Here is a 576,716-nt window from a genome sequence, read left to right as displayed (position 1 = left end):
GTTGTTTATGTCACAAGTAATACCATTACATTCAGTGATATATGGGAATTATGATTTATGAGTAACACCAGTACAAAACAACAACAACAAACATTACTAAGGATTCTGTATGGTGTGGGAGGAGATCAGTATATGTGGGGACTGACACCATGAGTTACCACACTGGATAACAGCAACCCTAGTGAGGCTACTGCCCATATGTCCCTTATTGATGGTTACTTTGCTTGCATGTTGCATAGCTAGACATTAGGTACTCATACTACTAGTTGGAAGATGTTTGCTGTAAGAGTAGAAATAGAAACTGTGTTTAGTGAGCCTAAAATGACCATAAGGATAATACTATAAGATATATCTGCAGGTGAATTTTACCACCTATGTAGGTAAGAACTATTATATTGGCTTATAGGCCAAGAAATGAATGGTTACCCACTCAAGCAAGCTTTACAAAATCATGAGTCATAAAACAACACAGAGATGGGGGGAAAGTCCTCTTACTTCCTTGTTGTAGACTTTTACAATTCAATGTGTATTTTTTAAAAAATAAAAAAGTAAAATAAAAATACAAAATGGAAAAATGTAAACAAAACAGACCTCAAGATAAGCTTCCAGGAGCATAAAGCTAAAACAGTTTAAAGGGTTGTGAAGTTGAAGGCTTTCATGGCCGACATCCATAGTTTGTGGGTTTTTCGGGCTATGTGGCCATATGTTTAAGGGTTTTTTCTTTCTTTCTAAGACTTGAGTTTGCATGTTATTAAGGATTAGAGACCTACAACCAGGGGGGGATGGTGGGAATGAAGGCAGACTCATGGTGTTGCTGGCATTTTCTGTGGACTGACAGCTGACAGGGCTGTTCTGAAGGCCATTGACAAAAGGGCTTCTGGAATTAGCAACTGGAAGAATTTGTCTGATGAAAACTCAAACAAAAACAGCTGTCCTCCCCCATTCAAATCTAAGTGTTTTAATCTGGCACTGCCAGATATCGAAGCCAAATTACCTCCTCTGTTTCTTGTAGGTTTGTTTTCTAGAAGAAATGCTAGATGGATGGAAATATTATTTCTAAGCTTGACAAACATGTCACAGTGTAAGAAACAGTAAGGAAGATAATCTAACTGATTTGTCCTACAGAGCTAGAGATGGACCTGGATCCTGTTGGCTAGTCCTAACTGTTGGTTAGTTAGTCAAAACATAAGTCAACCCATTGATTCAATGGGTCTACTCCAGCTGAGAGTAACAATACTATTCAGGCCATGAAATCACTAGTAACCACTTGCATGTCTTCCTTAGAAGCCCATGATTTGAAGCCACAAGGCTATAGGATATCCATACAACTGACTATATTAGACAGAGAATGTAAAAGGCTTTGGCCTCTTTCACCCTGGCGCTTTTGCCCTGGGTAGATCTGGGCAGATTCGATAATCCAATACTGAATCTGTCTGGAATGGAAGTTCCCACTACCCTTTACCCCAATTGAACCTTCCTGGTGCAATTTAATCCTGTTTGATATTCACACTCAAAAGTAGTGATTTAAGATGGAGCCTCCTTATCATTCATTGTCAGTCAAATCATTTGCATACTCACTTCTGCTGTCGTCAATGGTGACATGTCACATATCTGCTGCAGCCATTCGTCAACAGCATGAGTGCTCCCCCTCCTTTTTTAAAAAAAAAATCTAGCAGCAACGTTCGCATATTCTATCAATTTGTCAAATTTAATAATATATATTTTTTAAAAACGGCTGTCCTGGTGACATCCGAGCAAAAAGTTGTATTTTGACTGCAGTGGCGGGAGCAAGCAAAGGGAAAAATAGGTAGCCCAAGCATTCACATATTTTATCAATTTGCCGTGTGTGTGTGTGTGTGTGTGTGTGTGTGTGTGTGTATCCCTGCCCCAGTGACATCTGGGCAAAACTTTTATTTTGGCTGCAGTGGTGGGAGCAAGCAAGAGGGAAAAATGTTAGCACAAGCATTCACATATTCCATCGGAAAGTTAAAATAAAAAAGCCACTTGCAAAGAGGGGAGGCATGTTCTGCCCATTGCCCATCCCTTGACCTTTATCCCTTCCCCTAAATGACCCAGTCATGACTGGGGACAAGTTCCCATTTGCCAGCACACTGGAAGAACTGAGTTTCCTGAAAAGAAATGAGGAAAAAAATGATATTGGAAAACCCGTGCTGAGGGGGATTTGCCTGAGTTTGGGTGTGCAAAAACCGGTGCCAGTGGGAACTACCCACTTATAAACTGGTTTGAAATTCGGTCTATACTGTAGTGTGAATGACCCCTTTGTTGGCTAATTGAAAACACATGAACTGTTTGGTGTGGTACAAAGAAACTGTCTCCTCTTCTCAGTTTCACAGCAAGAATCAGAAGCCACTATAGCATCTTAAGAATGACACCATAACATTTCTCCTAAATCCCAGTCATCACACACCCTGTTCAACTGTGGAGTTTCTTAGGGCTCATTTTTGTCCCTCATGCTACATAACTTCTACATTAAACTGCTGGGAGAGGTCACCCAAAGTTTTGGGGTTAGATGTGACTAATATGCTGATAACATACAACTCAGAGGCTTATCGCATGTATTATTAAACCAGTCTCTATCCGATTTAATTTGGGCAGCACCCTGATCTTATCACACACTTTTTACCATCAAAATTGCTGCCTGAATACATCCCGGGGCCATCCCCACTTACAGACCTGCTCCTCTTGGCTCTTTTCAAATCCAGGTGTTTTCCAATCTAAGAAAATGGCTGCCAGAGCAGCTTTGCAAGCGGGGATGGTCCCAAGATGTATTTAGGCAGCAATTTCAACAGTAAAAAGCATTTGATAAGATCAGGGTGCCACCTGAATTAACCCTTAAACCAGATTGAGGTGAACCGATTTAATAATACATGCAACAAGCCTCTTAATCACTCCTTTCCATCTAACTCCAAGGAGCTGTTTTGATGCTAAACCAGTGTTTGCTGTCAGTAATGTACAGGGTGAGGGCAAACAAACTGAAGCTGAATCCAGACATGACAGAAGTGCTCCTGGTCAGTCTGAAGGTTTATGAGAGAATAGGAATTCACCCTGTGCTGAAACATGCCCTGAAATCTCAGGTTCACAGCTTGGTCATAGAGGACTTTAATTTGAGCCCAGATGCCAAGGGTTCAGCAGTAGCCAGGAGTGTGTTTGCACAGTTAAAACCCATGTGCAAGCTGCACCCACTCTTTGATATGTAACACATCCTGATTAGTTTACACAGGAGCCTGACAGATGGGTGGCTCAATGCCAGCCCTTTTAGCCCCAGAAGCAGGCTGTGGCAACCACACACTGGGGCTTGCGCATGAAGCCCTAAAAAAGGGCTTCTTTTTACACCGTAGAAGGGGCGCCATAACCACCGCAGCACAGTGTTATGATGCCTCTTGTGTGCAGCACTGGGTGCTACACACAAGGGACATAAACAGGCATGCATCAAGATGGCACCCTGGCAAAGGAAGAAGGGCTTGGAGCATGTGAACACTCAGCCCTTCTTCACCCCTAGTACACTGTCAGGCTGGCACAAAATGCCGGTCTCTACTGCCTCACACTATACATGGGGATGTTTTGGGGAACTGATATGAAACTTCAGCAGGTCCAGCTTCAGCCTTTCATTGGCAGGCTAAGACGTTTTTAGTCAGGTATGGCTTTGGCTGAAAATGTAAATAACAGCGAGAGTTTGTGGTGGGTGGGTTTTTAATTTTTTTTATCACGACCAGTGCTTTTATTGTCTTAATCTTGTTTTTAATCATACTATTCTTTAATTCTTTTAAAAATTCATTATTTATATAACGAATGTTTTAATGGTATTTTTAATGATTTAGGCTGCCTTGGGTCCTGCATAAGGAGAAAGGTGGGATAAAACCCTGAGTGAATGAATAAATGAACCGGGTGGGTAGAGGAGGAGAGGAGAACTCTGAACATTAGCAGCATTATTAGAAACAGTGACAGGTGGCTCCCATGTCAGTGTGGCAGGGAGTCAACTCTAGAATTTAGCCTCAAGTTTAAAAGATTAATGCAAAGTGAGATACCCTACTGTCAAAATACATTCAGCACCTTTACATTTCAGAGTAAAGCCCAGAGTAGACTCAGCTGCCCACTGACATGGAAGCCATGAGCTGATTCTCAGGTAGGCCAGCAGGATCCAAAGCACTCTGGCAGTTATCCCAGATACTCAACCTATTTGGGGAATGAGGTTCAGCAGCTTGGATAATTCTTTTAAAAACTGGAATAAAACCCAGAGCAGATTTACCATCCATTGATATGGAAGCAACTAGCCATCACTGACTGTGAGAGCTATAGAGAGTTTTATGGTACAAAGACAGAGCATTCAGCTGCAATCAGTAGAGCAGGGAGACATTTGGTGTTACTTATACTGTACTCTTGAACACTTCTTTAGCCAGTCATCTCCTCCTCCTCCTCATCAACATAAATGTTTTTTTTCAAGGCATGGCAGTAGGAGCTCAAAGAGCATGCTGTTCTTCAACACTTCTGTTGACACATAATACATGTGCTGCCTTTGTTTGATGAAGACTGGTGAGTGGCAGGGTTTGGGAAATAATTCAACTTTTAAAACTTTCATTAGTTACAGCACACAATTTTTATTGCAAATTTAGATTGAGTTTAGTAGCTAATCTCAATGTCTGTTTTGTTTGTTTGTTCCCTAGACAGAGAGGTCAAAGCGGGGAACTAAATGTCTGATGAAATTCCCCTAATATGCATGAAACAAACTCTGTATAACAGACCTAAGTGTGCTTTTTAAAAGAATGAAAATGAACTTTGGGGAGTGACATTGTGATTTTGAAGGGAGGAAACCTACCATGTTACTACTCAAAATCTTCAAAGATCCCCACTTGGAGGCTTCAAGATGCATGTAAACATTCACTTGTAACCTTTCAATGGAAAATCTCCCTCCCTCTCCCAGAAAGAGAGTGTGTATGGGAGGATTGAAAGAAGAAGAATGGATTAATGACCATGACCATCACCACTATGTACTTATTTATTAGTTTTTTAAAAAATTGCACCTTGCTTCTACCAAGGCATATCTCTGGGTACAAAGGTATGTGATCTCAGGATGGCTTACAATGAAATCAAGCTAAACTATTTAAAATTAGAACAGTAACAATTTAAAACAATAACACAATTCCAACATCCTAACATCATATCACATAATTTAATAATGTAATAATTGAAAATTAAAACAGACCTTTTCATTCATGGCTTGCATATGGCAAGAAAATTTCCATTGCTGGTTTAGGTGCTTTGGGATAGGATTTTAAATGTGGATCAGATTGAGTCTATTTCAAATTATACAATTTGCCATTAGATTAGGGGGAGAGTAAAGGTTCTCTAGACATCACCAATAATAATCATCACCACCATCATCACCATCACATTAACTTTATTTATATGCTGTATTTTCCCCAAAACTGGGACTCAAATTGGGACTCAAATATAAATGATAACATACAATGTCAGATACATTCCAGGTAAATGTAACATCACATCTTTTAATCGGTGTGTGGAGAACATATCAGCTCTTGCTAATGCAGTCACATAACCATATGTTCAGAAAAGAAGTACAGTCTCATCAGCTAATCCACATAGGGATACCCCCCACCACCAAATAGTTACATATTGTGGTTTTTCACTTTGCATAATGTAATGCAGGCATGTTGTTTGCACATTGGCCTAGATCTAATTAGTCTAACTGGAGTAGACCCACTGAACCAACTGATAAACAGAAAGGCAATATTTATGTAAATCCCATTGATTTAATGGGTTTATGCCTAGAAAGGACTAGCAGTTGGATTTAGATATTATGCTTGAAAATTCTGAGGTTCTGAAAACAATTTCATTTAAGGAAAGGCAGCCCTGGTGGCGCAGTGGTTAAATGCCTGTACTGCAGCCATTCACTGAAGACCACAAGGTTGCGAGTTCAAGACCAGCAAAAGGGCCCAAGCTCGACTCAGGCTTGCATCCTTCCGAGGTCGCTAAAATGAGTACCCAGACTGTTGGGGGCAAATTAGCTTACTTGCTAATTAGCTTACTTGCTGTTCACTGCTATGATCTTTGGAATAGCGGTATATAAATAAAACATATTATTATTATTATTATTATATACATTGATGTCTAGGTTAATAAATCCCTCTGTATCTAATGCTCCAATCAGAAATGTTGTTGCTTATCAAGTTCAAGTTCAAGTTAACGTTTATTGTACTAGCCAAAGGCTATGACAAAATGAGCTTATCAAAAAGCGTAAAACATTTAACATTTAAAACAAAAGGCACAGAATACAAAGGACAAAAAATGTCCCAACATTTAATGTGCAGTTAAAAATAGTTAACTGTTAAAAAGGGCAAATGGAAAAAGAGACATCTTTCCTGGATATTAGTAAACAAATATGATATAATCATAAAATCTAATTAATACTTGGCGTCTCTCTGGCAATTTATGGCAATTTTATTTCTCTTTCTAATCTTTTTTGCAGCCATGGCAAAAAGAGCCACTCCATGTGTTACACAGTCGTTGGTGTCACTCAAAAGGAATTGGACCAAATCAACAGTAGAGCTCCCACTTTTGTTTGTCAGCATGGGTGTTAAAAATGTCTTTCTAGGGTCACTGTACAATGGACAAATTAACAAGTAATGAACAATATCCTCCACCTGAGGCTGACTAAACAAAATGGCAGCACTGAAACACAAGGGGGAGGTATAGCAGTCATAGGGAAATTCACAGATTTACAAGAGTACAACAGATATTAAGGGGAGGCAGTGAATATGGAGAATCCCTCCCCCAAAAACAGCTTAATGAGGACTGAATGTGATCAGTCATCATGAAATATAGACTTACTGTTGAGAAGAAAACAGGATGTTGGGTGTGGAGAAGATGACATAACAGGAATCTTGAACAATTGCAATCCTTTTGTTGCTGTTTCTGCTTATTTAACCAAACTGCAGGAAGATTGGTATGGTATGGCTTCTAGTAAAGTCATGGTGTCATTGCCTGAAGATGCACTTAACCTTGCTTTTTATTTTTGGGCATACTACTACCCAGCTCATTTGTATTAGTTTGGAGTCTCAGCAGATGATGAAAGATTACATGGCACCATGTGCAGAATTTTGCATGCATCGACTTAAGCCATGTTCACAACATACATAGCCTTCACTCCCACAAAAACGTTCAATTTGGTTTTGTGAACTGGGGCTTTGCTTGATATTGTTGGTTTCTTGATAAATCCAAAATTACTCTGCTTTATCCTGGGGGTTGCTAAAAAGACAGACAAGCTAGCCATGAGCCCAATCTGACTGTGTTGTTGAATAACAGCTGTAATCATCAGTACCTTAGGAGGGTCTTTCCATTGTATGTGCCAGCTTGCAAACCACAATTGCATATTCAGGCAAATAAGTTACAATCAACAATTAGATGATGAAAATTACATCCTTAATGCATTACATTTAATATCTATTTGGAAAGACCTTTGGGTACTTAATTGACACTTTCTGAAATAACTATAGCTTACTGGCTCGCTCGTTACCAATTCACATACTTATTTAATATCAATTAGCACATTCTGTAATTTGAAACCAAATTAGCTTGCAATAGCTATTCTATCAAATGGCAATTAAATGCTTGAAATTTCTTACAAGTTGGCTGTACGGAGATAATTAAGTATGCGTTCAGTTAAGTAATTTTTTACTTAATTACATCACAAACTAATTTTGGCTACACATATTAGACCTTTCAATAAATGGTGCTTTATCAATCAATTGGCATCTAATGAACCCATTATTCATTTTGTGCCTGTGAATGAACTGGCTCATTACTATTTCTCCTTTAGCTTCCTATTACAATGAGACTGTGGAGCTGACATTGTTCATATACACAGTCTGGTCTGGAATCTCTCTGTTCATATCTGTGATATTCTTACAGACATGGTTGCTTCATACTACTTTTATTATCTCCCTGTCAATAGACGTACATAGATAGATGGCTTTTGCTTGCTTAGCTTCATGGATTCAAGCAGTATTATACAGACTGTTCTGTTGCTAATGGAGTTGAAATTTTATTACTTGTCTTTTATTGCTCTTTGTTTCTAGTCCTCACATGGCCAAAAGGAGGAGAGGCCTCTGCCTGCATTGAAATCCCTCAATACCATCTTAACTGACAACATCTCAGACAGAGTATAGGCCAATCTTCTTTCCTGTAAAATTTTTAAAATCTTTGCCTAATGAAGAAATGAGTGAAGCTTTGAAAGCCTGCATTATGCTTTGGAGTTAGCTTAATAAAGGTATTTCTCCTTGTGGATTTTATATTTTATTGTAATACACAGAGTATGCATCACTTCATGCCAAATGCCTAAACTGTATGTTTTCAAAACATATACCATAGAATCACAGAGATGGAAAGGAGATTGAAGATCATCTGATCCAACCTAGGAATGAAAAGAATATTCAAAAAAAAATTGTAAAAACAATAACAACATTCTCAAATATCAGCACACCTTGATGAGGAGAATTCTAAATAAGTCAGACTTATTCTGCATGAAAGACTTATTCTGCATGAAAAATGCATGATTTTTTTTAAAACAAAGGAAATGACATTTTCTGTGAAGGAAAAAAGCCTCCTGCATAGAAAACTGCATTTTCTGCACAGAAAACAAATTTGCCACACAAAAAACAATATTTTTGTTTTTGCACAGATGACAAAGTTGTTCTCTTTGGAGAGAAAAAAAAAGCCAAATACATTCATGTGCATTTTTTTTTTTTTGCACAGACTAATTCCTAGATCACAAACACTCCGAAAACTGCTATGAATACTTTTCTTGCAGTAAGGAGAAAACTGGTAAAATTATTGAAGTTTGCCTGTGAGAACAAAAGTAATGAAGATTTACATCCCTAAAACTTTCTAACCCCACTCTTCAGTGCAATATCACCTTCAGCATCCTTGACAGACAGTTGCTCAACCTTTGCTTAAATATTTCTAAGGAAACGAGACCAACACCTCCAAAGGCAATGTTCCACTGTTACAGTTAGGAAGCTTCTCCTCTTGATTTGCTGAAATTTGTTTCCACGGAGTTTCTATCTAAGGGCTCCAATTCTGTCCTTTGGAAGAACAGAGGACAGGTCAGCTCCATCCTCTGAATGATAGTTATCCACATATTTGAAAAGAGCTATCTTCTCTTAATATTCTCTCTCCTAGACTTAACATAGCAATCTCTTTCATCTGATTCTCATAAGACTTGATTTCCAAACTTCAGATACTTCTGACTCATTCTTTCCCCTCATGTGTGTGTGTGTAAAATACAGTAAATACAAATATACTGTTTAGAGATTATGATATTTATATAAACTGTGCATAACCATGGATTTAAGAGCTTGAACTGGGAATATCAGAATCTGAACCAGCTATCATGGACTCTTTGTTTGGGTCTCATGGATTCTCTTGGGCACAATGTTGTAATAACTGCTTCTTGTTTGTGTGGACTTCACTTTGTTATGCATGGATAAACAGAGGCTGTATCTACACTGCAGAATTAATGTAGTTTGACACCTCTTTAACTGCCATGACTCAATGCTATGGAATTCTGGAATTCTGTAGTTATGTGAGCTATTTAGACTTCTCTGTTAAAGAGCTCTGCTGCCACAACAAAGTACAAAATTCAGGATTACAAAAGATGGAGATGTTGGAGATAATCACACAGGGACGGGATAAGGACGGGATTGCTCCCCCATCCTTATCCTGTCTTTGATGCCATCCTATGAAAGACCTTCAGATTGCAGTGCTGTTGTCCCATCACTGAAGCAGCACTGAATTAACGCAAACTCCCATTAATGCAAAAGGCTGAACAATGACGGGACATTGACAGGATCTGCACAACGTTATTTGAAAGTCTTTCATGCAATCATTCTATGAGAATGGGAAAAGGATGGGACAAGGGCATTTCATTCCCTGTCTATAATCTCCCATTTAAGTGGTGTCAAACTGTATTAATTTTGCAGTGTGGCAGCAGTCACAGAAACAGCAGAAGCCCTTCTGATGAGCTTGATAGAGAACATGAACAACAGACTGGGATGCTCATGACATTCATGATTGAACAGTGGTAGAATGATGACATGGATCCCAGAGCATCATTCTGTGGTACTTATAGCTACACTTCTTAAAAGTAACATTCCAAGCAGACAATAGGCAAGCAGGGAGGCCCCTGGGTTTAGCTCTGCTGAGTTTCCTTGTATTCACAGGAAATCCTGGAGGGCAAAGGCTACTCTTTTTTCCAGCTGTGTGATGCAAGAGCAATGCACAGACCTTCAGTGGCTGGGGGAACATATTTTTCCTGGGCACCTGGGCAGCAGCATCTCAATGATATAACCAGAGGAAAGATGTTGTGCAAAGAGGTACTTCATAACTTCTGGTTCAATGTTCTTAAGTGTACTTACACAAATATATGCAAAACATATTTCAAAGTATTTACTTAAGTAACCAAGAGGATTCTAGCCTAAGTATTCTGGATTTTAAAAAAAGATCTGTTGTGTGTAGATGTAGTTAGTACAAGAAAAGTGAGTGTGAGAAATGAATATTGGGAACAGTGACAGAGGGGAAAAAAACTCTAACAAAATCCATTGACAAGTGAAAATTGCAAACTTGGAGAGAGCATGAAGAAATTGAGAGGAACAAATCAAAGTATACCAAGATGTTAAGATGTAGGAGAAAACTCAACAACAGTCGCATTGGTAGCAAGGGAATATGATGTGAGAAAGGCTGAAAAGAAGGTTGAGAGGAAACCAAAAGCTCAGTTTCAGCAGAATTGTTTTTCAGGAAATGGGCAGATCTACTGAGAGATTTAACAGAGGAGGTGTATGGGGATTTTTTGAAAAGTAAAACTCTAATATCCAACTGTAAAATTATAAATAACTAGAAGAACAGACAGAGCCAAGGGAAGTGCCTGAAAGGCTTCCAAAACCAAATTCTCTTTGACCAAGATTCTGCACTAAGGAGTTGTCATGTGAAGTACCAACAGATAAAATTTTGTGATGTCTCTTGTCTCTGTTTTCTAAAATCCTATACACAACAACTACACCATCCTCCAGGAGCCATGAAAACCCCTGGGAGGTCCCAGGGAATGGTTTCATCATTGTGCATCTGACTATAGGACAGTCCCCAGCTCTCCATATAAAAATTGTGATGTTGCATAAAAAATCATTTTTTGCATATAAAAATGTACAGTCGCCCCTCTGTTTTTGCAAGGGATCTGTTCCAGACTCCCCCTGTGAAAACAGAAATTCACCTATATTCAAGCCCCATTGGCTTGAATGGCGGTGAACACCCCATTTTGTCCCCCTCTTTTTGCCGCCCATGAACAGGCGAGGGACACAGACTTCAAGTCCATGAAAATGGAGGGGCGACTGTATTTCTGGGAAGTAGCATTTGCTCAAAATACACATTTTTGTGCACACTCATGTATTTCTACCAAAAAAGGTGTATTTCTACATGGAATTATTTCCTAAAACTTTAGCAGGCCAAAACACACAAATATTCATGTTTCCCTGCAGTGAAGAGTAAACTTTGGAAATGTTTCATTGTCACATGCAAGGGTGACAAATTTAAATCCCTAGTTTACAAACCATGTTATAAATAATAATGAAAAAGTAATTAAATGAATTTACAGCAGATCAAATGGCTGGGTAGAAAAAGACATTAAATGCTACAGAAATTCATCCCTAAAATTTGCTGTTGAATTTCACTGATTCAGTTTTTAGGGGTCTTGGAGAGGTGTCATATAGGTTTGCAGGCTGTACGTCCTACAGGCTGTATGTTGTCTAGGCCTTAGTACTTACTCATTTAAATGTGCCTGGCAGTGAACAGCCAGCCTGTGATTCTTTTCAGAGTTGGCATTATACTGTTGGCATTATCCTGAAACAGCTGGGAGGAAGAGGAACGGAAAAGCCAGCCACGTGAGTCCATCTCAACCCCAGCACAGACCATTTCACTCACTCACTCACTCACACACACACACACACACACACACCTGCCTTCCATTGAGAGGAGAGGAGAAAACACAGAGAAGGAAAATCAAACAAGGTCCAGAAGACAGATGAGAAACTAAAATAAAGGATGTAAGGGGGAAGGGAAAAAGATGGAGGAGAGAGGAGAAGGATAGGAAAATGATCAATTCAACAATAATGCGGGGGGGGGGGGAGAATGATATAGGGAAACAACTACTGGGCAGCAGCAGTAGTAGTGGTGGGTGTCACTAAAGTGAAGAACAGCAATGACATCATAGCTAACACTTGTTACCACTGCATACAGGAAGGTGTAGGTGGTCCTCCTTGTGTAAGCTCCCACCTAGAAAATCCTATGAGGAGACATCAAAAGTGTCACACAGGCAAAACAAGAGCAATAACAGAGAGAGAGAGAGAAACTAAAAGAAAACACACTTGCATGAGCAGGTAAGGGCAGTCATAAATGATGAAGCAAGCAGTAAACACTCTTAGAAAGACAAACCCCATCAGAAGCAGCACCACACATAAAATGGAATTTGAGAAGCATGAGCTAAGGGAAGCTAGACATAGTGAAAATGGAAATGCAACACATGAGCATAGAAGTACTAGGGGTGAATGAGTTAAAATGGACAGGAATGGGCCACTTTGAATCAGGCAACCACACAATGTTCAACTCAAAGAATGAAAAGACAAGAAGAAACGGGGTGGCTTTCATACTAGAAAAGATGTTGCAAAAGCAATCAGAGAATACAATGCAAAATCAGACCTAATAATTTCAATAAGGCTCTATGGGAAACCTGTGAATATCACCATAATTCAAGTATATGCACGGACAACTGAGGCAGAACAAGAAGAAACTGATAGATTTTATGACGGAGTACCAAGGCAGGATGTCAAGCTGATCATCGGAGACTGGAACACAAAGGTTGGAAGTAAAGAAGAATCAAAATAGTAGGCAGATTTGGACTAGGCAAAAGGAATGAAGTCGGTGAGCGTTTGATAGAGTTTTGTGCAGACAACAACCTATTCATTGCAAATACATTTTTCATACAACCAGAGAAAAGGTTATACACATGGACATCACCAGATGGCCAATACAAAAACCAAATAGATTACATAATTATAAGTAAAACATGACGAAACTCCGTACTGGTGGCCAAGACTAGACCAGGTGCTGATTGTGGCACAGACCACAAACTACTCATTTCAAAAATAAAAGTAAAACTCAAGAAGAAAACAAAACCAGTCAGCATACCAAAATATGACTTAAACAACATTTCCACAGAATTCATTGACAATATAAGGAACAGATTTACAGTACTAAGAATAATAGATCGTGAACCAGAAGAGCTTTGGTCTGAAGCCAAGGACATAATAAAAGAAGAATGCATAAAGACACTTCCATCAGACAAAAGGAAAGTGAAGAAGCCATGGATGACAGATAAAACGCTACAAGCAATAAAGGAAAGAAGAGAAACAAAACAAAAAGGAGATATAATGGCTAGTGTGTGAAGATAAACTGAGAACCATAAATGCAGTAGTACAATGGCTAGTGTGTGAAGATCAGGAAAATTACTACGACAAATGTAGAGAAATAGAAGACAACAACAAAAAGGGAAGAACGAGAGACCTATTCCACAAGATTTGAGAAATCAAGGGAAAGTTCAAACCAAGGACTGGGATGCTCAATGACAATAAAAATAACATAATTCAAGACCAGGAAGGAATAAAAAGATGATGGATGCAATACACAGAAAAGTTATACAGTGCGCCTGCATTATACATGGCTTTGAGCTTATGTGTTCAAGCCACATGGGAGCGCGCGGAGCGCAAGGTGTGGTGCGTCTCATTCGGATGAATGGGGTGTGCGCACAAGCCCCATTCACTTGAATGGGGCTCAAGCATAGGCGGAATTCGCCTTACACGGGGGAGTCCGGAACGGATACCCCACGTAAGGCGAGGTTCGACTGTATAAAAGAGATGACAACATGAAAGAGACATGGAACGAAGAACCATATGAAGATGAACCCCAAATTCGAAAAAGTGAGGTGGAAACTGCAATAAAGAAAATGGCAAAAAAGCAAGACTCCAGGAACAGATGATATTCCAGTAGAACTGTTGCAATCCACATTGACAGAGTCAACTCTAGTGCTAACCAACATATGCCATCAGATATGGAAAATAAAATGATAGCCAACACACTGGAAGCAATCAATATACTTCCCCATCCACAAAGACTGAAACAACTATAGGACCATAGCACTAATATCCCATGCAAGCAAAATTATGCTCGAAATTCTACAACATAGACTCCAACCATACACAAAGACAGCAATATCAGAGGTCCAAACAGGATTCAGGAAAGGAAGAGGCAGCAAATATACAATGGCTAATGTAAGTAAGTATTGGTCAATGACCGAATAAAATTTTTACTTACTTACTTACTTACTTACTTACAATGGCTAATGGAATGTAGCAGGGAGTTCCAAAAGAAAATCAGCATGTGCTTAATAGACTATAGTAAACCCTTTGACTACATAGATCATGAAAGGCTATGGAAATGTCCTTAAAGGCTTGGGAGTGCCAACACATCTGATAGTCTTGATGAGAATTCTGTACTCAGGGCAAGAGGCTACTGTCAGGACTGAACAGGGAGAAACAGAATGGTTCCCAATTGGCAAAGAAGTCAGACAAGGATGCATCCTATCACCCTACCTATTCAACTTATATGCAGAACATATTGTAGGGAAAGCAGGCTTGGACATGGAAGGAGGAGGAGTAAAAACAGGAGGAAGAAATATCAACAATCTTGATATGCTGACACTACCATAATACTACATTCAATTTCAATTTATTCACCTGTAGTATTGTATGTGGCTTAATTTGTGGTTCAAAAATTAGGAATTAGACTTCAACTTCTTCATCTTCATATGTGATATTACTTTTGTAGGGGATGCAAACATTAACCAAACATTTCCAAGGGGTGTAGAAAATGTTGGGAATCACTGATCTAGTTCTAACCTGGTTTAAAGCATGGTAGGCATGATGTTTAAATCAGGCTGCTAGTTAGTGAAGTTGTAGCATTAGGATGGCAGAACAGTGTGCTTGTATTAACATACCAATGCTGGATGTGCAAGGATTAGGATGGCTCCCTCCCACAATCATTTGGGAAGTGATTGTATTATATAATGGGTTTTCTGTTTTAGTGCTGTGCTATTTTTAATCTATGCTTTTAGATTGATATGCCCTTAATTCTATAGAAAGGTAACAATATTTTAATTTTAACTTTTTGTATGTTTTAGCTATATATCTTTTTACTTGTATTTCTTTTTACTCTGTAAGATGCCTTGAATCCTTTGGGAAAAAGAAAAGATTAAAAAAAATAAAGCGATTGATTGATTGATTGATTGATTGATATGAACTTAGGGCTTCCAGGGCTGGCAGTCTCATACACTCAGCTTTGTATTCCAATACCTTGCTACTACTTTCCAATTCCCCAATCTAAGACAACTGTCACACTCTTCTCAATGGCAGGTCCAGTCCTGTTACTGAAATGATCCAGGGTTAGTTATCATAACCATGAGCTTTTCAGACAAGACCTGTTTACAGTGCTCAGTTAAAGAAGTTTGGTGCTTGATTTTTTATGGAACCTCCATGATTTGTGATTACATTCCCCTGTGTCTTTGTGAAAGACGAAAGTTTTCCCAGAAACTGAGAGTACATCCCAAAATCATGTTGATATGGTAATATTATTATATAGGAAGCCCACCATATGAATTCTTAGAGTTTTCTTAGGCGTCCTTTTCATGCCTCTGTTTTGCATGTCAGCCAATACAACATAACTGTGCTCAGATCAAGAAGGAAAACCCAGAAGGCAGTGGGGGCTTGGATATTGCTTTGCTAGCTGAGAGGGGTGCAGTTCACTGCATGGGGCTTGACAACTGCATTTCTTACACAGAATGAAGCAAGAAACCTGAACAAATGCCATTGTGCTGACAGAATGAAAGGGCTGCTCATTCTTTTTTTCATTTTTGACAGAATGAAGAAAAGCTTTTGACAAAATCCATTCTACTCTCGGAATGAAGTTATTTATTTGACTAAATGCATTGTCTCACTTGGACCTTTTTTTTAAAAAAAAATCAGTCCTGCTTGTCATTTCAGACAACTTGAACCTGGCAATGCTGTGTAACAAGGCCTCTCAGTCTTGGGTTACTGATTCCAAATGGATGCAGATTTCCAAACTGCTGGCCTTACCAAGTCTGCTGGGTTCTGAAAGCAAAGCAATATCTTTCATTTGATCTGCTTTACTCATTTGAGAATGTTCTGCAAATGCCTGAACCTCCAGAGGTATTCAGTGAGGCACAGGTGTTCAAAGCCAAGCTTAAATGAGATGATGCCTTTGTATTTTGACATGGACATGCATGGTGCTTGATTGCCTGGTTCCTCTCAGAACAAAGGAGTTTCCCTGGCAGGGGTGTTAATTTTGCTACAGTTCATCCTATCTTGACAACTTGGATCCATAAAACCCTGCCTTTACGCGTGTTATAGGTAGCAACTGAGTGTATTCTGGAAAGGAATACAGGTTGTATTAGTAAATAAGAAACTGACTGTGGGATCCATGAGTAAAACTGAAAATCAGAGTTGGCTAATACCTCCATTAGATTTTAAACGCTTTTGAATCTGGCAAGCTTCTGAGATTGGTTATTACAAACCCAGGTTGGAGGTGGAATGAAAAAATGTAAAAAATTGTCCTGGTTAGATATTATGTACATGGGGACTGTAATTTACTGAAGATTAAATTTGTGTATTTAGTCAAATGTTGGTATCACCCAATTCTGATTTCTTCTTTTATTCATGGAACACATACCTAAGCTACTTTTTAAACATTTGATAAACAGTGCCTGAAATTGTCACTCAGATAGTATCTACTGTATTACTAGAAGAAGCATATTTACAACCACTCAAGAATAACTGCTCTATACTGAGGAATACATCTCCCACCAGACACCAGGGAATACTATTAATTTGGGTTCAAATGTCTGTTTTTATGTAATAAACTATAAACACATTTCTTTGCTGATATGGGGGGGAGGGGGGTCTGTTATCTATTTTAACTGCATATTCATGCACAGACTAAATGGCTCTTGAGGTCCTTCCAAAACTATGATTCTGTGATTTTATGTTACTTGGTGCCTCTGCTCAAAATGAACACAGGAGTCATGTGCTTTGACTAAAGGCAATGGATAGCTTGAGTGCCTTTCTGTAAACTCCATGTTTTTACAACAATGACAGCTGGTGGATATCTTGGCAGTGAGGCAGTCAATCAACACTGAGCTTTAGTCTGAAGTTTAAAGGCGATTTCCAAGATCTTGAACTTACTCTGTGATTAGCACCTTGGATAGCTCCTTTCAGGTTAAAATTAGGTGTAAAACCTTGAGTAGATTAATCATCTGACTGCCAGTTACCACTGCTACAGAGGTGAAGACAAGCAATTACCTAACACGTGACCTTATAATACAATACTTTAAGGCTCAAGCTGATTCTGAGTCTACCAGTCTTCATTTTGGGACTCTCATGGCCATGACATCTTGCTTGGTTTTATTTTTGAACTTTCTTCTTTCTCCTCCCTCCCTCCATTTTGTAATGCCCAGTCAGAGTTCCTGAAGAGGGACTCAAAAGCCAAAATCCTATTGGAGCATTACACTGGCACAAATGACATTATTCAGGAGGTAAAATCCAAAGACATAGTCATGTTCGTCTGGAAAATCAGTATGCACAGGGATCTTCTAGCACCTTTGAGACTAACTGAAAGAAAGAAGTTGGTAGCATCAGCTTTCACATACTTGAACCTACTTCCTGCATGGATATGAGGAAGTAGGCTCAAGTCTACAGAAATTTATCCTACTAACCTCTTTCTTTCATTTAGCGTCAAAGGTGCTACAAGATCCCTTTACATACTGATTATTTAGGAGGTTGATATTTTTTTTTTAGATTATTTCATAAGAGTAGTATCTTAATTAAAGTGGCACACACAGAGTGTTATGTTGGCTTAACTATTGTGCAGCTATTGCATTTATAGGAATCATAGTATTATAGAACTGGAAGAGACCACAAGGGGCATCTAGTCCGAACTCTTGCCGTGTAGGAATCAAAGCACTCCAAAGAAGGAGACTCCACCATACTCTGTGATGAAATATTCCACTATCAAACAGCTTTTCTTCTCAGGAGGTTCTTCTTAAATCTCTTTTCCTGTAGTTTGAATCCATTGATCCATATCCTAGTCTCCAGAGCAGCAGAAAAGAAGCTTGCTCACCCTCAATATGACATCCCTTCAAATACGTAAACATGGCTATCATATAATTTCACCTTCTCTTCTTCCAGCTAAACATACCCAGATCCCTAAGCTGCTCCTCACAGGGCATGGTTTCACCATTTTGGTTGCCCTCTACTGGACACACTCCAGCTTGTTGCACAAAGGATGTTGTACAAAGAAAAGCAGTCCACACATACACACAGTCCTGCAAATATCTGACATTTTTTGTCTAATATATTATCCAACATAACCACAGCATAGTTACATTGGTGAAATTTTATGCCACATGACCAGGGATCAGCTTGCCTGTCCATTCTTCATCTTCTTTTGATGTTTTAGATATCCAACAAAGATATTTCTGAACTCTGTTTTTTACAATTGCATTAGTATAAACAAACTTTTCTGTCCATGTCAAGCTCTATGGGCCAGGCATTTTGTTTTTTGTTTGTTTGTTTTTGTTTTGTTTTTTGCTACTCATTCTTCTGTCACTTGTGCTATTTTGTATATATGGTGAAAGAATCAGTAAGGGCAATGTTTGTCAATATTGCCAGATTTATAGCATTGTTGTTGTTATTTAATTGTCTTCTACATCTCCATGACTAACAACAAATGAAAAATAACATCAACAACAAATATGCTAAGAACCAATCACACTTTTAAACTGTCTGGAAAACTGTAGGAAGGGAGTCAAAGAAATTAATATACTGTAATGGTAGTTTCAGCCATGGCCAGAAAAGGTATTACCCTAGCACTGAAATAGTTTAAGGAAGTTGGCAAGGTGGGCCTCCACTGAAAAGGAATTCCGAAGTCCTGTTGCAGCTACAGAAAGTTATATCTTCTGCCGTAGCCTATATCCAATGCTCACCCCCACATGGCATTCACTTACATTCCCATTGATTCCATAGGCCTACTTTAGTTGTGATACACTATTGGATTTAGGCCTAATAATATAGTATATCATGCCAGGAGCTCTGGTACTTTAACTAGGAAACAGATTTATAAAGCCTTGGTCAAAGTCCAATATTTGAAGGCACAGTAACAACTTGCCTGGGGATTTTAGGCATGTCTGTTAACAAGTTATTCAGTGGAAATACCCCCCTCCCATTTCAGCTGAATTGTACTTTCTCTGTTGCCCTTCTGCACCACTGTGCTATTATAGATTTCTCCAATTCCTCATCTGAACTGTATATACATAAAAGTAGAGAATGCTGTGGTCTTTGCCTGTTACTTACTGAGGTTTATTAATCTATGTCATAATACCCAGCCCTCCTCCCACACTCCTTATGTGGACACCATGTTAAGGCACTTACTAAGCTCTGACTCACTCCATTCCTGTATTGTTTGAAAGCTCAGAGTATAAAGATTTGCAGAAAAATAACTGATATGACAAATCTGGTACCCACAATGTAAGTTTCAACAGCATGTGTTCGTTTTTAATCAGTCTGAGACAGTAAAGTTACTGTAACATACAATAGCTGTTTCAATAAAGTGAATTTCGATTCCCCAGGAAGCAGTTACTCTAAAACAAAAATAAGAAAAGCACAGGTTGTTTAAGATTTCCCATTTTTGTATTATTATATGGTTGTTTGAGTGTGTTTTCTTACTTTCTAAACTATAACTTAAATGTACCTGCAACTACCTTGTTTTCTGATGCAACACTGTGTACACCTGCATGCCCATTGCATAATTATCTAATATTGCAGTATAAGCATTATCTAATATTGAAATATAATCAAATATTAGAACTAAACATTTGTGACTCCAGCAAAACCGAGGGAGTCTGAGGAAGGGAAAGGATGGAAAATTATCAGTGGAGCAACACCAGGTAGTCCATGGTAACACCACTGTATAGATCTTTGACATAACTTTGAAAACTTTACAGAAGAAATGGGCTACTGAGACATATATAGTTTACTTTCTTTATCGAAATATTTAAATCCCATCCTCTGCCTAAAGATCCCAGATGGCAAACAGTAAAATCAACACAATCAGTTTAAAACAATGTAAACTGTGAAAAGCATCTTAAAGGCCTAAGACTATATTTAAAAAATAACACATTCAAAGAAGACTGTAAAACCATGCACATGTGTGGGTCTGTGTAAAATGAGTTAGGCTCCAAAGGCTTTTGTAAGCAACCATGTTTTCTCTCAATGCCAAAATGTCAGAAATATGGGCAACAGTCAGACCTCTAAAGAGAGAGTGTTCCATAATTATGTTGTAAATGAGTATCCATTCCATTCACCCAAAATATGTGATTTGGGAACTCAGACTTGCAGTAACAAACCTCTCTGCAAATTTCCTGTTTAATCCTGGAAGTTAAAGTAGGCTGATGTCTCCTTAGTAATTGAATGGGGGGAATACCAGGTGCTGCGTGCTATATTCAGAGGAAAGCATTGGCACACCACCTCTGAATATTCCTATGATATTCATGGGATGTGATCATAAGGTTACTTGAAGGCACATATTTTACTAAGGGCAAAAGCCACTTTGGTGCCTTATAGTGATTTCACTGCACATATACAGTTATCTTAGTGCTAGAACGTTTATGGCTCATATTATCCTGTTTTGGTCTCAACCAACAACCAGAGCCTCAGAAGAGAACACAGGGAAATATAGAGCCAAGACAAGCACAAGGACAAGCTTGGCTCACCAGTAAGGAGGCTGAAGCAGTCAATCCAAAGGGAAATCAATGGGATTTCTGTTAAAGTATGGGTCATGTGTCACACTTCATGTGTCTCCATCTTCTTTTCAACAGGATCCATATTTTTCTTCTGTTGATTCCAGTGGATCTAGTTTTAACTTCTGTGAACAGAATTTAGTTTAGATTCTTGGAATGGGGCTTTCCTGCCACTCTCACATTTAATTTCTTTTATTTCTTTATTATTTAATTTTTGGGGTCCCCATGCTTCTCTTGAAAATCTGCTCAGAAGCATTGATAGACTCTTGGGAATGCTGTCAGTGTAGGATGCTTGTTGTAGATGAAATTGAGTGAAAATGTTTCTCCCATATCTGAATGGAAGAGCAATTTCAATGCTTTAAGACATACTAAACATCACAGAAGTCTGAATTCATACTAATAATGTGGTTTGCAATAAAATATTATATTGGAAGGGGAAAATCTCAACCCACAGTGGAAAAATACATGACTGCTTTATCTGATGACCCAAATTAGTTCTCTAGCTGTTATTAATTCACTGGTTTACTTTCAGCAAGTTTTTTTGATCCAGCACTTGATACGCTCTTTCTCCTTGCAACTATTGACTGGGCTTGAGAAAGAACTGTAAATCCCCCAAAGCCCCCCTTTCACAATGTCTGACTGAAAAATACACCCCACAGAGACACAGTAGAAGGAGGAGAGTTTCCATTTACGCAAAAGAAAATGAATTTGTGCTGCGCTTCTGTTATGCAGTTGGTCGCCTGACATGGTCACATCTTCATCTTCAAAAAACACAGTATGTCATGAACTGTTGCCAATTTCAGGTTGCGTCTGACTAATTCAAGATCTAAAAGTGACCCAAACTGGTGAATGTTATTGGGAGAAACCCAGCCAAGGGCAGAAAAAAATTTCAGTGTTTGTATTAAGGTGCATGTTAATGGAAATATGGTTTTGACTTCTGTTACTAATATTTTCCTAGTAAATAACCTGCTGTATGGTTATTTGGCATATTAATAACACAAAATGATGTTTGATCATTCTGAAATTAGACCAGCAATACCCTTGGTGCAGTTAATCTCATGTGTGATGGTTAGGTTATGTGTGGAAAATTAACTAGTTTTGTATAATCTTGGAAGACCGTGTATCTCTGTTACAACAGAAACATACCACTCTGTTATTTACATAAGCTTTTTTATTTCACCTTGCAATAGCCTGATCTTATTTGTGTTTAGCTAGAAGGGAGAAAAGAAAAGAAATATATTCTTATTTTGTACTTTTTGAACCAATATCTGAACTGAAATACAGTCATCCTTCAGTATACCTCTACCTCACGTTTTGCAATGCTGTTATCCAATGAAAATATGTGTACTAAAATATGCGTTTTAGGAGAAAGCTTGCACAAAAGGTATAGATTAAAAGATACAAATGTGATGTATTAGAGACTGGATGTGCTGCACCTACTTTGAATCACCATTATTATTTTTAAAATTACCTTAAAAGTTCTAACCTAAATGGTTGGTATACATGGCCACTTTTGCCATGTCTTTGGTCCCACACCAGAACACTTCAGACCCAGGTGAGGCATTTTTCCAAATTAGAAAATAAACCAGCAGTTACTTACAGTTTCCCAAAACAATTCCACAGGGGTGCAAAAACATAGCAAAATTACCCCTCTGGGTACACAATGACATTGTAAATAAAAATGTCCATACTATTTCCCTCCCCCCCAAAAAAAAAAAATTGGGAGGTGGATCTTTGCTGTTATTGTGTGTCTTCAAGTTCTTTCCAGCTTATACCAACCATTAGGCAAACCTATCATATGGTTTTCTTGGCACAGTTTGTTCAGAGGGGTTTTTCTTTGCCTTCCTCTGAGGCTGAGAGTATGTGATTTGCCAGTGGATTTCCATGGCCAAGTGGAGATTCAAACCCTCATCTCTAGAGTCATAATTCAGTGCACAGACCAGTAGACTACTACAATGCTCAAACAACTGCAGCCTTAGCAGTTGTGGTGCAAGAACAGCCCTAGGGTCATAGCCCTGTTGTAGAGGAAACTCCTGGCAAAAAATGTCTGGCAAAATGGTGTATATTAGGAAATATGCACAGAAAGCAATATACAGCTTTTCATGTGGAGTTTTTTAAAAAACTGCAAACTGTTGTTGTAATAGAATGAAATGAATCTGAGAGTGGAAAATGCTAAACAGAGAGAAACCAAAATGGATAGATTTCTCCCTTGATGTTTGGAAACCAATCACACTTTGATTAAATGAATGAACTTCCAAAGAAATGCATAGAATTTGCAACCCATCAATGACTTAAAACCTTTCTTCTGAACATTTTTGTTAAATTTTAAAACAAAATATAAAGCACCGCTAATAAAAATGGATAGTCTAGGAAGCATCACTTTTGATCCAATTGTAGCCATCAGAAAAAATGGAGCATATTGGTGGTTTATGGGGGGCATAGTCATGATAGGTTCAAAGTTTACTTTGTCTCTGAGGAAGATTTTGGAAGTTATTTTAAAGAAAAAAATGAAGATTTGGTTGGGTAAACTACTGCTTCACATAGTATTAGTACTGAGAAATCTTTACATGGTTTTGCTCTTCCTTCTACTTCTGCTAGGTATCAAACTATTAGGGGAAATTATTAAATTCCTGAATAAGTACATGGGTGCTAAGTGATCATCTTAGTTATTATTATTATTCTTTATTTATATAGCACTGTAGATTTTCACAGCGCTGTACATAAAAACAATAAACATAAAAGAGTAAACCTGCCAACAGAATTTCCAGTGTCATCTTCTCTTGCACCTACTTCACTATTCTTGAAGGCAAGCCTCACTCCAAAATTAATTAGCAAAGATATATCAAGCAAAGCTAGGATTAACTGAACTATAGATAGCTAATGCTTTCACAATCAGTCACAACTAACAAATGCCACAACTTCAGTTTTAACAGTGAAACAACCAAGGGCAGAAAAGTACCTTGACAAAAATTAATAAGGGAATAGTTGGGTTCCTCAGAACCCAAGGGTCCACCTTGTTCATTCAAAGCAAAATGAATTTTACTGTTGGCTTGAATGGGAGTAGGAGTGCACCTTGCTTTAATTGCTGTGCTCCCTGAAGCAGAAGTTCACAATCAGCGCTTAACATTTTGGTATCGCAGTGTGATAAGGAAACTTGGGTTTCTTCTTGAGTTTCATTTCTGAAGCAAGGCACTTTGACCAGGAAATGAGACTGAGAAATTATATTTCCAAATAGCTGCAGCCCACTCATATGTCCCCTTTTTTTCTCACCAGAGCACTCAGTCTCCTTCCCAGATTGGTATGAATCAGACTTTAAGAAGCAAATGCTCCATTGGTAGGTACTGATCAATATTTTCCCCGCCAACGCTGCTTCTGCTCTCCTCAGCTCAGAGCAAAAAAAGAGGAAAACAAGTTCCCCTTGAGATTCTGTTCATGTCTGGAACAAGGGCCTCCATACTGGACTGAAGAATGTTGAAAGAGCCAAAGAAAGTTTGAGTCTTTTATTGAAAGTCACCAGCCTTTCTGGAGCAGCTTGCTTTCCTAAAAACTGTAAAAGTAGCCAGCTGAAGTAAAGTAAACCTCCCAGTTTCTAAATCAAATAACAAACAGATATATCTGTTAACAAACAATTGTACAAACAATTTAGATCAATTATTGTTACTGTCTATTTTTTAACGGTCAAAATTAACATTCACAATAGAAGACCGTGAGAACACTGCTACTAGGAGCTGTGAGACTGGAGATTTCTAAGAGGTGGAAAGATCTGAAAGGCTTAACTGTGAAGAAATGGATGGATAGAATGTGATTCTTGGCACTATTTGAAAAACTGACATTGGAGAAAAAAGCATGTGGACACATAGAAAATGACATACATATTTGTTTTGTTTTGTTTGCTTATAGACATCGCCTGGCTGCTCATCAGCCTTGCAGCTTAAATACTGAAAAAAATAGTTCTGATAATTTCAAAATGACTCAAAGTTCAAGCCATTATCTTCCCCATCACTATGTATGGGTGTGAGGCCTGGACAGTAAAGGAAGCAAACAGAAGGAAAATCAATTCATTTGAGATGTGGTGCTGGAGAAGAGTGCTTAGGACCCTGTGGGCAGTCAAAAAGACAAATGGGTTGGTCTTAGAACAGATCAAGCCAGAGATCTCATTAGACGTCAAGATGATAATACTGAGCCTGATGTACTTTGGCCATATAATGAGAAAGCATGGAACACAAAGACAATAATGTTAGGAAAGATAGAGGGCAGAAGAAGGAAAGGAAGACCACATGCCAGATGGATTGACTCAATCGGAGGGATACAGGAATGGGATTGCAGGAATTAAGCAGAGAGTGTCTCATGCACAAGGGTCACCTGTCGTCTTGGAAGCGATAACAACAACATAGCTAGAACTAATGCCCCGACTAGTATGCTTTATATTTTTCTCTCTTTACTGCTCGTCTTCTCAGTTTACTTTGTTCTTCTTGTTGTTGTTCAGATACTTTGCTAGTATTCTTAATTGATATGTCACTTTAACATTTTCCATATGGTTACAACAAAACTGAATAAAGACTTAAAATACACCAACCTGAAACAAAAGATTGTCTACTCAGAACACAATACTGATCCTGTTTAAGTTAATAGTACAACTCACATTGATTTTTAATAGATTTTGGTCAGGCCAATCAGGGATTATGATACTGGGGAAAGGAAGCCAATTTCCTACACATAGTTCAGAAATGGCTATCTACAAACACAATGCCATTTGCACTGTTGGGTACATCAAAAGCCCGATCCTGCTCAAACATGTCTTCTAAAGTCCAGAGCTTGTCCATTGGACAATGTTGAACTTCTACTGGTTGGGTGATCTGCTTCAAGCACCCACCTCTCCTTTGCACTCTAGGGCAAATAACACTCGGTTCTTGTTAATTCACAGAGATTTTTGCATGTGAGTTCATAAGAATAATTGTAAGCTAAGTACAATTTATTTGATCATAACTACTTTCTTGCAGATAATTTCTCTCTTTATTGGAAACTGCTAAGAAATTGCCATGCCTCAACTGCAAGTTCTTACCAGACCCTTTTTTGCACAAGCAACTGAAGAGGAGGAAGAGTGAACAATAGAGGCAGAGAAGGATGAAAATGAATGGTAGGGATAGAATATCATGTACTAGTGAGGATGTATAACAATGGCATCTGATACTCTTTCACTGACACTGAGAAGAGAGGTCCAGGTAAGGTACTACAACAGTTGCTACATTCTTTCCACAAATATCTCTGAGACCTAGTGTTGTGTATTTGGGAGACTAGGACCAGAAGCACAGGGAGTAATGAAGATGCTGGTTGCTGCTGCTGTCTTACCTATCATTCAGCAACTGGTTCCAACTTTTAAAAACTAGCAGATGAGGGGGTGCTGGTGTCAGCTATGGTAGGCTCTCATGGACCTGTGGCTTAGACATGTTTCTGTGCTGTGCGCTGGCACTGGGACTTAGTAATTACAAATTCCTCTATTGCCTTTGGCAATTGTAGTTAATGTGTAGAAAGTAGTAGAGATGTATCTCTGTTAAAGTACATGTGTTCCTGGGTGTTGCTCTATTAACAGAAAATTTTGTAGCAGAGGCAGAAATAACTTGGAAAGAGTGAGGATGTGTTCCTGCATGACAATAAAAAAGACTGTTTCAACATGTTTTAGCAAACTTAAAGACCACCATTAAAACATGTGAAACAAAACAATCAAGTCATGTAAGCCTTTCACAAGTAAACAAAAACATTTTGAACCTTTGACACCTTTTATTTTTTTAATTTAATTTTTGTAATGCATTTAAAATACACAGTATAAAATTTGCATTGAAATACCATACATAACATCAACAAAAACAAACAATTGACAAACTATTGACAGATAGTGAAACAAACATAAACACATTTGAAACCAAACACTACTTCCTATTACTGGACTAAAGATGTTTCATTCCTCCGTTATCTCATAATGTGATCTTTATTTTTTAACTACTATTAAAGATTCTCTTCCATAATTTTCTTACACTGTCCACTTAGGATCTGCACCAAAGAAAAGATTTTTTTTTTAATCTCATTAGTTTATGTTGTACTTCTAAATTTAAAGAAACTTTAATCTTTTTACTCCAGTTCTATATCTAAAGTTGCTTCTTTCCCCCATTTTTGGTGAAAATAATCAAGAAATAGTTTCCAGTCCTCCAAATATTTATCAGGCACCTTTGACCCTTTTTAAAGGCTTCTTCCAAAATGCATCCAAGAATGACTTTTGCTTTCAGCAGTCTCTAATTTTTATTTATGATTTTCATTCTGTTGGCCAAACATGTAGATCTATGGATTTTAAATATATATATATATATAATGGTTTTTATACCCCACCCTTCTGCTGAACAAGTCTTATCTCCCCTTTTCTCTGTGCTCTGCTCTTCACATATGTGCAGTAAGGGATTCTAGAGGCAGCTGCTGTTTACATTGCCTGTTGTAGGAAGGCTAACACAGCTGCAGTAGAAACCAGCTCTTCCCAAGTTCAAGCTTTGAAGCTTTGTTCACTGCAGGCATTCTGCTGCAAGCCAACATGGAAGTCTGCATTTCTCCAGCCTTCATCCACCATCCTCCCAATACCAATGCTGCTTAAAAACATCCAGCAAAGCTGAGGAAGAAAGAGGGTCTCTGGAGGTTCTAAAAAGCCTTTGTAAAAAGTAGCTTTGCTATCAGAGGCTTTATCATTTGTAATATGTCTATATCAAGACAACATAAACACTGGCCAGATGTGATACTCCAGAGTTTGTTGGACTGTAACTGCCATCATCCTTGACCACTGGCCATGCTGCCTTGGGCTGATAGGGGTTCTCCACCCCTGCAATAGACCACAGTGATTGTAAGTATGTACAAAAGTATGTAAATAGTAACACCCCACTCCAACAAGGAGCTTAGGTCCTTTACTATTTTTATAGGGTTTTTGCAGAATCCTTTGGCTTTAATAGCTACCCAAAAGGCAGAACTGCAGGAGGCAAACTCCCCCTTACTCCCATCATTTAGACATCATGACAAAAATATTTTTATTTATTTATTTGTACTTTAAGAAGCTGGCAAAATTCAGCAAAATCCTGCTGGGGGAAGAATAGGAAACCTAGGAGTAAAAGACTAACATTTCAGATACTTGATATTTTTGTTATCTGAGATCTTAGATCATTTTGGACTATATCAGAAAGGTAGACTATTACTTTGGTACTCCATTCCTTCTAGGCAGATGGAAAGGGGGGAAAACCCTTAAATGATATTGGAAGAAGTCTTGTATTTGCTGGGTGACTTTGGCACTGTGGTTTATATCTGACCTGATGTATTAAGTCTGATTCTTTTGGTTCAGCTGCTGCTCCATGATTAGGGGCTAAAAGCCTTATATTTAACTGCATGACCAAATGTAGTGAACTGCTTCTCAGAAAACTATCTCACCATTTAATTTGTCTCACTTATCCCTCCACTCTGTCACTTTTAAAGTAACTACTATGATCACAGTGATGCCATTTCCCCTTCTATTTGGAAGCAAATAATGGTTCCACAGAAATATATCAGACACTTAATACTTAAGTATTGGTCTTGCAAACAGAACACTTCTTAAAGTATGTTCCAAGCTGTAGATGTGTGGGTGGGGGAAAGTAAGCCCTTAGATATCTGTGAAACCCAGGCTTCACTTTGCTATAAGAGCATAGATGGATTGCAGTAAATGAAACAGTAACAAAATTACCATGGCTGGGTTTTGTATCAGGATAGTTGACGGGATATTGATAAATAAACTCTTTCCATTTTAGTTATTTATGGGCAGGTATGAATTCAATATGAAATTATTGGCCAATAACACCCTACATGCTGCAAACCTGACCTATCTAGGATCATTGTGAAGATAAAAGTGGGGAGTAGTAAAGCCATATGTTGGTGTCTTAGTGGCTAACAGACACTGGATTTAAAAGTATCTAGATAAACTAGAAAATTGGGCAGAAATTAATAACATGAAGTTCAATAGAGAAACATGCAAAATTCTACATTTAGGCTCCAAAAACCAAATAGACAGGGGTAGCCTGGGGGATACATATGCAAAAAGGTCCTTGGGATTATTGTTGAACATGAGCCAGCAGTGTGATGCTGCAGCAAAGAAAGCAAACTTGTTTTGACCTACATTAACAGAAGCAGTGTTTTCATGTCATGGTCAGGCTTCATCTGGAGTGCTTTGTGCAATGCTGGTTGCCTCATTTTAAGAAGAATATAGACAAGTTGGAGGAGGTACAGAGAAGGGTAACAAGGATGATAAGAGGTAAGAAGGACAAAACATAGGAGGAAAGGTTGAAGGAAATGGGCTTGTTAAGTTTGGCGAAGAGAAAACTGAGGGGTGACATGTTTGCATTTTTAAACACCTCAAGGGCTGCCACAGAGGGAATGTCTCAAAGAGGCTGAACAGCTATTTGTTGGGGATGTTTTAGACTGACATCCTGCACTGAGCAGAAGACCCTTCCACCTCTATTATTCTATGAACTCACCAGAGGAAAGGTGGGCTGCAAATATAGCAAATACATAAAAAATATTTTTTCTCTATATGATGCCTCATCATGTCAAAACCTCTGGACATATTTCCAATAAATCTGGTGGTTATGTTTGGGATTCTCTTACTTGAAATATAGCATGCAAGGCACACGAAAATTCACTTGGAAAGGCCAGTGGCACCCCCATTACAGTGTGCCTGCATTATATGCGGGCGTGCCTTACTCAGACTCCAGAATATGCTGGAGGTCCGTGCAGGAAAAAGCCTCGGTGCGTCCGGAATCTGTAATGGCCCACACACCCGTGATGTGTGCACAACACGCTGCTGCATGCATGAGTCCCATTATCTTCAATTCCTTGCGCTGCGGTAGTGGTGCGGAACAGATCCCCCGCATAGGGGAAGAGCCCACTGTATTTTTAATTAGATTTTCACCATGTCTGGAGGGTACATTAGAGGTGGTCTCTATGGCATACTTGAAATTAACTTGGGGGTGGGTGGATGGAAGGGCACCTTGTTTATTCCCCCGCCCCCCATCCATACAGAGTAGTGGGGCACATCATGTTAAAGAATCTGAAGATCTGAGCTAAAAAACATTATCTTTTAAAAGTTTTGGCATAAGAAGATATGTGTGTGTGTGTGTGTGTGTGTGTGTGTGTGTGTGTGTGTTGTTCTAGGTGGTGGTGTGCCTTCAAAGTAATTTCTGACTTAGAAAACGCTAAGGCCTTTAAGATATATGTATTGTGAGGTCACCCATTGGGTTTCCATGACTGAGCAGGGATTCAAACTGGGTCTCCAGAGTTGTAGTTCACACTCAAACCACTACACTATGCTCGCTTTCATACATACAAACAAAAATTAAGTTTCTGTCTTTTACAACATCATGCATAAACAGCTGGAGGCATTTTTGCTCCATTTGAAGGGCATATTGAAGATCATTTGGCTCAATATATAGGCTATGTGGTGTGGATAAAATTCACTTTGGAAAGGATGTAGGGGCATCAAAAGTATTTATTCATACATAGTAGGGTGTTTGGCACCTGTTTGAGAAAATAACGTTCTTTCAAGGGCAACTGAGATTAATGTGCACACTGAGTCCCACTCCCATCCCACAGAACTAGTCCACTAAGATACCATGATCAATGATATCATAAGCTGTGAAAAGATCGAGGATGATCAACAAGGTACCACATCCATTGCGATTCACCCAGAGTAGGTCGTCAGTCCCAGCAACGAAGGGTATTTAACTATTTGTAACCTGACCTGAAACCAGACTGAAATGACTCCTGATAATCTGTTTCCTCCAAGCAATGTGAAATTGCTTAGCCTCTGCACTCATTGCCCCAAAAGGGGTTATGAATGATAGGGTAGTATCATGTACTTCTGTGTCCAGGGAGGACCTCCTTAGAAGAAGGTGCACTACAGCTTCCTTCAAAGCAGCTTCCATCCTCCCCTGACAGAGTTAGGCATTTACTGCTTCCACGAGCCACCCAATCCATCCTACTCAGCTAGGTCCTATTAGCTGAGGCCCTGTCCAGACCGGCCTGAAAGGCTGGCCTGGGGGCAGAGTCGGGGTGTAGCAGCTTGATGATGCATGCCTGACTCCATCACCTCCAGGGCGCCCTGACACCACACACCACTCCAAATGGTGCACGGCATCATGACGTGCCTCTGGCGCTGAGTCCAGATAACACAGTGCCGAAGGGGTGCCATATAGCCGTGCTGCCCTGGCTATGGCACCTTTTTGAAGGTACAAAAAGGAGCCACTTTTTGCGGCTCCTTTTTGCGCCCTCAAAAGGCTGGATCATGAGGTTGCCTTGAGGTTGCTGCAGCCCTGATCTGGCTGAAGAAAGGGCAACTGGAGGCCACCCCTTCAGGGCTATTTGTACAGTCCCTAAGATGGGTAAGAGTAAAGGCAGTGGGATGGCATGATTCAAGCACCTTGTCCACAAAACTGAATCCCAACCACCTGTCTCAGGAACATATTAGGTATGCATATTAGGCATCAGCATTGGGCATTTTTTGAAATGTCAATGGGATAAGGGTCTTTTAATTATGTGAGTGGCAGTACATGAACATATGTGGAAAATCCCTCCTTTGAAGCTGTTAATTGTTGTGCAGAAAATTTTTCCTAAGGCAAGTAACACCTTCAGAGGAGCGTTTTTGACTCAAGACCACAACAGCGAGAAAGGGTTAAATCCCCCCTTTACATGCCTAAGGCCATCCCCATAAATTTCAGCTTCCCACCAGGTGATGGTAAATGCATTAAAAGAAAAAAGGATTTAGCATCACATTGAGTTTGAGTGTCCTGCTACCAATCACGCTTGACTCCACATTTCTAAGCATTGTCTTTACTCAAGCAAAAAGGTCACCAGAGGCAAATGGATCTCTCTCTCTTTTTAACCCATCCTCCAGCCTTTCCTTTAGATCTTAACATCTCTTTTTCTAGAATCAAACACTTTCTATAAAGGTATTTCTTAATTTTGGTTGAAACTGCTGCTAAAGCATAAACTCTGCCAAACAGTATTTTAGAGTGAAGAAACAGAAATGTCTTGTTTGTGTCTTTGCTTTAAAATTGTATACTGTGTACAGTCAGGTAAAGTCTAGAATTTTTAGTCAAAAGATTGACCCAAAAAACCAGGGTTGACTTATCCATGGGTCAATGTAAGTACTGTACTTTATAAAAAAAAAAAAAAAAGAGAGAGAGAGAGAGAGAGAGAGAGAGAGAGAAACCACCCCTCTTCTCTAAGTAACAAAAGGCAAGAGCTAAGTCTGTCCCAGGAGCAGCTAAAAGAAGCACTGACCCCCTCTACTCTTTCCACCATGGTGCTGCCTGTGGCCTTTTTAAATGCCTGGGAGGGAAAATGGCAATGGTTGCAATTCTTTGTTGCTTCCCCTCAAAGAAGTGTCAAGAGGGATGGGGCTTTGAAAGATTAGAATAAGACATTTGTGTATGCTTGCCAGCTTTTCTATGTTAAAATAAGGCAAAATTATCACATTAAAGTCAAAGACTGTAATCATTGCTAATGTAGTCGCCATTTTCTTTGCTTTGCCTTTTCATTCTTTTTAATGTGTGTGCGTTTTCTTAGCCCTGCCTGTGTCTGGTTGCCTCCCCCACACATTAACAGCCCACCATTTACTGTAGTGTCCTCCTCATCCATCCATCCTTTAGTCTGAGCAGTTATGCCTGCTAGAATGTTGTAAGTTCTTTGGTCACACTTTCTTTTGCTATATCCTCTATATCCTTTGTTACATGCCTCTAAGTTTTCCCCTTGACTTATCCATGGGTCATATCAAAATCCATAATTTTGGCCCCCAAAACTGCCTCAGTTTATACATGAAGTTGCCTTATAGTCGAGCATATCTTGTATATCTCCCCGCCACCTATACCTCATTTTCAGCGAACAAAAAGAAGGGGGAATAGAAGACATCTCTAGTTAGATTTCTGTTTTTTGCCCACTTGATTGTTGAATGTATGTTTACACAATTGGAAAATTGTTTGTCTCTATTTAAAAATAGAGAGGATAGACTGAGAAAAAGTACTTGTACATATATCTTGGAAAGGGCTGATATAAAAATTATTTATGTTATTTGACAACTTAGCCTAGAACAATTCAACACAACCTCCAGTTTTCAATCCATTGATTCCTATTCATAGGATAATTGTTAGTTAAAAGCATGTTTTCTGACCCTTGATTTAGTTTAAGGAGGAGACCTGAAGTCCTCATGTAATGCAAAGTATGGAAGGGGATTTTAAAAACCTGAGTCCAGCACTTGATTGAATTAGTGCGTGCCTGAGTTGTACTCCAGTTCAGGGATATTCAAACAACTTTGTTGAGCAAAAGTTGCTCCTAGAGTGTGGTAGAGGTCTGACACAGTTACAACAGTTACTGTAAAACCAGTTATTTACCCCTTCTTTGTTGTTCTTTGCTTGCAAGTGAACCTTGATTTGTGGCAACTCTATGAATCAGACACCTCCCTATTATCAACTGCCCTGCTCAGATCTTGCAAATTCAGGGTGTTTGCGGTTTCCTTATTCAAATCTATCCAGCTGTAGTGTGATCTTCCTCTTTCTTGCGTCATTCCACTTTACCAACTATTATCATATTTTCCAATGATCCACACTATCTCATCATATCTCAGTGTAGTCATCTTTGTTTCTGGTGAGTTTTCTTTAACCCTTTCAAACCCTTTTATCTCACACCTTCCTAGCCTACCACAACTGCTGTTTCTCATCCACCATACCCCAAAGTCACCATGTAAGGGACGTTTCCTATCCTGCTAGCTACTTTTCCTTGTAATATGTCTCAGGTATTCTTCAATATGAAATAGAAAAGACACAAAAAAGATAAAGCATGCAGATACATACACCCCTTTCCAAAGAGCAGGCAAAGTAAACTAAGGCCCGGTACATACTGCCAAGAAGCAGCATCCAGGTGGCGATTCTAGGTTAGGGACCGCTCACCAACCGCATGCTAGCATGTCATGTTGTTGTCATAATAATGGTCATTGTGACGTAAGCGATGTACAGCATATAGACATCGCTGTGCATCGCTTACGTCACGAGTGCTCCGGAGGAAAACCGGCCGCTTCCAGCCTGACCTTTCAGGGCAGTTTGTTTTGTGCCTTAGTGCATACAATGAGTCCCAGTAGCAATAGCAGCTTCATTTATATACTGCTTTATACTGTACTAAGAAGTCTCCAAGCAGTTTATAACTGTAAACTAATTGCCCCCAACAAGCTGGATACTCATTTTAGTGACCTTGGAAGGGTGCAGTACAGTGTTCCAGGGCAGAAAATAGCCACATGTTTATTGCTCCTTTGGGTATGTTGAGCATGCCAGGCCAGATAAATGAAATAAGAAGCATCTCTTCTGCTTTTCTTCTGTTTGCACCAATGAAAGTCACAGTGAAACAAAATGTTTCTTTCCTCTCTACCAGAGCGTAGAGTCTTGCAAGGATCATTACTAAAATGAAAGCAAAAAAGCAGTAGCAATCCAAGGCACCTTGCTCCACCATACTAGCTTACTGGTATGGGGCAGAGGATTTTGATGCCTCCTCTGAATCCATGGTTGGTCAATTATACCATTGACCAGCCCTGTCAATCTTTTCTCCAGATTGTGGAATGACCTGCCGGAAGAGATACAAGAGGTAAAAAATGCTGACTGCATTTAAGACAGCATTAAAAACATATCTTTTCCAGCAGGCCTATTCAATCAATTTTAAATCATGAGTTTTTAATTGGTATATGAGCTCTTATGAGTGTATTTTAATGATTTCATAGACCTGTATTTTAACTATGGGTTTATGTGCATCATCCCACTTTTTAATCTGCTTTAAAAGTATCCCCGTTTTTATTCTCCACCCACTTTTCCTCCTTGAAAACTGACTACAAAGTGCAAAGGTTCTTTGCACTCAGTTCAGGTGTGGGAGAGGATGGGAGGTGGCAGAATCTTGCCCATCTCAGTAGGATGAGACAAAAGCAAACTGCTGCAGCCACTCCTACCTTGTGTGTTCTTCCTCATTAACTTTTGCCATCTTGAACACGCTCTGATATTGGTTGCCCACATATGTCCTGGTTTTTGTCTATGAAATGTTGGAGAGTATGAACCAGTTAAGTTGTAATACTGGCGGTATCAACAACAGTCTGTTGGCAATAGCAATGGGCCCTGATGGGGCCTTCTTATTGCTCCAATAAGCCGACTTCTGTCATCAAGTTTAGCAAAGAGCCCCTTGTTACTCCTTGTCAGCTCCTATTGAGTTAACACGAACAAAACACATTGCCTTCCTCAAAATGCACCACCAAATGTGGACAGATGACTTTGCATGTTCTAAAGTCCATGTGTACATTTACAAATAATTACCACGATTTAAAGAGAATTGCAATACAGTGGGCCCTTTAGATTTTTGGTCTCCAGATCTGTGAATTCAACCAATTGTGAATTCAACCAATACACTGAAGTGTTCATATCACCATCATTTAATTATATGGGGCATGATAATCCACATTTTTTCATAACCATGAGGCCCCAGAACTGAACCCCTGCAGATCCAAAGGGCCCACTGTACTTAAGTTGCCACCACAGTGGAGAAGGTGGCCCACTTACTCCATTTGCTATACAAATGACAATAGTTGATGGGTAATCATGCTTGCGGTTTCCCTTCTTATAATTCTTTGTAATCCGACTTAGTCTTGACTTTCAAAGATTGCCCTCTGACAGAACTTTATTTTTTTATTTTTTTTTATTTTTTATTGTATACCACCTTAACATGAGTTCACAACAGCATTTACAGTTGGCTCTTCTTATACATGGATTCAAGCATATACGGTTTGAAAATGTTCAAAAAAAGTATACATTTCAAATATCAAACCTTGATTTCCATTTTTTATAAGGGACACCATTTTGCTATGCTATATTTAATGGGACTTGAGCATACATGGCTTTTGTTATACACGGGGATCTTGGAACCAAACCTCAGCGTATAACAAGGGTCCACTGTACATCTTCTTATAAATTACAGTTGGTTTCCATTTCTAATCCATTAAAAACTCTTCACCCTTTCCCTGTTTCATGCAAAATACAAATATACAATCATCTTGTTTGTTAAAGCCTCTCTCTCTCTCTCTCTCTCTCTCTCTCTCTCTCTCTCTCTATATATATATATATATATATATATATATATATATTCACTTTAAAGAGAAGACTGCCCTCTGTTTGACATGCCTACCCTAGCCAAGACCAACAAGGAGTTTCCCTACACTTTGCCTCAAGGCTCTAGTAGCTTTGCATTCATCATGCAAACAATCAACTTTCCAGTTTTCTAATTTTGAACACAGGATCACCATATAGTATAGCAGGAGTAATTGGGAGCATGAATTTTTTGCCATCAGCTTCATCATGCAATGTCCAATCATTGTGTATGTGTATGCAACCACACTGTATGTTAGATTTGAACACACTGTCTGGAAGAGGAACTGCATTTTCAAACAGAAAAATATTTGAATCTGGATCTTGGTAAAATATGATAGCTTTTAAATATAAGTACATCCTAGATGTTCAGATAATGCACAGATCTGATTATTTGTTTATACAATGCCACAATAGAGAAGGCCCGCACTGGTGGAACACAAAGGCAGACTCCTCTAGCAGACTTCAGTCCTTAGACAGACATGTGTATCTCCCATTCCTTGATCAAGGGTCTAAATTGTTTGGTGGAGTCAAGTGTCCTTTGCACACTAATACTGTATGCGTCTTTTATATTTTTTTCTGAGTCTGGGTTTGCTTTTCTGTCCAGCCATCATCTCCAGAAAATCCAGGCAATCTATTGAGAATTTTAGTAAAAAAATATCTGGCACAATCAACCATACTCCAACAAGTTTTATTCACTTTGATTTTCTTCGGTAAGCTGCCTGTCTGTCAGAGGGAATGAATAATGGTTTTCTAGCTACATTGCTGCATATAATCATAAATATTGAAAATCCAACCTGCTAAGCACATTTTGGTACTGTTCTGAAAATTCACTATGGACTGTGTTTATAGGAGAACACGTTTTGTTCCACCCAGCAGCCAATATCCACAAGGCCCTGTGAGGGCTTCAGGTGCTTGAGTAGCTGGGCATCAGAATGGGTCTGCCACTGGCAAAAGTTACAAATAAGGTAACAAGGAATTGAAAGATTGGTATGATCAATGTCAAGTAAGATGACCAAATGCATCTGAGGAAGTACACTGAAGTTTATGAAAGCTCATGCTGTCAATTTCTTTCTTTCAGTTAGTCTCTAAGGTGCTACAAGATCTCTCTCAGTAAGATAGAGTTCATCAAAACAAAGGTTGTAAAAATTATTCCTTTCTTTGTTGTTATATGTCTTCAAGTTATTTCTGAGGATGCTTTCACATGGGAGGCAAGTGTCATTAAAATGTGATTAAAACGTGATAACTGTTAGCCAAGTTGGAAATTTTGGAGGATGTGAGGAGTTCCTACATGGCCTCCAGCTAACCTATCAGGTGGGTCCACCATTATTGGTAAGCGAGGAGACCAGGTAGGCAGCCTGGGCCCCCATGACATCATCCTCACAGGACTCTGGAAAACAACACCTTGGAAATTCCCCACAGGAAGGTTTGAGAGTTGCTAATAGGAGAACCATCACCTCCAAGCTTGAGACAATACCGATGGTTTCACCTTTGATGGGCTGGTGATCAAAGCAATGACCCACCCATCCACCTGCTTGTCTTCCCTCATTTGTGTCAGCCCCAACTGAAATGGTAATGCCAGAGCCATCAAATACCTTTGTCTAGGCTCTGGCCAAGCCATTAAGCATATTGCCATAGGCACGATTTTCCCTTTAAGAATCCCTGGGTTTGCCCCCTCAAGTGTGCTGCTTTCAGATTGCAGCCTGGCTTCATGCCACACTGGACTCTGAGTTTTAGCTCCGGCTCGGTCTGCCCTTCTCCTGTGTCTCTGGCCATGCCTCAGTTTCCCCACTCTACCCCCTTCCTTTGCATTGGATTCCCAGAGAAGACTACTGGAGTAAGTATCACCCTAGTGATGCCTCAAATCTTTTCCCATTTCCCCACCTTTATTTCCATTGAGTCTCGAGTGTGTGTGTGCGCGCACACGTGTGTGCCCATGACCTTAATTGAAGAAGCCTGTCTCTGCACTATTTCTTAAGAGATTAATTGATCCTTCAGTATACAAATTTGGGAATTGGTCTCGAGAAGTTATTGTGACGTATTCAGCAATTTGAGCTAATTAAAAATTCGCCTCAGTAGAAATGTCCTCACATAATAATGAAATCGGGAGGAATATTATCACACACACGTACGCTTCCCCCATTCATGTCCCATTCGTAAACTGTAATGGATGTGTCATTGGTTAATAACAGGAACTCCCATTATTATCCAATGATGTGTCCATTACAGTTTATACATGGGACACAAATGGGAGAAGTGTGCAGGGTTATGATAAACTTCCCCCCAATTGTGCTGTTACCATGTTTTAATCACATTTTAATAATGCTTTCCTCCTCCATGTGAAAGTGTCCAGACTTACAGCAAAGCTATCACATACTCTCAAACATTTCACAAATTAAGACCAGGATGTGTGAGGCCACACAACTTTAGAGTGTGGTCAAGATGGAAAAGGTTATTAATGCAGATGTATTTCTTTAAAGCCCTGGTTAATGTAATGTATTCCTGTGTATGTTTTTATTTGGTCACTGTGCATGGAGGTATCCAGCATGTTTATTTGTGAATGTATCCACACTGCCAAAATAAAGCCGTTTGATGCCACTTTAACTGCCATGTCTCTGATATATTTTTCACCTTTAAATTTGTATTTCTTTAAAGCCCTGGTTAATATAATTTTAAGGATCTTTATGTTAATCATAATCATAATGATATTTATTTCTTACCCACCTCTCCCCATTGATCAAGGCAGGGAACAAAAACAACATAAATTAAAACACATTAATTAAAACATTAAACGGTTGAAAAGGACAAATAAGACACACACATTCTAAAGCAATCCACATTTAAAATTCATCATTTAAAAATCATCTGGAGAAACCTGACAGTGTTTAATATTCAGTTGTCTTCTTACACTGATCACTTGAAACAGTATAAAAATGAAACTTGTTTGTTTTGTGTTTATGTCCTTTAATTTTTATGCCCTGACATGCTGTCTGGAAGAAAGGAGTAGTGTATCATTCTAAATAAATATCATTCTAAATACTTATCAGACCTTCTTTCTCCTCACCTTCCCACCAGGGCCCTCCGTTCTGGTAGTCAAGGTCTGCTGTCTCAGCCCAGGATTTCCTCTGCCCCATCCCGGATTCGCCCCTTTTCACTTGCTGCTCCTCACTCCTGGAACCTTCTTCCCCTGCGAACAAGAGCCATCACTTCTTTAACCAGCTTCAAAACGGAGTTGAAAGCCATCCTGTTCAGAGAAGCCTTCCCAGGCATTGCATAATTGTCGCTTGCTATTTGGTGTTCTTTTGTTGTCTGTTTATCAAACCATTTCCTGTATTACTATGTACTGTATATGCATTATCCTACTTGAGAGTATGTATTTTCCCTGGAAGAAGATTAACCATCCATTATGAAGCCAAGCCCTCCCTCCAGTCCATCTGCTTTGGTCCAGGCCTTGGAGGTAGAGAGGAACTGCTGGACCTTTTACCCTTTCCCTCCACCACTCCCTTCTCCTTCTGTGTCATGTCTTTTTAGATTGTAAGCCCGAGGGCAGGGAACCGTCTAACTAAAAAGATTGTATGTACAGCGCTGTGTAAATTTACAGCGCTTCATAAATAAAGGTTAATTAAATAAATAAATAAATAAATAAATAAATAAATAAATGCTGTATTATGGTAACTCCAGATTGAGATTGAAAGTTGCTCTGGTTGTAGGAGGTTACAAACTGGCTGAAGACTTCCATGCCAACTCAGCCAGCCTTAGGTCAACATAAAGCACTTATGCCAACTGATCTAAAATATCAGCTGATAGAGGGATCAGGTGGCACAACAGTTCTGCAAGCTAAAATGAGCCAGCTGAAGACTCAAAAAGAGACTGGAGAAAAGGCAGGGTGAGGTAGGAGCCAGATTCAAACTTCCTGCAATTTAAGAACACAACCACAATGCCAGGACAAAGTGAGGCCAAGCTTGGTGTGTTGTTATGGCAGCCCCATGAATTTCAAAGGGTTTTCTTAGGCAAGGAATACTCAGAGGTGGTTTTGCCAGTTCCTTCCTCTAAAATATAGCCTACAGCACCTTGTATTTGTTTCCAGTCTCCTATCCAAATACTAACCAGGCAGACCCTGCTTAGCTTCCATGTAGTCATTTTCGGTGCACCTGGAGCTGGGAGAGGTTTGGATTCAAAACAGCTTCATCTGGCCTAGTGTCAGCTTAAGTGCCGCTCAGTTTGTGAGTTGAGATTGCTCTGTTAAATATTATGTTTTCATTATTTTGCTAAGAGCTTTTGTTGGTAATTGCTTTTGGTTAGAAACAGGTATTTTTACAAGATGAAGTCAGCCATAGAATTGTTGTGATACCAGTGGATGAGGCAGAGTTTCATACTTCCCCTTCAACATTTCATGGATGAAAACTGGGACACCTGAGGCCAAGCAACATCAGACTGTGGTCACGATGGTAAACATTATTAACAAGGAAGAAAATACAAGATAGGAGAGGCTGCAACAGTTTGCTTTTCCCTGAGTCTACAAATAAGAGGCCAAGAGATTTTCTTCTCTCCACTCTCCCCCTTTTGAGTTAATTGACTGTAAAGTACTTTTGCACTTTGAACTCAGTTTGTAACAGTTCAAGTAAGCTGAGAGCAAAGGGGGAAAGTAGGAGGTAGAGAGAGAAACTGGGACATTCTTAAAGCAGCTGAAAAAGCAGGACAACAGAAGATCAATCAGAACTGTCCTTACCAAACTGGGGGAGTTGGAGAATGTGGCAGTGCTGCATCCCAGTTTTCTGGCCATGATGCTACACTGTTCCAGGCTGTCAAGGCATTACTCCTTGGAGCAGAGCTGAGCTTGGAAGAGCTGTCATGTGAAACACAAGATTCAGCCACGGCTGAATCAGGAACACTTGTATCCCTGCCCATGGTGCAAAACATGGCAAGAATTCCTATATATATCAGTGTATTAAAATGTCAGCCACCCAGCCAAATGAGGCCAGTCATGTATGTATGTATTTCCACATCTATACTAGCACATTTCCCTTCTTTGGAAACTTATATTTTGGGGCTGTAACTCCCAGAATCTCTTCAGCCAACATGCCAGAGTCAAAGAGCTGTAGTCCAAAAAAACTTTCCTCAGAGCAGCCTAGTGGTAGACTTGATCAGCTCTCCTTCCCAACACTCTTGATTCCTATGATCTTCCTGAGGATTTTTGCTCTTATCCTATACCCTTGGATTAGGGGAGACTGCAGATTTAAATGGTAGTTGGTTCATAAAATAAAATAGCTAAGGCAAATATTTGGCATCTCTGCCATGTATGGTCCTTTCATCTGTTTCTCAAAGAAGGACTGCATGCTTGTAGTCAAAGATTGGTCAGAAGTGTTCAGTGTTTGGAGTGTTCAGTGTTTGTCGAGTAAAGGTAATGTTGAAAAGTCAGTCTTTGCATATAGAATAGATATTAGCCCTGTTTAAATACTTGAAGGGATGTCATATTGAGGAAGGAGCTAACTTGTTTTCTGCTGCTTCAGAGAATAGGACCCAGAGCAATGGATGCAAGCTATAGGAAAAGAGATTCCACCTCAACATTAGGAGGAACTTCCTTACAGTAAGGGCTGTTTGACAGTAGAACACACTCCATTGGAGTGTAGTGGAGTCTCTCTCCTTGGAGGTCTTTAAGCAGAGGCTGGATGGCCATCTCTCAGGGATGCTTTGACTGATATTTCCCTTGCGGTCTCTTCCAATTCTATCATTCTATGATTCTAAATGGAATGGTTCTGCAATCCTCAGTGCAGTATTTTCATGGCTTCTCTTTTCCTAGGTAATCAAGTACCTCATGCCAGATACTTCATGCCACCGGAGCACCTTAAAGCTGGTTTCTGGCTGTGGTGGGGCTGAAGAGTTTGCTTTTTGCTGGCACAAAATGGAGTGGCTGCTTGCTGCTTCTTTTCTGGCCTGCAAAAAGGTGGATTGGGGCTACTGCATGTGATTGCCGTAGCCTCAATCCGTCTTTGTCTGAGGTGGTCTGTTTCACCCCTATTTTATGCTTTATACCTGATATATCTTACAGCTGATATAATTTACTTCTACATGTTAGTGCAACTGTTTTATTTCTTGTGGTTTGTGTGATATATTCCTTGCAAAGATGTATGGCTGATGGTTTTTAAAGAAATCTGTAATTTCTTACAGGTAATGTAATCTGATATAATCCGCTAAAAGTTTGTCTAGTGGTTTGGTACAAATAAATGGGTTCTAGAACAAATCAGGCCTAAACTATCGCTAGAAGCCAAGATGATTCAACTGCGTTTTTGGTACTTTAGACATTTCATGAGATCATATGATTCATTGCAAAAAAATTAATTAAATGTTTGCTAAAGTGAATGGCAGTAGGAAAGGAGGAAGACCACATTACAGGAGGATTGATTCAGTCAAGGAAGCCATGGACCTGAATTTGCAAGATCTGAGCAGGATAGTTGATGACAACATCTTTGAGGGTGTCTGATTCACTTGATATTGTTGTTGTGTGCCTTCAAATCATTTCTGATTTATGCTAATCCTATCATGGGGTTTTCTTGGAAAGATTTGTTCAGAGGAGGGTTGCTGTTGCCATCCTTGGAGGCTAAGAGTGTGTGACTTCCCCAAGGTCACCAAATGGGTTTTATAGTCAAGCTGGGAGTTGAACCCTGGTCTCCAGAGTCATAACCCAACACTCAAACCACTATACTACACTGAGTCTCAAAGGACCACCATGAGTCAAAAGTTGACTTGTAAGCAAATAGCTGCAAATGAGAGGGGAAAGAACCCAGCGAATTCTAGTGGCTCACTAGATTACAAATTCCAGGATTCTCAAGGATGCAGTCAAAGCAGTTAAATGCATAATCACTGTGCTATAATTGTGTAGTGTGTAAACAGCCTGGGCTAAGAAAGAGAGTAATTATTGGATAGTGGTTATTTCTAATGCTTTTGATTTAGCAAATACTTTTTGCATGGCTTGTAGGAAAATCTGATGAGAAAGTAGTTCAATGGGCAGAATAATCTATCCATTTACAGTGGCCCCAGATTCCTGTCTGGCTCTTTACCACTAAGAACTGTGAGCACATGATTGTACTTGGCCTAGGTAGAATTGGATATTAATATAGTAGGCCATGAATAGTACATGCACAGAATTAGGGTTGCCATACCTCAGGACTGCCAGACCGGGACAAATGTAGGACAACGTTTTCAAATGTAGGACACTTCCCCCCCCCTTTTTTTTTTAAAATGGAGGACACCCCACGCCCCTTTCCGGCCTCCAAGGAGACCGAGACCTCTTTAAAGGCCAGGAAGGGGCACGGGGCGTCCTTCATTTAATAAAAAAGTGTCCTACATAAAAAAGTGTCCCTGGCCTCTGAGGAGACCAAGGCCTCCTTAGAAGCCAGGAAAGAGAGGGAGAGCCAGCTGCGATCGCCGCCAGCTTCCTTCTTCTTCCCTGGCCTTTAAGGAGGCTCCAGCCTCCTTAGAAGCCAAGAAAGAGAGGGAGAGCCGGCTGCGATCGCTGCCGGCTTCCTTCTCCTTCCCTGGCCTTTAAGGAGGCTCTAGCCTCCTTAGAAGCCAGGAAAGAGAGAGAGAGCTGGCTGCGATCGCCGCCGGCCTCCTCCCTTTTCCCTGGCCTTTAAGGAGTCCCAGGCCTCCTTAAAGCCCAGGAAGGCGCACGGGGGCCGGCTGCAATCGCTGCCCCTGGCCCCTGCTGACGCCTGGGAGGCGCGCACAGAGGAGCCTGTCCCCTTTGGGCAGCTGGCCAATGGCCAGCTGGCAACAAAGCAGGGGACGAGCTCCTGCTTCAGAGGCCTGCGCGTGGGGCCGGGACCAATGCATTGCTGGGGGCCAAACCGGACCGTGACCGGGAGGGGCCCCCAAAAGCGTGCTTTTCCCGGCGGCCACCAGGCTATGGCATCCCTACACAGAATGTATCTTGCTGATGTATGCTCTAAACCACTTGCCATCATTTTTTAGAAAATGTGGAGACCAGTGATGTGCCAGAGGACTGGAGAAGAGCAAACATTGTCCCCGTCTTCAAAAAAGGCAAAAAAGAAGATTCAGAAAACTACAAATCAGCTCAACAGGAGAAAACTACCAGGAAAAACATTAGAATGGATTATACAGAAGTCTCTCTCCAAGCATCTTGATGACAAGTCAGTAGGAGCCAGTCATCTTAAAAAATAAAACCCACAAAAACACATTCCTGAGCCCCTAAACAAAGAATTAATTTCAAGAAAAAGTCCATATGATCAGTCTGCATACTGCTCTTGTCTCTTTTCTTTAAGATGTGTTCAGTGTGCCAAACAAATACATTAGTTAGTTATACCATTTAAACTTCTGAGTGCCCTCTTTTTCCAACAGTACTATCTTGAACCAAGATGCCTGTACAACCTCACAGTAGAAAAAATGTTTCAGATAACCCACTTAGGGTCTTGTGTGATAAGCAAGCCATAAATACTGAAATTCCAGACCTTACAGCAGTAAGAGAGAGAGAAAGAGAGAGACCCTACTTTTCTTTCCTTCCTCCTATCCTTCCAAGAGACTCTCCTCTTCCATTAATGGATATTTCAAATCTGGAAAGAATTCAAGAGACTGTAGCAAGGTAAGGGAAACATCCAGATGTATCAGTAATAATTATGCTCTGCTTGGGGAGTTGGAGGGCCTTGAATAACAGGCGTAGTTTCCATGGACGGCTACAAGATTATAAACATAAAATTTATAAGTGGAATGGGAACATTTGGTTTATTTTCTCTCCTTTTTACAATCACTGCCATTTAAATTGAAAACAGTGAAGGGTAGCAGATCCAGGCAACAACCTGAAGATTGTAAACATAATAATTCATGTCTTACTGATGGGATATGGTCATATAATCAGTAAATTCATTTAGCCTACTCTGGTTTCACCATTAACTTTCTATTTTCTCATTTCATTGGCATCTCCCTGCCCAGTTTATGTCTTTCCTCAATACATACTGTGCTATAAAGCAGAAGCAAATATCTTGAAGGGTAAATAAAGAGGTAATGAGTCTACAAAAATGTTATTGAGGTACATTAACTCCTGCTTGCTGTCCTTTAAACTTTTCCCTCATCCAGGATTCATTTTTACAGTTTGAGCAGGTTCTGATATTAAATTTTACCCAGCACTTTTGACTTTTAGTTTTAGCCGATACTCTGAAAAGCTTCATGGGGTGAAGAAATCCTACATGAAATGTAGAGAAAAGGAAGTAGGATCATTCAGTTTTGATTCAGGATGCAAGTGAGGGGCAGAAACATTTTTCTGAAATTATTCTGGTTGTATGAATACTCCCTCCTTCAACAACTCTGTGTGATCCCGCTTTTTCCCAATCCTACTGTTCCATCAGTATCATAGAATCATAAAGCTGGAAGAGACCTCAAGAGCCATCCAGTCAACCTCCTGCTATGCAGGAACTCACAGTCAAAGCACCCTTGACAGATGGCCATCCAGCTTCTGTTTAAAGACCTCCAGGGAAGGTGACTCCACCACACTCGAGGGAGTGTGTTCTACTGTCAAACACCTCTTACTGTCAGGAGGTTCTTCCCAATGTTGAGCTCTAATCTCTTTTCCTGTAGTTGAATCCATTATTATTCTGTGGAGCAGCAGAAAACAAGCTTGCTCCAGCCTCAATCTGACACCCCATCTAATATTTAAACAGGACTATCATATCACCTGTTAAACTCTTCTCCAGGTTAAACACAGGCAGCTCCCTAACTCTCTCTTCATAGGGCATGGTTTCCAGACCCTTCACCATTTTGGTTGCCCTCCTCTGGACACACTCTAGCTTCTCAACATCCTTTTTGAATTGTGATGCCTAGAACTAGACACAGTATTCCAGCTGAGGTCTGACCAAAGCAGAATGGAGTTTCATCATCTGCCTTGCATCCCATCCTGGAGGAAAGCTGGGGTATAAATTGAATGAATAAATAAATAAATAATTTCCACATATCCAGGCAGTTATTATTTCTTTTTAGATTTTTGTTCCAGGTTTTCCCAGATATTGAGGGTTCATGTAATGAACAGGATTGGCTCCATTGCCAATACAATGAGAGCAAATGTATTGCAAATAAATTGTGAAAATTAGCCTCACTTTCCTTCTTGTTTCTTGCCTAGTATTTGGGGACCTAATCCATGATCACTGTAACGGGTTAGGGCAGGTGTAAGGCTCTCTCCGCTGCCAATTTTCTCCCATCAGAATGTGCTCTTCTCCTGGGCCTCAAAAGAGAATTGACTGCAGAAGACACACTAGGAAAATAAATTAGGAGTTTATATTTTTCTAATCCATGCACAGTAATCCTGATCCAAATAGGGAGTAAGAAAGTGAGCTTCCATTGTATGCCGTGGCCCGAATTCTACTGTCAGCTTCCTACAAGAGTAGACCCATTGAGATACCAAGTTCCCACTGATATAGCAGATCTATCGTTGGAAATTACAATGGGATTTAGGCCTAGGTATTTAACCTAGCGCGTAATTTAGCCTGGAGATTGAAAGCCAGCAAGGGAAATGTAAATAAAATCATGAACATTTTTTGTAAGGAGTGCTGGCAAATTCTTAATAGAGGAACATACATTTAAAAACTGCCAAATACATCTCTGTAACACTGTGAGTCGTTCCAGCTCAATCTTAAAAAGACATTCAGGTTATAGTTTATGTGGAGGGCAACCTTGAATTATATATGGGTGTGAGTGACTTTTATTGGACAGAAATGAGTTTCTGAGGTACTCCTCTTTAAGTTATGGAGAGATAAAAATGGGGCATGAAGACCATCATTTAATGAATGCTGTTAAAAAAGAAATGATGCTCTGGGATCCAAATACAAAAAACAAAACAAAAAACCAAAACCAAAACAAAAAACTCCTAAGCAGTGAAGATATTCTGTAAAATGGTAGCCACTAAAAGGAGATGGGCAAAGTATGGCTGAGCGAGGATTGCATGTGGCCCCAAGACTGTTTTTCTGGGTTTCAAACCCCTGCTCATATTTTCCCGACTACTGTTTTTCTGGCAAAAAAGAGGTGAATAGGGTGAGGGAGAGAAAGAAAATATGAAACTTCCTAGGGCAGCAGATCACTTTCTGTATAGTTTAACTCTGAGCTGTGGAGGTTTGAATTAAAACCTAAAGCTCTTCCCCACCTTGCAAATAATGCATGGTATGAAATCTACTTTTTTAAAGAATCCAACCATTTTATTTTGCTTTTCATTTTGATGGAACACTTTTTAGTGTGTGAATCCCAGAAAATCAGTCCTCAAACCTGCCAGTGTTGCCCACCACTGCACTAGACAAACATGGTGACAATGGTGGCAACCAGAGCCTTACTGTTTAAAGACTACCCTCCCAGAATCTGCCATTCAGCATAGTCACTAATGGTCCTTTTAAGGAGATTCTTGTTATTGTAGTATATAAAAGTAAATTGGTGATGCTGTGAGAACTCAGCCTCTTGTACAGGTGGGAATCATGTAGCCATCCAGATGTTGTTGGACTGAAACTCCCAGCATTTGCCACCTTCGTCTCCTTGGGCTATGATTGTTGGGAGCACTACTTCAGCAACATTTGGAGGGCTGCACAATTCCTGCTTCTGAGCTCTGGAACCTTGGAGTTAAACTCTGAGCTGTGGAGGTTTCAATTAAAACCTAAACCTCTTCCCCACTTTGCAAATAATTGATGGTATGAAAGCAAAACATCAACAGAAAAAGAGCCCTGCTAGATCATACCAAGGGTTCATCTAGCTTAGCAGAATATCCATTTTCTCACAGTGGTGACATTTTTGCATAGAAGTGGAGCAAAGTGGAGCAAAGAGCAATCTCTTGTTCTTTTCCATTTGGGATTCAGACAAGAGTTTTGAAAAGTTATTTAGGCCCGTTACAAACGGGTCTAAAAGTGCGTGCTCCACATGTGCTAGGGTTAGAAAGGGGTGTCCTTTCTGGACACCCCCAACCCTAGCACGCGCGGAGCACGCACAAAATGGCGGCGGCCGTTCCATATGGCCGCCGCCATTATGATGTCATGACCACACTGCCTCGATATGAGGCGGCGCGGATGTGACGTCGTCACGCCGCGCCAGGGCGCATAGTACGCCCCTTCCCCAGCCACAAAAGGAGCTCCAAAACGGAGCTCCTTTTGCCTTTTGCGTCGCTGGGCACAGCTTTCAGACGGCTGCGCCCAGCGACGCAGAGGAGAAAGGGGCCAAGCGGCCCCTTTCTCCTCCTCCCCACCGCTGCGGGTTGTCCTTGGGGCTTGAAGCCCCAAGGACACCCCTTTCCAGGCTGCGGGGAAGGGGCCTTTTGCCACTTCCCTGCAGCCTGGAAAGCGGCGGATCGGGGCCTCAGCGGCTGCCGTTCTGGCCACTGAGGCCCCAATCTGGTGGGGAAAGGGGTGGGTGCAGGCTGCCGCTTTTCGTCGGTCTGTAACCCGCCTTAGGGACTTTAGTCTCCAGAATGTCCATGTCTCTTGAAAGTTTTCTAGGCTCTGTTACTATTAGCTCTTTACCAGTACCTTCAGTCTTTGATGGATTTGTATAATCCTACTATAAATTCATCCAGACCTGTGGCTAATACTGTATTTTGTAGCATGGATAGATTTGTTTCCAGAGTATGGCAGTTCCACATATGTGCATCCCTTCATGTGAATTCTGTTCCAAGTCTGCGCAAAATGTGTATTTTGTGCCATCTATGATGTTATAAAGCTCCATCATATGCTTCCTCATCCCATGCCGCATATTTCCCCTCTCTTCATTTAATCCTTCATCTTTTCTTAAAAGGGAATATGTTCACGCTCATTGATTGTCTTGGTTTGCTATGCTAGAGGTCTCATAGTAAACAGAAGAGAATGAGAAAGAGAGAGGGTATATGTAATTGACTCATAATTCAGAAGCAACTACTTACAAATAGTTACTTGAAATTAATTCTTTGTTTGTTCAACTATGAAGGAATGACTACATTACAGTTGTAATGTGAGAGCAAACTCCTTTTGTAGTGTAACAATTACTTTAATAGCTACAGGTGTTTGGCTCCTGCCTCATACTGTGTTTTAGGTGTTGAGACAGCAATGAGGTAGACAAGAGGATCGTGTTTTTTGTACCATAGGTTAGCAGTGGCTTGTAGCATTCAGTTAACCTGTCGCTAAAACTGATTATTTTAGTAACTGATGGCACCAAAACGGTGGCTTGACACATCCCTGTTAGCGCTGGACCAGGCCTGCAGCAACTGCACACTGTGGGCCCGATCCAACGATCCAACGTTTTGCCAGCTCTAAAAAGACCAACAAAATGGTACTGCTTTTTAGTGGCAAAAAGGCCCGCTTGCCGTGGTGGTGGCTGCTTTCCAGGTTTCTTTGGCACAAAGCATCTAAATGCTGCACCAAAGAAACGTCATGAAGATGAAAAATGACAGAATGCCACTAGTGGTCACATACAGCTCCCAACTAGGACCACTCAGCTGCATAATCAATGAGCTACAATCCATTCTACACAATAATGTCATTCTTTCAAGAGCTCTTGGTGGCAGACCTTTACTCGCCTACATACAGCCTCCAAACTTCAAACAGGTACTCACTTACAGGATGACACGTGACACAGAGGGCAGCACAGGTACTAAGCCTTGCCATAAACGAAGATGCCAACTCTGCCTACACATTTATCCAGGAAATGTCATCATAAGACCTAATGGTGTCACCCACAATATTAGGGGGGCCGTCATGTGCTCATCTTCCAATGTGATCTATGCTGTACTGTGTCAGCAATGCCGTTCAGCACTTTACATTGGGCAAACATGACAGTCCCTGCACCAGAGGATAAATGGACACAAATCAGACATTAGGAATGGGAATACAAAAAAACTGGTGGCAGAACATTTCATTCTCAATGGCCATTCCATCTCAGACCTCAGAACAGAAGTCATTGAATAAAAGAACTACAAAGGTACATTGGAAAGAGAAACAGCAGAACTGGAATTCATCCACAAACTACAGTCCCTCAGCTATGGAGTGATCAAAGACAATGGTTTACTTACTACACACACCTCAGCGCTATCTGACCCCACCATCCTCTTGAGGGTGCCCTACATCCATCTATTCTCCTCACCACAGGCTAGTCCCATTGCAAAACTGGATCTGCCACTCCATCTCCATTTTCCTATGTCTTTGTGCACTAAGGGCCATCCATCAATGAAACCGGACCTACAACTTCATTTCATACACAAAGGATTTGTAATTTGAACTGAAATTTTCACATACCAATGACATATATATGTTTGTGCCTGGCTTCCACTCCATCAAATGCATCTGAGGAAGTAGACTGAAGTCTATGAAAGTTCATGCTACCAATTTCTTTCTTTCAGTTAGCCTCAAAGGTGCTACAAGATCTCTCTATGTACTGATTCTACAGACTAACATGGCTATATCTTTGAATCCTACACAGTTACTAATTGGAGATAACTATTTGGAGAGGGCCACAGAACTCTAATGGATCTAATTACTTTTATAAACTAACTTCCCCAGTTCTAGGTGTTGGAGATTCCTATGCCTTTCTTGTTGAAGTAATTTTTATTTTAAAATGTTGATAGTAGCCTGGCCTGAACCAGTATCTTTGCCTTTCAGATGTTCAGATACACCCTTACTATCCAGAGCCTTTTTACTAGCCCACAGACAGCAGCTCAAGAGTACAGTGACATTATGACTTGTTTCACATATTTTCTTCCCAACTGCTCCATATTCTGTAGGAATCATCAGTGTCTTTCACCTGTCTTTGATCTGACTCAACCAAACTGTGACTCTTTTTGTCCTGCATACAGTGGGGTACTTGAATTTTCTTCAGAAGTAATGATAGACTCATTCGGGATGAACATTGAATGTTTTGAGGATGAAGCATGATTTTTTTTAAAAATGTCTCATCTTGGCAACTGAGGCCACAATCTTGTGTGGTCTAGTGTATTGTATTAGCTCTGTATGTAGAAGTATACCATTCCATGATCTTCAGATCTATGATAGGATCACTTCAGTCCCAGTCATTCATACCTGGTGAAAATGGTGGATGGTTAGAGAACTGTTTGGCTGTGTCCCCACAGCCAGACATGAAATGATTATATCCTCTTCTGAGGTTCCTGGGTTCTCCTGGAAGTCTCAGAAGCTGATGTCTCACTACAGGGACAAAGCCAGATGTGATCCCCTCCCCCTACTTTTCACCAGGCACAAAATGACCATTTCCATAGTTTTTGGTTGGTGCAGAAAGTATGGATTCAGATCAATCTACAGATCAAACCAAAAGAGACATACGCAGACATACGGTTGACTTAACACTTTTGATGCCAGTATCAGGATCACAGACAGAGAATAAGTCTAGTAGTTCTTGTGTGTTCATTTAATTATTTAATTGATTTGAAGGTTTCATCCCCCCATGGATTACAACATAATTAAAAATACAAGACTTATTATCGAACCCTAAAAACTGTTTTCGGTGCATAAATCATTAGAGCCAGCATGATGTAGTAGTTTGAGTATTGGATTCTGAGAGTTATTGTTAAGTGGTTTCATATGATCCCTGACTCATGGTGATCCTGTGGGTGAGACATCGCCAAGATCCCTATCCACCACTGTTCTACTTAGGTCCTGTAGATTCAGACCTGCACCTCTAGGATTTCTCCATGTGTGATTGGAGTCTATGCTGCCAAACTTTGAGCATAATTTTGCTTGTGTGTTGCTTTTTTGTGTCTCCTCTTTTAGGGATGAGGATGTGTATTGATTGTTTCCATTCTGCTGGCCACCATTTTGTTTTTCGTGCGTATTGGCATATTTTAGTTTACAGTTGATTCTGTTTCTGTGGACTGTGGCAATTCAATTATGATATCATCTGTTCCTGGTGATTTATTCTTCTTAATTTCTCTTATTGCAGCTTCTACTTCACTCTCTAGAATTTGGGGTTCATCTTCATATGATTCTTCATTCCATGTGTCATTCATTTTTTCTTCTCTTTTATATAGATCTTTTGTATACTGCATCCAGTGTTTTTTTAAAAAATCTTCTTGGTCCTGTAGTGTGCGCCTGTTCATAAAGCATCACTGCCCTTGGTTTTAACTTTCCTTTGAGTTCCTGTATCTTGTGTAAGAGGTCTATTTCTCTGCATTGATTTATTACAGGAGCTTTCTTTATCGTTGTGCACTAGTAGTTGGACAATTGCATTCATGATTCTGGTTTGGTTCCTATCTCCCTTTTTTGCTTCTTTTCTTGCCTTTACTGCTTGAAGCATTTCATCTTTTATCCACTGTGTAGGATTTTCAGTCAGCTTGCTTGTCATGAACACTTGCTAAATTTCCTTCTTCTGCACAGTTTATTAAAAGCACAGGAACCCTGCCTCTTATTTCACCTGGTAACCTTAGTTTGAAGTAGTAGGAGTAAATACATCCCCTCCCCCCTGAACAAATATAGCTCTTGAATTCTGGGAGAAAATGGTAGAAGCACATCTTTGAAAAAGGCATATGAATTCCTCTTGAACCCAAAACTGTGTGTTTATCTTTACAGAAGAAAGTTGCTTGGGAAGGCTGTTGGAATTCTGGGACATTCGAAGATTAAGCACATGATAATTTGTTATAAAGATGCTGCTAAACATGGCCATTCTTTGGTGGATATCCTCATTCAAACCATAATGACTATAACACAGTCCACCAGTGTGAATCCAAGTTTCATGTTTCCCTAGCAACTGTGGGGATCAAAACAGAATGTGATCCATTTTGTACATTATACTCTGATTGGGAATTGCTTGCCAAGGACATCATCAGGTGCATGAGACGTTTTGGTAAGAAGCATCTGGCAATATGTGGCCAAAAGATAAAGCAAGCATCTAGTCCATAGTACATGGATGTTCATGTGTAAGAAACACATGTTCACCAACTGTGGGCTGTCATTCATATGAAAACTATAGTTGTATGTACATTAAAAATATGTCAATCAGCAGCAGCCTTCTGCTTTGTTTTATGATTAAGTTTCCATGGTGTCTTTCAGTGTAGAACAGATGATGACACTCCTGGGTTGGGTAGGATGTAATTACTTTGCTTAGCATTGGGCCAAAACACTCACCTGCAACAAAGTGGTATGGATTCCCCCCTCCCCCCGTATTTGAGTGCATGCAATATGCAAAATGAAATGTTCTGAGCTGTTTTTTAATGGCAAGAATATTTTAACCATTCAACATGTAAACAACCATCTGGGCTGATCTGATCAATGCTGCTCTCTAGGCTGCATTTGATATGGTGCTATATATAGAGTTCCTGGAGTTTTATTTAATAGGATGGTACATTTGATCCTAATGCACCATCTCAAAAGTAATGAAGCAGAAAAGATCTTTATCTTGTGTGAAAGTTGCAGTTATTGGCAACCATTCAGAAAAAAATAAAAGTAATTGCACAATCTTTGGGCAATATTGTATTGCTAACTGATTTCAGTGCAAGGCTTGGGTGGTTTTCATTTGGAGTTAATCAGGCAATGGACCATATATGTTGCAAATACATCATTTTGAGCTGCTCTCCAAGATATTGACAAATACAATTGCTGGAGGTGCTGCTCTGATTTCTTGAACATGCATAGGTTTTTACTTCTTTCCACTTTACCTTATACCTTATTTTTTTCTAGGTGAAAAAGAAAATGAAAAATATTACTTCAAGATGGTACAAGCGTCAGTCCAACAACACTTGTACCACTTAATATGCAAGAGTGCCGATTGTTTCTGTTAATATATTCTGTGGGACTGAGGTACATAACAAATGCATATATTTTATGTTTTTCCCTGTGACCTAAGAACTCCAATTCAGCAAGAAGCTGTCACTGGCACTAGCTGTGCCATCGCTAATCACATCAAGGACTTCACATGGAAAACAATATTTTATTGAAAGAGGAACTGCTAGTTTAAAAGAAATTGGTGGCCAACATTTTTCAAGCTTTATTTCCAATAATCTTTGGAAAGGTTTTTGTGGGTTTTTCAGGCTATGAGGTTCTAGAAGAGTTTATCCATGATGTTTCTCTGTGGCTGGCATCTTCAGAGAAACTTTGGAAAGATTATTGAAGAAATTAAAGGCAGAAAGCGCAAAAGCAGGTTTACATCTGAACATTAAGAAAACAAAAATAATGACCACCGACAATCTACCAGTACATAATTTTAAAATAGATGATGAAGACATTGAAATAGTTCAAAATTTTCCATACCTCGGTTTAACTATAAATCACAGTGGAGACCTCAGAAATAAGAAGAAGATTTGGACTTGGAAGGGCAGCTATGAAGAAACTAAACAAGATCCTGAAGTATAAAAATATATCACTGAATACTAAATTAAGATGATCCACACCATAATACTCTCTTAGTACCACATCTCTATGTGTGGTTATGAAAGCTGTAAACTGAAAAAAGTTGACAATAAGAAAATCAAATTGTCTGAGATGTGCTGGAGAAAAGACTGCTAAAAAGACAAATGGCTGGATTCTAAAATTGAACTCTCCCTAGAAGTAAAGATTATTAAAGTTTGTCATACTTTGGTCATATCATGAGAAGGACGGTCTCACTAGAAAAGGTGGTAATGCTTGACAAAATGGAGGGAGATAGGAAAAGAGGAAGACTGCATACCAGATGGATAGATTCAACCAGGGAAGTGATGGCCATGAGACTGCAAGACCTGAGGAGGGTGGGTGAAAATAGAGTGACTATACAGACCGGCCAGTAAGGCTGACCTGGGGGGGGGGGAGTCGGGGCATGACGTCCACATGACACACACCCTGACTTCGCCCCCAGGCCGATGTGACACTGCACTGCACCACTTGGTGCATGGCATCACAGCACTCCTCTGGCACTGCATCTACATAATTCAGCACCAAAGGAGTGTGGAAACGCCTTGCGCTGGCGGCTATGGCACTCTTTCCAGGGCACAAAAAGGCAAGATCAGGGTTGCGGCATGTAGTTGCCATGGCCCTGATCTGGCATTAAAAGGGGCGGCTGCAGGAGTCTCTCATACAAAGTCTCTCATGCATAGCATCTCCATAGGTTGAAGTCAACTTGAAGGGAGTTAACAACAACCACCCACCCATGTGCAATGTTTCATGGTGATGTAGGCAATCATGGAAGGGGGGGAGAAAGAGTGCGTACCACCAGGTGGTCAGCAGGAGAACTATACCTCTGTTTTGCCTCCATGAACCCCTGTATTGCCTCCATTTGTTTTTCTTTTTCACACCCACCTTGCTAAAATAGTGTGATAAAATTACGAGGGGGGGGGGAAGAGAATTGATATATACTGGTAGGGTATTTTAGGAGGACTCTTAATTTCTTCCAAGCAAGGTGGACATTTCTACCTGTGGACTGTAGAAATTCACACTGAGACATGTTTAAAATGGTTGCAAGTGTTTTAAGGTATTGTTGCAAAAATTCCAAGTATTTCTTGCTAGGATGCTTGCTGAGATGCTGTTGAGCAAGACAAAAGCTGTTGCCTTCCAATATCTTTGCTTTGCTTCTCCCTCCCTACCATATGCTAGTGAAGGACACAGTCAAATAAGAAGCTGCAAGCACTACTGTGAATCTCTGCTGCCTTCAATGAGCTTATGAACAAATTGAAATCTAGCTTATTATTCAACTGCCTTGAAAATTAGTTTAATTATCCCATACTTTTTAAAAAAAGCTGGCCTCATTTAACATTGGGTGATCTTAGAGACTGCAGCTAGAAATAAGAAACAGAAAAGTCCATTAGATTTCTCAAAAGTAAAGTCTTCCAAAAGTCAGAAATAGCATTTTAAAAAGTACTTAGAAATCTGTTTATGAAATACAGTTCTTAATGTTAGCACTAGAAGGGATGGTGGGCGGCTCTGATGAAAGCAGTGGATCTAGTATGAACATTAAAGGAGCTTTCCAAGATACTGAAATTATTTTGGGGTATAAAGTTCAGCACATTGGATCTTAATCAGTTTTATAATGCTATAATGTGGTGATTTTAAATTGGTTTTAAAACTTTTTGTAAACATTTTTAATTGGTTGTTCTTGGAGACCCTTGCTTTCCATGCAGGGAGAAAGGCGGTATATAAATAAAGTAAATAAAGTAAGTAAGAAAGTAAGTAAAATATTTCCTTGAAAGTCAGATTAAAATGTGGAGTGGACTGAACTCTCCATTGACTTTGGAGCCACCCAGCTCCCTTGAACAACAGCATTATGTGCCCTTTCTGTGCCTTACCCTAGTTCAACAGAGATATAATTTGCTCATAAATACTTCAAAATTGGATTAAGAATAAGATCACTTATTCTCATTACTCATTTCTCCCTCGTAGGTGGAGGATTTCTGCCCTCCACCTATGAGAGAGCACAATAACTTCCACTACTTCGGTTTTTCATGGATGTTGCTTTACACAGTTCACTCACCATGAGCATTTTCACACTGTAATATCATAGCACTATGATTTCACTTTAACTACTGTGGGTCCATCATATGGAATCCTTGGATTTTCAGTTTAGAGAGGGGTACTTAGACTTCTTAGTCTGAGAGCTCTAATGTTTCACCACACCACAAACATCAGGGTTCCAGGAGATGTTGCCATGGCAATTAATGTGGAATCATAGTGCTATAATTGTGTAGTGTGAAAGGGCCTCATAATTCCACTGAAAATTCTTTAATCACAAGTAGTCTTTTCTGCTGTTACTTAAAAGACAATCCAAAAGTGGAATGATGCATTTTGGCATGGAGACATTTCTAGTATAGTAACATTTTAAGATTACAAGTAGGACACTGAATGTTACTCCTCTGAAACAGCATAAGTCACAGAATGGCACGATTTGGAGAGAAAGAGAGGAAGGGAGGGAAGGGTACAAGGATGTCTTATTTGATTAAGTAGACAAGAAGATGAAATGGATTTTCAGTGTAAACAAGTCTTCATCAGGGAACATTTTTCTCTCTCTTACAAAGCTCTCCTTTTAAATGCTGTGACCTGTGGCTTGAATCAAAATTCAAAATATGTAGTACAACTGATCGACATGAATTTGTGAATGGTGTCTTTGGTTCTTTCAAATGCTGCTATTATTCTTATTTTTATTCATCATTATTATTATTTTCCCACTCCCCCCCCAAAAAAAATTGGGGCACAAAGTGCCTTACAAATTAAAACAGTACAATTAAAAACATACAGAAGTACACATTAAAATAGAATTCAACTAGTACAATATTAAAACATCACTCATTAAATGAACAATATGCAACCAAAAACATAAAGGCACTTAAAATAGTACATATTAAAAGAGTTAAAAATACTAAAACTAAAATGTCTAAAATTACAAAAAAAAAAAAATTCTAAATGTCAGTGGAATTAATACTGTACTTTTTGCATTTCATTCCCTTCTGATTTCATTACTGCATTTTTCTTCTGCTCCTTATATCCCTATATATCAGACCTATACAACGTGGCAGTAGGTAGGGGCCAAAATTAAAATAGGCTAAACTTCTTTGGACCATAGATAGGTTTTAATTCATTATTAATTCATTAATAATTAATAATAATTAATCTTACTAATATTAATTCCATCCTCCTCCTCCTCTGCTGCCTGTCCTTCTCTTACACCTGGACACCTCCTCAGGAGAAATCTGGGCAACCAGAGAAGCCTTGCAGGGCAAGTGTTTGCCTATCTTCCTCCTTTGGCACCTTGGGAGAAAGACAGGAAGCAGAGGTGCCTTGAGGGGATGAGTGTTTGCCCTTCCTCCTCCTCCTTGGCACGGCCCTCTCCTCAGCCTTAAAATTATTCCACATCCTTGTGGGCCACCCAAAATCCTTTGGCGGGACGCATGTGGCCCCCAGGCCATATGTTGTGCAGGCCTGCTATATATGCATCTGCCAATTCACAAGGATATTTCATGCATTTAGTGAAGTGATTTCTAGTCTACAAAATACATGCTATAATTCATTTGTCAGTGTTTAAGATGATACAAGGCTTGTTGTTTTTCATACAATAGAATAATCCAGCTACTGGACAGATGAGATTTTCATATAGTTTATTTGTTGATAATCACTTTCCAAAATCTGCAGATTTCTTCATTTTATTTGATGTGGCAAACTTAAGTTTTTTGTTTTGTTTTGTTTTTTAACCTGAATGAAATAGAAAGTGAAACTAACAGATTCACCTCAGGCAGAGGACTTGGCTCTCAGAGCTCTGGGTTTGAATCCCTGTGTAGTCAAACATATTTGTAGTGTGGAAGTAGGGCTGTCCCGTTTTGTTTTTACAGACTCCTCATCATTACCAACTACATAGCAACCATGGCTCTCTTCATACTGGGAATAGCTGTACCTATTATATTTGGCTTTTGCAGATGGTTGAGAATTTTGTTTGGTGTGGTATATTGGTTAGAGTGCTGGACTAAGGTTCTGGAGACCACAGTTTGATTCCTAGCTTGGCCATGAAACTCACTGAGTGACCTTGGGCAAGTCATATGTTTTAAGCCTCAAGGGAAGGCAATGACAAACCTCCTTTGAACAAATCTTGCCAAGAAAACCCCATGATAGTGTTGCCATAAGTCAGAAACAACTTCAAGGCACACAATTATGACAACGACAACAACTAGTACTACTACTACTCTAAGAATATTACAAATGTCACAAATTTCTTCATAGATGAGATATAAAAGCTTTTTTAAAAAACAAAAAACAAAACCTTGAATGTGTGAGAAATCTAAACTGACAAGATTTGTCTAGCCTCAAGGGCTAACCTTCTGGACATCTTCCTTCATGACTAAAGAAACGTGGAGAGTCATTATACTGTTTACTGTATGACAAGAAGGAAGGAAGGAAAGAAGGAAGAAAGGAGGCAAGCAGGCAGGCAATGAATATTTATTTTTGTAACATAAACATTGAATAAAAAAGCTGGTCAGATTGCAGAGTGGGAGCCTTGGAGATCTGTTGCCCAAGTAGACCATAGTGAGCTAGATGATACAGCTTCCTATGCTCATTGAAGTGGGCCACTCTGCATGAGGTGGCTATCTATGTTCAAAAACAATACCGAAAGGATCATTTCAAGTTTTGCTCCAGCTTAGATTTAAAAATAATAATAATAATAATATCAATTTTGAATCATATCCCCAGATAAACCTCTTGCCCAACTCCCTGTCAAGAAGTCAAATCTGAAAATGCAAATGAGAGAAGATAATCATATTTCCTTTACATTGTGACTCTTGATCTTTCAGCTTTAGTTTCTCTTTTGCTCATGCTTGCTGACCTTTTGCACAACAGGGGATTTCACAAAGGACTTGGAAAATCAGAGAGTAAGAGGCCATGTTAACATTACAAAAGCTGCTGCAGTATCAATGTGTTTCAAAAACATACCTAGCTAAGTAAAGAGAATGCTTCTTTCCAGCGGATAACTGAGAGAGGTAGCAATATGCTACTGGTTTATTGTAATCTGTTAATGCTTTGCAGCTTTTGTGAGATTTGGCAGGAGCTTCAGCAGATGATAGCTCCTGCTTTCCATTTGGAGAATCATTGGCATTATTACATTCTGGAGATTCTGGTGTTAACTTGAGTAGAAACTTGGTGACGTTTGGCTGAATCTGTGTTTGACGCCAGTGGACTGGTGTGCGAAACTCTTCAGTTGTAAAGGTTATCAGCTGGGAAGCATCTATACAACTAATCAATATGATGGCTGCAACTTCTTCATCAATCTATGTATGTTATATGAGAAAAGTTTTGTGAATTGCAGATGAATCACCATAGTTAAACTCCATTGGATCAAACAATCACATGTTTCTGGGATAAGTAAGAGAGAAAGAGGAAGCACATAATGATAAAATAACAACAACAACAACAACAACAACAACAACAACACAACTGCTGCTCCTTTTGAGCTCCAGGTATATCACAAGATTAGGTTTCATGTGGTATTGTTGGTATTTTGATAAAACGGCCTGTGTTGGATCTCATTGTGATATAAATATGAAGAGCATAGAGATTTCCTACTCTTCCAACATCTCTCATCATCATATATTTTGCGTCAGTGCAATTTGCTCAGTTTCTTTATTGGCTTTGGATTTGCAAGATAAAATGATGGTAGCTGAAAAAAGTTGTGGTTGATTAAGTCTTTGAGTTTTCTCAATCAAACTTAACAAGCTGCCACTGTCCAGAATGATACTGTTTGGCACTTAGCAAGTTGGAAACAACTGACAAGGGAGCCCTTGTTGTGGTCATCAATGTTAATTGTGAAGCTGTGGTTACTTCAAACCATTTTGGATTAGTGTCTACTAAAACAAACAAAAAATCTTACTCTGAAAAGTCTGGGTTTCTTGATCTGATTTTCCTGGTGATCTCCCAGAAAGTACTGGTGCCTTAGGCTGATTGTGGTGAGTAGGTTGATGAAAGTTGTGTTCCACCATGTATCTCCATTCTTGAACATCATCTACCTTGGCTGGACCACATGTAGTTTCTGGCCAGTGCTTTCATCCCCACAATGAACAAGTGCATTGCATATATTCTAGCTAAGACAATGTAATATTATACTTCAGACCTTATTGGAGACTACCTTGGTTTCATGAGAAGGGCCTGAATTCTTCAGCCATTGTCTCATATAAACATCTCTTCCATGCATTAGTCCTGATTAGATCTGAATCAATGGGATTTAACTACATGTTAACTCATCTAACAACAACTGAGTCAGTAGATCTACTTTAGTTGGAACTAACCCAGAGTATTAAGGCCACACACACACATCCTTATGTGCCAGGATAGAATATCTCACAATGGTCATTGCCAGAACCCAACCAGAAGAGTGTATTTTATCATATATTACAAAACCTATTGGCAAATAAACTGGACAATTGAGATGGCTCAGCAATAGTTTATCCCTTCAAATTTCAGAATCTCCTAGCCAGAATTTTGTGCTTTGTAATCAAAAAGTGATTTTTCCAGACTTTGATTTTTTCTTGTTTGTAGGTGAGTGAGATCAGCCTTATGCATAATGTTCCATTACTTCATATTGGGGGATACAACTGGAGGTGCTGGCTTGTTTTTTTTATTTAGAAGGGGAACACAAAACCCCACAAAGGATTGTCTTATGGTCAGTGCAGATTTAAAAGGTTTAAATATAATAGTGAGATTTCTTCATATCCAGAGCAAAAGTCTTTCTCTGAGCATAGTTTCTCCCAATTTATGGTGACAGTCCTTGAATAAAACACAATAGTTGCATCTGCACCATCACAGAGTGTGTGTGTTCAAGGAGAATGCCAACACCACACAGTACAGTCACCTGAACCAAGCACCATCAACAAGGACAGAGTTACAGGTCAGTAGGTTCTTGATGTTTCCTTATTTATTCTGAACGTTCATAACCTGATTTCCAGTCATGACGTCTATAAAGGCTTACAGAATAAATGGACACATCTAAAAATAAGAGGGCTTACATGCCTGTGTGAATACATTTTTAAATTGTCTTGTAAAAGACAGCAAGTTTAGTGCCAGGAGTCAAGACTCCCTGAGGAAAATAGTGTATTTCCACCACACCACATCAGAAAAGGTTCTCTGTCCATCAGCATATCTTTGCCACACTTTTCATATCTGAAGAGAGAGAACCTTCAGACTTGGCCCAATATATTTCTGTCAGATGTGAAGAAAGAAGACTGCCCCCAATGCATACGCTTGTTGGATTGTTGGTTAAATCTTGCTTCAACCCTGGTGACTTGACAGCATCCTCTATGGCACCTGAAAACAGCAGGCTACTATATGGGGAGTGTATAACCGCCTCATTGCATCCACAGATGTATTCTCCAGCAATTCATCACTGCTCCATATCCCCCAGTATCTATCAGAACTTTATCTTAGAACGTGAAGAAAAGCCACTAAAGAAGATTCTGCATTTTCAGGAATGGACAGTGGGCCAGAGCAGTTTTGTAACATTTTACCATGTGAATGAGTCTACCTGCACTGAGCTAATTTATGCAGAAATTTGAAAGATGGAGTCAATGTTAAAGAAGATGCAGTTGCAAATGCTGTATGGTCAAAGCATTATATGGTTCTTAGAAGGAAGCTGATTATGGCTAGTTAGAAAGTACAAGGATAGAGGTAGCATTGTGTAGTGGTTTGAGCATTTGACTACAACCATGGAGACAAGGATTCAAATCTGCATTTTGCCATGGAAACCCACTGGATGAGCTTGGGCAAGTCATACTCTTTCAGCCTCAGAGGAAGGCAAAGGCAAACCCACTCTGAACAAATCTTGCCAAGAAAACCCTGTAATACATTTACCTTAGGGGCACCACACATTGGAAATGACTTGAAGGCACATAACAGCAAAAACAATAAAGTGTATGCCTTTTTCTTGCCTTTGGTTAATAATAATAATAATAATAATAATAATAATAATTTTATTTGTAACCTGCTTTTCCAACTTGTATGATCAAAGTGGTGTGCATATCAAAGCGGTTGGGTGCATATAGGATGTATCAGTCTGGTTTTCCAAGGAAGTGATATAATTTTGCACCAAATATTATTTCAAGGTTAATATTTCCCTTTCTTGTTACCTGATTAATCATATTTCCACAGGATTCATTTTAATTCTTCTGAGATTTCAGAATGCTTGTGAGTTCTGTGATTAATATGTTTATCAAAGAATGGAACAACCGGAGGTGTTTGCGTAAGTTGCTGGAAAATTCTCCATTCTGTAGCAATTCCAGCAAGGTACTTGACACAAAACATCTTGATAATTAATAATTAGTTGGCTATCAGCAATATTGTCATCCAGTACTAATTGCTAGTAGGCATTAGTTTAATAAAGTTTGGCAAATACATTTCTGAGTTCCAATTTTTGCCTCAGCCATTGCAATCACTACAGCAGGGAACCATGCCTCCATCAGACATCTTCAAAGATGTGAAAAAATAATATTACAGGATTAATTAATTTTTAAGTAGTTATAAGAAAGACTAATAATGGACTAGAGCTCGGAAAAGTTACTTTTTAGATTACAGCTCTCCAAATCCCTAGCTAACATAACCAATAAAAGTTGTATTTTTTAAAAAATCCATTTTTCTAGGTTCTGTAACAGACATGAATTACACAGAACACTATATAAATTTTATGACCTAGATCCAATTGCTAGACCCAACTATAGTAGACTTGTTTAATCAATTAGGTGTATGTAAGTGTCCACATACCATTCTACCATTGATTCTGCCTTAGCTAGAACCAGGGATAGGATTTAGGTCAAAGTACCCACGCACTCTCAGCCCCAGAAAAACCCTGCGATATATTCATCTTATGGTTGCCATAGTTGGAAATTGCTTGAAGGCACAACAACATCAACAACAGCAATTTATTTCTGTAACAGAGGCACCATTTACTTAGTTTGTTGTTGCTATTGTTATGTGCCTTCAAGTTGTTTCTAGGTGAGGTGATGCTAACGCAATTGTATCATAGGGTTTTCTTGGCAAGATTTGATCATACAAGGTTTGCCATTGCCTTCCTCTGAGGTTGGAAGATGGTATTCAGCGTTGTTGCAAACAATACTGACATAGGTGGAAGGTCTGAGTTGGTATAAGACAACATTCTATGGACAGGTGGAGTTTATTTCCAAAAACATATGCTAAGAACTGTAGCTCAAAGGAAGCAAAAGGATGTGTGAGCACATAGGAAAGAGAAGATCTTCCATTTTTATAATAGTTCATCAAGTTCCAAATGCCTTTTTGTCCCTAGTTTTAAAGCCAAAAGTAGTAAACGTTGTCTAAGCAACATGATTTTTTTTTTTAAAGAAAAGAACTAGTTTCCATTATTGCAGTTCGTCTATCAACTTGGTACAAGCAATTTCTGGAGTGAACAACAAACGCTTGAAATCGGTAAAAGCTCCCCTAAGGCAATAGCTTTGTAGGTGTTCAATTCCATATATATCTCCCTACAAAATTCCATCTCTGATAGTGTGCCTGTGAGTTATGGCAACTGAATCTTTTTCAGTTTTTTCCTCATCCTTTCCCTCTTTCTTCTTCCCTATGAGATGTCCTTCTGTCTGTCACACATAGCTGGCTCTTATTTAAGAATGACAGGTGGCCTGTTATACAGTGGGAAAGAAAGGCAGAGCAAAAAAACAGGAGCCCTTCGCTGGTAATAATTGCTCCATCAATGTCGGGGCTGTGGTTTTACAAAGCATAATTCATAGAAATAAAAACCTCTTGGAGATGCTCACACTACATAAAAGCATATAAATAAAATATAAATGATGAAAACAAGACATGTTAATTACATACAGTGGAACAAGCTCATCTGAAAAAGCTTGGCTGTCAGGTCTAATCTCAGGCTTGCTAGTGATTTACTGTTTTTTATGGTTTATGGAAACAAGCTGGAAGAACCTGATACTAGTGACTGGGGAAAAGCCAAGTTGTTTTAAGAAACTGACGAAGGGTCATGAAAAGGCTTCAGAAGACCTATCTTCAGCGGCTTTTGGAAACTCCCCAATTTAGAAAAAGTGCTGGCTGAGCAAGGCTTTGACCTGGGATGCATCCGGGCAGTAGCATTCCGGCTAGATTGGTGGCGATTTAGGTATGATATCATCCAGGGGCATCCCAGATCCTGAATTTAAGCCAGAAGAGGTAAACCGGCTTATTTGTTAATGTGACGAGCCCCGTAGTGTGGTGTGTTGGTTAAAATTTCATATTAGAACTGGGGAGCCATCTGTCTAAATCTGTGCTAAGTCATGGAAGATCAGTGCACATTCTTGGGCCAATGGCTACCCTTCAACCCAAATGACCCCACAGACTTCTTGTGAAGTAAAATGGCTGAGGAGCACCATACCCACCAGGTTGGGAAATAGCTGTACTTCCCAGACATATGCAACTCATAATTATAGCTAGCCAGCATAATCATTTGCGCCATCTCACGTCACATCACTACCATTTGTGAAGCAACAGTGGCTGCACAAAGGGCAGATTTAAACAGATAAAGATAGGCAAGTGGGAAAGTGAGAGCAATTGTAATGTTGCCACCACTACAGGGCAAGGAACAAGGTGTAAGGGAAACAAAGGCCCCATACAGACAGGCCAAAATAAAGCTGCTTCAGGTCACTTTGGAGGTATGCTGTTTAAATGATGCATGTATCCTAAGAGTCTGGAAGTCGCGCCAAAGCCATGCTCCAATCATAACGACTGGAGTGTGGCTTTGGCATAGCTTCCAGACTTTTAGAACATATGCATCCTTTAAACAGCATAACACCAAAGTGTTCCAAAGCAGCTTTATTTTGCCTTGTCTGTATGGGCCCAAAGTGATGTAATGGGGGGAGCAGAGGCACTCCAACCTCTCCTACTGCCTAAGGAAGGTTGGAAAAAATCTCAGTTGTTCACTATCATTGCCATTTCCTTCCACCTACCCCAGCTTGCCTCCATGGCTACATACTTTCTTTCCTCCACTCCTTTTCTTTGACCCACAGTGATGGCATCATTCCTACCTACCTGCCTGTATGACCTATATTTAAAAAAGGCTGCGTCATATAGCTGCTTCATTTGGTGATAGCCACTGCAACACGTGCAGCAACATTTCATAAGGAGGATCCCTTCTCCTCTTTCATCCTTTGCCAAGCCACTGGAGACTGGTACCGTGTGAGTTGTGATGGTCTAAATCCAACATACACTATCATAATTCATGAACAGGATGCACAGGAAATTATTCTAGCAGTGAAAAAGCATCTTTGCCTTGCTTTTTTTCTCATGTTCAGATTTTTTTATATAAAATAACTGTAATTTTATATAGAATTTTCCAGGATACAGTGAACACAGGCTAAAAATAGCTTGGGTTTTGGGGGGTGGGGGTGGGGTGGGTGGGAAGTAAACAGCTCATCAAAAACAACTAATTTAAGTAGGATGCATAGAGCAGATCATCCCTAAATCTGCTAATTATAATAATTTATTTTAGTAGATGAGAAATATATAATGATTTTGAGATATGGAATATATAACTGATATCTGTAAATAATGGATGCAATATTGCAAATATTTCTATAGCATAGTAATAGAGAATGGAAATAAGGGAAAGCCCTCACATTTATTGGCAGTGGGTGAGATTAGTGAAACTCTTTACATTTGGTGGCAGCAGAAGTATAACCAAAACTACACAGGTTGGGAATCATTATTGATTGCTATGACCACCTGAGATCATGGTGTTTTTTTTAACTTTTTTAACCTGCTTTCAAGTGCTCTTTCTTCCTTGTATATTTGTTTAGTCCATTATATTTGCTTTGTTTCCATTATATTTGCAGGTCAGTGCAATTGCAGCTTTTGCAGAATACATTTTATTGAGGTCCATTCATTGTGCTCCTGTATTTGCCCAACTAGGCCAACTGTGGCTGCGTTAGTTGCATTTATTTGCTCAGTTTGAATAGGTGACCATATATATATATAAAATCTCAGGACAAAAGATCAGGTAAGGCAAAGTATGACAAGAGAGCACTGAGAGACTGTAGTCTGTCTGAGGCAAGGAAATATGAGCAGGGAAAGATGAAGGGGGTACTTCTATATGAAGGTTTTGTTTTGTTTTGTCATATAGTCACTGCTTCATTCATAGAATTTGGAAGTGAGGTCCAAATACCTTTTATTTGTCATCATCTTGAATGTCTTCATTGCGTCTTCTGATTTTTTTTTCTTCACAGAAAGAGAAAGAGAGAGGGAGAGAGAAGAGAAAATCCAGTATCCTGTTAATGATGTGCATGTTTAAGTTCAACTTGCTCCTGCATTTGTCTTTTTTGGTCATTGCAGGGGTTGATATCCTCTTCTGCCATCTATAGTGACCCATGACATTACCCCAACTCACCATTTAACTGCAGAATCCCACTTCCATAGTCAACCAGCTGCTTGGCACACATCCCAGCTGCCCCTGTACCTGCTGCAATCACTGGGTAGTCTGTTCTTCCACCCCAGACCTGGCAGTCTGTTCTTCCACCCCATACTTGGCTGCAATGGTTTTGCTGCCACCAGCTCATGCTTCTCCATTGCCATGAGCTCTCTTTTGCTACCCAGCAGCCACCCAGGCAGGGAAAAGATGCAATGACAACAGGAAGGGGAGGAGTCAGTGATGCCACTGCTGCCACTGCCAATACTTCCCTTTCTTGGTCAGCTGGCAAGCCTATGAGACCTGGAAGGGGCTGCCAGATGCCAGATGGCAGCAGTAACCCACCCACACCAGTAGCTTCAGTAGGCAGAGGACCTGGCCAGGTGTCACCTCTCAAGGTGTCACCCAGTAATGAGGACTCTGTACCACTTTAACCGAAATGGGTTCATCTTATGGAATCCTGGAGCTTGTAGTTTGGGGAGGCACTGGAACACTCTGGCAAAGAATTCTATTACTCTCTAAACTGCAGATCTCAGGATTCCATGGATGGAACCATGACAGTTCAAAAAAAGAATCATTGCACCACAACTGTGTAATGTGAAAGAGTCCCTGGTCACTGAATCTTGGGATGCCTAAGGAAGAAAGTTGATGGTGGCACCTATTGAAGAGTCAATACACTGTAAATATGGGATCTTGCTGTCCTATTCAAAAGTAGAATCATAGAATCATATAAGGCAAGGGGGCACTCCATGACAAGAAAAAGGGAAAAGGCAGAAGCAAAAGAAAGGTGTGAAAAAACAGACTGGAAATTAGAAGGAGATAATTGCAGAGGTTCATATTATCAATGTCTTTTGCCCTTCCCGTGATCCAAACCTCTTTGTCACAGCTAGTCACAGTGACCAGGACTGCAAGCCCAATACGGGCAGTTTGATCTCAGTGTAATGTGACCTTCCAAACTGCCTCCACAAAAATATTCAAAGGAAGAAAGTCTCATATAAATGAGGATCTCTAAAGTTCAGGGTTGCCACCTTTCGGCAGGATTCTTGTGCTTTCAATCACTCCTTGAGAAACATAAATTCAGCAGATGAGGGCTTTTTCCTCTAAGTGGGTAAAACATAGCACATAATATCTGGAATAGGTGTGGGCAACTGTGAACACAGCAGGGCCACTTATTATTCCTGTGCCTACCTGGTGGATTTCAACAGCATGTTTCTTCATGCCAAAAGTGATATGATGTTATTTCCAGATGCCATTTTGACTACATATTCCCCCCTTTTCTCTGTTCTGGGGAGGTGGGAGGGTTATGGGGAGCAAACTACTGCTTTTTAAAGCAATTTTGGGAGATTCATGGGGCAAACCCCCCCAAAAAAACAACAACCCACCAGAGGAAGTCCACAATTTTCTTTTAAAAATGGATGAGGGGGGCATTAAGGGATTTCAAAGGAATACCAAGGGCCTCAAGTACGGGTCCCAAAATTCACACGTGGCTTTTGTGCTGCACTTTGCCCATCCTTGATAAAGCAGGGAATGATACAGGAATTATGTCAGGGGATGAAGGAGGGAGGGAAATGCCAAATCTAAAGAAAGCAATGCAGATTAGTCCAATAGCATAATCTGATCTGTAGATTGCCAATTTAACACCAAGGATATAGCAGTCTAATTACCCTGAGGGCACCAGATCATGTCTAATTGTGGCAGCAAACCAGAGTCAGACTTGATTCTTAGAAGTGAGACTACCAGGGACTACCAGGTTCAGTAGGCCACATTCAAAGGAGGGCGATGGCAAACCTCCTCTGAATAAACCTTGCCCAGAAAACCCTGTGATAGGGTCACCAACAGACTTGTTTTGAAGACACATAACAACAACATATAGTTGCAGTGGAATTTGGAAATTTAAAACTGAAGCAATTATAATTGCACTTAGGGCAAAATTATAAATATTGTGTTTTCCTTGGCTTGTTTGGATGACCCCCCCCTCCCACTGAAGACTTTTGCCTTCCAAAACAGAACTTGGAAAAGTTGCTTGACTACTCCCAGATTCTCCCATTGACCATGGTTGTGGGATTCGGAAAGTTGTAGTCCCCAAAAAAGTAAATATATTACTTGGTCACAATCTGTGCTAACTGAAGTGTTGTTTTACATGAAGAAAACCATGCATTGTGTATTGCATCATTTACTCCAGAATGCACATGTGGAAGAGGGGACTATGATGTTTATCACACTATACCCTTAAAGTGCCACAATTCCAATTTGACTCCTCTAGCTGCCTCCTGTTGCATTCTGGGATTGGCAGTTTTAAGGAGGGGTATTTAGAATTCTCAGGCAGCCTGAGAATTCTAAATACCCCTCCTTAAAACTGCCAATCCCAGAATGCAACAGGAGGCAGCTAGAGGAGTCAAACTGGAATTGTGGCACTTCAAGGGTATAGTGTGATAAACATCTATGAGTAATGAAACAACAGGGAATACTGGACAGGGAATTGTAATTGCTGAAAAGGACAGAGAAACTACATGTAGGAATCATTCTGGCTCCCATACAATGTATATGAGGGAATTAATGAGTTTGTTTCTCTCACACTTATTTTTTTAGAAAATTATCTAATTCTTTATCTAAATCTGGAGAAATGTGCAAATATTAGCACATTCTTATCAAAACCAAATTGAAACCAAATTCATATTCATCCCTACCTGGAAATATCTTTCTGCAAACAGATTTTTTTTTTGGGGGGGGGGGGCATGTGGATACTGTGTTCAGTATTTGCATGTGTTCAGAATTTGGAAATGGTACCGTTTTTAAAGGACAAGAGTTGTAGTTCCCCTCACCCACAGGTGTAATTTTTTCAAGCAGACCGGAATTCATTCATGCTGGGAGCAGGGAAAGGCGCTGTAGCTCATACTAGATGCAAGGGGCTTCTATGTTTTTTATTCAATGTGTAATAGACCAGGTAGATTCTTTTCATAATAGTATATACACTTAATGTTCACATTGATACAATGTTCCCTTTTCCCAGTTCACTCCTGCGTACAGGTTTCCATGGAACAGCCTGTACATATGTAGACCAAATATAACCACCTCATTATCTAGAGCACAAAACAGTTTATTGCTATGCTAGTAAACACACTCCATTTAGATATGTGATTCTACAGCTTTAATAAATAGGCCTTCAAGTAATTCCTGCCAGAAAATGCTTCACAAGATATTTGGGAGACTTTCCTGGTCTTTTAACTTTGGTTCACATAGTGAGTACACACACACACACACCCTATTTCTTGAGCCACAGCCATAAAACAGGTTAAACAGAGAGAAATGCATTAAATATTCCACAATTTCTTTTATTCTATTTGTTTGTGCACAAGATAGAAAATTACGTCCAACATTTTCTGACAAAACATTCTTGTCAGATATGCCTAACAAGCTAAGAGCTTCTTTAATAGAACTTAATAAGAGGAAATGTACAAAGTACGTATTCCCTAACTGTCTCTCACAAACACAAACCCTTTCCTCTCCCTCCTTTTTCTCGTTTGGCTGTGATTAGATTTTTCTATATAATTTTTTCTATAGGATTTATTTTTCTTTAATTCTTATACCATAATCAGTGGGAGCAGCAAATCTGAAATAAACAAGCCTTTGATTACTGGCAGCTTGATGAATGTCTAGCAGTTACCTCTCCATTGTTAGACTTTTCCACATGCTCATGGTACCTTTAGGCAGTGGCGTCCCGGGGCGGGGGGGGGGGGGCATGGGGTGCTGGCTGCACTGAGTGGTGTCTCAGAAGAGGCAGCATTCCTGATCACATAGAACATGGAGTCGGTGGGAATATTGTTTCAGTTCATTTCTGACACAGATGTTGTCCAAATTAACAAATTTCTTCACATTTGGCATAGAAAGCACTTGAGGGTTTGTTTGTTTATAATCATTCTATGGAAGAGGACACCACAGCTAACACATGTAAGTACTGCACTACTAACACAGGGAAGGAGGCAATGGTGAACCTCCTTGCAAGATAGTCTCACCAAGAAAACCCTACAATGAGATAATCCAAATTGAAACAAGAAGTAGGGACAGGACACAGAGAGGTAAAGGGGCAGAACAGAGGGCAATTACAAACAGGGATGGGAGACTGAGCATGCTGTAGTGGTTTCAGTGTTGGAGACCAGGGTTCAATTCCCACCTTGGCCATAAAACCCACTGGGTGACCTTGGGCAAGTCACATGCTCTCAGCCTCAAGGGAAGGCATGGCAAACCTCCTCTAAACAAATCTTGCCAAGAAAACCTTACGATAGGTTTGCCTTAGAGTTGCCGTAAGTCAGAAATGACTTGAAGGCACACAACAACATCAGTGTTGTCAATGGCACAACAGAACTTAGCAAGAAGGGAAATCAAGCAGAAGACATGTTCAAAAGCAAAATAAAAAATAAAAAAATGTCCAAAGCAGTATCAAGCATGCTACAGGAACATGGAATGTGAGAAGCATGAATCAAGGGAAGCTAGTCATAGTAAAAAAGGAAACTGAATATGTAAACTCAGCAATACTAGGGGCGAGCAAGCTAAAATGGACAAGAATGAGACATTTTTAGTCAAATGGCTACACAGTATGCTAGTCAGGCAATGAAAAGACAGGAACAAAAGAGGTAGCAATAGCGAGGAGAAATGTAGCAAGATTACTCAAAGGATATAATAATAATAATAATAATAATAATAATAATAATAATAATAATAATAATAATTTACTTATACCTCGCTCTTCAGTCAGGCTATCAGAGCGGCTTACAAATTATTAATTAGACATTTCCCTGCCCTCAGGCTTACAATCTAAAGAGATAAGACAGAAAAGGAGAAGGGAATGACAGTGGGGAAGGGGAAAAGTCCAGCAGATCTTCTCTCTCTCGGAGGCCCGGACCAAGGCTGATGGACTGGAGGGAGGGCCCTTCTTCTTACTCTGATTAGGACCGATTAGGGAAGGCGTTGGGCCTACCTTTCTCTACCTCAGAGGCCAGGATGGAGTCAGATGCCTTCTGGGAGGGCTCAGTTCCTTTAGGGAAGCCTGATGGTATACAAAGTTATATCAAATCATGTCAATATTGACCTCAAAGGGGCGGGATATAAATAAATAAATTATTATTATTATTATTATTATTATTATTTATCAATAAGTCTTCTGGGAAAAACAATAAACATCACGATAATCCAAGTCTATGCACCTGCACAAAGGCAGAGGAAGATGACACTGAAAGATTCTACGACAGAGTCAAAGAAGAAATTGACAACACATCAAAACAGGATTTCTTGTTAAATCATCATTGACTGAAATGCAAAAGTAGGAAGCAGAGCAAAATTTTAAAATGTAGGAAAATTAGGACTTGGATCAACAAATGAAGCAGGAGAGCAGCTAATACAGTTTAGCGAGGCCAGCAATCTATTCATTACAAACACTTTCTTCAAACAACTGGAGAGGAGATTGTCCACATGGATATCACTGAATTTAAAGATGAAATGAAATATACATTTGTGCTATTAATTGACCAGGGCAGAAGCCAGGGACATAGTCAAAAAAGAATGCAGAAAGACACAAAAGGTAACCTCCTTTGAGATCCAGGTTGTCTCTGGCCTATGTGAGTTTACTTGCCCCCAAATAAGGAATTGTTGTGGACTTAATAGACTTAAACTTTTATTTTCCTGGACTTTACATCTCTTTGTCTTCCAGGGCCTGCATGACGAAGGAGGAAGAAGGGTTTCTGCTTACATAGATATCCATCCTTATCATCTTAACTGAAAACAACTATAACAATATCTTGAGAAAATGTAAGCCTATGTCTCCACCACCATCATTTTTTCCCTTTCTCTTGTTTGATTTTTAACAGCTTTACCTGATGAAGAAGCCAGTGAAACTTCGAAAGCTTGCATCATTTATTTTGTGCATTTTGGTTGACTAATAAAGGTATTGCTGTTTTGTGGATTTTGAATGTTATTGTATTTTGCTGCATGGTCAACATGACTATCCTGGGATATGTTTTCTAAATTAAGGTTGTTGTATTTTGGCCACATCATGAGTAGGCGTGACACACTAGAAAAGACAATAACGCTGGGAAAGGTGTTGGGCAGCTGAAAAACAGGAAGATTGCACACCAAATGAATAAATCAAGAAGGCCATAGTCCTGAGCCTATAGGACCTGAGCAGAGTGGTTGAGGGGATCTTGGAGGTGTTTCATCCATGAGGTCACCATGAGTTGAGGCTGACTGGAAGACAGTTCAAGTAAAAAAATGACAAATCCATCAAAACACAGAGCTTTGAGTTCTTATTTCATAAAACTCTGGGTTTGAATCCTTGTGTATCTTTGGCTGTGTTAGTGATGAATCAGGGTTGCCACTTCTCTCTCTCTCTTTTTAAGAAGTTGTTAATTTTTAGCAGCTATATGGAAGCAGATACAGTTGGAAACTAGAAAACGTTTTGACCTGCTGTCAGAAGGACAGCAAAGACAGGGGACGATATCACATTGAAATTGGAAGTATAATGCAGTGTCATCCTGAACACAATCATGCATATATTCATGTTATTGTGCAAAAGATTACCACATGTGATCACTGGCAAGCCGAACACAATCACGCGACAATCCATAGTTACGTAAATTCGGTGAACTAGCAAAGTCAAAAACCCTGTTCCTAAGCAACTTTGCACTCAGTGTGCTGTTTTTTGGTGTGATGTGCATGTCTCCTTTTGTCCTGGTTCCTCCCCCTTTTCTGGAAGGGGGATTTCCCATGAAGCCACGCTGCAATTCCGCTTCAATTTTGCTTCCGCTTGTCCTTCAGCATTGCTGAGGGGGGGCTTCTGCCTGGTAATTAAGAGGCATGGGCCACGAGCTATTGGATAACCATTATATTCACATTTTAACGTGACAAGAGTGAATATATGCTCGTTTTAATGTGAATAGCGCATGTTCTTTCAATCATTCTTCCCGCCCCCCCCCCCCAGCCTCTTTTGTAAATTGTGGGGTTCCTTGGTTGCTCTCTCTCACTCGCCTAAATATGCTATGCTCCAGTCATCTAGAGTCTCACTGAGCATGCGCAAGGGTGCCAATTCGCAATTAAGAACTCACTGATGTGATGGCTTACTTTGCATAGAATCTGGGTTGCGTTCAGGGAGGCCATTACAGTGAATTTAAGATGTGATAAGTAATCACGTAATTGCATGAATGTTCGAATTGACCTCGCTAACTTCTCTTTCGAAATTGAGAGCCTCCCATCCTGTTTGATAAACTCCAGGGCCATCTTGGCCTCTCTAGGGAAGGAGTTCCAGAGTCTGGGAATAGCCAGTAAGAAGGCCCTATCCCTTGTTCACACATGAGTGGGTGGTGGGACAGAAGGGTCTCTCAAGACAATCTTAAGGGTCTCTCAAGACAATCTACTGGACTCATACAGGGAGATACAGTTCTACAAATAACCTGGACCCAAGCCATACAGGGCTTTATAGGTTAGAACCAGCAATTTGAATTGTGCCTGGAAATGGTCCGGCAGCAATGGAGCTGTTACAATAAGGGAGTTGCATGTAGGATTGTGAGTTGCTCAATAACCAAGCATAGTGCAACACATAAAAAATCTATAGCAGTTTATATCACGATCATCAGGTGTGGGCTCGTGCACTGTCCTCTATCTATCTATCTATCTATCTATCTATCTATCTCTATCCTGTCTGATTTATATTCTGACTCTCAGGACTCAAAGTGGTTTACAAGGAGGTGTGTAGGACACAGGAACAGTAATGGCACTAATTATATAATGGCTATATCGAAATTTTGGGACGCGGGTAGGGTTACTAACTAGTATTTCCTTGATCACTGGTCTAAAACAGCCTTCTCTATCTCATGCCCTCCAATTTTGCTGGACTTCTGTGCCTATTAACACCAAGAGGATGAGAATGATTTGGAGGCCAAAAGGTCTGAGAATGCTGGTTAACAATATTTTACATAAAAATTAATCTTTGCTGTCTACATTACAGGACATTTAAGAGAAGGAAAAGGATTGGATTGTGGTTTGCAGCCCTGTAAGTGTAACATTGCTACAAGATGGCAGATGTTTTCCATGCACAGCTGACCAATGAGCCCACAGGGAATGATGTTGGAGACAGTGCAGTTGCTAGGGAAACTATGGGAGTGGACTGTGCAGCACACTCTCAAAATCAGACCTGTCTATTTCTATCTGAATTCTGCATGTTGGATTATAGATTTCTGTACAGTATGACCTTTAGTGACTAGTTCTGCAACCTGGATACATTTTGCTGTCAGATTTCTAATTAAGTAATCTGCAGGTCAGAACTACATTTGCATAGTGATCTGCTTCCAGTGTTCATTCGAACCCTGTATCTGCATGCTTTAAAAATCTACACAAACATTCATATTTGAATATGTGTTATTGAATATATTTGAAATGCATTTCTAAACGCATTTAATTATAAAATGCATGTTTTATATTCCTACTTATTTGAACTGTGTATTAAAATATTTGCAGAGTGCAGAACCCAAAGGAGAAACGTATTCCATCCTATACATTAGCCCAAGAGGTCTATTTGGTCTGTGTCAAAACATGGACTGAAAACAATACTCCAACATCCCTAAGTGATTACCTACCTAGACCATCAGAGAACGGAAAGAAGCGGGATCATTTCAGGAGTGGGGAAGTTCATAATGGCCTGTTACAGACTGCCAAAATAAAGCTGCTTCGAGTCTCTTTGGAGGCATGCTTTTTAAATGATGCATGCACCCTAAGAATCCGGAAGCTGCACCAAAGCTGCACTCCAGTGCTTAGGAATGGAGTGTGGCTTTGGCGCGACCTCCAGACTCTTAGGACCCATGCATCATTTAAACAGCATACCTCCAAAGAGACCCGAAGCAGCTTTATTTTGGCAGTCTGTAACAGGCCAAAGTCATGTAATTCCATTCTAATAATAAAAGGTCATTCCAGTTTTCCAGCTTCAGCTGTGATAACATAGCATATATTCTCCCAGCCCAATACCCTATAGATAGAAAAGACTACAACCTTCTCATCAGCAGAAAGCAAGGCCATGGTGGCTGAAGATGATGGGAGCTGTAGTCCACCACATTGGGAGGCAGCAAGTTGGGGAAGTCTTACTTAGCAAGTTCTTTCTATGTTGGTAGTGCAGTAAGCTAACATAATTTTAAAAATTTGAATACCAAATAAGACATGATCAAATTAAAATTAAAGACCTCTTTACTGTAAACATCCTCTTGTCAGTGTAAAACAATTAATGCAATTAGTGTTAACTATTTTTTTAAAAAAGCATTTCCATGTAAATATAACCTCATGGCACTTTCCTATTAAATTTCTTACTTTTGTGAAATAGCTACTTTCAGGAGAATATCATCTAAGGGTATAACATATTTTGCTTTGTAGCCCTTGAAAAACAGGAGAATTCACTGGGAAAAAAAAGAGTTGCCAACCATACCATGGCTCTGTCTTTATTCTGACAACAAAAGGCAGTCGCTTCTTTTAACTGAAATAAAACATGATTTGTACATCTGAGGGTGGTTTTGCAAGTTATACTCTTAGATTTAATCTGATCCATTCTCTCTTTGAAATTTTTGCACTATACTCAGACTATGTAGTACAGAGCAGCAATATAACAGAGTTGGAATCACACCTAATTCCTTTTCACACCTTTTCACGCCTTTTCAGGGCTTTCTCACTCTAAGACACTTTTACCAGAAGAAGATATTTTTTAAAAAATCTGTTCTATAATATCTGATAACCATTCAATAAGTATTTCCAAGGGCATGTCTACACAGGCCAATTAAACCCATTTTCCCCTGTCCTTACTGTGACCTGTCTACATGATGCAGGGGCAAATTCCCAAGAGTGTGGACTGTCCTCGCAAGATGAGACCAGTTAAATCCACCCTATCTTTCCCTTAAACCAATGTAAAAAAAATAAATCACCTTTCACTCTGAATTTTGCAGGAGAATCCAGAACACTCCATAGTGATGACCGACAGCTGTCTATACATTTGTCCCACTGTGCCGCCCAGCGCTGTCTTCATTGGCATGAGTTGCTTCCTCTGAAGTCACAAGAAGGCACCCAGATAGGTAATTAACACTGGGCACCTCATTTTTGATCCCAGAGGGATCAATGGTGGCTGCATTGGGTGGCACAGTGGGATGCATGTGTAGACAGTCACCCAATGTCACTAAGGAGTGCAGAAGTAATGGGGGGGGGGGGGAATCCAGGGTTGCTCTGGGGCCAGAATACTTCAAGAGAACCTGGTATAGATGAGTCCCAAGAGAGAACCTTATAGAACCGCTGGATACTCTTGTTCTGATGCAAGGAATCAGTGTACAAAAGTGGTGTTTTGGGCACATGTTGCTTGTTGCAACTGGAACTGTGGGTGTATGTCTCACGTCCATCCAAATGGGTGTTAGAATGTATACACCCAAATGTAGCTGTTATCCACCTATATTGTTTTCATGGTATGTGTATCACAGTATGCATTCAAGTAGACCTTCAAATGCTCATCAAAGGCAATACATTTGGGTGTACATATTTCATCTAACTGTCGCCTTTCGGCCTCTGAGGGAGAGAGAAGGCTGGCCCAGTACCATCAGGGGCTAGCCTGAAGAAAGAGGCTCCTCCCTCCCTAACTGTCATCTTTCGGCCTCTGAGGGAGAGAGAAGGCTGGCCCAGTACCATCAGGGGCTAGCCTGAAGAAAGAGGCTCCTCCCTCTCTAACTGTCATCTTTCGGCCTCTGAGGGAGAGAGAAGGCTGGCCCAGTACCATCAAGGGCTAGCCTGAAGAAAGAGGCTCCTCCTTCCCAAATTGTCATCTTTTGGCCTCTGAGGGAGAGAATAGGCTGGCCCAGTTCCATCAGGGGCTAGCCTGAAGAAAGAGGCTCCTCCCTCCCCAACTGTCATCTTTCGGCCTCTGAGGGAGAGAATAGGCTGGCCCAGTTCCATCAGGGGCTAGCCTGAAGAAGAAGAGCCCTCCCTCCGGTCCATCTGCCTTGGTCCAGGCCTCAGAGGGAGAGAAGAATGCTGGACCTGATTCCCTCCCCCCCTCACCATTCCCTTCTCCTTTTGTGTCGTGTCTTTTAGATTGTAAGCCTGTGGGCAGGGAACTGTCTGTTATCCCCTCTATTGTAAACTGCTCGGATTCCCAGTGATTGGGCGGTATATAAATAAAACCTATTATTATTATTATCTGCACTCTGGAGCAACAGGTCAAATAACTTCTCAAGATGTAATTGATCCAACTATAGTAAGATCAGGACATATGCCACTTATGTGCTCTGTTCTTCACTCACAATGTTTATCTGAAGCTCTTTATGGCAGTTGCAGGTACTATTTAACTTAAAAGGCCTCCAGACAATAAGATGATAGTGTTGCAAGTCTATACTGTCAGTGAATGTTAACAGCTTTGTGGCACAATGGAAATAGTTCTAACTTGCCACTGGAAATGGACTGTGAACAAGCCCAGTTGTTCTTGACAAATTAAATTAACCTGCATGAATATGAAGGGAAAGAACCTGTGGTCCTAGATAAATTTCCATAGAACATATATATTTATTTTGAAAAAAGGACCCAAAACTGCTCTTTTTGCTGCTGGTGCAACAATACATTTGTGGCTTGTGCCATAAATTACAGTATGGAGACCAGAATAGGGGGAAGAGATCCTGTCAAGCTGAGCCCTCCTCCTTCACACATAATGATCAGGAAAATTGGATCACCAGTGCAGTTCCATCCCCTCAAGAATTATTAAATTGAAGTGTACTAAATTATCAAAGACTAAGAAATTATTATTGTTGACCGCTCCCAGGAATCATAAAAGATGCTGCAGTCCATCCCAGTGCTACTCAAGGTAATGGTTCATGCAGTTCTGGAGTTATACAAATATGATCTAACAAAAGAAAGAAAGAAAGAAAGAAAGAAACTGTTCTGGAATAGCAAAGGGAAGGGTGGGAGGGGATTCTGTAATGTGAGAACTGCCACAGAACTGACTTACGTCATCAGAGAACTAAAACTATATCAGCACTATTGGGAGTTTATTGACAGGTTTTTTCCATTAATGGCAAGGTGCAGGCTAACCATGCTTTGAAAACAAGGCAGCGACAGGAGGGGAGATGGTTTTGTGTTATGGGTTTGGCCAAAGGCACTATTGTTAAAGTTTTATGGAGGTTTAAAAGTCATGGGTGATAAAGTCCATTTTGCTTGTGAAGGCCTTCATATTTAAAGATGACTGAATGATAAGGGATGAGAGAAGTAATTTGCCCTACACCTGATTTTCCATGCCTCAATCTTGGTAGATATACATATTTCTGTGTACTGTTGTGAGAATATTGTATGTGTGAGTCTCTATATATTCCAGCATATCTCCACAGTTTTTGCTTTTAAAGTAGTGTAGTGGAGGGAGCGAGGGATGTTTTAAGAGACTTTATAGGCACTTCTGCATTCACTTAGTAAGATCTTAACATATTTTTCTCTTTGCTTGATATACTAATTGCGTTCCTTTTAAAATTCAATTTTGTAAGATTTCATTTATTATTTTGCTGTTACTTTCATGGTAGTAAGATGGTTGTCTGCTTCAGTGAGTTCCTGTTATTTTAACACAATACGTTCTGTGTTTTTATTGTTTTCATTCTGTATTTTATTGGTATTTTTAAAAAAATAACATTTATGTTAGGCAAAATTAATAATTACCTGCCTGTCAGCATTGACCCACCCAATCCATTGAAATCACATCCAAGATTCCTAGAAAGGAGTGGTTCTAGTAAAATGTGTTTTAGTACACTTAAAGAGCAGGGGCTGAAATTGTTTTAATGAATCAGTCCTATAAGCTGACTGTGCTACTAGCAAGTCACTGAAAGTGAGAAGGCAATATATATATTGCATACAACTTCAGTGCAAGTGGCATGTTGCCCCATCTGAAAGATTTACATGCATGTTTAACTGGAGTTGCAAAATGATTTGGTAAATGTTTGGGACTGTAGTGAAAAGCAAAATAGGTTCTCTGAATTTGTTTGCCATTCATCCCAAATAAGGTCAGTGTCGCAATTTGTGGGGCAAGGAGTATCTGTAACATTTGACTTTTTGAGAACACTGAGACCAGGCTTTGTTTAATCTGATGAAACATAAAACACTTCCAAGTGTTCTAAAAAGGATGAAAGTGACAATAAGAAAGGTGGCATTGTGGGAGCTGGGAGCTTCCCAGAGGCTGTTTTTGGGATATTCTACTGGCCTTTCCAGTCTGGGGGTGGAGGGGAGTTGTGCTCACATCATAGAATAATAGGGTTGGAAGAGACCACAAGGGCCATCCAGTCCAATGCCCTGTCATGCAGGAACTTTCAATCAAAGCATACCCGACATATGGCCATCCAGCCTCTGTTTAAAGTTCTCCAAGGAGGGAGACTCCACCACTCTTCAAGGGAGTGTGTTCCACTGTTGAACAGTCCTTACTGTGAGAAGTTCCTCCTAATGTTTAGATGGAATCTCTTTTCCTGCAGTTTGCATTCATTGGTCCAGGTCCTGTTCTCTGGAGCAGCAGAAAACAAGCTTGCTACCTCCTCAATATGACATTCCTTCAAATATTTAAACAGGGCTATCATATCACCTCTTAACCTTCTCTTCTTCAGGCTTAACATCCCCAGCTCCCTAAGTCGTTCCTCATGGGGCATGGTTTCCTTCACCATTTTAGTCACCCTCCTTTGGACATGCTCCAGTTTCTCAACATCCTTTTTGAATTGCGGTGCCCAGAACTGGACACAGTATACCAGATGGGGCCTGACCAAAGCACAATACAGTGGCGCTATTACTTCCCTTGATATAGATACAATACTTCTATTGATGCAGCCTAAAATTGCATTGGCATTTTTAGTTGCTGCACTGCATTTAGTTGCTACATTACACTGCTGATTCATGTCCAACTTGTGGTCTACTTGAACTCCTAGATCCTTTTTACATGTACTGATGTTAAGCCAAGTGTCCCCCATCCTATATGTATGTATTTCATTTTTATACCATAAGTGCAGTACCTTATATTTCTTCATGTCAGATTTCATTTTGTTAGCTTTGGACCAGCTTTCTAGTCTATTCAGGTCATTTTGAATTTTGATCCTATCCTTTGGGGTATTAGCTACTCCTCCTAATTTGATGTCATCTGCAAATGTGATAAGTATGCCCCCAATTCTGTCATCCAAGTCATTGATAAAGATGTTGAATAGCACTGGGCCCAAGATAGACCCCTGAGGCACCCCACTTGTCACTTCTCTCAGGATGAAATGGAACCATTGTTAGCACCCTTTGGCTTCATCAGGTCAACCAATTACAAATCCATGTAACAGTTCCCTAGTCTAGCCCACATTTTACAAGCTTGTTTGCAAGAATGCCATGGGGAATCTTGTCAAAGGCCTTACTGAAATCAAGATATGCTATATCCACAGCAATACCACTGTGTTGTGGGCAAATGGACAAATGTCATGCACAAGGGGGTACTGGATACCTCTTTATGCACGTTCTAAGATACAACTACTAACGTAGCCAGGAGTTATGCATGCAACCCCCCTCCCAGAGGATTCCAGCCAGAAATTCATTTTATGTACATGCTAGTGGAATCTATAAGTCATTCACATCATCATCCCTGACAGGACTGCTCCTTGTCACAGTGCTGGCCAGGTGCTAGCTAGCCAGTCAGTGATGCCTTTCTCCAACTGCTCTTTCCAGCTATGTCCTCTTCCAACAGGTCTTTACAGCAGCTGTATCAGCATCCACACAAAAAAATATTTTCTAAATGGCAAGCAACATTCCATGTCCATACAATTTTTGTTGGGTTATTTTTGCAGAGTTATGCAAACTCAGGACTCTCTCCAAAACACATTTCTGCATGCACAAACATACAATTTGCATATCCTCCAATGTTTTACAGATGCAAACTGGGACACAAATGGCAAAGCAGTATCAGAGTATAGTCAAGATGGCAAAAATTATTCATGCAGAAGAACATACAAGCCAATAGAGGCTACAGCAGTTTGCGTTTGACAGAGTCTACAGAAAAGGGCAAGGTACTGCCCTATTCTGTCTTCTCCCCCACTGAGTTAATCTTGTGCAAACTACTTTTGCACTTTGAATTCAGTTGCTGAGGACAAAGGAGGAAAGTGGACAAGAGAGAAACAGAGACATTTTAAAAGCTGTTGGAAGAGGATTAAACAGGACTGTCCTTGCCAAATCAGGACAGTTGCAAGATTTTTATTTGAGTGGCACTTTTTAAGTCACAATCCCGGAATTATTCCCTGAGTTTCTTCTTAGAGGGAATGCATGTATGTATAGGGCATGTAATAACAAGTTTAAAAATAGTATTGATTGAACAAAGACAAACAATTTCATCCTCCCAGCTAAATACTATGGCTGAGATCTTTCTGCTTTTACATGTATACATCCATAACCTGCCATACAAGCTTCAGAGTCTCTTTCAATTCCATTTTGGTGCGTGAGGAGTCGCAGTGATATACCTGCCTCCAGCTCCACTGTAATATACCGGTAGCCGCGGGCCACATGGGAAGAGGGGGCCATGGCATAGTTCCTTCCTATGTCAGCAGTGACCTAGCTCCCCTAGAGAGATTGCAGTATTGTGGTGTCCTCCGACTTGTGTCCTGGCATTTCTGAATTCCTTTGGGTGGCATAAGAAAAAAACATGGTGGCTTCCACGTTGATGAGAAGGGAACAGAAGATGTCCTTTCTTTCTAGAGCTGAGAGAAATACTAGTTGAGTCAGTTAGTAAAGCTATCTGCATATAGCACCATAAAATGAACCTGCAAGAGTTGAGATTTCAAGACCACCACCATGATCTGCTCTTTTTATATATTTTCAATTTCTCTTTTAAATAGATCTCTTATTAGCTCTGCCAGAAGGCAGCCATGGATTTGTAATATTAGTCTGTCAAAACAAATTCATATCCTCATCAAGACTCTCTGCTGTGTTCTCTCTTTCCAGCTAGAGCAGTCCCAGAGTAATACTGCATAAACTCAGTCATTCCCACCTCAACAGTGACTTTTCTGTTTATTTCATTTCCAAAAAGCAATTGTCTTTAAATGTGGCTAGTTATGTAACAGCACAGCCACAAACACTTACTGTCTGAGATGAAAATGAAATCCTTTAAACAAACAACTGAGCTTGACCCCACTCCTGCTTTGTTTTTTTCATTCTGTGGTGACCTGTGGTTTTCTGGTTATGCATGAAAGCAAAGGGCATGGAGGAGAAGCAAAAAAAGCATGTCCCCGCCCAGTGAACAAAGCTTATTTTAAATTTCTGTATTAAGACCGAAAGAAGGTAGCGGTTGAGTGTCATGGCCTCTTAAGGAAGCATTTTGTACATTACTACTCACATTGTGAATATTAAATATACAGAAGCACTGTCTTCCTTTATATAACTCCTCTGTACTGAAAGGGGCCTGTTCCTTTAACTGGAATATCAGACAGGTGGTTTATTTTCTATTATTTTCTTTGTTTTTTTTTAAAAAAATGTTTTCCACCTTACACTTGAAAAGATTCTGAGTGGAACAGACTATTTCAGCAAATAAGTCAGAATAAACCCATTTCTATATTATGACTGAAAACTCTTATAAACTTGTAAAACGTCTAAATGGTAGCTTGTGGATTACAATACCAGACCTCCCCAGCCAGCATGACTGGTAGCAGAATGAGGGATCTGTAGTCCCCCAAAAGTGACATACTCTTTCCACAAATTAGGACACACACACACACACACACACAGAGAGAGAGAGAGAGAGAGAGAGAGAGCGCAGAAAAAGTATTATTTTTCAACTTTCCAAAAATGGAAATGGGAGGGAGGAGTTAAATATAAAAGACTACACACACACACACACACACACACACACACACACAAAATTAACTTGATGCCTTTAAAAGAAATCATTAAATTAGGTGCCAGGTGGACAGGCCTGGGGAGGACTGAGTGGGAAAGTGTGAAATGTGTGGACAACACATAATTATGTGGGACAGTCAAGTGGTGATGATTGTTCAGAACTTGTTAGTCCTACCAAAGAACAAAAGGGCAACATAATGGTGAAGAAATTCACTGCTGATAAGTGCAAGGTAATGCACATTGCAAGGGACAATTTGGAGTACTCATGCACATTACTGGGCTTTAAATTGACTGTAACTGTTCAGGGGAAAGACAGGTGTCATTGTGGAAAAGAGTGATATAAACATCTGCTCAGCGTGCAACAGCCGTTAAAAGTATAAAAGATGGCAAGGCTCTACTGCACCTAGGCAGTCAGAATAAAACCAGAATAAAACTAAAAATATTAAATCACCTCAAATGCTGCATTCAGACCAATTCCTTTCATCCAGAAAGTGCAAGGGCTTCTGGGAGAAGTTTGCCAAAGGAATAGGGAGGGACACGGACACACACACACACACACACACACACATATATATGATGACAAAGTTTTGAGAGATGTATCTACCCTCTTTAAAAAAGTATTATGTGGGCCTCATTCCCACTTAAAAATAAATAGGTGTGTGATCCGAATCGATGGATCGATTTGACATGGGAGCATAGTTCCCACTACATTTGCCCCAATCACATTTTCCTGCTGCAAAATAAAATAAAATAACCTACTTGTGGTTCACATTGACAAATGAATCGATTCAAAATGGATCTACTCCACCCACCAAAGGGCAAATTTAAATCGATTCCGATCTGCATCTGGTTCACACTTGAGCAGAATCGATTTATCCAAAAAGACGAAGAAAAAAATCAGCATCAAAAAGACGTAAGTTAAATGGGCCTAGAGCATGGCTCCCCTCTCTGATTCACTTCAGCGAATTGATTCAAGTGGGAACCAGGGTCATTTGAACTGGTTCAAACCGATTTGCGATCCGGTTTAAAAGGTAGTGGGAACCAGGTCTAAAAATCACACAATGTTTTGCTCTCATTTCAGATCAGGTAATGACCATCTCCAGTTTTCCTGGATCCTTCAGAAGCTATTGGTACCACTGATCATGGTACCTCACTAAACCTGTGTTACATTGGTTTTGCTCCTATGAAGAAGGACCAGTTCCAGAGAGTGTCACTGGCAGATTCCTTGGCAGATTCCATGAGATGCTACAGGTTCTCATCCTATCCTTCATTCTGTTTAATATGTATATGAAGCTACAGGAAGAAGTCTTTTAGAGATTTGGGGTCAGGTGCCTTTGCTATGTCCGTGACAATCTGCTCACTTTCTCTTTGTCATGGAATCTGTGCAGGTTCTGGATCAGTGCCTGGATATTGTAACAGGCTGGTTGAAAGCCAATCACCTGAAACTGAGTTCTGATAACATGGAGATTCTGTGAATTGATGCTTCCCAGGCTGAGGAACTGGGTACGCAATCTCCTGGATGAAGAAAGTAAATAGCTTGCAAGTACTCTTAGATTTATCTCTGTCATGCCATGGCTCCATGCTATGGAATCCTGGGACCTGTAGTTTGTTGTGGCATCAGATCTCTCTGACCGAGAAAGCTAAATATCTCACAAAACTACAAATCCCAGAATTCCATAGCACTGAGCATGGCAGTTAAAGCTAAGTCAGATGGCATTAACTTTGCCGTATAGAAGTAGCCTGAATCAGGAGGTGTGAGAGGACACTGTCCACAGTGGCACCCCAGTTGTGACATACCCTTTCTGAGGCTTACCTGGAGCTGATGCTGGTTTCCTTTTGGCACCAAGTTAAACCTCAGCTTGCTATTCTAGCCTTTCTGAGCTAATGTTTTCATCCAAGTCTGTGTACATACATACATGGGGACGCAGTGGCTCAAGTGGTTAAGACACTGACTCTGTTTTTTTTTAGTTTTTTAAAATTTTATAACTTTTTACAAACATAGACCACACACAATACACAATACTCTATACAACAATTCGACATATCTTCCCACTTTCCCTCTCCTCCTCCAACCCACCTTCTCTGTTGATTGCAAGATCAGCAGGTTGGCTGTTAGAGGCCCAGGTGCCGCATGGTGGGGTGAGCTCCCATCACTAGTCCCAGCTTCTGCCAGCCTAGCAGTTTGAAAGCATACAAATGCAAGTAGAGAAATAGATACCACTCTGATGGGAAGGTAAACAGCATTCTGTGCAATCATGTTGGCCACATGATCACAGCATAGTCTCTGACAATGCTGGCTCTTCGTCTTAGTAACTGAGATGAGCACCACCCCCTATGGTCAGACACAACTTGACAACCTTGTCAACAGGGAATACCTTTACCTTTTCCTTACATACATACAACAAGTATAGGCATGAATGGCTTCAGAATTTTTAAAAACTTTTTTTCACTTTAAATTATTCTATTGTTAAATATACCTTTAGGTAAATAATATATCATTATTTAAATCACTGTTATTGTTTTAACTTTTAAATAGTTTAAGCTGATTTATTGTAGACTACCCCAATTTTTTTCAATATAGGACAAGTTATAAATATTTATTTATTTATTTTTATTAATTTTACAAAAAAGCCATTAATTTTAATACAGAACTAATACCAACATATACCATCCTCATATATAATCTTCTTTCTCTGTATTCTACATAATCTACAATCTCATCTCTTCATCATATCATACTTAACATTCAGTCAGTCCTTTTCCCTTGGTAACACTTGTTGATTTTTTGTACTATATGTACTTTGTATGCATATCACAAACATGATGCCATTCAATACTTCCTTGAACAAAAATGCTGAATGAAGAGCCATTGCAACCTTAATGCTTCTTTTAAATAGCCTCACCAACAAAGACTATTTTCTGCCACTTTTCCATGACCTTTTGGCTGTTGGTTGCCATTTTATGGCTTATCTAAGCTCAGCTCTAGGAATCAGGTTGTGAGGATAATGCCTTATACTAGGGTTAGTCCTAGCATTAGGCAAAATGAGACAGGTGCCTTGGGCAGCTGATGCTGGGGACTGTCAAGGAAGTGTTGGAGCTATACAATTCACCATGCACCTCTGTTCCTCTCACCATTATTTAAATAAAGGTCTTTTCATACTATACACTTGTAGCACTATGATTCACTATAATTGCTATGGCTGCATCCTATGGAATCCTGGGGTCTGCAGTTTGTGGAGATGTTATAGGCCTCTGGCAGAAAATTTTAAATACCCCATCCTAAACTGCAAATCCCAGGATTCCATGGGATGCAACCATGGCTGTTAAACTGGATTCACAGTGCTATATCTGTATAGTGTGAAAGGTTTCCATGATTTGACAGCCATTCCAATAAGTGTCTTCTGTGTGTAGAACATTGAAGAAGCCATCTTGTGCATTCCTTCAGAGAACAATCCACCTTTGGGCACCCTTGACTTATACTGCTATTCACATAGTTATCCTAACTCACTGCCAAACATTTGTTGTTGAGTTGTGATTAGTTACTATTATCTTCAGTCCAAGCTTTAAAAAACCCAAGTTATGCCAGTCACCTGTACACTGTCTTATTCTGCAACAGGGTTCTTTCTTCATTCAGAAAATGTTTAAAAATCCTCCTGAATACTACTGACTGCTGCTGCTCAGATTTCTCTGTTTTCTGTTTTAGCATTCAAAGATGTAATTCCCAAAGGTCTGATGGTTTGTCATCTTCTAATACATCTAATTGCTTAATTATGTGCTCAAACACCATCACAAAGCATTGTAACATTTCATTCCTCTGTCTTCCCCCTCCTTCCAGCTCAGCTAGGGGAGGTTATTTTCTCATGCTTGTTGAATGGGAAAGATGATTCTAAGAGTCAGTCTCAAACAAGAAACAGCACCCTTTTGCATGTGGGCAACCAGTCTACAGCACAAGGAATGCAGGCAACAACAGATTATGTGCTCATGGAAAAGAAAAGAAAGACCCGTGAGATTGGCTTTGTAAGTATCCAAACGCCCCTAAAATATTTATCAATCCAGATATGCAATATTGAAGCGGTAGCATGAGTTGATGTGGTGGTAGCATCCACAGCACCAGACATAGGTAGTGTAAATGGTATATAGCCACAGCTATGTGGAAAGGCTTGGGAATGGAAGGGAATGGAAGAACTTACTAGGAAGGACATCTCTCTCCCTCCCTCCCTCCCTCCCTCTCTCTCTCATATACATACACACACACTGCATTTCAGACAGGAACCAAAAGCCAAAAGATGAGTTCTGCCAGATCAAACAAGACCAAAATCCACCTTTCATCTCTAGTGTTTTCCTTAACACAGCCTTCCTGCCATTTATTATTGGGGATTCCACATCTTCAGTCACAATCAAACTCTCTGATCTCCTGAATATCTAAACAAACTCTTCATTTTAGAAACCTTCTCAGGTTCTGTCAGATGTAATCAAACTTTTGGTTTCTCATGGAACTCTCTTGGGTTAAGCGTATATCACCTCAAAAATGAGATATTTTGGATGCTCCAGTCTTGGCAGTTGGCCCTCCGCATGCAAAGCAACTGTCTTTCTCAGATTTTGGTCTCAGCTTTTTGTTCCTATCCTTTCCTGAAACGTACACTCTCAAGGCTCATGGTTTGAGTCATGGCATGAGTCTTCATACCTCACTGCTTTCAATGGACCTTTGTCTTCAAGAACAGGTAGCTATTGCTTCATGCAACCCTCAGTCTCAGCTATCCCCTTTCAACTTTCTGTATTTAGTTAGCTCTGTGTGCTGTATATTTGAAAGAGTTACCTTTGTGTGTGTGTGCTACTGAGGGGAAAAAGAAGCACACCGTCACACATTTCACAGATGAGAACTGGGACACATGTGGCCAAGTAACATCAGGGTAGTAAAAACAGCAACAGATATTAATAAGGAAGAACAGACAAGGTAGTAGAGATTTGCCTTTGCTTCAGTCTACAAGGAAAGGCAAGATTCTTCACTCATCTGTTCTTCCCTTTGATTAACTGAGTGCAAACTACTTGTGTACTTTGAACTCAGTTTGCAGCAAATCAAATAACCCAGAACAAAAGGGGAAAGTGGAAGGCAGAAAAAGAAACTCATACATTTTTTAAGTGACTGAAAAAAATGGGACAACAGGATTGATGTAGACTGTCCCTGCCAAATCAGGAGAGTTGGAGCATATGGAAGGGTCAGAGCTGGCTCAGAGATCTGGCAAAACATACACCTGCCAATTGACTTGCCTTCTTATTTTGATCCCAGTCTGCACCAGTGCTCAAAAAGGTGCAAGAATGTAAAGAGAGTTTCCCCATCTTCCCCTTCCCCTCCCTCTCCCCTTTCTTCCCCCTTTCCTCCTACTGTTTGGCATTGTTCGCACTCACAGAGAGAATAGGCAAAGCCAGTAGTCCAAGATCACTCTGAGCCTTTGCTGCAGATAGGCTTGCCATTTCATGGCGGTGGGCGGGACTTTCCTGCCTCCTGGGGGGCGTGCCTGGTCCTGCCCCACCCTCCCCCCATTCCCAGGTGGCTGCCCAACTCAGGGCTCCCAGGGCTGCTGCCTCCCTTTCCTACAGTGCTGAGCAGCAGCGGCTGGAGCAGCAGCAGCGGCTGGAGCTAGCAGGGGGCGGGATCTGCTGCTCTGCCCTGCCCCTATTGGCCAGCCCTCTCAAGGAGCCAGCCCTCTGCTTCCTTGTTTGGGCATGCTCCAACTCCAAGCAGGGAGGGCTTTGCACTCAGGCAAGCTGCTTTTAGTTCTTCCCCTCGTTCTCTTTCTCTTTCCACTCCTTCTCTTCTTGTTATTCCGTTTTTTTCTTTTCCTCTCCTTCCCCTCCTCTTCCTCCTCTCCTTTTTCTTCCTTTCTTCCCTCTCCTCATCTTCTTTTTCTCTTTGTTTCTATTCTTCTTCTTTCTCCTCCTTTTCTTCTTTCTCCTTCCCCTTTTTTCTCCTCCTCCCCCTTCCTCCTTTGCTGTTGCTGTTGTTATTGTTGTTGTTGTGTGCCCAACTCCTTTCTGACTTATGGCAACCCGGCCTCTAGTCCTCTTATTTACCCCCCTCTCTCTAAGCCTCCCTCCTCTTCTTCTCAGGGGTCCAGGGCTTCTCAAGGCTTTGCCCCCATTAGAAAAGAAAAAAGACTTTGCAAGGGATCTGACCCATAAATCCCCCCAAAGTTGAGACATACCTGGGGAAAAAGAGGGGGTGAGGGGGTTTTGGGGGGTTGGAGGGGGCAAGGAAAGGGAGGAAGGGGGGAATTGCTAAGAAGGCTTGGGAGTGGGAAATGTAGTTTGTAGTGGCAAAAGTGGGAGCCTGTGGTCTTTCAAATCGTATGCCTGCTTGGGAGTGGGACTTGTAGTTTGCAGTGGCAAAACGGGGAGCCTGTGGTCTTTCAAATCCTATGCCTGCTTGGAAGTGGGACATGTAGTTGTAGAATTGGGCGGGGGGGGGGGGGTATTTGGCCAGAAAGAGAAGTACATTTCTGCCATCTGTCTAGGAATAATGCCAAAATGTCCTCCATTTTGAGCAGCCGAAGAAACATGCATTTATATTAACATTTTTAAAAAATTATCAAATTTTTCATGTGTCCTCCATTTTTTAAAAAACATGTCCTACATTTGAAAATGTGGCCCTACATTTGTCCCGGTTTGGAGGTCCTGACTTATGGCAACCCTAGCTGCAGAGCAGGCCTTAGCAGCTATCCAGTAATATTGGCTTCTATTACCAGTGTTGTCTTTCACAGTGCAGCTTCATTCACTTTAGGCCTTCTCCTCAGTTTCATCCATTATCTCCTGGGTGAGCAAAGTACAGCTCTGATGCTGCATGGAAACCAAAGAGTATTTTTTCAAGCCCTAACCCTCCCCCTGGCTCTGCCCTTTCTGGTATTGCCTATCCTGGAAGTCCCCAGGAGTAGCAAGGAGAATCCAACAGTGGTGTTGCCATTTCCAGTATCATCTAGTGCAAGGGGGGTGTCATGCTCACCCACCTCCTTCACCACAATGGTGGCAGACTCCTCACAAGGTGACCATCACCACCACAGGGAAGCAGGGCCAGGGACCCTCAGCCTTCATTCTAGTGGCATTGCCACCCTCAGTGTCACCCAGTGTGGGGAGCGGGGTGTGTGGCCAAAAGGCCATGATCACCTTTTCTCTTTTGCCATGGTGGCAGTAGTCTACTCATGTGGAGTCTTTGTTTTTGTGGTGGCAGTGACCTTCTCACAAGGTGACCACCGCTGTGATCGGGAGCAGGACTGAGGCCCTTGACCTTGTCTTTCCCCATGGAGGTGGTGGCTCCTTGCAAGGAATTCTTGCTGCCACAGGGAAGCAAGACCAGTAGGGTTCACCCCCCCCCCATGAGAGGATGGCCTGATTGAGTGTCGCACCTCTTCTGGGGTGTCACCTGGTGCAGATCGCACCACCATATCCCCCCAGCAATGCCACTGGGCTGTAACCCCTCTCCATCTGGGCAATATTTTATATTAAAGAAAAGTCTGGTTTTCAGAACCAGAAATGAAGTTTTGGACATGGCTAGGATTTGTTTTGTAGTGTATGGAGGGGATTTATGTAGTCTTGAAGGATCTTTGCCCGTACACTGTCTCTTGTCTTACATGATTCAGGGTCACCATCACATTGCACAATTATAATCCTATGATTCCACTTTAACTACCCAGGATCCATCCTATGGAGTCATGGGATTTTCAGTTTAGGAAGGTACTATTTAAATTTTCAGCCAGAGACCTCTAGTAACTCAGTAAACTACGAAAGAGTCCATAAACTGCAGCCATGGCAGTTAAAGTAGAATCATAGTGCTATAATTGCTTTACATAGTGTGAAACACTCAAAGATATGCCTGCTTTACAGTTTTGGAGGGGTTGGATGTCCTCAGTGCAGATGGTATGACTGATTATAGAACTAACATTGAAATCTAAATGACACGGTCCACATTATTTTCTTTTTGACACACACACAAAAAAAGATATTGCATTGACTATTTTACTTTGGTTGTGTGTGGCAGCTTATTAATATCAGAGAAAACAACTTTCACACACACACACACACACACACACACACACACAAAAACAACCTGAAGTTGTTCTTGGATTATTTACCATGTTGCAGTTGAGAGAAGGTGTAGCTCAAAGTTTTAAGAACCTGTGGGAGAATGTGGATTATTTGGATCCTATCACATTATTACTCATCCAGCACTGAGGCCTCATTCAGTTGAACAACCCAAAGTCTGTTCTGGTGGATTCCATGCACAAAGTCCTCATTGCACAGGGAGGGAGAATTCCCCACAGAATTTTTTTTTGCTGGTAAGGAAGTCACTCAGCTGTACCCCTGCTTGACATTATTCCTAGAAATGAACAATGGGGTTCTTGAGGGCTCACAGACTGATGTTTGTTGTTGTGCCTTCAAGTCGTCTCCAACTTATGGCAGCCCTAAAGCAAACCTATCATGGGGGTTTCCTGGCAGGTTTCTTCAGAGGGGGTTTTCCATTACCATCCCCTGAGGCTGAGGCAATGTGACTTGCTCAAGGTCACCACCATGGATTTACATAGCCGGGCCGGGATTCAAACCCTGACCTCCTGAGTCATAGTCCAACGCTCAAGCCACTATTCCACACTGACTCCCAGACTGCCTGTACCCATTTCCAGAACCATGCATTGCTTCTGTCCTCCATGAATATACATCTCTCATTTGTATTTGTGAAAGAATTCTTCATCCACTCAAGGAGGAACATTGGTATAATGCACACAGGAGTTTATGACTCCATCATGTGTAACCATAGCTAGACCCTAAAGCTGGACTATAACAATATCTTCTATACACAGTCATAGCAGTCTGATATCACTTTAATTTCCATGGTTCCATTTTACAGAGTCTTGGGATTTGTAATCTAGTGAAATAGTGGAAATTCTTTGCAACTCTATTGTTGTATCTGGGGGGAATGAATAAGACCTTTCTAGTAGACAAGTCTAAAGAGGACCTCAGACTGGAACTCCCAAGATCCCATAGGATCACAGTTAACATAGCATGAAACAACTGGAATGGCAGAATGTAGACATAGGGTTAGTTGAACAGTCAATAAGCATAGCACTTATTTATCACTGAAGATCTTGCAGTTCAAGCCTTGAAGACTTCCCAACAGAATGGACTATGTAAGCAGACCTTTCTCCCAAATACTGCATTTGCTTTCATCTTTTGAACCAAGACATTGTTGATTAAAAAAAAAACTGAGTATATTCCTTTTGTTGCTGGAATTTTGCAATCACATCCTCTCCCAAAGCCCATATTCCTCTGCAATGAATACTCATTCTGGATCTTCTTTTGCAGGCAATATCAGGGAAAAAGCATAAACAAGCCCAACAGCCTTTTCTTAATGTCCATTACTGCCACTCACCCCTTTCTACATATTTTATTCTTCGCTTAAGCCATCAGGCAATTTGGACATATTAAATCACACAGCTGAGATGCTTTCCTTTGACTCCTAAAGCCTTCTAAGAAGGAAAAAAACAGGCCTAGAAGTCTTCTGCCTTCCCCTCAGTAAAAGGAAAGAAAAACAATAGAAGGGAAATAGTAACAGTGCCACATTTTAGGATCTGATTTTCTTGGCATGCATCATAAGTCACAAATATCATAAGGAATTATCTTTAGACATATGCATCTTGAAAATGCAATAGGACTGAAAAACAGCATATAATTGAGTAGATCTACACTGGCCAGAATACCCCAGGCTTCTCAAGGGGCATTTTGGCCCCAAATTATCCTGAATTCCCACCATTACCTCTGCATTCTGGAGTGATGTTGGGCGGCTGTTTACACAGCATATCCTGTGCCACCCACTGCTGGTGGCGCAAGTTGCTTTCTCTGAGGTCAGAAATGAGGTACCTAGCATTGACCACATGGTTGGGCACTTAGTTGTGACCACAGCAGGAGGAACCCATGTTAGTGGTGGCAGCAGTGGGTGGCACAATGGGACACTGTGTAAACAGCCACTCAGCATCACTCCAGAATGCTCTGGGTTTGTTTGTTTTGGGGTTTTTTTTGGAAGATCCAAAGTAAATTGTGGGTTTTTTAAATTCAGTTTAACACAGGGATGTCCCAGATTCACTGCAGAAATGCCCTCCCCATGAGGAGACAGTCCAAAGTTGAATCAGGCCCTGTGTCATGAAGACAAGACACTGTGAGGGGAAGAGGAAACCAGCTCATTTGGCATATATAGTCATGCGTTTATCTCTCCCCCCCCCCCCCCCCACACACACACTTATAAAAAGATAGCTGTCTTATATCTCACATGAACAGCTGAGAGTGTCCATGTATTTTATCTCATTAGAGATTGTTTACTTTTTAATTTCTCTGCAAATCTGTTTCCTTTTTGCAAAGAGAGAAGAACTGAAGTAATACCACTAAATATGCATATTTTCCTGCCACAATGGTGCTGATAGTGATGATGATGATGATAATAATAATAATAATAATAATAATAATTTATTTGTATTTTCCCACCTCTCCCAGATGGATCGAGGTAGGATTACAACCCAATATAATATACAAATACAAATCACAACAATAAAAACAACAATAGAATATAAAAATAGATAACAATTAAAAACAATACTATCAAAGCAAAAGAAGAGAGATATGTTTCAATCCAGGTCAAAGAGATAGAAGAATATGTCTTATAAGAGCTCAGGTGGGTAAGCTCACTGGAAGAGATGTGTTTAACTGCCTTCTTAAAGGCCTCCAAAGAGGTAGTGAAACGGATCTCTTCTGGCAGACTGTTCCAGAGTTTTGGAGCAGCTGCAGCAAAGGCTTTCTGGGAAGTGGAAGTTAATCTGTGTGTAATTCCAACAAATTCTTCCCCAATGTTCTAAGAGTGCAGGGCGGATTATGTAGGGAGAGGCATTCCCACAAATAACTCGAGCCCAAGCCATGTAGGGCTTTAAAGGTAATAACCAATACCTTGTATTGCACCCAGAAGCTAATTGGCAGCTAGTGAAGATCTTTTAAAATTGGAGTTATGTGGTCAAATCTTGATGAACCAGTGACCAGTCTGGCTGCCATATTTTGAACAAATTGAAGCTTCCAAACTTGATACAAGGGTAGCCCCATGTAGAGCGTGTTACAGAAATCAAGACGAGAGATTACCAGAGCATATACTACTGCTTCAAGGTCCTTTCGGTCCAGGTAGGGACGCAGTTGGTGTATCAACCGAAGTGTTAAGCAGTTGTGTGTTATAGTCCCAACTGTCCAGTCCTAGTCAGACTGTTCATCTGTTTAGAAGTCACCTTTTCTGTTTTAGTGGGCCTTACTTGAGATAACTGTACATATGATTGAAGCATGAAGGTTGCAGTTTAAGTATGCACAGGTAAATACTGGGCTAAGCTTGTTAAAGTGCTGACAGAATTAAACAGCAGAATCAAGCCCCCTTTGCTAAATAGTCCTGGATTCTGGAATGTTTGCAAAGGCTGCAAGTGAAACCTAATAAAAGCAAGGAGTTGGATTTATTTAATTAATTTACATATAAGACTTTTATCCCACTCCCCTAGCCAGAAAGGCTCTTGTAGGAGTTAACAAAGCTCTTTTTAAAAATCTATGTAGAAATGAATTAAAAGCCCACTTACTTTAACCCTCTGACTGCCTGCTATATAACCATGGTCCTCCTCTTGACTAGTTTTCTGTCTAGGAAGTGGATCCACATAAGTTTTTACTGCCCAGATTAGTATGGAAATGAATTCTGCATCCAGCTAAGCCAGAAACTGAACTACTGAGAACCTGTCAACCTATTGCTGATGTCTGACATATGAAGCCAAATTTCCAATCTTGATCAAGATCAATTATTCTCAAGGAAACCCAATGTCCAGTTTGTCATGTCAACTCCTATATTTAACTTCTCACAACAAAAGACCCCTGGCTATCAAGGTCTCTTGAAACAATCCTTCTGGCCTATGGATTCTCTTAGCAATTCAAACCCCTATTATTTATTTATTTATTTACTTACTTACTTACTTACTTACTATATTTATGTGTATCCCTCTCTTTTCCCAGGACTGGGACTCAGAGTGGCTTCATAGCATTAAAAAAAGTACAATTAAAAACATTTTTAAAAGGTACATTAAAAAGGAATTAAATTATTACCATATTAAAACAGATACTTATTAAAAGAATAAAACATATTTTAAAAAGATAAAACTCCTAATTTCATACAACAATATTTTTTGAACTGGCACCATCTAGATGTACGTTTATTCATGGTCTAAACTATCATTATCCACAGTCAAGGCACCAAGGTGAGACCACATTGGGGAACAGTGTCTTGCAACAGTGTTGTCATTCAATATGTCATCATGATAGCAACTAAACCCTATGGTGAGGTTGGGGGGAGAGATAAAATTATTCAACTACTGAGGAATGAATTACTCTGAAATACAATTCAATGAACTGGTATGATCTCAATGAGAGGAAAGTCTATTGAGTGTCTTATAGCAATCATTGCTACCCTGATGGCTGGGCTGTATGTCAAAATATAATGAACAGAAAAGATGAGTAAGACCTGCTCATTGTTCCAACCACCAAGCCAGTTATGTCCTCTTCTGCTACTCTAATCCTATCCTTCACCTGTACCCAGCTTTTAATATCTGCAAAAAGCCATGGTTCTGGGATCGCTGAGCCCCAATTTTGATTATTTTTTTTTCCTGGGGGGTATTTAGCTATCATACCAAATATCACACTGCCATGAAAACAATATGGTGGCAAATAAATTCAACAAAATATACCATATACAAGAATGTCTTCATGTGCAAGCAGACCCTTCCTAGGGAGGTAAATTTTGAGGTTTCTGATTTTTTTTTTAGTATAAAATTCCAGAAATGTTTGCCACAATATAGAATGGCTTGCTCCTACTACTTATTTATTTTGTTTGGGCAAAATATGGCATATGACATCCCTCTGATTTCAGGGGAAAGGCAGAAAGCACAGGAGTGGACATTACTGAATGTATTCTGGAGTTAGGCTATATACAGCAGGAACATAATGAATGGACCTTCTGGCCAACTTTATAGTGGGCAATCTTCTGTCTGAAGGGCTGACACAGATCAGTCCTCTATCTGAAGGCACCCTATGTTCAAGGGACTGCCCCATTCAAGTCAGATTTCAAGACAGAAGAAGAAGGGAGAGTAAGAGCTGCAAAGTTTCCCATGATGATTTAGCACACGGACAACAGACACGCAGGCTAAGCACATGAATTTTGTCACAGTTTCCCCCAATACAGCGTGAAGCTCTTTATTTCTGTTCAAAGAATAAAAATAACAATAACAATTAATTGTAAAGTTGTGTCTGTATACCAACATATGAAAATTTTATACAAATATTTGTTTTTTACTTGGTTCGTGGTTTTACTTAGTGGCAAAATGGGCACCTTGCTTAGAAAATATTTAGTGTAATGGAGTTAGAAATGGAGGTATATGCAGCCTGGAGGCATTTCTTTGTAAAGTAATGTTGTTTTCACTACTTCCCATGAAGAGACAGTGGTCACAGTATATAGAAAGCATCAAAGTCCATTAGCCATTTTGTAAAAATGGTGCCTATGCATGTCAATACCTCTGTTTCTGGCCCTGAAACTATTTTCAAGAAAATTTCAATTCAACATGCATGAAAGTGTCCAGCACTGACCAACCATAAGGACACGTGTGTTGCTGAAATGCACCACTCAGGTTGGCTGTCTCTCATTTAATTCCATTTCATTGGTGCTTTGTCATCCATCCTTATTCAGTGTTTGGTGCCTTCCTTGTCAGTAGCTGGAAGCACTTTTCATCAGGAGAGTACACTATACTGTGTGAAGTGTTGCACTACTATTTGGGAGGTGATTTGCAAATGAAAATTTGTGAACAGCTTTTCACATTAAGTAGGAGCAAATGTAGTGCAAGATCATAAGGGGTGACATCCTTGGCAATTTGTGTATAGAGGAAATACATACTTTTTATTGTCTTTGTTTTGCTTTATGTATCTGGACGTCACTATTTCATATAGCATTTCATTCCCATAATGAGTGACATCAATTAGAAAAACCAATACTGATTTCCTAATCCCATTATTTCTGATTTTCTTTTTATCTTGGCATTAAGATCACAGAACTGTAGAAATGGCAAGATCCTATTGAATTCTGTAAGCTAACACTTCACCTCACCCTTTCTTTAAGAAAGAAGGGAGATTCTATACCTAATGCACAGTATGAAGATTTTTATTTAAACAATTAGATCTACTTCTAAAAATATTTCATTTAGATATTGTCTATAAATAACTAGATTTAAAAAGATATCTGAATATAATAGAAACCAACATATATTAAAATCTACAGTCATAACCTTTTAAAATTGAATCTACTACATTCTGTCAAACAGATTTGAACTGAAACTTGCTTTTCTACGTTAAAAAAGAGAGAGGGGAGCTAGAGAAAAAGTAGGTCAAGCATAGGTTTGGCACAACAATAAACATTTACTTTCAGTGTCATTTTGGTACTTGCATGGTTACTGTTTACACTGGAAGAGCCATGCTTTTTTCACTCACTTTACCTGAGGCATCCACATGATGATTCTCTCTATGACACTTCTGTCCCTTTTCAAACCTAAAAACAACATGATGCTTTTGGAACGACCAGGGGAATTGTAGCTGTAAGTGATCTTAATGCTGTACTCCATCTTTTTAAGAGATTTGATGTGTAGTTAAAGGTGAGCTGGGCTAAAATTTCCTAGGATATTGCCACAGGAGCCAATCTCATCCCAATCATGTGAGTTAAAAAAATGGAAACATACTGGTTTCAGAACAGCCAATCATCCTAATCTCATCCCAATCCCATGACTCTGCAATATTTATTTATTTATTATATTTATTTATATCCCACCCTTTCCCCAAAACTGATATTCAGGGCAGCTTATAGCATGACTTGGGCTGCTCCTGCCATCATACTCTCCATTAACTCCACCTCTCTGTCCTATGCCCTATCCAGCATGCCTTTTTTTTTTGGGGGGGGGGTGTTAAAATTTATTTTTAGTTACACTTTTTCATGCAATTCCAGAGCTCTGCTACTGCAATTAAACTTTTAAAAACGAAGAAGAAAAGGCAGGCAGGCAATTATCCCGCTTGGGAATAACAAAGGACACGGGGGAAAGGAAGAGAGTAGGGGACATTGGCACCACGTGACCAACACTATTGCAACTGCCCTGGCAATGATGTTTTGCATCTGAGGAATAGCACAGTTGTGAGCTCATTGATGGGTTTCCCCTGTCAATAAAGTCTGAGGCCCTAACCACACTTCGGGGACAGAGCAGCTACAGGTTGGAGGCAGACAGTAGCATAAGATAAGTATTGCCAAAGCTCCTTTTTCTGGCTGTAATCACAGTTTAAAGGTTGTGCGTAGTAATCTCCTTAGAACAATCTTTACTCCTCAGAACATTTTTGAGATTTTCCTTTTGTTTGCTACTCAAAAAATGCAAAGACCACTTTGCAAAATTTTCTTCTGAATATTCTTCACCATGGTTGCCATTTTATCTTTATAATGCCTCAGAAATACACTAGGGATGCAAAATAGTAGCCAGGCTGTTAACACAATTGTTGAGTTCATCACCACAGCAGCAGCAGCAGCAACAAAAATGTAGTGGAGTGGATGAAAAAGAAGCTGTGCTACTGTCACCAAGAATGATGAGACCTTCTCTTGAGAAACTGGGGGAAATTCTCATAGAAAGCGGCCTTATACTGAGCTAAACCATTGTACATTTAGCTTTGTATTGTCAGCTCTGACTGGCAACAATTGCTCATTGGAATTTCAGGTATTACTTGGTCTACCTCCAGATGTTGAACATTGAATGTGAGAGCTTGTCTGTCCCAAGTCTGTGCTCTCCCACTAAACTACAACCACTCCTCAATTTCTCCCCTTCCTGGGGAGGTTTGGTTAAATTGTCCACACAATGGTTCTCCCAATTTCTTTTAGCCACAGGTATGGTGGAGAAGCTGCTTGCACCCATCTCTGAATGGAAAAGATGTATCAGAGAAGTGAGCCTATCAACACATATCTACTTAGGACATCTTCAGTATTTCCATCTTCACTGTTCCTGTTTCTGCTAGTACTATTTTATCCTTGTTTTGGTTTTTGTGTTGTTGTTTTTTTGAAGTTGCTTTTTGATCTACTCTGTTATGCCTATTCAAAGTAGCTATAGTAAAATGACCAAGAAGGAGGGAACTTAGGATTTCTAGCCAGAGTAAGATGGAAGTATGATGCAACCCTATTGGACAAAGTGCTCTCATCTGAAGGAATACTGTCACTGTGGTCCTTTTGTATATTCATAAATAAAGCAAATAATTGGCAAGGTATCTTTTGGCTGGAGAGCCAACATGGTATAGTGGTATGAGTGTTGGAGTGGGAGTCCACTCAGTGAGTGACCTTGGGTAAGTCATATTCTCTCAGCCTCAGAGAAAGGCAGCAGAAATGGCCTCTGAACAAATCTTGTCAAGAAAACCTTGTGATAGAATCACCATGGGGTTGTTATAAGTCAGAAATGACTCAAAAGCACACAATCATAACAACAGCAGAAACAACAACAATAATAATTCAACTCTGGTCTTCTCTCATCCAAAGCAAGTCTAGTGTCCCTGTCCCTGGAACATCATGCTACTTGGGAATGTGGAACACTTTAATAGAGAGGTAGGTGAATGTTAAGTAAGTAGATACGTTTAAAACAGCAGTCCAGAGAACAACTGGTAATTCAGAAAAGAAAAAAAGTGCATGTGGGCAAATGTATACCTGGTATAAGGTCTACAAAAAGAAAACATGAAGGAGAGAGAGAGAGAGAGCAGAGCAAAGTAGATGTAACCTGAAGGTGCTGCCTTAAAGTCACATTAACAAGGGACAAATTAAAACTGAAACAGCAGCAACATCTGAATAGCCATCCATTTATAGCAATTCATACTTCATTCAAGAATGTGTAGACAGGTGAACTTCATTCTGACAAAGAGCCCTTCTTAGATTGAGTATATTCTTTGAATTTTTCCTTCTTTAGCACAGCTGCTTTCACCTTTCAAGCAAGGAATAGAGCATTAGTAGATAGAATTTTTACCTGATGAACAACCCATCCAATCTTGACCCATTCTATCAACCTGCCATTTTTAACATCTATTCAAAACCCATAATGAGTGCCTATGAAAGGCTAGGAATTTGTGTTCAGATCAATGGTGGACTGATTAATTACCTAAGATCTTATTCAGATAATAGAGTTGAGAGCAAAGCAAAGAAAGAGCTCTCAGAAGTGCTCAGTGAAGTAAACCAAATCAGCTCCAAATGTGTTTTAAGGATAAGTGCAGAGACGACCCAGGCAACTGTGGCATGAAAGAAAGGAGACATCCAAAAGCCAATCTCACAATCAACAACATAGGCATGAAGGAGAAAAGAAATTTCTACAGCCCATTAAAAATCGGGGAGCCTATTAAAACCAGATGAAAAAAGGTACAAGGAAATCAAATCAAGAGACATGGAGTGGCACTTACAAAAGAAATCTTTTAATGATATTGAAAAATTATTTTGCATTCACGCTGAATTCAGAAAGGGTCTGTTGTGGTTATAGAACCATCTTACGCTAAAGACGTGCTTCCAGTGTGTCTAGCCAGGACACGTCCTTATTTTTCTGAGGCTGTCTCTGCTCGAATGCAGTTGGAGCAGGGAGAAGAAAGAATATTTTTGCATGCTGAGTGGGTGGCATATAAATTTTAATTTGGAAGTAGATGAGAAGGCCCTCTTCTCTTATACCTGACCATAAATGCTCCCACTCTGATCACTTTATGTTCAGGGTGGTGGCATAGAAAATTCAACTCAGGGTTTGTGAAATGCCAACAGTACATCTTTAGGCAGCATAAGTTGTATAAGTTTAGTGATATGCAAATGAGTTAATGCTCATGAACATTTTTTAGATTTCTCTTCAAATCTCATCCTGACTGTATGTTTCACTGAAAAGTGAGTTTCCTTGCATAGAAAATTATGCTTTTTTCTATGCATATTTTCTAAATGTACTAAACTTTGATGGAGCAATATTTATATACTTTTTTACATTTTTATGCACAATTTTCAAGCACACATGGTTACTGGAAACATTTTTAGCATAAATTGGTCACAAGTTGATACATATACAAATATCCTCCTGCAAATTGCACCAAAGTCTGCATTTGGTTGGGGTGGGGTGCGTGTGAAGTCTATGGATTTGGGTTAAAAATGGTCTTAGATGAATTTCTCCTTCATGTAAGTGCTGTAAGGATGTGTGTAAAGAAGAGTATAGAAAAGTTTTTTTCCAAACTGTGTATCTACTGTTATCATTCCAACACCACACAGAAACAGTAAATTAAAATTATAGTAGCCATTTTTAAAAAGTAACTTTCAATCTATTTCTAAAAAGCAACTAAAATACTTATCTTTTAGTTACTTTTAAATGTTCTCCTTTGTTATTAAATGATTCCACACACCATAGCAATAAAAATAACTAAAAAGTACCATTACATAACAAAAGGAATAAAGTTATCCTATGTTAAGTTGTATTTTTATCTAATATACTTATGCTATCGTTACTGAGAAAAGGAATTACCTACAAAAGATAAAACATAAAGGTAGTCCCTTGACATGAATGTTTAGTCATAACCGACTGTAGGGTGTATGTGTGCTCATCTCCATTACTAAGCCAAAGAGCCAGCAATTGTTCAAGGACTGCTCTGGTGGTCATGTGCCCAGCATGACTGCACTGGATGCTGTTACCTTCCCACCGAAGTGGTATCTATTTATTTACTTGCATTTGCATGCTTCCAGACTGCTAGGTTGGCAGAAGCTGGGACTAGTGATGGGAGCTCACCCCATCATGCGGCACTTCGGCCTCAAACTGCCAACCTTCCACTCTTCCAATAATCAGAATTGGCATCTTAATCACTAAGCTACTAAACAGTTATTTCTCACTAGTTATTTCTATGCACTAGTGTAAATGAGATTTGCCTAGAGCATTGGTCGTGGTGAAGCCATCCTTGCTGAGATTTCAAGTCATCATATTGTTTCAAGATGTACTGGGAGCACCGTGGCTTATAGCCTTGACAGATTACCTGATGTTACTAACTTCTTCAACAAATAGGGGGGAAATGGTTTCAAGAATCAGATTAAAATTTGAATCATGTTAGTATGGAATCTCAATGTGTTCTTAGTAACCTACCTTTTCAAGTCCTGTAGAGTTCTCAGAGAAGCTGTGAAATATATAAGATCAAGTGTACCATGTTCAGTGGTATAGCACATGCCTTGTTTTCAGAAAGTCTTCTATTCAATTCCTAACATTTCCATTTAAATACGTAAATGATAGTAGGTGATGGAATAGATCTCTACCAGTAACCTTTGAGAGCTGTTGCCAGTCAGGATAATAATATGATAATAATGGATGGATGGACAAATAGTCTAACCTGGTATGAAGGATCTTCCTGTGTTTTGAGATCAAGCCCATTCATTCTTGGCCATCCACCCTAGAGAATATGTGGCTATTTATTCACAACATTGAATACTGATTTCTTTGTTCAAAGGTGGGGGGGGGGGGAATTGTATCCAATGTTCACCAGTACAGAGAAAGCTCTGTCATTTGTTGTTGCTGCTGCTGTTATGTGCTTTTAAGTCAATTCTGATATATGGTGATACTATCCTATGGTTTTCTGGGCACAATTTATTCAGAGGAGTTTTGCTGTTGTTTTCCTCTTAGGCTGTAAAATTATGACCGCTCAATGTCACCCAGTAGTTTTCCATGGCTGAGATGGGACTGGAACCCTGGTCTCCTGAATTCCTAGTCCAATAATCAAACCATTACATTTCTTCTTTTTCAGCTGCTCACACGCAGAAATAGCACAATACATATCCAGCTGGTCCTGACTTTTCAGAAAACTAATGGGAATTTTTGGGCAGGCCTTGATTTTGCCTGCACATGCATTTCTTCATAAAATCTCTAAATGTGCAGTTCTTGTTTTTGTTGTTGTTGTGTGCCTTCAAGTCATTTCTTAGGCAAGTACTTACTTAGACTTAACACAAGCCTATCATGGGGTTTTCTGGGCCTGAAAATGTGTGACTGATTCAAGATCACACAATGGGTTTCCATGGCTGAGCAGGGAATCAAACCCCAGTCTCCAGGGTTGTAGTCCAGTGCTCAAACCACTACACCACACTGACTCAATTCATGTTCAGTATCAATGACCATATTCAGGAATAGCCTCTTGTTTTGGAACACTCAGGCTGAGATATACCATCATCATAACAGGTGCTCAATCTGTTTTGATTTTGTGCTATTCTAGGAAAGGCTGGGATGACACATCCTACACTCTCCAATCCGTCATTTACACCTTCTTTTCTTCTGACGGGTGCTTACATTGGACAATTCCCAGAGTACATGATGCCTAAAAGATGGAGGGTGGGGGGAGATAAATGTCTTGCCTAAGATTTATTTTCATCCCTAATTTAGTTTTCTTACTCTATCTTCTAGGCTCTTAGCAGTTAATAATAATTCAGATATACATAATGTGCTAAGATGCATGAACTGCTTAGCTGAAAACATGCCATTAAAATAACATTGGGCTGTATCCAATGATGTCATTAAACTAGCACAAAGCTTCAACTACTTGTGGATGATGTTGTGGAAGCACTGTTTTCATTGCTGTGCAGTTGTCAAATCCAATGGTTTGATTCTGTTTGTCCAAGCAGAGAAACTGGAACCTATGTGTTAATATTAATTACTTTGATTACATTTTTTACATATAAAAATACTTAGACCTGAAGGTTTTTTTCTTCCAAACAATACTTTATCTAATTTAGAGGCCACCTGCTAGGAAAGAGAAGAAGGGATCTTTTGCTCCTCCACTGCTATCTTTCCCAGCATTTTTCTTACTCCATGGTGGGTGGCAGTGAGTGGCCAGCTTGATGGGTGTTGTTTTTTGGTTCTGAATCCAGTCATTGACCAAGAGGTGGAGGAGCCACCATACACTCCTGACTTGAATAGTGTGCCCTAGTCCAAGTATAAAATGGCAGTAAACCAGGAAAGAAAAAGTTCTGATGGTGAAGTACATCTCTTGTTGCCGCCCAGTAGGCATAGTCATTTACAGTACATGGAGATAAGAAGACCTAAATACTCTAAGGCAACCAGATCCCATTTGATCTTGGAAGCTAATACAAGGTGCTGTAGGCTATATTTCAGAGGAAAGAACTGAAAAAAGTACCTCTGAGTATTCCTTGCCTAAGAAAATCCTATGAAATTCATGGTGTTGCCATAGGTCAACAGGCTACTTAAAGGCACACATGGACGGAAGTTCCTCAGCCAATATGGAGTAACATTTTTGATCATCAGATTGGTAGTCACTTTTCCCAGTTTTTCCTTTGGCTTTTATACAACAAAAATATGTTTGGTGTTTTGGATGTGTTCTGAATGTGATGTGAAAGCAATTTACTTTTCTTTCCAGTTTTGTCTTAGGATTTCTTTTTCTTTTGTGTTTCAGAGAGTAAAACCTGAGAAATTGAAGTAAATCATGTAGGTCATAGCAGGAAGAAGGGGACAGAGAAGAAGAGCTGAACAGCAGCAACGATCCTCACACAGAGAAACACAAATGGGAAAGCGGTGGACAGTGAGTTGTGCCACTGACATTCTTGAATGGTTGTTTCTCCTAAATATTTTTGAGATAATTAATCTTGTTGGTTATTGTTTTACATACACACACACACACACACACACACACGTATATAAGATTCAGATTTTCTTGTGTGGTATCACTGAAGATGTGGGTGAGATGGGTCTAACTTACTTCATATTTATAGATGAGCAGTTTTTGCTTTTTACATCCTTCCTGTGTATGTCTCTTTCCTTCTAACTTCATGTATTCCCTTTCAGTTGGTGAACAGGTGAGAACTAGGTTTTTCCGAAATGCATCCAGATGTTTTCTCCTCTCCTAAACTCAAAATCGGGAAACTGGGAAAATCATAGATGAAAAAGTTTTTAATGTAGCAGTAGAGATGCAAAGATGAATACAGGTGGAGCTTATGGAGCTTTACCAGTTAGCAGATCCTGGATCAACAATGATACCATAAAGTTCTATCGGGCAGAATCACATCACGTGTCCCCCTTCACCGCCTTCAAAACACACCTTTTAGTTGCTGCAGTCCCCTCCTCCCCAATACAACTATTTATTGGCTGGTGAAGAGCAGGGGAGCATGTGAGGAGGCTTGCAGCCCTGTTCCTGGATGCACAGCAATAATGTCAGCTATAGGACTGTGTGTCCAGCTTTGGGAACAGAGCTGGACACTTTTTGTGCCTCTCTGCAGAACAGCAAATTGCTTCACTGAGATGAGGGGAGCTATAGCACCTAAAGGGTGGGCATGGGGCTTTGAGGGACAAGACATACCACATATAGTACCACTTCCTAATCCAGATTCTGTTAACACCTACATGAGCCCCATCCTGTATTCAATTTGGCAATCCTATGTAGTAAGCTAAATTAATAGAAGTTTTTAAAAAGATTTTTTTATTGTAAATGTAGCACAATGATACACTTTTTGACTAACTTTCCTATCTCTATTAAAGCCAATCCACAAGCCGGTGTGTGCTTGTTGTTTCACAAGGCCACATACTGCTGTGAAGTCTGTTCCACAAGCTGTGCCACAGGCTGCTGCAGAACTCTCTGAGTGCAAGGTAAACAATCAAGTGGCAGAACAGAAGATTAGCTGAAATATTTATAAAACAACATAAACAGGAGCAGAAGTGTGTCAAAAAAATTAGACTAGTAATCTTACACACCAAAGCCCTGTCTAAACAAAGAAACAAAAAAGTAATCCAATGGTGAGAAACCATCAATTAATGGATGAAATCAATGTCCCTGGGGAATTGCCCTCTCTTGTTCACACCAAGTCCAACTCATAATTTTAGAGGGACATAAATGAGACTCTTTTGGAAGATCTTAACAAGTAGGCAAGTTCATAAAGGAGCAAGACTACATCATCATCATCATCATCATCATCATCATCCCTCTTTTTCCCAATCTGGTACACAAGGTGGCTAACAAAAGGTAAAACAGATACAGCTTTTAAAAAAAAAAAAAAAATCAGATCATACAAAAATTAAAAATGAAATTTAATTGTCAATATAATTAAAAACATGGCAGTTAAAAAGTAAACAACAAATATAAATAATACTTCATATTTTGAAAGGCTCTTTCTCCTGAGCTTTCAAAGACCTTAACGTTTTGCGAAAATAATAAGGTCTTCACTGGCAAGGAGGTTGCCACTTTAACCGTTCTGGGAAGAGAGCTTCCAAACCTAGGCGTAGCCACCAAGAAAGCCCTTTCTTTTGTCCCTACTAGATGTACCTATGAGGATAGTAGAACAGAGAAAAGGACCTCCACAGAAAATCCCAAAACATGGGCAAACCCATATGGGAGAATACAGTCCTTTGACTAACCTGGATTTGAGCTGCCAGGGGTCATGAACTGATCCTTTCCCAAACAGTCAGGAGATTGGCTTGAAAAAAATATATGCTAAAGAAAGATAAATTTTGAAAAGGACATAAAAATTTGCTGTAAGACCATGGAGTCTAGAGGCTTTATCCAGCCAACGCCAAACATATTTCCCATTCACTCAAAAAGGCAAAATGGTTCTTAACTGCCCCTCTAAATTCTTCAATAGAACTTAGATGTGTTTAATCACATTGGCTGGACTGCAGCTTAAATTGTCTGTTATAAAATTGAAGAATGGACTCCATCAGATTCATAGACTGAGATGTGGTGGGTTATAGATTTTGTGTGTCTTTTTGGCTTGTGGTTCTTGAACCTTTGGGACATGAGTATAAGCTGGGCCTTTATAGCAAAATGATGCAACTTGGCAAAGTCAAAGGGTTTGCAAAATGACTCTTAGAATCTAAGTCAGTGAGGATGCCATTAAAGGGGAGGATATAAATCTCTCTCTCATGAAATGACTATTCGGCTCTAATGGTTTAGTAAAGTGTGCTTGATTATTTTTATATTAAATTGGCCAGGCTACACAATGTTCTACTTTACATTCTGGGTTTCCAGGGTTTTGGAATAAACTCTTTCCTTTATTAATCAAATTCAGTCCAACTTTAAAAAAAAGAAAGAAAGAACATGCAACAGAAGTCTCTTTGTCACTGTGTGCAGAAATAAATAGTTTTTCTTTTAAAGAAATGATCCTTTCCCCCTAGGTTTTCTTAGCCAGATTTCACTAGTCTTATCATTTAAGCCCTCAGACTATTATTCACATAATAAAATCCATGTTTGGATAAATGAAAAGTTAACCTTAACTAGGGAGTAACAAAATAATATGTTCTGTTCACCGTTTGCACTCATTTGGGAGCTGTTTTTACATACAAGTCTTTAGAAATCTCTAGTGTACAAAGTCCTGCAATAGCAACAGACATCATACAGTACTGAGATTTCATTTGCCTGCAGTTTTTTCCCAATTTCATAGTTCACCATGATGCTAATTTGCAGCTATTGAAATATTTGTATAAATAATACATAGCGTTAGGGGGTTATGATGCACCTAAATGAGATAATGCATTTAGCTTGCCTCATGCTCCCCTTGGGACCAGACCCGCATCTCTACAGCAACTCAGCCAACAGGAAAAGTTGTGTTGGTGTGAAAAGATAGCCTAAGATCCCAGACTGGTTTATACTATGGGGAAAATCCACTGCAGAGAAATGGAAATCTCCCTGTCTTAATTTTTTTGAGTTTTTGCAGATCCCACCTTTCTTTATTGGCTTGTTAGGTAGTGTACTTTCTGTCTTTCTTGATATTTGGTCAGTTTTAAAATGCATTTCTCCAAAATTGTGCACTTTATTTAATTTGCACAGTTTTTCCACACTGGTCAAAGTGTTCTTCTATGAGTACTTTTTCAATTGTATGCATTTTGGCCATTTGCATTTTAGAACTTGTGCAGAGGTCCATGTGCCTTATTTCTCAGAAACACCCTATAAACCTTTCTGGAGGTCAGGGGTGTTTTTTTTCTTGCAAGAAGTTTCAGAAAAGTGAAAATACTACTGTCATCTTGATTACCTTAACTTAACAATCTTGATGATTGTCATACAATGGAATTTCTCACTGTCCCTTCTTAACTGACTTAAATGTACAGTCTTCCAAAATCTAGATTTGACTCATATTTCCCCTCCTCTCATCCCCTCTTTTCTTGGAAATGTATTAGGTACATAATGTCTCAGGAGGAAAATAGGGTATTTCCTTTATTTTCAAAAGTGCATTTGACCAATTAGATTATAATTAATTTCCCTGGCCAGTTGAACTCTTAAACTCTTTTGGCAACACATCAATGAATAGCAAAACAACCTTTCTGTCCAGTACACACCTTCTTCAGGCTCTCTCAGTGTTGACAGATTAAATAACACTCTGTCTACACTAAAAACATCGGATGGTTATATACTGTTTTAGTGACCATGAGTTTCCCCAAAGAAACCTGGAATTTGTGGTTTAGTTAAAGAGCTATTAAGATTATCTGTTAAGGACTGCTCTGATTACCATGTAAACTAGAATAGAAATATTATTTCCTGCAATTTATTTCCTGGTCAAAAAGATGTATTCCCCAACCGTTTGGAAGCCCCATCAAGAGAAAAGAATAAAGCAGTGTGACATTTGTACAGTTTTCTCAAAAGCCCCATCAGGAGGGGGGGGGGAACAAAGCCGTGTGACTTTTGTGCAGTTTTCTCCCAGTATTCAAATGTCCCAAAGTGTTCTGGAAGATTTTTCTGTGCAGAAAAACATGTAGCTTTTTTGTGCCAAAAAAGCCATCCTGTCCCCAGTCCCCTGTCCTCCCAAAATGTGCAGGGGGTTGTGTAAGAAAATCATGGGTCTGTCTACACAATTAAAATATTCCTCATTTGAATCAAATAGACTGCAATCATGCAATTTGGAGGAATTCAAGCTTTTTGCCCCCTCCCCCACAAAAAAACTCTATAAACTTTGCTGAAGTGAATCCTGAAAAAGGATTCACAGTTTTTACCAAAGTATCTGCAAGTATCCACAAGGATGCACATTATCGAATGTGTGGCCATCCATCCTCCTCACGTGGATTCACATGGCAGTGCATTTTCAGCAGAAAGAGGGCTGGTAGATGGGAATTTGCACAAGAAAGTGAAGACAATTAAATGTGCAAAAAATACATATTCATTTGTATAATACACTTACATGTACTCCCTTGTGTTTTTCTATGCAGAAAAATCTCTGGAACACCTCAAGGATGACACTGAACAAAAATGTTTGTTTTCTTCTACTACTTGAAGAAAACAACAGTAATTATTCATCTTTGCATGTGAGGACGAAATAATTATGAGACATACATTCATAATCTGCAGTTCCTGGAGGTTCCTGGAATGCATTATTTAGCTTATTTAAGTTTCGGATACAGATCTTCTTGCTGTTTTGTGAAATGGTGGATCCTTGAAGAGGCACCAACAGTCAACCTTCACATTTCAGGAAAGAGTAGAATACAGCTTTGCTGTGGAGTAAAGCTTGTGGGGAAGAAAATTAACCAGTGGCCATGCTGGCCAAGCTCCTATGGATGCTGGGAGTTAGATTACAAACAAGAAACTTTGTTGAGCTCTGATTTCTTTTGCACATTACAAGGTGTATTCTTTTCTGATGTGCCAGTCAAGATCAAGGTGTACATAATATGGAGAAATCCAAGTTGCAAACTTTTCAGGAAGGGCAATATACGTTATGGAAAGGACATGAGAGGAAAGGGTTAAAGACACCTTCCCAAAGCACTGCCATTCTATCTAAACATCCCTGTGGGCTCCTAATTTACAAACAAAAAACTGGGATTAATCTGTCTCTAATCAGAGATTTAGACTTCAGTTCTGACATGTCTTTTTTCAATGATTTTGCAATTTACTTTTGTAATTAACTCTTCACTGTACATTTGAACTGTACATTTATACATTTATGGATTGGTGACAGATTCTTTCCTGACTTAGCTGAAGATGGCCATAAAGTCCAGAATTCTTCCCAAGATGGGTTTGGCTGGCTGAGTTATTATGGGAGCAGAAATCTTACACATGTGGAGGGTGCTGGGTTAGGAAAGGCTGAGACCCAGGTGCTCTCTGCACCACAGAAATAATGCAGTTTGACATCACTATAACTGCCATGGCTCTATGCTATGGAATTATGGGATCTGTAGGTTTGTGAGATATTTAGCCTTCTATTTCGGAGAGCTCTGGTGCCCCAGCAAACTACAAATCCCAGGATTCCATAGGATAGAGCCATGGCAGTTAAAGCATTGCATTATATCTGCAGTGCAGATACAGCCACAGACAGATAAACGCATGAGACAAACACAGCAAAAGGCAGGAAATTGTTTGCGTCTTTTCCCATGAATCACATCAAACACACCCCTTTCTCCATGTGCCCTCTTTACCCTGGTTTTAACTTAGGAGTTCTCCTACCAAATCAAACAGCACCCATTCACTTCATAACCCCTGGAGCATCTTAAGTCATCCTTTTGAATAGCTGTAGGTTTGAATACAGTATAATCACACTATGACAGATTTTTGAAGGCAGCCTTTTCTATCTCTAATGTGAGTCAGTCTTACTAAACCAGCCAAATATACCCTTCTAATTCTTTAGATTGGAAATATGCCTTAAGAGGGATGGGAAGGAATTGGTTCATGGTGAATCTGCTTCATGTTTCCTTTTTTTTCCCTTCTCCTTCCCAGAAAGCAGTTCCATGGTGCTGTCAGAGTCTTGCTTCTCTGGGCTCTGCCCTGTAGTGACATCTAACCAGCTTCTCTGTCAATAATTTATATAGTAAAGAAATAAGATACCAAGGATTCCATAGAAACAGGTCTTGTATAAAAGACTTTCTGTCAGATGGCTTCTATTATCAGTACCAGCTCCAAGTTGGATGAGGGGTGGGGGTGGGGGGACTTGGGAAAGATACCCTCACTGGGCCCCATTTCTTGCATGTGTCCCCTGCTTCTCATTGATCTTACCTATCTATTTGACAGTTCTTGGAAAGTTATTTTTGAAAAATAATTATTTAAAATCAGTGTATAAATGTTACATTTTAAAAGTAATTATTTCCCCCTTCTTGTAGTGTTTAAAGACTGCAGTGCTCTTCGCATGGCTGCTCTTTGTATTAATGCTCCCTGCTGTATTTTTATTTATTTCTTTAAAACCCAAATGCCTCAGGATTGATGAGAATGGCTTACGACCAGAACAATTCCTGTTAAAAGGCCTAAAAATATCCATTAAAAGTAAATTTTAAGTTAACTTTTGAAACTAATAAAAATGTTTACCATTGCATATTAACTTTATTCTCACTCATTATACTACTTTCAGAATGTAACATTGTTTTGTAACTGTTGTTACATAAAAGAAATTTGTTACAAGTGGACCCTTGTTATCCGCTAGGGTTTGGTTCCAGGAACCCCTGTGAATAACAAAAGTTGTGTATGCTCAAGTCCCATTAAATACAATGGCATAGCAAAATGGAAAAAATCAAGGTTTGACACTTGAAATTTATACTTTAAAAATATATATATTTTCAAGCCGTGGATACTTGAATCCATGTATAAAAAATCCGCGGATAAGGAGAGACAACTTGTAACTACTTTTATTACTTGTCACATCTTACTTCCCTCTCTAATTACAATTATCAATCCAAAAACCCCAAAGTAGTTTGTTACCATTGTTTCTTTGAAATGCAGCTTGTTACTTTTTGTATTTGAAAAAAAAGTAAAATAGATATGCTTAATTGTTTTTAACAAAAAATATTTAATGCTACAAGTCATGATATAAACACACTTCCCCCACATCCACCTCATTCTCATCTCAACACACATGAATCAATAGTATGAGGCAACATCAGGAAGCATGACAGAAGTCAGCACTTGTACCACCTGTCATGGCTCAATGCTTTGGAATCTAGGGATTTATAGTTTGTTGTGGCACCAGAGCTCTCTGACAGAGAAGACTAAATATCTCACAAAACTGCAAATCCCAGAATTCTATTGCATAGCGCAAGGGAAATTAAAGCCATGCCAAACTACATTAATTCTGCACTGCAGATGCAGCCTGGGTGACCTTGGGCAAGTCACATTCTCTTAGCCTCAGAGGAAAGCAAAGGCAACCACCCTTGGAAGATACCTAGCCCTGTGATGGGTTCATTTTAGGAGTTGGAAATGACTTGTAGGCACAAAAGAATAACAAGAAGTCGCTAACAGAATGCCAGCTGGAATGTGATGTTATATGTTTGTTATTGGAGAAAGGAAATAATTACTAGTAATTATTAGTTCCAAGCTCTGCTCTGGGATTGATATACACCACCACCCAGAGGAAGAGGGGATGGTGAGTAGAGCCTGCTGCACTTCAGCTTGTTCCTGTTCCTGTTCACTCACTTAAAATTGCCATGTGAACAAGCCATGAGGACTCATTAGACCAATGACATCTGGGGTCTAAGTGCTGACCACTAACCAACCATGCCCCTCTTTGGTGTTGCTCACTTTGCCACCTCCTATGTCCAATGCTGAAACATGTCACCTATTGACTAGGACTTAACAGATTATATCCAATCTTGGATGCTAAGTACGATCAGCCCTGGCTAGTTCTTGAATGGAAGACTGCCAACGAATACCAATAGCACTTTACATTTCTCTATCACTTAATAGTGAACTAAGCACTCTCTAATAAGCAGTTTACAATCTGTAAGCCAATTTTCCCTAACAAGCTCAATACTCAGGGGCCATTCAGACTACCCTTTACCCCGGATCAGAAAGCGAATTAACCATGGGAAATTCATATTGGCCCCGATCCTTTCACAATCGAATCTGAGGCTTCCACACATGTTCAGGGGCAAATGCCCCCTTGCGCGGGACTTTTGAAAGTGGAGTAAAAGCTGTATCTTTTGGAAAAAAACGGGTCCTGTGAATATGAACTTGTCAGCGATCATGATCAGGGCAAGTTCAGGGAAGGGATTTAGGTTAGAGGGAGGGCAGAGGGCGGAACATGCCTCCCCTTCATCGGGCGAAGGAGGAGGAGGAAGAAGGAGGAGGAGGAGGAGCCAGGGGAAAGAAGGGGGCCATGAAGAGCAGAATCATGAAGGAGGAGGAAGAAGGAGCAGGGCAAAGGGTCAATTTAAGTAGAGGGAATTAGTTCAGAGGGAGGGCAGAGGGCAGAACATTCCTTCCCTTCATGAAGGAGGAGGAAGATGAAGGAGCCGGAGGAAGGGTGCAAAGGGCAATCGGGGTGACTGACAGAGCAAGAGAAAGGAGCTGGAGAAAGGGTCAAGTTCAGGGTAGGTCAGAGGGAGGGCACAGAACAGAACAAGTCTCCCTCTCGCACCAGGCAGCTTTCTCTCTTTTTATTTTTTATTTTTTTATATATTTAACAAACTATGCGAATGTTTTTTGCTACAGGGTGATACATATATAGATAGAATGTGTCTGCTTGTGCTACATTTCCCTTTCATTTCCTTGCTCCCGGAATAGAATGTGTGTGTGCTTGTGCTGCAAGAGGCTTTTTTTTCTAAATTATTTTTTATATGTGAATGCTACAATGCGAATGTTACAGATGTTTCTCTTTCAATTTGGTAAACTTGATACAGAATGCTTTTGCTACTGTCTCTAAGGAATTCTGGGGTGGCTGAGGGAAAGCAAAGGATGCAGAGATGGCATTTGGGGTGAGAAATTTATTATTATTATTATTATTATTATTAGCGTATGAGGCATTCTGGGGTGGCAAGGAAGGAGGATGCAGAGATGGCATTAGATTGCATTTTGGGGTTGAAAATGGAGGCAGGGGAAGATCCATAATCTGTAGTGACCCAAATACACACAACACACACACACACCTGGAGGTTTTTAAATTTGACAAAATATGCACATACTGCCGCCTGTTTTTTTTTTTTTTTAAGGAGGGGGAAGCACACATCCAATTGCCCAATTGCTGTAGGAAATGTCACTTTGACAAAAGCAGAACTGAATTTGATTGACAGCAAAGGTGCCTTCATTTTAAACCGGTTCCGCAAATCTGAACTCTCCGCAAGAGCTGCAATGGAATTCAGGGTTAAATTACCCTGATTGAGGTAAATTTCTAGTGGGCACTTGCTTCCGGAGGGATTCGGTGGTGGGGGGATCTGAATCTGCCCAGTTCCATCCAGCGCAAATAGGTGAATGGGAATTGGGCCTCAATTTACCAACCTAGGAAAGGATGGAAGACTGAATCAGCTTGGAGCCCCATGGGATCGAACTCACAATGTTGTGGACTCAGTACTGGCATTTAACCACTGCACCACCTACCAGGTGCTATAGGCTATATTGCAGAGGATGGAACTGGCAAAACCAATATTCTCAGCTTAAGAAAACCCTATGAAATCCATTGTGTCACTATAAGTGGGCAGGCAAATTTAAGGCATACCCAAGCACACCCCACATCAGCAGCTACTGCTTCTGGGACCTTCAAACAACAACCTTCTGCAGCAATAGATCCAGGAAGAAGGCACCTCACTTTAAGGATTATTCTGTTGTGTAATGAGACATATTTTAGGCAGCAGGGAAATAAACTGTGCAGTAGAAAATATGATTTTGTACAGATGGCAATATGGGTCTTAGTCAAGAAGGTTATTTCTTAAAAGAAACAGGGGCCAGAAAGATAAAGAAATAGAAAATTAAGACTATTAGTTCCTTTCAGCCTTTTAATCTTATGTTAATAGTACATTATTGGAGCCAACTACCTGATTGCTCCATCTGTGACCAAGGAGAATGCATGCAAACTTTGGATCTAATCATGTTGCTGTAAGCATTGTCAGCTACATACAGAACTGTTTTGGCACCATGACTTCAGGGTTCAATTCAATTCAATTGGCAATTCAAAAGTACATCTTTTCACCACCAGAGTTTGTAATAACTTTCCACAATTATGTACTTTTTGTCACTTCTGGTTCAATACACAGTTCCAGCACACCTCAGGGACAATGCTAGGGTATCTTCCATTAATGTCTTAGTGAGGTTGTCATGGTCACTTTCTATGATGCACCACATAGTCATGCATAATAATGCATAGTGTTGATTGGATCAGCAAGAGGTTTCTTCTTGGTGCCAGCCTTCTGGCTTCTTGTGCTGCAAGGAAAAAAGAAGAAACCCTGCTGTACTCAGTGTATTGCCAACACACTTTAATCCTTGCCACTGGCATTGTGGGCAGAAGTACCTTGTTGCTGATTTGGTTGCTGGGATAAGTTTCTCTTGTTTGAGAGCATGGGGATGAATTTGCCCCAATTTCATTGACATCCTTGAAGATCTTAACACTGTTTTAATGCCACTACTGTTGAACAGTCATAACTACTCTTTAAATGAATTAAATTAACATTTATTAGATTACTTGTTATTCAGGAAGGCCACCTTTATTGCATACTCTACTGAAATCAAGATTGTTAACACACTGTTTCTATTCCCAGAAGGATGATGTCTCATATGGAGTCACAAGATAATATACAGGTGCTCTTAAACCTACTTCCTTTGAATAAAGTAGCCATGTTTTCTTTAAGATGGATGGATGGATGAAAGAAATTGAGAAGGGAAGAACATTCTATGAACAAACAGCAGTAGTATGGTTCCTTAAACTAGTGATTCTTAAGCTATCTGATGTTAGAAACCAGTCATTTTTTCCCACTGTGCCAGGGGCCAGTACGATATTTGTGCCTTGGAAAGTCTCCAAGAACTGGAAGCTGTTGGCTTATGGACTAGCACCAGTGCATGGATCATCACTTTGCAAAGCCCTTCCTTAAACTACTGTTTCTATGTTACAAGTAGCCAATTCTTTTGTTCCTTCCTCTCTTTAACTCATCTTTGTGTGAACAGTGTAGGAGTTAAAGAGTGTTAAGGACTTAAAGTGCATTTGCTAAGCTGAAGTAAGTGTTCATGAAATATACAACACTACAATACAGCAAGGGTATTCATTGTCCATGCAAAACACTGCAGCAAGCTGAAAATTGAAAATGTAGGGATTGCATAAAATAAATTAAATTTAGTGCCAAAACAAATACAAAAGCTGGTGTACTGATTGCATTATTCATCTTCATAATTAATTCAATAAACCTTTCAATTTATGTATCTGAAGCTGCCACTAAGTTTCCAGACATGTCCTAGAATATCAGAGGTTCAAGACACAGTGCCTAAGAAAAGTGAAGACCATCTTGGTCTCCATACTATCTAACTGTAGGTGAAACAAACAGGATATACTCAAAATGTTGGCAGGTACCATGGTTCTGAAGATGTGAGAATGTGCCTTTCCAGGAGAGGCACAGTTTTCTACTGTGCATGTGAAAGGGCCATGAATCACATTCATGAATTGCCAAACTATCTGTCTTCCTGAGAAGTCTAGGCCTGATGAAGGTACAGTAAAATATGCTGTCTTCTTCCACTCAACTTCTCATCTTTGCTTATTAAAGTGTCCAGCAGTTGGATAAGCCTCCATTTTTGATAGTTTTTCATCCAAGTCATAAGCTTTCGGTTCTGTGATGCATAAGCTTTCACATCTGTGATATCTGGAATGTCTAGTGTTTGTTGGAGCCTATAGATACCTACAGAGATAAGGCCAAGTAATTGTTTCTAATCCTATGATCCATTCACCACCCAAAATGAGGAAGAAAATCCTATGAATAGAGCCTATAAGGATTAGCCCAGGTAAATGCTTGAGGTTTTATCTGAAAACCCTGAAAATCCACTCTAGTGTTCTCCCAGTGTGACTATGATTTCATTTTTTCTCTGAATCCTAGAATGTGTCAGTACTATTTAATACACAAATCAATTACTGTAAAAATTTCATTGATATATTTCTTGAATCCTGCTTTCCTTCCAGTTAAACACAATTAAATAAAGCTACATTGTATAGAGGGTTTTTCAAACCCTGGTTCCTCCTTATGAACAGCTGCACAATTTCATCACCTGCAATTTTATGGTAAAAGGGTCAAGTTTTGCATGTCACTGAATATCTCTTGAAACACATTTTCATATTGTAGTTATCTCTGATTTCAAATGATTTTGTATTAGTTAGAGATGCACACACATACACACACATGTCCCAACAGAAGCCACATCTTTCTGGCTGCATCATTGGTTACTTTATCATGAAGGCAGATGTTTCTGTGAAATATTTAATCAATCAAAAGACTTTTCCCCCCCATTCAATATATACCCTACCATCATTCCAGACAGCTTAGCAACTGTAGGAGGCTAAGGAGTACTAGCCCCACAAGGAGATTTCATAGGGCTGTGCCACTCCACCCCCAAATACCTTTTTTTTTTTGCTCCCAAATACTCTCAAAGTGATATAGCATTTTCTTCATGTTTTTGCCAATTCGTTTCCTGTTTTATAACAATAGCCCTCTACTGGACCTAAAATGGCTCAGGGGAGGCCAAAAATGTGGTGCAAATGTATTTGGTGTTCCTAGAAAGCATTTGGGGCAAACAAAGAGAGAGGAAATAACCTACTTTTGTTTTCACATTTGAGAGAAACTAACATCCACAAATGCCTATGGACTGCTTTCTTCTCCAGCAAACCATATACAAACTCTGCTGCTCTGAAGATGGAAGAGCTCCATCCATGTGTAGTGACTCAGATCTAGTGGAGGATCCCAATGTGGAAAGGATTGGAAAGGCTGCATGGTGTATTCAAGAGGAAGCAAATTTTCACACAGCATACAGTATTTTCAGACAAGGGCTGGAAAATGAATCCATGTTTGCCTCTCCTGTTCTTCCACCAACAGAAAAGTCTATGCAGGAAACATCCAATCCATGAAGCTGTGAATCCAATGCAGCAAAATTGGTCAGTTAAAATGCCAAATTAAATGTTAGTAGAGGAAAAAAATCAACCCGCTCAATATAAAGATATGTTACATACATGTGATGTGCATGCATTCATATATGCCTCTTCCTTCATTTTACACAGTGCTGCACAGCCAAATAGAATCGATATTCACAGAAGGTCTCTAAATACATGCTGGAACAAAAGTGCTTTCTACTGCTCTGCTAACAGCACATCTGAAACTGCTATTAGGAACCTGCTCTTATCAGTATATCAAAGTTCAAGAGCTCATCTCCACTCACAAAAGGCTGCATAATTTATTACAACTAATTTCTGTTTCTAGAAAGAAACTAGAAAATTTCACTATACACTTGTTTAAATGTTTGATGCTAAATGGAAAATAAGGAGAGTGCAAAACTTTTTTTTCCTCCTAAGCGCTTTTTATTTTATTTTATTTTTTTTAAAAAAAAATCTCTTGGCAGCGCTTTCTGCAATTAAATAGCTCCACAGGGATGCCATATGTTGCCAATAGTTTTACACTTCTCAGTAGTGGGAGGCTGGAACTCTTTCCAATAGACATGATAGGATCCCATTACAAAATTCTTCTCTAACAGAAACAGCTAAATGTTCTATCAAGGAACTAAATTAAAAATAGACCTGCTGGAATGGTTATCTCTCCGAAAGAATGCACTTGGCATGCTGAGTAACATGGTACATCTGGTGGCACATCACTTGAATTTGTCTCCTGCACTAGTTTGAGAATGGAACAAAGCATCAAGGCAAGGCTACTACAGGCTTTATCAGTTAGTTTCAGCCCTATTTCCCTATCATTTTTGGTTGCTGCTTCTTTATTAGAATAAAAGGTTGTTGCTGCTAGTGAATAAGTTTTAAGTATTAGGTGGGAGTTCTGCAGAAAATGGTTAGTTTTAAAATAACACGATCTTCCTTAAATTACAGAAAGCAGCAGCAGTATGGCATTTTTAAGAAAACAATTGGTATGATCCATCTAATTCAACACTGAGGCACTATATAGACGAGCACTATAGTGCGCCCTCATCATGTATGAGGGGTGGCACTTCCAGATGCCCTTCACACGTGACAAGGGCGTCAAAATGGTGGCACCCTGTACAGATGGGTGCCGTCCTTTTGACGTGACGGACACTTAGCACCCGCATGTTGCGGCACCATTATGATACTGCAAGTGTGCCATTGGTGCACTGCAGCGTCATAATCGCGCCACAAGAAGAACCCACTTTTTGTGGGTTCTTTTTGCTCCGCAGTGAAGTCCCGCAGTCTGGAGGCTGCAGCTTCCCCACGGAGCAAAGCAAGGCACCAGGAGACCATCCTTTTTGGACGGTCTGTCCCGCACCTGTGTCTCCTGCATTGCCTAAACACCCCAAGAAATTAACAAGCAAAATCCTACTATCAACAGCCTTTTCTCATAGTTTACCTACAGCATATGATACTGTTATAAGTCCATCAAACTGTTGTAAGAATATTATTGAAGAAACCATCATTTGATCCCATCAACATATATGATTGGCCTGTTGTTCCAATCTTTCACTTCTGAGTATGTTCGAGGACAGGCTGAGGACAACACAATTCCAGACTTTCTTGGATGAAGCTGATTACTAGTGTACATTTCTCTGGCCCATTCCACACGGGCATAAAATACATCCCCAGGATGTACTAGGGTTAGGAAAGGGCGTGCTTTACGCACTTCCCTAACCCTAGTACGTCCTGGGGACGTACAAAATGGCGTTCTACATGGGCGCTGCCATCTTGACGTCATGGACACATAGCGTCCGCACGTCCCGCGATGGAAGTGACATTGCGAGTGCGCCATTGGCCACTTGTGGTGCCACTTCCGGGGCCCAAAAAGAAGCCACTTTTTGCGGCTTCTTTTTGGTGCGTCCAGGAACCATGCAGTTTGACCGCCGCGGTTCCTGGATGCAGCAACCGGCGGTGCCGGCAGAGAGCCCATTTTGGGTGCTCTGTAAAGCACCTTTCTCTCTCTCTCTCTCTCTCTGTGTGTGTGTGTGTGTGTGTGTGTGCACTCATGTGTAGTCTTCAGACCCATCACTGACATCAGATGTGTCCCCTGAGGCATACATGTTGGAACAATGGATTTGAAAAGAGACTACCGTATATACTCGAGTATAAGTCGAAAATTTTATGCCCTAAAATGAACTCCAAAATCCTGGGTAGACTTATGGAAGGGTCAATGAGTTAATGCTAATAAATTTTATGAAAGAAGAAGTGCCCACCTTCCTCTGTAGCCTTCTAACGGCTCCCTGTTTGAAACCCCGGCGCCAGCTCTCCTCTCCCCCTCTGTGTGTGTGTGCGTGTGTCTGTTTCCCAGGCTCTCAGCCTTCCTGCCGAGCCAGACCTAACTAGCTGCTTCTTGAGAGAAGAAACACAAAGAAAGTATGCCCAGGCTTGTTCCCCGTTTTGCCTGGAAGTCTTGGGGGTGAAAAGCAGAGAGAGAGAGAGAGAGAGAGAGAGACCTGTCCTCTATTTCTGAAAGCCATGAGTCTTGGGGGTGAAAAGCAAAGCGAGAGAGAGCCCTGTCCTCTATTTCTTCAAGCCCTGAACCTTGGAGTCCTGGGGGTGACAAGCAGAGAGACAGTGGGGTTTGTCCTCCTTTTCGCAAGTTATGTGCCTTGGAAATGCTTTTGGTAAGGGGAAGAGTGTGTGTGTGTGTGTGTGTGTGTGTGCACTGAGGTTTGTTTCCCCTTTTCCATGCTGCTTGGGAGAGGTCCAGAGAGTGAGATATAGGGAGGGAAGTGGTGCTTTGTTTCCCCCCCCCCCCCCTGCCCTTTAGATCTTTTGTAACATCCTCCAGTGTTTGCCCCTCAACTTATCCACGAGTCATATCAAAATCCATGATTTTGGATCCAAAAACTGCCCTCGACTTATACATGAGGTTGACTTATACATGAGTATATATGGTAACTGAGACAAGGTACTATAAAAAGGCTTTATCTATAAATGCTTAAAAGGATAACAAACAATATATATATATAACAGAATCATACAAAACCCATATATACAAAAGACACAAAATAAACCATAGTCGTAATGACAAATATAATAACAAGTAGCAAATAATAATACAAACTACATAATATAAGCAAATAACACAAGTATAATGCAACAGAAAAGAAGACTAAGCATAGTGTGAGCAAAAGAGAAAGAGAGAAAGGCTTAGTACTTATTAAGGCTCAAAAAATGAATAGAGCTATGCATATACAGCTGTAGGTCATCTGTGTTCTCAGTAGCTCTCCATTAACCCTGTAATGGTTATTAACCCTATAATGGTTAATGGCTCTATAATGTAGAGCTTGTTACTATTCCAACAATAAGATATTCTGGATTCCTCAGCTATATAAAGCCAAAAAAATAAAGCTCATCCAAAATTTTGGGGCTGGATCTCATCACTATATGGATGACATCCAATTTTATCTCTGTTTTAAAACTGATGCCAAGAAGGCTATGGAAGTCTGGTCCATTGACTACTCATAATGATGGATTACATAAGGGCTAAAAAAAACTGAAGCTCAGTTTAGGCAAGAGAGAGGTTCTGTTGCACAATGAACAAGCCAAACCATGGTCTTGCTCTGGATGGGACTGAACTCTCACTGAAGGGTAAGGCTTGCAAATAGAGAGCACTTATAGACCTGGCATTGTTTTCAAGAAAGCTAGGAGTACTTTTGTTCGGTATTTCTTCCTGAGAATGTGCATCTGGACACATTCATCCATGCCTCAGTCATCTCCCATTCTGATAACTTCAATGTGCTCTACGTGGAGATGCATTGAATGAGTTCAGTAAGTGCAAAAGGCAGCAGTGGTATATGCTTAGTACACCATACAACTGTGGCCTTATACCAATGATAATGTTTCCCCTTTTGTTTCCAGATCCAGTTCAAAGTGATGGTTATTATCCAGCTTTTCCCCAACCTAGTGCTAGAGATTTCATGAGCCTGCAGTCCAATATACTGTATCAGGAAAATTTCAGCTTTGGAAAGGCTGTTCTTATTTCATTGTTGTTAACTGTTCTTGAGTTGATCTTGATAAATGGTGACCCTGTGAATGAGACATGTTCAACCCTCCACTGTTCTGCTTAGCTCCTGTAAACCTATACCCGTGACCTCTCTAACTGAGACCATCCACCTACCTTGCAGTCTTTTTCTCTTTCTACTTCCCTCCACCTTTCCTAGCAGTAATGTCTTTTTGAGTGAGTCATGCCTTCTAATGATTTGGCCAAAGTACAACAGCCTTGGTTTCATCATCTTGGTTTCCAGGTGGATTTCTGCTTTGATCTGTTCAAGGACCCATTTATTTATCTTTTTGGCTGTCCATAGTATCCTTGGTACTCTTCTTCAGCACCACATCTCAAAAAAGCTGATATTTTTCCTATCCATTTTTTCCACTGTCCAGCTCTTCCATCCATACTATGGCTTGGATGATTCTGATTTAGTGCTCTTTTGTATGTCTTTACTCTTTAGGATCTTATTTAGTTCTTTCATAGCTGCCCTTCCCATCCCCAGTCATCTTCTTGTTTCTTGGCTGCAGTCTCAATTCTGATTGATGTTTGATCCTAGGTAAAGGAACTATTTTAACTATTTCAATTATTTACAAAGCCTTAAATGGTTTGGGTTAGGGTATCCTAAAGATTGCGTCCTTCCATACAAACCTCTGTGCAATTTAAGATCTTCTTCAGAAGCCATTTTTTTATATGTGCCTCTCGGTTAGGTTTGTTGGGAGCTGCACAAAGACTTCTCTGTGGCAAGCACCTTGATTTTAGAATCACTCCTTTAAAAGGTCAGATTGGTCCCTTTCTTCTTTTTTACTAGCTTGAGGCAGGCTACAAAGACTTTTATTTAAGCTAGTTCTGATGAGTTGCAAGAGTTGCAAAATGATCTGAATGAACTGGAAAGCTGGGCCAAAGCTAACAAAATGATATTCAATACAGAAAAATGTAAGGTAGTGCACTTAGGGAAGAAAAATTACATGCATAGATATAGGATGGGGACACCTGGCTTAAGGAGACTACATGTGAAAGGGATCTAGGAGTCCAAGTAGACCACAAGTTGAACATGAATCAACAGTGCGATGCAGCAGCTAACAAGGCCAATTCAATTTTAGGCTGCATCAATAGAAGTATAGTCTCTAGATCAAGGGAAGTAATAGTGTCACTCTATTCTGCTTTGGTTAGTCCCCACCTGGAATATTGTGTCCAGTTCTGGACACCACAATTCAAAAATGATGTTGAGAAACTGGAGCATGTCCAAAGGAGGGTGACTAAAATGGTAAAGGGTCTGGAAACCATGCCCTATGTGGAACAACTTAGGGAGCTGGGGATGTTTACCCTGGAGAAGAGAAGGTTAAGAGGTGATATGATAGCCCTGTTTAAATACTTGAAGGGATGTCATATTGAGGAGGGAGCAAGTTTGTTTTCTGCTGCTCCAGAGACTAGGACCCGGAACAATGGATGCAAGCTACAGGAAAAGAGATTCCACCTCAACATTAGGAAGAACTCCTGACAGTAAGGGCTGTTTGACAGTGGAACACACTTCCTCAGAAAGTGGTGGAGACCTCCTCCTTGAAGGTCTTTAAACAGAGTCTGGATGGCCATCTGTTGGGGATGCTTTGGTTGTGAGTTCCTGCATGGCAGGGGGTTGGACTGGATGGCCCTTATGGTCTCTTCCAACTCTACAATTCTATGATTTTGTGATTTTAAATCTGTGCCCTGATGACTAAAAGATGGTTTGCTCTATTGTTTAGTTTGATTGCATTGTTTGCAAAGTTCTATGTCACCTTCGGAAGCTTTTGTGGCAGAAAGGATATTATAATTATGTTTAACAGACAAATTGTCCAGAGCCACAGTCAGGGGAATCTTTTTCTATGCCAATATAAGACAACTGGATATAGCATGGGGGTGAAATACAGCAGTGAACATGATCAGATAGGTTCTCACAACCAATGAAATAAACTGGGGTATTCAAAATGCAGACAACCACAAATGCGCACTGCAGATTGACTGTCCCTCAAACAAATCCCCCAAAGAAAGTTTTTATCAGTGGTAAAAATGTTCAAACATTAATTATCTTTAATTTTCAACTTCCATTTTTATTAAAAGTTTTATATATGTATCAATTTTTGCTCCATTTTCATTCTTGGCTTGCTATATTGTAGTTTCAGCTGTTTTATCATCATTTATGCTTTTCTTTTTTCTTTTTTTAAATCTCTTCACTTGGGCAAGGCATCTGCTCTCTGCTGGGTATTTGAAGGTAATTATTTTTCATAAATCGCCTTGGGAATGCTTCAAAGTCAGCATAAACATACTTTAAATACATAAATGCATCAATATTTAAAGAATATATGGTTCCCTTTTTTGTATTTCCCCCCCACTTTGTTGCTTCAACCATGCTGGCATTGTTATAAATGCTATTGTTATAAATGTCTGAAACTGCATTTTTTCCACACTATGGTATAAAACATGTTGTGTTTTTATTACAGCTAATATAAATATAAAGATCAATGTGTGTATGTGCATGCGCGCGCGCACGCACATGCCTTTCAGTCATCTGTTGACTTATGGCAACCCCATGAATTTCATAGGGTTTTCTTTGGCAAGGAATACTCAGAGGTGGTTTTGCATTCATTGGTGGTCTGCTATCCAAGTACTAACTAGGTACTAACTATCGAAGTACTAACCATGCTTAGTTTTCAGGATCAGATGGAATCTGATGCCTTTAGGGTATTTAGACCATAAACATCATCACGGAGATGGTAAGGAGGCTCTTGATTTAATCAAAAGTATAAACATCCATTTCCATGGTGACCAACTGCTCCAAAACACAATCATGTATTGCATCTAGATGAGCTCTCCTCAACCCATCACCCTTCAGATGTGTTGGACTACAACTCCCAGTATCCTCAAGACACATAGCCCTTGATGGTGATCTCTGGGGATGATAAGGGCTGTAGTCCAAAAATTTGGAATTCTTGATTTTGGAAGATTGCTCTAGATTTTTATTTTAAATCTTTCTAGATAAATTACATTCCAGATTCTATCCAACAAAGGATTTTTAATAGTTTATTGAGTGAAGAGGTTTGAGAACAAGAGTGAGAAAGGGCAATGTAAATTTGTATGTGAACATTTTTTCAAAGGAATGCTGAAATTCATTTTTAAAAGCCTGTGTTTTGACAGTGGCAAAACAATTTGTAATCACCTGTAAGTAGTGATGGCTCAGCCTTAGCCATAACTGAGGTTACCGCATACACAACAGTCTCTTTTATATTTTACTCACTTCAGTATATCTTCTAATAAGTGCACAGTTATAAAGAAGTAGGAAAAACACTTTGTACACCTCATTCTGGCCCTGGGGAGAAGTCTGCTTGGAGAATATAGATTCTTCTCCAATGCATGCCAATGTATCTTCAATTGTTCTCAGTAAAGCATTCTTCTGTTGGGGGCTGAGTTTGTATTTCAGGGAAGGATTCAGAGTTTCTTTCTACTGGAGAATGGAGAGGAAATAGTGTGGACATACAAGCTGTAGTTCCATTTCTAAATTAGCTGGACTTGGAAAACATTGCCTATATGGAAAACAGTCTAAGGATCTGAACACCACACTGAGATTCTCAAAGAAGAGCAGGATACACATGGAATTAAAATGCCGTAAAATTCTTAGTGCAGAAAAATCAAGGAGTGAGGAAAGAATTTAAATCAAATAAATAAATACCTTAGGAGAAGATGGATTGGATCCCAAACTGTCCTCCTGCTAACAGACATCATTATCTGTGCACATATGCTGTTTTGGATTTAGGAGAAGTTTGTTGCAGGAGAAAAAATGACTTCAAATCCATTGGGCTGCTTCTTCCCTTTTCACAAGTTCTTTTTCAGAACCTTTTCGTGACCACATAGAATTACAATTAGTATACCTGCAGGATGCTCTGGTTACAGGAGCCTCTGTTGCAGATGGGGGGAGTATTGCAGTGTTAATGTATAGAGTGTATGAAAATGTTCAGATGTGACATTTTGGTTATTAACTTTGCAGAAGCCTAGAATTGGCTGCAGCTGGGACTCAAACCAGCAGGTGATGTCCAAGGTGACAGTGTGTGCCAGAGAGCACCTAGCAAGATGTAAATATACTGTGTCATCTTTGCAAGGGGGAAAGTATTCCAAGATGCACAGGAAATTGTACAGGAAGGGGTTGAGCTAGATTGCCACATGGCAAATGTGTATATAAGCTCAGATGTCTGTTTGTACATTTTGTGGGTTTATAGTTGGTGGAGGGTGTTGGTGATTGTTCTCGCGTGTGTCTTTGCAACAAATAAAAACAAAGTGCCCCTACGGAGATAAGCCAGGCGTCGGTTTGCCTTTCTTCTAGCAGCTGTTTTCCTGCATGCTTCAGCAACTAACAGTTGATTATCTTCAACACAAGGCTTCCAAGTTTACTCTGCGTGCTCACGTTTGTATCAACATTCAGAAGCTGAAGAGCAGGGAAGAGGAAGGAAGGAAAACTCCACTAGCACTGGTGAACATGTAACTTTGAATGTATCCTGCAAACCAGACACCTGTTTGCTAGTAACATACTAACAAATTGAACTATTATAGCCCTAGTTACCCATATCTTTCTGTGCAATTCTGAAGTGGAATTTTTGTACTTCTCTGCCATTATTCAAATCAACATAGGACTTATCCAAACTGGGCAGAAGCCCTGGAATTTGGCTTGCTTCACCACTGTACTGATTTTGCTCTTTGAAAATCCTGGAAGATTTAATAACAACCGAGGGTAAATTCCTTGTCTTAGTTCTTTCTATACTCTTCAATATTACCAATATTCATGATGACATGAACAGGGGCATACCCTTTCCCACCTTCCCTCAGTATTCATCCAGGGAGAGGAGGAAACCCCATCACACGTCAACCAAGGAGTTTATTGCATGCGATTTTCATGCCAACCCAGGCACAGGATGGGATCGAGCTGGAACGGATTAAAGCTTACACATTGTAAACTGCTTGAGGAGTGCTTAAGTGCACTGATAAGCAGTATAGAACTGTACTTGCTATTGCTATTGCTATTGCCATAAAACTGATTTTACCACATGCAAAATTGCTGCTGCACTGCTGCCCGACCATCGCCCATCCTCCAGCAGTGCTCTGGTGGCCAATTTTGGTACTATGGAAAGCTTCCGTAATACCAAAATTGGCTGCCAGAGCACTGCTGGAGGATGGGCGATGGTCGGGCAGCAGTGCAGCAGCAATTTTGCATGTGGTAAAACCAGTTTAAACCTGTTCCAGCCCGATCCCATCCCATGCCCAGGTTGGTGTGAAAATTACATGTGATAAACTCCTAAAACAACAAACCACAGTATTTATGAAGTGTGACTGGATGTGGGTTGTGGAATTATTTTTATTTCTTTCAGCTATATCTTATAACAATATGTGAACAAAGAAAATACATTAAACCCCTAATTTTTCAGTCAAAAAATATTTCTGTGTATAAAGAGCAGTTATTTTTCAAAGCTATTTGTGGATACTCATATCCACACAAGTACTCATTATTGTTTTGGACCCTTATGGTCTTCCACTTACACAACAAGGATAACTTTGTTGTGGACATCTTGATATGCAAATGACAAAAAACTCACACCAAAGGTTCTTGTACAAACAGTTTGATACCATTGCCCTGAAGAGGTGTCGTGCAATGTTGCTTAGTGGCCCTTTTTCTGTTTAATTTTTATGCTAGCCATCCAGTTTTTAACATAGACTCTCTGGATTGTTTCCCACCTTCTCTTGGAAACAGAATGATCTCAATGTTGCTGTATGCTAATGATATGGCCCTCTTATCTACAACTCTGGTGCTGGTTGAGGTAGGACTGATGAGATTTCTAACAAACTAGGCAAGGTTTGCAGCCAGGTGAAGAAAAACCATCATGTTCTCCAAGAGTCAGAACAGTCATAAATGTTACCTAGTGGGACATCTGACTGAGCAATGCCACAGTTTTAAATATCCAGGGAAAATGTTTCTTATAATGGCAACTGGGAACTTCATATTGAACCAGCCAAAATTCTAGCCTTGAGGAAAGCAACAACAATTCAAACTTTTAGACAGTCAATTGAGGTTTCTTGGTAGACCCTATTTAAACATATTTATATCAAAAAATATACTTAAAATGCTCCGCTAGGTCCTATATGGGGCTTAGATATGGGGACAGTAGTTGAAAACATTCAGAACAGCTTGTTGGTGAAATTGCTAGCACTTCCACTGGGGCATCCTCCTGACTGCTGTCTAGAAGTTGATCTTTTTTCTATCAAGGAAAGAATTCATAAATCTGTACTTTATGGGAAGGTTCTTCAAAAGTGTGAAAACGTTCAAGTTCTCCAAAACTTTTAATTACACTTAGCCTGATTAAGAGTTCTGAAGAACTCCAAAACTGGCACACGTATGTGGCATTTTTGCTAGTTCTAATAAAGATATTGCTAAATACTGTACTGTGTTTTGACCCACCTCTTGTGTGCAGACAGTTACCACATGTCATTATTACTTCATAAATACAGTCAGAACTGTGAATAGGTCATAATAATTGCTCTAACCACCAATATATATATAGGTTGCCATCCCATTTATTTTTGGATGTGACAAAATATGACATTGGCTCTCACTGTGAAGCAGATTACACTGCACAAGCACCGTCACAATGGCTTTGTCCCTACCAGCCAATCACTGGGCTTAAAAATCTTCTGCTATTTGCATACCCAGCAAAATATAAGGCAGTACCTTGGGAAGTGCCACAGGCACTTCAGGGAGGCAACTTTGTGACGTAGAGTCAAATTGAAGCCATGCCTTCTGCATATGGAAGGAAGAGAAGAATTTCACTTCCAAGAAGGTCAAAGCTCAAGAATAGAAAGCCTCAAGCCATAAGGAAAAAACTCAATTTCAACCGTGGAAGGCAGGCAAACTGTAAGTCAGTGAAGAACCACAGAAAGAGCAGCCCAAAGAAGCCAATCTCCCGTTCTCTCAATGATTCCAAGACCCTACGAGACCCGCGAAAACGCAACATGTACATGACAACCAAGGCCAAAGGGATAATTGCCTCTTTTATGAAGAAGCTCTACCAATGGGTGTCTGCTGAAGCTGAGCGCCTGAGGAGAGAGAGGAACCGCCCCAGCATTGGATTCATAGAAATGCGGTCAGCCTTGGAGAGGGTTTTTCCAAGAAAATGTACATGTGGCGAAAATTACCCCAAGAGTGGGGGATCTCGCCATATGAAGATCTGCTAAAGTAAAAGCCCTCCCTTCCCCTGGGGTGAAAGAAAAAGAACTCTAAAGAGGGTGAAGGGAGAGGAATATACTGGAAACACCCCATACTATACTGGAGGAGGAAAACCCAGGCACTCTTCTTAACACTCAGAATAGGACAGTCCTTCAACAATGTGATGGAGCTGAAAAAAGGAAACAGGATGGACTACTCAAGATTCACTTTAGAGAACTGTTCCACGGCAGCAAATTTCACAAGTCCGGGCAAAACATTTACCTTACTTTGGTTGAGAATGAGTGAGAGAACTTTCATAATTGCTAAAGACAACCATGCTATATGTAACAGAGACATTGTCTATGAATCAAAGATCATAACATGCAGAATACTTGAGAGCTAATGCATCCTTTTGTATTAGAGAAACGAGACAGTTTCCATCCTTTAAGAACGAAGACCTGTTTTGTGCGTTGTTATTCTGAGAGCAGTAAAATAAAAGTGGATTTTTCAGTATTTTGGGATCTCAGTTTTTCCCCCCAGTACTTTAGAGATAAAGTCTATGAATATTTCATAAAGTTGCTGTTGGCAGGAAGAGTTTGAATCTGGAATCTTGTGGGGAATAATGAAAAATCTGCCTTTGTGGAATATCCAATTCTACTGTATTATAAAATAGCAATTAATGCATTTATCTTTATAAATTATATTTAGCTCTAAATCTCAAAACAAGCAAACTCCACAAAATTTTGAGCTCCATAAACTGGTATTTAAAGTGGCTTGCTCGATGTGTACAGTAATATGGGATATTTCAATATTTCTGCTATCACTCAGTGCAATGTAGATTTATTATCTGTGCCACTAACTTTAGCATGGTGTGGACTATGTTGAATGTGCCATCCACAGAGCAGATTTAACTGCTCTGTTTCTGCATTATGGTATTCCTTTCATAAATGGAACCACCAACAATGGTGAGTCATGCTGCATTTTGCAGTATTTGTGTGCTCTTAAACCTCCTCCACAAACAGCTAAGGACCTTCCTCTGGGGCTCATTTCAGGTATCATGGGGGCATTGTAGAGAGAAGATGAAGAAAACCTTACCATGGCTGCTGATGTCTAATATCATGGAATGTTGTATATAGCCTATAATCAAACCTAGTTTGAAATATTGTGTGCTGCTTTTGAAGTTTAAATTTTGGTAATGACCACCACAGAAATGCTTGTCACAGCCAGGTAGCAAGAAACATGTGCTGAAATTCCATCTTCTATACAATCATTCACGGTAGAGGAGCCCTCTCCTGTTTTCAATCCAGCAAACTGTACCATCCTCATCCTAATTTTTAAACACGTTTTTTGCTTGAAGAATAAATTTAAACAAATGGCATCATAATGACCATGAAGGTATCCAAACAAGTCTGGGTTCAATTCACGCAGAAGCACCAGTCATGGTTCAGATGACAGTGTTCATTGCCTCCAGAATACCATTCCCACAGCAGCCATGATGGTGGTGGCAGCATCATGTTATAGGGATGCCTTTCTTTGTCAGGAACTGGGATCCTGGACAGGACTGAGGGAAAGAGAGATGGAGATAAACAGAGGAAAACCTGTTTTATGTTACATCCACATTACAGAAATAATCCAGGCTGACATCACTGCCTTGGCTCAGTGCTATGGAATTCTGGGATTTGTCACTTTGTGAGCTATTTAGCATTCTCTGAGAACTCTAGTGCCACAACAAACTACCGATCCCAGAATTCCATAGCCTTGAGCCATGGCAGTTTTATTTATGTATTTATTTAGGTATTTATACCACGCCCTTCAGCCCTAATGGCTCTCAGAGCGGCTTACAATTATTGTTTTTAATCAGACAGTTCCCTGCCCTCAGGCTTACAATCTAAAAGACATGAAACAAAAGGAGAAGGGAATGTGGAGGGAAAGGGGATGAGGTCCAGTGGATCTTCTCTCCCTCTGAGGCCTGGACCAAGGCAGATGGATTGGAGGGAGGGCTCTTCCTTCTTCCAGGCTGGCCCTGATGGAGCTGGACCTGCCTGGTGAACTCCCTCTCAGGCCGGCGGATGGCAGTTATGGAGGACGGAGTCTCTTTCCTTCAGGCTAGCCCTGATGGAGCTGGACCTTCCTGGTGAACTCCCTCTCAGGAGTTAAAGTGGTGCCAACCTGGTTTATTTCTGTAGTGCAGAAGCAGCCTTAGACTGCAGTGGATCTGTAATTAGAATTATACTGCAGTGGTTTAAACTAGCATTGGATTTAGCCCAGAAGAAGGAATTGCACAGTCCTCTATATATTGGCAGAGCATAGCTACCATGATCACTCACTTCTGGTTTTAGTCCAACATCTGAAAGGCAACATGATTTTTACTTTGGTTAGGGCTGCCAGAGTGAAAAGGAGAGAAGGCTCCTGTCTTTTTAATATTTGTGTAGTAGAGAGAATTTTAGAGGTATTACTTGTTACCTGGTTGCATGACAAACAACACTTGCTGAAATTCTCTCTTCAATGGAACCATTAAAGTGACAGGAGCTTTCTCCAGTTTTCAATCTGCCAATCCCGCCTCTGGTGTTGAAATTAATTCCTCATTTTAAAGCTCATGGGCAAGGCTGCAAAGTTGGAAAAGAACTTTCTGGTCAATTCTAGATGGGCTTCCATAATTCAGCACATAAACACTGCAGCTACCATTTGTGCATACAGAAAAGACACTACATGGTAGCAATGAAGAAATACAATGATTTCTTTGGTTTGGCATATGTAGGCTGGTAGTGCACAAGGGAAGGAATCTATTCATCCCACTAAAAGAGGGAAGAAAAGAAAGAAAGGATAACATCACAATGGTGAGCTGGGGGAGGTGGGGAGACCAAGAGGCCAGATGAATCCTTCAGCCATAAAAAGCAGTTTGTTAGTTTTATTCCTTTGTATTGGACACAAAAGTACTAGCTGAAGCATTTGTAATCATTAAAGATCTTTATAACAAAGTGAAGTCTACAGTGCACTCTGTATGAGGATACAGGGTACAGGAGAAAGAAACATGTTTCCTGCATTTAACCGAGTGAGACTTCACAACAGTAACATTGCCTTTTGGAGAAAGGGGAAAATTTGTGAATGTGGAGATCATGATGATAGCCCATATATTGCTATGATTCATCTGTGGAATGACTGTACACTGATTGGGCAACCAAAAACAGAAGAGAAGGCCCTGTGCAGGTATCATGTGCAATTACTCAAGAAGTATCCAAAAGATCCATTTCTTAAACCAAAAGTGTCTATAGGACAACAGTGGCAGAAAAAGGTCTCACATCAAGCTTGACTATAATGTGTCCTTCCCTCCTTCCACCCTTCCCCCACAATCCCCTGACCAGTATAGGCACTAGCTGAAGGATTCTGGCATTGCTAGTCTTTCAAAGTACATTCTCCAGCATTGCATCTTTCAGGGCCTAATTTCCTCTTCAAAGCAGTGTACAAGATTTCATAGAATAATAGCCATAAAATATAATGCAGTAACCATCCAATTAGAACCACATTACAGCACCTAAAATTGAGAAATAAAACATAAAAGCATCAGTAGAAAGTAACAATCCCAGCAGCAACTAATAGAAAGCAGAGTGAAATGATCACGCTTTAAATTTACAAAGGAGGGAGTAAGAGGGAGGGGGGAAAAGAAAAAAGAAATATGGCAGCACCTTTAAGACTAACTGATTTTTGTTTTCTCATGAGCTTTTGTGGCTATAAACCAAATTTTTTCAGATGCAGTAAAGAGTGATAATAAATGTTCAGATATAAAGCATATTTGCACAGTTGTGGGAATGGGATGGAAAGTAATAGGATCCAGATTTTCAAAGGGCTGCATAATCACATTTCTGCATCCAAAAAAGTGAGGTTATAGCCATGAAAGCCCATGTGAAAAAAAATCCAGTTGTCTCAGAGGTGTTGCCACATTTCTTTCTTTTCTTCTCTTTCCCTTCCTTCTTCCTTTTTATGCTGCAAGAAACGAACACAGCTACTTCTTTGAAAACTACCACAATGCTTTAAGCTGATTTCTTATATGTTTCCAAAGATATGTAGCAACTAGAAAAAAGAGGCTGACATTATAATTTTATATTATATGAGGACAATTGGAAAAGAGGAAGACCCTATGAAAATGCTTTATTTCTAACATTTACGGCCCTGCCTTTCTAGCAGGGATTCAAGGTGGCTTGCACTCAAAATAATTCTATAATGATTTTTAAAATAAAAAACACAGTGATAATCATTAAATAGATAAAACAATCTTTATTATCAGATGGAAATAGAAGTATAGTACCATTAATACCCCTGGGAGACAATGCAATAGGGAACCAAAGAACAAGGCAGGCAGAGTGGTTCATGTCCTGCAGTTCCTTTGCCACTTTGCAGAGAAAAATGTGTGAATTGGAGGTTAAAAAGATAATTTGGATATATCACATCATGTAGTTCATGCCTCAGTGTTTGTGGCATATTTTCCCTTACCATTAAAATATTGTTTCATGGTTCCTGTTTTCCAAAGTGTGGGATGTTATTTTTAAATGGTAATTTGTTTCTCACTATTCTTGGTGTTTTTTAAGTTGTTCATTAATGCTGTTACATTTAATTAAAACAAAAGAAATCCAAAAATGGCCCAAAACCTCCTTGAATGACCATCCGAAACTCAATGTTAATAAACACTAAAGTGTTTTGTGAATTAAGAAGTTGTATTAAAAGTATCTATGTTACCAGTCATTGTGTTATAAAAATGATGTCATTGTGCCCATTATGCTCCCACCTTAATGATGTGTTACCAGTGATGGTGTTACCTGCAAAATGTATATCTGCAAAAGGTTTAGTTGGCAATGCTGGTTTTGGCAGGATTCCTTCCTGTGGTTGTACAGATCATGTAAAGTTCATAGGCACATACAGTCAGTCTCATCCTTCAAGGGAATGTGGAAAGGCACACATTAAGAGCAGGGAAGAAACAAAGACCAGTTGGAAGATACTAGTCTCTAATGTAGGCCTGGGGAAGGAATTGTGCAGCCCTTCAGATATTCTTGAACTGTAAATCCCACTGGTCCTAACGGTTGGTTAAAATGGTTAGGACTTGCAGGACATGCTGTTCAGTAACATCTAGAAGGCTAGACATTGCCCAACTATGATGTACATTAGGTTTTAGTGCTACTTTATAAAACACCTAGACTCAAACAACGTTGGACCTTGTTAATTTGAGATCATTTGGAGATGACATCCCAGTGGTGCTACATACTCTTGAAGCCTACTCTGCAGAACGTGGGAGCAAAGTATTTAGTATTATGGCACCCACTATATGAGGGCAATAGGAAAAGGGGAAGACCTTATACCGGATGGATATATTCAATCAGAGAAGCCACATCTATGAATCTGCAATAGCTGAGCAGGGCAGCTGAGGATAGGTTGACTTGGAGATCTCTCCTTCATAGGGTCACCATAGGCTGAAGTCAACTTGAAGCCAGTTAAAAAGAACAACACTATGGAATACTCATTCCTTTAGTATTGATCATGCTCTCAAACAATATTTATTTTTTAGATGCATGTTGAAAACTTACCTATTTTGTAAGACTTCCCTTCTCAGCCCAATCTGCCATCTGCTTCAAGGACAATATAAATATTGTATTTTAATCTCATATATTGTATATTTATTATTTATGCATTTAAACTATTCCTGTATCATCTCCTAGCCCACAAGTGTTCCTGAGGCAATGGACAAATAAAAACCAATTAAAACAGTACTGAGATAAAAACATTTTAATTAAAATACTCTTTTAAAACTGCTAAAAGCAGTCTAAAAACAATCACAAAATCCAATTTGAAAACAGATAAAACAGCAGTTTCAAACACTGAATGCCAAATGAAACGGCACTGGTTTGGCTGCCTGCTGGAAGCATAAGAGAGATGGAGCCAGCCTAACATTCTTGGGTAGGGAGTTCAACAGCTGAGGCACTGCTACAGAGAAAGCCCTCTTATGTGTACCCACGAACCTAACTTTGTGAGGTGTTGAGACACACAATAGGGCCGCCTCTGAAAATCTTAAATTTCTGATAAGCTTATATGGAAGGAGGTGGCCTTGCCTTGCAGGCCAACACCAGCACTTTGAATTGAGCATGGAAGCAAATAGGATGCCAGTGAAGATCTTGCAAGACTGATGTTATATGGTCTCAGAAATGTACACTTGACACTGATGCATTTTGCACTAGCTAAAGCTTTCAAACTTTTTTCAAAGGCAGCTCCACATAGAGTGCATTACAATAGTCTAATCAGGAAGCAACCAGGCTTTCCAGGACCAGCACTTGGTCCAAGGGCACCCCCAACCTACAAACCTGAGCTTTCAGAGGGAGTACAAAGATCCTGCAAGATCCATCTGCATATGGATTTCCTATCCAGAACAGACAGTGATCCCAATCGCAGATTGCTTTTACTATTGGTCAGCAGCGTTTCAGTCTTCCCTGGATTAAGCCTGTGTCTACACATCTGCATTCAGTCCTTTACTGCATCCAGACAACGATTCAGTACTACCACAGCCTTCATGCCATCAGTTGAAAAGGAGAGTGTGATGGGGCCTCCTCTTATCCACAAAGTGTGATGGGGTTACTTTTGCCTCTTATCCACAGAAAGCCCCTAGGTACTGGCATGTGTCCTGTGTTGACCTTCTTAACACTATTTTGAAGTGTATAACTGCCAGAGTCCCAAGTGTCCCACGAACCAGTTCTCTGTTTAGGTAGCATGCTTGCCTTTGTTTATAATCTATAGACATCACTTGGATACATCTACTGCAAAAAAAAATGAACAATAACTTTATTAATTAACATTAAGAAAGCAAGTATTATATGTAGGATACCTCAAGTTTGTGATGCGGAGGCTGAGTGGTTAAAATGCTGACTGATGATTGTAAGATCGGTAGGCTGGCATTTTGATGCCTAAGTGCCGTGTGATGGAGTGAGTGCCTGTCACTAGTCCCAACTTCTGCCAACCTAGCAATTTGAAAACAAATAAAAGTGCAAGTAGATAAATAGGTACTACTTCAATGGGATAGTAACAGTGTTCTGTGTAGTCATGCTGACCACAGGATCACAGAGCTGTCTTTCACAATGTTGGCTCTTAGGAACGGAGATGAGCATCACCCCCTACAGTTGGACACAACTTGACAACTTTGGCAAAGGGAAAACCTTTACTTTTACCTTTACACTTCAAGCTCAGTGTGGCTACATTGACAACAACAACTGCAGGCTGTTAAATACTCTGTCCCCTGCTCTCTCACTCTCAGCAGGAATACCAACCAGACCTGTCTAGTCTAACTGAATCACAGTCCCTTCTGGACTAACTGAAATGAACTCCCTTAACTGAAACTCTGACTCTCTCTCTCCAGCTCCTTCCTCACACAGGATTTTATGCATTCCAATTCCCCTGCAGCCCTTCCTGAGCTGTGATTGGCTGACAGCAAGCCAGATCTGCCTAGCAACTCTGTCACTGGAGTTTATCACACTGGGCTGATTTCGGCATTAAAGAGAGGTTAAAGTGCATTTAAAGCATCTGGCAAATGAAGCAGAAATGGTGAGTGATTGCGGGAATGATTATCACGCACAATTACACAAATAAAGTGATATCGGAAATGCATTGTTGCTGAAATCCTCAAAGTAAAAAGATGTGCGTTAATGCTTATTTGTGACCACTTTAATGGTGCGTTTTGTGTGACGTCGTGTGAAATTTTTTCGTGTAATTATGCAATTTTTCTGGAATATTCACAGGATAATGATGATAATAATAATAATAGTAATAATTTATTATTACTATATCCCGCCTCTCCCTGAGGATTGAGGTGGGATCATAACAAATGAAATACATACAATCATACACATTCCAAACATTAAAATTCTCATAAAATGACCCTCCTAAAACAGAATAATACAATATAGTACAATACAATGTAAACAAGACAATAGCCGAACCAGGATTAGGATTCATCTCTTATACAAGGAGAAAGATGAATATGTTCCTCATGTTGGCTCTGATGGAAAGGCCCGCTGGAAGAGATCCATCTTAATGGCTTTTTAAAAAGCATCCAAGGTGGTAATATGACAGATCTCCTCTGGCAGGTTATTCCAAACTTTTGGAGCAATTGAGGTGAAAGATCTTTGGGAAGTAGATGTTAGTCTAGTTAGATAAAGTCCCACTCTCCTTTGTGTGATTAACTCCACAGAAAGATAGCATATCCCAGTGATTCCAAAACTTTGGTCCTCCAGGTGTTTTGGACTTCAACTCCCAGAAACCCCAGCCAGCTTGACCAACGGGTGGGAATTATGGGAGCTGAAGTCCAAAACATCTGGAGGACCAAAGTTTGGGTACCACTGGCATATCCTCACTCAGTCCTAAAGTTCTGTCTGACCTCTCCTAGTGGCTTCATGTCAATAGTCCAAAGCACATTGCAGAAATAATCCAGTTTGAGACTACTTTAATTGCCCTGGCTCAGTGCTATGGGTTTCCAGTAACTGTAGCTTTAGGAAACATTTAGTATTCTATGTCAGAGAGCTCTGGTGCCAAAATAAACTACAATTCCCAGGATTCCCTAACACTGAGCCAGGACAGTTAAAGTGCTCCCAAAATCAATTATTTCTGCAGTGTGTTTTGGACCAATGCTGAAAAACCTAGGAGATCATATTGATCCCTGTGGAACCAACAAGCTAAGGCCCCAAAGGCTAAACATCCTCTAGCTCTATCCTATGGGAATGTTCAGCAAACAAAGACTGGAACCACTACAAAGGAATGCCCCCAGTCTTATATCAGTCAGACAACACAGACAACACAGAAGGATAACATGGTCAACGGAATATGGTCAATGGAATATGGAATGGATATCATGGTCAGCTGAAAGATCCAGGAGGCCCAAGAGGGTCCTCACTCCTCCTGTCCAACTCCTGGTGGAGGTCATCCACCAAGAAAGCTAAGGCTGTTTCTGATCCATAACCAGGCCTGAACTCTGATACGAATGGATCCAGGTAATCTGCATCATCCACAAACAAACAAACAAACAAACAAACGAAAACCTATACTACCACCACTCACTCTAGGACCATACTTAGAAAGGAGAGATTATTGGCTGGCTGATAGTCACCTAGGAAGGCAGGCTCCAATGAAGTTCTTATTAACTGCTTCTTTTAGAGCAGTTGGAACAAAGCCCTCTTTCAAAGAAGCATTTACAACCTCCACGACCCAACTGGGCAGTCATCTCTGGCAGCTTTAATTGGCTAGGATGGACAGAGAAGTGTCTAATAGACAAGTGCTTAGCCTCACCTATCCAAATGAAATGCCCATATCTTCATGTTGAACAAACTGGAACCCATCCATCAAAATTGGGCACGTATGTTCCTCAATTGCCTCCTCAGACTCTACCTTCAATGTGTAGTCCAACTCAGAATAAATCTGAGCAATTTTTCCTATAAAGTGTTTAGCAAATTTGTCACAGTACTTTCCTGAGGGCACCCAAGAAAATGAATGACAGACCTCCAAGTCACTCTATCATCAACTGCCCTGCTCTGTTCTTGCAAACTCAGGACCATGCTTTCTTTGAATGAGTCAACCTATCTGGAATATGGTCTTCCTCTTTTCCTGCTTCCTTCTACTTGGTAAGCATTATTGTCTTTTCTAGTGACTCACGTATTCTCATGATATGGCCAAAGTATGGTAGCCTCAATTTAGTCATCTTGGCTTTTAGGAAGAGTTCAGGTTTGATTTGCTTTAGGACTCGTGTCAGGTTTGATTTGCTCTAGGACTCATGTATTTGTCTTTTTAGCAACTCGTGGTGCCTGCAGAACTCTTCTCCAGCACCACATTTCAAATGCAGCATACAGAAAGTTCACTTTTGCAGGACAGGGCAATAAGCTAATTATTTTTTCATTCATACATATTAGTGTGTTTGAAAGTTGATTTGGAGAGGCAAGCTCTCTCTAGGGCAATTGAGACAGATGGGTCAGGAACATTTGGGTGCCTAAAGTAATAGGCAGTCATCCTTCAGAACAACTGAAAATGAGTATCTTTGAACAATGATTACAGATTCCCCAAAGTTACACTGGTTACTATAGATGGTGGTAGAAATCAATGCCAGTTCTTCAAAAGCAACATCATACCACCACTATCTCAAAGGTATTTCTTGCTTTCCAGTTGCAAACCTTCCTTCCTCATGTGAACACACTGTGCATGTTCAGTTTCCCCTGGCTGGTATGTATGACCTGCAAACCCCAAGAACCAACTTACTACTTGGTAACTTCCCATTTACTTTCACAGAGCAAGCAAGCAAGCTATGCAAAGCCCTGACAAGGTGGCTGTCTCTACTCGACATAAGAACGACATTATCACCAAGATATTTTCCATGTGTAATAAGCAGAAGGGAAAATAAAATAAACAGATTGTTGCAGTTAGCAGAGAATTTAGACTGATAAAGGAAGGGAATGATGATGTCAAAGGCTAGGAGTGCAAAACATCATTTGTAGGTACTTTGGTTTGGATTTGCATGCATGTGGAGGTCTTCTACTTAGCTGGTATACAGACCAACATAATTTCCACATTTTCTTTAAAAGCATCCCATTAACCCTTAGCAGTAAATGCTGCAGGCAGTCACCAGCTAATTCAATCATTCCTCTATGACTGCTCTCTCTCTCCACCACCTTTTGGCATTGAATTGTGGTTTTATTCTGGAGTAAGCACGACTGAAATGCAGGATGTGTGGATTATTCTTAATAATCATGACTATACCAAACTTCAGGTATAGTCTATACACCACACAGAGACAGAGACAGCATAGGTATTGGAAATCACCTCTTTTTTGCCAAATCCACAAAGAAGTTTGTGGTTGAAGTATTTACACTTCATTTGTCGTTAAATGCCCCATGAGAAATTATTCATATCCTATTTGGTTTGGTTTGATCTTTATAGGATTCACTATTGCTGTGCATCATCATATATGTATGAAAGTGTCAAGAGACTATAGATTACAGTGCTTATTAAAGCCACCTACAGGCACTAGTCTGGATTCTCCTGATTGCTCAAAACTCAATCTATTCATGCACTATAAAGTAAGACAGGCTGTGACAAATTTATAAGCTACTTGCTACTTCCTTATCCCAGTGAAACCACAAATTCAGGTCATTAGTGTATGTTGAACATGCTGAAAATTCATTGCTTTCCCTCCTGTTTCCTTTGATCACTCTAGGGCAATCATGTACATTGTGTCCATGGGCTGTTTTCACTTTTACTTGCCATTTTGAAAAGTTGCAATATTTTCACTGTAGTCATTGCAGGTTTCAGCTAAAAAAGAAAGAGAGGTGGGGGGGGGGGGGTAATCATGCTCTCTCAAAGGAACTTGAGCATTTATGGTATTCATCCAAAAGAACTTTAGTAGCCTAATGAGGCCAAGGAAATAAGGTCCTCAAAATAATGATCACATTTTAATATTATTTACACAATGAGACTTTTCCAGGTGGTAGCTCTGGAAAATCTGCACATCAGACAATAGCTTGATGGAAAGCTTAGCAAGGGCAATTGAAAGGCTCAGCATAATAGTGAGCCCTCTACAGCTTTTTAGCTCTCTCTGCACAGGACAGTACATTCAACTTTCAGTACTTAGGTGGGAGAACAAAGATTGGGGACATGCAACCCATGTTCTTCCTCTAATTGGTGCTGCTGCCACACTGCAAAATTAATGCAGTTTCACACCACTTTAACTGTCATCCTATGGAATCCTGAGATTTGTAGCTTGTTATGACACCAGAGCTCTCTGACAGAGAAGGCTAAATATCTCACACAACTACAAATCCCAGAATCCCATAGCATTGAGCCAAGGCTGTTAAACTGGTGACAAACTGTATTAATTCTGTAGTGTAGATGTTGCCTGGACCATAACACCCACAAGGCCAGCACTTATGTTTGTTCTTGTTTTGCCTGCAAATTCTGAGCTAATTTACTTTGGCATAACTAGTATCAGGGCAGTGTGTCCTTTAAAAAAGAACATAGAATTTTAGTTGCAGTACTCTTCAAAGTACACATTCATACATCACACAACTTTGTTTCCACAAGATGTTGAATGATAGCTCAAGAACTAATGTTAAGATAATTTTTGTTTCATACTTGCAGCATCTTTGCTTATTATGTATTACATCCCTAAAAAGAAGAACAGCTCTTTTGAACATATTTGGTGTGGGGGACCCAGAGAGTGGAAGGACATATTGCTTTGAGCATAAAAATTGCTATCAACAGCACTGATATCTGTGCATGAGGTATACTCAGGGAGCCAAAATGGAGCCAGCCATTTGGTGAAACAACAAAAAGGAACTTCTTCTGTTATTACATAAGGCCTAATGATCCAGTCATAAACCTCTATCCAAAGCTGCTCTGATCCTGCTATCCCATTCTAAAGGACCAGGCAAAATGTTTCAGGGATATATACACGCATGCTTCTCTTTTCCAATCTCATGCTGTATACTCACACAGAGGTTGGTAGAGCTGAATGTACTATATATCTGAACGTCTCAAGCTAGCTGATGTGGTGAGACCTGTATCTTTCTGCAGAATGCCAGGGACTGGTATTGTATGTGTGCCCATTAACTATAATTGTTTCATTCTTTCCTGGAAACTTTCCAAGCAGTGGCAGCCAATGGCTAGCGGTGTTATATATCATTCTTTTTTTGCCACCTGGTCCAGTAGGAATATAGTATGCAATATGCAAGTCATGTCAAACAAATCTGATCTCTTTTTTTGATAATATTACCACCTTGGTAGATGAATGAAGTGCAGTGGATATAGCATATCTTGATTTTAGAAAGGTGTTTGACAAGGTCCACCATGATCTTCCAAACAAGCTAGTAAAATATGGGCTAGACAAATGCAACTGTTAAGTGGATTTGTAATTGGTTGACCGGCCAAAGGGTGCTCAGCAATGACTCCTCCTCATCCTGGAAAGAAGTGACCAGTGGGGTCCCACAGGGTTCTGTCCTGGGCCCAGTGCTATTCAACATCTTTATCAATGACTTGGATGAAAGAACAGAGGGAATGCTTATCAAATTTGCAGATGACACCAAATTAGGATACCACACCTTATGAGAAGAGACTTCAGGAGCTGGGTATGTTTACAGTACTAAGCTGCATACATTTCCTATATCATCTATACATCTACACGTATATATCTCAGGGGCGTTGCTAGAGATGTGTGGAGTGCACCAGGTGACACTCTAAGGGTGAGTGACACCACTGCTTCCCAAACATCTACCTTTGGGGAGATTGAGTTATGGTGCTCACCTGTGTTCCTTTAAAACATGAAGAGAGGGTGTGAATGGGGTATGGCTTGGTGGAAAGAGAAAGGAAAGGCCTCAGAATTTTTTAAAAAATAATAATTTAATTTTAAATTTGTATTGTTTTTTAAAAAATAGTTTTTAAAAATATTTTTAAAATGCTCATAAAAACACAACATCTTACTAGATTTTAATTTTAACCACATGAAACCATGTACATGTAAATACATTTAGGCTGTGTGCATGATATCGTATTGTAAAAGTATAATTTTAATTTTGCTAGTTGTTTACATCACAACTATTACCATTACATTCAATGATAAATGAGTATTACAAAAAAAATATTACTAAGGATTCTGTATGATATGGTATGGGAAGAAGTCAATAAGGGGGTGGCACCATGAGTTACTGCCTGGTGGCACCAATCCTAGTGACATCACTGGTACATCTGTCTTCTATACTTCCTGTATCATCACAAGCTAAAATATAAATTCCATGACCATAACAATGCCACACTCCTTTCCCTACGTGTGTTTTTTAACCTTCTTATGAAGAAGCCAATGAAATTTTGAAAGCTACCATGATGTGTTCCATGCCTTTTGGTTAGCCTAGTAAAGGTATTGCTATAGGGATTTTGTTGTTCTTTAATGTATGGTTAGCATTGCTACAAACATGCATTAATGATGGCAGCATTGCTTTTGGCTCTTGTTAATGCTATGCTAGGTAGATTCACATCTAAGGTGGCCAGATACAAAAGATGACAGGGCTCCTATACATTTAATAGTTGTAAAGAAGAAACACCATCTCCTAAAATTCCTTCTGCAACACGATTATTAAAGACACAGGAGCCCTGCCCTGGTATTTATGGGGTCACTGTAAGACTGGCACAGCACCCTCTAACACTGCCTGGTCTAGATCAGGCTTGGATTAAAGACTTAGTAAGACTGACTATTTCTTTAAGTACTAGTGATTTATTTGGAGTCAAGAAATGAGAAAGAAAGAAAAAGATCAGCCCATATTATCATTGGCTTCTAAAATCCCTTGCATTATGTTAGTTTCATAAAAGAAAATGTTCATAGAGATAATGCATTAAGTCAGTAATAAAGTCACACTGAAACATAATGCAGGTCTATCAGACAGCAGTAGCACTACATGAGAAGAAATTATTATTGTGTTTCATGGAGTGTTTATTTGTTAAGCAACTCCACATTTGTTTGGCAGTTAGGCTGATACCTTAATATTATGCATTAATAGACTCACTTTTTCAGCAGCTGATGACTGTAGTTCTAGGAAATTTATTGTTACTATAAAATGAACCTCTCTCTTTCTCTCTCTCTCACACACACTCTCCTACTAATTGACAAAGAGGCCCAGTAATTAAAGTACAATAAAAGTTTTCCAGTAATTAGTTTCTGTTGTTTGGTTACAGGCCATCAATTGTTCTTTAATAATACTGATTGTTAACATTCAGTAGTCAGTAGACTCTCAAAGCATTCTGGGGCACAGCCACTTACAAACACTACACATTCCATTCCCATGAGGGCATTTGCATTCAGAAGGAAATTAACCCTCTCCTAGTGTACAATGTTTGCATGATGGCTTTATGTTGCTGGAAAAAGACCTCAGCTGAAATAACTAATGGCTGCAAGCATGTAACTAAGATAATTTGGACTACATCTGCAGGAACTTCCTCAGCCTCCAGTATAGTACATCTGTGCCAAACTGGGATCATGGAAAGTTCCCATACTTTGATTTATTTATCCCAGTTAAAAATAGAACAGAATTATAATAATAATGTAATTATAAAGACAGCTTATAGGGTTACCGTAAGTCAGAAATGACTTCAAGGCACACAACAACAACAACCACCTAGCATTATTATCATCATACAAATAGAACAGGACCCAGAGCAATGGATGCAAACTGCAGGAAAAGAGATTCCACCTCAACATTAGGAGGAACTTCCTGACAATAAGGGCTGTTCAACAGTGGAACAAACTCCCTCGGAGTGTAGTGGAGTCTCCTTCTTTGGAGGTATTTAAACAGAGGCTGGATGGCCATCTGTCGGGTATGCTTTGATTGGGATTTCCTGCATGGCAGGGGGTTGGACTGGATGGCCCTTGTGGTTTCTTCCAACTCTACAAGTCTATGATTCTATGATCTGACAAATTAGGCACTGAAATTAATGGTATCTTTTCCTTCTTCCATCCTCAAAAAGCGAACTGTGTAACATCAGAATCTCTTCCTTCTTATTATATAGTCGGTTAGTTTCTTACTCTAGTCTCCTTTGTTGCAGACATTGCAACTGTACATTTCAAGACTGGTTTTCTTTAGTGTCCTGCTAAGAAAATTATATGCATAGTTCCTGTTTTAGCAAGTAGTCACCAGCCATAAAAACCTATTAAACTTAAATGAAGCAAACAATTTCCATTGACTCCCACGTTACACAGATGAAAACCAGGATACTTGTGGCCAAGCAACATTAAAATGTGGTAAAGATGGCAAAGGTTATTAATGAATTAAAACACACAAGGCAGGAGATACTGCAGCAGTTTGCTTTAGTGTGAGCCTGCTGGAAAAGGCAAGATTCCATCCTCTCCTCTCATCTTTTTGCTAAGTTAATTGAGTACAAACTACTTTTGAACTTTGAATTCACTTTGCAGCAATTGATCACACTTTAATATTGTTTGGGCACAAGTGTTATGGTTTTCATAAGTAAGCTGAAAACAAATGGGGAAATGGGTAGAAAAGAGAGAACCTGGCACATTTTAAAAGCTGCTGAAAAATGGGATTGCAGAGTGTCAGAAGTGTCTCGACAAATCAGGACAGTAGGAGAGTGTAAATTCTTGAACATCAGTGCACATTTCCGATGCATCTTTACTCTGTGATGTATAGTCAAGTCAATTGACTCAGACTCAAGTCCCTTCAATGACTCAACTTAGACTTAACTCCACTTAAATGATGTACTGACTTGACTCGTGAATTGTATTTTATTTATTTATTTTTTAGTTTCTAAGTTGATATTCCTGGGTTTGGCAGCTGGCGTTGAAGTCTGCTCAGCATCCTGTCTTCACTGCAAACAGGGAGATAGGCTAGATCCTTCTAAAGTTCTTTGTCCTGGCAGCAGTAGCAGCAGCAGCAGCCAAGAATTGCCCCCAGTGCTCAGGGGATGTTTGTGACTTGGAGCGGGAAAGGACAACAAACATGTTAGGCAATAAGTTGCTTGAAGCAGGAATGTGATCCCTCTAAAGCTAATTTCCAAGGCTCCTCTGCTATGCAGCAGAGAAAGGCTGCCAAGTAGACCTCAAGCAGCCCATTGCCTAACACATTTGCTGTCCTTTTCCCATCTATGGAAAAAATGCACCTTGAGCTCTGGGGGAGTCTTATCTGCTGTTGCTGCTAGGAAAAAAGAGTTTTAGAAGAACCCTCTTATCCTCCTACTCCTATCCTCCATCTTTGTGCATGTCTTCTTGATTTTCTAGCTATTGAAACTCCAACCTCCCCCCCCCCCCCCCACCTCCTCTTTTTCTGTTAAACTTGGCTTGCAGACTTGAGACTCAACTTGACTTGAAAGTATATTACAAGGGCATTTATCAAACGGGGGTTTTCCTGCTCAGAACCAGGATGAGTGCGGATTGAGTGATGCAAATTCATGTCATAATGTTCATGTATTTTCACACCTGGTTGCTTTCAATGTGAGCCCCTCCCGTGGGGCTTCCGTGGGGCTTCCGAACTGAATCCTTACTGGCTCCTCATTTTGGAGAGTTCGCTAAATAAGTGAGTTGACAGGATTCGCATTGAGGCTCACTTCGAATTCAATGCGTGTTGGTCTGGTGTGGAATGCCAGTTTGTTTGTGCTCTTGAACACCACTGCAAAACCCCCTCGGTTGCAAATTTCCCATGATGCCATGCTGCAATTTTGCCCCATTTGCTTCCGGTGCTCCCCCTGAATGAATGCATTCACGTTTAAACGTGGACAGGAGACATGCTGGCGAGGAGGGGGGAGATCGGGGGGAGAGAGAAAGGGAAAAGAGGGGGCAAAGAGAGAGAGTGGGTTAGTAAAGTGTCTAAAGGACTCTTTGGGGGTGGGGGGCAGGACGTCCTCCAAAGTGGGGCCAAGGTGGAGGCAGGATTTACTTCCAAGTAGAACTGCAGTTTCCACACTGATTATTTTGCAGTGAAAGAAATTTTTTATTATTATTATTATTATTATTATTATTATTATTATTATTAAAAAATCTTTCACTGCAAAATAATAATAACAACAACAACAACCATTTTGTCGGTGGGTGATACATTCGGATGAAGCAGAGGGCATTTAGAGATAGGTGACATTCCCTATCATTCACGTGAGGCTAGGGATGGAGGGTAGGTCCAGATGACAGATCTAAAGGGAAAGAAACAGGAGGCTGGAGAGAGAGATGGCACTCCCAGAATTCCATAGCCTCAAGCCAAGGACCCCACAACAAACTCCAACTCCCATAATAATAATAATAATAATAATAATAATAATAATATATTTTAAAATAATAATAATAAAATTTTATTATTTTAAAACAATATTAATAATAATAACAATAATAATTTAAGTTATTAGTTTGCTGAGGCACCAGAGCTCTCTGGCAGAGAAGGCTCAATGTCTCAGGACACTACAGTTCCCAGAATTCCATAGCACTGAGCCAGGACAGTTAAACTGGAGTTAAACCAGATTACCTCCCTAGTGTGGATGCAACCTCAGAGAAGGCAATTGTTACAAAGGGAAGGAGAGATGTAGATGGAATAGATGAGGAGAATGACAAGAGGATAGACATCGATGTGACTGAAATGGATAGGGGCTCTGACACGGAGGACCCCTTTGAATTTGGCTGCTAGGGATGGGGAAATAGAAGGGAGGAAGAAAGGGGAAGCTGTCATTCCCATGAAAGTGGAACCTGGCTCCCTTCTTCACCCCTGAAGTGCAAAGGTTCAGGATGCGTCCAGAGCCCCACTGAGCATGCGCAAGGGTCCCAGTTCGAATCGTTGAATCCCCATGGTATGCACCGGTGTGGAAATACAATTTGCACTCACTCCGCTTTCCCTGAATCCGCATCACATGACTTGCCTTGGATTTGATTCCCCCTCAATTCGGAAGGGCAACAAGGTGTGATAAAACAGTCGCGTTATAACATCAATTCGCATCGTTCGACCCACACTCACCCCTGACCTTAGCTCCAATAACCTCAGTGTGATAAACTCCAAGGACTTGAGACTTGACATGAAATTTGAAGGTAGAGACTTGTGACTTGACTTGAGACTTGGGAGATTATCACGTCCTTACTGTGTCACGCTTATCCCATCCTCCTGTCAGTGAAGTGGAATAGCCCCATCACTTTGTATTAATAGGAGTTTCCATTAATATAAAGTGATGAAGCCATTCCACTTCACTGATAGGAGAAGGACGGGACAAGTGTGATGTCATCTGATAATCTTTGTATTATCATGTGATAAGGATGGCATAAGGATAGGATAATGACACAATAAGTGCAGTGTCATCTGATAATCTTTGCCTGATTGCCCCATAAGAATGGGAATAATTCGCTTTGCTCCCCTCCTTATCCCTGTGCAATAATGTCCTTGGAATAAAATATTTTAATACATCACTGTCTTTATCTATAGTACTAAAATAAGTGTAGAGACAAAGTTCACTACCAATATTTTAAAAAGATATACACAACAAAATGTTTCAACTGAAATATTAATAGTAATTCTACTAGGCACATACATTTTGCTAGGGTTAGGTGTGCATGTGCCTATGTGCATATATTAAAACAATGTTTTCATTATCAGAAGCTTAGATGGTTTTGGCATGGGGCCAGATCAAACTGGGTCATAAATTGGCTTGCATGCCCATCATCCCTGTTTCAGTGTGTTTCAGATTATTAAGGGATCTTGGGGAGAAGCACTTGTCAGGGATGATGGGAGTTGTAGCTCTTCACCTCTGGCTCGAACTCACCACCTTGTTACGCACTGGCGCTGACCAGTTTTGGCCAGTGGTTAAAGCTTTGCTCTAAAGCAGCAGAGTTACAGAGAATAGGCTGAAGACCCTGACAAACTCTCCAAGCCTTCTCACTCTTGCTTCCACAGAAGTCTTCCCACTTCTTCAGGATCCAGCTGGCTCTTGTATCTTCACCCAAGACACCAGACAACTCAGTAGTCTTATATAAAAGATCTACTTTATTCTACTATATACAGCTCCAAAACTATCCAACACAACTCCAATACTCCTCACTACTACTACCCACAAAATACATTGGGATTCATAGCAATTATTATAGTCTTTGGAAAACACCACCCACTCTTGTCAGTTTCCACCCAGTGGGCGTGTACAACCACTTTCATTGGTTCTCTTGGTTCATCCCATAATTAATGATTTCATCATTTCACCTTGTCCACTTAACAATCCTCAGGTGTGTTCAATTATCCACTTTGCATTTCTGTCCTTGGCATTTAGGACTTGCTAATTACATTACCTTTTACACCTGTGTGGCTCCTAATTGCTTTTGCTGAGTCATCCTGACTCTCACATACATGTTTTATTTCTTTCACTGTATATCCCATGTTGCATTTTCCTTAACAGCACTCAGGGACATTTCCAGTTCAGAATGGCCTGCCTCATTGTCTGGAAAAGTAGCCAACAGCTGATAACAAGTCCAAAAGGAAAACACTCCACACAGAATTTGTGGAATCAGATAAGTCTTGAAAGGCAAACTTACAAAGGCAAACAAAGTGAGGAATCAGTCCAAGTATAAGCCAAAGGCAAAGTCAGACAGTCCACATCAAGGGTTCCAGAAAAGTAGCACAGTCAGGCCAGTCCATAATGAAAAGGTTCAAGCCAAAAGGATGCAAGATGCTTTGTCAAGAGAACTCAGATAGCTTCTGATGAAAGCCCTGCCATCCTTCCCAGCTTTTATTATCAGCCTTCATTAGTGCAGGTGTTCTTGATAAACTGCCATTTTTCATAAAGCCTCCTTGAGCACAAGAGGCATGCCCCTTCAGGTTGTCTCTGGATAAAGATAAGCATATGCTCCGCCTACTCCTACTCCAAGTCCACAGTATTAGAACACCCTGCTGCTGGGAGGTTTGGTTCCTGACTTTTTTCTAAAGCCACAGCCTCTGCTGTTGCTGTCAGGGCAGAGTTAGGACCAGGCTGAGGCTCACGTCCAGGCCGAGGTTCGAGCTCAGCCTCAGAGTTTTCCTCTGAGTCCTCAGCCAGGCTGGGCCTGACACTCATTCCCAAGTGACAATAGATCCACAGTGGCCGTCACTAATGTGGTATTTCACTTTTGTCACTCTGGGTTCCCTCAAACATGCAGGCTGGTTGGGTAGCAGGCTTATATGTCAGCAGGTTTGAGGACCTGATCTAGGTGGGCCCTGGTGATGTCACAATGTGATGCCCCTTGGGATGCCATAAAGCATGATACGCCAAGCACCACTTACAACTGAAGAGTACACTATTTAAATTAAAAAGCACCCTGTGCCCTCAGATTCCTCCCTCTTTCCCTGAAGACTGGAGAAGACTAGGGTCAAACTCTGAGAGCTGGAAACCCTAGCAGGCAGCCCCGTACCAAGCAAAAACTTCACAACTTGCCATAGTCTTTCACAGCCACACAACTGCAGCCCACAACTTTGCAGGGTTTTCCTTCTCTGTCGATCTTGCAGAGACCTACCCACTCACCCAGTTTCTTGTTGTCTTGTTCTTGTTAGCCAATAAAGTTGTGGTCTGTTTATTCTATGTCACTGGGGGCTGTGGGGCTAGACAGACAAGTGGCTCCATGCTGCCTGTTTTTGCCCTGCATCATTGCCACAGCAACCAAAGGGCATGGCAATGATGTGCTCCCTCTCGAGAGCAAAAAGAAGCTTGCAAAAGCAGGAAGGGGCATGATTGGCGCATTTGTGCACCCCAATTGTGTCACTTCTAGCCAGTGCAGTTTGGGTGCTGTAGCACGCTCGTTCTATCATTGCAGCCCCCATGTGCCATGATGGTGCCAGTGATGTGTGGTAGGGCTCGGGAGCACGCAGATGCTCCGCACTCTCAAGCCCTAAAATCCACCCCAGACCGCCGCTTTTGGGCAGTCTGTACCAATGTTGGACTCAGCCCAAGTTTGCCAGCAGGATTGCAATAAATTCTCTGCCGAATGGAGCTCTCTTATTCACTCATTCAATTACTTATAATACAGCAGCTACCTAGCAGATGGCAACAAGTTAAGACGAATAATTTCCTGCTTAATCCTGAATGTGTTTTGTTTTTTTTAGTGTGAGGTCTCTCCAGAAGTGATCTATAGAACTGGGATGTTTTGTGATAAATGACATTCCCCTACAGAATTACTACGATATAGCAGTTTCTAGGCATTTTGGCTCAATCACAATTTACAATAATTGAAGTTCAAGTGAGCAAGCTTAGCAATTCACCTGCTCTGAGAGAGATCCTGATTGATACAGATATGACCTGACTTATTTAAGGTTTCATTCAAACCTCTTTCCATGAAGCATGTGTGAGAGGAGATTTAGCCTTGTTGCTCTGAACTTTCTCTTGCATGTACTTAATTTCTGTCCGCTGATAATCCTCCTTTGCTGCCCAGTGCTTGGTGAAAGACGGCATTTTGATAAAGTAGTTGAGTGCCCTAAAACTGGGGTGCCATTGAAGGAATAGCAAATTTGGGTCAGTTGTGTGATAAATTCTCAGTGCCAGAATCTGAACAGTAGCATGTTTGTCTCTAATACAACATTAACTTGAAATGGAAAACATTTCTCTTTTCTGTGATTAAGGCAGTAGTAGTCATTGATGAAGCAATCTTTTGGCTTAACTATCATGTGCTCATGAAAAAAGCAGATATACTTCAGTTTACACAGGTAATATCTGTGATGGCCAGGTGAATATTTGTAAGTACGTTTTGTGGTAAATCAGCAAAGGCTTTTCTGAGGAATGAATGTTAAGGAGAGTAAGTGCTGTTCCAATTTAGAATGATTGCCTAATGCTTTTCCCTCTCATATCATATCTGAAACATAGATTGGCCTAGAAACTTCAGATTTATTTAATTCAAGAGCCTGTAAAGTAATCTAGGGATGAGGTGATGTACTGCTTAAAAATTATTTGCATCACAGTTACAAACTCATGAATGCTCTAGTAAAAAAAAACCACACAACATAAAAACCTATCATTTCTATGAAGGTAGGCAAAAAAACAAAACAAAAAAAAAGCCATGGAAGATCTACAAGAATCCATCCCAGATAATGAGAAAATTGAAATAGTCAAGGAGCTCCCTTACCTTGGATCAAATATTGATTGGAATGGTGACTGCAGTCATGAAATTAGAAGAAGACTAGGATTGGGAAGGGCAGCAATGGAAGTACTGGACATGATCCCAAAGTTAAAGATATAAATTTTAACAGCAAAGTGAGAATCACCCAAACCATCATATTCCCTATCACCTATGTATGGATGTGAGAGCTAGACAGTGAAGAAAGCTGATAGAAAGAAAATAAACTCATTTGAGATGGGGTGCTGGAGAATAGCGCAAAGGATACTGTGGATAGCCAAGAAGAAAAACAGATGACCAAGCTTGAGTTCTTCCTGGAAGACGGGCGGGTTACAGACCGCCTGTTTGGGGCAGGCTGCACCCGCCCCTTTCCCTGGGGTATCGAGGCCTCAGCGTTCAGAGCAGCAGCCGCTGAGGCCCCGATCCGCCGCTTTTCAGGCTGCGGGGAAGCGGCAAAAGGCCCCTTCCCCGCAGCCTGAAAAGGGGTGTCCCTTGGGCTTCAAGCCCCAAGGACACCCCGCGGCGGTGGGGAGGAGGAGAAAGGGGCTGCTGGCCCCTTTCTCCTTTGGTCCGCTGGGCGCAGCCGTGTGAAGGCTGCGCCCAGTGGACCAAACCAGGAAGGAGCTCTGAAACGGAGCTCCTTCCTGCTCCGCGCTAAGGGCGCACTAGGCGCCCTGGTGCGGAGCAAGGACGTCGCTTCTGCGCCGCCCCATATAGAGGCGGCGCGGTCGTGACGCCCTCATGGCGGCGGCCGTGTGGAACGGCCGCCGCCATTTTGTGCGCGCTCCACACGTCCTAGGGTTGGGGGCATCCGGAAAGGACGCCCCTTTTTAACCCTAGCAAGCGCGGAGCGCATACTAAAGTGCCCGTCTGTAATGGGCCAGGATGATTAAACCGAGGCTGTGGTACTTTGGCCACATCATGAGAAGGCCTGAATCACTAGAAAAGACAATGATGCTAGGAAAGGTAAAGAGCACTAGAAAGAGAGAAAGACCACATGCCAGATGTTTAGACTCAATGAAAGATGTCATAGGCCTGAGCCTGAGGGATCTGAGCAGAGCAGTGAAGGACGGGGAGTCTTGGAGATGCCTCATCCATGGGATCACTATGAGTCAAGGTCAATTCAAGGGCAGTTAACAACAAAGCAAAAATAACTGCTTTGAGGTATTTTGAGAAAACACGTTCTCCTAATTTAATATGAAATAATCTTCAGTTGTATCAAACCACAAATCAACCATACTACATGCATGGGACAAATTCTAAGGGTTTCCTATGAGCCTGGGTATATATTATTATTAATCAGAATTCTAAATGGCACACTTTAGAACTGATGCTGTAGAAGCAGACAGAAGTAGCTATTATTTCCCTGTATCCTCTTGGTTGGCATTTTGGGCAGCCCTATTGCTTAAGAGTAGTAGAGTACCTTTCAGGAACCTGGTATCTTCAGTAAAAAGAATCTCAGTGTACTGAGACACACTCTACCTGAGACTTCAGAAAGCCACTACCAGGCAAAGTAGATTCAGATTAATGATACAGATTCTGTCTAGGAATATTTAGTATGTTATAGTGCTGTGTTTTATTGTTTCATTCTTAATGGTTTATTTCTGATGTTCTCTCCTTTGGTGAAAAGGATGTAAATAAATATTGTTATTATTATTGTTATTACTACTACTAGTACTAGTATTCATCTAGAAATCAGTGAGGTATCAGTGAGTTATTGTTATATTTCTAAACCTATCTGCTGAGTTGCCCCTTCAGGTGCATCTCCCTGAGAAACAATAAGTTGAATACTCCCATACCCAGATAAATTGAATTGTACCCTCTGATACTAGGTGTACCAAACATAAATGATACCATATCATGGCAACTTTGTCATATATAAATATAAGCATAGGTGAGATGCATTTGAAGAAGAAACACAGTAAGGTTTACTCCATTTCTGAATTTGGATTTTCTTTCAATTGTGCCTTCCAACCAGTTCTCCGTTTCCTGTTTAAATGTTTTCTTTATTTTTTCAAAAATAAAAGTGTCTCCTTGCCTTTAAAAAAAAAAATCCTATGTTTAACTTTTTGTTACTGTTTGTTTTGTAGTTCTGCTTGTTGTATGGTGGTATTAGTTGTTATCTACCTTGAGGTGTCCTGTATAGGATGGAAGGTAGATGGTAATAATTTTCTCATAGATTAATATTAATATGTTAATATAATTGCAGCAAATTTTACACTGGCAACAACTAAAAAAGGAAGGAAAGGTTGTTTCGGGGTTAACAGTAGGCCTAGAAAATGAAAATAACCTTTCATAAATGATGAATGCCAAATATCAAGGTTAGCAGTAGCTGGCCAATACTTGAAGATAATCTTTAAATCCTCAACATCCAGTACATTCAAATAGGAAAAATCACTCCTGCCAGATTTACGTGGGCTAAGTGCAAAAGCCAGACAACCTCTCAAACCAGAGGAAATAATGTGGCCCAATATCTTTCATCCTTTCAAGAAAGGACAGGTAAAACGTCTGATAAAGCTTTGCTGACTTTTCACAGGAAAATTATGTTGTCCTGTCAGAACCCTGAACATTGTCTTCTTAGGGCTTCTGAATGGGCTGGCCATGATACATCATTGATCTTAAAGTGTACACAACTTAAGAATATGTTTTCCTTTCACCTGCAAAAATCCTTTTAACTGCAGAGCAATTTAGAATCATGGCAGAAAGGTGCTGTGAAAAAGAACACCAAAAATTTGAATGCATCTGTAACTGAAGAATTTAAGCTCATGGCAACTGTGGGTATTTTGTGCTTTTAATTAGGCAGTTAATTGGAATTGTATTATTTATCTTAGAATCATTGTTTTTACTCTGGGGTAAAGTTGCCCTCTATGTCAGAGCTACACTAATAATTAAGGTGTAGGAATTTGCTTTTTGTGTGGATGTATTTGCACAAGCCTTCCAATAATTATATCTGGCACTTTGTAGGATACCCCAAAAGTATACATTTGATTCCCCAATGATCTCCGCAGCTCATGAAAATGTGCCAAGGTAATATACCATTGTTTTTTAAGTTTCTTTCCCATACCAAACTATTTTAGCATTAAGAGCAGATTTCATCATGTTTTAAAAGACATAAAACATACAGTTACTAACGTTTAAAATTACTTCCCTACTCATTTATTAGTAGATTAACAAATGGCAGTGCTAATAAACAAGCAATCAAAAATTTATTGCCATTCAAAGAACATGCTCAGGAAGGTTTAGACTTAGGCAGTAACTACTACGAGTAAAGCAGTCTGCTTGGAAGTCTCCCTCTCTTCTCACCAGCTAAGGGGGTGGGGGAGAGCTCTTAATTTGGTCCTGTTACTGAGGTTGAAACATAATGGTAGAAAAAGTGCAATGATTAATGCGTTGAATTTGTATAGTCAAAAAGCAAATTAATAATATGCATAATTATAATAAATTGCAAAATGTGCATATTAGCTACCTGGATATGATGGATTAGAATATGGCAGACCTATATGGGAGGGATGTAAAGAACTGCATACAATAGTTACACACACTTGTTATGACTTGTAGGATTTCTCTCTTGTGACATCATGTCTACCTACATCCTACAGCTAATATCCCAATTGCCAGAGTTGGGAGATCCTCTGACCTGCAGTCACATGCCCTCCAACATTTCACAGATCTAAACCAGGATACACGTGGCCAAGAACATCAGAGTGTGGCCTAGATGCCAAAAGCTGCCTTAAATCTCATTTTTGGGAGAAAGGTAGGATGAAAAATAAATTAAAATATTTAACTGAAGAAAATTACTTTGGTACGTTGAACTCAGTTTACAGCAAATGAGGTAAGCTGAGGACACATGGGAAAAGTGGGAGGACGAGAGAGGTACTAGAACATTTTAAATGTAGCTGAAAAAGTGAGGTGACAGAGGATTAATTGGAACTGTCCTTGTCAGATTGGGGCAGCTGCAGGGTACATATTTAGCCAAAGGAGCCATGGATGGCAGGAGAAGGTGACAGAACTATTTTAATGGAGCATGTGTGGTTATTTTGGAATCTAACCCTAAGGTAAACTGCTGGACTGGTGCAGCACTATTGTTCTTTTGTTATACATAGCTTGATTATGAGTGTCTTAATGGGACTGTGTGTGTAGTGTGTGTATGTGGGAGGTATTGTTGTTGCTGTTGTTGTGCTTTTCCCTAGAGAGATTAGGGGCTTTGCAAATGAAATGCACAAAATTAAAAACAAAAAAGCAAAAATAAAATGGAATATAAAACAACACTTCTGTGCTAGATCAATGTATAGAAATAATCAATTGGTCTCAAGGATGCTATGTAGATATCAGCCTATCACATCCACATCTCTCACTTAAAAATGGAACTTTGCTGTTTTCATTCCTGATCTGTATCAGGTTGCTTTACACACAACAAGATGAAGTTCTTGATATTACCTTTTCATGTGTCTGGAAAACTTAGACAGGTCTATCACACTTTACTAGAAAAGCAAGAAACCATATGAATAACATCACTGTTTGTCTCACACGTTCCTTATTGGCTTTTATATGCCAAGCCAAGCTGGCACTTTTCCAATCATGGAGAAGCTTTTAGGTTACCTGGATCATCTCTGATTCTTCTAACTCAGTGTTGCAGCTAATTAGTTTTTACTCAATGCTTTAACATGTGTTACATTTTTATGTTATTGTACATTATTTCACTATGTTGTTGTTTTTTAATTACCTTAGCAATTACAATTACAGATATTTTAAGAAGTAAGTATGAAGGAATCCTGTTGGTTACAATGTATAAGTTCCACTAAAGAAGTGGCTGGGCAATATTGTTCAGTTCAAGTTGCAAAAGCAGAGTTGTGCACAGATGCACATTATGAAGGGATATACAGGCACACTTGGGATTTGTATGTATGGGCAGGATACCATTGGCCAAACCCATGGTCCTGGTCAGTTCTCACTCTAAGCACTATGCTCTGGAGCCCCCCCCCCCCCCCCACACACACACCCGTACCTGCTGCAACTACTGCATCTCCTGTGAAGGTCCCTTCCATGCAATTTATTGAAGCTTACTACATTGCAGCTTAGATCCCAGGAAGAAAGAATTAAGAGCTTAAAAATTCAGTGTCCTGGAACAGAGGAGGAGCTGTCATGTGATGTTCAGTACAGAAAACAGGAGAACCACATGGATATATATTATACTACTGACTTCCAAGGTGCTTTCATTACTTATTGGTTTAAAACGTTTTAACCTTAGTATTAACTGTTACCCTCTAATTATTTGCCAAAGTAAATAAAGATTCTAATAGCCTGGGGTAGTATTTTCCAGAGTCTTCAGAGTCACACTGCTCAGTTTCCAGCTGTCCTGTAGCTTCAGAAGGTCAAAGAGATACTGTCATGTCCACAATTTTAAGTGAACAGAATTAACATGCACCACTACTGGTCAAAGACTGGGGGTTTTTTTGTTAGGTTTTTTTTTGGGGGGGTAGAGGGGAGAGGTAGATAGTTTGGAGAGGACAGCATCTTGAAGCAGCATGAAATAGTCTCACAAAAAGGTTTCTTTGGGGGAGGGGGGTGTTGCACTTTACATGGTTCCCCCCCCCCAGCAAAGAACACCCAGCTTTTGGGGTGAAAATTTGGGGAGATGTCGCTAGCACCTTTGGATGTGTGTTGTGAGGGTTAAATTAGGGGCTGCAGGCCACACAAATCCCACTCCTGCTGTAACTGTTTGCATTTATTAAACCACATGATGGTGAAAGTAATAATTGTAGACAACATGTACATATGACTTTTAAGTGATCAGTATTATTTTTAATTCCCGTTAAGACAATGTATTTACAGATCTTGCTGCATTGAAATCCTCCTTAGGTTGTTCTGTGGGAGTAACATCTTCCTTTGAGGAAAAAAATAGCTATTAAATTATGCATTATTTACATGTATACTCTACATTTCCTCAAGTGAGCTTACGGTGGCTGACATGTCTCTTTTCCTTCCTACGACAACACTGTGAGGTAGATCAAGCTGAAAAATAGTGAGTGTTGCCTTGTAACCCAAATGTCATGCCTTTGTGAGAACTGGATCTCATTCTCCCTAGTTCAATTTTCTAACAATCCAACCCCCCCCCCCCAGTAGACACATTTCAAAATCTGATTCATAACCATCTGTTTTATAGTTTAATACCCCTGGTGTGTAATGATTACTCTGTTTTCATTGCTATTTTGCAGGTAATTAAACTTCAACAGACATTAATATGTTAATACAAACCCATCTTGTTCAATAATAATTCAGTTTTGGAAAAATCTAAATCATTCTTTTATTTGTATCTGAATTTTAGTGACATAATATAGTGTTTGGATAGATGTATCTTCTAGATAGTTTGTAATGTAGCCTGCAATTCCTTGATGGTCCTCCATCCAAGAATTAACCAGGCCTGATGCTGCTTAGCTTTCAAGATCTGATGGGATCTTGTGCTTTCAGGATATTTAAGCTTCCTTTAGACTATCGCCTACAATTTGTTGCTAAACCCAGCTAGAGTAGAGTCACTGAATCAGCAGAAAATGCGTAAACGTTGCATTATTCAGCAGTGGATCAGCTCCATTTGAGACAAAACACTGACTTAAAGCAAATACAAAAGTATTTTGTGAAGTTGGGAGAGAAAGTTTGAAATTATGTTCTTACATTATTTATTTTCTTCCCACCGCCACATTTTTGAGTTTTTCCTTTACACAGATTTTAAGTTTTTCTACAGTTCTATAAAGTCCGCCTGATTTTACAGATACAAAGGAATGTCTGGTTTCAGATATATAGACCTTTTAGATTTTTTAAAAAAGAAATGGGATTTGAAAGCATTGGAATCAGTAACTGCCCTTAAGATAATTCATCTTAGTTGAACTTCTCTTGAATAAGGGGCTTGTCTCTCATTACCTAAATCTTGTACTTTCCCAACCCTGAAAGAGAAAAAGAAAAAAGAAAAAAGCACAAAGCGGGTTTTCAAAAATCCAAGAGAACTAGGCTTCAGTTAAAGAACCAGCTAGATAATGTAAAATGTGTTGGCTCTTTAGCCTGGTGCTTTCTTTGTTTAATTAATAACTTAATTAATGACATAATTATGGAATTAAGTTAATGCAGACGTACTAACTTAGATCAATCAATTAAATTCAAGAAAATAAATTTGATAAATGTATCACCTTCATTAGAAAATTCGAACTTATTTATTTAATTGTTTTACTTATTTAGTTTCTATCACTGAGGGAATATGCCTAGCTCAGGTTCATCCACTCACCTTCTTGTAGTACTACTACATTAAGAAAGCTTATCTTTAATATTTTTTTCCATACATCAGATGAGTCACAGAATAGGGAAACTAGTGAGGAAACACAATCTCCAAACAATCTGCAAACCAACCTTAGCGAAGGACAGGACATACTCTCTCACGACCACAGAGGTTTACTGCATACCGTGCAACTGTGGACAAGTCCACATAGGGACCACCAAATGCAGCATCCAAATGCAAATCAAGGAACAGGAGAGACACTACAGACTGGGCCAGCCAGTAAAATCAGCAGTAGCAGAATACGTTATAAACCATCCTGGGCATAAAATGCCATTTGAAAACACTGAATTTGGGACCATGCCAACATCTATCAGGCCAGAATGCACAGGGAAGCCATTGAAATCCATAAGCACCTGGACAACTTCAGTAGGAAAGAAGAAACCCTTAAAGTAAACAAAGTTTGACTGCCAGTCCTGAAAAATACCGAAATCAAGACCCAGCACATACAAATGAAAACATCCAGGATCAGGGGGATTTCCTAGCAGACAATGGACCATTAATTAAATAGATACATTGATGCTTTGCCATTCAACAACAGACAAACACAGAGATTAACTTGTAAATCACTTCCTCTCAACCAAGGGTCACACTGTGTGTGTGTGTGTGTGTGTGTGTGTGTGTGTGTACACACACACGCACACACACATCCCACTGACTCCCATGCCAGTATTCTCTGACAATGCAAGCCACAGATGCTGGTGAAATACCAGGAATAAACTGTTCCAGAACATGGCCACATAGCCTGAAAGCCCCATAAAAAACTATAATATTTTTACATTACAAATTTTTGTGAGGCAAGGACTATTAAAGCAATAAATATTATAGTATATGCTTTTATTGGTCTTTGTAATCTTTCCATACTTTCCAGATCAAAGTTAATCTTTCTAAGAAAAACAAATTGTCTGGTTTTATCATTCTCAGGACTGAGTGCATTTACACAACACAATTATAGCAGGCTGAGCCACTGTATGGGCTCTGGGAATTTGTAGTTTGGTGGAGTTACATAGTATTACTTTCTAGAGAATTCTAGCATCCTCCTCTGAATCATAGAATCATAGAGTTGGAAGAGACCACAAGGGCCATCCATTCCAACCCCCTGCCATGCAGGAAATCCCAATCAAAGCATCCCCGACATATGGCCATCCAGCCTCTGCTTGAAGACCTCCAAGGAAGGAGACTCCACTACACTCCGAGGGAGTTTGTTTCACTGTCGAACAGCCCTTACTGTCAGGAAGTTCCTCCTAATGTTGAGGTGGAATCTCAGAATCTGTTCTGTTGCAAATACTGCCTTCTATCTAGTTACTTCCAAACTCTGGGATTACAGTGCATCAGAAGCCAATTCTCAGTGGCATCTACCAGTCAGTTTATAGGCACTGTAATTCCATGTTGGCAGACTGGCTTAGATGTGTAACATATTAATTAGCTTCCACAGCCCATCTGAAAAATGACCTATCTCTCAGAGTTGTAATAATAAATAAAGAATTTATGCAAAACATAAATGAGTGGGTTTCTATATCCAAGTATTATGCAGATGCAAAAAAATTGCTAACTGTATTTTAAATTCAGATAGAATAGATACTGATTTTAAATCAGAAATACAGAGAATTTAGCTATCATTTGGTCAAGGGGGATTTGGGAGAGGTTCTGGATATTGGCTTGATCTTCCAACATTTGTTTTGTAAGGCAGAATATGCAAAATCAAGCAGGGAATTCCCCTTCTCAAGCCACCTTAAAAGAATAACAAATGTGTGTGTGAAAGGTGAATTGGAAGCAGTCAGAAATCTACTTCTGATGTTTATAAGCATGTATGTATCTGCAAATATTAAACTCTCAAAGGCAAATTCTATTTCTTGGAGGTTTCCAGAAGAAGCAGTTTGCCCTTTTTCAGACCAGAAAATTGGTTATTCCAGGGAATTCAAAGATACAGGGAGATGAAAAACATCCTTGAAGGGCCACATACAGCCCCAGATCTGTGTTTTTCCTCATCCCTTTGTACATAATTGTATTACTTGAACCCTGGCATTACTTGCCTGCTTCAGGCATTACTTGTCCGGCTTCAATCAGTTTTGAAGTAGAGCAAGCCTAGCTCATCCACCTCCAATACTCTCCTCATGTGGAAAGTGAAAAATTAACTTTCAGTCTGTAGTGAAATTCGTGTTTTCACGAAGAGAATCCACAGGAACATGGAGACTCTCCACATGGCATACTCTCCCCAAGACCAGGGATGCCTCTTCAGACATGTTGTTTTCCATGTGAGAAGGATTGGCATTTCCCTCTTCTCACTTAAATGAACTGTGCCCAGAAATGGACTGGCAGCCAGTTGAGCTGTTGCAATAAAAGTGTTCCCTGTAGACAACCTCAGTTAGTCATCTGGCTGCAGCTCTTTGGACCAGATGAAGTTCCCAACACTCTTCAATGGCAGCCCCACATAGAGCATGTTACAGTAATCCAAATGGGATGTGACTAAGGCATGTATCACTGTGGCCAAGTCTGACCTCTCAAGGAACAGGCACAGCTGGCATACAAAATAGATTAACAATCCACGGCTTCCTTACCAGAGCAAAGTTACCCTGGCACTGCAATATATCTTGAGAAATGGCATTCCCTCTGATATGTAGAATCACAGTTATCATTTGTGTTTTTATTTGGGTGGTGACTTTCTGACTTTATCTTGTATCTTTTTGACTTTATCTTGTTGTCTTTATTCCAGTGGTATGATGGGATAAACTGATTAATACTGAACATTTTGAGAGATGTTATTTGATGGACCCAAATGAGTTTTTAATTTATTTTAAAAAATACAGTCAGGAAGTATGCCATATGGTGAGGCAAACATAAGTAATAATATTAGGAGAACAGGAAGTCATTGGAGTCTTATATATGCAATGGTTTTGATCCATTATCTGCTTCCCCTTTTCTGGGCACAATTAGGGGGCTGATTATGTCCTATAAGCAAGATAGAAGTGGCTTTTACATCTCCATATGCTCTCGGAGCACAACTGTTCTGTTTCTGATGGAGATGATTGTAAATGTGTGCCTTTTGTCTTGCTGGAAAAATCAGTTTGGCAAAAGCCATACTTTTATAACCATCTCCCTCTGGATGTCATAGCAGTAGGGAATGTACCATGATGTCATGTCGGGAAGTAAACAAAAAGCCACTTCTGCCAGGGACAAAATGTAGGACAAATTCGAGACCAAACTGTAGGACAACTGCAGGACAAAACTCAGCCCAAGATGTAGGACATTTAAGGTCCTCCTTTTTTTAAAATGTCCTACATTTTGGGCTGAGTTTTGTCCTGCAGTTGTCCTACAGTTTGGTCTCGAATTTGTTCCACATTTTGTCCCTGGTAATAGTTGACAATTATGGCAACCCTACACCAGCAAGTGAAAAACCTTCCTGTTCCAACAGGCTTTTATGAATTGATTGTGCAGGGGTTTTAATGGTGCGCCATTATAATGGTGTAGTGTTTTGTCATTGTTGTTATCATCACATGGTCTTCTAATGGATTTGTTTTAGAGGGTTTTAATTCTATGGCATGTCTAATTATATTTTAACAATATGTTTTATATGTTGCTACTTACGTTCTTGTAAATGCTTTTAACTGTATTTGTTTTAATTTTAGAAATCACCCTGACTCCCAGTATTGAGGAAAAGGTGGGATATAAATGAAAGAATGGCTCAATTAATTCATTAAAATCATTTTTGTGTCTTCTCTCAGCCCATCAGGGCTCCCACAAGAGATAAAAATGTTCTATGAAAACATTTAAACAGGTGGTTGTTGTTGCTGGGTTTTGTGGGTTGTTTGTGTTTTTTTTTTACAGTTTCAAGAAAACCAAAAAATTAAAGCTATCCTCCAAACTAACCCTAAACTGGTTTTAAGGAACAAAACCCATGAGGAGCAATCCAGGCTTGGCTTCCTGCCTTTGGGTAGAAATTCCATATCTGAGGTGATGGTGCAGATGGTGATTTTTGAATGTTACATCCTATTCATTTCCAGCCACACTCTCTACGTTTCTAGCCTCACCTTTGTTTTTGGTTCGCTTGAGGAAGCATGCAGCCAGCAGAATCTTGTACGGTTACTTCCAGTCGTTGGAGGCACTGACCTCAACAAAGAAAGAAAAGTGGTCTGTACTTTGTTAATTCATTATATCCAAGTGCCACAGTGCACCGGAAGTCACCATCTTACATGGTTGCCCTACCTGATAAGATGACAACAGCACACAGCTAACCTTTCCCAAATCTAGTTGTGTCCTAAGTGAAGAAGGTTGGAGGCTGTTGCCATGGCATTGAAGTATCTCCAGGGAGGGAGGGAAGGAGGGAAGGAGGGAGGGGGGAAAGAATGCTTCTTTACTTCCTAACCAAGGCTAAACAATACAAACAGATACACACATCTTTAAGCACTGAAGCAAACCATGGTTTCCCACAGAGTCATATCTATCAATGCATTTCCTGTGGAAGGAAAGAAGAAATTGCCTTGTTTTGCAGATTAGGGGCTATTCAAGGAGTCGGTGGGGGGAGGAGGGGAAGATGGAGAGAATGATGACAATTGGGAAGAAAAGAATAAATCAGGCTTGCCACCATTCATGACTTATTCATCAGACATGTGAATTTTGCATTTAAATTTGACATTCTCATGATCTCAATATTGTATATGCAAATCTAAAGATTTCTGCATCCCTTCACATTCTTGATTCAAGTGTGCTCTCATTTTCCCCCCAGTCCTCCTGTGAATACAAAGCTAGCAAACCTTACATAGATGCTGCTTTCCTCAGAGTTGATTCCCCCCCTACAAAACCGATGAATGCAACCCATATAATGTATTAATTTCAAAGATTGCTTAAATGCTAATTGCTACTATTGAGCATTTTCTTTTTGATTGTGTGTGTGTATGTGTGTGTTTTCCCTCCTCCTTCCCTTGCAGGTTTATTTGCAATTCTGCTGTTGTCTTCTCCAAGATTCTATCATGGCCAAATAGAGAGTGCCTGCATGTATTTATCTGTCAATATACTTACAAATAATTCAGAACAGCATCTCAAAATTAGAAAGGATGGTAAATGTCATCCAGCCAGGAACAAATATTGTATACCATTTGCCATGGCTCTATGAAAATTTCCAAATACAAATATTTAAAGTGTCAGCAGATAAGTAAGGAAAAACACACTCCTCTTATTTGACTGCCAGTTTTGACATAATAGTGTTAGTGTAGAAATAGGAAATGTGTTAGTTGTTGGAAGAAGAGTTATCACAACCTGAAGAAAATAGGGTCATGTAAGTGTCCGTACACAATTTATAGAAGTGGCTGTAAATAACTCAAACAGAAGCCATGTGTTATTTTTAATTATTTGTCTGGACTTTGTAACTCATTCTGTTCTATCATTCAGACAGCCTTAAGAGAGAGTAGTTGAACATCTGTCCTGGAACTTATGGGGAGGATGTGGGGGAAACAACAAAAAGGAAGAATGGACTGGGAAAGGAGGGCAGAGAGATTTAAACAACAAAAACACACTAACAAATTATCAACAAACCAGGAACTCATTTAAATTTAAATGAGACCAATAAATGTATTTCAGTAATATTACTGTCACTATTTTTTTTTTTAAAAAAACAGCATTTGTTAAGCATTTTTCTCACCAAATAAGAACCAGAGCTTTTAAAAACTACTTTTTGAACAACAATGCCCAAGAGTCCTAGAATTTCTGGAAGCTGAAATAAAAAAGTAAGAGTTCCAGCCTCTGAAGTAACATGAAAAAAATCCTACAAGATCGGAGGAAATCTCCACCTAGTGCAGTGCCCTGTGTCATACAATGATGTCCACATAATTCTGGGTTATGAGTGGCCATTTACCAAGGACTCCCCCTTCCCACCTCTGGGTTACCATGTCCAGAGAAAACGGAGGTACTTGTGATAGGTACCCTTGGCCCAGGGAAGGAGATTTGTCAATCAGTCCTGGATGGGGTCACATTTCCCCTAAAGGACAAAGTTCGCTGTCTGGGAGTGCTCCTTGACCCATCTCTACAGTTGACATCTCATGTGGAGGCGATGGCCAGGAGCGCCTGGTATCAACTTCGGTTGATACATCAGCTGCACCCCTACCTGCCCCAGAAGGACCTTGAAACAGTGGTGCATGCACTGGTAACCTCTCACTTAGATTTCTGTAATGCGCTCTACATGGGGCTATCTTTGTATCAGGTTCGGAAGCTTCATTGATTCGTGTTAATGGCTTGGGCCCAGAGTACTTGGAGGACCGCCTCTCCCCATACAATCCGCCCCGCACTCTCAGATTGGGTGAGAAACATCTTTTAAGAGTTCCTGATGTTAGGTATGTGTCATCTCGGAGGGCTTTCTCTGTTGCAGCCCCACAGCTCTGGAACTCCCTCCCCAACGAGCTCCATACATCCACCTCCCTTGATGTCTTCAAGAAGAACCTGAAGACTTATTTGTTCCGCCAGGCTTTCCCACCTTGAGCCTTGTTGTTATGCTTCCCCCTGCAGTGTTTCATTGTATCCCATTCTACACAGCCACTTGTATGGTTATTATTGTATTGTACTGTTTGTAAATGTTTTTATTGCTATTTGTGATATTGTTGGGGAAGTGGGTTGTGATGTTTTTATCTGTTTTTATCTTGCTGTACACCACTGTGATATTTGGAACAGCGGTATAGAAATAAAATTTTATTATATTATTATTATTAAAATGCAGCAGCCAGACTGATCACAAGAACACCCAGATCAGACCATATTACACTGGTACTATGATCTTTACATTGGCTGCCTATCAGCTTCCAGGTGCAATACAAAGCGTTGGTCATTACCTTTAAAGCCCTACATGGCTCAGGCCCAAGTTACTTAAGGGAATGTCTCTCCCTACACAACCCACCCCGCACTCTCAGAACATCAGGGAAGAGCTTACTAGAATACTCAAAAACAAGGTTAATAACAATTTCCCATAAGGCATTCACGGCCGCGGCCCCCAATTTATGGAACAATCTGCCAGAAGAGATCCGTCTTATTACCACCTTAGATGCTTTCAAGAAAGCACTTAAGGCAGATCTCTTCCAGCAGGCTTACCCACCCAATCTCCTATGAATAAGTTTAGAACAATCCCTACTCTTGACGAAAACAGAACGGTAAACAGGTGACAAATCAGTTTTTTTATTTATAATGTAATAATTGTTGTAATTTTAACAAACAAACAAAACAAACAAGCTTCATTTATATACCGCTTCATACTGCCTAAGCAGTGTCTAAGCGGTTTACAACTGTAAGCTAATTTGCCTCCAACAAGCTGGGTATTCATTCAATTTTATTGAATGATTGTATTTGTATTGTTGTTTTAACTGCTGTAATCCCGCCTCAATCCAAAGGGAGAGGCAGGAAATATAAATAAAGTTGTTGTTGTTGTTATTATTATTATTATTATTATTATTATTATTATTATCTGGTAAGCCAACTTTCCCCTTAGATTTTGGGCCCATTTATCCAGATTCCCCTCTGGCCCATTTCTAAAATCAGCAGACCTAGAGTGCATCTACATTGTAGAAATAATGCAGTTTGACACCACTTTAAGTGCTGACCCTATGGGATCCTGGGATATGTAGTTTTACAAGATCTTTAGCCTTCTCTGCCAAAGGATGCTAGTGCCTCACAAAACTAGAATTCCCAAGATTTTGTAGGATGGAGCAATGGCAGTTAAAGTAATGTAAAACTACATTATAGTGTAGATGCACCCCCAGAACCTGTTTCTTCTTCCCTCCCAATTCTTTGCTGCCTCTCACTGTGACATTATAAGGATCAACCTCTGTAATAACATCAGCTTTTGCTGTCAGGATATCACAAGGACTCACCTCCTGGCTTCAGAATATGGTTCAGAAATCTCAGAAAATGGAATGTTTCTGACTTGGGACCGCTACATGTAGCATTACATAGTACAGCAAAAGAAGTCTTGGGATGGAAATTGGCATCCTTTCCCCACTCCTTATTGCATTGGTGTGCCTTAAAGTTATTCCAAGCTTATGGTGACTGTAATGGGAACATATCATGGGGTTGACAAGATTTGTTCACAGGAGGATTGCCTTTGCCTTCCTCTGAAGCTGAGAAGGTGTGACTTGCCCAATATCACCCACTGGGTTTTTGAAAGTCTGTCACCTGACAAAAGGCCTGAAAAAAGTACTGTGAAATCTGCACTCTTGAACAAGAGAACATCTTTTATGAGGTAGGAACACACTGCAACACCGCACTGTAGTAAGTCCTGTTTCACGAGAATTATTGTGTCCTGTGTGGTTTCCAGTTCATACTTAATGAAGAATTTTTGAACTTCAAAAGAGCTTTAATTTTGACATTTTATTGGTTGACATGTGGTCTGTTTTCCTTACCTTGCAGATGTGTTACTTTGCTTTTAAAATCCACTGAAGATCATAAGGGATGTGTATATTATAATTACAATTATTTCACTATCCAACTAAATTGAAAGCTAGATGGTTGTTGCATTCTTCATTGCCCAAGGAAGCAACTCATCAGTTTTTCATTGATAATTTCCCATTCCTTTTGGGCAAAGTGGAGGGAAGAGTAGACAGGAGTTTTATTTCTTTTTATTGTGCATATTAGAGCAATAGTATTGTAAAAATAAACAAACAAATAATGAAATGAAATAATGAGATGAAAATGAAAAACCTAAAGTACAAATTTAATGAAATAGTGATCAAACATTAGCCTACTTTAAAAGTTGTCACTGAAAAGGGGCCAAATGAAAAAGTAAGAAGACTGCAGTATTGACCGATTTTATGGTTTGTATGAATTGTCTGAATTTTATGACCGTGTGACTGTGAGAAGCCTGAAGAAAGGTAAGATAGAGAAAAATGAGAAATGTAACATATAAGCATTGCAGTACTAGGGTGAGCAAGCTATAGTGAGCAGGAATGGGGACATTTTGAGTCAGAAAATTTCACAGATAATTACTCAGGCTCTGAAAATCTAGGACTTTATCACACAGGGGAAATGATGAGTTTAAAAAAGCATTTTCCCAGGACATTCACACGATCATGGGCAAGATTTTTCCATGACTTTGCAATTAAAGAGGATTTAAGTCCTGTGAATGACTTGTTCCTGCAGCATTCTTGGTTCTTCCCTGGGTTAAATCCTCTTTAATCGCAATGTGTGGGAAAATCTTTCCCGTGATCACTCAAATGTCCCAGGAAAATGCTTTTTAAACCCCCTATTTTTCCCCATGTGATGAAGTCCTAAGAAGAAAGGGAGTGGCACATATAATGAGGAGAGGTGTAGCAAAAGCAGTCAAAAGATATAATGCAAAGCTGAAGAAAAACATTAAACCAATCACCAGTTTTTCATGGTTTTTTGGGGGGATATGTGGCCATGTTCTAGAAGAGTTTATTCCTGACGTTTCACCAGCATCTGTGGTTGGCATCTTCAGAGAATGCTGGCATGGAAGATAGTGGGGTATATATATACTGTGTCACCCTAGGCAGGGAGGAATGATTTCCATGTTAATCTGTGTATTGTTCTGTTGTTGAATGACAAGGCCTCAAGGTGGGAGGATATGCAAAGAGGATTAGTGTCTGTTTAATTAGTTATCATTGTCTGCTGGGGAAACCCCTGACCCTGGGTAGTTTTCATTTGCATTTTGCTGGGTTTTGAGTTTAGTGTTTTTCAGGACTGGTAGTCAAACTTTGCTAACTTTAGGAGTTTCTTCTTTCCTGTTGAAGTTGTCTTGGTGTTTGTGGATTTCAGTGGCTTCCCTGTGCATTCTGACCTGATAGCTGTTGGCACGGTCCAGAATTTCAGTGTTTTCACATAGCATTTTATGCCCAGGATAGTTTATAACATGTTCTGCTACTGCTGATTTTTCTGACTGACCCAGTCTGCAGTGTCTCTCATGTTCCTTGATTCGTGTTTGAACACTGCATTTGGTGGTCTCTATGTAGACTGCATGGTATGCGGCTGGGAGAGGGTCTCTCCTGTCCTTCGCTGAGCACAGCATTTGCTGGATTTTCTTGGTTGGTTTGTAAACCATTTGGAGGTTGTGTAATAAATAAATTTGTACTATTAAGCCTGATTGACCAGGAGCCAGAAGGACTCTGGACTGAAATCAGGAACAGTGTCAGGGCTGAAAGTAGAAGGATACTACCTGTAACGAAAGAGAAAGATAAGTCTCAATGGATGACAGACGAAACGTGACAAGCAGTCAAGGAGAGAAGAGAAGCAAAAACAAAAAGTGATATAAATAGAGCGTTTTAATAAGGGGATGCTGTAGTTTGTTAAAATGAATTTCCTTTCATCCCAGTTGCATTCCAATAGTACCATTTGTTTAACTGAGAATTAATAGTATATCTATGGGTGCTCTATTTGCATTTGTGTATTAATCCTGTTGTAAGCCACCCTGAGGTCCAGTTTTGGAAGACATAAGATACAAATCAAAGCAGATCAATCCATCACATAGTTATGCAGACAAATTATGATGATAATTTATTTATAGTATTTAAATATCATTTAATAAACTATCTGTTTTTTAAAAGCAACGAATAATCAGAATAATCAGAGACAGTGCATCTTCTCCATGCCAGTTACTGGTTGTATGCCAATGATAAGGAACTGTCATGTTCATGTTCATAGGCCATTGAGGCTTCTTGTACATGAAGCCCATTGGCAAATATGATATGTTACTGTTCTAAATGAAAGATAGACTTGATCTTCAGGCTGCTCTAACTTCTTTTTACATTTTTAGAACCGTAGTATGTTTTAGGCATGCCAGGGAATCCCATTTTGGGAGATAGGCAGGATATAAATCCCCTAAATAAATAAATAAATAAATAAATAAGGGATGTGTGAATCTGCTTAATCTGTTTTATTCCTGGCTTTAATGACTCTACCAAAGGACATTGTATTTAGCACCTTAGATGGGGTCTTTAAAGTCTGGAATAAAATACACAGCAGATTCACTGCACCTTGATACTGAAACCATTGACTGCCACTGAAAGCTGTGTGCAAAAAAAGAACCGCTCAGATAGGACCATCTGTCTTAGGCTTAGAAAGTTCACATTGACATGAAATAAGATTTTGTATTTTGAGCAGGTTTTGTTGCTGTTCAGTGGTTTGTTGTTTGCATATGTATGTGTAAGTGTATAAATGTAGCAGCATGCTTTGAAACTAATATAAATGTGCTTGGGCACATTCATACCAACAATGTTACAAAATGGATGAAAAAGAAATAGCAATGACACCTGGAAGCTAAATTGAGCCCTTTGCCCCCTCCTCCAAACTCCAACATGAGAAAGAAGATCAGAAATATCTACAGCCATTGTGCTACAAAATAAATTAATTTTGACATTTAATCTTAGATCAAGTGGTGTATCTCACAACAGATGGTTTGTCTTGTCACTGTAGCAAATGATGATAAGCAAATCTGCTTCAAAAATTAGAATTAATTTCCAAAGTTCAGCTAACAGCATTCCCAAGACATTGAAATTAAATGCAAGCTATCTTGGACACCTACACAATACTGAGTAAGTTTTTAAAAGAACATAATCTTTCCTGGTTCATTATTATTGTTGTGCTTTAAAAAGCATCAAGTAAAATATATCCTTCACTGCACTGAAAAATCTGAAATGTAATTCCAGAGATTCCTTCTGCAGTTGGCGGAGACTGCTAATAATGCTCTTAAAAATAAAATATTTATATATTGTATTCCATTGGACAGCATTAATAAATCCCATTGAACTCAATAAGCCTCACATCTGAGTAGTCCATGTATGGATTTGCTCTGTTGGATTACCAACAGAAGTAGTGTACCAATGGATGTGATATAGTAATTACAAAATCAAGTTAGCATATAGTTGAAATCTTCATTTAGCCATAAAGTTCCCTGGGCAACACCAGGTCAACTGCTATCTCTCAACTTAATCTACTCAGTCTTCTTCATCTAGGTCCTCTAGATGTTTTAGAGTTCATCTCCCAGCATCCCTTCTCATTGGCATGTATGCTGCTAATGCAGGTGGAAACCGAAGTCCAAGATATATGAAGGCTCAAATGTTGAGTATTATCAATATACACCAAGGACATATCTACCACCTTCTCCCCTGAGTTCTCAGGAGAAGGAATTGGATACAAAAGTAATAAGAAATCAAAAATCAATTTTTGTCAGAACCCCACTGAGTTTGTGGGTAGCCACACCATAATAAGAAATTGAAGAGGGTGTGCAGTATAGACAAACAGAAAACTAAGGATATCCTGTTGGGAGTACTATAGTTCAGTGGGGCTGCAAAAGCTATACATGCAAAGGTTACCATCCCTGGTATGTTCAGATTTTTTTAAGTGAAGGTAGCAGGTAGATAGGGGCCTAAATAACCTAAAGGCACCAGATTCTGTCTGATCTTGGAGGTTAAGCAGGATCACCCCGATAAGTATTTGGATGGGAGACCACCAATTAATACCATTCAAAGGAAAGAACCACCTCTATGCCTAAGAAAACCCCATGAAATGTGTGGGATCACCATAAGTTGACAGGTGATTTGAAGGCACCTGTGCACACATGTGCATGCACAGAAACAGAGTAAGTAGATGTGAAAGGCTTCTGAGGCCCTAGAGAGTTGCTGCCAGTCAGAATAGATAATATTAAGCTAGATGGGCAAATAATCTAATTGATAGTGGAACATAGGAAGCTATCTTAGATTAAGTTCATTCTAGTTGAATTATGTCATGGATGACTTGAACCCCTTAATGGCCTTGAACTGGAAAATGAGTCCATTATTCATTGATAACCTTGAATGATGTAGCTATGTAGGAATTCTTTGTATTACAATGAAATGACTTTCTGCCAAGTCTCTCCAATACCTTATAAATGAAAAATTAATTAACACCCACAAAACCCTATTGGGAATTTTGGCCTCATTTGCATCAGTATCATAACAGAGTGCTTCCCTAGCATTAAGTGGGAACCCGAGAGTTAAATACAAAAGAAAATGTCTTTATGCCTGAGTCAGAGTTGGGTTTCAGGATTACAATGTGAGTGTACAGGAAACTTTAAAGATAAAAAGTGTGTGTGTGTACACACACACACACACACACACACACACACACACAGCAAAAATGTTGAGGCAAAAATATGCAAAGAGAGTAGAAACATTTGATTTCTAGGATCCAGAGAACTTGCTTGGTGGGGCAACTTTTCCCAGGATGGGGGACATTTTTTGCCCCTGTATGAATGCAGCAGGCAGTGCTAGTGCATTCAGAGAAACTAGAAGTGCTGTCATATCACTTCTGGTTTTCCTTTTCATCCAAAAAATGCCTTTTCAACCCTATGAAGATATTTGTGAGATTTTTTTGTAAACAAAATTTATGATTTTTGGTAAATTCTCAACAGATGAGCCAAACTGAAAATCTCCTCAGTTTGTACTGTACCAAATACTATTCCAGGAATAGTAAGGATCATGCTGCCATAGAGATGAGAACCCTGTCAGATAAAAAGAGGTGCTAATAGGGATGTAAATCTTTGACTACAGTCACCCCTCCATTTTCATGGACTTGAGATCTGCAGTTTTGATTATTTGCAGAGGGACAACCTCTGTTAAATTAATGGCATGTCCGTCCATGGCAAGTGTGCACAGCCACATGTGAGAACATGCGATCCTTCAAGCCTATGTGGCATGAATATCCAAAGATTTCCAAATTGGGGGAGCTGGAATGAATCAAACACAAATTCGGAGGGAGGACTGTATTTCATCCTCTCATGTAAGGATGAGTAATTTCTGTAGTGTTCTTCCCACTGTGGATGAAAATGAATATTTCCCCTATATTTGAACATTCCAAAATGTTGTAGAGGTATTATTCTGTGTAGAAAAACACATGGTCCCCCATCCCCAATTAGTTTTCTGTGCAGAAAATATATGTGTGCGTTTGTGCTGGAAACAGGTTTTCTGTGCAGAAAACAATGTTTTGCACTAAAGTGTGCTTTTCAATTTAAAATAAATCCTCCATAATACTTTGGGATGTTTGCATACAAGGAGAAAATTATATTAGATTCCCAGTAGACTATTATTTATCCCAACAGGGTTTTCCAATTATTAGGAAGCCAATTTTTTGACCTTGGAAGAAATAATAACAAATATTATTTCCATCTGTAATTCAGCAGTAACATTACTAAAATCACAGGGATTCAGTCTGTGATTTAAGCACCCAAAGCCCCAAGCCTAGATCTCTCAGCGGCAATTTCTCACCCAGACTTTTATGACAATCTCAATCTCTTTCTATCCTGAATATGAAGAAATATGTGACTTTTTCTAAGATTTCCTCCCAAGCCAGCTGAAATCAAATTGATTCATAAATGTAAGCAGGGGATTCAGGAGCTTTGTCCTGTCTGCTGGGGACCGATTAGGGCAAGAGAAAGTCATATAGGAAAATCATAAACAGGAAAGCTTGCAATTTGGCCATTTAAAAAAAAAAAAAGTTATTAGGACAAACCTGTAAAATGAAACAAACAGGATGGTTTAACGTTATATGCTTCTTTGCCTTCAGTAGAGTTGTTTTGCTCATGACAAGAAGGAGAGCCACTGCTAAACTCATAGTAGACTTGATCTTTCTCTCCTATGTCGATAGAAACCTGTTTCTGAATCAGGCTTTTGAGGTTCAGTGGGAGCTTCAGGAAGCATGGAAGAGTGTTTCTCCCTGCATCTACTTGTGGAAGAACACCACTGAATTCTGGCTTAGTAACTCTGAAATATGCATCCCAAGTTTGAGGTAACTAGCTTTCATAATCTCGAAGCAACGGAGGAGATATACATACAAACATATACACACTCTTTCCTCTATTATTATACATTATTTAGCAAAAAGTTAGACTTGTAACAAAATGTTAGTTAAGAAAACATCAAAGAGGCTTTACATCCAATCCAAGTTAAGATAGGATGGATGTCCTTGGAGCAAACCATTAGACTTGTTTTCTACCCAATAGTTTTCTATCCAAATATTACAGATGTCTTCCATTCAGTGTCCCTGACAGCCAGCCATGCTCTTCTCCATGATAGTGTAAGCTATAAGAAATGCAATTAAAGCACCCTTCCACCACGATGCTATTTCTGTTTTTCTTTTCCAGTTGACATTTATCATTCTAAGGCAACTAAGTGGTCTTCAATGGGCTATATGGGGAACTACAAAAAGTAACAACCCAGAGTTTGTTACCATTTAACAAGGCTTTTTGTGGTTCTGCAGAGCAGGCTCCCTCCAAGGATGTTAATCCTTCTGCTTCTGAATAGCTCCATGCAGTTAAATTTCTGTTGGTCCATATTAATATAAGTTTAGTATTACAGAGACTGGTGATGATGAGCAATGATGTATATGTAAATTCCCATTGTTGATATTTATGAGTCTTGATTAAGATCAGGGAGTTCCTGAATATTGTGGCACAAAGATATATCAAGAAAGTGTATTACAAGTGTTTTACTCTGTTGTCCCCACTCCCCAGTGAAATAGGCTACTTAACATCATTAGAAAGATGAATTAAGAACCTGAAAATGAGTTAAGAGTAGATTGTCTCCTGAAACTGCAATGGGAACATTCTGCCAATGGAATATAATCAAACACAATCTTAACATCCCTAGTGGTTAAAGGACTGTTGCGCAAAGAATTTCTGTTTAAGAAATATGAGGGTAACAAATATTTAATGAAATGCAAACTAACTGTGTTTAAATTATCTATGGCTTTCCATACTCACAGACCAACAAGGAAGCTTCAAAGAACTAGGCATGAATATTCAGGAAAGCTGGATTTAAAACGCATGCAAATATTTACACTGATATTGCATGCATGTGCATTTGGTCCAGCAACAGAGGAAACAGTCATGTGACTTTCAGTTTTGCATCCTGCATTTTGAATATCAAATCATGCTCTCAGAAAATGCAGTTTGTGATCAAACTACTATATTAATAGTTTCAAAACTATTGATTACATTTGAATAACAAATAAGTAAGGGAGAATTGTGATTTGCCTAAGGCTGACAGATATTCCAAGAGCAACACACAAACATAAAGGCCTTAAGTAGCAGTTACAATTAACTGCCCACACATAAATATGCATTCTTTTATTTTAAATACATGTACAGCTTTTTAAAATTTTAAAATAAGAAAAAAATAATTTACACTTTAACATTTAAAATATAATTTTCTCTTTGAAATTTCACACTAATTTTTTTGTCTGCAAAGTGCTTTCAGAGTTAGGATTCTTTCCTTTGTTTACTTTCTTGCATATATTTTATCCTACTTTTTATGCCAACAACACTTCAGGACAACTAACAATGTTGAAACCAAAAGTATTGCATCACCCAACCTCAAAATAGTCTTTGAAAAAAATGGACTGAGTGTAGGATGCATACTCTTGGCCTAATGATGGGACATGACAGAACATTTCTAACTCACAAAGTAAATGCAACCTGTCAGTAATTGTCAATTGCCAATGTTTAGAAAACCCAACAACACTTAGTTACACATACACAAATGGGCAGTGGAGGGATGTTTTCATCTCATGTCCTGTGTCACTTGATCAGAAAGTAAGGTTAATTCAAAAGAAATGAGAGTCATGACATTAGGAAGGAACATTAACAATCTTAGATATTCAGGTGATACCATATTACTAGCAGAAAACATCACAGACTTGGAACAATTACTAAGGAAGGTCAAAGATGAAAGTGCAAAGACCATCTTAATGCTGAACATAAAGAAAACAAAAATAATGGCCATGGAATAAATACATAAATCCAGTCTCGACAATGAAGAAACAAATGGTTAAAAAGTCCCCATACCTAGAATCAAACATGGATCAAAATGGTGACTGCAGTCAAGAAATAAGAAGATTAGGATAGTGAAGGGAAGCTTTGAAGGAGCAAGATAGGATCCTAAAAAGTAAAGATATACAACAAAGCACTAAATCAGAATTGTAAAAGCCATTATTATCTCCATCACCACGTACTGATGAAGGAGCTGTGCAGTGAAGAAAGCAAATAAGGAAATCAGTTCATTAGAGATGTGGTGCTGTACAAGAGTGCTGAGGATACCATGGATAGCCAAAAGGACAAACAAATGGGTCCTAGAACAAAACTTTCCCTGGAACCCAAGATGACGAAACTGAGGCTATTGTTCTTTGGCTACATTATGAGGAGGCATGACTCACTAGAAAAAGGCAATGATGCTAGGAAAGATGGAGGGCAGTAGAAACAGTGGAAGACCACACTGCAGATGGCTTGACTCAATTGAGGAAATCATAGTCATTAATCTACAAGACTTAAGCAGAGAAGTGGAGGACAGGGACTCTTGGAGATGTCACAAGGCTGACTCAAACGCAGTTAACAAGAATAACAATGATGCCATATCATTTTTAAAAGAAAAAATTGGCATCTTATGCTATGATGGAACGGGTTGTTTATTCGCGCTGTCTTGAGTTTCTTGAAGCCAACTCCTTCCTCGATCCCTTTCAGTCTGGTTTCCGCCCAAGGCATTCTACAGAGACAGCTCTCACTAAGATCTCGAATGACCTTTTACAGGCCAAGGCTAATGGTCTTTATTCTGTTCTCATCCTTCTCGATTTGTCTGCAGCCTTTGACACCGTTGATCACTGTCTCCTAACTGACATACTCTCTGACCTTGGGTTCTCAGACTCTGTTCTTGACTGGTTTAGATCTTACTTGTCTGGCAGATCTTTTGCAGTAGTTGCAGGTGGTCAGACTTCTTCTCCTGTTCCCTTATCTGTAGGAGTTCCCCAGGGCTCTGTTCTGGGTCCCCTTCTGTTTTCTCTCTACACACTGTCCTTAGGAAAACTTATTAACTCTTTTGGTTTCTCCTACCATCTGTATGCCGATGACACCCAGTTGTATCTTTCCACCCCTGACCTTTCTCCAAGGCTTGAACAGCAAGTTTCATCTTGCCTCACAGCTGTCTCGCAGTGGATGCGCCATCGGCGTTTGAAGCTCAACATGTCCAAGACGGAGCTTCTTGTCTTTCCTCCTAAGCCCACCCTTCAACACTCCTTTTCTGTCTCTGTGGACAACATTTCTATTCAACCAGTCCAGCAATCCCGCAGTCTTGGTTTTATCTTTGATTCTTCTCTGTCATGTATCCCTCAGATCCAGACCACAGCCAAGGCTTGTAGATTCTTTTTGTACAATATTGCCAAAATCCGACCATATCTCTCTGCCTCCAAGATCCTGGTCCATGCCCTAGTGATCTCACGACTTGATTTCTGTAACGTCCTCCTGGCTGGGCTTCCTCTTTCTCACCTCCGTCCTTTAATTTCTGTCCAGCGTTCAGCTGCTCGCATTATCACTTCCACCCACCGCTCTGACCACATCTCTCCTGTGTTGGCATCCCTTCACTGGCTCCCCTCCCTTTCCGCATTCAGTATAAGCTCCTGCTGTCAACATTTAAAGCCCTCCATGGGCTGGCCCCTCCTTACTTATCAGACCTTCTTTCTCCTCACCTTCCCACCAGGGCCCTCTGTTCTGGTAGTCAAGGTCTGCTGTCTCAGCCCAGGATTTCCTCTGCCCCATCCCAGATTCACCCCTTTTCACTTGCTGCCCCTCACTCCTGGAACCTTCTTCCCCCACAAGCAAGAGCCATCACTTCTTTATCCAGCTTCAAAATGGAGTTGAAAACCATCCTGTTCAGAGAAGCCTTCCCAGGCATTGCATAATTGTCGCTTACTATTTGATGTTCTTTTGGTGCCTGTTTATCGAACCACTTCCTGTATTGCTAAGTACTGTATATGTATTATCCTACTTGAGAGTATGTATTTTCCCTGGAAGAAGATTAACCATCCATTATGAAGCCAAGCCCTCCCTCGGAGGTAGAGAGGAACTGCTGGACCTCTTACCCTTTCCCGCCACCACTCCCTTCTCCTTCTGTGTCATGTCTTTTTAGATTGTAAGCCCGAGGGCAGGGAACCGTCTAATTAAAAAGATTGTATGTACAGCGCTGTGTAAATTTACAGTGCTTCATAAATAAAGGTTAATAATAATAATAATAATAAATGATTTTGATTTTATGTCACTATCACACGTGATGTGGGTGTGTCCTCTAGTTGTGATTTTGTGGTAAAGATTTGCTTGCATGGAAACTTTGTTTTAGATTTTTAGTTCATGGAGATCCATCTGCTTTTGAACTACATTTCTGTGGACTGGGAATTTTCAGAAGGACATAAAAATGGATTTTGAGAGCTGTTACAAATGCAAACATTGGAAAGATCAATCCTGGCCATTTGCCTTGCTTCACTTTCTTTCCATAATGTTGTTGTTATTGTTATTGTTGTGTTCCTTCAAGTTGTTTTTAACTTAAGAGGAAGGCAAAGCTATCATGGAGTTTTCTTGACCAGTTTCTTCAGAGGGGGTTTGCCATTCTGTGAGGCTGAAGAGTGCGACTTGCCTGAGGTCACCTGGTGGGTTTCCATGACAAAGCAGGAATTCAAACCCTAGTCTTCAAACCATTGTCAGTATTAGCTGATTATATTATGAATACATATCAATATCTAAAGTTCTGTGTTGACAGCAAGCATGCTGTAATGGTTTGACCATAAGAGACTACTCTGGAGATCAGGGTTTGAATTCCTTCTCAGTCATGGAAATTCACTGGGTGACCATGGGTAGTTCACATTCTCTTATTCAGTGGAAGGCAAAGGCAAACCCCCTCCGAACAAATCTTTGCAAGAAACCCCAGTTATAGGTCACCGTAAATTGGAAGCAACCTGGAGGTACACAACAAAGCTCTATGTAAATGATGGTAGAGGAGGAGGGGGTCAGAAATAGAGAGAAAGAGAACAGTGAAATCAGGGATCAAAAGAGAAAGCAATCAAGTGCCTAGGCAGGGCACAAAAAGAAAGACATTAAACCACATGTTTTGCCTACAGGACAATCCATGTGCACATCAGATTAAGGCAGAGTGAGAAAGGTAGGAACAGAACCGGATAAATCAAGAATGAGATAGGAAAAAATCCCAAAACAGCAGTCATGTAGTACCAAATTAAGTGATTCCAAAGACAGCAAATACTGAAGCAGCTCAGTTTCCCCCATATAAACCATTTCCTTTCATTGTGTTCTGGTGCCAGCCATAGTCTGAGATAATCTGAGAAAGAGAGAGGAAGTGACTGTGTAGACCCTTTGGAGAGTCTACAGCTTGCAGTTTGTGACAGCATGAGCTAATATCACATGGGGGTGGGCACCTTTTTCTTTTCAAGGCAGCACCCTCACACTGAAGCCTAGTGAAGAGAGGCTATAAGCTGAGATCTAGGCATCCTAACCCAAATTGCAATCTTTCAAAACATTAAAAACATTGAGAGAGGAGACCAATCCCAAAACTTCCACTGTCACTACTTTTCTGTGCTAGACATTGATCTTGTTGACCACACAGCAAGAATGAGGCAGTCTGGGACTATGGCTTCTTTATAGCAATTTTTTAAAAAAAAAATCAGCATGTGTATTGTAGATACTGAGATTGAACAAGGACCTGACTACTCAAATTGAACATTTTATTTGCTACAGAATATGAAGACATTAGAAGGAGATAAATCAAAAGGGGGAGGGGGAGTAGGAGCAGCTGGTTGGATTTCATGAGATAGCAGCCTCTGTGTTAAAATATTTGGACGTGTTTCCAGCTAGAATAGAATTGCCAACTTTTCATTAGTCCTGGTCCTGTGCCTCTCACAACAGCCTGACACACATAACAATTAGTGGCTCATAATTTAGTGGTGATTTTCTTATTACTTTAATCCCATATCAGAAAAGGGTGCACTTATGTAATTGCTTTGGTTAAAGGAACAGGAATATTGCTTCTAAAATTACATTCATTATATTATACAGAATTATATATACTACCATGCATGCACACACACACACACACACACACAGACACTGCGCACGTGCTAAACCACAGGCAATATAATGTTCTAGTGCAAACATTGATTTGACCCAGTAAAGCTATTCTTGTATTTGTATGTCCTTCTACATCAAATTAAAACTGAAGATAAAATTGCACAGTGCCTCCAAAACAGATTGCGTCAGTCTTCTCTTTTCAGTTCAGGTTTTTTGATGCCTGTCCAAAAAAAAAAAAAAAAAGAAAAGAAAAAAGGAAAACATCTTCATGAAATCATTATAAGTGCCAGCTATTTAACCACCTGTCACTTTGCCATTGATGCCTACTCAATATTTGACAGGAAAAACATTATTTTGTCTACATATTATCTCACAACACAAGCAATATAACACATACACAATGACGCTTACCTATTGTGTGAAAATCTGTTTAAACAAAGAAAGGAAATTTCTCCAACAAAACCAAGGCAAGGCAAAGCAGTTGCTGGTAATTAATGTGACTGGTAAGTTTAAACAGTCAAAACATCCAAACAAAGCAATACCCCTCAGTCCTGGAAGAGCTCTTAATAGCTTTGCTTAAATTAACCTCTTCTAATTCTAAAATGGAACAAGTGGCATCTCCCCATGCAGAACGGAAAATGACATATAATGGCCTTAAAATTAGGGTTCCCAATAACAGTTAACTTGAATTGTGAGTCACTGTAAAGAGACATAGGCTGCATCTGCACTACAACAATAATGATATTTGACACCCCTTTAACAGCTGTGGAATCCTGGGAATTGTAGTTTGTTGTGGCACCATAGCTCTCCGATGGAGAAAGAGAAATGTCTCACAAAACTACAATTCCAGAATTCCACAGCAATGAGCTATGGCAGATAAAGTGGGGTCAAACTGGATTATTTCTGCAATGTGGATGCAGATTAAGTTTCTTCTCGAAGGAAGCATAACCACATTTTTTGCTCAACTAGCTTCTTCATCTGGTAAAGGTGTTGACAATAAATGACAATGTTGGAGTCACAAACCTACATTTTTACAAGATGTTGTTATAGTTGTTCTCAGTTAAGATGGTATTCCTCCATGGCCTCTGCCTACATGGATATTTATTTCATGTTGCCCAGGGTGATTATTATGGTTTCAGTTAGGATGTGAATGAAACAATCATTTGAATGGTAGCACCTAAAATCTTTAGTTTGTTTCACACTGTGGACCCAAACTAGCAATTTCTTCCCCAAAAGATGAGGTTTTTCAAATGATTCTGTACTTGCACAAAAACATAGGGGTTGTCAATGTAACTCTAATTATCACCTTTCATCAAAATTGCATTCATAAATACATATTCTAGAGCAAAGAATATAGACATCTGAACTTGTTTGTTTGGGAGGTACCTGAAGCAGTTAGCTATACATCATAACAAAGGGATAGGAAAAAACACTTTAAATTACAAAATAGATAATTTGGGATTGCTGGTAGGCTAGCTATCTACCACAAAGCTCCCAACACATGCTAAGCATAATGAAACAAAATGACAACTTTTTAAAAATCTTGAATGATTTGGATGGACCCATTTCTTTAGGAGCAATGGGAAAGTATATGACAGAACGAAGCCCTATTCACATCCTCTCTATAGAACTTTATCACACCGGGGAAAAGCTGGGATTTAAGATGGGAAATCCCATGAATAGTTTGTTGCTGGAGCATTCCTGTTTCTTCTCGGGATGAGTCCTCCCTAATTGCAATGTCATCTGAAAATCTTTGCTGCAATCCTGCGATTTTGCTGGGAAATGCTTTTTTAATACCAGCTTTCCCTGGCTTTTCCTAAAGTCCTACTAGTGTTGGTTGTATTGATATTGCAGAAATAGCCCAGTTTGAACCACTAACTGCCATGGCTCAATGCTGGAGAAGTCTTGGAATTGTAGTTTTGTGAGGCATTTAACCTTCTCTATCAGAGAGTCCTGGTGGCACAACAAACTACAATTCCCAGAATACCATAGGATGGAGCCATGGCAGGTAAAGTGATGTCAAATGGGATTATTTGGGCACGGTGGATGTAGCTATTGATTATGAAAGTGTAAGCAGAATCTAGACCCATATTTGATTGTTCAGAGGTCTTCTCTATCAAGACAGACATGCTGGAGTACAGGAGTGAAGCCTGAGTGTGAGGCCTCTCCATTACATGCTCAGGATTTCAACATCATAAGAAGTCTTATAAATCAGGTTTAGTGGCCAGTGGCATAGTTGCATTGTTTAGGTCCCTGGCAAGAAAGTGAATAAGCATGTATGCAGGTACAAAAGATGCTAGGCATATGTGTAGGTATAAAATATAGTTTTTCTCGTATTGCAAATAGCAAGCCAGGATGGAGAGATTTTAATTGGAGCAGCCGTGGGGAGAAAGCCCCCTCCCTTGAGCCACCGTTCTGATCTTTTTCAGAGGCCCTCGTCCTATTTATTTTTTTAAAAGCCAGTCAAGGGTTAACAATGTGAATAACATCAAATTTAGTTTGGGTCACAGGTTAATGAAAAAATAAGAATATGATTCAGCCCACATTAAACATTTTTAAGTATCATTAATTTCAGTTAGAAAGAATTGAGCACATTCCTAATTTTCCCATTAAAGACTGTGGGATCCAAATCGCTTAACTTTGGATGATTTCTGCCCTATGTTTTTATTTTTTCAGTATCTAGCTCCTTCATATCAATTTATCCAGTGGATATGATGGACAGAATTATATGAACAATGCTTCATGTTGTTTATACTCCAAATAGCTAGAAAGGAATGAAGGGGAAAGCAGACATTTCTACATATTTAAAGGAAGCAGTAAGTCAACATACTGAAAGGACCAATTCCTTGTAGCAAATGTTTATAAAACTCCTTTTGTATCAATTGGTGGAAACAGGCACTCTGGTTTTGGTGGTGAAATATGATAATTTTCAAAAGTAAAAAATGGAATAAATTCTGTTTAAACTAGAAAAAATGTATGTGTATGCTTAAATAATTGAGGTGTTGGTAATGATCATCAGCACCACCATCATCACTATCTATTAAGTTAATAATATTGTCGAACGTTGTTTTAGTTATTCTTAATAATAATAATAATAATAATAAATTTATTTCTAGCCCACCCAATCACTAGGGCGGGATACAGACCGCCGCTTTGCGGCGGTCTCCCGCCGCGCCATTTGCTCCACACGGGAGCTGCAGCAGCCAAATTGCGCGGCTCCCGCGCAGAGCAAAAAAGAAGCTCCATTTCGGAGCTTCTTTTTGCGGCGCCTTTATGACATTGCGAGGTGCCGCTGGCGCATTCGCGACATCATAGGCGCCGCGACATGTCTGGACGCTATGCGTCCAGTACGTAAACATGGCGGCCCCCATGTGGAAGGGGCGCCACCATGTTGTACGTATTCTATACGTACTAGGGTTAGGGGGGTGCAGAAGCACCGCCCCTTCCTAACCCTAGTACGTATAGAATACGTACTATATGGCGGTTTGTATCCCGCCCAGGAATCCAGGTGGGTTACAACCGTAAAAATACATTACAATAAAATTTTTCACCATGACTTAGCCAAGACAAATGAAGAGTATTGTCATATCTCCATCTAAAGATGTTACAGTAAAAGTGTGAAAAAAGCCAGTCCAGCAGAACTTGTAAATATTGACTTGGTGAATAGTTTAAAGATAAGCAAAGTCTACAGTTTAAAAAAAAGGAAGAAATAAGGAAAATACATTTCTTTGTGCTTTAGGTTTAAGATTCTATAATACTGATGTCAGTCTTGTGTGGAATACATTTGTGGTTTGTATAGAAAATAGTATATCAAATTAAAATCTCAGAATATGGTGGTTTGGCACAACAACAAAATCAAATCTTTAGACTTTCTAGCATCATTTCAAATAATGTTTCAATGCAGGAAACAGTTTCTTCTACCAACACTGGTTGAGGAGCCTTTATTTTTCTGTCAAAGGCCACAGGTTACTCATATCTGTTCTACTCAGTTACAACAGGATGTGGTTGAAATGCAACCAAACTCCTCCCATTCTATAAAATATAAGATTAAGCAACTACTCCGAAAAATCCAAGATTTAATAATTGAATTCTGAGCAAAAGACTCTTTAGGATATATTGTGAACTAAACAATCTGTTGGGAATGATTGTAGTCATCAGATAAGAATGTAATCCATGCTGCAAAATGTTGAGTGTGTACATTTAGAAAAATGTTAAGATTCTCCTTGGTGTATGTTAGCTTTAGTTAGACTGATGTTTATAGTAATTAGTTCCTGCAATATATTCGTAACTCGTAAGCTGCATCCACACTGCAGAAATAGAATAATAGAATGATAGAGTTGGAAGAGACCACAAGCACCATCCAGTCTACCCTCCTCCCATGCAGGAATACACAACCAAAGCACTCCCAGCAGATGGTCATGGAGCCTCTGTTTAAAGACCTCCCAAGAAGGAGCCTCCACCACTCTCTGAGGGAGCATGTTCCATTGTCAAACAGCTCTTACTGCCAGGACATTCTTCCTAATGTTGAGATGGAATCTTTTTCCTGTAACCTGAATCCATTGCTCCAGGTCATATTCTCTGGAGCTGCAGCAAACAAGCTTGTTCCGCCCTCAATGTGACATGCCTTCAAATATTTAAATAGGGCTATCGTATCACCTCTTAACCTTCTCTTCTCCAGGCTGAACACCCAGCTCCCCAAATCTCTCTTCATAGGGCATGGTTTCCAGACTCAGTAATTTTAAAATATGTTATTCATGCATGTAACATACACAGGTGCAGGGAATCCATATCTAAGGTACATACATTCATTGTAAAAGCATAACATAGGCCCAAAACAGATGGGTCAAAAGCATTGCCTTTGGGCCAATCCGGGGGCATGGCATGCAAATGATGCATGTCCCCAGATCGGGTCGAAGCTGTGCTGCACCCACTAAGGCAGCCCAAATCCAGCCGCAAAAAAAGCTTCCAGCTGAACAGAAGAGAACTTCTGCTTGACCCCAAAGCTTCTGGTGAAGAAGCAACTTTTTACAAAATAAATAAACAAACAAACAAACAAATATTTTTATGCCCATGCTTTCCTTCTCCTCTGTTCATGTGGAAGTTTTGTTTTGTGTTTTAGCATCATCAACAGTGATAGGATAGTGAAAGAGGACTGGAGAAATATAGACTTTAGGTGTCAGACTGCAGCATCAGTTAGCAATGTGCTAAAGCTTTTGCTGGGACAGAATAGGATTCTGTTCTAGCCAAATCTACTGCAGTTGTGTGTGCTTGCCTACAACAGGCAAGGTAAACAGTAGCTGACTCCAGAATCCCTTATTGAGCATGCACAAACAGCAAAAGAGAAAGAAAAATCTTCATCACAATCCACTCACAGCATGCTTTTAAAATTGTAGATCTATAAGGCTGGCCAGTAAAATGGAAATCATCAGAAGAACTGAGGCTGATGAAAGAATCATAGACTTATAGAGTTGGAAGAGACCACCAGGGCCATCCAGTCGAACCCCCTGCCATGCAGTACTGTTTTCAGAGAGTACAATGAACTGCTGTGATGTTATACACCTCTATCACTGTATCAATCGGTAAGAAATGTAAAATATTATTCTGTTTATATGTGCAGAATCTGTGTAGAAAATGTGAAACTAGGCATAAAGAAATCAATTTCCACATTTTATATTGAAGACAGATTCTAAGGTTAAGGTAGGGGACAAGGATAACTCAATCATTGGGCTTTGACAGATCAGGTGAGCAACAGCAACAGGCCCTGTGCTAGTTTAACTGAGGTCTCCAGTTGTTCCTCTGTAATAAAGGCCATGTGGCATATTCTGCACAACCTGTCCTACACTCAGTAAGACAGCTTGCTTTTCTCAGCTGCAGTGGATGAAGCTAGCCAATTGTCAGTCTTGAAGTAAGATTCACCCACCAGCCCAGTGAGTATCTTACAGAGGTGGACACCTGGCCTCCACAGGCAGCACCAGTGTCATCACACCCTGGAAACAGTACTGGAAAAGATATTTTTTTTCTTCCTCTTTTCCTATTGCCTTCTACCTTACCAAGCATTATTGTCTTTTCTAGTGAACCATGTCTTCTCATTATATGTCCAAAGTCTCAGTTTAGTCATCTTGGCTTCTAGGGAGCATTCAGGTTTGATTTGCTCTAGGACTCATTTATTTCTTTTCTTTTTAGCAATATTCATAGAACTCTTCTCCAGCACCACGTTACAAATGAATCAGCTTTTGTCCAACTTTACAACCATACATACAAACGAGAAATACAGTGGCATGAACGATTGTGACTTTGATATTCAATAATATAAATTTACGCTTCAGTAATAGCAATAGCAAGTACATATCTATACTGCTTATCAGTGCACTTAAGCATTCCCTATGCGGTTTACAATGTGTAAGCTAGTTGCCCCCAACAAGATGGATACTCGCTTTAGCAACCTCGGAAGGATGCCAGGCTGAGTTGACCCTGAGTCCCTGGGCTGGGATTGAACTCACAACCTTGTGGTTTGTGAGTGAATGGCTGCAGTACAGGCATTTAACCACTGTGCCACCAGGGCTCTTAAGGATCTTGTCTAGTTCCTTCCTAGCTATCCTTCCATGTCCTGGTCTCACCAACTCTAAGTAGACAAAAAGAAAATTGATTTAAATATATAAATCTATTCAATGTACTGGTACCTTCTATTCAGAACTATGTGGAATCTTGATCTTTACATTTTCTTTCATTAAAAATACATTAGACATTAAAAACATGTTAGAAAATATACATTTGCAGTTCAGTAATAGTCTGTAAAGTATCTTTGAACAGACCAAATACAATTAATTTAATTAGATGCTGATTCATGACTTTAAAAACGTTTTGAAGGCCATGCAATTAATTGTCTAAATTTGGTAACTGTTTGATACAGTCTCTCACCCTTTGATTCAAAGTTTGTGTTACTTAAAGATTAGCTCCTGTTTCTTCAGCCAATCTCCTATATTCCTTGGGCATATTTCCTCCAACTGATATCGTTGATACTTTGGATTAGCTCAAGCTTCTGCCCTTCCCATGGCATAAACTTTGACTTCCTTTTCCCAGACAAACATCTACCATGCCTTCCTATGTATTAATTACTAGTACATTTATTTCCTTATCTCTGAGGCAAGGCTTCTGTTCCAGTTCCAATAGTAGGTTTTCAGCTTTGCTGCAGTATTTACTGCAGTATTCCAAAAACTCTTCCCTGCCTCTATGCTTCGTATGCTCATTCAGTCCACTTTTTTATTTATTCAGTCTACTTCTTTATTTATTTGCCCTCTGAAAACTTACTTTCCCATGGCTGTTGCATCAGGAAGAACTAAGCAAGGGCTAGTGGCCTATATTGATTATACTTCCAAAACCTACAGTCTGTCCACTCCCTTTTTTGGCAAGAAATATGATGTCCTGTCAGTCGCAATGAAAACTCAGGCACTGCTTCATTAATGCCACATGTCAAATCACATAAATAGTTCCTAACTCCATTGTTATACTCATACACTGGCCCTGGCCCAAACTGTATTTCTGCATGATGTTCCTGAAAACGGAGAAGAGGTTTTTACAACACTGTCAGAGGAACTGGAAGTCAGGATACAAAACTAAACAATTTCCTGTACAGACCAATTGTAAAGCAGGTTATCTGACTGTAGAATATGCCTCTTATTTCATCAGCACTACCTTCTTCCTCTTTCACTTCTTGGAGCAAACCATTACTACATGCAGTCCTCCACCCACTTTGACTGTGTAGTTTCTGATAAACCTACACTGAACAGTGAATGTATCCATCATTCCATCTTTTGAAGGCAGTTCTTTCCCCCCTCTTTTTATTTTAAAGAACTTATCCGGAATTGTGACTGCTCTGTTACCATTTCCAAACGTTTGGCACAGTGATCTTGAGGCTTTTTCAGACGCATTTCCATTTACAAATAAATTGCTTTGTGATCTGAATCGATGGATTGGTTCGGCAGCGGAGTGTGGTTTACACTACATTTGCCCCGATCGCATTTTCTTGCTGCAAAATAAAATAAAATAACCCACTTGTGGTTCACATTGACTAATGAATCGATTCAAAATGGACCCGCTCCAGCCAGCCAAAGGGCAAATTTAAACCGATCCCTATCCGCATCTGGTTCACACTTGCGTGGAATCAATTTATCCGAAAAGATGTGGAAAAAATCACCATCAAAAAGATGCAGGTTAAAGGGGTCTAACGTGTCCCCCCCCCCCCCCCGAATCACTTCAGCGATTCGGTTCAAGTGTGAACTATGGTCATTTAAACCGGTTCAAACCGATTTGCGATCCAGCTTAAAATGTAGTGGGAATGAGGCCTTGAGTGGTCACTTGTGAGCAGGACTGAATCAAGCTGTTGCAGAAGGAATATTGGAAAACAGGGCCTTTCCATTGCCTGTGCTGGGAGAGGAGATGCTTTTGGTGCTTCTTTTCTCTCAACTGTCCTCTAGCACAGTGCTACTCAAAGGGATCGTCTGTAAAGCAGTGCTGCTCTGTGGGTTTTTGGCTGCCAGTCTGAAGCAAGTTTCTAGGGAAAAAAGAATTGTAGTCAATGGGTGAAAATGCAGTGCCAGGAGTTTATTACACAGGAGGAATTTCTCTTAATTTCGAATGAAAAGAAAGTGGGGCCAGAACGCATTCATGTGAATTCACTAGTTCAGCAAATTTACGTGAATTCGAATTGCGTTCGAACTGACTTCCCATTGCCTGAAAATAGGTTGCCATTGCCTGAAATTGCATGTGATCACCTCTCACGCAATAATGTGAAACCCCATGATTGCGCTCGGACTGACTTCCCATTGCCCGAAATTGCGTGTGGTAGTCTATCACACAATAATGTTAAAACCCATGATTGCGTTCAGATTGCCATTGGATTATACTTCCAATTTCCCTTGTCTGATAAACTCCCCAGTCTCTGGTGCAATGGGAAGAAAATGAGGTACAGTACTTTAGGAGGTAGGGTCCTACCAGAAGCCCAACCAAGCTGCAGCGCAGGCCGGAGGCAAACATCAGTAGACTCCTGCTCTCCCTGAACTGTTTGCCTCCCAACTTGTCTTTATAAGAATACTGTTAACTTTGACCACTTTTAAATCTGAGTTGAAGACTATCCTGTTCAGGGAAGCGTTCCCAGGCGCTGTGTGATTATCTACCTGACATTTGATTGGATTGTTGATGTTTTTAATTGTTGCCTGCTTATTTTAACCAGTTCTATTTTATGTTATTACCTATTGTTTTATATGTATTTTGTAGATTGTATGCCATTGGCAGGTCTTATTTTTATTGATTTGATCATTTGTATGTACAGCGCTGTGTACATTTACAGTGCTATAAAAATAAACTGTAATAATAATAACAACAATAATAATAATTAAGGACCAAGTGCATCTGAGGAAATAGACTTACGTCTGGCAAAACTCATGCTGCCAACTTCTTTCTTTCAGTTAGTCTCAAAGGTGCTGCAAGATCCCTCTCTATAGACTAACTTTAAAAACAGTGATTCTAAGGGGAAAGCATGCCATCCTATTCAAACGCAGGAGATGTCCAAATAGATGCTAAAAGCACTATATAACTATAAATCCACGGTGTTTAGTCCAGTTCCAAATGGAGGACATTTGGGGATTCCTCCTGGGAAGAAGAAGGTTGAAATGCAGGACGTGTGTCCTGGGAAAGGAGGACGCCTGGTCACCCTGCGAGGGACACTCAGGGGCAGAAGGAAGGCATGGGGCTCGGACTTTTACACATGCACACAAACACACACACACACACACACACACACCACACAAACTGTGAGCGATGTGGGTCCTAGGGAAGAAGAGCGACAACTCTTGCAAGAAGTGGACTGAGTTCCGACGACGAAGAAGAAAAGCAGCAGAGGAAGAAGAGCTCGTTTGGAGGAAACCCAGGACAAAAGGCGGAGGCGAAGAAAGAGCCAAGGCCAGGAGGTTATTACTACTACTATTATTATTGCCTAGTAAAGTTCATGCTGCCAACTCCTTCCAGTTGGTTTAAAAGATGCTACAAGATCTCTTTACATATTATTATTATTATTAAAGTCTAGGAAAGCTCACGCTGCCACCTTCTTACTTTCAGTGAGTCCCAAAGGTGCTACAAGACTTCTGTCATTATTATTATTACTATTAATGTCTAGGAAAGCTCCTGCTGCCACCTTCTTCCAGTTAGTCTCAAAGATGCTACAAGATCGCATGACTTATTATTATTAATGTCATCGCCTATGAAAGCTCCTGCTGCCAACTTCTTTCTTTCAGTGAGTCCCAAAGGTGCTACAAGACCCCCCTCTCTATTATTATTATTATTATTATCATTATCATTATTATTATTATAGTCTAGGAAAGCTCAGGCTAGCAACTCCTTCCAGTGAGCCTCAAAGGTGCGACAAGATCTCTCTCCACATGCTGACCCTCCTACAGACTAAGGGGGCTATCTTTCGAAGCCTACCCCTGTCTGTGTGTGTGTGTGTCTGTTGTGTGTGTTTGTGTACACTGACCCAACCGGCCACAGCAGGGTTTGTGGCGGTCCCAGAGCCCGCCGGAGCTCATCCCAGGCCAACCCGAAGCGAGGCGAGGCGAGGCAGGCAGGTCCCGGGCAGCCTCCCTCCCTGCCTCCCTCCGGCCTGCCTCCCCTGCCCTCCCCCCCCGCTGCTGCCTCGGCGCCTGGAACAATAGAGAGCCAGAGAGTGGAGCCGGCTCCGGGCTGAGCTCCCTCCCCTCCTCCTCCTCCTCCTCCTCCTCCTTCTGGCCCCTTCCCTCTCTCTCTCCCCGCCTCCCCTCCCCTCCCCTCCCCTCCCGCCCCGAGGAGCCAGAAGCGCCGTCGCCGGAGGAGCCGCTTCTATGCCCGCCGGAGCCTGCTCTTCTCCTTCTCCCGCTCAGCCCCGGCATGGACGTTAGGTTCTACCCGGCCGCCCCCACCACCGTCGCTTCCTTGCCCGGCGCCGACCCCACTTGCTTGGGCCCTTTGGACTATTACCATTGCAACAAGGTGAGGAAGGGGGCTGGGCATGGCCCCCTGGAAGCTCCCCTCCCCTCCCCTGGGACCGGGGCGCAAAGGGGGAGAGGTCGCAAGGGGGGTTAATTCTTCTTCAGTGTTGGCTGCATCCGCACTGGAGAGAGAACCTGGTTTGGCACCACTTTAACTCTTTTCTGGCTCAAGGCTATGGAATTCTGGGAGTTGGAGTTTGTTGTGGGGCTCAAACCGGATGGTCTTTGCACTCCTCAGTTTGTTATGGGGTCTTGAGGGCTGAAGTCCTCTCTCTCTCTCTCTCTCTCTCTCTCTCTCTGTGGAAGGCTGCCCTCGAGGCGACTCTTCGCCTTCTTGCCCCGAGCCGGGACTAAGCGGAGTCGCCAGGGGTCTCAGGGGGGCACAGGGCTCCCAGCTCGGGGCAAGGCCAGGGGTTGACTGGATGGCACCCCTCAGTGGAGCCCCCCCCCGACAGCCTTCCTTCCCCTCAACCTTCCCCTCCCGACTTGGGAGGGCTCCCCATGGCACCCCTCAGCTCAGGTGCTCTCTTAGCCTTCCTCCTCCTCACTTGGGGGGTTTCCATGGCGCCCCTGAGAAGTGCCCCCAGCTCTCTCCTCCTGACTTGAGAGGGCTCCCCATGGCACCCCTCAGCCGAGCTGCCCCCCTAACCCTCCTCCTCGTGACTGGAGAGGGCTCCCATGGCACCCCTCAAGGGAGTGGCCCCTCAACTTTCCTCCTCCTGTCTTGAGAGGGCTCCCCATGGCGCCCCTCACCAGAGCCTTTCCCCCTAACTTTCTTCCCCATGGCACCCCCCAAAGCAGCCCCTTTAACCTCCCTCTTCCTGAGAGGACTCCTCATGGTTCCCCTCAAAGGAAGCTCCCCCCCATAACTTTCCTCCTCCTGACTTGAGGTTTTTCCGTGGCACCCTCAGCTTTCCTCCTCCTGACTTCAGAAGGCTCCCCATTGGCACCCCTCAGGAAAGCCCCTTTCTAACCTCTCTCCTCCTGACTTGGGAGGGCTTGCTATGGCACCCCTCAAAGGAGCCCCCAATCTTCTTCCTCACTCGAGAAGGCTCCCCATGGTACCCCACAACCGAGTTGCCCCTCAACTTCCCTCCTGTCTTGAGAGGCTCTCCATGGCACCCCTCAGAAAAGCCCCTTTCTAGCCTCCCTCCTCCTGTCTTGAGAGGGTTCCCTATGGCGCCCCTCAGAGGAGCCCTTCTAACCTTCCTCTTCCTGAGAGGACCCCCCATGGCTCCCCTTAACCTCCCCCCTCCTCCCTCGAGAGGGCTCCCCCAAACCCTGCCGCCAACTCAGGAGGGAGTGCAAACCTGCCCTGCTTGGCAGGAGAGCCCCTCCTGCAACTCCCCAAAGTCCCAGCTCTGGCTCTCTCTGGCGGGTGCAGTGTAGGTGTGTGAGGTCTCTGGGCTTGGTAGGGACAAGACCCAGCCCCAGAAGCCAGGCCAGAACCGACAAGGAGACTTCTCCTCCAGGGAGCCAAGCCTTGAAGGGAGCCAGAGAGCTGGGGGAGGAGGGCAGGCTCATTCTGGCAAGGAGGGAATTTCAAACCACTTCTCCTCCCAAGGCTGCGCTCAGGGATTTGCAGCCAGGCAAGGATCTTTCTCATCTGCATCCACATTGGAGAGTTAACCTGGTTTGGCACTCATCTGGCTCAAGGCTATGGAATTCTGGGAGTTGGAGTTTGTTGTGGGCCCAGAGTGGAGTGGAGCCTTGAGCCAGACAAGTGCCAAACTGGGTTATCTCTCCAGTGTGGATGAGATCTTATTGCGGCGTCACTCCAGACCCCGGATTAGACCTATAAAGAGGGAGAAACCCCTGAGTCCTATGCCAAATGTTTGCGTGTGTGTTGGTTGTGTGTAGGAGGAAGAGTGGAGTTGCATGGACTCAAGAGATCGCTTGGTTTGAGCATTGTGTGTGTCTCTGCCCCTTCCCTTTGCCTGCCTGGCAATGAGTTCTCTTGGGAAAATGTACAAACTAGGGGAGAAATGTGTTTGGGTGAGTACATGATGGTTTATTTTCTCCTCCTCTTGTTGAGTTGAATCTACAGAGGAGATGCTGGCCAGACTGTGCAGACCTGGATTTTGCTGTGAGTGTATTTGGGGCTGGGACTTAATAGGTTTTTATTTTTATTGCCATTGTTAGCATAAATGGAACTGCAGGTCCTTGTCCCTCAGTTGTCAACCTCTTTCTTTCCCCTCCTCTCCTTTCCCACAACACAATTGCTTCTGTTAAAAGCGACAGAAGAAACTGGGTGATGTATATTTCATAAGATCTACACACGGCACAGCATGAGGACCTCTCTAACCTAGATTTGTCTTATTTGCTGCTGGAAGGAAGTGTACTCTCTTTTAATGCATGTATTTGAAATAGAGGGAGAAACGTTTGCAAGAGGACTGCAGGCTGCTTTAAGCCAAGTACTTCGGCAGAGAGGAACAAGAGAGTAAAAACAGGGACAGGATGAGGAGAGCTTTCCTGTGAGTACCAACCTTTGGAGGCATTTGAATGAAAGAATCATTCTGGGGTAAATTTGGATTATTTAATCAGGCGTGAGTATGTTGTTTGAAGTTTTGTAAAAGTAGTGAACATTACAGGCTATTCTGTCTATCAGCAGGATTTTTTGTTGCATTTTGTAATTTTAATTTTTGTACTTTATTTTAAGATAACTTGCCGAAGTGTTCCCTCTCTCTCTTTGTCAACAACATATGAATTTATAAATGTTATAAACGATTGTGTGTGATTTCCGTACGGTTTCATATTTCACATTGAAAATGCTATTATGCTCGTCTCAGCTATCACAACCAATTCTTAATCTTATTACACAAAAGGAAGCATTTTAAAATGTGTGTATCGTATAAGTAGGAAACAGCAGTAGTTTTGGAAACTGTTGAACTGTCTTAACTTTTATTGGAAGGAACGTTGACATTTTGTTTGTCAGAGGATAGTTGCTGACATCCAGGACAGATTGTAATATAGAGGCAACAAGACATCTGGGAGAAAAAGTAACTGTATTCTGAAATTCTTTATGGTTTTTATAAGTGCAAATATTGACGAGAATATTAAATTCATGTTCTAGTTCATATAAAAAATAGAGTATCAGACATTCACGTTGGTAATTCTCAACAGAAAGAGGTAAACACAAAAGGTCTTTTTAATGGAAAGCTGGAAGCATGATGCACTTTCCCAAAACTGACCACAGTTAGGCCACAGAGAAAACATTTTTCAGAGGAGGAACTTAGACACTTGCAAATGCTGGACAGGCATTTGCTATTGCAGCTTAAAATGATAAAAGCATCCTTTTACAAATTGCTGTTTCCTACAATGCCAGGAGAGAGACAGAGAAGGTAACAGTGCTGTAAAGTTCTTGTATCAGTTTCTCTCAGAGAAATACATTCCAAATATGATTAATAAAAGTCTGAGTGAGGTGATGCAAAGGAACATATACAAAATACTGACCACTGCCAGCAGGTGCTGCTGTTGTCACTGTTACCAAGTGTTAGAGCAAGAGGCAGAAAAGAGGAGAATGTTAAATAAGTAGTTTGTTTCCATATATATATATATATATAGTTGCCCTTGGATACTATTTAGATAATCAGGATGTGCTAAACGTACTTATGTTGATGGAGTAAAGCTTTAATTATAGAAAATAATTTAAAGAAAGTAAAACTGCAGAGCTATCTTAGAACTCTGTTGTTCTTCATTCCTGTGTTGTCCTCTACAGAGATGCTACCATAAGTTCCTAAAATAGGAGCTGGGAACCTGCTTTTCACAGAGGGCTACATTTCTTCAGGGCTCCTCTGCCATGGGCTGTATGCAGATGGTGGGAGGAACAATTTAGGGAGCTGGGTTAAGTTTAGCTTGTAGAAGAAAAGACCAAGAGGTGACATGATCTTTAAATATCCGAAGGATGTCATGTAGAAGATGGAGCAAGCAAGTCTTTTGCTGCTCCAGAGACTAGAATGAGAACCAATGGATTTAAACTGCAAGAAAAGAGATTCCACCTAAACATTAGGAAGAATATCTTTACTGTAAGAGTTCCTGAACAGTAGAATTGACTGTATCAGAGGGTGAGACAGTCTTCATCTTCACCTCCATCTTCAGAGATCTTTAAACAGAGGTTGGATGGACATTTTTCCTGGAGTGATTTAGTTGTGTATTCCTGCATGGTAGGAAGTTGGGTTAGATGTCACTTGTGGTCCCTTCCAACTGTATGGTTCTATACTCCTTCCCTACTCTTCAGGCTGCCAGGACTGCTGATTCTTCCTAGAAGTCTGGGTTTGGCAGAGGTCTTTTCCTTACCCTCCTTTTATTGTTGAGTCTGCTTTGCTTCTCCCCACAATGTTTTTTGTTCCTTCCCTTCCTCTGGGATTCTCTTCTACCCATGAAATTAGCCACAAGCCACAGGTTGCCTGCATGAACTCTAAAGTGTATTTTCCCTAAAGCAAATGGGTAAGCATGGATTTCACTCCACCAGTGATAAGTATTGTCATTTTGCCACACGGATTATAGATAACTTGTTTCCCAAATTGTTCATAGTTTGAGAAATCTAGAAAATGCACAATATGAGTTGCAGCAAGGAATGGTTGGGCACCCAGGGAATCTCTAGGAAAAACTGCAAGGAATTTAGAGGTTCCTCCAGATAGCTTTTGTGAAATAAATCAGATGTTTCAGTGGGATTTTAATGGAAGAAGGGAAAGGCTTGGTGTGTTTGTGGTTGCTGACTCTGTCCTTACTTAGCTGAGATTTTAGAAGAGTCAGGGCAGCCTCTGTGTTCTATAATTAAGGGATAATTCCAGCTTGGAGTAGATGATTGTAGGAACAACTAGTTATTTGCTTTATCCTCCTTTAGGAGATCAAAGATAGTGTAAGTTTTCAGGCTCCATAACTGAAGTACTTCTCCATGGGTGTTGTTTTTTTTTTTGTGAGTGGGTGGAGAAACCTTATGGGAGGAAGGGTTGTGTGCAGCACTAGGCACCCAGTGTATAAATATCTAAAATGGCGGCCATAACCGAATCTCTATATTTGTTGTCCCTGAGCCAGTTGATGTTTCTGATGCAGCCAGCCAGCTTGCAAAGGAAACACTATTTAGCTCAAAGCATCTTGAAATGTTAATGTAATTGTTTTGTGCACTTACCGAACATGATATTGTTATCATGAGATTTCCCATCTCATTTGTGCACTGCAGCAAGCCACAGTTGCTCTTTACAACCACTGAAGTACCTGTTGTACTTCAGTGTTTCCATCTTAAAAGGATCAGAGTGTTTACAAATAGGGCTTGTCTAATGCTTGCATGAATATGCTGTGATCTGGGGCACCAAGCGGTTTTATTTTTTTTGGTTTGGAACAGTTGTGGAGATACTGGTATAATAGTGGCCCTCAAAAAGTTGAGCTGTAAGCCTGGACAATTTAGTCTTAATTGTGTCTTAGCTGCAAACCCAGATGGCCTTAATGTAAGCAGTTATTCAGCCCCTACTCTGTAATATGCAGTTAATAATTCCGACACAGGCTTCTTGTGAGTCTTTTTGAGCTATATGAAGAAACATGAAAATGGAAATACTAAGTTCTTGTTACTGAAGCCCCCCCCCCTTTTTTTGAGTGCAGCTGTGTAAAGAGATTCAAAGAAGTGAATTTGGGCGGGTTACAGACCGCCCATTTGGGGCGGGCTGTACCCGCCCCTTTCCCTGGTGTATCGGGGCCTCAGCTGCCAGAACGGCAGCCGCTGAGGCCCCGATCCGCCGCTTTTCAGGCTGCAGGGAAGTGGCCAAACGCTGCTTCCCCGCAGCCTGAAAAGGGGTGTCCTTGGGGCTTCAAGCGGCGGGGAGGAGGAGAAAGGAGGAGGAGAAAGGGGCCGCTTGGCCCCTTTCTCCCTTGCTTCGCTGGGCGCAGCCGTCTGGAGCTCCTTCCTGCTCCGCGCTAAGGGCGCACTAGGCGCCCTGGTGTGGAGCGAGGACGTCATGTCTGCGCCGCCCCGTATAGAGGCGGCGCGGCCATGATGTCCTCATGGCGGCGGCTGTCTGGAACGGCCAATGTCATTTTTTACGTGCACCGCACCTCCCTAACCCTAGTACGCACTCCGCGTGTACTTTAATGGCGGTGTGTAACCCGCCTCAGTCTCATTTAAAAAACAACTAAACCAATCTTCCCAGCCTTTTGACTGGAAATAATGGGGATCCAAAACATTCGATTGACTGGATATTGTGAAATTGCAGCTCCCATTACTGGTTATGCTGGTTGGGGCTGATGGAAATTGCAACCCAAATGTTCTAAAAGTCACATGTTCCTCAGCCCTGGTAGGCACTTGCCACATAGGAGACTACCAGATTAGAAGGTTGTTGTATTCATTTGTGCACTAACCTTCAATACCATTATAACGTGTTTCAAACCCATTGCAATATACAGCACATACAAAGTCAGGATATATTTCACCATTCATGAAAGATCTCTCTGCCTACTGGTTGGTTTCTGAGTTCAGTTCAAAGTGCTTGCTTTGGCTTATGAAGTCCAAACAGTCTGGAGCCAGGATATCTGAAGGACTGTCTCCTATGCCTTATATTCTTCTGTTGCTTCCCTTGGAGGTGAAATTGTAGACTATAGGGGATAAGGCATTCATTGTGGGAACTCCCTTCCCAGGAAAATTAGCTGTATATGAACATCATTAGCATTTAGGTGCTATTTCCTCCCCCTACCATATTTAGTGGTATCTGAATTATTAGTTTTGTTGTGTTGGCAAGGATGTAATGGTATCAAATTGTGGATTATTGGTGCTATTAAATACCTGTTCTTTTTTAATATTATATTTTGTGAGTCATATTAGGGACCTTGCTGTTTCTTGAAAAGTAGAATAACACTTATATCTTTAAAATTTATTTAAAGGAAGTGGATTCCCTCACTTTCTTTGGACACAGTTTGTGTGTCTTGTTTCCAGTGTGGAAATCATTACAGTATAGCAAAACAACAGCCAAAATAAAAAAATAATAATACAAATAGCTACTCTCAATAATAACTACGTATGAAGTGGGCATTATTTGCCAGAGAATTCATCCTTGCATGGCTCGTCCTTTTGGTTTTATGTTCATTTAAGTCAACATATGGATTAATAGGCTAATGTGGATACTCAGGACTACATTTAGGACTTCTGTTGGGTTCTCTGTATTCTCATTGTTCCTGCCGCATGCTGAGAGATTTTGTTTTTCTCTGTTAAAGTCTGATATGTCAAGGCTAGTGATAAAAATCAATAGAACTTATGTTCAATTTCTACCCCTTGTGTAGCGGGGGGGGGGGGGGAACCTTGAAAAGGCTTTTAAGAATGTGAAAAGAAAAGTAGATGTTTCAAATAGCCTTAAAAAACCTGCAATCTCATAAATCGTGTTACGCTGGCAGGCAAATTATGCATTAGATACTTATGGTGAGTTCTGAATGTTTATATAACAGAAGGGCCCAGTTCTAAATTCCTTACTTGGCCAAAGGTGCCATTGAAGGAAAGCAATAGGAATGATTCTTGTGTGATTGAGGAATGTTGGGCCAGGGAATGATGGTAAATGTATTATGATGGTGCTCTGTCATTTGTTTTTATTTCTAGGGAAAACTTGTAAAAGTAGGCTTAAAGTCTGTGGTTTTTCATTTGTATAGCTATAAACACACTGACTTTTTGTTGTAAAATATGTAAGTTTCATACTGCATTTTCAGACATAAAAATGGTAAGACATGATTATGTTTAAAAAAGAACAACAACATCTGCCCACATCTAATGGTGAGAGAGGTATGTACTGCTTCAACTACTGGTGTGTTACTCAGCTGTCCAGTCATGCACTGCACAGTGGGAGCAGAACATCCTTCATAAATCACAGAAGCTACAAGATGCTTTTGTTACACCGCATTCAATTTTGGGCTTGTTTTGATATATATTGGATAGGATATGGGACTTTGGCCATGTGCCTATGTGTGGAAAAGATTTATTTTCTGTAAGAATTTTCTTCCCTTATATACAATTAATTTTAATCATTTGTGGCAAGAAACGTAAGGTGTATAGCATCTGGTGGCCAAAAAGAAGTAAACAATTTTTCCCTTTGCTGCCATGTGAGTCTTTGGCACACTGAGCACTCTGCTTAGTTCTCTGCTCTTAATTGTTCATATAGGCCCAGTACAAATGGGCACTTTGTGGTGTTCTCACCACGAACTAGGGCTAGATGAGGCTGGGCATTTACATGCCCAGCAGCCCTAGTCCATGTGGATGCCACCATCATGGCTCGCTGCCATTCACACAGGCGGTGCCATGATGGCACGAGCATCATAGAGCGCTCAAATGGCAATGGGAGGAAGTGACACAATCGGGTTGCACGCATGCGCCAATCGCGCCTCTTCCAGGAAGCTGCTTTTGGCAGCTCCTTTTTGCTCCCGGGAGGGAGCGCATCATTGTCACGATGTTTGGTTGCTGCGGCAATGATGTGGGGCAAAGAGGGGCGGCATGGAGCTGCCCATCTGTCGAGCCCCATAGATTCTCTTCAATTTTGGAATTGGCAGATGCATACTTTGCTCTTTCTGTTGTTTTCATTTCTTCCAGTTTCTCTCTTATGTCCCTTCAATAACTGCATGAATGATTTTGTGCATCATAACAAGCAAACAAAACAAAAAGGCCACAGAAAATCATGAGGTTGTATCCTTAATTGCATTGGTATTCCCTGGGAGCTTCAATTTTAACACAGTCTTTCGGATGACCAACATCTGGGTATAATGCTTTTTTAGTTTTCCATTTAATGTCTCCTCTGGTCTCCTAGTGTACATTGTAGGTTGACATAATTATTACTATGGCATTCACATATCGTAAAACAGCATGATTTTTGCTTTTGTCTGTTTCTTAATACATATGTCGTTTGTGTATAACAGTGAGGGAGATCTGACTAACCAACTAGTGCACACTTAGAGTTTGGAAAAATTAACAATTTTGGACTACAGCTCCCACAGTGCCCCCATCAGCATAGCCAGCCAAGAAAAGGAATATTTCCAAACTCTAGCACTAGCAAGTAGATGACGTGGAAGATTAGGTGAAAGAGAATGTTAATGTGATTGGGAATACAACTGTATGGGAAACCCTCTCTCCAAAGTTTGGTGGTTTAATGCACATGAACATGCACACGACTTAGCTATATGGAAGAACTCAGTACATGAAACAAATGAACAAAACAGCAGCAAATTCAAGAAATCTGAAGAATTTCAGACTGAAAGATTATCAGAAGAAAATGTGTTGTTGCCACTTCATATGCAGGACAAGGTAATTTAAGTCAAGTAAATCCACTAGGAAACTCAGAATCAAGGTGTGGCAGCGGCATCCATATTGCTAATTTATCCTAAAGGTAGGGTTGCCATTTCACGGTGGTGGGCGGGACTTTCCCGCCCCCTGGGGGGCGTGCCCGGTCCCGCCCCGCCCCCACCCCCATTCCCGGGTGGCTGCCCAACTCTGAGCTCCCAGGGCTGCTGCCTGCCTTCTATACAGTGCTGCCTGTGCAGCTTGTCTGGAGCAGCAGCAGGATGACTGAAACCAGCAGGGGCGGGGTCTGCTGCACTGCCCTGCCTCTATTGGCCAGCCCTCTGCTTCCTTATTTGGGCATGCTCCAAATTCCAAGCGGAGAGGGCTTTGCAGGCAAGTTGCTTTTTGTTCTTCCCCTCTTTCTCTTTCTCTTTCCCCTCCTTCTCTTCTTCTTGTTATTCTGGTTTTTTTCTTCTCCTCCTCTTCCTCCTCTCCTTTTTCTTCCTTTCTTCCCCCTTCTCATCTTCTTTTTCTCTTTCTTCCTCTCTCTAAGCCCCCCTCCTCTTCTTCTCAGGGGTCCAGGGCTTCTCAAGGCTTTGCCCCCGTTAGAAAAGAAAAAAGGCTTTGGATCTGTCCCATAAATCCCTCCTAAGTTGAGACATACCTGGGAAAAAGAGGGGGCAAGGGGTTTGGGGGGGTTGGAGGGGGCAAGGAAAAGGAGGAAGGGGGGAATTGCTAAGAAGGCTTGGGAGTGGGAAATGTAGTTTTCAGTGGCACAAGGGACTGCCTGTGATCTTGCAAATGCTATGCCTGCTTGGGAGTGGGAAACGTTCTTGTAGAATTTGGGGGGGGGGGTTGTTTGGCCAGAAAGAGAAGTACATTTCAGCCTTCTGTCTAGGAATAATGCCAAAATGTCCTCCATTTTGAGCATGCCTAAGAAACATGCATTTATATTCACATTTTAAAAAAATTATCAATTTTTTTCATGTGTCCTCCATTTTTTAAAACGTGTCCTACATTTGAAAATGTGGCCCTACATTTGTCCTACATTTGTCCCGGTTTGGAGGTCCTGCCTTATGGCAACCCTACCTAAAGGGAGAAATTGTAGGACCTCTGAAGTACATGTACTCTTAATCACATCAACCTGTTAATATTTTTGAATGAATAAGAATAAATGGCATATGCTATGTAATGTTATTTTAAAGCTTCAGATAATTTATAGCTTGCTTTTCATTTATCATTCATAGCAATAGCAAGTCCATTTAAAAAAATGTGAATACATTTTTCGGTAGTCAGAAAAAGCAGACCCTAAATGCTGTACATGCTTACACGGGAGTAAGTCTCACTGACCAGTAGTGTTTAGTAGCATTTATTTTTGAATAGCTGTGTGCTGGGTTGTCCTATGAGCCATTTGAGCTCAGGTAGATGCTAAATTGTACCAGTATTTGTTGTTCTATGTTTTTAAAACGAATTTATCAGAAGTTGGTTTTGACCTATTGTTATAAAGGAGGGTCAATGTAATGAATAAATTTTTATGGAACATTCTGTTTTCTTTTGACTTATATGTGCACAGTAAATTGAAGTAGTAAACACTTGCCTTTTCCCTTTTGTATTTTATTGCTTCAGCATGCGGGGAGATAGAATATTTCCTTTTCTTCTGATTAGAAGAAACATGATTCTTATGCTGATTTTGCGTGAGAGAAAAAATACATAATTCTGGGTTGGATTTTTTTTTTTGAGGCTTCATTTGGTGCTTGAGTTTGAATAAAGTCAAATAGAGAAAAAAAACCTTGTCATTAAAATCTTGACATTCTAGAATTGTTTGTGTCACTTGATGCCCCATCTCTCTTTCCTGCGGCATAGACTTTGATGGTGTGCGCATTCCATCTGCATAATAGAAAGTGTTTGAAGCTCTCTTTTGCCGAAGGCTTTATTAAATCAGGGATTCAGAATGAAATAATGAATGCCCATTCATTCATAGAAAATGTTGTTCTAGCATTATGTGTAGAGAGCAGTCTTTATTGTTAGTTACTTTTAGAATAATAAGGATGTTTTGAGCATTATATTAGACAATATGGCTGCCATAGCAAGATCTAATTAATTCCCTTAAAAGGATGATACACTTAAAGTTGCTTCTACATTTAATAAACAAGGGTGGAAGAAAAGACTCCAAATTAAAAACTTGCACATTAAAAAAAATATTTTGTATAGAAGTAGAACGTGATTTCAGGAATGGGTAACTTTTTGTTGAGCAAAAATGAGCTGGAAGGCCAACAGGCAAGTGATATAACTTGCATATAATTTTCCTTCTTTTGGTGGACAATACAGAAATGTTAGTACAGTTTTGATGCTCATAGTATAAAATAATCTAAAACAGCTTCTGAACAATCTTAATGTTAGAACTTTAAAATAGAAAAGGAATAAAATCAGTCTGTTCATTGCCTCTTTCTTTTTTCTAATTCTGTAATATATCACCTACTTCTAGAATGCATAGTTCCATTTCGAAATCCACCTCTAATGTAAAACTGAAAAATTTGCATCACAGTTAATTATAATTCTAGCAGAAATTGTACCCGTAGATAAATAGCAACAGATCTAGTGTAGATCAGTATTTGCATATTGAAAGATATTGGTGGTTGGAAAAACCTTTTGCTTCTAGCTTTTAAAAGAGATGGTTATGAAACTCTGTACTTTTTTTGTTCACGAGACTGTTATTAGCATAGGTGGCTCTTTTGACCCATGCGGCTTTCTTTTTGCATTACTTATTCATTTATTTTTTTAGTAAATTTCATGTACTTTTAAAGATTCTTCTGTGGTGGGATCTACATTCTTTGCCTATCCAGCCAATGCTTTAGTGTTAGCCTATATTAATCTGCATAAAATGTGTGCACAGACCATATTGAATCTATATTCAGGTTATCCTAACAGTAGCATTTTATTGTGCACTCACTGGGCGGACTAATGTGCATGGAATGAATTTTTCTTCCCATTTACCTTTTGTATTCATCTTCTTACAAATAAAGATCCAATTTTTTTTTACTAGGGTTTAGATTCTATCTTTCAGCATAAATGAAGCATATAATTGTGTTTTTCTAACAGCTCTGCATTAAAAAATACATTATTTTTCTTCTAATGGTGTTTTCCTAGACATTTTTTACATCTGGTGATGATCATTCTTTTGTTTCTAGCTGTTTAGTATAACAATCTTTTTTGTTTTCATCCTGTGGCAGGCCAGAACTGATGTTGTGATTCCAGATTTCATACTCCATAATATGCTCTCTGTTCTGACAGCTGTGCTTTAAATACAGATGTGTGAGCAGCTGCTGATGTGCAGGGGCTGCTTCTCACACATCAAAGTTCAGTGTATGTACACTTTGGGGTGAGGCTTAACAAGGAGCATGATGTCAAGGGTTTTACTAGTAGCATGGTCCCATGCTTGTGTCAGCATACACATATGTGTAGTGCATCAATATGACTTAATTTATGATCCACTGATAGCCAAGTCACTTTTGATGGACATTAACATCAATGTTTTCAGCCTCTCTGTGTATTATATTCTTCTTAACTGTTTTGAGTACTATGTTTAATGGAAGAGTAGGATGTAAACTCAATCAGTGATCACACTCTGGCCTTCCTGTTGGTGCAACAAATAAGAGGGCGAATAGGTTCCCTCTATTATTTGATTAACTCTTCCCAGTGTCATTCTTCTTCGCACCTTCTTTATTTATTGGGAGAAATGTAGATTCTGTTTGTGCATTTCTAGCACAGAAAAACTGTAAAAACAGCCTGCAAGAGGTAGACCTCAAAATGAACTTGCCTCATGCAGGTATAAGTATGGACTATGGAGAAAAAAGGAGGTGGATGATGACGATGACGACAATGATATTTATTTATATCCTGCCTTTTTTCCAGTTCAGGACTGAAGGTGGCTTCCAGCAGTTAAAACTAATACATCTCACAGGGACGGTTTAGCAGATGGATATCATTGATAAACGTGATGGCTGAAATGTTGGCTAATATGAGGATTTCTGTCTAAATGGATTGTTTGCATCACATTTTTTTTCACTGACTAGAAAAAAAAGTTTGTCTTCAAAACTGGCCAGTATCCTACTTGGCACCCTTTCTCACTACACAGTTAAAACACTATGATTCCACTTCAGCTGCATGGCTGCATTGTATGGAATCTTAAGTTTTGTAGTCTGATGAGGCACTAGAGCTCTCTGGTGAGAGAGCTGAGATACTGCTCCCTGAATTGGCAATTTCAGGATTCCTTAGGATAGAACCATATCAATTAAAATGAAATGTTAGCATTATAACTGTGTAGTTTAAAAGGGCCCTTTGTCAATACTTGCACAACTGACTGTAGCATTACTGGTCTGACATTTCCATTGTTTATGTAATGAGGTATCCTGGACCTCATTGATCAAGTAGAAATTTCATCTCCAATGGCTTCACCATGTGTGCACTGTTGAACATACGGTAGTCATTCCTGCAGCTTTCAGTGTGATCTTAACTAAGATCTGCTGCACTCCAGGTTCCTAGTATGACTACACCATTATATGTAGTTTTCAGTATAATAATGTTGGTCAGCTTCATGTGAAATATATTCAACTTGGCATTGGTGTATGATTCTATGTAAGCCCTGTTGGTGTTAAAATGTGACACCAGAGGTCAAACTGTGACAGTGATGAGAGTGACTGAAGCAATATTGAAATTACCTCTTTGCTTAACTCTTATAGAATCATAAAATCATAGAGTTGGAAGAGACCACAAAGGCCATCCCCCTACCATGCAGGAACTTTCAATCAAAGCAACCCCGACAGATGGCCATCCAGCCTCTGTTTAAAGACCTCCAAGGAAGGAGACTCCACCACAGTCCAGGCCCTTACTGTCAGGAAGTTCCTCCTAATGTTGAGTTGGAATCTCTTTTCCTGGAGCTTGCATCCATTGTTCTGGGTCCTGTTCTCAGGAGCATCAGAAAACAAGCTTGTTTCCTCCTCAATATGACATCCCTTCAGATATTTAAACAGGGCTATCATATCACCTTTTAACCTTCTCTTCTCCAGGCTAAACATCCCCAGCTCCCTCAGTCGCTTTTCATAGGACATGGTTTCCAGACTCTTCATCATTTTAGTTGCCCTCCTTTGGACACGCTACAGTTTCTCAATGTCCTTCTTAAATTGTGGGGCCCAGAACTGGACAAAGTATTCCAGGTGAGGTCTGACCAGAGCAGAATACAGTGGCACTATTACTTCTCTTGGTCTAGACACTATACTTTTATTGATGCAGCCTAAAATTGCATTGGCCTTTTTAGTTGCCGCATTACACTGTTGACTCATGTTCAACTTTTATTTTTACGCCCTAAGTGCAGTACCTTACATTTCTTCCTGTTGAAGTTCATTTTGTTCGCTTTGGCCCAGCATGAGCCAAAGTTAAATATTTCATTCATGTATACTCTCATTTTTATTTTAGTTCAGGGGTATCTGAAATGATGGGTGCCATATTAATTTTTATATACAGCCTCAGTCTTTATATTACATCACCCATCTACAGTTATAAAATATTGTATTGGATGGATTACCTTTGCAGATGTAATTAAATTTTTTAATTGCTGACATACGATTTTATGTTGACTTCATACATTATGTAACTATTAGGTGAAGATGAATTAAGGTCCAGTCTAATAATTGTAGCTGTGAAGACATTACTTGAAATTTGGTTTCTACAGGCTACTACTGTCAGCTCTTTCTGAGTAACCTCATCAGAGGAAATAGGTAGCTTTTAGTCTGAGGTGTTTTTTTAACCTCTAATTATAGCATGCTTGTAAGAAGGTTGAATGGTATGAGTACTCATATAATACAACACTTTTTTCCTTCCTCTGGTACTTAAAATAGTCTTTTACAGATGTGATTATGAAAAAAACCCAACACCAAATGGGGCATTGAACAGAATTTTGTGTATCTGCCAGCCATATCCTTTTCTAGGATGCTCCATTCAGCTCCCACCCCAGTTTTCCATTCCTTCCCCGAGGTTTAGTATTCCATGCCACTGAGCATGTTCAGTTATCACTGAACTTTTTGGGTTTTTTCCTTTCTAAAAAATATATTTTTTCAAATGTTAGGGATACCCCAAATAGTCTGATGCATGATATCCTTTTGTGCACAGCTGATGCTGGTTGAGTTGCATGGAGACCCATGCACAGAGAAAGAGTATGCTATTAACAAATCCTTGTGATTTTAGTACCAACATGACGGAATGCATATGCTCTCTGTTAGTTTTGCTTTAAGTTGCTGTGTGAAAGAGTTAATATTTGGCAGGTGCACTTCCACAAATCCTGTCTTCTACTTAGCTATTACAGGTACAGGAGCCATGTTCTTATTTACACATGTTCGCCTTGTGCATTTTTTACCTTTGGCTGTGGAGAATACTGACTTGCTTTTATCTTGCCATTGTACCAGAGTAAGATTTATTCAGCTAAATAGTTGTTGACATCAATTGAACAGATATGTCTGGCAGAAGTGGATTTGCTCTTATTTGTCTTTTTAACAGGACATTTTTTTCAGAACGTGATATACATTTTGCCCTCCTGGGAGGAAACTGGTGTAAGGAAAGATATCTTGCTTAAGGGTTCTTCTTAAAACTAAATTATTAATTCAACAAGTTTCATGCTCCAATCTTGCACTGTTCCATCTGGTCAAAATCAGGCATGCCCCAGGGTTGTTTGCTGTAAACTAGTTGCACAGTCCAGCTATTGCTGTGTAAAAAACCAAAACATCCCCCTCCTCTTAGCAGCTGCTATATTTTCACAGGCGTGAGAGGGCTTACATCTCCATTTTTTTCATTTTTCATTTTTCCTCCATTTTTGCATTAACCTTGTGTTTGAAAATGAGACAAATGCTGAAGTGAAGTCTATTATCATGTGATGATGAGTGCATCCTTAGTCCAAACTTGTTTCTCTACCCTTCAGAAGAATTCATTATCTTTCAGTAAGCTTTCTTGGGTTTTTCTGCCTCTAAGTCATTGGGTTGTCAAGGTGAAGAAATATTAGTTTTAGTCTTTGTAGTGCTGTGGAAACTTACTTTCATGTTTATTTATTTCACTAGTAACATACAAGTAAAATAGAGGAAGCATATTGAAGACAAAAGAGCATATACAGTAGTTATACTGTATCCATGGCATTCTGAGGATAGATTTGTTTCTGGAGTTTCTAGTCCATTTGGAATTGTTTGTTTTGTTTCATTTTTGTTTTCCATGCCACAAATATTTATATAAACATATCTCAAGCATTGGATTCCATAGAGCAACAGAGTTTAACTACCAACTGTTTGCTTGGATGTGGGTGCACATCAGTATGGATGTCACAAGTGCACTCTCTTGATAAGGACCTTGATTTTGAATCTACTCAAAGTGGAAATCCATGGACCAGTGACAGTGCATCAGACATCTGCTACCAATCCTTCACAAGTTTCCAGGAAAGAAAGAAACAATTTTAGCCAACCAACACAAATATGGCACTAGTTCCTGGCACACGAGAAAGAACAAGTTGCTGCTTCTCCGCATCAGATATCCTGAGAAGCACCAGTGTAGATGGCAACAAATCAGCTTCCACAGGGTTTTCTGGGCTGAGAGAGTGTGATGCACTCAGGGTTACACAGTGGGTTTCCATGGATGAGTGGAGAATTAAACCCCAATCTCCAGAGTCTTATGTTCAAACCACTACACCATGCTGAAGTATATACTTCGTGGGATAGCCTGTGGATTTTCAGTTTGTAGTTCTGTTGTCTACAGGGGGGTCTTTATTTATTTATTTATTTATTTAAAAAATTCTGATACACTTAGAAAATAAAAGGCAAGGATGTGAAGTTTATTATTAATTAATGATAAAATTTTGGGAAAGGTCTTTGTCAAGAATGAGAATGGCCAGTTCAACTTGCTTTCTGCCTTCCATAATTTTGGGAAGAATTAAGAGATTTCTTTTGGCTGGTGAGAAGAGCAGATATATTCAAGAAACTCCCATTAAATGGATGGGAGGGAAAACTACTGTCCTTTACCGCTAATGTTTTCATTTCTCATATTTTAGCAATGTCAGGGTCAGTATAAAAAATTTAACTTCATCCATTGCTGTGATGACAAAGGGTTAAACCATGGATGAGCAATCTATTAGAAGCCCTGGTGGCACATTGGTTAAATGCCAGTACTGCAACCACAACATTGTGAGTTTGATCCCAGGGCTGCAAGGTTGACTCAGCCTTCCATCCTTTCATAGGTCAGTAAAATGAGTACCCAGCATGTTGGGGGCAATTTGCTTACAGATTGTAAATTGCTTAGAGAGTGCTGAATTCACTATTAAGCAGGATAGAAAGGTAAAATGCTGTTGCTATTGCTTTTCAGATTTTGTTGGATTCTTGCTGTCACCTCGAGTCAGTGTAACCAGTGGTCAGGGATGATGGGAATGATAGTTTCAACAAGATCTGGAGAGCCATAGTTTCTTCATCCTTGTATTCAAATGAAAAAAAAGTTTGAAGCATAATAATGTTTGGCACAGTTTAGGATATGTAGTAAGGATAATAAGAATTTATAATAAGTGCTGTTCTTTAAAGAACAGTTAGCACGCAATGCATAAAGAGGCAAAAAGATTCTAAATTAAGTTATTTATATGTCTAGAAACTAGTCAGTGAAATTGTTCTTCCTAATTCACATTATAACCTAGTCTCCTTTCAGCTGCTGCTTAACAGTGACATTTCCCCTTTGAACCTAACAAATGTTTTAAAGCCAAGAGCCAGATTGACTGGCTGCCAAGATAAGCTGTGCATTCACTAGTGGTACAAGTTAGGATGCCTGAGGAATGAGAGGGGAAAGTCTTTGATATACTTTAACATTGCACTGTCTAACACTGCGTTTCTGTTAATTTAATTGACATCCTGTGTTCCTACTTCAAGGTGGCAAATTAATTGTAGACCATCTGTTTAGAAATTGGGTATGTATACAACTGCCTGGCAGTACAGCATGAAGTAGCTTTCCAATATTCAATTTAAATCAGATGAAAATGCTGGCCTTTTGAGAATTATTATCAATCAATATTTTATTCTGGTAATGGGCTCTGAGGAGGAAGGTACCGGTAAGTATTTTCTTTGTAGCTGCTTCAAGCCTATAACTTTTTTTAAAAAAAATATTTGTCATTATAATGTCAGCATTTTGATTTTCTTTTCTCACCCTGAAAAGTCAGCCAGTAAGTTCATGAATAACACTAGCGGATTATATTTTCTTTAATATTTACCTTTAAATGAAAATAGAGATTCAAATACTCTGGTTTCTTGTGGGTGGTGCATGCTCATCTGAACTGGCCAGTCCTTTGTTCACTGGAAAGTTCTTGTTGCACATCTGTTAGAAGGCTTGGATCCAGGTTTAGTTATGGTTAGAGCAGATCTATTAATATAAGTGGGACATGTTAGTCATGACTAACTTAAATCCCATTGATTTTATCCATTTGGCTCTAAGCTTCATGGCCAATGAAGTCCTGACTCTCAAGTGTTCTGATTGCAGACAGCTAGGATTATCCACTAGCCATTTCTGCCAACTCTCTTTTACAGGCAGAGATCTGTTAAGGGAGCAATCTACTGGCAGAACTGCTCTGCTGGGTAAGATTTGCTTGCAAGATCACTAAAAAGAAGCCAAGAAAGAGTGGCATGAAGGAGGAGCCAATTATGTCTTAGCTAAACGTCTAGAACAGGGACATAGCCACACTGCCAGCACAAACATAGACCAGGGTGAGAGCAGCCCTAAGTAACGCTCAACACTTCTAGGCTGTGAGGGATTCATTAATTTTTAAAGAAATGCTTAATTAAATATTTAAACTTGTTTTTATCATTCCTTTAGGGCCATCTGTTTTCAGCCTAATTTTCAGAACACTCCAGACCAGGTGGCATAGTGGGATGCTGTGTAAACAACTGCCTGCTGCCACCGCTGCCACCGGCACAAGTCACTTCCTTTGAGGTCACAACAAGGAACCTAGCCATGTGATCAAAGCTGGGCACCTCATTTTCGACCTCAGAGGGAGTGACTTGCAGTTGCACCAGGCAGCACAGTGGGATGCATGTGTAGACACCTGCCTGGCATCATTATGGAATGCAGAGGCAATGGAGGGAATTCCAGAGCTGGAACCAGAATACTCTGGAAACAAACTGGAGTATTCTGGGTGGGGTGGACCCACTCTCAGTCTACATTTGTTGTTTCCAACATATGGTGACTCAATGGAGTTTATCAGACAAGGGAAATTGGAAGTATAATCCAATAGCAATCTGAACGCAATCATGGGGTTTCACGTTATTGCGTGATAGACCACCACATGCAATTTCGGGCAATGGCAAGCTATTTTCGGGCAATGGGATTTCAATTCAAACACAATTCAAATTCACGTACATTTGCTGAACTAGCGAATTTACGTGAATGCGTTCTGGCCCCACTTTCTTTTCATTTGAAATTAAGAGAAATTCCTCCTGTGTGATAAACTCCTAAGACGAACCTGTCATGAGATTTTGATGGCAATATTTGTTCAGAGGGTGTTTGCCTTTGTCTTCCTTTGAGGCCAAGAGAGTGTGACTTGCCCAAGGTCACCTATTGGGTTTCCATGGCTGAGCAGGGATTCAAACTTTGGTCTCCAAAGTTGTAGTACAATGATCAAACTGTTATATCATACTGGCCTAAATTTTTAATAGCAAATGTAATAAACTATGTATACTATCTCTGCCTTCTATAGATTGCTTCTATCCTCTTCTGTGAGGTTTCTGTATATTTCTTAATGACTATAACAATGCATACCCATATTTGCTGAGATCCAAAATCATGGCAGTTGCTACATGGTGGCTATGCATTTCCATGGCCTTTAGAATTGCCATGTCAGGCTTGTTAATTCTAGCATTTTGGGAGCGCTGTTTTGTTTGTTTTTTAAAAATTAGTGTATGAAAATGGAAATGAAAAAGGACTTAAAACCTGGAAATATCGGACAAGTGTGAAAGGAATGGGAGCAACATCCCCCTTTTTTGACATATGAAAGATATATCATGCACATGAAAGTGAGGTTTATCTGAAAACGTATTTCTTAGTGAGTCCTCTGAAACATGTCAGTTGAAAGGTACTCTTTTATATACAGATCTGAGGAACAAAATTTAAACTGAGAGAAATAGTAACCATAAATGAAAAACATCATACCAAATTACCTCCATAATTATTAATTTTTTGTTTAAAGCTTTCTAAACTGCTTTTGTGGGGTTTTTTTTTGAAGTTAGAAATCAACTTTGTAGAAATCAGCTTCAGTGAAGTATGAGAAAAAGGTTATAATGAGTTCAGATCCTTACTTGGGATGTGACCTATTCATTTCCTCCCTCACAAGGCTGTTGTGATGGTAAATGGTTTTGGAGTGTGAAAGGAAGCCTGTTACACTTTCCAGAGCATCTCAGAGGAAGAATGATAAAAGGGTAATAACAATGTTTTGTGGACGAGTCACTTTTCTGTAAGAATGTGCAGGTATTAAACATCAGACTTACTGTTTTTGAGACTCACTGTTCATGCTGAAACATGGTGGAAACAAAGTCAGAACTGCCTGATGTTTCATATCCTTACAGGATAGGCAAGTGCTTCAGTGAAGGGATTTTGTAACATTTAACATGACCTTGAGTTAAAACTATGTCAAGCACTTGATAGTGAATGTTTCAAGAGACTGCTTTAATGTAATCTGTCAGTGACCTAGCCTCTCCAAGGCCTTCATCACAAAGGAAGAATTTACCAGTTTCTTCCTTCTTCTCAGATTCCTGTTTCAGGATTCAGGTGTGGCTAGATGTACGTCTCAGCAATGTCTGGCTTTGTACTTGTGGACCATCCTTTCTGCTTCCCCCCTTCCTCAACCCTTCAAAGCAGTAGTTCCAAGCCTTTCATGAGCACTTTTTCAACACTTTTTCAAGGAACCCTGGGTCCAATTGTGATTAGATATAACCACCCCCCCCCCCGCCTTTTCACAAGAAGAATATTTGTATGCTTATAGGCAGTTTGTTATACGGTATTTACCACTTACTGTAATTTTAAGGACATTTTAAAAGCCTGGAGAAGAGGGGAGGAGTAGAAGCACCGTAGATAATCCCTAGCAGGAAGTGGCATATTGGTGACACACACTGGGATGGCATTAGAACAGAAGATTAGAAGACACAAGTGTCCAGAGTTGTTACTAACATATCAGAAAGTCAGAGATGCATAATCTATGGCAGATTATGCCATTACTGGCAGGAGGACATGGAAAGTGAAGGAGAGAAACATTACTAGTAATTATTCTGAAAATTCTTGTGTTTTACATTGTTGTTATTTTTTGTTAAGTGAAGTTCAATTTACAGTAACCTTATGCATGAGAGATCTTCAAGAGCTCCAGCCATCAGCTGCTTTGCTTAGATCTTGTAGACTCAGGGCCATAGTCACCTTGATTGGATCAATCTACCCATAGCATACTCACCTTTTTTTTCTTTTTCTTTTTTGCACCCTTTGAATGTACTGAGCATTATTTTCTTTTCCAGTGAACCATGTTGCCTCATGATATGTCCAAAATATGACAACCTTAGTTTGGTCATATTGGCTTCTTGGGAGAGATTATGCCTGATTTCCTTTAAAACCCTTTAATTTGGCAGCGCATGGTATCCATAGCACTCTTCTTCTGCATCACATTTTAAATGAATTGATTCCTGCCCTGGCAACTTTCTTGATTGTCTAACTTTATTTTCTTTTCCAGTGAATCACATCATCTTGTTATACAATGGGACCTCAATATCCATGGTATCCATTCCTGAACCCCATGGCTACCAACATCCATAGGTGCTCAAGTCCCATTGTCCCCAATGGCGATGTGTGCACATGGCCATTAGGGATAATGAGACTTCACCTGGATAATCTAATTATTATCTGTTCCCCCCATCCCCCGAGGAGCAGAGTTTTTCATTAGGAGTTCCCAGCTACCCCTGCTGGCTTGCTCAGGTGGCCCTGAAGGCTCCTCAATTTCTCCCTTCCATCTCCTAACAACCCCAAGGGCCATGGCATTCCCACATATTGTTCCACCAAGAGGAAGTCAAGTACATGATGAGCTCATAAGATGGGGACTCTGGATTGTTGACGGAATTGACTTGCGACCTTGTAGTTTCCAGTACGAAGAGGGAAGGGGGGGCTCTTTAATGGTCTGTAGTGGGGGGCTGGGCTGCATCAGGTCTGAGTGGGAGCAGGCATAGTGTTGTGGCTGCCACCATATTCCCATGATTCGTGCCTAGGGCTGGAGGAGGAGGAGCTGCTGCCACCTTGGCCAAAAGTGCCGGTAACAGTCAGTCCGGGGCAGGAAGGTTGCTGGTCCTTCTGATCATTGTGGCCTGCCCTTAATGGCGGCATGGCCATGTGCACATGCTGCCATTGGGGACAATGTAGGCTTGCTATCTGCAGATGCTCAAATCCAAAGTATGACAGCCTCAGTTTAATCATTTTAGGGGTCATGGCCCAAATAAAACAGCCTCACCCTGTCCTGATGGCAACCTGTCTTCATGATGCAGGACCAAATCTCCGATTTGAGTCCAGACTGTCTTCACAATATAAGGCCAGTAGCACAGCAAATCTGCCCTATCCCTCCCTTAAACCAGCTTTTAAAAACTTACATTTTGCTTTGGATTTTGCAAGAAAACCTAGAGCACTATACACATGTCTGTGCTGTGTTACTATGTGCCACTACTGCTGGAATAAGTTGGTCCCTTTGAGGTCGCAACAAGGCACCCAGTCGTGATTGACTCTGGATGCTTTGTTTCTGACTTAAAGGGAGAGTAACTTATACCAGCAGTGGTGATGGCACATGACGCAGCAGTGGTGTATGTGTAGGCAGTCGCCTGGCATTGTTGTGGAGTGTGGATATAATGAGAGAATCCAGGACAGGTCCCGGTCAGAATACTCCAGGAGCAGCTGGCTGGTGTAGACAAGCCCCATGTTTCATCCTACCAGTGGTACATAGACCATTGCATGAGAACTACTGCTTTATAGAAAGCTGTGCACCAGATATGTAATTGGTAGGTCCCATTTCTCATACATTGTCCTGTTTTATGAGAGTTCTGCACCCTCTTCAGAATAGGCAGAAAGTTGTTGCATTTACTGTAGTCCAATCTCTTCTTATACTTCCAGTTTGTCTCAGCTATTCTTCACATATTCTGATAAGATGACCACAGTGGTGTAAATGTACTCCAGTCTATCATACACTTAGGGCCATCAAAACTTCAGTGGCTCCTTCTCTGTGTAATCTGTTTGATTTCTGAATAACTTCTTATTTAGGCTTACTGAGGTGTCTCAGAACTGTGACCACTGATAGCTTTTACTACAGTGTTAGACTATGTTACTCATAGATCGTCAGAAGTGAAGGGGTTCTGTTTTTGACAGTGTTTTGACAAACTTGATTGGCCGTTTACTCTGTTGATACCTTTTGCAGCAAGAGTGCTTGCAGCATCTTTCCTTTGCTGACCAAGTTCTGGAATATTGATATTGTTGCTATAGATTGCTGAACGCACATCCAGAACTCTCAAAGGAGACAGTTTGTCAGGCTGTCATCATTGCTGCTCATGACTCCACTGCCTCCCCACTACATCTCCAAGATAATGATTACTTGTACTGTATATTGTCCTGAGGCTACTAGGTGTGTATATCTTTTTTCTGTGACTATTGTTTCTTTCTTTTTGACAGTGTTTTTTATCATATGAAAATATAAGTTGGTAAACATCTGTAATGTGGTGCATTTGATCTAATGCCACTGGTCCACAGCTTGCAAATAGGTTGCCCTTCATTGGCAGAGCTCATGAGCTTACAAATAATACAACTTCGAGCTAGTGGTGGTATCTGCCTTTCCATAAACCAAGGCTTTGACTCAGTGTTTTATTGATGGGGGTTATTGCAGCAGGTAGTTTTTCTTATCTGAGAAATGCGACAGTTCTGATATATGAAAATAAAATAAACCATGGAGGTTTTTTTGGTTCAGTTTTTTGACTAATTGTATTTGGACATCCTCTCTTGTAGTTATAATTAGTTCTATTTAGAAATTGTGAACTGAAACAGACTGGCTAGTGGAGCTTTTAGTGCTTCTGGTCTAACCTAAAGGAATATCTTCTACCCTACATTTATAAGGCCATGCTCCTTGGACAATAAGAAGCATGCCAAATGTATTATTAATCTGCCAAATGTTTGGTAGAGTACATTTTGGTAGCCAAAATACCAAGGAATTCATGCACGTGACTGATTGCAATGTATACCAGCACTGTTTTTCATGATTTGGAGACTTATACATTCCTTTGGCAGGTCTGTTTCTGATGTTGTTTTTACCTATATGAAGGGAAAAATCTGTCCCTTAGTTGTTTATGAGAGCGCTGTACCAGTATAATAGAAGTCTATGAGTATATGGCTGTCTGCACAAGGAGAAATCATTGAAGATTAATCCACATGTACGAGGATGGTACATGTGAATTGTCCTCCAGAATCATAGTTGGTTCCAGAATCCACATGGAAGTAGACCAGCAATGTATTTCATGTCATTATCACCTGATCAGTTGTAAATCATGTCCCATGTTACTGTATACAGTCTGTATATAATCCCAAGCTACTGTATATACTTGACTATAAATTGACCTTATGTATAAATCAAAGGCAGGTTTGGGGGCCAAAATTATGGATTTTGATATGACCCATGGTGTCCAGGAAAGTGACTAAGAATCCTGTTAGCTTAACTTTCAAACATAATATAAAGGAAACTGCAAAGTCTAGTGTACAGAAAGAAAATATAAAGCCAAGTCCAAGGTGCAAACCAGAGAGTAGTCAAGCAATCCGAGGTCCATGGTTCCAAAGGCAAGATGATCAGGCAGAGGACAAAAACATCAAGTGTTTCAGAGAGTCAAGATTATTAGGCAGTCCGATAGTCAAAGGTCCAGGCCAAGAAGACAAGGAGGGTCAGGATCAAACATGCTTTCACCAGCAATCTCAGATAGTCTCTGACAACTGCCCTGGTGTCCTTCCCCTGTTTATATTACCTGCTCTCATTAATTTAGCTGTTTGCTAATTAATTGGCATTTTTCATAAAGCCTCCTTGAATGCCAGAGGCATGCCCTTTCAGCTCTTTGCTGGTTTACGGTAGGTATTTTCTTCCATGCCTGAAGGCTCTGCTGCTGGGAGGCTTGGTTGCTGAGCCTCCTTGGAGGCCATAGACTCTGCTTGAGCTGGCAGGGCACAACTACGGCCAGGCTCAAGTTCAGGCTCAGGTTCAAGCTGAGGTTCTGATTCAGCCTCCTTGTCTTCCTCTGAGTCCTCAAGCTGGCTGGGCATGACAATAGAATGGGGCTTATGCTTGCAACGGTGCAGCATGTGTGGCGGCTGCGCGCGCTATTCATTTAATGGCGACATGACTTCCATGTAAACAGGAAGCAACGTATAGTGTGCCCGCGTAGCCCCCCATCCCCGGCACTGTACTGTTTTTTTTAAATTAAAAAAAAAAACAACTAAGGAAACTAAAACCATCCAGGACTTTGATCCATGGACAAGTTGATTCCATGGACCTTTCTTTGGTTCAATTTTTAAACTATTTTTTAAAACTTATACGTGAGTGTATACAGTATTGTAGTTAAAAACAAAACAAGACTAAGCAAACTTGAAACCAGACAGGACAATGACATATCCCAATATGTCTATTGTATTTTGACATGGGGGTACTATTATTATTATTATTATTATGGGGTATTATTATTATTATTATTATTATGTACTATTAGTATATAAAAACTGTCATTTACCTTTTTAAAAAAATGATGTGGTAAAGTAGAATGGGCATGCTTTATTTGTGAGTACGTTGGCCATTTGGGAGAAATTGATTTTTTTTTAACCATAGGAGGAGATTAGAATGTTCATTGGGGCTAGGAAATACAAGAAGTATATATTTTGCTGTAACTTACAATACAGTGGAATTCTCATTGGGGTCAGGAAATAGCCCATGGCTAACAGAGTGCACATTTCCTTTTCTGTCCTGGTATGTTGGCAGTTAAATGCCAGGAGGAGGCATGGTTTTTGGTATTGTTCTGAATAAAGAGAGGAACACTTATGGATGCCAGTTAGGGAAATTGGATTGTATGGTGAAAAACTAAATATTATTAACTAAGATATTTAAAAAGCAGAGTGCACTGTAAGAGGACTGGGAGTAAAATGCACACTGCGTGAGAATGTGCCCTCTAGTTGCGCAATATAATTTCCTATATCCTGGGAGTTATTCCTGGGATAATGCTCCGTGAAAGCTAGTCTAGCTTGAGAAACATTCTGTAGCTCAGCTATAGAGCTGTTCATTTCCTGCAAAAGGCACAGGTTTAATCTCTGGCATTTCCAGTTTAAAAACTAGAAAGGTTGGAAAAGGCCGCTTGTTGTTATCTTGAAGAACCTCTGCTAGTTAGATACACATTCAAACCCAGAGTTGAGAAAATATAGCTCCCAGAATTCTCCATGTTGGCTGGGGAATTCTGGCAGTTTTAGTAAAAAAGCCATTTCTTCAAGTTCAGTTTTGGACTGTGGTATAAATCCAGTTCTTAGTTCCAGTGATAACGGATCCACTGAGTCAATAGAAACTTGCTAAGTCAGGACTATTGATCTCTTGGTACCTAGTGGTCATCGAAAAGATGACGATACTCCAGTGATTTGATGGGTTGATACCCTAAAGGTACCAATCATGTCTGATCTTGGAAGCTAAACAGGGTCACCTGGTTAGTACTTGGATGGGAGACTACCAGTTAATAGCCAGGGACTCGCAAAACCATCCTGAGTATTCTTTGCCTAGGAAACCCCTATGAAATTCATGGGGACAGTTGGTTTCAGTTCTAGAAGTGGTCTAACTCAGTGAATATACTTTGGTGCAATATATTTGCACCAGTATATATTTGGACAGCAGTAACAAAACAAGTGCTAAGGGATCCTAACAAAACTTGGTGGCTACTCTTCTGCTTAATACTCCCTATAATTTGATGACTTGTATCTTTCATGGAAGAAAGTGCTGTTAATATTTGCTAGAGTTAAGTACACTTATCCCCAAAATGATGTAAAATCACTAATGTTGAAAATCAGCTTAAATGTGATGGCTTTAACTTCTAGGATTTTGGAACACTGAATTGAAAGGGGCATTCAGACTTGCTGCTTATGAAATACTTTGGAGGCAGGGAACACTATATAGATTCCAATCAGATTATACTAGGAATAGGTGGATGTTCATGATCATGATCTACTCAAGATTATTTGAGGATTTGGAAAACAAAACCAAAAACTGGGGGAAACAGTGATCATTTAAAGAAAAGTGTGAATGTTCTTTAAGGCACTTTTTGCTCAAAATTCATCAATAATGCTATGTTTAGAAGTCCATTAGAATTCTTCTTTCCTACAACACAGAGAGGACTGTTGACTAAGAGAAATTTTCTTGTACAGTACCATTAAAGTAGAAATCTTTTGCAGGAAATATTTGAAAAGAATCTTTGAACATATAACATTAGTTGTTTAAAAGCCCTTTGCAAATAGATGTACTCCCTTATAGATAAGGAAAATTATCTTTGGGGCTATATTTACTATTCATTTTTGTCATTTTTTTTTCATTTATAATAAATATTGCCATTATATTTGCCTTATTGGTATTAACAATCTTAGGCAAGAAAAATAATGGTACTATAATGCTCCTTAGTAAGATTTTTGTTTAAATGCATGTATTTGTGTGTGTGCTTCTTGAGTATAAATATAAAACACTATCAGGCTAAGTGTTGGGCTTTTTGATGATAGGATTAGCATCAAAAGTATGTACCTCTAGGGCCAAATGAGAAATCAGACCCACTGTTTCTGTTTGCTGTACTCTGTTCTCTGTTCTTTCTCCTATTCACTCAGTAAGGGAAAGTACTACATCACATGTCTATGTGCCTTCAGGTTGTCTTTTGACACATGGTGACCCCATGAATTTTATAGGGTTTTCTTGGGCAAGAAGTACAATGGGCCCACAATATTCACAGGTGTTTGGTTTATGGACCCCCCCCCCCCCCGATACCTGCATCTGTGGATGCTCAAATTCCATCATACATAGTGCTGTGGTAAAATAGCATCTCTTTTATAAAACAGCAAAATCAATGTTTGCTTTTTGAAATATTTTTTGGTGTGAAGATTTTTGAACCTTGGTTGGTTGAAACCAAGAATTCATGGATATGGAGGGCCGACTGTACTCAGAGATGGTTTTGCCAGTTCCTTCCTTTGGAATATAACCTATAGCATTTGGTTTTTGTTGGTGGTCTCCCATCTAAGTACTAACCAGAACAGACCCTGCTGAACTTCCAATATCAGATGGGATCTGATGCCTTTAGGGTCCAGGCAAGGTATTACATTATATAGTATACTATACTTACTTTATTGTTAGATTGTATTGCACATGTAGAATAAACCAAGTACAAATTTGGTGAAGTCTACATCCTTTCTGAAATCTCTCTAAGCATGCTCTTTGAGGGAAAAATTGGAAGTCTGGCCTTTTCTTCGGACTTCTTTTCTTCCCCATTAGCTAAAACTCTGGTAATGATCTTTGTCTTTTCAATTTTGTAGAGACATGGGAATGATGTTAAGTACAAATTTGTTTTTGCAGTGTTTATTACACTGACTGCTACATACTCTGTACGTTCATGTAATTGCCAAAAGAGTTCTTGGGCCAACAGTTGTGTTCATAATTCAAAAGTTGAAAATGGGCTTGAGCTCACAAAACTGAATGCAAAAGATTTTTCAGACTTGTTTTGATGCTAACTTAATAGAGTGATAGGATTACAAGCAGAAAGATTGGGTACAAGTAAAAGGCCCACCTGCGCTCATTAATTGTTAATCATACAACTATATAGTTGAAGAAAAATTGTTGTAACTAGCCTTTAGTAACCAGTAGGCTATGGGCCATGACTTGTATTTTTTAATTACATGATTGGGTCAAGCTGTATCTCTTTCTTTACCAAAAGCAAGCATGGGTTCCTCAATTTAGATTTGTGGTCTGGTTATAAAATTGTTTTCTCCAGTGCCATTTTTCTGCCTAAAGCATGACTTCTGAATTTTTCAAATATTTTAAAGGAAATACATAAGCAGCAGTTTCTGGAGAGTGCAGTAATATTTAAAATTTGAGTTACAGTACTTTGATGTATTCTTGGTTTCAGAAGCTTGAAACTGGTATAAATAATAATAATAATAATAATAATAATAATAATAATAATAATTAGCTGTGCAAATCAAAATTTATGGTGGGTGATTGACGCATTGAGAAGAAGCTGTCTGCCTTCAGTCTACCATAGAAGAAACAGAAAAACACTGTTGTGATACTATAATAGGCTATGGATCTATTCATGAGCTGTTTGAAATATGACCATATTCAGGTTTCCAATCAGTCTTGAACAGCCTAGGGTTTAGGCCTGTTGTAGTGGTTGACTTGTTATCACTCACTCCAGATATTTAAAAGCATGTCCTTGTCCAAGATTTCTAAAATCATGAGACAAAATAACAAAGTTTTTTTTTTTAAATAGTGTGGGTCCCTTTGTAGCATTTTCATTCTCATATGTGACCGTTTCAGATATACAGTTTTTTGGGAGATTTTTTGTTGTAGGATAATCTAATCAGCATGCCTCCAAACTCCTTGAAGCTAGCAGAATGTTGATGTAGCCATTACCTTTGTATGCAAATGTCTTGGTGGCAACCCATTTCCTAGGGCCAACGGCATACAGTTTGCTTGGATGCGTCAAACTTTACTGCTTTAGTTTGATTTTTAACTTATGCACTAGGTAAAATTACTGCTTTTGATTCCCTGGCATCTTGGGGCTCCCTGGATTTATATTTCAGGTTTCTTATTAAGTAAACAACCAGAATCAATACATTATTTGTACCTTTAAAAAAACCTGTTCAATAAAGTAGGAAATTGGTATTGTTCTGTAGAAACAAAAGAAAGACATCCATTGGGTCTGCTTTCCTAATTGTATAATATTTGCCACCACTAGAATGAAACACCGCCAGTGCATAATCTGCTAAAACTCACTGTTGCTTTGTTACCTCAAAATTGTTTTGCATTTATAAATCTGTCCTACCGTAAGTATTGTTATGGTTGTACTTGCTCATGGTATAAAAATGACAATTCATGGGTTTGGTTTGGAATCAATTTAAGGGTTGAGTTGTGTTGTCCAAAGTAGCAGATGCTCTAGAGTCAATTCAAGGGTTTGTGTATAGAACATTTGCAAAAGAAGCCAAGCTTGCACAGTATTACCCCAGTTTGGCACCTCTTTTTGGCTGGACCACTGAAACTTGCATCCATGTAAGGAAGAAAATCTTGATGCTTCCTGCAGTTTCTGCAGAGTAGTTTGACATACATTCTCTTGTTGATCATAATTTGATTTATATGCTTATGCTGAACTAACAAATCTTACTCTATGAAGTGATATTGACCTGAAAATTTGCTAGATAATCCCTTTATTTAAGAAATCGATTGATTGTGAGTTTTATATGTTAGACTCATTAGATCCAGATCAAGAATTTTAGGCTGTTTTTGATATTTCAGTCTACATACCATTTACCCTCTGACACAGTATGGCAGCATCTACAGCCCTGATGTCCATTAGCTTTGATATATGTAAAAAGAATGCATGAAAGAGAAAGCACTCCCCCATATCCTGCTCTCCTTTCTTGAAATTTTAAGTGAGGATCTTTAAGCAACAATCTTCTTATAGATCTGTGGAAGATTGAATAATTGCCTTTTTTCCTATTGATTTATAGAGCCGTTCTATAAGAGGCCTGAAATATTTTGTTTTAATAATTTTATTGATTTTTGCATTTTTGCAGGACTGCCTTGATAAATGTATGTGTCTGTATTGTGTTACTATCAAGCAAGTCAAATTTTTACATTACTTAAGTGCTAAATTAGAATTTTAAAGGTATGCCATCTACTGGGAAAACAAACTGAAACACTAAGTACCTTTTCAATCATATGTCTTGTTTTATAAAGTATTTAGTTCACAGATGACTCATAACTTGCGAGGCTCTGACACTGGGTATCATAATATTTTGATATTAAGCTACAGAAGACCCATTGCATTATCAACTTACCTCTGTAGAATAGAACAGGCAGCAGCTGAGGCATAAAAACCAAGGCTTCAGTATGACAGAACTAAAATTGGACTTGGCAATTACCACATGCATGATTCACAGTATTGTGAAGTGAAGCTACTATATAAATCAGCCCCAGTAATCATAGGGTTTAAAATTAGTCTGTTACTATTAGCTCTGCTAGTGTTGGCATATGCTGAAGTGTTATAAAAGTGAACGGCATAGAATACTGGTTTAAAGTAAAATCCTTTAGGTGATACCCCTCCCCCCAATGAGGTTTTAAGTTCATGCAGGAGGAGAGTTTTGAGGGTGCTAACAAAGGTTTCTATAATGCAAATGCACTTTATTGTGCAGTGAGGTCTAATAATAGCTTAGTGATGGTGCACATGATTTGCATGTATAAGGCTTCACATTCAGTTCCTGGCATCTCCACTTAAGGGATTTCAGGTAACAGAGCAGAGCAGATCCTTTGTCTGAGGACCCCTGGAGGGCTGTTCCAAGACAGAATAGTGATCACTGGGTGAGATGGACAAATGGCCTGCCTTCACTCTCTGTATAGCTCAGCTTCTTATATATAATCTTCTGAATGATCAATATTCTTTACAAGACAACATTTCCATCACTTTCAAGATTCTCAGAATAGAGGAAGAGGAGATATGAGTCTTGGTAGATGCTGGAAAGGCTCTTGAAGTTGAATCCCTTCATAAATCTGCTCCTGAACAATTTTTAAAATATGAAAAATGGCATTAAGATTGTAACCCTAAGCACGCCCAGTCCTACTATGTATACTCAGAAGTGAATTGATTTACAGTATGTGAAACATTTGTTGATTTAATGGAGGTATAAGGTTACTTTGCATTCCTCATAGGTAATATTTAATTTTGCCAGTGTTAATATGTCATCTTAAAATGCACTGTAAAATATCAACAGTATTTTATCAGTGAAGGAAGACAAACATGACTTGGCACTTGTATAAGAAATGCCTGTCTGACACAGCACTGTTTTAACATTGTTTAATTATTTTTACTTATGTGGCTTCATTGGTGATACTTTTTACCATGACACTGAATGCCACCACATCTGATAGTTCTGATGTGAAACCTGTACTTAGGACAACAGGCTACTGTTAGAACATAATCTGGAGAAATGGAATGATTCCCAATTGACAAAGGGGGCCAGGCAAGGCTGCATTCTGCCACTCTGTTTGTTCAACTTGTATGCAGAAAATATATGAAGAGCAGGTTTAGGTTGACAAGAAGGATTGACAATATGAGCAAGAAACATTAACAAAGATATGCAGATGACACCATACTACTAGCAGAAAATATCACAGGCATGGAAAAATTACTAAGCAAAGTCAAAGAAGAAACTGCAAAGGTGAGTTTAAAGCTGATCATAAAGAAAACAGAGATACAGTGGGTCCTTGGTATACGCGGGGGATCCGTTTTGGACCCCCCCCCGCGTATGCCAAAAGCCGCGTATGCTCAAGCCCCATTCTGTCCAACGGCGACGCGCGTGCACACGCGCCGTCATTGGACAGAGAAGTCCCCCTCCTCTTTCCCCCTCCTCCCTCCCTCCCTCCCTCCCTCCCTCCCTATAACCTACCTATAACCTACCTACCTTCCCTCCCACCCTCCCTCCCACCCTCCCTCCCTCCTTATCTGGGTCGCTGCCGCCGCCGCGTTCTCGCTGCTGCCGCCACCGCCACAGCAAAATTCGGGTGCTACTCCTGGAGGCCAAGAGACCTCCAGGCTGCACCCGGCCCTTTCATGGTGGCAGTGGCGGCGAGGAGGACGAAGGTTGACCTCGTCCTCCTCGCCGCCGCTGCCGCCGCTGTAAAAAGCCTGGATGCAGCCTGGAGGTCTCTTGGCCTCCAGGAGCAGCACCCAGCCGTTTTGTGGTGGTGGAGGCCGAGGCCGCGAGGGAGGAGGCTTGGCCTCGTCTTCCTCGCGGCCTTGGCCTCCGCCGCCGCAAAATGGCTGGGTGCTGCTCCTGGAGGCCAAGAGGCCTCCAAGCTGCACCCGGCTCTTCTTCAGCGGCGGCGGCAAGGAGGACGGGGCCAGGCTTCATCCTCCTCGCCGCTGCCGCTGTTAAAGGGCCGGGTGTAGCCTGGAGGACAAGGGGCCTCCAGGCTACACCCGGCTCTTCTTCAGCGGCGGCAGCAAGGAGGACGAGGCCTGGCTTCGTCCTTGCCGCCACCGCGAAAGAGCCGTGTGCAGCCTGCAGGCCTCTTGGCCTCCAGGCTGCCCCCGGACCTTCTTCCTTGGCGGCGGGGGCGAGGAGGGTGAGGGCAAGCCTGGTCCTCCTTGCCTCCTCCGCTTTTAAAGGGCCAGGGGCAGCCTGGAGGCCAAGAGGCTTCCAGGCTGCCCCTGGCCCTTCTTCCTTGGCGGCGGGGGCGAGGAGGACCAGGCTTGCCCTCGCCCTCCTCGCCCCCGCCACTGAGGAAGAAGGGCCGGGGGCAGCCTGGAGGCCAAGAGGCCTGCAGGCTGCACCCAGCTCTTTCGGGGTAGCAGCGAGGAGGACGAAGCCAGGCCTCGTCTTCCTCGCCACCGCCACTGCGAAAGAGCCGGGTGCAGCCTGCAGGCCTCTTGGCCTCCACGAGCAGCACCCGGCCTTTCCCGCGGTGGCGGAGGAGGAGGCGCACGGCGACGGAGCAGGTAAGCAGGGAGGGAGGGAGGGAGGGTAGGTAGGTAGATAGATAGATAGGTAGGTGGGAGGGAGGGAGGGAGGGAGGAAAGGAAGGAAGGAAAGAGGGGAGGAGGGGGATTTTGTCCCCAATGGCGGCACACGTGCACGTGTGCCGCCATTGGGGACAAAATCCCCGGATTTGCCATGCGCGTATGCTCAAATCCGCGCATGGCAAATCCACGTATAAGGAGGGCCGACTGTAATGACCATACATACATTCAATCTAGACAATGAGGAAATCGAAATAGATAAAGGATTCCTGTATCTTTGATCAAACATTGTTCAGAGTGGAGACTGCAGTCAAAAAACAGAAAAAGACTAGGAATGGGAATGGCATTAATGAAAGAACTAGACAAGATCCTAAAGTGTGAAGATACAACTGAGCACTAAAGCTGGAATCATCCAAGTCATTGTATTTCCCATTACTATGTACAGATGTGAAAGTTGGACAGTGAAAAAAGCAGAGAAGAAAAAAATCAATTCATCTTTGATATGGTGCTGCAGAAGAGTGCTGAGGATAACCAGGCCTGAAGTCTCTGTGGAAACCAAGGCGGGTTACAGACTGCCGAAAAGCTGCCACCGCCAGTTGCTGCGTCCGTGAACCGCAGCAGCCAAACCGCACGGTTCCCAGATGCAGCGAAGAAGAAGCGCCAAAATGGCACTTCTTCTTGCGCCCCGGATGGGGTGCCGTGAAGCGCTACTCGCGCACTCATGGTGTCACATCTGGGGTGCGACGTACGGACGCTATGCGTCTGATACGTCAAAATGGCTGTGCCTGTGTGTATAGGGCGCCGCCATTATTACGTCCCCGTCACGTGCTAGGGGTGAGGCTGGTATGGACGCTAGGTCCTAGGCCAACCCCTAGCATGTGATGGGGGCGCCGCAAAGGCCCGTTTGTAACTGGCCTAAGATAATCAAATTGAGGCTGTCATACTTTAGCCACATCATGAGGAGGCCTGACTCCTTAGAAAAAACAATGCTAGGAAAGATAGAAGGTAATAGAAAGTGAGGATGACTGCACACCAGATGGATAGACTCAATCAGAGATGTCATTGGCCTGAATTTACAGAACTTAAGCAGATCAGTGGAGGATAGGGAAGAGTGGATGTCTCTTCCACAGGGTCTCCAAGAGTCGAGGTCGACTCCAGGGCAGTTAACAGCAACAACTATGAGATGACTGTTGTTCAATGTATGATTCTATTTGGCTTGTCTTTATTTAGTATTTATTACCATTAAATAGGTACAGTTTTATGCAGCCATTTATTCTGAATGAAGTAGAGCTGATAGGTAAAAAATGTATCCTCTTCCCTCTACTTTGCAACTAATTCTGAAAGGTCTTCTTTGGAAAAAGTCTTAACTATAGCTATGAAGGTTAAAGAATTAACACTCCAGCCCAGAAGCCAAGCTGCATTTCACTTTTGTTCAATACTGAGATTTTGATATAATTCATATTGGTATACAGTACTATACAATGGACTGTATTGGTTGATTCCAGGTTGTGAATCTTGAAAGTTTCCTATGTATAAACAAGTATTTTGTTTCCATTCATTAGATGTGTTACATTCTGAAACATGGCTTGTTTGCCACTCCGTCAAGTGGCACTGCTTTTTATCATGTGTAGAGATAAATATGTGGGTATTCTTGCAAAGAGATGAAGCCCTCTGACTTTCCACTGTGCGCTGCGATTTAGTCCCCTTCCTACTTAAATAGCATGCAATATGGCTAAAGAGCTAACCAACAGTTAGAGCAGAATGCATAGAAGTTAGTGCAAATGGGCTGAATATGAGAAATCACAATCCAAGAGACAGGAAATGTGCCTTTTAGCCAGGAAAAAGCTGTCATTGGCATTGTGAAAAGAGTGGTATAAATAGGGCATTGGATTAGAAAGCAGGAAACCTAAGTATTGTGTGTTTTGCTTTTCTGGTGGCCTAAGATAAGACTATTAACCCGTTCTCCCTCAGTGCTCCATTAATGTTGTTTGTCATTCAAGGAAGGTCAGCTTTCTTTTTTAAATTGTTCACAGCTATTGGAAATAAAGCTAGTTGGTGATGTCAATAGTAGCTTGCCTCTAGAAGGCATGTGGTTGTGTTCGGTTACTGAGACATCTCCCTGTGGACTAGATTTTGTGATGTTTCCCATTTCCTAGAGGTGACACCAGCACTGCTCTGTCAACCTGCCAGTGGCAATGCTGAGAAAGTGAGACTTCTGGCATCATTCCCATAACGCATCATCTCTGTAATGTCCTAGCTTGCCTGGGGCTGGAGGTTTTTGCTCTGGTTTCCAGTGAGGCCTTCCCAGGAGGGAGCTGCAAGGATTGTCAGTGTGCCAACTGCCTAGATAAATTAAACTTTTGAGTGACAGCTGAACTTCATATTTATTACCTAATAGAGCAATTAAAGATAGATGCCTATGTTTGGAGGTTTGTTCCTTCACTTATTTTGTGGCAATTTTTGAAATAGATTTTAAAAATTTATAATGAAAATATGAATTACTAGTATAAGTAAAATATTAACTCTCTTTCCCACACAGACAGACAGATCCCATTCTGAGCAAAAGGAAGATGCAATCCTGTGCATATTTATGTGGGAATGTGTCTTACTGAACTCAGCAGGGATAGCTTCTCGATAAACTACAAGGACACACAGTGCCATGTGCACATCAGTGACAGGCAGTTACTATAGCAAACACAAAAACTATATCAAAGTATAATAAAATCCAGAATCCACAAAGCAGTGATAACTTTATGCCAACAACCAAAATGAACAAAATACATGATGCAAGCTTTCAAAGCTCCACTGGCTTCTTCATCAGGAAAAGGTGTTAAAAATAACACAGGAGAATATATACATATGAATACGACAGCTTTAGTCACAGGCCTGCATTTTGTCAAGATGTTGTTATTATGTTGTTCTGTGTTGAGATGGCATGGAGGAATATCTATGCAGGCATGCTCCCTCTTCCTCCTGGCCATGTGGCACTGGGAACAAAGCATTCCAGAGTCCAGGAGATACGGCCTGAATTCCATTAGCAATACAAAAAAAATACTTTCTCTGAGATCCACAAAAACTATATTTGCTTCAGTAGCTGAACACACGATGAACATGTGTCTGGGGTTTGTGGGTGGCTGCAGGACTATAGTGCCCCACTGAATGCTTGAAAACTTGTGCTTCTCCTAGATAGCAAACATGTTTAGCACTATAAACAGTGATTTCAGATTGATTTTTACAATGCTGTGTAAGTCTTTATTGTCTCCTGGTTGGTTAATAATGTGGTTTTGCTTAGTAGCAAGACTAGTATGGTTACTGCTCTCTATAGAATTCTAAAGAAGTAGTGCCTTTTTTAAAAAGTGAAACTTCTGTATGTGAAGAGAACTTGTTTCCACAGTCCAGGATATCAGTTTTTAGGGCCCATACAGACAGGCCTGTCTGTATGGGCCCTAGGACATTTCAACACCCCCCCTCTGATTTTTACCAGGTGGGTCTAAGGTGATTGAAAGAGAGGCAATGGTGACAGTCATAATCATGCAGGAGAATCTGAACATGCCTTAACTCTTGCTATTAAAGAGTGAAAACCACTCAGATTAGTATGTTCCCACTGATGGAACTGGGAGTACGAAATTCTCTTCACCATGCAGCCTGTTACATATCCTGAAGTGTTCTCTGGACATTAAGGGAACTCTGGAGCTTATTTGTGGGATGTGGGCTACAGAGTGGAGGAGAGGGGAGAAGTTCCCAGTTCATGAACAGAAGTCAGTCATGTAAGATTAGATTCCACCCACACGCAGAATTACAGCTTGATACCACTTTAACTCTCATGGCTCCATCCTATGTAATCCTGGAGTTTGTGGTTTCTTGTGGTACCAGATCTCTCTGACAGAGAAGGCTAAATATCACAAAACTACATATCCCAGAATTCTATAGCATTGAGACAGGGCAGTTAATGCAATGCCAGACTGCATTAACTCAGCAGTGTAGATGCAGCCATTGAAATTTCATCATTGGTATCAGTCCCAAAGAGTATATGGAAAACTTAAAATTTGAGAATGAAGGCCAGAAAATTTGCATTTTATTTTAACTGGATGCTTTGGAGATCCTGTGTCCCACACAGTTTTTATTGTTTCTTGACTGTACTAGATTCTGGTTTGGTTGCAGTTGATTATGGGAGATTTTAGTGGATCTGAGTTAAGCTGCTTTGTTGGGTTGGAACAGCCCTCTGTAATTGCATACTGTTAGGAACAAAGTCCCAAGCATTTTCTATTTGGGGGTGGGTGGGTGGGTGTGGAGACAGCTGTATCTAGTATAGCGAACTCCATTTATATGACACTATTTGCTTTTATTGGATTTATCACAGACAGCAGCAAAAATGACTTTTCTTGAAATGGAAAGATGCCCAAGGACCCAGACGAAAGCAACATAGTTGAGCAGTGGAACAATAAGTGGAAAGGAAGAGCTGCATTTATGCTGCAAAATGGCATACTGTTCAGATTATTTTAAACAAAATGTATCCCTCCATTGTTGATCATGTTAATACTGAAAAAATGGTGCCTGTTTTCTTAGAAATCACATATTTTTCATAAATTAAAGAATAACAACACTAGTTACCAGTCATTAGAACTTGAATACAATGCTTTTTTGTTTTTAAAGTTGAATTTTACTGAATCGTTTTAAATTAAACTGCAAACATTCATGTATGGGTGCCACATATTTCCATTTTTGCTCCAGTCATTAGTTATCTTGCATTCCTGTCAAAAGCCTTTAAAGTCTAAGGAAGACAGACGTGTTTCTCCTTTAATTCTGATCAGAGAGAGAGAATTGTGACTGTATTAAATATTACATTTATAATTACATGTATCAGTTTAAACAAAGGCAGGCCCATTAACCACACTGTACAGCAGTGTGGTGTAGTGATCTTCAGCTCTGGAGACCAGGGTATGAATCCCCGTTTAGCCATGAAATCCCTGGGTGACTTTTGGCAAGTCACACATTCTCAGCTTCACATGAAGGCAATGGCAATGGCAAAGGCTTTCTGAAGAAACTTGCCAAGAAAACCCCATGATAGGTTTGCATTAGGGTTGCCATAAATCGGAATCGACTTGAAGGCACACAACAGCAGCTGCAGTTTGTCTAGTATCATTCCAATACCATATATGTGTAATTTATCATTTAGCAAATAAAGATAATTGTGAGACCAAGAATATTTTTCTGTAAGTGATAGCCCTTCCACATATTACTTGTATGGAAGGCTTTGAAGTGTAGAAAAAGTTGAGTTGCCATGCAGGTCTCATCCTCAATGGCACATGGCTGAGCTAGCAGTGTTCCTAATGTCTGTGTGCTAAATGTGTATGAAGAGCACTCTTAACCCACTCAGTTCATAGATGTTGAGGAGTGAAACTAAAGCAGTGAAGAGCTATCCCACTGCTTTTTTATGTATAAATGTTCTCTTTGTGATTAATACACAAATAGGGCAAGTCTGTTACTCAATATTATGAACTCCTCATTCTCCAAGAATTCAAACACATGTGGATGTACATACATTGCTGTTGTTAACTGCTGGCTAGTTGACTTTATCTTACCATAATAACTATGAATGAGAGACCACCAAGTCCTCCTGACATCAGCAACTCATCTCAGGTCTTGCCAGTGCAGGATTGTGGATTCCTTGACTGAGTCTGTCCATCATCTTTTACATCTGCATTGTACCTCTCCAAACATTATTGGGTTTTTTTCTAGTGAGTTATGTCTTCTCATGAGATGTCCTGAGTATGACAGTCTCAGTTTAGTCATCTTGGCTTCAAGGAGGAGTTCAGGTTTGATTTGCTCTGCTTTTGTCAGTCCAGGGTAGCCATAGAATTCTTTTTCTGCACTACATCTCAAATGAATTGATTTTCTTCTTATCAGCCTTCTTCACTGTTCAGCTTTCACAGTTTCACTTAGAAACTGGAAATACAATGGCATGGGCAATTGTGACTTTGATATTCAGTTATATACCTGTACACTTGAGGATCTTGTTTAGTTCCTTCACAGTTGCCCTTACAAGTCCTCGTCTTCTAATTTATTGACTGTGGTCTCCATTGATGTATGACTTAACCAAACTATAGGAATTGTTTGGCCCTGTCTGCACAGGCCAAATAAAAAGGACTCCTCCATTCTCTTGGTGGGGAGGCTGGATGACACACTGTCCAAATACTGGTTCTGGTGTGAACAGGTGGGATGATGTCTGGCCTGTTCAGCCCCAGCACTGAGTTATACTCCCCTTAAAATGAATGTTAAAAATGTACTTTTTACTCTATTCTGGTGCTGAGCATCTGTTTAAAACATGTCCTGCTAAGCCACCTGGTGCATCTGCTGCTGCCGCCAGTTACTTGTGATTGGAATGAGGCACCCAGTCATGTGATTGAGGCTAGTCAACTGAGGCTGCCTCAAAGAAAGCAACCCACAATAATGGTGGATGCACCACGTAGCTCAGCAGAAGGTGTGTACAATCAGCTGTGTAGTGCCACAATAAAGGGCCTTCACAACAGGGGAGGATAATCTGGGCTGCACTGCACCTGTGCAGACAGGACTATAGATTATCTCAGTGTCTTCATTATCTAATTTAACGTTATTTACATAGGCATTTTTTAGTAGCACGTATTCCTGTCTAACCTCTAACTTGGATCATCTTTTTAAAGTGAATTTTCTCTTTTGCAGTTTTAAATAAAATGTATAACTCTTTTCTCTCTCACAATCAGGAACTGTGCTTTTGTTTCCATGAATATTATTTGCACATATTATTATTTCCAAACCATTGATTCATATCAACAGTTGGTTAACTTAGGTTTTGATAATTAGCATAAACAAATTTAAACTTTAAATATTAGTCTATATCTGGGCAATATTTGGCTGGTCTTTTGATAATGTATTTTTGAGCTGTCAAATGATCAACTCTAATCATTTTGTATAACTTGCAAGTATATCTTGGATTTGTCTGTCCTTTACTGTAGTTCATTCATTTTACTGAACTTGATGTTTTTGTGATAATTTATCCATAATAACATATAACTGCATTTATATTTATCTCTAAATAGGGAAATTTCTTTCACTAGATACAATGGCTAATACCAAAGTGTTGGCCAAGTCCCATTACAGCAATCTTGTGATGAATTTCCAAGATAAATTAGGCACTGTATTAAAAAAAAAAAGAAAGGTTAATTAGGCATTGTTTTTGTTTAATTTCTTCAGAAGGGACAAATTGCTATATGGATGTGAGGCAGTGGCCCTTTTGTATTTTCTTTAAGAAGTTTTACAGGGCTGAGCAACCACTGCTGACTTACCTGAAAAGAACTTAGGACCAAGTAGCCTTCAGGCAGCAACTGCAGAGTTCTGTAGCTATTTTTTTGAAGTGGCCTCCAAAAGGAACAAAAGGCATGGTGAATGGCTTTAAAATAATGTACTCATATTTAAATGTCTTCTAATGTTTCTGTAGTTTTGTTATCTGGGTCAAGTGAAGCAGTTGCCATGTGTTCCAATGCCACTACTTTGCCTTATGGAAAAATGAAGATTGTCTTGATTGCATCTTAGGTAGATATGAAGATTGAGCCTTGAGGGAGAGGATATTGCACAGCTGGAACACGGCATGGAAAAGATTACGGTCTAATCTGCTCTTACAGTATAGCTGTTGTTCAGTGTTGAAGTGGTATGTTCTTCTTTTCTTTTATGTGAGAAGCCAGCTTGTGTTTTGATTGAGGGAAAATTGCACAGTACTGGAATACATGTCAAACAGATTTACTTTGTATATTACTGTTGCTATTGTTGTGCTGGTCACTAACTTATAGTTTGAACTATTACCCAACAGATAGACTTCTTGTTCTTTTCTACTAATATGCTGTCTTGTATAGGTTTTCTTTGAAGATGACTGAGAAATTCTTACATTGGTTGTTGTTCAGCCTGAATAATGAGGCAAAACGTTAAACTGTTTCTGATGTACTCCCTTGAGGCTTCATGTAGGAGAGGTACAGGTTGAAGTTTACTGCATCAAAGCCAGATCACAGTTTGAACTTCTACCATGCATCAAAAGACGCTGTTGTCTTTTTGAACATTATGAAAGTGGAAAGTAATTCAAATGTGTTGTTGATGTGCTCCATGAATGTTAGTAGGTACTTTCTTAGAAATATTTCAAGAGGTCAAGCTGGTTTTCTTTTGATAAACTGAGATAAAATGAACAACATAGTTGTCATTGCTAATGAGTTGGTTTGTGACTGCAGATCTTCCTGAGGGGTTTCTTCTTGCTTATTTGGGCAGCATAGTTAATTTGTTTAGTTAATAATCAAGGGAAAAAATAGTATGCTCACTCTTTCTGTGGAGTTGCCTGTCACTCATGGCTAAGAAACTGTTTCCAATTACGTTTCCTATGTGGACATAACCTTTGTGTACAAGACTGTATGTACCCTGTGCATTTCACGTGCAGTATATGTATGTACATCTATTCAAAAACACTGACAGATGGCTGGAAAGATTGATGATAAAGCCGTGAAAGACATTTGATGATAAAGCTGTGAAAGACATGTTCACGTGAAGTAATAAGTGTGAGTGTCCTTGTCGTATGTGATGGAAGTATAGCTGTGGAACATACTGTTGATGGTTTGGAATTGAAACCCATATAGAAAATTCATGGTGGATTAAGCTTTGCTTGGGTTCTGTCTGTATAAGAGTGAATTAATAGATGTTCAGCCTTATATAGTGTTACATAATGACAGATAATGTGTGCCTTCTCACAATTTTCAAATCTGCATATTGACTGTTCTGCTTAGTCTCTTATTCCTTCAGTTTTGTTGTAAAGTGAAATTGGATCACAGATTGGCCATCTCTCATCCTCAAAAACCCTGTCTTAGGTTTGCATTAGGGGTGCTGTAAGTCAGAAATTACTTGAAGGCAGTAACAACATGGTATTTGTCTGTTTTGCACTGGTAGCATAGCTGATGTCAGGACTGTATTATTTTTCTTAATGAAGCTCAGGACAATGGTCCATATATTTAGTGGGTGGACACAAAACAATGCTTTTTATTTTTTTTAAAAAGACAGAAATTTTAACATCCCTAGTTACCATATTAACTGTCTCCATATGGAACTTGACAAATCAGTACTGCAACTGACATTCAGGACCTGTAAGAAAATATGCAGGGTAGCATCACCTTCCAGGAGTATTCAAGTTCAGGTTTATAGCCAACCATGCTCTTTTTCAGAACAGTATGAACAATAAAGAGTTCAAGCATGGTATTCTGTCCCCTTCCCTCACCTTTCTTTTCCAGCCAATACTCAGCATTTAATTTATTTATTAAAATATTTATACCCTGTCTGGTATCAAAGATCTCAAGGCAGTTTACAAAAAAGTTTTAAACAGTTTAAAACAATATGATAATTAAATAAACTAAAATATGTTTAATTGCAGTAATGCCGCATATACTTATGTATAAATCCAATTCCCCCTACTGACCCAAAAAACTGGGTTGACTTATACACGGGTCAGTACAGTAATACTCTCTTACCGAGCCTGGCTGTCTCCCAGAGGGATAGCTGGGCTGTGGAGGAGGAGGCAGGATAAACACTCATCCCCCAAGCCTCCTCCTCAGCCTGGCTGCCCCATGGCTGGAGTGAGGAGGAGGATGGAAGGCATGTGCTTGTCCCCCCCCCCCTCCAAGCCTTGTCCCCAGCCTGGCTGCCCCTTAGGAGCACTTTTTAAGGGGGGGGGAGAGGGAAGTTTTTGTATATATTGTATTGTATTTTATTATTGTTAGCCGCCCCGATTGACCTCAAAGGGGCGGGATATAAATAAAAAAATTATTATTTATTATTACTTGCCCCTGACGTCTTGTACCCAGCCCAGTTGTCTCCCTAGGGCTGCAGTGGGGAGGAAGGGATGAGTTAATGAGGCTTAAAGGCTTTGATGAAAAGATACATTTTAAGTGCCTACATGACATGAGTGTTGGCATCATTGAGTGAGCATTGCACATTTGGGGTGCCATGGCTGACAAGGGCCTTTCCCATGTTCTAATACACTATATTTATCTCAATGGCAGGGCATGGAAGAACGCACCCCAGAATGTCTTAATCCATGGCAGGGACATTTTGTCACTATTGCATATGCATAGTCCAGTTGGGTTGTTAGGGTTTTAATTTTGCTCCATAGGCTTTACATTTCGAACTTCAGCAAATCTGGAGGTGAAGTGAAAGCAGGCTGATTCCTGTTTTGTTACTGCTTTCTTTTTGGGGGAGGGCAGGAAATCTCATGCCCCCTTTCCCCCTCTCTGTCCATCCCATCCCATCCCATCCCCCAGTTTGAAGTTTTACAATACTTTAGAATCATAGAATCGTAGAGTTGGAAGAGACCGCAAGGGCCATCTAGTCCAACCCCCTGCCATGCAGGAAATCACAATCAAAGCATCCCCGACAGATGGCCATCCAGCCTCTGTTTGTTTTTTAAAAAATATGTTTATTCATTTTTTAAACAAAAAAAAACAACAAATAAAATTCATAACAATGATACATGAAGTAAAAGAGTACAATAATCTCATAGAAATTCCAATTTATATTACTCCCCACTTCACTTCCTCCCACCTATCATACCCGTTCCCCTTCCCTCCCCTGTCCCTTCCATTCAAACTTCATTCACTACTTCCCTATCAACAGAACCCTTATATTCAAAATCTGTTACTCTAATTATCTAAAATGAAATCTTAAGCTTGATTTATCAGACCTTTACAATTGAGTTACGGTATCAATCCTCAAAAAGTAATAATATAGGCAATCTTAAATTCTTCACCCTAATCTCATCATTCTAATTAATTTCGAAGCTCATAACTTGGAGTCATTACAATTCAACATTATTAGGATATTTCCCAATTCGTAACTAATATATATAATTAATCAAGCCTCTGTTTAAAGACCTCCAAGGAAGGAGACTCCACTACACTCCGAGGGAGTGCATTCCACTTCGAACAGCCCTTACTGTCAGGAAGTTCCTCCTAATGTTCAGGTGGAATCTCTTTTCCTGTAGCTTGCATCCATTGTTCCGGGTCCTGTTCTCTGGAGCAGCAGAAAACAAGCTTGCTCCCTCTTCAACATGACATCCTTTCAAATATTTAAACAGGGCTATCATATCACCTCTGAACCTTCTTTTCTCCAGGCTAAACATCCCCAGTTCCCTGAGTCGTTCCTCATAGGGCATGGTTTCCAGACCCTTCACCATTTTTGTTGCCCTCCTTTGGACACGCTCCAGTTTCTCAATGTCCTTTCTGAATTGTGGTGCCCAGAACTGGACACAATATTCTAGGTGGGGCCTGACCAAAGCAGAATACAGTGGCACTATTACTTCTCTTGATCTAGACACTATACTTTTATTGATGCAGCCTAAAATTGCATTGGCCTTTTTAGCTGCCGCATCACACTGTTCACTCATGTTCAACTTGTGGTCTACTTGGACTCCTAGATCCCTTTCACACGTAGTTTCATTCAGCCAGGTGTCACCCATCCTATATCTGTGCATTTTATTTTTCCGCCCTAAGTGCAATGCCTTACATTTCTCCGTGTTGAATTTCATTTTGTTAGCTTTGGCCCAGCTTTCTAGTTTATTCAGATCATTTTGGATCTTGATCCTGTCCTCTGGGGTATTAGCTATTCCTCCTAACTTGGTGTCATCTGCAAATTTGACAAGTATGCTCCCAATTCTGTCATCCAGGTCATTGATAAAGATGTTGAATAACACTGGGCCCAGGACAGAGCCCTGTGGGACACCACTGGTCACTTCTCTCCAGGCTGAAAAGGAGCCATTGTTGAGCACCCTTTGGGTCCGGCCGGTCAACCAGTTACAAATCCATGTAACAGTTACCTTGTCTAGTCCACATTTTACAAGCTTGTTTGCAAGAATGTCATGGGAAACCTTGTCAAAGGCCTTACTGAAATCAAGATATACTATATCCACAGCATTCCCTTCATCTACCAAGCTGGTAATTTTATCAAAGAAAGAGATTAGATTTGTCTGGCATGACTTGTTTCTCTGAAACCCATGTTGACTTTTTGTGATTATGGCATTGCCTTCTAGATGTTCACAGACTCTCTGTTTAATGATCTGCTCCAGAATCTTTCCTGGTATTGATGTCAGACTAACTGGACGATAATTGTTGGGATCCTCTTTTTTCCCCTTTTTGAAGATGGGGACAACGTTTGCCCTCCGCCAGTCTGCTGGGATCTCTCCTGTTTTCCAGGAGTTTTCAAAGATTATTGCCAATGGCTCCGATATTACATTTGCCAGTTCTTTTAATACCCTTGGATGGAGTTCATCTGGTCCCGGAGACTTAAATTCATTTAGATTAACAAGGTGTTCCTCTACCATCTCTTTACTTATTCTGTGCTGAAATTCCCCTATTCTGTCCTCTGCTCCATTATCTTCAGGTTGAGCACCCTTTGCCTTTTCTGAGAAGACTGAGGCAAAGAGGGTGTTGAGTAATTCTGCCTTTTCTCTGTCTTCTGTTAGCATTTTGCCATCCTCTCGACACAGTGGCCCTACCATTTCCTTCTTCTTGCTTTTGCTGCGGACATATCCAAAAAAGCCCTTTTTGTTGTCTTTACTCTCTCTAGCAAGTCTGAGTTCATTCTGCGCTTTAGCTTTTCTGACTTTACCCCTGCACATGCCTGCTATTTCTTTGAATTCCTTTTTCGTGATTTCCCCCTTTTTCCATTTCTTATACATGTTCTGTTTCAAACTTAGCTCGGTTGAAAGTTCCTTAGTCATCCATCCTGGTTTCTTGAGACACCTCCCATTTTTCTTTTTCACTGGAACTGTTTGAAATTGTGCCTTCAGTATCTCCCTTTTGAGAAAGTCCCATTCGTCCTGAACTCCTTTATCTTTTAGTATTTCTGACCATGGAATCGCCCTCAATGCTTCTCTAAATTTACTGAAATCCGCTTTCCTAAAATCTAGAATGTGTGTTTGACTATGCCTGGCTTCTCCTTTCCACTGTATTACAAACTCCAGGAGAACATGGTCACTTCCACCTAATGATCCCACCACTTGCACCCCATTAACCAAGTCATCCTTGTTGGTTAGGATCAGATCTAACTTTATCATTGTTGTTGTGTGCCTTCAAGTAATTTCTGACTTACAGCGACCCTAAGGCAAACCTCTTACAAGGTTTTCATGGTAAGTTTCTTTGGGGTGGGGTTGCCATTTCCATTCTTTGAGGTAGAGAGATTATACCTTCCCCAGTGGGTTTACATGGCCGAGCTGGGATTTGAACCCCGGTCTCCTAAGTTGTAGTTCAATGCTCAAACCACTACGCCACATCAGAACATTAAAATTTAGACATTTAGATAAATTAAAATCTTCTAAACTGATTGTATTTTCTTTAGGGTAAGAAAAGAAATCTATATGCATGATTCATGGAAGGCTCATGTTTTCTCCCCTCCAGCCTAACTCACAAACTCTATGTACTTGGTAATTTTGCTGTCATTAATCACAAGTACCTAGACAGCCTGATTTTGCCCTCTGTGCATTGTAAAGCTCATTGAGTGACCTATTAGAAGCTCCAGTTAATTTTGGTGACATTTATAGCACAGAGATCTACAACACTGACCTGCTGTGGGAACATACTGTGGCTTTGCCATCACTTTAAGCAAAAGAGAATGTGATTGGGAGGGAATGGGGAAAACCCCTAGATCAGTGCATGTTGTCATGAGCAACAGTGGCTCTACATTTGTGCATATCATGTTTTAGTTAGTTGAAGTTACTGGCAATTGATTTCTACTATCATGGAAACAAAACAACTGATGGTGGAAAATGTATCCATAATTAATTACTGAAATGTGCCAAAGGAGAAAAAGTACAGACATGATTGACACTAAGCAGATAACTTTCACATGGGTAGGGGGAGTTGGTTCGGTATGCCATGCAGATAATAAGAGTCAATTTACTTCTTTTTTTTAAATGAACCTATAACATATAAGATGTATAATTTAAATACTTTAAAAAGCCCCTGCTGCTATTGGAAAAACACTATATATGTGTCACAAGAAGAAAAAGTATATTAAACTTCATACACCTATATATTCTTTGTCATATTATCTTTATGACTAATGCATAATACAGTAATAATATGAATACCATATAAATGAATATTTTACTTACACACTCACAGCATCTGACCAGCACAGGGAGATGAGGTACGAAGCAAGACTATTCCACCAGCCTTGCTGAAAAACTATTTCCTTTTTCTTTTTTCCTCTTCATGAATTTCTCCTTTTGTGTCATTCCTTTTAAGACTGTAAGCCTGCAGGAAGGGAGTGTCTTTTTCTTAATGACTGTCTGTGAGCTACTCCAGAAACCTTTTTGCTGAGGAGTGGAATAAAATCTCTGGAAATAAATACACATACACATGCATACACATTTTAATAGCATGTTGCAAGATATTTTAATCAAGATGATCACTTAGACTTGGAAACATTTCTAATTAAAAAAAAAACCCCTATCACCAGAACCATATATTTAGATGAGAATAATATTTAGCATTTAAACTATAAAAGAGCCATTATGGTATAATGGTTTGGGTGCTGGACTATAACTATGTTGACCAAGGTTCAGATTCCTGCGCAGCCATGGAAACCCACAGAGTGACCTCATGCAAGTCATACAGCCTCAGAGGAAGGCAAAGGCAAACTCTCTCTGAACAAGTTTTGTCAAGAAAACCCAGTGATAAAGCCTTAGGATCACTGTAAGTCAGAAATGTGTTGAAGGCACACAACAACAAATTTGACTATTTTAAGCCTGCCATCCCATTTTGGGAGAAAGGGGGAATATAAATTCAGTAAATAAATACATGTATGGACCTTACCACATGGGGGAAATCGGGCAAAATCGGTAGTTTAAACAGTAATTATCCCATGCAAAATGCGATATCGCAATTAAGATTTTCACACGATGCCACTATTAAACAGGCAATAAACAGCAACAAAACATTCATGGGGAAATCCCAAAAATGATTTGTTGCTGTTTATTGCATGTTTATTGCCTGTTTAATTGTGATGTGTGTGAAAATCGTATTTGTGATATTGTGTTTTGCATAGAATAATCGCTGTTTAACCCCCTCCCCCCCCGCCGATTTTCCCCATGTGATAAGGTCCTATGCTGACTTGTCATACTACTGAAAAAATCTGCCCCATGCTCAATGGTTTTAGAAATTTGATTTCCAAACTCTGCTTTGAAATCCACCTTATGAATTTGGAATCCATAATGCTTGGCAGTGTATCGCTGTATACATATCCAGGAGCCCTGGTGGCGCAGTGGTTAAATGCCTGTACTGCAGCCACTCACTCAAAATCATAAGGTTACGAGTTCAATATCAGCGAAAGGGCTCAAGCTCGACTCAGGCTTGCATCCTTCAGAGGTCGCTAAAATGAGTACCCAGATTGTTGGGGGCAATTAGCTTACACTTTGTAAACCACATTAGGGAGTGCTTAAGTGCATTGATAAGTGGTATAGAAATGTATTTGCTATTGCTATTGCTCTTGCTGTCTTTTCAGAAATAATTGGTAACGGATTCAAACTATAGGAGAAGAGATCCACCTAAACATTAGGATGAACTTGCTAATGGTATTACCTGTTCAACAGTAGAAAATGCTGCCTTGGAGTGTGGTGGGGTCTCCTTCTTTGGAGGTTTTTAAACAAAGTCTGGATTGCCATGTGTTGGGGGTGCTTTGACTGTGTATTCCTGTATGGCAGGGGGTTGAACTGGATGGCCCTTGTGGTCTCTTCCAACTCTATGATTCTATAAATTTAGTGGACCTTAATAACAGGTAAATTTAGGATTGGAGATTAAATAGGTTCAACCCTCTGTGTTTCTGCATCTTTATGTCTAGGTACTATGTTGCATCATACAGTTTTCTGTTATTTCTTATAGCTACTAATATTTTATCTTTTTTTCACCAAGAAAAGAATTTTCTTTCAGTTATTCAGCCATTTTCTGAATGCTTACAGTTAATTTAGAACCCATCAATGAACCTATTATACATACATTCCACATTTGTCAACCTCGAGTTTCATCTGTCAAAGTGCTGACATTCATTTCATTTCTGAAAGACCATGTGAAATAGCTCACAATCTTGGCTCACCCAAATTATTTTCATGATGATGACATATATACACTGCCTTTGGGGAAAAAAAATATAGCAATTCGCCTTCACAGGCATTTTGTCACATAGATTTTCTTAATAAAATTGATTTTCCAAGTACCATAATGACTCTAGATGGTAGTTTGTGGACTTGAATTTAATTTGCTTTTCTTTGCATGGTGAGAAATCAGCAATAACTGGAGATATTTGATGATGAGAAAAGAAATGTGAAAACTTTGTTGTTGTTTTTAAATGTTGCTGAATGCTTGGTCTTTAACTGGAGTCTGCACTGGAAGAAAAAAAAAGACTTGCCTACCATGGACCTAGTGTTGCCCATGGTAAATTGGAGACATCTCCCTTCACTTGAGGGGACCTCCCTTGAACCTAAATATGGATGCTAACAGTACATGTATATAGTGAAAACTGTGGAATTCACTATCACAAGGTATAGTGCTGACTGTCACTTTGAACAGCTTTAAAGTAAACAAGATAGATTCATGGAGGTTAGGGGCATCAATGGAAACTAGTAGGATGACTGTTACCTCTTCCAGTATCAGAATCAGGAAGCCTCTATATATCACCTGGGAGATAAAGAGTACAGTTGCATTCATGTCCTATGGCCTTCCCATAGGCAACTGGTTGGCCACTGTATGACCCAAGGACTAGATAGCCCTTTGGTTAGATCTAACACTTTTTAATGTTCTTAATGCAACCCTATATATGTCCTTCAAAGGTCCAGAGCTTATTTTGTGGTAATTGGGTATGGAATAGCAACATAATCCTAACACAATCTTTCTGAGGTGATAATTAAGATCAATCTATTTCCAAACAATGGAAATGTGTAAATTCCCACGACCCTTCTCCCCAATCCCAATTAAATTTCTTACACAGTGGACCCTTGCTATATCCTGGGGTTTGGTTCCAAGATCCCCCGTGTATAACAAAATCCGTGGATGCTCAAGTCCCATTAAATATAATGACATAGCAAAATGGTTTCCCTTATAAAAATGAGAAAATCAAGGTTTGATATTTGAAATTTATGCTTTTTTTGAACATTTTCAAACCGTGGATGCTTGAATCCGTGTATTAAAAAAAATCCATGTATAAGAAGGGCCTACTGTATGCTATAGCTAGAGTATCTACCAATATGCACTGTTTATTTCATCAGGGTGTCTAATCTTCATCCACATGTCAGTGAAACATTTCAGTAACCCTCAGCTACAGCAGAATGGCAGCTGATCTTCTCTTCTCGTAATAGTTTCTCCTGTTTGAAAATATCCAGGGACTTAGTGCTCTCTAGTGAAATGCTGTACTCTCTTATGGGTGTACTTGCTAAAAATCTAAGAATTTTAATCCTGGGAAGTAGTCAGATATGACAGCTCATGGTAAATCTTCTGGGAAATAATACATAAAGAAGAAGTGAGCATGAATTTCTAATTAACGAAATTTGCAACTGATACACGTGAGTTAAAGGGCATCTGATTTATCACTTGTCAGTAAAAATGTTGATTACTGTTGTTGTTGCTGTCAGTATTGCAGTGTATGCAGTTGTAACACACAAGATAAAGGGCAGCTGATTTATCACCTGACATGAACTATGTTCATTAAGCTGTCTTGCCTTGGGGTTGGAGTGTAGTATGTGCTATGCTTTCTCTTATTTTAACATTGGACCTTCTGGAACATGTGCATTCCTGAAGCAAATGCAAGGATGCCATTTTATTTTTGGCACTAATGATCTCCACTGATTTCCCTCTGCCACACTGGAAAGGAATGCTGTATGTGTTACTTTGCCTTAAGATCTGAGTAGGTAAGTCGCAAAAATGTAGCTTCAGTGTGTGTGCATGAAATGTGCAAATAGCTAAATACAAGTGTGACATTTATGTTTTATTCCATGAAGCTTTGTTGAGGATCTGCCTACATATTGCTCTTTTTCCTATAGCAAGCTACTGCTCTTGGCCAACTGTAACATCTGGACTTGCCATATGGATTCTTCATGTCATCCAAATGGCAGAGTGCAAGATGAAAAAAGGTTGCTACAGAGAAGCAGCTTGTTACAGGTACAAAGGAACATGTAGGCCAGTGCTCAGCCTGCAGGTAGCTTTGTGCACATTACTAAATAATGTTAGCTGAATACATCACACCACTAAAAGGAACCATCTGTTGTGTGAAAATATGTAGCAATATATCACAAATTTGTATTGTCTGACCATGCCTGTTAAAAATAAGTAGTTTGTTGACTATGAAGCTGTCTTTTCACTTCAGCATCCAGGTATTATAAAGAGATGTGTCTTTGGCCTGCTTTACAGTCACATCCCTAGAAATATAGAACCTGGTAGAGTTGGAAGTTACCCCATGCTTTATCAAGTCTAATGCCTTACCAGTGCAGGAAATACATAGTTAAAGGCCTTTCCGGAATAAAAGTGTCCGGCCACAGAATGATCACCTCTCACATCCTGTATTAGCCCACCACTATGCCCTCGTTATATTTTTATTGTCTCATACACACACACACACACACACACACACACACACACACACACTGCGCCTGTGCTATAGGCGGGAGCCCCATACGCGGCTTCCAGCTTACGTGGAAGCCGCATTAAGGGAGAATGAATGGCACACACGCCCACAGTGCACACACTCTCCTGCGACAGACCATGAGCCCCATTCAAATGAATGGGACTTGAGCTTACATGTTTTTTGGCTTATGCGGGGGGGGGGGGGGGGTCCCGAACGGATCCCCCCACTTAAGCCAAGGATCCACTGTATATTAATATTAACAGATATTTTAATCTCCAATAATCCTGTTTTAAAGGGGGGGGGGAATTTGAGACATAATATTGAATGTGGATATTTTAATGTGTTGTGAGCTTCTTTGATTGTCTTGTCACAGAAAAGTGGGATAAAAATAAAAGATTTATTTATTTATTTATTTATATTTTGAAGCAGATTACCATCCAGGCTTAGCGCCTCGCTTAAATACCCCTTTCCACTTTCAAAAGGTCTTACAATCAGGAAGTTCTGTCCAGTGTTTAGTCATAGGAAGTACAGTTCTACAATCCATTGGTTTGGGTCTTACCTTCTGGCACAACATAAAACAAGCTTGTTTAATCTTCCATACGTGTATGTGCCTTCCCATTGTCTGTCAATTTGTGGCAACCCCATGAATTTCATAGGATTTTCTTAGGCAAGGAATTCTCATAAGTGGTTTTGTCAGTTCCTATCTCTGAAATACAGTCTACAGCACCTAATATTTGTTGGTGGTCTCCCATCCAAGTATTAGCCAGGGCTGATGCTACTTAGCTTCCAAGATAATAATAATAATAATAATAATAATAATAATAATATATTTATTTACATCCCGCCTTTCCGCAGATCAAGGCGGCTTACAGTATAAAATGCAACAGTACAATAAAACCAACAAGGAAATTACAGTTAAAATAACAAGCACAGATTAAAATAACAATGTCCAGCTAGCTCGAGATAACAAGATCAGATGAGATCTTTAGGCCTTATGGGATGCCTTCATATATTTGAAGGGCTATTGCCTTTCAAGTATTTTCCCTTTGCTAAACAATCAACTCCCTCAACTGCTCCTCTCACTGGTATGTTTTCTGTTGTTGTTTGTAGGGAAAAGAAAGGTGTAGACAGTAATTAGAGCCAAAGCAGATATGATCTTAAATATATCAATGGAAATTGCTTTTCGTACCCCCTAGAAATACCTTTTAGGCATTTTGGAGCAAAAAATATTTTTTATCTCCTGGGGGAGTTAGGGGCCACAAAATGGTCCTGGGGGGGGGGGGGGGCTTTCACTTGGCCTAATCATGCAATTTTTTTTTTACCTGTACCAAGAAGTGTAATGAGGTAGCATGCCACCTGTGCTAGCACACATAAGGAATCACTTAGTGTTTCTTACAAGACATACATTCTCAGAAGGCTGGGATGTTTTTAAGCCAGCATTGCCAACCTTTTCCACTTTGCTGTAATAAATCTTGATGATTAATATAATGCAAACAAGAGCAGGCTTGAGGACAAAGGTCGCTGAGAGGGGTGTGGGAGCCTTGTTGGTTTTTTCAATGCCTTCCTACGTCCATCTCCTTTCTCCCATGTTACTGATTTAGAAAATTATGCCTTGGTAGATAGAAGCATGAGCTGTAAAACAGATGCATGCTTGTGACATTTTTAATTAAAGCAATTACAGTGAGCACTGGAGGAAGCTAGTAGTGGCAAATTCATCTGTCTTATCCACATTATTACCTGTCTCCCACCTTCAGGAGTAATGATGGGAACAAGGACTGAAAGAAACAACAATATTTTCACACATGCAGGGATTTCAACTTTGGTTTCATATTTCATTAATTACTGTTTTGTCATACTACTATTATAGGAAGGAAAATCTTAATCACAGGTGCTGCTAAGTACAATGTCTCTGAATAAATTGATTGATTATAAGTAGCAACTTGTGCACATTCCTCTTCTGAACTGAAGGCTTCCTTGTGCTGCATTTGAAACTCTTGACTTGGTCCCCCTGTATCAAATAAATTAGCATTGTGTCATTTATGAGTGGCATGCAGGTGTCTAAATAATTCTGTTGGTGCAAAATACTTGTGAGCAGCAGCTGGAAAAGGATCATCCAGCCAAGTACATTCTGATGACAAACAAATAGAAAGTAGAGGGAGAAGGATAAATGGTGCAAAACAACAGAGGTCCACCCAACCAGTGAATTCAGTCAGTTACAGTTCTTATATGGAAAAAGCACTGTATTCAACTAGACCCATGAAAGTGGCAGCTAAATGTCAAACAAACAAAAATAAAACCCCCTCAAAAATGTATATACAAAAAATGTATAACAAACTTACTGTGGGCCCTTGTTATCTGCTGGGGTTTGGTTCTAGGACCCCCCGTGGATACCAAAACCCATGGATGCTGAAGTCCCATTAAATACAATGGCATAGTATAATAATAATAATAATAATAATAATAATAATATTTATTTATTTATTTATTTCTTACCTACCTCTCCCCATGGATGGAGGTGGGGAACATCAACAGACCAACAAACACACATCAGTGAAAAAATACATCAGTTTAAAAGAACAAACAAGCACATACATATTAAAAGCAATCCACAATTAAAGTGGTATCCCTTACATGCAGTGGCAAAATGAAAACCATGATTTGACATCTCCAGGAACAGATGCAGATGGTACACTAGATTTAACTATGGAGAAAAAGCTCAGGAGTGCACCCAGTGCAAGGTGAAATCCAAGAATACACACATACTGCACACCAAACACCTTAAGAGGGTGTGTGATGATATGTAACACAGGTGAATGATCTTTCATTTCACCAGAGCATCTCTGTTTTTTCCTGAATGATGTTTCAGTTGGTTCGCCTTAATGTCCATTACCAACATTACCAAATGTCCAGTAGACATTTAGAACTGGAACACTTCGCTGAACTTGGATGGAAAGGAGAGGTAGGTAGGATGTCATCAGTATATTGGTAGCACCAAATCTCTAAACTCCAAACAGATTTTTTTGTCATGTTATGTAGCAGGGGGACAAGACTGAATCTTAGGGATAATATAGCCTACTGGTGGCATGATGCCCCCTCCTATTTTGTACTAACTCTCCCAGTATGGATTGCAATATGGTAGATAACTGTATGTAGGTATGCATGCATGTAGGTAACAATATGGTAGGTGGTTCTTACCCACAACTCCCACATAGCCAATAAGGATAGTTTCCTTCCTTCCTTATTTATTTATTTATTTATTTATTTATTAAGTCAGTCTATTAAAATGTTTCTATCCCACTCTACATCAAAATGTGTCAGTGTCACATACAAGTAAAGTCAATGAAAACAAACCAACTTAAAACAATAAACATATTTTAAGTAGGCTTTGTTGTTGTGTATCTTCAAGTCATTTCCAGTTTATGGCTAGAAAGCTTTAAATATGACCAGCAAGTTAAAAATAGGCACTGGTATTTTGAGGTCTCAAAGCTTTAATAAACATCCATATTTTTACTTGGCATCTAAATGAAAACAGTGTTGGTGCCAGAAGGATATCCATTGGTGCTGGTCAGATGATTCAGCAATATCCCAGAGTCTGAGGTATACAAGGGCACCTGGTGGTCCATCACAACCAACAAGGTTACTCTTCCCTGCTTAATTCATAGCAGAGATCATGCCACAATGAGTTTCTATCCTATAAGCAGGCATGGACCTAGATTAATTCTACTATGAGATAGCATTCTCACAGAAATGTCTCAAAAGCAAATAAACAGTAGGCAACAAGATAGTGTGGCCACAATTTGTCTGTACAAGATGTTTTTCCTCCACCCTGTCCTGTTGGATAGTTCACTCCTGCTGGAGATATTAATGTGGTAACTTCCCTCCCCAGCTTTGCTTTACTTCACTCCTGCTAATCAAAAACAGTATTCTTCCCTTGGTGAAGGTCTTTAGAATAAGGAAGTTCAGAGAGATATTGCAAACTTCCACTTTTCAGGACATTTATGCAGGAGGTTTTAAAACTTTTTTCCTAATATAAGGCAGATGATAATGAATTCAGAATGATTAAATTGTGGACCCTGTTGAGTGAGGATGGGGAGCCTTGTTTGCAGCAAGTGCCGAACATTTATGCAATGTTTCTGCATGTTTCTACAGCTGTTCCCTAGTAGAGACTAGCTGATTTGCGTTTGCCAATGTATATCTGCACTTTTGTGGGTGAGAATGCTGGCTGTGACTTGCTAATGGTCAACTTTTTATCCTCCGTTTAAATAGCGATGGGATATATGTGTTCACTTAAGTATATGGTTTGACCAAAGGATCAATCATAAGTGATGGTTCTGCGATAAAATAAAAGCAAAAATCATATTATTTTAACTTCATTATATATAAAAATGTAAGCATCTGGTGTGTAGATCTGTTGTAAAAATGGTTCAAATGTATATTCATGCTATAGTATGCAGCCTAAAGCATATGTGTCTTGTTATTTTCATTCTGCAATCAAGTTACATTTGAAAACTTGTTAGATGGTAACAGTAAGGTGGGCATGCTTATGTGTGTGTTTGTGTGTGTGTGTGTGTGTGTGTATAATTTTTTTCTCCATTGTTGCTATAAATCGGTCTGCAATCTGGTGTACTCTTACTAAGAAATATATCTTATTAAATTCATTGGGACTTACATTAGAGTAGAAATTTAGAGGATTACATTGTCAAGAATTAACATCCCCTACCTGTTCTGGAAGTGTTTCATGTTCAAAAGCTTTTGCAACAAGTAGCTTTTCTTTTCTCTTGAGAACAAGGGAGTAATTTGATGACAGCAGAGGGATAATGAATTCAGCTGTTTACTCCCCCTGTAGCTTTATGTTTTTATCCTCTCTCTGTTCCAGTGCTGACTGATTTGTACTCTTGTCCCCTTTCCTGCATTATTATCTGAAGGTCATAACTTGGTCATCTACCTGTGACAGGCTGATGAGATCCCGCAGGCACTTTAACATTGTTTTAGCAAACTGAAAACATTGTTTCTTTTGTCAAAAGGCAGTGCCCCATAGTAGGTTTGCTTAATGGATTACAACATGCAGAACACCCTTGGGGGAGAGCAATCTTCTATTAACCTCCCCGCCCCTCAAAGGTGCAATCTTTTTTGCTAGTATATGGGCCATGATCAATAAAACCATGTTAAGTGTTTATATAGGAAGGCATGTTTGCATCATTCTCAGTCATGGGGTGTTATGAATCAGAACATCAAAACTCCCAGGAACCTTTGCTGTTAGCATTACTGACTTGCTGAATTTCAGGGGATTTACCTTATGTGTGCGTGTATAACAGAAAGAAAAAAAAAAAACCCTGCAGATTGCGTTAAGATAATCAATTATGTGAGAGAGGAAACCAGAACTTTTTCCCCACTGCTTTTATCAGATCTTGTGGTCAGTCAAAGCAATACAAAGCAACTCAGAACCCTATTACATGTACTCTTGCTGTAATCACTCCATCTCTGTTTACCATATTCAGTTAAATTCGCTTGTTTGCTACATCCGCTTTCCTGCCAAAATAACCTCATTTACTCTTGCAAAAGCTTCTTTCAGTGCTACTGCAGCATTGTTGCCTTGCAAATACACTCTTGGTCATAGAACTGAAGCTCAGAATATATTGTTGTTTGAATCCCGCAATGGAGATTATTGGTTGATATATTCATTCATTTTTAAATAACATTTCAGATGAGCAGTATTTTTGGAAATGTACATTTGGCAGGACTATTCTCTAATCTCTTGCAAGGTTGGATGATCTGTTAACTTGGCATTTCCTCATTCTGAATTTATTTTAATTCAAATTCAAGCAGAACAACCTATTCCAAATGCTTCTATTAAAGTCTTTGCACAAAGCAGGCTCTGAATTCAGCAGCAGATCCAAGTACTGGCAGAATTAGGGGTTTTAATGATTTGGCCATGAATATTAATAAAATTTTGTAGGCACAGCATTCCTTGCCATTTGTTCAGATATTCATGTCCATTATTTCTTGTTGCCCATGCATTTTCATCACACCCCCCCCCAGCTATCACCCTTGGGAAAACTGGTGATTTAATGTGGGTGTTTGAAGTCTGGGCCACTGTTCATAAAGGATGGTGGGTGACTTGGATAAATGAAAGGTGAGTGGCAGCAACACTTTAATAAACAGTCCTTGCCTTGACAGCTAGCTTGTTTTACTTGAGAACCTATCCAGCCCAGCCAGCATGGCCAGTGGTTCAGGAGCATGGGAGAAGTGGATCGATGGCTTCTCTTGTGGGCCACAGGTTCTCCATAGCTGTAATAAGTGTTCTTTAAAAATAACTATGTTTAAAATGATAGTTAATTTTTTTAGAAACATGATAATACATACTCATAATAATTTAAAAGTAGATTTATCAACTTTTGTTCTCTGTCAAATGCAAAGGAACTCATATAACATACAAAAATAGCTAAGGATGCGTAGGGTTGGCTGGTTTAAACCAAATGATTTTTTAAAAAAAAACACTCCTTTTTAATTAATTAATCATTTTATATAAAAATGTCTGGCTATTCTTACTGTTTTATTGTTTGAATTTAAATATTTTAACTTTAACAGCTTAATTTCAATTGTTCATTGTTAGACCAATATCCAGTGTCAGTTTGCTTCTTTTTAATTACTTTATTTTATAGTGTAAAAAATGCCATTCCAAAACAAATCCTTCAGTTAACATAAGTCCAACCAAAACAGTTGTTTACAAGAGCACTTTTAAAATGAATAATTAGTATTACAACTAGTGACTATAATACCTGAACTGCATTTTGTTACTTAATTTTGTGATTTAGTCCTATATTGGTGTACTACATCATATTAATGCAACCCGCAAACCTGGTTTAAACAATAATAATAAATGAAGATGCCAGCCACAGATGCTGGTGAAACGTCAGCAAGAAACTCTTCTAGAACATGGCCACATAGCCCAAAAAACCCACAAAAAACTAATAACAATAAACATGGTTTAAACAAAAAGCTAAATAGGTTTTTGAGTTGTTTTTTTAAATCTGTTTTTTCACCAACTTGACTATGAGCTAAGGCAATATAAAGATGATACAATGGTCATGTTTTTACACAGAAGGTCAGACAGAATTGCTCAGAATTTAAACTTACTGTTTATGAGAACAAAGTTTGTTCTCACTTCTTATTCACTCCTAATTATTTTTTCTAGCTAGCAGGTAGGGCTGAACAAGCCAGGAAATTTTCAAACCGTCTTCTGTTATACGTTAATCAACATTTAACTAGCCTTTATAGCTTCTCATTCCCCCATCAAGTTACAAACTAAAACCAGGTTACTTTTTGACTTCTGACAATACAGGTATCCCAGTTTAAGAATAATACTGAACAAAATAGTTTGAATGATGTCTTGTTTGTTTCATCAGTCAGCAAAATGCTTCTTACTGATAAGCCAGGATTCATAGTAATTCAGGCTTATTGTTAACATGTGCTCCATCCCATTATATGATATATTGTATTTTGTTACTGTTCAGATTCTGAGTGTGGAATATTTAGAATTTTGTGAATTTAACTGAATAAAAATTACTTCCCATGACATGAGAAGTATTGTTCTGTCTATGAAGTAGTAGGCTTTGATTTTAAGAGAAAAAAAGCTTGGCACTGTTGAAATAACTTATTGTTCTTCATATCCTTAACTACAGCCAAATAGAAACCTTTTATTTCATAGTTGCTTCTCCAAGCAGATACTTTTGAAAAACAAAATTTATGTGGGTGGCATGAATAGAGATTCTTGATTATTCTCCTGTAAGGTAAAGACTCTAATTTTTTTCAAACGCACTTTATAATAAATAATTTACTTGTGTGTGATTATTTAGAAACTACATGTATTTTACAAGCTGAATACTGAATAGAAGCGCTTGATTAAAATTAGTCCTTTTTAATTATTAAATTGTTAAATCTTGAAGGGCAGTGGTGAAGTTAAAGTTGACAAAGATGAAACAGATGGGACAAATAAAGCAGTTTTCACCCAGTTTGAAGGCAGGATATTTAGATGACGCATGCCTGTAAAGCTGGCGGAAACTGGATTGAAACTGTGCTGTGGGACTAAAAACCAGAGGGGGGGGGGGGAAGCCGGGATATTTCAATATAGCCAGGAAAATGCACATTTTTGACTCTGCATATAACCACCACAATGTGAAAGTGGTTCTGAAGGAGTGATACATCCTAACTCTAGCCTTAAAGCTCCATATAAACACACCCATGCAAGTGCGCATTTAAAAAGGATGGAGCCAGAGTACCCAAGTAATCAGGGCACCAATGCAAAAAAGTGCGATACTTCCAATGGACATAAGTCCAACATACGCAAACTAGATAGTCCAAGAGGGGCATGTTGTGAGGGGAGGGGTGAAGGGGGCATGTGTGGGGGGGTTGTCTCCATAATTGCCTTTTGCCAGGGCACAATGATGCCCTGTACCAGTGGAGGGTCGCAGGTATGACTTTGTGGCCAATCAAAGGGGTAGCCATCCAATGGGATGGTATCTGTGCAGCAGGCAGTCACTGGCAGTGTATTTGTGGGAGAGTGCATATGCATGGTGGGGAGGTAACCGAAAAATTACCCACTGGTGTGGCTTGCTGCCATGCCATGTGGTCAGGCCATGTACATTTGGCCTACCCTGGGAATGGACAGTGCATTTAGTCGGGTTTCGACCTGCTTCTGGAAAATGCAAGTTCCCACCACTTTTTCCCACCCATCTGTTCTGCCCCAGAATTAAGTTAACAGGTTGGGAGCTTTTGCCCTATTACTTTAGAGGGGAAATTTAGCAATGAAAATTACAAAAACCCAAACCAAACCAAAAACATGTTATTGGGTAAATTCACATGCATAGAGATTTTACAGAAACTCCATAGATACCAAAGCTATTACATAAAGTCTATAGCAATCAACATTGTAGCACAAAATGGCAGAAAACTATTCTGATAGAGGTTCTCCTCATTTTCAAGTATCAGATCAAAAGACAAATGAAAGTTTGTACTTCAAAATATCTTCTGTAGTTTGTTTAGTCAAGACTACTTTGGATTCTGCAGCCAACTTGACAGATCTTGGGGCCACATGAATTTACTAACACAACCTTATTGAAAGCATCAGATTTGTGTTACTAGAAATAAAATGAAGTGTGTTTGGACGATATCACATGACTGAAATTGGACGTATAATCCAGTGTCATCCTGAATGCAGTCATGCATATTCACATTATTGCATGAAAGGTTACCACATGTGATCGCTGGCAGTCCAAACGCACTCCGAAAGCAATCATGCATCAATCCACAGTAAAGTAAATTCAGTGAACCAGCGAAGTCACAAATCCTGTTCCTAGGCAACTTTGTACTCAGTGCACTGTTGTTTGGTGTGATGTATATGTCTCCTTTGGTCCTGGTTACCCCCCCCCCCAAAATCTGGAAGAGGGGGTTTCCCATGAAGCCACAATTTTGCTTCCACTTGTCCTTCGGGGGGGGGGGGGCTGCTGTCTGCTAATTAAGAGGCATGGACCCGGAGCTGTTGGATAACCATTATATTCATGTTTTAATGTGACAAGAGTGAATATATGCTCATTTTAACGTGAATAGCGCATGTTCTTTCAACCATTCTTCCCGCCTCCCCTCCAACCTCTTTTGTAAATTGTGGGGTTCCTTGGTTCCTCTCTCTCACTCGCCTAAATATGCTATGCTCCAGTCATCTGGAGCCCCACTGAGCATGCGCAAGGGTGCCAATTCGCAATTAAGACCCCCCCCGACTTGATAGCTTACTTTGCACAGAATCTGGGTCACATTCGGGGAGGCTCATTACAGTGAATTTAAGGTGTGATAAGTAATCACGTAATTACGTGAATTTTCGAATTGACCTCGCTATCTTCTCTTTCGAAATTGAGAGCCTCCCGTCCTGTTTGATAAACTCATTAGTTGTGCATTTCACTTTTCCTATTGGTTTCGTAGTGGGACTTCTCCAACCCATTCTGAAAAGAAGGAGGTTTCACCTGAACTTAGTACAATAATAAATGACTAGTGGTGTGACTTGGGTTTAACAAATGTGTATGTGGAGAAAATGTGAAGATCAGAGCACAATTTCAGAGAACTGCTTTTAAATTTCGCTTTGTCAGCATGAGTCAATGTGGAGCAAGCAAATACATTTCCTTCAGAAGAAATGCCTAATGAGATCTTACTTATGCATATATGAATAGTGGTTTGTAAATATTGATTCTGAAATTTATGAATGATCTGACACTGACAAGCTGAAATGATCTCTGTAGCTTTCTTGTATTAAATTTAGTGGGTCAGAGGCCAAAATGCAATGTAACAGTGACCTAGAAAACCTTTCTAGGTCAAACTATGGAAAAGCAAGTTGTTGAGCTTCCTCCTCCACCCCCAACCCAAGGGCAAGGCCATGCTATTTATGCTTATTCAGACATTTGTTTTGTTTTGACAGGGTAGCACAGTACCAGAAAAATATGATTAAATGCTTATTTCATATCCTAGGAGGTGGGGATAAGTATGATATATTCATTCTTCAGCATAATCATGACTCCTTTAATCTATCTTCTCCTTGCACAGCCTCCTGTAACTTAGAGTTTTATATTTAGTGAGATGGTAAGACTGCAATCCTGTATGCACTTACTTGGAAGAGAGCCCATTGAACTGAATGGATTACTTCAATGATTATTTCATGCACAAACTTTTTAGATCATGACTGACTTCAAGGTCATTGATTTTTCTAGGTCTAGCATATCAGTGGATAGATCCCTGTTGAGTAGCAACAGTTGTACAAACATTTGTACTTTCTTAGTGGTTGTATGAATGCAAACACTGGTAGAATTGCCAGACTGAAAGCTGGAGGTGGCTCTTATATCTTTAATGATTGTGTAGAAGGGAATTTCAGCAGGTGTTGCTTGCTGTACAACCTGGTAACGATCAGCACCTGCTGAAATCCTTCTTCTACCAAACCATTAAAGGTACTAGAGCCATTCTGGCAATCCTAGTTCCTAGGGCAGCTAGTCACTTAGGCGGGTTATAGACCGCCCATTTGGGGCGGTCTGGACCTGCCCCTTTCCCGGAGTATCGGGGCTTCAGTGGTTACACCGGCAGCCGCTGAGGCCCCGATCCGCCGCTTTTCGGGCTGCAGGGAAGCAGCAAAACACCGCTTCCCCGCAGCCAGAAAAGGGGTGTCCTTGGGGCTTCAAGCCCCAAGGACACCCCGCGGCGGTGGGGAGGGGGAGAAAGGGGCCGCTTGGCCCCTTTCTCCCTTGCTTCGCTGGGCGCAGCCGTCTGAAGGCTGCGCCCAGCGAAGCAAAGCGGCGCCGCGGACCAGGAAGGAACTCTGAAACGGAGCTCCTTCCTGGTCTGCGGAAAGGGCGCCCTAGGCGCCCTGCCACGTATTGAGGACATCACATCCGCGCCACCCCGTCTAGAGGCAGCGCAGCTCCATTGTGAAGCCAAAGGCCATTTTCCTCTTGTTCTGGTCTTGTTCTGTTTAGAGGATGCACGTCCCAAATCCTGGTTCTGCTATGAACGATATCTGGCATGCGCCTCACCAGAAACAGAGCATAACAATGTTAAAACAAATTAAAATAACTTACTTGTTGCTTTGGATCCTCTGGGAATAATAATAATAATAAATAAAAGCTTTATTTATATACCGCCCTTTGAAACATCAGGGCGGTTAACAACAATAACAACATACATCCAATATAGATTTAAAACAATGCAATTAAAACAATAAAAGAACTTGTGCCAAATCACAAACTACTAACGGGGCGGGGGGGGGGGGAGAGGGGGCTCTCAGGGCAAAGAATCGGGGGTAAGAAGATCTGGAGCCATCCATTACTGGGAGGGGTGGCTGCCTGCATGGCTATCCTGCTGGGCCCACATTTGCTGCCATCATAGGTCACTCTTTCTGAGGCCAAAAGAAGGCACCCAGCATGTGCTTGTCACTAGGTGCCTCGTTCTTACCCCAGAAGTGAGTGATCCATGGCAGCAGTGGACATGCTGGTAGCCGAATGAGATGCTCATGCAGACAACCAAAGTAATGGGGGCAGGCTGTGCCAGCTGCAGGCCAGGATACTTTAGTCTGCCCTGGATTATCCTGGTCAGTGTAGACAAGGCCTTTGAGTGTATAACTACAGCAGTTTGAGCTGTTGCGAAATCACCCATTATTTTTTTTAAAAAAATTAGGTTCATGGGGGCACGGGGGTAGAGCTTTTGTAATCCAAAGTATTGTGAGAAGGCTTGGCTTGAATCAGAGGTTAAGACACAAATTCCGTTCCTACAGGAGAATGAAAAATGCAAGAATAGGTTTTAGATGGATGGGTGGATCAACCCTTCTATCTGCATTTTTGGATTGTGTTTTGTGTATGGCTGTGGGCACTGCCATGTTGAGTGTCTGTAATTCAAAATTTATCACTGCTTCAGTAGTAGGTTCTGGTGTTGCACTATCAGGAACAGTGCCACTTTTTCCCTCAGTGGAAAGGTAAAGTGGAAAACTCAGACTATTGCACCTGTGCAGTACTCTGTCACCATGTTTGCATTAACCCATAATGTTGGAACAGGAGGAAGACTGCACCATGTTCTCTTCCTGCATGGTAAAAGGTGCCTCATTTTTACTCTAGCAGTCTAGGAAGGAAAGAAACTATGATGACTCCCGTGCCATTTAGGTAACAATCCAATCAAAGGAGCTCCTGACATCCCAGCAGAGCATTAAATTCTGAGGCTGTGGTGCCTTCTGAACAATTACAACTCACAGCAGTCCAAATGAAAATGTTTGTTGAAAACAACATGTGCATAATTAAGGCTTAATGAGCCCTTGTCTGTTTGGAATCTGCAATTAGATTTATAATAGAAAATACTAGCAAATGCCAAATAGCTTTAAAAGAAGCTGCGATGAAAGGTAATTTTGTTGTAAATCTATAGTAATACTCTAATTGAATGAACTGAAAGTATTGCAGAAAAGGATGGTAAAAGCATCAGTCACGTGTGCATTGTGCAGAATTATCTTATCTGTCCATTTGCCTATCTTTGAAGCTGTCAATCCCACTTTTAACTGTTGAGCAGAACAGCACAACTTCTCTGAAAAGAGCACTGAATCAATTTGGGTTTTTCTCTCTCTCTAAGCCATTAATTAGTTGGACAAAGCTGCTTTTACACTGTCTCATCAACATGTTTTTAAATTTATTGTTGGCCATAATGATAATAATGTACTGTCTGAATCCACTCATTGTTCCAGGCAAGGTTTGCAGAGTAATGATTAGAAAACAGAACAAGTTGCAAGCTTTTGGATATTTGAAGCCTTCATTGGCTGTCTAAATTGTTGAATGTTTTTAACACTTCCATATTCTGCCCTTTCATGAATCACTCATGAAAAGGCCAGATAAGAGCTTTAAACTTTTATGCTCCCTCTGATTCATAATAATTCTTGAGGAGCCTTATATTTAGTTGTTCATTTATTTATAGCCTTTATACACTGCTATTCATTTGAATGGCTGTAAAGTAGATTAAAATATAAAATACTTAAAAGCAAACAAACAATACAAAACAGTAAAGGTCAACAAAACAAAACCAATTATTTTTAATACTATGAACAGCAATATTAATGTTATTGAGAGAAGAGGAGAATTCCTGGGGCATGAAGAGATAGCAGAAAAAAATAACGTGAGTTTATAATTTGTCTAACACCACGTAGAAATCTTTCCCTCAGTTTGCCTTACACAAGGGTTATGGAGAGCTGATGTTCCCAGAGTAGTGTCTCTGGAAAAAGTTATACTTGGTGAATAAGTTTATGGGGATAAGGTGGCCTTTTAAATTGGGATGGGCAAAGCTTTGCTTTGAAGCTGCCTGCAGCCCCCTCTTCAGACATTTTTGGTGGCTCTTGACTCCTCCAGCTTTCCCAGACCATGTTTTTTCTGGGGTTAGGAAGAAACAATGAATTGCCTCTCCAAGACTGCATCTACACTGAAGAAATAATGCAATATGACATCACTTTAACTGCCATGGCTGCATCCTACAGAAACTTGGGATTTGTAGTTTTGTGAGGCACCAGCGTGCATTGGCAGAGAAGGCTAAAGATTTGTAAAACTACAAATCCTGGGATTCCATAGGATGAAGCTACAGCACTTGAAGTACAGGCAAACTGCATTATTTCTACAGTGTAGATGCACCATGCAGGGGTTGGGACAGAATGATGTTACCCATTCACAGTACAAGCTTACACATGTCTATTCAGAAGAAAATGTCACATACAATGGGCCCTTGGTATCCACTGGTGTTTGATTACAGCTTCCACCATCGAAACAACAATCCATGGATGTACAAATCCCATTACATACAATTAAATAAAATGGTGTAGTAAAATGGTGTCCCTTATACAAGAGGGCAAAATCAAGGTTTGCTTTTTGGAATTTATGTTTTAAAACTATTTTCAAGGACAAGGGACCCATGGATACCAAGTGCCAGCTGTAGTTAAGTAGCACTTACTCCCTATTAAGTGTGTATAGCAGGACTGGGCAATTGCTGGGGGTTAGTGGCCAATTCCCCCCCTCACTGCTCTGCAGCCTGCATCCCCTGATTGTAAGCCCAAATGCCTCCATGTTACTCTGTAGTCCCTTTAAAATGGCAACTGAAAATGACATTGTATCACTTCCTGTCACCATTTTGTGATGAGCTTTGAAGGCCCTCCTGGGCCTTCAGCTGTTTCTGGGAAAGTCCCACCCCCAGAAGTCCTGCCCCCTCTGCACGGGGTAACATCTGGTGTGGGAATGCTTTTGAGTTTGGGCATTTGGTCTCTAAAAGGTTTGCCATCACTGGCTCAGTCTTTACCACCTAAATTGTCGATAGCCTAATTCCATTTCCAATTATCTTTCAATTTTTCTATTCTGTTACACTGGTGTAGTAGCCTAAGCTGTTCTGTTCTCTCAGATGCCTTCACTCTTTATCCTTATTGCTTTTTGTGCTTGGAACAACTTTGTGGCACTACCTCCCATATTTACTTCAAATCCCTCCTGAAAATTCATAGCCTCATAGTTCCCAATCATATATTTTCTGCTTATGCTTTCTTTGTTTTACACTGTGTTGAATTTTAGATTGTATGCTCCCCAAGGCAATCATGCACACGGATGGTAGTATAGTACTAGTAGTAATTATCATAATCACTGTAATTTAACCATATAAACTAGAATTCTTATTAAAAACTGCAATTTTATGTACCTTTACATAGACTAGAGTAAGCAAAAATATAATAATAATAATAATAATAATAATAATATAACAATTTTTATTTTTCTATTTCCCGCCTCTCCCTGTGGATCGAAGTGGGATCCCATCGATATCAGCAATACAGTCTACAAAACACATAACAGATTAAAAACATCATCATATAACCACAATACCCAATAAAATACAGTACAATACAATGCTAGTGAATGCTAGTCGGCCAGCAACATTACAGTAGAGGAAACAACGCATCTGATTCATCTGTTTTTCCATATAGTCTAAACGGGTGGGAATCTTTACTATAGCAGGTCAGGTGGATATGCCCGCTGGAAGAGATCCGTCTTTAATGCCTTCTTAAAGGCTTCTAATGATGTGATGAGACGGATCTCTTCTGGCAAGTTGTTCCATAATTTTGGGACCGTGGCTGTGAATGCTTTTTGGGAAGTAGTGACCAGTCTGGTTTTTTTGTATTCCAACAATTTCTTCCCTGAGGTTCTGAGTGTGCGGGGCGGATTGTGTAGGGAGAGGTGTTTCCTTAAGTGACTCGGGCCTGAGCCATGTAGGGCTTTAAAGGTGACGACCAACACTTTGTATTGCACCCGGAAGCTAATCGGCAGCCAGTGTAAAGATTTTAGTATTGGTGTAATATGGTCTGATCTTGATGTTCCCGTGACCAATCTGGCTGCAGCATTTTGGATTAATTGAAGCTTCCGAACTTGGTACAAAGGTAGCCCCATGTAGAGCGCATTACAGAAGTCTAAACGAGAGGTTACCAGTGCATGCACCACTGCTTCAAGGTCTCTCCGAGCCAGCTAGGGCGCAGCTGGCGTATCAACCAAAGTTGGTACCAAGCACTCCTGGCCACTGCCTCCACATGCTATGTTAACTGTAGAGACGAGTCCAGGAGCACTCCCAAACTGCAGACTTCGTCCTTTAGGGGAAGTGTGACCCTGTCCAGGACAGGTTGACAAATCTCCCCACCCGGCCCAGGGGTTCCTATCGCAAGTACCTCCGTTTTCTCTGGATTCACCCTGAGCTTGTTTTCCCTCATCCAGCCCATTACCGACTCAAGACAGGCATTGAGAGGAGAGATGCCATCCTTGGTCACTGCATCAGTCAGGGACACAGAGAGGTGGAGTTGGGTGTCATCAGCGTACTGATAACACCGCACCCCATGTCTCCGGATGATCTCTCCCAGTGGCTTCATGTAAATGTTAAGCAGCATGGGAGACAGGATGGCGCCTTGATAGAGGCCTGATGTCAGCTCCTGCTTATGGGAGCAACTGTCTCCCAGCATCACCATCTGGAATCTGCCCGAGAGATAGGATCTGAACCACTGGAGCGCAATGCCCCCGATACCTAAATCCCTCAGGCGTTCCAGAAGGATACCATGGTCTATGGTATCGAAGGCTGCTGAGATGTCCACTTCCCCCGTCGATGCCCAGACGGAGATCATCGACCAAGGCAACCATGGCAATCTCAACTCCGTAACCTGCCCTGAAGCCAGTTTGAAATGGGTCTAGATATTCGGCTTCGTCCAAGACCGCCTGGAGTTGGAAGGCATATAATAATAATAATAATAATAATAATAATAATAATAAATTTATTTATACCCCACTTTCTGTAATAAAACAATCAAAGCGGCTAACAAAAATAATAAACACTTCACATACAATATTTGATATGTATAATATTTCAACATCCCCCCTCAAAAGAATTAAACATATTACCGTTTAAAATTAAATATTAAAATAAGCTCTTAATAGCGACATAACCAGTGGGCAGAGTGGTAGCCTGAATACATGATATGGCGGAGTAAGCATTTTATGGCAGAGCAGTTTTATTCAGGAAAGGCCTGCCGGAAGAAATCAGTCTTGACAGCTGCTTTGAAGCCGTCCATGCTGGTAATTTGATGGATCTCGTCTGGCAGGCCATTCCACAATCTGGGAGCAGTTGCAGAAAAGGCCCTCTAGGAGGTTGCCATCAGTCTGGTCTTTAAAGACTGCAGCAAATTCCTCCCAGAGGACCTGATTTATTTATTTCACATAAATGTGCATAGACATTCACTTAAAGTTATCCAGACCTAGGCTACATCTGCATTGCAAAAATAATCCAGGTTGGCACCACTTTAAGTACCATGGCTTAATGCTGTGGAATTCTGGAAGAATTCTGTAGTTTGTTATGGCATCAGAGCTCTCTGACAGAGAAGGCTAAATGGCTTGCAAAATTACAATTCTCAGAATTCTGTAGCATTGAGCTACGGCAGTTAAAGTGTCAACCTGGATTATTTCTACAGTGCAGATGAAGCCTTAAATGGATTTAAACTAGATTTCAATGGAAGTATATTTCCTTAAAGGTTTGTTCTTCTGTCTCTGAGAAGGTCAGTCTGTGTCATATGTAGGATCATTATTCTGATAAGGAGTGTTATTCTAATAACTTTTATCTTTCAACTGTATTCCTCATTATCATGGTTATAATTAAGTCTGTTAAGTATTCTATGTTCTCATCCATTTACATCCATTTCAGATAACAAAAATGTTTATTTAACTAAATTGTCATGTTTTTAAGTTTCATTTCAGGTTTGTTGATCAAACTAATGAGCACAGTCCATATTTTTTCTCATAAGCATAAAGTCTTGCTGAATGGAAACATGAAGAAAATTGGCACAAATGCAGGCTTTCAGAAGAGATTAGTCATATTGGGACTGATCACCAAGAGAACATATTTGAAGTGGTGGGAGAGGGAAAAAGGAAAGGAAAAACAATAACACTTCCTTGTGATGAGTAGGTCTACCCCTTTAATGTGTTGAAGAACTTTTATTTCTTTATTTTTACTTTTATGGGTAAAGAATCAGATGAGATTCCTTCAGCCTCAACTATATGTGTTCCTACATACATATAAAGAAATTCAATGAACTGTGGTGCTGAAGCCACATTTTCACGTAATTTGTCTTGAAAGATAATATAAGTTGCATGCAACGTAAGTGATCAGCTGATCAACATAAGTGAGCCCCTGAACTAGGCTGGCTTCATGCTTGAAAAATATTTCTCTTTACATGAAGTAATTTAAACAATTTGCTTCTTGTGCAAAACTTTGCATTTGCACAGAATAACAGATGGAGCTTCTAACGTGTATGTCACTATGAAGGCGGATCACAGTTCAGTACACACTGAATTTCACAAACCAGCTTGTAGCAGTTAATTTAGGTCACAAACCATGATTAAATAAGTCTATTCGGGTTGAGGTATAATCACACAGTTTAGTATTATATCCTGATCCTGCTTGGGCAGCTCTGGGATCTCAAGTTAAAGTGTCAACTTGGATTATTTCTGCAGTGCAGATGAAGCCTTAAATGGATTTAAGATACATTCCAATGGAAGTATATTTCCTTGAAGGTTTGTTCTTCTGCCTCTAAGGTCAGTCAGTGTCAGATGTAGAATCATTATTCTGATAAGGAGTGTTATTTGGGTGTGTGCCTGTGCATGCACACCTCTTCTTCTGTACAATTGTTTTAAAGGCACTAGAAATGGGTGTGTTTGTGTTTGTATAAATAAGCATGTAGGTACTACCACACTTCATTGTCCTCCCCCCCTTTGGTAAGTAGAGTTATTAGAGAGATCAGTGATCTAAAGCAGAGCCCAAAATCAGTCACAGAACATTTGAAATAATACTGTTTAAATTGTCATCCCATCCTGCCCTGTGCTTGGCATTGTCATGGCCTTTTATGGGAGTGAAATTTGCTAGCCTGAAAACTGAAGACATTTCTTCCATGAACATTGAAGACAATGGCAAAATAATGATGCATACTAGCACAATTCAAAGCCAAGGAGTTCAAGGCAGGACTGACTCTTTTGTTTGTGTGGGTTTTTGGATTCACCTGCAAGACTTGCCCTTAGCTTTCCACAACATGGCCATTGGTGCTGAATGGTCATATATGCCTCTCAGTTCTTTTTCTGCACCTTCACCATATTAGAGCCTACTATCAGCAGATAGGCAAGTGAGCAGAATGTCTCCACAAAGGGCAGAGAGTGAGGGAGGATGCAGCACCAGTGCCAAGGGGAAACAGAAATGGCTGCTGCTGTTGATGAATTGGGAAGAGCAGTGGCAAGAGGCTAGTACTGGGCTGTCAATAGCTGTCCATTCATGCCATCTGGTCAGAGCTTGGGAAAGTTAATTTTTTGGACTACAACTTCCTAAACCCTCCAGCCAGCATGGCTACTGGCCATGCCTACATGGGAAAGTTTGAGGGTACAATCCAAAAATGTAACTTCTCCAAATCCTGCATCTGGTGCCACTAGCCTTGCTGCTTTGGTTTCAACCTTGTGTAACTGGAGAGGGCACGTTTTCTTAATGAAAGAGCTCAGAATCCATTTGATTGGCATTTTCTACTGAAAAGAACTTCAAAAATTCAAAACCAGGCAGTTAAGTTTCAAGTTTTATCTTCCATTGAAAACAAATAAAAGCAAAACTGTTTTCAACTGTTGTACTATTAGCTTCTGGCAGTCTCTTTGGATTCTTTGTCTGCATCATTTCTGTATGAGCAAATGTGCCATCCATTTCCTGTGAATTGAAAGGTGCACGTAGAATGCGCTTCCCTGAATGTACGGTGAACAATGCTGGGGGAAGGGGCAGTTAGATAGCCTCCCTGAATACAGACCAGAATCCACTGTGCTTGGTGTTTTTCACTAAGCAGTGGTCACAAGAAGGGGGTGGAGGCAGGGGCTATTTGATGTCTTGCACCCATTCACATATCCTCTTTGCTATTTTTTTCTATGACCCACCCATACACCTTCAGTGCACTGTGCACTAACCATATCCTTTGATGTCAGGTAGAATTTTACCCCTCCTTTTTTGGTATATGATAGGATTTGGAGAATTGGCTAGGATAGTGTCTAGATAGGATTTGGAGAATTGGCTAGGATAGTGTCTAAAATAAGTTTTAACTTAGCACATTATGGGGGCGGGATTTATTAGGTCATTGTACACCTTGGCATCCTTTTGGTGAAGAATTGGATTTTGGAACTTCCTCTATGGGTCATAGGACCTGGGAGGATGGGGTCTGTCAAGATTCGAGGTATGGGCAGCCAGGATTCCTAGATGTGCTGCCAGGGCCAGTGGATGAGCCAGAGGCAGTAGGTAAGGTCAGGAAACAGACCATGGTCTAAGCACAGCAAGACAGAGCTCCAGGAGTCCAGTGGTCAAGAGGCAGAAGGCAGACCCAGGAGGCAGACCATGGTCTACACAAAGCAAGGCTAGCATGGCAAGGCAGAGTGGCTACAGGCCACTATCATGTGCTGTGCCAAGGACTAAAAGCTGCTCCAACTGCCCTGCATGAGTAGAGATGGCTGTGCCCATTGGCTTAGACCTGATTCTTCAAAGAGTCTTGACAGCTCAGACTTGGTCCTGCAAAGTCTTTGGCGGTAGATTTCCAGCAGCCAGAAGTCCCATCCTACAAATACTTATATGGGTGAACCGTTACAGAGTCTGCCCTTGGGATCAACCTGGCCATTTTCTGCCTCCAAAGTCTTGCAGTTGTGTGTCTGGGGCCCCCCTGCATTTGCTTTCCAGTAAATGACTGTCCAGGCAGCAGCCAATGGTTTTTGGATTGCCCCCATAGTCTGGTGTTTTGCCCAGGGGAAGGTTGGAGATGCTGGTCACAGGTTGATGCCTGGTTTGCAGCTGGAGCTGCATCAGGTTGCTCCCCCTATCAACTTTGCTTATCCAAATTTGGTTAAATAGAGTATAGATCAATAAAGTGGTCTTGTCATTTCATGGTTGGTCATCAGTATGACATCTGTATTATTATTGTTTTACCTAGTTCATTTCAAATTCTGTTTGTGTTTCAACTCAGTAAGTGGAAACTTGCAAAATTAATTCTTTTCCTTTGTCAAAGGAAATTGAAGGCTGGGCCAGATCTGCACAATTTGTGGCCTTTCAAGTCATATCCAGGCACCAGTTTTGTAGTGAGATTTTGTTGGAGCTCAGTAAATTTGTTTTTTCCCCTCCCTGTCTGGAAACAGAGCAAATGAATGAGCTGCAAACAATTGGGAGGTTACAACATGTGGCTTGTGAAATGTCTTTGACTTGATGAGTCACAAATTGGACATGGAAGAAAGATGCCAAGAAAAAGTGGGAGATAACCTGACAGATACACTAAAAGTAATGCAATTGGCCCAATCCATTTTAAGTCTTTTTCAAGGGCAGCTGCCTTAATCTATTTGAGGAATAACTAAAGAAGTCCTGAAAAAGAGTCTTGTAGCACCTGCTGGTTATCTGGAGATTTCTATTCTATAACAAAGTACTTTGAAATTGAGACTCCAATATGAGCTGAACTAATAACAAAATAAAAGTTTGATTCTTTGTGTATTTTGGCTTGAATAGAGGTAACATTGCCTTGCTCAACTACCACTGTAAGCTTATTAAACACTAAATTGATACTGTTATGTTACATTCTTGTTAATGGTCACTGTGTTTAACTTGAATAAATTCCTTTGGTTGGATAGTCACATGCCCTATTTATGTCTGCCTTTTTCAACTGTGTTGCCACAGTTCTCCCCTATACAGTTGTGTATTTTTGTGTGTATACATATATGAATGCACACATTTATAACTACCAGTTGAAGATTCAATTTCATGTATCTCATTGGCTCTCAAACTTTAAACCTCCACCTGTTTTGGACTTTAACTCCCAGAAGCCCGAGCCAACAATCAGGCATTCTTGAAGCTGAAGACCCAAATGTCTGGAGGACCAAAGTTTGGGAATCACTGATGTATCTGTTGAAGTGGACTGTAGCTTGTACCATAAGACTCTTTTAGAACCTTTGATGTTTAAATCATGCATTTCTTATCTCAGCTTAGTGTAAATGTGGGAGAGGACATGCCCACATAAAACAGTGTCATGATCATGTAACATAGCTGATATTGCAGATAGAACCCTGGTGGTGCAGTGGTTAAATGCCTGTACTGCAGCCACTCATTCACAAACCACAAGGTTGTGAGTTCAATACCAGCCAGGGGCTCAAATTGCTAAAATGAGTACCCAGCTTGTTGGGGGCAATTAACTTACAGTTGTAAACCACTTAGGGAGTGCTTAAGTGCATTGATAAGCAATATAGAAATATACTTGCTATTGCTATTGCTATTGCCTGCTATGGTCATCAATTTAGGAAATTATTATGGGTCTATTCGTTTTTAGGAAAATAGCTTTGTCCTTCATAGAACTATTCGAATCGGTTCCATTCATGATAAAATGGTCAAATGGCAAAGTATTATACAGTCTGTTTGCATTTCATTTTGGATTCAACACTTGCTCATGAAATTGGCTTGGTTTCAGGGGATTGCCCATTAAAGAAAAAATGTAATTTTTCAGTGAGATCTATACATTATTTGGTAAGAAATGTATTCAAGAATTGTGCACAGATTAAAAATGGATGTATCACCAATGTGTTGATTAGGAAATAAGTTACAATGAAAGCATATGGCTTATGTCTGAGCAGGTGTGCAATAATATTGCAGGGTAAATCTAGTTGCTGAAATATATGGAGATACATTCAGAGAGTTGATAGGTCAAGGGAATCCATCTATATTTGAGATTCAAGAAGGGTGTTGGGAATATTGGCTTATGGCTATAAAAGATTTTTTTTAACCATATGTGGTGGAATTGTAATAAAGCAAATAAATAAATAAGAAAAAGATACATGAGATTATTAAAAAGATTCTGAACATGAACTTGCAACTCAAGTCAGAAATGTTTTTATTGGGCTTATTAGATGATCAACTAGAGGGGAAACATGGGAGAATATTAGAATATATGGGCACAGCAGTTATATGTACAGAAATGGAAGAATACAGAGATCCCAACACAAATTGCATGGTTAATAAAACTGATGGAGTCAGTAGGAGTAGATAAATTATCTACTTTGCGGAGAAAGAACTCATTGGATATATTTCAAAAAGAATAGAAACTGTTGCTTGTTCTTTACAAGAACAAAAAATAGAATTTTGACTGTGAGTTTTAGATTTTTTAAAAATAATAATTCATATGCCAAAGCAAGAAATATAGCTAAATGGAGGAGATAGAAATGTATATTGATTGTAACTATTGGTAGGAATGGAATAAGTAAATTTTATTTTTAAATTGATTTTTCTATGTATTTACTTAGATTGCTCTTTGTTAATTTCCTTTTTTTCTTTTGGTATCTTTTTAATCTTTATAATAAAAATTATTCTTAAAATCCTCATTTTAAAATATTAGGCAGTGGGTTAAATGTATACCTTACACATGCCTGTTTTTAATAAATAATTATTTTTCCCCTTTCTCTCTTTTAACATGTGCATCCATACTTAAGAGAAGGACTGTTTTACTGATTACTTTCAGTACAACTTACTTCTGACAGTAGGCATTCTAACATGTTTGTAGCAATACTGCTGAGAAAGTGAGCTGTGTGGCTGAAATATATAAGCCATGTTTTTCAGAGATCATCCACCATTCTATGCAATAGTTGTATGACACACTTTGGAACAATATATTCTGTTTGCCGCTGGAATATATCTACAGTGTCTGGATAGATAAATCATACATCCACCTTAATAATCTTTAGATACTGTTCAGCTGTGTTGAAATGCGGGTTCCCCTTTCCCCTGGCTTCCTAGAGGAATCATCTCCTGAGATATGATTTATGGGCATCTCAAAATCACTTTTACATTTCTCACTTTAAAGTATCAGTGGTATATTGATTTGGTTGAATAGGCAAGAAGGGCAAGAATGTTGTGTAGCACACATATTCTCTTCCTTGTAAATACCTCTGTAAGGGGCTGTTCATACTACTTTATATACGGTTTGCAAACCGGTTTAGAACTGAGTCATTCACACTTGCGCCGATTTTTCCCACCCCAAATTTAAGGGGGCAGGGCACAAATCCCACTTAACCTGGTTTTTCCAAGATTGAGTTTTTCTCTGTTTCTTTTCCAAAACACTGGGTTTTATCAGGGTGCCACCAATGGGAACTTGCTGTCAATCCCATTTGGGACATCCAGGAGGGAGGGGTTAATGTGCATTGGGCAGATCATGCCCATCCCTTTGATCTCTCCCTGCCAGTCAAGCGCCATTGTTTTTCCCTCTCGGCACTCGGTTGCAGAAATGAAAAATGCAGCTCCAGAAATGCAGTGGATTCAAACTTGCTACACTTTGGTAAGTGAGCTCTTTAAAGCGCAGCCTGGCTTTTTTTTTCTTTTCTGCCCATCAGTCCCCTTATCTGCACCAATGTCTGATTTCCAGTCCAAAGCTCAAGAAACCCAGGGAGAGGGTTCTCCTGGGAACATCTTTAGATGGTGTTTTTTTAAAATAAAAAAATTCAACAGCTTATGCAAATATTTGCTGTTGCATGGCCACAGTAGACTGTACCTTTGAATACTCACATCATCTGTATGAGAAAGGTGTGCATGATTTACTTGACATTAAAGGAAAAAAAACTATCAGTGGGGCTTTGGGTTAGGGGCCGTTTTTTCTCTTTCCAAAGAAATAAAAACACAACAGACTCTGCTCCCAAGTTGGTGCAAATTAAAGCTCTTGCACACATATTATATTGCTGAGAGATTATATTATATGGCTGAGAGAGAGCGACTCACTTGAAGGTAACCTGTCCCAGGGTTTTTTTTTTTGCAAAGGGTTGTTCTGAGTAGAGATAACAGACTGGCATTTCTGTGAACAGAATGTTTGCCTTTACTACACTTGTTAAGTTCAGTGTAGTTTCTGTCACCCACCATCAGCTTCCACAGTGATGACCAAATCAGTTTTTCATCAGGCTTTCCGCTATTTTATTTGTCTGGAACACTGATCACATGTACAATACCTACAAAAAAGAAGCTGAGAAAAGGGTTAGGGAAGCTAGATTTGGATATAGAAATAAAGGTTGGTGTTTTAGAACTGGTTTGCAAGAAACAAACCATGTAGCTATAAGAATTAAGCTCTAGGATCACCACTGCTTGTTTATCTTCTTATGTTTCAGCTGTTTTGTCTATACATACATAAATAAATTTATTTTCTGAAAAGTACCTTTTGAGTTTCAAAGTGGTTTTTCAAACAGATGCATTTGAGAATTCTTCAGACCAGTGGTTCTCAAACTGTGGGCCATGATCCCCAAGGAGCATGAGAGTTGCTCAAGGAGAGCACAAGATTTAGAGGCCCTGATCTCTTCTTCTCAAACCTTTTCTGTCTTGGAGCGAAAGAAAAAGAAAAGGAAGGCACTTAGCGTCTCTACCTGGAGGAGGAGGAGCAGAGAGCTGTTTCCTTATGAGATGTAAAAATATAAATATACATTAATGTGTGAGCAAAAATATGCATACTTAATTATGTCAAATGATGGGGGTGTGTTGGGATGTAGAGGTAAAAGATTCACAAGGGTAAAATGTTTGAGAACCACTGCTTTTGACTTAAATTTGTTTGCATGTGCCTTTAAAAACAGTGAGGAAATGAGAGAGGAGAGGAAGGCAGAGGAATCTTAAGAAAGAAAATCTATTTACTCAGTTGTGATCTATAAAAAGTAGTATTAAATTCATAACAGCATTTACTAGGAGCTTAAAATGATCCCTTAGTTAAATACCAAATTACTTTTGCAGCAGCTTTGCTTCTACAATAAAATGAGAAGCAGTAATTCATGCAGTAGCATTAAAAACAAAGTCACTTGTTGTTACTTAGTTTATTGTAGTTTTCTCCAAGTTTTAAATACATCTGTTGCTGAGCCATTGACCCTCTTTGACATGACCAACTTGGGAAATCCATGGATTTTGTCTGGTCAAATGAGTAGTGCTTAAGTGAATCATTTTGGGGTTATGTAAAGGCCTTAATAGGAAAACTGCAGTAAAAAGGGATTAAGCCAAACTTTGTGGTATATATTCCCAGAAGAAGGCCAGTGTTTATTAATTCTCTTAAGAAAACATGTAGGTACTGTAGGTGATTTTGATGGCAGAAGTTCCGAAGCAAACATTTTACTTCTCTGAGACTTGATGAAAGTGAGCACTGGCCCAAGTAGACATGACAATGTTTTGAGGTGTTGTTTTTTTAAAAAACAACAACAACAACAAAACAAAACACATTAATCCTGAAGATTATACATATGGTTTATCATTTGTGACAGCAATCTTAGTAATTTATAAGAAAAAATAGAGAATTAATATTGCAGCTAAAATAGTGGGAGATGTCAATTTTAGCGCAGATTTAAAACATATTATTATATTCCAATTTTTGTGGTTGTATAATTTGAAGATGTATTTGAACATATAAATACAGTATAAGAACATGCAAGTATTTGAACACTGAACATATTTTCCACTTATAAATATTAGCCATTAAACATTAAAAACTACCATATATACTCAACTATAAGTCAACCTCATGTATAAATCAAGGACAGGTTTTGGGGCCAAAATTATGGATTTTGCCATGACCCGTTGATAGGTCGAGGGTAAAACTGGGAGGCGCCTTCAGTGGTGTATGTATGTGTGTGGCAAGAGGGACACCAACTGAGGCTTTTTGCTTCAGCATTTCAATTTGGTGTCAGCTTTCACTCCCAACAGCGGCAGCCAGTGCTGGTGGGAGAGGGACTCTGTTTGTTTAATAGCAATTAATCCCCCAGGGCTGTTTCTGCTTGACTCAGGAGAAAAAGAAATTTTCTCCCCACCGCGTGGGTAAATCTGAAAGAGATGGTATTGCATTACCAATCTTGATATTATGTATTTTATCATTGATATGGTCAGTCAACTAATCAGTAAACATGTTGTTGTTGTTACCATCCTGACCCATAAATAAGTTGATTTGGGATTGTGGGGTTAATTTTTGGGCATAAAGTTTTAGACTTATAGACAAGTATATATGGCATTCTCCATTGGTCTGGTGATCTGAAAAAACTGCCTGATTCAGCTGTCAGATTCTGAGGATAGAATCTTGATTTAGAAAATCAGATCTTCCAATCTGTCATGGCAGTAATTGGAAGTCAACAAATGGCTTGTAACCTTGTCCCTGTTTATCAGAACTGAATGAAATTCTCAGGTGTAGTTGATGTTTAGAGGGAACATACTTATCAAATTAAGAAGATCTTAAGCTATAGGTGTGTGTGTGTGTGTGTGTGTGTTTAATAAGGGAACTGATAATCTTTTAAAACTTGGTGAAATTGACTAAAAGAAATTATTGATAGTTGCCCCCTCTAAAGGGATACAGATAGCAAGTTTCAGCTGAATATCTGCAGAGAGATTTGTGCAAAAACAGTTGCTGCATGTTCCTCGCCCCTTTGGTTTTTGTGCAGTTGGTATGGAAATGACACAAAGCATAGGGATAGCTCTAGACCAGAAAACTGCAAAATGTTGTTATGATACGTTCAACATTTTTCTTGAAAGTGAGTCTACAGTTTGTGTGGGGTATGTGTGAAAATGACATTTGTTATAGAAATGTCTGTATGCAAGAAAGCTGGAAAATGGCAGAAGTATAGGTAAAGAACTTAGGAAATTAAGTTGAATTAAAAACATTTTCTCAGCATGTACCCTTCCTGACTCTGCAAAAACCATTTAAAGAGCATTGGTGAAACCATCTGCTGTAACTGGAAGCTACGTCTTTCAGTCACACTACAGCCACCCACTCCCTCCTCCTTTCCCCTATCCTCTGAATATATGTGGAGAGCCTCTGGAGAAATTTATTTATTTTTGAAGGTACACTGGTTCTCTAGGTCCCGTTAAATTCAAATTGTTATCAGTGCTTACATTTAGATTAATGATCTTCATTGTGGAACTTTCCCAAATATTTGTGAAACATCCCATTTTGGTTCAACCTTTGGATGAACGTAAAATACAATTAAAAGATATTCCATATGTCATTTTAGGAAGACATTAACATAACTTTGAGTGCAAACTGTTGACACAGTCTTGCTTTATCAAATGATATATTCTAAGTATTATCAAATCTTTCACACTTTCAGACAAGCCCTTGCAAAAGCTGCCATTGTTGGGTTTTGAATATGAACCAAGAAGTCACTCCCTTGATAAACTCAAATATCTTAGTAGCATTTGAGCCCTTTGGCTCTCTCAGCTATTCTGTGTAGAAGTGTACACTATGATGTAGCACACCCCATTTCTTTAAAATCTTATGACATTGCAACATCTACAGTTCTATATAGTTGGTTCAGCATAGTTTAATAAAAATAGTAATACAGGTATACTCATTTTGGAATTTAGTAATGAAACCACTTACAGTATTATTGTTGATGATGTACAGTCATAATATCTGCCCAAAGCAGCTCCTAAACACATTTAAAACTAAATAAAACAATAGCAAGAAATAATCAAACCGAGGGATAAAGCTAAGACAATGAAAATATTGTCTCAATAGTAGAGAGGCAAAAATTAAAGCCAAAAACCTTGGTGATAAATACCTACAATTCACTGAAAAGCCATCAACGAAGAGCCAACTGAGATTCCTAAGGAAGGGGACCTGCTGCGCTTCTCAATCAATCCTTTTATGGCAATAGGAATAAGGACCTTATGAAATGTTCTGGTCCAGTATGTTCCCATGGCATTCCTTCAAATTACCTGCTAAAAAGCTCTGCAAGGCTTTAAAGGCGATAACCAGGACTCTAACTTTGGGAATTCTCTCTTGAAATGGACTGGAAGCTAGTGCAGATCATCAAGAACCAGACATGTTGAAAACTGGATCCTAGGCAGAATTATGCTAGTGGATTTTTTTGAATACTCTTCATGAATAGCCCCACATGGAATATGTTGCTATATTGTGACAAAGATGCATAGCAGTTATTTCAGTTCTTTCATCAGAAAGATTGCAGTAATCAAAGCCAAGAAAAGGTGCTCCTGGTCTCAGCTGCAACCTGGTCTAGGAGCAAAGGTGGATTCAGGATCACAACCAATTTGCATACCTGATTTAGCTTGGAAATTCAACCACACACCTTTCTTCAGATGTCATTTCAGATGCCATACTAAGAATAATTTTGTTTTGTCTCGATCAAATCTCACTTTGTTTGCCCTTATCCAGTTGATGGCACAACCTCCCTGGACTTGGGCTGAAAGAAGATAGAAGGCTGCAGAGACAATACTGGTTTCGTGTAGATGCCAAATAGTGCAGTGGACAATATGGAGTTGAGCATCAGCAGTTCCCGAGCATCACTTCCTGAAACTGACCCACTAGATAAGACTGGAACCACTAGAAAACAGTACCTCCCAGTCTCATCTCAGTCAGGCAGCCTATGAGGCAGGTATTAAAAGTTGCAGATTTCTACACTCAGCAGGTCTATGTTGCCCTGTTTGATTCTCAGCAAAGCTCACTCATTGGGGAAGGAGGCTGAAGTGACCCTTTTGTCCAGTCCCTGATACCCTCCACTGGCCCACCCCTAAGTCTTCTGGGTGCCTGGGGAAGAAAATAGCATGATAGTACTCTCTGGGCTCTGGAATGTGCCTATGCCTGCAATAAGGTAAACCAAACTTTCTTAACAATACAGTAACAAATAAGGCATGATCAAGATAACAGGGTGTACTACAGGTAATGAGTCCCCCCTCTGCCTTCATTGGTTTCATGTTTTCTCAAAATTGGCTTCTCTTTATAGCCTTTAAATCTTTAAAAATTCTTCTTTCTTTTTTTAACCTCCATCACACTCTTTTTGCTCTTCTTGTCCTCTCCTTGTAAAACCTTTCCTTCCTTCCTTCCTTCCTTCCCTCCCTCCCTCCCTCCCTCCCTCCCTCTGCTTGTCATGCTTTCTCTCCCTCTTCATGTTACCATACTTGTGATGCTTTTGAAAACTTAATAATTTCCCCTTCACCCTTCCCTTTTGTCTGTTTTGTTACTGCCATTTAGCACTGTGTCTTAGTAACAGTACACTTTTGCTTTTTCTTGGATGGTTTGATTTTTGTTGTTGAGAGTAACTATCATAGGCATGTCTTAATACTGAACACAAGCACTTAAATTAGCAGCAGCAGCAGCTGCTGCTGCTGCTGCTGCTAACAATAACAACAACTGAATGATATTTACTGTATGTACTAGAGAATCCACAAAGGAAAGCAGGTACCATATTGGAATACTGAATTTGAAAATCACACAGGAAAAATAATGACTTCTATTAGAGTTTCATGATAGATAGGTAGGGCCATGTATTATAATGAACAGGTAACATTCAATAAGGGAATGTCAGAAATAGTTTAATGCAGAGTGCCAGATCTTGATGTGTTTGGAGCTCATATGCTCTTCATTAGGGAATATTAAAATCATTTTTACCACATTTCTGCAGCACAATTGCCTCTGACTTTAAGAGAACATTACTATTTTTGAAAGAACCAAATTACTTCATTGAAAAATATCCCCTGCACCCACTTAAGACTGAAATCCAATACTGTACACACTTTCCTAGGAGCAAGATGGGACTTCTGAGTAAATGTATATAAAACTGCACTATTGTGTTTTTAAAGATACTTTTCCTAGTATTAACTATTTTATATCAATATATTGATATCTAAGTATATTGACATTTTGTTGTAACTTGTGTATGTGTTAATACATAACCATCCAATTAAAAAAGAAAAGATAATTGTACAGGGATTAGATATCTCTGCAGTTTTGTTCTGCTCCAAAATCTTCTTGGTTTCTTTAATAGGGAAAGTGAAATATATATTTTAGAATCAATTGCATGAGGACAGAGGAATAATTAAGACAATTGTTCCAGAGTACTTTTTTTTTCAAATTAACAGAACTATTTCCATCGTGCAGCAAATACTTAGCTGATTAAAGATAAATTGGATCGATTTTTATCGGAAACAGAGTATGATGAATGCATGTCTTTATATCTGGAAATTGATTAGTATCTTGACATGCATGAGGAGTTCCGTCTAATCGAAACTGGAAGAAAACCATTCTAACAAAAGGAAAATAGTAAAATGTTTTGTTTCAACCGTAAATCAATGTGGAATGATGGAACCTATCGTCTTCAATTGCATTCTGCAGTACAATGATAATGGGAATATAGCACATATTATTTATCTACTATACCTGGCAATAGCGTAAGTGGCAAACATTTAATTGGAAAAAAATGTCCTGGCAGGAGAATTTTTTACAATAAATTTGTTTGTGTCCTTATTGCTGGAGGGGTAAAATCAAAATCTAATCTGCAGTAAAGGAGTGTTGAAGTTGTCACTGAATTTTGAGGGCTGATTTTCAGTGTCACTGGTTGGCAATCAGAAGCACAGTAATTTTCCAGACAAGCTTCATTACAGTTATAGAGAGAGGGGCAAGAACAGTATATAAAACCATAAAACAAGCATGCTTTACAAAATGATATAAAGGGAGTGAATTTGCTTCCAAGGAAACAGCACTGTTTATAAAAGGTGTGCATGTGGAGATGAATTCAGTTTCTTACCTAGTTTTGGAATGGAGATGATATAATTAAGCCTCTTCCTAGAAATGAAAAGTACTGGGTGTTGAATGAAAAAATAAATGAACATGCATATTGTGAGAGATAGAGCAGCACTGCTTCTGCATAGAATCACAATACTACATGGCTAGAGTAGAAGAGATTTTCTATTTAATTCAGCCCCAAATTTGCCTTCCTGTTAAATTCTTAATTGTCATAAGTGGCTTCAAAACTGCAGCATCCTCTGTTTTCTAAGTTCATCTCTTGCATTGTTAATTATCTGTACCACTTTAGAATCTGAACCCTGAATGTACTTGTGAATTTCTGAGATCAGGATAGACTAGGAATCATTAGTAGTTAGTAGATAGACAGAGAAGACAGTGTGCTGGATTACTATGATTTTGAAACCAAAATGAGTCTGCAGCAGAAAAAAAGAAGGGAACTGTCAGTGTGCTAAGAAAGAAAAACATCTGCAGGGTAGGAAACTAAAGGGGTAACCTCATGCAATAGCCCAGAAAAGACTCTTTGTGGTCACAGGGAATGCCGAGTACTCAACGTTCATAGAATGTGTGTTGAGGAGGGTATGGAATGGGGTATACTGAAAATAGGTGTAGCTGCCTATAACACGGGACACAAGCTCTTTACATTTGAATATGTTGCTGTAGATCTCACTTATTCCCTTACTCTTCCTGAAGACTGTTCTTTCTGAATCTGCATTAATCCAGTCATCTATTGCAGTCAGTTAAATACCAGGAGGATGGTTAATTAACATTTAAAACTAGGAGGATATATTCTAGGAAAACATAGGATTTTTTTTTTTTTTACAGTATGACCCAGAGTATTTTTAGTTTTTTTTTAAAAGTGCTTCGTCTTCTTTTTATTATGTTCAAAATTTTGAGTACTATTTAGAAAAATGATTAAATTTTTCAAAAGTAGACCACGCTGTACTATGTGGATTCCCATTGGCAGGCTTGGGACAGCTTGGTGTTTTAAAGTGTCTATGCATATGATGACAATAGAGAGAACAGTAGATATCCTCTCCAGTCCAATATTTAACTTCCAGATACCATGAGAAGGGAATTAAAGCTTGAAGAATGATAAAGCCAGAAATGTATCCCATTTATTTGTGTGTGTGTGTGTGTGGGGGGGTCCCCAAAATGCCATAAGAGGGATAAATGCATCAAGGATTGCCCTAGTTAAGTATGGAGATGGGTTATATACATCCTGCATATGGAATACAGTTGGCCCACCTTATCCACAGATTTTTTAATATACGGATTCAAGCATCCACGGGTTGAAAATATTTTAAAAGGTATAAATTCTAAGTATCAAACCTTGATTTTCCTATTTTATGTAAGGTACACCGTTTTGCTATGCCATTGTATTTAATGGGACTTGAGCATCCACGGATTTTGTTATTCACGGAGGTTCCTAGAACCAAACCCCAGCGAATAACGAGGGCCCACTGGATTTCTTATTTAAAAGTAACAGAATTGGTTCAAATCTGTACTTAATTTAAATGTTAATTTTGGTTTAGCAATACATGTAGAGTTGCAACAGTATTTGTCTTTGTCATAGGCGGGTTACAGACTGCCATTTAGTACGTATTCTATACGTACTAGGGTTAGGAAGGGGCGGTGCTTCCGCACCCCCCTAACCCTAGTACGTATAGAATACGTACAAGATGGCGGCGCCCTGTTCATACGGGCACCGCCATCTTTACGTATCGGACACTGTGCGTCCGAACGTGTCACGGCTCTAATGACGTTGCGAATGTGCCCCTGGTGCCTCGCGACGTCATTAGGGCGCCGCAAGAAGAAGCTCCATTTTGGAGCTTCTTTTTTGCTCCGTAATGGAGCCGCGCGGTTTGGCTGCGATGGCTCCCTTACGGAGCAAGCAGCGGCGGTGGCAGACCGCCTCAAAGCGGCAGTCTATAACCCGCCCTAGTCAGCATTTGTTGAGTTTTGTAACTCTGTTGATGTTAAATACAGTATTTTAATGCTGTCTTAAAATTTTGTTCTACATCTCCATCTTTCACCAATCTAAATGCTTCTTTAGGCACCTGTCTTCTTTTTAGGATCTCAGCTACATTATTTCTATTAATTTACACCATACTGAATCATTTTAATGACCCACTCATGTGTTACATTGTAGGAGTGGTTCATTGCACATTGTTTAGTGAAGTAATCCTATTAGATGCATTGCTTTATACAGTAAAAAGAATTTGAAATAAAACTCTTCTCTTTAATTCTTCTTTTCTTTCGTGATTTGATGTTGATTATCAGTAGATTTTCTATATTTGACATTGGCATTATTTGACAACTAATATGTTTTTAACTGTATTTGACAGTCTGTTTTACTCATTGCAATTAAAGTGGTTTCAAACTACATTATTTCTGCAGTAGAGATGCAGTCAATAGCAAAAGTCAGAGTGCAGGTGAGATTTTAAGATTTTTAAATGGAGACAAATAATTATTATAAAGTATCCAGGTAACTGGATAGCAGTTTGCAGAAAACCTGTTATAGCACATAAATTTTTATTGTGGAGCTACTGCATGATTATAGTATCATAAATCATGATGCTGTACTTGCTTCATAAGGACTCCTGTGTGAATGACTGGCTGCTGTTGGTGGTGATAGTGTCAATGAAAAAAATGGCGAAACTTCCGTAGTCCTTCTTTATACATCAGGTAACCCCCCTACACACAGCTTGTTTGGTAAGTCTTCCACATAGACACAGGAGTTGGGAGTTGCCATGTTGAAACACACAGCTAAAGCTCTTCAGAAAAATGGTCATCCAACTTCTCTTTCAAGATCTCCAATAGAGGAGAGACCACTACCACCATCCCAGGCAGTCTATTCCACTCTCAAACAGTTCACCAATACATCAGGAAGTTTCCCCTAATGTTTAGGTAGAAATTATTGAACTTCTTGGCTTGCATCATAGTCTATGGAGCAGGTAACAGTAGACTTGCACCATCTTCTACATGATATCCCTTCACATATTTAAAGATGGCTATCATGTTACCTCTCCGTTTTTTCTTCTCCAGGCTAAGCATACCCAGTCTTCTGAGTCATTTCTTATAAGACATGTTTTCCAAACCTTTTTTTAGCATCTTGGTCATCTTCCTCTGGATATATTCTAGCTTGTCAGTATCCTTCCAGCTTGTCAATAGTGCATTCTTAGTGCTAGGGGAGGCTAGCCTATGTAAGGATAAAACCCTGCAAACTTTAAAGTTATCTGCTTCTGTTGAAGGCTGTTGCCCGTAAGGGCAGATGCAAGAAAATAAACTGTTGGATTTGGATTTATTGGTTGGTGCCTTTGTTTCTCTTCTCCAAATAATGGGGCATAGTATGCTGCAACAGTGTGTCAGATTGGTGAATGACAACTTGACCTTTCTTGGTGGGAAAGCATTATATTTTGGGTTCTGCTGCTCTTTTTGACAGGTTTAAAGCCAAACTCATACTTCAGCAGGTTTCAGCATGGGATATCACAGATGTGCAGGTAGAAGCAGAAGCTGATACATAAGGAGAGAGAGAGAGAGAGAGAGAGTTTGGTAGATAGAAGTGATATGGTGGGGACACTGAGGCCTGTTACAGACTGCCAAAATAAAGCTGCTTCGGGTCTCTTTGGAGGTATGCTATTTAAATGATGCATGGGTCCTAAGAGTCCGGAGGTCGCACCAAAGCCACGCTCCATTTCTAAGGACTGGAGTGCAGCTTTGGTGCAGCTTCCGGATTCTTAGGATGCATGCATCATTTAAACAGCATACCTCCAAAGAGACCTGAAGCAGCTTTATTTTGGCAGTCTGTAACAGGCCTCTCTGTGACTGGAAATTGTCATTACATCCAATAGATGTTTGCTGCATCTTTGCTTTTATATAAGGGGCATCATTTACTATCCACTGTATTTAATTGGATTTGAACATTCACAGATTTTGGTATCCTTGGAGAGTCCTGGAACCACACCCGAGCAGATATGAGGGGCCCACTGTAGCAGTAACAACAACAGGATTAGTGTGGAAAGTTTTATTTCATATCAGGAGTAGGATCTGATGTTCCTGATTTCATATGAATCCTATGGTATAAATAAATGATTTCAAGCCTTGGGTATTTAGATGTTAGATTAGAACTCCCATCATAACTTAATATTGGTTAGGCTGGTGATTATTGGAATTGCACTCCAACAACATCTTAGAATCGAAAGTTTTACTTCTGGATAGTGTAAGAATGTTGGTTTCATTATTGTAAAACTAATGCAGTATCAGCTTCTATGGGTTATGCTTCCAAGTGAATTTGTGGAGCGATTGGGAATCTAAGAGGTTAGAAGTGCTGTGAACTTTCTCACCTCTGGAAGATATATATTCTTTATCACAAATGGTTTAGACTATAGTTGTGACTTGACTTTTTGCTAGAGTGGTGAACCACAACCACCATTTAAAAATGTTCTTTTTGGCACAGAAGGGGATAGTTCTACTGCAAAATTCATTTGGTACTTTAAACTGTAGATGTGCCTTAGAACAGTACTACTCAAAAGTGATGTTCAATGGACCAGTATGAGTCATGAGCCAGTGGTAGATAGTCCCTAGAGAGCTTCCAGGAAAGACAGGGAGAAAAAGCAAATGGGCACAAATATGATATTGGTCCTTGGCAAATGGTGGGAGGTGGGTGGGGGTTTGCAGACTGAAATTAGGGATGGAATGTGAGAATATATTCACCAAATGGTCAAAAAACGAGTTTCTTAAGTACTGGAAAACCAATATGGAATATAGAGAATCTTAGATGTGTGAGAACTGTTGCAGTTTAACATTTCTGCACAGAAAGTCCTAGGAATGAATAATAATAATACAATAATAATAATAATAATAATAATAATAATATTTATACCCTGCTTTCTGTAATAAAACAATCAAAGCGGCTAACAAAAATAATAAACACTTCATATACAATATTTGATATGTATAATATTACAACATCCCTCCTAAAAAGGATTAAATGTATTACAGGCCCCATATAGACTGCCAAAATAAAGCTGCTTAGAGTCACTTTGGAGGTATGCCGTTTAAATGATGCATGCATCCTACAAATCTGGAGGCTGCACCAAAGCTGTCCTCCACTCCTTAGGACTGGATTGTGGCTTTGGCGCAGCTTCTGGCCTCTTAGGATGCATGCATAATTTAAACAGCATACCCCCAAAGTGACCGGAAGCAGCTTTATTTTGGCCTATCTGTATGGGGCCACAGTTTAAAATTAAATTTTAAAATAAGCTGTTAATAGTGACATAACCAGTGGGCAGAGTAGTAGCCTGAATACATGATATGGCGGAGTAATCATTTTATGGCAGAGCAGTTTTATTCAGGAAAGGCTTGTCAGAAGAGATCCATCTTGACAGCTTTTTTGAAGCCGTCTAGGCTGGTAATTTGACAGATCCTGTCCGGCAGGCCATTCCACAATCTGGGAGCACTTGCAGAAAAGGCCCTTTGGAAGGTTGCTGTCAGTCTGGTCTTTAAAGGCTGCAGCAAATTCCTCCCAGAGGACCTGAGTGTGCGGGGTGGATTATATGGGAGGAGGCGGTCCTGGAGATAGGTTGGACCCAAGCCATGTAGGGCTTTAAAGGTGATAACCAACACCTTGTATTGCGCCTGGAAACTGATAGGCAGCCAGTGAAATGATTTCAAAATAGGTTTTATATGGTCACTCCTAGTTATTCCGGTGACCAAAATTGAATTGTTCAATTTTTGACAAGTTTATCACAGCAACGATAAAAATGATTAAATTGTTTGTTTTTGCCTTTGAGAACAAAATATTTAAGATTTTTTCATTCCTACTGAGATGCCATGATCAGTCCTGTTGGTATTGGGAAGAATCTAATAATTAATTGTATCTACCTGCAATTACTGCGACATGACATTGAGAGACATAACCATGTTAGTCTGGAATATCAGTAAACAAAGGGATCTACTGTAGTAGCACCTTTGTGACTAACTGTGCAAAAGAAGTTGTAGCATGAGCTTTTGTAGAATTGGTCTATGCCTGAGGAAGTAGATCAAGTCTATCACTGCTCATGCTACAGCTTCTTTCACACAGTCTCAAAGGTGCTGCAAGATCCCTTGGCACACAATATGACATGTAATTAACAACAGATGGTGGGAAAGGGGTAAGCACCATGACTTCAGTCCACTACAAATACTCCTCTGTAACATTTCAGCCCACTTGCCAGCCCATTCATGCCCAAGTAGCATGTAGTTGAAGCCTTACAGTGGCCAAAATAGTTGTTTGATAAAGAATTTTGTGAAAGCCAAACGCTTAAATATGTGTACTAGCACGGTTGCTCGATAAAAGGCTCATTTGTTCTATTTTCCATCTCTTCAATAAAAATGTCTGATTTTTTTTTAAAAAAGATATTTCTAGCTATATCATGACACCAGCTTTTTTGGATGCTCAGATGAAATAAACAAGAAAGGCTTGAAACTGGTTGAAAGTGGTTCTGTTCTGGAAGATGTTCTGGAGCCATTATGTCAGTCAGTTGCAGTAAATGAACAGAGTTTTGTGAAACTTTTGTTGTGCTGTGCCTTCAAGTTGACTCTGACTTCTGTTGACCCTACCACTGATTTTCTTTTGAAATATTTATTCAGAGAAGCTCTCCTATTGCTTTTTTCTTAGGCTGAGAGAGTATGACTTACCAAAGGACACCCAGCAGGTTTTCAATGCTAAGGAGGATTCAAATTCGGGTTTCCTGAGTTCAGATCTAACACAGATCACTACATTACACGAGTTCCCGTGGAACTTTAAAGACTAACAAACGTTACTTGGCTTATGTTTTCATGCACCTAATGAAGTGTTCTGAAAGCTTGTACCAAAAGTAAACAAAGCAAAACAACAACAGTAACAAAACCACACAACCAAAACATTACGTTAGTCTTTAAGATATCCCCCTCCATTTGGAAGCATGGTTCTTTAAGTCTATTTTGGGCTTATTGTAGACTCTTCATTCAGCTATACAGGTGTGTAAAAGAGATTAGTGGCCTTCACAATAGGGACATGTATCTGAAAAAGGCATAACACTTGCTTCTAGTTTCCTGTAGTTTAAACCAGTCTTGCCTTTCTGATGTGATTCTTTGCTAATTATATATTTATTCTGCTACCTTGCTTCTTAGAAATTCAGAGGAATCAGATTTCAATCAACAAAGAGTCATGTTATAAAGTGGGAGGGAGCAGGAGCATAAGTTAATCTTTATCTCAAATGACCTTCCCAGTCCTTTTGGGATTCTCTTTATTGAATAATTAATTCTTGCTTTGGAACTGTAATCAACAGTTTGTTTTGTAAGAAATAATGCAGTTGGATTTGCTTCCAAATGCTGTATTTAGTTTTAAAATGCACAAGCCTTTATTGTGCCTTCTCTGTCCTTTCCTTTTATTGTTGACTAGAAGGAGAAAAAGCCCTGCTGTAAACTGTTGAATCTTCCCTTCATATAGTTTCAGTCACATGCACATGAGACTTTGTACCCTATGGTACTTCTAAATGAGACTTCATTGTGCAACTGTCTGGTCTCTTTTAGCAAGTCTGTCCAAACATTGTCGTTTTGCATTGGTGACCATCCTGGGTTTTCCATTGGGTTTTGCACTGCTTCTTCCATTTCTTCTTACCACAGGAAATCCATTTAGCAGGGAAAGATCCATGGTTTATTGATTGGTATCACTAGGCACCCTTTCTCAGGGACCACCTTTGGGGGGACTCCCAAAGCCCCAAAGTGTCACCAAGCAAAGAAGTTATCCTAAACTGGTTATTTATTTATTTATTTATTAGTAATGAGGGTTAACTTTCATTTCTAAAATAAGAGGCCCCTTAAAACTGGGGTCCCTCAAGGAGCCATTCTGTCTCCCATGCTATTTAACATTTACATGAAACCACTGGGAGAGATCATCCGGAGACATGGGGCGCGGGGTTATCAGTACGCTGATGACACCCAAATCATTTTCTCTATGTCTCCGACTGATGCAGTGACTGGGGATGGCGTCTCTCCTCTCGTGGCCTGTCTGGAGTCAGTAATGGGCTGGATGAGGGAAAACCGACTCAAGCTGAATCCAGAGAAAACGGAGGTACTAGTGATAGGTTCTCCTGGCCCAGGAATGGCGGTGGTTCCACCTGTCCTGAACGGGGTCACACTCCCTGTGAAGGACTCTGTACGCAGTCTGGGGGTGCTTCTTGACTCGTCGCTTCACCTGACTGCTCAGGTGAATGCGACGGTCAAGAGCACCTGTTATCAGCTTCGGCTGATTCGCCAGCTGCGCCCATACCTGGCCCAGAGGGACCTAGAAACGGTTGTACACGCTCTGGTAACTTCGAGATTGGATTTCTGCAACGTACTCTACATGGGGCAACCCTTATACCAAACTCGGAAGCTGCAAATGGTGCAGAACATGGCAGCCCAGCTGGTCACTGGTGCTCCCAGGACCAGCCATATAACACCGGTTTTAAAAGAGCTCCATTGGCTGCCCATTCGCTTCCGAGCTCAATATAAGGTGTTGGTAATTACCTATAAAGCCCTAAATGGCTTGGGCCCAGGATACCTAAAGGACCGCCTCTCCCCGTACATTCCGCCTCGCACCCTCAGAATGTCTGGGCAGCAGCTGCTGAAGGTGCCTGGGGCTAGGTTGGCCTCCACCACTCGGAGAACGTTTTCCATAGCTGCCCCAGCCCTTTGGAATGCGCTGCCCACAGAGCTCCGCTCGTCTACTACCCTGGCCCAATTTAGGAAGGATCTTAAAACCTTCCTATTCCAACAGGCATTCCCCGAATAAATATCCTGTGGGCCTCCCTCCTCTTCCGTGGCCAAGAGGTTGGGCTATGGGGTTTTTGCTTGTTGTTTGTTTTTAATTATGTAATTATGTATTTTTGTATATTTTATATTGTTGTAAGCCGCCCTGATCATAGGAAGGGCGGCATATAAATAAAAATTTTATTATTTATTATTTATTAAGTTAATGAGTAGGAGTGACTGTGGGTGCACCTGTCGCAATAATGCAGTTTGACATTAATTTAAGCACTGTAGTTTCAATCCTATGGAATCGTGGAATTTGTAGTTTTACAGTGCCTATAGCCTTCTCTGCTAGAGAGTGTTAGTGCCTCTCAAAACTTCAAATCCTAGGATTCTATATGTTGGAGCTACAGCACCAAAAGTGGTATCAAACTGCGGTATTTGTATGGTGCAGATGCCTCCTGTACTGGAGAGATAAATAAAAGTATCTGCTTATTTAGTTATTTTCAAAAGTTATTTTAAAAGGACACTTTTAGAGGAATTTTGACAGGGATTTTCAAATTATATGTCATTCTGTGATCAATACAGTACTACATTTTCTCTCTCTAAAAAGATGCAAAGTAATATGTAAAGGGCAACATGACATATAACAGACTGAGTTGCCCTCTCCCCCGTTGCAACAAGTACCAGCAGGAAGTTACTGTTTCAACATTGTAACGACTATCTGGAACAGGTTACTTTTTAAAAGTAACTGGGGATTTTTTTCACTGCAAGGTCATTTTTTGTTTTTTGTTTATGATACTTTGGCAGAGTACATAACAATTTTCTACAAGAACACTGCTGTTTCATTTGATGCTGTTTTGTAGCCAGTGAAGCAATGAAATAAAGTGGTATTTTGCATCTAAACTGTTTTGTAAAAGAGCATTTTCTTTAGGCTGGTGGCATCATGCTCAGCATCTTGGTAACATCTGGTTTCTTCTGTCTTTCTAGTTTGACGGAGAGAACATGTATATGGGAATGAATGACAATAACCAGGAGTTCCTTTCAGCGAATCAGGTAAAACTAATAATCTGTTCATATGCAGGATATTAATGAAAGCTAATAACTCTCCTGTGCATTTCTAAGGACACAGTATTGTAAAATGTACCTGTTAAATATAACCTCTGAGGTCAGCATCCCCATAAATGTTTTCACAGGCTATGCAAAGTCTTCTATAATTTCAGAAGAGCATTGACAGAAGAAGCCTTGTTTCGTGTTTAACTTCAATTACTTTATGAAAAGCCAGTAGTTACTAAAGGAAAGATACTCACCTGTATCTGATGTCACATTCCTTTTGTAACATTTTGATATTGCATACATGAAAAATAGCACAACTAAAATGGGGATTAATGATTTTGGATAAATTTATTTATTAATTATTTATTTCAAGGATTTATATCCCACCTTTCTCCCACAATATTCCTTTAATCATATATACTGCATGGGAAAGCCTTCTGGTGTGGGGGCTTCTTAATCTTAATGGCCAGTCTTCCTTTGCTTTAAGGTCTATATGTACTTTTCTATTTTTTTTAAAAAGTATGTTAAACATATTTACATACAAGAAACAAACAGAAATAATATTTAAAAGAAGAGAAAAACACATCAACAATGTTTCTTTTATTTAAAATACATATAAGAGTAATTCACAAAACTAACCCCCCCTCCCCTACCATCCATCTGCAAAACACAAACAGACAAGGGAAACAGTGCCTTCCAACTTTCCAAAATATGGTTATATTTATTGCTAAAACCTTTTTCTCTGGTATGAACAAAAATATAATTTTTTCTACTTAACTTTCAGTCACAGTTACACATGTGCATGAGACTTCAACATGTATCAAATATCATAATATCAAATAATAATAATATCAAATCCCATAGTTAAAATATTGCACTTCCTGCTCTGTAAAATCAGTCAGTAACACCCAGTCTTTTTAAAATCCATCTAAATCTTTTATGTTTATAAGACTGGTGAATTTATTCATTTCTACAAGATTATATAACTTTAATAATCAAACCTCTTCTGTCAAGACTATATCTTTTTTTCCCATCTTTGTGCATAGATTAGTCTGGCTGCTGTAGTCATATATTTAATATTCTTCTGTTGTTCTTTTCCTCCTTTTTCTTCTATCAGTCCAAGCAAAAAGAATTTGGGTTTGAATTGAAATTTTTCTTTTAATATCTTCTCCATTATATCATGTAATGGAGAAATTTCTTAGCCACATGATAAGTCTATCACATAGGAGAAAAAGTCTCCTATTCCTTTATTCCAACAAATCATTGAGAACATTTATAAATCCTGTTAGGAGTTAAATACCAACATTATATCATTTTATAGAAATATTCTTTCAAATCATCACTTAATGTGAACTTTAATCCTTTCTTCCACATATTTTCCCATTATGCTATTGGTACATTGTACCCAACATTTTTTGCCCATTTCACCATATATTCATTAATTTTGTCTTACATTTTTATTTTATATGTTATTGTCTACATTTTGACTAATAATTTCTCATCATTTGAGCACAATAATGTCTTGAATTTGCCCATTTTAAAGTAAAATAATATTTAAAATCTATTTTAAATCTTTCATAATGTTGTCTGTAAAAATATCATTGTAAATCAGATCCTGTGTTTTCATAATAACTTGATCATTATTTTCAAAAAATCTCAATTTGTCTAAATTTATTTTCTCTTATATATAAAGCAGCATGAGGTAAGACCCACAGCTGCATCAATGAACAAAGTCTTGATTTGAATCTAGGCCAGTGGTTCTCAAACTTTTCTATGCCCCAAGCCCCTTGGAAATGTTGGGTCAGTGTTTGCACCCCCTACAAAAGTAATATCACATTTGAAGATGAAGAAGTCTAATTTCTCATTTTCAAATCGCAAACTGAAGTACATACAATACTGCAGGTGAACAAATTGAACTTAAAAAGAAGAAGAACACAGTGCATAAAATGCCAATCTAAATCAAGCAGTTAGATTCTAATTTATTGAGGAAAAAATATAAACTATTGTAAATAATAAATTTTTCTTTTTTGATTAAATAAACAATAAGACTAGTGGTAAACTTAGACTATCAATATGTTCTTTTCTCTTGGCCTTCAGTTTTACAGGAATTGTAAGGTCTGACTATTGCATGTAAGAAGTGATGTGAGAGGTCTGGCATATGAATACTGTACATAGCTTTTTGGAGCTCAAGATCCCCAGGCTATAAAAGTGGCACATGCAGCCATAGCAGGACTTCCAGTGACTCTGAGTGTCCCAGTTGCCCAGATCACTATTTGGCATAGCTGAGCAGATAAGCAGCAGATATTTTTAATTCTGCTTTTTTGTCTCCAGTAAAATTTGATTGCTCCAGTGGAGGCTGCAAAATAGATTCTCTGTAATGTAGTGCTTAATGTCAGTCTGTGTCATTGAAATGTACAGTAGTATGCTCTGCACAATATAATCCTTCATGAGGATTTGTATCCAGACACATAATATTGTAATCGTTTTTCCTTGAAAGCAGATCTCTCTTTTTGAGGACAAGGTTGCAATATGTTCTTGCTACTGAGACTACTCTGCCAGGGGTCTTGTCCATATATCTGAATTCTTAAGTGAAGTGTTTGCTTCATGCATAGATCAGAGAATGACTATGATTTAAAACTAATGTTAAACCTAAGACATAAAATGGTGTTAACTACTATTTTCAAAGTCATGCAATTTTAACAAAATAAAAATAAAAATAAATAAACTTTCCAGAAGAATTTTCCTAAGAAAATAATGATCAGATTCAGTAGAGTCTCTTGTTTTTGTTTTTGTAAGATTTTAACCTTGGTTTAAAAATGATTTTGCCACCTAAATTCAGTTACTCATGTATCAGGGAATCACAGTGTTGTAGGTAAAGAGATACAGGTCCTCTTCCACTTTTCTGAGGTTGAATTTACTCCTACTCAGAAATATTTTTGCAGTTGACTACTTCTGCCAAGCTTGCTATACAGTTGTGATTTTATCTGTTAAAACATCAAATTGTAAAGTGCTCTATGAACAGAAAAGCATTAACAACTGCTGGCTTACAGATGTAAATAAAAACACAAAAGCAGGGGTGGGGAGAGGATTCAGATGGAAACCTAGTCCTTCTGGAGATGAAGCCAGAAGCTAGTTAGCTTGTCAGTTAACTAATTAATGGCTTTTGCCATTGCTCCTTTTTGCTTCACTTTGTGTGCAAATCGCTTCTCTTGGTGATGTGCCAAGGAGAGATTGCATTAATTGTTTGCTGGGTTTTTCTCCATACTTTTTTCTTTAAATTCTTCTGTAAAATCCAACTGTGTTCCTTGATATTCAGGTTATGATGCATAAGAATGAAGTGGTGTAATTGTAACCTATCAGTGTTCTAGTAAAGACAAATGTCTGTGCAGGCATCTGATGCCTTGGTTCTTTCCAGAAAAAGAAACTAGTCATACCTTGCTTTTAAAAATACCCTTGCATCCTGTCCTGTAGATGTGCACTGTACCATTTTCCTTAAACTATGCAAAACGTCTGTTATTCAGTCTGCTTACTTTGACTAGGGAACATATGACCTTAGCTCCTTCCCCTTCACTGTCAAAAGGGATCTGATAAGCTTTGCTAATATTGCCTCTCTTCTCATTCTTGATGGTTCAGTTTTTAAAATATGTTTTTGCATTGTATATTTGTAGAAAGGGGAAACATCCTGCAGCATTGTACAGTTGGCCCTCCACATTTTGGAGGATTATGTTAAGAAATAAGAGACTATTGTGGCTTTGACTTTTGTGGATTTGAATATTCACTGATTTGATTAATATGTTCTTTCTAGGAATCTCTAGGTCCTCCAGCATGACTCTGCAGTCAGTTTCCTCCAGATGTCAACTATAGTGCTGGAGAACCTAGAGATTCCTAAAGAAGTGTTATCTCAGGGGGGGGGGGATTATTTGCAGTTTTTCCATTTTCAAGGGGATCCTGTGCTCATCCCAGTGAATGTGGAAGTCCCACTGTATACTGAACATACATTTTAATAATGATTCACAAAACATAATAAATAATTTAAAATCATAATATAATTACAAATGAAGAAAATATAATATATTCAGCCCTCCATATCTACTGATTTTTTAAATCCATGGATTCAGCTATCCATGGCTTGAAAATATTCCAAAGATTATGAATTCCAAAAAGCAAATTTTGCTATTTTAGTGGGACTTTAGGATCCACAGATTTTGGTATCTATGAGAGGTTCTGGAACCAAACCCTAGTGGATACCAAAGGCCCAGTGTAAAAGCAAAACAAATAAATAGCAGAGCAGAGCAAAGTGTGTCCATACTCAGTTTTTGAATAAACAAACAGAAAAGGAACATCTTAATCTGCTTATGAAAGATGGATAAAGAAGAAGTAACATAAGTTTTCCATGGGAAAGATGTCAAAAGATTTGAGCAGGTGAGTTCTTCCAACTATATACTATTCTTTAAACATGCACTCAATCCCATTAACTTCAGCTTGGTTCCATAATCTTCTGACCTCATAACAGATAGGATAGCATCCTATAAGCCTTTCTAAGCTTATTAAGCAGCACATGAGCTCCTGATGGCTGAAGTGGCATTGGGTTTGGGTGTGAGGGTTTAACAAAGCCATGAGGGAATTATTTTTTGTAAAATTGGTACCCATTTCTATGTAGCTTCTATACAAATTCTGAAGGAATCTACATAAAAGATCTGGTGAAATACTGGAAAAAAAAAACACCTCCCCATAGCTAAATTCTGAGCATAATAAAGCAAGTGAACTATTTGTTTTGTTGCATATCAAGGTCAGGCCAAATAAAAGAAATTCATTAGCATCAGAACTGCATCTGTGTAAGTCACTAGGAACAGAAGTTTCCTGGTGCACTTCTGAATGAAACTCAAAGTGTATTATTAATAGAGCATGAATAATGAAAGCAGTTAGATGCTCTGACTATTCTTTTGTTGAGAAAACATAAGCAATAATTTTACATACTAAAGCATGAAGAAAGGTCAAAGAATCCCAATCCAAGGACCAGGAATACTTTGTAACCATGCAGAATATAAAATGGATAAGTAGGCTTTGTTGAGACTGAAAACAGTTTGGTATAGTAGACTGGGCTGACTATCGGTAGTTAAAATCCTTTTTGTACTTGGGCCCCAACAGTAGAATACAAAATGCGTATAATACATATTAGGTAAGATGATCATGCCATTGTTAAAGTATGTCTGAATGGGGACCTGATCTTATCCTATTCAATGTTGGCAAAATTATGAGGAAGAAATGCAATTTATAGACATCTTCTTAAGATCTGATGGAATTATGTTTATATTTTGCATTCAGATATTGGAATTGAAGTCTAATAGCTAATTAATATAACTCCCTTTTGCTTAATGTTGCGGTCTAACTGGGGCAGTTGTGAAACACTGTTCATGAATTTTGTGATGAAAAATGATTGTCCCACTATGGTTGCCATTACTATTTTTGTCTTATTGGTGCAGAAATAATCCAGTTCAAGACTGCTTTAACTGCCCTAGTTCAATGCTGGCAATTGTAGTTTTGTGAGACATTTAGCCTTCTCTGTTAGAGAACTCAGGTGCCAGAATTCTCAGGATTCCCTAGTACTGAGCCAGGGCAGTTAAAGCAGTTTCAAACAGGATTATTTCTGCAGTGTATTTTGTATCTAAGGTTGTCTACTGCTTGTAATACATGTTGAAGGAAGAAGTGTGTTGTACTATCTGTTCTTTATTTTTTAGTCCATGGCAACTACAGTAAAACTCAGAAAACCCAGATGGAGGGAGAGAGGGGGGAGAAGGAGGGAGAAAATATGTGTGCCGAAATAGTTAATCAAAACAATAACCACAAAAAATTTAGAAAGACAAATTAACTAAAATTTAAATGCTATGCACAGTATTCAGTTATTACACCAAATAGAGAAGGCCCATTGAATCCATTAAATTTACATACCATGTATACTTGTGTATAAGTTTTTAAAAATTTGCAAAAAAAAAAAAAAAAAAAAAAATAACTCAAAAACACCTGGGTCAACTTATACACAGGTCAGTTCAGTAACTTCCCCAGCCTGGCTGTCTCCCAGTGGAGGAGGCAGGGCAAATGTTCAACCCCGAAGCCTCATCCCCAGCTTAGCTGCCCCTCGGGAGACAGCTGGGCTGGGGATGAAAAGGCAGGGCAAGTGTTTGCCCCTGAAGCCTCATCTCCAGCCTGGCTGTCTTCTGAGGGGATAGCCAGGCTTTGGAGGGGGAAGAAGGGCAGGAGCTTGACCCTCAAGCTTCTTCCCCAACCCAGCTGTTTGCTGAGGGGGCATCTGGGCTGCAGAGGGGGAGGAAGGCTGCTGAGACTCTATGTTTTACCCTTGACGTATGCATGGGCCATATCAAAATCCCTAATTTTGGCCCCAAAACCTGGCCTCAACTTATACATGAGGTTGACTTATGTTCAAATATATATGAATAGCCTTATATGTCAGGGACATTTACACCAGTGAAGAGATCCAGGACATCAATCCTGGCAGCCAGGTCGAGAGCATCTGGATAAAAATTAAAGGGCAGGGAAACAACAAGGATGTTATTGTGGGAGTCTATGATAGCCCCCCCCCCCCCCCCCAGTTAAATGGAGGAACTGGATGATGCCTTTCTAGAACAGATGACTACACACTCAGAAAGGAGAGATGTAGTAGTGATGGCTTAAAGAGACAACATGTGAAAGGGATCTGGGAGTCCAAGTAGACCACAAGTTGAACATGAGTCAACAGTGCGATGCGGCAGCTAACAAGGCCAATGCAATTTTAGGCTGCATCAATAGAAGTATAGTGTCTAGATCAAGGGAAATAATAGTGCCAGTCTATTCTGCTCTGGTCAGGCCCACCTGGAATATTGTGTCCAGTTCTGGGCACCAAAATTTAAAAAGGACATTGAGAAATTGAAGTGTGTCCAAAGGAGGGCGACCAAAATGGTGAAGGGTCTGGAAACGATGCCCTATGAGGAACGCCTTAGGAAGCTGGGGGTGTTTAGCCTGGAGAAAAGAAGGTTAAGAGGTGATATGATAGCCCTGTTTAAATACTTGAAGGGAAGTCATATTGAGGAGGGAGCAAGCTTGTTTTCTGCTGCTCCAGAGACTCGGACCCAGAGCAATGGATGCAAGCTACAGCGAAAGAGATTGCACCACAACATTAGGAAGAACTTCCTGACAGTAAGGGCTGTTTGACAGTGGAATACACTCCCTTGGAGTGTGGTGGAGTCTCCTTCTTTGGAGGTCTTTAAGCAGAGGCTGGATGGCCATCTGTCGGGGATGCTTTGACTGAGATTTCCTGCATGGCAGGGGGTTGGACTGGATGACCCTTGTGGTCTCTTCCAACTCTACGATTCTATGATTCTATATGTTAAGTGTTGAACTAACAAGTCCTATTAATTCAACATATCTATTAAGATATTGTCTGGTTTACATTATTGTGTGTCAACCTCTCTCCCCCAATCGGCCGCTGGTTAATTCTGAAGTCATCTCAAATGCAGCTCAGCTGTGTATGAACTCTGAAGTCATTTGAAAAAGAAACCTAACATAACCTGAATTGTATTCACTGCATTACAGAATGTACTATACAAATTTCTGGTCTGGTCTGCATACACATAGGCTGCATCCATACTGCAGAAATAATCCAGTTTGACACTTCTTTCAACTGCCATGGTTCAACACTCTGGAATTTTGGAAACTGTAGTTTATTGTGGCAGCAGACCTGTCTGACAGAGAAGCCTAAATGTTTGACAAAATTAACATTCCTAGAATGCCGTAGCATGGAGCCGTAGCAGTTAAAGTGGTGTCAACTTGGATTATTTCTGCAGTGTGGATGCAGCCAAAGTTGTTCATTTATGTACCTGTTAGGAAGGGGAGGGCAGGGAAAAAGAGGAGCATGCACACCTGCTTCTCTTCCCCTGCCCTCCTGTCTCTTTAACTGGCTTCTGCAGGGGTGGGTGGGAATTATTTGTCATTTTTCCACATTCACGGGAGTCTTGTGTCCCTAGTCTCTGCAAATATGGTGGCCCAAGTGTAATTTAATTTTAATATAGCAGAGTCTAGTGGCCAGACTGATGAGCTAAGAGTTCTTAATGTAAAATCACTTATGATATCTTCAGCTGAAATTGTATTGTGCATCTTGATATGATTTTACAGGGCAAGTGGAATAGCCCAGTGTCAAACAGTTGCAGAAATGTATCCAATCTAATCTGTTCTCCAAATCTAGTATAATTTTCTGTATTTTACTCTGATACTAATTCTAGATAATGCTCCCCCCACCTGTGAATACAGAGTGGTAGATTTATGGATGGATGCTTTTAACAATGGGAGTTCTAGTACATCATTTCTAAGTAATGCCCTGGATAAACTACAGTCAGCTTTCCACATCCATGGTTTCTGCATTCCATGGTCCACGGCTTGATTCCACAATCCACACCTTGAAAATATTCACACCAAAAAAAATTCCTTGATTTTAACATTTTAAACAATCAGCCCAACATTATGCATGGATTCTGCATCCATAAATTGAACCATCCATTGTTTGGAAATCTTGATTTTGCCATTTTATATAATGGGCACCAGTTTACTGTGCCACTATATATAACGGGACCCGACAATATACAGATTTTGGTATCCATGGTGGGTATTGGAACCAAACCCCATCAAATACCAAGGGCCCACTGTATGTCTTATTGCCAGACGTACAAAAAAGTTCATGAATTCTATTAAGTTCATTTCTCCTGACTGCTCCCAATTTACTGGAGCATATAACGGATAAGGTTCAATCCTTACCTCCTTCTCTTACTTCCTCATTTACCTGACAACAACAATTTGTTGTTGTTGTGTCTCGTCATGTTGTTTCTGACTTATGGAAGCCCTAAAGTGAAACTATCACAGGGTTCTCTTGGCAAGATTTGTTCAGAGGCAGGTTGTCTTTGCATTCTTCTGAGGCTGAGAGCATGAGATATGTCCAAGATCACTCAGTGAGTTTCCACGGCCAAGAAAGGATTCCTGGTCTCCAGAGTCATAGGACACATGGCAAAAAGTGATGGGAGCATAGCAGGATGCTCAGGTCACTGTTGTGCTAGTGTGCTGAGATTATCAGATGACATCATGTGATGTCACCATAATCCCATCATTATTAGGTGAATAAAGAGGAACTGTAGCACTCCTATTAATTCATAGGAAAGTCCCGTGAATAAAAAGCAGTGCTAGAGTTCCTCTTTATTCACCCGATAATGATGGGATTATGGCAACATCACGCAGTGTCTGATAATTTTAGCATGCTAGTGTGATAGTGACGGGAGCATCCCGCTATTCTCCCGTCACTTTTCCCTGTGTGATAAAGTCTATAGTCTGATGCTCAAACCACTGTATCATGGTGACAGCAAAAATGGGGAGGGCTCAAAATGAGAATAAATCTAGATCACTCTATAGTTTCAGAGCCCTGTAAGTTTTCTATTACTGTAGAGTGATTAGTTTGAAAACACAGTGGTTTTTAAAAATCTTCCTTGACATAAGAAATTTTTTTGGTGGGTGTTAAGGTCAGGAGGCACAGAGACGCAAGCCTCCCATGACCCATTTCAGGTAATGGGAATGCAGTATTAACAAGCCAGAGCTTTGTGACACCCTGTCATGAAATGCTTAAAGATTCAGGAAGCCAGGGGATTAGACAATATCTTTCTTGTCCGTCCTGAACAGGAAAAGAAAAAGAACAGAAAAACTTCTGACTTCACATAGAGATTATAAAATCCCATGCCATCTAGTCACTAAATTATGTGACAACACTGTCCACATAACTTTTTCTGTATGAGCCAAAAGGCCTGTTGTCTCGCCCCCCCCCCCCCCCATTCTGGTGGCTTCCTGTTTGGATGATGCATGGCGCAAACCACATTTATGGTGTGAACAATCCAGACAACATCATTAGAACTGGGAGTAATACCCTTAAAATGCATTTTAAAAATGTATTATCTTACTCTAGATCTTTCAAAAAGATCCAGAGTCCTCCCTTTCCATTCCGGGGTGCCTGGCTATCCTGTTGAGCCTCCTTCCCCCTCCCCCCCCCCCAGCATGTTTGCAGCTGCTGTGGGTCACTTGCTCTGAGGTCAGAATGAGGTGATCATTGCTGGGCGCCTCGTTCTAACCTCAAATGTGAGTGACCCATGGTGGTGGTAAATGTACCAGACACCCATGCAGACAACTCTCCTGACCCGTGCATAATAGTGCCTATAAAAACAGTTAGTATAAGCAGAACCATAATGCTATAAGATACATGTTTGAATGGATGTCTGCATGTGGAAAGCTAGATTATCAGGGAGAAAATGGGACCAGCACATTTTTTGGAATAATTATTTCCACAGGCAGATTTTAAGAAATCTGTAATGTCAAGCATTGTTCAATTGCTGTGCAGAAAAGAAACTCACATAGTTGTATAGAGATAGAAGGAAATATGAAACATCTATAACCCCCTGGTAAGATGAATATAATACTTCTTTTATTTCTAAAAGTATAGAACATACATGCATTTCAAAATTCTAATATAATAAATTCTTCTACCCTTGACACACATTCTTTTCTTCTCATAAGTAAAGAAACAAAATCAAAATGTCTGTTTTCTGCTTCCTTCTCTAACCCTTGATTAAGATGCTAATTTAGCCAGCTCAGCAGTATATCATAATTTGGTTAGCCATTCTGCCTTAGATGGGCACTTCTGAGACTTCCAATATTGGACCAAAATTATTCGTGCTGTGACAATCCTACTGAGAATTAATTCCTTATCCTCTTTAGTAATATATTTCTTAATGTAATTGGAAGGTAAATTAAAGGGTCTAGAAGTAAAGTATACCCTGCCATCTTCTCTATGCTTTCTCCAGTCATTTTTTAAAAAAATTGTACCCATTTCAAACGTATCTATCACATGTAGGGGAAAAAACCCTTCTGGGCTCCACATGCCCAACACTTTTCACATTCATTTTTAAAGCTCTTTCTTCCTATGAGGCAACAGGGTTAATTATTGGTTAAATTGGCACGTCTATGGAGAGCTCTTCCAAGATATATGAAAATCCCTGAGCCAATTTCAAAAGTTTTTCTTTAAAAGAAATCAAGAATAAAACAAGCATCCTTACACTCATTTGGAATATGAAGTACTGTATATCATTAAAGATAAAAGGCACATTTCTACTTGCCTGGCAGTGGAGAGCATCATATGAAGGAGCTTCTTTAAATTTCGGTATAGCTATCTGTGGTGATCTTGAGGGATTTGGTATGCAGTAATGCACATTGCTGCCTGTAGCATAGATAGAGTGCACCTTATGGGGAGGGGGAATGATCCAAAATTACTCTCATTTTGTAGGAAATAAATGTCTTCAGCTGATCATCCTGCAGTTAGCTATCTTGGATTTTCCCGCAGGTTCCTATCATAGGTTTCAATCCAGTTTAATGCCAGCAAAATTGTGTGTGTGTGTGGGGGGGATCCATGTAAGTGCTCTTGCACCAAATTATACCCTTGCACAAGCAAAGTGGTTGTGTAACTTCTTGTGCAATTGCCTTACACAACTGTGGTACAAGTTATTTAACCCCTTGAACAACTGTTCAAACAGACTCTTTGAGTTGGTGTTTGCAACTAAGACTGTGGTTGGTATCCTATTGATGGCATTGCTGTTAACTATCCTTGAGTTGATGGTAACCCTGTGGATAAGACACCCCCAAGACTTCCTGTCTTCCACTACTTTTCTTAGTTCTTGCAGATTCATATCCATGACCTGCTGAATTGAATCCATCTGTCTAGCGTGTAGTCTTCCTCTCTTTCTCCTTCCCTCCACTTTTCCTAGCATTAATGTCTTTTCTAATGAGTCATGTCTTCTCATGACATGACCAAAGTACAACGGCCTACATGGCATACACAGGAGTAAACTTGCATTATGCCTTTACATGTTTCTTTAAGGTCATTTTGCATGGAGTTTCTTTTACCACCTTTTCAATGACTTTTACACAGTTTACCTGTTTAATGCTGGAGCCTGTCCCATGTTCAGTTAGTGGCAGGGTGGTGGCCCCAAGACACATTTTGCTGTGTTTCTTTAAGCTTGGGCACAGAGAAGTTATCATCACTTGGATCTCCAATTTTTTTTCATTGGAGATCCAGCAGGAAATCATAATCTCTGTGCTGCAGAAACACTGCTGGAAATTGCTTTGACACTCTACAACGTCCCCTACCACTCCCCTAATTGGCCATTCCCACGGAGCATCATGATCTATCTCCTCCTCCTTTCCCTTTTTCTCCTCCTCCTCCTCCTGTTATTTCTACTTGTTGTTGTTGTGTACCTTCAAGTCATTTCCAACTTATTGCCATAAGTCAAAACTAACATGGGTTTTGTTGACAAGATTTGTTTAGCGGGGATTTGCCATTGCCTTCCTCTGAGAGATTGTAATTTGGTCAAGGTCACTCATGGCTGAGTGGGGTTTACATGATGAAGTGAGGATTTGAATCTTGATCTCTGGAGTCCTACTCCAACACCCAAACCACACTGTACTACATAACAAGCCTTGAGCTGCCATGATGATTTAAGTGGATACAGGCTACTGATTTCTGTTGTTCCTCTGCCAATTATTAGTTCACCATCCTGCATGGCAAGTCCCTGTCATCTGTTTGCTTTGGGAGCAGGGTGGGTGGTAGGTTGTTTTCATTTCCTTAAACCCCCCCCCCCTCTTTCTTTCTTTTTTTCCTTCCTTCCTACCCTATATATATATAAAATAGTAAATGCTTTATGCTTTGTAGCAGCTGCAAAGAATTTGAAATACAGAAATATTAAATGTCTTTAAAAATTACAAGGCTAGTAAAAAGATAATACTGTTTGTGAGAGTGTGAGAGAATTTATTTTTAATATATGCAAATAAAAATGACAAAAAGGGAGAAAAGAATAAGTGGCTAACAAAAAGTATTTAAGACATGCATAACGTGCACAAATGTTTGATGAAGTTAACATACTATACAGTTACAATAATATGGCTGCCTTTTTGCATGATAAAATGTTTTTATTCTATTCTTCATTAATCTCTTCTGCTAAAACTAAACGCCCCAGGGAGCAGTGAAAATATACTTTTCTCTAGAAAGCTTATAGTATTACTGTATGAAGATTTATTTTAAATGGCAAAACAAAATCTACAGAAAAGCTATACTATTGTACAGTTTAAAATGTTAATGTAAATTATCTCTTAATGTCTAAATATCTTCTGAACTTTCTTTACTTTGTTTTAATGACTCCTCTTATCCTTGTATCTAATGAACAGAGGCATATATAAGTACTTCCTAAAGCAAGTTAGGAGAGTAAACTAGGATAAATGAATGCAAAATTAGGGTTATAGCTGTATCCGAACGAGTGAAACGAGTGAAATTTGTAGTGTAAAGATGTGAGGGTACAATCCACTGGAAACTTGGCCTGACCAAAGACCTTGTATAGTGTTGAGCTGCATTTCAGTAGAGTGTAATAAATATAAAGTCTGGCTGAATCAGACTGAGGTTTGCAGGGTGTCTCCCTTGAATTTGTGAAAAAACAGTAGAGCTTTATAGGTAGAGGGTTCTAGGTCTATCTGGTACTGCATGAGAACCATTAGACCGACTTCATATGAGGCAGGTTCCTGTACTGGGGGGGGGGGTTGCAGGGGGGGCAAGATTGAGTTCTGCAGTGTAGTAGTAGTAGTAGTTGTTGTTGTTTTATTTATTTATATACCACCCTTCTCTCAAGACAGGGACTCAGTGTGGTTTACAACATTAAAAAACAATACAATTAAAAACAAAAAATAGTACATTAAAATAGAATTAAATTTCTACAATAATTAAAACAAATTACATATTAAAGTATCAAATGTTTTTTTAAAAAATAAAAATGTTTAAACCACATTAAAACAATATAGCACCCCAGGACACTCTTTAAAAGCTATCTAGGTCATCACCAGCACTTTGAATAGTTGGAAGCACATAGCTTCAACACAAACAGTTCCAGGTTCACTCCCTGGACACTCAAGATGGGGCTGGGAAAGACCTTTGTTTGTACCCTGGAACCCATTGCCAGTCAGAGTAGATGATAGAGGAGCCATAGGAACAACAGGCAGCAACTCAGCTGAGAGCCAGCCAGACAGGACGTTGAACTCCCTTCTTCTCTCCCCTCAACATCGGGACTTGAGGAAGAGCAGCAGACCAGCAGTGAGAGGGGCGTGGCTAGAGCAACAGCTGGGACTCCAAGCAGAGGCTTCTTAAGCCACCTCTCCTTCCATCAACCTCAGCAGCTGTGACATTGGGCAAAGGCTTCCAAAGCCTTCCTTATCTATTAGATCCCTCGTGTTTTGTGGTGTTCAGGCAATGTTATCAAGCGCTGTCAGCTATTATTTTTCTGCTTTTCTCATTGTCACTTTTTCTCCTGTTGGTTTTTGGGTACTGAATCCATTCCTTCCCATGGCTCCACACATCTCTCCTAATTGGATCTCTATTCGACCTCTCCCTATCTCCCAGCTTCCATTCTTTGGTTCACTCTGGAACTGTTGCTCTGAAAGCGACAGCAGTTCATGATCTTTTTCTTTCTAGATCATTTAATCTTCTTTCTCTTACTGAAACTTGGCTCCCGACCCATGATACTGCTACCTCCACTGCCCTTTCTTTTGGCGGTCTTTCTTTCACCCATACAAGCTGCCCTGAGGATAGAGGAGGAGGGGTCGGTATATTATTGTCTAATTCCTGCCAGTTTCAAGCTCTTTCTCCTCGCCCTAGCTATTGTTTCTCTTTGTTCGAGTTTTACTCTATAAGACTTTTTTTTCCTTTGCAGCTGCGGGTTGCTGTCATCTATCACCCTCCTGCTTCTACTAAGCTATTCCTTTTACACTTTGGGTCATGGCTCACATTTTTTCTATCAGATTCAGTCCCCACTCTGATTCTTGGTGACTTCAGTATCCACTTTGAAGACCCCAAGAATCCTTCAACATCTCGGTTTAGCTCCCTCTTAGCTTCTTTCAATCTTCACCTCACTCCAACTCTTCAACTCATTCTCTTGGTCACTGCCTTGACCTAGTTCTCGCTGCTAAATGTGTCATCTCTGACTATTTAGCATCTGATTTTCCATTGTCTGATCATCATCTAATTTCTTTTACTCTTACTTATATCCTACCTCCTCGTCATATTGTTCAGCGCTACTTTTGTGATCTTCAGTCTGTTAATTCTGATACCTTATTCAGTCCTTGGATTCATCTCTCTCTCTATCTCTTGGGGACTCTGCTGACTCAGCAATGTCTTTATTTAACTCCACTCTTTCTTCAACTCTTGACAGCTTTGTCCCTGTATCTCTGTGTGTGTCCTCCTCTACTTCTAGGCCTCAGCTCTGGCTTACTCCCATAGTTCGGTTTCTCCGGTCCTGCACTCGAGCGGTTGAATGTCTTTGGAAAAAGTCCAGGGCCGATTTTATTCATTATAAATTCGTCCTTTTACCCTTTTCACATGCCCTATCTATGGCAAAACAGAATTATTATAAATCATTGATCTGCGCCAATGAGAGGCACCCACAGCGTCTGTTCTCCTGCTTTAACTCTTTGCTAAAACCTTCCTCTCCCCCGTCTCCTTATTATTTTCTCCTACTGACTTTGCCAATTATTTCATCACTAAGATCTCTACTATTAGATTTGAGATAGTCCCTCCTGGTTTGTCTTCCACCACTAATTTTCTGGCACCTGCAACTAAAAAACTCTCTATTTCCTCCTGTCTCTTTAGACAAACTCTCTACGCTGCTAAACTCTTCCAAACCTGCAACTTGTTCTCTCAATCCAATTCCCTCTCGCCTTCTAATCTCTATAGCACTTTCTTTTCTGCCCTCGCTTCTGTATATCTTTAATCTCTCTCCCTCTACAGGCTCCTTCCCTTCAGACGTTAAACATGCTGTTGTTCCCCAATCCTGAAAAAAATCTTCTCTTGACCCCTCTTCCTTGTCTAGCTATCATCCGATTTCTCTTCTTCCTTTTCTTTTTTGGAACGGGTCGTTTATTCTTGCTGTCTTGAGCTTCTCGAAGCCAACTCCATTCTAGATACCTTTCAGTCTGGTTTCCGCCTTCGGCATTCTACAGTGATGTCTCTCACAAAAATCTCGAACAATCTTTTGCGGGCCAAGGCGAATGGCCTTTATTGTGTACTTGTTCTTCTTGATTTGTCTGCGGCCTTCGACACCATTGATCACTGTCTCCTACTTGATATACTTTCTGACCTTGGGTTCTTGGACTCTGTTCTTGATTGGTTTAAATCTTATTTGTCAAATAGATCTTTTGCAGTGGTCTCAGGTGGTCAGACTTTGTCCTCTGTCCCCTTTCCCAGGGCTCTGTTTTGGGTCCCCTACTGTTTTCTCTTTACACATTGTCCTTAGGAAAACTTATCAGTTCTTTTGGTTTTTCCTGTCATCTGTATGCCAATGACACTCAGCTATAGCTTTCCACCCCTGACCTTTCCCCAGGGCTTGAACAGCAAGTTTCATCTTGTCTCATGGCTATCTTACAGTGGATGAGGCATTGGCGCTTGAAGCTCAACATGTCCAAGACGGAGCTTCTTGTTTTTCCACCTAAGCCCTCCCTCCAATACTCCCTTTCTATTTCCATTGACAACATCTCTATTCATCCAGTCCAGGAAACCTGCAGTCTTGGTTTTATTTTTGATTCTTCTCTGTTGTGTGTCCCCCAGGTCTGGGCCACAGCCAAGGTTTGTAGATTCTTTCTCTACAACATTGCTAAAATCCATCTATTTCTCTCGGCCTCTACTGCCAGGACTCGTGTCCACGCTCTGGTTGTCTCGCGATTAGATTATTGTATCCTCTTCCTGGCAGAGATTCCTCTCAATCACTTCCGTCCTTTAATTTCTGTCCAACATTCACCTGCACGCATTATTACATCCGCTCACCACTTTGACCATGTTTCTCCTCATTATCATACCTTCACTGACTCTCCTTCCCCTTCCGTATCCAGTATAAGATTTTGTTGTTGACTTTTAAAGCCCTGCATAGGCTGGCCCCTCCTTATTTATCTGAAGTTCTTTCTCCTCACATTCCCACTCGTACCCTCCATTCTGGTAGTCAAGGTCTGCTGTTCCAGCCTAGGATTTCCACCACCCCTTCCCAGATTCCTCCCTTCTTGCTTGCTGCCCCTCACTCCTGGAACCTCCTTCCCCCATGAGCACAGGTCATTACTTCTTTAACCAGTTTCAAAACGGAGTTGAAGACTATATTATTCAGGGAAGCGTTCCCAGGCATTGTTTAATTATATATGTACTCGCGGTTTTATTTATTTTGTATTTGATGTACTGTGCAATTGTATTGATGGTCTTGTGAACCGCTTTGATCACTGTGGAAAGGTGGTATATAAATAAAGTTTTTATTATTTATTTATTTTATTTATTATCCTGTAGAATGTACGCCATTGGCAGATTTTATTTTTATTGATTTTTTAATTATATGTACAGCGTTGTGTAAATCTACAGCATTATATAAATAAAGTTTAATAATAATAATAATAGTATAATTCAGTATTGTACAATTCCTACAAAATACATTAAAAATCATGGAGTATACACCATTGAATGTATACAGTATACAGCAGGGGTAGGCAACTTTTTTGAGCTGGGGGCTGGGTTGCTGTCTCTCAGACAACTGGGGGGGCCAAACTCAAAATGGCGCCCAGAGCGGCGCGGAAGCTGCAGCGGGGGCGGCAATCGGCGGCAGGACCGGGCTGGGGCCGGTCCCAAGGCCTCGCCGAGCCGGATCCGGCCCACGGGCTGTAGGTTGCCAACCCCTGGTATACAGTATACATTCAAGAATCATGGAGTGAAATAATCACATTACATTGTTAAAATCAATAACATCCAAAATCTACAAAATAGTTATATCTTTTGGACCAACCAAAATGCACAAAATATGTGTTGCAAGCTTTCGAAGCTCCATTCACTTCTTCATCAGGCAAAGTAAAGCATCAGGTAAAAATCGTATAGGAGGAAAAAAAATTATGACAATGTTAATCACATTGCATTTTGTCAAGCTGTAGCTTTTCTCAGTTCAGGTGGTGTGAGGGGACATTCATGAAGGCAGGACCTTCCTCCTCTGGCCATGTGGGTACTCCAGGAAATTTAAGTTCCATTAACAATACAAAAAGAGATACTCCTCTTGATATCCAATTTGCCTCCCTCCTTTGTGAAGCTCAGTGCAGGCTTGTGCTAACATCATCCGTCCTCTTTTTTTTCTTCTGATGAAGAAAAAGCATGTGGAGCTTTGAAAGCATGCAACATATATTTTGTGCATTTTGGTTGGCCCAATAAAGGTTATCACTGTTTTGTGCATTTTGGATGTTATCATACTTTGCTACATGGCCAATATGGCTACCCCTGGACTTGTAATTGTTCTTCTTCTTGTTGTTGTTGGTAGCCATCAAGTCATTTTTGACTTATGGCAACCCTTAGGCAATCCTGTCACGGGGGTTACTTGGCAAGATTTGTTCAAAGGAGGTTTGCCATTGCTTTCCCCTGAGGCTGAAAGCATGTGACTTGCCCAAAGTCACCCACTGGGTTTCATGGCTGAGTCATATTACAACACTCAGACCATTATACCACAATGACTCTCCATAGAAGTTCCCAAATGATTTATGCCAACCTTACATGGCTTCCAGAACACTGTTGAAGGGCTGTGTATTGTGGTCACATCATTAATATGCACAATTATATAAAATATGTCAGTGTGTAGCTAAACTTTATTGTCTGATTTGATTTATTATTTAAATGTATATTCTGCCTTTTTACACATGGCAGAAAAGAATTAGAATAAAAACCCTGATGATTTGCATTTCAATTAATCTCTAGAAAGACTTATCTTTGTTTCTTAATTTTGTTACAGTATTACTGTAAGAGGAAGTGCATTTAAAAATATAGTTCTTTAGATTTCATTACATTTTCCCCACAAACAAAAGAGCCATTTCCTTCCATTTTAAAGCAGCAATGGAGGGGGAAAAATGGCTTTGGATTCCCATTCTTCTCACTCTCATTATTTTGTAATCTTGCCATTATTTACTTTGACATTGCTGTTTATTTACCAAAGAGCCTTTTATTGCATTGGTCATAACATCATTGCTAATAACACAAATGTATTAAAATGAGCACTCTAGATATTATTTATTGTTTGCTGAACCTTGCCTAAGCCTACATAAGTGCATTAAAACGTCAGGAACACATCTTCAGAATCTCATTTTGAGAGGGGAGTAAATAACCATGACAGATACAAGACTACAGGAGACACTCTTGCTTTCCCAGAGGATTTTAACATATTGCTAAGTCTTACACCACAGTTCATCACTGTAGTATGTTTTTCCTTCCCTTATTGTTAGGGAGACTGCACACTGTCCACTACCAATGTCACTAAAGTAAAGATGTGCTGAAGATTAACTAACAGACTTGGAGGTTCAGCACCGATTGACCTCTAAGTTTTTCAAATGTAACTCAAGGGACAAGGCAAATTTGTCTGCACTGTATCTCTTTTCTGAAATGCTTTGCACCAGAAGTGTTTTGGATTTTGGATTTCCCCCCCCCCCCCCCGATTTTGTAATACTTGCATATATATATATATATAATAAGATAGCTTGGAGATAACAATATTTTAAATTTTGTGCATGATACAAAGTTTGTATATGTTGAACTACCAGAAAGCAAAGGTGTTATTATCATAGCCATCCACGTGGATAATTTGGGGTTTTGGAGTATTTCAGATTTCTTATTTCCAGATACTCAACCTGTAATTGTTCCTGTTTTGCTGATAGTCAAATCTGCTGATCGTCTCTTCTATATGTAATTTCCCCTATACCATTATTGTTTTGCAAATTCTGTTAGAGATAATTGTGTTCTTGAATCTGTTTTTGCAAGAGCAGAAGTTTCTGCATTTGCAGTTATGGAAATTCTGAAATGCTCTTTTAGGAAACACTGGAATACAGGGAGGTATTTTGTACTGAGTTTGTTTGTCCATCATGTAATCTGTACTGATTGACAACAGTTATCAGATAACAAAAGAGCCATAGTTGGATAGCAATGGAAAAAGTTGAAAAAGTTTTTGTTTTGCTTTTTTGAAAATTTTAAAAAGTTTTTAGAAAAAAATGAAAGAAAATATTTGCACCCTTTGCAGGTTGAACGTCACCTTGGTACTTCAGGAATATAAACTGCATTATGTATAACTTTATTTATAAAAAATTAAACCTGTTTTATATATGAATACAGGTTGAGTATCCCTTATCTGAAATGCTTGGTACTGGAACCATTTTAAAGTTGTGATTTTTTCAGACTTTGGAACACATGTAAGTGTAGTATGTATCTATTATTTTTGCAAGGCTGGGGAAGACAGAAGGCTGGAGAGAGACGTGGCAGGAGATGAGATGTGAGCAACTGTGAAATGTGTTGTGTAGTGTTTGTTGTAAATGCATGCCCCCACAATTTCACAGATTCTTGCATCTGCCTCCATCCATGTCTCTCCACCCTAGTGTTGTGAAACTGGAAGTGACTGCAGGCAGTGACAACGACAACCAGCAGTTTTTTAGATTGCATGCCATTGGCACGTTATATGTTGTTTTGATGATGTTTATATAGTGCCATGCAGATTTATGGTGCTATATAAATAAACATCAACAACAACAATAACAGCAGCAGCAGCAGCAGTCCAGTATGCAAGTGAAAGAGGCAGGAAAGCAGATGATGACAAGGACAGTTGGGGGTCTCTTTTTGAGCTTGCCAGTAACTTTCTTCATGGTGGGAATGTGAAGACTAAGCAGAGTTGAGTATGAGGCTGGCTGGGTGTGGGAGAGAGAGAGCGGGGTCTCTCACATCTCTGTCCAGTCTAACATCTCTCTCCAATCTCACAAATAAAGACAGGTATTATTCTGCTTCAGTATTCCAAAATCCAAAATATAGAAATTTAGGTCAAAAAATTGACCCCCAAAACCCGAGTTGACTTACCCATGGGTCAATGTAAGTACTATAATTTAACTCTTACCTTTTAAAAAAGGAACCATCCCCTGGTGAAAGGCAAGATTGTAAACTGTCCTAGAAGCGCAGACACCCCTCTACTTTATTCAGCCTTCAGAGTGAACACAAACAGTTATGCCTGCTCAGATTTTGTAAGTTCCTTGGCACTTTTTTCCTTTCCTTTGTTCTTTTCATCCCTAGTTCTTTACATCTTATGTTTTACCCTTGACTTATTCATGGGTCATATCCCGAAAACCTGTCCTCGATTTATGCATGAGGTCAACTTATAGTTGAATGTATACAGTATGTGAATACTTTTTCTTAAACATTTTATCTATGATTTTTTAAAAAAACATTCCATAACCTACCCCCTCTTTTCAGATTTTTCCAGCTCTTTACCTCGAGTTGACATCAACTGAATCTGCATTTTTTGTATATAAAAGTATGCTACTAAGTATGATGATCCAAATAGGGAAATAATTATATGGAAGCAAGGGCCCTTTCCAGAAGGGCCTTTTAGTACATACTGTGTATGTCATAGGGTTGCCTGGGGGGGCGTCTCTTTCAGACACCCCCAACCCTAGTAGGCCATTAGGACGTCACGACTGCACCGCCTCCAAATGAAGTGGCTTGGATGTGACGTCCTGGCGCCGCGGAAGGAGCTCCTAAAAGGACACCCATTTTGCCGCTTCCCGCGGCCTGTAAAGTGGCGGATCGGGGCCTCAGGGCTGCCGCTGTGGCAGCTGAGGCCCCGATCCGTCGGGGCAGTCTGTAACGTGGCAAGGTTCTGAAGTTCAATCTGTTTCATCCTATCAGAATTAATACATGTAAAAGGATATTGCCTACAACAGTTTTTTTTAAAGGAAATCTTGTAAGTGGAGCAGCACATGATGCTGGATCAAAATCTCTTTGAAAAGAAGAGAAGGTGGGGATTTGGGATCAGATGAATATGCTTTATCAAATAAAATCTCATTAGCATATGAAAATATAAGTGGGCATATACTTTCTTATCCATTTTCCAGTATAGGTAGGCTAGATAATATGTTAGGTGTTACTTTAAAATTGCTTAGTCTAGTTTTGTAAAAGATTCTTCTACCTCTTTCTGGCCAACTGATTTCCTTCTTGTGTAGGAATACATAATGCATTAGTTGATTTTATAGAAGACATTTTTCGAAAATTATATTTTAAGGCTGCAATGTTACAAGGAAAGTTGCTTACAATCAAGTTCTGCAAAAATAGGTGGTCTTTACATGCAGAAAGATTTCTCTAATACTGGACAGCAAGACAATGAATCTTTCATTCCCACCAGAATTACTTTAAAACATATGGTTCTGGACTATGAATGTCTAGCTCTATTGCTAAAGCAGCCTGTCTAAACTGAGAAATAATCCTGTGAACACCAATGGCCTGTAGCATAATAGAAATGCTGACAGACTCTTAGTCACAGTGGCACACAACTGCTGCATGAAAATAATTCCTGTTGTTCAATCAAATCAGAAGGGTGTTTGACCCTCACAATGAGTCAAATGCAAAATGTAATGCAATCCCCAACAGGGGCATCTGTATTAATGGAACTTGACATGTGATCAAACAGCCATGGCCATTTGACCCCAGAGATGAGTGAGGGATCTGTTGTGCCTAATAAAATTGGCAGAGTGTCATTCTTCACCCTAATCAATTTTCTCTCTTGCTCTCTCTTTTTTAAAAACAAAGAAGAAAAACTAAATAATGTAGGTTGACTTCCAGTATTCCTCTACTCTGTGTAGTTATTTAGAATGACAGTAAGGTAAAAATTGGGATCTATTTATGTACACATTTTGTAAGGAAGATGCTTTAGTTCAATCCCCAAACACCTTGATTAAGATCATCCTAGCATCAAAACAAAAGAAAGTATGATGGGAGAAAAATGAAACAACCTTGTAAAAAGAACGTTTAAAGGAAAATCCATGGTAAATAATATTTAGGTGTGATAGGTCCTTAATGTATTACATGTTCATACACTGAATTTTTGGGGCTACTGGTTGTGCCCCAACGTTCACATATTGGTTTCTGTATTTTACTCCAATTATTATTATTATTATTATTATTATTATTATAAATAAATAAATAAATAAATAATTTTATTTATGTGCCACTTTTCCAACAGATCAAAGCGGTTTACAAAAATGACAAAAATGGCATAAACAATGACATAAACATGTTTTTGTGGGGTTTTCGGGCTATGCAGCCATGTTCTAAAACATGGCCACATAGCCCGAAAAACCCACAAAAAACCATTGATGCTGGCCATGAAAGCCTTCGACTTCACAATGACATAAACTATTACATTAACAGATCTACAACTAAAAATTCATCCCCTTACCTTAACTAAATACAGTTAAATTAATGAAAATACAATTAGATTAATAACATTAAAGTCTATTAACATATACTCTCATCCCAATATCAAATATACTAATACAATCACAGCAGCAAAAACTCATTACAATACAATAAAATATAAAATAGATAACAATTAAGACAATACTATCAAATGCTATCAGACAATAATATCAAATTCTAACAACCACCTTGAACTACTATATCGTCCAGCTGTTGTAATATTAATTTGTGTTGACTTGGAGGCTTCACTGGCGAGCCGGCTTTGAGGGTGCCGCTCTCACCGGTCCCCTCCTCCTCACAGCTGTGCATAGTAATAAGATGGTTACTTATTTAACACATTTAAGCTCTGCTCACACTTTGACTTATGGTGACCATATGAATGAGAGACTTCTAAGTCATCCCATCATCAGCCCTGTGCAGTTCTTGCAAACTCAGCACCATAATGTCCTTGGTTGAGCCAATTTTGATACTGCATCATTGTTGTTTCTAATGAGTCATGTCTTCTCGTGTGTCCAAAGCATGACAATCTCAGCTTAGTCATCTTGACTTCTAGGAATAGTTCAGGATTGATTAGTTCTAGGACCCATTTATGCAGCTTAGCTTAATGAGGCCAAATTGGCTTAGTTCTAGAAAAACTATATCATGTACCCTGAGATCCTTCATATCACAATAGTTTCACCCTCCAAGACCTCTGGGAGGTCTCCCAGAGTGCTTACAGCATTCACTGGTTGTGATGAGTGGTCATCCTCATTCAGCTGCCTTTCCCCCGCTCACTAGAGGAAGTCTGAGTGAGACTGATCTGTCAATGGCTATGATGGTCACTGACTGGTGCTCACCTCTGCCTCCAACCTTCCTGGTGGTGGCTACTGCAGGGCTGTGGAGGAGGAGAGGACAAAAGCAAGTGGGGAGGGGAGTTTCTTCCTCCTGCAGAAATACTGAAAAGTGCACAGTTTCTACACTGAGAAGAAATATGTTGAAATTACTTGTTCTTCCTTGAAGTAATTAATACTTTAAACAAGCCTCAGGATGAAGTCCTGTAGATAGGAAGAAGTGGAAAAGCCTGTTTTCACCTACACAGTTTCACTTGCCCCAATCTGGATTCAACCCATTGTGTAAAAGTTGCGAAAATTCAAAGGGATTAATATATTTGTATGCACATAGTTGTGTGAGCTCCATGTTGCTCCAGTTTTCCTCCATTTTAGAGAGTTTGTCAGATCCAAGTGGAAATAAAACTTCTGTGCTTTGCAGTTGTATTTTAAAATTAATTTTTGAACCAAAAATACCTCAAAATCTACAAAAATGTATGGAGATCTGAAGGTTTGTAGGGGTGTCCAAAGGAGCTCAAAGGGTGCAAAAGGAGGGGTTGGGGCTGCTAACACCCCATGTAAAATATGTTCATCCCATGTCTAAATAATACATTAACCCTATTTAGGATATGTGCTGTAATACGGAGAATCAAATGAGTTGGATAAAATTTTATTGCATATAAATTATTGAGACATTATGAATATCTCATTTATCTATCATCTATCTAATCAAAGGGCTCACCCTCCAAATGCCCTAGTCTTAGCAGTCTTACCTAATGGTGACAAATGTTGGATGTTGAAGTTAGAAACATCTGTACAGTTAACATCCCAATCTAATCTATATTCAGGCATTATTTATCAACATGTTTCTCTGAATGCACCATCTTATGTCCAGTTTTGGAAGCTGGACAAGGTCAGGCCTAGTTAGTACTTGGATGGGAGACAACCAGGGATTTCCGACCTAGCTTGCATCACTGAAACTTGGCTGGGGGAAGATAGCTGTGTGACGTGGGCCAAAACTCTCCCAGCTTGGTATACAGTTAAGGAGCAGGTTAGGGAAAGTGGGCGAGGGGGAGGTGTGGCCATGGTCCATAAAAGTCACATCACTGTGACCAGGAACCTGGTCTTGAAACTGAGGCACATCGAGTGCATTTTCCTGACCCTAAAGGCCAAGGACAGTATAGGGATTCTGTTGATTTACCGTCCACCCCGTAATCTAACAGACTCCCTATCCAAGCTGACACAGCTGGTCTCGGAGCTGGTGCTGGAGTCCCCCAGGCTACTTGTCCTGGGGGATCTCAACATCCCCTTCGAGGCCGGCTCATCAGATCTTACAGGTGCGGCTCGGCAGTTCATGGATTCCATGACGGCCATGGGCCTGTCTCAATTGGTCTTGGGCCTGACACACAGTGCAGGTAATACACTTGATGTAGTCTTCTGTACAGACCGGGAATATCCGTGGGCAGAGGTGAATTGCACCTCTCCCTTGTCATGGACGGACCATTTCCTGGTCAAGGTAGGACTGAAAGCCACAACCCTTAAACCCCTCGGGGGTGGAGGACCTATTACAATGGTCCGCCCTTGAAGGCTGATGGAACCCAAAAAGTTCCAAGAAGCCCTAGAGGGTTTTATGTTTGGAACAACAATCTTACTGAGGCATTAGACATTATCGCTCCCGAGCACCCTTTCCAGCCCGCTCCAAATAGAAAACCTTGGTATACAGAAGATCTTCACCAGATGAAGAGGGTTGTGCAACGGCTAGAGCGCAGCCGGAAACATCAGCGCATATCTGACAAGACACTCCTTGAAAACATGTTACGTTCTTATGGAGTGGCGATTGATGCAGCAAGGAGCTCGTTCCGTGCTGCACGGATCGCATCGGTGGAGTCCCGCCCAGCAGAGCTGTTTGGGAACGATGGCGATTCTGTCGAAACCCTGGTTAATTACTGGAACAACAATCTTACTGGGGCATTAGACATTATCGCTAATGAGCGCCCTTTCCAGCCTGCTCCAAATAGAAAACCTTGGTATACAGAAGATCTTCCCCAGATGAAGCGGGTTGTGCAACAGCTAGAGCTCAGCTGGCGGAAACATCAGCGCATATCTGACAAGACACTCCTTGAAAACATGTTATGTTCTTATGGAGTGGCGATTGATGCAGCAAGGAACTCATTCCGTGCTGCATGGATCACATAGGCGGAGTCTTGCCCAGCAGAGCTGTTCAAGGTGGTTAGGGAATTAACCCAATTGCCAACCACCGTGAACCCTTTATTTGAACCAACTGCAGCCTGCTGTGACGCTAATGACTTTTTCACCAATAAAATCTCTCTGATAAGAGCTGATCTAGACGCAAGCTTTTTGACAGAATCGATAGAAGAGGTATCCAATGACTCTGGAAACAAAGTTATTCTTGATCGCTTTGAGTTTGTAAATACCGATGACGTGGACAAGCTCCTTGGAACTGTAAGGAGGACAACTTGCCCTCTTGACCCTTGTCCTTCTTGGTTGACCGTCCAGGGAGGAGATGCAATAAAGACATCATTACATCTTATAATTAACGCATCTCTACGGGAGGGTTCTTTTCCATCTGCCTTAAAGCAGGCAATTGTGAAACCAATTCTAGAGAAACCCTCCCTAGATCCCCTGTTGAGAAATAACTATAGACCGATCTCCTTATTACCATTCTTGAGCAAGGTGATCGAGAGGGCCATGGCCTTCCAGCTCCAAGCTGTCTTGGATGAAACCGATTATCTGGACCCATTTCAAACTGGCTTCAGGGCGGGGTTAGGAGTTGAGACTGCCATGGTCGCCTTAGTCGATGACCTCCGTCTGGCCATCGACAGGGGAAGTGTGACCCTGTTGGTGCTCTTAGACATCTCAGCGGCTTTCGATACCATAGACCAGTGATGGCGAACCTATGGCACGCGTGCCAGAGGTGGCACCCAGAGCCCTATCTGTGGGCACATGTGCCGTCACCCCAGCACAGAGTTTGCCAGAGTTTGTTACTAGAAAGCCAGAGGGACATGGCACTTTGCAATAAATGAGTTTTGGGTTGCAGTTTGGGCACTCGGCCTCTAAGGTTCACCATCACTGCCATAGACCATGGTATCCTTCTAGAACGCCTGAGAGAGTTAGGTATTGGGGGCACTGTGCTCCAGTGGCTCCGGTCCTACCTCTCGAGAAGGTTCCAGATGGTGAGGCTGGGGAACAGCTGCTCTCGTAAAAGAGAGCTGACATCTGGCGTCCCTCAGGGCGCCATTCTGTCCCCCATGCTATTTAACATTTACATGAAGCCGCTGGGAGAGATCATCCGGAGACATGGAGCACGGTGTTATCAGTATGCTGATGACACCCAGATCTATCTCTCCATGTCTCCGACTGCTGCAGTGGATGGCATCTCTCCTATGGATGCCTGTGTGGAGTCAGTAATGGGCTGGATGAGGGAAAACAAACTCAAGCTGAATCCAGAGAAAACAGAGGTACTCATGATAGGTACCCCAAGTCCGGACAGGAAAATTTGCCATCCAGTCCTAGACGGGGTCACACTTCCCCTAAAGGACAATGTTCGCCGTTTGGGAGTACTCCTGGATTCATCCTTACAGTTATCATCCCAGGTGGATATGATGACCAGGAGTGCTTGGTACCAGCTTCGGCTGATACGCCAATTCCGCCCCGTCTGGACTGAAAGGACCTTGAAACTGTTGTACACGCATTGGTAACCTCTCGTTTAGATTTCTGAAATGCGCTCTACATGGGGCTACCTTTGTACCAAGTTCGGAAGCTTCAGTTAGTTCAAAATGCTGCAGCCAGATTGATCATGGAGACACCTAGATCGGACCATATTACACCGGTATTAAAATCTTTACACTGGCTGTCAATTAGCTTCCGAGCCCAATACAAAGTGTTGGTTATGACCTTTAAAGCCCTAAATGGTTTGGGCCCAAGTTACTTGAGGGAACACCTCTCCCTACACAATCTGCCCCGCAATTGGGAAGCTCCTACTTGAACATCCCAAATTGAGATTAATAACCACTCACCAAAGAGCGTTTGTAGCTATGGCCCCAACGCTCTGGAATAATCTCCCGGAAGAGATTCGACTTATCTCCACTCTAGATGCCTTTAAAAAGGCACTGAAAATCCATCTCTTCCAGAAAGCATACCCCTCCTGACCCTCTATAAGGGAAATCACCCCAAATATATATCTATCTCAGGACGTTTTTTAAATTGTATGTTTTTAAGGTACGTGTTACCTTATGAGTTGATTTTAAATGACTGTAATTGTGATGTATCTTTGTCTTGATACTGGCTGTAATCCCGCCTCGATCCGTAGGGAGAGGCAGGAAAATATAAATAAAATTTTTATTATTATTATTTATTATTTCCTGGTAAAGTTGAGGGGAGAAAATATCTTGGAAAACTGGGCAGGCTGCCACCAGCCAAAGGTTAATGTCTTGGGCTAGAAGGACTGATGTTCTGTTTCAGTGTAAGGCAGTTTTCTATTTCTCATGAACATCAAGAGCAATATGTGAAAAGGGATAGGGACACTCTGAGCACCACCACATTTAGCCTCTTCCTCAGATGTCTCTTCATACATTGTGAATACCAACAGGGAGGAACACATAGAATCATAGAATAATGAGAGTTGGAAGAGACCACAATGGCCATCCAGTTCAACCCCCTGCCATGCAGGAACTCTCAATCAAAGCATCCCTGACAGATGGCCATCCAGCCTAATCTCCATGTAAGCTAAGGCCACAGTAGTATGGCACACTGTGTTGGAAGAGGTGGCTCTGAACAGATGATTTTAAAATCTAGAAACTTTGTAGTTACTTTTTTTTACTGGACTGCTTTTTGCCTAAAGTTGCAGTACCAATTTTAAGTTGAAACCATTTATTTGTTCATTGTAGAAATGTATGAAATATATGACCCTCATTTCCCCCCATCCAAAATATGTATTTCTGTCAGTGCTGGCATTCTACTTCTAGTTAGTAAGAAGAAATGGTAGAGAGAAGGCAGTTATGCTGTCACTTTGAATTTGGTGTGAATTTGTATATGTGGGTTAGTTGTTCATAGAGAAGTTTTTCTGAAAGGGCAGCTTTAAAAGAAATAACCTGAAGCACCATGACCAACCCAGTTAATTTTGCTGCTGAAAGAGGGGGGCACAAGATTGTCTTATCCCTCCTGTTCCATATACAGAAGATAACCAAACAAGCAAGCGCATATTTCTGTAACATTTGCAGTGGGGCATTATCTTCCATTACATCTGAGAGTAACAGTCTCTGGTTTCCACTTCACTAAATGCATCTGAGGAAGTAGACTGTAATCTACAAAAGCTCATGCTGCCAACAGGAGGAGTTTTTTTTAAAAATGTTTGTGGCCTTGAAGGTGCTGTAAGTTCAGAAGGGTTTGGGGGGTGTCAGAATGTACAAGTTTCATACTATGACTTAAGTACTATCGACAGATAAGCCAAGTAGTTTGGGCTTGAAGGAGAGTCAAATGCTTTTTGTATTCATATATATTTATGTGCATATTTGTATGCTGCATGCTTCCATACAAATCAGCATGTGTATCACCACATATCTTATCTTTCCCCTTCTTTGCATTTTGTTCTGCAGGGAACCACAGTACATACAGTGTTTTGCAGCTCTTGGGGGCTGCAGATGAGGTCAAATGGTCAGATTGCTTGATCAGATGTCAAGATGCATTACCACCATGTCCTCTGCTGGGTGCTGAATTACAACTTGCATTTGACTCATTTCTAGGGTCAAAATGTCCCTCTCATTTGATCAGATGGCAGAAATTGTATAATTTGTATATATCCCTGAGCCATATGGGCTCTGAGTGCTGCTGTAATGTGTTTTATAAAGGCACAGCTGTCTGAGTGACTTATTTAAAATGGGATTTTGAAGTAGTGTTTTTGCTATTAAATGTCCTCATTCAGGGTTACACAAGGTTTATCTGTTAATAAATAGCATTTAGGTGCTCATTTTATAATCACAATAGTTTTGCTATTTATGAAGCATTGGCCATTGCAACAGAACTATGTTTGGCAAACTACCAATACCATAAAGATAAATAATAGCATAATTAAGACCTAATGAGGATGCTGGAAAATGATGGTCTATTTGTTGCAAATCAGACAACCTTTTTCCCTAGCACTCCAGGTTATAAGATGTAAACATTTTACATAAGTTGGCAGATTCAGTATGCTCTCTTTCTTTCTAACTATCCATCTAATATGTATTGCAATGATCTCAACAGATATTTGCACTGTATATAAAAGAAAACTGGGTTCCAGGTGGATGAGTACAGCATTATTAAAACGGGCCATCCACTATGTCAAGGACTGAGCACCAGACCAAGCCTACCTCATAATAACTAAACACGTTAAGATCCAGGATAGCACTGAAACAATATGGTCTGCTAAAAGAACTAGGATGGGGGGGGGGGAGTGCACAGGGTACTGAAGCAGCCATTTTCTGATGACTGGGGAATCTAGTCCAAAGTCTGTGTCAGTGCTGCAACAAATACAGAGACATTGACTTCATGTGATTTAGGATTGCAAGTAGAGGAGAGAAATGCAGGTAGATTTCCCTTCTTCCATATTAAACAAAATGAAAATGGCCTGATTAAACACAAGAGCTATAGAACTGGTCAGTGAACCATAGTTTGAGTTTGGTGACTACAGTGCACTATCCCTCCTCTTCCTCCCCTCTCTCTCACACACAGCTGTAAACAAGATTTTTTTAGAATCTCATGTTCCTATGATGGAAAACAGAGAGATAGTTGAGGATGAAGCAACAAGGAAACAATAGTTTCTCCATGAGCCTATGTATGGGTGCATACCTTGATAAAAGTAAATATTTCTGTATAGTGAGGGGAGAGTAAATGTCTATCAGTGTATGAAACCAAGCCATATCCCATTCAAATTAACAATATAATTACACACATTTCTACTCAAAAGTCCCAATAGGTTTAGTGGGACTTAGGGGCAGTCTGCAGCTGCCTTCAGGTGCACTGCATAGTGGCCGCAGCAACTGCATGCCACAGCCCCAATCCAGCCTTTCCTTTTTTGCACCTCGGAAAGGGCACAATAGCTGCGGTGCTGCGGCTTGAAGGCACTCCTTTGGTGCTGTGTCTTGTGGGTGCAGAACGAGAGGAGTGCCATGATGCCACACACTGTGTGGAGTGGCATGTGGCATCATGGTGCCCTGGGGCCAGAATCGGGGTATGCATCATGTGGGTCCGATGTCCCAACTCCACCCCCGGGCTGGCCTTAATGACCAGTCTGCACAGGGCCTTAGTCCTTTGTAAATATGTATGGGATCGGAGCCTAAGTGAGGCACCCAAAAAGGCTACTGGGAATTAATCAGTTTCTTTATGACAGTCATTCCCTGTCCTCGTATTTTAAGTAATTTATTAATTTTTTTCTTCTGGAGCTGAAGATATACATCGTTTTCTCCCACTTTCCCACACTTTTATCATAATAACAATCCTGTGAGATTGGTTAAGCTGAGTGGCTGGAGTTTGCTCTTGAGCTTAATAGGGAAGTTGCAATTTTAACTGTTAATGCCACCCCATGTTAATCTATAGACTATCAGAAATGTAGAGTTGGACAGATTCCCAAGGGTCACCTAACCTAAACCTGATATTGCAGGGATTGACATCTATGATACAACTAATTTTGTGTTCTATTCTGTCACTCCAATAGCATATTGTAGAGCTAGGAGAGCTGCAGAAAAGGTGAACAAAATTATCAGAGGTATGAGATATTTTTGATATAAGGAAAAAGCTAAGTTTTTCAGTCTTGTATAATCACCTGGTTAAGGCACTGGAAGTCAATGTGGAGTCTTACTTTCTGAGTAGGGTTGTAACTGTTTTTGGACGTTAGTACCTCTTGCTGTAGAGCATTCCAAGGTCAAATGCTTTTGTAAAAAAAAAGTTGTCTAAAAAAGGAGTGGAGTGATAGGATAAATCTGTAAATCTAACCAAACTGGGATTCAGATTAGTCTGAATTTTGATCATAGCTGTCAGGCATTTTTGACATGATTAAAACAAAATAAGGACAATTGAGGCATGCTTAAAAAAGAAACCATATACAGATTTTCATAAATATAGATTTGTGTATCATATAACTTATGTTTAGAGAATGTAAACAATATGTTAATTTTTAAACTCTTGTTCAAGGGAAACTGAACAGTACTCCCTTCAGGCATTGTTGCTCAGTATAAGGTTGATGACTGAGAGCATAGGGTATGCCATGAACAGGGGATGTTGAAGGTAATGTGGTGCTATCTTTCTGCAGCAGGGTGTTGAACTGCAACTTTCTGTAGCCCTAGCTAGCATAACCAGTGGTGAGGAACTGTAGGAATTGTTTTTAGTGTCTGTAGGGTGCCATCCCATTCCTACTTGAATAAGAGATTTAGCATGTTACTGTGTTTGGAAAGGAGATAAGGCAAGCAGTGGTAAGTTTGAGTTGTAATTGCAAAGCAAGTTGAGATTCATATGCCCTGCAGATGCCAGTATCCTTCACCATGCTTACCTCTGTTGTAAAGAGAGAAAAAATGGAAAAGGAAGAATCCTTGTTGTTTCCTGCCCTTTCTAATTTTAAATAATTATTATAAGTAGCTGAACCAAGCCAACAACAGGACACACAGATTTCCATCTCTTGTGCTTCAAGTTTTTTTGTGTGTGATTATTTTAGTGTTCTTCTTTCATTATTTACGGGGATTGTTTAGCTATTCTGTAGGCTCATTTACACTAATTCACCTGCATCTGTTCTATTTTATAACAGCTACAATTAGCATTTCACCTGCCTTTTCTGCATCATAAGCATTTGATCTGTGTATTCTATACACTAAAAAATCCTGAATTCTAATATCGAATAGTTTATTGTGTAAAAATAATTGATAGAATAACACGATTGAAGGACATGTTAAAATTTAAGGGCAACAGAGAATTAGGAACCTGTTCTGATAAATTCTTCAAAACCATCATGCCATTCTGTCCTGAGTCCTTAGGACAGAACATCCAACTAGCACAATGGGAAAGGAACTGGACAAGAAAAACAAAATACACAAAGAATTATGCTATACAAGAAAATCTGGCTAAAATGCAATTCAGATGGTACTTAACCCCCGAAACAATATCAAAAATGTCTAAGAACTGAAATAATAAATGCTGGAAGTGCAAAGAGGAAACCGGAACACCGATCCGCTGTTGGTGGAAGTGTAAAAGAGTTAATCAATTCTGGACGGAAATTCATCAAAAGATGCAAGACATTTTAAATACAAATATTATGAAAGACCCAAAGATGTACCTCCTGAACATGGTTGAGGATAACACATTAGAAAGAAAACACGGGAAGCTAATATTTTATATGATCTCCACAGCAAGGATGTTACTGGCCTCAATGTGGAAAACAGATAGGACCCCGGATATAAGTATGTGGACAATTAAGATTTACGAGTTCATGGAAGTGGATAAATTAACTTGTTGGATAAATAAATGCTCAATGAGTAAATATAAGAAAGAATGGGAACCGTGGTTAAAGTATATGAAGGAAGAAGAAGGAGATTACTCCACTATTATTTATAATTAAACCAAAAAGAAAAGTGGGAAAAGAAAAAATCATTTCACTTGCTATCGGTAAACAAACAGGTAAAATAAAATAAGATAATGTAAGATGAACTAAACTTTGCAAAGATGGTAAAGATAGAGTTGAGAATTATACATATAAAGAACAATGTTAAATTGTAAATATAAATGAGATATATAAAGTGACAACTTATTAATGAATGAAGTACAATCTTGATGGAAAGTCAAGGAAGGACAAAATATGAAAATTCAATTAATCATGAAATGTAATGGACACGATATGATGTATTTTAATTTGTGAAAAATTAATTTAAAAATTTCAAAAAAACCCACACCCATCATGCCATTAACTATAAGTTAAAAAGAGATGTGAATCCTATTGATATTGCACAGTAGTGAGTAAAAAATTTGTCAGTTGAAGAGTTTTCCAAGAAAGAAGACAGGTACAGAAGAATTGTACAGACAGTGAGACTTCTGTAAAGAGGAGGTAGTCCAACTGTGGAAGAACAGAGTAAAGGGCAGCACATTAGGAGTGCCTAGGAAGAAAGAAGGTTTGGACAATGGCTATGTGAGTGCCTTTGTTAAATAAGATCTCTGTGTGTGTCAGTCTAGAAACCCAGCTACGTTTTAAGCTAGTCAGTAGAAATAAACTGACCCAGGTCTATTCCCTGCAGGCTCAGTGCTTTGAATTTGTTGCCACTGGTCCAAGTAGCATATCTCCAGAACTACAGTTTGCAGTTGTATCAGGGAATGAATAAACTTGGCTGCCCATAATGTTGCTGTTCTGTTATGTAATTGAACACAATGTTAAATGTGTTAATGAGGCCATGATATAGTTTGATGAGAATGGGAATTCAGCTGAAGACTTGAAGAAGCCAGAGAGTATTTAGGTACTTCACAGCATGTGTGCCTTTTTGGCCCTAATATAATTAGCATAATAAAATGTAGGATGCTACTGCATAGGTGACTGAGATATTCTTCCAATCATCTTATCTGTCTCCATACATATCGTTTGGAATAATGATACCTATTTCCATAGGATCATTATACTGAAGCAGGCCGATTTCCTAATGCTGTTTTAAATTTGCAACAAAAATGTGTTGCAGCAATCCTACACATTAGATGTCACATCCGGCATCTATGGAGAGATCCCGATAAAGGTTTTGTATTCCTGGTATCTCATTTTCCCCTCTCTCCCAGTTTAATTACTATTTGACTTCTTTGGCTAGACTTAGTGCATGTTGTCATAGTGCATCATCACAGGAAATCTTGAGGGAGGTCTTGCCTCAGAAAGGAGCAACTTCTAACAAGGGAAAGCATGTTGGCTTCTGTCACAATTGTGTCATTTTTGGGGAGCTGCTATTTGTTGAAAGAGTGCTTAAACTGGGAGCATGTTAGAAGTCACTTGAAGGCTGCAATGGCTCATTAGAAGGAGTTAGGGTTCTTCCTAGTGCTGAGACAATGGAAAGCAATATTACTACAAATGCTGATTTTCATGTCAAGAAGATACCAGTCTTTCCAATTTTCTCTCTTGATCTATTGGATGAAAGCAAATGTGCTTTATGTTCTCCAAAAGGTATATAGAACATCAGTCTTTTGCTTCAACAGAACTGGTTGATTTTGGAAATGATACTCTTTTTCTTGTTTCGAATAACGTCTCTCTTCCTCCCTTCTTGTTGTGCAGCCATTCCCTTCCATTTCTCAGTCTTCCCTCCCGTACAGGCTGCATCCACACTGCAAAAAATAACGACTTTAACTGGCATGGTTCAATGCTATGGAATTCTGGGAATTGTAATTTGTTGTGGTACCAAAACTCTCTGACAGAGAGGGCTAAATGTCTCCCAAAACTACAAGTCCCAGAATTCTATATACTATGACAGCTAAATGGTCTCAACTTGGATTATTTCTGCCTTGTTAATGCAGCCTATAACGTCTTTTGGTGCATCTACACTGTCAAAATAATGCAGTTTGATGCCACTTTTACCTGCTGTCACTCCAGCCTATGAGAATCCTAGGATCTGTAGTCCTACAAGATCTTTAGCCATCTCTGCCAAAAGTGGGCTGGTGTCTCAAGGAATGACAAATTCCATGAATCTGTAGGATGGAGCCATGGTAGTTTAAGCATTATTTCAACAGTGTAGGTGCACCCATAGTTTTCACAACTCCATCCCCAAGTGTCTCAACAATAAAGTATTATTGGATTTTTTTTGGGGGGAGCATGTTTCACCCATCTTAAAGGTTTTTTACTTAAGATTTTTCATGCCTCAGGAAAACTCGTTTGGAGAATGTGTGTATTCATCATGCTCTGTTGATACCCCCTTTGTATGTGTGGTTTAGTTTTGGCTGTACTTTTAGAGGTATGACAAACTTGAATATGTTAGAGGGAATATTGATACATCTGTTAAGCTTGCAAATTTGTTTTGTTTTGTTTTATAAACCATAGAGTGGACAGAAAACTTATTTTAAAACAAAACCCTGCTACCATCAATACTAACATTTATATAACTTACTCTATTAATATTTATATTTATGCAAAGTTAAAAACTGCAAAATAAAGGCTAAAGCAAAGAATGCAAAAGATAAGGATGAATAGACAGCCCTACCTCTTACTCATGTACATATAAATATATTAAGATATCCTGTTCCCTGACAATCAGCTTTTCTCAAATGACACTTTAATATATATAATGTATATGCATTGTTGAAAGAGCAAATACATAGGAGACTGGTATCAGTGGACTGCAGGGGACATACTGATTAATATTAAACACCTTTCTCCTCATGATGCACAGTGATACTATCATGTACCATTTTAAAATGAACAGTATAATGTTATATTCAGTTTAATGGAATAAGGAGCCAACATACATCATCTCCCCCTCAAAACAGAGTAATATTGAGCTGAATGTAAGTGCAAGTGAAAATCCAAGTACCTGAATTTTGTATGAGCTCTTATCTGACAATGAGATATTTTTAAAGCACATAGCCAAGAAGGCATTATTATAATTTAGTTTGAAAATAATGAAGGTTTTGGTAGTAGAAGCACACCCATCTTGGGGTGTATAGCTGTTACATTGTTTAAATTGGGAAGAATGCACCTTATTTTCTGTGATGGCTGTGATGGTTCTTTCAAGCAGAGCCTTGTTTTGTGAAAAACAAATGCAGATAATATAACTTAACAGCTCCTGGAGTCTCAATGAATAGCTTCTCTTTCTTCTATGTTTGCTGTGGGGCAACAAAATAACATCTTACACAACTGGGAATCACTTAAGCAGTTTAGTGAAGCTCTGAATTCTTTTCTGGATGCAGATAGTTCCAGAGAGCAGGACTCAATACTTCACTGTCATAAGCAACTGTTGAAACAGAAATATTTCAGTACTTGTGGAAAGTTAGATATGAGCTATAATCATATCTGCTCGCTTTATGTGTGTGCGAGAGACAGTTTCAAAGCGTTCCCAGAAATGGCATCCCCTGGAACCCGATGGGAACGTGACGGGAACGCGCGGCGGCGGCGTTCCCTATGCGGTAAAGTCGCGTTCTGGGCCCCATCGGGTTCCCATCACGCTCCATGCGCGCCCGCGCTCGTGCTCGTTAGAATGCATCGGGGAACATTTTATCCCCAGTGCGATAAACTCCAGTAAGTGAAAGAATGAGCCTTGGCTTTAACGTCTGGCACCAGGTACAAAAGTCATGGAAATGAGACATTTCTTGACTATTTCTGAGTGAATAAAAGAGAGTCTAGGTATAATTTTAAATGCAAATAAAGCTGTCAGTGTATTGATTATGGAGGAAAAGGACCCTGCCGAAAATGCCCCCAAATACCTCTTTTGATTAAAACAGTTGTTTTCCTTAGGAACTTGCACTCTCTTACAGCTCATTAACCAGAACTAAGAATTCGTCTTTCATTTGATCCAATGTTAATGTTAATTCTTTGTAGAAAAACAAAGCATGGCTGAATAAGCTTGTCATTGAATCCATGGTAAAGTGTAGGTGAAAAATTGTGCTAGGTCTTAGTCGGAAATTTGAAGCAAATTTAATCATATAGAGTTTTGTTCAATAGAAACCAAGTCTTTTAGGAACAAGAAGATGCTACTATAATGAAGATGAGTTTCAAAGTATCCCATAGGATGAAAAAGCATTTGGAACAGATTAAGTTTGGGTTCAGAGCTTTTACATCTAGTCTCTCTAATGCTTCCACTCATCTTACTGTTAATAGCATTCCTTGTCTTTCTGTAAGCTGATCCTTCACCTTTCCTATAGTGGCTGTTCCATTCTCCATCACTTGTATTTGTTGTATGTGTGTTTTAATTGTTTGTATAGGTACAATGTTGAAAAGAAACATGGGGAGGTGACAGTCTCCAGACCTGTACATAGGAGCGATCTGGCTGTGGGGAAGCATTTATTTGGCAGGACACTTTTTACATAAACAATAAAAATAGTATAGTATGTGTGATTTAAGAATGTGAGCAAGTGCTGAAACTACTGAGAAATGTTGCATGTTCAGCTTGCATATTTGTTGTTAGGAAGGGATTGGGAAGTTATTGTTTTCTCTAGCAGCATAAGAGTAAGTGGCATCTGATTGACACATAGTTAAGGAGTACTGCTGAGCTCAAGATGTTGTGATGATACTACGCTTTCACAATACAGTGTTAAATTTCTATCACTTTTTAATTTCTGCACTTGTTTAGTTGGATCCCATTGTTGATGTTGATCAAATGTGGTTCTTTCAAGAAACTACTGATCTCAATTCTAGTGAATAGGATTAATAGTTTCATCACTGAGTATATCTCTATTGACCAAACTGGCTTTATGCTGAATGGAAAACTATCTGACGCTATTAGACAAGTCCTAAATGTCACCCATCATGCCTCAAAATCTAAAATCCTACTTGCCCTTATGTCCCTAGATGCCCCAAAAGCCTTTGACAGAGTGAAAACTTATACCCAAACTCAGAGGCCTTACTGACAGTCAATAGAATAAACTCCTCTACTTTTAGTCTCCAAAGGGGAATTAAACAGGGATGTCCCTTATCCCCACTGTTGTTTGCTATTTCAATAGAGCCCTTAGCCACCTCAATCAGGGAAAATGAAAACATAAGGGGACCCAAAATAGGAGGAACAACCCAAAAATTAAATCATCTTCCTAAAACAACCCAAACAATCCTTCCCTGTGTGAAGTCGAACAATCCTTCTCTACTTTACGTACTCCTTTGATACTTTTGCAGGTTTCCGAATTAACTATTCAAAATGTAAATTGCTGTGTCAAAACAGCACTGGACTTTAAAATGACCACATACATTGAACAGAACCCAGGAAAGACACCCACAACATAATTCAAAGTTGTGAGATGAATTGTTTTATTTTGCTTTATTGTTATTATATGTCTTGTACATCATTGTTTACTTACAATAAAAAAAATTCTTTCAAGGAGGTTTACAACAGTATGTTATATCTTATATAAACAATGTAACATTCTCCTCCACACTGATTCTTCCAGATGTACTGGATTATAACTTCTGTCTTCCCCAACTGGCATGTCCAAGACGGATATTGTATACTGATACTTCTGAATAACACTAGGTTGAGAAATCTCCTGGATAATACTTGTAGGCAGACTTTGACTGGTCAGCAAGATTATTCTTGGACTGCTTTTCTCTCGTTGTCCCACAAGATATCCATGATATACACAGATTGTAATAAATGAATTTGTTTAATTGTTAGTTGGTTTAATTCTTTAATTTTGAGTTATCTTAATTTTGAATTTTAATCAATGATTTGATTTAATTATTGAATGCTCTTGTTGCATTGTTTGTGCTTGTATTTTGATTCTTGCATTTTAAACTTTATTTCAGAACTAGCTGCAGTGCCTAGTGTTGCTTAGGAGAATCATTAACCATCGCTATTTCCATAGTGGTGAAATTCAAAGATATAGCCATGTTAGTCTGTAGAATCAGTATGTGGAGAGATCTTGTAGCACCTATGAGACTAATTGAAAGAAATAAATTGGCAGCATGGGCTAAAGTCTACAAAAGCTCATGCTGCCAATTTCTTTCTTTCATTTAGTCTCAAAGGTGCTATAAGATCACTCTACATAGTTATTTATCATTCATTTTCAGCTTTCTGAGATATGAGTGCCTTTTTGGGGGGTTCTCAAACATTCCTACACTGTGCATCCCTCTCAGTTACTCATGAAAGAGGACTAAACACGCTATTCTGTATGAATGAAAAATAATTGGGGTGCCTCCAGCCCTCCTAAATGAATTTTGTACAGTCTATAAGCGAAATCAGGGCCTAAATAATATAAAGGCATACCAGACCCTGTCAAATCTTGGAAGTTAAGCAGGGTCTACCCTGGTTAGTACTTGAATGGGAGACCACTAGTGAATACCAGTTGCTGTAGGCTATGGCGGGTTACAAACCGCCATTAAAGTACGGACTCAGTCCGTACTAGGGTTAGGAAGGTGTGGTGCTTCCGCACCCCCCTAACCCTAGTATGGACTGAGTCCGTACAAAATGGCGGCCCCCTTCCACATGGGGGCCGCCATGACGACGTCACGACCGCGCCGCCTCTACATGGGGCGGCGCGGACGTGACGTCGTTGGTCCGCGCCAGGGCGCCCTTTCTGCGGACCAGGAAGGAGCTCCGTTTCGGAGCTCCTTCCTGGTTTGCAGCGGCTCTTTGCTTCACTGGGCACAGCCTTCAGACGGCTGCGCCCAGCGAAGCAATGGAGAAAGGGGCCAAGCGGCCCCTTTCTCCTTCTCCCCGCCGCCGCGGGGTGTCCTTGGGGCTTGAAGCTCCAGGGACACCCCTTTTCAGACTGCAGGGAAGCGGCATTTTGCTGCTTCCCCGCAGCCTGAAAAGCGGCGTATCGGGGCCTCAGCGGCTGCCACTCTGCACGCTGAGGCCCCGATACACCGGGGAAAGGGGTGGGTGCAGACCGCCCCAAATGGGTGGTCTATAACCCGCCTAAATTCCAGATGAAGGAAATGAAAAAAATACCTTTGAGTATCCTTTGCCTAAGAAAACCCTATGAAATTCATGGGGATGCCATAAGTCAATAGCTGACTTGAAGGTACATGCATGCACATATGTTAGGTCAGACCATCCCAAACATCTGTAAATTTTGTGAAAAGTTATCTAGCTCTCAAACAAAAAGCAGAGCAGTACTTTATTTACATTAGTTATGGCAAAATTTCAACAATGGGTAAAAATTGAAGAATCCTCATTCCTCCTAAGTGAAATTTGTATCAACTGTGTAGCCTTAAAATCAGACCATCTGATACATAACGCCTAAATTTTGTGAACAGACCAGCAGACAGACACTTAAAGAAACTTAATGTTGTTTATATAAAGTAGATACAATTCCATTATCACTGTATTTAAACTGATTTAACTGAAAACTGACTATACTTTCCTCATAACGTATGGAGTCCTGGCTCACTAAAAAGGAAACATGACTGAGTTTGTGTTTACACCTTCTTCACAATAGGATGCTTAGATTTCAAGAGGTTACTTAGGAGCCATTTACTTCAAACAGGAAAACATTATTTTCCACTTCAGTGTTTGGACGAAGGCCTGTACAAACAGGAAGAAGCAAAACTGACTAGGGAATGGACAATGCTTGTAAGATTATGTTTGCCAACTGTTCAACCCCCTATGGAAAAATAACCGTTGGAGTGTAGAGTCATTAGTGAAGGCTGTGTGGTTGGGAGAGAGTCCTTAATATTTTCCTACTAAACATATAAGTGCTAATGTTCTTCTTTATGCGGAAAAAAATAGGGATCCTATTAGGGATTAATTTTGAGTAGAGAAAGGACTTGTAGGGAAAGACTGAAAATCTGTGACACAGTGGTTAAATGCCAGCCACAACATTGTGAGTTCGATCCCACGGCTCCAAGATTGACTCAGCCTTCCATCCTGTCATAGGTTGGTAAAATGAGTACCCAGTTTGTTGAGGGCAATTGGCTTACAGATTGTAAACTGCTTAGCACTTAGAGAGTGCTGAATTCACTATTAACCCATATAGAAATGTAAATGCTATCGTTATGCTAAATGCTATTTAATTGTTTTTTATTTTTGTTAAGCAGAGTGGCATAATTTCCTTACTCTAATATATGATATGAATAATTAGAATAAGAGACCTGGAACTTAAAGTAACATAGAGTTGTCGTCACCCCCACCATTTTCATGGGGTTAATGCCAAAATAGGTTGTAATTAGATGTGCTGAAATGATTCAGACTTAAGTCAATCATGATAAACTTAAGCCCTACTGATTTCTATGGGTCTATGTCAATCATAACGGATTTAGATTTTAACCTCATGATGACTTACCCTTTTGCAAAAGGTTAGTGGTCATTGTTTGTTTATAGCAGGGCATCTCAGAAGATCTGAACCTAATCAGGGGCACCATGCACACCCCAGGTAGCCAGTTCAACCAAATACAGTCAAATGCAGGATGCCGAATAGGGAGGTGAAACAGTTGCTGCATGTCTTGTGCAGATCTTAGTAAACTGAGATAAGTTGCATCTGAACCTGTCCATTGTGATTTGAGTAAAGATTCATAGCCATCCTTGCTGTTGTGCTAGAGTTGTTAGCAATAACATTATCTCTTTTTTTAAAAAAAAAAATCCAAGTTGGGTTTATCCCAACGTTATAAGCTCTACACCACTCATCAAAAATGTCTGTGTTGTTGCTATATAATTCAGGTTTCTATATGTTGTAAATGGTAAAATATAACTCTTTTTTATTACTTGAATTAAAATCCAAGTGAAGAGCATGAAGTTCATATTAAATTGCATTTTTGTGGCTGCTGTTGTTTAGGAACCAACTGATCTGATTACCATGAAGATTACTGACTATCAAAGTGAAAAAGGACTTTCTGCAAGCATTTCACATTAAACCTTCAAACATAATGGTTTAAAAATAATTATAGTAGTATTACTAGGAAATGATTCATGAATTTTGAATTGAATATAAGACCACTGATTTTTTTTAAAATGTTCAGATACCATAATATTCATTCCATCTGATGCAATTTAGCATCCATTTTGTAGATATAGAATAAAATGGGGGAAAGTGTATTTGGACTGTACTGCATTTGCCAGGCAAACTAATGAGGTTTTTGTTTTGTTTTGTTTTTTGGTCATTGACTTTAAGCATGCACTCAAGCAAATGGAATAGCCATTCGCATTTCTAGAACAGAAAGCTGCAAAAGAAAAAGGGCCATGGTAGAAAGGCTGTAATTGATTGTTAAAATATAACTATCTGTGTGTATATATATATGAAGGGCTCTTGTATCTGGCCTGCAGAATGTTTGAGCTGATTTTAATAGGGCTGTAAGGGGGGGGAAAGGAGCAAACTTAGACAAAAACAAAACAAAACAAAACAAAAAAAGATGGGGGGGGGAGAATAAAGAATAAAGGCAGGACTTGAACTGGAAATTTTATTAGAATTCCCAGTGGGCTATAATAAAGATTCTTTTCACACAATACAGAGACTGTTTACAGCAGACAATTTAGTTTCCTTCCAACAATTATGAGTGAAATTGAATCTCAGGAAATGTTACTTTTCTCCAAAATTGGAAATAACAATAAAGATATCCCTGAAAGTTTATGGAGTGGGTGAAGTCAGGGCGGGGGGAGATACTGCCATTAGTCTTTGAAAGACAGTTTAGTACATTTATTTAAAGAACTTCAGATGGCTTATAAACAAAGCACATCCTCATGTAGTGATTAAAGATTGAACATTTTCCCTGCAGCTCTGCATGTGAAGCATGGAGATAGCCTGCGATTCGTGCAGGGATACTGCTGACAAGACTCTAAAGAGCATTTTCCGTGTATTATTTGTGTAAGAGCAATGTGGGTTGATCATGATTTTGTAAATGGTAATTAAATTTAGCACTAGGTGTTTCTTTGTGAATAATGTAAAGCTTTTGGCTAGCCATTTGGGAGGCACAGCTGTGATCTGTTTGCTTTTGCTCCTATGGCAATGATAAATCCCATCTCTCATTATACAAAGGAGGGTGATGCACATCTGCCAGAGGTTGTTCAGAGAAGGAAGTACCTGTTTATTCTCTTTCCCTCTTTTTTAAAAAAAGGGGGAGAAAGAGAGGCACAGAGAGAAACAGTTAAAAGTAATAACGGTCAAAGAAATTCATCTCTGTTCTAATTCTGTCATCTATCCCCAGTAGTCATTTTAATAATTCACAGATGAAAAACTTGGGCTGGTATACCTTTTCCCTCTGATTTGCTATTCAGGGAGAGGGGAGGTATACTATTTTGAGAAGATAATCTGTGCTGGAAAAAAGCACTTTATGATATATTTTGTGTGGAAATCCCCACCCATGCCGCTGCCTTGATCTGGAGGTCAGGCATAGACATCCATGCATGAATATGTTCTCCAGCCTTCCCCTCAAAGTTGTCTCTCAAGATAAGAAGACACTCTAGAACTGCACTGGATGTTTCAAGAACTGTGCTAGAAAAATGTACAGTCCCTTGCTTTTCTACACTTAAGGAAAAACTTTGTTCATGGACAGCTCTGGTCAAGGTCTGCAACCACATATGGTGAGCTGCATGAGAGGTTTGCTGTTATCAGAATATGTAGCTGTTCTGCTCCTCATTTCCATCATTCTGAAAATATCTATGCACATGTCCAGCCCGTGGGAGATGTGAGATTTCCCACTATGTTCTGGATTATTAGGAACCTTAAGAGAACAAGAAGACAAAAGAAATACTCTTGGCACTAGGCCATTGGCACACTCACGACTTCCGCCCTTTGGGGCAAAAAGAACCTACTTTTTGCAGGTTCTTCTTCCTCCGCAGGGAAGCTGCACAGTTTAGCAGGTGCCAACAGGCCTCCCTTTTTGGGAGGAGGTCTGTACCACACCTCATATAGTGTCCTAAATCAAAGTGTTAATAAATCAATACTGGTACTTATGTAACTTTAACTGATTTAATAGTCTGTAATATGATGTGGATTAACAACTGGGTATGTGCCCTCCCCCCCCCCCAAATTAATTAGTTTTGCCCCCAAATACCCTCTGGGGTGTGTGGGGGGGCATTTTGACCACATTTTTCTGCTGGGCCATTTTTAGCTGAGGAGAGCCCCCCCCCCCCCAAAGGATATGAACAAGAAGTGGCTTCCAATCACTTCCTTTGTTGAAAATGACCTCTCCTAAGAAAGCGGGTAGGAAGAGAATTAATTCATTTGAGATGTGGTGCTGGAGAAGAGTGCTGAGGTTACCATGGACAGCCAAGAAGTCAAAAAAATGGGTCCTAGAGCAGATCAAACCAGAAATCTCTCTGGAAGCCAAGATGACTAGACTGAGACTGTCATACTTTGACCACATCATAAGGAGGCACGATTCACTGGAAAAAATAATAATGCTAGGAAATGTAGAAGGAAGCAGAAAGAGAGGAGGGCCACATGCTAGATGGATGAACTCTATTCAGGAGGTAATAGGTATGAATTTGCAGGACCTGAGCAGAGCAGTGAAGCATAGGGAGTCTTGGAGATGTCTCATCTACAGGGTCGCCATGGGTTGAGATCGACTTGAGAGTGGATAACAACAACAACAACAACGGCATGAAATGAGTATTAGGGTCTAAAGCATGACAAAAATGCTTCCATTGATTAGCATTTGGAGGCAGAAGTTTGATTTTTGGGTGGGAGCAGTAGGGGTATAGGGGTGTGATACTTGACCTTCAGACCTACATACAAACTTGAATGTAGCTCCTGGTATTACTGCAGTTGCCTATCCCTGCTCTACACAGACAGACAACAAATATCACTGGGCATACAGAAACCTGTGGCCCTCCAAATGCTGTTGTACTCCACTTTACATCAGTCTTCTCAGTGTGACCAATGGTGTCCAACAACATCTGAGGGACCACAGCTTCCATTATAAGCAGCTACTCTTGCATTAGTTTGTCTAGCCACAGGAGCTGGAAAAACTAGCTCATAACAGCTGCTCTGAAATTCTGGGATTTGTAATTTTGTGAGATATTTATCGTTCTCTGTCAGAGAGCTCTGGTGCCACAACAAACTACAAATCCCAGAAGTCTATATATGGAGCCATGGCAGTTAAAGCAATGTCAAACTGCTTTTCTGTGAGGTTGAGAGGCTGTAATTTGTCCAAGGTCACCCAGTAGATTTTCATGGCAAACCTTGCCAAACTGGGGATTCAAAACTTGGTCTCCAGAGTTGTAGATAAACACCCATACCATTACACCATGCTGGCTCTAGAAGACGTAGTTTAGGACTGTTTATTAGGCCTCTTGCTTAAAGGTAGTGACAAGGTCTACAGTGATGATCTCTATTATTTTCTGTGTGTACATGTGCACCTACTACAACTCTGACAGCTTCATTCCTGAAAATAGAAGGAAGAACTATTAGTTACATTTTACTTCTATGCCTGGAAGAAGTGTGACAAGAAACAATCCGATATTAACACCCCTCTGATATTAACACTGTCAAATTTGCATTGTGCAGCCCACACTTAGGAGGATGTGCAGAGAAATGTGGCCAATGGAGCTGTCCCAAATATGATTTAATTGAGATTATACACTTGTGTTGTCAAAATACCTTTCCAGATACTCATTTTGTTCTGGATGGGTAAGCTGACCTTCTCTTAATTCTCTGCTATCACTGGATATGTTTTGTGGTATATGAGAAAGACATGGAACACAGTTTTGAAAGAGGAAGCTCACACAGTTTTTGAACCAAAGCAGCCCAAATATTATCAGACAGTTAAAAATTACATGGATAAACAGCCAGGTGTGTGTGTGTGTGTGTGTGTGTGTGTGTGTGTGTGTGTAGGGTGGTGATGGTTATGGTAGTGCATGTTGGTGATGGTTTCATAGTTGTTTATAACACTAGTACAAACATCTGACTCTTAGAAATGCATACAGTGAAATTTATGCTTCCCATAGTAGTCATGATCTCTGTTTCCTTCAAGGAAGTGTGGTAAGTTACTTATAGTGGGAGCTTCCTTGAAGTCTGGAAACCACGCTGTGTGATGAGTGGCTTAGGGAGCTGTGTATGTTTAGCTTGGAGAAGAGAGAGTTAAGAGGTAAGATGATAGCTATGCTTAAATATTTGAAAGGGTGCCATATTTAGCAAGCTTGTTTTCTACTGCTCCAGAGACTAGGACATGGAGCAATGGATTCAAGCTGCAGGAAAAGAGATTCTACCTAAACTTTAGGAAGATCTTCCTGATGGTAAGAGCTGTTCATCACTGGAATATGCTATCTTGGAATGTGGTGTAGTCTCCTTTTTTTAAGAAGGAGGTTTTAAAAGAGAGGCTGGGTGACCATCTATCAGGAGTGCTTTAATTGTGTGTTCCTGAATGGCAGGAGGGTAGACTGGATGGTACTTGTGGTCTCTTCCAACTCTATGATTCTAAGTAGTGGCTCTACAGAATGCCTAGGAGAAGTTGAATGTCTGGAGAGGTCCAAAGATAACCCTAGTTTGCAATACATTATTCCATGCATTTCACCATCATGGGACCTGATTTTATTTCCTCCTTTTTATTGTTATATTTAATGTTTGCCAGGGTGCCATTGAAAAATTGGTTACATTTCCTTTCTTATTGTTTTAAATTTGAGCTCAGCAGTTTCATATCATTTCTCTTCAGATGTCTTTTTAAAGGTTAAACCAAACTGTTCATGATCCTATCATCATAAAGCATTTTAAATTAAAAAAGCACTGCTTAGACAGAACCATATGTGAAAGCATATGAGGCCTTTAAAAAAACACTATTCTTTTTATTTTGGGCTGGAGGCATTATCTGGTGCAAGTTTAAACATTAAAGATATGTGCTTTGTGTAATGTTGGTACAAAGCAGAGATGTTGCAAGAGTTGTTAGCAGAGCTTTGCGTTGTGCTTCCCATCTCTCCTGTATGTTCAAAGGAGCCTGTATCGTATCAGTGCTGCTTCAGTGAGTTTTGCCCCCAGAAGGGAATGTAAGTGAATTCTGTAAGGGATTTGAACATGGACTTGGACTTCATTTTATAAGTGCACTTCCCCTCTTGTATCGATTGACATGAATGTTTTGGTGTTGTTCTATAGTAAGTGCCATGGATTTATTTACTGGCTGTGGGATTCAGCTAAATCATCTCTTCTCTGTATATATAGGTCTGTGTACTCTTGTCCAGACCGTTCCCCCTTCAGTAAGAGCCATCTTGTGGTAACATAGAGAAATGTATGTAAACAAACTGGTAGCCTGCAATGGTTTGTAAATCTGGTTTCTTAAATTACAGGATAAGGAGAACTGCAGAGATACAATCCATTAAGAAATAACTAGGTGGGTGACTCACTACCATTTGTGTAAATGGCACTAACATTGGGCTGCCTGCACAATTTATTAATACTTCACGGGAGGAAAAAATTATTTTAATCTCATAATGGATGATGAGCTGTGAAATTGCTTCTGCAGCAGCTGGGCACCCTGGGGGAGGTGCTAGATTCTGCCACATTATGCAAGCTTCTCAGAGATCTGCTACACAGTGCTAAACAGACACCATCAAATGTTTAGGGGACAGCAAAGCAGTGGGGGAGGGCAGGTGGTGGAGGAGGTGTAATTGTTATCTCTGCTTGTAGAGAAATGTTACAGACTTCAGGAAGGTGGGTGAGTTCAGCTGTAGAGTTTGGATAGCTTATTTGGGAGAATGCAAGAGACCTTTGGAAGACTTAGATTTTCTGATGTTATACAGAGGCCAGAAGGTTCAGATACTGAATCCATTCCAGGCATTTCTTAATGATGATTTCAAAGAGGACTGGATTTACAAGCATGTCTGATCAGCACAACCCACTAACACTTGTCAACATTAGTCTGCATAGCCTCTAACTTTCCACACCTATGCCAGCTGTGGATGGGAACAGTTCCAACGGCTGCTTGTTATATTCATTTCCTACAGTAGGAATGATCATGGAGCAGAGGGAAAGAATGAAACATGCTCTGCCTGCTTCTTGCAGTTCTGATTTGGTGCTAATGGACTAGACCAATAGATAAGATAGCTCTTGTTCTGATATGCATTTGTCAAAAATCTTAATCCTAATGGTGTTTCACGTTCTCTTGTTCAGTATATAATCCAAAAATGATTTTAGAAGAAACTTACTGGAAAAGCTGTAGCAGTTTAGTTGTTAGTTGCTGACTAGAATAGATTCATTGAAGCAATGGACTTTGTTGTTGTTGTTAACTGCCCTCCAGTTGACGCTGACACATGTCGTCTATGTATGAGACATCTCCAAGACCCGCTATCCATTACTGCCCTGCTTAGGTCCTGCAGATTCAGTCCCATAACCTCCTTGATTGAATCCATCCATCAGCGAAAACTCATGCTGCCAACTTTTTTCTATCAGTTAGTCTCAAAGGCGCTATAAGATCTATCTCCATACTGATTTCACAGACTAACACAGCTATATATTTGAATTCCATCCATTGAGCATGTGATTTTTTTTCTCTTTCTATTATCGTCTACCTTTCCTAGCATCATTGTCTTTTCTATTAAGTTATGCCTTCTCATGATGTGGCCAAAATATGACAACTTCAGTTTTGTCATTTTGGCTTTCTGGATGAGTTCTAGCATGATCTGTTTTAGGCTCCATTTGTTTGTCTTTTTGGCCATCCACAATATCACCAGCACTTTTCTCTAACACATTTCAAATGAGTTGATTTTCTTCCTGTCTTCTTTGTTTGTTTAGCTCCCACAGACGTACATGGTTTTGGGTAATACACTGGTGTGGATGATTCCAACTTTAGTGCTCAGTTGTATATCTTTACACTTCAGGATCCTAATTAGCTCTTTAATAACTGCCCTTCCCATTCCTAGTCTTCTTCTGATTTCTTTGCATTTGTATTACATTACCAAATTTCTGTTAATTCAAAGATTACTTTAGATGAAACTAATCATTGGATTTAGGTTTGATTGGGGGGGGGGGTTAGGCCAAGAATATTTGACAATAGTCTCAAATTTGATTTTTAAATAGTCATCTAAGGCTTTTTATTGTGCCAACATAACCCAGTTTAAGCAATCTCTTTCCATGTTCTCACTGTTGCTATATTTGTGAAATTTAGGAATAAAATTACTACAGATTGGGATCAATGGAAAGTTGCCACTGTGGAATTTAGATCTGATTTTTACGTCAGAAGAAATCAGTAATATTACTGACAGCGTGGTACATAAACAGCCTCTTCCAAGCATGTACATTTACCATGGTGGTAACTGTAAGTGCAACTGCTTCTTGAACTAGAGGTTTTCCTGAGCAGAAAGCCTTGGAGACTTTGATGGGCTTTTCTGGATGCATTTTTTATGAATGCAATTAAACTACCATATGATTGCAGACTGGCTATTTGTCTTGTGTTTGTTTTGTTCTACTTCTTTCTCTATCCCAAACCATCACAGAACAAATGCAAGGAAAGAACTGACAACTTTCTCCACCATACAATTGGTATATGTTATAACAAACTATCCTGTCTTTACCGTTGTCCTTTATGTTTTATGTATTCCCTGTAAATAATCATGTCTGAAAGACATTAAATCTTAGGGCCAGCCTAATTGTAACTATAGTTTGGTTTTTCATTTTGGTTTATGTACAGCATGTGATTTTTGCAGAGACATTTTTATTCTAGGAAAATGACAAGCCAACAAGAAGCTATAATTGCCCTGATTTTTAGAAGTGGTGCAATACTACAGATCTGATGTACTGCAAGACATGAATCAGAAAAATTCTATTAAAAAATCTCTTGAATGGCTGACACGGGAGTATTATCCGCAATGATTAATTTGACTCGGTCATTATGAACACAGACAAGTCTGACAAAATTGCATTTCATTCCCCACTGAATTCATAAAACCGCTGTACACATAATAAGAAGTTATAGTCCTATGCTATCCACAATATTTGACAGGATTTCAGCTTTGGAAAGGGAGGGGGGGCAAAGGGAGATTGGGGAGAAGCATACTGGGAAACTGTTTAAAAGCTTATATTGCCTTATTTTGCAGCAGAAAGCATATCGCAAAAAACAATCCAAGATTTTTGTTAAGGTTCCAGTGAAAGTCACTTTGGAGGGACCTGGAAGTGACTACTGTCTTGTTTCGTAGGAAGAAGAGGTTGCTTCTTTGACTCATCAGAGCCAAGGAGGTAGTTTGGGGAGGAGGCCACATCCTGTGAGATGTGGTGGGGAAAGTGGCACTTCTCAAAATGACCTCTTCTGCACTGCCATTAAAGCAGCAGGAAGCCTTTTGTCCTTTTCAACTAGTGATAACACTCACCTCCAAGCTGTATGCCAACGAGACTATGGAAAAAAAATTTTTTAGAGGGACTTTAAGTTCTAAAATCCCTTGACCATAATGACTGGAGGATTACAGGAGCCATAGCCTGCAATAGTAACTTTGCCTAGCTCTATATGTTTGTCCTAGAAAAGCAATGATATGCTGCTTTGCTCTGCTGGCTCACTGGCATCACATAGACAGGAGACTCCATTATACCTAACGTTTGCCTCAGAATCTGTGGGCTGAAATGAGAAAAGGAATCTTGCTGAACATGTATAATCATGGTGTGAAGCTTTTTCTAGTCCTTTCTGGCTGCCACATGGCCCCATCAAAGTACATTAAATCATAAAATCATAGAGTTGGAAGAGACCTCAAGGGCCGTCAAGTTGCCATGCAGGCACACACAATCTAAGCACTCCAAGCCTTCAAAGGAGACTCCACTACACTCTGAGGCAGTGTATTCTACACTCAAATAGCTCTTAGGAGATTGTATCATGTATTTTTCTCTTGAGCTGGTCACCGGCTTAAACTGTTTAAAAATGGATGTCATTGTACACCTCTGTGTCCAACTCAGAGGCATCGTGTACCCGATCTGGACCTCTCCCAGACTTTGCAAAAATGGGGACTTTCCTGTTCTTTGTGAAGTCTGGGAGAAGTCTAGATTAGGTATGTGATGTCTCTGAGCTGGGCATGGAGGTTTGTGATAACATCCGTTTTTAAATGGTTCAAGCCTGTGCTCACCTTGAGAGGAAAAGGTATGTGATAATATCCTTACTGTCAGGAAGTTCTTTCTAATGTTGAGATGGAATCTTTTCCTGTAGTTTGAACCGATTCTTAGGTCCTATTCTCTGGAGCTGCAGAAAACAAACTTGCTCCATCTTCAGTATGACATCCTTTCAAATATTTAAACATACAACCTCTTAACCTTCTTTTCTCCAGGCGACACATACCCAGTTCCCTAAGCCTCTCCTCGTAGGACATGGTTTTCAGACTTTTCACTATACTAGCTGCCCTCCTCTGGACACACTGCAGCTTGTCAACATCCTTTTTGAACTGTGATGCCCAGAACTGGACACAAGATTCGAGACCAAAGCACAATATTGTGACACTATTACTTCCCCAAATCTAGACACTATATTTCTATTGATGCAGCCTAGAATTGCATTGACCTTTTTAGCTGCCATATCACACTGTTGGCTCATGTTCAACTTGTGGTCTACTGAGTTGAAGACCATCCTGTTCAGAGAAGCGTTCCCAGGCATTGCTTAACTATTATTTGCTATTTGACGTTTTTAATTTTTTGCCTGTTTTATTGAACCCTTTCCTGTATTGTTATTATTTATATGTATTATGCTGTTAATTCTTAGATTGTCTGCCATGGGCAGGTTTACTCTCATCTATTTTATTTTTTGTATGTACAGTGCTGTGGAAATCTACAGTGCTATATAAATAAAGCATAATAATAATAATAATAATAATAATAATAATAATACTCCTTGATCCCTTTCACATGTAGTCTTTTTAAGCCAGGTGTCCCCCATCCTGTATCTCTGCATTTTATTTTATTTTATTTTCTCTCTGTTGAACTTTATTTTGTTAGTTTTGGCCCAGCTTTCTAATCTATTGAGATCATTTTGAATTTTGATCCTGTCCTCTGGGGTATTAGCTGCTCCTCCTAATTTGGTGTCATCTGTAAATGTGATAAGCATGTCCCCTATTCTTCCATCAAAGTCATTGATAAAAATGTTAAATAGCACTGGGCCCAGGACAGAATCCTGTGGCACTCCACTGGTCACTTCTCTCCAGGTTGAAGAAGAACCATTGCTGAACACCATTTGGGTTCAGCTGGTCAACCAATTACAAATCCACCTAACAGTTGTATTGTGTAGCCCACATTTTATTGGCCTGTTACAGACTGCCAAAATAAAGCTGCTTCGGGTCTCTTTGGAGGTATGCTGTTTAAATGATGCATGGGTCCTAAGAATCCGGAAGCTGCACCAAAGCTGCACTCCAGTCCTTAGAAATGGAGCGTGGCTTTGGTGCGACCTCCGGACTCTTAGGACCCATGCATCATTTAAATAGCATACCTCCAAAGAGACCCGAAGCAGCTTTATTTTGGCAGTCTGTAACAGGCCATTAGCTTGTTTGCAATAATATCATGGGGGGGGGGGGGGGCTTGTCAAAGGCCTTTCTGAAATCAAGATATATGATATCCCCAGCATTCTCTTCATCTACCAAGCAAGTATTTTATTTTTTTTTAAAGAGAGAGAGAGAGAGAGAGAGATCAGATTAGACTGGCATGACTTGTTCTTCAGAAACTCATGTTGACTTTTTGTGATTATGGCATCCTCTTTTAAATGTTCACATACTCTGTTTAATGATCTGCTCTAGAATCTTTCCTGGTATCGATTATTTGCAATCCTCTCCTCCCCCCCCCCTTTTTTTTTTTTTTGAAGATGGGGACAACATTTGCCCTCCTCCAGTCTGCTGGGACTTCTCTTGTTTGCCAGGAATTCTCAAATATTGCCAATGGCTCTGACATTAGATTTGCCAATTCTTTTAATACTCTTGCATGTAGTTCATCTGGCCATGAAAATTTGAATTATTTTAGTTTGACCAGGTATTCCTGTACTACTCTTTATCTATTCTATGCTGCATCTCCCCTACAGTATCATCTCTCCATTATCCTCAGGTTGAGCACCCTTTTCCTTTTGTGAGAAGACTGAAGCAAAGAATATGTTGAGTAGTTCTGCTTTTTCTCTGTCTCCTGTTAATCATGTCACCATTTTCTCCACACAGTGGTCCTACTATTTTCTTCTTCTTCCTTTTGCTGTGGACATAACCAAAAAGCCCCTTTTATCTATTGTCCTTTACCTCTCTATCAAGCCTAAGTTCATTCTGCACTTTAACTTTTCTGATTTTCCCTCTACCCATGCTAGCTATTTGTTTTAAATTCTCTTTGGTGAACCCCCCCCCCCCCCCATCCCTATTCTATTTCTCCTCCTTAGACATTTCCTCCTTAGACACTTTTAGCTCAGTTGAAAGTTGTTAAGTAATCCATCCTGGTTTCTTGAAACTCCTCCCATTTTTCCTCCTCTTTGGAACAGTTTGAAATTGTGTCTTAAGTATCTCTTTTTTAAGAAAGTCCCATCTTTCCTGAACTTCCTTCTCTTTTAGAGTTCTTAACCATGGGGTTGTACCCAGTATTTCCCTAAGTTTAGTGAAATTATCTTCCCTAAAGTCTAGAATGCATGTCTGACTATGCTTGCTTCCTCTTTCCGATATATAACAAACTCCAGGAGAACATGATCTCTCCCTCCTAAGGATCCCTCCACTTCCATACTTTAACTAGGTCATCTGTGGTGATTAGGGTCAGATCTAAAATAGCTTGATGAGCCTTGTCAGTCTTTCTATTACATCACAGATTTTTTTTCCCAACAGGGAGACCTTACACCTCCTTTGACATCTTGTTCTGAACCCCTCAGTCAGTTCTGCGCCACTCAGTAGGGAGTCCCCTACCACGACCAGATATCTCTTCCAAGGCTTGGCCAGGATCATTCCACATGCTGAATCTATCAAGGTCTCCTGCATGTTACTCTTGCTTGTCATCTCTGATAAGGGAGAGAGCTTCAATTGAGCTCTTAAGGAATCGGGGGCGGAGGGGGAAACAAGTTAAGAGAATAGTGTTTTTTTGTTTTTTTAAGAATAGTGATTCAAAATATGAGTGCAGAATTGGTATGGTATGTATGAATTATGGTCAAGTAGCAGTGTGTTGTAGACAGGGTGCAGCAACAGAGGATAAATGAGCTTGGCTTATGTGGTCAAGGGACAGTAAAATGGTCAGGGCTGTTTTGTGAAGTATGGAGGTAGGATGACAGTGGTACTCTGCGAAGCCAGTAAGGGATGCAAACACCCATTGTGTCCCATTTTGCATTGACAGATGAATTTATATTGCTGTGCTTGTTTTTCTTGCAGTTCACCAGAAACAATTTCTCTGCTGCTTTTCTCTGTTAAACTTATGTTTGCTTCAGAATGTTATTTGACAGGGCAAATATTTACTTCCAATAATGATGAAAATCTCCATCCTGCTAACTGTGAATAACATTCTTTGAATCAATGTTTGTCTGAAGCTTCCAGGATCCCAGCAGATAATCACAGAGAACATGACTTGACAGAGAATTGGGGTCACTTGATATTTGTCAGGTTTCTAAGGAGAGCATTTCCTTTGAATTCCTGCTTGGCCAAGTAATGTTCTTTGTGATTAACAATTCCATACAATGTCTGGCTTGATGGAGTTGCTCATCTATAGAATTGAAAGCACTTTTTCATTTGCAGCGCATTTTACATGTTTGGAGTACTGAGGCACATTCTTTTCAATAGTGTTGAGTAAGAGATGCCATGAATAGCAAGATTTGTTCAAGATTACATTCACATGGCCTCTAGAGAGTTGAGATCAGGGGGTCCTGTACTTTTAACAATCATATAGAAGAGAGAATTTTGACAGTGGCAGCTGCTCATCCTCTCTTTCTTTCTGAGAGGTGGCAGTGGTTTCCTTTTCTACACAATGTATACACTTTGTAGCCATCCACCCCATTGGGAACTGAAAAGTTGGCATAAAGAATTCATTAAAAAAAAATTATACAGCTATAGCTGTTTTGAATACTGCTGAGCTTTAGAAGGAGGATGTTATGAATAGTGGGCTTGAACTGACTTTTAAAAAAAAACCCTCATCTTCTGGGTTCCAACATTTTTAGAACAGGACAGACACTGTAAATATTGCATAACAACATGAAGTAGACAAGAAGTTTTCCCCATCACATAGGAGCCCTATTAAACGCAAAATAAAGTTGGCAGTTTGATTGCCCTGCCAATGAAAACTTTTGATGTAGGGCAAGGGCTACTGTGGAAAACTAGGGGGTGATATTAGCTCTCCCAGAGATTTTGGAGGACCACACGCCCCACATCTTCTCTGGCAAAATCAGTTAAAAATGTTGGCACTCAAATGCCCTCTGGAAAGCATGGGGACATGTTTTGGGGCCTTTCTGGGGGCATTTTGGCACAAAAAAGTCTTTAGAAATTTTTCCAAAATTTTATTTTGACCAAGGGGCTCCAAGCATTTTGAAAATGCCCTCTACACATACACACCAGAGAAAATACAATGGTCCTAGAGGCTGCACTTTGCCTACCCTTGATTTAGAGTAACACCACTAGCCTTTTGTTTCTTTTAACTTGTGGTCACAACTGCAAGGGGGTGGGGAGGAAGAAATGGTAACAAAAGGGTTCTTGCCTGTTTAGCTCCCATATTATAGAAAATGAGATTTCTATATTTCTACATATCAAGTATATTCTAGCTGTTGAATGGCTAGAGAGCATTCTGGAGTTATTAGAGACCACCTTCTCCTGTGTGGAAATTCTACAGAACATCATAAATGGCAACATTTTGTAAAGTTATTTTGATTCTATCAGTCATATCCACAAGGACGTCTTACATTTGGAATGCTTTGTTTCCTGGTCAGACCAAAAGAACAATATTCACAGAAAAAGGGCAGAGCAGGGAAGGGGAAAATAGCACTTTTACTATCAATTAGAGCACCAAATTGACTTGAATAACCCTTTTGCATTTGCATCTTGCAACTTTTGCCCATTCTTCTTGGCAAAATTGCTCCACCTCTGTCAGGATGGATGGGGACCATTGGTTAACCACACCTTTCAGGTCTTCCCACAGATTTTCAGTCAGATTGTGGTCTGGACGTTGACTGGACCATTCTTAGCCATTTGGGTTTTTAAGGCACTCCATTGTTACTTTGGCAGTGTTTAGTATCAATGTCATGCTGGGAGGTGAACCTTTACTCTAGTCCCAGGTCTGTTAAGACCAGAAATAGTTTTTGCTCTGGAACTGCTCAGTATATGTCCCCATCCATCTTGCTCTCAATCCTGACCAGTTTCCCATAAGGAAAAAGCATCCCCATAACATGATACTGCCACAACCATGGTTCACCAGGAGTGTGACAGTCACAGGGCAATGAGCACTATTGGTTTTGTGCCACACATAGTGTTTTGTGGAAAGGCTAAAAAGTTGAATTTGGGTTTTATGAGATAAAAAAAAAACCCTTTGTCCACAGATCTTGGTGATAGTTGTCCCAGGAACAGTTACCACTGACTTTTGATATGCATCTTTCACTAATCCACTTTTTAACAAGTCACTGTGTTATGTTGAATAGTCACCTCTAGGCAGATTCATTTTCCCTAGCCATATTTTTCCCAATTCATGATAGGTTTAACAGTGCTTTGGGGAAATATTTGGGATATTTTATTGCTAAATCAACCCTGTTCTGATACTTCTGCACAATTTGATCCCAGACTTGTTTGGACAGCTCTTTGGTCTTCATGATCTGTTTTCTCAAATGTGTTCCTTAACAAACTGGAGGAAGGGGCTTCCAAAACAGGTATATTTAATCTGAGATTTTATGGCACTGAAATCAGATGGATATCATTTAGCTACTTATATGACTCCTGGAACCAGTGGTTGTACCAGAGCATATTTAGGCATGGCACAGTATAAATACTGAATATGCACACAGCTAATAAGTGTGGGTTTGTTTTTGTTTACTTGACTTTTATGCCACAATACAGTTATTTTGTAGCTTCCCAGTGTTTATTGTCTTGTATATCAAATGGTAACAATGTCAGTGAGTCCATTTCAATTCCAGTTGGCCCTCCACATTTGACTTTTACAGTTTTGATTTTTCATGGACTTAATTGATATGTTCTCTAGGCATCTCTAGGGCCTACAAAATAACTCTGCTGAAAGTTGACCATAGAGTCATGCTGGAAGATGATGATGATGATGATGATGATGATGATGATGATGATGATGATGATGATAGGATTTATTTATATGCCGCCCAATCACTGGGAATCTAGAGATTCCTTTGAGAAAACACTTCTCGAAGCATTTTTAGGTCCTCCAGCCTGATTCTGTGGTCAAGTTCTGGATGAAGTTGGACACAGAGTTTTGCTGGAAAACCCAGAGATTCCTAGAGATATGTTCTCTCTGATTAAAAAATGTGATTTTTAATTTGTGGTTTTTCCACTTTCATGGGGGTCCTGTACCCTAGCCCCAGCAAATGTGGAGTGGTCACTGTACTTCTGCATAGCATTGTAGCTTAACTGAATGGCTCCAGGTTCTAGAGGGAGAAAGAGGGGAGATCTTCTTCATCCATTTTCTGTACAGCATGTATAATTTTGTATACCTCCTATTTCCCACACCCTTACTTTTATTCTAAGTTAAAACACCTGAGAAGCTGTAACCTTTCTTTGTAGGGGAGTTGCTTTGACTGGAATTCTATTTTCCCCCTATCTTAGAGGGCAAAGCAGCTATTAGCATGATTTTTGTTTGTTAGGTACACCTTCTCAGTTGTAGCATTTTCTTTGTTGTTTCATTTCAGTGTTTTCAGTACGCTGATTGTTATATGGTTGTTTGGTTATTTTAGACTGCATCCACACTGCTGAAATAATCCAGTTTGAAACCACTTTAACTACCATGACTCAATGCTATGGAATTCTGGGAACTGGAATTTTGTGAGACATTTAGCCTCCCCTGTCAGAGAAGTCTGGTGCCACAACAATCTACAAGTCCCAGAATTCCATAGCACTGAACAATGGCAGTCAAAGTAATGTCAAACTGGATGTAGCCTTACTGCATTTTATTTTATTATTGTCTAGGGCAGGGGTTCCCAACCTGTTCTCTGAGGAGCTCTTAGGGCTCCACAGCCACTCCAGTAAAATGAAAGAAATAAGAATTGAATGAAATTAAAGATTAATAATATATTCTAATATGTACTCCTAAACATCATTAATTTGTAAGACATAGGGTAGGCCTCTTAGGGGCTCCACCATAGAAATAAGCACTCTGTGAGTCAAAAAGGCTAGGAGCCTCTGGTCTAGGGAAACCTGGTGAAACCTTGTGGCTAAATATATTCAACAAATAAATGAATACATGCCCTTTCCACCCCATACATAGATAGTCTCAGTGTGGAACAAGAGTGCTTTGGAGTCTGGCATTAATCTTCTGTTCCTATCAGTCAAGGGAAGAGGAAAAAGCACCTATTAAGATATTGGAAACATTGTACTTTGTTCTTATTTATTCCCTCTTCTTGCATTAGTGGCACCAGGGCTGGGTCACATTTGTCATCCCTAAGGTCATCCACATGCTGATGTATGGAGATCTGCAATGGAAAGCTTAAACGTTCTCAGAAGCTGCAACATTGCCTGTGCTAGAAAGTTTTTCTTCCCAGTTAGCCTCAAAGCTGCTTCTGGCTTCCCTTCTTTTTTTCTAGAATCAAGACTATTATGTTGTATAATATTATGCGAAAATGCTTCTGAAGCTGATGGGATTTAAACCAAATAAGGTAAAGGTTAAGGGTGGCTGATAACCATTTTGAGAGTATGTAAAATTTACCTTTTGCCGGAAGCCTTTTGGTGGCTGGCTTTTAATGAGGTTTCTTACTGCTGTTGCTGCTGTAGTTTGTTGCTAAGGCTGCTGCAGCTAGAAACTGTTGTTTTATTGTTTGGCTGTTACTTACTTATTGTATTTTTATGTTTTATGTTTTTAATTATGGTTATAAGCTGTCTTGAGCCTCAGAGAGGCAACATATAACATTTTGTTGGTTTAAGGATTCATATGGCATTTCTCAAAACAGTGAGTTTTTTAAATGGTGGCTTAAAGTTATTATTGGAAGACATGTTAAATGAATATACGTAAAAATCAACTAAAAACATTAGCATAGAACAGTTTTTGTTAGACCAGTGCAAAGAACATTGCCACAAAAGCTGAGAGGGATGAGATTAACATTCCAACAGATTGATTTTAAAAAAATTCTTTAAAGCTCAAAGTACACAATGCAGGAGATCCAGAGATTTGGAACACCACTGAAAAGACCTCCTGTGTACTCTAACCTAAATCATCTTAATGACAATCATATTAGCAGAGTCCCTAAGGCAATAATAAAATCTTCCACAGGTTCATATTGGCAAAGATGGTCCTTGATTTAAGCAAAAAATTACAAACAACTCCTTTGGAGTGGTGTGTGTGTGTGTGTGTGTGTGTGTGTGTAAATTGCAAGCATATAAGATCCTTCACCTACCCACAACATAAACACACCCACAGAAACAAACAGGTACAGGAGAATATATTAATTTCTGATTTATTGTGTTTCTTGTCCCATGCACTGGAATCATTATGGCTGTCACTGGAACTAATGACCTAGTACAGGGGTAGGCAACCTTTTTGAGCCGGGGGCCGGGTTGCTGTCCCTCAGACAACTGGGGGGCCGAAGCCCGGGGGTGGAGCTTCCACCCCTGGGGGTGGGTCCGCGTGCGGGGGTGGAGCCTCCACCCTCTGGGGGTGGAGCTCCCACCCCATGGGCGGAGCTTCCACCACCCAGGGGCCAGGCCACCTCCTCTTTGCCGGCCCCTGACGGGGCCCCAGGCCCTGTCAGAGGCCGGGAAAGAGCCAGCGGGGACCGCCAGCGCTGAAGGCCTCCACCTCTTTGCTGGCCCCTGATGCCAGAGGCCCGCTGGCGCCGCCAGAGTCCTCCTGGAGGACCCCAGCGAAGGCAACGGGCCTCTGGGAGGCCTGCTGCTGTCGCAGGAGCCCTCCTGGAGGGCCCCAGCAACGGCAACTGGCCTCCCAGGGGCCTGCTGCCACCGCTGGAGCCCTCCTGGAGGGCCACTGCGATGGCAACTGGCCTCCCAGGGGCCCGCTGCCGCTGCCGGAGCCCTCCTGGAGGGCCCCAGCGATGGCAACTGGCCTCCCAGGGGCCCGCTGCCGCCGCCGGAGCCCTCCTGGAGGACCCCAGCGAAGGCAACGGGCCTCTGGGAGGCTCGCTGCAGTTGCAGGAGCCCTCCTGGCCGCCGCTGAAGCCCTCCTGGAGGACCCCAGCGAAAGCAACGGGCCTCTGGGAGGCTCGCTGCAGTCGCAGGAGCCCTCCTGGAGGGCCCCTGCAACGGCAACTGGCCTCCCAGGGGCCCACTGCCGCCGTCGGAGCCCTCCTGGAGGGCCCCAGCGACAGCAACGGGCCTCCCAGCGGTCCGCTGCCGCCGTCGGAGCCCTCCTGGAGGGCCCCTGCGATGGCAACGGTCCTCTGGGAGGCACGCGGCAGTCGCAGGAGCCCTCCTGGAGGGCCCCAGCAATGGCAACGGGCCTCCCAGGGGCCCACTGCCGCCGTCGGAGCCCTCCTGGAGGGCCCCTGCGATGGCAGTGGGCCTCCCAGAGGCCTGCTGCCGCCGTTGGAGCCCTGGGCACTGCCATTTTGGGCGAAAAAATGGTGGCGAAATCTCGCACGACCTTCCCTGAGGCCGCTTGAGACTTTGCCGCCATTTTTTCACCCAAAATGGCGGCGCCCAGAGTGATGAAAAGCCGCAACCGTCGGCAGCGGTTTCGGCGGCAGGAGCAGCCAGAGGCCGTCTGAAAGGCCTTCGCGGGCCGCATCCGGCCCGCGGGCCGGAGGTTGCCGACCCCTGACCTAGTATGTACATGTGTCTGAATGGAAGTGGTAGAGACATGATTTTGAAACACAAAAACACACAGAGCACTGTAAGAACAATATACACAGCACATTGCTTAGAACACCCACTATCTCTTCTCTCTTTGTCTTTTTAAAAGGGGGTTTAGAAGGAAGTCTTAGTAACATTATTTCCCCTCCTCCTAATTTTTACTTTTTGTAACCCCTTTGACAGAATTTGGAAGGTTACTTTGAAAATAAATGAATATAATGGCCTGCTGACACCATCTATAACTGGGCAGTAGTAGTACAGTGATGCTCTCCAGTGCATCAATTATAGAATGCTACAACATTTCCTTATATCATAACCTCCAACTGTGAGGGACAATCCCAATTAGTTTCCTGTTGTCCCACAATTTCAGTTCCTTTTAAAAATGTCCCAGTGTCTCTCCTCCTTCCACTTTCCCCTCAGCTTACTTCAGTTGTTTAAACTGTTAAAAGTGCTAAACTACTTTGCACTCAGTTAATTCAGCAGCAGGAAAAGAGAGGAACCTTGTCCTGCTCAGTAGACTTGGACAAAAGCAAACTGCTGCAGCTTCTCTTTGTTTGTTTGTCCTTCCTCATTTGTAATTTTTGCCATCTTGTCTGTACTCTGATGTTCTTGGCTATGTGTGTCTCAGTTTTCATGTGTGATATGTTGGGCAGTATGTTATAATCATTTTTCTTAATACTTAGTCTCCAAGCTCTACCCTATGGGAGCTTGTTTTTATGATATGTATTTTAGACATGATTGCCTGTATGGAGATTTTTGGTTGTAATCCCGCTTCAATCTGTTGGGAGAAGCGGGAAAATACAAATAAACTTATTAAAACTCTTTCTATGAAATAATTCTGAAATAACTGCAAGTCTATTCTGCAAGTGGAAGAGAGAAATGATTCTACTGTAACTCCTGCCTGTTCCAGGAAGTGGCATTGTGCAGCACTCTGATAACGCCAGAACAGAGAGGCATTTGTTTCTTTTCAGCCTATTGGAAGTGACAAACAGAGCCCTGTTCCTTTGTTTAAATATATGCTTATGCAGGGCTAGACATTTACACTGAAAATGCTCAGTGCTCCTTGTAACCTGCTCTTTGCTTCTTTCATACTTCTTTTTAAGTAAAAAGCAGTGGTCCAGCTCTTTGGAGAAGTTACTTCAGTTTATTTTAAGCATATTTCTCCTATCTTAAGCATATTTCTGCCACCTATAAATAAGATACTTCAGTAGCTGTGTGACACCTGCATGATGTTTTGAATTGTGGACACAATGGTGGAAATTAAATTTAGAAGCTTGAAGCCTTGCAGTATTTTAATACACACACACACACACACACACACACACACACACACAAATAATTCCCTTATCCTCTTTTCCCATCTCTTCAATTTACATTCACTAGCCCTGTGGAAACATTTAAAAAGTGAAACATTATAGTCCAGAATATATTTGAGGATTACTGATTGGCTTGTTTATAATCTTTTGGCTTTGCCTGTATAATATCACCCCATTTTATCTCATACTAGAAATTACTACAAAGTATGTTCATGCCTAGTGCTGAATCATAGCAAAATGTAGCCACTGGGAAAACCTCATCTTTGAAATTTTACAGAGTTCATTTTACTGTGCTATTCAGTTCTGTGCTATTTATTTCTGCCATTCAGAAACGTGTTTGATTTGCTCTGTTCAGTCTCCCATATTACTCTACATCTTTTTCTGGGGCTGAAGACTCTGTGTTTCTCTGTGGAATGTACAGCTGCATGTCATTATAAATATGATAGCAGCAGATACAAATGGGAACAAACAAGTGAATTGCCAGAACCACAATTGTGTGATGCAGTTCATGATTTCCATGTATAAATTAAAAAGTTGTTGATACCAGTTTCATAATTCTGTTCATCTACCATAGTTTGCCATAGAAATGAAGTGCTTGGCATTTTGGTTCATAAAAATGAGGTACAGTTAATGACATGTGAAGAAGTATGCAAAGCTACCATGGCTCTGTAACTTATGATATAGTTTTTGATGTGGCTTGAACTGCAGAACAACAGCTGAATGCCTGTTACTGTTACACAGAGCCATGTTTAGATACTACTCATGTAGAAGATACCAAGCAGATTAGAAGTAGTTTGTACCTCATCTGTAGTTTTACTATATTAGGTAGGAAATAATAATAATAATAATAATAATAATAATAATAATAATAATAATAATAATAATTTTTAGCCTGTCTCTCCCTATGGATCGATGCGGGTTACAATAAAAGAAATAAAAATACATAGCACAATATAATAATCAATACATAACCCAACAGAATAAACAGTTAGACAATCCCACCACTCCACCAACAATAAAATAATAACAATCAAATACAAATTACATAGTTAAAATAATTAAATAATTATAAAACAGTTAAGAACGGACAAATGGAGTAGGACAGCCAGGGGCAGACAGTCAGTCTGGGAAGGCTTGCCAGAAGAGATCCATCTTGACTGCCCCTTTAAAGGTGTCCAAGGTGGTAATATGATAGATCTCATCTGGCAGGTCATTCCACACTTTTGGAGCAGCCGATGAGAAGGTCTTCTGGGAAACTGCAGCCAACCTGGTCTTACTAGGCTGCAGTAAATTCTTCCCAGAGTACCTGAGTTTGCAGGGTGGATTGTAGGGGAGGAGGTGCTCCCGCAGGTAAGATGGACCCAAGCAGTGTAAGGCTTTAAAGGTGATAACCAACACCTTGTACTGCACCCGGAAGCTAATTGGCAGCCAGTAGAGGATTTTAAAATAGATGTAATATGGTCAACTCTGGATTTTCCAGTGACCAATCTGGCTGACATATTTTGCACCAGTTGAAGCTTCCAAACTTGGCACAAGGGTAGCCCCATGTAGAGTGCATTGCAGAAATTGAGACTAGAAGTTACCAGCGCATGTACCACCATTTCTAGATCCTCCTGCTCCAGGAAGGGTCGCAGCTGGCGTATCAACCAAAGCTGATAGAAGGCTGAAATCAGGTACCTATGGTGTGTATGTATGTATTTGTGTGTGTGTGTCTTCAAGTTATCAATTGACATAGGGGGACCCCATGAATTTCATAAGGTTTTCTCAAGCAAGGAATACTCAGAATTGGTTTTGCCAGTTCCTTCATCTATATAGCCTACAGCACCTATTACTAACCAAGGCTGACCCTCTTTAGCTTCCAAAGTCAGATAGGATCTGATGCCCTTAGGATATTTAGGCCCCTGGTACCTGTGTTACTAAGAAGCCAGTGTGGTGTAGTGGTTTAAGCATTGGACTACAACTCTGGAGACCAGAATTCAAATCCCAACTCAACCATGGGAACCTGCTGGGTGTCCTTGGGCAAATCACACTCTCTTAGCCTCAGAGAAGGGCAAAGGCAAACCCCCATTGAGCTAATCTTGCCAAGAAAATCCTTTGATAGGGTAACCTTAGGCTTGCCATAAGTCAGAAACAACTTGAAGGCACACAATCACCACTACCTGTAGTATTATATCACAAATGGTAAGTACATGATTTAGTTCATTTATTTGTGAAGAAATATGTTTTTAATAATCACTCAAGTCAGCACAGAAGAGCTATTGTTTGCACAATTTTTCTTATGCTTTATACATTTTCATAGAATCAATAGGCTACAGTGTTCTGTAGAAGAGATTTTCAAAAATAGTGATATAATAATTATTTAAGTTTTCCCAGCTGTTAAGATAAAATAAAAATCAGTTTGCATTGCTTATTTATATCATTAGTTTCAAGAAAGAAGATGCAATGGAAAAAGAAAGATCAAGGTTGTGAGGAATTGTAATTTTAAAATTCTTGAGCTTTTGGGGGGGAAATAGTAGATCAATTGATTTCATTTGGTTAAAATTATGGTCTTGGTTTCCATTGTTTGCTTTTTCAAATGTAACAGAAGTTTGCTCTCAACCTGGGGCATCCACATAACTTATCTATTTGTCTGTCTATCAACTGTCACTTATGTGTGTACATGCACGCATACACACACACACACACATACATGTTCTGTTACTTACTCTTTACTGTAATAAATAATGATCAAATGAAAAGTGAGAAAGAGCCTGGCTCAGGATCTTTATTCATGTGCAGGAGTCACACACAATTCATACGTTGACCCAAATATACAATAGTTTCCACTGGAGCTGTCTTCAGTGTTAAGGGCAGCTTCTGAGTGTTTCTCCATTGTGTGTAAAATAGTCACTAAAGCAGTGGCTAGTAGGATAAGTCATTAAGCAAAACTGCCTGATGTTGCTGTGTACCAGTAAGACACTACAGTGGGGTGGGGGTACTTCAGCCAGCATTATTTGAATGTATTCTTGCTTCTTGAATAATGTCCTTGTAATAGTGGCAGCTGGCAGCTTCCATGTTAGTGGTCCAGTGAATCTGCCCAAGTGTTAGTTTGCACTTTAGAGGAGCTATTGTACCTCTCCTCCAGATAGGCTAGACATCTTGACTAACTTCTTGAAAGCATGCTTATTTTCTGCTCTTCCAGAGACTAGGACATGGACAAATGGATTCAGACTACAGGAAAAGAAATTCTGCCTGAATATTAGGAGATAAGAGCTGTTTGACAGTGGGACATACTGCCTTGAAGAGTGGTGGAGTCTCCTTCTTTGGAGGGTTATTATTATTTTTTTTTTACAGAGGCTGGATGGCCATCTGTGGCAATGCTTTGACTGTGTATTCCTGCCTGGCAGGGGGTTGGACTGGATGGTCCTTGTGGTCTCGTCCAACTCTATGATTCTATGACCCTAAGTTTAGAATAAAACACAGAATGGTTTTACCAATATGGAATTTGCCATCCACCACTGTAACGCTGAAATCTCTGGCATGGAGACAATCTAGTGAACAACCATTTTCCTGCCCAGTGCTGTCTTTTGCCTTTGCTGATATCTGAGCCAGAACGGCTCTTAAGTCAGCAGTAAGGACAAGTAATCTCCCTTCTCTAACTTTGTTAACTTTAACAATTGCCAGAAGTTTCACCTAGCAAACCACTTTAATTGTCCCCAATCAGTAGAGGTGCTTGACCTTACAGAAGCTATGTCTGTACATTGGAATGCATGCAGTGCTTTTCATAGAGTTGTTTGCAATTAAAAAGCACTGCATGCATTCCAATATAAAATATATTTTATAGAGGCTAAACACCAATAAAGAAACAATGTACATCTGGTTATAATGTATTTGGTAATGTAGAATTGGGTTTCTAAACGCCGTAATTAATCAAATTTTGCATGGAATATTTCATTTTATAAATTATTATTATTTAAATAAACTATCATACCTTTAAACGCATACAAAAGTTAAAATATAACTAAACTATCAATAGAAGTCAGTGATTAAAGTGTATCCCTTAAAAATGACAAATACAGACAACACAGAACATTTTGAAAAAGTCCTTGCCTATAACCTGTCTATTCCAAAAGACCTGCACCTGGAAAGACACCACAGAGTGGGGTAGCCTAGTCTTTCTAAGAAAGGTGTTCCAGAGCTTAGCAGCAGCCACTGAAAACACCTTCTCCTGTCTTCCTGCTAGATCAACTTGTGATGTTAGTTGGACTTCGGAGTGTAGTTTCACCTCTATTATATCTATCTCCCAAATAAGTACTTGGACAGCTTTTTAAAGTTCAGACTAAAATCCAGAATGGATTCACCACCCTACTGTTATGGATATGACCAGCAACTGCAGCCTTCACTTTACATGGGAACCAAGCACAGGAACAGATATTGTGTTTCCATCACAGTCATAAGAGATTCATACTGAAAATAAGTGATCTGATTAGTGTTTCATAAACAAAGAAACTTTGATGTGCAAGCTGAATTCTCCTGCCTTTTTTAGATCTGAACAATTCTGTTCATGTAGAATTTAGTTGCTCTGGAGTAGTAACAGTAGTAGTAGTAGTGGTGGTGGTGGTGGTGGTTCCAGCCCTGGGTCTCAAGGCAGCTTATAAAAATTCAAATAGATGCAGATAAAAGATCACATCAGTAAAAGGATTCAGAAACTTTAAATATAATTAAAGCATCAATAGACATTAAAGCAAGAAACAAAGACAGAACAGCACACTTATATGCAGTTTAACAGTACTGTATATTTTCAGCTGCTACTGGAAGGACACCATGGAAGGGAACTAGTTTATCTTCTCAAGAGGGATCCAGAACCATGGAGCAGCCTCCATGAATGCTCTCTTCTGCGTTTCTAGCACTGCCTGTAAGAGTGGTGGAGCAGAGAACAGGGCCTTTCCCGAAGATGCCAAAAACCATGGCAAGCTCATGGCTTTTGCAGTACCCACAGAGCTATCAACTGATGCCAAAGATTGCTGCCCCATATATAGTCATATATGCTAAATAACATTAACGTTAACTGGGTTATGTCTGGTTAGCTGATCGTAGGATTTAATCCATGTTATGTCAGATGCTTACTGGCCTTGCCTTTCAAGGTATCTGTTTAAAAACATGAAAAGACTTGAGTGTTACATGTCTAAAGTTTTCACAGCAAAAAGCACTCGCCAGAAGATAAATTGAGTTGTCTGGTAATTGTCTAATCTGATTTTGATGTGAATAACTTTGATCCTAATTTTGATCCAATTGGATAAAGCTTTATTTCATTGAAAAACATTATGATTTCAACTATTCTTTGTCCTTGAATTGAATAGAAGTAACAAAAAATGTGCTAAGAATCTGAAAAGGGTGGTAGGTTTTCTGTGCTTTAAAGTGATGGGAGGATGGGTTAAAAGCCTTTTGGTGAGTTGCTCTGATGTGTATGTTGGAAAAGACAGCTTCATAATTAAATAAAAGATCTTGTGTTCCTGCCTCCACTGCCCCTTGTATCCAGCCTCATAGTTTCTTATGGAGAAACTACTGACTTAATATTCAGAATACACTAGGCATGTGTCCATTATTTCTAGTTGTATTTTCACTACTTTATCACAGTCACAAGGTGACCTGCCCAACATTTTATATCAGGAAATCTCAGAAGAACATTACATTAACCCCAAAATAAAATAATATTTCAGGATGTGTTCTCTTTAGTGTGAAACGCCTTAAATTTTATTCCCTTGTCATAACTAACACCTAACACTTTACTGTTAAACTAAACAGTTTGGCTGTACGGCTCAACAAAGTATAATAGCTCTGCATGTGGACAAATATTAGGCTAGCCATATGCCACCCCCACAGTGGACTTACTGTACTGTCTCTGAAGCCCTTCTGCGTGGCCAGCTTGTGCCTTTTAGGTAATGGGCAGAATTGGACAAATGTCTGGCTATGTCCCCATAACCAGATACAGAATAATTACTTCAGTTCAGAGATTTGCCAAGGTCCTCTAGAGGTCTCAGTCATGCTGTAATAATTTTACATCTTGCTACAGGAACATAGCCAAATAGTTCTCCAATACTGCCCAAAATGGAATTGCTGTGCTGAGTGGCTTCAGGAGCTATATGATAAATCTGAGGGGGAAGGGTTTTGGGCACCGAGGAAGGGAAAAAGAGTGCCAGTTTCCATAGAGCATTAAAAATGCCATACACATGAGTAAGCATACTTATGCATACATATGGCACTAACAAGATGTTTATTTATTTGCAGACACCTATATATATTATATACCTGTACATATAGACATTTTAAAGTGATATTTATATACATTATATCTATATATCTCTCTCTGTATAAATATATTTAAAAGTGTTGTACATCACTAAAACATACAATATGCTCAGTGTGCAAATACTATAAAATGACCCTATTTCATGAATAATCAATTATGCATTATTTTCAACATGTTTAAAAAATAAACAATTCATAATAATAATAATAATAATATGTTTTATTTATATACCGCTATTCCAAAGATCATAGCGGTGAACAGCAAGTAAGCTAATTAGCAAGTAAGCTAATTTGCCCCCAACAGTCTGGGTACTCATTTTAGCAACCTCGGAAGGATGCAAGCCTGAGTCGAGCTTGGGCCCTTTTGCTGGTCTTGAACTCGCAACCTTGTGGTTTTGAGTGAATGGCTGCAGTACAGGCATTTAACCACTGCGCCACTAGGGCTCATATAACACAAGGGTTCAAAAATGACAAACGTCTCCCAGTAACAAATTTAAATAAAATAAAATATCAAGCATGATTTTAATCTGATTGTCACTTAGTGGTTAGACAATAATTATTTTACAAATTGATTAAAAATGAAGGGGCAACAAATTAAATTTTAATAAATTCTTCACTGGCCTGGACTATAAGATTGCAAAACATTTCAAGCTACATTCATTTTATCATGGAATTCACTGCCTTTGTTCCCTAATCGAAGCTAAGATACTTCCTTCAGTATTCAGTACTGGAGCTAAAGAATGCTTTCCAAGAGAAGCATTTAGTCCCAAGCAAATTTCACTGTTGAAGTATCTAATCACTTTTTACACAGTTGCTTCAAATGAGCTTTAAGACACTCAACTTAGTTGAATTAACTTTAGGGACAGAAAGATTGTTCAAAAATATTAGAGGAAATGTTCAAAAATGTGCTTATTGGGTGCTGGGAAAATTTCACAAGGAAAATCCTTGACTAATTTTCACACATAGTGTTTTCTGTTCTTGCACTGAAAGCAGGATTTTCTGCACAGAAAATAATATCAATATGCAAAATATATTTTATGTGCATAAAATGCTGTGTCCTGCATAGAAAATGTCACTTTCTGTGTAAAACCCCATGTACAAATGTGCAAATCCCAAATTACAGATAGTATTTGAAATAAGCATAATTTTCAAATCCTTTGTTGCAGCACAATAAATTGTTAAAAATACTGGTTATTTTGTTCAAGAACGAAATTAGGGAAGAAGTACATCCCTATATGTCACTTAACATTTCCTCTCTCTTGTAAGCAAATGTTATTGTGTTCCTCCTCTCAGGATGTGTTTTTCTACAAAGCAGTCTATGAGTATGCCCAACTGAATTTAGTGAGATTTGCTTCTAACTAAGCAGCTACAGTAAAAGATTGTCATATCCTAAATAACATCAATTATTTGGTTGAGAATAACTGAATTTTTGTATTCCTGTAGATGGTATTAATGAAAAGAGCTCATTCAAATGGTATCTGTTCTTAAATAGCTTTATCAAAAGACCAATGTGCAGCATGCATATGTGTGTCTGTCAAATGGCCTTTTGGGGTGGGGAGGGGGGCTGAAAATAAATAATGTAAGAACTGCTTAAAAAAATGTATTTTAATTTTTGTTTCAGACATACAATGGTCAGAATGAGAATAACGAAGACTATGAAATCCCTCCCATTACTCCTCCTAACCTCCCAGACCCCTCCCTTCTTCACTTGGTGGATCATGAAACTGGATATCATTCACTATGCCACAGTCTCCCTCCGAATAGCCTGATACCAACGTATTCCTACCAGAATATGGACCTTCCAGCCATCATGGTCTCTAATATGTTAGGCCAAGATGGACATCTCCTTTCTAGTCAGCTACCTACTGTAAGTACACTTGATCTTTTTACTTGAGTTTTATTAAATGTATTTTTTATATCTAACAGATGTCCTGTTAGGTTGGTTTCAGACACTGAAATACAGTTTAACTAAGATCATGTCTTTCCCAAAGTCATTGTCTTCTCCTCAGTTTACACTTTTTGTGTTTAGAAAGGTCTTTATTGTGCAGAACAATAATACCAAGGATAATGGATCACCTTATGTGAAGAAACAGCATCATATAATTGGGCTTTTTCACTGTACTGGCCCAAATAGTTCTTTGTATCTGAAATTTTGCAGGCAAAAGTCATGCCAGTAGAATATACCATCTTTTTCTGTTTTGTAATAGTCATTTTCATTATGAACATATAGAATGTATATGTGCATTGATACATGAGGAGATCTTTTAGGAAAATTGAAAGAGATGAGTTAACGCCAATAGAATTTCTGTCTGAGTGGACCAGTTCTCAGGACCAGAAGCTGAATAATTGACTCCTTTGAAACTAACTGTACAGTTGCACTAATTCCATACAATTTCAAGTTAGAAATTCTTTGCTCTTTAAAAAAAATCTTTGCTAATAGCAAAGATATATTCATGTGGCAGTTTTATGTTGCACTCTTTGTATCTGTAAAGTCATAGATATTGATTTGAGCCTTTGGGGACTTGCATGTATGTGCTTTATTCTACTTGTCTGCTTGGCTTGATTGGCAGAAATAGAAACCTCCCCATCCTCCTGCTTTTTCCTTTGTTGATGTATGTTTTGGAGAACATAAATGCCATCCCATTCATTCATGTTATTGTATTCCATGAATTAACTTTTCTAGAGTTTAATGTATATGCTACTGAACATGAACCCCCAAACCTACCTTTTCAGCCAGGTAGTGCCCCAGCCGAAGGGTTTCAGAGGTGCTACAGATGAAAAGGCTGAGAAATGCTATCCAGAGTATTCTCTTAATTGTGGGGCATACTGAAAGAAGCGGTTGCAATAGGTCCCCCCCCCCCCCCCCAGGTCTCTTCAGCTGCCTGTTCTCAAAGTGCCTCGCACCTGGGAGAGTGTTGCAGACAACATTTTCCAACATCCAGATTTGCAGCACCTTTAGAAACCCTTTAGTTGTGATGCTGCCTGTCTGAAAAAGTTGCTTGGGTGAAAGATGGGAGGCATCATCAAACATGACTGCAGCGACAGAACTCCATAATCCTAGTTCATCTGATGATGCAGGACCTTGGCTGGAGTAAATTTTTAAAGAAAAAATACATTTGAGCAGATGGAAATTTTGTTTGAGGCTGTAAAGTCATTCCCCTAATTGGCTAGCCTGTTCCATCTACATAATAATTTAAATTATAGCCTTTTCCATTGTGATATGTTAAGAAAGTCCATATTATACTTTTACATAAAATAACAGTACAGAAATAATTCATTAAACATTTGAGATCTGTGAGGGAATATCTGAAGTGGATTCCCAGAGCAAAGGTGAGATTAACATGGAAAGAAAAAGAAACATATTGTATTAACTTTAATCATGGATTATTAGCAGCTAGAAAAATCACTGTGCAATTTTACTGGATAACATTATAAGATTTCCTTCACTGTTGGTTCTTGAGAAACTTAGCATCCTTGAATGAATTGTTGTGTTTATTTAAAACATGTATATCCAGCGTTTTCAACAATATTGTCCCTCCACCACCACCACAGTGGTGCGTAAAAAGTAATTCAGAGTGGTACAACTTTTAATAAAAGAATTTACAACATAGAAACAGAATCCATTAAAGCAGCAATTGAATTTTGAATAATATCTATCAAAATTGTTTCCAAATGGCTACACATTTTTTAAAAAGTTCCTAATTGATGCCTAAAAGACATACTGCATATAAAGAGATAGTATATCACTGGCTAGTATAATGTTGTTGCTACAGTACTGGGCTTGGAGATGGGAATCTAATTTCCATTTTCTGCTACACTGTGAAATTCACTAGTTGGAGTTGGAAAAATAACTTCGTTTTAAGCCTAAGATATCTCACAGGTTCTTGAGATGGTTCAGACATCCAAACAATGGGGTGTTGTGATCACTAAAGCACCATCAAATTGTTTAGAATTGCCTTCTAACCATGAGCTGAAATAGGCCTGTAAACTTCAGTTATGGCAAACTGAAGATTGACATTATGTGTAAACCGACAAACCATTGTCTGAGATGTCTCTCATTTCTCAGAGGATTTTGTTTCAGATAGTATCTGAGTATTTTAAGACAAAGTAGTAGAAGAGGAAAATCACATAAATTGTGCTTTATCTGTACATATAGAACACAAGCCACAGTTTAGTGTATAAACTCTAACTAGTGTAATCCATGGTTTAATATTGTATCTGAATCAGATCATTGTGAGGATAAAACTGTTTTATGGAGGAAGAGGAAGATAAACATATCCCCTTTTCTTTTCTTTTCTTTTTGCTTAGATGACATAGTGGCAGTTAGCTAAAAAGCAGTAGATTTTCTTCTGTGGGAACACTTTAAGATCTGGAAGGCGAGTAGAATACATAGGAGACAATAGAGCATGAACTGAAGAAAGATCAGTCCCCTCTGCAGCCACCTGTATCCCCTAAACTTCTGGTGGAGGCCATCTATGTCTTTGCATTTAAAGCGTGGGCATTCAGCAATTCTGTTCCTATCATGGCTCTCTCAAAACCAACTGCCATCTTTGAATGAAATCAAACATTACTTCAGGGCTCCTCTTCAGCTGAGTTGATTAAAACATTCATTTCTGAGACAAAAGAGTCAATTTTGTATGAAAGATATTTCCTCTCTCAGTTTAATTTAAAGCGCAGCCTCAGTGCCTGACCCCTATTTTCATAACATGATAATTTTATCCTGTATTGATTGTCTCATTTTTGAGTAGAGATATTGCCCTTATAAATCAGTTTCTAAAATATCCAAAGAAACAAGAATACTGGGATTTATTAAACCGCTTCTGTACATCTGAAATAATTTATTTTGGAGTAGTCCTTGGGAAATGTTCACTTCTTTACTTTATGGTTCTGTTTTACAAATGCAGCATCATGACAATAAATCAGGACTTAGTTGAAAGTAGATAAGAAGAGGGCTTAGTGTGCTGTAAGTGTAGAATAGGGATATTAAGATTTGTTTCCCCCTTGTAATGGAAATGGGAAAAAAAAAAGGGGGGGGGAATCTGGAGAAGTCAGAGATTCCCAGTTGGTTGAGAATAGAAAGTGTTTCATTTTAAATAGAAGCCTCTGTGTGCATGCTATATCCCTAAGTCTCTGAGCAGCAAATAAACAGTTGAAGAGGAAAATTGTCTTTCCATCTTAACCCCTACTCCCCCCTGTAAAGTTTTCTTCCATTTTGTCAAACATCTTTTCCAAAGGTGTCAAAATATCCCTTTCTGGTTAAAATGATATTCTGCCCCTTTCCTCTAACAGCAGATGGGACATTATTTTTCCATTGACATGCATTCCCAGGATGTGTCCTGTGCATTCATCACTAGATAACAGGTAGCAGTTCTTAAGCAATGTTAATAGAAGCTGTTCACACACAAAAGAGAAAGCTAAAACTTATGAACATTGTTTCATAGTCTCCATTAGTACCTTCTGCCTTTATGTCTCACCTAGCCTTCCTTCACTGCATAATGCCACAACAATCTTAACTTTATCCATTTTATTTCCAAACAAACTCTTTCTCCAAAAATGTCAACATTTTGATACTTTAGTACTCATTCTTCAAGATGGTATCATGGCACTCGACAGGGGTGCTTATAAGCTTCAGTGCAAAATATACAATACACAGATGAAATTATGTGTGCACATGTCTGTAGGATTTATTTATTTATTTATTCATTCACAACATATTGAAATTTCTAAATAAAACACAGTAAATTATAAATATGAAATTATGCCTTAATTTAAAATACCCATTGAAACATGTGAAGTCGAAGGCTTTCATGGCTGGCATCCATAGATTTTTGTAGGTTTTTCAGGCTATGTGGCTATGTTCTAGAAGAGTTTATTCCTGAAGTTTCACCAGCATCTGTGACTGGCATCTTCAGAGAATACTAGCATGGAAGAAAGTTGTAGACACACACAGTGTGACCCTGGATAGGGAGGAGTGATTTCCATGTTAACTTGTGTATTGTTCTGTTGTTGATGGCAAGGCCTCAGGGTGGGAGGATACACAAAGAGGATTAGTGTCTGCTAATAGGTGATCATTATCTGCTGGGACAACTCCTGACCCTGAGTGGTTTCTCATTTGCATTTGTTGAGTCCTGATTTTGCTATTTTTCAGGACTGGTAGCCAAACTTTGTTCACTTTAAGTGTTTCTTCTTTCCGGTTGAAATTATCCAGATGTTTATGGATTTCATTGGCTTGCCTGTGTTTCTAGAGCTTGCTTTTCAAAGTGTTCCATATAAATATTTGATATCACAGGGCATAGAAGGCTTCCCATTGCTACCCCATCTCTCTGCTCATAGAATCCATTGTCCCACTGGAAATAGCTTGTGATGAGACAATGTTCAAATTCAGTGTCCAGTGGGATCTAGGAGCAGAGAGATGGAATATCAATGGGAGCCATGGAAAAGAAGATCTACAGACTGAGTCAGCCGGAAAAATCAGCAGTAGCAGTACATGTTATAAACCATTGTGGGCATAAAATACTGTTTGATAACACTGAAATTCTGGACCATGCCAACAACTATCAGGTCAGACTGCACTGGGAAACTATTTAAATCCATAAACATCTGGATAATTTCAACCGGAAAGAAGAAACCCTTAAAGTGAACAAAATTTGATTACCAGTCCTGAAAAATAGCAAAATCAGGACTCAGCAAATGCAAATGAGAAACCACCCAAGGTCAGGGGGTTTCCCAGCAGATAATGATCACCTATTAGTAGACACTAATCCTCTTTGCGTATCCTCCCACCCTGAGGCTTTGTCATCAACAACAGAACAATACACAAATTAACATGGAAATCACTCCTCTCTACCCAGCGTCACACAGTGTGTGTGTGTGTGTGTGTGTGTGTGTGTGTGTACACACACACACACACGTAATGGATAAACTCTTCTAGAACATGGCCACATAGCCCCAAAATTACCCACTGAAATCCTTTTAAAAGCCACTTTTATTTATTAGGTGTGTGTTTGTGTGGGTGTGTGGGTGTATGGTAGATGTATAAAACAAATCCCTTGTTCATCCTCTTTTGAAAGTGTATTTTGAAGCAAAGTGTGTGGGCTGTGCCAAACCACACACATAACCAGTCACAGTCACACGTGAGAACACTCTTAATGTGTTTGTGCTTCTAGAATTGCTGAGTTGCAACCCAGAGAGTTTTCCTGTCTCTTTTTTGCCCTAGATCTGTGAAGGCTGATGCAGCTAAGGCTACTCCCCTGCATCCCTGATCATGCATCAGTCTTCTTTTCTGACATCATGGGTGAAAGAAGGAACTAAATAAGAACATGGCAGGAGTAGTAGTAGCAATAGGAGTAGCCACCTCCTTTGGGACTAAGATTATTGAAGAGACAGAAAGATATTTCTAGACTGTTAACTAGCAATGTTTCCTGTTTCTACTATACTTTCCATCTCTGTTAAATCTTTGCCAGTATTTCTTACATTTTCAAACAACATAATAATTGCAAAAGTTTTAGGATGGAAAGAGAAGTCGTTGAATCCAAATTATTAGCTGAACTTTAGTTTCCATTGAAGTTAATGGAACAAGTTAGTCATGACTTAAATCCATTTCATTTCAGTGAGCACAAATTACATCTAATTTATTTCAGCTCCAGCCTAAAAAGTATTCCTTTTGAGTACATAGGGTCCTCCCTCTCCCAATATCTTTGGAAACAAAATTTGTAGCTCTAAATATACATTATCAGTTAGGATCAACTGGAAACAAAAGAGAATTATGTGGTACAGTCATGTTTTTAAATAAGGAGATAATGCTCAGCTGCTCATTAGTGCCCGTTATCCAAGGAATCTTCAGAACATTATGTACAGATGAATGAATAATTCTCAGAATGGCCTGTCAGATAAAAGAGAAAATGATTGTCCCTTTTTTTATAGAAAGCAGCATAGAAGGACACAGAGAACCAGCATGTTCTAGCTGCTCTAAATGTAGGAAGGGCTTGGGAATAAATAAATACATGAATAAATGATTCACTAGCAAAACTTGGAAGAGATCCTTTGTTTCCCCTAACTCCCAACCCTGTTGCTTTAGTCATTAGATTGCCTTCCACTGAGGTCCATGGGACTGCACAGGAGTAACTATTTGCAGCATGTGGTAAGTGTTTTCGGAAAAGAGCTTTTAACTCCATGCATACGTGCAGTTATGTTTAAATCAGTATACCCCTACACAGAATTAATCTTAATCTCTGTTTTCATTTTATGGTGCCTGTTTTTCATGATGCTAAGTGTTACAGCTTCTGATTACTAGATGATGAGTATTTTTGTTAGCTTTCTTGCATAGTTTCATTGGAATAGAAAGTCAAGTGTTTAGAAAGGTACAAAACAGAACAAAACTTGTTAAATTGTGCTGTTGTTACTAAAATATACAGAAAGTAATAGCACTTTACCCAGATAATCATAATATAGAAAAACCACTCTATAAAATATTGTTATCCCTCAATAGAGGGAAATTTTTAAAAGCTCCTTATTGCATTGGAATTAACTACAGATATGAAAATTATATGAAATGCAAGAAAAGACAATAGCTGGATTTAGACATTGTGTTCAGCCATGGTTAAGAAAGCTTAACTGATGGTTAAGTGTGAATTCACAAACCATGCTTTATGATCCACTGGAAGCCTAGAATGAGAAAATAGGTTAAAATGGGTTTGCAAACTATTGTTTTTGATAATTACCTGAATTGACCAACCATCAACATATAGAGGATGCTGAAGCTCAGAGACAAGAATAAATTTATAACATGAATATATTGATTACTAAAATTACAAAAGAAGTGAAACCAGACAATTATTTTTAAGCTCAAACAATGATATTGGGGTTCTATACTTTAACATGATGTGGGAAGTGAACTATTGCAACGTTATTGTTTTCAATTTCTCTAAGATATCACATGTGTACTAACACAAGAGCTGGCTCACAAAAACTTACTTAAAGCTAGGCACTGTCTTGCTTGACTGTTTTAAGTTATAGTCTTTGTTGACTAGGGCCATTGAATTTCAGGGACAGACCAGAAAATATGAAAATGTACTCATGCAGGCACTAAAGTATATTTTGGTGGACTATCCCCTAATGCCTGTATTAAACTGGGCAATTTTGTATGTCATGAGGAAATCATTTTAAATAAAGCTGGATTTACTGGGTAAACACATATGGGATTGTGCTATAAATATCTCAGGCAGGGTCGGAACTATTCACTCCTCCAGGTATTGTTTTACTGCAAATCCCAGCATCCCTGGCCAATTCCTAATGGTGAAGAATGCTGAGAGTGAAGTCCAACAAACTCTGGAAGGCTTTAAGAGTCCCACCCCTTATCTAAGAGTTTCACCTAGGTTCCACCCACTCTTTTGGTTTCTGTTATTCATGTCAAAGTTATGTCAATGTCTAGTAGAAGTCCAGTTGAATGAATGGAAGATGAATGACAGCAGTTGTGTGATGCATACAATGCTTATTTAACTGAATGAGTTGGGAAATGCATTAAGTTCTGAAACATTCAAATTTTGCTTGGCGATTAAATATTCACCTTTCAACTGCCCTCTGTGCACCTGTCAACCTTTTCTCCTTTCATCTCTCATGATGGTGAGATATGAAGAAAGTTAATGTTCTCTCTCTCTCTCTCTCTCTCTCTCAATCTCTTTTTACGGCAAAGGGTGAGTGGCCAATATTTCCACCACATCCTGCAGCATTGGTTATAAAAGAAAGTTTATTTCTATAAATATCCTGCACACATCAAATTCTCATTATGAAGGAACAAAGTAAGGAGGAAATTCACCAGTTGAGGTGTAACCGCAAATGTTGATGTGTTCCTTTCTTTTCTTACAGCCTGCCTGATATAAAATGCTGTTACAAAGACAAGGAGATGTTTTGCCCACATGTTTATTTTTATAAACACAGCATTAACCTACCACTATTGTCAAGAAGCCATGTTTTTGCACTAGGTGTTTTACTAGATGGCATTTATTTCAAAGGCCATGGCTACTGTTGAAAACAACTTGAGCATCATGCTGAACTCTACTTATGTGCAGCACATTTGGATTGATGGGGGCTGGGGAGTTTTGTCAGAAGACAAGAAATAAACAATATGAAGCAGAATCAGTATCAAGAAGACATTAAATCAGTACAGAGAGAGGGGAGATGCCAAGATCCACAATGTGGCAGGCAGGAACCCCTAACAGAAATACCTAATACATTGAAGTATGCCCCACTGATTTGATTCTGTGAAAATGAGTTTAGGACCACTGCTTGAGCACGCATTATTTGCTTTTTTCTAGCAAGTTCTATGCTTATAAAAAAAAATCTCCCTTGCTACTTCTGCAGCTTCAGCAACCAAAGAGATGTTGTAAATTAGTTACTAAGGATTCCCATCTTGACATTTTACCAATTCTGATGTGCGTACAGTGAGTTAAGGATTCAGGTTGGGGATTCTGTTCGTATTCCACTTGCCCCACTGCCACAGTTGGTGGAAACAGACATGAGTGGTGTGAAGTGCAACAATACTCTGGGAATTTCAGAATGCTGAAATTGTTTGGAACAATTTGAGATGCCATAGCCATGAGGGATGTTGTTGTTCTGTGCTTTTGAATCATTTATGACTTATGGCAACCCTAAGACAAACATATCATTCCCAAGTAAATGCAAAAGGAATTGCAGCCTTAACCTTAAGTTGAGAGAGACCAGCAAGTCAGGCAGCACATACACTGAGGCAGTGCCCACTGCCCAGCCAACTATACTCTAAAAAGTTGTGAGAGGCTGAGGAACTGGGGGTGGGATGGCTGTTGTCCTGCCTGCCAAAGCTTGTTCCTTCAGCCCACTTCCTTCTCCCAACTCCAGCCCTCCTCCCTTTTCTTTGCTTTTTTCTCTCTTGTTGAAGTTGGCTCACACTCCTCCAATTTCCATGTTGCCCAATTGAGGTGAAACCACATGAGAGAGATATATGGAAGGAGGAGGACTGAGTGCAGCATGCCCACATCAGCCACTGAGGAAGAAGGGCTATGAAAATGGCTGCTCTCACTGCCACCACCTCTCCCCTTGCTCATTGCCAAGCGCTTCAGGGAAACCAGAGGATGGGGTTATGACATCATGGCAGGCCAAGGCACAAACACCTTTTCTTCTCTGGCCACTGGAGTTAGGTACTAAAAGAATAAATTTTCAGGTCACTGGGAGGTGGGCTGTCACTCAGCATCTTGATCCATTGACTTGTTTCTCAGATTTCAAGGAAGTTATCTAGGGCAGTTGACATCACATTGCAGAGCTGAGATCATGCTCAGGTGTTTCCTATCTGTCTGTTCAGTATGCAGTTCCCTGGACTCGACATTGTGCCCCCACAGATCAAGAACCATTGCTTTACTGCATTGGGAATGGGAGATTTTTAGATGGGGTAGCTGACACTTGATAATGACACTATAACAAATGTGTTTATTTTTAAGTTCTTGTCATTAAAAGATTATTTTCTGATCAGGTTTAGCCCATATGTTCGTCCTGAAGTTTTCAGGATTGAAGAACAAGTACTTATAGTCTGTCCTATGAGGACATAGATGCACATGATTACTTGAGGTTTCTGGACCATCAAGGTTTCCCCCCCACAATGCTTTCATATCTGCCTAGAATGAAATGATTATAGCTATTAATGCTATTGCAAGAGCATTCTTCATGTAGATCAAGTGGTCACCTTACAGAACTTTGACCGCCCATGTGGCAATTTTGCTTTCTATTTTGAAGCTAAAATCTTCACCATTGTGGATGGCATTGTTGTTATGAAGTCAACAATGGATGTAGCAGGATATAGTGATATTAATACTTCATGTTTTGTGTAGCCTAAGGATATGGACAATCTGGTTGGTATAAAGAGATCTGTTTCCTGTCCTGTTTGCTAAAACATTGTTATTTCTGTTTATTGGAAGCCAGGTGATTATGAATGTTTTTGTTTTGTTTTGTTTTTGTTTCTGGATTGTTTGCTGTTTTGAATGACCTTCAGCCAGGGTCCAATTTGCAGTAGTTGAAAAATTTTACTGGAGTGAGTTTTAGTTGTCTCAATATCAGGACGTTTTGGATTACACTGAATATTGATCCATGCAAATATTGTTTCTACCCTTTTTCTGGTATATTAAAAATATTGGATGATGTAATGAATGGTATAACCTATAGTGTATTGGAAGTGGGCCAGTAATGGTTGTTTGTCTTTCTAGTAATCCTGGCAGTTTTCAAAGAGAGGTAGGAAGCAACAAGTTATAAAAACTTTAGTTAGAATTGTAATTAAAGTTTTTGTAATAACTAAGTTGCAATGCAGATATAGCTTAACAAGGGATACCTTAATTCCATTTGCAGTGTAATTATAACTTTTAAAGTTAAGTACAGGGATAGTCACGAAATAAATAAAGGAGGAATATCCCTTAGTACAAGTATTGTGTCATACTGTGCCTTGTTTCTGCCTTATGCTCTGATGCGGGTGTTGAGTGTTAAGAAGGGAGGAGACTGTATTTTGTTGTGGCTTTTATCATTCAAATAGTTTTCAAAGCAATTAAAAGTCATTATTTTTGTTACTTGGGGGAAGTGTTGAGTATAGAAAGTACTTTTAATAATATAGCTATAATAATAACTATATTTGTAACTATCTGCTGCTGTTTCTTGAAACTATAATTGTAAGTAATTACAAAACAAAACAAACAGCTTCATGTATATACCGCTTCATACTGAACTAACAGTGTCTAAGTGGTTTACAACTGTAAGCTAATTGCCCCCAACAATCTGAGTACTCATTTTAGCGACCTCGGAAGGATGCAAGCCTGAGTCAAGCTTGAGCCTTTTTGCTGGTATTGAACTTGCAACCTTATGGTTTTGAGTGAGTGGCTGCAGTACAGGCATTTAACCACTGCACCCCTAGGGCTCCTACATTACTCATAAAAGTAACCTTCCATACCGTGGTTTCAGTACAATTGGCCAAAATATCCTTTTGAACCAATTCCCTAGGCTAAGACTTAGAGATATAGTGATTCTTGTCCAACCTGGAGAGACAAATCTAGAAAGTTGTTTGTGGGTAGAGATTATAAATAATAATTTGGCTATTGGAGTGCCAAATTATATATCTTTATCCTTGTTTGTTTTAACATCTCCCTGATCTCATTGAAATTTGAATTCAAGTGTCATCTATTTGAGGATGCCATAAATCTCCATCTTTCTGCTCTATTTGTTAATTCTAGGAAGGTTATGCAAATCCTATATATTTATCTAGTGTGATTTAGGAATAGATGGTGGAAACAAGTTGAACTTTAATCCAGATAAGACTGAATGTTTGAAAACTCTGTGGATATGGATAAAGGCTGGCTACCAATTTTGGATTTCAATCTCCCTGAAAGACCAAGTACACAGTCTGTGTCTTGGTCACAGTGATTTGTCTATGGGGTCACAAATGTCATTGGTGGATAGAAGTGTGTTGAGCTGTTTTCCAGCTACAGAAATTAGAAATAAACCAGAACTGACTTTTGGGCCCTTCCTCTATTTTTTTTTAATTAAAAAAGGCCTCTCTTGGGTTTAAAGTGCCCTAGGAGGGGGTTGCTAAAACATGGCAAAATGCCCCTCCACTAGAGAACATGGGAGCAATTGAGGACAAAGATTTTTTTTTCATTTTTTTTTTTTTTGGCAGTATTCGGGAAGATGGGTGGTGAGGAATGTGGCCCTCCAAGGCCTCCTGGGGGCTTATGGATCCCATGCCAGCCTCCCACAGTTGCCACTTCTGCCTTAATCACTTACGTGGTGTGGCTGCTACATTTTCTTAGTTGGATCTCGCACCACATCGGTCATAATATTTGAAATGGGAAGGCTGCACAAGTGAAGCTGGATGAGTACTTCTAATATTAGCACCTCTTTGAGAAGATCTACTAGGGTTGGCAACAATGATGTTGCCCACTTTTATCGTCTAACGTCCTGTTTCAAATGTGCTCAGTTTTGGAGGGCTGACCATTCAGAAGCCACTAGCATGCCACCCAAGGAATGAAAGAATGGTAGTTTAGACCAAGCAAAATTATTTGCCTGGGCTTCAGCTTTCATCTTATCAAGAGCATGGACTAGAGTGTCTATTAAATTGGATGGGGATAAAAGATAAAGCTTGGGTCTGATTAAAACATTGCCACATGAAAACTGCTGAAAAATATACTGTATCTACGTTTGACATTCGCTGCAACTAAGGATAAAATGGAAGAAAACTATGTGTGCTACCTTGATTTCATTGGAGGTACACCAGGATGTAAATTTAAATAAGAGCTAATAGTAGTAGAGGTAATGCTTGCATGCACTTACATCATGCTGCATTCCAGCTGTGTGGAGTGCTTGCATCCCAGAAATAAAGAAAAAATACAAGAGTTAGGAAAACAGATGAAGCTAACAAAAAGACACATACAAAAGCAAATTTATCATCAGTGCTATGGAATGTCTTTGTTTTGTTTCACTTGAGCAGGCGGTTTTCTTTCCATCCTTTCTTTTTTTTAATCCCAAATTCCTTCAGAGTACATAAGGAGATACAAGCTTCCAAGAGGGGTATGAGCCTTTTCTAACTGTTCATTTTGCAGCTATAATACCATCAGATACAGCAGGGAGATCTTCTCAGTATCTTGGCGAAGGATGTGAAGCAGCCTGAGAGACAGACTGCGAAAGGAGAAGTGGTTGGTGGGGCATCTGTTGAGCAGACAGGGTTAAAAAGCTGTCAGTAAGAAACTGAGTTTCAGAGCAGATTTAGAAATACAGGACATACATTTGTCAGAAACAAAAGACAGATCAAAGCCAGAACAGGAGAATGAGCCATGCAGCACAAACAGCTTTCCTATCAAGCTAGATAGTAGGCCAAGCCGGTTTTGAGTCAATGGAACCATTTAGAGAACTGCATACGGCAGTGCTATGTGTCTGATCCTGGGGTAACTGTGCAGAAAACAGAAGATGTGTCTCATAATACTGGTTGTGGGAAGAGGCCTGAGCGGGAAATGGGTGTGTGTTTGGATTCAGTCAAAATTGCCTATTATGATGGTTGGGAGGCCAGTGTCCAGGATAAAGATTACATGTCTCAGACAGAGTAGATCTGGTGTCTGAGGAGTGGAGAGGGTGAAGAGTGAGAAGAATAGTCTAAATTAAAAAAACAACAACATTGTGATTACAGATGAGTTGTTGAGTGGTGGCCTTTTCCATCTTTCTAATTGGCTAAGTCTGGATGTTTCCACATTGTAAAAATAAAGTAGCTTGATACCGCTCTAACTGTCATGTGGTGGAATCCTGGAATTTGTAATTTCATAAGACATCAGAGCTCTCTGGCAGATCAAGCTGGACACAGCACCAAACTGCAAGTCTTGGGATTCTGTAGATAGAGTCAAGGCAAGACAAGTGGTGTCAAACTGCTTTATTTCTTCACTGTATATAGCCCCTATGATAGACATATAAAAATTAAAATAAAATAAAAACCTGTCTTTTGTGTACTGACTGCTACTCTGCTTCCCTCTGTACGTTCCCCATGTAAACTTCCATTGAGAGCTTCATTTTGTTGTTTTCTATAATGCTCATTCAGGGCCATTAAATAACTTGGTAGATGCTAAATACAACAAAACTGGAAATTCACAAAACAGTGATACCTGTATTGGGACAACTAAAAGCACAAAATACAGTACATCATGCAAGCTCTCAAAGCTTCATTGGCTTCGTCGTCACGCAAAAATGTTAAGAATCATAGAGAAGTGATGATTTTAGAGTTACAGGTGTACAGTTTGTCTCAGATGTTACTTCTATTGCTGATTCTTATGGTCTAGAGGGTGTTATCAATGCAGGCAGACCAATCCAGGAAACATATTCAGGGATAAATATGTTGGCCATGCACCAAAACACAGCAAAATCCACAAAATCTACAGTGATATCTTTATTGGCCAGCTAAAAAGCACAAAATACATCATGCAAGCTTTCAAAGTTTCATTGGGTTCTTTGGTAGATGCTAGGGAATCAAAAATCAGCTATTTTTGGTAAATGCTAGAGAACCTTATATACAGACAGTAAAGCTGTTGTAAACAGAAATGTCTTGGCCAAGATATTGTTGTCCTATAATTATTATTGTTGTCTTTGTTCTTGGTTTTACCCTAGAGCCCTGGTGGCACAGTGTTTAAATGGCTGTACTGCAGCCACTCACTCACAAACCATAAGGTTGCAAGTTCAGTACCAGCAAAAGGCCTCAAGCTCGACTCAGGCTTGCGTCCTTCCTAAGTCGCTAAAATGAGTACCCAGATTGTTAGGGACAAATAGCTTACACCTTGTAAACCGCTTAGGGAGTGCTTAAATGCACTGATAAGCGGTATAGAAATGTACCTGCTATTGCTACTGCTTACCCTATAGATCTGATCTTGTTAGTTTATTGGGTTGATTTTTATGCTGCCTTTCTCCCAAAAGTCAGACCCAATACACCTCACAACAAAAATAAAAAACAGTAAAGCTAAATAGATAAGAAAGTAAAATATTAAAACACATTTAAACAAATTATATTGCAATGTCATGCCTCTCCTGCTTGGGCAAGTTATGGTTTTGAAAGTGGAAATTTTTGCAATCACATAAGGATATTCACTCATTTTAGACAATTAAATATTCTAAAATCCTAATATGCATTAAAACAAATTCTTCAAATAAGGTAAAATTTATGGAACTCATTTTCTAAGACGTGATTTGAAGTAAATGCTTTCTTTTGCTGCCTCCCTATAGTTATTATAGGTCTGATACAGACAGGCCAAAATAAAGCTGCTTCAAGTCACTTTGGAGGTATGCTGTTTAAATGATACATGCATCCTAAGAGTCCAGAAGCTGCACCAAAGGCACGCTCCAGTCCTAACTAACTAAACACCATACCTCCAAAGTGACCTGAAGCAGCTTTATTTTGGCCTGTCTGTACAGGACTGTCACCTTAAAGAGATTGTAACAATAAATGCATGTGGATTGTCTTGAAGATAATGCTGTGCTGGATCAGAGCATATACCCGGAATCTGGCATTCCATTCTTACAGTGACCAATCAGAAGCCTTTAGGAAGCTGTGCATGAACACAATTCTATTCTAGTACCAGCAGTTCTCACCAACTGCTACATAGAATTATACTGCCTTGATATTAGTCGTACTGGATGATACAAATACCATTATATTTTGTTATTTGCTTGTAAGTTGATATTGACTTCCAGTGACCCTGTCCAAAATCACTTATCAACAAATGCCCTGCTCAGGACTTGAAAACTCAGTGCAGTGGCTTCCTTGATAGAACTGATCCACCTGTAGTGTGGTCTTCCTCTTTTCCTACCTTCTGCTTTACCAAGCATTATCTTTTTAAATTTTGTTGTTGTTGTTATTGTGTGACTTCAAGTTGTTTCTGACTTATGGCAACCCTAAGAAGGGAACTTATCATGGGGTTTTCTGAGGCTGAGGGTGTGTGACTTGCCCAAAGTCACCCAGTGAGTTTTCATGGCTGAGTGGAAATTTGAACCCTGGTCTCCAGTCATTATGGCCTGTTACAGACAGCCAAAATAAAGCTGCTTCGAGTCACTTTGGAGGTATGGTATTTCAATGATGCATGAGTCCTAAGAGTCTGGAAGCTTCACCAAAGCTGCACTCCAGTCCTTAGGACTCGAGCGTGACTCTGGTGTGGCCTTTGGAGTCTTAGGCCACATGTATCATTGAAATACCATACCTCCAAAGTGACTCGAAGCAGCTTTATTTTGGCTGTCTGTAACAGGCCAATGTGTTTTTTTCCAACTTGATTTCAAGTTAAGACTGAAGACAGTTGCTTGGAAATATTCTTGATGGCTGGTCTTCAAGTATAAGTCTCTGAGGTATATAAAACTGAATCCTGGTATTCTAGAAATGTTGAAAGGCCTTCATGACTACATTCTGGTGCCCAACAGAAATCTTTTAGTACGGTATGATTTTAGTGCACACATCATTTACAGCATTGTCCTACCTGGTTATGTGAAGAAACTTTTTTCTTCATATAATCCTTCCCAGGCTGGCTATTTCTGTGACTGCCACCACTGGCAGATGTTTTAAAAGTTCTGTTATTTATTAGAGGGCTTCCTTGGCAGCAACGTTCTCGATTGTGGAATGCTCTCCACCTATGAGCAGGGCATTGAATCACTTCCCAGGGCATCTAGCAAAAGCCTTTCTGCAGTACCTGAGATCCTTGCCAAGGTTTGAAACTCAGACCCTGTACATGCAAAACATATGTACTGCTTCTGATCTCTGGACCAACTTTTGATGGAACATCCTGTGTATATAGTATCATGATAATACGTTGTAACTGAGACTGCAGCAGAGGCATAATCTTGTCATTCTCAACTGTAGCTCTTTCCAGTTGCTGTGAATCCTTCGAATGCGGACTCACGTTCAATTCTTTTATCTCCCTCCTCTTTCACCTCTTCAGTGCTACTACTGTTATTCCTGTGATGACGACTACTACTACTGCTACTACTAACAACACACTATCTATTATACCAAGTGCTATATATAAATTATATTGATCCCCACAACATTGTAAGGCAGGTCACTAATAGTCTTATTTTAGAGATGTAGAACTGAGGCCAAGCAATTTCACAAGTAGTAGAATCTGTACTACCTTCTCCAAACCCAAGCCAGATCATCTAGCAATTCTAGTTCCTACGGTGCATCGATTTTTCTGGGATTGTGCCTTGCATGTTGCACAAGGCATGTCCCTACATAAAGTGGAAAAATAAATCACGGGTGTTACACTCAGAGCTTGGCAGTAACGACTTACAAATAACTATTTTGTACCAGAGACTATTGACTTTGAGATAGGCTAAGTAAGTAAAATGTTACTATTGGGAGGGAAAAAAACAATCTCCCTTTCCAGTAATGGAGGTCAAAATACATCACACAGTATTCTGTAAAGGGATATTGTAACACCATTGAGACTAACTGTGCAAAAGATGTTGTAGCATAAGCTTTCATAGACTTGGTCTGCTTCCTCAGACCAAGTCTACAAAAGCTTACGCTACAACTTCATTGGCACAGTTAATCTCAAAGGTGCTACAAGAATTCTTTGCATACTGATATTCTAGACTAACAAGGCTATGTCTCTGAATTCAACATTGTGATTGTAAATTATGATTATAAATTATCAAAGAATAACATTTCTCCTTAACTTTTATTTATTTTAATACTGTATATACTTTGTGCAAGTAGACCTCATGTTGAGGGCAGGCTTTGGGGCCAAAATAATGGATTTTGATATGACCTGTGGATAAGTTAAGGGTCAAACTCAGGGGCATGTAACAAAGATCTAAAGGAGAAAACAGAACACTACTTCCCTCCCTCCTTCTGTCTCTCTGGATCACTCCCAGTGGTTACAGTCTCGACATGGAAAACGGGGAGACAAACCTCCAATTTCTCTCCCTTTCTCTCTCTCCTCCCTCCCTTCCCCACCAACTTTACCTAGGCTCATGGCTTGCAAAAAGGGACACAAACCTCTGGTAGTTCCCCCCCTTCTTTCCCCCCCTTCCCCACCAGATTTTCCAAGGCTCATGATCTTGTATCAGAACAGCATATTGACCCATATAAATTGACCTCTGATTCAGTTATATTATGTGTACATAGATAATTTCAAGTATATAGTTCCAAGCAGTCATTTCCCTGATAAAGTGAACTGAAACATTGTCACTGTAACTGAGGACTTCCATGGACTTATGCAGAGGCCATTTCACACCAAGGTTGTTCATTTATTTGTGAACAAAGCCTTTATTCTTAAATAACATTCAAGGTGATGAATGGAGACCAGGGTTCAATTCCCAGCTAGGCTATGAAACCCACTGGGTGACCTTGAGCAACTCACATTCACTCAGCCTCAGGAGAAGGCAATGACAAACCTCCTCTGAACAAATCTTGCCTTTCTTGTTTTGCTGTCATTCTTTCCACTTACCTGGATTCCCATCGAATAGTGTATGTGTGTTGGGGAAATGCATGATAGAGTCACTTTAGCATCAGCATAAGTCAGAAATGACTTGAAATCACACAACAACAAAAGAGCACAGACAAAATATTAACCGGGTTTGTGTAACAACAGTAATCAAGGCTGATCCAACCATTTGGCAGAGTAAGGGGTTAGCTTTAGATTAGGTTTGGTGGACAGCTAACAGCAACAGCACCTTGTCCATTATTCTGAAAGACAGAGCTGTTTATTCCAGGCAACCAACTCTACTGACCTCAGGTGAGGTGGAGGATTCAGTCCCTTTCTATGTGCGTGTCTGTGCTTTCAAGTCATCTGTTGACTTGGTGACCCCATAGAATTCCATAGGCTTTTCTTAAGCAAGGAATACTCAGAGGTAGCTTTTCCAATTCCTTCATCTGAAATCTAGCCTACTGCAATCCCATTTCCTACTGAAATGTCAGGGGCCATCTTACCCTTTGCCAGAGACAGCAAGATGTCTTTGGCCAGGCCCAGGAAATGACCACAAGCATAAGTGTTTCTGAAGCTCTCAAGTGAATTCACCTTCCATTCTGATCTGTATTTAAGTCATTGATAACTGTACTTGAAGCTGTTCCTGAATATCTGTTCAGAAACCCAACCATGGTTAGCAAAGATCACGCATTTTACCTAGCCAGGATGAGGGAAATAAGGTGAGAAGAAACATGAGTTCTGTGACAAATCCCACCACAGAACCACCATGAGTGTTTTATTTTTCCAGTGCTCAATCTCTCATTCATTTCAATAGAGTTACAAAAGCACACGTAGGCCACTAAATTACACCATGACATGGCTGTTATTACCACACACTAATCTGTTTGTGTGCACTGGATAGCATAAATATCACTGTTCCATCAGAAATCTTGCCTTTCAGACATTTGCTCTGCTATACAATCCATGTAAACAATGGCATTGTATAATATCTCCCCTCCTCTTATTTATCTCTCTCTCTCTCTCTTGCCCCTCCCCTTCCCATTTGTGAGCTGGAAGGCAAGGACCTGAGTCCCTCGCCCCATTTTTTGTACCACTCCTAAGTGTATATATATTGTGATCTTTGTAAAATAGATGCTGGTGGTGATGAGGGACATGTTCATTTTGCTTTTGTAAAGCACCTACTGTATGTATATGCGTCTCTGTTGCTATCTCTCTCTGTATCTATACATATACACTTGGGAATAATATCAAGACAGTACAGACTACCATTCTCATCTTCTTGTAGAATGTTGTTGCTTCCCTGAGTTACAGTGTTTAGAAACACCTGTGAAGTGCAGTGAGAAATAAATTAGCATTTAAATATAGCAGTACAGTTTCCAGGCCTATTGCTGGCGACTGCCGCAATAAAGCAGAGCATAAAGCCACTCAAATCAAGCTGCAAAACAAATTGAATTCCAAATTAGCAGGCTTACAAAAATAAACAAGAGGTAAATGTTGGCACATTTTAAACTTAACAGCAGACATTGTTGACACGGGAACAAGCAAGCAATTTGAAGTGTTCAGGAGTTCGAAACGTCTTCTACTCCTGTGAAGACAGTAGTCGGCCTCTCTCCATTTGAATGGAATCTTGTAGGCTTCGGTTTGTTACTTATTTGAAATTCTGCTCATTAATGGAACTCTATTTAAAAATTAAATTCCCTGACATAAGTCCATAGTGAGGAATAATCATAATGCAATCCGATGTGGAGCTTTTCTTCTTATTAATCAGAGGCCTGTTTGCAATCCTCTGCTAGTGTTTTTCTCAGAGGCAATAAATGAAAGAAATATGTCTTTTTAAATTTTATAAAACTCAAAGAAATGGTTTTAAACAGCTTTTCTTCACCTCCTATAATTATTTATTTTCAAACAGTCCTTCAGGGTAATGTTCCGTTTTCTTATTTCACACTCCTTTTTCTCATAAATGAACCATCACTTCAATAAATCATTATGAAAACAGAGACTAACACAAACCCTGAAAGGTTGAAAGATTTATGTAACACATTTATGTTTTCCATTTTCTCATTCTGGTACTCTGCTGCTAAAGCTAAGCTAATAAAAGCTGCTATTAATATTTCTTGTTGCCTAGCAACTGCAGAGAGGGAGTAATAGCTATAGCTAGAAAAATAGATGACCGATAAGGAAAAATTCAATTCTTTTATTATCTCAAGGGAAAATGGGCTTTTACTGGAACATTATGATGTACGAGTGTGAAGTTGAATACAAAGGATTTTTCAGGTTGTTTTTCTGTTTTTAATGAACATTATTTTACCTTTGGTGACTCTCTTAAGTTATCCCCCTCCCCTTTCTCAGGCTTAATTGAACAGCACCCGCTAATGTTCTCATTGTAATGAATGTGGTATATTCATTTGAAGCACGGGTGTTTTTAAAACATCTTATAAGTATACAATCACTTGTTTGTATTCTAATATTTTTCTCTATGTTGATGTTTGTGACATGACATTCAATGGTTTTTATGATTTATTTTATTTTAAAATAAATATGGCTGAATCCACATGAGGGCTATATTCCAGCTCCAGTGCACAGTATCCTGCCCCGATTTGACCCCGTTAACGTCATGCTCACCCGTTTTAATCCAAACTCAAATTGGTTTTGAAAGCCACATAGTTCCCCCACCCTGAAGTCACCTCCGTACAAAAAGACATTTCTACCATGTTCAATATCAGGTTATTTTAGATCACACAACCACAGTGGCTGCAGTGGTTTTTTCTTTCTTCCTGGCATGTATGCAGATAGACATGTACAGTATATTCATATAGCCATATAAACCAATTGCCTTTCTTGTTTTGCTGTCATTCTTTCCACTTACCTGGACTCCCATCAAATAGTGTGTGTGTGTGTGTGTTGGGGAAATCAAATGCCTCCTCATTCAGTTTAGGCCACAATATTTAAAATTCCCCACATGGTCATCCCTTTAACAGGAAATAAAAAAAAGTACGGAAGAATGAAACAGCTGTTTTTTTAAACCTATATGCCCCATTCCAGCAAAAATTAGAGCCCTATTATCCTCATGTTTCTTTGAATCTATTTCTTGCTTGATCCAAAAGAACCTATTCTCCAGTAAGGCTGTAATCCTCTTCCCTTTTACCTGGTAGTAATTCCCACCAAACTGAATTGGACTTATTTCTATGTAGGAACCTATAAAATCACATTGTTAATGAACAGTAGGGCAGAAGTGCTATCTGGAGAGCTTGGGGATCCTTCAGATAGGGAAGAGGATCAATCCCTGGTTGTTCACAACTTAAGCGAGTGGGTGGGAGGTGGGCAGAGTTCATGGCAGGAAGGTCCCAAAGAGATTTACTTTGGCCTCCACATCTGGAAAGTGTGGCATCCACTTTTTTTTTGTTGTTGTTCAGTGTATGTATGTATGCAGATATCCTCACATTCCAAAATCCAAAGGGATTTCAGAAGTCCTTAGAGCCTTTGGATATTTGAATATGATCCTGGCCTGGGAGAAAGGTGGCATATAAATAAAATAAATACCTACCTACCTACCTACATACATACATACATACATTGAACTAACTAACTAAATAAATAAATAAATAAATGTCAACACCACACATACCAAATATGAATGTCAAGATACCCACCTCCTGATTCCTTCCCAATCTCAATTCCAGGCGAAAGGCTCACATTTTTAAAAGCTGTTTTTTTCATAGAAACTATGAAGTAAAGGTTTAATCTTAAAAAATCCATTAAAACCCTTGGGCATCTAAAAGAAATTATTTAATTTCAAACTGGAAAAAGTGTGTTCAGGCAGAACCAGCATCCCTTACTAGATCCCAGTACATGCAGGCTTTAAAATGTCATGATATTCTTCTGTGGGGAGATCATGTACCTTGAGACTGAATCCAAGCTCACCACTGGAGGTCGGTTAGGAGACACTTGGTGCCATCTCGAACCATTCTGCTTTTCATAAAATTTTATTCATTGGTCTCTATTGGTGGCTCTTCTGCAGTGGGTTGAGATGAAACCTAGCAGCAAGGACACAAGTGGGAGAAGTTGTCTGTCATTTTTAAAAGATAGGAAGTAGGAACTCGTTGCATATGCTTTCATAGCATGAGAGGCAGATAGACTTTCTGTGATTAGTTTTGTTGATCGCTATTTTTCCTTTAGGGAAAAAAGTTCTTTCTCAGCAAAATGAAAAACTATCTGAAATGTAATGTAATGCAATATGAAGAACCAACATGGTGTAGTGTTTTGAATGTTGAAGTAGGACTTCGGGAGACTAGGGTGTGAACCTCCACTCAGCCATGGAAACTCACTGAGTGACCTTGGGCACATCATACTCTCCCAGACTTAGAGGAAGGCAGTAGCTAATTCCCTCTGAGCAAATCTGGCCAAGAAATCACTGAAACCCATAAGTCAGAAACAACCTGAAGACATGCAATAATAATTATAATATAATATACAGTTGTCCCTCTATTTTTGCGGGAGATTCAGGCCCCCCCTGAAAACATGGAAATTTACAAATATTCAAGCCCCATTGGTTTGAATGGCTGCACCCTCCTGTGCGCGCTCCATTTTAACCATCTGCATTTGCCAGTCTGTGAACGACTGAGACCACAGACTCGAAGTCCATGAAAAAGGAGGGACAACTGTAATATAATATAATATAATATAATATAATATAATATTTTTATGATTAAGCTGTTTGAACTATGAAGCAGTGAAAATTTCAGCCCACATCCTTGCAGAGAATGCTTCCTGGAATATTCTGTAGATTCTACTCCTTAAACCTCAGCTTTGTTCATCCCCAGCACTTCACATTTTTAATATGGGTTGAAGATCTTCTACCTAAAAGGTATTTCTCCCCATTGTAGCCAGCATAGTGGACATGTTTTCTGGAGTGCTCAAACTTTGTGGGAAAGTCCTGTTGTGCAATTGTTTGAGTGTTAGACTAGGGCACTGGGAGACCAGAGGTTGAATCCCTACTCAGCCATAGAGACCTACTTGGTGACCTGAGGCAAGTTACATGCTCTCAGAGAAAGAGAAGACTAAGCCCCTCTGAACAAATTTTCCAAGAAACCCCCATGTGATAGGTTACCTTAGGGTCATCATCAATCAGAAGTGACTTGAAGGCACACAGTAGCAACAATAACAATAGCCAAGCAACAACAACAAAACTTTGCGGACATATTTTGCATGTAGTGCATCTCAAACTCAGTCTCTGGAATCTTTAGGCAGGGCCAAGAATGATTCTTCTTAAACTCTGGTGCCCTGGGTCTGTGAGGGCTGGATCACAAGCCTCTGGTCCAGGACCCTGCACTCTGAGGGGCCCTTATATCACTGTGATGATGTTGTTTTGCTTTAAATAAATGCCAAGGACACTGCGGAGTAAAACTTTAGATACTCCCCCCCATCTTTATTCTCCAAACGGTCCCCAGAGAAAAACAACAGGCATGTCTTAAGCTTGACTCTGAAACACACCAAATCCATTTAAAGAATTGTTCACACCACAACAGTGCATATCACCCCTTGCCACATAACTATTGGTTGGAGCTTGGGCAGCTTTATGGTTCTGATATTGATCCCATGTCCCTTTTACTCCCCCTTTTCAAAACTTTGCAGATCTTGTCATCTATGGGAAGGGTCTCTTGACCAGAGAACTGGTAGATAACAAACTCTTCATAAGCTGGGCCAAAACTTCATACAGGGCGTAATCTTTCTGGTAATGGAATGGAGATATCCTTACTTCAAAAATTTGTCAACGTTCCCACATGACAGGAGACAACATAGAAAAACTGGTATAAGAAAATTTTATTAACAAAATGAAAAGGAAATACAATAAGTTACTGCACCAAAATGATCTTCAGGATCTGGGATGAATCAGCTGCAACACTGGACAAATTTACACAACATGTAAAGGTTCATAGAACCTTTAGATATCTTGATGGTCATCTTTGTGGTCTTTGGACTCACGTAAAGATACTGCATGACTAACCCTTTGCAGAAATATTTTTTCTTGGCACTACATACCCTGAAGAATGTTTAATTTACTTGATATTGTGTGCATTTTAATGGGAACACATACTGAAAGATTTGTGATATTTTTCTACCTGTGCTTTCTCTGCCTGTGCAGGCAAGGTATATCTCTAGCTGCCAAATGAAGCCAAAATAAGGATTTGACAACAAATAAAATATTTACAAGTCACTAGTTGGTACCATTCTTGACAGCACCCAAATGGCACTTCTTAACACAAATTTAGACTGATCTTACCAAAAGTGTGCAACGTGTCCTTAAAATCTTCATGTACTAGACAACTGGAATATCCCTATTGTAACATTGTGTTGTAAAAATGAGATCCAAGTTTGCCTCAGGATAAATTTGTGGACAGTATTATTATTAACAATAAAATCATGAAGCATATAAAAGAGCAAGGCTTGTTAAAGAATATTTATTTATTTATGGAATTTATATCCCATGTTTTCCCCAAAACAGGCTTCAAGGCAGTTTACAATAATTTAAAAGATAAAACTAAAGCATGGTTCTATAAAAGTAAGTCTTACCTTACTAACCTTTAGAGTACATTTGAAAATACGGACAGTGGTACTGTGCTTGTAAATATATTTTGAGAAAGTTTCATCAAAGATTTTTGAAAAAACTTAATAGTCTCAGGGGGAGAAACGATAGCTTCTCTTTGTTAACTGATTAAAGACAAGAAAACAGAATTTAGGAATTCATATATTGTTCTCATAGTGGAGAGAGAAGGTTAATCTGTTTTACAACACATGCTTTTCTGCCTTTTTGAAAAATACTATGGAACAAGAAGTGGCAGTGATGTAGCCAAGCAGTTTAGTCAGAAATAAGTGTCATCAAATTTAATGACATTTACTCCCTGGTACTGCCTTACTTAACGTACAGAATCTACTCCTGCTTTAATCTAGAATGTAAAGGACTTCAGTTTCTATCAACCGCAGCTAATGCAAGGAGACATGGGAAGTGAAATCCACCACAACTGTATGGGTACCATCTTGGTGAAAGCTGTCTAGGTATTGCTGTACATATACACCACTGAATAGACTTGAGTGGTGAGTTAAATTTCAGAATGGATTTAAAATAATGGGCAGTAGCACAGGGACCAGCTTAGGCTTCACTTACAGGTACAGTGGCCAAAGGGTTAAAGACAATGCGGCTCCTGCACCTTTAATAATTGTGTGGAAAGGGGAATTTCAAGAGATCTAGCTCATAATAGATCCACTTATCTTTCACTCTTTGGGGGATACTTATAAATAATGGTAACTCCCTGTAGTATGCATGGTTGACTCCAGGGAATCATTAACCACCATTAATGATCATTCAGTTTCTAGTGCTCTGAGGGATGAATGCCTGTCTCTTCAGTTGTTCAGATGTCCATCATGTTGCACATCAGTCTTAATTGGCCTTAAGAGAGTATGTATCTTTCAAGCATGCTAAACTTTATAAATGAAAAAGACCCCACCAGTGTATCCTCTCCCAAAGTAAATTTCATCAAGTATTCTGCATTTTAAGCCAGCTCATGCAACATCATTTGAAAGTCCAGTGAAAAAATAATTTGGATGCCCCCCATGTACCCCCCAAAATATAAATGCTATATATTTAGATCATACAAAATATAACTTCCAAATTTTGTGAAATCCATCCACATGCTCCTATAACACTACTTAAAAAACATGTTTTTGAATTTAACGCATGCAAATATATTATTTAAAAATTGGAGTGCCTTTGGGTCCCTCAAAAGTGAATTTTGTATTCACCCTGTAGCTTATATTTTAAATTGAGCGATCCCAAACATACCCTCCAAATGTGGTGGGACTCAAAAAAAAAAAAAAAAATATTGAGTGTCCCCAGCTCCTGTAAAGAGAATTCTGTGTATACCATGTAACCTACATTTTATGCCAGACTGGTTCCAAATTTATTGTTCAGAGCTTGGTGAAAGCCTGTCCAGTTATTTTTACATGATGTGGTGGCAGACAGATAAACAAAGGCATTCCAGAATTCCAGAGAAAGGAGAAAGACATGTTTTTGGAAAAATAAATAATAACACCCAATATGAGCATGGATTGTTACAGAATTTGCACAAAAAGGAGTATGTGCTTGCTGATTGGTTTTGTCTGTTTTCAAATCTAATGTTCTTTTAATTCATATCACCTATTCTTGGAAATTATTTATTTATTGTATCATTTATCATGGTTGATAGTAGGGACCAGGAATCTACATAGCGAAATAGGATCCACAGGTGCTATACCATGGTGGATATACATATCTTACCTTGGTGTCTTTTGCATATTATTTTATCCCTGTTTGCAATTCCAGTATGCTGCAGCTTCAATGCCAGAGTTAAAGCTTAAACTTGCCTTGCATGGTTCTACCTAACCAGGGAATCATACATATAATGCATTGTAGTTTAGGTTCATGTTGCTGTGGGCAACCAAAGCTCTTAGATTATGCTCCCCTGAATGGACCAAGGGTATTCAGATTGCTGAGGTGACCAGGCCAGTGCTCCTTGTTTTACCTGTTATGTTGGTCTTGCAATCTGACTAGTTGAAAGCATGTTTATGCATAGCTCTTCAAGCCACCTGTCAATTTATGGTAACACAATAGTCAGAAGTGGTTTTGCCAGATTCTTCCTTGGAAATATAGCCTACAGCACCTGGTATATAAATAGGAATTTATAACCCTATCCATATTTTTCTGCAACTATTCTAATACATCAAATGGACCTTAGGGCAAGGGAGCATTGGATAGAAATGTGTCCTTTATTATTTTCACTATTTATATATTGGATTTGTACCCTGTCTTTCTCCTGGGATGGGATCCAAGCCAGTTCCCATCATGTAGTGAACACTTCTGTAGTTTTGCAAAATGGAATGTTAAAAATTAGTGAAAGGGGGATTTTTATTTTTATTTTTTTTTATTTTTTTTTTGGCAGGGTGTTGGCTGCTGCTTTGGCTCAGCATTAGATCTGCCATGATGAGGAGGGTGAAGATTAACATTCTGCAAAATCAGCCCTGTCTCTCTCCTTTGTGGATTTGTACATTTGTGGTACAGAGGGCTGCAATGTGTCTGGCAAATTAATGTTTTCAGTTCAGCAGTGCTGATGGATGCTGTCTGTGGATGGCTTCAGTCATGTCCATATGATATCCCAGCATACATAAATCATACAAAGGCACTAGTAATTCCTCTTTCTTTCCCCCTCCACTCCTTTTCCCCCTGCCTGTTACCTTTCTTTTAGTCTCCTGAACTAAAAACAGGGTTTCCACTTATGGTCTGATCATAGACAACAAATCAACTGTAGAATACAGTGAATGTTGACATTGTTGCCTGGTGTCTCATCTACAAATGCATGTCAAGTGGAACAATAATTCTACTTAGCATTGTGCTTGGCATTTCCTGCCATTAGGCTTTTGCAATACAATTTGGTGTTGTTAGGTTTTTTGTTTTGTTTTTTGTAGCAGTTTAAAATATTACTGATTATAAATGCGAAACATCTTTGGAGCAATAATCAGAGCCGTAAATAAGCTGTTTGTCTAACACCAATGAGGAGGTTCGTTGAGAACAGCAGCATGTATGTATTAGTAGTGTAATTAAAATATCAATTACACTGTGTTGACAGTTTGCCAAATAGCTGGCTTTTGTGCACAGTAAACTTAATCACTCCTAAATCTGCTCAGAAGTCACGATGCAATCCTGGGAAGCTGAACTGGTACAAGATAATAATAGCATTTGTTAAGGCACATTTCTAGTATAATTCTATGTAATGGTTCATCACTCCCAGTGCACACTGGGTATGTTCTGAAAATTATATTTTAATGTACACTATGTACTGCTAAAAAATATATCTTGGCAAAAGAAATCCCAAGATTTATTTTAGTCATCCTCTTATTATCTCCTACATTTGGTTGATAGTAACAGTCCTGCTTTATGTGTGGTGTGTTTATGTAGGGTACTAAGCCTGTGATTTCATAAAAGAATGTAGTATAAATAAATGCTGGTATAAATTAGAAGTGCTGTAGCAAATAAAAATCTATCAGCTATTAAACTTGGGAAAATAAATGCAACATATGGAAGCTGTAGAACAACATGAAAATGCACAGAGGTTCTGTCCAGTAAAAGGTTTAGAGTACGAAGAAAACTATCTGGTAGGAGTAGGTATGTGTAACATATATCCAAATAGAGGAAATAGGTATGGAGTATGATAGTAGAGAGATGATAAAGATTAGGCTATAAAATATCTACAATTAAGTGGGCTGTTTAGAATTCACTGCAGTTAAGACTAAAATTATTTTTGATTCCAACATAGATGTTTGGGTAAAGATATATTTAAGGTACTTTTTTTTTTCAAACTTGGAAGGCTTCCAAGCATGCCCTCCCTTACTCAATAAGGAAAAGTCTGAATGCATAGTACCATAACACTGGATCTTTGAATTTAGCATGTAAGGCTAAGTGCAGTCTTTAATAACAGATCAACTACCAGTTGTGCTGTGCCAGATAGAAACTGGCTTGGGCAATGAGAGATTAATCCCCCAACCACACAGATTTGTAAAATAAATCAACTGAGTGCTTTAATTTGGGATGTTTTCTGACCCCAATGAGAATTCCAGGGTATTGCAGGATATAAAAATGTCCCATATCTACAGACAGTGGCACCACTAGGGAGGTGCAGACCACACTGGGTGGCACACCAGAGGAGGGGTGTCACTTGGTGAGATGGTATACCCAGAGGGATTGGCATGGCTACTGGGAAAGTGAGAAAGGGTGCTTTCCCAGTTGCCCAGAAGCTGCACTAGACACTTTTTGTCCCAGCCACTTTGGGCCCATTCAAAAACAAAAGAAAACACTGTATATGTGGCAGAGAGTCAAAATCTGAGGACATTTTTTAAAAACTTCAGAGAAAAAACCTGCATATTGCCTATGAATCCAGGAGTGAAAGATATTTCTGGGACTCTAAAATGTCATGTTTGTCTGGATAAAGATTAAATGCCACCCCCCTTTGCCTTGTCACAGGGTGGGGAATAAAATAAGTGTGTTTCCATTCATATCTATACCATCTATAGCAGACTGATGACTGAGATGACTGGTGCTTTATCAAACAGATCATTGCTGCTGTCAAAGATGACAGAAGTCTGGGCAGCCAGATGTTTAGGAGTGAATTTCACACAACAACATGTGTACTATAGGTCCACTGTTCCACAATCGTACCTTTCTTCAAAACATTGTAGTCTGAAGCAGAATTACTTAGAAATGTTAATACAGCAGATTCTCAGTTTTATAAGGTACTGTGTTGTGTGTTGTGTGAGCCCCACCAACTCAGTGCATGCCAAAAAGCACAAGTAAAAATAGGCAAACACGTTTAATTTGTTTTTATTGGAATGTTTTTTCTACTCTGAACAATCCTGACTAGATGACAATGATCCCTAGTGTTTGTGATCTTCATTACATGCCATGATCTTCTTGGTGGTCCTTTATGGAGTAAAGATTTCAGCACTTGACATCACTGCAGCCAGTTCAGAGAGGATTTGTTTCATTCCCCTATGTCTCAAGTATCAACAATAGAGCATTTGATTCCTTTCCTCATGGGATGCTATACTGTACTATTGGGTCTTAAGCCTGAAAGTGAAGGGACTTTGCTACCCTTAGGGGAAGGGATCATTTGAATCCTCCAAGGGTATAAAAATAGAATAATGGAAATAATGCCGGGAAAAATGTTTTTGCTGTAATATAATAGGGCCACAACACAGCAGGGGAGGAAAAGCTCATATGGCCAGTTTGAAATGCACTGCATTTCATATCTGCTGTGAGAGCTGGGTCCCAGCTGGTATGCTTATGGCCCAGTGCGTGTACTATTTCTGAAGTCAAGCAGAGGAGGACTCAATCGATGAATGGGCAAGAGAATTGTGGGAACAACACTTAGGAGTGACTTTTAAAAAAAGTAGTGATACCAGAGTTTAGAAAAGTTTTTGAACATCTCCCAGAACATGTTGGGAAGGGGGAAGCATGTTTTGGAAATGGGATCCCTCACCCAACCTATAGTTCATACTGCTTATTGGGCCAGGAACCAAATGCAGATGATCATCTGGCTACCCAGGCTACTATCATCTTATTACATTGTTGCCAATTTTATAATTCCTCTTCCTAAAAACCGGCAAAGTTTTTACCAGATGAAACAGTGGGCATTTTCTACTGCATAATTTTTGCAAGTATGCCTCCCTTCAGCATTTCACTATGGTATTTTGTTTCACAGTTTGTAAGGGTGGATGGATGACCTTTGAATAAAAGGAAGAAAGAGTTCATTTTTGCATTTTCCCTCTTGCAAACATGCTGTGGCTGGTATTTAATTGTTTCAGCTCAGGATTATTTATGCCTTTACTTGACATTGCCAACTCTTAGCACCTCTTCAACTTAGATCTGGCCATAAATAATACATAATTGTAGTTTCAGCTCAAAAGCTGTGCTTCAACAGCTCCTAGACTTGTTTTAATGGAAATTTATGCAGAAGTAACATTGCTTTTTGAAAACATTTTGCATAAATATCTTTACTCCTAAAAAGTGAAAAATCCCATTCGTTTATGTATGGTGCTGGATGGAAAAGCAGCCTGAGTGCCTTCCCTTTGAATTGCTGCTAAGATACACTTCAGGCAAGAGAGCTCAAAGGAATGGAAATTTCCTTGTCTTTGTTTCAGATATACAGGTTATGATGACTACACAGACATGTAGGTGTATGTGCACTAAAGAAGGCTTTTTTATTTAAATGTGAACCATTTTAGAGTCAAATAACAGATAGTGCTTACAATAGAAACTAATAGGCTGTATAATTCTTCTTTGTGTAATAAGGACTTCAAAGGAGCAACTCTGTACGTGCTTTAGGTGTTCTGAATAGTAGGTTCAGCAAAGCTTTTCTCATTTAATAAATAGAAAAACTAGCATCCTGTCCCTTTTATTAGTTTTGCATTTGCTTCAGGGCCAGACTAGACATGGAGCTGTTTGTGCAATTATCAACTGTATGAATTGCTTTATAAAAGTACACAAACCACCCTGACCATATCAGGCCCCATATTTGGGGAGCTAGGTTGGCCTTAAACCTTTGTTTCTTGGTGTGGTCCCAGTTTGAATCAGTAGTACTACATGGGCTCCTTGCATTGGGAAAAGAGCTACCATTGGAATAAATGTAGTTTTTTTTTTGTAATGCAGCCATCCTGCCATAGTGGATCAAAAGTCAATCAGCAACAAAATCTTTAAACTTTTCTACCTGCCACTGTAGTGGCTTGATTCAGATCAAACTGTTCGTAACTGCAGTTTATTTTGGAAACCCATTCACATAATTACTAATTCTTTGGATGGCATCATGACTAGTATGGTCCTTACTGAACATTTAGGTGGGGAAAAAAATAAAAGTTATGTTAGCTGGAAATAAAATAGCATCATGTTTTCATTTATTTTCAAGGAAATATGATTTCTGCATGCAAATAATTGTCCATTCTTGTTAGATTGGGTTGATATTTTAGCTATAGATACATAATTTACAACTCTTCTGTTTATAAAAGTAAAATTCAAGTATTCAGTTCATAATACAACTCAAGCTATACCTACATTTCTCTTTTCAAAAAAATGATTGTATGTATTTATGAAATATAGAAGAATGCTTTCTATCTTCTGTGGGTTGGGAAACAAAAGAAAAATGAAGCTACGGGGGAAAACAAAAATCTTTTTAAGCACATCTCCTCTTGAATGGTAGAAGAGGGCATCACAGAAAAATTGGGATTAAATTGAAAAATTGAATGAAAGAGAAGATGGGGGAGTGTGTGTGTGTGTGTGTGTGTGTGTGTGTGTGTGTGTGTGTGACACATACAACAAGCCAGTAATGAAATGCATCCAAATGTTTTTCTCTGGCCCTACTGCTTATAAAGGTTAATGCTGTGCCATATTTTGTGGCTCAGCTCCGCAGAATCCTATTACTAAGCTTCCTTTTACACCTTGGACATTGTTTGGCTTGTCACTGAGAAGGGAAGAATTGTATTGCTGCAATTCTTCAACATCCATAAAAATTGCCAGTGTCATACTTCTCACTTATCTCTCAGTGCAGTGGGCATTTCTCATTATAGATGGAGACTGGCCTGCAACCTGCTCCAGCCAGCTGTTATACACCCTTGGTGTCATTAGAGATAAACAGTCTCCACCAACATTCCTTCCTTGCATCCACAGATGCTATGTGCAAACCAAGCCTTTGTGAAGTTGAGTCAAAAGGGTAGCATATAGTTGAATCATTTTGCCTTCACATTTGTCCATTATATATTGCAGTCCTGTATCTGAGATAATAATAATTATAATTTGTTTTATTTATATACCGCTATTCCTCTGTCTCTGATTTTTTAAAAATACAAAATAATATATTTACTGAGAATGCTTCTTCACCATATCTGCATTCTGCTATAGTTGTATCACCTGGTAATTTTTTAGTCATGTGAACATCACTGTCTTTTATGGAATTGTTACCTAGGGGCTTATTCCTACTTACATTTAAACTGGTTTGCGATTCGCCTTTGCTCCGTGTTGGTAAATCGATTCCAAAAGGTCCGTAGTTCCCACTATGAAAGCAGATCTGTTCATTATCCCCTATTAATCACTTCTTTTTTGGCATGATTGTTGTCACCACTAGTTTGTGCCACTTAAAAATGCATGTCAGTTATCGGTGTGTCAACAGTGACGTAACCAGCAGCCTGGGCAGCCCGGCTTGGGAACTAAATTAATAGAAGATTTGATTCATTAGTTTTGCAACTACATTTGCGCAGGGATCCGTTCTGGACCCTCCCAGTGAAAACAGAGGCTCACATGTATTCAAGCGTTATAGGCTTGAATTCTAATGGCGCACACATCTGGGCTGCATGTCCAGGGGTGCGCCCTATTCAAGCCTTATAGGCTTGAATAGGGTGCATCCCTGGGCACGCGGCCCAGATGTGCGCGCCATTAGAATGAATGGAGGTCACCCCTCTGCACATAATCGAGGTCATGGATCTGAGATCTGTGAGTTAGGAGGGGCGACTGTACTTGCCTCACTATGAGCTGATGTTGGATCACCTGGGTAATTGTAAGTAGTTGCAAAACCAATGAATCAAATCATCTATCAAAAGATTCAATTCATTGGTTTTGCGAGTACTTGCCTCATTGATTGCAAGTAGTTGCAAAATCAATTAATCAAATTGTCTATCAGTTTTATTTATTTATTTTAAAAAAATAATGTACCCTTGGATCACACCACAAGCACCAAGGCAGTGCTGGGGAGGGGATGGTGGATCAAGCAACAATTGAGGAGCAATGGTAAACACCCCTCTGCCATTAGTCCCTCCCCTCCAAAATTATGCAATTCAGATCCATCGTTCACATTTTTTGAACACGCTTTGGAATCAGTTCTTTTCAAAAGAACCGCCAAAGAACTAGTGTCAGGAAAGAGCAGGTTTTTTGTGTTTGCCTTGATTCCTTATGATTGAAATTTATCACAGTAGTATCAGAACTGATTTCAAATGTGAATGGCGGTCATATAACCCGTTCAGTAATTTGCTTTAAATCATAGTGGGAACCCGGTCTAGGAATTATTCTGCTGAGGTGGTCCGGAGACTTCTTTTATTTCTTCTATATAAATCCATACCTTGGTTCTGTTGAATGCATAAATCCAGTTTCATAAGTCAGTTATAGAGTCTTGCAAATCTTCTGCGGAGTATTAATAATTCTGCATTTCAAATAATATGGTAAAAATGATTCTGTGCATGTCTGCTCAGAACATGTATTAATGGGTTTGTGGGGCCTACCTCCTTGTAAGAGTATCTAGAATTTCACTTATAGGTTGAAAATCCAGACACACTTGACCTGGGAAAAAGTCCTACTGAAGTCACAGGAACAGATGGAGAAGAAACTTGAAATCAGGCAGACTAAACAAAATTTGAGTTTTAGATACTGCAGTAACAGTAGGAATCATGCAGCCTTATAGATTTTATTTGGATCACAGTTCCTAGCGTTGTACAATGTTGGCTCTATGGGCTAGGGCTGTGGACATTTGCAGCCTAAGAATAGCGGGAGTAAAGTGTGATTCCCTAACCTGTTGTATATTAAGCTGGCTTTTGGAGGCTTTCCATCTGAGAGTTCATATTACTGTACTATTTCTACAGAAGATCTAATAGCAGAAACTGGTTACTGTACTTTGTGAGATTCATCTATGACAGCAGTCCTGTTCTGATGTTATCACACTTTCTTCAACATGGGAGCAGGGGAATATATAGGCTCTCCTCTTCATTGTCATTTTCCTCAAGTGGAAGACAACTTGTTGAAAAAGATTCCTTTGAGCAAGGACCCTGGAAATTTTGATCTTGTGGAAAGTATTGTGAAGATGAACCTCTTTTTTCAGACCCATCACTTTCCTCATGAAGAAAACCATGGTGGGTGTGTGGGTGTACAAGGCACTTTTCTTCTTTTATGTTGAAGAAAGTGTGCTCTATAACCTAAACAAGGCTAAAATCATCTAGCCTTTTAGTGATTCCATGTTAGGGACATATGGAGGTATAGGTTAACCCTAAACCTGTGTATGTCTATTTTTGGTTGCTGCAGAGATTGATATTCCCTTTCTTCTTTCACAGCAACTATACCTCCACCCCCAGGCTTATCATATTACTGCTAGCATCCTCCCCCAAGGCCATTTGCAGTTGGAGGAGATCACAAAACTGTCCGGCTATGTCCCTGTAGCCAGACATGAAATGATTATACAAGTTACTGAGATCTCCAGAGGACTGCAGTGGACTTGAGTGGCTGATGCAAGTGCTTCACGTCTGAATATAGGAAGGTAGCTAGATGCTTCTGCAACTCCCCTCCAACACTCTCGTCTAGACCCAAATAACAGTGATGGTGGGGAACTTTAACCTCTCTGCAGTATACTTACAATGTCGTTAAAGGCTCACTGTAGCATAGTTCTACTACATATGGAACTACCACACTGTTGAGTCATGCAGGATTACAGCCAATCTGTACCAGTCAGAAGCAAGTCAAAATTTTCTTTTGTGTGTCCAAACATTTAATTAGTATCTTTATGTTGTTTTTTAAAAAGCTATTTTCAGCTCACTGGTTTGTTAACCTTCAGACATTTCATGGAACATATACTTGTGTGTATATACGTCTTCAAGTCACCTGTTGACTTATGGCAACAAGGAATACTCAGAGATGATTTTGCCAGTTCCTTCCTCTGGAATATAGCCTGCAGCACCTGATATTCCCTATAAGTCTCCCATCCAAGTGCTAACTAGAGCTGATGGGCATTGCTTATCTTTCAAGATCAGACAGCATCTGTGTGGACTTCAGCAATGGAGCTGAGTGAGTGTGTTCATAAGCCCTGCTGCTAACATTCCCACAAGCTCCAAGAGGAGAATTCTGAGTGTGTTCCCACTGAATGAGCCAAGACAACTTATTTCTGTATGTGGACAAGGCATATTGTCTCCACAGTTCTTCTTCTCAGTGAGAGAGGATGTCTCAGGACAAAACAGTGAATAAATTATCAACTGCTTTTGCCACTAAACAAGAACAAAAAGAACATTTCCCCCTTTTAGTGGCTTGTTGTTCTGTGAAAAGTATGTTTTGTGCACGCACACACACACAAACCTTTTTTTATCTAGTCCGTATTACATTTTGACACAAAAAGCCTTTGTGATTTTTGTATAAAAAATGTGAAAAATCATCAAAAAGTGATCAAAGTCTGATAATCATATCCAGTGGGGTTTGGGGAGAGAAAACATCTGGTTTTTTTTTTTTTTGGGGGGGGGGGTTGTTTGTTTTTTGTTTGTTTTTGTTCTGAAATGAAAGAATGAAATCCGAAAAGATTGACATGCCTGCTATATATACAATTCCTCTCCTCCCTCTCAACAAGTTTGATTTGAAAACTTGGGGGCAGCCTCTGTTAGCTTCTTTTGCTATTAGGGATGTGACAAATCTGGCTGGCCATTTTGCTGTGCTGTCAACCCATTCATTATATTGCTTGGGATCATTGACTAGGCTGGCTAGGGGATTCTGGGCAGTGCAATACAAAAATGCTCCAAGCACTAATTAGAAGCATGATGAAATGATGGTTGCAGAGGATTTTAAAAAGCTGAATATTCACATATTTTTTCAGGGGAGAAATACCCATTGTTCATGTATTAAAACTGGATAATCTTGAGTGAAGCCCATTAGCCATAGCAGCCGTGGGCTGATGATGTAGGTAGTGACAAAAAACAAAACCAAACAAGGAGGGAGGGAGCAGATTTGTGGGGCAGAGTTTTCAATTTAATTTTCCATTGAATGTATTTACATTCCTTTGGGGTTGTTTAAAGTGTGAGCATTTTTACAAAATGGGTTTATAAAATACTTTTGTTTTCACATGTTTAAAACCTTTTAGGACAAGGTGTTCTTATACTGTCACCTGGACTTGGTTGTTCCAGAATAATTGCTAAGCATTCATAGGACTTGGTGTTTCAAACACTGCAGAATACAAAACATTTTTAGATCCAGAAATACAGTCTGAGATTCTGCCAAGCAAAACCCTCCTGCAATATGGATGTAGGGGCAAGCCTTTTGCACAGTGTAGCTTCTCCATTCCTCTTGCTTTTTGCCTGCTTTGGAATCCTTCATCTTTCACAGCATGTGAAAAAAATACAGCAAAACAGTTTATTTCTTGATCTGATGTATTTCTAGGAATATGAGTGGAGAAACTTGCCTCAGTCTGGGGAGGCCTTCAGTATTTAGTTAATTTTTATAAAGAAGAATGAGAAGAAACAGAACTGCTAGCGTGACATCTAAGAAAATGAGACTGATTAGACAAAGTTTCATGAAACAAAATTAGTAGTTAGTGAGTTTTGCCCCCTCCTTTTTTCTCAGCTTTTCTTTTTAAATGAATGTTTTCTTTGTCTGCTTGACACTGAGGAGCAGGCAAGTTCATAACACACATGAACATCCTACATCATTTGTTTTGTTGTAAATTTGGTTTTTCTTTTCAATTATAACCTTTTGTCTGCTTCTCATAAATGGACAAAACTTAATTTCTATATTTCTGAAACTTAACAGTTTTAGTTCAATTTGTAACACAAATTAAAAACATTTAAAAGGTAAATTCAGTTTATAAACAAGTATTATTGACTGTATGTATAAACCATATATTTGAATTTATTAGAATAAAACCTGATAATTTTGTGAGCAAGCCAAGTTATACATCAATGTAGGGGAATTTGTGGATCCCAAAAGGTTGACAGACTACCATTCCTGTCATTCCATGCCTTCTGGGTAGGCAGACTGGGACCTGAAGTCCCAATAACATGCAGATGCTGATAGGCTCCCCAGAATTCCACACTGAAGCTGTGGAAAACACATTGTTCCTGATTTTTTGTTTGTTTGTTTTGTTTTGTTTTTAGGGCAGGGGGAATGAAAGACTTGTGAAAATATATGGGATTTAGCACCTATTAAAATTTAATGTCACTTAATTACTTTAGGAACACAGTTTCAGGGTTTAATAGAAATTTTACATTTCTGGAGGTAACACATGTTTTGAGCACAAAGGGCTCTAGATCAATCGCTGGTGTCTCCTGGGACCTTACAACACTGTGATTTGATTTTAACTGCCATGGTTTTCATCTTGTGGAATCCTGGGATGTGCAGTTTAGGGTGGGATATGCAGAATTTTCACCAGACTACCTCACCAAACTACAAATCAGGATTCCATAGGACACAATCATGGCAATGGAATCATAGTTTCATAACTGTGTGCCTGAAAGGGCCTCAGGTACAGTTAGAGAAGACATCTGTCTGAGTTTTTGGAGAACTGCCACTGAACTACATGGGCTAGTGGTCTTTTAGGGTGCCAGTTCCATGCTCTTGTAGGGCTCCGTAACTTTTGAAGAATTGTGCAGAAGGCAGATTTTCACCAGAAGTGTATTTTTCCATTGTAGTTCCAGAGTGAGTAGTTCCCTGTATGTAGTTGTCCCTTGTGTGCAATGCATTAAGTTACAAGGCTAAGGCCAACCTGCATGTTACATTAAATGTGTAATTTTGCATTACTTGAGCTTACTTGGTTGCTTTCTACTTTAAAACAGCAGCCATGGAGGAGCAATTACATTCAAGGTTATGATAACAGGGAGAGGAGTTAACATATTCAGTCTTTTGTCATGGTTCAAACGAACACTCCATCGACACACAATGCTATCTGTTGTGGGAGCAAAGTATCTATTAGTCCCAACAATGGCTTCCTTTGCATCCCAAATAGTACCTCTGTCATGGTTCTATGGAAAAAGAGCACACACTCCAATATTTTAAAGCATAAAACAACCACACAGTGACAAACTAGATATTGAAGATAATAAATAGTTTGTTTCTTAAGAGTCTAGATTTTTCCACCCTAAACTACTTGCAATACATGGCCTCTATGACCTTCTACTACATGCTCAGGAGCTTGCTGACATGATTGCCACAACCCAAAATTTGAGCCTTGCTTGATATAAGTTTGCTTGGATGAGGCAAAGGCTTAGAATCTATGAGAGAATCATAAGGCCACAAAGAGCCATCTACATTCTGTTTTCTTTCCCTTTCCCTCACTCTGTTTTTCTTAAACATACCATTCCTTTCACAGATTGGCTGTCTTTTTTTTAAATGCACATTTATTTCCTTTATGATAGAAAAGAGATTGTACCTTTACAAATCAGAACAGGAATTCTATTTCTGTAATGGTTGATAGGATATGGAATTCTCTTGAGTGACAGTTTTTCTCATTCATTCTTGTTTTCTTTTTCCAGTGAAGTAGAAAAGTCACACAGAGTACAATGATCTGAGTTCACTCAGTTAGGAAGAGCTCGGCTCCACGGCTTTATCCTGAACACTCAAATCTAGGTTTGCTGCTGCTGAGTAACCAATACATGCTCATGTTGATTTTGTCTGTCATCTATGAATGACTGATTTTTTTTAAAGGAAAGTTAAGTTACTTCAGTCAAGCTTTGGGTCTGTCATGTTCAGAAAGCATCTGGGAATTGATTTTGCTCTCTCTTTGGTGGGGAGGGAGGGGGTTCATGTCATATCAGGAATGCAAAAGGCAAATTCTTAAATCCAAGATGCTCATCATTTTGTGACCTACATTTTAGAGATTATGTAGAATCCTCACATTTGTGAAGGCTCAAGTGTCATATGCCTGCTGTTTGGTACAATAGTGCAGGTGTGAGATGATGTAGAGGAACAAGAACTTGGATGTAGATTTAAATCAGGGAGATAGATCTATTCTAGCTTGGACTAGGTCTGGATCCAACCCATAGGATGCAGCTTGTTCAACTTCAGAGCTATGAATTTGATAATTGAATTGGCATCAAATAGAAATAACTATTTTAGCTGGTATATCACCATTCCTTATATAGAGAGTATGTTTATTATATTCAAGAAACTTTGGCGGGTTACAGACCGCCGAAAAGCGGCACTCTGCCACCGCCAGCGGTTGCTGCGTCCGGGAACCGCAGCAGCCAAACCACGCGGTTCCCGGACACAGTGAAGAAGAAGCACCAAAATGGTGCTTCTTCTTGCGCCCTGGATGGGACACCGCCAGGCGCTACTCGCGCACTCGCGGCATCACATCAGAGGTGCGACATGCGGACGCTATACATCAAAATGGCGGTGCCCGTGTGTATAGGGCGCCGCCATTATCACGCCCCCGTCACGTGCTAGGGGTGAGGCCAGTATGGATGCTAGGTCCTCAGCCAACCCCTAGCACGTGACGGGGCGCCGCAAAGGCCCGTTTGTAACGGGCCTTTGTTAGTAATCTAGGCAAATTTTCCTTTTCCTGCTTGTCTGACTCTATCTCTTTCTCTCAGTTGTAAAATATGGTAAGAGACACGTGTGATTGATACATATACTCTGTAAGTTTTCTTTTATGAATGGAAGTGTTTTAAAACTGTTAAGCTTTATTTTAAAAATTACAAAGGTTGTGCTGAATTTTGTTGTTAACTGCCCTCAAGTCGATCTCAACTCATGGTGACCCTATGGATGGACGAGACATTTCCAAGACCTTCTGTCCTCCACTGCTCTGCTTAATTCCTGCAACCCCATACCCATGACCAGGAGGGTCCATCCATCTAGCATGTGGTCTTCCTCTCTTTCTACTTCCCTCCACCTTTCCCAGCATTATTGTCTTTTCCAATGAGTCCTTCCTTCTCATGATGTGTCCAAAATACTGTAGTCTCAGTTGGGTCCTCTTGGCTTCCAGGGAGGTTTCCGGCTTGATCTGCTCTAGAACCCATTTGTTTGAACTTTTGGCTGTTCATGGAATTCTCAAATCTGTCTATGGAATCCTCAAATCAAATGAATGGATTTTCTTCCTATTATCTTTCTTAACTGTCCAGCTCTCACATCCATACATGGTAATAGGAAATACCATGGCTTGTATGATTCTAATTTTTGTGCTCAGTTGTATATTTTTGCATTTTAGAACTTTTTATAGTTCTTTCATAGCCACCCTTCCCATTCTTAATCTTCTTCTGATTTCCTCACTGCGGTCCCCATTTCTATCAATGTTTGATCCCAGATATGGGAATTCTTTTACTGTTTCTCTTTATTTATTGTCTAGGTTGAGCTTGTGAAGGTCGTTAGTGATCATTATTTTGGTTTTCTTTATATACAACATTAAGCCTGTCTTTGCACTTTCTTCTTTGATCTTCCTTAGTAGGTGTTCCAGGTCTGTGAGGTTTTCTGCTAGTACTATGGTGTCATCTGCATATCTTAGATTGTTGATATTCCTTCCTCCTATTTTAGCTCCTCCTTCTTCTGTGTCCAAGCCTGCTTTTCTTATAATATGTCCTGCATACAAGTTGAACAGATAGAGAGAGAGGATACAACCTTGTCTGACTCCTTTGCCAATTGGAAACCATTCTGTTTCTCCATGTTCTGTTCTGACAGTAGCCTCTTGTCCATGTCTTTAAGATCATTCCATAGCCTTTCATGATCTATGCAATCAAAGGCTTTGCTATAGTCTATAAAGCACATCCTGATATTTATTTATTTTTTAATTCCCTGGTGTGTTCTGTTAGCCATCTTATGTTTGCAGTGGGGTCATTAATGCCTCTTTCTTTCCTGAATCATGCTTGGACTTCTGGGATTTCTCTCTCCCTGTATGATTCTGTGTTGCAGAATTTTGAGCATGATTTTGTTTGCATGGGAGATCAGCGCTATGGTCCTATAGTTGCTGAGGTCTCTTGTGTCTCCCTTTTTGTGGATGGGGATGTATATTGATCCCTTCCAATCAGTTGGCTGTTGTTTTGTTTTCCATGTCTGTTGACATATGTTGGTTAGCACTAGAGTTGACTCTGTCAATGTGGATTGCAGCAGTTCAATTGGAATATCATCTGTTCCTGGTGATTTGTTTGTCGCTATTTCTCTTATTGCAGTTTCCACCTCACTTTTTAGAATTTAGGGTCCATCTTCATATGGCTCTTAATTCCATGTGTCCTTCATGTTGCCATCACTTCTGTATAATTCTTCTGTGTATTGCATCCAATGTCTTTTTATTCCCTCCTGGTATTCAATTATGTTATTTTTATTGTCATAAAGCATCCCAGTCCTTGATTTGAATTTTCCTTTGATTTCCTGGATCTTGTGAAATAGATCTGTTGTTCTTCCCTTTTTGTTGTCTTCTATTTCTCTGCATTGGTCATTGCAGTAATTTTCTTTATCTTTCCACACAAGCCATTGTACTGTTGGATTCATAATTCTTAGTTTGTTCCTATCTCCCTTTTGTTTTTCTTCTCTTCTTTTCTTTATTGTTTGTTGTGTTTTTTCTGTCATCAATGGTTTCTTCTCTTTCTTTTTGTTTATTGAAAGTGTCTGCCTGCAATTCTTCTTTTATTATGTCCCTGGCTTCAGACCATACTTCCTCTGGTTCTTGGTCTATTATGTTTAGTAGTGCGAAACTGTTTCTTATGTTGTCAGTAAAGTCTGTTGAGATATTATTTAGATCATATTTTGCACTGAATATTCTCCTACAATACTGGAGTAGAAATTGGTTGGTCATGGCATATAAATTGTTTCTCCCAATTGCTTTAGGAGAATGTTTGCCCTTTTCAGTCCTGCTCAGTGACTTTTCCCCCTGTATTTTCGTAGCATTTTCCCCTGTAATTTTCCCTTCTTTTTAGATTGCTCATCTAGGTGATCACAGCTGGTCATGGAATGTGTAACACAGTTTTACATAGTATATTGGTTAGCATAGTATATTCATTGAAGGAAGTGAAGATTACTGATAGCGAGGAGAAGGTTTCTTAGATTACTCACATGGGTGAACATAACCACTGAAGGATAATGTAGTAAATGTGATAGTACTGTGATTCCATGTACTCAAAAAGGTTGCTTGTTAATATGAAGACAAGCATAGACAGTTCAGAGTCAGATAAAGGCTTTCTGAAGAAACACACATTTTCAGAGAGAAAAAAAATCATTGAAAAGTGGGAGAGGATAATTTTCAATTTCACTGAAAGTGTTTACAAACAACATCAAACCTTTTCATCACAGTCTAAAACCTGCTACACACTAAATCTACTAATTTATTCCTTCCACTGGAACCTCCAATCTTTCATGTGTCACTTCCAGACTAGACTGCAAGATAGCAGAATAAAATAATCCTTAACATTTGTTGAAGTGGTGTGTGCTGCTCCTTTCTGGTAGACTTTGCACATAGTTGGATGTTATGTGGGGTGGCATCCTCAAGAGAGAGGTTCTTAAGCTTATTTTCATTATTACCAAGTCTAGAGATAGTTTGTGTCCATGTAAACATGATAAAGCAAATATGAAATGGCTGGTGAGCCCAGAACTTTAAGATTCAGTGGGAAAATGAACAAGACTAGCTATTCCTCCTAGGAGTTTGTCACATTAAAGTTGGAACGGCCCTTAAGCATTCTTAAAGGGACTGTTCCTGGAACGGGAGGCGGCGGGGAACACTGTATATCGCACAGCAGGAATGCTGCCGCTGAGCATTCCCATTCCATTCTGGGAGCGTTCCCCAGGGCCGATTTTCGGGAACGCTTTCTTAAGCGTTCTCGAAAGTCGGCCCTCTGGAACACTTCCAGAATGGAATGGGGATGCTCGGCGGCGTTGGCGGCGTTCCCGCCGTGCGATATACAGTGTTCCCCCGCTGCCTCCCATTCCAGGAATGGTTCCTTTAAGAACGCTTAAGGGCCATTCCAACTTTAATGCGGTAAACTTCACAGTGTGCAAAAAAAAAAAAATACTTTTAAGTTCATCATGAGAGTAAGCACAGGAAAACAAAGAGATCCATGCAGATGACACCAAATTAGGAGGAATAGCTAATACCTCAGAGGACAGGGTCAAAATTCAAAATGACCTTAACAGATTAGAAAGCTGGGCCACAGCTAACAAAATGAATTTCAATAAGAGAAATGTAAAGTACTGCACTTAGGTTAAAAAAAAAAAAGTGAAATACATAGATATAGGATGGGGGACACCTGGCTGATCGAGACTATGTGTGAAAGGCATCTAGGAGTCTTAGTAGCCCACAGGTCGAACATGAATCAACAGTGTGATGCGGCAGCTAAAAAGGCCAATGCGATTCTAGGTTGCATCAATAGAAGTATAATGTCTAGATCAGAGGTTCCCAACCTGGGGGGCACGACCCCTTCTCGGGGGTCGCCAGGTTGGGAATCCCCCCCACCTCCCCCTTCTCCTCACGGGTGCCGGCGCTGGAGCAGGCATTAGTGGGGAAAAGGGGGAGGGGGCGGGGCTCCCTCCTTTCCCTTTCTCCCTGCATGTGCCTGCGCTGGCGCAGGCATGCACAAAAACGAAATGGCGGGGGGGTCCCTCCTCCTCTCCCTTCCTTCCCGCAGGTGCAAGCACCCGCGAGGTGGAAGGGGCAGGGGGTCGCCTCCAGAGAATAGGACCCAGAACAATGGGTGCAAATTACAGGAAACAAGATTCCACCTCAACATTAGGAGGAACTTCCTGACAGTAAGTTAGACACTAGAACACTTTTCCTCTGAGTGTAGTGGAGTCTCCTTCCTTGGAGGTCTTTAAACAGAGACTTGGTGGCAATCTCTCAGGGATGCTTTGATTATGAGTTCCTGCATGGCAGGGGGTTGGACTGGATGGCCCTTGTGGTCTCTTCCAAATCTGTGATTCTGTGTAAACAAAGGAGCATCTTTACTAGTTTCCAGCACAAAGAAATGGAAGAGGCATGCATCTCTCCACATGATATTGGTTGAGACATGAAAGAGATGTCCCATGGTGAACCAAAATATACACAATGTCTAGTAGAATTAAATCCATAGCCATTTTAGTGTGGAAAATCAATATGCAAAGGCATCTTGCAGCACCTTTAAAACTAAATGAAAGAAAGAAGTTGATAGCATGAGCTTGTGTAGACTTCTACCTATTTCCTCAGATGGATTTGGTCCAAATATTGGAAGTGTATCTGGAATCTTGCACTGTACAGTAGAGTCTCGATTATCCGACATAAATGGGCGGGCTGATAGTTGGATATCCGAAAATGTTGGATAATCCGGAGGCTCCAAGAAAAGCCTTGAAATCACTATGAATTGCAAACGTATTGAAGTTTTATTTCAGTAACAGTAAAAGTAATGTTGCGGTAACATTATAGGAATAACATTGTAATGTATAAACAGTCCTCTAAAAATGTAAAGAAATCATTGATCAAATTGTGATGCACAATATGTACTGTATAAACAGTTCAGTCCTCTGAAAATGTAAAGAAATCACTGAGCAGCAACGTTGGATAATCCGGAATGTTGGATAATCGAAGGTTGAATAATCAAGACTCTACTGTATTTTGATTCATTTATGTGAACTTTGGTCCAGATATTCTATATTCCGAAAACAACATCAGAATCCATATTTCTTTGGCTGTTTGTGATTATGCTGTTGAGCTAGTGTGCAATAAAAAGTTCACAACCTTCCTGCCTGGCCACAGAAGTTCACAATTTCTCTGTAAGAGCCAGACACGAGTGAATTGAATGAGTGCAGAAAGTATATCAAGAGAAGGGTTGTTAGCAATATCATTTGATAATGAGAGTTTACAGGACCTGTTTTATACTATGAACTCTCCACTTCACACAAACTGAATTTGAGTTTTTTAAGCCTGTAGGTTTGTTTGTTGTGCCTGCTAGGAACCATAAAACTTGACTGAGAGCCAAGAGGAGAAGCCATAAAACATGCCAGCAGATAAGTTTAAATTGACTTACTGTAACTGGAGTTTGTTGTTTATTAACTTGGGGTGGAAAAGGACAAAGGTCTCCGAATTTGCATTAACCTTCAGAGGTTGACATGAGCATTAAAGAGGAAACATTAGTACTTGCTTAAATGCAGCAAAACATCTAATGATGTGACAGGAGAAAATCCTTCATTGTTTTAAAACCATTGGCAGCATTTTGGCATCTTCTGCTATGATCAGAAGATGCCAAAATTTGTGTTTTCACTACACTGTTTGGCAGAGAGGGAGTTTGGAAATTGCTGTTGCCATGTGTTTAGATCCAAGAAAAAGAAAAAAATACAGCCCACTGTCCTTGGTGCTGGAAAGACTAGCACCACTAAAAGGCACACAATAATATTAAAGTCACTTTCAATCAGTGCCTTTGTTAAGTACTCCTATTTGGAGCAATATGTCAAATAATATAAGTTTGTTGGGATTTCTCATTGTGTCAATGATGTCTCTTCTTGATTCAAGACATCCTCATATATATACTTCAAGTTACATTGAATTCTATCAGTGTATTTATCCCAGACCCTATGGCTTTAACAGCCCAGCTATGGGTACTCAATAAGCCAAAGTACTTGAGCATGAAAGCACTGGAAGAAATTCAAAGTTGTACTGAAAAGCATGGTTATAGTTCAAAACATATAAGGATATTGGAGACATGGAAATGTCTTTCCAGAATTTCTGTTTTGTGCATTCTTTACACTAAAAGGGAAGATTGGTGTCTGAATAAAGAGTCATGTTTGTGGCAGAACAAAGTTCCTAGGTTTGGATCCAAGACTTAGTCATACTTACAACTGACTTTGAAACCAGTCAAAAATAAGTGAATCATGACTTCGCTTCATTCCCAGTGATTTCTGTAGGTCTACTTTAAATATGACTAACTCTTGATCAAAGCCACTTTACTCTCTTTGTTCAGTGAGCCCCCCCCCCCCAATATCCATGGATTCTTTATCCGCAGCTGTAATACACACACACACACACACACACACACACACACATTACAAAAAACAAACCTTGGCTTTGCCAGTTTATATATGGGAGACTATTTTACTATCCATTATATTTAATGGGACTTCAACATCCACAGATTTTAGTATCCATGAGGTGTTCTAGAACCAAACCCCAATGGATACCAAGAGCCCACTGTATTTTAAAAATGTACATCGAAAACATAGGTCACAAAAAAGAATAGATACCATAAGTGTTAAGTTTACTGTTCTTGAGAAGTGAATATTAAAACAAAGTATCATGTTGAAAGTGCAGCAACCCTGATAAGAGCATATCCTATCATTCTTGGCTCACATGTGCAGTTGGTGGGCAGTGAGAAAAGAGTTAATCCATGAATGGATGGGTAGATTGAGTAATCACATGCCATAAGAAATTGAAAGTTGGGAGAGAGAGAGAGAGAGAGAGAGAGAGCATTCCTCAGTAATCTTGCTGTACAAAAGGAAGATAGAATCCAACCCCATCGTTCCTGGCTTGCAACCTTTACATTTCCTAGTTTCCTGCTCACATATTCGCATTGGGCAAAAAAAAAAAAAAAAAAAAAAAAAAAAAAAAAAAAAACCTCAATGGATATTAGTGCTCTGAGAACTAATGGTAGTCCCATGGGATGGTGAAAAGGAAAATGCAGAAACCACACAGGATGTCTCAAAATAGGTAAGAGACATTGATGTGATAAGTGAAATGTGTCTGAAGCAGATAAAGAGTAAAGTGCTCACTGTTGTGGGACCAAAATTCCATTCTACTGAACTATAACAGAGGTAGCTTTTGTTGTTTAGAAAAAGCATCATTCACAAAATCTCAATAAACTGTAGGAGATCTTGTTTGTGGATTACCCCATGTTTTAAATTTTTGTTTATTAAAATGTCTCATTGGTGATAGAAGAGGATGATAACATTTCCATTGGCTTCATGATCAGAACACCCCAAGGTACCACTTGTTTAAGTTTATTCAGTTTGGAAAAATACAGGAATCATAGAATCATAGAATCGTAGAGTTGGAAGAGACCACAAGGGCCATCCAGTCCAACCCCCTGCCATGCAGGAAATCACAATCAAAGCATCCCCGACAGATGGCCATCCAACCTCTGTTTGAAGACCTCTAAGAAAGGAGACTCTACTACACTTCGAGGGAGTGTGTGCCACTGTCGAACAGCCCTTACTGTCAGGAGTTCTTCCTAATGTTGAGGTGGAATCTCGTTTCCTGCAGCTTGCATCCATTGCTCCAGGTCTTAGTCTCTGGAGCAGCAGAAAACAAGCTTGCTCCCTCCTCAATATGACATCCCTTCAAATATTTAAACAGGGCTATCATATCACCTCTTAACCTTCTCTTCTCCAGGCTAAATATCCCCAGCTCCCTAAGTCTTTCCTCATAGGGCATGGCTTCCAGACCTTTCACCATTTTAGTCACTCTCCTTTGGACACGCTCCAGTTTCTCAATGTCCTTTTTGAATTGTGGTGCCCAGAACTGGACACAATATTCCAGGTGGGGCCTGACCAGAGCAGAGTAGAGTGGCACTATTACTTCCCTGGATCTAGACACTATACTTCTATTGATGTAGCCTATTTGATAAAATATCTGTGTGGTTATGTGTAACTAGATTTCATTTGACAGAAAAAGAGAGTATATAGTCCAAAATTAATGATTGTATTCAAAATGAGGGCATAGCATAATACTGTTTAATTAAATACAATTGAAAAATATATGAATTAATATTTCATTGTTGTGTGCCTACAAGTCCATTCCAGTTTATTGCAATCCTAATTTTTCCTGAACAAGATTTATAAAGAGGAGATATGTTAGACCTGAAACATACCTAAACCAACCCCTCCTCTTTTATATCAGAATTGCTATAAAATCAGCCTCTATGATCTTAATGTGGACACCATTATGTGAAAGTGAGCAGGTCACGTTGGCTAGCTTAGGAGTCAACAAGAGGATTTAATTTCCAGGCATCCCAGAGGAGATGAGGAAGAGACCAGCTGTGAGACAGTAGGATCGCTCTGGTCAGAGTAAACAACTCCATCTACCTGACATTTTAAGCCATCATTCTGCAGGAATTGTATATTGTATGCCGCAAGCAGGTTTAAACTGTTTGCTTGTTTGATGATTATGTAAAGCGCTGTGCAAAACTTATGGTGCTGTATAAATTAACAAAAACAATAATAGGAATACACCCATTTAAACCCCCATGTTGAACCTTTGGAAGACCAAACTTCAAAGTGTCACTTATGCATGTCAAAGATTTGGACCATTTGAGTACATCAACTCTCTGGATTTTGCCCCAGGGCACAAATTTTCTATAAATTGGGAAATGTTTCCTTTATTTAGTTGGATTAGTTTGGTTTGCAGGCAGAAGTGCTGCCAGGTTTTTACTTTGCTGGACCCCTCTTTCGCTCACCAAACCCCAGTGGCCTCAGGAGGGATTGGGTTCTCTTTTTCCTGTCCAGGAATGTCATCAAGAGCAGCAGTATCCAGACAGTAAACCCTGGTCTCCCAGAGTCTTGGTCGCATTCTCAGACCACTACACACAACTGGTTGAATAAATATTATTTTCTTAAAAATACAAAAAGCTAAGTAATCCAACTATGTATACATGAGTTGAATCCAGATTAAATCTGCAATTCTGTACCCTATTATCTGGGGATGAATTCCACCTTGTTGGAAAATACAATAATTTGAAAGCAGTAGAAAAAAAATGAAGACTATGTCACAAGTGGCTTGAATTATCATAGAGACTGAGCTTACAAGATCTGAGCAGGGTTTTTAATAATACAATCTCACAAATATCTCTCATTCATAGAATGGCCATAAACTGAAGCCAAACTGACAAAACATAACAACTACATATATATCAACAACATATTCCATCAAAAGTAGGCCATCCATGCTTACTTCTGATTGTGCCATTAGTCAAACATATAATAAACTAAAATGTCCTGTTTAAGGTACTTTTTGACATGTTTTGGGGAGGGCAAGCCACTTGCTGATTTATATTTTGAAAATAAGTACAGTAAAAGTTAGCTGATGCCACTGGGTATCTAGTTGAAGTTTTGCACACTTGAGGCTGTGTCCTATTGAAATCACTGGGAGTTAAGTACCTCTGAGAATATCACTGTGGAACATATTGACATACCATTTTTCTGGATTGTTATTTATGGCAATGTTAATGAGCCTATACCAGATTTATTCTTGCTTTAATGAAATAACCATGGAATAGATTGAAAAGTTATTTACAATCCAGGTTCCCCAGGGAAAATTGAACCATGTCCATCTGTAGTAGGGATAGAAATATTTTCTTACTTTGTTCTCACACATTAAAAATTCAGAGGTTTTTCTTCTACTTGTTGAGAGTATAAACATTTGTGCAAATTTCTCATGATTTTTTTGATGTTTTAGGATATTTTGTGCAAACTTAGCAAAGGTTACTTTTTTTGTGCAAAGTACAGTTGGTTTAAACAAAAAATGTTTTGCAGTTGATACTGAAAATTGTACCAGTCTTTTTGCTTTCACATAAGGGTAAAGAATCTTGTGACAACTGACCACTTTTTGAAGCATGAATAGAAGAAAATCAGTAAGAATAAGAAAATCTGCGACTATAGTGTTAAACATAACCATCTGAATTTCAATAAAGCAGACAGAAACATGCTTGAATACCAGATATGCAGTATAACCAGGGGCAGTACATGAAAACTTGGCAAGGTGAGACACATTTGTTTGACTTGGTTCAGTCAAGTAATTGAGCAAAAATATTTAAAAGGAAAAGGATGCTGAACAGATGTGTAGCTATATCATTTCTGTACTTATCACCCAGACATTTATCACTGAATGTCTTAAATTTATTCAGGAAGACAGTATGGTTCTTCCTATGATGCATAGGAAATATTTATGTACATACACAGAGTTAACAAGTGGGATCTGTAGCAAAATATTGCAGTAGTTTTGGTGAAAGTTCAAGCTAACCTATTAAAGCAGTGGTTCCCAACCTTCCTAATACCGCGACCCTTTAATACAGTTCCTCATGTTTTCATTGCTACTTCATAACTGTAATTAAATAGGTATTTTCCAATGGCCTTAGGTGACCCCCATGAAAGAGTCATTCAACCCCCAAAGGGGTCCCAACCCACAGGTTGGGAACCACTGTATTAAAGTATACTACCATAATCTTCCAGCATTCTGCCCAGTTTACTGGGGATTAAGAAGGGCTTTTTAGTTGCTTTACTCCTAATCTAACTCTTTAAAGAGTTTTTGCCTTAAAGTTTTTTTTTAAATAAAATGTATTTATACATACTGTATCTCAGGAAATCTTAAGGATGGATAGTGGTGTTTTGACTGCATAAAAACTCTCATTCAAAGGATGAGTTTGCTATGAGTGTATAGAACAGGAACAGGGAAAGTGCAACCCACAGACAACCTTTTTGGTGACTACCAAGTCCTCCTGTGTCCTGCCAATCTCCTCCACTGTCAGTTAAAAATTTGGGTAAAAACACACCCCAGAATAAGATCCATGCCAGCTGTAGCATTGTTTCATTTCCAGCTCTGACCACTGATGATCAACTTTCAGAGTTTTAGTTGACAATGGCTGGAAAACCCAGCCACAAAATAGACATCAAGTCACTGCTAGGAGTGATTTTTGGCTAAAACTGAATGGATGGTTGCCATGGGAGAAAAATTAGACTCTGCCCATGCTGCAATTGTCCACTCCAATATAGAAAGTATTTCATCAGAGGGCGAAAACAGACATTCAGGGCCCGAACAAACAGGCCAAAATAAAGCTGCTTCGAGTCACTTTGGAGATATGACACGTGTGTTGTTTAAATGACACACATCTTAAGAGTCCAGAAGCTACGCCAAAGCTGCATTCCAGTCCTTATGCAGCATTTAAACAGCATACCTCCAAAATGACCTGAAGCAATTTTATTTTGGCCTGTCGGACCCATAGACACCATATGTTGGAAGGATTTCACTGTATTTCTGCTTTTTGTCAGCAACCTATGCAGCCTTTCCTTGTCGCTGTGATGTTAAAGTAAATGTTTGTGCTCAGAGGTTGCTGTTTGGTTTTACATTATTAGAATGGGTTGTAGCCAAGGGTCTATCTAGGGGAATTTTATTTAGCTGAATTTATTGGGAAAGCTAAAAGGACCCTTGAGACTGTTTTCCTTATGTATACCGAGAGAAAAGGGATCAAGGGAATATCACAGAGCTGAATTCTCTGAATGAAGTGTTTCTTTTATTAAGGGGGAAAATCATACAACAATCCACATTCACTCACACTTATACTGTATGCCAAGACTAAGGAAATCAGGAGTTAGCTTGGAATAGCTGGAGGCTGAACTAATGGCGATACTTACACAAGACGGGGCTTGACTTCCGAACCAATTGTAAGGGGGATAGTGTGGGGTACAACCGTTTGGGTAAGCAGAGGGAAGAATTGACATACCAGGACCGGTCAGAGTTCACAGTGACAGTGTCTCCGTGCCTTCTAACTAGCCCACTGACAAATAATTTTGAGGATCTTTTATAAGGAAAAACTAGCCTGAAAGCAAAGGTGTTTGTCCTACATCAAAGGTAATCAAATCTGCATTGTAGAAGATTGATTGGTTTGGCAATGTCTGTTGATAATTAAGTTGTAAATCAGCCTTATTGGGCTTTTCCAGCAAAACATCCTGCCTCAATTGCCTGTCTTCCTGATTTCAGAGGTGCTAAAGTTTTTCATTTGCAACTCCCAAAGGATTCTATTTGATGTGTATATGGGGTAGTGTGGGTGTGCTCCCACGCTTCGGGGATCATGGCTGCCCAGAGTAAAGCATCCATTTGGCGGCATAGGGAAAGCACACACACCAAAATTCAGAAGATTTCAGCTTAGCGGAACAAGGTTTGGGTTAGTGATTCCCAAACTTTGGTCTTCTGTTTGTTTTGGACTTCAGCTCCAAAAGCCCCAGCCACCTTGTCCAGTCATCAAGGATTCTAGGAGATGAAGTCCAAAAGAAGTGGAGGATGGAAGTTTGGGAACTACTGTACAGTTTGAATAAGTATAATATAACTGCCTGGTGATAGTTTTAAAGGGAAAGTGGTCTAAAATACTGTGAAATGCATTGTGGAACAGTTACTTTACTCAAGAGCAAAATAGATTTCATGTTTAGTCTAGCTATGAGCAGTCTCTTGTGATCAATAGATGACCAGATGCAGAAGGGAACGGAGCTGCTGAACTTTTCACCGTAGTGTAGAAAAAAAAGGCAACTTCAGCTGGTGAAACACATGACAAACTACATCTGTTGTAATCCTCTGCAGAACACTTAAAGGAGCAAAAACCTTGTCCTCATGTACATCTCCTTGCTATAATGGCCAGACTATTCAGATACCTCCAATGCTGTGATGTAGTTGCTTAGTCATAAGTAACTCACAATTGCATTCTTTGAGGCCTTTTGCTAGGAAAGCAGTTGTAATTTATATCTTGTTTTTTTTCTAAATTCTGTATATGACTGCTGTCATGTGATATACTGGACAAGAATACTCATTCAGAGAGTTACCATCAACAAGGCAATTTTGTTAAAATATTACACAGTTGGATAAGACTGACAAGTTATTTTATATGGCTAGTATAGCAACACATCCTGCTTATACACAGTGTATATATTAAGGTTAGTTGGACACTACTGAATACTGTTGTCTACACCCTTTTCAGAATTTCAAAAAAGTGGTCAACATTTGCTCAACAGAGGAAGATGTCAGGTTGTTGTTTGGATGTATTCTAAAGATGGCAGCTTGGGGCAATAGCTAGAGTTCCTCTGTGATTATTTGTATACAAAAATATCTTTATTTACCTCTTCTGGCATATGAGCTTGTGATGCCACTGTAGTATCCATGGAGTGCTGACATATCAGTGAGACTTGTGCAATTGACTTTGTGTCACTGGCATAACTGCTACAACACCCTATTCTAAACAGGTATAGACTGGCATAGAAAAACTTCAAACCAAGACAGAAAGCTTATACAAACATGTTTTAGAATCACATTTTTAAACTTCTTTTTGCCTTGTGGGATAATGTATCTGGGAAGAGTGAGCAGGAATTTGTTTCAAGCTGGATTCATTTGTCATCATTAGTAGAACTGCTAAAGGCTAACATTTTCTACTCCACATCTTAATCTCAAAGCTCCCACAAAAACCAAATTTTATGATGAAATGTGCCCAGATTAAATCTTTTTAATCCTGTAGGTGACAATGGGCAATCCAATCCACAGTCTGTTTTAAACAAAGTAATAGTATTTAATACTTAATCAGTGTGTAAGGCAGTAAATTCTAGTTTGACTTTCAGTTCACCAAGTAGAGATTGTAGTGGTACCCTGGGAGGCCAAATGTCATGTAACTGATTTAAAAAAAGCAGCCATTTGTGCTGTGAGGCAATAAATTGAATGAATAATTTTTTAACTTCAGATGTAAAACTGTACTGACCTTATACATCATATTGTTTTCTTTAATGTGGCACAAATTTTAAACTTGTAACACTAAATTTGAATGTATCAGTACCATTTGCCAGGAGTTTTATTTCCAGCTGCATTTCTGTTCATTAGTTTTGGCTGCACCAAGTCCTCCAGAACAGAAAGTAAATAATTACATCTTACACCAGAAGAGCCAACACTTATTTTTGAGCTAATTGTCTGCAGTCTGAGCCAACCTTCAAAATGAATCCATGGCAACTGCAAATTTCAGTCCAAATTTTATTGTATGAATCAGGATTCCCCTACCCCCCCCCCCAAGAGATAGTGTGAAAAGCAATTGGATTTGTTATCCTCGGTGCAACAGGCACTCTATAAGACTACTAGCCCACTCAATTTCCAAATGAAAGGACAGCTTGGATGTCTGGTAACTGTTTTCATTTGGCAGTCTAGAAGTGTTCTGAAATTAGGAAAGTCCATTGTATTCTTCTTCTAAGCCTTTTACCTTTCACAAGTTGGAAATCTTCACCGGCAGGGCATGAAAAGAAAGTGGGTCCTTTCAGCCATTAAAATCTTCTGGCGCCTTTCCCTTCTTTTTCCTACTGCCAGTCTAGTTACCAAAGAAAATCTTCCCTCCTTGCCTTGGGAGATAAACTAGCAATGTTTTAAACTTTCATACTTAGATGCTTTGGTAGATGACTAATAATAAATCAATAACAATAAATAAAAGCTTTATTTTTACCTCGCCTCTCTGTCAGAAGACAATCGAGGCAGCTTACAATTAAAATGAAAACATATAATATTTGATATCCCAATTGTTCCCTTTCCCTCCCTCCCCTAAAACATTATTAAACTATTACAACCAATACATTAAAATAATCAGAGACAAGTGGGTGAGGATGCCCAGTACGGAGAGAGTACTAGACTGATGATGGAGAAAGACTCAGGGTGAAGCCTATCAAGCACAATTTAAGGCTCGTTTTAGAACTTGCTTTGCAGCAGTGAGGGCAGCAGAGAAAAGATTCTTTGCTGCCTATGTGCTCAATCTCATCCAGCTCGATCTCATCCAGCACAGCTATTCTAGATAGTCAAAGGACTATTACACACTAGTCCTCAAACTGATGAGGAAGAGTTGTCAGAAAAGCACTCTGAAAAATTTGCAAAGTACTTTGTTGGAGAAAATTGATCAGATTGGTTTTGACTTAGGACCTGAGCATACAGCCCCAAAGAGGCAGCTTCCAGCTGCCCCCTTTACAACCAGATTGGAGCAGTGTGTTGCGCCATGCTGCCCTGGGGCAGAGCTGGGGCGTGTGTCATGTGGACACCATGCCCCAACTCCGGCCCCAAGTCGGCTTTTAAGGCCGGTCTGCACAGCCACTCAGACTCCACATTGAAGGTAACTGAGGAAGTAACTGAGACATGTACTTGTCAGGTTTTCATGAATGAGTTTTAGGTTGTTCAGTATGATGATGTGGACATGTTCCTTGGAGAGGTAAAGCCAACCACCTTTCTGTAAGGCCCATCCAGGCTAATTAAAGCTGCCAGAGGAAATCTGACCAATTTGGTGGTGAAGGTTGTAAATGCTTCTTTGAAAGAGGGCTATCTTCTAGCCTCTCTAAAAGAAGCAATTGCTAGACTTTCATTGTAAAAAAACCCAAAACCTTCATTGGACCCCATCTCCCTAAGTAACTATCAGCCATCCTGTAATCTTTGCTCTCTAAATAAGGTCTTAGAGCAAGTGTTGACCACACAACTCCAGGCCTCCCTGGATGAAACAGATTACTTAGGCCCATTCTAAATAGGGTTCAGGCCTGATTATGGGACAGAATCAGGCTTGGTTGCCTTGGTGGTTGACCTATACCAGGAGTGGATGGGTGAATTCTCCTTCATCTTTCAGTGGCATTTGATACCATCAGCCATGGTATCCTTCAGGGTTACTGGCTGATACAATACTTGAGGGCATTGCTTTGTAGTCGTTCTGGTTTTTCTTGGCTGAATGCTCCCAGAGGATGAAGACAAGCCCTCCCTTCATCCACCATCTTGAGGGACAGAGAGGCAGGCTAGCTCCAACAGGCCTGCTTGGAAGAAGTAGATCCCTCCCTTCATCCACCATCTTGAGGGAGAGAATAGGTTGGCTCAGCTCCATCAAGGCTAGCCTGAAGAAGAAGAGCCCTCCCTCCGGCCCATCTACCTTGGTCCAGCCCAAAAGAGGGAGAGAAGAATGCTGGACCTGATCTCCTCCCCCCCCCTCACCATTTCCTTCTCCTTTTATGTCATGTCTTTTAGATTGTAAGCCTGCGGGCAGGGAACCATCTATTATCCCCTCTGTTGTAAACCGCTCAGATTCCCAGTGATTGGGTGGTATATAAATAAAACCTCCTATTATTGTTATTGTTATTATTATTATTATTATGTTATTGTTCAGCCTTTTGGCCATCAACCCATGGGGTTCCAGTGGGGGTCAATACTGTTCCCCGTGCTATTCATTATGGACATGAAGCGGCTGGGAGAGGTTATCCGGAGCTTTGTGGCTGGAAGGTGATACTCTCATCTCTCCTTTACCACTTATGCCACAGAGGCTGTGGTATGGACTCATTGTCTGGATGAAGTAAAGGGATGAATGTGGGTAAATAGATTGAGGCTTAATCCAGACAAGATGGAAGTACTGCTGGTCAGCAGGAAAACCAAACTACTACTGGGATCACAGCCTGTTCTGGATGGGGTTGCACTCTTTTTGACAGATCAAGTTCGTAGCTTGGGTATGCTCTTGGACAACACTGATCCTGAAAAGCCAGGTTGCTGCAGTGGCCAGGAGCAACTTTGCCCAATTTCAGCTGGTGCACCAACTGTGCCCTTTCTTGGGGAAGGCAGATCTGGCTACAGTGGTTCATGCCTTAGCTCTCAATCAGACTACTGTAATGCACTCTACATGGTGCTGCCTTTGAAAAGCATTTAGAAGCTGTAGCTAGTGCAAAATGCAGCAGCTAGGTTGGTGTCAGGTGTACATTTTAAACTTCTGACAGGCAGCCCAAAAGGTGCTGTTCAGCATGGCATTCAAAGTCTGAAATTGCTGTTTTAACAGCTTCAAAACTAGATTCTATTGCTTTTTTTACATTTTTAAAGAATATTTTAATGTGTTTTAAACATGTTTTTATCTGTGTATTGTTTTAATTGGTTTTAATTTGTTCATCATCCCAGTAGCCATTGTGTGCTGAGAGACAATTTAGAAATACTTTAAATAAATAAACAAATAAAAAATTCCACCATCACCTCTTTTTTTTAAAGGATTCTTTAATTTCAGATCTGTATGAATTCCACAGATGCTAGTGAGCCCTTTTTGAGCATGCATGCAGATCCTCATTGTTTTGTGTTAAAAGCCAAGAAATCTCATTTAACTAGTTTTCTATTTCATCCTTAAGCAGAAAACTACGATTATTCAGCTTTGAACAATAGATTCATATCCTGGTTTCTTCCAGAGCCACCAGTCAGAGTTCAGATATAGGTTTATCCTAATACAGTATCTGATTGCATTGTTCATTTTTTCATTGGAGGCAGCAACAGTTTGTTCTGGCTTTCAAAATAGACAAGTTATGATTTGGGCAAAGCATAGAATGTTGTGTACGTGATCCTGTTCTTTAAGGTCTCTTTGAAGTGTACTTTCAAGAGGGAAAAGATGCCTGTTTATCATCAATTAGCACTTTCTGTAATGTGTAAAAAGAATGATAGGTTTGATCCTAGATACTTGGAAAACTGTAATGCTGAAGTTGTACTGTATGCAAACCTTCCTCAGTTTGAATTGGTGCCAGACCACATGCTCAGAGCAAAAGAATACAAGAGTAATATCTGCTCTATATTAATTATGACTTCTGAAGCTTTGCCTAATTACATTCCCTCTCTTAAGATGACACAAATATTTATGAGTAGGACATTTTATTTCTGTTGTAATCAGTGACATAAATAGGTAACACCTTTATAAAGAGTTAATAAAAATATGTAAACACCGGATAGAGTGCAAAATACTGAGCAGTGTGCAGTAAAACATTCCAATGTTTATTGTATTAATTGAATATTCATGAGATGCCAATTTAAATTACAGTTCACAACTGTTGCTGTGTCTAATGAATAATTTAAACAAGTGTGGCCAAAGAGATTTCAACGCTGCATTAGCAAACTGCAACGGATTAGCAACAGAGAATTTATAATTAGCTTTGTATATTCTATAATAAATTCATTGGAAAGATGGTTTTAATTATCCCACATGTTAATTTGGAATGGAGTGCATTAATTTTCTACTAAAAAGTAACCCTTTCCTCCCAGGCAATGCATTTTGCCCTCCATTTGTACCTGCTTTCCATTTTTCCAGTTTTTCTTATTTTTTTTATTGAATGACCCTACTGTTTGAAGTTGAGTTAAACCATTTTGATTCTCGATATCCTGGTATATTTGGTCCTTCAAACATGGCATTAGCATATACAGTTGTCCATTTTTGCAGAGGATCTGTTCCGGAACACACACACACACACACCCCGCAAAAACGAAAAATTGCCAGTATTCAAGCCCCACTTGAATGGCGGCACATGCCTGGGGACACCCTCAGATGCGCGCCCCATTTTGTCCCTTTCCATTTGCTGCCCACGAATGGGTGAGGGATGCGGATTCCCAGTCCGTAAAAACAGAGGGGTGACTGTATATACTTATGGGTTTGGTCTTCTTCAAAGGTTCTTCTGAACATTGGCTTGCCTGCATTTTGTCCATCAGCCTATATCTTTACTCCAGTAGATATTCAAGCAGAGCTTAAACTGCAGTTAACTCTAAATCTGCTCCAGCTCATCATCCAAATCCAGTTCCAACTTGACTAACTCTTCAGTATCCTCCATGCTAAACAGTATTGAGCCTGTGACTAATACAGAACTCTACAGGGATGACCTGGATACTTTTTCTAGTTGAAATTCTGTTGGTGGACATAACTATTTTGGCACAGAGTTAGTAAGTTGTGGCATGGACAATCCTCAGTATTTAAAATGTTCAGTATGTCAGAAATGGCACCAAGTAAATATTCTAGCTCCTCCTAGCCCATTCCACCCCAGAGTCTTTGAGATAAGATTTTCTAGGGGCAGTATGGTCCTTCACTTCTGATATCAAGTAATTTATTTCTCAATATTTCTCAGTGGTCAAGAGTGCCTGTTATCAGCTCTGGCTGATATGTCAGCTGCGCCCTTTCCTGGAGCCAGGTGACCTTGAAACTGTAGTACATGCACTGGTAACCTCAAGACTTGATTTTTGCAATGCACTCTACATGGGGCTACCCTTGTGCCTAGTCAGGAAACTTCAACTGGTACAGAATATGGCAGCCACATTGATTACAGGAACAACTAGGAGTGACCATATTACACCTATATTGAAATCACTCCACTGGCTGCCTATTCGTTACAGGGCACAATACAAGGTGTTGGTCATTACCTTTAAAGCCCTCCATGGCTTGGGCCCAACCTACTTAAGGGATCACCTCCTTCCGTATAGTCCTCCCCGTACCCTCAGATCCTCTGGGAGGAATTTGTTGCAGTCCACAAAGACCAGATTGACGGCAGCCTCCCAGAGGACTTTTTCCGCAATCGCTCCCACTTTATGGAATGGCCTGCCGGACGAGATCCATCAAATTACCAACCTAGAGAGCTTCAAGAAAGCTGTCAGGCCTTCTCGGAATAGAACCTGGCCATGCTCTCCCCACAGACATACATAAACGAAGACTCTGCCCAATGTTATTTTATTATTGTATTATTGTTTTTAGATTTTATCGTTTGTAATTTTAATGGAATGAATTGTTTAATCCTTTTTTAAGGGGTGGGAATTGTATATATTGTATTTTTTAAAATGTTGTACGCCACTTTGATTGTGGTTACAAAAAGCAAGATATAAAGTTTTATTATTTATTATTATTATATAATATTATTCATTTCAGTGATCCATATCTGTATCAAGGTCAGCACTCACCCTTTAATAGAATTGTCACAACTTTCACAACAACAACAAAACAAAACCTGTTTCCCTTCATCATGATGCTGCTCAACAATGTTTTGTTTTCTCCAGCTATGCTAGATTAAAGGGAGGTAGTATTGTGCCCCCCCACACACACACTGATTTGTGATGCCATGAAGTAGTCAAACACAGTGGGATTTGTGGCATCACCATAAAGCTAAATCAGAGAAACGGTTCTTGCCCATGCTCAGATGTAGCTGGTGGAGTGATAGCAGTGTTGAGCAGAAGTGGAGTATACTGTCACTAGCACTCTTAGAACTGTGGAAACAGTTTCACAGCCCTCACCCTCATTTTTTGCCCAGAATTGTCACTTCAGAACATAAGGTTTATCCCTAATTTTAAGTCCCTTAGGATGTATGGTACAAAAAAAAATGGAGAAAATTTTAGAATCCATACATCTTTGTATGTGCCAGAAAACACCTGTCCTTGGCATAGATATTTTGAAACAGCCTCTCTGTTTCCAGCAAATATAGGAGCACCCCTTCCAGGTGGTATTGTTTAATTCTAGGTCGTTAGGTTAATCAGATCTTGCTGATGTTTGATTTGTTCTGTAATATAAACATTGACTTGGCACATGTCCTTAAGATCTGATTGGATAAAAATGCAAATGCTGCATTGAACATAGTGTTCCTTCTGGAATATTTTTATGACACAGACACCAAGACAAAGAGAGGCTGCTTTTGAAAAAGCTTAATTGAAATATGTGCTGTTTTCTTTGAGATTCATCTGATATATTAAAATACGCAGCTGGCTGTAAAATGTAAAGTGCAGAGAGAGATGGAGATGAAAAGTTACTTCCTTCTCTCTGGTGCTCTAAACAAATACACTTTATTTTGCTTTGCCATGCTCTAAGTAAATCCTGATTGCTTAGTTTGACTGATTAATGCCTACAGAATGGTGCATCAAAATATTAGTATGGCATAGAATTAAAATGCTATATTTTCCTTGTTACAAGGAGATCTCTCAGGCTGGATCCACACTGCAGGAATACAGTAATCCAGTTTCACATCTCTTTAACTGCCATGACTCAGTGCTATGGATTTCTGGCAATTGTAATTTGTTGTGGCACCAGAGCTCTCTGACATAGAAGGCCGTGTCTCACAGAACTACAAATCCCAGTATTCCATAGCATTGAGCCATAGCAATTAGTCGTGTCAAACGGGATTATTTCTACAGTGAGGATGCAGCCTCAGTTTTTCAAGGAAGTGAAAATTGTAAACATTTGTATGTTAAATGCATTGATGGTTTTCTTGATGAAATTTCATGTTTGGCACAAAAGAGACTGAGACCCAGGTGGAGTAATCTTCAACCTTGATTAATCAAGGATTATTTTGTTCATTTTTCATGAAACTACCTGTAGGAAATTATGGCATCTTTAGTGCATTCCAGATACACAACCTTGTTGGCTTTGCCACATTGTCCCTCAGGCCAAAGAAGTAATGGGAAATGAAGAGAAATATCTGTTCCTGCTAATCAAAATATTTTAGTACATCAAGACAATAGGGTCAAATATCAGCCTATCTGGTATTTAGTTCTTGAGAGACCAAAGTGATCTGCAATGATGTCATCACAGCTGTGATCATGCAATGAATAATTCAGATGTGAAAACATGGGTGCAACAAGTATGTGATTGGCTGTTGACAGTATGTATAATGTATGCATAAAGTGTCTGAAGCTCCAGTGTTAAGAAATTAGATAAGGCATGACTCAGTTCTTGCCAGATTTGATTTATGACATAGTTAGGGAGTTATTGCTCATACTAAGGCTAAAACAGAAGGGGAGGTTTTTGCTAACATTTCCTTCTTTCTCAGAGTTTTTTCTCACTTGTTTTCAACAATATGTAGAACTTTTCACATGGGAGTGGGCATTGGGTAGAAAAGGGAATGTTCACTAATTGCCGTGGCAGAAAGGCTAAAGCAATCACACTAAACTGGAATTTAGATAGGAATGTATTCCCCATTAGAACTATTGTGATACACATGACCAAAATTTTCCATCATTTTGTAGATCCATATTGCATTACTTTCTAGGGAATATCCCTGTAAATACTCAAATCTCATCCACATTTTGCCTGAGCTAATTATGTGTAAGTGTGTAGGGCAGGAGTTAGTTCTGCCTGAGTATGTTTCAAATAGGGGAAAGTGATCACATGCTTTTTCTGAAAATCAGTTTGTTGAAACTGGAAGAGAAGTGAGAGGAAACTAGGGCCTAAATGCTGTGGCCAGTCCCAGTTATCAGTCAGAGCTTGGAAAGTCAACATTTACATATTCAATTAATTCAGTGGATCTGTTGTAGTTAGGAATAGCAGTTGGATTTAGGCCCAGGGATGATTTTTTGGTGTCTTGAAGGAAAAGGTCTAAGATTGGTCTTGGAGGCAATTTTTTTTCTTGAATAATAAATTAGTGACTGGAAAATCTCCCACTTCCTAGCATTTTAGCTGGAGGATGTTCATTAGGAGGAGCTCAAGGTAAGGCTAGGTATTGCAAACTTTATTTTGATGTGGGAAAAATGTGAAGAGGGCTTTGCTTGACAATATTAGACTAGCTTGGTCTTATGTCCTAATTTGCACAGTGTCTTTTGTTTGAAGGGTAGTCAGATGATTGCCCTAAGTTTGACACATTCCCTTTTTGAAAGTCTGTACAGTTCAAAACCTGTGTAAAAAATCTAAGAAGAGAAAGTGGGGACCTTGAGGTTGCCCAGCGGTATTTAGCAGTTTGACATCACCTGATCATAGGCAACATACATCATCCGATCATAGTCCTTTCCAGTATGGTGAAATGTATTTCTTTTCTATTTAAATTATTCGTACTGTTTCTACATTTCACATTTCAAGTTACCTCATTCATGGTTAGAATCCCAATAATAAAGTAGCAGCTGATCCAGCACATTGTATACAATCTGTGATGGCCCAAATGTTGTGTAAACTTCTCTGTTTCTTCACTGCAGGATGTTTTTTCAGGCAGGTTTACATGGTAACTTTATATACTCTTGGCTTGGTATTTTATATCTGTAACAGAACAGAACAGAATCCCTGAAGGAATAATGTGTCTTAGCACACCACAGCCCTGAAATGGTCCCATTTTTCAAAGCAGAAGAATGGAGGAACTAGTGTGACTTTATCTTAGGCAGATTGTAGTCACATCTGTTTTACCACTAAAGCAGTGAAGGAGCTTAGAAAGAGGCAGTGTAGAAAAATAGTGAGACTTCAGCACTGTAACTGCTAATGGTATGTTAGCTCAGATGGTACTTTTCAAGAGAGGAGGGAAGCTTCCTAAACAAAGTATTATGAATATACTTGTCTCAGCTTCCAGTTTAGACTTTAGTTTTGCAATACTGTGATTTGTTTTGTTTTTTAAATTTGAAATGTTGGGTCAAATTTTGCAGTGAGAAAGTATGCATTTAAAATTAATTTACAAAACTTCTCCTTAGAGAGTAATTTTTCAAGATGGTTTTCTCTGTTTTCCTGTTCTCTTCTGAAATCACTATATTTTATATTCCCTGCAATAAAATATAGAGACCTGTCATTACTCTGGGCCTTTTACTTTATGGCAACACAATATCTAAAATGTCTAGCAAAGGCCAGAAGAGGCATAAAACAAGGGGAATGGGAATCTAAGAAAAGAAAAGAAAAAGAAAAAGCTCAATGAAATACAAAAGCTCATGTGGGAAAATGTTTTTGAGCTCTAGATACCTATTATGAACTCTGTCACCATTGATGTGTAGCAAAAGGAAGAAAGCAGAAAAGATGCCTACATAAAGAAGGTACAAACTTTGAAAGTCAGTGGACAAGCCAACTTGTCAGAGGCATTCCTCAGTAATAATTCTTCTGAGAGCAATAATATTCAGTGAGGGACAATGAATGTTAAACATAATCATTTCAACATCAAAAATTATGCCACGTGAGTTCACTCTTCTGTTGCATTCGTGTTCTGCTACATGGAACATAAAAAAGAGGTCATCCCACAAGAATCAAGAGGTCAACACTGAGCTATAGTTACAGTCCCTTTGACACTTTATGCATTGCCTTCATAATGCTCAAAGCTGTTCACAAGAAAGTCTCTCTCTCTCTCTCTCTCTCTTTCTCTCTCTCTCTGACACACACACACACACTTTTCATTACTTCTTTCATGCTCATATGCTTCACAGTTTAAAACAGTGATAAAATACAAATACATAATAAAGTGGCAGTAATATCAAAATATTATTCCATGAAATGAACTACCTCTTTAAGTGAACTACCTAAATGGCCAAGCAGTAACAAAGCTCTCTAATCTGGCAAAAAGCCACATCTTGGGTGATTTTAGAAAGCAGCAAAGGATGCTGAGTTTCCAGTATGTTATGAGTTTTGAAGTGCAAGGTTTGATAAGGTCATGAATTGATACTGAGATTTTTCTTCTGTTCTTCTTGTCTCTACACAGTATCAAAAACACTACCATTGCAGGTGCTAACTAATAATATCACTGCTTGCAAGAATGCAAGTCAAGTAGTGCCATCCCATAAATATCTATTCATAAATAAAATGTACAGGAATCTCCCACTTGATGGTTTAGGGGCTAGAGGACTGTAAGAAAGTGGAATTGGTTGAAAAAAGGAACCCATTTTTTTAGCTTGCAAATGCATTTTTGTCATTGAAAACATAAATAACATGCTATATATCACTTTTGAATATGTGCAAAAGCTAAATTAACATAGTATATACATACAAAAGTGTGTGCAAACGGTCCCAAGTGAGTCTCATAGGCAAGAAGAACTGACAAAAGAGCAAAACCCCTGTCAAATTAATGGAACTTGTCTGTAATTGAGAGAGTGAGTCATCTGAAAGTGAGACATCAAAAGACAGGGGAAGCTTGTATATTGCATTCAGTAGAAGTGTGCGTAAGATTGCTGACTTGCTGTATTTATTTATTTTTTTGGTTTGCAAAAAAAGAGAAAATGTTAATATAAAAGCCACTGGTTTTTGTGATCTCCTACATCAGATCTCGTGCAATTATTATGCTCATTACCAAAGCCATGGAAACAAAAAATAGTATTACTATTTACAAATATCCACAGTGGAACCTGCAGGCTATTCTTATAATTGGTGGCTGAAAAATGTGGGTGAAGCCTAGTTTGTTAACAAGAGACATTCCCCATTTGTTAATCACCATTTTCTTTCTGTTTCCAGCAGCTTTTCTTAACACTGAGGCTGTGGAGATTCATCTTCATAATGAAGTGTTAATTGTATTTGGACCACTTTTTCTCAGTAATAATAGTATGCCATAACACTAGATCATAGTCTGTCAAAACAGTGAATTCAGATTGCTGTGGAAGGATTCTCCCCAAAAAAGGAACAGGCATTTGTCACATACAGAATGACAATAGAAAATGAACGCAGCAAAGGTAGCTAGGCTTTTACTTTTATGGGAAAGAGTTAAGCTATAAAGTGTATAATGTCTTACTACTAAATGTTTTAGAGTTATGTAATTATCTTATTGAAAAAGAGCATTACATTTTTTAACAAGGAGAAATTAGCCTTAACCTCTAATGCCTAGACCTACTACATTGTAGAGGACAAAATATTCTGGATATGGTAAATCTAGGAGGCACCTTCAGCAAAAATCAATAAGATGCCATGACACTTAAAAATGTATTAAACCCTAAAACTTCAAATATTGTAGATCTCATAGCACCTCAAAGTCTTTATTATATGAAGATGGTGGGGAAGTCATGTGGCATCAACTTAAGCATTGTCATTAGCTATCTTGAATTTCACTCAACAAACACTTTGGGCGCATCTACACAGACCAAATAAAATGATTTCACCTAATTTTCACAGCAAGCTGTTCAAACAGTGTATGGGAAGATTGGGGCTGAATCCAAGCCTTTTAATTGCATCAGGGGTTTAATCCAGAGGGAGGAAATGGGGATTTATCCTTGTTTTGAATGGAAAATCCAGATAATTCATCTTTGTGTGTGGACTACACTCCATAGCGACTTTAGCGTGAGGCCAGGGAGAGGAGTTCAGAAGTACATACATTCACGCCCAGGGGTGGAGGGGAAAAAACCCAGAGATGCCGCTGTTGTGTGGCTTCACATATTGTGATTTATTGGACTGGGGTGTGTTTGAAAGGGAGAACTATATGGACAGGTCTCCCAAACTCACCTTGGTGTGTGTAGACAAGCCTGTGGTCGCTATGGATGGAGTAATCTGGATTTTCCTGTCAGTGTAGATGTGCCCTTTGTGCTCAAGTTTTAAAACACATTCCAAGCAATGATGTTACTTATAATGTGTTCATTTTGGCATAATGAGGGGATGAAAAGGTTCCTTTTACAAATAACACAGTGGTTCATAGCATTACTTTCTTATTACATGGTTTACAAGAGTTCTTTTTACTCTTGCTTTTTCTCATTAGTCTTTGGGGGAACAATTCTTGGCAGCATTCTAAGGGGATTTCTTTCTTTCTTTTTTTTAAATAGAACATTTTTAACTTGTTTAAATGAATCCCCCCCCCCAAAAAAAAAAAAGGGAACAAAAGAGTAAAATAAAAGTAGTGTGCAATGCATTGGCCAAGATCCTAGACAGTCTTTGCATAGAGTAAGTATACTTCAGTATAATTTTGTGGCATCCCACAAAATTGTATCATGGGTTAATTGTATCATGGGTATGATGGTCTTGAATTCACTCATCACAGAATGGACCCCACCACAAAGTAAAAGAAGAGACAGAGAGGTATATGTGTGTGTTTGCAGAATGATTTTTTACCCTAGGAATCACATTTACACAACCTGTGGAAAAAACAGCTGTTTGCACAACCAGTTTCAGACTGATTCATTGCCCACCCCAATTCCAGCTAGAGAGCTACTAAAAAAAAATCATGGTAGAAGATTTTGGAGGGGAGGTGTCCCATTGAGCTACATAACAAATCAATTTTAAAAATAACTGTCTGTACTATGCAGGATGTAGAATTTCAGATGAGCAGCCTTTCCCAAAATGGTGGGTCTCAGATTTGCTGTTGTGTTATGTCACTGAGCATGTTGGCCAGAGACTACATGTGTTGTCTTCCAGTATATCTGGAAAACACCAGGTTAGGGAAGGCTGCATTCAAGAGTACCATATTACATTATAGTAATGTGAACTAGCTGTGCTTGTATATGAACCCATGATTGAGAGCTATAGCAGCAAGAAGCCTCTACCGTGTGATAAATGCACCCCTACAGAAATAAATTGCTCCCTCTTTAAATCCTTCCCTACTGTTCCTCTCATATTTATAATAAGATGATCAGCTGAACCAAAAAGGTGGCTGTTACTTTAAAGGATAAATTAGTTTGACTCTTAACTCAATAATTAAAACGGTTATGGCTATGAGCCTGCAGGGATAATGTACTATTATTATAGTCATTTGTTTCAATTAAATGCTTACTGATTTTACAATAGCAGCTGGGCACCTGTGTGAGACAGCTATTACTCTGAACAAGACATCTCAAATTCCACCAGAAATTTGTCACCTCTCTAAAGCATTTTCCATATACCATGAAAGTTTATTAGCAGCTGGTAGAACTAGAGAAGAAGGAATAGATGGCAGTTGGAATATATGTTTTATTGGTTTTCATGTTTCCTGTAAAGTGAATAATTTTAAATATTGTGGCTGTGCAGTTAAATAAAGTTAGGCAAGTGCAGAATACCACTGGAAAGCCTTTGATTTTGGTTTGTTTCTTCTAGTTATGCCAGTTAAAATAACATTTCAGGACAACTTAAGGAGAGAATTTCTGTGCCACAGTCTATATGAGAGATATGAAAATATCTTTCTTATTTGTTACCATTGAAGATTGCTCCTGTAAGTTGCTAATTTTATATGGTTGTAGTTTTGGTACACTAGAAAAGTGGAAATATCAAAAGGTTGTTCAGCATGACTTGGTTTCTTTCAGAGATGCAACAGTAGCTGTTCATAGCAGTGGGTACATCAGACATTAATGAGTGCCATAAGAAAAAAGAGGTGCCTTAAGAGATACTTTAAATTGTTTGGTTGCATTTTGATAAGGGGAAAAAATAAACCATTTGTGTTTTCTTCTGGTGGTGTAATGCTTCAGTGATACAAATAGTCTATTTTTCACATATAGAGTAGAGTTTGGGAACAGTCCTTATAGAAGTCTTTAGAGACATACCTGCCCTGGGAAATCCCTTAACACATGCAGAAATTTTCTAGACTATGACTTCCAGATATGCTTGACTGGACACCTCTCCTTTGAGAAGTTAACTATTTGCTAAGTTGATAGGAAGAGTATTTGTGCTGGTGTGAAGTAAAGGTGACATCTGAAAGTACCTTTCTCTAGTGTTTGCAAGGCTAGGTGATTTTGACTACTTTCCACTTCCAATTCTGATTCTTGTATAAAAATGAAGAAAATGTCCTCTGCATAACAGATAGTCTAGTTTTGGCTTAGGTAGATGTCTCCCAGATGACCTGAGTGTACAGCACAGAATTTACAGGAGAAGGTGATCCTGTAGGTAACCTGGACCAAAAAACCATGTAGTAACTAACACTTGGTACTTTGTCCAGAAACTAATTGGCAACCAGTAAAGTAATTCTAATATTAATGAAATAATAGAGTGGGGGACTCCTTGCTGAGGGGAACAGAAGCAGTGATTTGTAGGCCTGACAAGATGTCTCGAGAGGTGTGTTGTCTTCCAGGTGCAAAGATCCGTGATGTGACAGAGAGGCTGACAAGACTGGTCAAGCCTACTGACCAATACCCCTTCCTTTTGGTCCACGTGGGAACTAATGATACTGCAAGACACAGCATTCAGAACATCAAAAGGGATTACGAGGCGCTTGGTAGGAAGCTGAAAGGAATGGATGTACAGGTTGTCATCTCGTCTCTTCTGCCAGTTGAAGGGCATGGTCCAGGAAGGGAGAGGAAAATAGCAGATGTGAACAACTGGCTTCGCAGATGGTGCCGCCAAGAAGGATTTGGATTCTTCGATCATGGCCTGCGGTTCCATGAGGAGGGACTTCTTGCAACAGACGGGTTGCATCTCACGCCAGTTGGAAGAAATGTTTTTGCCAACAGTCTCAAGAACTTGATCAGGAGAGCTTTAAACTGAGTTCCGAGGGGAAGGGAGACAATATTAAGGAAGGCGAAAGGGATGGCGAAAATAGTCAAACTGACATAGAGGAAACAAGGCAAACAGTGCAAGGACCCAGCAGTGGGAGGCAAAAAAACTTGCACAGGCAGCAAGTAAAAGGGTACCATGGTCTGCGATGTCTCTACACTAATGCACAGAGCATGGGAAATAAGCAAGATGAACTCGAACTCCTAGTACAACAAAGCAAATATGATATAATAGGCATCACTGAAACCTGGTGGGATGAGTCTCATGATTGGAATGTGGAAATAGAGGGGTATAACCTTATTAAGAGAAATAGGCCAAACAGGAAAGGAGGAGGAATAGCACTATATGTCAGAGATATTTACACCAGTGAAGAGATCCTGGACATCAATCATGGAAGCCAGGTGGAGAGCATCTGGATAAGAATCCAAGGGGAGGGAAACAACAAGGGTGTTACGGTGGGAGTCTACTACAGACCCCCAAGTCAGACTGAGGAATTGGATGATATCTTTCTAGAACAGATGTCCACACAGTCAGAAAAGAGAGATGTAGTAGTGATGGGCGACTTCAACTATCCTGATATTTGCTGGAAGTCAAACTCAGCAAAATCCTCAAGGTCTAGCAAATTCCTCACTTGCCTGGAAGACAATTTCATGGTCCAAAAGGTGGAAGAGGCAACAAGGGGGTCAGCTATTTTAGATCTGATCCTAACCAACAAGGATGACTTGGTTGATGGGGTACAAGTGGTGGGATCCTTAGGTGGAAGCGACCATGTTCTCCTGGAGTTTGTTATACAATGGAGAGGAGAAGCCAGGCAGAGTCAGACACGCATCCTAGACTTTAGGAGAGCAGATTTCAGTAAACTTAGAGAAGTACTGAGGGCGATTCCATGGTCAGAAATACTAAAAGATAAAGGAGTTCAGGACGGATGGGAGCTTCTCAAAAGGGAGATACTGAAGGCACAATTTCAAACAGTTCCAGTGAGAAAGAAAAACGGGAGGTGTCTCAAGAAACCAGGATGGATGACTAAGGAACTTTCAACCGAGCTAAGTTTAAAACGGAACATGTATAAGAAATGGAAAAAGGGGGAAATCACGAAAAAGGAATTCAAAGAAATAGCAGGCATGTGTAGGGGTAAAGTCAGAAAAGCTAAAGCGCAGAATGAACTCAGGCTTGCTAGAGAGGTTAAGAACAATAAAAAGGGCTTTTTTGGATATGTCCGCAGCAAGAGGAAGAAGAAGGAAACGGTAGGGCCACTGCGTGGAGAAGATGGCAAAATGCTAACAGGAGATAGAGAAAAGGCAGAATTACTCAACACCTTCTTTGCCTCAGTCTTCTCAGAAAAGGCAAAGGGTGCTCAACCTGAGGATAATGGAGCAGAGGACAGAATAGGGGCATTTCAGCACAGAATAAGTAAAGAGATAGTAGAGGAACACCTTCTTAATCTAAATGAATTTAAGTCTCCGGGACCAGATGAACTCCATCCAAGGGTATTAAAAGAACTGGCAAATGTAATATCGGAGCCATTGGCAATCATATTTGAAAACTCCTGGAGAACAGGAGAGATCCCAGCAGACTGGAGGAGGGCAAACGTTGTCCCCATCTTCAAAAAGGGGGAAAAAGAGGATCCCAACAATTATCGTCCAGTTAGTCTGACATCAGTTCTAGGAAAGATTCTGGAGCAGATCATTAAACAGAGAGTCTGTGAACATCTAGAAGGCAATGCCATAATCACAAAAAGTCAACATGGGTTTCAGAGAAACAAGTCATGCCAGACAAATCTAATCTCTTTCTTTGACAAAATTACCAGCTTGGTAGATGAAGGGAATGCTGTGGATATAGTATATCTTGATTTCAGTAAGGCCTTTGACAAGGTTTCCCATGACATTCTTGCAAACAAGCTTGTAAAATGTGGGCTAGACAAAGGAACTGTTAAATGGATCTGTAATTGGTTGACCGGCCGAACCCAAAGAGTGCTCAACAATGGCTCCTTTTCATCCTGGAGAGAAGTGACCAGTGGGGTCCCACAGGGCTCTGTCCTGGGCCCAGTGCTATTCAACATCTTTATCAATGACCTGGATGACAGAATTGGGAGCATACTTATCAAATTTGCAGATGACACCAAATTAGGGGGAATAGCTAATACCCCAGAGGACAGGATCAAGATTCAAAATGACCTGAATAGACTAGAAAGCTGGGCCAAAGCTAACAAAATGAAATTCAACACAGAGAAATGTAAGGTATTGCACTTAGGGCGGAAAAATAAAATGCACAGATATAGGATGGGTGACACCTGGCTGAATGAAACTACGTGTGAAAGGGATCTAGGAGTCCAAGTAGACCAGAAGTTGAACATGAGTCAACAGTGTGATGCGGCAGCTAAAAAGGCCAATGCTATTTTAGGCTGCATCAATAGAAGTATAGTGTCTAGATCAAGAGAAGTAATAGTGCCACTGTATTCTGCTTTGGTCAGGCCCCACCTAGAATATTGTGTCCAGTTCTGGGCGCCACAATTCAAAAAGGACATTGAGAAACTGGAGCGTGTCCAAAGGAGGGCGACAAAAATGGTGAAGGGTCTGGAGACCATGCCCTATGAGGAACGACTTAGGGAGCTGGGGATGTTTAGCCTGGAGAAAAGAAGGTTAAGAGGTGATATGATAGCCCTGTTTGGATATTTGAAAGGATGTCATATTGAGGAGGGAGCAAGCTTGTTTTCTGCTGCTCCAGAGAACAGGACCCGGAACAATGGATGCAAGCTACAGGAAAAGAGATTCCACCTGAACATTAGGAGGGACTTCCTGACAGTAAGGGCTGTTCGACAGTGGAATGCACTTCCTCGGAAGGTGATAGAGTCTCCTTCCTTAGAGGTCTTTAAACAGAGGCTGGATGGCCATCTGTCAGGGATGCTTTGATCTGGATTTCCTGCATGGCAGGGGGTTGGCCTGGATGGCCCTAGTGGTCTCTTCCAACTCTACGATTCTATGATTCTATGAAATATGGTCTGTATTGGTGCAATATGGTATAATATGGTCTATACTATACTATTCTATTATACCATTCCCAGAGGCATGTGTATATATTACAGAATATTTATTAAACCTCATAAACATACAGCTCAGTATTACTCAGTTTGAGTATTGGACTAAGACTTCAGGAGACCAGGATTCAAATCCTCACTCTGCCATGGAAACCACTTGGTAACCTTCATCAAGACAGTCTTAGCCATAGAAGAGTACAAACCTCTTTTGAAAAAATCTATGACAATTGAATTGTATTCAGTTATATGTTATTAATGTTGTTATTTGTTAATATTATGTTTTCAATTAAAAATATGATAGTGTTGGCATAAATCAAAGTTGACTTGAAGTTACATAACAACAATGTCAGTAGAACATCACACTACTCTCCTCCCTTATTAAAACTAAGCTGACTACAAACCTAACTAAATCCTAAATGCTAACCCTGATCTTCCTTTCTCTACTGCAAACCAAATTGAATTTTACTCCAGCTGATTTTAACTGCCTAACACACTCAACTTTTCAAATCTCATTCATGCTCAGAACCAACCACCAGCCATTTACAACATTCCATGCTCTCACTCCCAAAGACTTAAATATCTCTAATATTCATACAATACTTAATGGTAATTTACCTTAATTATTCTAATGTATATTCAAAACAATATTGACTGAACACCCAGAACGTCACTGCCCCATTGTTGAGATTGTCGGGGATGCTTTGATTTGGATTTCCTGCATAGCAGGGGGTTGGACTGGATGGCCCTTGCGGTCTCTTCCAACTCTATGATTCTACGATTCTATGAGATGTAGGCTCCTTGGGCTGTATTCTAGTAAGTATATCATTTTTGGTCCCATATTATTAGAGCCAAAGTATATGTAACATTAATCACATGCATTGTACTTTCAATAATAGCCACCATGGCTCAGGATCTCAGCACAGAAGTTGGGGCTATATCCCTTGAGATATGGTGTCTTGTTTTCAATATGTCTGCAGGTTGTAGGGAGTGTGAGAAGGCTGCCACTGAAGAAAATGTCATTTACATTTTTTCTCCTCAATGCAGTTTGCTAGCATAAGGGCTGCCATCCAGACTGAGATCTCAGGAGGAAGGTGTTAAAGCCACCCCATGACTTAGGGTGGCTGCCCCCCTTGCAGACTGTATCTGAAAGAAAAATCCTTCACTTAAGGGCAAACCACAAGTTTAACATCATATGTAGTTTATCCCTTATATATTGCCCTTCCTTATCTATTGCTTTGGGTTATTTTTATAGCTTTTGTTAAGTGATAGCTATCTCTGAGTGCACCTGCTCACCCACATCCCTCCCTGCAAGTCCTGTCAGATGGAAATGATGTGGAGCAGCAGAGTGTTTAAGACCACGAACATTGCAAACGACTCTGGTTTGGATCATAATTCACTCATCAACCCACTTGTCTAAGACAAGTCAGTGTTTCGTTGCCCATTCAGATTTTCAGGAAAATAGTGTTTTGCCCAGGGATAGTGGTAATATAAACCCCATAAATTATTACAGCCAGATCTAGCATCATCTGCTATTTATATATTAATTATTTAATTTATTCCTCATTTTCCTCCTGAATGAGACCCAAGGTGTCTCTTCATACTCAAGTTAAAACAAAATACATGGATTAAAAATTAGTTGTAAAAAAAGTTAAAACAATTAAATCTACATGACATTTTCAGAAAGTTGCCTATATTACTATCCTCCAACAGAGCCAACAACCAATGCCTGCTTTACTCATTTATTCATTTCAGTTTCTCACAGTACATTGGAGACCTTGCTGCACTGAGAGCATCTGGAGCTTCTCTACAGTGACCTCCACCCCCAAAAAAATGCCTCCCCTTGCAGTGGCTATGGGCTGTGCTCATGGTGTTTTTTATGATTTGCAGGGAAGTTTCTGGAAATTTTCAAAGAATATGGTTCAGTACAATTTCTAAAAACTCACCTTTTACCCTGAACCTCTTCTAAAAATCTGGATTTTCCTTTGTGTGGCTGGCGCCCCAAGTTGGCTTTGGTGTAGAACAGGTGGGGGGAGTTTTTGGTGGGCAGGACTAGTTAGATCTAGGACACCTGTGTGTGTTGTCGTGTTTTCTTACCCTAAGTCCTCTGGGTATCTTTTGCACTGTACAAAATGTTTTCAGTATATTACAACATGTTACAGTATGCCATGTTTTCTTACTTCAGTGCATGTTCAGCCATGCAATCAGTGGTGAGTGTTTAGATCAGGCTACCTCCTCCTCTTTCTTCCCCAGCTCAAATCTTGCATTTGTTTTTACTGTGTGCTTTTTTCACCACCACCCCTGCTCTGATCCTTCCCCTCACCCAATCACAGTTGTGCCACCTTTGTTTTTATTTCACTGGATGAAACATGCACATTCCCTCTCCACCCCACCCCATAATCATTCATTTGCAGGCTTGTGTGGAAATTTGACACACTCCCTCCCCCAACCCCTATCATTCATTCGTTCGTTCGTTCGTTCGTTCACTTGCTTGCTCACTCACTTTTGCAGAGATCTGTAATGTATGTGTAAGGGGCATGGGGGGAGAAGTGTATACGATCATCACATGAGTGAAGGATCATGAGAAGGCAATATCTGTGCTCCATTCACTGAAGTAAAAACAAATAGTGGGAGGATTGGAGGGGGTCAGAGTCAAAAGAGTAAAATCAATGTGACTCTCAGGTGGGGGGGGGGGGAAGGAAATGTAGCCCAATCTATCCCCTCACTGCTGATCTCATGGCTGGACATTTCCATAAATAAAAGATAAATAAAATGCAGGGTTTTTCTTTCTTTCTCTGGTGTGTGTGTCTTTGTCTGTGTCTACACTTAAATTTCTCTCTTCTCATTCACTGGGACAAGAAAGGATACTGGATGGGGAATATCAGACTACAAAGTGGTCTAGATTGTAGATCAGAAAAATGTGAGACAAGGTTGCTTTTTTTGGTCCTAAGAAATGAAAGTGGCAGGCAGCTGCTTAGGACTCATTGGAGGAGTACTGAGTAGATCCACTGGTGAAGAGAGGGAATGAGGAATCATTTAGAGACACTACACCAAGGGGTCCTCATGCTTGGAGCCACTCTTGCTTATGACTAGTGAAGATAGAATTAAATCCCCAAACACTCTATCACATAGTAAAGTGTTGTCTCTCACATGGTCTAATCATATAAGCAGTGAAGGAATTTACAGAACAGAATTTTAAAAAGGCATTTGGGGCTACAACTTCTAAGCTCTTGGAGCGGCAGTTCAAATAATTAGTTTTCAGCTCTCATTCATACACACTCCGAATGGAGCTTCCATGAAGAGAAAATGGTTGTTTCAAAGCAATCCTGTTTACAGAGGCTGAATCATGGTCTTCATGAATTCTTTCCACTAATGTTACAATACTCCCACAAATAGTCCACTTGTAAAGGTACTTAAATGTATCGGAGAGCTTCTGAAGGTAACAGCTGGCTCACACAATGTATTGTCAAAGTAGGATTGGTTCTCATATTAAATGCTTTCATCTGCAGTGTAGGTGGTAAACTTGTCACAGCAGGTAGAATATAACCTAACTCCCCTGTTAAAAAGGGTAGGCTTATTTGAATCAGTTTCAGTGGATTTTGCTTTGCAAATGCTGAAGCATGGGTATATGGTTTTTTGCAGTTTCACTTAATTCTGATTGACTGTGTTTTCCTTTTGGTAGTACATGAGAGAAAACACAGTTTAATCATACTCTGATATTTAAAGTGTAATGAAGAGGTGGACTGGTAATAGTGCCTATCCAACATGCAGGATAAAACATACCATAGCACCAGTGCACAGCCCTGGATGTTGAGCTGAAATGTTTCCCTTGAAATTAATGGCTATAAGATAGAGCTCATACTCATTTCTGCAAATTTTCATAAGAAATTTTCTGCACAGGTCTCATATCCATAATTACATTCCAGGACTGGTTCTGCACTGCTGCATAAATAATGTGCTCTTTAAAGAAAAAAAGTATGATTGCATATTTAATGGATAAATGGAGCCGCCGTGGTCTACTGGCTCCATAATAAGGATTTTAAAAAATATCTTAATATATTATTTGCCCCAGAGACTAATGTAACTGCAGATGGGAATGATCTTTTAGATTTATTTTAAACCAAACAACATACATTATATCTTTCCACAATTATACACTACATACTTTAGACATTTTACTTAATTTAAATGTAAAGTCAGAAAAAGACTTTATTTTCCTTAGCACCTAGCCAATCACCTTTAATGTTAAAAGTCTTTATTAAACAAGGCCCAAAGTAAACTTAGGGAAGTTTACTTTTTTCACTAGATAATAGAATAGACTGGTTGATATTAAGTAAGTATAAAGTGAAAACAATATACATTTTACCTCTGGTAAAGTCTTGGAAAGCGCGCGCATATATATATATATATATATATATATATATATATATATATATTCTGATACAGAATTGGGAAGGAGATATCAGAATAGTTTCTACAAAAGCAAAACTTTTGTCAGTGAGCTTTGAGAGTATCATCAAACATACTTACATAGAAGTGATAAAAAAATTATCTTGAACTTTTAAAAAGCTGTAGGCATAGTGCTTTCTTGGGGGAGAATAGGCTGTCTGGACCCCAACAATAAAGCACAAAGTTCAAGACAAGTCATTTTCTTGACTACAACTCCCAGAATACAAGCTGGCTTGGAAACTAATCCAGCAAAGCAACCTTTGCAAGGTTTGATGAACCATACATTGAGTTGATTAGTGACAGAAAAGTACAAATCTGCATCCAAGTTACTGTATAACAAATTTTAACCCAAAAATGAAATTGGTCCTCAGAGCTGTACAAAAGTAATAGTTTAATAAAAAAGTAATGCTTGACACTGAAACCACTATAGTGCAGGCTTGGTGTTGTTGTTGTATATCATCCTTATCATACTTGTAATCATTCTGAGAATCATAAACTGTTGATGATCTATTGCAAATCAGTCCAGAAATCTACAAGTAGAACCTGATCTGTCTTTAACCTACTGCTAAACACTTAGAAGTTGTGAAGATAATTTATTCTCTTTTACGATTTAGTAACTTGTTAAAAAAATAGCCTGAATAATTAAAAAATAAAATAGACAGGGACAGTAGTAAATGAACATTTTTCACAATAAAGGGAAGTAGAGTGGGCTTCCTGTAAATATTTGTGTTATTCAATTAAAACATTGATGAACTGAAATAAGAAGATTGTAGTTGATACTATATCATTAATGAAGATAAGGTCCCAAGATGACTTCATAGAACTTGGAAATGACAGATTGCGACTAATGCAGCATTTCTAATGGTTTCCTTTTCAGCCTTGTACCAGGTTGTTTTTTGAACACTGTAATGAGTAATGGAAATAAATTCTTGTTAAAAAGTAACATTCTCCAAAGGTAGTGATTTTAGGACAAAGTTGAGAAATATTTTAGAAAGTCAACTAGATTTAATGACAAGATGGTGGAAGTCATCACATCCCAAAGAACTCCAGAATCGGATTCAAACAAAATATAAATGTATAGGCTGGAGTCTTTTACAGCAGTGGTACTCAAACTTTTTACCCTTAGGACTCCCCTTTATATGTACATCCAGACATCTTACCCTCCCCCAGCCACTTGACATAGTAAATAAATAAAAATATTTTATTTATTTAGTGTGCGTATTTTTATTTGCACATTCATGTATATTCATATTTTAACATTTTATAAGAAAATAACTTCATTCAAATTAGAACAGTTTTATTTAAGTAAATAAGAAGATTCTGGATGTGGGAAGGGTGGGAATTAGGGTGGGATGGAGAATTGTTTTTCTGTATTAAGTTAGAAAAAAATATTAAAACATTAAAGTAGAAAATAAATTAAAAAAATAAAAAGTAACTTTCTAAGCTCAGTAGTTGGTTTTACAGAAAGGGTACAAATATGGCATTTGGCTGACAGCCTCTGTATTGCCATCTGTGAATAATTTGGTTAACCTTTTTGAATTACAGACAGGTTATTCTATGTGAGTTGTCTCTGTTCTGCAATGACATGACTCAGTTTCCCAAGGTGATTTGCTACCAGTATTGTGGGTTTTTTTCTGTAGACTAAAATCTAGAACCAAAGTATACAGAGGAGGGGTTCCACAGTCCCAATATGGTTCCCTATGGGAAGAAGGTGAGGAAGACACAAATCCACCTGGCACTTTTGAGAACTGACTGAATGCTAACTATAGGACTCTGCCAGTTTCTGAAACACCAGCAATGTTTCACTTTCCCCTTGTCTTCCCCATGTGGGAAAAGAGAGGATAGAGCAAAACTGGAAATACTCTGTAGATATTTCACGTGCCCCCTGAAGCATTGGCTGAATGCACTTCACTCTCCCCTCATTGTCCCTGAGTGAACCAGGAAGCAAAGCTGTGTCCCTATGTGAATCGATGAGTGGCTGGTGCTCCAGAACAGGAACCAATGAATACAGGAGGTGTAACTATGGCAGAGTCACCCTCTTCATTCAAACAACTATCCGTGTGAGTGGTGAGTCTGACATGTCGGCCAGAGTAGTGGCAGTGTGGAGTAGACTTCCCCAAACATCAGGGATATATAAATATTAATAAAGAAAATAAAATCAAACCTGGTAACTCTGCAGATGTTTTGGGCTACAATGTCCATTGTCCCTGATCATTGCTTGAGGCTTATAGGTATGATGGTCTAAAACATCTGCAGGGTAACAACTTGGGGAAATCAAGCTGATGTGGTGGGTAGGTGTGCTAGAATGGCTAAGACCAGGTTCATATCCTCACTGAACTATAGATCTTGCTCAATATCCTTATAACTAATTCAGGTTGAGTCTCCCTTATCATAAATGTTTTGCACCAAAAATATTTTGGATTTGGGATTTATTTATTTGGGGGGGTGTTTTTTTTTTGGATTTTAGAAAATTTGCATATACATAATGAGGTATCTTGGAGATGGGACCCAAGTTTAAACATGAAATTAATTTATGTTTTTATACACCTTATACACATAGCCTGAGGGTAATTTTATTCATAATATTTTTAATCATTTTGTGCATGAAATAGTTTCTGTACACTGAACCATCAGAAGGCAAAGGTGTCAGTACCGTGTTTCCCCAAAAATAAGACAATGTCTTATATTTATTTTTACTCAAGAAGACACACTATGGCTTATTTTCAGGAGATGTCTTATTTTTTATTAAGTATGGTGCAACAATCTACATTTATTCAAATATTATTAAGTCGTCTTCTTCTAGAACCTCATCATAACTCTCCAAATTGGAATTCCATCCTGAATTTCTTGCAACCCCATTTCCTTTAGAACCATTGGCCCCAATCTTTCCACTCCCTTCCCACCCACTTCCGTTCCATGCCTATCACTATGTCTTATTTTCGGGTTATGGCTTATATTATATAGAAATGCTTAGAAATCCTGCTACAGCTTATTTTATGGGTATGTCTTATTTTCAGGGGAACAGGGTATCTCAGCCACCCATGTGGACAATTTTGGATTTCAGAGTTTTGGATTTCAGAAAAGGGATACGCAACTTGTAGATCCATTGGTATGAATAAAATTACTGAAACTGCATGGGCTACTTGGTTATACAAGAGCCTAACCCGGTGCATCATGATCTGTGTAAAATGACTCATGCATATACATGCATCAGTTTGCTTCTCTACATCTGAACACTGCTTGGCCACATTGGCCAAAATCAGGGATGGAAATCATGAAACCCTCCAGGTATTGTTGGGCTTTAGCTCCCATCTGCCTTAAGCAGTAGTCAGTGGTGAGCAATCCTGGAAGTTGTAGTCCCGACAACATCTGGAGGGTCATACAATTTCCATCCCTGTCCTAAAACCAGTGACTGGATTAAAATCATTGGTGTTTCAGCTGAATTGGAATGGAAATCCTACCTGCAGCAGCCCAGACATAGATTTAAGTCACCAGTTCATGTGTGGACCAGCTCTTCGAAGCAAACCCAGTTGCCATTTCAATGTGTAATGTTGCACTCAGCTCATGTCCAGTACAAGATTTTTCTTGTTGCAGAGAATGGCACCCATCCCCATAAAGCCTGGGTGAAGGAGGAGGAGCCAACCTAGATACTGTATTTTGAAAGCTGAGGCAGGAAATAAAATACACAAGCAGCGCTCAGTTTCTCTGACAGTAAAATAACAGCAGCAACATAGTCTTAGCAAACAGTTAGCTGCCTTTTTCATGATATCCCCAGATCTGCTATCAGAGACAGTTGCCTCTCTGTCTCTCTAATGATAAGTCCAACCCTGACTCAGCACATGAGAAGATAAGAGCTTTGCTGGATCAGACCAAAAGCTTATCAGCTCCAGCATTCTCTTCTCAAGTGGCTAGCCACATGCAGTGGGAAGCCCCCAAGCAGAATGTGAGATGAACGTCACCCTCTTTGCCTCCCTCAGCTCCTTGAAGGGCAGGTATCTGGAAATGGCAAGTGAATGTAAGGAATGAAATATTTTAAAAAGAAAATTGAATCCTCATATTTATTTAACAGAACAGACAAGAGCTGCTCTTGTAAAAATCATGCCAGTTCCTCACTCGCCTTAAGCTCCCTCCTTCAGTGCCTTTTGAATATCTGAGCCCTACATGCTGTCTACTGTTGTAGAAAAGCTCTTGATTCCCGACCTGTAGCAGTAAATCTGCTTCTGCATTTGGATTTATTTCTGTTGAAGCCTACTGAGCCCTCCCAGCTTTTTCCTAGGTTTCTTACTTTATGAGCTGCTAATGGATTTGGCAGGAGTCCCCTGCTAATGAGAGATTGCACCTCAGTGGGCTTATCGGAAATGAAAATTGTTAATAAATAAAGCCCTGGGTCTTTAAACTCATGTTAACATTAATCAGATTAATATAAAAAAGCAAAAAAATAAAAGTCTGGAAAATGTTTAAGACAGTGTTTGATTTCTCTCCTGCTGGTTTCTGCTGTGTCTCAATCTGATTGTACCTAAGTATCTGGCGTAATTCCATCCCTGAAAGGAGTGAAGAAACTGTGCTGTCCCAGTGCATTGTCCTTTTTATGAGCATACCAAAGGAATTCGTTGATATTACCTTTATAGGTAGAGTGGGAGGGACAAAGTACTACCCCAGGAAATTTTTAAAATCTCTCTCTCTCCCTCTTGCTCTTTCTTTGGCAAGCAAAAAAGAAATCTAAATTAGGTCAATTGACTTTCTTCTCCCCTTCTCCTTCATCATTTTTATGGATCCATACTTTGTTCTTTAGGTATCCCAAAGTCTGATTTCATTACTCCTCTTTCTCTATGTAATGCATAATTGTATTTTCCTGGGATAGTTGCTTGGGCATTGTGTTTGTAGTTTAGAGACCAAAGTTCAAATCCCCCCTTGGCTCACTGGTGACCTTGAGCAAGTCACACTCTCAGCTCCAGAGGAAAACAAGAGCAATGCCCCCCCCCCCAATGTGCCAAGAAAACCCTATCATAAGTTCAGCGTGAGTTTGCCATAAGTTGGAAATGACTTGAAGGTGCACAATAAACAACAATTTTTTTCTTAATTCCACTGCTCGTTTCCATATGTTAAATTCATTTCAGATAGCCTGATGAACTAATGGAAAAAGCAAAGGCAGCTGAACTGTTACTTACACTAACATTACAGGCAAAATTGGAACCCCCCATTTCCAATACATTGGCCCTTAGTTTCTGCTGCATTTTGATGCCAAGCCCCCCCCCCCCCCATTGGATACCAAAATCCATGGATATTCATCCCATCATATCAGTGGCATATTAAATTCTGTCCCTTATATAAAATGACAGAATCAAAGTTTATTCTTTAGAATTTTTGTATATGTGAATATTTTCAATTTGTGGTTGGTTGAATCTGTGATTATGGAGGGTTTAGTGTATCTATACATGACCTTATCCTACTCCTACTTGCTCCTTGAAAATATCTCACCACTCATTGTTCATATCTCACATTAGTATCTCACCTTTTTTCCAACAAGTTCGAGGTGGTGTAGATGACTCTCTACACCAGTGGTTCTCAACCTTCCTAATGCCATGACCCTTTAATACAGTTCCTAATGTTGTGGTGACCCTCAACCATAAAATTGTAGTGTCTCAGTTCCTAAGAACATTGGAAATATGTGTTTTCCAATGGTCTTAGGCGACCTCTGTGAAAAGATTGTTCAACCCACAGGTTAAGAACCGCTGCTCTACACTCTTTTATCCTCACAACCCTTGTGAGATTTGTCAGGCTGTGAGAAAGTGACTGGAATAAGTCCCAATCCAACCACTACACCACACTCCATAATTCAAGTTATTATTTTATTATAAACTTTTATTTATACGGTGCTGTAAAGTTTGTATAGCACTTTACATAGTAAGGGTCAGATAACTACTGTATCTTCTGGCATATAAGACTACTTTTTAACCCAGGAAAATTTTCTCAAAAGTTGGGGGTCGTCTTATACGCCAGGTGTGATCTTATAGGGCAGGTGCTGAAACATCCGAGCCAGACTGGAGAATCTGTGGTCGCCACATATGGTGGGGGGAGCTCAAAAATGGCCGTGGCCGCGTACCCTCCATATGTGGTGACCATATGAAAGAAGCAAGGGTGGCGCTGTACAAGTACGGTAGAAGAAAATATTAGAGACAGGGAGGGCTGGGTAGGTAGGGAGAGCTGAATAATCCAAGCAGGCTTTGTATACAACAAGTTTTCCTGCTAAGTACCTGCATGTCATAAGCATTTGAATTAAAATTACCATATTGAAATCAAATCTGCTGGTTTTTTTAATTTTTATTTGGTGTGCATTGGAAGAGGGGTAGTCTTATATGGCGAGTATATCCCAAACTCTATATTTTAACTGGAAGAGTTGGGGGTCGTCTTATACGCCCAGTCGTCTTATACGCCGGAAAATGTAACTAAATAAATTAAATGGGAGCGGGGAGGGAGAGAATAAAAAGCTGCCAAGTGGCATACAATCTAGAAAGCCCTCCATCCATCCACCATAATCCACAGGGAGAGAAAGACAACCCAGCTCCATCAGGGCTTGCCTGAAAGAAGAGCCTTCCCCTCCATCCACCATCATCCACAGGGAGAGAAAAACATGCCAGCTCCATCAGGCCTTGCCTGAAAGAAGAAAGCCCTCCCTCCATCCACCATCATCCAGAGGGAGAGAAGGACAGGCCAGCTCCATCAGGCCTAATCAGAGTAAAAAGAAGGGCCCTCCCTCCAGTCCATCTGCCCTGGTCCAGGCCTCAGAGGGAGAGAAGATCTGCTGGACTTTTCCCCTTCCTCACTGCCATTTCCTTCTCCTTTTGTATCTTGTCTCTTTATATTGTAAGCCCGAGGGCAGGGAAATGTCTAATTAACAATTTGTAAGCCGTTCTGATAGCCTTTTTGCTGAAGAGCAGGATATAAATAATAATAATAATAATTATTATTATTATTATTATTACAACATTACATGATTAAAATATCTCTAAAATGGTACTTAGTATACAGTAAAAACAAAGTAGTGCTATACCAAACTTTCAGTTGTGAAAACGTGTGTGTGTGTGCGCACACATTTGTAACTCATTCTGAGAATTTTCATCTGATTCAGACAAAAAGTCCAAGTAGTCCAGCCTGCTGTTTCTACAACTGGCTGGCCAAATAGAAGCCAATCCTAAGGATTCCTAAGACACATTTCTAAGGAAAAGAGAGAACAAGATGGCGATTATATTCCTCTCTTGTTTGCCCCAGAGATGGCGATTATATTCCTCTCTTATTTTTCCTTTACATTTGATCTATAGGAGTAAAGTTCCTGTGAACCTGGAGGTTTCAACTTTACCACCCTTGGCTAAAAGTCGTTTATGTAATTATCCTATATGTGTACCTGATGCCTTTTTTCTTTTTAAGAAGAAGCATGGAGAGAGAGAGAAGAACAACTCTGTAGGGGGGCATCAAATAAAAGCTAGCCCAGCAAAATGCCTCTCCATGTAAAATTAATGGAGTTTGACATCACTTTAATGGCCATGGCTCACTGCTATGGAATCCTGGGATATGTCGTTTGTTGTGGCACCAGAGCTGTTTGACAGAGAAGGCTAGATCTGTCATAGCATTTCATAGCATAGAATTTCATAGCATTTAGCCATGGCAGTTAAAGTGATGTGGCTGCAGCCTCTGTATGTAGCCGACAGGGTGCAGGTATAAAAGGTGGGGTGTTAATATATGTTGGATGAAATATAAGAACTCTGAATATGGTGTGATTTAGGACCACCCTAAAATAAGAAATGGAGTCTAGTTGTTTGAAGATGATCAAATGGCTATCCTGTTAACAAGCATAATATTTAAAGTACTGATTTATAAACATGACCAAGTGATTGGCTTTCTAATGATGCATTCAGACCAATGCTGTTAACCTATTTCATTTTACTGGGTTGAGTCCACACTTAAGCACGTTATAAAAATCAATGCTGTAGCAAACAAGGAAAAAATGCATTAAGTGCATTTATATACACTTAAGGTTTAGTTTCACTAGGAGACGATACCTAAGGGGTTGCACCAGAGCCTGCAAGGAGAAAATAGATTTTGACAAAGACTAGAGAGATGGTGTTCAAGACATAACAGGTAAAAACTTGAAATGGGGGTGTTCTTTAAGAGAAAAAGATAGCTTTAGATAGCTTAGGGTGGTGGTACTGGATCATAGGTCAGAATATTTCAGACTAAGAAAGCTGGAAACTGAGATGGTTATAAAGGTTTTAAGAGGCAAGTTCAGAAACTAGTGCAGAGATGTAAGGAGAAACATCACATGCTCAGAGCAGTAAAAGTGATCAGTGGCTTTACTATCCATGTTAAAAATGTGAAGATGATCAACAGAAACCTTGAGACGGGGTTGAAGAAGTTAAGCCAAGACATGATCAAATCACAAAGGGTCAGAGAGTGAAGTGCATGATACAGTAGTACACTGAATATAGTGAGAAAAAGTCACTGCAAAGAGTCAAATCCATGGATGCTGAAAAGGGTATATGGTGATTTGTTTCTTTACATTTTTAATTTTTGGTGCATGAAAAATAGGTATTTGAAAGGAAAGATGAGAAATTTGACAGACACATAAACTGAAGCATCAGGCAGAGCTGGATGGAGAGAGAAATTCCTGATGTAGATAGGTTGAGGTGGGTGCCATCCGTGCTCTACTCCAAATATATGTTGTCCCTGGGTGACCTCATAAATCCTTTAGCTTTTAGTACTGCAGTACTGAAAGCCATGAGATTTGATGAGGTCACCCAGGGATAGTGGGTATTTAGAGAAGAGCAAAGGATCAAGAACAAATCCCTGAGTGATCCTCAACAGAAAGGGAGAATGCAAAGGAAGACCTTACCTCTACAGAAACAGAGTGAGTCGACTGGCAGAAAAACATTCAGCTGAAGATGGTGTCATGGAAACCCAGTACACAAAAGGAGTGAAACATGAGACAGTGTTCAACTGTTATCAGTGGAAACAAAGAGGTCAAGGAGAAGGAGGAGGGCAGAGTACTGTCCCTTGGATTTGACAGTGAGGGGGTCATTTGAGATTTGAGGTTAGTCTGGGTGGAATACAGAGAATAGAAGTCAGATATTAACAGGCCAAGAGATGAGCTTGAAAGCAACAAGACCAGGGCCAGCCAAAAACACTAGGCAGCCTGAAGTAAAAGACAAAATGATGTTTCCCATAATTCCATATAAAAAAGTTGACAGGTTTGACAGATGAATCTTATTTCAAGGATAGGGGAAGAATTCATGGATTTGATAATCTCAAAGAAAAATGTGCTTTTGTACCTCCCCAGACTTATTGCAAGGATAACTGTGGCGGGTTACAGATGGGCAAAAAGGGGTGTGCTCATGACGTCATGAAGGTATAGCCTTTGGATGGCCCTTAACTGAATGCCACCATGAACGCGCCGCCTGTACGCCCCAAGCGGGAAGAAGCGGCATTAAAAAGGTGCCACTTTTTTCTGCTTCTTTTCTATATACTGCGCAACTGAGCAGTATCTCTTCCCTGCTGCTGGGGTGTTTGGGGGGGGACAGCTTCTGGGTGTGGAAGCTTGCAGTTGGGGGAGATGTCGGGTGATGGTTTTGAGGTGAGTGGGGCTCCAATTGGAGTAGTGTGGGGCAGGGGGAGATATAGCGGTAAGAGAGTGGAGTCAATTTGGAAGGGAAGGCGAGATCGATGCTTAATATCTATCTCTCCTTCCATCCACTCTCCTAACCAAAGAGATCTGAGGGTCAGCCCAACCATACCACAAACCCTGTCTCTGCTCCTGTGCAATGCCAGGTCCGTAAAAAACAAGACCCACATTATTTACGATCTGTTGGAAGATAAGAACTGTGACCTGGCTTGCATTACTGAGACCTGGCTTGGGCCTGAAGGGGAAGCTGTGTGGGCACAGGCCCTTCCTGCCGGGTACTCAGTCAAAGACCAGACCAGGTTAGGTGGGGGGGGGGTTGCTTTGATTCATAAGAACACCCTTTCCTTAACCAGGAACCAGGTCCGGCAAACTACCTATATCAAATGTATCTACCTAACCCTGAAGGCCAGAGATAGTCGAGGGATTCTGTTGGTATACCGGCCACCCCGTGTGCTAACAGACTCCCTGGCCGAGCTGACACAGCTGGTCTCGGAGCTGGTGTTGGAGTCCCCTAGGCTTCTTGTCCTGGGGGACTTCAACATCCCCTTCGAGGTTAGCCATAGTCCAACTGGTGCGGCTCGGGAGTTCGTGGCTACCATGACGGCCATGGGCCTATCTCAATTGGTCTCAGGGCCTACACACTCTGCTGGTAATACACTTGATATGGTCTTTTGCACGGACATGGAGATTCCGTGGGCGGAGGTAACCAATATCTCTGCCTTGTCATGGACGGACCATTTCCTGGTTGAGGCTAAATTCAAGGCATCTACCCAGCTCCCCCCGGGGGTGGCGGACCTACTAGAATGGTCCACCCTCAAAGGCTGATGGTATCCAAAAGGTTCCAAGAAGCCCTAGAGGGGTATTTGGTTGGCACCGACGGCGATTCTGTTGATGCCCTGACTAACACCTGGGACATGGATCTCTCCAGGGCTATACACAGTATCGCTCCCAAGCGTCCTCTCAGGCCTGCTTCCAAAAAAACAGCCCTGGTACACGGAAGATCTCCAGGCAAGGAAGCGGGTTCTGCGACAACTAGAGCGCAAATGGCAAAGACACCAGGACTTAGCCAACAAGGCACTCCTAGATTCTCTTTTGGAGGACTACAGAGTGGCGATAAGCGCAGCAAAGAATTCATTCTTTTCTGCGTGTATCGCGTCCGCAGAGTCGCGTCCGGCAGACCTGTTCAGGGTAGTGAGGGAGCTTACTCAGTTGCCCTCCTCCCTGAACTCTATTCTGGAACCATCCAAAGCCTGCTGTGACGATTTTAACAACTTCTTCGTGGATAAAACCTCTCGGATAAGGGCTGATCTCGACGCCAGTACTGTATTTCTACAGAATCTAGAATAGAGGTCTCCAGAGCTTCCGTGGACTCTATTGTACTGGATCAGTTTGAGTCCATAAGTACTGAGGAAGTGGACAAGATCCTTAGAAGTGTTAGGAAGACAACCTGCTCTCTCGATCCCTGTCCCTCTTGGCTAGCAGCTCAGGGGGGCGCGGCTGTAACTACTATGTTACGCCGCATAATTAATTCATCTTTTAGGGAAGGGCACTTTCCATCCAGCTTAAAATTGGCCACAGTAAAACCGCTGATAAAAAAGCCCTCCCTAGACCCCCTGATTCATAATAATTATCGGCCTATTTCACTGCTGCCTTTTTTGGGGAAGGTGATCAAGAGGGCAGTTGCCATTCAGCTTCAATCAGTCTTGGATGATACTGATTTTCTAAACCCATTTCAAACTGGCTTCCGGGCAGGCTATGGAGTTGAGACTGCCATGGTCGCCTTGGTCGATGATCTCTGTCTGGGCATCGACAGGGGTAGCGTGTCCCTGTTAGTGCTCTTAGACATCTCAGCGGCTTTCGATACCATTGACCATGGTATCCTTCTGGAACGCCTGAGGGAGTTGGGAATCGGGGGCACTGCGCTCCAGTGGTTCCGTTCCTACCTCTCGGGCCGATTCCAGATGGTGCAGCTGGGGGACATGTGCTCCGATAAGAAGGCACTTACATCTGGTGTCCCTCAAGGAGCCATTCTGTCCCCCATGCTATTTAACATTTACATGAAACCGCTAGGAGAGATCATCCGAAGACACGGGGCGCGGTGTTATCAGTATGCTGATGACACCCAAATATGTTTCTCTGTGTCTCCAACTGATGCAGTGACCAGGGATGGCATCTCTCCTCTAGATGCCTGTTTGGAGTCAGTAATGGGGTGGATGAGGGAAAACAGACTCAGTTTGAATCCAGAGAAAACAGAAGTACTTGTGATAGGTTCCCCGGGTCCAGGTTTGGAGATTTGTCCACCTGTCCTGAATGGGGTCACTCTTCCCCTGAAGGACTCTGTTCGCAGTCTGGGGGTGCTCCTGGACTCATCACTCCACCTTACATCTCAGGTGGATGCGACGGTCAGGAGTACTTGTTATCAGCTTCGGCTGATACGCCAGTTGCGACCCTACCTGGGCCAGGGGGACCTTGAAACAGTGGTACACGCTCTGGTAACCTCTCGGTTGGATTTCTGTAATGCACTCTACATGGGGCAACCCTTGTACCAAACCTGGAAGCTTCAACTAGTGCAGAACATGGCAGCCAGGCTGGTCACTGGATGTTCCAGGTCCAGCCATATAACACCTGTTCTGCAAGATCTACATTGGCTGCCAATTCGCTTCCGGGCGCAATACAAGGTGTTGGTTATAACCTATAAAGCCCTAAATGGCTTGGGCCCAGGGTACTTGGAGGACCGCCTCTCCCCATATAGTCCGCCCCGCGCATTCAGGTCAGCCGGGAAGCAACTTTTGAGAGTTCCATCTTCGAAACACACTGTGACTGTGCAGAGGGCGTTCTCAATCTCAGCCCCGCAGTTATGGAACTCGCTTCCCAGAGAGCTCCGCTCGACCCCCTCCCTCGACAAATTTAGGAAGAGTCTTAAAACCTATCTCTTCGGACAAGCTTTCCCCCAGTCTTTGTAACATCTCTTGCCCCCCCCCTCCTCTTTGCACCTGCACTTTGGCTAGCCTTGTATGGCTTTTAATCTGTTTTAATTCTGTTTTTAATGTTTGCTTTTTGTATTATATTGTTCTGTTTTATGCTGTTGTAACCCGCCTTGATCTTTGGAAAGGCGGGCTAGAAATAAATGATTTATTATTTATTATTTATCTCCGTCTGTAAGCTGTTGCACCAGTACGCCACAATTGTCACGCCACAAATTTAAGTTGCCCATTTAAAGGCTCCGGGTCAGCTGCGTCGCATAATGAGTCGGGGTCCTGGAACATGCGCAGTTTGCACCGAGGCTCTAATTAGAGCGTCAGATGCCATGCAGATGTGGAAGCTGCGGCGCAGCTGCACTCTATTTTAATGCTCGTAACCCTAACCCTAGAGCAACATGTACGCATGCGCTGCTAGAATCATGGGAAGTTGTAAGTTTCGCTGGCGGATATTTTGCTTGGAGAAAGTGATAAGGGAAAGTTTGGAATTTAAAGTGAACCCCTACACACATTCCTACGCCATTTTCAGCTAACAATAAAAAAATGCTAAAACTTTAAATATTTACATATGTACGAGGGAGGTGATGGGGGATGGCAGGGGGACTGCGGTGGCAGTGGCGACAGCTGTGGCTGTGCATTGCAGATTCAGCAAGAGCGCGGGGACCAAAGGAGAGGAGGCATCCATGATGCTGGTGACACTGGCAACGCGCAAGCGGACAAGGATGCCAACACCAGCTGATCACCAGCTGGCAGGAGGCCACCTTTGTTCTTGGGTAGGGCGGGGGGAAAAGTTTAAAGGGGCCTGGGCGCTTTAAATGTGCACATACGCTTTCTGCCGCCGGTGCTGACCGGCGCAGCTGTGCATCCGTCAGCCGGCAAAAGACAAAAAGCTGTGTTCGTGACCGCCCGTGCAGAAGCTGCCTCTCTCTTTGCAGCATCCTGCGAGGCGGCGGTTTGGAAGCTGCGGGTAAGAAACGGCCCCAGGTGAGGCGTCTTCACTACCCCCAGTGTGGAAGCCCCATCCACCTTAGCCATGCCCCCGGAGCGGGCGGTCTGGAGGCTCTGTATTCAGGGGAAGACACCTTCAAGACGTCTTCCCCTGCCCGTCTGTAACGCGCCTGTATCTTGCCTCAAAAATTTGCCCATTTGTAAAGCTTACATTTCACAAGTATGCATAAATGTGCAAAAAAAGCCCAGCATATACATCTTAAAATGTGGGCTGCTAAAACTGCACACAATTGGAAAAGCACCCCCAAATATACTTAAGCCAGTGGAGAGAAAACATAAATTTCGTAAAATGCATAAATGAATACACATCATGAAAAATGTCAGGGCTTGCAATATAAAGCAAGACTAGAAAGAAGGTACAGGTTGGAAATTTGGAGATTTGGAGCAATCAAATCAAGAGTGTAAGATTTAATATATCTGATTTCTGTACAGCCCCCCACTTCACCTGAAGATAGATGACTTGGAGGGCAGGCTGCAGACAGCACACAACTCAGTCTTCTAACACATCACCACTGCTTCCTCCTGCCTCCTGGGGTTTACCAAATGTTAGGGCTGGCCCTGACCAGGAGATAAACTTCATGGCTCAGGACTTTGGGAACAAAGAGAAATGGGGAAATGGCTGGAAAATGGAAATGGAAATGGAAAGCGGCTCAAGAGATGTGAGGGTGCGGTTTACAACAGTGGAAACAATAGGCAGATTTGAATGTAGTAGATGCAGAAGAAAAGATTAGTCTGATTATTTAGTAGAAAGGAGAGGTAGTAATGGAGGAGGTGGCAACCAGAGTAGAATATCTAGGATCAAATGCATGGAAGGGCTAAATTAGAATAAGTGAGTTTACTGTGAAAACCCACATAAGTACATATTCATTCGCCCTTGAGCATGTACATAAGCTCCACCCCTGAGCATCTCCATCCATCTGACAGCTTCCCAGATCTATTGTGGTTCAGGGTGCAGGTCTATCTAGTCCTCTAATTGTGTTCAAGTGAATGGTGGTGTGAACTTTCTGTGATCAGGAAGCCTGATAATGCTGAGGTGCTGACTGTGAGGGCTCTGTAACTGTATTCAATTTAGCATGATTACAGAGCCCTGCTCAGACTTTCATACTTAATTCAGAAAGTTCAGCTTCAGCCATGTTTAGACCTTCCATTTATGCCCTTACATGTACACATTCAGGGACAGGGCTTACATTCCCACTCTCCATTTAGCCTTCTACAAATTATGGCAAAAGACTGAATAGAGCTGTAGTCAATCTGATATTGAGTCTATGAGGGTAGACACTTCTAAATTGTTTCAAACAGATTGCAAGAAATACCAGAATGAACAAATATTGAGTACTCTGGAAAAAGAACTAACTCATTCCCAAAGCAGCCAGCTGGATTCAGCCCTGGAGCATAATGGTGTATATAACTTTCAACTTATTTTTCTCCTGTCTAATACAAACAAGACATGTCTACCAGTGATAATATTTTTAAAAATTGTTCACTTCAGACAGCTTGACCTCAGGCAATTTAAGCACCAGTGGCCTTAGAGGTATTTGGCTAGAGTTTTCCATTTATTAAAAAAGAAGAAATCAGTCCATGTTTAAAAAATTAAGTATTGCAAGTTGCATCATAAGTTGTTATATTTTCTTCATGGGCCTCAAATTCAAAAATTGGAATAGGTGTAATTTTTGAATTCTTAAAAGGAGTTTCAAGTGGTTGTCCACTGACCCAAAAATACGTTTATCAAGCTGATATAAGTGAGTGCATTTTAAGAAAACCCTCAGTATTAGTAATTTAATGAACTATGCAAACTAATAATTATTGTGTAAGGCAGTGCTTCTCAAACTCTAGTCCTCTAGATATTTCAAACTTCAGCTCCCAAAAGTCCCAGGCAATACAACCAGTGCTTGGGAATTCTGGAAGTGGAAGTATCAAATACCCGGAGAACCACAGTTTGAGAAACACTGGCATATAGTTTTCTGTTCATCAAGCTGAGTTTCCCCATCCTCTCTTTCTACCCCTGGACTTTAGAACTTCTCAGTTTCTCCACATTTTCTGTTTTCCAGTCTAGGAAGTTCAGAATTACTCTTTTCAAATTTAAGAAATAGCCATCTAAAAATTAGAAGCATATTTGCTTCTTACACTGTTGATTTTCATATTTATTACTGAAAAATATTATGTGGTCCTTTGGATTAAGATTTATAGTCTCCATCTTGTTATATTTGCCTAACTATTCAGGATCAGTCTTACATTGTTGCTGTTTTGATCATACAAATACAGGTTTTGATTCTGGACTATTGCTATGAAAACAGAGATATCTTGTATATTATCCATGTGCTGGGGAGGCAAGATGGCACATCAAAATTTGGAACACCCATTTTGGAATTGAATGATTAAGAGCATAATTGGCAAGTCTGCCAAGCTGTATTGACACAATTTGCTTGTGCATCTTCCCCAAAACCTGACATATCTGGGAGTCATAAAACTACATGACACACTTCATGCTAACAGTGCTGATTAATGTCAGTGGAGCACAGCAGCATTGCATCTCCAACCTGTCACAGCAGAGTTGGATGGTATTTGGATACCAGGGTTTGCTGGGTTTCTCAGGGGTTAGGTGACTGTTGTCCCAATAGAATTCCCTGTGTTAGAGACTAACACAAGACCTACCTGTCTGGAATATCAGTACATATACAGTATACCGTGTTATTTGGCAACCTTAAATAAGTTGCTCGATATTCTGCAATCTGAAAATAAAATCAAAATATGTGTGATCCATTGCAGTGTTTTCTGTCACGAAGCAGTTCTGACAATAGAAAACAATTGAAAAAGATACTAATGACTTAAAACTAAGAGTAACCTTTTACCAGCATGCAACAAGCTAGTTATTTCCCCCTGGGTAAATAATACTAGTAACAACCATGCCCAGAATGCATCATAAAGTAGTATTTATCAGATAAATACAATACAATTTTAATTAAAAAGTAATATTCTCCTAACTCAGATCCAGGAGATGGTCCACTCAGACGCCAGTTCCTATGAGTCCAACCATCAAGTTCCCCTGATCAATCGACCAGGGATGTTAACCGGTCATATGAGTGCCCTCAGCCAGTCACAGCTGATTTCTCAGATGGGTTTGAGGAGCGGTGTTACCCATGGTTCCCCATCACCCCCCGGAAGCAAATCTGCTACACCATCTCCCTCCAGTTCTACTCAGGAAGAGGAGACAGAAACACATTATAAGGTACGTGCAGCCCTGCCTGTTTTGACAGACATACAGTTTGACAATGGCAGCCATCCCACATTGGCAGAAATAATATGCAACAGTCAGAGCAAAGACCTTTTGCTTTTCCTTGAGAAAGAGAGACATACTCTGTAACCCAGATTGTCTACAGACAACTTTTCTAACTTAAGGAATTGGAGGTGATGTCAGGTTTGAAAATTATATCAAGCGCAGTAATGCTGTGTCAATGCATGTAATAAATAGAACAATTAGGGCAGCTAATTCTGAAAGAGGTTTTTCTACCTAAATCTTGTCCCATCTTCCTGAAGGTGTCAATGATGTAATTTTGTGTTGTCCTTTCAGGTTAGGACGGTGACAATAAATATACAGCTTGGTACACACATAACCTATTTTTCCTGTTGTAAATGTACTTCTGTAAAAGCAAAATCCTCATATTTGTTTGGAAAAAGAAAATGGGAAAACAGATTTCCACCTGGGGTTTCTGCTGAGTAACTGCCACTTCATCACCAGGATGAAATAAGAGGAAAAGGTTCTTCTTTATTTTAACACAGAAAGGTGTTGTTGTTGTTGTTTTAAAAAAATCATATTAAATTATTAAGTTAGGTTAAATAAAGCAGAATGCTTGTTAGACTTTAAGAGGAAACATATTAACATTTGGCTTTGGTTAGCAAAAAGCAACCTGATGTGTATTGTTACTGGACAAGCAGCAGACAAATGGAATTGGTATATGAATCACAGAAACATCCAGTAAAGAAAATTCTTGTGTGTGTGTGTGTGTGTGTGTTGGACTTTTTGAGAAGATAACTCTAAGAGAAGTCTTGCTAAAACAGAGTATACAACCTCTTCAGAAAGCTCTTGGGAATATATATATTCACACTACATTTCAATCAGAGATGAATCTGAACAGGAGTGGGGAGACTTTTTTGAAGAATGTTTGGGGGTAACCTGGTGGGGGGGCAGGGTCTAATGCCAGTGGTGCAAAGGCCAAGAGCCATAAGTGCATGGAGCTGCCCCATATTTTTGTCTGAGGCCCCTTTCTCCCTCTCCCCCACAACCATTATTCCACGCTTAGAGCTTTTTCACACCATGCAAGTATAGCACTATATTCCACTTTAACACCATGGGCGAATCCCATAGAATCCTGGGATTTGTAGTTTAGGAACAGGCTTTTAGAATTCTCAGCCAGAGAGCTCCAGTGCCTCACCAAACTACATACCTTATGATTTCACGGGATACATTCATGACTGTTAAAGTGGAACGATAGCACTATAATTATGTAATGTGAAAACATTCCTAGTGGGCTGCCATGGGATAGGCAGATGGACTTTGACAAAGGTCTGAACTGATTGCTTGAAGAGGGCCTTTGAAGGGTTACAGGTTGCCTATCCCTGAGCTCCCCAGGGTCTGTTCTCAACCATCATTTTGAGAATCATTTATCCCAGGTTAATAATTAGGAATGTTTAATTTCTGTTGCAATGTATCAAGGGTAAAAATATTGTTCTTTTTTTTTATTTTAGTTATGTATGTAACTCCTGAACTGAATAAGGCAGTTGTTGTCCATCTAGTTACCTATTATGTGCCCAAGATATGTCAATTATATATTTTATCAAATTTGCAGGTGCCACCAAATTAGGAGGAGGAGCTAATACCCTGAGGATAGGATCAAAATTCACCATGATCTTAATAGATTAGAAAGCTGGGCCAAAACTAACAAAATGAATTTCAACACAGAGGCCTGTTACAGACTGCCAAAATAAAGCTGCTTCGGGTCTCTTTGGAAGTATGCTGTTTAAATGATGCATGGGTCCTAAGAGTCCGGAGGTCGCGCCAAAGCCACACTCCATTCCTAAGCACTGGAGTGCAGCTTTGGTGCAGCTTCCGGATTCTTAGGATGCATGTATCATTTAAACAGCATACATCCAAAGAGACCCGAAGCAGCTTTATTTTGGCAGTCTGTAACAGGCCAGAGAAATGTAAGGTAATACTTGTTAGGGAGGGGGAAAAAATGAAATGCACACATGTAGGATGGGGGGCAGCTGGCTTGACAACAGTACTTTGCAAAGGGATCTAGGAGCCCTAGTAGACCACAGATTGAACATGAATCAACAGTGTGATGCAGCAGCTAAAAAAGCCAACCCAATTCTAGGCTGCATTAATAGAAGAATAGACGAAAAGTTGACAAAATGCGCTGCCTTTTACTTCCGAAAAATCCCGAAAATAAAAAGCAGCTTGTTTTGCTGACTTTCCATCCAGATTAATGTCACATTAATGCTCATTAATCCCGAAGTGTCTGAAAAACAACTTGCTTGGGGGGGGGGGGGGGATTCTGAGTTTTGAATCCCATTCCTGCACAGGATTTGGGCAGTTTATCTCCATGTGATAAACTCCTGTGATTCTATGATTCAATTCTATGATTTTATAATTCTATATTAGTTTTAATATTTGGGTTGTCCTGATCCTTTCATCCACTTCAGACCAAATGATCTTAGTCTGATAAACTATGCCTGATAAATCTATTAAATCATCAGACCAAGATTGAGCCCTGTGCCACATGCTTCCTCTTCTTTTGTCCCTTTCCACCACAAGTTTGAACAGTGTAGGTACAAGATGTTTTATGTCTGAAGACAAGCAGTCAGGGAACTTGGTCATCTGAAGTGGGAAATCCCAGAATCACCCCTATACCTCACAGTGCAAATATACAAACCATAAATTAAATATCTATGGATTTGCAGCCCTTTGGACACCCCTTGTCCCTGATATGTTTTCCTAAGAAAGAGAAAATTGACCCACCAAATGAGAATTTATGTTCTTATAAGCCTCCAGGCTCAGCAGTTTCCATTTACAAGGCCCCTCCAAGCTTTGCTGTGTCCTTACAATCCCCCCCCCCCCCGCAATAAATTTTGAAGATTTTCATACCTGGCTGCATCACTGCTAAAACGTCTCCCAAACGTCCCTAAAAGGGGAAGGAAGTACCTGTTTCTGAATGCCAGTCGCGCTACCTGAATCGTCATGGAAATGTCACTCCCTCTTAGTGTCCCTGAAACATTCCTGGGGACGGAATACCTCTGAATGCAAAGTTTGCTTTCATAGGAAATCTGCTCCCCTTGTGACGATTCAAGGATGCTAGAGGGAGCCACATATCCATGGCGATTCAGAAAGCACGCCTGGCGTTCAGACACAGGTGCTTCCTTCCCCTTTTAGGGACGTTTGGGAGACCTTTTTGGCAGTGATGCAGCCAAGTATGAAAATCTTTGTGTAAAAATTTTCAACCACTTCCAGTTTTGTGGTACAGCTCACAAAAGTCTCAAATGGACAGAACATTGGCCCTCTGAGCTTCCTTACTCTAGTTTTAATGTTTAATGTCAACACTAATAATATTTTCGCCTTGATATCTATCATACACAGTTTTCTTTATTGAAAACTGTGGGGCCTTCCCTTTGGGGGAGAAAATCATAGAATCACAGAATCAGAGTTGGAAGAGACCACAAGGGCCATCCAGTCCAACCCCCTGCCATGCAGGAAATCACAATCAAAGCATCCCCGACAGATGGCTTCATTGGGCAGAATAGTTGTTCTAGGACATTTTAATCGCCTTCCAGAAAGGAAATACTCTTTCCTGTTGGCCTTCTGGAAAAGATGTCATAAGTGGTTTAGAAGCTGTGTTGGCCTAAATCCAGTTTATGAGGGTGAACTAACAGATCCCCTGAATCAATGGAGTTAGAGTTCATATAAGTTCCATTCATTGTACTCTTAACTGGGAGTAACAGCTGGATTTAATTCGTTGTCTTAGTCTAAAATGTTTTGTTGGCTCTGCTGTAATTTTGTTTTTAAATGATGTTTCATTGGTTTTAAATTTTATTTCGGATTTTATAGGTGGCTTCAAATGCCTGTAGACATTTATATAAATATATTATCTAACAAAAGTTCAGGGGGATGCAGAAACAAGTGACTTGGTATTGCCACTGGTGCCATCGTTCCCTATTCCTGAAGGAAGCCTATTGGTGAAGACTGGTGTTCTACAGTGTGACATGGTTATAATGGTTTTCTAAAATAGCCCCCTTATACATGAAACTGTGGTGTTACTGTGCTCTTCTGGGATGATGACTCCTCCAAAGAGAAACCTTAACTAAAGAGGGCAGTGAAACATCTGGCAGGGGAAGTGGCTACAAACAGTTTTGTGAAAGGGGCAGTTGAAATATTCTACCTTGCTTTTTCCCTAAGACTGCATGATACGTATGTAGACAAGCATCTGCCATGGTCTGGTTTTTAAATTACGTGTGAACATTTGGCATAGCCTTAATTATTATAGGCTAAATCCAATTGTTAGTCCCAACTAGAATGGACTCATTGAATCAAGGCTGTGAATCACAGTTATGTATTTCTCATTGATTCACTAGCTCTGCTCTAGATGGGACTAGACAGTATCAGTTGCAGTCTAGTTGGGATTGTAGCTAAACAAGTTTGTTGGGTGAGAGATGCAAGAATTGAGGGTGTCAAGGGGGAAATTGTACTTAATCCAAACACATGACATCTACACATTCATCAAGTACTACCTCATCATTAATTTCCCCTTTCTCCAATGAATGAGTGTACCTTCAACTACAATAATTCAGCCTGTTTCAAAATTAAATGTCTTATGGGTGAGATAGAGGAAAGAGGGCAAGAAGTATTATAGCTTTACATAGTAGCTGTCAGTTTGGTAAGCACAAATGCATTAAGAATCAGCTTAATAGCTAATCAAGAGTATAACCAGGAATAATAATAATTATTATTATTATTATTATTCCTGTTCTTCCCTCTTTTTTCAGCTTGTTCTCATCAAACATGATTTTTTTTAAACACTGTGAGTTTCAAACAGTGGAGGGGCGGAAGAAGCTTGCCAAAACAATACCAGCAGAAGTGTCTCCTGTTGACATGAGAGAATGACAGGCTGACATACTGAATTACTGGTTTTTGCATAATGGTTTGGTATTCTGATATTCTGATTTCATTCTGTCCTAACTTCAGTGAGCATTTCTTTATTTTGCCCATTCTCTTCCCCCTGCACTTCGTCTATATTGCTACAATTTATATCCACCATGCATAGCAAAGTTCCAAGAGTGCTTAAGGTGTTGGCAAATGTTATAAGTCTCACTTTATTGAAAGGGTTTCTGTACTTTAAAAGAAGAATCTACTTGTAGTAGCTGTATATAGGCTGTCTCCTAGTAAATGACTCTAAATGTGACATTTGCCTTTGGTTCCCTAGTGGCAGGAAGAGTTTTCTTACTTGGACACTTAATATTTAGGTAACTTGACAGTTTGGGTAACATTGGCTTAGTTTTCTAATTAGAAACTAATTAGAAAATTATTTGTGGCTTGGGCTATGACTAACTGAAGAATTGTACTCATCCATAAAGCTTTTCCTTGGGAGGCTGTTCTTCTCAGACCCATCACCCTCACAGCCATTTCTCGTGGGAAGATGTGAGAGGGCCTTATTTGTGTCTGCTCCCAGGCACTTGAACTCCCTTAGTAGATAGACTAGAACATGCCCTTCCTTGCAATCCTTCCACCAGCAGGTAAAGCTGGTTTTATTTCAACATGCCCTTGGCAATTTGTATGAAAAAATGCTGTGAACAGTGTATTATACTCTTTTTAAATTCATAATGGACATGTTTTAAATTGTTTTTAATTCAATAAATACTTTCATTATGTTTTAACCATAATTTTTGTGTGTTTTTACCAATATGGCCTATATCCTGTTGTTAGTCTTGACTAGAGTAAACCCACTGAACCAATACAATATATTTTGACTCACCATTCAGCAATTGATTGAATGGGTCTGTGACAGCTGGGATGCTAGCCAGTGTGTTTTTATCTCTTGTATGTTGAGCCTCACTTATTCAGAATTCTGAATTTTGAATTTTGAAGTACAGTCCGCCTGCCCTACGAGGGCTTGCCATACGCGGACTTGAGCTCATGTGGACAGCAAACTTGGGGAGACAAAATGGCACCCGAGCCTGGGAGTGTGCCGCCATTGAAATCAATGGGACTTGAGGTCCCACGGTTTTTCCCATACACGGGGGGTTTAGAATGGATCCCCCATGTATACAAAGGGCCCATTGTATTCCAAAATCCAAAATTATTCACATGGGTGGCTGAAATAGCAACACCATTGCTTTCTAATGGTTTAGTGTACACAAACTTCATTTCATGTGCCAAATTATTGAAAACATTGTTTATAATATTACCATCAGGCTATGTATAAAAAACAAAAATGAATTTCATGTTTAGACTTAGGTCCCATCTCCAAGATATCTCATTATGTATATACAGTACAAATATTCCAAAATCCCCAAAAAAAAAAATATCTGAAATCTAAAACACTTCTGGTGCCAAAACATTTCATATAATGGAGACTCAACCTGTATAATTTTTGTAAGCTGCTCTGAGTCCTGCTTCTGGGGAAAGGCAAGATAGTATCATCATTATCAAGAGCTAGCATGGTGTGGTTTGAGCATCAGACTACAACTCTAGAGAGCAGGATGGTGAACGTAGGCAAGTCACACTCTCAGAGCCTCAGTGGATGTCAATGCCAACCCCCCTCTGAAGGAATTTGCCATGAAAACCCCATTATAGGTTCACCTTAGAGTCACCATAAGCTAGAAATGACTTGAAAGCACACAACAACAACAACAACATTATTATTATTACAATAAATAACCATCATTGTCATCATCATTATCCCATTTTTGTTTGTATGTGTGTTTATACATAATCAGTTAGGTAGGTTTTTTTCTGCTTCATAGTGAGCAACATGAGCCAAAGAAACATACCATGAAAGAATACTATGTGCAGTTTATGATAGGTAATATGTCCAATTGATAAAGACAGATCACACTGGCCTAGGTCTGCATTTGTTCCTTTATTTTCTTCCAAATGTAAGTGCCTAACAACAATTGGTTGTTGCAAACATGGATGAGTGTGTGTACATAGATCCATATGTGCAAAGACTTGTGTCCCCAGTCCCTGGAAACTGTGCACTGCAAGGGCGTTAAAGAGAAGTACAATGCTGTACGTAGCAGTATAATTTAATTGGGGTACTTGAGGCTCCAGACACTCATTTTATAGTCTCTAGGCATGTACTTTATTTTTACTAGCTGCCAATGGCATTTTATATGGAAAAGTGAGATATACATTTCACAAACTAAAATAACATAGCATTTGAAATAACTCTATTCCTGCTTGGACTGCTGTGGGATTTCCTGTAGGATGGGATCAATTCTGTTTAAATTATTCTTTTGTTTTCTCTTGGTGGTTTTAATTCAAAATGTTGTTTGCTTTAAATAAAAGAGGGCATTAATAGCTACTGTATAGAGCTTTAAAACTTTTATTTTGGACTAGAGCTCCCAGAATCCCCATGACATCGGCTAGGAGTTGTAGTAGTTCAAACCAGTAACTTTTCCAAGCTTTACTACCATAATACATTAAAGGGGGAGGTTTTGAATCCTTTACTATTGATTGGCAGTAATCTCCAGGTGAGAAGAAGGAATTTAGCAACAGTTCGTTTTAGGCCACAAACAACAACCTTCAGAAAAGGGGTCATCAGTTGTAGAGCAGTAGGTATGCAGGATATATCAAGTTCAAACTTTGGTATCTGCTTTTGAACTAATCTGGAATGCAGGTATGGGAAATATTTCGCTCTAATACCTAGGAGAACATTGACAAAGTAAATAGTACTGGATAGATGGCCTGATTCTGTATTGTGCGGTTTCATCTGAAATGGCTGATGGCGATCAAAGTTGACCAAAATGATGTCTTTGAACCACACTGCCAGGATCCTCCATACTGGGTGGCAAATTCTGGGTGCTGCAGTCAAGAAAGTAACTTTCCCAAGTTCTGGTCTAGATATTTTATACCAAGCGACCAGTCAAAAATTGTGTTTTGCTAACTTACTTTCAAGACTTCTTGGGATTGACTGAGTCCATTGCTGTGAGAAGAATCTTGTGTTTTTTATACATGTGACAGAATAACATGGCGAGATTCTAGGGTGGTTTGTTGTTGCTGCTGTTATTGTTGTTCTGTGCTTTGAAGTCATTTCTGACTTATCACCACCCTAAGACAACCCTATCATGGGGTTTCCTTAGCAGGATTTGTTCAGAGGGGGTTTGCCCTTGCCTTCCTCTGGGGCTGAGAGAGTGTGACTTGCCCAAGGACTCCCAGCAGGTTTTCATGGCTGAGCAGGGATTTGGACCATGGGCTTCAAAGTCCTAGTCTAACACCCAAATCGCTAGACTGTCTCATTTCAGACTGCAAGGGGCTCAGTTGACATTTATGAGTATTTTCCCTGTAGAGAAATTCCTGCTATGCTTACACAGTTACTGTTTTACAGGGAGTATTTATTACTGGATGTGCAGGGGATGTTCAGAAATGACTTCTTTCTCCTGCAGTCTGAAATGGTAGAGCTCACTTTACCTTTTCAGGATTCTTCCACCTTCTTTCTGCTCCTTGACTGGGCCTTGTAAAAAGGGTTGTCATATGATGACTGTCAGACGATGAAAATTTCAGTGGGCTCATAGCTGGACTTAATGTGTCTAGAAACAGAAATGGGGAAGATGTTAAAACTCCTGTCAGTAGGTTTTGGTGAAATGTATGAACTGTTGAATGAAACCTGCAGGGAACTGGAAATGACTGCAGAGATCACAGGCAGAAAAAAGTGAGAGGGCTTGGTTGGTTAGTGAAAGAAACTTGAAACTCCCCTAGTGAGATGTTTTTGCCAGAATCACTGAGGGAGATTACAGGTCCATGGGGGAAAGTAAAGGAGAAGAAATATCTGATATTTCTTAGAAACCTTGTTGCCTTTGATATTTTGCCTTGACATTCATGACAGAGAGCAAAGGAAGCATTGCTACACCCACACAGCAAGCAGTTTTGACATCTGTAAATCTAGGCAACACAAAGGCAAGTGAAAGAAATTAAAGATTGATGGTAAGGAATAAGGCAGAGAAGGTTGAAATTCAATGTGAATGGATAGCTGGAATGGAAATATTGGGATGCTGTTCAGAAATGAGATGTGACTCAATCAATCTCTCTCTGTGTGTGCCTGTTACACACACACACACACACACACACACACACACACACAGTGTTCTTGGTCCTCCAAGCTGCAAGAATTTTAAAATAGCTGATGTGGTGGTTAGTGGGAAGCCAAGTAAATCGTGCTTGGGCTTCCCCATGAGGGAGGACATGCTCAACTAACTCAGTCATTAATGTCTCTAGGGGAGTGACAATATGGGCAGTAAAAGGTGTGCTCAGTCCATTAATCAGACTGTAAGGAGGACTTTGATACATTACAGAGCTGCTGTAAAGGGTGTGGGCAAAGATAACTGTAGAAAATCTATCATCATCACCATCATCATCATCCATGCAACCTTAGTGTATAAGGCATATTTTAGAACACACACATGGTTAGCCATGTGGAGTAAAGGGATCGGTCAGAGATACAGGTTATGCTGCCAAAGTTTCCAGTCTCCTGGTTTAGAATGTAAACTTCACAGACTTGTACTGCTTGACTCCAAACAGAAAAGAGAATTATATAATATCGGATTTCTCTCTGGCTAGAATTGTAATCCAAATAGAGTACTCTTTCACTCACTTCCTTGCCTCACTTATTCCTTTTCTGCATCCATTCACATCAGTCCAAAATACACTGCAGAAATAATCCAGTTTGAGCCTGCTCAATGCTAGAGGATCCTAGGAATGCTTCTTCCTGACCTGTTGGTTTGGGGAGGAGTTTGTGCTGTCTTCTCATTGGAGAGACCAGCATTTTAAAATCAAATGGTGTGGGCTGTTGGGAGAGGGGTGGGCAGGGGTTGGCCTGCTTGATGCTTGCCCACCCAACTCCCTTTCATTCCATTCAAGCGCTGGCCCACCCTCCCACCTCAACATCAGTGTGAGAATTAAATCTGGTTGGTTCAGGGCCGGGTAGGAATTTTCTCCCCTTTCCAAGGGTTCTTTGCCTACCCCACACTGTTAATTGAGGACTTTGACAATTGGCATGGGTGTGGTCATAATAGGTCCCAGACATAGGTGGGGGGAGATAGAGGTTCAGGTGAACACCTCAGCACCCTCCTAAAAGGCGAAGGTAGGTCTCTGGAACTCACTTTTAGGTCTGTTGACTAAACACAAAGGGAAAGAGAATTGCCTTGGGGCTGGTTTGAGATTTAAACCCTCACTTAAGTCTTGAGAGTTAAGTGGGAGAGTCTTGAGTTGCCCTTCCAGATGCGGGCCGGCTGGGGAGCAACCCACTTATGGATTGCCCTTGGGGCTCAGGAGTTTTCATCCAGGGGAAGCTGAGGAATTGGTCAAGGATCTGACCATCCACCAGCTGTTCCTGCACAAAGTTTTCCCCCCTGGTTTTGCAGTTCTCAAAGAAATAAGTTTAAATAAGTTGAGTTAAATAAAATTGCCCATTTTATAACCCAGTTCTCTGTGTCTGGTCTCGTTATTCAGCAACTGTAGTTTTGTGAGACATTGAACCTTTTCTGTCAGAGAGCTCTGGGGTCAAAATAAACTACAATTCCCATGACTCCCTAGCACTGATCCAAGGCAATTAAAGGGGTCTCAGACTGGATGATTTCTGCAGTGTGTTTTGGACTTTACTCACCCTTTCCCCTTACTTGAGTGCTATGACTACAAACAGACCTTTCCCCCTTTTTTCAACATGCTTATCATTTGATGGCAGCTTATCATTAAATGATAATGTAAATATCTGAATTGGAAATTACAAATCAAACTTCATAGACAGACCATTAATATTGTCTTATACCAGATCAATGATTTTCAAATCGAGGTAATTTGTGCATTCAGGCTGGCTCTTGAAATGTTTGAATAACCAAGTAACAAGTGATGATGTGTATGTGACTTTCCCCTTCAGCAACAACAATGCATATGATGCATGCGAATACTGTAGGGTAATTTTATTTGTGTCATACAACTATATAGAATGTAATGGGGCAGAAGCTAAATTTTGGAGTTATCTATTTCTTTTCACAGTCAAAAATCCACTACTGTTTAATCTAAACCAAGAGTAGACCAAAGGGCGGGACTTAATGTGTCTTTTTTTATGTTTGACAGGTGATTGGAGAGAAGAGACCATTGACAGACATGGGCAAAAAACCCAAAAATCAAAAGAAAAAGAAAAAGAAGGATCCCAATGAGCCACAGAAGCCAGTGTCCGCTTATGCCCTGTTTTTCAGAGACACACAAGCAGCTATCAAAGGACAAAATCCTAATGCTACCTTTGGAGATGTATCAAAAATCGTTGCCTCGATGTGGGACAGTTTAGGAGAAGAACAAAAGCAGGTGAATTCCTTATGCAACTTATCTTCTGATGTGATTCTTGCACCTGCGCCCCCCCAGTTCCATATAATAATTGCTATTTTATTTTTAATCACAATCATTTGGGATGCAAAATCTGTCTAAACTGATGTTTTAGCTGGTGTGAAGCATTGTTTTATTTTATTTTTTCCCCTGTGGCTTACATGTTTTAGTTCTGCAGAAGTAAAAGTTGTCAGTGTTTCCTCCTGCAAATATTCAGATTTCAATAAAAACATTGTCTGAAGGAGCCTCAGAATGGAGGAGCCTCAGAATACATGTGAAATTCAGGATAATTCAGTAATTTACCCCATTCCTATATGGAAATAATAATAATAATTTGTTTTATTTATATACCGCTATTCCAAAGATCCTAGCGGTGAACAGCAAGTAAGCTAATTAGCAAGTAAGCTAATTTGCCCCCAACAGTCTGGGTACTCATTTTAGCGCCCTCGGAAGGATGCAAGCCTGAGTCGAGCTTGGGCCCTTTTGCTGGTCTTGAACTCGCAACCTTCTGGTTGCGAGTGAATGGCTGCAGTACAGGCACACTTAGAAGTCTTGAAGAACTATATGATCTCAAATGCCAAATTCTTCTGGATTAGTTCATTTTCAGATATGTTGTTGTTACAGTAGAAGTACAGTAGAAGCTCTCTTTACAGTGTATCTGTAGCTCATTTCCGTATTTGACAGACTCAAAGCAAGCTTATCTGCTACAGTGTAGTTTCATTTAGTAAGAACATAATTTGGCTGTGGAGTTAGTTTCTAATGAAGATACTGGGAATTGGTACTTTCTGCATACACAGTATGTGTATACAACTTGTGTAGCAGAAAGTCATGAATTCACTGGGCAATTATTTTAGCCAAATTATATAGCTTGGAGTTTCTTCTGTATAGAGACACCTCTTAGCAATTTTGAAATGACCTTATTAAACAGCATAATATTTCATAACACAGTAAAAGGACTCTAGACAATATTAAGCTGGTAAAATGTTTACTATTTTTGAAGTCTAGAGGGGTCTGCTGACCACAGGGACCTTGCAGGACAGAGATATGTTCTCCCATCTGCTGGACACTCCCTGTTAACAGTTCATAGACCTTTACCCTCTCCTTTCACAACATCATAAGAACATGTTCTGCATAGAGCTATGTCTGTGGTCCAGACAGGTAATGGGTGTCTCTCTTTTGTCCAGTCAATAGCATGAATTAGCTGGCTTACCTCAGTTTTAGGGATCTTTGTCTTCTTACCCAAGCCAAAGTGCTAATGGCTGCCATGATGAATGTGACAGGCTGGAACAGAGGTAGCTCACTGATGCTTCCTCAATGCCCAGAAAGTCATCCCTTTCGAGTTTCTGTGCTACTGTAGAAGTGCAAAATTGGAGAGGTATATGCCTGCACGATCAGTTATTAAATAATCTGGGGAAGAAATAGGTGTGTCTCCCCCTTCTCTCATGCCCCATTATTTTGGACTGTGAGTTCCATATTTTAGAGGTCCTTTGGACAACAGCTCTCCTCTCTAGGTAGTCACTCTCCTTCAACGAATCTGCTTTCACTTTGCCATTGTCACCAGCTGCTGTTGCTATTCCTCATCTTTCTTATAATTCATATCATTTGACAGCAGTGGAATCTGCTGCTGATCCTTAAAATCATAGAATACAGGATCATATAGTGGGAAAGGACCATGGAAACCATGTAGTCTGACTCCTGTCATGCAGGAATACGCAAGTTAAGCATTTCCAAGATTTGGCCATCCAATCTCTGCTTAAACATTTCCAAAGAAGGAGAATCAGTCCACCATCCTCTGGGGGAGTCTTTTCCACTGTCAAACAGCTATTACTGCCAAGAAGATCTTCCTAATGTTTAGGTAGAAACTCTTTACTTGTAATGTGAATCCACTGGTTTGTGTTCTAGTCTCTGGAGCAGCAGTAAACAAGCTTGCTCCATCTTATATGTAACATCCCTTCAACTGTTTAAAAATTCAAATTGCCACCACCTCACTGGGCCAGAGTGAGAGGCAAGTGAACAAGTAGCTTACAGTGGAGAAGAGGATTAAGTCCAGGGCCCCTGTTGGAGTGTGGCTCTTTGGCAGCTGCCCACCATGCCAACTTCTGATACAATTCGTGGCATTAAACATATTTCACAACTACTCCACCTCTTAGGGCTACTGGGTTATCATTTAAACAGAAATGGTAGCTAATTCTTGTTTTGTGTTGGTTCATAAGAATGCATAAGGCAGTGTTCGTGTAAACCTGTTCTTCTTGTATTAAGGCTTTGAACAGTTGTTAATCCCAAACAGAAATGGCAGTTGAATCAAGGAAAACTTGATGAGTTACCATTTATGTAGATCACAACTGATTCAGTGAGACTACTTTGCTTGCAAGTAACAACAGTTACACTTAGGTCTCTATATTTAAAATGAGATTATCCACTAAATCTCCTTATCCCCACTCCTGATGTATGGGTAGTAGTGTTTCTACACATTTTGTTGTTTGACAGACTCAAAGGTTTAGTTTTCAAAAAAATCCTTAATGTAGAGGTGAGAATCATCCTGCCCTCCAGAGATTATTGTCCCACAAGTCACAGCAGCCCTAACCAGCATAATTAATGATGAGGAACACTGTGAGTTACAGTTCAACAACATCTGGAAAGTCACGGGATTCCCACCCCTGCCTTAATGGCTACTTGCTGGTGATTGCACTGAACTCAAACCTGCTCTTTTGTTTTGCTGTAAACATACAAGACTTGAATATTTCCTGACAGTTTAGATCCTCCCACTGGAGGGCTTCCAAGCAGTTACATCTAGGGAAAGAGAAGCAGGTGGGAAAACCAATTTAAATTAAAATTGTGCTTGAAAATGGCTCTGCATTTTATATTGTTTTGTGTAGGCGGCAAGTACCATGAATATGTTTAACTTTAATGAGGCTAAAATCTTTCTGTGTCTTTCTGATATAGTTTCCTAACTTTCTGCACTTTCTTGGCACACTTGCATGAAGTACTGATAATTCTTCGTTCCACTTTGGCTGTTCAGAAATAAAAAGTTCCTGTGGTCCACAGTTGAGGAGTACATTTTGAGGACTTTTTAAAATGCCACAAATAAATGTGCAATTTTTCACAGACCTGAGAACTTGAGAAATTTCACATTTTTGTAGCATTTTGAATGTTCACAATAAAGGTATTTGCCTGTGTAATTTGTTTTTGTTTCCAGTGTAGTAGTTACATAGTTTTCTTTTTCAAATTCTAAGGGGTATTTTCCTCACTTCTATGTTGACCCTAAACCATTTGAAACAGCAATCAAAGCTTGATAACTTTACAAATTCAAGAAAACAATAGGAGAATGTTTCTGCACTGGGGAGAATGTTTGTCTAATTCCCAAATGAAACCACATGAACATGTACAAATCAACCAAGTGATGAAATTACCTAGACAGGAATTAAAACTGAACCTGGTTTAATCCAAAGTAGAATGGCAAATGGTTAGTTAGTTCAAGAATATGTTGGAGAGCTGTACTGACCATAGTTCAAAGAGATGAGGGTTTTTGAAGAATAATAAAGCATTCTTAAATTCATGGGATCTCAGGATGCTCCCAGATGGATGCCCCTTAGTGCTACCAGTCAGTAGGCATTGCACAGCTGGTCAGTCTTTATTCTTTAATGGGTTTGGTTGTGATAAAAGAGAAGAGAAGCAACAAGAAAACATGGGAGGGTTGGATAAGAAAAATATTTTCTCGGCCCCCATAAAATTCTATGAATCAGCCACAATGAGTAATGAATGTCTTAACAAGAAGCATCTTTGTAGTGTAGACAGGGTTATATTTCTTTCTTTGTCTTTCTTTTTTTTAAGGCTATATGAGAAAAGTTCAGATTGGCAGCATACTTTTTCTACTTCAAAAATATGGAAAACTGTAGAAACTGTGGCCTGTTACAGACTGCCAAAATAAAGCTGCTTCGGGACTCTTTGGAGGTATGCTATTTAAATGATGCATGGGTCCTAAGAATCCGGAAACTGCACCAAAGCTGCACTCCAGTGCTTAGGAATGGAGTGTGGCTTTGGTGCGACCTCTGGACTCTTAGGACCCATGCATCATTTAAATAGCATACCTCCAAAGAGACCCGAAGCAGCTTTATTTTGGCAGTCTGTAACACGCCTAAGCTACATGTATTAGTGAATTATGCCACTAAGCATGTTACAGGCAAGACCCAGGGATCTCAGCAACAGTTGTACATACTACTTATTTTGTTTTGTTTTGTATATATATAGCCCACCTCTCTATTTTCAAGATATGACTTTTATAGTTGTACTTATTTTTATTGTAGATAAATAAGTTGTGTTTATTTTTATTGTAGAGCCTACATTTGCTATTTTCCTTCAAGTCAATTTATGGTGACCATAAGATTTATTCAGCAAGATTTATTCAGAGCCATTTGCCATTGCCAAGGCCACACAGTGGGTTTCCACAACTGAGCAAGAATTTGAACCCTGGCTTTCCAGAGTCCTAGTCCAACACTCAATTCCTATTACACCACATTGGTTCTGAGGGTCTAAGTAGGGATGGCTATACATATCATCTCCAGCATCAGGAGCATTATGCTTCTGTATCTCATTTGCTGGAAATGTAAGGTGGATGATTTAGTGGCTGGAGGGCTTTCTATGTGTTGTAGGGGTGTTTTGTATATATGGGGAGTTTTCTTTGTGTTTTTCAGGCAAAAAAACCCAAACCCCCGAAATTTGTACCATTTTTAAAAAAATCATGGAAAAGTGGGGTTCAGGGGCTTCATGTGGCCTAAGAGCCACATTTTGTCCACAATTGCCATGGTGGGATACAAAAAACAAATTTATTTGACATACGCTTCAACACCTCTAACTTTACTGCCTCAAATTCTTTGATAATCTGTGTACATATATATACGTTGTACAAAGATACATCCAGATTCTAACTCCAAAGTACTCAGATAATTAGATATCTTAACTACCTATTTTTTTTTTAACATTCTGTCAATTTCTTGAGATCAATTAAATCTCTGTACCTCTGCCAGGATGAGTCTTCAGTGGAAGACTGAAACAACATATGTAGAATTCTTTCACGGATGAGCTTGAAAACTTTTTCCCCCTCCTTTTTGGGGTCTTTTTTTGTTTTTGTTTTTGGAATCCTCATGGCCATTCTGGTTAGCTGTAGTCCAAAAAAGTAACTTTTTTCAGCTCTGAACCATAGCAAAAATCCATGTAGTACAGCTGCTATGCCGATTGCTTTCTTTGAGGCAGGTTGATACCTGATCATTCGCTGTTAAAATCAAATATAAGCAAAGTGAGCCAGTGTATTCCAGAAATGAGTTTTAATTTAATGCAGAATGAGAAAGTAAACTGTAGCCTCAGCTGCCCCACCTCACCAGAAAACCTTCTTTTTCACACCCACACTGTAAAAACAAGAAAGCAGATGAGAATTAGTGTGTGAACTGATCCACACAATTAGGGAAATCACTAGCTTTGCTGAGAAGCTATGTGAGAAGGTACTAAGTGTTATATTGTTCTCAGTTCTAGTTCACATAGATGGTATATGTCATAACATGGGAAATGGGGGAGAGATTTGAGTTCTTGTGACCATTAAACCGGCAATGCTAGTCACATGTGGCTCCCATTTTACAGCATTTTTAAACATGTGAGAGCCAGCATGGTATAGTGGTTTGAGCACTGGTCTGTGACTCTGAAGATCAGTGTTTGAATCCCTGCTTGGCCATGGAAACCCACTGGATGTCCTTGGGCAATTACACACTCAGCCCCAGAAAACCCCATGATAGGGTTACCTTAGGCCTGCCATAAGTCAGAATCAACTTAGGCACACAACAATAAGAATCACCTTGAATGTGCAGTCATTTGTAGAGGCTGCATATGTGTTCTTGAATGTGCTGTTTAATACCTCATGGCTTAGATTTTGTTTACTTTACCCTTTTCACCTTGCCTGATCTTTGCTTTGCATCCATAAACAAATCCTAGTGGGCAGTGGGGAGAGCGGGTAGTGAAAGCACCAAGAAGAACCTATTGTATTTTTTCCTCTCTTTAAAGTTTATGTTCTACTGTCCTTCCATTATGCATTTTGCTCCTCTTGCTATAGTCATTTGGAATTATATACCCGATAAAGTCTCTTGCTACATTGCAGCTGATCCCTTCTTTCAGCACACTGAGATCTGAACTGTGTAGGTGGAATTGTGGAGGTTTCGTGGCTGAATGGTTTTGCTTTTCAATTACCTTGGATTGGGTGACATTTGATCCTTCTGACACTGCTTTTGTTTGGGAGTCATTCTCTCCATGTGATTATGATCTTGTGAAGAGATACTGGGGCCACAGTTACTAGCTGGGAAAAAGCAGGTATCTGCCTGACTCCTTCCTTTCTTGTGAGTGGGCTCCCACTCTTCCTGCCAGAAAGAATACTGCTGAAGCTGCTAGTGGCCCTGGACCAGCAGAGAATATTCAGGCTTCTGCATTGGGCCAGCAGGGTATGGAATGCTGGGAAACAGCACCCCTGCCTCTCAGGAAAACCTGAGGAGGAGGCATATATTGCCAAAATGAGGAACAGAAGAATGTGAAGATTTGCATATATTTTGTATGATGCAAATAGACAGATATGCATGCACATTTTAAAATGAACCCTAAAATTTAAATTTTACAGGGAAAACAAATTATCCCCCCCCACAAAAAAAAATCTACAGTATACCCCTGATCACCAAAACCAGTTCTCTCTTCCTAAAATGAATTTTGAGAGAAAGGTGGGGTCTAGCAAAACTCAAGCTGGTTGGAGCTAATCTGCCTGTCTAGTTGGCATGTCACAATGCACATTGAAATTTCAAATGAGTTTCTCTCAGATCATGATTCCTGTTCAGGAACAATTGTACAGAAAAAGTGGCTGTCCAGACATAGAGTTTTGGTGTTGAGAATTGTGTTAAAATCCTCAGTCCTTCCATGATACTTACTAGGTGATCTTGCCTTTTCTCTCAGTCTAATTAACGCAACTTATAAGATTGTTGCAGGGGTAAAGCAATGGTGGACAAAATGTACATGTAGTCCCCCGAAGCTGTTTTTGTCATTTTGAGTGCCTGCTTTCTGGGGAGGAAGAAGGTGAATGGCCTCTCTGAGAAACCTCCAAGAATGGCCTCCTTTTCTACACTGTTTAAGGTTTTAAAAACTGTCTTTTACACCACAGTTGGAATGGTTGGTGGTGATGATGGTGGTAGTCATAATGATGGAATTATTATTTGTGTTACAAGATTGCACAAACTGGATATGAGAAATTTCATAATAAAGTGGCTGCAATGATAAATTGGAATCTATGCAAAATATATGATTTGCCATCCTCAAATAACTGGTGAGATATCCTATGGAGCCTTATTATTTGTTTATTTTATTTGTATGCCTTATTATTCAAACTGAATACAATTAGACAAACTTAAAATGCCAGATGTCACTATAGTTAAGAAAAGGAAAGCTTGGGTTACAGGTGTGGCAATTCCAAGAGACAGCAAAATCTAAGACAAAGAGAGGGGAAAGATTATGAAATATTGAAACTTACAAATTGATATCCAGTACATCTGTGAAAAGAAGACAGTTGTGGTTTCAGTAGCAATAGGTACTGAGAGCAAATCCAAATGGGCTAATAAAGCATCTGAATGAAATAGCTACAGATAAGATCACTGTAGCACAATTACCAAAAACCACACTGCTTGGAATGTGGCACATTATCTGGTGATACTTGATTGATGCCTAGATTCTTGGATAGAAACCAAATTACTGAGGTAATCTAGTATAAATAACGTTCATATATAACTGTGATGGACAGAACTTTCTCATCATGCAGTCAAAAGAATTATTACATGTACAAAACCCTGCCATAAGACAAACTGTTTTCTCATACTCCACCTGTTGCCACAGAAATGTTTGAAATGAAACAATGAAGACATTTTTAATTGTCTAAAACTGATTTCAATAAATTAGTTTCTACTTGTAGAAAATGCCTTTTCAGGTCTTATTTTTGAGCTCTTGCCAAACTTTGCATATTCCTTGGGCAACTCAGATTCCTTTTGCAATTTGTGACATTACTGCCTCTGGTTTGTTGGGTTATCAGTTGCACCCACCTTGCAAAGTTGTCATGATGCTTTTTCCTGCTGTGATGCTTACACAGATGTCTTAAATGAACATGGGAATAGACAAGTGATCCAGAACACATGGCTTGGAACTGCTGGGAACATATGAAATGAGAGACACCATTTTGCTGCGTCACGCATATTGATGCCAGCTGATTCCCCCCAACACATTTTAATTTGGCACATCAGTTTCTTAAACAGTCTCCCCTATTTCACTCTTCCCCAGATCATTCGTCACACTGGACAGCACTTCTGTCTACTTGCTGACAAGGTGGGATCGGGGAGTACATAACACTCTGTTTCCACATGAAGCTAGAATTAGACACAGATTATTCAAGGGTCAGTGTAAGAATGAGAGTCCTCAAAGTGGGACCCTAGTATCTTCCTACAGCTGGACAGATATAACAGATAAGTATGAATGGGGTGAACACTAAACCTGGCACTCTTGCTACAAACTAGAATAAGATGCCATCCATTGGACATGTGCCTCATTCAGTACATAGAGGGTTAAGCCTCTTCAACCTGCTGAATGGTTATATGAATTTGAAATATCAACGCTGAAGACATTTATGGGCTATTGAACAGGTGCAGTTGCTCCCACAAAGCAAATTTACTTTCTTCTCATTGATGAAGTAAGCAAAATAAAGACTGCCGTTTTATTATTTTATGTCATCATCACCATCATCATCTGCTCACATTTATGAGAAGGCAAAAATGGAGATGGAGGAAAAAATCATTTTCTTTCTAATGCAGTGTGATGGGCTGAGGGGAGAATAATGTAGGGCCATGTTTGATGTACACACTGCTGTCATTTGTCTGCATTTTTGTAAAAAAAAAAAATCCCATATTTTTGTTTGTCACTTGTGCCTTCTGTCATATTGTTCCTTTTTCTTTTTCCCTTCCCAGGCACTTCACAATGAATCTTCATTTTCTCGCTGACACACTTATATCTAAATTCCTCATTTCCTGCCTTTTTTATTTATATCTGTTGCTTGGTGATTTGATCATGCTGTGGAATACAGGATTAGCAATCTCCCCGTCCTTGGGTTTTCATCAAGGACACCTGTTCTGCAAGTTGCACAATTTCCTTCCATGCCTTAACCCTTTCAAGCATTGGTCTTGTACACAGATGAGACTGGGAGGGTGGGGAGAGCTCACAACTTTAAAAGCCGTTACCACTGTGCTTTAGTACATTATAATCTTCATTCTTTACCAGCTGGCATAGCCTTTCCTAAGAGGCTTACACAGGAATCTAAAGAATGTGCTAGTCAAGAAAAAAAGAAAAAAATTATTACTCTTTTGAACCTTGCAGATAGTTTAGCAGCTGTTCCTGTAGAGATAGTTTGTATTTGACTAAAAAATAAAATGCTAATTCAGCTGTTACCATCCAATAACTACCTGCTTCCAGTAATCTGCCTTCAGTTCCTCTTTAAAAGGCCACAAAATTACTTGCCATAGTTTTTCCTTAGAACCAATCTGTCCCTAAATTCTCAATGATAGTAAGTAGGCTGATTTGACATTAGCCATAGCAGATCTTAATTCTAGATTCAAATAAAGTCCCCTAATCAAACAAATAAGACTTTGCCCTGCTATTAATAAAGAAAGGGGTTGCTGTTGTTTTTTTATGCCAGCTGTCAAAGCACAAACAAGAAGCTGAAAACTGGTTGGCATTAGCACCATCTAGAGGAAGTGGGGTTATCCAAATGTATAGCAAAATGTCAACAGCCTGAATTAATTGTGTAGGGGTGGGAAGAGGTGATACTAAGAACACATTACTTTTTGGACTACAGCTCACATGCTAGCTGTTGGAGTCTGGTAGTTGTAGTCCAGATTTTCCACACTTTCGGTTTACGAGTGGACTGATTCAAACAAAGGAGCAATTGCCCTGAGTGTGCAAGAGCTGATCAAGGTTGTTATTAACAGGGTCTCTTGGTGGCCTCTCATTCATGAAGATACCATAAATAGAAACTGACTTGATGTTAAATACTAATAACAAAAACCAAAAAAACAACAACAAAAGCAACTATCCTTGGGTGAATTTCAGTAGATCATCAAATATTTTAACTATTTAACATTTGTTGTTGTTATCTGTCTGCAAGTCATTTCCTAGTTATGGTGACCCTAAGGAGAATCTATCATGGAGAATTCTTGTTCAGAGCAGGGTTGCCTTTGCCTTTCTCTGAGGCTGAGACACTACAGATTATCACACAGGTAAGGGACAGATTGCTCCCATCTTACAATAGCGTGAAGATTATCAGATGACATCTGTCCTTATACCATCTTTCAGTCGTCCTTGTCACATGATTGCAATAAGATTATCCGACGACGTTGCACTTGTCTCATTCTTCTCCCATCACTGAAGTGGCATGGCCCTGTCGCTATGTATTAATGGAAACTTCCATTAATACAATGATGGGGCCACTGATGGGAGAACGACAGGGTAAGCATGAGCATGATAGGATGGGAGCGATCCCTCCTTACCCCATGTAATAATCTCCACTGTGACTTGCCCAAAATAATTTGGTGGGTTTCCATGGCTGAACAGGAATTCTAACTCTGAAGTGGCTCAAACTACTTCAACATGTGTAGCATCAACTAAAAATCTTTGAAGGGACATGTGTGAGATCAAAAGGCAAATTCTTTCTTCATTTATATTGCATGTCCACCTGCTTCAACCTCAATTTTGTACCTGACTCTGGTTTGTAGACTTCAGAACTATTTCTGCTCAAATCCTCTTTATTTTTGCTGTGTTCAACACTCCAGAAGCCATAAATTCTAGATCATAAGTCTTTCCACTACCTGTGCTAACATGTGACTTGTGTGCTTTAGGTTCAGTATCCAGCCTTTCCAGTTAGAAATAGAATTTGGAAAAGTTACTTTTTTACAGCCAGTGGCTATCCTGGCTGAAATATTTAGGGAACTGTAGTCCCAAAAATGACATCCCCTCCTCAAGCTGTGGTTAAAAAGATCTCACTTAGCAGGGCTTGGATAGTCCACTGCCTAAAATACTGGAGGACTCGTGCCTCTCATTGCAGACATTGGATAGGAAACATGTCTTGGTAAAAGGCAAGCTTCTTGTGTTCAAATATGTCACAGATTCCAACAGATTTCAGATGTGTCCCAGCAAATTGATCATGTTCAAAGTTGTTTTTTCTTCTTCGTTTTTTCCCCCCTGCTTTACCTTCTTACGTGCTTCCTTTAATTCCTTATTAGCTTTCCATTCGTGGGAGCAGGAGCTGGTTCTGAAGTCTCTACTGAATTTTTCTCTATCTCCCAGTATTACTTTTATGTTATTGTCGGTGTATGCAAAATCCAGGAAGAAATGTCTATTACCCAACTCTTACTTTTATAACTGGTGTGCTGTATTGTCCCCAAATCCTTGCCTATCTTGTTTCATATATTTACCAGCTCTTGGGATGTAATGTTTTGATTCTCCTTAATGCCTTCTACTGAGTGACAGGCACATCCTGCTCTCACCCACTTTCCCCTAAAGGCTCCAGTCTATTTATCTGTATTGATTGAGTTAAACATTTTTTTTTTACTATGACATTTTTCTCCTTTAATATGAGCCAACTTGCTCTGACTCTGTAACCTCTGACATTAAAACTTTGCCTAGCCTGTACCACTGACATGAATTAACTAAAATTCCAGAGTATTTATATTTCTTTCTTCTGGGGAGACTCTGGGATGAAGAGTCCCCCCAGACTCTTCTGTGCAGGGTCTGTGATTTATCATTATAGCTATTATTTTTCACTACTGTGAATAACAACATCACTGTACATAAAATGAGTCTACATTAAGGTTTGAGCTTTACATGATCTCTCCTCACTACATGTTTCACTTTAGAACAGGGTGGATAGAAGCATTAGAAGCATTCTCCCATTTTTTTCCTTTATAAAAACATTTTTCCAGAAAAAATGGGGAGCCTCAAAAACACCCTTGGAGTTTATGTGCAGTGTACATGGATTGTTGTTTTTATCCACCTGTGCTTTAGATCTAGCCACGGTGAACTGTGAGCTCTTCTAACCATAGTCAGTTTAAAAGCTAGATAAGATTGAATAGTGCTCACCACATCTTATCATAGTAAATTCCCTAATGTGGTGCATGAAGAATTGCTTCCTTTTTATCTGTCCTGAATTGCCCAATACCCAGTTTAATTGGATCTAGTGTTTTGTGAGAAGGAAGAAAGCCTCTCTATCCATTTTCTCCTCACCGTGCATTATTTTTGCTTTTCAGTTTAACACTCTTTTCTCACTTGGAACAAATAAAGGTTCTGAAAGGATAGGATCCATCCCTCCTCATACATGGGTAGAAATCTCATTTGCTCATTCAACAACACAGATCCTGTCATTTCTCTCCTCCAGTGTTGCTCTGCCATGTGCAGGATTTAAACAGGGTAGCAAGTAATTTGGAAAGGGAACCATTTAGCTCATAGACTACAGAGTTTCTATGGGAAGCAGCAAATTCAGTCCTTAGTGTGATGAAATCTAGCACTCTTGTAAATGTTTCTTTGTATTTTCATGTGAAGGTGGGTTTTTTTTCCCTTTTAAATAGTATTACTGGGATTTTACCAAGTGTGGATGCAAATTTAACATTTTCTTCTTGCCATCCTTAGAGGAAATAGCTCTGTTTATGCTGCTATTTCTCTTGGGAGACAACGGGTGCCAATGATGCATCTCCCCCCCCATCCAAAAAAAGCAATTGTACATAGTTGTGAAAGAAATGTTTTGTGTATGACCACAATTAACAAAGGATTAGACCATTTTTAATGCAATGATCCTAATAATTATCAGCCCTCCCCTTTAAAAACTAAATGTGAACTACAAAGAAACATTTAATTTCTCATCTGATTTGACCAAAGCTGCATCTACACTGTAAAATGAAAGTAGTTTGACAGTGCATTAACTGCCATGGCTGAATGCTATGGACTTGTGGAATTTGTAGCTTTGTGAAATATTTAGCCTTCTTTGTTAGAGAGCTCTGGTGCTACAACAAACTACAGTGGGCCCTTCCTATATGCAGGGGATCCATTCCGCCCCCCCCCCCCCACCGGCATATGGGGAAAATGTGTATGCTCAAATCCCGTTGGTTTCCATGGTGAAGCATGTGCCATTTTGTACCCCCGGGCTTGCTGTACACATAAACTCAAATCTGCATACGGTAAGCCCGCATATGGTGCGGGCGCACTGTAATTATTATTATTATTATTATTATTATTATTATTATTATTTTAGCCTGCCTCTCCTGGCAGATCGAGGTGGGTTACAGTAAAAGAGGTAAAATACATAAATCCAAGGATTCAATAGGATAGAGCCATGACAGTTAAAGTAGTGTCAAACCGCATTATTTTTTCAGTGTGGCAGAAGCTCCTGAGTTGTTGTCTTAGATACTAAATAATAATAATTAATGACCTTCTTGAACTGTATGTCTTTGGTTAGATAGTAATCAATGATGTTATTAAATCTGATATTCATGGTAGGATGTCCTGGTCACCACACAATGTGGTGAAAGCCTTGTGGTAGAAATGGTGAAATTCAGTATGAGAAACCCAGTTTGCTTAGAATTCTTCAGTTGCATTATGCAGTGTCTGTTTAAAATAGGTGGGCTGGCTTCCAGAGTTTGAGAATAGCAGTCACTCTTGTCATTCAGCATGCATACTTGACAAAGTGTAGGTCCATGGCTGTCTTTGGAGTTTTGAATGATTGTTTTGTCTCATTAACTGATTATCATTATTTCATTATGGTACAGTTACTTGTTGCTTACTAAGATATAGATTTATCAGGATCTGTGACACATGTTTCTTTTCATTATGATTTCTATCCCACCCCCTGCCAATAATCAGTCACATATTTGCCCTCCTTCCCAACACCCACCCAAGTCTCTTAATGACAACTGAATGTTCCTGCTGACAAATAGTAAAATAAGCCCACAGGCATGGTAGATTATCTGTGCAAACATGCAAAATAGTTATTTTTAAAAAAGGAATCTTTAAATCTGATAAATGACTGAAATTAATATCTCTGGGGGGAATAGATGTTTAAATTAGGAAGAAGACCAGTTCTGCAGTATTTAAATGAATGTGGCTTCAAAACCCTTTTCATACAGAAGAGCTTTTAAGCATTGCTGCTGGAATGGCCCCTCATATTTTGCCTTAGATTTCCAGGTTGACATGCATGGTTTTAGTTGCACACTTCTCATTTAAATTAAAAAGGGAAAGTGGATGAATAAGTAAGTATAATCTTAAAACACGACCACAGGTAGATCATGTTTACATGCACAAAGCTAAAAGAAAATCCTGTGAAAAGACTTGCATTAGTGGCAGTCTGCACAATTTTTAAAATGGCTCAAACCTAGAAGGTCTGGCTTAAATCCAACATGAGACTAGTGATGGCTTTAGGATGTTGGTACATGAAAACCTGTTCCTCCAGAGTAGATTGTTGCAGATTTTGGACTGGGAAGGATTGCAGGAGGGAAGAGAAGAGTGCACACACACAAACAGAGTTGTCCTTGTGGAAGCTGCTCTTCTAGGCACAACAACAGCATCAGATATGGGTGTCTGCTTTCATTTTGACTTTCTTTTCTGGTTGAAAAGTAGCTTTTAGTTCTAGCTGTTAATCATTACAGATGACTACAATGATCAAAGTTGTCCAAATAGCAATTCACAAGTTAGAAGCAAGTTAGATATATTTACTGTCAAGATATAATAATATAAAGAGTAAATTGATTGTGCAAACATATCAATAGACAATAATAACAGCAGAAACTGTTAGAATTTATGGTTTTAATCTCATTGGAGAAGAAGGCAAAACTTGGAGTTAGTGGGGAGCTACCTTGAACTTAACAAACAAGTAACTGTTAACTTTTGGACATTAAAGAAAGCTGAAATGTTAATCTCTGTGGCAAAACCCATACAGCATATCAAAAACAAAGTGTGAAGGTTACCTATGGTACTCATGAAGCAGGAACATCAATATGTTGTTTTATCACTGGACTGTTAACCAAGGATGATGCTGGTGGTGCTAGCGGTGGTGGTGGTGATTATACTGTGTTTCACTCAGTTGTAATTACATAATTGTTCCACTAAACCACAGTTTAGCAGGACATGTTCTCCTTGGTGAAGGTAAGACTGAGGGGTGACATGATTGCACTCTTTAAATACCACAAAGGCTGTCACAGAGAGGAGCGGGCAGGTTTGTTCTCTGCAGCCCCAGAAGGTAGGACCAGGTCTAATGGTTTGAATTTAAAGGAAAGAATATTTCAAATGAATATGTGAAAGAACTTCTTGACTGGAAGAGTGTTTCAGCAAGGGAATCACTTGCCTAGATAGGTGGTGAGGTCTACTCCTTTGGAAGTCTCCAGAAAAGGTGCTGGACAGCTACCTGCTGGGGATGCTTCAGCTGGAGAGCCTACCTTGGGGAAGTGGTTAGACTGGATGAGACCCCTACCAACTCTATGATTCTATAATATGATATGAGAGAGAGAGAGTAGCCTTAGAGATACAATTCTTTGCTAATTTTCTTCATGAAGGAAGCAATAAGTAATTTTAGCAATATTCTTCAAACTGTGAAAATGTCTAAAAGTGAAAAGGCACACTTATTCTGTGCAAAATGTGTATATGGTGATTTTGTGCAAAAAAACAGCACTTTATGCACAAGAAAGATAATATGTGTTATTATTATTATTTATTAAATATTATTTTCAGCACAGAAAAGTGAAAAATTTACACAGAATAAGTTCCAAAGTACAAATATTCTCATCAGTCCAAATTCATATAATTATGGTTTCCCATAGCTCAAGGAACACATTTTTCAACAATTTCTCAAATATCCATAGTTTTGAGTACATGAAGTAAAGATATAATTTACATTGTATTTTGCATGTCTGCTGATGTTCTCCAGCCCATGTGGGATCAGAATGGTAGAGTACAGACCCTGGATATAAAACTAGCTCCCCACCTTAGATTTACAGAGTAATAAACACAGACTAGCAGCTGGTGTTGAAAATAAGACTACAGTGAGTCCTTCTCTTACACAAGGGATCCATTCCAGACCTCCCCCCCCCCCCCAGCGTAAAAGAAAAAACGTGTAAGCTCAATCCCCATTAGAAGTAATGGGGCTCGTGTCTGCGGTGTGGCGTGTGCGCCACGGGTGCACACCCCATTACTTCTTTTGGGGCATGTGAGGCTTTTGTCCGGCACAGCTTCCAGTGTATGCTGGAAGCCACGTATGACACGGGCGCATTGTATTACTATTTTCAAAGTTAGAAATATGGAGTCTACAGACTCATTTGATCTAACTATGGACAACCAAGAATAGAAACTCGAGGGCAGTGTTCGATAATTGTAGTCTCTTTATACTTTTGGTGTACAAAACAGCTTTAGCCAGCTTATGTTATGGTGAGGGGTCATAGGAGTTGTAATCCAATTTTGTTTGCAGGTCATCAAGTTGCCATGTCCTTTTCTGGAGGGTCTCTCTCCAGTAGATACCCCCTTCTCTTGCAGTAGGTAATGAGTGATCAAACCATCCCTCACTTGATATCCTCACATCACTAACCAAACACACATAATGTGAAGTTATATTGGCATCTGGTGTCTGCACAATCTATGAGATGAATTCTAGAAGCTTCTTTGGTTTGTGGAGGCCCTCCAACCTTCTTCCCTTCTTAAAATTCTTACCAAACTTGTAAAGTTAAACAAGCAGTAGAAGAAGAGAAGAGTGTGACAGGTGTGCATGTGTGAATGTGTACATACATATGTGTATAGGAATGGAGGGAGAAAGTAAATGTATTATGTCTCTGTGCTCTGCAACCAGCAGCTTTGTATTTGCATGCTGTAGCATGTAGGGATGTTTCTTATGATGGATGGAAGGAATAGGTACCAGTCCCATCCCTACTCACTGTTGGGAAATAGTGCGTTGCCACCTGGATTCTCTGCCCAGTCATATAAGAGAGGGGGAGCCACACTGAGAAAAATCAAGACCTGTTTTAATTGTGAATTAAAGTATAAATGATGCAATTATTCCAAATCAGCATCAGCTCTCTACATGGTATTGGTTGCAAGGAGAATACTGCAGTACTTTCAATAAACTTAATGCTCATTTTTAAAACATGTTACAAGGATGGAGAGAGACATCTTGTACCAGACTGATGCAGAAAGGCAGAAACAGAAATATTTGTGCTGCCAGCCTTCAGCCCTTCAAGCAAACTGAGCCTTTGCTCGTTGTTAGCTCCACCAATTAACTTACATTTAAACCATTAAACACCAATCCAGAACAGGTGATCTGTGCAGAAAAGAAATCCCAGTGCAATGATCCTTGATAGATTAGGGCTGCACCAGCATCCCCTAGCAGATGGTCTGCAGTGGTTACTTTTAACAGCAGCAGACACTTTCATGGAACAGAATCAAGGCTCGCGGTTCTCCCTTAGTACCTTCCAACAAGTGATCACCCTGATACTTTGCCCCCTCCCTCTTTCTCTATCACTTTCTTTTGGTATGGATTTGTGTGCAAGGATCAGTAGTTCAGGACTTTCATCAAGAATTTGTCGATAGAAGCTCAAGGCCCAATGCCCTAGTTTATCAAATAGAATGGCTTTATGAAGATTTTCACATGACATTGCTATATCATTCCTTTAATGCCTCAAAGTGTAGTGGAATCGTCATAACAGATAGACGATTCCAGGAGATTTTCACATGAAGCTGTTAGTGTTCTTAAAACGTTGATATATCAGAATTCAGCTATAAATGATTACAAAACGATTTCAAAACAGTTACATTCACACATTGGACACAGTAATGTTTCAGCAATGATTTAGGAAAGTTAAATAGACTATTCATTTTCACATGTAGCCATTCCTTAGCGTTTGTTAATCATGCTGATGAAATCATGTTTGGACCACAGATGAGGTTTTTTTCCCCATAAATTAAAAAAGTGGTTACTTTGTAATTTACTTTAATTTTCTGGAATCTTCTATCTGTTATGACGATTCCACTACACTTTGGGACGTTAAAGGAATGATATAGTGATGTTGTGTGAAAATCTTCTATATCTCCAGAATGACATGTTTACATGGAGTCGTGAAAAGCTACTCTATGAGTCAATTTCTCATGGCCTCTCCCTACATGGGAACTGCAGCGCAAAGCTGTGGCACACATAGCAGTGGTCATGTAAACGTTGATGGTATATGCAAGATGCTACATTACTGATGTGAAGTTAGTGGACATGGAGCAATGCAAGCATTTGGAAGGATTTGTTCAATTTTTTTTGCTATTTTTCATGTGGGGGAAAATTGAAAATTTTGAGAAATGCTGGGGGGGATCATGATGAAGTATTTCTGGACTGGGTTCAATGCTTTTTAAGGCAAAGTGTTACTCATTTAGAATGAGTAAATGCAAGAAAATTAACAGCATTGGAGAAATGGCATCCTGTGTATGCTGCATAGTGTTGCTGCTAACCCTTAATATTGTGACTTGTCTAAATTACCCATATATACTTGACTGTAAGTCAACCTCATGTGTAAGTTGAGGGCAGATTTTGGAGCAAAAATTATGGATTTTGATGGGACCCGTGGATAAGTCAGGGGTAAAACATAGGGGCATGTAAAGAAGGATGCAAATGACAAACCAGAGGAAATCAATGCCAGCCAACTTACAAAATTCCAGCAGGCATAACTGTGCTCATACTAAAGGTTGGATGGATGAGAGAATAGAAGGGGGTCAGTGCTCCTGTGTTTCATCAGGAGATGGTTTAAATATATGATTAAAAGTACAGGACTTATATTGACCCATGGATAAGTTGTCTTAGGTTTTTGGGCTTCATTTTTTACCTAAATTGCCAGACTTATATATGAATATATGCACTATACATTTTCTTTATTTTTTTTCTTCCTTTTTCAGAGGGCAAAAAATAATATACATGTATTTAGTTCGCACAAGATATTGTACATGGATTCCAGCATTCATTACTTGAAAATATTTTTAAAAATATAAATTCCAAAAAGCAAACTTTGATTTTGCCATTTTATATAAGGGACACCATTTTATTACACCATTATATTTAGTGAGACCTGAGCACCAATGAATTTTGGACATTCAGATGCCTAGAATGGTGGTATCACTAGGCAACTGGAGGTCCTCCAGTTTGACTCTGTAGTCAATTCCTGCCAGACATTAACAATAAAGTCATGCTAGAAGACCTCTAGATGCCCAGAGACACCCTATTTTCCTGGACTTGAGGAAGTGAAACTACAGGTACCAGTACAGCAGATATGATGTTGAACTGTAAATGCAACTGCTCAGTACATTATGTAGATATGCTAGACATTACAGCTAACTTTAGGTAGTAGGTTTCTGCTAAACATAGATTTCTGCTAAAGAAGAAAGATACATTTTTAAAAGGCGAGCATTGTGTATATTTTCTTTGTCCCAGATGTCTATTTTCTGTTGAAAAGGGGGAGCTATTTCCATTGCATCGGAATTGCCAGACATTTTATATCTCTATTCTGCATGCGTTAACTTTTAGCATGTTTCTAAAAGTAGACCTTGTAGGTGACTCTCCTCAATAGCCTACCAAATGTCAGTGTGTGTGTGTTCTGTGTCTTTGTTGTTGTTCACTGTTACTTTAGACACAGCCACCTATAAGTCAGATACAATTGAAATACTGATAGCAGCTTGAATGTTGTTTAATGTAGAAAATAGTCACTAAAATGTTTGGTGTTGCATGACAGGTTTGTGACTCATAGATATGTTTTTATGTTATAAATGAGTACTGATTACAAAAGGTCCTTTTTAAAAACATCCCAAAATTAACAGATGCTTTTCAGTAGATCTCCACACAAGGATCTGTAAATCAGGTTTACTATTTCAGTGTAAATAAGATATTTCTTCAGATACTGTTATGTCACAGTCATCTTCATTTTATGGAAAAGAGATCTCCAGTATTTTAGTATAGTTGCTTTAGCAGTCTTGCATGCCACAATTAGTTCAGTCTCAGCTCTGAGCAGATAGCCTGAAGTAATTTTAGAAAAAGCCAAGTGTGGGATCTTGGTTCATTTGATAGACTGGAGCTCCATATTGTACCCCATACTGTGCTTGCACTGTGGATTTAGCAGAATATGTTTTAAAGCAGACTTAATTAGATGCCTTTTGTAACATAAATATCTCATGGGCATGTTGTTGACTACATTGATTTGACATGGAGTTGCCCTGCCCCTGGCCATTTGCACAAAGAAGAAAAGGGGACTGCCATACAAAGAAAGGCTGCTGATCTGGATGTCCACTGATGTTTTATTCTTTGGTAACCAAACACCTTAATTTTGATCCATGAAGGTTTCAGATTGGACAGCCCTTTACAGCCGTAAACAGATAAACTGCATTAGACTCTCATAATTCCAAAATGTATGATGATTAGTGAAAAACCTGTAATTTTGACAACAGTGTGCTGCAGGAGCTACAAAAATCAATGTAAAATAATTTTTAAAAGACAGAGCTTTTTTTGATTTTTCAATTTCATTCCAGCCTCTGAGGATGCCTTTCAGACTCTAACACTGCCATACACATTTCAAGAACATTAAATCTATTTTCATTTAGTAGTCTACCCTCCTTATTATTATAGCAAATATCTGTTGTTGTTTAATGATCTGATAAGCTTCAAAGTAAGGTTTCCCAGTTAAAGTGAAAGTGAAGCAGGTTGTCATCTGATATAGTCAGTTTCATTTTTCCTTTGACCAGTGTGGCATGTGCCACTGCCACAGTGCAGAATTAATGCAGTTTGATGCCACTTTAACTGTCATGGCTCCATCCTATGGAATTCTGGGATTTGTAGTTTGCTGTGGCACAGAGCTCTCAGACAGAGAAGGCTAAATACCTCACAAAACTACAAATCCAAGAATTCAATAGCACTGAGCCGTTGCAGTTAAAGCAGTGTCAAACTGCATTAATACTGCAATGTAGATTCAGCCATGCAAAGTAGCTACAGTTTACATTTCCTGCCATCAATAGAAGTGTATTGTCTAGACTGGGGGGAAGTAATAGTGCCACTCTATACTGGTTTGGTCAGACCTCACCTGGAACACTGCATATAGTTCTGGGCACAGAATTCAAGAAGGATATTGAGAAGCTGGAGCATGTCCAAGGAGAGCGATCAAAAGGGTGAAAGGTCTGGAAACCATGCCCTATGAAGAGCAGCTTAGGGAACTGGGTATGTTTAACCTGCAGAAGAGAAGGTTAAGAGATGACACAATAACCATATTTATATATTTGAAAGGATGTCATATTGAAGATGGAGCAATGATATTTTCTGCTGCTCCAGAGATTAGGTCACAGTGCTGTGGATTCAAAGTACTGGAAAAGAGATTCGACCTCAATTTTAGGAAGAACTTGCCAACAGTAAGAGTTGTTCAACAGAATATGCAGCCTCAGAGTTTGGAAAAGTCTCTTTCTTTGGAATATTAAAACAGAAGCTCGATGGCCATCTTTCAGGATTGCTTTGGTTGTGTATTCCTGCATGGCAGGGGGTTGGACTGGATGGCCTTTGTGGTTTCTTCCAACTCTGGGATTCTATGAAACATGAGGATGTTTTTTCCATCTTCCTCTGATGCATTTGTTCAGTTATCAGATTATCTTCTCTTGTGGGGAGCAGGCAGAACTGCAGGTAGAATATAAGGGAAGACATGAACAATATGATTAATGCATTCATCGCTATCATTTCTTATAACTGTTTGTCCTGGGTTTCTTTGGTTTTCTCAAGACTTTGCAGCATATGATCAATTCAATTTGAGATTAAGGAGATCAAATGTTGGTTAAGCTGATACTTCTAACATCTTACCTTGAGAGAGGGGATCATTATCTACAAAACTGCAACTTCTCCCTGGAGCTAAATCTTTCTGAGTGTAACTAAAGTACATTTTTAAAAGTAGAAAATTTATTCACTGACAAACCTGATATTCTCTCGGGAGTCTTGTGCAGAAATTGGGATTTTTTTTTAAAGCTCAAATTGGTTTCACTTGTTAACCACAAAGCAGTTTTTCTTGTTAAGAAGTTTGGAAACCTCAATTTCAACTATATATAAATGGCCTAAATCTCCTTTTTATCTCATGTAATTTTTATGCAAATGAAGCATCCCAATTGGCAAGCTGTTCTAACAAGATCAGGGCAGCTGGAAGAGTTCTTTAGCTTTTTTAAAAGTCTAGTTTCCCAAAGTGATTATTAACCTTGCATAGCTGCCCAGTGTTAATACTAAGATGCTCCTTTGACTCCTCTTGGTAGTTGATACAGTACAGGGTTTGATATCCCATGTCTCTGTTACTGGATGAGTCAGCTACTATTTGACAGTGCAGTAGCCAGATGGTGGGATCCATCTTCTTTATTGGAGAACAGCCTCTTCCCCACATCTTGCCATAATAAAGTTGCAACAAGAGACACTCTGCATGTGCTTTTAGTTTCTAAAATGCCACAGCATTTTGTGTTGTCTTCTCAGAGGCCGGATCAAATAGTTTTTTGGTATCTCTGTCTATAGATTTATGATATTTGTAGCAGGTAGGAAGCCCCAAAATGGGGCATTCAGTGAGGAAGTGAAGATGGCTTTGTATTTACCAAATCCAAAATTGCTTGATTTGTTAAAATGGGCCAAATCCAGGCCTGTAAAATACACCAACCTTGGAGGTGGAATGACTAATCCTCCCCATTGTTGTCATGAGGGGTGAGGGGCTTCTCAGCCTGAGGAACCCAGCAGAATCACACAGACGCACAAATGCGCACACACTACTACTATGAATGGCATATCTGGAGATAAAGAGTTAGAGCTGCAACATGTTTGTTCGGTAGGTCCTTTTAACTCAATTAGATTTACTTCTGAGTCATTGTGTTCAACACAGATTGTAACTTACATCTATGTTTTATGCAACTTGCAAGCTCTGGATTTATTTGCCTGGTGTTAATTGAGCGTACACAGAAATGTATCCCACTTCCAGTTACACAAATGACATTGACAAATAGTGTGGTTTTTCATCACCAGGCTTTGCTCCATTGTTACTATTCCTCTAAGAAAGCACCCTAATGATTTCAGGGTAACTGAAGTAGGTTTATACTCATGCCAAAACAACTAATTTCTGGTGACCCTGAGCATACTCCTATGGTGAGAGTTGTTTTCCCTTCCTTTCAAGGAACTATTCAGAAATCTCACATGCAGAGAGTTCGAGCTTGTCAGCCTCAAAGAAAAATAAAATAAAGAAGCTGTGATGGGCAGGCAGAGCATTCTCTCTTAATGAAAAGGAATTGTGGCAGTGCAGAGATGAAATAGTGTTATGTATTTTAGGAGACAGTAGTCTTGTTGAGAAAACTTTTCTTATCTCAGCAAAGGCCACAGTGACAAGAAGTCAGAACAACACTGTGATTACTAAAGAAAGAATCTTGTTTACTTAGTTACTTGAGATTTTCTACCAGAAATGAAAAGTTATAGGACAATAATAATAAGTGCAAAAACAATTACATAACACATACACAACTAAAAATCCATCCCCTTCCCTTAACTAAAATACCAACATCAAAATACAGTTAAATTAATTGCATTATATATTAAAATATACCAGCTAAATGGACTGGCTCTTGCTTCCCCCAAAGGGTCGACCCTGCCAGTGGTGGGCCCACAGCACCAGGCACCCATCCTTTATCCTCTTCCCAAGGGGAACAGGTTTCCTGGCTGGGTACCTGGGGGCTGGGCTTGGCAGGAAGCAGTCCACCAGGTGTGATGGAGCATGTAGGTAGCAAGCAGCAAGTCCACACAGCAGCAGGAGGTAGTACACATCTCTTTCTTGGGGTAGTGGGGTGGCCTGTTGTTCTCGCCTCTTCTCCCACTTTGTGCTGGCTCCTTTGCACTTTGTGCAACTCGCTGTCATAATAAAACAAGTCACAATAACATGAATGTAGAATCAGTATGTAGAGAGATCTTCTAGCACCTTCGAGACTAAGGGGCTGTACAGATGAGGAGAAAGGAGCGGCCAGAGGCCACCTCTTTCTCCCCTGAATTGTTGCTGCAGCAACTGCACAGCACGGCAATGATCCACTCCAAAAAGGTATGTGGGCCGCTACAGAGACACCATTAGCGCCCTGAAGCGGCACAGTGATGTACCCTGCACTGTTTGGACGTAGCGCACAAGGCACGTCACCATCATGCATGCCATCTGACCGGGCATGCGCCAAGATGGTGCCCGGACAACGTAGTAGGGCTTGGGGGCATGCGGATGCACCACTCTCCCAAGCCCTAAAATTGGCCCCTAAAACTCAGCCACACAAGACTCCCCCACACATGTGATGGCTCAGCCCATGGTTATTGGTTATTGGTATTGGTTATCGTTTTAGTTTTTAATTGTTGAATTTTACCCTTATACTGTTTAATCCTTTTTAAGGGGGGATTATTATGTATATATTGAGGTATTTTCATCTTTGTACACTGCTTTGATTGTCTCAACAAAAAGCGGGATGGAAATAAAAGTTTTATTATTACTATTTATTAAGGTGCCAGTCTGTACCGGGCCAAACTGAAAGAAAGAAATTGGAGCTTTCTACAGACTAAGCAGGAGCTTTCTACATAGTAACATGGCTATATCTTTGAATTCTACCACCTGAATGTCAAAGGACTTTAGAAATCAAACTGTACTCATGGCAGCAAAGACATTTGGCAGCAAGCCATCAAACCTTGTTCAATGAATATCCGTACTGGTATTCATAAAGAACTAATTACTGAACGATCAGTATCTTAAATATATATATATATATATTAAAGACATTGGGTTGAAAGGGGACCGATTGGATTCCTGTGGACAAATTGTTCTAAGATCCATTGGATCTCACCCTAAGAGAAAGGCAGAGTATAAATACAGAAATACAGAAGGAGATGGAGCTTAAAGCAGTCATACAGGTCACTTTGAATGGAACCCACTATCACATCAGGGATGTCCCAGACCAGTTGCTGCTGGAAACAAGGGACAAGATGGTGACCCTGCCATTCCATATATAGAAGCTGATTGGATTGGCAATGTGGATCTTATTGCAATTCTGGCAATGCGTCCGTATGCTCCTGAAGGCAACTAAATGGGAGCAGGGCAGGACATATGGCCTATTCAACCTTGACATCACATTACTACTCTGAAGTATTGACTGCCTGATGCAGCCATGCCACTCTGCCTAATAACAAATATATAATCTTATAGTTATAGTCTGCCATGCTTAATATAGTCAAATCATGTCAAATAAGTTGACATAGACATATAGGAGAAATTTTTGATCAGACCAATTGCCATTTGCTGATTCCAGATTCTTGTTATGTGTTTCAATATGCTAGTTTTGATTTGCTCTGCATTTTCTCTCTTTAGAAATAGTGTGTCACTTGTATTTTCACATCAATGATGCAAAAAGTCTCTTCTTGTAGCAAATCAAAACAGGTCATGTGAAATGGCAACATGTGAGAGGTAAGTCATGGCATTCCATTCTGTTTGTTTAATTAATATTCTCTTCTTGGGCTTTTCAGGCATATAAAAGGAAAACTGAAGCAGCAAAGAAAGAATATCTAAAAGCTCTGGCAGCCTACCGGGCCAGCTTGGTTTCCAAGGTAACAGACTATGTTTCATACGTGAATCTCTATGGATGTGGCAATGATAAATTAGTTGCAACTCATGAAAATCTCTGGGGAGGAGCAAGTTTATAAGAAATGCACTGTAACCGTGCTATCAAAACTAATTTCAGTGTTAACTACCTTCTGCTGAAGCTAAGCAAAATACTCTGTGGCGTGACAGAAGGATACATTGTAAGGATCCTAACCTCCATCCCCCACTGCGCCAAAATAACATCAAGTTTATTGTGCTATATTGCAATATTTGGAAGCAGGACTTCTGGGATTGCTCCCTGCTGTAAGCAGAGTCATAACTTTACTTTGGAAGTCTGGGACAATACTTGTTTACTCACATAATGAAAGGTAGACTGAATCATCTGCACAGCTATTCCAAGCTTCTTAGAACAAAACAAAATAGAGCTTCCACAGCCTGAGTATCCCTGATCCGAAATGTTTGGGATCAGAAGTGTTTTGAATTTTGGATTTTTTTTTTAATTTTTAAATACTGCTATTTGCATATACATATATAATGAGATATCTTGGAGATCGGATCCAACTCTAAATACAAAATTCATTTATGTTTCTAATACACATAGCCTGAGGGTGATTTTATACAATATTTTTAATAACTTTCTGCATGAAACATAGTTTGTGTACAATGAACCATCGAAAAACAAAGGTGTCACTGTCCCAACCATCCATGAAAAGAGTTTTGGTTTTTGGAATATTTTGAATTTCAGAATTCCAGATAAGGGAGACTTGTCTGTATTAAAATGGTTCTATCTTCAGTCAAAGCACATTGGGCTCTTGTGGTCTTTTGCATGCTATACTGTCATTTGTAAGCAGGAAGATTTATTGTGGTATCAATACCATTCCAGTCGCAAAATCAAAGAAAAATATAGTTGAATTTGTATCACTGTAGCTGTAGAAAATGAATTACCTTGTAGACAGGCGTCATGTGTGTTAAAGGTAGTAGTGGATGGTGTGAACTAGAGGGAGATATTTCCAGTTTGACAATAATGGGGGAAGCAAAGATGGAAAAGAAAGCAGGAGATTAGGAGCAGGGGAGGCGTCTGCCACTGTCAGAAAGAGAATACTGGACTGAATGAACTTTGTACTGATCTTGTAAAGATATCTTTGAGCTTGTAACTGCAGGGAATTATTTTGTTAAAAGAACCTGACCAGGAACTCCCAACTAAGAAAGTAATGTGAAAGCTTGCCATTAAGAATATGATTGTCATTCATGATAAATTCATGTAAGGCATTTGCTCATTTGTACATTTAGAGTAATGATGCTAAGTCTATGTATGTGATAACTAAGACTGTTTGTAGCTGACAAGCATAGATCTCCATTGCAGCCTTGAACAATGCTTCCACAGTATAAATTACCTTGTGCTTTCTGTTTTTCTTTTCCACAGTATGCTTCATATTATGTTGTTCTACCTATCAGTTGTAAATTCTTAGCATCAGATATACTGAGTCCTTAGACCTCAGCTTTCACATTTCTTTGGATTAGAGCAGAAGTTCTTAACCTGTTCTCTGAGGAGCCCTTAGGGCTGCATGTGCACTTCCCAGGTGCTCCATAGCCACTTCAGGAAAATGAAAGAAATAAAAATTGAATGAAATTAAAAATATATTCTTATATATACTCCTAAACACCATTAACTTGTAAGACATAGGGTAGGCCTCTTAGGTGCTCTGCCATAGAAATAAGGGCTCCATGAGTCAAAAAGGTTGGGGACACCTGGATTAGAGGTTACGATTGTCTGGTGTCTTCTAGGGAGTCCCAGAGCAAAGGCTACCCCAAAATGTGGTATTAGCAGAGAGAACAAAACTTTGTTATGATCCCATTAAATGTTTAAGCAGTCTTGTTCAAAGAAATGCCAACCAGATGTGAGGAAGAAGAGTTGGGAAATTTATTTATTCATTTATTTACAGTTGTCCTTCCATATTCGCTAGGGTTAAGGGAACAAGACCCCTGTGAATATGGAAAAACCACAAATAACAAAAACACTGTTTTTACCTGAGAGGACACCTCTCTAGGAATCTCTAGATCCTCCAGCGCAATTCTGTGGTCAGTGTCCAACATACACTGACCATAGAATGGCACTGGAGTAGCTACAAATGGTCTTTCAGTGCAACTTTTAGTTAAAGTTGACCACAGAGTTGCACTGGAGGACCTAGACAGTCCTAGAGAGAACATATTAATGAAATCCGTGAATAATCAAATCCGCAAATATCAAAGCCACAAATATGGAGGGATGACTGTATTTCAAGGATTTATATCCACCTTTCTCCCACAATGGGATTCAATGAATTTGCTACCATTGAGAAAACTAGAAGAAAACTAGTACTATTTTTCCCCTATCACAAGGCAAGGCAGAACAAGTTGAGATCCAATGCAAGCAAAGAGAAATACATGTAAAACTAGGCATTATTTGATGAAAATGGAATGGAATGAGTTAAGCATAGGGGCTTAGCTTGTAAATGCCCTTTCATTTCTGAATTTATCTGATACTGGGGTGGGGAACCTTTGTCCCTTTAGATATTGTTGAACTATGAATTCCACTATCCCTGACCACAGTTTCTATCTGTGATCTAATAGATTCCTGTAGCAGGTTATACAATGCAGCCCATTGGCTTCTTGATAATCAGTCATGGGGCAAAGCTGTTTTATGGTTATCTTTTTCTACATGGAGATAGCAACACTTCTATGTTGAAATAGCAGTCTGTAGCACCACTGTAGCAATAGGCCTACTATCATGCATGATTGTATACACACACACATACACACAGAAATGGGAGCAGACTAGAGATGAAATGAAAAATCTTCCAGAACAGTTGCTCTCAATCAAAAAAGCTCCGGATGTTAGATTTCAACATTGATCATATTAATTGAGATTACTGAGAGGTGAAGTCCAACAACATCTGGAGCCTCCCCAGTTAATGACCACTGCTTTAGAACAAATGATTAAAAAAACAACAACCCAGTTCCAGCACAGCTTTGAAGATATCCTTGAATGTGTACCATTCTCAGAGCTTGGAGATTTATATTATTGGATAACACTTCCCATACTTCCCAAGCCAGAATGGCTAATTGAGAATTCTGTGGGTTGTCATTCTAAAAGAAACCATTTCTAATCCACTAAGTAACTTTTCCCCATTCTTTTCCAGGCTGTGATCAAGTCTAATAAGTAACTCTTCAAAACGATGGCCATCTAAACTTTACCAATATGGCATATGACTAACAAATATATGATACTATAGTTAGTTTCTTTAATACGCACAAAAGATGACACTACAGTTGCTTGGAGAAGCCCACTGTATAGCCTTCACATGTACATCTTGATCCAATACTAATCATAGCCAGCCATACAGTGAAAAATATACAGTGCGGCCTCGCCATACGCGGGCGCGCCATACGCGGACTTGAGCGTATGCGCTCGTGGCGCACGCGCAGGGCAGAAGGGGCGGCGCGTCCCATTCAATTGAATGGGCGTGCACGGCCGTTGCGCCCCGCGCGCGCCCGCACCGCCGCACACGAGCCCCATTGTTTCCAATGGGGCTCGAGCATAGGCGGAATTCACCTTACGCGGAGGGATCCGGAATGGATCCCCCACGTAAGGCGAGGACGGACTGTATATTAAAGGAATATAAAGATCAAAATCATTGGACATACCCAGTTCTCCCCCTGGTATACAATATAACAACATGAAAAGATAACATTAAAAAAAAAAAATACCCCAAGTTACACCATAGGTTTGCCACAATTCACCCATTGAATAATATGGGACATGACTATCTGTGCTTTTTCTCATCATGGAGAACCCCCAGAACCAAACCCTCAAGGAGGAGAGGGGTATATGCTAGTTATAAAAATAATATGAAAATAACTAAATTAGCCAAATGTTTCCAATAAGGAAGAGGAGGGAGAAGTGGTCATAGTTTTGGATCTCTTGCCCAAAGCCAGTCAAAGGTGGATTCCTTCTCAAATGTACAGCAAAGTTATTTTCTCTAACTGGAGGTGTATGTTAGATAATATTAGATACTTTTTATTGCCTATATTTTCAATGCTATTTCTAAATAAGTAGAGATAAAATAAAAGTCCTGTTTCCAGTTTCACACTCTCAGTAATCACATCTAGCGTGCTGTCTGGTGTGGGGTGAAGTAGAACTTGGAAACATTACCTTTTTGGACTATAGTACCTAGAAGTCCCCAATCATCAGTTTCCTTTTTCCAAGTTTAGTGATTCCAAGGCCTCCAGTCAAGTGGGTGTGCTCCTTTGAACAGACTCCCTGCTGAGCTGGCTTTCATCTCATGGTTGCTACTCTTGAAGTTGTGTAGTGGTTGGAAAGGGCTAGATAATTTGACTGGAACTGTGTGGCAAGCATAGAGCTTAGACACCATGTAGAGTTTTCTAAATCAGCTGTGCAAGTGGCCAAGCAGAGATTGCAGGTTTCAAGTTAATATTGTGAGGAGTTACATTTACTTTATTTATTTATTTTTGAACACCTACATAATTTTAATTTCAGTATAATTAAAACTGAGATAAACATACACTTCATGCTGTGGAGTGAGTATTGAGCAACCTTGCCTGGGGAGTTAACTGAGCCATACTTGAAGGTTAAGAGCTGTGGCAAAAAGGTCAAAAAGGAAATAATCTGAGTCCCTTTCATTGGCTTAAGTGTTTAAAAAGATTCATAACTGCACTGAATGTATTTAAGGTTGGATATTTTGATATTGGTATTCAGTTCATGCTGTGTATAATTCATTGGCGCAGTATCTTGCCGCATTTAGTGGAGCAGCAATAATAACTGTTGTGGGCTTTTAAAAGAGAGAGAGTTTTAAAAGGTGACTTTCATATTTAAATAAACCTGGAATGAGGACTTTTATGGGGGAAATCCTACCACTGACATTTATCTTTGGTAGCAAATGCCTTAAAATCTTGTCTTAGATAGATAATAAGTAATTTTTACATTAGAAATTCCCTGCATTTGAAGCAGTCCACAAAATGGAGCAGGTGGCATAGTAGATAGCATGCATAGAAAGTGTTCTGTCATTTTGGGACTTTGATTACTTAGAACAGCCTTCCCTGAATTGATGCACTCCAAACATTTAGCATTTCAATTCCCATCTGCTCCAGCCAGCAGGACCAATGGTGGAGTGGGAGATTTTATCCAAAACATCTGGAGGGCCCTGAGTTGGTGAGGTCACCCAAATTCAGAACCATGGTATAACTCCCTCTCCCCAGTTTTTCTGCCCCTATCATTCAGCGCTTTCCCCCACACTATATTTGTAACCTTTCAAGCCATTATAGTTAAACAGAAGCTCCCTTGGATGTTGAACTCATTTCTAATTACTAATCTGTTGTGTGTATATTGTGTGTCTAGAGGAAACAACTGTGAGTTACTAGGAATCCATTCTAGGTATTCCCCCCCCCAAAAAAAAAACCCACCCTGTAACACATTACACATTATAGAAAGTAATAATCCTTAGAGCACTTACCAGGTAAGGGTACAGCCTAAATAAAATAAAAATCCTAATAAATTGCTTACGGTATATTTGTCTTGCCCCATCACTGGGCCATTCCATGTTTATTACTGACAGTGGCTTTCCAGGCTCTCCAGAAGGAAGCATTACCTGCTACCTTACACTATAGATCAAGGGTGGCGAATGTGCAGGTGTACAGATATTGTTGGACTGGAATTTCTATCCGTTATAGCCAGCTAAGGGGTGAGATAAGCTGCAAATCAACAAAATCTGGAAGGACATAGAATCATAAGAATTAGAAAGGGCTCCATAGGCCATATGGTCCTGTTCAGTGCAAGAACTTCAAATAGAGGCTATCTGCTGCGGATGCTCTATTTTGAACATGTTCAGGGAAGGAGGCCTGAATCACATCTTTAGATAATTGATTCCATTGCCAAACTACTCTAACCATCAAGGTGTTCCTTCTAATATTCAATCAAAATCTGTCCTTTAACTTAAAAACATTAGCTCTGATTCTACCTTAAGGGGAAGCAAACCTACACCGTGCTCTCTGTAATAGTCCTTTAGATATTTAAAGAGTGCAATCATGTCACTCTGAAGTCCAATAATACAGGGAGCTCCTGCACACAAAGCAGGTATTGTGGCTCCTCTTCTCTTATCATTTATACTAGTTTTCCATGCTAGAAACCACAGGTCCATTTGTGTTGAGAGTGACAATGATGAGGTTATGTGCCAGGTTTCCTCTAGAGAAATGCAGAAGAAAATGTGGCTTGTTATTTGCATAATTATGTAAACATGCTTTTGTTGGTTCTTTTCTAAAACTATGAATCTTGTTTAATTGCATCACCATTTATACCACAGGAAATACAGTAATGTTTTTTTCCTCAAATCTGGACCACTGTGATTCAGTTGCAGGATTACAGCAGACGGTGAAATGGACATTGAGGAGCAAGCCATTCACATTAGAAACACTTTTTGGAATACATTTGCAGTTGAGAAATATCCCAAGGAAAGCCAGAGTAGATATCTGAAGAAATTTTGATGAATAGACAAACCTACCCTTCACTAATCTAGATGTTCCAGATATATTTGCTTCATTTCAGACTCAACCTCAATTTGTAATCTCTTTTGTCCCCCTCTCCCCACCCCTTCTCTTTGTGTTTTTTCATCCTCAATAGAGCTCAGCTGACCAAGCGGAGACAAAAAGTGCTCAAACCAACCAACCTTCAAAAATGATCCCACCAAAACAGCCCTTGTATACAATGCCTCCACAGGCTTCATCACCTTATCCTGGCTTGGGCTCCTTTCTGTCCCCATCAGATCTTCAGAGTTACCGTGGACATCCTCACCCTGGCCTCTCCAGGACCCTCAATTCCAAGCCCATGTTGCCCAGCATTAGTGCCTCACCACCCCCTTCTTTCCAAATAAGCCCCCCTCTCCATCAGCAGCTGTCTTTGCATCACCCACAGAGCTCCATCCTCAACCAGTCTCTCAGCATGCAGCAAGTCCCACAACAACCCATCTTGTCTCCTTCGATGGCACTACAGGTACAGCCCCCAATGAACTCTTCACCACCAGGCCAGCAGGTAAGTGTCTCAGGTACTAAATTACATGCCTAAAGCTAGGGATTCTGTATGGCCCAATTTTGTATACTTAAGGCTGGAGGAGACATATACTTGTGAACTGTAACTGGAGCCTCCGATGTCTTTTCTTTTACTAATTACCATCCCCGCTGGACTGCTTGGAAGACTGAGGAGATTATGGTATGGGAAAGAGTGTTTCATCATTTCCTCCCTGCAAAACTACTATTGTAACAGCATGTAACAGGAGCAACATCCATTCCTGTGGGTGGAAGCTGTTTGGTGTTGACAAAAAGGGGGAGAAACAAGCATGGGAAGAAAGAATTAAGCACCTACTCCCCAAACACCAATTTCCTGCTCTTCAAAGGGTCCATTACCTGCCAGCACATCTAACTTGAGCCTAAGTCCAGTTCATAGTACGAATTAGAGGACACCTGTTGAATTAGTCAAATGAATACAGTATAAGTGTTGATTTACCATTCTGCAATGGATTTGTAGTGTTTGGAACCAGTTATTGGATTTAGGCCTAACTGTTTATTCTAGCATGTGGCGAGATCTTGTAACACCTTTGAGACAAACTGAAAGAAAGAAATTGGTAGCATGAGCTTTCATAGACTCAGATGCATTTGAGGAAGTAGACTGAAGTCTACAAAAGCTCATGCTACCAATTTCTTTCTTTCAGATAGTCCCAAAGGTCCTATAAGATCTCTCCACATATTGAATCTACAGACTAATGCGGCTCTGTCTTTGAATTCTACCACTGTTTGTTCTAGTGACATGGTCAAAGCCCATTAAGTGCAATGCATTTCTGGGTCTTACTCTTTCATATCCTCCAGTTAACTTTTGGGAGAGATTCCTTTTCTCTAGGGATGCAGTGGCTCAAGTGGTTAAGAGGCTGACTCTGTTGATTGCAAGATCAGCAGGTTGGCAGTTCGAGGCCCAGGTACCACATGAGGGAGTGAGCTCCTGTCACTAGTCCCAGGTTCTGCCAACCTAGCAGTTCAAAAGCATGCAAATGCAAGTAGATAAATAGGTACCACTCCAGTGGGAAGGAAAACAGCATTCTGTGCAATCATGCTGGCCACATGATCACAGAGTAGTCTCTGACAACGCTGGGTCTTTGGCTTGGTAAGTTAGATGAGCACTGCTCCCTATGGTCGGACACGACCTGACAACCTTGTCAACAGGCAATACCTTTACCTTCATCTTTCCTATTCTCTACCACATAATAGACCAGTATGTCCTGGGCAGGTTCAAAGCAGCAATGACAAATGCTCAGTTTGGGTTTCCTCCTGATGAGGCTCATACTCTGCAAATGCAGCATTTCATTCCTAGAAGTTGGCAGGAAGTCCAGACTGTGCTGTTTTTCAGAAAGAAGACTGGAGGCTGATCTTAATCTTTTAAAAAAGAGAGACAGAGAAAGACAACCTACTTTTTAAATGCCCATCAAGGTTTATTACTGTGGTAAAATATAACATGGTGAGTTAGATTAAGATCCTTGAATCAGCCTCATATCATGTTGCAGCTGAACTAACAGTGGAACTGCTCTGGAGTAAATGAACTAAGTACAGTGTTAAAATTGAATGTTTTGCATCATTGGTTCAACTTATCTCTAAATGTCAGTTTTCCTAAATAGCAAATTAAATACTGTTTTCTGTAAAGCCTATTGCTGGAGCTCCTTATGAGTTCCCAGATCAGCAATGTCCTTGGTTAGTATAGTGACTGTTCAGCCATAATTATGAGTACAGTATATCTTACACAGACATGGCCAACAATTGGAACAGCTGTCTCTCAAGCTGTTCCCTCCCTGCCCCAAAACTGGCATCTAATGAAGAAATAATGCTTGTAAAGATTTTCCTTACCATGTCATATTATATTTAGATGTTTGAATGTATTACAGGAGTGAAAAATCTGTTTCTTGTGGAGAATGATTATGATTGTGCTTTTTTTTGGGGGGGGGGGGGGACAGCAGACACAGGCAAAGACATTAATCATTGTGCATAATATGGACAATAAATATGGAATGAGGCTTTCCTGAAAAACATTACCTCATGAAACAGGAAGAAATCAAGTAGCATACTTTTTTTACAAAAACAACAGTCTGTTCACAACAGTCTGTTCAATATTTCCCACTCTGGTACTGACTGAAGAAAGTTCTTGAGCACATGGTTTGCATCTGCACTGTAGAATTAATCCAGTTTGATACCACTTTAACTGCCATGGCTCAACATTATGGAATTCTGGGATTTGTAGTTTTGTGAACTGTTTAGCCTTCACTGTCAGAGAGCTTTGACGCCACAAGAAACTACAAATCCCAGGATTACATAAGGTGGTGCCATGACAGTTAAAGCAGTGTCAAGCTGTATTAATTCTGCAATGTGGCAGCAGGCATACTCATATCCCATTGGCTTCCTTGCTTTTCACTGCCTATGTGTTTAACTGCTTTGTTCAGGAGGGATTTCTTCTGTTTGGAGTGTTTTTGTCAAGTGGTTACATGTAAAGCCAGGCTGTTCTGCCCACATCCAAATGTGTAACTTTCTCATTTCTTTTGTTTTTGTCTTCCACACTTAGGATTTTTCACATATATCATCCGAGTTTCAGAACAGTGTTGGGCCACGATCACCTGGTGCATCAAACCCTCCCGGAAATACTGACTGGGACAACGATTACCCCAGCAGAGAGTGTGGGATTAACCACTGCAGGCAAGTAGACAAAATAAGAAATTTCTGCTTGCTTAGAGGGCCACCTTAACATTTATGTGCACAGTCAGGGACACAGTAGTTTGTCATTTTAGGTCAAGATGAGAGAATAATGAAGTAATCAAGACAACGTGTTCTAAAAACATTCATACTTGTTTTGAACATGAGTTCGTTTTTGTTTGGTAATTTGCCTTTCCAAGAAATGGAGCTATCTTGTTCTCAAAACAATTGTGTGGGTTTTGGATTAAAATGGCCCAGTTTTGATTTGACTAATAGCCATCATTTACCTTTCACTGTTTTCTTTTTCATGTTATGCATTACAAAATCAATCTGCATTAACTTGCCATATACCCTCGCTTTTGGAGAAGCTTAGGTACATCACTGAATGACAAGAAGGGGTGGAAGGGAGATATATAGAATTATCTGATGTATACCCTGCCCTTCTTCCCATTCATCAGGTGGTGATAAACTGGGTAAACACAAATATTAGCCTACCACAATATTCTGGAATCTTTAGGACCTCCAGCAGAACTCTATGGTCTTCCAGAAGCTGACCATAGAATCATGCTAGAGGACCTACAAATGCCTAGAGAAATGTTTTTTCTACTAACCTCTAAGACCCCTATAGCACAACTCTATGGTCAATTTCCAGCAGAGTTGTGTGGGAGGACATAGAGATTATTAGAGAGAGAACATATTATTCAAATTCACAAAAGTCAAAGCCGCAAATGTGGAGGCCTGACTGTACAGCTATTTAGTGGTCAGTGGCAAGGGGTAGGGTGAACAGTTGAAACGTGTCTGGTTACATCACTATTGTTAGATGTACAATGATGAGATCTTCCTTTGAAGGATGCCCAGGAGGTCCTCAAGGACTTCATTGTAACATAGGTCCAAAACACACTGCAGAAATAATCCAGTTTGAGACCGCTTTAATTGCCTTGGCTCAGTGCTAGGGGATTCTGGGAACTGTAGTTTTGTGAGACATTTAGCCTCCTCTGTCAGGGAGCTCTGGTGCCTCAATAAATGACAGTTCCCAGGATTCCCTAGCCCTGATCCAGGGCAGTTAAAGCAGTCTCAAACTGGATTATTTCTGCAGTGTGCTTTGGACCATAGCCAAATGCTTCTCAGCTGCCTCCCACCCACTCTCCACTGGCCATTATGTGGCTGCATTGTAGGGGGCAGCAAGAAGCAAGTGGGTTTAAGTGGATGGAGGATCATTGCACAAGGGAGATAGTGAATTCCTCCCTATATAATCTCAAAAGGATAGCACTGACATAATGCACTATCAGGATACCAGCCAATAGTTAGAACTGTGTATGTCAACATATAATGCTGTAGCCAAACTGATCTCAGATTACATGGAACTGAACCTTCAGCTTGCTTGAGGGAGGTGACTATGCTTGCATACAGAGGTGCTTTTTTATGGTTTTATGTTTGCATTTCCAGAGCACTTCCCATAACTTCTGCTAGTTAAAGTCATTATAAATCTTTAAATGTTAGTCCATGTGGCATGTCAAGAAAAGTGGTGAACCAATTCTCACTTTCAGTCAGCTGTCCTGGTTTTCTACTTCTCTTATTCAAAGAGTATTTCTCAGATTAATTTTGGTATTAGTAGTTTGCTCTTGCTGTAACTTTTCATTCCTTCCATTGTTTGCCATGATATTTTCACTGTCATCTGACAAATGTGCATGAGCTGCTAAGTGCATCAAATGGAAGGAACAGGATTTATTTATTGCTCCATGCAACTGCACATATGATTGTTTCACTGATCCATTCAGCACACATCTTACGTCCCTATATAAAGTGGGCTAAGCCTTATCTGTTTCTGAGAATGTGTGATGTGAATTTTTTTTATGATTTACAGAAAATGTAGATCCAACCCAAAAATTATTTGAAAACTTTTCTTAGATCAAACCAAGAACTGTACTTGGAAATACATTAGAAACCTTCTTAATATCTTTAGCATGCAGATTTTTTATGTGAAGAAAAATTCAGTGATGTGAGTCCTGGTGGCGCAGTGGTTAAATGCCAGTACTGCAGCCACAAGGTTGTGAGTTTGATCCCAGGCAGGCCCCAAGGTCCACACATCCTTTTGTAGGTTGGTAAAATGGGTACCCAGCTTGTTGGGGGCAATTGCCTTACACATTGTAAACTGATTAGGAGTGCTAGTTCAGTGATAAGCGGTATAGAAATGTACTTGCTATTGCTATATAAACTTGTAATCTGCCTCTATCTTAAAGTGTTGTTATTCAGATACTTATTTATTACTCGATCTGCTGCTTATGGTAATAATATTTAGCAAAAATACACTTAAGGAAAACAATAGCTCTTTTTTTTCAGTCCTATATTCATTATGTGAGAGCCAGCTTGGTGTAGTGGTTTAAGTGTTGGACTACAACTCTTTGTGATCAGGATTTGATTCCCCACTCAAATATTAAAAAAATCCACTGGCTGACCTTGGGCAAATCACACTCTTTCAGCCTCAGATGATGGCAGTGACAAACCCCCTCTGAAGAAACTTGCTTAGAAAACCCTATGATGGGCTCATCTTAGGGTCACCATAAATAAAAAATGACTTGGAGGCACACAACAACAATTCATTATGGAGATGGACCAGCTTGACTGGCAAGTAGCATGCATTTCCAAAGGGGGAGGATCCTTAGAACTGCTGTTCTTTGTGGGATCTCAGTAATTCTGTTTGAGAACCTTCTTGGTACCATTATGGAATTACTAAGGTTCCCAAAAAGGCTGAATCTACATGAGGGCTGGGCCACAGTTCTACTGCGTAATATCCCTAACCTGGTCCGACCTTTTTGCTGCTACATAAACCTGTTTTAATTCAAATTTAAATCTGTTTGAAAAGCCACATGGGACCTCCATTACACAGCCACATCAGTGCAAGGGCATGTTTCTATTGAGTTTGCTGTATCTGTTTATGTTTGGTTACACAACAACAACAATTATGATGTTGTTGTTTTAATACCCGCAATGTATGTGCATATTCACTTAACCCAATAGCCTTTGTTTTCCCTTTGTTTTTATTGCTCACCTGTGTTTCTGTGAAATGAAGCCTGTAGAGAAAGGGGAGGTGAAAATGCTGACCTGCAAATATGGGCATGCAAACACCAAATCCCCCCTCCCTGCCATTCTGATGATTAAAAAAAAATACTAGCTAAATGTTCCTGTTTAAAAAAATAACTAAAACTTGGCCAGCATTTTAAAATACAGCCAGATATTTCTGATGCCTAGCTAGAGACACATTTTAAATCCTCAGCAGAATTGTAACCTTTCTATCGTTTCTTTAAAATGTAGACATTAGCACCTCAGATTTGTTCAAGTTAAATCTCTGCTTTCATATGAGTAAAAAGTCATGAGCCATTGTCGGAATCTTAGTGGCTTTTCCCCACTGATGAACACATGTTTTGCATCTGTAAGATCCAAGATTCATTCCTTACCGTTCCCAATAAAGGGTCTCAGGGCTCATCCAGAGTAGTGATTTGTGGTGATTTATACTGTACAATTTAACATTGCTTCTTGACATTTCTTGTTGCTTCTCAAACTAGATGCTCCCCTTTCTTTCTTTTTTTACTTTTCTAAAAAAAACTTCAATAAAAAGATGGCTGTTTTGCCATAGTGGGCATCTTACTTTTAATCTATTCCACATTTAATCAATTTGTTAACCAATTTTTTTTCTAATCAGCCTGACCTCAGTACTACAGAAAATATTAGAAGAGAATATACAAGAATCTGCCTGCAAGTATCTTCATGACAACGCAGCAGACAGTAGGGACCAGCATGGGTTTGTTAAGAATAAATCCTGCTAAACTAATCTTATGTCTTTTTTTCCAGTTAAGTCACTAGGGCCTGTTACAGACTGCCAAAATAAAGCTGCTTCGGGTCTCTTTGGAGGTATGCTATTTAAACGATGCATGGGTCCTAAGAGTCCGGAGGTTGCGCCAAAGCCACACTCCATTCCTAAGCACTGGAGTGCAGCTTTGGTGCTGCTTCCAGATTCTTAGGATGCATGTATAATTTAAACAGCATACCTCCAAAGAGACCCGAAGCAGCTTTATTTTGGCAGTCTGTAACAGGCCTAGGTTAGTAGATGGTGGGAATGTTGTGAATATCATTTATCTGGATTTCGGCAAAGCATTTGATAAATTTCCCATAATATTTTTATTAGCAAACTGGTTAAATGTGGAATAGGTAGGAACATTGTCAGATGGAACCATAATTGTTTGGAAAATCACTATTATAGTGCTATTATTGTGCTTTAACTGCTATGGCTGCCTCCTGTGGAATTCTGGGGTTTGTAGTTTACTGAGGCCTAAGAATTCTCTGGCTGAGAATTCTAAATGCCTCTTCCTAAACTGCAAATCCCAGGATTCCACTGGAGGCAGCCATATAGCAGTTAAAGCATAATAATGGCACTATAACAATGTAATGTGATAGTGATCTTAAATGACTGGGAGGAAGGAATCCTTATCAGCTTTGCAAATGATAAAAAATGGGAAGGATGGCTAACACACTGGAAGATAGGAAAATAATTCAAAATGACTCTGATAAACTAGAAAATTGGGCAGAAATTAATAAAATGCAATTCAGCAGAGACAGAAGCAAAATTCTACATTTAGATCACAAAAACCAAACACAGAGTTATAAGATGGGAGACACATGGCTCAGCAGTGCTACATGTGAAAAGGACCTTGGGATTATTGTTGATCCTAAATTGAACACAAAGAATAGGACCAGTCACAAGAGAGTAGATTTTGATTGAACATTAGAAGAAAATTCTTGAGAGTAAGAGTGCTCAAAGATCTCCTTCTCTGGATGTCTTCAAAAAGAGGCTGGGTAGCTATCTGGTAGGAATGCTTTAGCTGGAGATCCTGTACAGATTAGGGGGTTGGACTCTATGGTTCATGAGACCCCTTCCAACTCTATGGTTCGGTGTGACTTGTGATATTAGAAGTTGGAGTTTCAAGTCAGCTTACAACCCTCCCAAGTTGTGTTTCCTGATGCGTTGTAATTTTCACATTGTTTCCTTCAGTTTGTCCTCCAGTGCCTAGCAGACGTGGTAAAGATTAAGGGTGATATTCTCATGTTAGTTTGTTTTAGTAAGATGACACACATGCAACTCACATACACACTCACTCTACAGTCAGTCTCCTCTAATTCTTCATTCCACACAGGGAGTGGGTGCATGTGTGTAAGGAGGAAAGGTTAATCTTGCTCCAAGGAAACAAACATAGGAATAACATCCTTACACTTTACCACTTTTGCACTTTAATTCCAGATTTTTTTTAATATCTATTGCATGATTTTAGTTTGATGCTCAGTCAGATCAACAGCCATGCACATATAGCAGTCATTCTGCCAAAGGCTTCAGCTGACACTCATCCCCCTTTCCAAATCTTGCTGCTTCAGCTCAGGATGAAGGTTTGTAGTGGAAAGGAATTGATCATTCCAAGCACAGAAGTCTGCTGCTTTAAAAAATCTGAAACAGGAGAAGGATACATGGGGTGGTTGGAAGAAAAGAAGCAAAGGTTGAAAATGCCCTAAAAATAGAGAGGGCTAAGGGCTTCGATACACTTGTTTTAATTGTCACAATTCTTGGGGTATCCAAATATACAGATTTTTTTTAAAATTGTGTCTTCAGGTAAGAGCAAAGTACAGTATTTTGGAAAACTCTGTAATTAAAAGCTAAATAGCCAGAAACATCACATGATTGGCAACATCCCCCAGGATTCAGTAGGATGGTAGTTAAAGTGCAATAATAGAGTTGTAATTATGTAGTGTGAATGGGCCCCTGGAAAAGTCTTCTGCTATACATAATGATAATCCCTGTTAGGCATACATAATAGTTGTCATGATCTCATTGTGAAGGCACATTCACTGTGTATGAGGCATAAACCTTCATCCCAGTTCATGTTCAGGAAGCCTCTCTAAAAAGCACTCCATTGTTTGAAGCACAGCACTGGTTGGCTAGTAACAGATCATATCACTGACACACTTATTTCTCTTTCTTTTTATCCATTAAACAGGTGAGAGAGATCAAACAAATATATAAACAAAATTTTAGACAGTATGATTTTTATAAAACACTGTAGCAATAAATGTACATGTTTGTGCTTTTGGGTTGGTGTCGATTTACAGTTATCCCATGAATTTCATAGAATCATAGAGTTGGAAGAGACTGCAAGGGCCATCCAGTCCAACCCCCTGCCATGCAGAAACTCTCAGTCAAAGCATCCCCAACAGATGGCCATCCAGCCTCAGTTTAAACACCTCCAAAGAGGGAGACTCCACCACTCTCCGAGGAAGTGTGTTCCCTTGTCGAACAACCATTACTGTCAGGAAGTTCCTCCTAATGTTGAAGTGGAATCTCTTTTCCTGTAGCTTGCATCCATTGTTCTGGGTCCTGTTCTCTAGAGCAGCAGAAAACAAGCTTGCTCCCTCCTCAATATGACATCCCTTCAAGTATTTAAACAGGGCTATCATATCACCTCTTAACCTTCTCTTCTGCAGGCTAAACATCCCCAGCTCCTTAAGGTGTTCCTCATAGGGCATGGTTCCAAGACCCTTCATCATTTTAGTTGCCCTCCTTTGGACACGCTCCAGTTTCTCAATGTCCTTTTTAAATTGTGGTGCCCAGAACTGGGCACAGGCAAGGAATACTCAGAAGCAGTTTTGCAATTCCTTTCTCTGAAAATATTGCCTACAGCATCTGGTATCTGTTGGCAGCCTCCTATCCAAATACTAACAAGGGCTGACCCTGCTTAGCTTTGTTAAATTTTGAACTATGCTATTCTTTGTGTATTAGTATACTTTGATATACTTATTTAAACTTTTTGCTATATTTAGTCTTCTAATAGTTTATGCTATTTTTTAAAAAAATTCAAAAAGCAGTCAGTGTTAACACAAAAAAGGAGAATATGTACAGCAGACACAGACACATACACATTAAATAGATCAGTATTCAACCTAGATATATTTTAAAAACCATGTCAATAATACTACCATGCTGATATAACAAACAGTTATCTTTAAATAAACCTCACATCTAAACATGATCATCCAATTACACCACTTATATAACTGTACCACTACAACTACACTTCATATTCTACAGCTTCTTGGAATATGAAATCATATCTTATATATAATCCATATTTTCCTTTCATATAGCTGAAAAGGGTTTCCAATTATGATACTTCCCCCAATTATTGAAATGCTTCCCCAAAAATATATGTGATGAATGAGCAATTAATTTAATTGACATTTAATTAAATGTCAGTAAATGTGTGTTGAATGCAGTGTTTTAAAGATAAGAAAGGTGGCCAGCCCACTGTAAGCATGATGGAAGCAGCAAGGCAGCCTTTGGTTTGTTTCCCAGTACATTTCTTAAAAAGTTTGCAAAGACAGAGGTTTGCAGAGCTTGGTGATACTTGATGAGACATTTGTCCATTTAGCTCAGTATTGGATTCTTTGATTTATGTCCTCTCTCCAGGGTCTTGGATAGAGTTCTCTCCCATGACCTACTACCCACCCACCCACCCCCTTTTTCCCTGGAGGTATGAAGAGAGCCAACTTTCTGCATGCAAAGCATGTGGTCTGTTACCTAGAAATGGACCCTCCTGACCACAGCTGCCAGGTGGTTGTGTTAGTTGTGTCACATGGTGTAGCTGTGCAGAGTGGGGCAGATCAGATAAAGATAGAGGCACTGGCATGCTGAACTCTTTTCCATATTGTCATTTTCCCAATCACATCTCTCTCACCTGCTCTGCTCACCACAAAAGCTGCTATTTGTCTTATGACGGAGAACTTATATGTGTGTGTTAGGTTTTATGTAGCAGGGCAAATAAAAGCTTTCCTCATGTCAGACTGGGAAAACAGTATGTGAAGAAAGGGTTTAACATCGCATCCTTTGGCATTTTGGGGTTGTCCAATTGTTTTCCTCAATGGACTGCTCTGAAATCAATCTTTCCTGACAGAGATCTGCTGGCATCTGATCTACTTCAGCTTTGAATACCATGTGAAAAGTGATTGTATGGGGGTATTCAAGACACTGGACAGTACATCACCTATAACACTTCTTTCTCCCCATATTTATTCCATTTTAACTTAATTCGTTTTTATATTACTCTGTTTGTAACAGAAGTTTAAACACCCTGATATGTATACAGGCAGGCAGACATTGAAACAGACACAGATGTAAAGAGGCAATACTGTGTGTGATTAGCACGCACATAGTCCTCCTCCACTACCATGGTCATTCACCATATTCCAGAGGACTGATCTGTCTTCCTTCTCCTTTTTCCATACCTTCCCACATCCAGCATTGGAATACATATTGTTGTTATTAATTGCCATCTAGTCAGCTTTGATTTATGACAACCCTATGAATGACAGACCTCCAAGCCACCCTGTTAAAAACAGTCCAGCTCAGGTCTTCCAAATTCAGTGCAAGGCTTCTTTTATTGAATCTGTCCCCCTGTACTGTGTTCTTTCTCTTTTCCTACTGCCTTCTACTTTGCTGAGCCTTATTGTTTTTTCTAATGAGTCATGTCTTCTCATAATATGTCCAAAGTATAACAGTCTCAGTTTAATCATGTTGACATTAGTGAGAATTTAGGTTTGATTTGCTGTAAAACCCATTTATTTGTCTTTTGGCAATGGTATCTGTACAACTTTCATCCAGCACCATATTTCAAATTACTTGATTTTCTTCTTGTCATCTTTCTTCATGTCCAGCTTCCACAACCTTACATAGAAATACAAAGATAATACAGAAAGTTGTTATAGAAATACTACCTTTTGTATTATTTTTAAAAAATGGAGATGGACAACAAGGAATCTGACAAAGAGGTAATTATCTTGGATGTGGGTGCCCTACTGCAAATAGGTTGCCCAAACATTAATGAGGGTGAAAAAGAGACACATCAGGCCCAGACTGTGCCTTGCATGCTATTTTTACTGCCGGAATGTTTGATAAAGGTAGCTTTAAAAGAAACTGGAAATTTCAAGGACCTGCATGTATTCTTTCCAAACCCATTGTTTAAGGCTTAAAGCACTTGGGTTGCTTGTGATCCTAATGGTTATGTGGATTGTTTCTGCAATACTTATCTGCTGTGGAATAGATAATAATTTGGAAGAAGTCATTGGAAACAGTTGGAAGAGAATGACATTGTGGCTTCATTGTGTAGCTTAGCATAAAAATGTTTAAATATTTCAAATTAGAATAGAATAGATATATTCTAATAGGAAATTGCATTATTTAGGCAGATTGGAATAGCCTACTGACCCTTGATTGCAGTGGGCAAGTAGGAGCTCTAAATAACTGAACCAAGCTCTTTAACATTCTGGCAAGATGCTGTTTTGTGTGTCTAGTGCCTCATTCTACTGATGTTCAAAGCTCTCGTATTTCAAGTCTTTGTCACAGTGAAAACATCAGATTTCATGGTTTTATCACATATTCCTGTAAAATAATATTTAATCCATTCAGATTATGTTGAGAATGACAGAAAATCATTATAAAAGATTATGGGGTGAGCTAACTTCTGTAGCTCATATACTGCAGCAAAAATTTTAGGGAGGAACATAGCAAAGAGAAGTGTCTTGCAAATTCATTCATTCATTCAAATTCATCTTATATATTCTTTTTGCCCAAAGGATCACTCAAATACAGACAATAAAATTGAAATGAAAACAGACATACAATGCAGTTATTTATTCTGGCCCATTTTCTGATGTTTCTCACCACACGCAAACTCTAATGGCCTATATCAAATGTCATCCCTGGACAAATACATCTTATGATACTTGCATATTCTCTGCTGAATGTGTCATATACAAAAAGTCAGCAACATTAGGCCCTTAGGTTTAACAGAAGTGTATCTTGGTTGGTATTGGTGCCTGTCATGAGATTCTAGAGACATGCATGCTACTGTACAAAGCAGTTTAATTGCATCAATTGCATCAGGGACATAGTGGGGGGGGGGGATCTGTGGGGTCCAGACCCCCCCTTCCATTAGAAAAATGAGTGGCATGCACTGCTGCGCCACCGCACCCAAGCCCAATTATAATGGTGGCACTTAGTCTGGAACACCCCCCCTTCCTAAAATCCTGGCTACGTCCCTGGTTGCATGTAGTTATTCAAGAAGTGGATGTTTCTAGACAGTGTGCATATGTACTACTGTATGACTAAAATTAGTATACTCAGCCTTCTTTATAGTCAAAGTTCTTTCTTCACTTTGTCATAGAACAACATACATTTGCTGACAGATAAAAAAATTAGGGTGATATCTCACATTGTTTTCTTTAGATATATATTAAGATTTGTTTCATACATCCACCGCTGTAAGGAGCCAGGATTGCTGGGCCATGTTATTAAATGTTCCCTTGGTAGTCAATATGAATTTACTGCTTTGAAATGTGTGAATTGATATCACTCCATTTGAAAAATAAAAGGAACTTACGGAATTTATTGTGCCCTTTGTTTCAGTATGACTTAGGGCCAGTCTGTATCAGAGCTCGGGAAAGCTACCTTTTGGACTATGACTTCTATGTTAGCTAGGGGATCATGGGAGTCTGAGTCCAAAAAGGAACTTTTTCAAGCTCTGATCTGTACATGACACTTGCCATAATATATCACAAGCCGTTGTTTAGCTTATGGTAAATAAGCTTACTCAGAGACTGAGTTGAAACCTATAGGGCCATTCATGATCCATACCAAAGGTATTTGCGGACAATGTAGGGAAACTCATGACATGATAGTCTTGTATAACTCCAACCAGAAGAGAGGACATTAATTTCTGTTGCAGTAGTAATAACATTTGAGTAGGCTTATGGCCTCCTTCAAAGATTTTAGAGCTCAGACAAACTCAGGCTGCATCTGCACTGCAGAAACAACCCAGTTTGACACCACTTTAACTGCCATGGCTCAATACTATGGAATTCTGGGAACTGTAGTTTTGTGAGACATTTATTATTATTATTATTATTATTATTATTATTATTATGCTTTATTTATATAGTGCTGTAGATTTGCACTGTGCTGTACATACAAACAATAAAATAGATAAGAGTAAACCTGCCCATGGCATACAATCTAAGAAATAATAGCATAATACATATAAATAATACATAACAATACGGGAAAGGGTTCAAAAAAACAGGCAACAAATTAAAAACATCAAATTTATCTTTCCCTGTCAGAGAGCTCTGGTGTCACAACAAATCACAATTCCCAGAATTCCACTGTATGGATCCATGGCAGTTAAAGTGGTATCAAAGTAGATTATTTCTGCAGTGAAGATGTAACCTCGTGCAAGGAAGTAAAGTCTTTCTGTATACTGGACCCAAGCCATATAGAGTATTATAAATGATAACCAGCACTTTGAACTCAGAAATGGACTAACTTCCAATGGAGTTGTTGCAACAAGGGAGTTGTATGCTCCCTGTAGTCTGTCCCAGTTAACAGTCTGGCTGTAGCTCTTAGGGCCAACTGAAGTTTCTGAGTATTTTTCAAAGGCAAATCCATGTAGAGCACATTACAGTAATCCAAACAGGATGTAACTAAGGCATGCCTCATCATGGTCAAACTACATAATGTAAATTTTTGGACAGTCTAGGCCCCGAAGGTACGGGTATTTTGGAAGTTTAAACAGCAGAATCTCATCTTTCATAGGAGTTTATCACACGGGAAGGATCCTGTGCAAAAACAGGATTTAAAGTGGGGAAAAACTCCCACAAAAGTGGATTTATTATCAAACGACGTCCAGGTTAACCCAACATTAACCCATACAGAAAGAAGAAAAGACACACAAAAGCGCAATTGATTTTCAAATGACATCACTGTGAAGGTGCATTAATGCAACATTAACCTCGCTAGAAAGTAGGCAAAACACAATTCTTTTTACTTCTGGAAAATCCCAGAAGTAAAAAGAACTGCATATTGTCAACTTCCTAGCCGGTTTAATGTTGCATGAATCCCAATGTGTCTGAAAATCAATCGTGCTTTTGCATGTCTTCTTAGGTTTTCTTCGTGTTTTAAATCCAGTTTTAAATCCCGTTTCTGCATGGGATGCTTCCCGTGTGAGAATCTCTAGAAATGTTGGCTTGTTGACACTTCTTTTGAATGCATTGTCATTTGAGATGGTTTGTTTCAGGAACATGCAGGGACTACAGTGCCTCAGAATTATCAAGATCTTAAACCAAATCTGTGTTATTGCTGCATCTTCTTCAGCAGATAGAGAACTGATCTTAGAATGAGATCATTAATGTTCATTTTGTCATTTTAGTAAGACTTGCTCCATTATAATGATGATGACCGCTGAGGTTTTCTCTCTAAAAGCTCCTGCTGTGTTTTGATTTCTCTTCTGTGTTTATCAGACATTCAGCTACTGAATAATTGTCAATTGCCCATATCCCTCACAGTTAATTACTATTTACTCTTCCTTGCCATCATGTATGACCTGCTCTCAGGGCTTCTTAATCAAACTCTGTAATGTAGGCTGTGTTCTTTCAACCTTTTAGTTCAGAATGGCCATGGTACACTGTGGAGTAAATAGCCTGAACAGAGCATTAGTCTGTGGAACAAATCACACAGACCTGCTGACTTGCATATAGACAGTTTGTCCAAACAAAAACAGACTACACTAATTCATGCTGGAGACTGGGGGATGCATTCCACATTATTCAGTCTTCCAAATCACTTGAGTAAGTGTACAAACACCATAAAAAAGCAAAGATAAAACATAGCCAACGCACTTAGTTTAGATTCAATTATTTATAGTAATACTCGTAATGTGTTTGGAAGAGTAGTTTGTAAAATTAATGAAGTTTAGGTACTAGAAGACTTCACTACTTCATGCTCACATTAAATCTTTGCTGAGGGAAGGAAGACAGAACATTTTAAATGGAGAGTATAAAAAGTACAGATAAGTGACTTATAAGAGAGAAATATGATGCATGCAGTACAGTACTGGCATATTTTGGAAACAAATGTACTAGCAAAGCACTACAGTTTGGTATTATTGTTCCTCCTCAATGTTAGTTTGCTGTCTGCTCAGGGAAAAACCTAACAAGGGACAAGAAAGGGAACCAGGGCAGTTAAAGGCCTGTGGCCTCTCTGATTGACGTGTGGTCTTCCTCTTTCTATTGTTTTCCACCTTTCCTAGAATCATTGCCTTTTCTAATGAGTCATGCCTTCTCATGATGTGGCCAACATACAACAGCTCTCACATAGTCATCCTTTAAAAAAAAAATCCAAGACATAAAACGAACATTAATATGTTAGAGTACATTACATAAACATAGCATAACATAGACATAACTAGCATAGACATAACTAACCTAATCTAGACAAAGACATAGAAATGGACATAACTACCTATATAAAATACATAAAACAGATACACACATATATACTTCCTCCCCTCTACTTTGAGATCCTTTTCTTAGACATCTTATATCCCTTTTTATTTTTTACTTACTATCTTTTTGTTTTTTGTTTTTTAATTATCCTAGCTTCCAGGGAGAGTTCAAGCTTGATCTGTTCTAGGACCCAATTGTTTGTCTTTTTTGGCCATCTACAGTATCCTTAGCACTCTTTTTCAACATCATATCTCAAATGAGCTGATTTTCTTTCTATCAGCTTTCTTCACTGTCTAGCTCTCACATCCATACATTGTGATGGGGAATACAATGGGCTTAGATGATCCTTACTTTAGTATTCAGTGTTATATCTTTACTTTAGGATCTTATTTAGTTCCTTCATAGCTGCCCTTCTCAGTCCTAGTCTCATTATGAATTCTTGACTGCAGTCTCTGTTCTGATCAAGGCATGTAGAGTTTTATCCTGGGTCTATTTGTATCGATTACTCATGCTACCGATGATGTGGATTTTTTAAAAAAAAAACTCAGAGAAAACCCCAATATTGATTATTACCGTATATACTCAACTATAAGTCGAAAAATGTATGCCCCAAAATGAACTCCAAAATCCTGGGTAGACTTATGGAAGGGTCAGTGAGTTAATGCTAAAAAAATTTGTGAAAGAAGAAGTGCCACCTTCCTCTGTAGCCTTGTAAGGGCTCCCTGTTTGAAGCCCCGGCGTCGGCTCTCCTCTCTCCCTCTGTGTGTGTGTGTGTGTCTGTTTCCCTCTCTGCTTTCCCGCACAGCCAGACCTAACAAGTTGCTGTTAGGAGAGGAACATGCCCTGGCTTGTACCCCGTTTTGCCTGAAAGCCCTGGGGGTGAAAGGTAGAGAGAGAGAAAAGTTTGTCCTCCATTTCTGCTGGCTATGAGCTTTGAAGTCCTGGGGGTGAAAGGGAGAGAGAGAAAAAAGTTTGTCCTATTCTTTCTTTGCTGAGCTGAACTGAGCTCAATTCCTATGCCACAGCTTAGCTTTGGATAAAAATTTCTGGGGAATGATGCAGTAAGAAACTATCAGTGGGCAGAAGATTTACGAACACCTTTAAGATATGCCCCTTTTGCATTCCAGATATAAATAAAAAGACTGCTACCATCTGGTCTTTTGAAATCAGTGGGCCTCCTCCTAAATCTGAACAATCATAGAGGGAAATAATTTATTACTTTGTGAAATGGAAGAATGACATCTCTTCTTTGGAAGCACTATAGATAAAAGGAAGGATTGCAGAATCTGATCTGCCAAGATTTTTTTGAGTGGAACGTGGGATGTACATTAAAAGAAAATTATTTGCATTCTGATTGAAGTTTCTTAATTTAAAAGAAGGCTAGCCACTGACATAAGTATCTGTGGGTCGTTCAGATGTCTGAAGAAGACAATACCTGAATGAAGAGGCAAATAGAAAACAAGCATTTCTGTATCTGAACGTTCTGTACTGGTGATTTTGCTTCTATGGAGGGGCTACAGTCTCTTTGGCTCTGCCGGGGTGCTTGCTGGATCTACCATAGACCAATAGCTTTATAGGAAGACAATTTTTCTAAAACTTCATCACACCAAACATGTGCTATATCTGATTCAGTCACAGATATCGCTGGTTTTAATTATTGTAGTTTGCCACTGTAGTTGTGTAGCAATTATGAGTCTCAAGTAAAGAAAGAGGGTTTCTAGTGTGCTTGCTTAGGTCTTTGGATGTTTTTAAAGGGGGTGTTATCCTCATGGAGGATAAGGCTATCATGTGTCAGTCAGTCAGTCAGTCAGTTAGCTAGTTTTTATTTATATGCTACACATTATTAAAAATTCCAGAGTGGATAACATTATCGGGACAATAAAATGAAATATACTATAATGAAATAATAAAAATGTAAAATGTCTAATACAATTAGTGACAGGAAACATGACAGGCATGAAAATCTGCTCTCACCATCAATCAGTGGCTACTATTAATAAACATTAATTATGAATTAATTGAATACTTGGCTAAAATTACTGATAGAAAAGATACAGAGAAATTAATCTCAAGGTGTTTTTCTGTAAGCATAAATGTTCTTCTAGGGGGAACAAATCAGTTTTGTTGTGCATTGCATATCTGATTAATTTAAATTAAGATGAATAAAAAATATGTATCTCAAGGATATGTTGTAGCTCATAATTGGTTTATGAGTTTTTCCATCAGGTCTAGGTCCACATCCTGGCCTTCAAGTGGTGAAGTTAGTTGTCGGTCAGATTTCCATAGTTTGGCAGTTTCTTTTCTTGCAGTTGTTGTTGTTGTTGTTATGTATCTTTAATTCATTTCTGACTTATGGCCACCCTAAGGCAAACCTATCATAGGATTTTCTTAGCAAGAATTCTTGAGCAGAGGTTTGCCATTGCCTTCCTCTGAAGCTGGGAGCATGTAACATTCCCACAGTTATCCAATAAGTTTCATAGCCAAGAGGGGAGTCGAACCCTGGTCTCCTGAGTCATAGTCCAGCACTCAAACCACTATGCCATGCTAGCTCTTACTCAGCACATTTGTCCCTCAAATGTTTGGGTTTTTTTACCACGTGGGTAAGAAAGCTGCTCTGGGCAATCTTTCTATGATCTGGCCTATGATTATCTCTGCTTGCAAGAATATCTCTCTCCCAAATGTTTTTTTTTTCCTTTGCTTTTTTTTTTAATGAGAGGGTATTCCCACCAGTCATGGACAGTAGCCTCCCCTTATCCACCATAGATAGGTTCCAAGATCTCCAGTGGATGTCCAAAACCATATATAGTACTGAACCCTATACCAGTAATATTTTTGGACCATGTAACTGCAGGTAACTGAAGCTGCAAAGAAAAAAACCACAAATAAGGAGGGACTATGTAATATTTTCAGAACATAGATGACCACAGGTAACTGAAACCACAAAAAGTGAAAGCACAGACTACTGTATATAAGATCCCATTCCTCCACTGTTTCTCTAGCATTCTCTTTTGATGGTTTTGATGTCATGCCTGAGTTTTACCAGGGTGATATGACACCTATATATTGTCTTATATGTATTTTCTTTTATTTTGGAAGCCATTCCATGTGGGCTTATGTTGATACATCTGATACAAAGAAAACCAATTTGTACAACACACATCTGCACAAAGCACTAATACAACTATCCCTATTTGCCTGGTGGTTGTAATCGTTTATTGTTTATTTTGCTCATCTTACAGCATGCTGCCAAGGGACAAGTCACTCTACCTCACTTAAACCTTGACATCTCCATTCTGCAAAGGTGAAAGGAAAGGACATTTTAAGAGTGTCTGTGAAACAGGATACCCAGATGGGCATCAAGCAAGTCACATGGACAAGAGAGCACCTCGCCTTTGGATTCATATCCTGGCTCTGAGAGTAGCCTGTCTGTTCCCTTTCCCTCTTTCTTCCTCCTCCTCTTCCCTTTTATTCTCTTCTCAGAAATCTACTGTACATGGAAGCCAACCTTGTATACATCATAAAGAACAAAATTGACAAAGGACTCCCCTGACCCCATGCGCACCTTTCTCTGCTTGCCACCAGCTTAGCTATGAACCATTTTCCTAGTGAACTGCTTTTTAGATTCAGCACAGACCCGAGCGCACTGCTCAAAGGCATTAGGCTTGGCTCATCAGGAGAAGACACTCTTTTTGACGACTTGCTAAATGGCACTAAACTATGTGCAAGAGAAATGTGAAGTCTGTGTGAATATTGTACATGCAAAAGGCCTTGGATGTCTGGCAGAAATAAATAAATAAATAGGTAAATATTAAAGTGAAAAACTAAAAACGATTGTTTGGAGTTTGGGTGGATGGAGCAGATGGGAAGCAGAAGTGCAAATATGAGAGGGAAACAATGTGAAGAAAAAAAAAGACCATGAACAATATAATTTGTTGGATAGTTGTAAGTAGCTTACTAAATGTTTTAGAACTGTGCTAAAGACATCTTTAAGATTTTTTTTGTGGAAAAAGAATTAGTAGTTTTACTTTATAGTAAAAGCATTTTATATTAATTGTAGCACATTTTTTAGTTATACATAGAATGGAGATGTGTATAAAAAAACAAACCCTGCCAAACTTGTTTCTATTATTTGTACAGCAAGAAATGGACAATTTATATCCATGTTATATGGCATTATTATATTTTTTTCAGCCATATGTCCATCTATTTAAAATTGCTGACAAGGATTTTCGTCTATTTATGAAAAAATTAGAAAGCAGAATTACAGTTTATGAAAAGTGCGTTTTCCATTGTTTTCTTTTTTAATTATTATTTTTTATTTTGTTTGTGGTGCTGTTTTTACAGCACCTGCACATTTTGGCTCACAATGCTTATCTTATCTTTCTTTATAATAAAACATATGAAAAGTAGAAATAAGGCTGCCTCATTCTTTTGTCGGTCACACACACAGACACCATTCTTCACAAGTGGGAATTCTGTAACTTCCTGTCCTGTAAGTCCTATATTGTTTCTAATGAACCTTGCAAGGTGACGTACAAGATCAAGGACTTATAAATGAACCATGTTCTTGGCTTTTTTTCACTTCCTGTCTTAAGAGAATGCTCAATTATTATTTACCCCATTCCAAAGATCTTGGGCCTGGCCATACACACACAGACAAGAATCCAAACTGAATGCTGACAAAGCAGAAACTCCTGCCAATGTAGTTATGTTAGATCAGTTATGTTCAGCATGCAGGCATTGATCTGCCTTATAAAAATGCAACTTGAGTAATGAGGTTGAGGTTGAGTAATGATGTTGAGTAATGAGGAAGTGTATGTGCAAACAGCAGAATTATCAAACTGGTTATGCTCCAAACTGTTACATAAGCAGTTTGACACACTAGGACAAGATGGGCAAAGTGCGGCCCATGAACCATCAGTTTTGTGGTTCCTAAAGCCACGTCAACCCTTCCCCCCATTTTTTTTTAAATCAACATTATCTTAAGGCAATTTTTGCCTCGAAACCATGTAGAAAGTCCCCAAATGTGTGAAACCATGCAAAATACCTTGCCCCCACAAGCATCCTAGAATCCCATACTGCCCCCATAAACCTCACTTCTCCTCTGCAGTACCTCTCAAAATTGTCATGGAGTGACATGGCGTGACTTCTTGGGGTTTTTTTGAGTGTTTGCAAAGGCAAACTGAAGAACCTGGAACAGAGAAAAAATTCCCCTCTGGTCTCTGTGCAGTTGATCACCCCATACATGGCCTTTAGAGTTCCTTTACTAATTCAGGTTTTGTTATTTCACTCTCATAGAGTGAAGTTCTAGGCACCCCAAGGGAATGTGCACAGAGAATTCCTCTTGAAACAAGAACATGAAACCCTGCATCAGCAAAAATAACAAAATCCCATAGTAGCTACAAAGTAAATGTATTATGTACAATCTTTCATGAACCAGAGTCCATTTCATCACGTGCATGTTCCATCTTCTTACTGATGACTTCATGGCCAAGATCATACACACTTTTAATCTACTGTAAATATATGCAAGGCTAACTGCACATGGCACCATGGTCTTGAGCTCACTAGTGGCTGGATAGTTAGCTCCTCACCCACTGATCCAAACATGAGAAAGAAGGCTAAAGATGATGTCTAGGGAGTGTTACATCCAACTGGAGAAAGCACAGCCACCTGCTCAATTTATATTTATTATTTGTAATTGGGTAAAAAGGTATTGTGCTCCAGCAGAATCCCCTCTATTCTTTTTCCTTTTTGACATCTTGTGACTTTGCATGAAAACAAGTCTAGGTTGCATGGATCCAAGGTGATTTTTTAAAAAAACTGGACAAACATTTGGGATCACACTAGGGCCATTGATCAAAAAGCAAATATATGTTCGTTTGTCTGGTGGTTAAGTACTATCTTGGCCCGCTTTTTATGCTTTCACGAAGCAATCCAATTCCATACTACTATCCATTCCACCACTCACCTGATGTAATGTGTGATGTAGCTGCTTCATGTGGAGGCCTGTATGTGGAACTGTCTATGTTCCTGATTTCTTATTCAAAGGCTGGATGGCTTGTGCAACTCAGGTATGAGCATCTTCCTTGCACATTACAAAGGCACATGGTGAAAAGGAAGTAAGAGTGGGCAACATTTCACCTGGAGGCCATAAAATCATAGAGCGCCATCCTTTTCATTGTTTGTTGTTTGTTGGTTTGGGTTTTTGAGCATGGTGGGCTAGACCAATGCTGGATGAGGCAAGTGTTCAAGACAGGGAGGATAAATTTCAGGAAGCAAGAAATCTCTAATGAAAGTGTGCATATTTAAAATCAAGTGTGAATTACCAGCCATTGTGTTCTGTGCCTTCAAGTTGTTTCTGACTTATGGCAACCGTAAGACAAACCTATCATGGGGATTTCTTGGCAAGATTTGTTCAGAGGAAGTTTGCCATTACCTTTCCCTGAGGCTTAAAGCATGTGACTTGCCCAAGGTCACTCAGTGGGGCTCTGCAGAGCATAACTGAGTGGGAATTGGACCCGGGTCTGCAGAGGCATAGTCCAATTTGCAACCCACTACACCATACTGATTCTGGTATACAGATACTGCAGAAAAATTAGCACATCTGCCCAAAACAGTAGCTTCTCTACTATTGATGCTAGCAAAATCTCCATGCACCCCTCACTCACTGTGGTGGAGAGCAGGCAAGTTAGGCAAAAATCCTGCTGCAGCATATCTGCTTTGTCTGAGATAACTCTCCACCTTAAGAAAGTACCAGAGTTATATTATTTGCAGACTGAAGATGAAGCTGTTAAGCAAGACAGGCAGAAACCTCCACTGGATGCTAAATGATGCCTACTGAAGCTTGTAGTTATGAATCACCCTTTTAGCACTATTGATCTTGATTTCATTTTTTTTAAAAAAATAGGAACTCAGAAACGTAATAAAAAAAAAGCTACTGGAAACTTGAGCAGTAGCATTTGAACTTGGTTGAATATCACACATCCAGCAAATAAATGTGTTCATTCCAAATCCTATTCCTAAGGTGCAACATGAATAGGAACCTGAAATCTGCCTGAAGACTTGCAGTCCGGTTATGATCTACCCCATTCAGTTGAAGGACTTAAAAGGACAGATGGATTTGCAGCTAGAACAGAAAACAGAAGGCCCACCTTTATTGATCACTTCAGAGTTACAGCTTTACAAGCTTTTCTGAGCCGGAATGGTAAAACTGTATGTTAGCAAGTATTTTCCCAACCATATACCCTAGTTCCTCAGAGAATCCACTAATTTTTAATCAAGTACATACCTTTTAAGATGGTGTTATTTGCTGCTCTGTGTTCTTGTTCCAGATATTTAATTCCAAAAGGTGCTTGCTTGCTCTCTCATTCACTCACTCTGAGATAAAGATGGTTTGCATGGGTGACCAATGTTCTCCCCATTCTAAAACACACCATGGACACAAACCACGTAGGGAGATAGAGGGCTAGTTTGCAGCACTTAGCTGCCCTGTTGCTATGGAGTTAAAAATCCAGATGAAAGGAAGGAAGCATCTAGTTGGCGGGATGAGGAATTGGTTTAGTTGCTTTGCAGGAGGCTCTCAATGAGCCAAGGGTCTTTCAGAATGCCACACTCTTTAAACTGCTAGACTTGTACCGCATGTTTTCTGAGTCTTTCTAGGAGTGGATATTGTTATTCTCTTCAATTATTCTCTGATGATTTTATTATGATTTTGATTGTATATTATTATTGTATATATCAAACTGTTATCGAACAGCTTTCCCCATCAGGATGTTCCTCATAATGTTTAATCAGAACTTCCTGTCTTGTAATTTGAGTTAATTTATTTGTGCCCTGCCCTCTGGAGCAGCAGGAAAAAAAGCTTGTTCCACCATCTCTCTTCATTTACCCCCAAATCATCTTTCACTCTTTCCCTTGCCAAACATTCCCAACTCCCTCACCTTTTCCTCATAGGACTTTTCCTCTTTGGGTCTTTTACCATTTTGATCACATTCCTGTGGACATGTTCTAATGTTTCAGTTCAGATGTCATGTTTCGATTTGGATTTTATATCCACTGCACAGGAGCTTTTATCCTCCAAGGTAGAGCATCCATGTTCACTTCTATTGACTGTTTTGAAACTTAGTGTTGCTGGTGTTAGGTCCCATCTTTAAGACTGGAGTGTCAAGCCCTTCCTGACTTGTGGAGGTCCTAAAGTGAACCTATCACAGGATTTTTTTGGCAATATTTTTGTTTACTGGTTTGCCAATGATGTCCTCTGAGGCTAAGATAAAGTAACTTGTAGTCTTGGTTTCATCTTTGATTCTTCTCTGTCGTGTATCCCTCAGATCCAGACCACAGCCAAGGCTTGTAGATTCTTTTTGTACAATATTGCTAAAATCCGACCATATCTGTCTGCCTCTACTGCCAAGATCTTGGTCAATGCCCTAGTGGTCTCACAACTTGATTACTGTAACGTCCTCCTGGCTGGGCTTCCTCTTTCTCACCTCCGTCCCTTAATCTCTGTCCAGCATTCAGCTGCACGCATTATCACTTCCACCCACCGCTCTGACCACATCTCTCCTGTGTTGGCATCCCTTCACTGGCTCCCCCTCCCTTTCCGTATTCAGTACAAGCTCCTGCTGTCGACGTTTAAAGCCCTTCATGGGCTGGCTCCACCTTACTTATCAGACCTTATTTCTCCTCACCTTCCCACCAGGGCCCTCCGCTCTGGTAGTCAAGGTCTGCTGTCCCAGCCCAGGATTTCCTCTGCCCCATCTCGGATTCGCCCCTTTTCACTCGCTGCCCCTCACTCCTGGAACCTTCTTCCCCCACAAGCAAGAGCCATCACTTCTTTAACCAGCTTCAAAACAGAATGGAAGACCATCCTGTTCAGAGAAGCGTTCCCAGGCATTGCATAATTGTCGCTTGCTATTTGATGTTCTTTTGATGCCTGTTTTATTGAACCATTTCCTGTATTGCTATGTACTTTATATGTTTTAGCCTACTAGCCCCACCACCTTTCCCTTCTCCTTTTATGTCATGTCTTTTTAGATTGTAAGCCTGAGGACAGGGAACCGTCTAATTAAAAAGATTGTATGTACAGCGCTGTGTAAATTTACAGCGCTTTATAAATAAAGGTTAATAATAATAATAATAATAATAATAATAATAATAATAATCATTGTATCAAAAGGGATCACCCTGTGGGTTTCTGTGACAACATGGGGATTTGAAACCTGTTCTCCCAGAATCCTAGCCCAACACTCAAACCACTATACCACACCGGCTTGCATTTTAAACCTAATTTGACACTTTAAAATTAGTTTCTGATTTTGTTCATATAAAGCAATATTTTTTCCACCCATCCCCAAGGTTTAATCTATGGACAACCAATTTATATAGTCACTGTGTTCTTTATTTTTAAAAATGGGGACAAGTATTGAACAATTGGGCCCAAACAGACAGGCCAAAATAAAGCTGCTTCAGGTCACTTTGGAGGTACAGTGCACCCACTCCATACGCGGGCATGCCATACGTGGCTTCCGGTTAATGTTGAAGCCGCGCTGCAACCCATTGAATGGTGCATGCATGTCGTGCCGCTGAAAGCTGAGCCCCATTCTATTGAATGGGGTTTGAGCTTACATGGTATTTGCCTTACGCAGGAGGGGGGGTCCAGAATGGATCACCACGTAAGGCAAGGCTCCACTGTATGCTGTTTAAATGACACATGCATCTTAAGAGGCCAGAAGCAGCACCAAAACTGTGCTTCAGTCCTTAGGACTGAAGCGTGGTTTTGGTGCAGCTTCTGGCCTCATTTAAACAGCATACCTCCAAAGTGACCCAAAGCAGTTTTATTTTGGCCTGTCTATTTGGTCCCAATTGAGTCTTTTTTCAGTCCGGCAGTCTTAGGGATAGATCTAGGTGCAACTGAATAGAACCTAGTAGATATTAATTTGAATGTCTCCCTTCCCTCATATCCCATCTTAAGACTGGAGATAAATGTAGACCTCATTGGGTGGCCTTTCTTCCCCCAAACCTTTTTTTATTCAGCATCATGCCTTGGAGAACTCAAAAGCTTTTTTTTTTTGGTCATTATATTTAGCCTAATAAAGTATGGCCCTAATAAGGATTGTGATCTACCCCACCCACAAGGACTGACATTTGCTTATTTTATTCTGCTTGGGTGTGAATATATCTGCTGCATAGAGTACTACAGAGCCAGCTGAACCACCACACCTTTCAGCACATCTCATAAAATCATTTCATTTGCAGCAAAAAAGCAATTTTCATTTTTCATTTACATGGTTGGATCATTCTACTCTCCTGTCATTTCCCCGCCAGGAGATAACCAAAAGAAGAAGAAGAAAACTGGGGGGAGGGGGGGGGAATCAGTGCTGTAGCAACTTTGACTTCTATGCACCACACACCATTAATGTCCCCAAGAAAAAAAATAAAACAAGTCTACACTGTTAAATCCATGTCACTTGGCTATAATATTCCTAATGCTGAGACTTAGGGATAGGTGTCCACAGGTGGGACTCACAACAACATGTTGCAGTATGGAAAGTTCCTTTTCAGTCTTTTGACCAATCACACATTAGCCCTAATGCCTCCAGCAGTCAAGACATTCTTCCTAATCATAGAATCATAAAGTTGGAAGAGATTACAATGACCATTCATGTTTAGGTGAAACATCTTTTCCTGTAATTTGAAAGCAGAGGTCATGTTTTAGTCTCTGGGGCAGCCCAAACAAACACTTCTTCTACCTGACATCCCTTTAGTAATGTAAATGTGGCTATCATATCACTCTTCAGTCTTCTCTAAGCTAAATATACCCAGCCCCCTAAGTAGGTCCTCATAAGTTTTGGTTTCCAGATGTTTGATCAGCTTGGTTGCCTTCCTCAGAACACAATCCAGTTTGTCAATAGTCTTCTTGGAATTTGTTGTCCTGAATAAATGAGATCTTAGCCATGCAGAACGGAGTATACTATGACTTCCCTTGATCCATATATTATACTTTTGTTGCCTAAAATTGCATGGCCTTTTTGGTTGCTACATTACTCTGTTGACTCATATTTAGTTTGTGGTCTGCAAAAACCTCACCATCCCTTTCACATGTACCGTTATCAAGCCAGGTGCCATCCATCTTATATTTATATATTCAATATTTCCTGCCTAAATGTAGCATTTAGGTGAAATAAAACAATAGAATGGGAAGAGACTGCAGAGGCTAGCTAGTCTAACCCCCGCCATGTAGAAATACAGAAATCACTCCAACTTGAGTGGTGCTATTACTTCCCTTCATCTGGACCCCTCTTGTTTGATTGCCACTTCTAGTGACAGTTTTTTCTCAGCGATGGGAGGGAGAACATTATGGGGCTTTGAGTCCACAGAAGCCATGTGCGGCCCACAGACAACACAACTTTCCACCCTTGGCTTAACCACTGAACAGAGTCCTCCTTAGACTAGTTGGTGAAGGAGTATCCTCACTTGATTTTTTCTCTCCCAAATTTGTTGTTGGTATGTCTACAAACCTTGGTGTTCCCCTAAGTATGCCAATGCCTGCTTTTCAGCAATGGCTGATGCCATGTTGACTAAATCACAATGGCAGTCATGCCTGAGTATCAGTAATACTGGGAGTGATAATGATACATCTTGGGTGACACCTGGCTGAATGAGACTACATCTGAAAGGGGTGAGGGAGTCACAAATTGAACATGAGTCAACAGTCCAATGTGTCAGCTAACAAGGCCAATGTGATTTTAGGCTGCATCAATAGAAGTATAGTGTCTAGATCAAGGAAAGTAATAGTACCACTCTATTCTGCTCTGATCAGGCCCCAGCTGGAATATTGTGTCCAGTTCTGGGCATCACAATTTAAAAAGGACATTGAGAAACTGGAGTGTGTCCAAAAGAGGGTGACTAAAATGGTGAAGGATCTGGAAACCATGCCCTATGAGGATCAACTTAGGGAGCTGGGAATGTTTAGCCTGGAGAAGAGGAGGTTAAGGAGTGATATGACAGCCCTGTTTAAATACTTGAAGGGATGTCATATTGAGGAGGGAGCAAACTTGTTTTCTGCTGCTCCAGATACTAGGACCCAGAACAATGGATGCAAGCTCCAGGAAAAGAGATTCGACCTCAACATTAGAAGGAACTTCCTGACAGTAAGGGCTGTTCAACAGTGGAACAAATTCCCTTGGAGTGTAGTGGAGTTTCCTTCCTTAGAGGTCTTTAAACAGAGGCTGGATAGCCATTTGTCGGGGATGCTTTGATTGAGATTTCCTGCATGGCAGGGGTTGGACTGGATGGCCCTTGTGGTCTCTTCCAACTCTATGATTCTATAACGTCAGGCCTAGTTATCTATCAGTTCTGTTAATGCTGTAGGGCTTTCTCTTGATTCATACCTCAGCTATTTGCTAAGTGACTGTGGACTCAAATTAGACGTATTGTTACATCTCTGGTGATAGTTATTGTGGAGAGGACTAAGGAGACCAATAAGTGACCAGCAACTTTCAGCCCAATTTCACTAGGTCTCTGTGAGTAATCAGTTCATAATAATAGTAATCAATATTATTCATTACTCACTGAGTAATCGGTTTGCAATAACCTCTTTCCTGGGATGTTTCTGCACAGATAGAAAGAGGGAGGAGAAGGGGGGTTGAATAAAAGGTGAGCTAGGAAAGGTTAGACCTGCCCATTTCTAGCTCTGTTGGCATTTGGCCTCTACCAAATTATCCCCAATACCATGGGACTCACCGTAAAATGATTCCTCACACCTAAGCTAAAAGGACCATAATTCTTCCAATATAAAAACACAGGCCATCATTCAATAGTGACCAATCTCTTCAACAGTTCCACTTCATATTAAATCTGAAGTATTAGATTGTGCCATAAGAGGGCTGCAAGCTGATACAGTCTTCCTACAAAGGCGTATAAGACTCAAGGAACAGTCTTTCCAAGGACAATAAAAGCAGATGGACTCAAATGCAAACTTTAGGCATTTCAATTGTTAATCAGGACTCAGCAAATTGCCATTTTATTTTATTTTATTTTACTGAAAGGTGGTAAAAATAAATAAATATGTGGCCTTTCCCTTGTGCCTTGGATTGATTTTGTGTCAAGTTTAATAAAGCAAAATGCAAGGCAGCAACATCATGCTGGAGAGTCAGAAGGGACTATAGAGCCAGGCTCAGGGGCCCTTTTCTCTTACTATTCAGAAGTGTTGCAAATGCCACCTCCAAATGCTCATGGAAAGCTGCACCACCTTTTCACCATCTATACAATCTTGCATTCTTGCAAGTGGTGGATCGTATTTTACATAACTGTTATTTCCTGGTTTCATAACCAGAACAGGGAAATTGTGTCAAGTGCTTGAAGACTACAGAGCTTAGGAAAGTTACTTTTTTGAACTATATCTCTAAGAATCTTCTAGCTAGTAGGGCTGTTGGGAGTTCTGAGTTTTGTAGTTCCAGAAGGTAATTTTTTTAAGCTCTGCCTTTTTTTGTGTACCCTTTCAGAGGCCTTATTTTTCTCAATATATCAGCCTGCAGCAGCCAAATCAAAAGCCTAGCAAGCCCTTCTCAGAATGCACCATGGCTGCTGAGTGCAGCACACATAAAATTCAGCCTTTACTTGTCTCTACAAACCAAATGCAAAATGGTGAAGGAATGTCAAAATAATTTAATTCAACTCTGGCAGCAAGCAAACCCCTTGCTATGTGCCAGAAAAAAAAGAATCGCCCAAATGTCTGAGGGGACAGGGGAATAAATTGTTACCTACAACAGTGTATCTCAGTAAGCGTATGAACCCACCCTTTGTCATATACATCAACGGAGGGAGAGTGAGGCCTGCCGCTCCATCGGGCCTGGCCTGAACTAAGAAGAAGAGCCCTCTGTCCAGTCCATCTACCTTGGTCCAGACCTCAGAGGAAGAGAAAAACTGCTGGACCTGATCCCCTTCCCTACTACCATTCCCTTCTCCTTTTGTGTCGTGTCTTTTTAGATTGTAAGGTTGAGGGCAGGGAACTGTCTAATTAAAAATAATAATTGTAAGCCACTCTGATAGCCTTTAGGGCTGAAGGGTGGGGTATAAGTACGCTAATAAATATAAATAAATAAATAAATAAATAAATAAATCTTGGTTTCACTTTTGATTCTTTGTCTTTCATCCCCCACATCCAGGCCACAGCCAAAGCCTGTAGATTCTTTCGTTACAACATTGCCAACATCTGTCCATATCTCTCAATTTCCACTGCCAAGACTCTGGTCCATGCCCTGGTGGTCTCCCAACTAGATTACTGCAACCTCCTTCTGGCAGGGCTTCCTCTCTCTCATCTTTGTCCTTTAATTTCCATTCAGCATTCAGCGGCATGCATCATCACATCCGCATGCCACTTTGGCCATGTTTCTCCTTTATTATCATCCCTTCACTGGCTCCCCTATCCCTTCCAGTAACCAGTATAAGCTTCTGTTGTTGAGTTTTAAAGCCCTGCATGAGCTGGCCCCTCTTTATTTATCTGAACTTCTTTCTCCTTACATTCCCACTCATACCCTCCATTCTAGAAGTCAAGGTCTGATGCCCCAGCCTAGGATCTCCACTGCCCCATCCCAGATTCGTCCCTTTTCACTTGCTGCCCCTCACTCCTGGAACCTTCTTCCCTCATGAACATGGGTCATCACTTCATTGACAACTTTTAAATCTGAGTTGAAGACCACCCTGTTCTGGGAAGCGTTCCCAGGCACTGTGTGAATATTTATCTGATATATGATTAGACAGTGGATGTTGAAGTTTTAATTGTTGCCTGCGTTTCTAACTAATTCTATTTTATATTACTACCTATTGTTTATATGTATTTTGTAGATTGTACACCATTGGCAGGTTTTATATTTTTATTGGTTTTATTATTTGTATGTAAAGCACTGTGTACATTTACAGTGCTATAGAAATAATAATAATTATTATTATTATTATTATTATTATTCTCACTTAAAAACAGGAAAAGTGCACCAAGTCCAGCATCCTTTCCAGAAGCTCAGCAATCAATATCTGTGAAGTATTTACATAGAAATCAGAAGCAAAATGAAAAATGGTTCAAAATGATGCCCAATGTGGGAAGAGTAATAGGAATATGCAGTATGCCTACTGTATAATTTTGAGACAACATACTTTGAAGCAGTGGTGGCTGCTGGCTTCAGTTTTGATGTGGTAGGGAGTCTATTCAGGGTTTATACAAAGTTTAAATGAGCTTTCCAAGATGCTGAAGCTCTGCCCCCAAAATGTGTTTTGTACCTTTAAAGTTCAAATTAAAACACAGAATGTATTTACTGCCCCATTACCTTAGGAGTCATCACAGAACATGTATTTAGCTCCTAAGAAGGCAGCATGTCAATATGTGTTTCATCCCTATATGCTTATTCTTTCTCTTCTTTAGGGGTTTTGAATCAATTAATACTGCCCACTATTTTTATTTCATGACCAGAAATTCCAGAAGTGGACCTTCTTGTACTTAATAATGACAACAATGACACTGAGAAAGAATCAATGGCTCTCTAGTCTCCTCCTTGCTATATGTTTCATGTAAGGCCAGCAGGAGGAGTGAAGGTCATAGGGAGGAACATTAACAACCTAAAATATGCAGATGACACTATACTACTAGCAGAACCCAACAATGACTTACTGCAAAAGGTCATGGAGGAAAGTACCAAGGTTGGCTTATTGTTAAACATTGAGAAAACAAAAATAATGACCATGAAAAATCTACAATAATTCATCCTAAACAATGGGAAAGTTGAAATAGTCTAAAGAGTCCCCATATCTTGGATCAAACATTGATCAAAATGGAGACTGCAGTCAAGAAATCAGAAGAAAACTAGGACTAGGAAGGGCAGTTATGAAAGAAGTGGACAAGATTCTAAAGTGTAAATACAGTCGGCCCTTGCCTTACGCGGTGGATCTGTTCCTGCCCCCCACGTAAGGCGAATTCTGCCTATGCTCAAGCCCCATTAGAAACAATGGGGCTTGTGCGCTGCGGCGCGGCAGCACAGCGGCGCGCAGGGCACCACGGGTGCGTGCGTCCATTCATTTGAATGGGACGCGCCGTCCCGCTCGCCCTGCGTGCACCCCACGGCACACTATATATAACTCTGAACACAAAAGTGAGGATTATCCAAGCCATCATATTCTCCAACATCAAGTACAGATGTGAGAGCTGGACAGTGAAGAAGGCCAATAGAATGAAAATCAACTCATTTGAGATGTAGTGCTGAGGATATCATGGACAGCCAAGAAGACAAACAAATTTGTTCTAGAACAGATCAAGCCTGAGCTCTCCCTGGAAGGTAAGACTATGAAATCTCACTTTGGCTACATCATGAAAAGACTTGAATCATTGGAAAAGACAATAATGCTAGGGATTTAGAGGGCAATAGAAAGAGAGGGAGACCACATGTCAGATAATTGAATTTAATGAGGGAGGCCGTGGGGCCTGAATCTGCAGGACCTAAATAGAGCAGTGGAGGACAGGGGATCTTGGAGATAATTCATCCATGAGGTTGCCATGAGTTGAGGTTGACTAGAAGGCAGTTAACAATACCAATACCATGAACAGTGAAATAATATCCATGGAGCTACATTGGCTGAAATCCACATGCTTTCAGTTAACTGATTTTTCTTTGAAGGTGACATGTATTGCTTTTGTTGGCTTATTTAAATAAAGCAGTGTGTAATTTGTGGCTCTGTAGATGTTGTTGGACTGCATCTCCCAGCATTCCTCATCACTGGCTATGCTGGCTAAACCTGATGGGAATTACTGGTCAACATCTGTGGAAGGGGCAAGAGCTGTTCGGTCCTGAACTACATTATTCAGTAGACATGATACCAACTAAGGCTCAAACATGAACGAGTAAGGGCAGCCAAGCCAAAACTGCTCCTTAACTTATCTTATCTTTTGCTGCTACCACCAACCCCACTTTTCTTTCTGTGGCATTCCTTCCAGTCTCCTTTTCCATCCCCAATGGAATCATCCTTAAATTATGCTGACATTGGATTGAAATGGTGGCAGAGGCTGGTTGTATTCTTCACTTTCATGCCCATTTTGACCTATACATAAAATGACTGAATAACTCCTTATCACTCTTTTTGCCATCTGTATGAAAGTGATGGGAGCCAGCATGCTGTAATGGTCTCACTGTTGGATTAGGACTCCAGAAGAACAGGGGCAGGATCCCTGCTTAGCCACAGAAAGCCCCTGGGTGACCATGGGCAAAACACACTCTCTTAGTATCAGAGGAAGGCAATGGCAAACACACTCTGAACAAATCATACCAAGAAAACCCCATGGTAATTTTGCCTTAGAGTTTTCATAAAAGGAAATCTACTGGAGAGCATGCAACACATATGAATATCGTGGGTCAGGCAATTTGGACCAGTCTTAATAACACAAGGCAGGATGCATTTAATTAATCCTATGGAAAGAATGTATCATTTTCTAAAATTAAGCAAGATGGTGTGTTGAGTTTTCTGCATTGTCTCAGCCTCCACCTATAACTTTTGTCTAAATGTATAACGTAGGAGTAAATCCCATAGAAATCAGTAAGATTTCTTTTCCCATGATAGGTTTAGGATTGGGTTCCAGACACAAAGTGTATGTAGAATGACAGAAAACTGTGCTGAAAAGCATCACTTGCAAGTCATTTGGCTAATAGCACAGAGAACAATTAAGAGGCACAGTCGGAGAGCCTGCTAATTGCATTTGGATTAGGGAGAGTTAATTAATTATATTGTGGAATTAAGGTAAATGTCTTGCAGGATTTAACAACTCTCATTGCTGGCTCTACTGCAGTAAGTAAATTGTTTTAAGTCACAGTATGCCGAATTGTTGGGCTCCTCATTATTCAAGATATTGCTGCTCCTGAGCAAATAGGAATATTCTTCTTAGAGTTGGGTGCTTTCCTCTTCCAAAATGCTCTTAACTAGCAGGAAGAGAAAGAAAGGATAACACTACACCTGGTGTAGTACAGTTTATCATACAAGAGGCTAAGGGTCAAAATCCTGTGCAGAAACAGGATTTAAATCCCAGGAAAATATCGCAAAAGTGGGATTGTTTTCAGACACATTGGGAGCACTGAGTTTTAATCTGACATTAAACTGCACAGAAAGCGGACACAATCGGCCACTTTTACTTTCGAGAAAATCCTGAAAGTAAAAAGTGGCCAATTTTGTCCACTATCTGTGTGGATTAATGTCGGATTATTGCTCAGTGCCCCCAATATAATCTGAAAACGATCCCGCTTTAGCAGGATATGTCCACTTTCTGTGCGGGAAGCCCCTCAACATCATCTGAAAAAGATCCCACTTTTGTGGGATTTTTCTGATTTAAATTCCATTTCTGGATGGGATAAACTCTGTGTAATAAACTCCATAGATGAGAACCACCAGGAAGTCAAATGTTTGCCACTTCTTCCACCAACAATTGTTTTAATACACAGCTCCTGCCAATGGCCAGCCCAAAACATTTGTATGAGAAGCAACTAATGCAAAGTCATGGCAAGCCAAGTCATTTTGACACCAAAGGTTCTTAAGGGATTTTCTTCTACTCAGGTGCCAAAATAAATTGGTTGGCCTTGGATATTATACACCATGGCTGTCATTCTCTTTATGAATTACGAAGGTATAAGTCTGACATAGGTCATTACAATTCATTTTTACAATTTTTGCATAGATAAGAAGTCTCCTCTGGCCATGAAATGGCCAAAAGCCCCCCCCCACTTCAAACCTACCTTTTAAGCAGTGCGGCCTCCATATAAGAGCTGTATGCATCCACACTCATCCCTCTGACCATGTTGGGAGGATGACCTGCTTAAAAAGTAGATATCTGTGGTTAGCATTGGGAGATGGAGCTACAAAAACATCTCCTGGTGCAGGATCTCAGCTGGTGACTTTAGTGTCAGGGGGAAGGGGGGTATGATTTGTTGTGCTGCCTCAGACAGCAAAATTTCTTGGGTCAGCCCTGCATCAGTGCATCTTTCCTGATGTACAGTGATACCATGCCATTCCATGACCTGCCAGAGGAACTATGTGGGCAGAAGCAGTAGAGTAGTTTCTTCATGCACATATCCCTGGAATGAGGTAGTAATAAACCATAGGTGGGTGCCACCAAAGATCCACTGACTGTACCATGGGGAAGTGTAGTCATTGCTCAGATTTCGAAGCACTTCCTCCAAGTTTAGTTAAGGAAATTTCAAGGACTGGATGGTGAATGGTGGCGGTGGCAGTCGGAATAAGGAAGAGAGGCTGCAAGAGATGTTATTCCTACATTAGCCAGGGGAAAAATATTTGGTGTGATCTCCATGTGAATGAATGCTTACTTTCATAGTTTAAATAGGAATATTCAGAACATCATTTTAGAATCTGTTGTCCTTCAGATCTGTTGATGTATATCCACCATCCAGCATTGATCTGGAGAGCAACAGGTTGGGGAAGAATGATTCAGAGTTCATAGAACAAGGCCCCTAAAGGTTGTCATGCTGCTGCATTTCATCCCATGTGCTTGATCCTAGCTGAGAATCAAATTGTTTTTTCAGACACATTAACACATAAACATGCTTATGCAATTGGCACTAGATACAAAGAATTAGTCAGAAACTGAGTGTCCATTACTTTCCAAGGAGCTTTAAACTCAACAGTGTAAACCCAATAATGTTCCTTTGTCTATTCCAGGGAAAGTAAAACAAACAAACAAACAAACAAATGAGCTGGATTATTCAGGAAGTTTTGGTCCCCAAAACTAACTTTTCCAAGTGCTGCCAAATAATGCACAGATTTAGCTTGTGAAGTCACTTTATCTGCCTTTTGGTGAGTCTATAAAATTTAATTCTTAACAAATATCATTATCTAAGTTTCTATGATAGATATCTTACATCTCCATGTTACAGAAGGGACCCATGAAGGGATATAAGTGGCATAGCAAAATATACATCCTGGGCCATGGCTAGAGAACAGAGAGTCATCAGAACAGAGCCATTTTTAATAAGATAGCTGTTTTAATCTATTTTTTTTTTTAAAAAAAAAAAAAAGGAGGGGAAGGGAGGGCTCGAAGAGTCACTGAATTAATTTTATGGTGAGTTCATGAGTTTATGTGGATTATAATCTGCTTCTGGTTGACTGTAATTCACAAAATCTTATGCTAAAATAAATCTGTTAGACTTAAAAAGTGCCATCTAATAATTAAAAAGTTGCCCATTTGATGTATTCCATCATTCTTCCCTCCCACCCCCATGTTCTTTCTGGTATCAATTTCCACAGACAGTAACAAAAAAGATTTCTCTTTCTGATTCTTACACTCCCAAAAAGCTCTCTCTATGTTGCGTCTTCCTTTTCCTGCAGAGCTCATGCCTGGGAACTCAGATTGGCTAATCTCTGCTTGATAGAAGAGTGTTTAGTCTTTGTTATGCTTGGGCTATTATTCTGACAGCAATAGAAAGGAACTGAGAACAGTCTTGACAAGCCATATTGAAAATATTATGCAGAAAGAACTGAAAACAAGGCATTTCATTTGATAAATTCTGAACACCTGGAAACTGGACATCACACAGAGTTTCAGGAAGTGACTTGGGAGCAAAGCTAATGTTGATTCATACAAGCATTTTTAGGCGAAAACATCTCTACATGTCACCCTCAAATGTCACATGGTGAAATGGTAGTATAGCAATAAATTTGTGTGGTAAGACTGGAAGCTCCCATATACTGAAAAACACTTCACATCGATTTCCCAATAACAAAATATTTGCTGGAATGAGCAAATACCAACAGATAGAGGGGTTCACCATTAGCAGTTCCCTGGGCATAGCATTCTCCCAGGGCACTGTGGGATAAAAATGGCAGTCAACATTCGCCAAAATATGAAGAATAGTTCAAGAAAATTCTGCAAAGCAGCCTTTTTCTAGTGGGCCAAGAAAACAAAACAAAACAAGAAGTAAAGAATCTATCTTCATGGGTGTTTGAATAAAACATCCATCAGGGAATCAAGAAGATGATGCAACTCCGGGTGTGAGTAGTGGTATGCTGTATATCAGAAATGTCTGTTTGGGAGTCTAAAACTGAAATAGGAGAGATAATCTTACAAAAATTGGTTTCCTTGTCAATAGGATGGTGAATCTGCTCTGGGGTTTAGTCTAAAATTTAACTGAGCTACCCAGTGTTTGGAATGTTATTCCCAAAATAACTTCAGCTACTAGGGTGCCTCCTTTCAAGTTCATATTAAAACCCTGAAAGGATTCATTGCCACATTGACTTTGGGGCCAACAGCTGCTACTGAGTATTCCTACCTGGAGCCCTCTCTGTTACTCAGAAGTACTCCACTCCCCTGAACTAATGATCTCTACAGTGAATTCTAAGTACTTCACCAAACTACAATTCTCAGGATTCTGAAAGATGGATCAATGGCAGTTAAAGTGGTACTACACTGCCACCACTGTGTAATGTACAGTAGATGCACTCTTAGTTTTCTGTATTGTAAGAAACTACCTTGAATGAAGAGAGTCAGTATGATATACTTTTTTAAATTTTGAATTAGAACTCTGGGAGACCAGGGTTTGGATCCTTTCTCAGAAATGGAAACCCATTAGGTGACCTTGAGCAGAGGAAGACAATGACAAATCCCTTCTGAACATATCTTGCCAAATTGGAAATGACCTAAAGGCAACAACAACAGCAACAAAACTTTGCATGGAAAAGGAACCATATGAGTCCTTCTCCAAATATAATGTCAAGTGATTTAATGACACGAAATAAGGAGGAGTAGCTAATACCCCAGAAGACAGGATCAAAATTCAAAGTGACCTGAATAAACTGGAAAGCTGGGCCAAAGCTAACAAAATGATATTCAACACAGAGAAATGTAAGGTACTGCACTTAGGGGGGGGGGGGGATGAAATGCATAGATATAGGATGGGGGACACCTGGCTGAATGAAACTACATGTGAAAGGGAGACTAGGAGTCCAAGTAGATCACAAGTTGAACATGAGTCAACAGTGCGATGCGGCAGCTAAATAGGCCAATGTAATTTTAGGCTGCATCAATAGAGATATAGTGTCTAGAGGGAAGTAATAGTGCCATTCTATTCTGCTTTGGTCAGGCCCCACCTGAAATACTGTGTCCAGTTCTGGGCACCACAATTCAAAAAGGATGTGGAGAAACTGGACTGTGTCCAAAGGAGGGCGATTAAAATGGTGAAGGGTCTGGAAACCATGCCCTATGAGGAACGACTTAGGGAGCTGGGGATGTTTAGCCCGGAGAAGAGAAGGTTAAGAGGTGATATGATAGCCCTGTTTAAATATTTGAAGGGATGTCATATTGAGGAGGGAACAAGCTTGTTTTCTGCTGCTCCAGAGAACAGGTCCTGGAACAATGGATGCAAGCTCCAGGAAAAGAGATTCCACCTCAACATTAGGAAGAACTTCCTGAAAGTGAGGGCTGTTCAACAGTGGAACACTCTTCCTCGGAGTGTAATGGAGTCTCCTTCTTTGAAGGTTTTTAAACAGAGTCTGGATAGATATCTGTCAGGGATGCGTTGATTGAGCAGAGGGTTGGACTGGATGGCCCTTGCAGTCTCTTCCAACTCTACAATTCTATGATTCTATCATCTAGCCAAACACATCCCAGTTATATCTTTCCACCCCCGACCTTTCTCCAAGGCTTGAACAGCAAGTTTCATCATGTCTCACAGCTGTCTCGCAGTGGATGTGCCATTGGCGTTTGAAGCGCAACATGTCCAAGACAGAGCTTCTTGTCTTTCCTCCTAAGCCCACCCTTCAACACTACTTTTCTGTCTCTGTGGACAACATTTCTATTCAACCAGTCCAGCAAGCCCACAGTCTTGGTTTTGTCTTTGATTCTTCTCTGTCATGTATCCCTCAGATCCAGACCACAGCCAAGGCTTGTAGATTCTTTATGTACAATAGTGCTAAAATCCGACCTTATCTCTCCGCCTCTACTGCCAAGATCCTGATCCATGCCCTAGTGGTCTCACAACTTGATTACTGTATAGTCCTCCTGACTGGACTTCCTCTTTCTCACCTCCGTCCTTTAATCTCTGTCCAGCATTCAGCTGCACGCATTATCACATCCGCCCACCGCTCTGACCATATCTCTCCATTGCTGGCATCCCTTCACTGACTCCCCCTCCCTTTCTGCATTCAGTATAAGCTCCTGCTGTCGACGTTTAAATCCCTCCATGGGCTGGCCCCTCCTTACTTATCAGACCTTCTTTCTCCTCACCTTCCCACCAGGGCCCTCCATTCTGGTAGTCAAGGTCTGCTGTTCCAGCACAGGATTTCCTCTGCCCCATCTCGGATTTGCCCCTTTTCACTTGCTGCCCCTCACTCCTGGAACCTTCTTCCCCCGCGAGCAAGAGCCATCACTTCTTTAACCAGCTTCAAAACAGAATTGAAGACCATCCTGTTCAGAGAAGCGTTCCCAGGCATTGCATAATTGTCGCTTGCTATTTGATGTTCTTTTGGTGCCTGTTTTATCGAACCATTTCCTGTATTGCTATGTACTTTATATGTATTAGCCTACTAGCCTCACCACCTTTCCCTTCTCCTTTTATGTCATGTCTTTTTAGATTGTAAGCCTGAGGGCAGGGAACCGTCTAATTAAAAAGATTGTATGTACAGCGCTGTGTACATTTACAGCGCTTTATAAATAAAGGTTAATAATAATAAGAAGAACAATGCCTATTTGTGTCCTTGTACTGGGCTAAAATCCCATTGATAAAATATCTAAGCTGCTAAAGGGTCTATTGACAGATATCACCCTTAATTTTCATTATTTCCTACTAGAAGATAGCTGAGGACATTCACCAAAGCAGCCCTGAATCCAGGTGTTCAGGTTTTCTTTTCACTTTGTTGCTTGGCTGCTACTTCTGGTATATTTTTGACAGTTAAAATTCCCCCAGATGCCCAATGCCTCCTCCAGTATCTAATGGCAGAGTAGCAAGAGAATGCAAAATCCTTCTTCACAGCTATGAGATGTGCAGAGTTGTCTGTTTAAAGGCAATTGCTGAAAAGAAGAGCATGGAACCATATAAGTTGTGTGAAATACTGCCCAGGCCATGGAGGGTCATTTCGTAACAGCTTTCAGATGAGAAATTTTATTGCTGTATTCTCAGCTCTTCATGACTTCCTACTACAATTTGATAAATCAGCATAATGCCTTGCTCAGTAATTGCTTTAGATAATGACCATGACTCATTTATTGTCCTCCAAGCACACTGATGGAAGGTTTTTGTTACTCTGCACTTTTGGAGCAAATGAAGTGTTTGGAGATGGGGGGGGGGGGGGTCTTTTAATGAAAAAAATGATCACCCATGCTACTGATGTGATTTTTTGTTTTTCACCTACTCAAATAAAACACAAAGAGGAATTATTCAGACTCATGAAAGCAAATTGCAGCCAACAGAGCAAATGCAAATGAGCTGGTGGGAGATCCTAATACTAATGCATGATATAAGTGTGGTGTGTAAGATAAGTGCAAGCAAAGAACTTCTTGGTCAATGGAAGAACTACACTGAGAAATTTTATGTGGGCTTCTGTGATTTGCCTCCAGCTGGCATCTTGAGATCTTTTATAGAGGTAGCAAGTTCCAGCCACAAGCATCCCCTGTCTCATTCAAATAAAAATTATTGGTAACCAGCATCCAGAATCTCAGCTGGCTCCCATGTCCCAATATTTCACATATTGTATATATATCCATGAAAAGTGGTGGCTACCATGATAAACTGATCAAACGAGGCAGTTCTTAGCAGCACAGAATCATAGAATCATACAGTTAGAAGAGACCATAAGGGCTATTCAGTCCAACCACCTGCCATGCAGGAATACACAAACAAAGCATTCCCAACAGACCTTTCACCATTTTGATCACTATCAAGCAACATCAAGCAATATTCTCTCTCTCTCTCTCACTCTCTCTCTCTCTCTCTCTTTTTTTTTTTTAGGTTGGGTTTTGATTTGTTCAAGCCAGCATGCTGTAGTGGTTTGAGTGTTGGAGTTAAGACATCAGGATTCATGTCCTCATTCAGCCATTAAAACTGAGTGGCTTTGGGCAAGTCACATTCTCTCAGATTCAGTGGAAGACAAGGTCAACACTTTTGAAATGATTCTGCCAAGGAAACCTTGTGATAGGTCACCATAAGTCAGTAATGACTTAAAGGCACACAACAAGAAACTTGTTATGTTGGTTTTCATTTATTTTTGCAGCAGTGTAGTTACGGAGCAGGGGAAAGAAGGCATTGCCCTAATTCTGCCCGCTAAATCAGAATTCTTTACAGTAAGCTTACATAGTCTAACTGAATACAGATCCATTATAGATCTCTAACTCTAGGTTACAAAGCATTAACTGCATTACTGAATACCAGCTATTGTCACTGTCTTAAAACATAAGGAAGGCCAAGAAGCTATACAGAACCAGTGGAGTGGAGTGGTCAAAGTGCTGGAAAATCTTGGATCTAGTACCTACTGAATCAACAATGCTCACTGGATTACATCAGGCCAGAAACTTTTTCTGACTCTAACTTATATCACACTGTTGTTGTGATAAAGCAAGCAAGAGGACATCCCTGTAGGTTGCCTTGAACTCATTGAGGTAGGGTCTAAATGTAAGAAGGCAATACATAAATCATTACATAAAGTATTGTGACTGAATGAGAGATGGTCTTGCAAAGCCAGGAAGGGTATCAGTAAATAGCTGAAATAATAATAAAATTATTATTTAATTTGTATGCCACCTTTCTTCTTGCACAGGCCACAAAGGGCTTACATCCAATTTAAATCAAGGGCCAACTAAAAACAAAAACAAAACCCTGCATGCCACATAAGTTAAGAGTCAAAGGCCTGCCTAAATAAAATGGTCTTTGCCTGCTCGCAGACAGAGAAGAGAGAGCAGGCTAACTGAACCTCCCATAGGAAGGAATTCCACAACCTGGTCCCTGCCACTGTTCTGGTTCTTCCACCTATTCCCCCCTGCTAAATCCAGTTAGTCATAGTGGCACCATCCATTTCACCTGGCTATAATTGTATTAACATTTTATGGTGAACAAAAATTCCTGCCCTGTATTTCAAAAAAGAGGCAGTACTTTTGAATAATGATATGAGTAAAGACCCAAATTCCTTTACAGTAGCTGCTACTTCCTTACTTATTCTGAGCTGCAGTCCTCTCTGTCCCTGTTAGCGATTCTATGAGGAGATAGCCGAAAACCCCACAAAAAAAAAAAAAAAAAAACCTATGAGGAGAGATTGTCTGAAAATCTGTGGTTCAGTGTCACCAACATGCTGATGACACCTAATTCTCCTTTTCATCTAAATGGAAAGATTTAGAACTAAACTAGTGTCTATGTCAGTAATGGATTGGATGAAGAAACAACAACGAAGCTCAATCAAGACAAGACATAATTGCTTTCTTGGTAACTGCTATATCTGGACTTCAGGAGTCCCTTGAAAAGAGACTAAAATAGGTCCCCCTTTCTCCTTCTACTGCCAAGAAGAAAACTCCCTGTTCAGGCATGTCTTCACAAATTTAGTGAATAATACAAAGACAGATTTTAAATGGACTGGGATTTGGGGTGCATCTACACTATAGGAATAATGCAGATTGACACCACTTTAAGTGTTGCAGCTCCATCCTATGGAATCCTGGGAGTTTCTTAGTTTTACAAGTTCTTTAGCCATCTCTGCCAAAGAATGCTGGTGCCTCACAAAACTACAAATCCCAGGATCCAGTAGAATTGAACCATGACAGTTAAAATCAAGACAAACTACATTATTTCTACTGTGTAGAGGCAACCATAGAATAGTTCAGTTTTTATTTACTAAGATGGAAGAGTTTTAAATCGTCTTAATTTGCTATGACGAGTTTGATATATATTTTAGTATGTTTTATTCATCACTGGTAGTTGCTTTTCAAATTTTTTAGCATTTCCCTTCCAAAATCAGATTATCAATCAAATCAAGCAAACAAAACAAACATCCACAGTGTCAGACTAATGCAGGGGTGAGCAGACTTCAGATGTATGGAACATTGCTAAGATAACACTCATACCAATTCTATTCCTTCAGTGAATTTAGTTTAGTTAGACTAACAACTGGATTTAGGCCTTAAAATTAAAAAGATTTCTGTGCCTACAAATTTGTATACCAGAAATGAATGGTGCTCACTGTTCTTCCCTCATCTTGTTTCCTCAGCTTTCTTGGGGCCTTTTTTCACAACGCAATTATTCGACTTTAGCTGCTGTGGTTCTCTATGAAATCCTGGGTTTCAAGGTTTAGAAAGGGGTATTTGGAATTCTCTCTCAAAGAGCTCTGATGCACCACCAGATTACAAATTTCAGAATTCCATAAAATATAGCCATAGCAATTACAGCAGAATCATAGGACTATAACTGTGTAGTGTGAAATAGCAAAAACACATCATAATTTGTTTGTTGCCACTATAAAAACAATTGGGAATTAGGAATCCTTTGTCATTGTTAATGACCCTCAAGTCATCCCTAACTCATGGTGACCCTATGGATGGGACATCTCCAAGACCCTCTATCCTCCACTGCACTGCTCAGCTCCTGCAGATTCAGGCCCATGACCTCCTTGATTAAGTCCATCCATCTAGCATGCAGTCTCTGTACCTTCTACCTTTCTTGGCATTATTGTATTTTCTAAAGAGTCATGCCTTCTCATAATGTGGCCAAAGTATGACAACCTCAGTTTCTTCATCTTAGCTTCCAGGGATAGTTCTGGCTTGATTTGTTCTAGGACCATTTGTCTTTTTGGCCATCCACAGTATCCTCAGCACTCAGTCAATGTCCTATAGTTTGCCACACTGAATCTCAAATGAGTTGATTTTCTTCTTGTCTGCTTTCTTTATATTGTCCAGCTCTCACATCTGTAATTGGTGGTGGGGAATACAATGGCTTGGACAATTCTAACTTTAATGCTCAGTTGTATATCTTTACACTTTACAGGAATCCTTGCTGATCACTTCAAGATCCACCAGGTGAACTCTTTATTCCAGTTGAATGAATTTATTTTCTGAGCAACCTTGACCTACCATATATACTCAAGTATAAATCGTCCTCATGTATAAATCGAGGGCAGGTTTTGGGATTATGGATTTTGATACAGCCCACGGGAAGGTCAAGGGGTAAAATGTAGGGTCATGTAACAAAGGATGTAAAGGACAAAACAAAGGAAAAAAAAGATGCCAAAGAATTGACAAAATTCCAGTAGACATAACTGTTTGTGCTCACACTAAAGACTGGATGGCTGAGATAGCAGAGGAGGGTCAGTGCTTCCAGGACAGGTTACACTCTTGCTTTTCACCAGGGGATAGTTCCTTTAACTAGAAATTTTAGTCAAAAAATTGACCCAATATACATGAATCAGTTTAATGTAAGTACAGGTCAATGTAAGTACTGCACTGATCCATAAATAAATCAGCTAATGTTTTTTTGGGTCAATTTTTCACTAAAATTTCTAGACTTATACATGAGCATATACAGTAATATGTTTACCAACACAGTCCTAAACATGTTTACTCAGAAATTAGTCCCACTGAGTACAATGGAGCTTCCCCCCCCCCCTATTTTATTACTTCCTAAGTATGCTTAGGAATACCTCCTAATATTCCTTATTTCTTAAGTAAAGCCTATGGCTTTATATCAACACAATGAAGATTTATTTCTGGATTAAGAGTCCATTATCATAACATGAGTAAGGTAGGGCTTTTTCATTCAGAAGCTAAGGAATTTAGAGGTCATTTAACTGTTTTCCTTGTTAGACAGGTTGTCCATTTATCCGTATGCCTTACAGACAGAGCTTGGAGGTAATTTAGAGTTGCCAACCCTGGCTGAGGATAATCTTGGAGATTTTTTCCCCCTAAACTGAGATCAGATTTCAAGGTCATTGTCAATCTCAGTGTGCAGCACTCTAGACTAAATAAAAGACACCAGATCTTGTCTGATCTTGGAAGCTAAGCAGGGTCAGCCCTAGTTAATACTTGGATGGGAGACCTCCAATGAATATCAGGCTATATTTCAGAGAACAGAATGGGAAAACCACCACTGAGTATTCCTTGCCTATAAAAATCCATGAAATCACCATAAATAGATGGGCAACATGAAGGCGCGTGCACACACACACTGCTCTAGCATGGACCTGAAAATCTTCTTATTTCACATCCTTATAAAGTGAGAGCACTAACATTCGTTTTTATAGAAATGACATTTCAACATCATACCATTTCTCCAGGCGTTCAGTGCTTCCTGTCAATGTCTTATAGGTTCCCACACTGAATTTTCTGTGGCCAGCAGGAAAGACATTGTCCTTGATGACTAGGGCTGGCTTTCTGTAGAACTAGTCCTTTCTTCTTCTCTTAAGTTTTGAATTGAGGCATTCCTTCTCACTGTGAAGTTCTGTGGAGCTGGCATTGTTACACTCCAGCTTCTTCTAAGAATCTGGAAAGATTACCATCAGATTGTGCCCAATAAGTAAACACACACAAAAGGGAGAAATTTCTTCATTGAGAGATGCCCACACTCTGAAAAAGCCATGCCCTCAGCATAGGCCAACATGTAAGAATGGGGACATGCATTCAATAGAGAGAAGAAATAACAGCTGCCTTGTTGATATGTGCCATAACACCTCTTTGTATTTAAAAGATTTTCACATGAGGCTGTTAGTGTTCTTAAAACGTTGATATATCAGAATTCAGCAATTCAACTGTTTTGAAATCGTTTTGTAATCATTTATTTCTGAATTCTAATATATCAACATTTTAAGAACACTAACAGCCTCATGTGAAAATCTTTTGGAATCGTCTGTCTGTTATGATGATTCCACTACACTTTGGGACAATAAAGGAACGATATAACGATGTCATGTGAAAATCTTCATAGTTAAGGAGAACAGAATACGGTGTGCTTTGGGCTAGATATGAATCACTTGATTTATCACTGTATTGGGACTTCTTCATAATAAACATAATTGTATTCACTGAATGGCTTTACTTTTGAGTTAAAGTACATTGTTTTTGAAATTAGTGTTTTCAGATAGTGAGATTGCAATGGCAGAGTGAATTACAAACATCTTCCCCTCCAATGTGTAAAGGAATAGGTTTGTGGAAAGAAATGTGTGTGTGGGGTGGGTGGGGGGGATATGAAGCTCTTATATAATAACATTCCTATTGAAGATACACAGGAGATTACAGGAGAAAACGCCTGTTGTTGGCACATTTTCCTAAAATGTCATCCTCTATCTAAGCCATTTTATTTAATGGGTTCAGGATAATAATATGATTTGGGAAAGTTTGCTTCAATGATCCTGTCAATTCTGCAGCAAATAATCACCAACATTTCACGGGATGACTATTTCGAGATGGAATCAGAAATACAGAACAAAAATTAAAATCTCAGCCCCAGCATTAGTGTACCAGCCAGAAAACAAGCAGTAGATATGGATGCTTCTGCCAATCACTATCTCTTCCTCCTCAATCTTTTTTTTCTTTTAAATTTAAATTTTCTTTTTCTTTCCTTTTTTCTTGTTTATTGCTGGAATTATCTGGAAACCAAGAGGCACTCAGTACATGACTAATGGAATCTCACAACTGCAACGAGTTATATCCATGTCATATTGAAAGTCAAATATTTAAATGATTCATGCCATAGGCCATAATGCAGCAAGGAATACATTCTTTGGCTAGAAGGATGGAACTTGAGGTGAAGTTTGGAGCATTTGATTCTCCGTAAAGAGAGAGGTGCGGGGCCTTTATGAAGAAAGCGAAAAGTAGATGCACAAGACAAAAGTAGAGAGAAGAGAAGATGAGGGTGTGTGTGTGTGGAATCAACTCTGTAAAGATTTTAAAAAGTAAAATAAGATAGCAAAATGGAATGCCTGAAGAAAAAGATAAAATCATAGTTACCAGAATGAAGTACAAACCTCTACTGAGTTTATACCATTTTCATGCCAGAGCATAATAAGAATTAAGGATAGAAAGAATATTCAGATAACTCATTCCCAAGTCAAAAAACAGGATTCCCAATATTTGTGAGGAACAATAAATGAGCCAGAATCTTGTGCAATTTTCTCCTATATCTAAATTTTCTCTCATATTCTCCCAACATGTGAAAGTGTTCTGGAGAAATTAATCTGTGTAGAAAATCACAGCTTTTTGTTTTGTTTTGTGTTGTTTATAATTTTTCTTTTGCCAAAAAGGCTATTTCCTTCACAGCAACACTTTGGGTCATTCAATTACCTGGAGTATACTGTGGAGCAATGTTTTTTTCCCCCTCCCACAGCAGGGAGAAAAATACTGTAATTATTTGTCCCCACATGTAAGGATAAAATAATTGAGGATTTACATCCTGTTACAGGATTGTACATCAATATTCTACACCAACTACTTAGCTACAAATGCATAATTAACGTCTCCTGGTCTGACCCTCTGTGTTCATCTTAACAGCCAGAAGCTTCATCAAGTGAAGGAGGTCTGTTCAGGTGGCAACTAGATACAAGGAGGAAGCTGTTTCCAGCTCCCATCTGCCAGCAAGCAAGGCATGAGGGGTTGTGATGGGAGTCCTTCTTCTGATTGTTGTAGCCTTGCTTACCTGTGGGAAGGGACTAGCAATGCCTTCTTTTCTGTGACCCAGTTGGCAGCTGAAGAGGCCTGCTTTGATTGATGTGGCTACTAGGTAGGCTGGTTGAGTGTGTCTACAATCATGGCAATAGTGCCATATCATGACTACACAGTGTTCCTGAATATGGAGCAGTTGTGGATTTGCAACTTTAGATTTTATAATACAGTATGACAGCTATAGGGTTTTGTTTTTGAGAATTCTCTAGTACAGATGCTCTCTCTTGTCTCCTTGTTGAGGGAGTTACCAAAGCCATGAGATGAAATGAATGTCTCACTTTTGACCCTACAAATTGCTAATGCCCTCCTACTGTAGCTCAGAAATGTAGTAGGTGGTGTGCATGTGTGTACTTACTTTTGAGTTCAAAAGCAAAAAAAGAGCTGCTACAATTTAAATTAAGGGTGGAGCAAATGCAGCACTCCAGATGTTGTTGGACTGCAAGTCCAATACCCAGCACAGCTGATGGTTAGGCTTCATTTATTGCATTATTTACTGCAGATACACTGTTCCAACCTGACATTTGAAACTGTGTTTCTCCAGCATTCCTTCACCATTCCCTTAATGCTGATGCTGCAAAAAATCTGCCAGCTAGTCAGAGGATAAAGAAGAAAGCTGGCTGGCTGGGTGTGTGAGCGTGTGGGCATAAAAAGCCTTAATAAAAAGAAGCTTCACTTCTAGAGGCTGTGGTAACTTAGGTATGCCTATAACTATACAATACGAAAGAAATACAAATCTGAGTAATCCAGTAAACTCTCCCCTTCCAGTGTTTCAAGCCCCAATCTCATCATATATAGAGTAAGGGACATTATCACCTTTGGCTCCCTATCAAATCATGTCTCACTTTTTAATGATTTTTTTTTTTAAAAAAAATACACTCTACAAAGGTATATTATTTACTGAGCAACCTACCTTTTTGCTTACAACAACTATGAGAGGTATTATCAATGCCTAGCCTTCACAAACCATAGAAATGTGGTGTGAACATCCTGAAAAGTTTCAATGGACCATAGAATTTGAGACTATAGTTGAAATATATCTTTAAAAACATTGTATGTAAGAAACACACAGACACAACACCAATAGCAAGGGAACAGTTGGTACAGGAAACCGAAGGCTAGGCATACACTCCTCCCTTCACATGGAAACATTGCCTTTTTGCACTACATTTTCCTAATCCTCCTAAATGGCCATTGGTTATGCTAGTTTGGGATTCCAATAGCTATACTCCACAAAAAGCTCTGTTGTTTCTCTCCTATGTTCATCCCCTCGCTGACTGCAATTATTGCATGAAATAAAATTTTTAAATTGTATTCTTGACTGGCACTATATTGTCCATAATCCTCTGATAAAACATTGTTCTGGGATACTGTGGAAAAAAGGGGTGCCCTTCAGATGCTAAGAGTTGACTGGAAGGCTTGCAGCCCTACTGCTGCTCTTGCCACAGCCAGGGACGTAGCCCTTCCGTTAAAAAAATGAATGGTGTGTGCTGCTGCGCCGACGCACTCTAGCCCCATTATAATGGTGGCACTTAGTCTGGACCCCTCCCCTTCCTAAAATCCTGGCTACGTCCCTGCCACAGCCATTGCTTTTTTTGTTTGTTTGTTTCTGTTGTAGTTATTCACAGTGAGTCTGAAAACTCATGTGATGCCTGTTATAGCCAAGCAAGGAGCCCACTAGAAGACACATTGCTGGGAGTACACTCTGGCCTGAAGCTTGTCTTCCTGATAGATATTTTTCATAAACTGAACAAAGAAGCCACATTGGATGACTAGTGGACCACCAGTTCCAGGAGCAGTGAATCCATTCTTGTCTCCCCCCCCCCCCCCTTCTACCCTTCCCACAGATTGCTTCAGGTTGCATGGGAATACAATCAGGGCTAGCCCCTATTCTTTTATAGAAGGAGTGGCAGTAAAATCAAGCATGATTTGCACCCAACCATTGGCAGATCTACCAGCTTTCCTTGACTGCTGCACTTCAAACCATTCAGAAAACAGAGGAGCAACCTGCTTCAGTTGCCTGAGCTTTGGCTTGGACTGTTAAGTTCCCTTGCATTTGAGGAACATGCAGTGAAGCAGAGGCTAAACAGGTTTGTGCTGTCAAAAAGCCCAAGCTATAGCCTTCTCAGAACTATGTTAATATATTGTCTTGATGAACTCCGTTGGCACAGCTGGCAAAATTACTGGAGATTCATGGAAACCTTTTGTGCAGGCTGCTTCTCCCTCTTCTGCCTAATTGTGTTGTTTTAGTCATGAAATATGTTCTGGGCTTTGGAGCTGAAGTGCTGTTTAATCTATAAATTCAAGTACTGCAGAGCAAGGAGAAAGAATGCATTCTTCCACAGAGTACACCAACAGGTTAGAGTTTATGATCTAACTCTTGATCTTTTTGCATAAACTGCTGCACCAGACCTTGTGGTTACCATTCACAAGCACTTCTGCAACAGTCCTGCTATTGTTGTATGCCTTCAACTGATTTCTGAGTTATTGTGACCCTCAGACACACCTATAATGGGGCTTTCATGGCAAGATAGTCTCAGAGGTTTGTCATTATCTTCCCTTGAGGCTGAGAGAAGGTAACTTGCCCAAAGTTATCCAATGGGTTTCCATGGCTGAATGGGAATCTGAACAGTGGTCTCCCAGAGTCCTAGTCCAACATTTAAATCACTATATCACATTGCAAGGGGATCTTGTTGCACCTTTGAGACTAACTGACCACTATATCCTATTATCTTTCACTGCACATGTAGATGCAGTGAAATGATAAAAATTATTTTCTAGGGAAGAAATAGCAGCAGCAGCAACAATGATGACAGTGTCTTCAATTTTAGTACTGTGCAGACAGGAGGTATGTTATTTCTGGTAGTGTTAGCTGATTTCATTTGCTGTTGTTAACTGTTTCATCTTATGCAACCTCTTTGAATGTGAGACCTTCAAGATAGCCTCACTGATATTCTGCATCAGTTACTTAGATGTGTGTAATCAAGTAATGTCTTCTGGCCTAACTATTCACACCCCACCTTAACATCCAGCTGCAGCTTAGTCTTTACTTTCTTTTTTATCTTAGAAGTAGTTGCTACACAATTAAATTGATGTAGAAAGGGCCCTCTGAATGTTGAAAGCAGAATTCAGAAAAGTTACTTTTAGGGTTTGCACCAGCCAGCCAGCATGGTCAGGGAGATTCTGGAAGTTGTCACCCAAAAAAGGAACTTTCTCAGTCTTTGACCAGGTAACCAGGCAGACAGATTTTTACTCACTCAATAAGCATGACTTCCCTGTATAATTGAATTATGTTTTCAGATAAAATTCCAATCTTGAAAAAATTACTTTTGGGGGGATTAAAATCCCATTGGTCATGCTTGCTGGGGGATTCTGAGAGCTGTAGTCTAATCTATGGCAGGACATTTGAAAGGTACTGGTAGAGATGACGGAATCCAGCTGCTCTTTGATTAGTCCCCCCCTTCCACTTGATTTTCTGTAAGAACATATTATTACAATGATAAGGATATATTGCAATAATGAGGAATAGGTGTTTTCCATTTCCCCAAAATTATCAGTTGGAGGGATATAGCTACCATTCAACTGGCTGGGATATTACTTCTGGGCCTCCAGCCAATGGGCCTCCCTGCCACTGTCTGTCCCACTCCAGTACCTGTCTTGCCAGACAAGATTATGGCAATGCTGGTGGGTGGGATATAATGCATTTCTACCTCTGTCTTTGGGCCTCTGGGCACCAAACTATTATCCTATTCAATGAAAAGAATTGTGAGGAACCAAGCAAGCATAAGAGTGCTGATCTGCTCAGATCTCAGAGCTGCTTGCATCATGGGATTTCAGAAGGCAAAGGGAACAATGACCATGAAAAGTTAGAACTTTAAGAAACTTCTACTAGTTTCGTCAATGTTAAGAGGAGCCGTGGTTGCATTACAGGAAGGCCACAAGCTTCCGGTGATACATTTGCAAGGAAGGGGTTTGGAGGAGGTGCAAGGGACCACCTTAACCACAAAAGGTCCCATTGCTGCAGAATTATCTCCATTTGAAAATGGGCTGTGGAAGTTTACAGTTCACAAAACTCATGCCATTAGGGTTTCAGAGGAAACAGGAAGAGTGTAGGTGTTTGCAGAGATAAAGAGCCTGAAGAAAATTCTTAAATGGCTGGGCAGAACACATGCTTCATGAATTTTATACATATCTCTTCCCTGTGTCTCCATCCCATGATAGTAAAGAGCATTTGGAAGTAGCTCGGATGTAGGTCAGCACCCTATTTATCTTCCTGTCTCTCATCGACCTACCTATCTATCTACCAGCCTATTTATTTTTATTTATGTTCTTCTTGTAGCCAGTGTAAAACATCCTGTCCCAGAGCACTGAATGGTAGCCACATATATTTGATGATTGCAGATCTATAAATGAACTGGTGGCGGTGGCAGTGGTAGTTGTTCTGTGCCATCAGGTCAACTTCTATTTATGGTGATCCTATGAATGAGACACTCCCACCTCCCGCAAAGACCCTGTCATTAACAGCCCTGCTCAAGTCTTTAAAACTCAGAGCTGTAGCTTCTTTAATGTAATCAACCTCCATGTAATATGGTCTTCCTCTTTTCTTATGGCCTTCCACTTTAGTGAGGATTATTGTCTTTTCCAATAAGTCAGGAATTGTTGTTGAACAGGAAATAAAAACCACTGACTGCCACTGACACAAAGAGCAAGCAAAGAATTTAAAAAATGCTTTGTTTTTGTGTGGTTTTTTAAAAAAAAAAGTGGTGTGTCTGATGGGGCATTTGTGCTGCTGATGGACCTGCCTTGAAAAGCAAAACAGAACACCAATTCCATGGACAGCCAAAAAGACAAACAAATGGGTCCTGGAGCAAATCAAGCCAGAAATCTCCCTGGAAGCCAAGATGACTAAGCTGCGGCTGTCGTACTTTGGCCACATCATGAGAAGGCATGACTCATTGGAAAAAATAATGATGCTAGGAAAGGTGGAGGGAAGTAGAAAGAGAGGAAGGCTGCATGCTAGATGGATGGACTCTATTAAGGAGGTCACAGGAATGAGTTTGCAGAAACTAAGCAGAGTAGTGGAGGATAGGGAGTCTTGGAAATTTCTCATCCACAGGTTCACCATGAATCAAGATTGACTCGAGGGCAGCTAACAACAATAACTAAAGAGCTGAGGGCCACTCCAAAGCACACCAAAGCCATAGCTAGATTTTGGTGTTCTTCTGACAAAGTTCCTTCACAGACAGAAAGCATTTATTACTGTCTTCTTGCTTAAGAGGAATCAATTGTCTATCTAGGTAGGCAAGGCCCATCCAAAGCCATTGTACTTCATGGATTTAGAATTTGTCCTGTGCCATTACTTTGGCAGCTCACCCCACGGGCAGCTGCATAGAGGACCAAGGATTCCCCTTAACAAGAGTAATTCTTCCTGAGAGAGACTGAAGTTGGTCTCACAATGTAAAATAATTGCAGGAAGTGAATATTGGTGTTAACATATTTACATAAAGTGATAGCCTGTTCAGACAGAGATAAAATGGGGCTAACAACTTTACACAATGATGAAACATATGGATCTCGCAAATGTATGTAAATGAAAGAAATACATTTGATTCACATTTTAATATGAATCAATCAAATTTACACTTGCTGGAACTAATTCATAAAATGGAGTGCAATTATCCTTCCATTTTACACTCTTCTGAATGATGCATTGCAGCTCTCTAATCAAAATTTATGTTAAATATTACATATATTAGGATAAATGTACACAAAAATACAAACATTAGGAGTTCTTGTTTCTGTGTGCCTTCAAATCATTTCTGTGTTATGGTGATTCTAAGGTGAACCTATCATAGGGTTTTCTGGGGCTGAGACAGTGTGACCAGAGGGTTTCCATGATCAAGCAGAGAATCAAACTCTGATCTCCAGAGTCCAAGTCCAACTCTCAAACCACTACACTTCGTTTGCTCAAAACGTTAGAAGACATACATGCACAAAAAGTATGGATTTTTCTACACATTTCTCTTAATAGCTACATTTTTGTATGCATCTCTGTCAGTGCATGGATTTGCGTGTGCTTTTCAGTGAATGTATGAACTTTTGCACTGCTGCAGAAACAGGATTGAATGAACCTGTGCTTCTAAAAGTTTGACTGTTCTAGAAAATAAAACCGATAGAATATCTATATTCGCAGCTGAGAAAAATGCACACCCATGGATACTCATTCTGTCAAAACTGGTCCGTCTCTGCTGTTAAGTATTTGATATTTCCAGGAGAGGCAAACAGTCAAATTGTATAATGCCTTTAAGCAATTATACTAATTCATACATAAAGAAAATACCCTCTCATTCACTTCCATACTTTTATACCCAAAGGATATTGCTAGATTGCTCTGTTTTTCTGATTCAGTTTAACATCAGAGAGGACACTTCAGTCTTACTAGAATTAGGAGTATCCAAGAAAAACCTCATCTTTCATGTGGAAAAGATACTCCCCAGACATTGACCTTTATGAGCTGCACTATTTCTTTCTGCCTAGTGAAATTATCATTTTTTTTCCTGGTTGCTGCCTACAGTATGCTTAAAGAACCACACAGAAGAAATCAACCTAGCTGTAGCCTATTAAAAGGTCAATAACAGCAGAAAAAATTGAGAGTGATTTCCAGTTGCTAGTTCAATGTATTAGAATGGTTAGAAGGAAATACAGGATGCATGCTCATAAAACACATACTCACACACATACCATGGGAGAGTAATAGTTGTCATGTCATAGTAGAGATCACTACAGAACTGGGTCATGGAACTTATCCAACACATTGAGCCAGCTGTTTGCCAAATATGTGTTAGCCATATTTCCAGCATATGGTGTGGCCTGAGGGGGCCATCTTTAAAAATGGGAAGTGAGTTTGGAGAGTTTTATGGGTGCCACAGATTGTCAAAAAGACAAAGAAATGGGTCCAAGAGCAAATCAAGCTTGAACTCTCCTTCAAAGCCAAAACGACTAAACTGAAGCTATTAGGCTTAGGACATATCATGAGATGACATGACTCATTAGAAAAAAATTGAAATGCTTGGCAAAATGGAAGGCAGTAGGATAAGAAGAAGGCCACGCAATAGGTGGGTTGATTATATCAAAGAAGCTGCAGCTCTGAGTTTTAAAAATCTGAGCAGGACTGTTGATGACAGGGTCTCTCGCAGTGGTGCCTCTCATTCATAGGGTCACCATAATAAGTAGAAGCTGACCAGATGTGACAGAACAACTACTACTGCCACCATCACCAGTTCATTTATATAGGAAGACCAGATTACACGTGAATGGATTCAGTCAAGGAAGTCAGGTCTGCAAGATCTGTTAATAGCAGGGTGTCTTGGAGCTCTTTCATTAATAGAGCCACTTACATACCAAAGCCACCTTGACAGCAGTTAACAAGAACAACATGTGTTTTAATTGGATATCAACTTAAATTGCCATCACTTGATACAAACATCTCATGATCTGAAATGGACTGGGACCAGATACCAGAGTAAATACTAACATACCAGTCCAAGCCATGACATGTTCTATTGATTCCATTCTGGTTTGTGTGGAATGTGAATGGTTCAGACCTGTTTTGAGTTTTGAGTTGTGAAGTCACCAAGCTATAGTAATCAAATAGAACTTTTGAAGTTATCTGAAGGGATCTAAGAAGGATGTAAATGGCAACCACTGGACAAATTGTGAAAATCTTGTATGTGAGTTCAGTTCAGAGCCTCACAAATGAGTTCTGAATCTAGCACATCAGTTCAGTTTAGCAGACTCCATAAAGCAGACCTGATTAAGCATGCCCTTGATTTCATCTTCTTGGAGAGCCTTGAAAACCCAACCTTTGGTGGAAGGAGAAAAATCACTGTGACCTAGTTTTGTACGTTTGCACAAAATACAAACAATTCATGTTAAAGCCATAAAATTAAAAGTTAAATAAACAACTGAAAATTCACCTCATAGTTGGGGAAGGGGGAGAAAATCATTAATCTCTTACATTCAGCCTAAACAAACAACATTCTCAAACAAAATAATTTTGTATAACACTGAAGAATTTGGGAAAGTACCCCTAAATGAATTACAGATTGCACATATATATGTTATAGATGTATTACTGTACATAAAAAGGGAACTTCTGTTTGAACAACATAACTAGGTTAGATCAATTGTGGCATAATAAGGATTAGATGAGTTTCTAGATGTTCTTGAATTTTTGTTTCAGTGCTAAATTATTAAGAGTCTGGGTGTTACTAGCAAACTGAAGAGCTGAATTTATTCTAGATGCAGGTTGGGAAATGTTCATGACCCAGTTACCAAATCTTGCCTCTTTTGAGCTGACTATTATGATTAATTCACACCATTTCTGTCTTGTAACCAGCGCTTTCAATAGCATGCTCCACACGTGCATGGAAATTGTAGCAATGTTACTATGCACATATCTAACACAGGTTGAGATCACAGGTGTTTGTCTCCCTCTTGTGGCTCATTCAAAATCTTTAAGAGTTAGATTCATTAATGTACAAACTGAATAGCATTGCAAAAGTTACAAAGCAGCATCATAGAGAAAACAAACAATTCATATTAAAGTCTTAAAATGACAGAAGGTGAAAGAAATAACTCATAAAGGTACAGTGATCACAGTGCAACTCAGAGTCTTTCATGCTTAAGTTTATTAATTTCAGTAGGTTTCGGTATATTTTATGCCAAATGCTCCCTTGCTCCCCCCCCCCCCCAAAGGGACGACTCTCCTTTACCGTCGCCCTGGCCGGTGGCAGGCCTGTCACAGCAGGCACCCAGCCTTTATCCCCTTCTCAAGGGGAGCAGGTATTCCTGGCTGAGTGCCTGGGGCCTGGTTCTGGCAAGAAGCAGTCTGAGGCCAGCAGTCCACCAGGTGAAATGGAGCATGCAGGTAGCAAGCAGCAGGAGGTAGTAGATATCTCTTCCTGGGGTGGTGGGGTGGCCTGTTGTTCTCTCCCCTTCCCCCACTTTGTGCTCCTCCACTGTGCTGTTGATACATTGTCCTTCTGGCCTTAGAGCACTCTGTGATTTCACAGGGGCCTTGGGAGCTGGAGTTCTTAAGGCCTTTCTCCCTTACCACACCCCTTCAAAGCAGAGCCCAGTGCTGGGGCTCGCAGGTCTTTCCAGGGGCCTTGGGAGCTGGAGTTCTTAAGGCCCTTCTCCCTTTCCTTATCACTATATCACTATATAGATCACTATATATCACTAACAGCTAGATGCCATCCAGTATTTTCCTGCCAGCTTAGAAGTTGGCCAGGCATCTTTATCACCTGATGGAGAAGACTTTCACCTTTGCTCCAACTGTTTGCATCTATGCCCATAGTCACAGTCTCATTGCTGCCCCATCTCCACATTCTCCTAAACCAGCATAATTGTGCCAGCCAACAGAATCTTGACTATCAAGAGTGCCATTAGTTCTATTCTATGGCATCTAATAAAAATAAGTAAAGATTGGATTCAAATGTGACCAGTCTGCATGTGATACTGATAAGCTCGGGGTGACCTCAGTGTTAGGCAGAATGAAGCAGTCCGTGTTAGGGGCTAGCAGCAAGATTTTAGCAGGTAGAGTTACTTGTGCCACATAAAGCTGCCTGGGACACCCCAGCGCTAACGGGTATCCTGTAGTGCAGTGGAAGAGGTTAGCCCATTGCTAGTGCTGAAGCAAGATTCAATCTAACTTCAGTTTGGGAAGATCAGGTCTTTTAAAGTTTAATTTGTTGTTGTTGTGTGCTTCAAGTCATTTCCAACTTATGGCAACACTAAGGTAAAACTATCATCGAGTTTTCTTGGCAAGATGTGTTCAGAGAGTGTTTGCCATTGCCTTCCTCTGGGTCTGGGAGTATGTGACTTGCCCAAGAACACCCAGTGGGTTTCTATGGCTGAGCAGGGACTTGAACCATGGTCTCCTAGTGTCCTAGTCCAGCACTCAAACTACTACACCATTCTGGCCCTTCTGACAAGAAAAGCAGATCCATTTGGTCCTTTGCTTACTCATGCACCAAAATGACTAGGAGAGCTTGGAAAACAGAGACAGGAAGATTACCAAAATTTCCTAGTTGGTGTCACCAGTGGAACTTTCACTAGCTTTTCATATTAATGTTGCCATAATGAAAATTTATTTACTCCAATATGTACAACTGTTTCTGTGCCCATTACTTTGCTGTACAGTAAACCTGTAGATTTGCTTACCTGGGGCCCTTTCACACTATATAATTACAGCACTATGACCCAACTTTAATTCCCATGGCTCCATCCTATAGAATCTTGAGGTTTGTAATTTGGTGAGGCACTGGATCTCTATGGCTCAGAATTTTAATTACTCCTCCCTAGACTTCAAATTCTAGGATTTCATAGACTAGAAGCATGGCAAGTAAAGTGGGATCATAATGTTTTAACTGTGTAGAATGAAAGGGTCCCTAAGTCCCATTGTTTTTCATTGGGGCTTACTCTCTGGTCAATGTGTTGGGAACTTTAGCCTTAGTTGTCTTAGGGTTGGAGTTAGGAAACCTTATCCCTCTTGGGTTCTACAAAAATGGCATAACTACAGATGTGATTTTTAACTTGTTCAGTTAGGCAAGACGGGGAAACACTTGCAGTCAGGCATTCTCTTTCCCCATCTTGGGGAAGACTCTTGGTATCAGCTACGTGGTTGAGGTACAGAGAAGACTGGGATAAATAATATTAACAATCTGGAGCTGGCAAGTCCGGGAATATAGCATGTGAACATGCCCAGATAGAATCTGGAGGACTAAAATAAAATGTTCTCATTTGGCTGATGGGCCTGAAGTTTCCTATTTCCATCTGTCAATGAAGGCAGATATAATTTTGGTAAGGAAGTCACAAGGGAGTTTTTTGCTTGCCATATGAACCCTGTTCTTAGGAGTCACACTTTCACACTAGACTGATTGTTGGCACAGTCATTATCCCTGCCCTTCCACCTTTTATTTTTGTGCTTCAGATGGGCTTTATTGTAGTTGCTGAGTGCCTTCCAGTTGTTTCTGACTTATGGTGACCCTAAGGTGACCCTATGAACTACTACCATCAGTAATTCAATGAATCAAGCAAGAGATGAGGGGGAAAGCCCCTTTCTAACTAGAGTAGACTAATCCAATCAATTGTTCAATGATGTGTCAACATGTACCTAAATCTAATGGATTCAGTGAGCCTACTCCAGCTAGGACTAAAAGATAATATTCTTGTTGCATGCCTTCAAGTCATTGCTGACTTATGGCAACCCTTGGGTGAACCTATCACAGGGTTTTGTTGGGCAAGATTTGTTCGGTTCTCCATGGTCATCTTCTGAAGCTGAGAGTGTGAGACATGCCTAAGGTCACCCAGTGGGTTTCCATAACGAAGAGGGGATTCAAACTCTGGTCTCCAAAGTCCTAGTTCAGCATTCAAACACTGTACCACATTGGTCTATAAAAGAGAAAATAGGGTTTTATTATTATTATTTACTAAAACTCGAGAATTCTCCGGCCACCATGGTGGATCTTGGGGGGGGGGGGGGGAATCTTTTCGACTTTAAGAAATGGTCATAATGGCTAGGGGGTTTTGGGAACTCAAGTCCAAGAAGTATTTTCCTTTCTGGCTCTGCCTTTTAGTCAGACTATTTGTCCATGTAGCACATTAATATCTACTCTTACATGGGCCCTATCTGTATGGGCAAATAACCCTGTTCCTACCCCAGTGCTGATGCTGCCTGATTGCACAATGCATGGCAACTTCTAATGAAATACTGCAGGTCTTCCCTGTTAAGCCAGCTTTGCACTGGAATTGGCAAAGTCACAGGAAGCCCTGGTGTTTCTCCAAAATCTTGGGGTTAGTGTGGGGTTTTAGCAGCCTCATTTATATACCACTTCATGTTGCCTAAGTAGTCTCGAAGCAATTTACAACTGTAAGCTGGGTACTCATTTTAGCGATCTCAGAATGATGCAAGCCTGAGTCAAGCATGAGCCCCTGGCTGGTATTGAACCCACAACTTTATGGTTTTATGGTGTGCAAATAGCTGGATTTGTTCTGAATGAGGTGATCCCACTGTTTGCATGCCAGGCACAATACCATCTCCCTTCCCCATGAAGAGCAGCACAAAGAAAGAGGATAGCCTGTCCCCAGAACCACTGCTGCTGCTGCTTCTGTACTGGCAGAACTTCCGAGGACAGGCTGCCAAGCAGTGCTGTCACTTGAGTTGGTGTCACTTGGTGCAGTAACTTATCGTGTCACTCCTCATTGACTTCCTCCCATTCCACACCATACAGAATCCTTAGTAATGTTTTTAGTATTGTTACTCATAAATCATAATTCCCATATATCACTGAATCTAATGGCAATAGTTGTGACATAAACAATTACAAAATTAAAATCATATCTTTAAATTATATCATTGGCACAGCTTAAATGTATTTACATATGCATAGTTTCATGTGGTTAAAGTGAAAATTTGATAAAAGGTTTTCTTTTTAAAATAAAATTTTTAAAAGAATGAAAATTTTCATATTTTTTAAAAAATTGAAAATTAAAATTTTTGAAATTTAATTTAAAAAAATTACCTGGGGCCTTTCCTTTCTCCTCCCACTAAACCTCACCCCCTCATACAATCTCTTATAGCATTTTAAATGGAAACAGCTGAATGTCACAGCTTGTTTCTGTCCAAAGGCAGATGTTTGAGGAGTAGCAGTGTCACCCCATCTTGGGGTATAACCTGGTATGGTCCGTATCCCCCGCACCCCCATAGTGACTTCACGTCCACCAAACACATCACAGTTTCTCTGTAGGGTGGGCTTACATGTGTAACTAATTCTCTTCTCATTGAATGCACAAGTGAGCTCATGCTTAGGAAAAGTTCCAGCACACCAAGCAGCCAGTCCACAGAACTTCTGTAGGTACAGAAGTGGTGGCAGCAGCTCTGGGGACAGAGGACAGGCCAGCTGTGGCAATGAAGACAATGGTGCACTGCTGCACCAGGTTTGGCCCAGTATGTCGGACAGCCAGTATGGCCTCGGACTAACCAACAGAATGCCAAGCAACATCACCAAGCTCTGGTCAGTGCTATCGGGAATTTTCCCATGTGCCCATCCTACCAAATATCCCCATCTGATATTCCCCAGAACATATCTTCCAAAAGTGTTTATAAGTTGCAGCAGGACCATTTTCAAAGGTGAGGCCGATGTAAGCCAAAGGCAAGCAGAGCAGTGAAAGGGAGGCTAGGGGAGGGCAGTGGTAGTTGGACCAGTTTAAGGGGGGGGGGGGGTTAACCACTGAGGATGAAAAAAGGAGAAACCAATCCCAGCCATGCAGCCTTAGGGTTTTTGCATGGACATGCATGTTTGTGCGTGTCCGCGTGCATGAACGTACACACACGCCTCTCCAGCACAATCTACTCTGCACTGCTGCTTCTTTCATGGGATACCCCAGTGGTTCTGTTTAATTACAGCTGACATTTCATCTGTCATACAATGACTTTTATGAAAGGACAGAAATAAATTAGCTTGCCTCTGGAAAGAGCAAGTGTAAACCCAATAAACAAAAGCACATTATACAATGAATACATCACAGATGTACAAGAAGCTTCCACCCTCCCCCTTCACCTTTTCAAGACTAGTTTGTACTATTGATGTTCTGTGCTAATATCACTTGTCTCAGAGCAGACAGCTACAGATGAACCTGCAAGCACTGTAATGTAATAGACTTTGTTAATGGCCCAGGATTTACCAACCCAACTGGTACATTGCTGTGCTCCAATAGATAGAATTTCTTGGGAATTCAAAACCGGAATGTACCTGTCGTCTATATTCAGTATTCTTCTACTACCAAGAGAATTGTTATAGGACACCCTCCAACTGTTCCTATTTGGCAGGGACAATCCCAATTAATCCTCTGCCATCCCACTTTTTCACTTGCTTTTAAAATGTCCCATCTTTTCTTTCCTCCTCGCATTCCCCCTTTGTTTTCAGCTTATTTCAGCTTCTTCAAGGAAACTTAGTTTGCACTCAGTTAACTCAAAAAGGGGGAGGAGATAAGTGGGTAGAATCTTGCCCTTCCCTGAAAAGTGGGGCAAAAGTAACCTGCTGCAGCCTCAGCCAGCATGTGTGTTCTTGCTTATTAATCACTTTTGCCATCTTGACCACACTCTGATATTGCTTGACCACATTTGTCCTGGTTTTCATCTGTGACCTGTGCGAGGGTACTTTGTACTCTTGAGCATCTTGCTTTCTCTTCGGCTGAGGAAGTGTTGTAATTTAGACAGATACACAAACAGAAAAATGTGAAATAGGGACTAAATTTGCAGGTTCAAAGCACCAGGTCTTTTTTTATTATTATCAAAGACAATTGCAACATTTTGTCACCTCCTCCCTCTTCATCCTCTACTGCTCTTTCTTGTTTCCTTTGATGCTAACTGCAGTTCTCACAGTTTGTGGGAAATAAATTCTCCCAGAAACCCAAATTTTGTTGTAAACTATCTCTGGTATCATATAAAATATTTTTGTTTTCTTGGACATGAAAGATAGTCTGTACAGTTTTAAAACATTTTAATATATGTTAACTGTAAAATAGTTTGATACTTTATTGTGACTTTGCTTAATATACTTTGAGAATGCTTAATTATTCCTCCATGTTTAAAATTTAAATTAATTGAAATTGTTTTGAAATGATTTTTTTTGTACATTGAGATCAAGTTATATAAGGTGGGATATAATATTGAAATAAATAAAAAATAACTTTCTGGAATGGATCATCTGGCTAGGAATGGAAGCACTATTGAATGGTGCCTCCATTTCCCATTTAGACAGCATACCCAGAAAGACACTAGGCTTTTAAAATACTTTGGGACTAAAGAATGTGCATGATTATGTTCATTTTATGTGTCTTCTAACACAAGTCATCCACCAAAGGAACCAAGAGAGATTTTATACCAGAACTAAACCTAAAGCCCAAATGAAAGGGTCTAGAAAATCTTTCTTTGAGTTGTACAACCACAACATGATTGAACCCCTGTCCTGCAAAGGGGATATCAGAAACTAGCCTAATAGTTATTTAAATATCCTGGCTCCAAGTTAGGTTACTTCAAGAGGGGTTACTCCTTTAAGGTACTGGGGTCAGCTGCTCTCTCAAGAAGGTACTCAACAATTCCTTAAATTAGCTTGTCAGATTCTTCCTGCTCAATGTAATTAACTAAGAAAAGGCAGAGTGAAGTATATGTATAGTAGCCATCTTGTCAACACTCTCAGGACTCACCAACCAAAATCTATCCTTCAGTATAGGCCCAGCTGGTTCTCTGGAGACGATCTATCTCCTGCCTTCCTATCACAGCCTCCAAGTCATTTTATAATTCAACCACCTGATTTGATTGTGAAAGCCAATGAGGGATGGGCTTTTAATGCTGTGCAGTGCTGTTTTAAAGAGTTGTATATGGTCTTTTAATGGGTTTTATTAATTTAATTTAACTTTGTAAATTGTTTAATTGTCTATTAAATCATATTTATACTGTTTTTTAAATGTTTTATTAGGGACAGATATATACATATAACATTTACAGTTACAAACATTTACATAGTTACAAACAAACAAACACACACACACACACACACACTACAACAAACAACCATTAATTAAAATAGCTATTATCTTACAATTTCTTGAACATCAAACTTACTTCTTGAATAACTACACTTATCCTGCAGCTGTGAGAGGGTCTCTCTGGTCCTTGGCTGAGCAAAGCATTTGCTGGATTTTCTTCGTTGGCAAAGTGGTGAGGAAGCACAATCTTCAAATGGTTTACAAACCGATGAAGAAAATCCAGCAAATGCTTCAATTCGCCAAGGACCAGAGAGACCCTCTCACAGCCGCAGGAGTTTACTGCATACCATGCAGCAGCGGACAAGTCTACATAGGGACCACCAAACGCAGCGTGCAAACAAGAATCAAGGAACACAAGAGACACTGCAGTCTGGGCCAGCCAGAAAAATCAGCACACAAACCATCCTGGGCATAAAATACTGTTTGAAAACACTGAAATTCTGGACCATACCAACCACTACCATGTCAGGATGCATGGGGAAGCCATTGAAATCCACAAACACCTGGACAGTTTCAACAGGAAAGAGGAAACACTTAGATTAAACAAGGTTTGGCAACCAGTCCTGAAAAATAGCAAACTAAAGACTCAATAAATGCAAATGAGCCATCTCCCAGCAGACAATGAGCACTATCAAGTCGACGCTAATCCTCTTTTGTAGACCCTCCCACCCTGAGGCCTGCCATTAGCAAGAGAACAAGTCACAAGCAAATCACTCCTGCCTTCCCAGGGTCACAAAGTATATTCATACCCAACTCCTTTCCAGGCAAGCATTCTCTGAAGATGCCAGCCACAGATGCTGGCGAAACGTCAGGAACAAACTCTTCTAGAACATGGCCACATAGTCTGAAAAACCCACAAAAAACTCATCTAGTTTGTTTATCCATTCTTTCCTGGTTGGTATTTGAGTTTTTCCCCAATACTTGGCAAAGAGAATCCTTGCAATAGTGATCATATATAACACCATGCACCTATGTACTCTTTGTCCAAAACCGAGATCACGTTGAGCAAAAAACAGAAGAGGGTCAAAAGGTATTTCTGTTTGCAATATTTCCGACATTGTAGCATGTAGTCTCTCCAATACTTTTCTGTCTCTTTGCATTTTCACCACATGTGGAAAAATGTGCCTTCATTTTTAACGCATTTCCAGCATTCCAACATATTTATACTGTTATTAATGCTTTTCATATTATTTTTAATTTGTATCGGTTTAAATATATTGTTAGACGCCCAGAGTCCCATTATTGGGAGAAAGGCTGGGTATAAAATCATTATCATCTCAACCCATTCCCTGTTCTAAAGAACTTTTTTCTGTGAATCTAGGAAATTCAAATTATTCTAAGCAGCAGCAGCTGTCTACAACAGTACTTCCCAAGCTATCTTATGTGGGGGATCAGCCTTCCCCACCCCCCCAAATGTGTTAGGGAGCAGTAGTATATTTGTGCCCATTGGCTACAATTTCTTTTTGAAAGTCACCCAGGACTAAAAATCTATAGCTCACAGACAGGCACTGCCCATGGACCACCGTTTTGAGTAGCACTGGTCCACATGATATTACCAGTTTTTAGAAGGCATCCTCCATCAAACAGGGTGGTTGGAATTGCTTTTGCCAATCTCAGGTAATGCTTGAATGACTTCCCCTTCTAGATAATCACAGACATCATATCCTACTATAAAAGTATGGAGAAAAACAAGCCATTTTCCAGAAGATACTTGGTTGCGTTCTAACTTTAATGAATGTAAATGTTTGTCAGACGAATAATACTCTCCCAGGGGCATGTACCTAATGGATGTCAAGGAGCTCCGAGCTCTTAGCTGCTGATTTACAAAAAGCTCTGCTGTTCAACAACCAGAAGAACAAGCCTAGAAAATTAATAAAGGCATATTTTCAAAAGACAACAATTAATGAATTTGTATGGTATCCTGGCTACAAGGTGCATTAATTTAGATTGACAGCACTCAAGGCCTTAAGAGCTGGCACTGGAGTAGACGGACAGGATGAAAGCCGAAGACAGAGTAAACAGAGAGATTTCTAAGTGCTGGTGACATTTGTTCAAATACTTTATTTCAATCAGCTTAAAAAGAAAATACAAAGCTAGGGTCGCTCTTAACAGAGGAAACAAAGTTGAAATGTAGTGGTTGCAATTAAAGCAAAGCTGGAGAAAGCCTCCTAGACGTAAGGACCAGAAATAAACATGTTGTTGGGGTTGTTGGTTCTTTCTTTGCTTTGGGGGTAGTTTTCCAAATATCAGTGAATAATGTTATGACTCGTCAGCACAGAAGATAATGCAGCTGTGTTTTTCAAAGTTAAGGAGTAAATGATGTGTTTTGGTGTACTGTTTTCCTCCTCCAGGTCTTTCTATTTACAGCATCAATGGGGTGAGAAACCACTGGAAACTGAAACACTCAGAAGAGCCTAGCCTTCTATCAAGAATATTATGTACATAGTAATACTGAGATGTATGTGCTGTGCCTGGTGCAGAAAGGAGGACTTTGGAAGAATGGGGGAATTCTAAGTGTCTACATCTAAGTCTACATCTCAGAATTTGTTTCAGAACCTGCTAGAATTAGGGGTTTCATTGCAGTTGAGCACATTTTTTAAAAATAAGGTGCATTTATAACCACCATGCAGTCTCTGTTGATGGTGGGGAGCACTTTTGATTCCAAGAATATGTGTAGAGATTGGATGGAGATTTTTCTGGACAATTTCGTTGCTGAGAGAAGACTTAGCTGAATAGCATTTTTTAAAAAAAAATGTAAAGCATATGCTTTCCTTTGGTTATTTTAAAAACTCAATAATTAATGGAATAAAACCAGAAAAACATATATGAAACAACACAGAAATCAATAGGTCACATGGAAAGTTAAATAAATTAAACGCTGACAGTCCATCACTTACTTGAATAAGGAGCTTGTAGCACCTTTGAGACTAACCATATGAAAGAAGTTTGGACAAGCTTTTGTAGGCTGGTCTACTTCCTCAGATGCATGGAGGAAGTAGACAAGCCCATAAAAGCTTATGCTACAACTTCTTTCTCACAGTTAGTTCCAAAGGTGCTACAAGTTCTCTTGGTATATTGATATTCCAGTCTAACACATCTAAGTCTCTGGATTTTACTTGAAAAAGAATGTCTTACAGCCAAACTGAACATGCTGTCATGATAGGTCAGCAGTTGTCAAAAACTTCTTCAGAAAGGGTCAATGAAGAATGAGGAGAAAGTGGAGAAGCCTCAGAAGCTTCTCACAAAGTAGCTTTTCAATAAAGAAAAAGTAGTACTATGCTCTACTTGTATGTAACGCATGGATTATGGACTATCTTTAGCAGGCCTGACACTGGCATGCAACACCCATAGCTAGCTGCTTGAACTCTAGACCTTCAACAGATCCTAAAGAGGATTACCAATAAAATTTAGAAATCTCTTATCAATAAATGCAGGAATATTGTTTAGTTTCCTTGTGTAGATATTAACTAAATTTATATAATGTATTTTTAACAGTACATTCAAGGGTGCACAATTATAAAAAATATCTGGCTGGCATCCTGTTAGTAAGTTACAGTGTTGTAAGTCTATTTAATAGCATTATAAGTTTGCTTTATGACATCATTTCTCTCTTTTTTTCTTTTTCTTTTTTGTCATCACATAGACTGTAATTCTGTTCTGATCACTCAACTGGCCTGAAATTTTAAGAACAGAGTCTTTGGGGGGGCATGTTTTTGTATTGAGAAGGAGAAAGCAAGAAAATGATGATTCAAGCAAACTCAGGACCTGTCTATATTTCACAGTTAACTTTCAGCCCTAAACAGACTGTCCTTTATTATGAAATCATGTGGAGGAAGTATTTTTATTTTATTTTATTTTTATCCCCTCTTTCTCCCAAAAATGGACTGAGGCGGGAGGCTTACAGTAAAAGATTAAAACAAGATACTTTACACCATATGTAGTATAAATATTTTTTAAAACTTTTTAAAAAATCTTCATATTAAAAACTTGAAATATTTTAAACAGTTTAAAATATATATAAAACAAAAGCTCAAGGAACATCACTTCACATTAAAAAGATCCTTCCTTCCTTTAGATTATGAATATATATTACTGACCCTAAGAACATCACTACAATGTTGGAATGCATTTTCCAGCTTATCTTCCAATGCGACATAAGTCACCCTTTGTCAACAATGTCCCATTATACTCTACATAGGACAAATGAGACAGTCTCTATGCAAGAGGATAAAAGGATAGAAGTGGGATACTTGAAATGTTAGTACTCCAAAATTTGTGGCAGAACATGTTCATCTTCCTGGAAATACAATCAATGACTTTCAAGCCGCTCTTCTTGAACAAATACATTTGTAGATTGGAAAGGGAAACAGCTGAATTAGAATGTATTCATAAATACAGTAGATTTGAAAGGAGATAATCATTTCTTGACATACTGATTCAGGTGTTTATATCTGTTCATGTGCCTTAGAATTCTTCTCAGAAGATTTTCCCAACTTCAGTGAACTGACTTTTTAAACAGTTGTTTTCACACTTTTCTAGAGCATTGCCTCATCTACTTCAGTAGTTTTTTGTGGATTTTTTGGGCTATGTGGCCATGTTCTAGCAGAGTTTCTTCCTGATGTTTTGCCAGCATCTGTGGCTGACATCTTCAGAGAATGAAGATGCCAGCCACAGATGCTGGCAAAACGTCAGGAAGAAACTCTTCTAGAACATGGCCACATAGCCCAAAAAATTCACAAAAAACTATGGATGCCGGCCATGAAAGCCTTTGACTTCATATTGCTTCAGTATTGATTTCCTTAGCATTGTTGTGAATATTACTTTCACATCTTATGACAATAGATCAGCTGCTTGAGAGAACAGCATCAACTCACACAACTATCTGAAGGTTTAAGACCTAGGTCACAATATACATCTTTCTGTATCCTGTTACACTCCCCCAACCTTACAACTTCAGTATACCTGTGGCTGTACTTTTAATTCCATCAGTTGATCTGTAGTAGACTGATATCCATAAAAATTCATGCCAAAATAAATTAATCACAAAGGTGCTCCCACTGCTTTTCCGTTGTGAGCAGAAATGTACTAACCTGCTATCTCTTTGGAAACTGCCACATTTTTGAGAATGTAAACCTTTGTAATAGTAGCTTTCAATGTTAAATAAGTACCACTAGCAAAATTCATGTCTAACTTCTTTCTATGGATTGCAGCATTTCATGGTACCATTCAAACAGCAACTTGTATGAGGAAAACATACAAGCTATGACTGAAAGGGTAGCCTGTACAAATCCCAGTTTGAACATGACAACAAGTTCTACCACTGTTGAAAAAAGCTGCTAGAGGCTCATCCTAAGTTTAAAACAATAACAACCCTACTCAGAGCTTTTTGACTGCCTACAACTGGAAGACAAAAGGGGCATAATCATGTCTATGCTCATCATATCTGCGTCTAGATGGAAAATACCAAGTTATAAGCTTTGGTCTTGGTTGTTTTCTTATTAAATCTTTGTCTCAACTAGCTGAAACTGAATATGGACAGGTGGCATCATATGGAAAAACATGCAGTGTTCTGAAAAGTTAAATATTATGCCATATTGCATAGTATTATGAGAGCATCTAACTCTTGGTTGCTTGGTAACATCATGGGTCATCCTCGTTAGCTCTACAATTAATGGACATGCTGGACCTTGATGGAGGGGAGAGAAAGAGAAATAGACAGAAGAGATCTCCTATTAGAATTGCTTTTTTCCCCTGCCAGACTTTCAGACTGTTGGATTTGTTCCAAGTGGTGTGAAGTGGTGAAAGTCATTAACTTCCCGCAGTTCTAATCTGGCTGTGAATGAGAATGAGCAGCAGGATGCCGCATGTTTAACTGCATGATCTCCTTGTGTTTATTATTCACGCAATCTTTGCGAGCAAGGGAATCCTCCTCTAGGCCTTTGAGACGTCAGAGGACTGGCAAATCTTTCTTTGCAGCAGGTGCCTTGAGGCAGAAACAGGCCAAGTACATTTAAGTGCCTTCCTCAAAAGAAAGAACTGTGTGTGTGCACGTGCGCACACGCACACGAAGGGCACTTCTGTTGCTGGGACATCTTATTGGATAACTCCAGGAAGGTCCTCAAACGGTTGAAAGGTTTTTCCTCCTGGTACCTTTGAGGGTTGTTGTAGAAATGGAAATGAAAACTGGAAAAAGTAATTGTATTTCTTTGTTGTTACAAAACAAATAATTCTAACAAATAACTCCTAAATGTAGTAGTTTATCATGCCAGCCAGCTGTTCTGCCACAATCACACTAGTTTAAGAATGGAAGCATACCATTTTGGCATCATTTCTTATCACACTTTTATCCACAGTAGCAAACCATGGTTGCATGATCTGTTTTCTGCACTGCCAAATGCCACCTGTATGAATGTGTTACTCCTCCCCTTCCCAAAGTGTGGGGCTTTCGTTCTAAGGTCCCCAGTTATCCCACCTCACACAGCTACAAAACTAATCCATCCCCCTCCCCGTAACACTGCACCAAAGATTCCCCCTACAGCAGTGCCAACAGAATACAATACATAGCAACACAGCTAAGTAAAGGCTGTGGTATAAAAGGAAGCGGTATGCCCAGCCTGTACAAAGCAGTTCCTCCTGTCCCTACCCTTTAGCAAGATACCTTTAAGATCCTCCTGAGAACACTGATCCTTGTTTAACCACTCTCTCAGGTAACATGCTCATGTTGCTTGTCCAGAGCCATCCCAGCTCTGAAATAATAATAATAATAATAATAATAATAATAATAATAATAATAATGTTTCCCTGCCTCTCCTGGTGGATCGAAGCGGGGTTACAGACTAAATAACAGCACAGAGTATTTACATCAAAATTCAATTAAAAGCAGCTAAAAACAATAAAATATCCCACATCAGACAATAACAATAGCATCAACAAGCAAGGCAGGGATCATACACAGACTGGGGCATATCATTCATATCATATCAGGGGGATATTCATATCAGGTGGGGTATGCTCGGCTAAAAAGCTCGGTTTTAACTGCTTTTCTAAATGTTTCTAACGAGGCCACCGAGCGGATCTCCTCAGAAAGACTATTCCAAAGTCTCAGAGCCATTGATGAGAATGCTCTTTGCGAAGTAGCAACATATTTAAAGGTTGCTATTTCCAATAGGTTCTTACCCGATGTTCTAAGAGTGCGGGGCGGATTATATAGGGAGATGCAGTCCCGTAAGTAACTCGGGTCCAAGTCAAGTAGGGCTTTATAGGTAATAACCAACACCTTGTACTGTGCCCGGAAGCAAATAGGGAGCCAGTGAAGATCTTTTAAGATAGGTGTAATATGGTCGAACCTTGATGAACCAGTGACCAATCTGGCTGCCATATTTTGCACTAACTGAAGCTTCCGAACTTGGTACAAGGGTAGCCCCATGTAACGTGCATTACAGAAATCTGGATGAGAAGTTACCAGAGTGTGTATCACCGTTTCAAGGTCCCTTCGGTTTAGGTAGGGTCACAATTGGCGTATCAACCGAAGTTGATAGCAAGCACTTCTGGCCGTCGCATCTACCTGAGATGTCAATTGCAGAGATGAGTCCAGAAGTACTCCTAAACTGCATACTTCGTCCTTCAGGAGAAGTGTGACCCCCGTCCAGGACAGGTTGGCAAATTTCCTTCCTTAGACCCGAGGAACCTATCACAAGTACAGTAGAGTCTTGATTATCTGATATAAATGGGACCAGCTTGTAGTCGGATAACCAAATATGTCAGATAATCCACACCTCCCCCCTCCCCTTCTCCCTTGGGCTCCCTCCTTGCCCTTCTCCCTGCGAGTGCCAGCACTGGCGCAGGCAGCCGCAGAGAGAAGGGGATGGGAGCGGGGCCTCCTCCTCCTCCTCTCCCTTCCTTCCCGCGTGTGCAAGCACCCGTGAGGGGGAAGGGACAGGTGGGGGCTGTCCTCTCCTCTCCCTTCCTTCCCGCGTGTGCAAACACCCACGAGGAGGAAGGGACGGATGGGGGCTGCCCTCTCCTCTCCCTTCCTTCCTGTGAGTGCAAGCACCCGCGAGGAGGATGGGACAGGTGGGGGCCGCCCTCTCCTCTCCTTTCCTTCCCACGGGTGCAAGCAGGAAGTCCTGCCCTCCCACCTCCAAATCATGCTAAAATAAAACATTCCATAATTGATTTTCTTCCTTTTTGTTTGTTTGTTTTCCTCCATTTTTTCCATTTTTTCCTAGGTTCTTTCCGGGAGTCAAAGTAAGACAGCCTTACTTTATCCATCCTGGCTTGCAGGAGAAGTTTGAGCTTGTCTTCTTGGCTGTCCATGGTATCCTCAGCACCCTAATCCAACACCACATCTGAAATTAATTTATTTTCTTTCTATCAGCTTTCTTCACTGTACAGCTCTCACATCCATATATGATGATGGGGAATACAATGGCTTGGACAATTCTAATTTTAGTACTCAGTTGTATATCTTTACACTTTAGGATCTTGTATAATTCATCATTCATAACTGTACCTCCTAGTCCTAGTCTTCTTCTTATGATCAATGTTTGATCCAAGGTATGGAACTCTTTTACATAATGAGATACCTTGGGATGGATCCCAAGCTTAAACTAGACATTCATTTATGTTTCATATATACTTTATACATACATCCTAAAGGTAATTTTATACACGGTATTTTAAATAATTTTGTGGACAGTTTGTGTACATTGAACTATCAGAGAGCAAAGGTGTCACTATGTCAGCCAATGTTTTGGATTTTTAGATTTTGGAATTCCAGATAAGGGAGACAGCTACTACTTAGGTTTCCAGATTATTCATACAAGCATGACATACCAATAAATAATGTGCTTCATACTTTTTTTTTGCTGAGAACTAATGGTCTTCATTATTCACACTCATGACATAACCATGAGAAATGAGGGAGGGATTTCCTGTAGTTCTGCTTATGAAAAAGGCTTGACCTTTCTGGCTATTTGAGCAACATATAAACAACATACACTGCTTTTTAGCCTCTCTCCAGTTTCCCCTCTAGGGCAAGGAATGGACACAGTGCACTAAGGAATACATATGGCCTAGAGGGGAGCATAGCACTATGATGTAAAATCCTTCATGCATAAGAGGGATGGGATGTTAACTAGGGTGGCCATATTGCCCAGACAGATGGGTTTTGTCTGGATTCACCTGGTAGCTATTCTTGAAGTCGATCCACATCTGGAGGATCACAGCTTACTTCAACTCTTCCCTCTTTCCTGGTTTAAATTTAGCTTAGAAATTTATGAAGGCTGAATATGAGGAAATTAACATGGTTCATTTGACATGCCACAGATTAGTAGTATGATAACAACTAATTGTACTTGCCTTCGGTCACAAAAGTGGATTTTTTTGTTTGTTTTTTTGTTATGTGACATCACGTTGGCTACAACTTATAGTGACCCTAAGAAACCTTCAAGAGACTTTGTTATTAGCAGCCCTGCTCATGTTTGCAGACTTGGAGCTGTGACTTCCTAGCTAGTCATCAACCTGCAATGTGGTCGTCCTGTTTTCTTAATGCCTTTAGCTTTACCAACCATTACTGTCTTCTCTAGAAAGACATATCATCTTGTGCTACTTGTAAAATATAATAGTCTCAGATTAATCATTTTGGCTTCTGGTGAGAGTTCAGGCTTGATTTCCCCTTGAACCCATTTGTTTGTCTTTGGGGCAGCCCATGCTATCCATAGAATTCTCCTCAAGCGCCACATGTCAAATTAGGGTTTGTTTGTTTTTTGCTTTCAGCTTTCTTCATTGTTCAAGTTTCTCAGCCACACACAAACCTTGGAAATACTATGGCATGTATGATCTTGACTTTTATATTCAATGACACATCTTTACACATGAGGATTTTGTTTTCATAGCTGCCTTTCTTGGTCTTAGTCTTTTTCTCATTTCTTTTCTACTGTGTTCATTTTTTGATGTAAAATCATAGAATCATGGAGATGGAAGGGGGCCCATAGCCGGTCAAGTCCAGTTCCCTGTTCAATGCAAGAAATTCAGCTAAAACATCCCTTGAAGGTAACTGTCTGGCCTCTTTTTGAAGATGTCCAGAGAAAGAGACATCTCTCTTGGTAATCATCTCTCTTGGTAATTCTCCAACAATGATTGGATCTGTTTAGATTTCTACTTTTGAATTTTAGTCACCTATCAATGAGAGCCAGTGTGGTGCGATTTGAGCATTGGACTATAACTCTGTAGAGCAGGGTTTGATTCTCCACTTGGCCATGGAAACCCACCGGGTGGCCTTGGGCAAATCACATACTCTCAGTCCCAGAAAAAAACATGATAGATTCACCTTGGGGTACCATACATCAGAAATTACTTGAAGGCATACAAAAACACATTGTCATCAATATTTCCTGTTTTGGTGTGTCTATTAATACCAGTACAGAATTTTTCACTTTTATAGCAATAGCATGTGCATTTCTATACCGCTTATCAGTGAACTCAGCACTCTCTAAGTGGTTTCAGTCTGTAAGCTAATTGCTCCCAATAAGTTGGGTACTCATTTTACTAGCCTACAAAAGGATGAAAGACAGAGTGAACCTTGGAGCCCCCTGGAATCAAACTCACAACATTGTGTTGCACTACTTTTCTTTCACATCTTGAGCATATCAGCAGTTAAATGTCCTTTCCATCTTGAATCTAATTGACACAGCACTATTTATACTTGTCCTTTGCGATTGTCAGTAGTAGGTTTAGTATCTTCCAACCTGGGGTTCTTATTTTCTGACTTCATTTTGGACTGCTTCATCATAGGGTATTTGTGGTAAAAGACATTCAGAGATGGTTTACCAGTGCCACCTTCTGTGCAGTAACAACAATAGTTTGTCCAAGTGCGGCTGCTGTTGTCTCGGAAAGATCTTCTGACAATGTTACCCACTACTGCTGCTGGTGCTGCTTTCCAGCAGCTTCTCTTCTGAAGCTTCTTCATCACCCTAACAACTGTAACTGTCATTTTTGATCTGCTGGTGTGGCATTGCTCCCTGAAGGGGATGTGTACATCTTAGTCTGGTATTTCCACTTTGAGTCTTCTTCCTTGGGTGACCCTACTCATTCTAATATTAAGACACTCTGTCAAGATAGGGTTTGGTCTAGACTCTGTCTCTTAAAGTTTCAAGTTTTGTCCCTCTACTAGTGAACTGTATTTGGGAGATCCACATGACATTTTCTTCATCTCAGAGTAATCTCCTGGGAACTCCTGGCAGAACCAAGGATTTTGTTGTTGTTGCTGTTCCTGCTTCTTAGGCTAGTTTAAATTAACCTGGTATTTTCGAAAATGAAATGTATGCCAACTGGGCTGTTTTTTTAAATCCTGGAACAAGCTAAGATGACTATTGTCAATGAACACAGCTATTGTTTTCAGGGTGTAAATTCAACAGATATCAAGCTATGGGAAGAGGAATATTTGCACCAAAAACAAAATTATTACAATATTTAATTTGTGTAGTATTGCTAAAGCACACTAATGCTCTGAGTATAACTCCTGAATAATAATAATAATAATAATAATAATAATAATAATAATAATAATAATAATATTTTTATTTATATCCCGCCCTTCTAAAAATCAGGGCGGCTTACAACATAGGTTAAAATACAGTCAATACATACATCAAACAAACGTTAAAATCCAATACAATAATCATAAAAAATAACCAACAAAAGCCCCATAGCCCATCCTCTTGGCCACGGAAGAGGAGGGAGGCCCACAGGATTTTTTATTCGGGGAATGCCTGTTGGAACAGGAAGGTCTTTAAATCCTTCCTGAATTGGGCCAGGGTGGTAGACGAGCGGAGCTCGGTGGGCAGCGTATTCCAAAGGGCTGGGGCAGCTGTGGAGAATGACCTCCGTGTAGTGGAGGCCAACCTAGCCCCAGGCACCTTCAGTAATTGCTGCCCAGACGTTCTGAGAGTGCGAGGTGGAATGTACGGGGAGAGGCGGTCCTTCAGGTATCCTGGGCCCAAGCCATTTAGGGCTTTATAGGTGATTACCAACGCCTTATATTGGGCTCGGAAGCGAATGGGCAGCCAATGGAGGTCTTTCAGAACCGGTGCACCAGTGACCAGCCGGGCTGCCATGTTCTGCACCATTTGCAGCTTCCGAGTTTGGTATAAGGGTTGCCCCATGTAGAGTACATTGCAGAAATCCAGTCTCGAAGTTACCAGAGCATGTACAACAGTTTCTAGGTCCCTCTGGGCCAGGTATGGGCGCAGTTGGCGAATCAGCCGAAGCTGATAACAGGTGCTCTTGACCGTCGCATTCACCTGAGCAGTCAGGTGAAGCGACGAGTCAAGGAGCACTCCCAGACTGCGCACGGAGTCCTTCACAGGGAGCGTGACCCCGTTCAGGACAGGTGGAACCACCGCCATTCCTGGACCAGGGGAACCTATCACTAGTACCTCCGTTTTCTCTGGATTCAATTTGAGTCGGTTTTCCCTCATCCAGCCCATTACTGACTCTAGACAGGCCACGAGAGGAGAGACGCCATCCCCGGTCACTGCATCAGTCGGAGACATAGAGAAAATAATTTGGGTGTCGTCAGCGTACTGATAACCCCGCGCCCCATGTCTCCGGATGATCTCTCCCAGCGGTTTCATGTAAATGTTAAATAGCATGGGAGACAGAATGGCTCCTTGAGGGACCCCAGTTTTAAGGGGCCTCTCATCAGAGCACACGTCTCCCAGCTGCACCATCTGGGACCTCCCGGAGAGGTAGGAACGGAACCACTGGAGCGCAGTGCCCCCGATCCCCACCTCTGCCAGGCGCCCCAGAAGGATACCATGGTCTATGGTATCGAAAGCCGCTGAGATGTCCAAGAGCACCAACAGGGACACGCTTCCCCCATCGATGCTCAGACGGAGATCATCGACCAGGGCGACCATGGCAGTCTCAACCCCGTAACCCGCCCGGAAGCCAGTTTGAAATGGGTCCAGGTAATCCGTTTCATCCAAGACCGCCTGAAGCTGGATCGCAACCGCCCTCTCGATCACCTTTCCCAAAAACGGTAGCAGCGAAACAGGCCGATAATTATTATGAACCAGGGGGTCGAGGGAGGGCTTTTTTAGGATCGGTTTTACAATGGCCAATTTAAGATCCGATGGAAATAGCCCATCCCTCAGAGATGTATTAATTATCCGGCGTAACAACAATGTTACCGCCGGTCCCCCCTGGGCTGCTAACCACGAGGGGCAGGGATCAAGAGAGCAGGTTGTTTTCCGGACACTTCCAAGGATCTTGTCCACATCCTCGGTACTCACCAACTCAAACTGATCCAGTTTAACATAGTCCACGGAGGCTCTGGACACTTCTACTCTAGGTTCTGCTATAATGTCGGCGTTCAGACCTTCGCTTATATGAGAAGTTTTATCTGCAAAAAAGTCGTTAAACAAGTCACAGCAGGCCTTAGAAGGTTCAAGGATCTGGTTCAGGGCGGGAGGGAGCTGAGTTAGCTCCCTGACCACCCTGAACAACTCTGCCGGACGCGACTCAGCGGACGCAATACGAGCACCATAGAACGAGTTCTTTGTTGCTCGTATTGCCTCTCCATAGTCCTTTAACAATTGGTCTAGGAGAGTCTTGTCGTCTAAGCGGAGGTGTTTGTGCCAACGGTACTCTAGCCGTCGCAGAGCTCGCTTCCTTGCCCGGAGATCTTCCGTATATCAGGGCTTACGCTTGGAAGCGGGCCTGAGAGGGCGCTTGGGAGCGATCCTGTGTATAGCCCTAGAAAGACCGGTATTCCAGATACCGGTGAGGGCATCAACAGAGTCGCCGTCATTTCCAACCGTGAGCCCCTCTAAGGCTTCTTGGAACCTCTCAGGTTCCATCAGCCTTCGAGGGTGGACCATCCTAACAGGTCCACCACCCCCGGGGGGGATCTGGGTAGAGGCCTTGAGTTTCACCTCTACCAGGAAATGATCCGTCCATGACAGGGGGGAAACATTAACTATTTCCGCCCACGGATTCTCCGCCTGCGAACAGAAGACCAAATCAAGAGTATTACCCGCACAATGCGTAGGACCCTGTATCAGCTGGGACAGGCCCATGGCCGCCATGGTCTCCATGAATTCCCGAGCCGCACCGGATGGAACATGGCTGGCCGTGAGGGAGATGTTGAAGTCGCCCAGGACAAGAAGCCTGGGCGTCTCCAGCATCAGCTCAGCGACCAGCTGTGTCAGCTCGTTAAGGGAGTCCGCTAATGCACGGGGTGGCCGATACACTAACAGAATCCCTAGACTGTCCCTAGCCTTTAGGGTCAGGTAAATACACTCGATATAGGAGGTCTGTCGGATGTGGTTCCTGGTGAGGGACACGGTGTTCCTATGTATCAAGGCCACACCCCCCCCCGCCCACCTAACCTGCGCTGATCCTTCACCGAGAACCCAGCGGGCAGGGCCTGAGCCCACACCGCATCCCCTTCAGGCCCCAGCCAGGTCTCGGTAATGCAAGCCAGGTCACACTTAGAGTCCTCCAGCAGATCCTGGAGGATGTGGGTCTTGTTGTTGACAGACCTGGCATTGCACAGGAGCAGCGACAGGGTTTGTGGCACGGTTGGAGTGACCCTCAGGTCCTTCTGGTTGGGAGGGGGACAGGAAGGCGGGATAGATATGATGCATCTATCACGCCTTCCCCTGGAACGCCAGTCCCTTCTCCCACCACCATACCTCCCCCTGCCCCACACAACCTCAATTGGAGCCCCGCTCGCAAGGATGTTATCCCCGGCCCAGGCATCCCCCGCTTCTCTATCCTCCCCCCACCCTCCTATGGCTATTAGAGGAGCAGGGGTTAGCCACCACAGGCATCCCCTGCTCCCAGGCTAATCCAAGGCCTCTTCGCCCAATAAAAGCTGCGCAATTGCGCAGCTCCGCAGCAGCGGAACTCCCCAGTCCGTGGGCGGCACTCCCGGGGCGGTGCGCAGATGCGCACCTCCGACACCCCGGGAGGAGGCCGCCCGGCCGAAGGCGCAGCTCTGGTGGCGTCGGTGGTCCGGCGAGAGGGCAGAGGGGGGCGTGTCAAGGAGGCGCCGGTTGCCCGGTTTTTGTACCCGCCGCTCTCACCTGGCGGGCTCCTCCCTGCTTCCCCCCAGGTGTTCCTTAAAGGCCCACTCGCTTCCTGGCCGCCAAACGCCAAAGCCAGAAGCCAAGCCCAGAGTCTTAAGGGGGTCCCGCCGCGGAGCTCCCCAGTCCGTGGGCGGCACTCCCAGGGCAGTGCACAGATGCGCACCTCCGACACCCCGGGAGGAGGCCGCCCGGCCGAAGGCGCAGCTCTGGTGGCGTCGGTGGTCCGGCGAGAGGGCAGAGGGGGGCGTGTCAAGGAGGCGCCGGTTGCCCGGCTTTTGTACCCGCCGCTCTCACCTGGCGGGCTCCTCCCTGCTTCCCCCCAGGTGTTCCTTAAAGGCCCACTCGCTTCCTGGCCGCCAAACGCCAAAGCCAGAAGCCAAGCCCAGAGTCTTAAGGGGGTCCCGCCGCGGAGCTCCCCAGTCCGTGGGCGGCACTCCCGGGGCGGTGCGCAGATGGGCACCTCCGACACCCCGGGAGGAGGCCGCCCGGCCGAAGGCGCAGCTCTGGTGGCGTCGGTGGTCCGGCGAGAGGGCAGAGGGGGCGTGTCCTTGCCTCAGCTGCTGCCCAGATGGTAAAGGCACAGGCACAAACACAAAAGCCTCAGCTTGGCTTGGAGCTGGCTGGTGGTAATGCAGCAGGGCAGAAGAAGCCTCAGAGGCCTTGGCCCCGCCCCCTGTCCAAGTTCCTTGCCTCAGCTGCTGCCCAGATGGTAAAGGCACAGGCACAAACACAAAAAGAAATAATGAAAAAGGCTCAGGGGAAATGGATGACAATCGGTTTCTGAGAAGCTACATGAGTCTAGATGTGACACATGATCAGGAGGAGGAGGAGGAGGAACACAAGGGACAGAGGAGAGAAGGAAACTTGAGATATTTCAAGGGATACAATCCTTGAAATATACAAAATCTTGGAATAGGCAAAATCTAAACAAAAAGAACAGGACGCCATTGAAACTTCTAGGGACTGTTTTCTCTTCTGAGTGAGCCCTAAATCTCCAATATGGGGTGCGGAACCTTTTAATCACTCATATCAGTGAGCATCCAAAAGAGCCAGTGGTCTATGCATGATATGAGCAAGGAGGAGGGGGTAGTCATCCTGCACTGGTGAGACGCTGCCCCTCCTTATATTCTGGACTACATATATGTGTCTTTATGCTGCCTGTTGATTTTGTGATGATCCATGAATTTATAAGGCTTTCCTAGGCAAAGAATAGTCAGAAATGTTTTTGCCTCTTCCTTTCTCTGAAAGCAGTGCTGAATCCAACAGCAACCAATGCTGCAAACCTTTGTCTTGAGACTGAGGTGGAGTAGAGCCCCACCAGAGATATGCTTTCATAAATCACAGGGTGGCGTGTGAGTATCTGCAATGATAGTATTTTGTGATCTTTTCGTTTACAACTTCTATATGTAAAAGGTTATGTCCTTTTTTGAGTTGCCTCTTCTAAATCAGGTTCATAAATCAGATTCACATTTATCTCCACTTTTTGTCTGGATGAACTAGTGGCAGGAACACTACAACAAGGAAGTATATTCTTTAAAAATAATCTCTGACATCCTGTTACTTACTGTCAATTAAAGCAGATCACTCAATTGCTGAATGGTGGTTTAACATATAGGTAAAGCACATTTATTCATTGTGTCTTTCTCGGGTTAGGACTAACAACAGGATTTAGACCATTATTTTTATTTCACTGTTATCAGATATTACTAACTAGGCCATGAGAGTAGTCTATTAAAGAATCTAGGGAATTTGGATGGGGCAGAGTGTAATCCTTGGATAATGTGACATTTCTCTCTCTCTCTCTCTCTCTCTCTCTCTCTCTCTCTCTCTATATATATATATATATATATATATGAACAGTGTTATTGTGATGCTGTCTATAACAATATTCAGATATTTTGTCAGTTGTTCATTTCAGTTTATCAGATGCCTTTTTTTCTAATGAGAAAAAAAATCAAAGCATCTTAAAGTATGAAAATAAAAATCAGTTTGAATCAAGGACTATACAAAAAGGTTTCCTCAAGAAAAACAAATAAAGGATAATCAGTTACAATAATGTTACTCTACCGTTTTTGTATTTCAAAGATTTTTAAAGTTTTAAAAAAGTTTTTTTAAAAACTTTAAAACTTTTTAACATATATATTTATTAGTATTTTAACTATAAATAAATAAAATAATTTGCAACAATATATTCTGTTAATTCATTTGTTACAATAAATTCTCTTGACTTCCATTAGATAAGTTCTACCACACAGATTCCTTATTATTAACCTAAATACCCCATTTCCTAGCTGCAATCACACCCTTCTCTTCTAAATGAGTTGTGATTGCCTTAATATATAACAAAACATAAACTTTTTTTACCTTTTAACCCATTTTTATGTGCCATTTCCCTGTTGTTAATTTGCTTGCTGTATATTCATGTTTATTTTGACAAATTCTTCCTATCATCGTATTTTACTATCCAGTTCTTGACTATCATTTATCACATCCAAAAATATTTCTTTTTCTCCAAGTGCTTACTAATTTGCTCACTTAATAACTCAATAATTCCCTTCTAATTCCCCATGTCTCCTCCCAGTATTGTAAGACTGGTGACCATTCCCTTTTTGCAGTTTTTCTTTTGATTTATTATTAATCATATATCTTAGTATGCCCATTTCTCTTAGTTCGTTTACTTTTTGTGCCCAGTCTTCTATAGAGGAAACTCATCTTTCTTCCATTTTTGGTTTATCATCAGTCTAGCCACTGTTTTTAGGTATAATATCACCCTCCACTATTAGATTTCATCAGATGTTTTTAATGTAGATGTTATATTTAGTAGGTATAATTTAAAGTTTTTTAAAATGTTTTAAATTCCTTGTATTTATTTTAAAGCCTTTAAAAGTATCCCCTTCTCATGTGGCTTTAATGTCAGCTTAATCTATGCATAGTGACCTCAATCCAGTTGCTAGTCCCACTAAAGTATACCCATTGAATCACTGGAATGTACACAACTGTTGCCTTTATCAAATTCTCATTAATTGAATGGGTCTACTCTAATAGATTCAGGTCATTATTGTAAAGATAATTACATAGGTGATAATTATCTCAATGGTGTGAACACATTCAAGAATTCATTTTATACCTCCTGAAGACACAAATGATGAATACCATTATTATTATTATTATTATTATTATTGCTGTGGTGTTGATCCATCGGCAACTGTTTTCTCCAACTGCTATACAATTTGGTATCTATATTTATGTATATAAAAAAAGCATTCCTCCAAGTTGGGTGCCTACGCCCCAGCTGGCAGATGCCAGCCCATCCATATTACAGTGAAAATGTAAGGACTTGAATCAATTTTATTCAGCCTGGTAACCTTTGAACTAGCAAGCTACTCTTCAGCACCTGCTGTCTAACTTGAAGAATTACCAAGATTACATTCCTGACTTCTCAGCATCGTTCTCCTTTTGGCTGCCCAATATTTCATCATACACCTCAACAAAATGTATATTTCTCTTTGGAGAGCTCTTGTGGAATAATATATTTTTTTATTATTGTGGCAGTGAGGCTGTTTGTTGCCATAGCTACACCCCTTTGCTGGAACTGAAACTCTCTGAATGTTTTAAATTCTGCTGTTTCCAACCCACCTCTCCCTCCTTTTCATTGTCCTCAGACACTAACACATACTCTGTTGTCTTTATTGGCATATTTATGTCATCATTTTTTTGAACA

General features: G+C 40.0%; 1 protein-coding gene and 1 long non-coding RNA gene across 8 annotated transcripts; one reads left to right on the top strand and one right to left on the bottom strand.

The window, feature by feature from the left end:
• Positions 1 to 132,994: 132,994 nt before the first annotated feature.
• Positions 132,995 to 137,376, bottom strand: LOC149315796 (uncharacterized). 2 transcript variants are annotated; one of them, XR_016280685.1, is made up of 5 exons: positions 137,223 to 137,376; positions 136,883 to 137,015; positions 135,594 to 135,635; positions 134,832 to 134,945; positions 132,995 to 133,552 (listed from the first exon to the last, which is right to left on the bottom strand). It is a non-coding gene; the product is annotated as an uncharacterized LOC149315796 (long non-coding RNA). The 2 variants fall into 2 exon arrangements; XR_016280686.1 differs by having other exon boundaries at positions 135,594 to 135,632.
• Positions 137,377 to 191,607: 54,231 nt separating this feature from the next.
• Positions 191,608 to 515,009, top strand: TOX2 (TOX high mobility group box family member 2). Of its 6 annotated transcripts, XM_089514106.1 has the most exons (11): positions 191,764 to 191,814; positions 194,184 to 194,287; positions 285,937 to 286,002; positions 356,859 to 357,104; positions 363,315 to 363,377; positions 450,165 to 450,404; positions 461,517 to 461,744; positions 487,402 to 487,482; positions 494,151 to 494,558; positions 497,124 to 497,254; positions 513,865 to 515,009. In XM_089514106.1, the coding sequence occupies exons 3-11, from the start codon at positions 285,952 to 285,954 to the stop codon at positions 513,899 to 513,901; spliced, it is 1,485 nt and encodes a 494-aa protein (XP_089370232.1). In that variant the 5' UTR covers positions 191,764 to 191,814; positions 194,184 to 194,287; positions 285,937 to 285,951; the 3' UTR covers positions 513,902 to 515,009. The 6 variants fall into 6 exon arrangements, with proteins under 6 accessions (XP_089370228.1, XP_089370230.1, XP_089370233.1 ...); XM_089514102.1 differs by lacking the exon at positions 194,184 to 194,287 and having other exon boundaries at positions 191,608 to 191,814; XM_089514103.1 differs by lacking the exons at positions 191,764 to 191,814; positions 194,184 to 194,287 and adding an exon at positions 193,663 to 193,808.
• The last annotated feature ends 61,707 nt before the right edge of the window (positions 515,010 to 576,716 follow it).

Source organism: Sceloporus occidentalis, unplaced genomic scaffold (genome assembly GCF_023333645.1).
Source record: "Sceloporus occidentalis isolate IW3139 unplaced genomic scaffold, rSceOcc1.0.p SCAF_3, whole genome shotgun sequence".
NCBI classification, from domain to species: Eukaryota; Metazoa; Chordata; class Lepidosauria; order Squamata; family Phrynosomatidae; genus Sceloporus; species Sceloporus occidentalis.
The sequence above is the reverse complement of the archived record's forward strand: the minus strand, read 5'-3'. Positions and strand labels throughout refer to the sequence as shown.

Excerpts from the sequence above, each read along its gene's own strand:
- TOX2 (XM_089514102.1), top strand. The coding sequence starts at position 191,713 with ATGGACGTTAGGTTCTACCCGGCCGCCCCCACCACCGTCGCTTCCTTG. Across the intron at positions 487,483-494,150 it reads GGGCCAGCTTGGTTTCCAAG|AGCTCAGCTGACCAAGCGGA; the intron begins GTAACAGACTAT and ends CATCCTCAATAG. Across the intron at positions 494,559-497,123 it reads CTTCACCACCAGGCCAGCAG|GATTTTTCACATATATCATC; the intron begins GTAAGTGTCTCA and ends TTCCACACTTAG.